At 40.5% G+C, this 554,152-nt stretch overlaps 6 protein-coding genes, 4 long non-coding RNA genes, 1 other non-coding gene and 2 pseudogenes across 115 annotated transcripts; 8 read left to right on the plus strand and 5 right to left on the minus strand.

Annotated features, from left to right (window-relative positions):
- Positions 1-5,631: 5,631 nt before the first annotated feature.
- Positions 5,632-83,395, minus strand: ACTN2 (actinin alpha 2). Of its 35 annotated transcripts, none has more exons than XR_014076597.1 (21): positions 83,093-83,395; positions 50,565-50,679; positions 49,577-49,696; positions 46,807-46,893; positions 41,358-41,445; positions 39,693-39,771; positions 36,297-36,378; positions 32,112-32,197; positions 30,403-30,495; positions 28,336-28,566; positions 25,869-26,016; positions 23,855-24,005; positions 20,219-20,327; positions 17,959-18,099; positions 16,103-16,285; positions 13,511-13,645; positions 12,412-12,591; positions 11,384-11,530; positions 9,542-9,635; positions 7,352-7,538; positions 5,632-5,857 (listed from the first exon to the last, which is right to left on the minus strand). XR_014076597.1 is itself a non-coding variant. In XM_081569331.1 (21 exons), exons 1-21 carry the CDS (start codon positions 83,216-83,218, stop codon positions 5,699-5,701), a joined length of 2,685 nt encoding a protein of 894 aa, XP_081425457.1. In that variant the 5' UTR covers positions 83,219-83,395; the 3' UTR covers positions 5,632-5,698. The 35 variants fall into 35 exon arrangements, 26 of the variants coding, with proteins under 26 accessions (XP_081425457.1, XP_081425454.1, XP_081425459.1 ...); XR_014076598.1 differs by having other exon boundaries at positions 7,352-7,561; XR_014076601.1 differs by having other exon boundaries at positions 7,352-7,574.
- On the plus strand, positions 43,504-43,610 carry LOC145539955 (U6 spliceosomal RNA). Its single transcript, XR_014078092.1, has one exon. It is a non-coding gene; the product is annotated as a U6 spliceosomal RNA (small nuclear RNA).
- Positions 52,346-78,621, plus strand: LOC145538041 (uncharacterized). The gene is made up of 2 exons (XR_014076606.1): positions 52,346-54,644; positions 75,816-78,621. It is a non-coding gene; the product is annotated as an uncharacterized LOC145538041 (long non-coding RNA).
- Positions 55,602-62,495, plus strand: LOC145538040 (uncharacterized). The gene is made up of 2 exons (XR_014076605.1): positions 55,602-59,544; positions 61,165-62,495. It is a non-coding gene; the product is annotated as an uncharacterized LOC145538040 (long non-coding RNA).
- On the plus strand, positions 83,217-127,841 carry LOC145539555 (uncharacterized). The gene is made up of 4 exons (XM_081573630.1): positions 83,217-83,229; positions 83,319-83,679; positions 121,149-121,325; positions 125,821-127,841. Exons 1-3 carry the CDS (start codon positions 83,217-83,219, stop codon positions 121,240-121,242), a joined length of 468 nt encoding a protein of 155 aa, XP_081429756.1. The 3' UTR covers positions 121,243-121,325; positions 125,821-127,841.
- Positions 127,842-144,990: 17,149 nt separating this feature from the next.
- Positions 144,991-148,829, plus strand: LOC145538047 (uncharacterized). The gene is made up of 2 exons (XR_014076610.1): positions 144,991-145,283; positions 147,180-148,829. It is a non-coding gene; the product is annotated as an uncharacterized LOC145538047 (long non-coding RNA).
- Positions 148,830-161,824: 12,995 nt separating this feature from the next.
- Positions 161,825-212,735, plus strand: HEATR1 (HEAT repeat containing 1). 4 transcript variants are annotated; one of them, XR_014076608.1, is made up of 45 exons: positions 161,825-161,935; positions 162,253-162,413; positions 162,926-163,142; positions 164,972-165,113; positions 166,609-166,710; positions 167,146-167,286; positions 168,239-168,450; positions 168,609-168,742; positions 170,526-170,628; positions 172,130-172,240; positions 172,680-172,797; positions 173,890-173,997; positions 177,005-177,100; positions 177,552-177,640; positions 178,606-178,817; positions 179,159-179,280; positions 179,878-180,069; positions 182,783-182,966; positions 183,115-183,251; positions 184,235-184,427; positions 188,894-189,063; positions 189,432-189,590; positions 191,515-191,757; positions 192,018-192,149; positions 192,955-193,058; positions 193,201-193,344; positions 193,980-194,098; positions 194,195-194,316; positions 195,987-196,115; positions 197,535-197,765; positions 198,523-198,649; positions 199,825-199,985; positions 202,765-202,811; positions 202,922-203,045; positions 204,529-204,669; positions 205,176-205,465; positions 206,428-206,578; positions 207,542-207,700; positions 207,860-207,994; positions 208,139-208,243; positions 208,328-208,496; positions 209,282-209,335; positions 209,833-209,991; positions 211,348-211,456; positions 212,434-212,735. XR_014076608.1 is itself a non-coding variant. In XM_081569355.1 (45 exons), exons 2-45 carry the CDS (start codon positions 162,272-162,274, stop codon positions 212,520-212,522), a joined length of 6,429 nt encoding a protein of 2,142 aa, XP_081425481.1. In that variant the 5' UTR covers positions 161,825-161,935; positions 162,253-162,271; the 3' UTR covers positions 212,523-212,735. The 4 variants fall into 4 exon arrangements, 3 of the variants coding, with proteins under 3 accessions (XP_081425481.1, XP_081425482.1, XP_081425483.1); XM_081569355.1 differs by having other exon boundaries at positions 209,181-209,335; XM_081569356.1 differs by having other exon boundaries at positions 162,256-162,413; positions 209,181-209,335.
- Positions 212,736-213,556: 821 nt separating this feature from the next.
- Positions 213,557-246,547, minus strand: LGALS8 (galectin 8). 48 transcript variants are annotated; one of them, XM_081569373.1, is made up of 12 exons: positions 246,500-246,547; positions 238,295-238,571; positions 235,939-236,086; positions 226,013-226,101; positions 224,909-225,119; positions 223,356-223,475; positions 222,662-222,718; positions 221,864-221,890; positions 221,620-221,742; positions 221,030-221,118; positions 219,926-220,091; positions 213,557-215,663 (listed from the first exon to the last, which is right to left on the minus strand). In XM_081569373.1, exons 3-12 carry the CDS (start codon positions 235,981-235,983, stop codon positions 215,514-215,516), a joined length of 1,077 nt encoding a protein of 358 aa, XP_081425499.1. In that variant the 5' UTR covers positions 235,984-236,086; positions 238,295-238,571; positions 246,500-246,547; the 3' UTR covers positions 213,557-215,513. The 48 variants fall into 48 exon arrangements, with proteins under 48 accessions (XP_081425499.1, XP_081425484.1, XP_081425500.1 ...); XM_081569358.1 differs by having other exon boundaries at positions 221,620-221,757; XM_081569374.1 differs by lacking the exon at positions 238,295-238,571.
- A 50-nt stretch (positions 246,548-246,597) lies between these two features.
- LOC145538048 (uncharacterized) lies at positions 246,598-252,747 on the plus strand. Its single transcript, XR_014076611.1, has 3 exons — positions 246,598-246,709; positions 249,482-249,591; positions 251,195-252,747. It is a non-coding gene; the product is annotated as an uncharacterized LOC145538048 (long non-coding RNA).
- Positions 252,748-259,104: 6,357 nt separating this feature from the next.
- EDARADD (EDAR associated via death domain) lies at positions 259,105-358,304 on the minus strand. 3 transcript variants are annotated; one of them, XM_081569411.1, is made up of 10 exons: positions 358,158-358,304; positions 353,378-353,505; positions 346,790-346,940; positions 334,497-334,584; positions 328,565-328,780; positions 310,936-310,994; positions 306,414-306,453; positions 299,983-300,041; positions 274,750-274,795; positions 259,105-261,213 (listed from the first exon to the last, which is right to left on the minus strand). In XM_081569411.1, the coding sequence occupies exons 5-10, from the start codon at positions 328,626-328,628 to the stop codon at positions 260,831-260,833; spliced, it is 651 nt and encodes a 216-aa protein (XP_081425537.1). In that variant the 5' UTR covers positions 328,629-328,780; positions 334,497-334,584; positions 346,790-346,940; positions 353,378-353,505; positions 358,158-358,304; the 3' UTR covers positions 259,105-260,830. The 3 variants fall into 3 exon arrangements, with proteins under 3 accessions (XP_081425537.1, XP_081425538.1, XP_081425539.1); XM_081569412.1 differs by lacking the exon at positions 334,497-334,584; XM_081569413.1 differs by lacking the exons at positions 328,565-328,780; positions 334,497-334,584; positions 346,790-346,940; positions 353,378-353,505; positions 358,158-358,304 and adding an exon at positions 327,180-327,761.
- A 27,776-nt stretch (positions 358,305-386,080) lies between these two features.
- Positions 386,081-424,181, minus strand: LOC145539556 (kinesin-like protein KIF11; annotated as a pseudogene). Its single transcript, XR_014077874.1, has 15 exons — positions 424,074-424,181; positions 417,474-417,569; positions 414,684-414,772; positions 413,374-413,461; positions 412,198-412,381; positions 411,069-411,280; positions 408,162-408,330; positions 406,030-406,155; positions 404,765-404,923; positions 401,963-402,069; positions 394,134-394,414; positions 390,628-390,854; positions 389,139-389,285; positions 388,186-388,302; positions 386,081-386,210 (listed from the first exon to the last, which is right to left on the minus strand). The product of XR_014077874.1 is annotated as a kinesin-like protein KIF11 (transcript).
- A 50,442-nt stretch (positions 424,182-474,623) lies between these two features.
- LOC145538049 (adenosylhomocysteinase pseudogene) lies at positions 474,624-475,829 on the minus strand (annotated as a pseudogene).
- A 9,173-nt stretch (positions 475,830-485,002) lies between these two features.
- On the plus strand, positions 485,003-550,258 carry ERO1B (endoplasmic reticulum oxidoreductase 1 beta). 18 transcript variants are annotated; one of them, XM_081569414.1, is made up of 19 exons: positions 485,003-485,341; positions 498,135-498,254; positions 506,028-506,111; positions 511,429-511,470; positions 512,293-512,355; positions 512,820-512,902; positions 523,972-524,045; positions 529,107-529,227; positions 529,366-529,412; positions 532,179-532,190; positions 533,823-533,849; positions 537,114-537,206; positions 537,314-537,560; positions 538,367-538,436; positions 541,048-541,134; positions 542,157-542,290; positions 547,266-547,322; positions 548,890-548,928; positions 549,920-550,258. In XM_081569414.1, exons 1-19 carry the CDS (start codon positions 485,240-485,242, stop codon positions 549,933-549,935), a joined length of 1,518 nt encoding a protein of 505 aa, XP_081425540.1. In that variant the 5' UTR covers positions 485,003-485,239; the 3' UTR covers positions 549,936-550,258. The 18 variants fall into 18 exon arrangements, with proteins under 18 accessions (XP_081425540.1, XP_081425542.1, XP_081425546.1 ...); XM_081569416.1 differs by having other exon boundaries at positions 547,266-547,318; XM_081569420.1 differs by lacking the exon at positions 548,890-548,928.
- The last annotated feature ends 3,894 nt before the right edge of the window (positions 550,259-554,152 follow it).

Raw genomic sequence — 554,152 nt, forward strand, 5'->3', positions numbered from 1 at the left:
GTTAGTTTTAAACAGCTTTGCCAATTCCTTTTTTCTTTCAATAAAATGCTTTTATATTATCATGTGTTTTAATTATGTTTTCATCAAAACATTGGAGCCTCAGATTTAGATAATTGAAAAAATGGAAAATGTCCTCCATGTAGCCTAATTACCCCAGTAAAGCTAAATGATTAAGTACATCAGCCTTACTTTCTGTAGTTAAAAAAAAAAACTGACTTCATTTTCAATTCAAATAAACTCAAATCTTTATTTTGAGGAATCGTTTAAAAACCACTGAGAAATAAATATTGCACAGAATCTTGTAAAGGCAGTTATGTCGAGATTAAAATGCTGTTGTAGTAATAGAATTAAAATTTTTATTACGTAAATCTTTCTCATTGGTGCAGTATAATATGTAGCTACACTTTTTAAGTTTTTCATGAAACAAGGGGAGGGATGCTAAAAAGGTATGGAACTCCTTTGGTAAGTGTGTGTGCTTATGTGTACTGAAGTCGTGTTTGGGAATAGTTATATAAAAATCATGTATAAAATCAGGAAATAATTCCATTGTGTTAAACATTCTGATCAACCTTTTTCAAAGTATTTAATGAAAGAGTAAAATATAAACTATCAAAAATTAATTGGTCTGGTATCTAGCATAAATTATATGTTTTAGCTAACATGAAATAGTACATACTGAATATTTTATAAGATGAAGTCAGTCAGAGATTGTAATTGGAATATTTTATATGCTTGGATAAATATGTTTTAAGTGTTTTCTCATAAATACACATCAAATCTAAAAGAAATCATGTAAACAATTACCACAACCTTTATCTAGTGAAACTTGACAATTGTGGTTGTCTCAGAAAGCATTCTTGGTACCAGCCTGTGCTGCCTTGGTTATGCAGAGGTGCTTTTCTGATTGGCTAACTCATTCCAAGGGCTTCCCTGGTGGCTCAGTGGTAAAAAGTCCGGGTTTGATCCCTGGGTTGGGAAGATCCACTGGAGGAGGAAATGGCTATCCACTGCAGTATGCTTGCCTGAAAAATTCCATGGACAGAGGAGTCTGGTGGGCTACAGTCCATGGGGTCACAAGAGTTGGACACAACTTAGCAACTAAAGTTAAATCATTCTAAGGATTATTCTTTATTTTAATGATTTACAAGGTTCTGTTCATTTCTACTGTAAAGTGACTCAGTTATACATATATATACATTCTTCCTCATATTCTTTTCCCTTATGATTTATCACAGGATATTGAATATAGTTCCTGTGCTGTACAGTAGACCTTGTTGTTTATCCATTCTATACATAATAGCTTGTATCTCCTAACCCCAAACTCCCAGTCCTTCCCTCCTCCACGGAAAGCACAAATCTGTTCTGTGAGTCTATTTGTTTCATAGGCGAGTTCTTTGTGTTGCATTTTAGATTCCACATATAAATGATATCATATGGTATTTGTTTTTCTCTTTCTAACTTACTTCATTTAGGATGATAATCTCTAGGTCCATCCGTGTTGCCTCAAATGGCATTATTTCATTCTTTTTTATGGCTGAGTAGTATTCTATTGTATATATATACTAATCTTCTTTATTCATCCGTCGATAGACATTTCGGTTATTTCCCTGCCTTGGCTGTTGTGAATAGTGCTACAGTGAACACTGGGGTGCATGTGTCTTTTCCAATTAGTTTTTTCTGGATATATGCTGAGGAGTGGGATTGCAGGATCTTATGGCCACTCTTTTTTTTTTTTTTTTGAGGAACCTCTATACTATTTTCCATAGTGGCTGTACCAATTTACATTCCCACTAACAGTGTAAGAGGGTTCTCTTTTCTCCACTCTCTCTCCAGCATTTGTTATCTGTAGACTTTTAAATGATGGTCCTTCTGACCAGTGTAAGGTGGTACCTCATTGTAGTTTTGATTTGCACTTCTTAATAATTAACGAAGTTAAATATTTTTTCATGTGCCTGTTGGCCATCTGTACGTCTTCATTGAAGAAGTGTCTGCTTAGGTCTTCTGCCCATTTTTCAGGTGGATTGTTTCTTTGTTCTAAGTATTATCATTGAAAGTAGTTGAAAAGAAAGTAGTTGAAAAGAATTCCTAATGTTTAAATCATTAGTAAGAAATGATTTATTTATTACTGATACTCCAATTTGCCATCAGTTCTGCCCATTTGTTTTATCAACACAGAAGTTTGCAGTGCTTTGGAGATTACTTCGAAAAGACTTTAAAGTCCTGGGGAATCCTTGTTTAGGGATTCCCATTGATGGATCACAACCATCTCCAGCTCCCAGCTTAAAAAGAATGATGATTTGTCAGCTGCTTGATAACTCAGATGGTAAAGAATCTGACCGCAACGCAGGAGACCTGGGTTCCATCTGCAGGTTGGGAAGATCTCCTGGAGAAGAGAATGGCTACCCACTCCAGTATTCTTGCCTGGAGAATTCCATGGACAGAGGATCCTAGCGGGCTACAGTCCATGGGGTCACAAAGAGTCGGACATGGATGAGTGACTAACACACCAAGTACGGAGTTATTAATTAATGAATCCAAAAGGGAAAAAAACACTTGTCTCCTTCTCTGCTGATTCCATCTGAAATATGAGAACATCACACACAGGGCAGTTAAATCACTACACAGGCTCCTTGGTATTTGAGAAAGTTCATGGACACAGTTGAACACACTCAGTGCCTTCTTGTCAAATAACCCAAGGCAACTGTGGGTGAGTCTTTGTCAGTTTGGTAACAATTAGCTACTTCTTAAAATACAAAGACGGGGAGGAATAAATTAGGAGATTGGGATTGACATACACACACTACTATATGTAAAGCAGGTAACTAATAATAACCTACTATATAGCACAGAGAATTCTATTCAGTACACTGTAATGACCTGTATAGGAAAAGAATCTTAAAGAGAGTGAATATATGTGTATATATAACTGATTCACTTTGTTGTACACCTGAAATTAACACAACATTGTAAATCAACTATACTCCAATTAAAATTAATTAAAAAAGAAATACAAGTTTCTGACCTTGTATCATTTTGATTTGCTTCTTTTCACTTAAAGGCTGTAGAGAGCTCATCTCCAGCTTATTTCATGAATATGTGTGAATCAGGTACGCAGCAGGAAAGAATTTGAAGCCAAGTGTACCCATCTGAAATTCAGCCATTGCCAGTATTTGTATATCACCAACCAGATGGTACAGGGGTTGGCGTGGCCATTCATGTGGTCCAACTATTAGCCTTTCCAGTAAGAGCTTCTCTATTTGTTTTATACTTCCTGATTACTAATGACCCTTTCCATTACCTCTAATCCAGTGGTTTTCAATTGAGGGTTAATAGAATTATCCATGGAGCTTTAAAAAAAATGCAGATGTCCAGGTCTTAACCCAGACCTTCACAACTAGAAGCTCCGGGGTTAGGGCTGGGGGTGCCATACATTTTCAAAATACCTACTGGGGATTCTGAAATGATATCTGGGGTAAAAATTTCTTCCTAATCCATTTCGTTCCCTAGTCCATTCATCACTCACCTCTAACTGAGCCAACCTTAATTCCTCATCTCAAATTTACCCTCTACCCAACAAGCCAGTCTCTAATTCTTTAAACAAGGCAAATGCTAAACCAAATGAGAGTTTTAAGTGATGATGGACATTTTAAGTGAGGAAAGTTTGTGGTTAACCAAAGAAACTGGTTATTAGTTGAAATAATAATAATAATAAAACAGGGATTCCTTTTCTTTTACAAATTGTTTAATCAATAATTCAGCTTCAGAAATAAAAATAACTTCTAAAATGAGAGTATAAACATGTTTATTAAGTGTTTCAGAGTTTATTTCCCTTTTTCATTTGTTAGCAGATAGTGTTGATCCATTCTCTTGCTTGAATGTTGTAAAGAAACTAAAATTTTAGGAAGATGAACTACCTATACCAATCGTAAAACACCACAAATTCCCGCTAATAGCCTCAAAGGCAGAATATCTTCCTGTTTTTCTCCCTATATAGCTGGAATATAGCACCTGCATGAAGTAGAATAAGGAGTCACAGTTCACCTAAACACCACCCCAAAAGTGTCTGGCATTGAACTCAAGGACTCAGATTTCAGAAATTTGTAAACTATCAGCTACTTAATAAAATGAAGCAAATTAAAGGAAACTTACAAAGGTTGAAGGTTCTAAATGGGCCAATTGTGTAAAAATATTAAGTTATGGGACAGTCATGAATGGAAAATATCCCATTTCCAGCTACTGGTGGAAATCTAGAAAAATCTGAATAAAAAGACTATAGGTTAACACGCACATGACTGTTTTTCTAGTAACACTTCAATTGCTGTTTACACTGTTTTTGTTTGTTTCTAATTCTTCTGATTATTAAGGATTCAGATATAAAAAGAATTCCTGCTTTATTCTTTACAAGCTGTCAACAAGATGGGAAAACAGGGAAGGTACAGCATACACAGCATGAGCAGAAAAATGAATGAAAGCTGACAGATATGGATGGCAGGAGCCATTGGTGTTCTCTGCAAGGGGCTTCCACATAGACATGGAAGGATGTGTGGCAATGCCCCATCCAGTCACAGTGGGGACACTCACCGAGAGCTGGCAGAAACATCAAGAATTCCTGCTACACAAAATGAATCCACCTGAAGTATGTAAAGGTTCCGCAGTTAAAGAACTTACCTCTACTGTTGGTGAGAATTAGTCCTTTCCTACCAACTCTTCCCTCTAACACCTTCTCTTTACCAGATAGTAAAACTAAAAGGCAAAAAAGGAGAAATTCTGCCTGGAGAGCTATAAAAATAGCAGCTTTTGACTTGTCCTCCATCATAACTATTGCTATTGACACCTGTTTGTTTAAAAACAGAGCACTTATATATGGTCATCTCGTGAGAATCTAACATACTAACAAGCTCTGAAAAAAGCACAGAAACCTGGAATCAATAAATAATCCCCCCAAAACACATTTTACCTAGTGATTCCATCTTCTTCCTTGGCAATGAAACTAACTTCCATGGTGAGGTTCCTGCTTTGCAGTATGAGTAAGGCATTGCAATCCACTAACTGGACCATGTAGTCCTAAATAATGAAGAGCTGACTATGATTTCTACCTAAAATGTTTTAAGTGCTAAAAGTCTTTTGGGGTGTCTGTTTCTATTCTCTGGAAATTCACAATATTTAGTTCAGCTAACGAGGCAACAGTTACCATTTATCTTAAATACAGTTAATCTTTGGATAAGCCAGAAAGTAAAACACCAGTATCCCAAATATATTCCCCAAGAGATAACCATATAAACATATTATATATATGAAGAATATTTTTTTTAAATGTCAAACATTTACTATTATTTTTCTGGTCTTGAATCTTGGGTATTTCAGAATTTTCCCATTTTGTATGTTCCTTCTATCCTTAGGTCTTCCTAATTTCACACTACTCAAGGATTGGCTTTGTTTTATCAAAGAAACCAGCAGAACCCCTGATATTTCATTGCATTTAGCTAAAAACTCAGAAGCAAAGAAACCTATTTATAAAGTATGCTATGTCATCTACTGGAAAAACTTAACTTCAGCCATATTACATTGCTGGCAATAACTGAGCTGTGAAAAAAGTGTTCTCCCTCTATAACGTAATAAAGCTTGTCAAAGTTTCCAAGAAACAAACTGTGACTTCAGCTTTTATTGCGTTCTGATCAGCGACTACAAAACCCCAGCCTCACAGATCGCTCTCCCCGTAGAGTGCGGAGGAGAATGCGGTGTAATCCAGGGCTCCAGGCACACTGCCTGGGCCTGAGTAGGCGGGCATCCTCTTGATGCAGTACTGGGCCTGGTCTGGGGGCAGCTCTCGACGCAGCTCCTCCGCCAAGATGTATGGCTGGAAAACAGTACACACATGTTTGAAAAATCAATGGCAAGAAACACTGGAACTTAAATGGTTTAAATACTGGCATACTTCTTGCATTTGTTTAATTGTTAAAAAAAGGATTAACTGAATCACTCTGCTATACACCTTAAATTAACACAACATTGTTAATCAACTATATTCCAATATAAGATAAAGATAAAAAAATAAAAGACTAAAGGTAGGGAGTCTAATGGGCACAGTACTGGACAGCCAACCAAAGGGATTTGTCTTCTGGCCAGTGGGAAATTTAATATGCTTCATAGAGGCAAAGGGAGCAGTACCATCAACACTTCTCAAACTGAGCCATAATGTTAGTGGAAAAATACTACAATGTAAATTTCATACAAAAAGATAAAGGGGAGGTTGGTTTACACCATTCACTGATGAAAATATAGGAATATTTAATTTAAAATGATCAGTGTGGTTTTTAAGAAATACATGTGATATGTGCTTGCTTTCCTACACAGTTTATTAAAAAACTAGAAGCATATTGCCACTGTTGAAAAACTCCTTCTAAAGCAAAACTAAACTGACATTGAACAATGGAGTCTTTTGTTTTTGTTTTTAATGTCAAATGTCCAAGAGAAAATAGGATAATTCTCATAAAACAGACTGATAGGTCAAGTTAAATAAAGAGCAAATATATTGTAATATATAATAGGGTTTTGAGGGTGTTAGATAAGCCTTGTTTTGTTATCTCCTACATCAGTTGGACTTTCTCCCCTCAACCTCTACCCACATGATAAAGGATTCATTTTAAAACAAACATAATTGTTTTAAAGATAGTTTATGTTATCAGATAAGATATTTTTTAAGGTAATAAACATGGCCAAGCGGATATGTTTTAGAATCCTAACTTCCTTTCCCTTTCAGCTAGAACACAAGGCAAAGGAATCATATCCCAAATTGAATTTATACATACTGAAAAGTTTTAATATTGTTTTGGGAGATTTGAAAATTCTAAACTTGCAATTAAACTCCTACTTAATTTCTAGGTTTCATGTAATGAAACACTTGCCAATTTTTACAAAGAATGAATGGCTCTATTTAACTTTGCTCCAAGGGCTGGGCACAGTCAGTGTCATTGATCTTGAGAGAAGGTTCTCAGTTTTCTAACATCTGAATTGCACTGTTTCATCTTTCAGAAGTCTTATGTACCAATCCAGACTGTAAAGTAGGGTTGAACCAGAAAAACACACACAAAAAAAACTGCAAAATTCATACTGTTGGTTCCTTCTATAAAACTCCCCATAAGCACCAAGCACAAATGCCAGGACAGAATGTCTGTGTTTAACCTGTCCTGAGTACACCACTGTTACATTTAAGTGCTTTCTGAATTCAGGGCTGATGTGGTATAAAGTGCAGTAGTATCAAAATCATTATTATTTGCAACATTGTTTCCATTCTCATTAGAATAAAGTAGTAGACTGTCAGAAAGGCAGAAGAAAATGTGTGGACGCAGACCTTGTCGGAAGCCAGGATCCGGAAGGACGCGATGACCTGCTCGGCGGTGTCGGTATCAGCCGTCTCTCTGGTCATGAAGTCGATGAAGGACTGGAAGGTGACAGTGCCCTGCCCATTGGGATCCACCAGGGTCATGATGCGGGCAAACTCAGCTTCACCCTGAGGCAAGGTTGCAAGGAAACATTGACTTCAACAGTACACAACTCCTAACTGTGCTGCTCTCCTGCTTTTACCTGTTGGCATGCAAGTTCCTTTCTGCTTGAAAACTTAAATATTCCCTGCACTTCCCTTCCATTTTTGGAACAGATTCCCCTTATGGGCGACTTAAGTTTACTGCCATTGAAGGATTTTGAAATGTAGCTACAGCATCAACCCAGAAGCTCCTGATGTCAGAATTCCTTTCTCTCTCTGATCCATGTTGCCTTGGGTTGTTGTTGTTTAGTTGCTAAGTCACGTCCGACTCTCTTTGTCACCCCATGGACTGTAGCCCACCAGGCTCCTCTGTCTATAGGATTCTCCAGGCAAGAATATTGGAGCGGGTTGCCATATTCTTCTCCAGGGATCTTCCTGACCAAGGGATCAAACCCATGTTTCCCACCTCCTCCACTGGTAGGCAGATTCTTTACTGCTCAGCCACCAGGGAAGCCCTGTTGCCTTGGGACTTAACATAATTATGGAAGAAGAATTCAGAGACTTAGGCCTTTTCTCAGGCTATAATTGAGAATAATAATACTGCCAAACAGAAGGCAGGTTAGAGGCGGGCTCTCACAGTGGTTATTTGAAAGGGAAGATGCATCAAAGTAGTTCATGTTCAACATTACATATTAAGTCATTATTGACTGGGGGATTTTCGCAGAAACTAATGCCTGTGGGACAGTGATTTTTGCTTTGACTGGGCAAAAGTTAATACTGTTACTTCACTAACACTTTGTGGGTGTGAGTTTCATTTTCACTTTCCGTATCAGAATCAATCATTAAGATATTTTGTCTTTTTGTTGGTCTAATTTACACATCGTCTGAATCAGAACTATATTTGGAAGAACTGTCATATTATGAGACACTAAAGTATATATATCACTTGGACAATCAGAGAAAGAATTTGCATAAAATTCATTGAAAAATTCTTCTTCACTCAAAATTTCGCTGTGCATCATTTTTGAAAATTTTATGGTAATAAGCTTGTGTTTATAATATATACAAGTTGGGACAAGAAGCTAATGGGGCAAAATGTGAATGATAACAACAATCGTTAAGTTTTGCATAATGAACCCTTGATCAATTTTAAGCTCTAACAGCTTCGCATGATGATGTAAATTATATCACTCTCACATCTCCAGTCAATAATGTTCAGGGAACAAAAGACATATTAATATGTCTTTGGTCAGTAATGTGTTAACAGGTAACAGAGAAGTGAGGTTAATACAGGTACTCACAACCCACAGGGAAATGTAAGATTTCTTAGCTGATTTCAAACTTTTAAAAAAATCATTAATTTATTAATTTTTTGGCTGTGCTAGGTCTTCATTGCTGTGTGGGCTTTTCTCTAGTTGCAAAGAGTAGAGGCTACTCTCTAGTTGCACAAGAGCTTCTCATTGTGGTGGCGTCTCTTGTATGGAACACAGGCTCTAGGACGCACAGGCTTCAGTAGTTGTGGTACGTGGGCTCAGAAGTAGTAGTTGCCAGGCTCTAGAGCACAGGTTCAACAGTTGTGGTGCATGGGCTTAGTTGCTCCAAGGCACATGGGATCTTCCTGGATCAAGGATCGACCCCGTGTCTCTGGCATTGGCAGGTGGATTCTTTACCACTGAGCTACCAGGGAAGCCCACTAAAAACTTTTTACCTTCTAAAATACTAGAGGAAAAAGCACTTTAAAAATCAGCAGGAAAAGCCATTGAAGTGTCTACTTGCAATGGGCAAATTGTATGGTATATAAATTATCTCTCAAATAATGCTGTTTAAAAACCATCAGGAAAGTTTATGTTATCATCCTTCACAAGGAAAAAACCAGCTGACCAATGACTGAATGAAAATATATGTTCTGACTCCGGTAAATTATTTTCATATGGTACCAGGCAAACCTTCAATGTTACCTAGTGACCTTGGTAAATGAAACAATGCCAAGTGGGCTGCCATAGTTTAAGGCAGTTGTCGTCTAAAATACAATCCTAAATAAGCTCAGTAGAATATCACAGTAGTAAAATTTCAACTTCTCTCTTACCAAGTCATAACCCATGGAGATCAGGCAGGCTCTGAAATCCTCATGATCCATTAGACCATTCTTCCTCTGCCAACAAAAAGAAAGAAGAAAGAAGTTGACTGTTAGAGGCAAAATAAACAACTCTACTTGACCAGGGAACAAAATCCAGCAAGAGAAGGCACACTCTGACACCTGCCAAAGAATTTTTAAAGGTCTGATTTACAGAAAGGACAGACCCAACACAGGGACATCACATTACAAAATAATTTCTTAAAAAGGAAAAAGTAGGGAAGGAGGGTAAACAGCAGTCAGAAATGGAGACCACACCTTCAAGAAAGCAGGAGGAATACCCAGTGCCACTGAAAATGATCACTTCAGAAGCTGCCCACTGCCACCCACTGATGACCAAACGCAATGTAAGTGTTCTGAGAAAGCCTCACACTCTTAAGGCCCCAGGCACACCTCGCTTGTAAAATTCCCCCAAAGATGACAGCATGGCTAGGATTCATGCTGCACTTACCCTACAGCCACTCTCAGGCCCATGTCCCTCCAAGACATAGAATCCTTAACTTAAACTTCTATTAATTTTTTTACTGGGGGGCGGGAAGGGAAAGCTGGTATGAAAGGAGTTCTTGTTAGATGAATGTTCACTGAGACCATTTCACCGAGACTGGGAAGCTGGGTTTTTTGTTTTTTAATTAATTTTTATTGGACTATAGTTGCTTTACTTAAACTTTTAAACTTGGCAGGTTCTGCATTGTCCTCCTTTGGATTTTTGTTGCAAAAGACAGTCTCATTACCCTGGATTCAAATAGATGTGGATTTTCCCTCTCAGAAGTGGCCCAAACAAGTGGAGCTGTCCTCCTACAAGCTCAGGTGATGTGTGCAGGAACAAGGGTCAATTATTTCCCTCCATGGGAGGAAAATGACCCGACCTGAAGGAAGTCAGGTCAGTGTTATAGCATGGACAGTACAGCTGTGCTGAAGCCAAAATAACTTTAGTATCCATCTCTGTATATAATACTTTATTTATGCCTCAGCTCCCTGATCAGAAGTATACTTTCTGAACTGATTAATAGGCCTCAATATGGCTGGTCTAGTCCACAGGCATTTTAAGAACCATTTAACTAATATTTGTAAATCATACACAGGGTCCTGAGCAAAAGAATGAAATATACTTTGTTAGGAATCTTTTAACAAATGGAATGTGGCCTTAGGAGTCACTATTAACTAAATGATAAGCAAACTGGGCATTTTCTTGTGAAGAACTGGTTTTACCCAATTATATTTAAATCAAAATATTACATAATATTTTAAGAGTAGCACTAAACTTTTTATATGACCATCATTTTGTTGATACATTTTCCTTATAACATTTTATGAGCTGATTTTGTTCATTAAAAAAGAAAATTAAGGTTTATGGTAAAAGAGTAGGCTAATTTTCATCAGGTGCTTCACCTAAATAGTCAATTAGGAAAAGTACATTAGAGCTTTGTATTTAAGTGCTTAGAAAATGACCTAAAACCTTCAACTATATTCTGTTAAGGATACACTTTCACTTAGAATAAATCTTTCTTTGCTCCCAACTACAAAGGCATTTGTTAAGTGATCTGTATAAAAGAGCCCACAAACCTAGACTTTGTCTGATGTCACCCTGACCAACATCAGAACTTAGCACACTTCATTTCAGTGGCTCTTTCCCTCTGGCCTTAATCATCCTGTTTCCCAACAAATTTTAAGGACATGGCGACTTAAAAATAACAGCATGAGTGCTATTTCAAATACGTCTTTTGATGTCCCCAGCATTGCCTTTCAAATAACCAGGAGTGAGGTACCCTGTCAAAGTGGTTGAAGGAGGCTCTGAACTCATTCATCTGCTCCTGGGTGATGCCCTTCGCATCTCTCGTCAGGATCTGGGTCTCCACTTCGTTGATGGTTCTGGCGATAGTTGTCAGCAGCAGCTCCCAGCCCACACGAATGTGCTACCAAAGAAAACAGAAGATGATCAGCTCCAGGTTCTCCCAGCAGGTCAATCTCGCCTGCTCATTTTCATAACAGGAGAGTCAACCCAAAGGGAGACAAGCAGGACTTCTCTATACTTTTTTTTTTTTTAATTCTACTTTTCCACTTTTTTTTCAAGATTCTGTAGTGGGAAATACTCAGAAGTGAGGAGCAGGGTTATAACAGTGACAACTTGCACTTTGTAAATAAAATGTACAGTGTACAGTCTTTTTGTCACTAGGGACACCTTTCTGTTCACCAGGTAGCAGGATGGGCCCTGGATTATGCCCACTGGCTCCTAGAAAGATCAAACTGGGCCAAACTGGTAGAAATGGAACAGTCCCATTCCTGGGAGTCTCTCCAAAGCAGTGCAATGAATTCACTGTTGTGATAATAATGATGACAAAGTTGAGAATGATGTTGATAAATAACGATTATATAACACTTGATCTGAGCTGCTCAGGTGGCGCTAGTGGTAAAGAATCCGCCTGCCAATGTAGGAGATGCAAGAGACATGGGTTCAATCTCTGGGTCAGGAAGATCCCTTGGAGAAGGAAATGGCAACCCACTCCAGTATTCTTGACTTGGAAATCCCAGGGACAGAGGAGCATGGCAGGCTATAGTCCATGGGGGTCACAGAGTTGGACATGACTGAGCGACTGATCACCCACACACAGTGCTTGATCTAGTTCACAAAACTGTTTCACATAAAGTGACAGTAAAGGCTTAATGATCCCTCACTTTCATACTTGTGGAACGAAACAGGAAGAGATAGAGACAAATGTGGGCGGAAAACACCCTGACGAGGTGAAATGGTCACAACCAGACACCAGGGCACCGCAGGCCTGTGCGGCAGCTGTACCTCCATGGTATAATTTGTGTGCTTGTTGTCAAAGACCAGAGCCTCCTGGATGAGCTGATGGTCGCCTTCCAGCTTGTCGATGTTGTTCTTGTAGTTAATGATGTTGTGCTCGTACTGCTTCAGTTGGTTCATCTGGTCCTCCAGGGCTCCCGTGATCTGGATGGAGCTCCGGGCAATCTCCTGGTGGAGGCAAGAGCAGGGGAGGAGGACAAGGTGAGCCGGCCCCTCGAGTGACTATGTGGGCGGCATCCTTCCTGGGTCTGCTTGTGCTGCCAGCTACGCCAGCATTTTAGGCGGCAGCCAAAGTCCCTTATTTTTCAGATGAAGTAGGAAATAGGGCAGTACCACAGCATGAAGGAAGCCCTAGTTCTAATCTATCTAGAGAATAGGAAAAGAAAAAAATCAACCAAGATCCATGAAGAAAGGAGGCCTTTCAGCCTCTTTCAATGAAGACGAATGCCTGGAGCTGCCTCTTTTCCAGGAGACCGGGGCATGGTCTGCAGGAATGTAGCTGCCAGAGAGATTTCAGACGACTGGATGCTTCATCAGCGGTCAAAAGAATTTCCTAGATTTGTAGATGTTCTCCTCTTTAAGAAAGAAGCTAACATTTTATCACCTTAAAGGGGGGGACTCAGAGTAAAAAACAGTAGGTCAATAAATGTCTCTTGGCTGTTCTTGATAATAAAATGAACCCAGAAATCAGTGTCATTCAAAGATTACTTTTCCTTAAAGGTTCTGAAAATGCCAAGTATTTGTGACTCTTCACACATCCTCCTTAGGGATGGATGGTTTAAAATCTAGGTCTGGCAGAGGCTGAAAACTGAGAAAGAGATCCATCACCATTTTTAACGACAAGATGAATCAATGACAATGAGAACAGCCTCACCTGCCTTTGGTGCGTATGTACCCTCCCCCAGCACCCCACCTCACCCCAGCCCCTCTAAACTGATACACAGGCTGCATCAGCCCAGGGGCCACCAAGAGTAAGACCCAGGTGACTTTGGACAGTGTTGTCACGGCACTGAGAAGAGTAGTGGTTGTGGCAGCTTGGGGACCGATTTGGAGGCTGTGACATGCTCTCTCTGAAGCATCAACCCACCTCCATCTTGTTCTGGATCCAGGGCCCAATGGCGTTGGCCTGTGCAGCGAACTGGCGCCGCAGACGCTCGTTGGCATGCTGGCGGGCCAGCTCCTCCTGCAGTGACTGGTCCCGGATGGGCACAAGCTGCTTCACCTGCCAGGATTCGAGGACAACAGGGGTTAGAGACCAACGGTGGTCCAGGAGGAGTGATATGTGGCGGTGGGTGGAGGGCAGGGGTGGGAGCAGAGTGGGAGAGGAGGGGAGGAGAAGGAGGAGGAGGGGGAGGAAGGGGAGTATGGTCCCTACTTTAGGGACTAACGGGGGAGCTCAGTCTAGCCTTGATTGCCACCAGTGCCTGCTGAAAGGCTAAGTCTGCACGAGGGACGCTGACCATTTGTCCAGCCTGGGGTTCCCGGCCTGCAGCACTAACCCAAGTAGGGGGAGGGTGCAGGTTGCAGGGCTGGGTACAGAGTGCAGAGGATTTGTGAACTTGAATGAACCAAAACTGACATCCTTATTTTCCCCTGCTCCAGCAGAAAATGAGCATTTCCTTCGATTATGAATATGGACACCAAGTCCACTGTGACTTTATCACAACAGAAATCACCTTCTTATATACATTAGTTACTGCCTACCTCTCAAAATATGATGGACACTCATCACCACTCACATTTACTAGATCTGCTATTAGATCTTGGTTTAAAACGTGGTAGTATATTCCAACTTTAAAAATACATATATATATTTTTTTGTCTTTTTTAATATTTATTTTTTATTGAAGTTTAGTTGATTTATAATGTTGTGCTAATTTCAGTTGTATAACAAAGTGATTCAGTTATGCACATATATTTTAATAACTATTTTTCAATGTAATTTATTTGCTTTGTAATCTTTAATATTTTTTATGAATTTATACATATTTTTATCAGAAGGGATCCACGGGCTTCCCTGGACTACCAAAGGGATCCAAGACACAAAAAAGTTGGGAACCCCTGCCAGGTTCATGAGCTCAACCCTGTATAATGTTGGCCCACCAGAAAGGATCCCACCTGCCCTGCATTTTTTTCCACTCCATTTGTACCCTGTGATTTACATTTTATGCTATGCCCGAGTTCTCTTTGAATCCACAGACAAAAGAGCTACTTCAGAAGCCTTTTTCTGTGTGTATTGGCAAAAAGATATGACTATTCAATGTCCCTTTTACAAAACTCCCTCTGGCAAATTTTGCTTCATAACTTAGTGAGGGTAGAAAAGTTTCTCACTTTAAGGGAGGGAGGCTCAGGAGGGAGGGGACATATGTATACCTGCGGCTGATTCATGTTGATATTTGGCAGAAAACAACAAAATTCTGTAAAGCAATTATCCTTCAATTAAAAAATAAATAAATTTTAAGAAAAGAAATGACATAGTTCCCTTTTTCCCCCCAAGGAAACTACTCAGCTCAACACGGTTTCCTTTTTACTCTGTCAGAAGACCAGAGCTAATTTTAAGGTCAGAAACAAGAACTAACGGTCTCTCAGTTTAACACTCTTTCCCCCCTCTTTTGTATGGTTGATAACTAAACAGTTGTTATGTGTGTTTTTATAGCAAGCCACCTCAAATCCACCTGGTGGACTTCTTCACTGAAGACTTAGCAGCCAACTAAGATAACCGTGCTACAATTTAAACCATGAAAATAAATCTTAAGAATGAGCTAAAAGGGTTCAAGTGATCCCTCTGGACTATAATTAAATCTGTACAGTTTCCCAAAATATAAGTGGCAGTAAATTAGCAGGGAGTTCTTTTGTTCCCCACACATAGTTTCCTAAGTAATTTTCCCATATTTTAAATTCACACACACATGTCTATCCCATATTCTTAAAAATCTTTGATGAAGTACTAGAAGAAAACGGATTCCACCAAATTTTCATTTGGGGTTTTGAAAATAGTTTTAGTATCATAACCTGTACTGAATTTGCTGACAGTGATAAGATTTTCCTTAAGGACAATCATTTCTACTTTCTTACAGATCATAGAAACTGCTAAATGTATTTAGGTATTGAAGAGTGTAACATATTTCATCTGTGAAAAACAAGACAACAGGCCCAAAATAGAGTCGCTTATGCTAAATCCCACTCCACCAGACCTAGACTTAAATACAGTTTCCGCTCTCCCAGAAATGGAATCTTAAAAACCAGTCAATCAGGAATCACCTGATCAGCACTAGTGAGACCACCTGCCAGGTAGACCCCTAAAGGGAAGTAACAACAACCTTCCCCTAAAGGGAAGGTTGCAATAACCAACCTTCTTTTCTTGGCCATGTAACTTCCTTGTTCCTACTCTTTTCTGCCTATAAAAGTCTTTCATTTTGGACAGCTCCTTGGAGCTCCCTTCTGTCTGCTAGATTGGATGCAGCCCAGTTCTAAATGACTTCTGCTCAAAAAAAACTTAAAATTGCTACTATGCCTCAGTTTCTCTTGTAACACAGCTGTGAAATTTGGGGTGAAGGACAACTCTGATCACCAGGGAGTCACTCTAACTTCCCCAGGGGTTCACCTCTTCTCTCTACCTCAGCTTGAGAACACCCACCTCACCCCACACCCTCCTTACCCTGGACCCTCAGTCACCCACCTTGTCCCACTTGGACCGGATCTCATCCACAGTGACAGTGCTGTAGGGGTTGCTTGAGCTGATCCTGATGCTGTAGCTCTGGATCACCTTCTCCACCTCATTCTGGATGGCCAGGATGGACTGCCGCTCGCCGTCGGCCTCGGGCAGCGTGGCCTTGAACTGCTCATGGGCAGTGATCAAGCTCTAAGCCAGAGACAAGCGGAGAAAACCAGACTTACTTCAGAGTGAATTTTACAAGTTTGCTATTCCCTTCGGCATGCATATAAATAACTTTACAGCTGCAGGACTCTCCGGTGGATGACAAATCCTGAATGTCGCAGAGAAGCTATCTGGTACACAAAAGTCAAGTTCGTCGAAATGGGGAAAAAAAGGCTTCCTGATGACTCACTGGTGTCTATTAATCCAAAGTCTTTAAAAAATAATTGTTTTCTTCTTTTAAAAATCATAATTGATTTAATCATGATGCTCAGCTATTGTCTAGGTCTTACTCGCCAGCAACATACAGAACTTAAATTAGCTGCCCTTCCTAATGGCCAGGGTTTATTTACCCTTAGCCTCTCAAAAGGAACCTAAGATTTGCTGCCTTTATACCTACAGACCACCAGGAAGTACATCCCTTTCCTGCAAAAGAAAAGGTCACAGAAACCAACTCATTCCCCTCAGGCTTTATAAAGCCTCCACTTAACAACCCTATCCTTGGACCCTAACATGTAAGACAGCAGCTCCTTATGTTCAGTTGTATGTTGATGCCATGGGGACCACCGTCCAGGGTGATGCTAATACTCAGTACAGATGCAGCAACCCATCAGCTGCCAGCACACCTTTCACTAAATGAAGAGACTACTTCATGCATTAAGAATGGCTTCCAAGGCATATTTTGATGTCTCACTTATTCCAAAAACTATTTTAGATTGCCAACCTCTGCTTAAGAGTACATGCAAGAAACACTGTCATGGCTTCTTTCAGAAGACAAAGGCCATGTTCAAGGAAGTAATTTCTTTCCCCTTACAACCTGGTACAAACCCTTCTAGAATGCTCCTTGGCAGGAATTCCGGCTCCTTGGTTGGGTTCAAATCCCAACCTTCACTATTTCTTTTATATCTAGATTATTTTTGATGAGCTATTTTACAGAAAAAAGAATTAACAGCATTTTCTCTTTTTATTCCATTATACATCAAATGGTCTCTAAATAAATTGGGTCCTGGCTATTTGAGAGGAACTTACCTCCATAAATCACTTTTAAGTCTTATTTGTAAATCTGATGCTCCAGAAGAGATCAAAAGCAGAACATTTTGGATTGTGGGAGGTGGAAGGTGCTGTTTTGTGTTTTTTTTTAATGCTTTATGGTCTGGTGAAATTCTATAGATTTTAATGAACAGTAATATGCAAACACTGCAAAGTAGGTAACTTAGCAGCCAACAAACTCATAAAAAATTTGCTGTGACTAAGTCCAAGAGCATATATGTCTATTCTGCTCCTATGATTTCACATTCTATCTTAAAGAACATACCCTTTTAGACATAGTCTCCTTTATTTGGCTGATGTTAATTTAGCTGTAGCGAAGAGTAGTATACACATTTAAGCTAAAGGTCAAAGGGTACATTGGGCTTTCTAGCCCTATATATGTGTGTGTGTGTGTTTGGCCTTGCTGCACAGCATACAGAATCTTAGTTTCCGGACTAGGGAGCAAACCCCTGCTTCCTGCAGTGGAAGCTCAGAGTCTTAACCACTAGACTACCAGGGATGTCCCCAGCCACATTTTTCTTAATTAAAAAATGAGACAAAACAAAAGAGAGAACTCTTTTGAAATTACAATTCATTTCTAGTAGTGGGAATACAGAGCTGTGTTCAGTTACCTGGATCTCTTCAATGCTGTGGACAATGAACATGTCTTGTAGATCCTCCATGGCGCCTTCCATCCAGTTGTTGAAAGGAGCTGCTCTCTTAGCAAACTCCAGGTGAAGTTGATCAATAGTTTCCAGCAATTTCTCAGTTCTCTGAGGATTAAATAGAAGCCAGTGTTATCATAGACTAAATCCTAAAAAGTTCTTGGAACATGTAAAGATGCACTCCAGAGCAATAAACTATTATCTGACATTTCTCCATCACAACTCTCTCATCATTAGTATGTGTATACAAAAAGATTAACTGATGTTCAATTGATTAGGCTGAGACCTGCAGGTCTCTGAAGTGCCTTCTGAATCAGAGGTGGATTTAATTACATCAAGAGTCACAATGTTCTGAAAGTATTTAAAATACTCTACTACATGTTACTCTTGTATTTTTTTTAAATTTTTATTTATTTATTTATCTATCTATTTTTGGCTGTGCTGGGTCTTTGTTGCTGCGAGTTTGCTTTCTCCAGTTGTGGCGAGTGGGGGCTACTCTTCATTGTGGTTCTCAGGCGTCTCATTGTGGTGGCTTCTCTTATTGCAGAGCACGGGCTCCAGAGCACAGGCTCAGTATTAATAGCTGTGGCACAGGCTTAGTTGCTCTGTGGCATGTGGAACCTTCCCAGGGACCTGGGATCAAACCCATGTCCCCTGCATTGGCAGGTGGATTCTTAACCACTAGAACTCCAGAAAAGTCCCCATATCCTACCTTTTGAAGACTGAGAATCCACATAGAGTATGCAGTAAGGTGCTTTCAGCTAAAGCACACTTTGGAAGTTAGAGGACCTGATTCTCTAACCATGCTGGTTCCCAGAAAATTCATGGTATTGTCCTCATTTTATGATCAACACTGTGCCTTTCCCAACAGTCACTTACCTAGAGAGGACAGGAGGAACTACAGTTTCATGTTCTTAAATCCTCATTCAGGAGTTAACTTGGAGCACCTCTCTGCCTTTCTGGGCATATGAAGCACAAGGCTGCAAGTCACAGAGAACGATACTACGCTCATTTCCTATGGCAGAGAGGTTGGCAAGCAGGCAGGGAGGCATCTGGAATCTAAAACTCTTCCATGGTTGGAGTCATTTCCCCTCCTGTTCAAAAAATTTGAGCTTTCTCTGTCACATGCCCGGTCCTTCCTTTCTCTCAATGTTTTCCTTTAAGTGAATATATTAACAGCTGGTTCGCATCTGGGAAGCCTGATATTACACGTGTTTAAAGTTTCATCAGAGTCAGGGTGAAAAGACTCAGAAAATTGCTGACTGCTTCTTTCTTCATGTCGTCTGAGTCTTCCATGGTGAGAGAAGACCACATGTGTGCATGCTCAATTGCTTCAGCTGTGTCTGACTCTTTGCAACACTCTGAACCATAGCCCACCAGGCTGCTCTGTCCATGGGATTCTCCTGGAAAGAATACTGGAATGGGTTGCCACGCCCTCCTCCGGAGGATCTCCCTGACCCAGGAATCAAACCCGTGTCTCCCGTATCTCCTGCACTGCAGGTAGATTCTTTACCACTGAGCCACTGGGGAAATCTTGAGAGATGATTAGGTTCAGCTAAAAACCAGCCACTTACTTCTGTTTCTCCAAGTCTTATACTTGAATTAGGCCCGATTCATCCTGATTCTGTTTCACATCCATTTTATTTACCTCAACATGTGTTGCCATCTTCCCTTTGAACGTCTCAACTTCCATTCTTCCTCATTTCCTGACTCAGTCTCAGCTCAACTTACTCTCAGATAAGGACGCTGGGAAATTCACTGCCATTATTATTTCACAAAAATGAGCTTATACCATTATCTCATTACTACTGGATTTTTGTATGTTTAATTCAAAAGGGTGCGTCATTGCCATATGGATAAATGACAACAAAACTACCAACTTTCCATTTTCCTTGTTCTCCTGCTTTTCATGTTCTCTGTAGAAGCTCTGTTCACTAGACATGCCTTTTTTTTTTTAATATTTATTTTATTTGGCTGTGCTCTGTCTTAGTTGTGGCACACAGGATCTTTAGTTGCGACATGTGGGATCTAGTTCCCTGACCAGGGATCGAACCTGGGACCCCTGCATTGGGAGCATAGAGTCTTAGCCACTGGAGCAGGGAAGTCCACAGACCATCTGTTTTGGTTTATACACATCATGCCACAGAAAAACAAAATGAATAATGGTGAGTTAGTAAAGGAACCTCTATTAGAAGGTGTCATGCCAACAGGTGGCCTGGAGGCTCACCTCCAGGGCCTCTCTCCTCTTCTGAGTAAGCGTTCCCAGCCGGTCCCACTGGTCACAGATTTTCTGGCAGCGATCATTAATATTCACAGCATCGTGATAGTCCAGTTCACTATTAGAAGGGAAAATGAAGAATAACTTTCCCAGATGACATGAAGAAAAGTGGACACAGGCTCAAAATAAATAGGTAGTAATTTGAAAAAAAAAGACGTAATGGAAAACGATCAGGGTATTTCAGGGTTTTGTTCAGCATTGCAAACATGATCACTATTCTGACAGATCATAGGAAGAATTAGGAAAATTCTTGCTGGTCAACAGATTTCTAAACAGAGAGAAAAGCTGTCCTCTTGACACCTCAGGTTAACTTAATTCTGCCTTCATTTTCTTGGCCGGGACCCCGGAATGCATTATTTTTAAGTGGTGATGTACCTGTAAATGAAGCCAAGAATCTGACCTGAGGACAGTCCCGGGGGCCGTGCTGAAGCCATAGGGACGGGAACATCAAATGAGTCATGGGGGAGGGAGGGGTGGGGGATCAGCTTGCACCCCATTGTGTCCTTGGCTCCCCTCAAAGGGCACCAGGCTGGACAGAGCACCACGTCCTGGGGGAAGGCGGGGGCGAGGGGTGGGGTGCGGGGGTGCTGGGACTTCGAGCCCAGCAGAACCAAGCCCTCCCTCTCTGACAAGGACTGACTCGCCTTATGTCACTCATGTGACAGCAGGGACAGCATGACTTCTCCCACAACAGTCCCTGCTCCTCACCAGCCCTGCCGTGCATCCTCACGGGATCTTTGTGAGGTGAGATAACCTGAATTTACCGTGCAAGCAAATTATTGACTAGAAAGTAAACCTAGTGTCTCTGGGGATAGAAAGTTTGAATCCTGGACAAAATTTAATCACCCTTTCAGTTAGGATGAAAGCAAGACTCAGGGAGGTTTATAGACATCTTCAGGAGACTTCTTCTTCCAAAATGGTCCAAAGTGAGGCTTTTAGGAAATTCCCTCCTATCAGACCAAATCCATTTCTCTGAAGTTTATTCCTTCTTTCAACTCTAAATTAAGGCAATGGTTGTTTGTTAACTTGCTTTTTATTCTCTTAAACAATATTAACTTGTCTTTATTGAATGTCACTGTTTCTGAATAAAAGAAATGCATGTGTTGTGATGTAAGTGTGCTTTCTGTGGGTAAGAAGCTCCCAATCATCTAAAGAATCCAGTTCTTAAGAGCAGCTTTGTACACATGTACACACATACACACATAGACACACACATACCACTAACTGAGATGGACTGAGATTCTGCGATTATTATAACCAGAAAATCAAAACCAACCAAAACATGCCAGCAATGTGCACAGCCCTGAATACAAAGTGAAAAGGATATGGCTCTTCAAATGCAACTATTAAAGAGCAGAAAGATTTCAGAACTAAAAACCCAGGAACCTTCTACTGATCCACAGTAGAGGCATCGATCACAGCTTTCTGTGATTATCATCAGGGTGAACATTTATCCCTCTTTCTAATTCATACATACTAGCTCTACACATACCTCGTTTCAAGGACTTAGGGTGTAATAGCTGTGCAGGGTATTTTCTTTTCTTTTGTACTTTGAGGACTGCATAAACATTCATTATTTTAGAAAAGGTAAAAAGGAAAGGGAGACTAATAATAGTAAGATGAACAGAGGTTTAGATTCTGTTGTTCCTCTCTTGACTGAGTAAAGACATACACATTGGGGATACCAGGAATAACAATTATATAAAATTTTTGCTTAATTTTTATGAGCAATACTTGAAACCATCCCAAATTATTTATGGGAACTATGATAGAACATTAAATTGCTTGTGTTTCTCTCCCTTTTTTTATTTGAAATTGTTAACAAGCAGCCAGATGGCCAACATTCAAGAAGCATAAGAAATAAGACAATGGTAAAGCCACAAATACAGTGAAAAACTGGATATGAAGGCCACAAATATTTAAGAATATATTTGGGCAAGCCTGAATAAGAAGATACTCTTAAAAGAGGCCATCTCTGTTAATTAAGGAATTTGCTCCAGTCAAAAGGGAGGAACACTGGAGTCTTAAAATGTAACATTATCATAAGAAACATTTACTATTGGTTATTTAAAGTTATCATTATGTGACAGGCTCTAAAAATTGTACAGATCTATCAGTGGTGATAATGAGGGATAGAGAAGTAGGGAATGGAATTTTGTATTTATGAAAAGAAGCAAGGAGCTTAAAAAGAAAAAAAAAAAGAAGGCTTAGGAACAACAGAGCAGACCCTCTCTGGAAGGATGGCCACAGCCAGGGGCAGCGTCTGGACCAGTGGGACCTACAACACCCACTGGGGCTTAAACTACCCTGGCCTCAACCTCATGCTAGCTCCTCCCATAAAATAAAGAGCATGAAAATTAAACAGCATTTATTTGATGACAAAGTTAAAGTAGGGCCTTAATATCTCTTCCTTTGGAGGTGTCTTGGTCTTTAGTTTCTGGGGGGGCAGTATGGGGCCATCTCGTGCACCCAGGCCTAGGTGAGGCCTCCTTTGCAAGCCATGCTCCCATCCTGAGTGCTTGTTTCTCATCCTCTTGGAAGCGGAGCTGCCTGTGCTGGGCTTGGGGTTGCTGCCCGATGGATGGACACAGGGGCACTACCAAAACCAAAGGACCAAAGCAAAAGTCAGTGTAAATCTTTAAGGAAAAAAAAAAAAAAAAAAAGGACCTGGAATATTACTCAGCCATTAAAAAGAATGAAATAATGCCATTTGCGGCAACATGGATGGACCTAGAGATTGTCATACTAAGTGAAGTAAGTCAGACAGAGAACGAGAAATATCTTATAACATCCCTTATAGATGGAATCTAAAAAGAAATGACATAAATGAACTTATTTACAAAACAGAAACAGACTCACAGATCTGGAGAATGAACTTATGGTAGCAAAGTGAGGGAAGGATTGGGGGAAGGGACAGTTAAAAGTTTGGGATAGACATGTACACACTACTATACTTAAAATGGATAACCAACAAAGATGGATAACCATAGCACATTGGTTCAATGTTATGTGGCAGCATGGATGGGAGGGGAGTCTGGGGGAAAATGGATACATGTATATGTATGGCTGAGATTCTTTGCTGTTCACCTAAAACTACCACAACACTGTTAATTGGCTATCTGAAAGTGAAAGCCTTGTCGCTCTGTTGTGTCCGACTCTTTGCGAACCCATGGACTGTAGCCCGCTAGGCTCCTCTGTCCATGGAATTCTTCAGGCCAAGAATACTGGAGTGGGTAGTCATCTCTTCTCCAGGGGATCTTCCTGACCCAGGGATCTCCTGCATTGCAGGCAGATTCTTTACTGTCTGAGCCACCAGGGAAGCCCTGATACCCCAATACAAAATATCAAGTTGAGGGGGGGAAAAAACCAATACAAAATAAAAAGGTTAGGAAAAAAGAAAAGAAAAAAAAAAAAAAGGACCAATTGCATCACAGCATCCTCTGGCTTGGATCGATGTTTAGGACAGGACAGGAAAGGCAGGCCCTCACTGCCCCCTCCCTGGGAATGCCTGGGGAAGCTCTTGGTGGAGTCCTTGCTTGGACCCAGGGCTCAATGTCAGTGGCAGCGCCCGCAGGCAGCACGTACTTGAGTTCCTGTGCAATGGCGGCAATCTGCTCCACGCGGTCCTGGTGCGCAGCCAAGTCGCTCTCAAAGGCCTCGTGCTTCCGCAGCATAGCCCGGACTTCTGTCAGAGTTGCTGACTCGTAATCCTTCTGCAGCAAGATCTGCTCTTTGCCTGCAATGGTTGCAGCAAGGGAGTGTGAGGGCTCTGGCCTCTTTGCAAAGTCCTGGGTCATTTCAGAGAACCAAGAGGAGAGAGAAAGAAGGACAGGCCTGAAGACGCAGAGATACATCTCAGCTAGAATTCAGGCTGTCACTCTGCTAAGGAGGCCTTGAGCCCCTGTGTGTTCTGGAAGGGTGGAAAGTACACTGCATGCATGCTAAGTCACTTCAGTCATGTCCCACTCTTTGCGACTCTATGGACTGTAGCCTGAAGCCTTTTCTGGCCATGGGATTCTCCAGGAAAGAGGGTTGCTGTGCCCTCTCCCAAGGGATCTTCCCGACCCAGGGACAGAACCTCCATCTCTTAAGTCTCCTGCACTGCCAGGCGAGTTCATTACCATTAATGCCACCTGGGAAGCCCAGAAAGCACTCTGAGCACATTCTAAATAACAAGTCTGTGTTATTCCTAAAGAAGTATCTGACTTTCCTGTGTGATGCTCAGTTAAGCTAGTAATTACTAGCCCATGAAAATTATCTGGGATTATTAAATAAAACACTTGTACTCTTATTTGTCTGCCCACAGGTTCAACCATTAGCCCAATTCTGCTTGTTTGAAAACTTTATTTTTTAATGAGTTTAAATGCAGCCTGTGATTTTTTTCTAGTAACAATAGAAAAATTTCTCTCTGAAACTGTTTCCCCATAAATATTTCTTAAGTCAAGCAACTTCTGTGGTTATAACTGGACCCATTTTTATTCCCTGGTTAATGACCTTTAAGAATTTAATTCCACAAAGCTAGACACGGAAAGCAAATGTTCACATACTGAATGATGACAACATAGCACCGACTATGTGCCAAATGCCAACTGAAATACCTGATAAATATGAACTCGCTAAATCTTCATAAAAACCCTGTGAAGGAGAGACGACTATTACCCCACTTTGCAGAGGACACTGAGGCCCTGAGAGGTAAGAAGCATGTGGGGTGCACAGTTGGAAGGAGTCAGTGCTAGGACGCCAACCTGCCTGGCTGCACGTCTGTGTGACCGTCTTGCTGTGCAACATGGACAGTCAAGCAGTATGACAGCAAAAGGAACCCAAAGGATGAGGGAAACCTCCCTGTCGTTTCTCAAAATAGATTATCATGTCATGAGGGGATGTTTTGTTCTTCTGCCTCAGCAAAGAGCAGAGTCAAAACGATACCACAACCACAGCATCAGAGCCATGGAAACAGGTATGCCTGCGAGGCCTGAAAGGAGCAGATGAATCTAAGTGAAACAAGAGCATTAGGAAGACAGAAAACCATACCTTGTGTTCTTTCCTTGCAAGCAGATTTTCAACATGGGAAATTTTGTTGCTTTTGTAGCATTTAATAAAACTTCTATCTGCAGAAGCTAGTGTCTGGGCCAGGGCTGTCTGACCCACAGTTAGGGAATAAACAGATGATTGTGGAATCAGACAGAAGAAAGTGCGGTGAGTCAGGAGGAGGCTGGGCCTTAAGGAGGAGGAGGCCTAGCTGTGTAGCTAAATGTGGGAAGAATGTACTATGAGTCCTCTTTGGTAAAAACATCTATCTTCATATCTACTTTTTTTTTTGGCCGCACAGTACAGCTTGTTGGATCTCAGTTCCCTGACCTGGGATTAAACCAGGCCACAGCAATGAAAGCACTGTGTCCTAACCGCTAGACTGCCAGGAAATTCCCCAGACTCATTTCCTGAAGTACCCTCATACCTGGGACAGCAAACCAGAAAGCAGCGAGGACAGCTGCCTGCAGGGTCACAGGTGCCAGGGATAGTGGTCACTGCACACATGCATGGCTCTGTCCACAACTCAACCCCAATTTTCCAGGAGCCCCACTGTGCCCCCAGGACTCACCGTACGCCCAGGTTTCATGTGTGGATGCCTTCTGCCGGAACTTCTCAGCCAGGTGCTCCACGCGCTCCAGCCTCCGGATCTCGTTCAGTAGCCACTCCTCATAGCCCTTCTCCGCCTGCTCCAGCCGCTGCCAGGCACCCGCAATGTCCTGGGATGGTTGGGGACAAGCACAGTACATCCGTTATGCTTCGGCCCCCTGGGCTCCCCTACAGTCCCCTTTATGATGTTGGCGGCATTTTCCTTGGTGTCTTCTTGCCCTTCCCTCGCCCTCTGTACTCCCCACCCACCCCAAATAACTATCTCCATGTTTTGGCTTCTAAACATCTTCATTAGCACCAGGCCTTTTTAGGATTAAGATGGTCCTTCTCATCAGTGAATAGATAACACATGCTTTTCCAGATGTGGACAAAGGCTTACACGCTTTAATTTTCTGGCTACTAGAAGCTGAAGCCGCAAAGTGACTCAGCCCCCAAATGACTCAGAGACTAGGCTCTACCAGCTGTCAACTGGTTCCTGGGCATCACACATGCGCCAGACACTGTGGGAACCTTTGATATAAGAGTGGACAGCACCTGTAAAGTTCCCAGGGCCTCTGTATAGTTTTCATGATTGTGGGTGGGGTGGGGAGAAAGACAACAAATAAGGAACTAAACAAGCAAAACTCCTATTTCTGACAGTGATGTGCTGCTAAGGAAAAACAACTCACAGTCAAGTGACACTGATGTGGGCACGTGAGAGCGGTTCCTTTAGGCGGATTACTGAGTGGAGACCCCTCTGAGGAGGTGGCATTTGAGTCGACACCTCAGGGATGGAAAAGCCAAGTACATGATGAAGTTAGGGATGAGCTAAAAGGCCTGAGGAAGGGGTGCACTCTGGGCTTGGGAAGGACCACAGCAGGTGGTGTGTCCATAGATGGGTGAGGGGCAGAGCAGCCAGAGATGAGGTCAGCAGGGTAGGGTGGGGGTCAGACCATGTCAGATCCCATAAAAGGGATCTGGATCTTATTCGAGATATTTTAGAAAGTCACTGGAGGGTTTTGAGAAGAAAGGAGACATACTCTGATTTCTGTTTTTAAAAGATGGGGACTTCCCTGGTAGGGGTTAAGACTCAATGCAGGGGATGTGGGTTTGGAACTATGATCCCACATGCCACAGGGCACCTGAGCTGGCATGCCACAGGAAAAAAATTTTTTAAAAAAGATGATGGCAGCTGCTACATAGAGAATGCATTTTAGGGGAAAAGAACAAGAAAAGCAAGTGAGAAAGTTACTGCAGGGTTCAAAGAGAAGCACTGGTGGCTTAGCACAGGCTATAGCAGCAGAGGTAGAGAAAAGGACTCAGATTCAAAATATGATCCTAAGCCAGTGGAACTTGTTGAGGAACCAGATGCAAGAAAGTGACAGAATGGGAGGATCTGAGATAACACTTGGGTTTGGGGTTGGTCAGTGATGCCATTTACTCAGACAGAGCTCACTGCAGAAGGACTCCTGGATGTTAGGTTTTGAGACATCCAAGTGGACATATGAATCTGGAACTGGGGCAGAAATCAGAGCTGGAGATGTAAAATTTGGGAAACGTTGCCATTATAGCTGGTAATTAAAGCCATGAGCCTGGATGAGGTCACTTGCAGGTGTCAAGACAGAGGAGAAAGTCAGGAGCCCTTGACTCAGGAACCATCCACTTATAGCCTTGGGGGAGGAAGCAAAGCTGTGAGTAGTGACTGGAAGGACTCAGTGGTCAGGCAGGAGGAACTCAGCTAAGTTCAAGAGTGGAAGGAGTTTCAAGGAAGCCATGGTCACAGCAACAGAGGACATGAAAGCAGAAGTGACCACTGGTTTGTCAACATGGATCCTGCTGACTTTGAACAGAACAGTCTCCATGTAGGTGGGGATGGAAGCCAGATTACTTACTGCAGGTTGAAGAGTCAAAGAAGTAAAGGAACAGGAAGGAACCAAAAATAAGGACCATAAAAAATTCTCTCTGGATGTCCTGCTGCAAAGGGAGCTGAGAAACAGGACAGCTTCTGTAGGGAGATGTGGAGTCATAGGAGGTATTCATTTTTGTCTGGCACATTCTAGACTGCTTCCTAATGAGGATGGGAAAGATTCAGAAGAGTGGGAGAAAGTGATATGCAGAGAGGGAGGTAAATGTAGGACTGAGCCCTGGAGAAGGTGAAACGGGGAGGTGGTAACAGGAGGGAACAGAGGTGTGTGATGGAGATGCCGGTCCACCCAGAGGTGGGGAGGAGAGGGAGGGACCATCATCACCTGGTGTCTGTGAGAGGTCTGCTCTGTGTCAGGCACCAACAGCAGGGAAAGGCAAGAATTGCATGATGGCAGAGAGAAAATATCCAGAAGGAAGTGGCCACAAGGTCAAAATTATAGTCAGTACCTCCTCTCAGTGGCAAATCAGAGGAGGGACTTTGAAAAAAAACAGTGGGGTGCCCCCGGGGCCAAGGGGCTACTCACCGACACCATCTTGCCCTCGGAGGGCATGAAGGCTGGCCGGTTGCTGATCCTCAGCTTGGTCTGCAGAGTGTTGAAGTTGATCTCCAGCTGGCACTTCTCCTGCACCTTGGGAGGCTTGTGCTTCCGGCGATAATCCCGGAAGTCCTCTAGCTTCTTCTGCATGGCCTGCATGGTCTTCTCAGGAGTCCGGTTCTCAAGCCAGGGGATCGTGCGCCGAATCCATTCCAAAAGCTGCTCCCAAAACACACACACCAAAAAAACTGGTGAAAACACCAGCAAACTGCCCCCCCAGTTTTAAAACAGAGGCATCTAACAATCGGGAATGGGTTGACCAAAAGCTCCTGAGAATACAGAAGTCTGTAACAGCCTCATCTGTAAGGAGGGCACAAATGGAGCCTTCAGTCCCCACCCAGGGCCACTCACCCTTGCCCCAGTGATACTACGCACAGGTTGAAAACTCAGAGTCAGCACGAGGCATGTTTTACAAAAATGAGACATTTACAGGAAACTTGGGGACCAGACATGAGCAGACAAATGCTGGATGGAGCTTTCAAATGAAAAAAAAAACAAAACAAAAAACTTCACGTGGTGGAATAAAATCAGGAAAGGATTAGGTTTAACTTAAAATGTATTTCTAGTTTCAATTGGCTCAAATCTAATGGGTCTACTTATTAGACAAAAGCACTATAAATCTGGAACTGACTCAATGCCAAAGTGTATTTTAATAGCTAACTTTCAAGGAAATCCACAGGATGAAGGTGAAAATGGCAATGACTCCCAAGAATGAAGTATGCCCCTTTCTCTTGAATTACCACCAAGGCCTTACAAATGCCCCACAGAGTCTACCTGAAGAGGATGAATAAAGGACCAAGTAAGAAAATGAAGGCTATCATCACCGAGGAGCATCTGTCCTTTGGTCCTGGTCATACTTCAACCCTGAAGCTGGATCATTGGCATTAAATGATGCTGCAAATGGAATTTTCCCACAACAGTACAAAGTAAAAACAGCATCATTAGCTTGGACCGATACATACAACTACTTGGGAAAATTGATTTCAAGTGTTCCAATGGCTTACCCAGGACAGGCCAAGTATGAGCCAGAGTAACTCACAGTGAACATTACTTGTTCTCCGCTACTGTAACTGTGGCTGAGTTCAATCCAGAGAGGAGGTGGCTGTGGACCTCACTCTGGTCCTGCTTTGCTTTTGTTGCATGCAACAAAAGTTGTGGCCAACTCTTTGCAACCCCATGGACCATAGCCTGCTAGGTTCCTCTGTCCATGGGATTCTCCAGGCAAGAATACTAGAGTAGGTTGCCATCTCCTCCTCCAGGGGATCTTCCCAACCCAGGCATCGAACTTGAGTCTCCTGCATCTCCTGCACTGGCACGTGGATTCTTTACCACTTAGCCACCTGGCTTCCCTAGTCCTGCTTCGTTAATATTTATACTATAATAAGAACAAAAAGAAGAGCAGCGTGGAAAGTGCTACTCTAACCAAGAACCTGACTGAAGAGCTGTAAAAAGGCATCCTGGAAACTGATGCTCAAATGTCTTGGATGGAGGGCTCTACCAGCTCTGCCCCAACCAGGTTCCCTCTAGATATCTGATATTTAAATACATACACAGGGCTGAGCCTCCCTCCTCTCACTATGGATTGGGTATGTTCCTTAGATCCTAAGTCACTGTGTAGAGCCGGGATTCTGAATACGGAGCGCATCCAATGCAATGTCAGAAGCCAATGAAGCAGGAAAAAAACAAGGAACTCAATGTCATCTAGGGGAGTCCAACCCCGGAGGTGCAGAGCTTCTACTACACTTTGTAGCATGCAAACTACCTCCATGCCCCGCAATGCTTGGAACAACCTGCAGCATGATCTTCGTGCCAATAATTAAGCTGCTACAAGATGAACAACTCCTGAGAGCTAGTGGAGTTTCCTACTTTATTCTACCCAAGATGAAAAATGCAAAGAAAAAAAAAAAAACAAAACACTTGACAATCCGTGTTCACCCTCTGTTTCTCACCCTCAGGGAGGGAATGGACAAGACCACGGGGACCCGTTTCCTTTACCTCACTCGCTAGCCTCTCATATTCTTCCATCAGCCTCTCATTCTCTTGATTCACAGCAAGAACCTTACATATCCTGTTAGCTGCTGTCTCGGCCTGTAAAACACAATAGGTAAACAGGACGGCTCTGTCGACAGGGATGTGCATACACAGGCAGAAGGCGGCAGGGCAAGGGTGGCATGTGCTGTAAATGGTGCAGGTTCTAGGTTCTGGTGGGGTAAACCTGAGGATATGGCTCTTTCACACTATGGGTCATTGCGCTCCTTTGGGACAGTTTCATACAGACTCACACAGCAAGGTGAATATACTGTAGGGAATAACGGGAAGATTAGCGTTAGTTGAAAACATGAGCTTTGTGGAACATCGAACAAGTTAGTAACAGAAATCGATGGGTCGCAGAAACAAAAATCTCTGGTCCCTGGGTGTCCACCTGAACCCTCCCAGGGGTCCCCAACTTCTGGGATCTAATGCCTGATGATCTGAGGTGGAGCTGATGTAATAAGAATAGAAATAAAGTGCATAATAAATGTAATGCACTTGAATCATCGAAACCACACCCCCACCCCAGCCCATGGAAAAACTGTCTTCCCCGAAATCGGTTCCTGGTGCCAAAAAGGTTGGAGACCGCTACTCTAACCAGCCTCAAAACTACAGGGCAAGAACTCTCCAATCACATTACATATCAAAGCAGAGAGGACTGGGTTCTGAATACATCTGTTACTGCCCTGAGCTCACAGAAGCCCTCTTCTCCGAAAATGAACACGTAGAATGTGTTAGCTGGGATCCTTTCTCGGAACAGAACCTGCTTTAAGACTTTGTTTAATCCACCTGAGTAGCTGTTGTGGTATCAATAATTTTCTATTGTCTTTCTGGGGGGAGCTTGAGCTGGGAGTGGCCAAGTCCCTTAAACCATGACCATGAGACCCGTCTGGCTTCCAGCCCTCCTGCCTGGTCCCAAGCCTTGCTTCTGAAACCCTCATAGGGGCCAATTTCCAATTACCACCATGTGCTGGTGACGGTCTTACAGAGTTATAGAGATCATAGAAATAATACATCCCTTGTCCACCCTCATCTATAAGAACACTGCAAGTAGAGATATGGGAAGAGGCAGGAGGCAAAAACAAGGGACCATGGAGAAAACAGAGGGACACCTACCTGTGATGTCCCTCAGGCTGTTGGTGTTAAGGAGTATGCATTTTTTGAGGTTTTAACACTGTTATCTTTTCACTATTTCAGTTACATTAATATTCGTCTTGCACGATGTTTGAACAGGTCACTGAACAGTGAAGGCCATCCAGGTAGAAGAGAACTATTAATAAAAATGGGCCCTGGAAAGGTGTTCACTCCTCCTGGTCAAATCCCCCTTCCCTGCTCAATCAATGCGGCCCAATTTTCATGGCTCTTGCTTTTCCTAAAGCACGAGTATTTCCCCACAATTGACTAGTGAAATATGAGCAATATCTTAGAAGGACAGAGAACTAAGAACACTTCAAGAACTTGAAAGGTAAAGCTGTTAAATAAAAAGGCATTCACAGTTTGGAACTTGCCAAGTTAGGTCACTACGAAAGACTCAGAAAGAGTCCCAGGTAAGATGTGAAGCGCACGGACACACACCCAGGTATGCACGCATGTGCCCGTGCACACACGTAAACATGTAACTGAAACCAATGCAGAAGAGCAGCACGGCAACCAGACAGACGAGGGTTAAATACCTGCTCCGCGCCCGCGAAAGCATGGTAGAAGCAGGAAACGTATGTCATGATAGCTCTTTCATCGGGCTTGGGAGTGTTCACAATGTCTGAGGGAGGGAAAAATAACACAGAGAACAGACATACACACAGATGAAGAGCAGAAACCAGGGTGAACAAAGGGAAGAACAAGCTGGTTTACATTTGACTTTCTGTGTTTTCTTGGGCCCACCATCCTGACCTTTAGGAAGGCTGTACAGAACTGAATGCTCGTGAACACAGTGCTTTCAACCAGCACATTTCTTTTTACATCATCAAAATGAGGGTTTCTCTCCCACCTCAGGTGGGTTTTTTTTTTTAAGTCCAGGCAAGGTATTCCTATGGGAACCCAGATGCTGCCTATAGGAGTTGGTTCCCACTTCCTAAGGACCTGTGGGATCCTGCCTTTTAAGTGGGTCACGTCATCTGCCATTTTGGCTATGAGCAAGGTGTGTCCCTTTGCAAGATGCAGGAGGACATGCAGACCTCTGTGGCCCCATCTTGGCCACCACTTCCCCACCCCTCCCTCATAATCCTTGGCTTTCTGCTCTGTGCACAGCCCTCACTTAAATGGGGATGAATTTCACTGAAGACAGCACATTTTCTAATCCTTCTATACATACTTACCATGCCATTGATAGAAACCACCCAGAGAAACAGAACTTCTAAAAAGAAGGGTATACATGACTTGAACTTATTACTATGACTCTTGCCACCATGTGTATGAGCTTCCAAGACAACCACCAGGAAGAGAGAGAACAGAACCACAGGAACATACACTCTTCCTTTCTCACCTTGGCCACCCCATTTTTGGCTGAATTATTAAGCTTTCTAACTTGAGACTCAGTTCAATCACTGGACAGAACACATAAAAAAGGTGCTCTGTAATTCCCCAAGGTGAAAGCTCGTCATCAGATTTCCAGAGGATATCGATAGGATGTGGGGTTGTGGAACAGCATGGAACCTTCTGGAAAATGAACATGAATGGCATACTACTTACAGCATAGACAGTATGTTTCAAAGAAAAATAGACTGAAAAAAACAAACGACTGCTTCCTCGGAACCAGATGGATCTCCTTACTCCAAGGAGTGGGGGGGGTAGGGGAGAGAAAAACAACTGAAGAAAAAATCAAAACACAGAAGGTGAGAGGTGAGTGGTGACTTATGTTTCACATCCTCACCTTCTGCGCAGCAGCACAAGCATGATAGTAACATGAGTATCTTAAGATACGATAGAGACATAAGCCATTATGGCTCTCTCATCAGGTCTGGCAGCGTATACTAAATCCGTGTGGAAAAAAGGTTAACTGCTGGGCTGTTCCAACAGCAGCAGAGAGGCCAGTTGGTTCAGAGAGGCCAAAGTCTCAAATCCTCCCCCTTGCCCACACACTTCTGATGTTCAAACTTTGGCTCAAATCAAAGAAGTCACATTCGCAAATTCCTTACTCTGTGTGCACTTCTAAGAACCACCAGAGAGAAGGGCACAGCCAGCTCAGATGAGCCCTAAACAAGCAAGTAAGTCACATCCACGACTGGAGTTGGAACTCCAGAATTCCACTGAGTGTACACAACAGTGCTCCCTCCCTCTGGACAGATGGAGTGTCCTGGGGTCAACAAGGTGCCTCCTGCAGGTCCACACAGACCATGAGCACCAACAAATCTACACCTGGTGCTCACTGGAGGGAGAAAAATAGAGAAACAACTTTCATAGCTTTTTAAAAAGTGTGGAAGGAACTTAAGATGAGAAAGAATTTCACCAGTTTTTATTATAGGTTCATGGGTGGGTAGCCCAATTAGCTACTCCGTTTAGACTTCAGAGACCATCACAAATGACAGGAAGTAAGGTCAATAGCAGTGGGAGATGGGGAGGGGGGTTGCAATGGAGGCAAGGATTCGCCAAAGGGATTAATGATATGAGGAGAGGAAAGTGGTATTTAAGACACTACAGTAAAAGAGTGACAGAGGGAGGAACATGTGACTGCAAAGCTGTGGGGACGGTGAGTCCAGATGTAGGTGGCAAACACACAAAGGATAATTAACGGTGGGGGAAGATCTGCTGGGGAGCTGGTTATACCACTGCACGCCCCGCACCCAAGCCAGTCAAGTTCATAACTCTTTCGCCAGAAGACTCTTACAGAAACTACTCTGCAAAGAAAATATCATACATAAGCATTTTTCTGAACCATTAAAAACAAAACAAAAGAAGAAAAATAGTAAGAGGCAAGGATGTCACAAAGGAGCAGGAAATGAACAGAGTGCCAACATATCCCACGTACTCGGGATAAGCAGAACATATGCCCAGACCAGGACTTAACAGACTAAAGGAGAGCCAGGAGCAAGATGGTCGGCCTGCCAGAGTTAACAGGGTAATTCCAAGCTCACCCTCCACTGTCAGAAGTCAGGGAGGCATCAGTGAAGGAAAAGATGAATTTACTAACTGTCACTTGTTTTTTCCTCTGTTCAGTATCCTAGCTGTTCATTCAAGTGGTAAACTCTGCATAGGTATTTTAATGTATGCAAAGTTTCGACGACAGAGCACCCAAATGTAAACATAGGTCAGAGGATGGATGGACAAGAAGAAAAAGGTACTTTTTCTACTTTGAGACTTTACTGTTTCATTGCCTTTCTCCCTCTAATGAGTTTGTAAAAAACTGTAAGTAGATTCCGAAGAAGGTATTCAAGTGTGTTCAACACCCAGTATTACAGGTGTTTGATAAAATGGCCATTAACCAACGGGCAAAATTAGACTACTAACTGACAGACTCGTGAATGGGTTACACTGTGGCCCCCAAAATGACAGGTGGAGTCCTGCTTCCTGGTACCTGTGAATGTGACCTTATTAGAGTTAGATCTTTGCAGATGTGATCAAGTGAAGATGAGGTCATGCTGAAGAAAGACGCACCCTTGATCCACGGTGACCGGCATCCTTTAGGAAGAGGGAAAAGACATAGAAACAGACGCAGAGGGAAGATGGGCATGTAAAGACAGTCAGAGACCGGAGCAATGCTAAAAGGAGCCGAAGAACACCTGCGGCTTCTACAAGCTGGAAGAACAAGAAGAGGTCCTCCTCCACAGACTTTGGAGGGAGAACGGCCCTGCCAACACCATGATTTCAGAGTTACATTTTACAGAACTATAAGAGAATAAATTTCTGTTGTTTCAAGTCACCTACTTAGTGGTATTTTGTTAGGGTGGCCATGATATAGTCACCAAAAATAAGGAAGAACAGAAGATTGACAACTGACTAGAATTAAGTTCTTTGCTTTCCCCCCAACAATGCTAATTAGCAGAAGCAACAAACCAACAGAGAATAAGATTAACAACAAGCACAGTAATATAAATTCCTTGAGGGCTGGGCCCTGCCTTATACATCTCATCATCTCCTGCAGCATCTCCAGGGTCTTGTATATGGTGGGTGCTCATCAAGTATCTGCTGAGTGAGAAGTGATTCATGCATATGAAATAAGTGATTCATGAAATGAAATAAGTGAATGATGTCCATGTATATACGCTTTCAATGCTGTGCCAGGGCAAAACTCACACAAACTCATCTCACAAAAAGGGCGGGGAAAGTACTGAAACCAATCCCCAGCATGAGGGCTGCAAAGCTGCAACATATTGAGAGGTTACAGCTCTAATGAAACTAAATTTAACTTGAACAAATTAAAAATGAAACATGAAAGTCTGAGAGGCACAGGATGGCTAACCGTTCTATAGTCTACATTGTGATTCCATAACTTCTAGTGGGAAGGATTTTTTTTCCTTGTAGAGTCTTAAAGCTTAAGGAGATTTATTTGTTAAATTTCTGCCTATGTAGTTAAAAAAAAGAAGTAATCTTATGTTGTTTAAAAAATTAAATTAAGATAGGAAGCTTTCCATTGAAAATCACAAACCAAAGCATTCCATTTCTTTGCCAAAGTTGAACCTTTTACCAAGTCCTTTCACTACAGTCTTGCTGGCTTGGTTTTGAGTAGGATTCTAAAAAATAATTTTGAACTAGCTACACATGAAATATTCTAATAATTATGAGGCCAATGACAGAAACTTCTAAGGGACCCTCAGTGCTTCAGATGTAACCTAGCTATACAGTTTACAAGTCCCCATGTGTGGCTGTAACATAGGGAGCCCATAGATTTTCTGTTAAGTCAGTAAACACAATTTTCATCTCACCTTCTGCATCTAACATTTTGGGAATATCCAGGTGCTTCTCTGCTATTTCCATGGCCAGGTTGATATTTCCTATTGGGTCATCCTGCATGGAAAAGAATATAACCAGCTTTTTAACATGTTTTTTTGAACAGCACTTAATGAATTTTTTTTACATGCCTCATTTTGGGGATGAAACTTTCCCATCCATACATAACCACAATAGTATAAGATTTTCTTTCTTATCTTTTCCCAAACACTTCAAACATTTAGCGAAACATCAAAAATAACATAAAAATCACTCAATCCATGCACACTTTATAAAATGTGAGCAAAAAGTCTGAGAGAACAGATACTGTGTGGCTGGGAGGAAAGTTGTGAGATATTTTCTTATGGATGGGAAAAAAAAAAAAACACACCCTGGATACCTTAGTGTTTATTTCCAACTCTTAATAACAAAAACTTAGATGATTCCAAAAGGAAGCATGAAACATACATTTTTCCAGACCTGGAAGGTGGTCATGGAGAATATTTATTAGTACAACACTAACTTTACATTTATTTATGTTTTAAATATAAAAAAATGCTGCTTTTAGCCTGTTTAGGTGAAACTTTTAGATCACTAAAGATTGTTACAACTTGGCTACAAAGAGTCAAAGTTCGGTTTGCAGAATATTAAATTTAAAAAATCAAATTATTAAAGAAACCACAGAAACAATATTGTAAATGAAAACTGTGAAGAAATTTTTGTTCTTATGACTATGTTTGTCTTCCACAGTAAAACTGGTTAAATATGTATGTAACATAACAATATACATTTAACCAGAAGTTTTTAACTGAAATACTGAAAAATCAAAAGATGTATTTACTATTTCTTCTTTTTATCTTCTAAAGAGATTAAGTATCGTGAATCTGAAATGGGATGGGGGAGTATATAATACAGAAAAATCAAAATGAGAAGTAATGTTAGTCCAGAGATGACTATAATGAACTTTACCATCAAAGCCATTTAAACATTTCAGAAGCTGCAATGTTTTGCAATGAGCACAATCACTTTGATATGGTGAAACATTTAAAACATGCAGGCTTCAAAGACGTTCAGTGCTCAAGGAAGAAACCAAAGCAAGCCTCCTGGCCTCTCAGAGTTTACTATCATTTCAGGCAAAACGTTTTTTCAACTCCATGTTGTCTTCACAAAGCATATAATCCTTTTATTAAAAGCAGCCATGTAATAAGGGGAGTCTTAGCTGCATATTTTATGCAAATTTTATAAAGCCAAATAGCTGAGTAAGTGTCTTTTTGTTCTTAACGTAGAAGAAAAATTTCAGCATTAAAAACAAAGTAATAATTCAGAGACTTTGTGAATGGTATCTCACTTAGAATGTGACTTGACATAAAACATGGCAATTAAGTGTTTTCTTGGCTCAGCTACTGGTATGTCACCCTGGGCAAATTACAAAATTCTCCTCTTCTTCATCTGTAAATCTGGGATAATAAGAGTATCAACTTTATAGGCACGTTACATTATATAGTTTACTGTGCGTTATGAAGACTGAAAGACTTTTTGTGTATATATGGGCATGTGTGCTGAATCGCTTCAGTTGTGTCTGACTCTTTGTGAATCCATGGACCACAGCCCGCCAGGATCCTCTGTCCACAGGATTTTCCCAGCAAGAATACTAGAGTGGGTTGCCATGGCCTCCTCCAGGGGATCTTCCCGACCCAGGGACTGAACCCGTGTCTCCTGCATTGGAGGCAGATTCTTCACTGCTGAGCCACCGGGAAAGCCCTTGTGTATGTATAATATACATAAAATATATGTATTAATATTAACAGTAATACCCAGATGTATGACACATACTAACACATACATAATAAACACATATACTTATTAAGTAACAAATCTAGAGCTTATCAAAGTATTAACTGCTATTGTTAATTATTATCATTTTTTCACTGATCATAAGTGGCCAGTTACCACGTCTATTGACCTTTTGTAATAAAAACTTCCCAAGTGGCGTTAGTGGTAAAGAATCTGCCTGCCAAGGCAGGAGACACAAGAGACTCAGGTTCAATCCCTTGGTTGGGAAGACCCCCTGGAGTAATGGAAATACCTACTAGTAATACCTACTCTAGTATTATTGCCTGCAAAATTCCATGGACAGAGGAGCCTGGCAGGCAGAGGAGCCTGGCAGGCTACAGTCCATGGGGCTGCAAAGAGTCGGACACAACTGAGAGACTGAGCACTAAAAACTGACCCTTATAAACTGCTAATGAAGTTAGGTCTATTTAGTATAATTCCCTCATTTTGCAAATAAGCTAAACAGTTGGGGAAGTTGAAAAACTCTGGCTGCCCATTTCCTTCGGCAATCTTCTATTTGAGGACCACAGTTCTCATCTTTAGAATACAAGTGCATTTTTCATGTGCTACCCCATTGTCAGTGAAGACAGGCAGGGGGAGGGTGGTGAGCACGTGACAACTGCAAGGTGGCCAAAGCCAGCACACTCTTCCACCCCACCCCCCACGGGTCACACCATGAGATAAGCATGCAGCAAAGACCAGATTCCACACCAAACACAGCGACTCGAGGTGCACGGCCAGCCAAGCACACCAGCAGCTGGAGGAAATGTGCCCAATGCCCTGGCAGGAATGGTCATGGGGCGTCTTAAGTCTTTACATGGCCTTATTAGTGGGCAGACAGACTGTCCACTGTAAGATTTAGAAGGGGGCAGGATTTCTTTTTTCCATCACAGATCATACGTGCAAACTATTTTAAAGAAAGAATTCAGACTATTTGAAACGTAAGCGCAATAAAAGCTTAAGCTTAAAGGGAGAATGAAGCTTTCCTAAGCTGAAAAAAATAAAAAATTTTGTAAGCTGAATTTTTGAAAAGTGAAGAACAAAAATCCCCCAAACCTCTTTTCTAAGGGTGCAACTAACACCTTACATCAGTAGCAAGGTAATTATGAAGCATCTCTTGTGTGAGAAACAAGTTAATCAACTCTGAGTAAATATGTCAGCAACTAAATCCTTCAGAAAAGATAAAAGGAATTTAAATACAAGGTTTGGGGTATTTGCATCTCTTTCCCCAAACAGATACTTCACTTCCCATATTTTCAATCTGGGAATGTAAAATCTCTAGGAAACATGTATAAAGCTTTCATAGTAAATCAAGCCAATACAACAAACATCATAATGTGGGCCAAAATGGTAACTTGGCTCTCGGTCTTGTCCGGCCCTAAAATGACGGGTGAGCACGTTCCTAGCCACCCTTCCTGTCCTCACCCCTCGCCGGGCAGGCCGGGAGGGCATACTGGCAGCAGCCTGGGTGTTGGTGTGAGTTCAGGGCCGCCGGGGCTCAGTCTCAGACGACATGCTGGGGGAAGGGTGGACACAGCATGCCGGGCCCCCCAGATGACCTTGTTCAGCTTTGAGTAGTCAATGAGGTCGGGCCGGTGTCTGTGGATGAGTGCACAGAGTCCAAGGCCGTCTTTCCAGCTGCACGACAATCACAGTCGGGAGGAACAGGAACTCGGGTTAATGGAGAGGCGGTGGCAGCAGCAGCAGCAAGGGGCTGCCCTTGGTCATATGTTGGCCTGGAATTTGGGACCCGGAGCCCAAGGTACCTCCCTCGCTCCCCCACCCAGTGACGCTGTGGCCCCTTCCCTGGGAATACTCGTCTGTCTCCTGGGGTCTGCCGAGGACTGCCACCCCCTTACTAGTCTCGCTTCCATCTATGGCTTCAGGCTCAGCCTTGCCTGGGACTCCCTCCCTGCCATGCTTCTCCTGCCCTGGTCAGTTCTGTGCTGCGAGAACCAGCAGGGACAGAGGGAAGATGCTCCCCCTACCACTGCCCCTCTCCTCCCTCAGGGTCTGGCAGGTCTGGCTTTCTCCTCTCTCTTCTCCAAGTCCCTGCCCTACACCTGACCCCAGAGTCGGCCCAACAGACAGACACCAGGTCGGTCCGCCCTGAAACGCCCAGGACACACTTTCTTCCAAGAGAACACTATGAAATCCTACCCTCTCCCCTATCCTTCTTCATGGGGTTCTTTCCTATTATTGCTTTGTTGGTTTGTTTGTTTTAAGGCAATGACGTGTAAGCACTTGAAGGACTCAGCTGGGAGAGTCTGGATTTCCACTCTGCCCAAAGACACCATGGTGTTCCCAGACACCCTCAGGCTATGAGCTCCCTGGTGACGAGCAGCAGGTTCACAGAAGACCAGGAGCAGAAGTCCTGTGCCTTGAAGGGTAGGGAAGAAAGAGACACCAGGGGCTACACTATTGAAGGGCTCAGGCCCATTTTGGGCCAGAGGAAGAAAAGAAGGTGAGTGGAAGGCCAGACTGGGCCTCTGACATTCACCCAGCAAGTGCCAGCCTTTCCAGGTCCTCTCATCCTGACAGCTCGTTGTAGGAACAGCAAGGCTCCTCCTCACCTGTGTGCACTCAGGACACCTAATACTACTTATCTCCCTAGGTGAACCTCCTCAGTTGGTCCTGGGGGCTCATCTGTATCCTTCATGTCTTTTCTCTGATCTATGGGGGCTGGGGACCCATTTATATTCACGGGTATCCCTATCACACAAAGGGAGAAAACATAAAACATCTGGCAAAAGTTGTACATGAGAAAGGAAAGACTGAAGCAAGGGACAGAAATCATGCTCTCACATTATTTCTGGATCTCCTTCATTCAGCTCCCTATAGTTTTTCAAACAGGGCTTTTCTACTTTTCTCCAATCCCAGCCTACAAAGCTGACTGATGAAGCATTTTCTGGTCACTGCAGACAAGAGGGACAGGGTGGACCTCGTACATGGGATCTGCAGACCCTAGTTCAATCTCTCCTTGTCCCTGAGAAGCCATCCCTGCCGTTTCCCTGCATGATGCTCACAAACAGTACCAGTCTCCCTAGCCTGAATCCAGTGTTTTCCCCAGTGGGACCCTAAGCATCAATCAGTCCAGAGCCTGAGTTCTACTACATACAGAAAACGCCCACAGACAGGAGGAGACACTGAAATAAATAAACACTGTTCTCCCTGTCCACTCATATTCCAGGGGCATATAAGGACCCCAGGCCCTGGTTGCTCACCTGGTATGGAAGTTCTGAATGTTCACATTTCTATAAGGAGCAGTCTTCCTTTGACACCAAAGTAGCAGGCCTTCTTTGGCAGAGGTTTCTGTAATGATAGCCAAGAGAAAGAGTTCGTGGGGAAATACTCTCACCCTCACCAGTCACTCACCCAAGTTCTCGTCACTTGCTAAAGAGACCTCCGAGAGGGCCCATCGCCAAAGGCATCACCTCTGCAAGAGGAGAGGGGCTAGAATCCTGTTCCCAGGGACTGACTTCTGATGCCCCTTGAAGCGGCTTAAAAAGGATAATAGAGAAGCAACAACAAGGTATGACATAACGAATACCAAACCAGACATCAGGGGTACTGGTAACTTACCTTTCTGATGAAAAAATATTTTTTTAATGTGTATAATTTATGACTTAACTAAACTGTCATTGCCTGGAGAAGGAAATGGCAACCCATTCCAGTATTCTTGCCTGGAGAATCCCATGGACGGAGGAGCCTGGGGGCTACAGTCCATGGGGTCGCAAAGAATAGGACACGACTGAGTGACTTACATATACACACAACCTGTCATTGATCTCATTTAAAATGTATATTCTTAAGTAAATGGAATTCAGAGAGGCCACTGTGTCTCAAATGTATTCCCTTCTATATTCCCTCAGTGATTTTAAAATACTTAAAGGTTTTTACTGGCAAATTCCACGTTTGGCTACTGGGGTTCTGACCAAGGTGGAAAAAAAAAAACCACAACCAACCACTGCTGGGAATTTCCTGGTATTCCAGAGGTTAAGACTACACGTCCACTGCAGGGGGCTCAGGTCCCATCTCTAGTCGGGGAACTAAGATCCCGCATGCCACACAGTGTGGCAAAACAACAAGACCAATAGCCACCTTGCTGCAACAGCCATGAAGACACTGCTTAGATGTCCCAGCTGCCACTCTCTGAATCCACCCCTGCATTCCCCTGAGGACACACGTCTTCAGGGCTACTCCAGTCCCAGGCTGAGCAAGGGAGGGGCACCAGAGTGGGGCCATTCCTGCCACAAGTGGGACTCCTTTGAGAGCAACTGAGGCTGAAGGACTCCCCATTGGCCTGGTTGAACCTGCCTGAGGACCACTCTGCAGAATGAGATTCTTCTTTCCCAAGTTCTTCTCTCCACAGCACAAGTGTCAGCCAGGCACTATGCCTGAAGGTGCCCTGCCATCTACTGCGTCCCCTCATCTTATCCTCCACAGGCATTTCCCCCAACAAATCTCTAGCATTTCTGCTATGAACTGAATGTCTGTGTCCCCCTCAAATTCATGTGTTGGAGCCCTAACCCCCAAGTAATTGTTCTTAGAGATGGAGGTGATCAGGGTTACATGAGGTCGTGAGGGTAGGGCCTTCATGATGGGATTAGTGCCCTTATAAGATGAGCAAGCTCTCTGCTGTCTCTCTTTCTCTTCCCACCTGTCTTTCTCCCTTCCCTCTTTTTCTCTGCCATGTGAGGACACAGAGAGAAGGCAGCCATCTATAAGCCAAGAAGAGAGCCCTCACTAGAAACTAACAATGCTGGCAACCTGATTTTGCACTTCCAGCCAAATAAATTTCTGTTAAGCCACTCAGGCCATGGTGTTTTGTATGGCAGCCTGAACAGGTTATGACAGCTTCTACCACCATCTTGGCACTTGCTTCTTAGAGGACCCAAGGTTTCATCCATCCAAACAGCTCCTCAAAACCTGAACATGTGGACTCTTATTCAAAACTGGGCCTTGGCCTTCCACTTCAGTTTGAGGTTGACTTTTTCAAATCAAGATAAGTATTCTATAATTACTTCTCTAAACTTCCCATTTATAGTTCAGACTTTTTTTTGACCCATAATCCAGATGAAACAACACAACCCCCCAAATTTCATGTGCTCCAAGAATAATTTGGATGGTTCCTGCTCATGTCTCTTATTAATAGCAAGTTCCTGTTAAGAAAAAAGACTGAAAGTTCTAAGACTTTATTGAAATATTAACTCATACAGATATTGAAATATGGCACTCCATAGCTAGCTGTTCTGCTATACACATAACAGCCTGCTTTTGGGGTTCTGGCCAGTGGAATTAGTAAGAAAAAGTACAATAGGAGGAGATGATCCAAACTTTTAAAATAAACTTTAAATAAAACTTAGGTTAGTGCTCGTTTTGGGAGCACATATACTAAAATTGGAATGATACAGAGAAGATTAGCATGGCCCTTGAGCAAGGATGACATGAAAATTTGTGAAGTGTTCCATATTTTAAAATATTGTATTCTAACACATATAGAAAGAATCTAGAAAAATGGTACTGAAGAATTTATTCACAGGGCAACAATGGAGAAATAGACATAGAGAATAGACTTATGGACATGGGGAGAGGGGAGGAGAGGGTGAGATGTATGGAAAGAATAACATGGACACTTATATTACCATATGTGAAATAGAGAGCCAACAAGAATTTGCTTTATAGCTCAAGAAACTCAAACAGGGGTTCTGAATTAATCTAGAGGGGTGGGATGGGGCAGGAGATGGGAGAGAGGTTCAAAAAGGAGGGGATATATGTATACCTATGGCTGATTCATGTTGAGGTTTGACAGAAAACAACAAAATTCTGTAAAGCAATTATCCTTCAATAAAAAAATAAATCAAAAAAAACATAGGTTAGATAAGTAAACATACAGAAAGTAGATTAATACAATCTTATAACTGCCACTTACATTTACATTTATGATTTTTCTTAAAGATTTTTTTACATGGACCATTTTTAAAATCTTTATTGAATTTGTTACAATATTGCTTCTGTTTTGTTTTCATTTGTTTGGCCCCAAGGCAGGGGATGTTACTCCCCAACTATGGATTGAAACCGTACCCCCTGCATTCGAAGGGAAAGTCTTAACTGCTGGACCACCAGGGAAGTCCCTTAACCTTAGATTTGTAAGTCATTTTGTAAATCATTATTGTTTAGTCACTACATTGTGTCTGACTCTTTGCCACCCCATGGATTGTAGCCTGCCAAGCTCCTTCTGTCCATGGGATTCCCCAGGCAAGAAAAGTCATGAGTTTAACCTAATTTCTGTTTGAATATGTCTGAACACTCTTAGACCATGAATGTTGAAGCAAGTAATTTCTCCTTTTGAATTGGTTACTGTAACAAAGCTGACTCTCTCTCTCCCCAATTTCATTTTGAGGCATTCAACGGAAGGTTACAAGCCTGTGCCAAACAGTACATGACTGAGGTACATCTCACCTCCTGCAGGTGAAGGTTAAACCTGAAAAGTCCACACACAAAACCCTGACGGTGGGTATACAAAGCATGCTATAGACAGTGTCATCTGTCATTCCATCATGAACAACCGTACGACACACCAAGGAACCGCATCTACTCAGGCATCTCTGCACTGCCCTCAACAGCAGAAATGGCAATCTCTCATTTTCCTTCTTAGAAGAGGCCCATCATTTCTCCTCAACAGCAGAAATGGCAATCTCTCATTTTCCTTCTTAGAAGAGGCCCATCATTTCTCCTCAACAGCAGAAATGGCAATCTCTCATTTTCCTTCTTAGAAGAGGCCCATCATTTCTGTTGATGGAGAGTGGGTTCTCAAAGAATTAGGTCTAAATAACAATGTCTTTTTCTACATAATATATGACATTTAAATAAATTAGACAATTTTTCTGTACACTTACAGAAATTGAGGTTTTTAAGAAATGACTCCATGAAAGTTAAACAAATAAAAAAAATAAATTAGCAAACTATCTACTGTGTAGGACACTAAAAGAGTTCTGTTTGAAGAGATTTAAGCACTTTGCCAGTGAAGTCACACTTCTGAATGTTTATTTCTTAGTCATTTGAAAATCTTTCTATCATGATGTGTTTTATAAAAAAACTATGATTTGATTATCTTATCTTGGGCACATTAATAATAATTTGGGAGAAAACCTCTAGTGGATCATACCATTCATAGTTACATTTGAAATAGAATTAAGTTTTCAATTAATATTATCAGTAACTTGAAGTGTAAATCAGAAAAACCTGAGGTCAAGTTCACCTCTGTAATATCTGTGGGAAAAGGATTTGCTAGTGTAGTAAATGCAATGATGTGAACAAGATTTTTTAACTTGTTCTACAAAGTAGGCTCAACTGTTTAAATATTTAAATGTAGAAGTATATAAAATTGATTAAATGATTACAAATTATTCTTTCTTAATAAAGCAGGAACTTTTTAAAAGCATCTTATTATTTTCACAAGCATGAGAGGAATGTACTTTAATAAGAGTACACTGCATGAGGGACTTTCCTGGTGGTTCAGTGGTTAAGAATCTGCCTTGCAATGCAGGGGTTATGGGTTTGATCCCTGGTCAGGGAACTAAGATCCCACATGCCACAGAGCAACTAAGCCCGAGAGCTGCAACTATTGAGCCCAGATGCTCCGGAGCCCATGCCCTAAAACTAGAGAGTCCATGTGGTGTCAGTGAAGATCCCTAATGACACAATTAAGACACGACGCAGTCAAATAAATAAATAAATAAATAATTTTTTTAAAAAGTCCATTGTATGAAAGTTTTAAAATTCAGACTCAATAAATTCAAGCTGGCTGCTATTCCTGAGCCTGAATTATTGAGGCTTTAATATCATTATGTCTTAGTTTGATCTTTAGGGAAATTCCTAGACAGGATTATAAACAATGTTCTCAGCCCTTACCATTCAGGTGCCTGGTTATCTGTTAGGTGACAAACTTGGAGAAGGTTGAATAAGTCATGAATAAGTATGATGTGCAGCTATGCATTTTGTGATTCAAGTGCTAAACAGGCCAAGTTCTAATTTTAAGAATGTCAATTTGACACTTTTGACAGTGCTGAATTCATCAAAATATTTGGGAATGCAGTGGGCGTAAAAGACTATAGATTTGCATCTTTAGTGGCAGGGCCAAGGACTGGGATTATATTACAACAATGGAACAGTTACTGGGCTGAAAGATAGGATGACAACAGAGATTTTGTGTTTTTTTTTTAAAAAAAAAGAGGGCGGAGGGAGTGAAGAACAAGAAAGAGAGGAAGTTAAAAAAGAACTAAGGAATGAACAGATTTCAATTGATTATCTTTTCGCACTTGGAAAAAAAAGGGTTTCAAGCTGTGAAGTCTAAAGAACTGTTATAGTCATGAACCAACAAGTATAATAAGCAATAAAGAGCTCAAAAAAATACTCATTTAAAAAAGCGACTTCTGTTCTGAACATGTGCTCATCTTTTCCTAAATGATTCCACCCCCATGAATGAAACAGCATTGCTGGGGTCTTTTTTTCATACAAGTAGAAAACTCGTGAAAACCCAACTCAGGCATCTTTCATTCAATCATGTGAGTGACTGTTCAGTTTTTCAAAACTCTATTCAAATTTGACTTTATCAGCTCAATTTTATTCTAAGTATCTTAATATGATCAGGTTTTTACCCAAGTCTTTTACCTTCAACTGAAATATCCTGAATAGCAAAGCGCAGGATGATGGTCCAGATCATACCCAGCGTCATCTTCACGTTGCCATCAACAATTTCTTTAGGTAAGAAAAAAACAACAAAAAATGAGGCTGAAGATAACATAATCATCACTTAAAGTTTTCCTATGAGTCTTCTATAAGTTTTGACTTCAGAGCTATTGGAAAATATACATATGGAAAGACCAGTTTCTGTTTTTGTAAGTGTCGTAGCATGTCTGGTTATAAATGTGGTATTCATAACCAAATGTCTCCAATTTAAATAAATTCTAAGTTAATAATGAGCACGGATCTTGCATATGCAAAGTCACTGAAAACAACCCAGGGATTTCCCAGGTTTAAAGACTAGATGTGCTAAGGTTCCAAATAATCAAACACAAAGAACACAGGCTCATCTTTACTCTGAGTCTTCTTCGCAAGCTCCCCAGTTGGCAGGCTGTTAGATTCAGTTGCAAAATAAACAAATGGCAGGGTAGTCTCAGCTCCCCCTAGACCCTCCCCATCTCCCACAGATTACGGAGACCCTTCCTATTAGTTCTTATTAAGAGTCACTGGGCTGAGGAAACCATAATTCAAAAAAACACACGGACCCCAGTGTTCACTGTAGTACTATTTACAACAGCCAGGACATGGAAGCCACCTAGATGTCCACTGACAGATGAATAGATAGAAAAGTTGTATAAAGCTCCCTGGTGGCACAGAGGGTAAAGAGTCTGCCTACAATGCGGGAGACCCAGGTTCGATCCCTGGGTCAGGAAGATCCCCTGGAGAAGGAAATGGCAACCCACTCCAGTATTCTTGCCTGGAGAATCCCCATAGACAGAGGAGCCTGGCAGGCAACAGTCCATGGGGTCGTGAAGAGTTGGACACAACTGAGTGACTTCACATTCACATATTTACAAGGAGCTATTACTTGGTCATAAAAAGGAATGAAATTGAGTCAGCTATAGTGATGTGGATGAACCTAAAGTATGGTCTACAGAGTGAAGTAAGTCAGAAAGAGAAAAATATTGTATATTAATGCATATATATGCAATCTACAAAAATGGTACTAATGAATCTATTTGCAGAGCAGGAACACAGATGCAGATGTAGAGAACAGACTTGTGCACACAGCAGGGGAAGAAGATAGTAGGATTAACTAAGGGAATAGCACTGACATATATATACGACAATGCGTAAAATACATAGCTAGTGGGAAGGGGAGAAGGCAATGGACCCCACTCCAGTACTCTTGCCTGGAAAATCCCATGGACGGAGGAGCCTGGTAGGCTACAGTCCATGGGGTCGCTAAGAGTCAGACATGACTGAGCGACTTCACTTTCACTTTTCCCTTTCCTGCATTGGAGAAGGAAATGGCAACCCACTCCAGCGTTCTTTCCTGGAGAATCCCAGGGACGGCGGAGCCTGGTAGGCTACCGTCTATGGGGTCGCACAGAGTCGGACACGACTGACGTGACTTAGCAGTAGCAGCAGTGGGAAGAAGCTGCTGTATAGCACAAGGAGCTCAGCTCAGTGCTCTGTGATGACCTAAAGGGGTAGGTTATGGAGAGGGAGAGGGAGGCTCAAGAGGGAGGGGACATATGTATACATACAGCTGATTCACACTGTTGTATGGCAGAAACTAACACAACATTGTAAAGCAATTATACTTCAATTTTTTAAAAAACTCACTGGGCTATATAAACTCTTTCTCCTTCAGATGATTAGTCTGAAGGAGACAGCAGCATATTTGACTCTATTCATTTTTCTGCACAAAGTATAAACAGTTTCTCTTTATTATGTGTAATATAGGAAAAATTATTTAAATTAAAATTATTTTTTAAGGAACGTCACATGTTCTGATTCTTTTCACTGCGGATCACCTCAGTTCCTCCAAAGTCATAATCTTTAAGCTATGATATTTTTCAAACAGAAGTTTTGTCCAGTCCACAGTTGTCATATCTGTCAGCCTTGCCACAATTATTTTAGTTGGGCCTCTTTGATTGCCAGTGAAATATGGACACACTTCAAAATTCCCCATCTGTAATCTTTGGGATCCAATTTTCTAAAGCAATTTACTTTAGGACCATGTTTAGGGTCAGCAGATGGATCTGCCTGGTTCTGAATCTGACACCCTCTAAAAATGTATTAAAGCTTCCCAGGTGGCTCAGTGATAAAGAATCTGCCTGACAATGCAGATGATGCAGATTCAATCCCTGGGTCGGGAAGATCCCCTGGAGAAGGAAATGGCAACCCACTCCAGTATTCTTGCCTAGAAAATTCCATGGGCAGAGGAACCTGGTGGGCTACAGTCCATGGGGTTGCAGAGTCGGACATGACTGAGCACACACACACACAAATGCATAAAGTTCAAATCACATTCATTCTTAAGTTATCACATCCTAGAACAATAAGATCATTGAGATAATGGCAATATCTTCTTAAAATCTAGATGCTGTGTTCTCAAGATAAATGCCTAAAAAAAGAAGCATCTTTGTTTCATGTCAATGTTAAAAATAAGCGCTAAATCAATACAGCTAATAAGTTAAAAGCTTAATATACGAGGGGAAAGTATCAGCTCTATTTGACTCTATTCTTTTCAAACACCTTAGAGCCTTGTCTCCTGTTCACGGTACCCAGAGCTTGGCAAAGAGGCTGAAACAGGAATGGCGGGAGGGAACGGGGAGGGAAGAAAGCAACCAGCTGCAGGCCCACTGCCCTATGGGGAGGTTGGTGCACTTTTCCATCACACCCCATTTACCTTCTGCCCCGATGGACACCAGCTTCACGCCTTTGCTGGCTATGTAATCCAAGGCTTTGTTGACATTAGCGATTTTGTGGAATCGCATTTTTCCTCGGTCAGGTTTGGGCAGCCTTTCCCCTGTCGGGTGAAGAAATAATCATGTAGACACAGAGAAAAGAGCCCCTTGATACGGAATCAAGATGATAAAATTCAGAATACATGCCCTCTTTAAACAAAAATCGTTATCTGACTGTTCCTCGTGTGTCTCCAGTTTCTGTAAATCACAGTACTTTCAAGATGAAATGGACCAGAGCGGAGGCTGTGCTATGAACTCCATATGCTTTTCAGACCTGCTGGGAGAGCCTTGTTTGGTCTATGAGCCAATGTTTAAATGAGTAAGAGAGAAGCTGGCTGGGGCCCCCGCAGCATTTGGAGTGGCTGACCAGCTATGAGAAGAAGTCAGGGAGCCTCATTCAAATTGCAGGGCTCATCTCAGACACAGGAGTATGAGGATACCTGGATCAGGGCAGCCCTGCCTTCATCCATTCTCCAGTCCAATGTCTAAACCAGCTAGCTGACATTCAGGGCAAGGTATAATCCCTCAGAAACTTTGACTCCTGTTTGCAGAGTTAAGCCAATGTGTACACTGGCTTTTGGCATGAAAGACAATTTTTGGAATACACACTAGCTGGACTAAACCTGGACAGGGCAGCCTGGTGAGGAGTTATATAAATGTCATTTTTTCTTCTCTCATTCTGTTTCGAGGTGGGTGGCAGAAACATTATTTTAATAAGTCCATTTTAAACAGAATTCGCTCCTCTTTTAGAAGAGAAAAATAACTCCAGACAGATTGCTCTTTGGAAAGTTTTCTTTGCCAATAATACCATGTTCTTGCCCAGCCAGGTTCAAAGGGAACTTTTTTTTAAAAAAACAGATGCATACATATCTACTGCTCAGACAAACTGGGTATAAAACCTACGAAAAACGAAAAATGTTTAAGACTCACCTGAGATGACTTCCAGAAGTAGCATGAGCTTAAGGCCATTCCGGAAATCTTCCTCGATGTTCTCGATCTGAGTGCCAGCTTTCCTGAGGTGGGAGTTACACCAGGCGGTAAAGGTCTGCAACAAGAAGCAAACGGTGCTGAGCACTGCTCTGTCCACACTCAGTGCCCCTCTGTGTGGACCACACCCAACATCTTACACCTTCTGGGAGATAGGAGGCTGGGGCATCTTGGAATTGGATAAAAGAATGATTTGCAGCCCAAAGGTAAGATATAAGTAACATTTCCTCTTTAGAGATAAAGAAAAGCAAGTCATTTATTTGGTCTAACCACTTGAGGAACTTTTGTTCAGTTTAAACAGGTACACTTTTGGAATTAACATATACACGCTACTGTATGTAAAATGGATAACCAACAAGGACCTACTGTATAGCACAGGGAACTATATTCAACATTTTATAATAACCTATAATGGAAAAGAATCTGAAAAAGAATATATATATATATATATATATGTACGCATATATCCCCCTCAAAGCACTGCATGAAGGAACCATGCCGTGCCCAGTCCCTTCAGTCGTGTCCGACCCTTTGCAACCCCATGGACTGTAGCCCACCAGGTTCCACTGTCCATGGGATTTTCCAGGCAAGAATACTGGAGTGGGTTGCCATTTCCTCCTCCAGGGGATCTTCCCCACTTAGGGATCGAACCTGCATCTCCTCTGTCTCCTTCACTGCAGGCAGATTCTTTACAGCTGAGCCATCGGGGAAGTTCACATATATATATATACACACACACAAACACATACATATACATATATACACACACACACATATATATATAACTGAATATCTGTGCTGTATACCTGTTAGTAAATCAACTATACTTCAATAAAAAAAATAATAAAAATTTTTTAAAAGGTACTGAGCTTTTACACCGATGCCCTTGCCTTCTGAAAACCTCTTACCCTGTAAGAAAGACAGATTAAATTAGGATGTGCGTACAAGAAAAATCTGTGTGCTTACAGAACAGATGAATAAATAATCCTTACAGAATGTTCAAAATGTCATACTTTAGAGCAGAAGGTGGGAGGCACTGTGTAGTAGGAAGGGGAAGAAAAGAGGGACTCATAACCACTAATTATCTACAACTAGTTTATCCTGGATGAACAACAGTTTTAAGCTAGTAACTGAATCAATTAAACAAATTTGCAGTATAGTCAATCATTACTAATAATAATAACAGCAAGAGTAATAATAGTGACCTCCTACTGGCATATTCCAGGCCCTGGGTTAGACCCAAGATTTCAAAGACAATTAGATAGAGCTCTACCCTAGAAAGGTTCAGACTCCAGTCAAGTTAAGAAATAACTAGAGCAATAGTAAGCAGAAATATGAATGATATAATAAGGGGTATCCGAAGTCATTCTGTTTATTTTTCAAGCTTCTTTTAACTTGGCTTCCACTTGTGCACTATTTCCTGCCAAAACCAGATTAGAAATGCTTCTGGCAGCTGCTGGCTAAGAATGCAAACTGTCCCCTTGTCACACAACAGCTGCTGGGCTCCAGAACAAAGTACCCGGCACATTACACTGGAGGGAGACACACAAATAGGGTTCATGCTATAGATAAGAAAATAAACCTCTCAGAATAGACTTTTTCCACGTTAGAATACAAAAAGACAAGAGTTTCCACTAAAATGATTTTCCTGGGTAATAAAAAGGATTTTCAAATTTGACTAATAGTTATTTCAAGAAATATGTGAAAGGAATTTGCAGCAACATAGATGGACTTAGAGATGATCATACCAAGTGAAGTAAGTAAGAAAGAGAAAGACAAATACCCATACGATATCACTTATATGTGGAATCTAAAATATGACACAAATGAACTTATCTACAAAACAGAAACAGACTCACAAACACAGAGAACAGATTTGTTGTTGCCAAGGGGGAGGGAGTCAGGGGTCAGGAGAGATGGATTGGAAGGTGAGATAGTAGATAGAAACCATTATATATAGAATGAATAAACAAGAAGGTGCTAACTGTATATAGCACAGGGAACTATATTCAATATCCTGTGATAAATCACAGTGGAAAAGAACATGAAAAAGAATGAATACATATGTATAATTGAATCACTCTCCTGTACAGAAGAAATTAACACAACATTGCAAACCAACTCTACTTCAATAAAACAAATTTTTAAAAAGAAATATGTGATGGTATTAAATTCTAGGGTAAAAAGAAAATGTAGATATGTTCTTAGATTTACAATAATAAATGTTACTGTGAGTCCCTAAACTAATAATTATTTCTCCCAAAACACACCTAAACTTTATTCTAGGCTAAACAGAGAGATACCCAAAGTCATATACTCTAGATCTGCACCTAATCAATATGGTAGCCACTGACACACCTGGCTATTTAAATATAATTAACTAAAATTAAAGGAAATTAAAATTTTACTCCCCCAGCTGTACAAGCCACCAATTGAGTGCTCAAAAGCCACACAGGACTAGTGGCTGCTATGATGGATGGCGTAGACATGGAACATGAAAGTTCTCCTGGACAGGGCTAGCCTAGGTAATCATAGCTTCTGTTCTGAAGCTAAGATTATTAACAAGAGTCTAAATCATTACCTATCTATTATTTCAAGAATCTATTATTCAAAATTCACTTGTACAAAAAGGTATAAAGGAGAAAGCTTCCCTCTTCACTCTTGTTCTCGGTCACCCAGTTTCCTTCCCCAGAGGGAACAACAAAGAGATTCAGTTTCTTGCGTTTCTCTTCAATAACATTCTACACATGTGTAAACACAGACACACACATCATTTTCTCTATCCCTTTAACATAAATCATAATATACACATCGTTCTGCACCTGGATTTTTAATTTCTTTTAAGAAAAATATAACCTAGGGATCTTCAATATCAACTAAGAGCACTCTTTTTATGGCTGCATAGTATTCCACTGTTGTGAATATACCATCCTTTTTGTAACTAATTCCTTGGATGAACATTTTAGGTTGCTTCCGGATAACCAAGTTCATATAGTTAAAAAAAACTTCCCAGGCCCCATTTTCACCAAGCAAAACTACTTTGAAAGTAGTTTTTCAGTTTGTTTTTTCTGACAATATCAAGACTAACCATATTCCTCATCTTTTGGGAAAGGCACAAGAGAATATAGCAGGTTGTGACTTTTTAAAATGGAATTGATAGAGAAAAAAATTAAAAACTCAACTTAGAAAACTCAACTCAAAAAAACTCTTTACTGAGTTGTCTTTATCTAGATTCTACTTAAAAATGTGCAAATGTTGCTGGCGTAAATTTCCTTACTTTGTTACCATATTATTTAAGCCCCTTCATAATACAAGTATCAGAAGCACTTCTGGATAGAACCCCAAGTCTGTTCATGCAATCAGTGCAGTTCCTGACCCCCTACCGTGGAACACTGCGAGGGTCTACTGGATACCACCTTTTTATAGGCATGCATACGATGAAGGTAATTTACCATAGATAATTATTCAGTTGTGCAAAGCCAGAGAATGAATTGAATCTACAAGGTCAATTTAGTCAGTTAAGTGTAATGAAGTTTCACTTTCTTTAATGAGTATTCTGAAGGGCCAATAAAGGTGGTGACTAACCAACTTCAGTGCAAAAAAGGACCCCAATGGCTTTGTGATAATAGCTTGCAAAGAGGCCAGGGCATTCTGAAAAGGAATTTTAACCTTTATTAGACTGTTTAATTTTCACTCTATTTACAGTTTTCATTACCATGGCCCTCAGAGACCGTTTCCATGCCTTCCCCATTGTCCCCTGCTTCTGTAAAAAGCTGCAAATTATGGAGGAGATAAAAATGAAAGCCACCACAGCAGCAACAAAATCCCACACATTGTACCTAAAAGGCGTCTTTGTGGATTTTCTTGTTGCTTGATGGCAATGTGCATCTTTAAGGTCCCTGCAAACTAGATTTTGGAGAAGTGAAATGGAAGCAAGGTATGTCCATGTGGTTTTGAAAGGAGGCTCCTTGGTTCAAACCAGATTACCAAGGCAGGTGTCCTTTCTTAAAAGGAATCAGTTCAGTTCAGTCGCTCAGTCATGTCCGACTCTTTGCGACCTCATGAATCACAGCATGCCAGGCCTCTCTGTCCATCACCAACTCCCGGAGTCTACCCAAACCCATGTCCATCGAGTCAGTGATGCCATCCAACCATCTCACCCTCTGTTGTCCCCTTCTCCTCCTGCCCCCAATCCTACCCAGCATCAGGGTCTTTTCCAATGAGTCAACTCTTCGCATGAGGTGGCCAAAGTATTGGAGTTTCAGCTTCAACATCAGTCCTTCAAATGAAACCCAGGACTGATCTCCTTTAGGATGGATTGATTGGATCTCCTTGCAGTTCAAGGGACTCTCAAGAGTCTTCTCAAACACCACAGTTCAAAAGCATCAATTCTGCAGCACTTAGCTTTCTTCACCATCCAACTCTCACATCCATACATGACCACTGGAAAAACCATAGCCTTGACTAGACGGACTTTTGTTGGCGAAGTTATGTCTCCACTTTTAAATATGCTATCTAGGTTGGCCATAACCTTCCTTCCAAGGAGTAAGCGTCTTCTAACCTCATGGTTGCAATTACCATCAGCAGTGATTTTGGAGCCCAAAAAAATAAAGTCTGACACTGTTTCCACTGTTTCCGCATCTATTTGCCATGAAGTGATGGGACCAGATGCCATGATCTTAGTTTTCTGAATGTTGAGCTTTAAGCCAACTTTTTCACTCTCCTCTTTCACCTTCATCAAGAGGCTCTTTAGTTCTTCTTCCCTTTCTGCCATAAGGGTGGTGTCATCTGCATAGTGTTCTATAAACCAGACACAGTCCCTTGAGGAAAGGGGTCAATGTCCCCCAGCCTAGAGTCCATCTCAGACGCTGCCTCGTCACATTAAGGCTCTCTAACCTCTTCCCTTGCCTCCAACTCAAACCTCCTTCTACCTCTCTCCTAGAAAAGAGCTACTTCTCTGCTCCTGTTCACCTAGTGATAAACACATATACTTTTTTTTTTTTTTTAGTATTTATTTACTTGGCGGTCAGGTTTTAGTTGTGGCTCCAGGATCTTTTGTTGCAGCATACGAGCTCTCAAGTTGTGGCTCTCGGGCTTAATTGCTCCATAAGCATGTGGGATCTTCCCAGACCAAGGACTGAACCCTTGTCCCCTACATTGGCAGGCAGATTCTTAACCATAGGACCACCAGGGAAGTCTCTACAGATACTTTCTGCATCTTAAAATTAAGTACATTAAAACAATCTTTCTGAGCCACACAAAGAGAACCAAGATGGGAAAACACATAACCATCTACCCACAGATAGAAAAGGCTGACATTCCTAGTCCTTCTCACCCTCCTAAGATGCTCAAGACAAAGCTAGGGAATGATGGACCTTAGAGATGATCATACTAACTGAAGTAAGTCAGAGAAAAACAAGTATCATATGATATTGCTTATATGTAGAATTTTTTTAAAAAAAGGAATACAAATGAATTTATATACAAAACAGAAATAGACTCACAGACATAGAAAACAAACTTATGGTTACCAAAGGGGAAGGGGAGAGGATAAATTAGGAGTCTGGAATTCACAGATACACCCTACTATGTATAAAATAGATAACCAACAAGGACCTCCTCTGTATGGCACAGGAAACTATACTCAATATTTTGTAATAACCTATAAGGGAAAAGAATCTGAAAAAGAATAGACATACGTATAACTGAATCACTCTGCTGTACACCTGAAATTAACCTTTTATATCAATTATACTTCCATAGAAAATAAAATAAATACATATGTATTTATTTCTTTACAAGCTAAGGGAATGAGTGTTCAGTCACCAAAAGATGGAAAGGCACGAGAGTCATTGTCTCACTGTGTATATATCCCTTTGGCAGCAGAAGTAAATAATAGCATTTCTTCCTGAAATATACAGAATCATAACCCATGAGCCACCGGCTAGGAAGGACAGTGGGTGCAGACTGGTCTCCCTGCTCATACGGGACCCTCCCTGGCCACTGTACTGAAACTCTGAAAAAACAGAGAGCAGAGGAAAACAGCTGGGGGTTAAGGCTCTGTGCCCACGACTTGTAGTATTATGTTTTCACGTGAAAAGTCTGAAGGATATTCAAATGATCAGCAGGTGCAGCTCCATTATACTCCTGAACATAATCTAGAGAGCCAGAAAATGCTCTTCAACCCTTAAATCATGGTGGTTGAGAAAAATGTCAGTTGGAATGGCCAAAACATGGAAGCAACCTAAATGTCCATTGACAGATGAATGGATAAAGAAGATATGGTACATATATACAATTGAATATTACTTAGTCGTAATGAAGAATGAAATAATGCCACCTGCAGCAACATGGATGTGCCTAGAGATTGTCATACTAAGCAAAGTATGTCTGAGAAAAACAAATATCATATGACATCACTTATATGTTTATCTAAATATGACACAAATGAACTTATTTACAAAACAGAAACAGATTCACAGACAGAAAGCAAACTTACAGTTACCAAAGGAGAAAGGTTGGGGGAAGGGGTAAATCAGAAGAGTTTGGGATTAATACATACACACTGCTATACATAAAACAAATGACCAAAATGACCTACTATATAGCACAGGGAACTCTACACCTGAAACACACTATAAATCGACTATACTCTAATACAATATAAAAAAATTTTAAAAAGAAAGAAAAATGTCAGTTGTAGGAGTGTCCTAAGAATATCTGTTAGCACGAATTGCTATCTCCATTCAGAAGCCACACCTTCTACTTTGAAGAACTTACTAGCAAAGTTCCAAGTCCATAGAAACTCTAAGACCATTGCCTTTCTCAAAGTTAAATTATATGTCATGATAATCAGTACACTGTGCTTAATGACAAAAAAGTACTTATATCCTCACTGAAATGTTGAGATATGCTTGAGTTATTGAACTTTATGCATTTGTATTTAGTTTCTTTTTAAGTTAATTAAGCCTACAGATATAACAACCTACATTGTAGATTATTCCAAAGAGAGAGGGGAAAACAATATCTTTCCATGAAAATGAGTAGTATCTGTGATTAATTATATTGTTTAAATAACACAAGTTTGCATCTCTACCTGGGAGACATCATCATCTGACACAAAAAAGGATCAAAAGAAAAAAAAAATCAATCCTGAATCTGACACAGTTCTCTGAGTCCATTTCATGCCATCAGTTAATTATTAATTCTTCTAGCAATAAGGCTGTAGGACTGGGCTGGCTCCTGTAAGACTACCCTTGTTCAATTTACTATTCCATTTTCTCCAAACAAAAATCTAGCAACATAACAGACATCAATTTACTTTATACTTTGTGAACCAGCTTTTATTTTCATAATAACTATATAAAATACTAATTTGAAGTCACATTTCCTAACGTGGTGACTCACTTCAGTCATTGGGCGTTTCTGAACGAAACAGAACAGGGTTTACTGAGGGCTGGGACATTTGGGCAGAGCAGCATGAAGTTTGGGCTAGGTAAGCCTGAATAACTTTCAGCTTTTAAATCCACTAATTATAAAACAACATTGTCACTGAGAGTTTGGGGTTAGCAGATGCAAACTATTATATATAGAATGGATAAACAACAAAGTCCTACTCTATAGCACAGGGAGCTGTAATATATTCAATATCTTGAGATAAACCACAACAGAAAAGAATATTAAAAAAGAAAAAAATGTATATACATAACTGAATCTCTTTGCTGTACAGCAGAAATTAATACAACACTGTAAATCAACTATACTTAAAAAGCAGCATTGTCTATCAGGTCAAAACCAGTTTAAGGCAGCATCAGAGTTTTCTACAATTTTGAGTTTGCTTATCATTTACTGTCATCAGTGAGTAAAGACATCAAGAGGGTCAGAGTATGGATTCCTGGCCAGATCCTCTGGGCAAGACAACTGAGCCGCAGGTGAGCAGAAATAGTGGTCCCCAAGAGGGAGTGGGGAGCCCAGTCCAGCTCACTATCATGGCTTGGAACTCAGATTCTATTTCTGACTCTGATAACATGCAATTATTTGTCCTTCATGTCCTGACACTTTCCCAGCTACCAAAAAAAATGCCATGATCAACTTTATGAAATAATTCAAAAGGTTATCAAGAGAAGAAATACAGAGGCCAGCTGGGCAACACGATCTATTATCACAATAGCTCTGAACAGCCTCCTGCAAAAAAAACTATTGAAAACTACAACTCTGTTAAGTCGATTTTCTAACAACGCTCCATTTCTTTTTCTATTTACAATAATCATTATAACTGTGTTTTCTTTTCCACTTCACAAATTCCCAATTTGCCAGGATTGCTTCTAATTACTACCCTGGTCCTTTTTTAATATTTGAAAAGTAAGGCAGGGGGTGGGAGTGTCTAGGAAGATGCACACATTTTGTAAAATGTCTGGTTAAGGGAGGAGAAGCGGGGCAGCTCTGGCATTTTAAGTAAGGAGGCACTGCCCTCCTCAAGGGCAGGGAGCTGCTCCTCTGAGAGGGCGGATCCATGCAACCCACGTGGCTGGTAGAGGCAGCCATGCTAGTTCACCTCAAAGTTTCCCCACCCCTCATCCAGAAAGACCCTGACCCACGCATCATGGGGGAACAGCACTGGGTGAGTTTGCATGATGCCACAATGCCCGGAAAAATATGCCACTCCAGAATCACATCAGAAAAATCAGCAGAGTGACCTTAAATTGAAAGGGTCAGATACTCTACCAACTTTAAAAACAGTTAAAAGGTGTTTCTCAGGACCAGGGACACAAGAGAACAGACTGGTGGCTGTTAGGGGGAGGGGTTGGGAGAGGGATGGCGTGGGAGAGGGACAGAGTAGAAGGTTGGGGTTAGCAGACGTAAGCTTTTATATAGATAAAAACACCTACTGCTGTTCTCTTGTGTTCCTATAGCATTTATATTTGCAAAATATTTTCCAGTCCCCTACAATTCATCATACTTCCCAACCAACTCATTGTATTAGATTCATGGATCATTGCTTAGGTGAAGAAATAAGCCACAGGATCGGCAGAGGCAAACTATTATTTATAGGACGAATAAACAACAATGTTCTACTGTATATCACAGAGATCTATATGCAAAAGTCTATGAGAAATCATAAGGGAAAAGGATATAAAAGAAAAAGACTGTATACATGCATGTAACTGAATCGCTTTCCTGTACAGCAGTAACACAACACTGTAAATCAAGTGTATGTCAATTTTAAAAAAAGAAAAAAATTTAATGTAACTGGAGGAGGGGAAAAAAGGTGTTTCTGCTGGTGTTTAACATTAGAATAGCTCTCTGGACTCAGCAGTCACTCACAATGGTGACCAACTGTTCAGCACAATGAGCATTGACTAATCATCAATCAAGATCATAATGATCTTTAAAAAATTCCAAATCTTCAAGGTTGCCAAGCACCCAAGCACACTTTTCAATTACAGAAAACATTTTAAAAAATTGAATCAAAGCAAGAAGTAAGTAAGTAGAAGAGTGCTCCTTCTAAGGATGCTATATGCGTTGCAATCAATTACCAGACATCTCAGAAGTCCATTTGGGGCCCTAATATTCTCATAACTGTCATAACCAGGCAGCTAATGATATGGTGGGCAGCCCTTTTATTCTCTGCCCATAAATCTCTGCTTAGCCTCCAAGATCCTGCTGGATAACATAGCACACAACAGCTCAGGTTAGCAGTCCCTAAAAATCACCGGCTCTAAAAGCCTGAGCTTGGCTCTATGACCAACTCATTGTCTGGTGTGGGCAAGTCAGCTCATCTTTCCTGTGACTTTTTTTTCTTTTTTTAAATTTCATTGAAGTACAACTGGCTTGCCATGTTGTGTTAATTTCTGCTGTATAGCAAAGTGACTCAGTTATACACATATATATTTTCTTCATATTCTTTTTCATTAAAGTTTATTATTATGGTTTATTATTATTATGGTTCATTATGGTTTCACAGGATATTGAATATAGTTCCCTGTGCTATACAGTGGGACTTGTTGTTTATCCATCTTATAAATAATAGTTTGCCTCTGCCAATCCTGTGGCTTATTTCTTCCCCTAAGCAATGCACCATGAACCTAATACAACAAGTTGCCTGGGAAGTATGACGAATTGTAGGGGACTGGAAAATATTTTGCAAATATAAATGCTATAGGAACCCAAGAGAACAGCAAGCAGTAGGTGATGGAAATTCAAATAAATTTGAGGTGCTTTGGGGTTTCAATGGAAAGGGAAGTAAGTCACTGCACAGAAAAATAAAGACAGTCCACGGTCACAATTTATGTCTACCTGAGCATAGGAGATACTCCACCTCTGAAAACTGAGCATAAATGCACTGTCAGTTCAGCACATTTCATAGACTGCTGCTATACACAGAGAGAGAGAGATGCACAGACCCAGAACCATACCAGTTCTCTACCTTTCCTGGTTTATCACAGGTACTCACCCCACCGTTCAAAGAATCTAGGACACCACTGGCATATCTTAACTTCCTCAAGGAACACAGTGCTTATAATACTACTGTTTGCTCATTAAGGGTAAAAATATTTTGTCCATGCATTAAAAAAAAAAAAAAAACTTACTCCTAAGGCAGAGTTAATATGAAGGGCTACATGGGAATCAGAACTTGGTTCATGATACGTTAGATACAAACAGCCTTAAAGTTAACTCAAGCAAAAAGGCAAATTCCATTGCTGCTGCTGCTGCTGCTAAGTCGCTTCAGTCGTGTCCGACTCTGTGCGACCCCATGGACGGCAGCTCACCAGGCTCCGCCGTCCCTAGGATTCTCCAGGCAAGAATACTGGAGTGGGTTGCCATTTCCTTCTCCAGTGCATGAAAGGGAAAAGTGAAAGTGAAGTCGCTCAGTCGTGTCCGACTCTTAGCGACCCCATGGACTGTAGCCTACCAGGCTCCTCCATCCATGGGATTTTCCAGGCAAGAGTACTGGAGTGGGATGCCATTGCCTTCTCCGAATTCCACTGCACTCCATTGCAAATGGAAGGCCCACCACTGGTTTCTCAGGCTTTCCATATGCCCACAGGCACATATATTATGCATCAAAGATCCACAAAATGAACACAGTAGTCTCTAGTCCTGCCTTATTCACCTTTGTATCACCTAATGAACCCAGCACCCAGAAGGTATACCTGTATGAACCCATACAGAGCCAGGACCCATTCAAGTTTTTAATACTTCAAGCTTAAATCATGACAATTTCAGTCATAAATAAATTGGAGCCTTAACAGTACCAACATACAGCTTTTCATCTGAGTATCAGGAATACACATAAACACAAATTTAATGACCCAAAGACAAAGTAGGAGAAAAAAAAGAGAGGCAGTCTTTTCCCACTGATTCATCCCCAACAAATACTGCCTACAAGTAGGATTCAGGCTTTCTTTCTAGGCAATGTGAGAATAGCTAACAATCTCTAATTAAGGAGTGTCAAAGCCTACGAGCAACTCAAGGGCTGTCACCATGAGAAGGCTTTAAGGACTTGGTAGGGGAGCAGGAAAAATCCTCTCAGAAATACGTGGTGGGTGACACCACCACCGGGAACATTCTAAAAATGTCTGTGAAAGTGACACACAGAGAAGCTGGGATTTCTTTTTTTTCCTGCACCACACATTTTGTGGGAAACTTGGTTCCCTGACAAGGGTTTGAACCCAGACCCCCAGCTTGGAAGCTCCGAGTCCTAACCATTGGACTGCCAGGGAATTCCCAAAGATGGGATTTTTGTTTTGTGCTCCAGACACTGTATCCTGGGACACAGTGGCTCCCAGTAACTATTTGCTGAATAATACCTTGGTTCGACTTTCTGGGACAAAGAAGACCGCTATCAGATTTTTTAAACTGAAAAAATAAAAACCACTGCAGAGCTAGAAATCTCTATCTGGTCAAGTTCCAGGCTTTTGAAGATTCTCATTATGTCAAACTTAACTAGAGAACCCTTAAATGTTTAAAAAAAAAAAAGGATTCTATAATCTTGTCTCCCAAAAAATGGCTCACTACTCATAAAAATCCTCACTACTGAAGAGGATCTAAAAATAGAATCTGGCTAACCGGTGACACTTGAAGTGGAAGGGGTAAAAATGGCTTCCCCAGCCCTTGAAAACACAGTCCTACCCAGCTCTGGTTTTCATCATGAATTTTAGGCTTCAATCACCAGGTTCATAAAACTGACTTCCATTTAGTCCCTGGATGTTCCGAATAGATTTAAAAAATGTGCTAACAATCCTCAAGGCTGCCTAATGGGACAAAAGTGCTTTTCCGGTTTTAAACAAAGCCAAGTCTAGCCCAGACTAATTCTGGTTTAAGGAATGACCTGTCTGATATGTGGAGTCTCCTTCATAACTTCCAGAAAGGATGGGACAGATTAAAGTTATGGAATTTGGAAAGAGGAAATAGCTAAATAAGGTACTGTAGGGAGGTTCAAGAGAGAGAGGATATATGTATACCTATGGCTGATTCGTGTTGATGTTTGACAGAAAACAACAAAACTCTGTAAAGCAATTACCTTCAACTAAAAAATAAATAAATTTTTTAAATAATAAGGTACTTTATGTTAGGAAAAATCTGAGCTCTGAAGGTCAAGTGGTACACTGTCTGCAGCACCCCTTCTACGCTATTCTAGAGCTCATCTATCTAAGCCATACACGAGTGACAGCAACGCAGACCGGCCATGTTCTACAGACAAGCAATGCCTTTTGTTCGGTTCAGGGACAATCCTCGCTCCCATCGAAAAGTATCTGCTGATATTCGGACATTAGTTTCAATACTCCTAATCTACAAATGTACAACTGTGCTTCAGAGTCTCTTCTGAACCAGCTGGAACACCTCTCCAGTTTTATCAGTTTTCTCATGAGTTAATTAAATATCATCTTTAACATGTGTTTATTTTTCTGCTTATATGAGAGTCGTGATTTTACCTTTACTTAAGAACTGTCATAGTTTTCGAGTCTCTCTTCTAAAAAGAGGTAAACATTCAAATGTGCCAAAATATTCACTATTCTGATCTAAATTTTACTGATCTGATTTTGATGAAGGCCAGTAGTAATCAATGCAAAAGAATGGTATATATAGAAAGCAAACTCATGGTTACCAAAGAGGGATGAGGGTGGGGTAGCGATAAATTAGTAATTTAGGGTTAGCAGATACAAACTAATATATATAAAATAAATGACAAGGTCCTACTGTAGAGCACAGGGAACTATATTCAATATTCTGCAATAAATCATAATGGAGAAGAATGTAAAAAAGGATATGCTAATATATATACATATGTATGGATGTATAACTGAATCAGTTTGCTGTATACCAGAAACAAACACAACATTGTAAATCAACTGTACTACAATAAAAAATAAAAAGGACATGGACAAAAATGTTACAAAAAAGAATGAAACACTGAACTAACTGGAGTCTATCACTCACTGATATTAACGACAGTACACTTCCCTTGTCCTGTGAAAATGACAACTGTCACAAGTCTCAGCTTACTGCATTCCTTTTTCATTTCAATCCCAATGTGTGTCCCCGTGTTCCCTCTTACACAGATCACCATAAATAATATTGGATTGGGGTTGAATTATTTAGCACTTGTCCCTGTTTCATAAAAAATCATACATTTCTCCAGAAGCTAAAGTATATTTCCATCTGTTAATTTCCTCCCCACTCAAGAAAATTCCCTACAAACATTTTATTACCACTTACAGGAGTCTTTATTACTCACTCCCTAATTCTTACTTTTCAGCTGCAATTACTCATCTTTACATCTCCATAGCCCTCAAGATAGAAGCAACCTAGCAAGGACATCAACAGTTCTCTAAGCCACAGACCCGATACTAGTTTGCAATCCAAACTACCTTTACTTTAATTCCAAGGGATGTTTTTCAATTCTTGAGAGAACAGACTTGTGGACACAGCAGTGGAAAGAGAGGGTGGGACAAATTAAGAGAGCAGCATTGACATATATACATTACCACGTGTAAAACAACTAGTGGGAACCTGCTGTATGGCACAGGAAGCTCAGCTTGGTGCTCAGTGGTGACCTAGATGTGTGGGAGGGAGGCTCAAAAGGGAGGGGATATGTGTATACTTATAGTTGATTCAACACTGCTGTACAGCAGAAACCAACACAACACTGTAAAGTAATTATCCAATTAAAAATAAATTTTTAAAAAAGTTACAGGGGCAATTAAATGATCTTGATGAAACTCCCCATCTTAACTGTTAAATGGAAAAAAAGAAAGTTAAGATTACCAATATGCAGTTACTTCCCAAACAATTTTAGGACTGGAAGCATATGCTAACCAAATCAAATATCCATAGAATCAAAGTTTTGGTCATTTTTGTTTTAAAGTATTAAAAGCAAAAAAAAAAAAAAAAGGTAAGTTCAAAGAACCACATGAAAGCTACTGATGCCTGGTCATCTGAGCTTAAAGATTTCCTGAGGCCAACAACCTGACTTAGCCTCTGGTTGGGAGTTGTGTGGGGTCACACCTGCCTCCCCCAAGCTGGCACAACCTCAGTGAAGAATTCCTTTGAGGACTTTCTGGTAAGCAAGCATTTAAGACTCCCAACAAACAGCCTTACATATGATTGATCCTGAGCTATGCTTCCCAAAATAACTCGTTCCCTTGGAGCCTGGGTAATTATGTGCAAGACATGGCTCTGGGTCAGGGCAGACCCAACTGTTCCTTGGTTACAAGAAAGAGCAGCATTCATTGTACTTTCATGACCCTCTTCTTGAGGATGAATTCAATCTTAAAGAAAAGCTTACCGATGTTTTCCCCCATCCCCATCCCCTCCCCGCAGTCCATGCTGGCAACTGGGGAAGCAGCTTGTTCTATCCAGACAGCAAAATAAATATACTTTAATTCAAGTTCACCATACTGTTACTATTTTCAAGGACCCAAATAAATGGCTGCCTACACAGAGAAATTAAAAGTGCTTATTTTGAAGGAAATGACTCTCTGGAATACGCCACATTCTTTGTGCTGGTGGTTTGATCCCTAGCACGGTTCTAAGTGGGTAACAGTCCCCAGTCAGCTCCATCCACAGGTTTGCGCTACATACAGGGAAAGCTCTGGAAAGCAGAAGGGCTATGAAACAGGGAAGCTGGGCATTTCCAAAGCTCCTGCCACTGGAGGGAACCAGGCTGGCACTTCCTCCATCAAGAAGTTCTTTCCTAGGGCTCATGCTGAGGGCAAAGTGTTCAAAAGTCTTCATATCCTAAGCCATTTCAGACAATATATATTATAGTATAAAACATAAATATATGCTTTTCAACTATGGCCTCAAGTCATCTAGCAGGCAATATGACAAAATGTTAACACTAGTTTTCTCTCTGGTGTGACTTTAAAAAATTTCTTCTCCATATTTTCTGCAATAAAGACATATGACTTGGGCAATTATTTGAAAATGTATCTCCAAAAAGTAGTTTAGGAAAGCCTGTACAATCTGTTAGGTTAGATTTTCTGCCCTTCTCTGGTTAGCGGTAATTATGTTAACTAGCTTTACTTTCCTCAGCCTTCGTCATTCTACCTGAAAAAGGAAAGCGACTTAAATTGGACGTGCTCCAGGAAGTCTAAATTTCTGAAGTTAATCACTTGATAAAGTGCTACTTCAAGACTTTTTTTTTAAGTTTCACAGTAGAAATCCCTAGTTCAATATCACATTTTAAAATGTCACATAAAATAGACAAGTGATAAGAATCTACCGTATAGCACAGAGAATTCTACTCAACACTCTGTAATGGCCTATATGGGAAAAGAATCTTTAAAAGCACAAGAATGGACATATGTATATGTATAACCGATTCACTTTGCTGTATTCCTGAAGCTAACACAACATTGTAAATACTTCAACAACAACAACAAAAATGCCCCATGGAGAAGGTACACACTGTCCAAGTCCAAGGCCATGGAAGAGAAATCCTTTGGAGTCCTTAGTATCTAGTTAACCAGACACCACTGACAGCAATAGACCCACGGTCACCCCCCAGGTATTTCTGACAGCAATTTCCCTGCTTCCTGACCAAGTCCTTAAAGGACTCCCATGGTGACTACTCTACCTGTGTCTCACCCCAGAAGGGACAATGTTACATTAAACACAATTTTATCCCACAGTAAATATACTTATTCCCACTTTACTATCAGACTTTCAAGTCTCTAAAGATATGTATAATTTTTTTAAGAAAGACTTAAGCTGTCATAAAAACAAACTCAGAGATCTGACCTTGGAAATAGGTCCAGATATTTTAATAATGTTTAACTCAGATTTTTGGGGCTTCCCTTGTGGCTCAGGTGGTGAAGAATCCATCTGCAATGCAGGAGACCTGGGTTTGATCCTGGGTCAGGAAGATCCCCTGTAGAAGGGAACAAGCTACCCACTCCAGTATTCTCGCCTGGAGAATTCCATGGACAGAGTAGCCTCGTGGTCTACAGTCTATGGGGTCGCAAAGAGTTGGACACGACTGAGTGATTAGCACTTTAGGTTTTTTATTTATTTTTATTTACTCTGCTGGGTCTTCATTGCTACATGGGCTTCCTCTAGTTGCTGCAAGCGGGGGCTACTCTCTAGTCGCGATGTGTGAGCTTTTCATTGCTGTGGTGTTTCCCGTTGTGGGTCACAAGCTCTAGGGTGCATTGGCTTCAGAAGCTGCAGCACGGGGGCTCAGTAGTTGCGGCTCCCAGGCTCCAGAGCACAGGCTCAATAGCTTTGGAGCATGGGCTTAGTTGCTTGAATCAGGGATCAGGGATTAAACACATGTCTCCTGCATTGGCAGGCAACCTCTTTACCCTGAGCCACTGGTGAAGTCCAAATCCTTAATTTTCTAGACGTGTAAAATCAGCACCCTTAAAGTCTAGCACATATTATTATCAAACTGTCTGAGGTATGAGCATAAATACTACTTACAAGACTACACAGATGGTATACAAACTACCAAAATGACAACGATGATGTGGATTTCAGAGGGAAGCCTGGCCCACGGGAGGCCTCCAGTGAGGTCAGTGGTCCCATACCTCTCAGACGTAGGGCTCACTCCCATCGCTGGCTGCAAGGCTTGGTCTTCTAAAAGATTCATGAGTTAGAAGACTCAGAAATTCCTGGGCTCTGATATTTAAATCTGTTGAAGTTTTAGAACTCTCATTTCACTAATATTAGCATTTTTTCAAGTTCAGAAATAGGCCAGAACTTTCAGAAAAGGCATTATTGTCCAATATACAAATTATCTGGGTCTCGATATTATTTTAACCTTCTCTGAAATGGCCTTGTGTATCTCCTCTGAAGAGAATGACCACAGAATTTGAAGTCTAAGCCGGACCACCTCTGAGGGTCAAAGGTGACACTATTTACAGTTACTCTGGGACAAGAGCCACAACTGAGATTGTCTTGGGAAAACCTAGATGAGGGGGTCACCCGACCTCTGGGATCAATCTCCCCCCTCTTCCTCATTTCCTTTCATAAAGAACTGAAAATCTGAGAGATGGGCATCACGCTATATGCCTTCAACTAACACAGTGTTAAATGTCTATTACATCTCAATAAATCTGGGAAACAAATAAAATGAATAAGGAAGAAGGTGGCCTGGAACTGCTACACGCAGCTAGCCCCTAACTCCTTCCAGGCCTCCCCTAGAAATTCACATACCTAAGCAGGTGAGGACCTGATCTATGTCTAAATAAAAGCTCCGGAAGCAGTCTTGGCAAGACTGTCCCTAAAAATAACCTTTCCCCAAAGACACATTACATGACTGTTCGGCTCCTTTCTCTGGCTCTCTTCTGGGGGTGGTGGAGGAAATAAAGATGCGGAGGATCAAATTCAGCATCTTCAGACACTGTTCCTACCTCCTGTCTCAAATTCAAGCTCCCGACTCAAAGCAGTAAAAGCAATGGTCACAGGAGTCAGACCAATAAACCTGAAGGAGGCTATGGGGTCAATTTACCAGATCAGTCTGCAGCAAGAGAAGAGAAATAGCCTACCAGTACTGCCTTCTCACATGGGGCCACAAACTACAGGGAACCCACCCACCACGTTTACATGATGTTAAAAGGCTTTGCCTCTGCCAACAGTGCTTTCTTGGCACAACTTTATTCTCTTCCCCTTCCGAGCCTGAAATTCACCGTTAGGGTTCTTTTGGAACTAGGAATAAGACAACAGGATTATTGTCTTAGAAAGGTCACCGTTAAAATATTGATGATCCCCTAGACGTTCCTGGTAGTCCAGTGGTTAAGAATCCACCTGCCAATGGTTTGATTTCTGGTCCAGGAAGATTCCACATGCTGTGAGGCAACTAAGCCTGCGTGCTACAACTACTGAGACCTTCGTGCCCTAGAACCTGTGCTCCGCAACAAGAGAAGCCACTGCAATGAAAAGTCTGCACACCACAACTAGAGAGGAGCCCCCGCTCCTCACAACTAGGGAAAGCCTGTGCATAGCAACCACGACCCAGTGCAGCCAAAAAAAAAAAAAGTTTAAAAAAACTGATGATCCTTGGGAAGGCAGGTCTTGCCTAAAAATCTTTAGTTTCTAGGAACAGACAATCATAACATAATCATAACACTGTGAGAAATTATCAGGGGAACCAGGGGTTAGGAGAGGTGTCCAAGCAGAGCAGGGAAGAGGCCTGGAAGGTCAAAAGCAGGTAACAGGAAGCCTGGGTCTGGGGGAGGAGCCAGAACTTTCAAAACAGGGAAGACAACAGTTGGCTCACTTGGCAGTTTTGCTTCACAATTTCGTTTAGAGAATAAAGCATTTGTTGAACATAACTTTTTTTTTCCTTTTAGGATTGGACATCCCTGGTAATTACTTCACAATGTACATATTTATCAAAACATGTGGCACACTAAATATATACTGTTTTTCACTTCTCAATGACACCTCAATAAAGCTGGGGTAGGGAAAAGACCTGAGCATCCTTTATTTGTGAAACTTGGGTTTCCCTTGCCCAGTAGGGTTCAGAGGGATTCACTATATGTTCACTCTGCTTCTGTGTATGCTTGAACTTTTCTATAATAAGTTAAAAATAAATAAAAGAAAGGCAGGATATTTTCAATGTAAAGTGAAGGGAGTCCTTGGCACTGCCACTGGCCAAATGTCTATGGAGCCCGAGTCTTGGCAAGCATCCTTGTTCACTAAGACATCATGTCTGCAGGAAGATGGCTCTAGTCTACACTCTTGCCTCTGGAAGTCTCCTTTTCTCGTTCCAAAAGGGAACTGACTCAATTACTTAGGCATCCTGAACTCCAGTTTCTTTTTCAAACTGTGTCAGACAGACCAGCAGTTAACTCCAAAGATGTGCCCTTAATGGCATGTCCAATAAGCCTCCATTTGAAAGATGCAGTTGGCTTTTCCTGTGGTCCCTTTGCTCCTCCTCTGGCATTTCTGTGGGATAGAGTGATTGCTAGAGCCTGACTAGGGGAAAATCTTGGAAGGACAATATTTTCCATGTCTCAGGATTTAGTCTTCTCATTCTCATCAGATAGTCCCCTTTGACCCACTTAGAAATTAAAAATTCAGACACACACCCCCTTTCAAATGGGGGGTTGGGGGAGGGATGCACTGGGAATCTGGGTTTAGCAGATGCAAACTATTATATTTTGGGTTGGCCAAAAAGTTTGTTAGAGTTTTTGCATAAGATGTTATGGGAAAACCTGAATGAATTTTCTGATCAACCCATATTTTGGCTCAATCCAATATATAATGGATAAACAACAAGGTCCTACTGTATAGCATAGGGAACTATATTCAATATCCTGTAAGAAACTATAATGGAAAAGAATAAAAAGAATATATGTGTATAACTGAATCACTTTGCTGTACAGCAGAAATTAACACAACATTGTAAATCAATCAAAGTTCAACAAGATAAATCTTAAAAAATAAAAATAAAAGCACCTCCTCTGGAGTTAAGTCACCTGGATACAAAATTCACCTCTGCCGCTTGCAGATCAAAATACACAATAAAATAATTAGCACCTCTGTATTTTATAAAATTTTGATTGTGAAAGATAATATCTTTGTAATACAGACAAAATTCTGTGTACATTTCCCAGCTACCACTTCCCCACCCGTAGGTGGGTTACTTAACCTCCCTAATGGAAAAGTAAGAATCACAATACTCATCTCTTAAGACTGCTGTGACATTGGAATAAAATAATATGTATGGTTAAAACAGTGTCTGGAAATTCTCAATGAACAGCTGCTCTGCCCTATAACAGTGAATAGCTTGGAATACTGGGAACCATGTGCCAAATCCCTTCCCCCTCTTTTTTTAATCCACTAGCAAAAAATCCATATTTTAAAACATCATTTTTACTGTCTTATTGGAATATTTTTCTTGTATTGTTATACTGAAAAAACAAATACAAACAAGTTTAAAAAAAAAACTTGAAACAAAACACCTAAATGAGGACCACCATTCATCTCATTTTTAAAATTTTATAAGCAATAAAATAGAAAAAGTTGGGACTTCCTTGGCAGTCTTGATTCCCAGAGCTCAGTCTTTCTCTCCTGTAACAAAACCCACTGTGTATGTGCAGGTCTCCACTATGGGCACTTTGAACACTCAAATGACACTTGGGGATTATGAAGAACCAGCATGAGCAGCAAGATACATCATATTCAGAGCCATGAAACAACTCTCAATAAATTTAAAAGGACATAAGTCTTACAAAGTATCTCAGACCACAATAGAATAAAGTTAGAAATCAGAAACAAAAAACCCTCCAGAAAATTCCCAGATAATTGGAAATTCAATAACACATTTTTAGGTAACCTAAGGATGAAAAGAAAAATCAAAGGGAATATTAGGGACTTCCCTGGCGGTCCAGTGGTTAAAACTCTGAGCTTCCAATTCAGGGTGTGTGGGTTCAATCCCTAGTTGGGGAACTAAATTCCACACGCTGCATGGTACAGCCAAGTAATAATAAACAAAAACAGAAAAGAGAAACCTACCTTGTGGTTGAATGCTACATTCGGTATGTTAAGATGAAACTAATTCTTTTCAGTCATGAAACTACTTTTCTTAGTAATCCTTACAAATTTGCAATAAAGTCTTCCTCAAAAAGGCCCTGCCTAGGCCATTCCAGTTGCAGAAGGATTTTATGTCACAGACTTGAGCACACCACCATAAATAGTTTCTTACAGCTTTTCACTTCCTTTGGAAACCATAACTTATCTCATGAGCAAAAAGATCTCCCATTCCACGGTGCCAAGTCCCTGGGTTTCTGTTCTAGCAACTAAACCAATTCAAATGTCAGATTCAGATGGACTGGCAAAGTTCCAACAAAACACCAAGGTGAGATTTCTCCAGGAAGAAAAGCAAAGACATTTCGACAGTTCGAGTGGTTCCAAGTCGTCCAATAAATGCATGTTTTCATCCAGAGAAGCAATGCTTCCACATTTTGGTAATTACTGCTTCCTGCAGGAGCCCTCGATGTTGGCTCACCTCAGCGTCTGCCAGGTGCATCTTCCACTTTCCCCTCCTGACAGTTTCAAACTTGGCCTCTGAGAAGGTAACTCCTGCATGTAAATCTCTAGGCCTGACCTTTCTTTTCGATGTTTCCATGGGCTGTCAAGCCCTCAATCCAAACCTCTCAATTTTAACTGCTACAAAAAACTAACCACCCCCTTATTTTCCCAGTTGAATACCAAAGGCACTAGAGATAAGACTAGAAACAAGCTGATTTCAGTTTTATGGCTTGGCTATTGTGAGGTCTTGGTCAAATACTGTACCTCGAATATAGTGGGACAATAGCAGTGATATAGTGGTTTTATCGGGTTGAGCCATAAGAAACTGCAATTTGAGGAGGTCAAAATGGTTAGTGTCAAAAATTTCCTATGGTTCAAACTAATAAGTACAAAATATCTTAAAATTCTAATAAAAAGCAATCAGATTATCTTCTAAGTAATTATTATCTTCCCATCCTGTTCGACTATGATAAAGCAACTTAAAGACCCCTCATGACTCTAAAAGATAGGATTTCTTGATTTGCCAATCCCAGTTATAAGTCTCTATATAAGATGCAGTCATACCTTCAATATCAAGTGCTGTTGTCATTTTCCACCCCACTCTCATAGTCACCAACTTGTCCACTTGACCCTCACAATTACTAAAAAAAAACAGGCGTTTTTTACTAAGATAGCAAGCCTTTTCATGTTATAACAGACACTAATAAGAATCTATTTTCATTATATAGTAATCTCTAGGAATGATGCCTAACATATTTATCCCCTAGCAAAAATAAACAAACACAACAACCCAAAGTTACGCTAACCCTGTAGGCCTGGGTTTGGCTTATACCAAGACTGCCCAAGACAGATTCTTATCCAGGGTCCACAAACTCTGCAGAATCACCTGCATCTCTTCCTTATTTTCTAATTCTGCTACTGTGAAGCCTGGCATGTGTTCCACAAGTTCTTGTTTTACCAGGTTTTACATACAGAAGTTGAACGGTTCTATGAAGACCTACAAGACCTTCTAGAACTAACACCCAAAAAAGATGTCCTTTTCATTATAGGGGACTGGAATGCAAAAGTAGGAAATCAAGAAACACCTGGCGTAACAGGCAAGTTTGGCCTTGGAGTACAGAATGAAGCAGGGCAAAGGCTAATAGAGTTTTGCCACGAGAACGCACTGGTAATAGCGAACACCCTATTCCAACAACACAAGAGAAGACTCTACACGTAGATGGTCAACACCGAAATCAGATTGATTATATTCTTTGCAGCCAAAGATGGAGAAGCTCTATACAGTCAGCAAAAACAAGACCAGGAGCAGACTGTGGCTCAGATCATGAACTGCTTATTGCCAAATTCAGACTTAAATTGAAGAAAGTAGGGAAAACCACTAGACCATTCAGGTATGACCTAGATCAAATCCCTTATGAGTATACAGTGGAAGTGACAAATAGATTTAAGGGACTAGACCTGATGGACAGAGTGCCTGATGAACTATGGACAGAGGTTCGTGACATTGTACAGGAAACAGGGATCAAGAAAATCCCCATGGAAAAGAAATGCAAAAAAACAAAATGGCTGTCTGAGGAGGCCTTACAGATAGCTGGGAAGAGAAGAGAAGCGAAAAGCAAAGGAGAAAAGGAACGATATTCTCATCTGAATGCAGAGTTCCAAAGAATAGCAAGGAGAGATAAGAAAGCCTTCCTCAGCGATCAGTGCAAACAAATAGAGGAAAACAATAGATTGGGAAAGACTAGAGACCTCTTCAAGAAAATTAGAGATACCAAAGGAATATTTCATGCAAAGATAGGCTCGATAAAGGACAGAAATGGTATGGACCTAACAGAAGCAGAAGATATTAAGAAGAGGTGGCAAGAATACACAGAAGAACTGTACAAAAAAGATCTTCACGACCCAGATAATCACGATGGTGTGATCACTCACCTAGAGCCAGACATCCTGGAATGTGAAGTCAAGTGGGCCTTAGAAAGCATCACTACGAACAAAGCTAGTGGAGGTGATGGAATTCCAGTTGAGCTATTTCAAATCCTCAAAGGTGATGCTGTGAAAGTGCTGCACTCGATATGCCAGCAAATTTGAAAAACTCAGCAGTGGCCACAGGACTGGAAAAGGTCAGTTTTCGTTCCAATCCCAAAAAAAGGCAATGCCAAAGAATGCTCAAACTACCGCACAATTGCACTCATCTCACATGCTAGTAAAGTAATGCTCAAAATTCTCCAAGCCAGGCTTCAGCAATACGTGAACCGTGAACTTCCAGATGTTCAAGCTGGTTTTAGAAAAGGCAGAGGAACCAGAGATCAAATTGCCAATATCCGCTGGATCATCAAAAAAGCAAGAGAGTTCCAGAAAAACATCTATTTCTGCTTTATTGACTATGCCAAAGCCTTTGACTGTGTGGATCACAATAAACTGTGGAAAATTCTGAAAGAGATGGGAATACCAGACCATCTGACCTGTGTCTTGAGAAACCTGTATGCAGGTCAGGAAGCAACAGTTAGAACTGGACATGGAACAACAGACTGGTTCCAAATAGGAAAAGGAGTACGTCAAGGCTGTATATTGTCACCCTGCTTATTTAACTTATATGCAGAGTACCTCATGAGAAACGCTGGGCTGGAAGAAACACAAGCTGGAATCAAGATTGCCGGGAGAAATATCAATAACCTCAGATATGCGGATGACACCACCCTTATGGCAGAAAGGGAGGAAGAACTAAAGAGCCTCTTGATGAAGGTGAAGGAGGAGAGTGAAAAAGTTGGCTTAAAGCTCAACGTTCAGAAAACTAAGATCATGGCATCTGGTCCCATCACTCCATGGGAAATAGGTGGGGAAACAGTGGAAACAGTATCAGACTTTACTTTTTTGGGCTCCAGAATCACTGCTGATGGTGACTGCAGCCATGAAATTAAAAGACGCTTACTCCTTGGAGGGAAGGTTATGGCCAACCTAGATAGCATGTTTAAAAGCAGAGACATTACTTTGCCAACAAAAGTCCGTCTAGTCAAGGCTATGGTTTTTCCAGTGGTCATGTATGGATGTGAGAGTTGGACGGTGAAGAAAGCTGAGTGCTGCAGAATTGATGCTTTTGAACTGTGGTGTTGGAGAAGACTCTTGAGAGTCCCTTGGACTGCAAGGAGATCCAATCAATCCATCCTAAAAGAGATCAATCCTGGGTGTTCATTGGAAGGTCTGATGTTGAAGCTGAAGCTCCAATACTTTGGCCACCTCATGTGAACGGTTGACTCATTGGAAAAGACCCTAATGCTGGGTAGGATTGGGGGCGGGAGGAGAAGGGGACGACAGAGGATGAGATGGTTGGATGGCATCACCGACTCGATGAACATGGGTTTGGGTAGACTCTGGGAGATGGTGATGGACAGAGAGGCCTGGCGTGCTGCAATTCATGGGGTCGCAGAGAGTCGGACACGACTGAGCGACTGAACTGAACTGAACATACAGAAGAACAAATTTAAATGCATATTTCTCTGTCTAAATGAATTTGGAATTTTATTACATGGGTATATGTTTTCAATCTGGACAAAAGAGTCCTGTGAAATCAAATCTAGGTTATCAGAATTTTGTTCATTCACATGGTGACACATTTAATTATCATTTAACTATATCTACATGTATGGTTTTATTTTATTCCCCAAATCTCTAAATTGCAACTTTTTATAAACATTAAGCAGCTTCTCTTTCTAGGTTCAGTCTTGGAATAAGAACTAAGACGGAGAAATCTATCATTTGCAGAACTTGAGAAAATGCTTTGAGAAAACACCTTTAAGGAGCATTGAACAAGTGTGAGTTGGATTTAATACATCTGTAGCTCACAGAGTTACAAAGATTGCAAAAAAAAATTATTAATAACTGTACTAAATTCTTTTCCAAAATATGACTTATAATTTCTGTACTTCACAAATGTGAGTGCAGACTCTGAGTAGGCCCAGGGGACCAGAAAAGAGCATCTGCTCACGGGAGAGACCAGGAGAGCATCTCGTGAGCCAGGTTCTAGAGGAGGGGCCTGAGCAGGAAGAACTCCCAGAACGGGGAAGGAGGCCGGACTCTGGTATAAGCAAAGGGATGAACTAAAAACAACTCGGTGACCCAAAGAACCGTTGGGGTAAGAGGAGTAACAGACAGAGGCTGGCCTGACCTCCCAAACCCCCATGAGAGGCCTGAAAGGCCCCCTCAAGGCAATCAAGAACCACAGAGGGCAACTTCCCTGGTGGTCCAGAGGTTAAGAATCTGCCTTGCAATGCAGGGGACGTGGGATCAATCCCTGGCTGGCGAACTAAGTTCCCACAGAGAAATGAAGCCTGCAGGCCACAACTAGAGTCATCGTGCAGCAATGAAAGATCCCAAATAACACATCAAAGATCCGTGTGCCACTCCTAAGACCCGAGGCAGCCAAATAAATAAATTTAGAAAAAGAACCACAGAGAGGCTTTAAGTAGAACTACACGACCAGGCTTGGGTTTCATAAAGATCACTCCTGCAGCATCAGGGGGACAAGTCTGAGCACTAGCACGGAGTGTGAAAGGGTGACAAAGCAGAGGCCACCGCCCCCATCCAGACAGTTAACACAGAGACTCTGAAGGGCCTTAAAGCACATGATGGGAGGAAAGGGCAGGGTCTGGGGGACTTCAGGAGGTGGGCTCCACAGGGGCTGGGAGAGAGGAAGGGCTAGAGGGTAACTCCCAGGTTCCCCACCTGGGTGCCAGAGAGGAAGATGCTTCCAAGCACTGTGACCAGCAGCCATGCAGAAGGGGCTCTGGAAGTGTTCTCCACTTCATTCCATGAGCCAGTCCCTCCTCTGTGCTTCTCACTCCCCTGTCTCCTGAACTATGCTGCAAGCCCCTGAAGGCCTGGGATGGAGCCACCTCCATGCTCTAACCCTGGTCCCCAGCATGACCATAATAAACAGCTGCCAAAGGGATGAAAGAATGAACAGCCATGCTCCTGCTCCCCTTCCATTCTGCTCTTCAGTACTGGTTGCAAGGGGGAAAACAATCTTCTACTGACAGTTTCTGCTCAGGGAAATTGTGGGTGGGGGGTATACTCAGAGGTGTGTGTGCAATTGCTCAGACAGGTGCTTGTGTAAAACACAGTCCTCAGTCTTCTTTAGACAGACCCATCTCTTGTGTTTGAGATGTTCCTGCCTGAGAAATTCGTCTAGCACGGTAGTTAGCAAGCTATTTCCTCTCATTTTTGCTTTCTGTTCTTTCTGGAAGAACTAGTCCCGTTCCCAGGGAAACAGTGGTACAGTTCTGACTGTCCTCCAACGTATTCCATGTCAACTCCTCTGCTTGTCATGGGAGCACCCTCACCCACCCCAGAGCTGCGCCTTTTCTGTAGGTGTCTCCCAGCTGCAGCAATCGACTGCAGGGCTTTCTGACAGTTTTCTGAAGCTGTGTTCATTAGGTTTCCCAGCTAAGAGTTCTATTCCTCCTCCCACACTCTCGGAAAAGCTTATTTTGGGTACAAGTTGCTTCCTCGGTGAATTAGGTTGAAGGGTTAAGGACAGACTCTAGGACATATCACAGTACCTAAAAGAAGATGAAGAGACAAAGACTGATTTCTCCACCTTACAGCTACTGCACCTGTGACTCTGCATAGCAAACCAAGGGCACCTTGAGAACAACAGCCACTCTGGGGGCAGAGGTCTCTTAGGGCTCCTACAAGATCCTGCCTTATAAGCCTGCCCATCATCAACTCTCTCTGGACATCAAAGGATACCTGAAACTCCAGCCTTCTCTTTAGGCAACAGCCACCTGGATGTACAACTGGCCCCTCAGCACTCGCCCCCCTGCACTGGATGATACATTCCATAAACGGTTAGCTTTCCTCCCAGACACATCTCCTAGTAGAGAGGCAGGTACTCCTGGTTAGCTTTGTTACTTGTCAATATCACTGTCTTGAGTTTTAAGTCCAGGATCTCTAATGGTGAGATCATGTCTGCTTAATTGGATTTATACAACAGCCTGCCAGGGAACCACATGGGGTCATTTAATACTTTTTATAATCCCTCCTGATCTCTCTCAAATCAATGCCTTCCTCAACACTGCTTCTAATCCTCACCACTTGAAACGTATAGACCCCGTAATGAGTTCTACCTGTATCCTCCACCTCAGGCGCTTACCAACTCCTGTTTATTCTGCAAACAATAAACTACTTGAAACGTGGCTCCTCCTAGCTCAAGCATTCCCAAGAGCACTCTTGGACAGCAAAGTCCACGCTCACCCTGGCATCCCAGGTCCTCTATAACCTGGCTCCCCAGTTTACCGATGTAACTTTCTCTCTGAATTTGTTTTTTATTTATTTTTAATTGGAGGACAACTACTTTACAATATTGGGTTGGCTTCTGCCATACATCAACATGAATCAGCCATAGGTATACACACGTCCCCTCCCTCTGGAAACTCCCTCCTACCTCTCACTGCATCCCACTTCTCTAGGTTGTCACAGAGCACTGGGACTGAATCTGCATCTTTGGCTTCAGTTAAGCTCCGCTCTTCTTCCTCAAACACATCTTGAATAGCAGACATGTCAGCAAGCACATCCATTAACACGGAGCTGAGTGTCTCGAGGCCCGAATCCCGGCCTGGCCATTTGGTGACTTTCTCACCCTCCCCCACCCCATCCGTCTAGGTCAGATGTGACTGTACTAATGTCACTGAGCTGTACACCTAAAAATGGTTAAAGTGGTAAAGTTTATGCTCTGTACATTTTACTTCACACACAAAAAAGTACATCCAAATCACTAAGGAACAAATGATGTGCTTCTTCTTCCCTCGAAAGTCTAACCACAATACTGATTACTATCAACACTGCTTGATGAAATTAACAACTATTGGCTGCACAAGGACAGCAATAACATTTACATTTACAGATCACTGTGAGGTCTACAAAGCCCCTTCGATGGAAACTAGTTTGACCATTTGATTCTGAAAAACTATGAGGCAAGAAAGACAGGGAATCCCTTATCTTTATTTTCCAGATGAAGAGACACAACTCTAAAGGTCTAGTGACTTAATTATGGCCAAACAGAGGGTATCAGGCGGAGCTGAGGTTCATCTAGGTCTCATGAATTTGAGACACTTCACAGGCCCTTGGTTCATCATTCACCTTGTTGGAACGATTCTCACATTTTCTTCCCCAGGAAAAATTTCCGCAAGAGCATACTCCAATGTGCAGGGTAGAAGAGTCTGCACCTGCATCCTAAGCCAACAGCTGCTCATCAGAACACAGAAAGGGGCAACTGGCAGTTTCTGAGCTCTCTGTTTAATTCGGACCTGTGGGCAGCTCCTCCCACACAAGTGTCCTTGCATACTGCCTGACCCCACGTGGCAACATTTTAGTCTGATGGCAGGACTGACAGCCGGTGCACAGAGGTGAACGGTGAGCTGGTCCATCTAAATTGTGAATACACAGAACTTGAATTTCTTTAGAAACAATGAGAACTGATCAGAATTCTGAATGTGGAATAAGTGAACAACTCTCTTATGCTCTTGACAATGAACAGTAAAGTGTATTGATCACCTAGCTCTTACAGATTAAGGATGGAAGAAGCCTATATGTATCGAAACACACAGTCACTTCCTTAAAAGGCCTGTTTTAGCCTTGCAGGGTGGTGAAGGACAGCACTCTGTGCCCACGGAGATAGCACACATATTCAGCATTGCTGCTCTGACAAGTCACCTCCCAATTAAGCCACTGTTGAATTAAAGGCTGAATGTGCTCTTTGCTTCCAGGAGAAACTTATTTCTAAGCACCAAAGATCTAGAAGTTTTAAAAGTCCACTGAAGAGAGCCCCATTTACATGAATACAAATATTCTCAAATACTCCTGGAAAGAGCAGAGGAGAACTCTGAAGCACCTGTACACACTCTTGCTCAATTCAACATCTTCTAAACTGTGGCAAGAGCACTGTGGGTCCTCAAAAAATTGAAAGCCAATTATTGCCACAAGATCCAGAGATTTCACTTCTGGGTACATAATCAAAAAAAAAAACTGAAAGCAAGGTCAAGAAGAGGTATTTATATACCCATGTTCACAGCACTGTTTACAATAACCAAAAGGTAGAAGCAACCCATAGGTGAATCAATCAATGGATGGATAAACAAAATATGTGGTCCATACAGTCAGTGAATTATTATTCAGCTTTAAAAAGTAAGGAAATTCTGACACATGACACAACAGGGATGAACCTAGAGGACATGATGCTAAGTGAAATCAACCAGACACTAAAGGATAAATAGTGTATGATTCCAGGAGGAGGTCCCTAGGGGTCTAATTCTTCATAGAGACAGAAAGTAGAAGGGTGGTTGCCAGGAGCTGGGGGTGGGGGGAATAGAAAATTATTGTTCAATGGGTACAGAGTTTGGGTTTAATGGGTTTTGCAAGAAGGAAAGAGTTATGGAGACTGCCTACACAATATGAATGTACTTAACACCACTGAACTATATACTTTAAAATAGTCAAGATGACAAAATGAATGTTAAAAAAAAAACCTCTCATCACACACACACAGCACTATACTTTTACTAAGTCCTTTGTAGTGAGGAATTCCATACCAGAGAACAAGGATTACCACAGCCCATGAGACTCTGTGAACTGTGGATATAATTAGGCCCCACATCCATTATAACACTACAGACGTCATCATGTGTTACCAGCATCTGTTGACAGATCTCATACCCGGCATATCACTGAAATGGCAAGTGTGGAGAAGGTAGCCCACAATAGAAACAATGGCATTTTATCCTTGTCCTGTTCCAGCAGTTTGGCTCATAGGACATAAATAGAGGCCACTGCTCTGGCTGCCAGGACCTCACAGTTCAGAATTATTTTACTGCTTTGAGTGGGTTCTCTACAAAAAGTAGAAAATAGAGGATCTTCTGGATCTGTTCAGGTCTATGTCCTAATAGAAAGTTCCTTCTGTTTTGTTTTTCCCTAATGTCACAACACAGCACTCAACCTACTTAAGAAAAAAAATGAATTCTCACTTTTTAACATTATTCTGTATTAGGGCCAGGACATATGTCTGTTTTTAATAATATATTTCAAGTGTTATACACTTTTAATAATATATTCACATAGGAACCCCAAACTTTAAAAAAATTACAACAATGAAATTATATCCCAAAATAGTATGTATTAAAAATCATATATAATTATACATTATATGCAAAATAATTAAAACCTATGCATGTGAATATATATATTTTATATACATATATGTATATATGACAAACGACATATGTCTATGGCCTTCGGAAACTAAAATTAACTCTGCCCTGTACTGTAATTTTAAAAAAATCAACAGAAACTATTGTGATTAGACTATTACTTTCAAAAATGATGGGCAGACTACCTATCATGAGAAACAAAAGAGCAATCTTTGCAACAAAGACTTAAAACTTTAAAAAAAATCCATGAAAAAATGTAGTAATCAAAACCATGGAAAACTTTTTAAAAATGAAACACACTGTTAAAAATTAAAGCAATGATTTAACTCCTTTCTGATTGATGATGCATCCATCAGCACAGATGACACAATTATAATAAACAGTAATAATCCTCAGGCCAAGTGTTTCCCTCACAATAAGTCATTTTAAAAACTGTAGAAGGTCTGAAATTTTATTCTCCTCTATAGACTCAGCTTCCACTTATCACTCTCATTCCACTGTTTTCAAGAAGATAGGAACTCAGAGGGAGAATGAAATGTAGCTAAACTGGAGCTTTAAAATAAATAATTTATTAAGTGGTCTCCTTAACAGAGAACTGACAACAAAAGAAAAATCTGGATTTGAAAATACTTGGTTATTTTATAAATAACCAAAAAACCCTCTAAAATGGTTCTTTGATAATCATCCAAATATGAGACCTCTCTGCTTCTGTTTGTTAGGAGTATGGGATGTGTTTCCTGAAGCCAGACACTTATTCACTGGGCACTATCAGATAATCACCCACTGGGGCAGCTACACAGAGCATTCCCATGCACACATATGGTCAACAGACGTTATCCACTTAAAAGCAGGCCCTTAGAAGGGAAACCCACTTTGCCCCACCCCAAGAAAAACAGGGGGTGAAAAAGCATAGGGCACTTTGCTTCTGCCAGGACACTGTCATCAGAAGGCTGGGTGAACAGGTCTGCGTTGGCATCCCTGACCTGGCCAGGCTCTACGCCCAGTCAAACGGAGGCGGGCTTTAGCCTCCTGGTGAGCAGTCCCTAGAGTTCTAGCCAAGGGGATCAAGAAGAAACCTTGAAATAGTGGAATGTTCCATTGGGCCCCCAGAGAGCGCCAACGAAGATGAGCTGGGAACTTTTAGAGCTGGCTGACTCCCTCGTCCCTGTGTGCTTACCTCAACGAACCATAAATAGAGTGTGAAATAACTATTACTTTATGGGTGAATGTCTGGTGTTCATACAGCATCCCTCTCCAAGAAGCCCCAGAACATTTAATAAATGATTTCCAGTTCTTCTCTGGGGCAGCCCTGTGAAAATCGGAATGAAGCTGATGTTCATTTGACTTCTTTTATTTGGGGAGAGATTGGGAGCGTTACTGAACACCACGGGACCAGGAAATAACTCTGTGGCCAAGGTCACAGACTCGAGGGGTCAGGAGCGGGCCTGAGACTTTCAGATTCTGGTCTAGTGCAGGTTAAAACTGAAACGCCAGTACTGTTCTTCCCTCAACATTTTTCGTTTTGTAACTCTTGTGTGACACACGCGCGCACCCACGCACACACGCGCGCGCGCACCCACGACGCCCAGTTCCGTGACCATCCCTGGACTTTATCTCCTCTCTCCCGGGGCACCCGGGCTACTAGGACACGGGACCACACAACCCTCCATCAAGCGCCCTCCCGCTAGTCCACACGGTCGGCGGCGACCCCGCGCGGGCGGCCCCCGGGTAAGGGAACACACGGACAAGCGGGTCGAGCCCGCAGACGGTGAGCACGCGACCCTGGCTGACCTTCCTCTGCTGCTTCTCCCAGGCGGGGTCGAGGAGCAGGTCGCGGTCCCACTCCTCCTCCTGGATCATGTACTCGTCATCCTCGTAGACGTAGTTGTACTGCACACCAGGCTCGATCTGGTTCATGGCGCTCGGTGGTCGGGGCGGCGGCGGGGCGCGCGAGGTCGGACGGTCTGGCCGGCGGGCGGAGACGCGGCGGAGCTGGCGAGGCGCGGGCGGCGGGCAGGCGGGCGCGGGGTGACCTTCGCGCGGTCCTCTCGGGGCGGTACGCTGGGCGCTGGGTCGCGGGCGAAGCACCAGCTCGGGCTCCGAGCGGCTGCCGCGCCGCTTAATACCCGCGCCGCCCGTCACGTGGCAGCCCGGCCGCGCCCCCGCCCCGCCCCGCCCGGGCCTCCGCCCGCGCCTCCGCCCGCGCCCGTCCGCATCGCTCCGAGCACGTGCTGGCTGGCGGCGGGGCCCGGCGACTCGGGTCCGCACGCCCGGTGCTACCCCGAGCCTGCCCCACAGCGAGCTGAGTCCACCGGCACCAGCCCACGCCTCCCGTCTACCTTGAGGCTTATGGAGCCGCAGGACTTGCGGGCGCCCAGGTGGGTTACCCGGGTGCTTGGGTGTTCTGGGATCAGAGGAGGGACACACATGGCTTGGGTCCCTGACCACCACCCCCCACCCCACTCCCCGGCACATCTGTGTTGTCCAGCGTATTCACGCTTTCCATGTGTTCCCATATATTCATAGATTCCACACACACACACCCCTAAAAAGTAAAGTTCAGAAGCTACAGAATCCCTTTTCTTCTTACTCCCCTCCCTTGCCCTCACCTGGGGAAATCAAGGCAAAGGACTTGGACCAACTGTGTTAAAAAATCAGGAACCAAACCAAAGGCAGAAAGTGTCTGCTCTCACCTGCCAGTCGTAAATTTGAAACAACTGACAATGGAGGACAAGCAGCCAGCTTCATGTTACATGTTCATCTCCCAATGATGTGTTGCACCTAAGCCTTTTCATCCCTGAGGTCCTGGCTAGCTGTTTCCTGTCCCTTGTGCCCCTGTAGGAACCAAGATGAGGTCCCTTGAAGAGGAGGTTGCGTTAGGCACTGGGAATCCAGAGGGCGGCTGACAGGCAAGGCACTTGCCTCCTGCAACTTATGTCCAAAGTGAATAAAAGTTGCCCACAGGCTACATAACTGTGGTTCAGGGCTACTAGCTTCTTGACAGGTTTCAAGCTGAAAGTATGCCTGGATTTATCGTTGTTCCTTGGAATTTTTTTCCTCACTTAGTTTTATTGTTTTGAGCTTTCTGTCAAAAGACTTTGACAAATTCGCAAATACATCATGCTAACGTTTTTAAACAACATGTCCACTAAGTGTTCGTTTTTAAACAACACATCCACTAAAATATGAACTCTGTGAGTCCAGGGATTTAGTCTCATTCATGGCTGTAATCCCCAGAAATTAGAAATAGGTCTACCATATACCATACACTAGGTGCACAAGTGTTTGTTGATGACATAAGTATCCTTAGAAACAATGACTGAGCTAATTTTCTGGGGTTTAAATGTAAAATTTTAGTTTTGGATTAAAATCACAATCTCTCAACAAGTTTATGAGTAAATTTTAACTATTAGAAATAGGACCAACAGCTACAAAAACTGTTCATATTAGGCCTTGAAAATTGTGAGAACCACAGTTTCCAGATGAGATCTATTAAAAGACGTCAGATTTACAATCCTGCCTGAAACAACTAAAATCTGGGGGGGAAATATATTAAGCAAAGCATTTTAAGACACTGACCATAGACAACGAAGGATAATGATCCTTGAGAGGCAGGAAACAAATGGCATGTGTATTGTGATTGTCCCAGATTATCACCTGGAAAAAGGTTCCAAGATGTATCATAAAGGGAATAAAGGGAACGCAGGTATAACTCAGTGGTCTCCCTGAACTGTGAGTTCAGAGAGACCAACGCGGCTAGAATTTGCAAAGCCAGTTGCAGAAGAGGAGACGGCTCCAAGAGAGAGAACCCTGGAGACTTGCAGAGGGTCTCCCTTGAGCCTGACCAGTGAATGCATGGGAGAAAAACATTTGAGGTCAGGAAAGAAGCACCCAAAAAGATTAGAAAGAATGATGCTTAGAATTTACAAAAGTCTAGGCATAGTTTCCATTTCCATTAACTAGAGGGGAAAACCTTATAATTCACAGAACACCAGATGGAGTATTCAGAAGTGAGGGTTTGGGAAAGCGGCTTTAGGCATAAACTAAATGATGCATACTGGTTGTTGTTCAGTCGCTCATTCATGTCTGACTCTTTGCGACCCCAGGGACTGCAGCACACCAGGCTTCCCTGTCCCTCACCATCTCTCAGAGTTTGCTCAAACTCATATCCGCTGAGTCAGTGATGCCATCCAACCATCTCATCCTCTTTTGTCCCCTTCTTCTCCTGCCTTCAATCTTTCCCAGCATCAGGGGTCTTTTTCAATGAGTCGGCTCTTTGGTGGCCAAAGTATTAGAGCTTCAGCATCAGTCCTTCCAAAGAATATTCAGGGTTTATTTCCTTCAGGATTGACTGGTTTGATTTCCTTGCAGTCCAAGGGACTCTCGAGTTCTTCTCCAACACCACAGTTCAAAAGCATCAATTCTTTGGCGCTCAGCCTTCTTTAGGGTCCAACTTTCACATCAGTACATGACTACTAGAAAAACCATAGCTTTGACTATATGGACCTTTGTCGGCAAAGTAATGTAATGTCTGTGCTTTTTAACATGCTGTCTAGGTTTGTCATAGCTACATGTATTGGTGCTACTTGAAAAAGCTCCGAAGCAAGATCTGAAAGAGTCAAACTGTTTCCAAATCACATAATTGCATCCCAGAACAAAACTTAAAAATACACATAGGAAAATAAAACCATTCAACATTTATCGAGGTAAAAATTGCAGTTTCTGGCACCTATCAAATATTACCAAGTATGCAAAGAAACAGGAATGTATGATCCATAATGAGAACAATCAATCAAAACTGATCCAAAATTGACACATGATAGAGTTAGTAGAAAAGAACACTGAAAGCAACTATTACTGTATCCCATGTACTCAGGAAGCTAGAGGAAAGATTGAACTTGCTATGCAGACATGGAAGATATCAAAAAAAGACCCAAATTGAATATCTAGAAATGAAAGTACAATATCTGAGATTAAAAATACCTTTAATGGGAGGGCTTCCCTGGTGGTCCAGTGGTTAAGAATCTGCCTTCCAATGCAGTGGATGCAGGATCGATCCCTGGTTGGGGAACAAAGATCCCACAGTCTTCAGAGCAACTAAGCCCATGTGCCACTACTAGAGATGCCCACACACAACTGAGACCCGATGCAGCCAAATTTGTAAATGTTTTAAAATTACCCTAAATGAGGTTCACTACAGGGTAGACATTGGCTAAGAAAAGATGAGTGAACTTGAACACATAGCAATAGAAACAATCCAATACAAACATGGAGAGAGGAAAAAAAGAAAAAAAAATAAGCAGAGGATGAGTGAGATGGCAAAACTTCAGGCAGTCTAATGTTGCTGTTTGTGTAGTTGGAGTCCTTAAAGTGAGAGGACAGGAAAAAAAAAAACACCTTGAAGGAATAACCGCTAAACTTAAGAAGTTAGTAAAGAGGCTTCTACTTCTGGCCAACATGGAGCAATAAGGACTGAAATTACCTTTCCTCTTTTTTTAAAAAAATATTTATTTGGCTGCATCAGGTTTCTTAGTTGTTTATTATTTTTAGTTGCGTCACATCTAGTGGTGATGTGTGGGCTGAGTAGTTGCAGCACGAGGGCTTAGTCGCTCCACGGCATGTGTGATCTTAGTTCCCTGAGCAGGGATCAAATCTGAGTCCCTTGCATTGCGAGGCAGATTCTTAACCACTGGATCACCAGGGAAGTCCCTCACCTTTCCTCGTGAAACAAAAAGGAAAAAAAAGAAAATGACAGCATATAAAACAATGGTTTTCCGAAACAACAGATTTCATGTAATGAAGGACAGGAATACTGAGAGATGGGAAACAAACCAAGAGAGTTCTGTAACTGCCTCAGTTTATATCCCTGAGAGAGCTTGCAGACCAGACCACTGAGGTAGAGTCCAAACGGCTCCCTGAGTGGAGGACATGAAGCTGAGAGTCCAGGGAGAAGAGCGCAGCAAGTATTCATAGGATAAAATATCAGAGAGGAGAGGACCACACACACAGAGAGGGCTCTGGACATCTGGACTTTTGAGTGTCCCATCTGAGTGCGTACTGATCAGAACATGCTTGAGAGGAAGCCACCCATGTTCAAGGAAAGAGCCATCTGAAAGGGTTAGAGAGAATAGTGCATGACATTCACACAGGACCAGATGGGTGTTTGCTCTAATCCCAGGACTGCAAAAGCATTCAATTCACAGAGCATTGAGTAGAGGACCTAGGAGGGTCTTTATATTTTTTTTAAAAAATTGCCGTTTTAACCATTTAAAAATTCTTTCTTTCTTTATGGCTGTGCTACGTCTTCACTGTTGGGCTCAGGCTTTCTCTAGTTGCAGTGAGCAGGGGCTACTCTCCAGTTGCAGCACACAGATTTCTCATATGGTGGCTTCTCTTGTTGAGGAACAAGGGCTCTAGATACATGGGCTCAGTTGTTGTGGTGCACAGGCTAAGTTGCCCCAAGGCATGTGGTTCAATCCCCAGACCAGGGATTGAACGCGTGTCCCCTGCATTGGAAGGCAGATTCTTAACCACTGGACCACCAGGGAAGTCCCTAGGGAGATCTTACTTCAGTAGTGTAGAATGAATTATTCCTAGACAGGTAGTAGCATGGACTTAATTATTTCTAGATTAAGCCTAGAATGACCACTGCTCTTCCCTAAAAAAAAAATCATAAAACAATCACAAATTTATAAAAGCGAGACTCAAAAGGATAAAACTGTTTCCAAGTAACTGTTTCTAAGTAACTGAGCTACATCACAGAGCAAAGCTCAAGATTTATAAAGACACAAAGACATCCAGCACTCAACAAGGTGAAAGTCACAATTTCTAGCACCCAATCAAAGATTCCCACACATACAAAGAAGCAAGAAAACACAACCCATACTGAAAATAGCAAGCAATTAAAACTGATTGAGGGCTGACATAGATGTTAGAGTTAGAGGTAGAGTCCAGAGGGCTCCCTGAGTTGATGAAGCTGAGAGTCCAGGGAGACGAAGGCAGCAAGTATTCATAGGATAAAGTATCAGAGAGGAGAGGACCACACACACACAGAGAGGGCTCTGGGCATCTTCTGAGTTTCCCATCTGAATGCATATTAACTCTAAAAACAAGGAGGGGAGGTTTTAGACAGTATTTTTTTAACTGAATGAAGAGGAAAACAATATATCAGAAGTTGTGGGGTGCCATTAAAGCAGTGCTTAAAAGGGAAATGGCAACCCACTCCAGTATCCTTGCCTGGAAAATCTCATGGACACAGGAGCCTGGTGGGCTGCAGTTCATGGGTTCGCAGAGTCAGGCACGACTGAATGACTAACACTTACTTACTTAAGGGGAAATTTATAACACTAAATGCTTATATCAGCAAAGAAGGATCTTGCATTAATAACCTCAGCTCTTACCTTAAAAACAAAAAAAGAGCAAGGACATTAAAACAGTTATAATAACTGTATTCCATATGTTTAAAAAGTTAAAAACGAACATGGGAGATACATATTTTTTAAATATCTAAATGAAACTTCTAGAAATAAAATGACATATCTGAGAAAAAAGTATGCTGGATGGGATTAGGAGCAGGTTAGAGATTGCAGATGAAAAGAGTAGCAAATTTGAAAGTATAAAAATAAAAAATTATGGGGACTTTCTTGGTGGCCCAGTGGCTAAGACTCTACATTCCCAATGCAAGGAATTCGAGTTCACTTCCTGGTTGGGAAACTAGATCCCACATGCCACAACTCAGAGTTTGCATACCACAACTAAAGATCCCACATGCTGCAACTAAGGCCCAGCACAGTCAAATAAATAAATATTTAAAAAAAATAGAAGCTATCCAAAATGAAATAGAGACAGAAAAAAATTATCCAGGAGAATGAAAAGAACTTTAGTGACCTTATTGGGGGGTAATCTACCATGGGTCTTGAGTATGAGTGCACATTCTTGTAGGTATGCCAAAATTGTAGAACCCCGGCTGCTTTATCTATCCAGGCTATTTCTCATCATTATATTTGCAGTGAGCAATCTTGACAGATGAGGTAGCATTCACCATCAAACAAAGAGCAGTCTTGCTTCTGCTATGAAAGTCTCAAGTCGCCAAGCTCAGTCTTCCTCTCCTATAACAAAACTTGCCATGGGGACAGGCTTCCAAAAGGGGCCTTTGAGTCACCCCAATGGGACTTAAGGATTATGGATAACTACCATGAGCAGCAAGATAGATAATATTCAAGACCATAAAACAACTCTCAGTAAATTGAAAAGGATATGTAAGTCTTACAAAGTATGCTCTCAAACCACAATAGAATTAAATTAGAAATCAGAAACAAAAAGGCCTCTAGAATATCCCCAGATATTTAGAAATTCAGTAACACATTTCTTGGTAACCCAAGAATGAAAGGAAAATTCAAAAAGGATATTAGGGACTTTCAGGAGACCCCAGTTCAATTTCTAGGTCTGGAAGATCCCCTGGAGAAGAGTTGGGCTACCAACTCCAGTATTCATTCATGAGCTTCCTTGGTGGCTCATGGTAAAGAATCCACCTGCAATGTGGGAGACCTGGGTTCAGTCCCTGGGTTGGGAAGATCCCCTGTAGGAGGGCATGGCAACCAGTATTCTTGCCTGGAGAATCCCCATGAATACAGGAGCCCAGTGGGCTATAGACCATGGGGTCACAAAGAGTCGGACATGACTGAGCCATTTTCAACTTCAACAACAACTGGTGGTCCAGCGGTTAAGACTCTGAATTCCATTTCAGGAGGCATAGGTTCAGTCTCTGGTGGGAAAACTAAGATCCTGCATGCCATGCCACTTGACCAAAAAAAATTAAATACAAAAATCTAAAAAACAAGGCGGGAGGTGTTAGAAAGTATTTTTTTTAACTGAATGAAGATGAAAACAATATATCAGAAGTTGTGAGGTGCCATTAAAGCAGTGCTTAAGGGGAAATTTATAACACTAAATTCTTATATTAGCAAAGAAAGATCTTGCATTAATAGCTTCAGCTCTTACCTTAAAAACAGAAAAAAAGAACAGAGTAAACAAAAAGTAAGCACAAGAAAGAAAAATAATAAAGATCAATGTAGAAATCAATAAAATAGGTAAAGCAGAAACCCAGTAAACTTAAAGCTGGTTCTCTGAGAAGATCAATAAAGTTGATACACTTCAAACCACATTGTTCATCAGGGAAAACATAAATTATTTATATTGAGAATGAAAGAAGTGTCATCACTTCCAATTCTATATACTTTAAAAGTGTAATATGTGAATACTATTAACTACTGTATGCCAATAAATTCAACAGCTTAGAGGAAATGGACAAATTCCTTTAATGACACAAACTACTAAACCTCACTATTAAAGAAACTCAATTTGTAGTTTAAAACACTCCCCCATACCCCTAGCACAAGCACACAAAAACTCTTAAAAAACTCTTAAGGCATGATTAAACTCTTTAAGGTTTCAGCAGGGAATTCAATCAAACATTTAAGAAAGAAATAATACCAATTATACATAACCAGGAAACTGAGAAGAAAAGACTATTTCCCAACTCATTCTGTAAGACAAGACCAGTATTGGTCTGATACCAAAGGTATGTTAAAATGCTCCAAAAAAAGAAAACTGCAGATCAGAATCTCTCATGAAAATTGGTGCAATAAATTTCCACACAATTTTATCAGTTGATCCATGATGATCAAGTGGGATTTATTCCAGGAATTCAGGGTTGATTTAAATATTTGAAGATCAGTTAAGTTAATTTACCCTATTAGTAGACTAAAAAGGGAAACTCTATACCATCTCAATAGGTACAAAAAGGCTTTTGACAAAATCCAGCATTCACTGCTGATAAAATCCTCAGCAAATTGGAATGGAAGGGAACTTCCTGAACCTGAAAAAGGAGCATCTATTAAAAACAAAACAAAAAACTATAGCTAATATCATTCTTAATTTTGAAAAACTGAATGCCTTCCCTCTAAAATCAAGAACAGATCAGGAACAAACCACTTCTAACTTCTATTCAACATTGCATTGGTGATTCTAACCCAGGGCAATCAGGCGAGAAAAAGAAATAGTCATCAAGATTGGAAAAGAAGTAAAACTGTATTTTTCACAGTGATCATCTATGAAGAAAATCCAATGAGATCATCAAAAAAGTTACTAGAACAAATAAGTTAATTTATCACAGTTACAGGTTACAAGATCAATATGCAAAAAATTCAATTGTATTAAGAAATAGTCAGGTCCCAGTGGCTTCACTGGCATAGCCTAACAAAGTTTAAGGAAGAAATAGCTCTAATCCTACACATTCTCCTCCAGATGAAAGAAGAGGCAGGAACACTTCCCAACTCATTTTATGAAGCCAGAGTTATCTTGGTACCAAAACCAGATAAAGACAGTATGAAAAAAAAAAAGACAACTATTCCAATTAGTTTGTTCCAATCGGTCTATTCCAACTAGACCAATTTCTCTCATGAACTTAGATATAAAAGTCCTCAACAAAATATTAGCAAATTGAACTGGCTATGTGTAAAAAAATAAAAACATTTGCAAGTCACATATCCAACAAAGAGCTTATATCCAAAATATATTTTTAAAACTCTCTTCTTGCAACACCAAGAAAACAATCCACCCAATAAAAAGATGGACAAAAGTCTTGAACAGATAATTCACCTGAGAGGATATGCTACCAGCTTTCCTCATTATTTTTGTGTTTCACTTTGTTGCGGTAGCAGAGATTGCATTTTTTGTAAACTGACCATTTGTGGCAACCCTGCACTAAGTCTATTGGTGCCACTTTTTCCACCAGCGTTTGCTCACTTCATGTCTTTGTGTCACATTTTTTGCAATTCTCTCAATATTTTAAACCTTTTCATCATTGTATTTGTTATGGTGAAATGTGATCAGTGATCTTTGATGTTGCTGTCTTGAGGTGCTACAAACTGTGGCCAAGACAGTAAATTTAATCAATAAATATATGTGTCCTGACTACTCTGCCAACTAGCCATTTCCCCATCTCTCTCCCTGTCCTCAGGCTTTCCTATTCTCTAAGACACAACAATATTGAAATTAGGTCAATTAAACCCTATGGTGTTCAAGTGGAAGGAAAAGTGACACATCTTTTATTTTCAATCAAAAGCTAGACATGATTAAGCTTAGAGAGGGAGGCATGTCAAAAGCCTAAAAGCTAGGCCTCTTGTTTGTTTTGCTGCACTATACAACATGAGATATCTTAGTTCCCTATCCAGGGATCAAACCTATGTCCCTTGCATTTGAAGGGCAGAGTCTTAACCACTGGACTGCTAGTGAAGTCCCTAAGCTAGGCTTCTTCTTCCAAGTAGTTAGCAAAGCTGTGAATGCAAAGTAAAAGTTTCTTGCAGGAAATTAGAAGTGCTGCTCCAGTGAACACATGAGTGATGAGAACGGGAAACAGCCTTATTGCTAATACAGGAAAAGTTTTAGTGGTCTGGATAGAGGAACAAAACAGCCACAATGTTCCCCTAAGCCAAAGCCTAATCCAGAGCAGAGCCCTAACTCTTCAGTTCTATGGCTGAGAGAGGTGAGGATGCTGCAGAGGAAAAGTTGGAAGCTAGCAGAGGCTGGTTCGTGAAGCTTAAAGGAAGAAGCCATTTTCATAACGTTCAAGTACAGGGTGAAGCAGAAAGTGCTGATCTAGAAGCCACTGCAAGTTATCCAGAAGATAAATTAATAACTTAGATCTTATCAAGCTAAGATCATTAATGAAGGTGGCTACACTAAACAATAGATTTTCCATGTAGATGAAACAACCTTATATTGGAAAAAGACAGCATCTAGGACTTTTATAGCCAGAGAGCAGTCAGTGCCTCACTTCAAAGGACAGACTGACTCTCTTGTTAGAGACTAATGCAGTTGGTGACTTTAAGTTGAAGCCAACACTCATTAACCATTCCAAAAATCCTGAGGCCCTTAAGAATTATGCTAAATCTTCCCTGACTCTAAAAATGGAACAATGAAGCCTAGATGATAGCACATCTGTTGACAATGTGTTTTACTGTATATTTTAAGCCCATTGGCGAGACACTGCACAGGGGAAAAAAATTCATTTCAAAACTTTACTGCTCATTGACAATGCACCTGGTCACATAAGATCTCTGCTGGAGGCTGGATGGTGGTGGTGGTTTAGTTGCTAAGTCATGTCTGACTCTTGTGACCCCATGGACTATAGCCCATCAGGCTCCTCTGTCCATGAGATTTTTCAGGCAAGAATACTGGAGTGGATTGCCATTCCCTTCTTCAGGGGATCTTCCTGACCCAGGGATTGAATCCACATCTCCTACGCTGTAGGCAGATTCTTTACCGCTGAGCCACCAGGGATTCCCCTGCCAGAGATTACAATGAGATCAATGTTGGTTTTGTGCCTGCTAACACAAGATCCATTCTGTAGCCCATGGATCAAAGAGTATTTTCAACTTTCAAGTTTTATTATTTAAGAAATACATTTTTTTTTTAAGACTATAGATACCATACATGGTGATTCCTCTGATAGATCTGGGCACAGTGGAAAGCCTTCTGGGAAGGACTCAACAATCTAGATGCAATTAAGAACAACCATTATTCATGGGATAAAGTAAATATATCAACAATGACAGGACTTTGGAAGATGCTGATTTCAACCTTCACAGATGACTCTGAGGGATTCAGGACTTCAGTGGAGGAAGTAGTTGAAGAGAACTGGATTTAGAAGTGAAGTTTGAAGGTGTGACTCAGTTGCTGCAATCTCACAATAAAACTTTAACAGATGAAGACTTCTTTTGAATGAGCAAAGAAAGTGATTTGTGTAGATGGAATCTACTCCTGGTGAAGATGCTATGAAAGTTATTGAAATGACAGCTAAGGATTTAAATATTACATAGACTTAGTTGATAGAGCAGTGGCAGGGTTTGAGAGCACTGACTCCAATTTTGAAAAAAGTTCTTCTGTGGGTAAAATACTATGAAACATCATTGCAGAGAAATCATTCACGAAAGGAAGAGTCAATTAATGTGACAAACTTCCTTGTGTTGTTGTAAGAAATTGCCACAGCCACCCAATCTTTAGCAACCACCACCCACATACATCGAGGCAGGACCCTCCACCAGCAAAAAGATTGCGACTTGCTGAAGGCTTAGATGATGGCTAGCATTTTTATGAGACCAATGCTCTAACCCCTGAGCTACAAAGCCTGCTAGCATTTTTAAACCATAAAATTTATAAAATCTCTATCCTTCCTTCTGCAACTTCTCCCAACTTCTCCCACCTACATGTAAAGATTAATGGTGAAGGAGAGATGAGTGGATAAAACACACACACACACACACACACACACGGAATTTACTCAGTCACAAAAAAGGATGAAAGGATGAAATAATGCCATTTGCAGCAACATGGGATGGGCCTAGAGATTGTCATACTAAGAGAAGTAAATCAGACAGAGAAAGGCAAATATCATGTGATATCACTTGTATGTAGAGCCTAAAATTTGATACAAATTAACTTGTTTATAGAACAGTTCAGTTCAGTTCAGTCACTCAGTCTTGTCCGACTCTTTGCAACGCCATGAATTGCAGCACCCCAGGCCTCTCTGTCCATCACCAACTCCCGGAGTCCACCCAAACCCATGTCCATCGAGTCGGTGATGCCATCCAACCATCCCATCCTCTGTCGTCCCCTTGTCCTCCCGCCCCCAATCCTACCCAGCATCAGGGTCTTTTCCAATGAGTCAACTCTTCGCATGAGGTGGCCAAAGTATTGGAGTTTCAGCTTCAACATCAGTCCTTCCAATGAACACCCAGGATTGATCTCTTTTAGGATGGATTGATTGGATCTCCTTGCAGTCCAAGGGACTCTCAAGAGTCTTCTCCAACACCACAGTTCAAAAGCATCAATTCTATGGCGCTCAGCTTTCTTTATACTCCAATTCTCACATCCATACATGACCACTGGAAAAACCATAGCCTTGACTAGACGGACTTTTGTTGGCAAAGTAATGTCTCTGCTTTTAAATATGCTATCTAGGTTGCCCATAACCTTCCTTCCAAGGAGTAAGCGTCTTTTAATTTCATGGCTGCAATCACCATCAGCAGTGATTTTGGAGCCCAAAAAAATAAAGTCTGACACTGTTTCCACTGTTTCCCCATCTATTTCCCATGAAGTGATGGGACCAGATGCCATGATCTTAGTTTTCTGAACGTTGAGCTTTAAGCCAACTTTTTCACTCTCCTCTTTCACTTTCATCAAGAGGCTTTTTAGTTCCTCTTCACTTTCTGTCATAAGGGTGGTGTCATCTGCATATCTGAGGTTATTGATATTTCTCCCAGCAATCTTGATTCCAGCTTGTGTTTCTTCCAGCCCAGCATTTCTCATGATGTACTCTGCATAGAAGTTAAATAAGCAGGGTGACAATATACAGCCTTGACATACTCCTTTTCCTATTTGGAACCAGTCTGTTGTTCCATGTCCAGTTCTAACTGTTGCTTCCTGACCTGCATACAGGTTTTTCAAGAGACAGGTCAGATGGTCTGGTATTCCCATCTCTTTCAGAATTTTCCACAGTTTATTGTGATCCACACAGTCAAAGGCTTTGGCATAGTCAATAAAGCAGATGTTTTTCTGAAACTCTCTTGCTTTTTTGATGATCCAGCGGATATTGGCAATTTGATCTCTGGTTCCTCTGCCTTTTCTAAAACCAGCTTGAACATCTGGAAGTTCACGGGTCACATATTGCTGAAGCAGACATAGAAAACAAACTTATGGTTACCAAAGGGGAAAGGGGGGGCAAAGCACAAATTAGGAGCTTGGTATTCACAGATACATACTACTGCATATAAAATAGATAAACAACAAAAACAGGGAACTATATTCAATATCATAATAGCTTATAAGGAAAAAGAATGTATATATACACACATACAAATATATACATTTATATATGTGTATATATATTTATATATATGAATCACTTTGCTGTACACCAAAAACTAACCAAACATTGTAAATGAACTATACTTTAATTTTTAAAAATTGATGGTCAAAATTAAGTGAACATTTCTGGGAAGATGCTACCTTTAGGAAGAATGATCTACATGCAGTAATATAGAAAAATATCCAAGATGTAGTGTTACATTAAAAAAAGAAGTTGCACGATCATTCATATAGTTTGACCTTATTTTAAAAACTTATGCAAAAGCATTACATTCACAAATGTACATTTATTTAAAAAAAAATTGAAATACCCCCAAGCACTGTCAAATAGCCCTAACTGCACATACCACCCACCTGTCCTTTTTCACTCCCTTAAGAGACACTGAACATCATGGAAACTCAAGGAAATCATAAACATAATCAATAGAAAAGAGAACGTGGGTTGATGTATGAATAAATGTTGGAAATGCCAAGCATTTCATGTTGTTTTAAGTCTGTTGTTAACAATAAGTAACAATAATTGGACTGAATTTTATCTCTTGTTTTTTTTAACCCACGCTGCTTTCTGTGAAAAAGACCTGGCTGTCTTAACTGACAGCAAGTTCAATAGCAGCCAAGTGTAGGTGGACCAAAAAAATCAAATGCAAAGTTAAACTGGATTAATAGATGTGATGTTCAGTTCTAGATGATGCATTGTTCTCTGAGCTGGCAAGAATACAGCTGGAGTAATAAAGGCTATCATTTATTATAAATGTGACATGTACTCCAGGTAAAAAACAAATAGTACAAAACTGTAGGAAATAAATAGCTGAAGTCCCCACATGTTTCTAGCCCCTACCCATTCAGCATGGTTTGCTGATACGAACAGTTTGGAGTGTTTTCTTCTAAATACAAATATTTTATAGACATATAGTATTTGCTTCCACAGAAGAAATCACTTTTGCAACTTGCCTTTCATTTCCAAATCACAGACATCAACATTTAGAGATGTTTCATAATTTCCTTAATCAATCCCCTACACATGGACATTTGTCTATATCTATAGGATAGGTTTATAAAAATGGAATTTTGGAGTCAAAGGGTCCATTTACAATTTTTTTAAAAAACTTATTTTCATATAGTTGCTTTATATTATTGTGTTAGTTTCTGCTATACAGCAAAGTGAATCATCTATATGTATACATGAATCATCTATATGTATCCATATAACCCCTCTTTTTAGGATTTCCTTCCCATTTAAGTTACCACAGAGCGCTAAGAAAAACCAATATTGTATATTAACATATGGGTTTCCCTGATGGCTCAGTGGTAAAGAATCTGCCTGCCATTGTAGGAGATGCAAGTTTGATCCCTGAGCCAGAAAGATCCCCTGGAGAAGGAAATGGCAACCCACTCTAGTATTCTTGCCTGGGAAGTCCTTATGGACAGAGGAGCCTTATGGACAGTGGACATAGTTCACTCCATGGGGTCACAAGAGTCGGGCAAGACTTGGTGAATAAGCAACAAATATTAACACATATATGTGGAATCTAGAAAAAACGGTACAGATGAACCTATTTGCAAAGCCGAAATAGAGACTTAGAGGTAGAGAACAAATGTATGGACATTAAGGGGGAACGGGGGGTGGGGGGCGGTGGTGGATGACTTGGGAGCCTGAGATTGATATACTTACAATGTTGATACTATGTATAAAATAGTATATATTCTGGAGGAGGTAACAGCAAACCACCCCAGTATACTTGCTGTAAGAACCTCATGAACTATATAAAAGGACAAAAAAATATGACACCGAAAGAGGAGTCCCCCCAGGTCCGAAGGTGTCCAATATGCTACTGGGGAGGAATAGGGGAGAGGTACTAACGGCCCCAGAAAGAACGAAGGAGCTGGGCCAAAGCGGAAACAGCGCTCAAGTGTGGACGTGTCTGGTGATGAAATCCGATGCTGCAAAGAACGGTATTGCATAGGAACCTGGAATGTTAGGTCCATGAATCAAGGTAAATTGAACATGGTCACGCAGGAGATGGTAAGAATAAACATCGACATCCTAAGAATCGGTGAACTAAAATGGATGGGAATGGGTGAATTGAACTCAGATGACCATTATACCTACTACTGGGGGCAGGAATCCCTTAGAAGAAATGGAGTAGCCCTCATAATCAACAAGAGAGTCCAAAATACAGTACTTGGGTGCAACTTCAAAAATGACAGAATGATCTTGGTTTGTTTCCAAGTCTAGCCATTCAACATGACAAATAATCCAAGCCTATGCTCCAACTACTGATGCTGAAGAAGCTGAAGTGGATCAGTTCTATGAAGACCTACAAGACCTTCTAGAACTAACACCAAAAAATATGTTCTATTCATTACTGGAAATTGGAATGCAAAAGTAGGAAGTCAAGAGACACTTGGAGTAACAGGTAAGTTTGGCCTTAGAGAACAAAATGAAGCAGGGCATAGGCTAACTGAATTCTGCCAAAAGACAGCACTGGTCATAGCAAATACCTTTTTTCAACAACACAAGAGGTGGCTTTACACATGGACATCACCAAATGATGTAGCTGAAGATGGAGAAGCTGTACACAGTCAGCAAAAACAGACCCGCAGCTGATTGTGGCTCAGATCATCAGCTTCTCCAAGCAAAATTCAGGCTTAAACTAAAGAAAGTGGAGAAAACCACTAGGCCAGCCAGGTACAACTTAAATCAAGTCCCCTATGAATATGCAGTGGAGTAACGAATAGATTCAAGGGATTAGAACTTGTAAACAATGTGCCTGAAGAACTTTGGATGAAAGTCCATATTGTACAGGTGGCAGCAAACAAAACCATCCCAAAGAGAAAGAAGAGCAAGAAGGCAAAGTGGTTATCTGAGGAGGCCTTACAAATAGCTAAAGAAAGAAGAGAAGCAAAAAAGCAAGGGAGGAAAGCAAAGGTATATCCAACTAAATGCAGATTTCCTAAGAACAACACAGAGAGACAAGAAGGCCTTCTTCAAGGAACAGTGCATAAAAATAGAAGAAAACAACAGAAGGGGAAAGACTAGAGGTCTTTTAGGAAAAATTGGAGATATCAAGGGAACATTTTGCCCAAAGATGGGCACAATAAAGGACAGAAATGATAGATACCAAGTAGACACTGAAGAGGTCAAAAAAAGATGGAAAATATACAGGGAAGAACTGTACAAAAAAGATCTTAATGAACCAGATTACTCTGATATTGTCAGCCATCCGGAGCCAGACATTCTGGAGAGTGAAGTCAAGTGGGCCTTAGGAAGCACTGCTGTTAATCAAGCTAGTGGATGCAACAGAATTCCAGTAAAACTATTCAAAACCCTAAAGGATGATGCCATCTAGGTGTTGCATTCAATATGTCAGCAAATCTGGAAGACCCAGCAGTGGCCACAGGACTGGAAAACGTCAGTCCTCATCCCAGTTCCCAAGAAGGGTAGTACTGAAGAATGTGCTAACCATCGGACAGTTGCACTCATCTCCCATGCTAGTATGGTCATGTTTAAAATCTTGCATGCTAGGCTGCAGCATTATGCAAACCAAAAACTTCCAGAAGTCCAAGCTAGGTTTAGAAAAGGCAGAGGAACCAGAGATCAAATTGCCAACATTCGCTGGATCATTGAGAAAGCTAGGGAATTCCAGAGAAACATCTACCTCTGTTTCACTGGGGAAGACTCTTGAGAGTCCATTGGACTTCAAGGAGATCCAACCAGTCCATCCTAAAGGAGATCCTGGGTGTTCATTGGAAGGACTGATGTTGAAGCTGAAACTCCAATACTTTGGCCAATACTTATGCGAAGAGCTGGCTCATTGGAAAAGACCCTGATGCTGGGAAAGATTGAGGACAGCAGGAGAAGGGGATGACAGAGGATGAGATGGCTGGATGGCATCACCAACTCAATGGACATGGGTTTGCGTGGACTCAGGGAGTTGGTGATAGACAGGGAGGCCTGGCGTGCTGCAGTTCATGGGGTCACAAAGAGTCGGACACGACTGAGTGACTGAACTGAACTGAACTGTTTCATCGACTATGCCAAAGCCTTTGTGTGGATCATAATAAACTGTGGAAAGCTCTTAAAATGGGAATGAAAGTGAAAGTCGCTCAGTCATGTCCAACTCTTTGTAACTCCATGGACTGTATATTACATGGAATTCTTCAGGCCAGAATACTGGAATGGGTAGCCTTTCCCTTCTCCAGGGGATCTTCCCAACCCAGGGATCAAACCCAGGTCTCCCGAATTGCAGGCAGATTCTTTACTAGCTGAGCCACAAGGGAAGCCCAAATGGGAATACCAGACCATCTTCCCTGTCTCCTAAGAAACCTGTATGCAGGTCAAGAAACAACAGTTAGTACCCTGTATGGAACAGATTGGTTCAAGATTGAGAAAGGAGTTTGATAGGGCAGTCTGTCATCACTCTGTTTAATCTATGCACTGACCACATCATGAGAAATGCCAGGCTGGATGAGTTACAAGCTGGAATCAAGATAGGCAGGAGAAAACATCAACAACCTCAGACATGCAGATAATACCACTCTGATGGCAGAAAGCGAAGAGAAGTAAAAAGCCTCTTGATGAAAAAAATAAATAAATAAAATTTTTAAAAAAATTAAAAAAAAAAGCCTCTTGATGAGAGTGAAGGAGGAAAGTGAAAGAGCCAGCTTAAAACTAAATATTACAAAACTAAGATCATGGCATCCAGCCCCATTACTGCATGGCAAATAGAAGGGGAAAAGGAGGAAGTAGTGACAGATTGCCTCTTCTTGGGCTCTAAAATCACTGGGGATGGTGACTGCAGCCATGAAATCAGAAGGCATTTGCTTCTTGACAGGAAAGCTATGACAAACCTAACAGTGTGTTGAAAAGAAGAGACATTACTCTGCTCACAAAGCTCTGTATAGTCAAGGCTAGTCTTCCCGGTGGTCATGGATGGTTGTGAGAGCTGGACCATAAAGGCTGTGGATCACCGCCTTCAAACTGTGGTGCTGGATAGGACTCCTGAGAGCCCCTTGGACAGCAAGGAGATCAAACCAGTCAATCTTGAGGGAAGTCAACCCTGAATACTCATTGGAAAGACTGATGCTAAAGATGAAACTCCAGCATTTTGGGCATCTGATGCGAATCGCTGACTCATTGGAAAAGTCCCTGATGCTGGGAAAGATTGATGGCAGAAGGAGAAGAGGGCATCAGAGGATAAGATGGCTGGATGGCATCACTGATGCAATGGACATGAACTTGGGCAAACTTCAGGAGATGGTGAGGGACAGAGAGGCCTGGCATGCTGCAGATCATGGGGTTGCAAAGAATCGGACATGACTAGGTGACTGAACAACAACAACATGGAATAGATAACTAATGGGAACCTACTGTATAGCACAGGTAACTCTACTCATTTACAGCTTTTGATAGATAATCTCCAGGGAAGAGACCCTCTCCCTGTCAGAAATGCCCTTCTGAATTCACTCGAACCAAGTTCTCCCCAGGAGAACATTCTCCTATACCTGGGGGGTTGTGGTTAGAAGGCTGGAGACATACAGTGTTAACTCTTCCTGTTCATAAATGTCCATTCATGCCAATTGTTTTATTCACGCAATGTCTGAGATGATCTTGTGAATCTGAGTTTAGGTTCTAGGTAGCGAGGTTTAATTTGGAGTTTTGGGAAATGGGAAGGCCTAGGTGGGTGGGATCTGGGATGTTAGATGGTAAAAAACAGAACACAGTGCTGGGAGAGAAGAAGAAGGAAGTGAGAAAGGTGGGCAAAGACTTTTACATACTTTATAATTTTGATAGAGCTTGGCTAGTGGCCGGAATTATTTCTTAAAAGCTCGCTAACACCATTGGCAGATTTAGGTTCTATAGGGTGTCAGTGTCTGAATTTGGGATCTTTCTAATGGGATAATCTAATTATGAAAGTGAAAGTGAAGTGAAGTCACTCAGTCGTGTCCGACTCTCTGCGATCCCATGGACCGTAGCCTACCAGGCTCCTCCCTCTGTCCATGGGATTTTCCAGGCAAGAGTACTGGAGTGGGTTGCCATTTCTTTCGTAAATTCTCTAGTAGCTCCCCCTGTCTTAGAGACCAAACCTGCGTTGTCCAGTGTGGTGCATAAGGCCACTCCTCAGGGTTTGCATCAGCCCACATGCACCGTGTCTGCTCTATAGCTTCCCGCTATGGTCACCCTGTCTGCCTCACATTAGAGTCCCACACTTAGGGCTCTAATAGGCATCCATGCTTTTGCATGTATTTTTTCCTTCTTCCTAAACACCAATTCCAGCATAGGTACCTGGAAAACTCCTGCTCATCTTTCACATCTCAGCTCAGTCCCCACCTCCCCTGTAGAGTCTGCCTTGTCTCACCTGATCTGACCTGAGTCCCGCCTTCCCATACATCTGTGCATTTGTGTGCAAACTTCTATCACAGCTACTACATGACTGTCCTGTTAAGCCTTCATTTGTGTGATTCTCTCCACTTTAGTGTGTGAGCTCCTTGAAGGTGGGAGCAATTGGCTTTCTTCTTGGTGTCCCCGCACCTACCTTTGTCTTTGGTACTTACAACCTGCTCAAAAATTATTTGCTGAATAAAGAAGTGACCTTTTTGGACCTGCCTTTTCCAAATTGTTTGGTTGTGACAGAGCTGATTCAGAGAAGATTCTGGAAGTTCTTCACTTGTTATATGGGAGTATTTCTACATTGTAGTGGCCCAGGGAAGTGGGTCATTCAAGAACAAAAGTTGAACCTACTTTTCTCCAACCACATGTTTGGCAAATTCTTTTACCTTGAGTTTCCACACAATCTTTTGTAGAGAATCACTAAATTCAAAATTGTTTCAGACTGCAACTATAGATTATCATACTAAGAGAAGTAAGTCAGAAAGAGAAAGACAAATACCACATGATATCACTTATATGTGGAATCTAAAATATGGCACAAATGAACCTATCTACAGAACAGAAACAGACTCACAGACAGAGAGAACAGACTTGCGGTTTTCCAGGGGGAGGTGGGGGAGGGCTGGACTGGGAATTTGGGGTTAGCAGATGTAAACTATTATATAGAGAATGGATAAACAACATGGTCCTACTATATAACGCAAGGAACTATATCAATATCCTTTAATAAACCATAATCAAAAAGAATATATAAAAAGAATAAAAATAAAATAATAATAATATTATTAAAATGTTAATATAATAATAATAAAAAAGAATGTCTATATAACTGAGTCACTTTGCTGTACAGCAGAAATTGACACAATGTTGTAAATCAACTATACTTCGACTTAAAAGTAAAATTTAAAAAAAATGCATCAGACTGTATTTGACTAGCTTGGATCAGAGTCTAACAGCTGAAATGAGATAGACCGAGATTATTGCCTCTGAGAAAAGCAATATAGGGGGATTTGCCTGGTGGTCCAGTGACTGGGACTCTTCACTCCCAATGAAGAGAACCCCGGTTCAATCCCTGATCAGGGAACTAGATCCCACATGCTGCAACTGGGAGTTCTCAGGCTGCAACTAAATATCCCACATGCCGCAACTAAGACCCAGAGCAGCCAAATAAATAAAGATTGAAGGGGAAAGAAAAGCTTAAAAAAATATAAAAGCAGTATACCACAATAGCTAAAGAGTTTGAAATCAGAAAGATCTATGTTTGAATCCTGACTGCAGCTCTTAACTAGCTGTGGGCGAATTTGCTCACTGATGTGACAATCATTTTTTTAACAGCCTACTACTTTCATTAGCAAAGATTCAAAATACCTATTGTTAGTTGGGATTTAATCAGGATGTATAGATCTACTGAATATACCAAAAGGCTAGCTATTTTTCTTTGACAGGAAGCCAGAAAATTTTCTACCCTATTTCAGTCTCCTTTGTTTTGTATGTGTGTTTGAGTAATATGGTTTCTTTTTTCTGAATATTCATGCAAATATGCTTGTTTTCTAGAAAGTTATAAAATCATTAGGAACTTTTATTTCTTTATGGAAGAGAAATCTTCAAATACATCTTCTAAAGACCAATTACAGTCTGAGTGTTTCTTTCTCAATCCCCAGTAATGGACCCTGACCCTCTAAACAAAATAAAAAGTCAAGCAGTGGAAGAAGTGTAGGAAGACCACCACTGAAGGGCTATTAAAGTTCCCTGCTGGAAGATTTGGCAATGATAAAGGGCCAAGATGATGAGTTTTTGTTGTTATCTCTTTGTCCCAGAAAGGAAGCCAAGTTCCAAGTCCACCCTATAATTTAGTCTTTAAGGCAGCTCAGCAGAAAATAAGACAAGTGTTTCGAGGCAAAACAATTTTCTCACTTGACAGAGACTGCGAAAATCAGGGGACTTGCTTCTCACAGTGAAAAGAGTACATTCCCACTTGAAATTTTATTTTAAACAACACTTTGTGCTTGCATTAATTCCCTTCAGTCTCAACTTCTATAGGAGGAAGGGACCCATCTCTTATCCTTCTATTCTCTTCCCACAGGAGAAGTAAAGAAGATACAAGTTTCAGAGAGGATTAGAGGTGGTGGGATCTTAGTGATCATGTCTAACCCTCTCATTTTCCGTGTGAGGATACTTACTGAGGCCAAGGGATTAAGGGACCTGTCCCAGGGCTAATCATCACTGATGTCTGGAGAGGCTGTGTGCAGTGGCAGCAAAGAACTGCTACTAGAGGGACTTCCATGGTGGTCCAGTGGTTAAGACTCCACGCTTCCAGTTTTGGGGGTGTGGGTTCGATCCCTGGTCAGGGAACTAAGATCCCACATGCCAAGAGGTGCATCCAAACAAACATACCAACACAAAGAACTGATCCTAAAGCCAGGTTGACTCGGACTCTGGTTCTGCTCTGACCTCAGGCAGGTTTAGTTACCTTTCTGAGCTAGATTTTCATACATGTAAAAATGAAAAACCTGGATTATAAAATCTCTACTGTCACTTCAAGTGATAAGAGCCACTGCCTTGGTGATCACTTGGCCACCAAAGTCTTGGGGCTGGGGTATGGGTCACACTGGGAGCAGGGAGGGGGACCACTCATGGACAGCAGCTAAGTGAATTTTTTAAATTAATTATTTATTTTTGGGGGGCTCTGCTGGGTCTTCGGTGCTGCTCAGGCTTTTCTCTAGTTGCAGCAAGTGGGACCTATTCTCTAGTTGCGTTGTGTGGGCTTCTAACTGCAGTGACATCTTCTGTTGCAGAGCACAGGCTCTAGGGTGGGTGGGGTTCAGTCGTTGTGGCTCCTGGGCTTTAGAGCACAGAGTCAGTAGTGGTGCACCGGCTTAGATGCTACATGCCATGTGGGATTTTCCGGGACCACGCTTTGAACCTATGTCTTCTGCGTTGGCAGGCAGATTCTTTACCACTGAGCCATCAGGGAAGCCCCCAAGTGGCTTTTTAAGGTTGGAGCCAACATTACCTGGTCCCTACTCCAGGACATTTTAACCACACTTTACTGGCTCTCTCACCCTAAGTTCTTACTTATAAAACTTATGAAACCTTTGCTGCTCAAAGAGTGGTCTGCCTGCAGACCTGCACCTACACTTGGGGGCTGGCTTATTAGACAGTAGAGCTTGGGGGTCAAACCCTAGACTAGACCTTGAGAATTAGAATCTGCATTTTAAAAAGATACGCCACTGGCTTGTAGTTTGAGAAGCACTGTGTTTAAATACTTTGTGCTGTAATATTGATCATAAACACTCTAATTATGTTAACATTACATATGTATGTATATTATTTATTTATACTTATTTATATATTATATTTATATTAACATTACATGTAATGTGTTTAAACTTAAAAAAACATAAAAGCATGTATAAGCAAGTTATTTACTGTAAGGATCACATTCATATCTCACATCATCAGGACTTGAGAATCTAGACTCAAGACCCAGCATTATCACTTACTGGGTTGGCTAAAAAGTTCACTGGGGTTTTTCCAAACAGCTTACAGAAAAATCCAAATGAACATTTTGGCCAACCCAATACTTGGATGATACTGGACAAACCATTCTCCAAGTTTCAGCTTCCCCAGCTGTGAAATGTCCATAATTCCTGCCTTGCATACTCCACCAGGGGTATTATGAAGAGCAAATGAAATAATATATGCAGAAAAACTTTGTAAATGTTTATTATAGAAAAGCAACTTTTAAGAAAGTGGATTATCCTGACTCTACTGATGTAGAACCGAGTACCTTTGAGAAGTTGATAGGGTAGATTTTGTTTATAGAGAGAGATAATTATTACCTGCACAGTGAGGTTTATAAAATGATGGGAAGACTTCTTCCATCTTCTTCATTCTCTCATCTAGAAAATGTTAGTTTTTCTAATGGAAGCCTGGGATTGAAAGAAGTGCAGTACAATAAATAAATTAAGAGACTTGATGTAATATCTTAAAATATCTTTGTGAATACATTAATGAGCTGACATTAAATTAAGACATATCTAGAAAGCAGAACTAAGTGAAAAGTAGAAGCCATGAGAAGTAATACAAACATCTAAAGCTAGATTTTGTCCTGAGGGCATTTGATCAAAAAAAAAAAAAAGCAAGACTTTCTGGGCATGCAGGGTACAAAGCACAGAAGACTAAGGCTAGGGAATACAGGAAGTACTCCACAGAGAAAGTCTAATAGAAGATTCTTCTAAAATTCTTCTAAAAGCTGAAACTCCAAAGGGTCAGTCAGTGACTGGTGCACCAGAATGACTGGCAGAGGACAATAGGAATGGCCCTCTGGGAGGGTCCTGAGTGCAAGAGCCTGTGTCCCCATGGAGTTGGTGGGGGGAGTCACCTCCTAGTGTGGAGATGTTTGCAACCTGAAAGCTCTCCAAACCCCGTGCTATTGGGTTTTATGGAGTCATCCTTGCTTGGGCAGGATCAAAAATCAACTCCATTTCCAGCCACTCTTCCATCTCTGGAGGATGGAGAGTAGGGCTGAAAATTCCTAGCTTTTAATCATGACTTGGTCTTTCTGGTGACCAGCCCCTCTCCAGGAGCCATCCAGAGTCACTTACTATATCAAAAAATGTTCTTATTGCTCTTATTACTTAAGAATTTACAGGTGTTTTAGGAGTTCTGTGCCAGAAACTGCAGGCGGAGACCAATATATATTTTTTCTATTATTTCAGAATAATAAAGGAATATTATGAACAATTGTATGCCGACCTCCTCCCACACAGACACAACGTAGATAAAATGGATGGATTCCTAGAAAGACATAACTTACTAAATCTCACTCAACAAAAAATAGATGTTCTAGGATTTCCCTGGCTGTCCAGTGCTTAAGACTCCAATCTTCCACTGCAGGGGGCAAGGGTTTGATCCCTGGTCAGGGAACTAGATCCTACATGTTGAGTGGTGCAGCCAAAAAAAGATGGCGTAAACAGTCTTGTTGAAGATACTGAAATTGTAAAGACCTTTCCACAAAGAAACCTCCAGACCCTGATGGCTTAACTGATAAATTCTACCAATGAGTTTTATAAGGTTGCAGGAATACAAGACTGATGTATGAAAATCTATTATATATCTATATACTATCAGTGAAGAACCAGAAAATGTAATTTTAAAATAATGGCACTTATTGACAGCATCAAAAATATAAACTACTTAGGGATAAATCTAACAAAAGACATATAAAACCTATACACTGAAAACTACAAAAGTTTATTAAAGAAAGACCTAAATAAAAAGAGTGATATACTGTGTTCATGGTCTAGAAAAGTCAACCTTGTCAAGATGTATTTTCTACTCAAATTGATCTGTGGGTTAAATGCAATCATGATCAAAATCATAGCAGGCTTTTTTTAAAAATTGAAAAATGGGATTCCAAAAGGCATATAGAAATCCAAAGGATCTATAGTAGCCAAAAACAAACTTGAAAAAGAAGAACAAATTGAAGAGCTAACACTACCTAATTTCAAGAATTTTTATAAACCCATGGTAAACAAATAAAAAACAATTAGTATTGTCATCACGATAGACAAACAGATCAATGGGATAGAGTAGAAAACCCCAAAATAGACTCACACATATATGAGCAATTGGTTTTTAAAAGCTGCCAGTTTTTTTTTCCATTTTCTCATGACTTGATTTTATTTTATTTATTTTTATTTTCTATTTTTTTTATTAGAGTATAATTGCTTTACAATGTTGTATTACTTACGGCTGTACAACATCATGAATCAGAAATATGTATACATATAAGCTCTCCCTCTTGAGCCTCCCAAGCTGTTAGTTTTTTTAAAGAATTTTACTGAAATATAGTTGGTTTATAATGCTGTGTTAATTTCTGCCATACAGCAAAATGACTGAGGAACTGATTTTTGACAAAGTTGCAAAGGTATTAATCAGAGAATGAATAATCTTTTCAACAAAGGTGCTAGAACAATTGAGTAACCATACCAAAAACTAAACTTCAATTTATACATTGCACAATACACAAAAAATAATTCAAAGTGGATCATAGACCTAAATGTAAAACCTAGAACTATAAAACTTCTGAAAGAAAACCTTGTGGAAAGTCTGTTTACCTTTTGGTTAGACAAATATCATTATTTTAGACATGATATGACACCCAAAACATTATCCATGAAGGGAAAAAAATCAATAAATTGGAGTTCTTCAAAATTAAGAGATTCTGTCTTTCAAAAGACACTGGTAAGAGAATGGAAAGACAAATTGCACATGAGAGAAAATATATACAAGCCCTATCTTGTAAATAGGTAAATACCTAAATGTAGGTAAAATATCAAGAATATGTAAAGATGTTTCAAAATCAATCATAAGAAAACCAGCAATCCAATTAAAAAGTGGGCAAAACATTTAAACAGGCACTTCACTAATAAAAATATAAGGGTGGCAAATAAACACTGTAAAAGATGCCAACATCAGTTGTTACCATGGAAATGAATATCAAAAGCATAATGAGATAGCATCACACGCATGTTAGAATGGCTAGAATTAAAAAGATTTACTGTACTAAGCGTTAGGCTTCCCTGGTGGCTCAGATGCAAAGAATCGGCCCACAATGCAGAAGACCTGGGTTTGATCCCTGGGTTGGGAAGATTCCCTGGAGAAGGGAATAGCTACCCACTCCAGTGTATTCTTGCCATCTCTTCTTAATATCTTCTGCTTCTGTTAGGTCCATACCATTTCTGGTAAGAATACACAGAAGAACTCTACAAGAAAGATCTTCATGACCCAGATAATCACAAAGGTGTGATCACTCACCTAGAGCCAGACATCCTGGAATTCGAAGTCAAGTGGGCCTTAGGAAGCATCACTATGAACAAAGCTAGTGGAGGTGATGGAGTTCCAGTTGAGCTATTTCAAATCCTAAAAGATGATGCGGTGAAAGTGCTGCACTCAATATGCCAGCAAATTTGGAAAACTCAGCAGTGGCCACAGACTGGAAAAGGTCAGTTTTCATTCCAATCCCAAAGAAAGGCAATGCCAAAGAATGCTTGAACTACTGCACAATTGCACTCATCTCACACGCTAGTAAAGTAATGCTCAAAATCCTCCACGCCAGGCTTCAGCAGTACGTGAACTGTGAACTTCCAGCTGTTCAAACTGGACTTAGAAAAGGCAGAGGAACCAAAGATCAAATTGCCAGCATCTACTGGACCATCGAAAAAGTAAGCGAGCTCCAGAAAAACATCTACTTCTGCTTTATTGACTATGCCAAAGCCTTTGACTTCGTGGATCACAACAAACTGTGGAAAATCCTTCAAGAGATGAGAATACCAGACCACCTGACCTGCCTCCTGAGAAACCTGTATGCAGGTCAAGAAGCTGGATCTGGAACTGGACATGGAACAACAGACTGGTTCCAAATTGTGAAAGGAGTACGTCAAGGCTGTATATTGTCACCCTGCTTATTTAACTTATGTGCAGAGTACATCATGAGAAATGCTGGGCTGGAGGAAGCACAAGCTGGAATTGACTGCTGGGAGAAATATCAATAACTTCAGATATGCAGATGACACCACTCTTATGGCAGAATGTGAAGAAGAACTAAAGAGCCTTTTGATGAAAGTGAAAGAGGAGAGTAAAAAACCTGGCTTAAAACTCAACATTCGGAACACTAAGATCATGGCATCTGGTCCCATCACTTCATGACAAATAGATGGGGGAATAGTGGAAACAGTGACAGACTTTATTTTGGGGGGCTCCAAAATCACTGCAGATGGTGACTGCAGCCATGAAATTAAAAGATGCTCGCTCCTTGGAAGAAAAGTTATGACCAACCTAGACAGCTTATTAAAAAGCAGAGACATTACTTTGTCAACAAAGGTCCATCTAGTCAAAGCTATGGTTTTTCCAGTGGTCATGTATGGATGTGAGAGTAGGACTATAAAGAAAGCTGAGCACTGAAGAATTGATGCTTTGAACTGTGGTGTTGGAGAAGACTCTTTAGAGTCCCTTGGACAGCAAGGAGATCCAACCAGTCCATCCTAAAGGAAATCAACCATGAATATTCATTGGAAGGACAGATGCTGAAGCTGAAGCTCCAATACTTTGGCCACCTGATGGGAAGAGCTGACTCATTTGAAAAGACCCTGATGCTGGGAAAGATTTAAGGCGGGAGGAGAAGGGGACAACAGAGGATAAGGTGGCTGGATGGCATCACCGACTCAAGGGACATGAGTTTGAGTAAACTCTGGGAATTGGTGATGGACAGGGAGGCCTGGAGTGCTGCAGTCCATGGGGTCGCAAAGTGTCAGACAAGACTGAGTAACTGAACTGAACTGAAATGAACTGAACCCACTCCAGTATTCTTGCCTGGAGAATCCCATGGACAGAGGAGCCTGGTGGGCTACAGTCCACGGGATCTCAAAGAGTCAGACACAACTGAGTGACTAATGTTTTCATACCAAGTGTTAGCCAGGATGTGGAAGAAACAGAACTCTCAGACATTGCTGATGAAAAATGATTTGACAGTTTCTTTAAAAGTTAGGTATATGCCTACCATATCTTCCACCCAATCCACTCCTAGATATATACTTAGAGATATGAAAACATGTGTACATACTCAGACTTATTCATGAATATGCATATTTGTAGTAGCCAAAAACTGAAAATAAACTAAATGTCCAGCAACAGGTGAGTAGATTAAAGAATTGTGGTGTATCCATTCTGTGGTAGGCTGAAAAATTGCCCCCCAAAGACATCCAGGTGTAATGCTCGAAACCTCTGAATGTTACTTTATTTGAGAAAAGAGTCTTTTTTTTTAAGGATTTTCTAATGAAAAGATAATCCTGGATTATCCAGATGAACCTTAAATACAGTAATAGTGACCTGATTAGAGACCTGAAGAGAAAAGGAGGAGGCACTCTGATCACAAAGGCAGAGATTATGATGGAGCAATAAGTAAAGGATTGCACACTTTTGCCAGGAACTGGAAAAGGTGAGGAATAGGTTCGCCCCTACAGCCCCTGGAAAAGAGTGCTCTTCTGAAATTCCAGACTTTCAGCCTCCAGAACTGTGGAGAGAATACATTTCTGTTGTTTCAAGCCATTTGGTTTGTGGTAACTTGTTGCAGAAGCCCCAGGAAATGAGTATACATCCAAGAGAAAAGTTTTCAGTAATAAAAAGAAATGAACACTTCATCCACATAATAATATGGCTAAATTGGAAAATAATTATGCCAATGGAAAGAAGCCAGACCAAAAACAAGAGTGCATATGGCACGATTCCACTTGCTGCAAACTGTGGAGGCAGAAAGCAGACGAGTGTTTACCTAGGGTAGTACGGGGCAGAAATGCAATATGACAAAGGGCACGAGAAAACTTTTGGGGGTGATAGATATCTTCAGTGTCTTGACTGTGGTGATGGCTTCACAGGTATATACATATGACAGCTTTATTGAATTAGACATTTTAAATGTATGCACGTTATTATATGTTAATGATGCTCTGTTATATTTTAAACAAAGCAAAACAAAATATAGAGAGCCATCAATCACTAGTGCCCATGGTGTCCTGGTAGAAGTAAATCCAGATGCTGTCTGGAGGACCAGACACCTTCAACAGTGGGGTTAATAGATTCTTATTAATCAACTTCAAAAGAATGTGAAGTCTGGGGGCTTCCCTGGTGGTCCATTGGTTAAGACTCTGCCTTCCAAAGCAGGGGGACCGAGTTTCATCTCTGGTCAGGAAACTAAGGTCCCACATGCCTCAAAGTGCAGCCAAAATTTAAAAAACAAAAATGTGAAGTCATGGTATAAACTCCCAAAACACAGAAGGAAGTAAGGCAGAAAAAAGGCCTTGCAGGAAAAAAATTAAGTATCAAAATCAGACTAACATTTCAGATATTGGAATGATCAGAATGGGAACATAAAATAAAATATGCCTACTAGGTTTAAGAAAATAAAAGAGAATTAAAAATGTGAAAAAATATAAAGGACTATAAAGTAATTTTTAATATTTTAAAATAATAGCATTGAAACATGTATATTATCATATGTGAAACAGGACACCATTCCAGGTTCGATGCATGAGACAAATACTCAGGGCTGGGGCAATGGGATGACCCAGAGGGATGGGATGGGGAGGGAGGGGGGAGGGGGGTTCAGGATGGGGAACACAAGTAAACCCATGGCTGATTCATGTCAATGTATGGCAAAAACCACTACAATATTGTAAAGTAATTAGCCCCCAACTAAAATAAATAAATTTATGAAAGTGTTAAAATAATAATAAAATAAAAAATAAAATAATACAATAAACTAAAAGTTTAAAAAAAGTAAGCCCATAATATTAAAAAATAAGCCTATAATAATGGAAAGTTAAAACCAAAAGAACTTTCCTGGTGGCTCAGGAAAGAATCTGCCTGCGCTAAGCAGGAGTTGTGGGTTCAACCCCTGGGTCAGGAAGATCCCCTAAAGAAGGAAATGGCAACCCACTCCAGTGTTCTTGCCTGGGAAATCCCATGCACAGAGGAGCCTGGCGGGCTACAGTCCAGTCCACGGGGTTGCAAAACAGTTGGGCATGACTTGGTGACTAAACAACAACACTGAAACACAATTTTATTTTCCTTTTATGACCCAGAACTCACTTGATCTTACAGAACTCTAACATCATGAGGGAGATCAGTGTCAGAGCACCCAGGGCTACCTGCATAAACACCGAGAAAAGTGTTCTGGAAAAATCCCACACAGAAGTGAGGATTTCGTCATCTACCACGTTTTCCATCAATAAGGTCTTACAAAATTTGAATATGAAAGCATCATGTTACCTAAAAGGAAAGCAAGTCTGCCACCCCCCACACAGAAGATAATGTGTTGGTGAGGATGTGTAGAAACTGGAACACTTGTGCACTGTTGGTGGGAATGTAAAGTGGTGCAGTCACTATGGAAAACAGTATGGAGGCTCCTCAAAAAAATTAGATATAGAATTGCTATATGATCCAGCAACATAGAATTCTCTTTGATCTAGTAGATACCCCCAAAATCGAAAGTAGGGGTTCAAAGAGATACTTGTACACTCATGTTTCTAGCAGCATTGTTCACACTAGCCAAGAGGTAGAAGCAACTCATATGTCTATGGACAGATGGATGGATAAGCAAAATGTGAAAAAAAGCCACTTGCTTTTTCATTATAACACCCCCAGGCATCTTTTTTGCTTTCTCCCCCCGCTAAACCTGTACCTTCCCCCATACACTTAAAATATGAGAGAGAATCTGTAAATCTCTTTAGATACTATATGTGTATCTGTGCTTTTACACATAAAAAAAGTAAGATTAGATGTCACTTAAACAAGAAAAATGTATAGCCCCTCATAACAAGAAATCCAGAGGTACATGATTCAGGCTCGGTTAATCCTTTATTCTACTGTAAGCTTATATGGTCTTTTAACTAATCGACTTTTTTTTAAGTTTTTGTTTTGTTTTTTAAATTTACAGAAAAATTAAACTGAAAGTACAGAGGGTTCCCATTTACTTCCTCACCTATATCCCCTATTATTACTAGTTGCCCCTATTATTAACATCTTGCAATGCTGTACATTTGTTGCAATTGATGCACCAACATTAATTCATTATTAGTAACTAAAGTGGCCTTCCCTGGTAGCTCAGATGATAAAGAATCTGACAGCAATGCAGGAGACCTGGGTTCAGTCCTTGGATTGGGAAGATCCCCTGGAGAAGGAAATGGCAACCCATTCCCGTATTCTTGCCTAGAGAATCCCACGACAGAGGAGCCTGCCAGGCTACATACAGTCCATGGGATTGCAAAGAGTCGGTCACAACTGAGTGAATAACCAGCACACACACACAGAGTAACTAAAGTACATCATTTACATTAGGGTTTCTGCTTGGTATTGTAGAGTCTTTGAATCTTGAAATATGTGTATAATGACTTGTGTCCTTTATTAGAGAATCATATCAAATACTTTCACTGACCTAAAAATGGCCTGTGCTTGACACCTTTATCACTTCCTCCCGCCAAATCCCTGGCAACCATCTTTTTACTGTCTCAATATTTTTGCCTTTTCCAGAATGTCATACATAATCCCATAGTATGTAGCTTTTTCAGATTGGCTTCTTCTTCATAGCAAACATTTACACTTAATCCATGTCTTTTTTTATACAGCTTTTAAAAAAATGTATTTGTTTACTTTTTTTTAAATGGCTGCACCAGATCTTATGGCATGAGGGACCATTAGTGACATGTGGGATCTTTAGCTGCGGCAGGCAGGATTGTTTTTAGTTGTGCCATGTGAACTCTTAGTTGCTGCATGTGGGATCTAGTTCCCCAACCAGAGATCAAACCAGGGGCCCCCTGCATTAGGAGCTTGGAGTCTTAGCCACTGGACCATCAGAGAAGTCCCTCTCTGTGTCTTTTTATGCCTAATAGCTCATTTCTTTTTATCATTGAATAATATTCCACTGTCTGAATGTACTATAATTTGTTTATTCATTCATGTACTTGGTTGCTTCCAAGTTTTGGCAGTTATGAACAAAACTGCTATAAACACTCATATGCAGGTTCTCATATGGACTTAAGTTTTTAAATCACTTGGGTAAACTCTATTTCTGGATCATATGTTTAGTTTTGTAAGAAACTCCAACTGTCTTCCAGAGTGGCTACATGGTGTTGCTTTCCCAGAAGCAATGAAGGAGAATTCTTAGTGCTCCATATCCTCATCAGCGTTTGGGTTGTCAGTGTTTTGGATATTAGCCTTTCTAACAGGTATGTCGGCGAAGGCAATGGCAGCCCACTCCAGTCCTCTTGCCTGGAAAATCCCATGGACGGAGGAGCCTGGTAGGCTGCAGTCTATGGGGTCACTATGAGTCAGACATGACTGAGCAACTTCACTTTCACTTTCTCTTTCATGCATTGGAGAAGGAAATGGCAACCCACTCCAGTGTTCTTGCCTGGAGAATCCCAGGGACGGGGGAGCCTGGTGGGCTGCCGTCTATGGGGTCACACAGAGTTGGACACGACTGAAGCGACTTAGCAGCAGCAGCAGCAACAGATATGTAGTAGGATCTCATTATTGTTTTAATTTGCAGTTCCCTAAGGACATATGATGTAGAACATATTTTCATATGCTTATTTGCCATCTGTACATTCTCTCTTAAGGTATCAGTTCAGATCTTCCTGTTTAGTTTTGAGTTCTTTGTATATTTTGGATAACTATCCTTTATTAGGACTTCCCTGGTGGCTCAGACAGTAAAGCGTCTGCCTACAATGTGGGAGACCCGGGTTCAATCCCTGGGTCGGAAAGATCCCCTGGAGAAGGAAATGGCAATCTTGCCTGAAAAATCCCATGGTTGGAGGAGCCTGGTAGGGCTACAGTCCATGGTGTCACAACGAGTCAGACACAACTGAGTGACTTCACTTTCCTTTTTCATCCTTTATCAGAGATGTCTTTTGCAAGTATTTTCTCCCAGTATGTAGCTAGTCATTTCATTCTCTTAATAGTAACTTTCACAGGAGTTTTTTTTTTTAATGTTCAATTTATTTCTTTAAAAAATTATTTTTACTGAACTATAGTTGATTTGAAATATCATGTTGGTTTCAGATGTTGTTGTTGTTTAGTCACCAAGTCATGTCCAACTCTTTTGTGACCTCATAGACTGTACTATACACATATTCTTTTTCAGATTCTTTTCCCTTATAAGTTACTACAAAATATTGAGCATAGTTCCCTGTGCTCAATATAATAAGTCCTTGTTGGTTATCTGTTTTATATATAATAGTGTGTATATGTTAATCCAAAACTCCTAATTTATCCCTCCCCCACTTCACCTTTGGTAACCATAAGCCTGTTTTCTATATCAACTTATCATTTCTTTCTTTCAAGGATAATACTTTTGGTGTTGTATTTAAAATCTCATCACCAAATCCAAGCTCACCTGGATTTTCTCTGTGTTATCTTCTGGGATTTTTACATTTAAGTCTATGATACATTCCATTTTCTTTCTTGATTAGTAATATTCACAGTTTCCCATTTCAATTATGGCTTTGGTGACTATTTCCCATTTGCACTATAAATTGCACTCTGAAAATTGCTTTCCTCTTACTTTCTATTCCATTATGCTTTCCTGCTTCCTTTCCATGGCATTTCTTCTATAATAATCCTGTGTGGTTTGGACTCGTGCAATAACTTCTGTAATCAAGAGCATATTATGCAATTAGTAAGTTGTCAAAGATCTCTCATTTGCAAATGGGAAATAATTCAAACCTTAAATGAAACTAACTTCATACATATCTAACTCAATATGTATCACCCAGCCCAAGTGAAAGGGCAGAGCTGAAAAGGTCTGAAGATACATAAAGGATCCCTCAACTGAAACATTCAAAGAAAGCATGGTGTTCTAAAGGAGGTTGAGTTGGGATCATGCAATTCATGAACCTGCACTTGCCCTTTGCAGCCTAACATACATGGTGACAGGTGGAGAAACTACAAATAGCCTTGGCCTAAGAATGGAAAAAATGATAAGCCGAGGCCAAGACTTTCAAAGTAACTGAATGATAGGAATGCAAGGGGCAGACATGAGGATACAGAAGAGGGTATTACGGGCCTCCTAAAGAACCTTAGACTAGGAGAGAAAACTCCTAGACTCACTTCTGTGCCTGTGGCGAGATCCATGAGTCCACACAGCATGAATCATAGACACCAGCTTCTTCAAAACAACCCAGGCTCCCATCAGTCCTTGTCAGGACACCAAACTGAGCCACCCTGAGCTGCACATTTCCTGGGGACTTTGGGCTACATTGGTTGGTGTTGGGTTTGGACGCTGGTGGAGAGTGGCTAGCCAGTTAGCTCACCTGTATCGCATTGCCTGTAGGCCGAGCAGAGGGCCCTGGGCAGGGCATTTAGGAATTCTGGTTTTTAATTCCAGCTCTGCTTGTGGACTCACTGAACAGTTTTGGCATTTTGATTTCCTCATCTTTAAAACTGGGATATGAGCTGGCTTGGCTGAGAAGATGACCATGAGTGATGAACCATAGAGCATTTGGTGCTCTAAAAATTGTTCAGCAGATGAGTAGAGAGTGGACTCTAGGCCTCACTCTGCTTCACCCCACCCTTAATTTTATTGTACGTAAGATAGGCCACATGATCCCTGAGATTACTTCCATTCCAAAATTCATCATTTGGGGACTTCTCTGGAGGTCCAGTGATTAAGACTCTGTGCTTCCAGTGCAGAGGGCATGAATTTGATCCCTGGTCAGGGAACTAATATCCCACATAATACAAGCCAAAAAATAAAATTAAAAATGAATTTTAAAAAGGAAGATAACAGTTAAAAAGGGAAGATAAAACCCTCCAAATCCATTATTTTATTTATTTTTACATGGTATTACATTTTATTATTATTTTTATTTATCAAAGTATAGTTGATATACAATATTATGTGAGTTGTAATGTATAACATGGTGATTTATAATTTTTAAAAGTTATGTTCCATTTATAATTATTATAAAATATTGGCTATATTCCCTGTGTTGTACAATATACCCTCACAACTTATTTATTTTATGTATAATAGTTTGTGCCTCTCAATCCCTCACCCCTGTCTTTGACCCTCCCCACTTTCTTCTCCTCACAGATAACCACTAGTTTGTTCTCTATATCTGTGAGTCTGTTTCTTTTTTGCTATATTCACTAGCTTGTTGCATTTTTTGGAGTCCACATGTAGGTGATATCATACAACATTTGTCCTTCTTCATCGTTTTAAGCACCAAAATCCATCATGTGGCAATGGTTCTCAGACATGAGTGTGAGACCGAGTCACCAGCAAGTCTGGTTAAAAAAGACAGGAGCCCAAGAGGGGAATGTCCAACAAGTTCTCTTATGTCTCTGTTGCTGTTTTCTAGGGACCTTGCCCCCAAGAACACTAGTTTGTGGCTGTTGAGAAAACTAGTCAAAGGAAAGTTGCTGAGTAAAGCTCTTCATGGGCACACAACGCGTGCGGTACCCCAGGTTCTCCCCCTCCTCTCAGAAGGTTCCTGTGCTTGGCTTCGTGCTCTGTGGCACTGCTGGAAAGTCTTCAGTTTTCAACCAGAGGCCTTGCATTTTCATTTTGTATTGGCCTCCATAAATCACGTAGCCAGTCCTGTTCAAAGTTTTGGTTCTACAAATAAATTTTGGGTAGTGAACAAGTGTCATTTGGAAAAGGCATCTTAAAAACCACTAAGAACCTTTCAGCTGTTTCTACACCCCAAGAAACAGGCTTATTGAGAAACTGTTCTTTTAGTTACAAGTGTTTTGCCAGTCTGCGCATCCACTCAGCAGAGGCTGGTATGCAGAAGTGGGCAAGCCCTTGTTAAAATAGAGCAGAGTGAGGTCCAGTCTCATCCTCCCACTTCTTTTGCTCCTTCCTTTCCTCTGTACACCAGGTCATCTGGGTTTTCCTCACTGCCCTAGGCAGAAAAGCCTTTAATAGGTGGTAGCAGGAATGTCAGGGCTTCCCTGGTGGCTCAGATGATAAAGAATCTGCCTGCAATGTAGGAGACCCAGGTTTGATCCCTGGGTCGGGAAGATCCTCTGGAGAAGGGAATGGCTACCCAAGAATACCCAGTATTCTTACCTGGAGAATTCCTTAGACAGAAGAGCCTGGTGGGCTACAGTCCATGGGGTTGCAAGGAGTCGGACATGACTGAGCGACTAAGCACACACACACAACAGGAGTGTCTGTGTTTCAGAAGACAAATACTTCTGATCTTTGTTGAATAACACAGATTTGAACTGCCTGGATCACTCATAATGAAAACAGGAAACCTATCAAAGCATGAGTTTTAATTTATTTGCTATCTGTTTACTCATTTTGCCTTTGATCAACCCAAGTTCTTAAAGAAAAGTATGGAAAAAAAATAATTTGAAGTTGAGAAAATCCTATCCATCAAATCATCATTTTCTGAAAGTTGAGAAACAGTTACCATTCTTTGAATTTAGCAGCAGGATGCTTGAGTTCAGCATTGGAGCAAGAGGGTTTTTGCAGCAGCATAGACTGCAATCCACCTCAGAATGTGGGCCCTACAGGATATTTGTGGGGCACATAAGACATTTTCCAGAAGAGTTAGCAGAGTTAGTCACTCACTAGTGTTCAACGCTCTTTGCGACCCCATGGACTGTAGCCCCTCCAGGCTCCTCTGTCCATAGAATTCTCTAGGTAAGAATACTAGGGTGGGTAGCCATTCTGTTCTCCAGGGCATCTTCCCAACCCAGGGATCAAACCTGGGTCTCCTGCATTGCTGGCAGATTCTTTACCATCGGAGCCACCAGGGAAGCCCATTTTCCAGAAGGAAACCAAAAATAGAAGCCAGAATCAAAATTCAATCAAACTTATTCATAAAAGGATTAGCATTTGTATCAGTATGCTAATGCCTAGAATAAGATTATCATCCAAACCAACAAGATACTACTTAGGTTCCAGCGAAGAGTTGGCTTTTATTCTGCCAAGGTTAATTGAACATACCACCCACCTCTGAAACTTCGCACTTTTCAAAACGTATCTAAACACACTGAACATTAACGTAACATTGCTTGTACCAAAAATATACATATTTCAGAAGGGGAAATCTGGCTACAAGAGTCAATTCTGAATCCTCTTATCCTGTAACAGTTTTGTAAGTCTGAACTGAGTGCATTTCTCACACTAAGGGTTCCAGGGCTCAAACAGGTGCCCAACTTGAAGGCAGCCCTCTACATCTGGAGGGTAAAATGGCCTTTACCACTGCCAATGGAGGAGATGCAAGAAAGGTGAATTCAATCCCTGGGTCAAGAAGAACCCCTGGAGGAGGAAATGGCAACTCACTCCAGTATTCTTGCCTGGAAAATTCCATGGACAGAGGAACCTGGCAGGCTGCTGTCCACAGGGTTGGAAAGAGCTGGACACAACTGAGCCACTGAGCACACACACATGACACACTGCCAAATAGATAATTCTCACAAATTGTGCCTATTGCCAAAAGGGCCATACTAAATTCGGATCAAGGCAATATCTACTATTTTCAGAGGAATTAAAACAAGAATCTAAGTTCTCAAATCACATTGCTTGGATGGATCACATCTTAATTGACTGCTTAGGGACTAAATAAAATTTTAATTCCTTAATCCCTTTGATACCAATGATAATTGACATCCAAAAACACATTTTCCTTGTACCACTCATTATAATGATGTTTTAAAATATCAGAGATCTACATTGCTGTCTCATTGTGTCACCTACTGATTTTATACCGTGCTTGCATTCAGACCCATAGGGTTAGCTCAGGCTACTTGAAGAACAATGAGTTTGTTTTGGGTCACCTCTGTGCCAACCTGCTTCTGCCCTTGTCTTCATCGGCTAAGCCAAGAGGAGAACAACAGCATTTTGCATACAGCTTTTCAAGAAATGATGCACTGCTGGACTTAAAATGAAGATTACAATTCGTTATTTTCATTTGAAAGAACTGCTAATGAATGTTCTTATTTTGTTTTCAGAAACAAACATCAAAAAAATCTGGCAGTGACATGGAGAAAGGAAAGGAAAGGGAAAAAGAAGCTAGATAGAATGCAGCATGAAGGATGCCTCTGAGCCATGATCACCATCCACAGTCACTTATTCACAGGGTAACCAGAAGGTTTGCCTTCCAAACTGGAATACATCTGAAAGTAGATGTAAGTAGCCTTGTAGATTAGGAATTGGCCTTTTTTGTCCTCCAAATCTGAAATGTACAATAGTAGTTGAGCTGCTCAGGAAGTGCATGTTGATTGGTTGATCCCAAGATTGGAACCTAAGCGATTAAAGCTTATGAAGCACAAACTATGGGCCGACACGATGAGGAATGCTCTACTTAATGTCACCTCATTTCATCCAGGGATGAAAAGCTGATTAGAAAGGAGAACGTTCAGTTTGCTTAGTCACACATTCATATATATTTCAATAGTACGCTTTTATATCATTGTATAATTGCATTTTTACTAATTCCATAAATACAGAAATGCTGTTATTAATTTTATACATGTAATTATACTTATTATAATTAAGTATTTTTAATTAAATGTAGAAGCCAAATGATCTAGGAAATTATATTTATAATTACATACTGATTGTGAATGTATATGTGTATAGCATATTACCATATATTACTAGTTATACTTAAAATATTATTTTACCGTGCTAGATGCAGTCATTTCTGCTTCTGCTTGTTGCTTCCTCTTTCCCTTTCCTTCTTTTTCTTACTCTTTTTCTTCTCTTCCTCCTCCTTGCCTTCCTCCTTCTCCTTCATTGCTGTCTTTCACCACAATAAAATAAATATTCAAGTTCCATTTTTCCTGTTCCTTATGATAATTGTTATGGATAAAAGAATATTCCCGTAGGCTTGGGAATTAGCTTTTAGTCTGTCTTTTTTATTGTTAACCTAAAAGAAACCCCTCAAACTTCTTTCTTTGTCCAGTTATTTTTTATTTCTACAATATTTCCTTTTTCCAATACCAAGTTACGTGGAAACATCGATTCTATCTAGTGCCTAGGTAAATCTCAGCTTTGAATTTGAGGAGGCACTGAAGAACCCTGAAAGCTGGTACTTGTGTGATCTGAGATTCAGGAAACCTTTGCCATCTCTTTCAGTATCACCAGTTTCTTCTTATTAAAGGATAATTGCTTTATAATGTTGTGTTAGTTCCTGCTGTACAGTATTTTGAATCAGTCATATGTATATATATATCCCCTCCCTCTTGACCTTCCCTCCCAACCCCCTCCATCCCACCCTCCAGGCCATCACAGAGCATACAGCTGAACTCCCTCTGCTATACAGCAGCTTCCCGCTAGCTATCTATTGTATGTGTGTCAATGCTACCCTCTCAATTCATTTTACCCTGTCCATTCATTCTATCCTCTCCTTCCCCCACTGTGTCCACAAGTCTATTCTCTATGTCTGCCTCTTGTATCACCAAATTTTTATGTGGTTGGGCTGTGGAGGTCATAAGGCCAGCATCCTGTGTTAGATTCCCATGTAAGCCAGGCAGAGTCATTAGCTTCTGTGCTTTTAATCCCAACCCACCTTCTCTCCAGCACACATAGATGAGAGAGGAAGCAAGGTTGAAAGCTGAATGCATCAGCCAACTGATGAAGGGAGGTAAAAGCACCCCAGAGGCAGCTCTCTTCTCTGAGGCCTCACTGGAATTGCTCAGGTTTGGCCTCTGAGGAAGTCCACATAAGTAAGCTAGGTCTACCCTCTTCCCCTCCTTGGTTATGATGCTGGGAGAGGTGAGTCTTCGCACTTTGGGTCTCTGGGTAGCACTACATGGGAAGGGCATCATTCCAGGGTGCTGGGGTTTGGCAGGTGTGGGCAAAGGGGAGGCTGGCCCTTGAGCCCTTTCCGGGGCTCTCCCCACATGCTATCTCTGGAGCCTCAGAAGCTCTGGTCTTGCCAGAGATGGAAGACAGAGCCCCCATCTTTTGCCCAGCCGCTGAGCTGTCAGCAACTTTGAAAACACACACACAGACACATACTCCTGCCAGAGTCCACACTTTCTTTTTGTGTGTTTTTGTTTGTTTGTTTTAGGCACACAGTAATCTGTAAGTACATGTAAGAGGGAAAATAAACGGATAAACATTCTCAAAGCAACTAGAATCTGCAGCACTGCCCGCCGCACAGCCTCTTAGGTAACTGTATCCTTTGCCATGCTTTGGATGCTAAGAACAGAAAGTTTTACCGACAGCTTTAATGAATCTGAGGTGATGAAAAGAATAACGAGGCTGCATGTCCAGAAGGCCATGTGTGTGGTGCCTCACAATCGCAACACAGACGCCTCAGCCCAGGCATTCCAGTCAAGAGGGAGGGCACAGGTCATGCCAGCATGTCCTTGTCTCCCACCTGGACTTTTTGGAAGAAAGCAGAAGATTTCTGAGAAACAGCTCTCACCTATTTCTTGGTCTCATTGGTGAGAACTCAGATACATGGCCATGCTGGCTGCAAGGCGGGCCAGGAAAACAAGTATCTGTTTCCTGTTTGTTTTCCTCAGTTTCTACGGTGGAACCATAAAGAGCTTTTTATTTATGTGGCTTGTCTCTCTCAGTATTTACCATGTGCTGTGTGCTTAATCACTTCAGTCATGTCTAACTCTTTGTAACCCCACAGACTGTAGCCCGCCAGGCTCCTCTGTCCACTGGACTCTCCAGGCAAGAATACTGGAGTGGGTTGCCATTTCCTACTCCAAGGCACCTTCCCGACCCAGGGATTGAACCTGTATCTCTTGAATCTCCTGTATTGGCAGACAGGTTCTTTACTACTAGCGCCACCCAGGAAGCCCAGTATAAGCCCAAGAGTACTGGGTGGCCTATCCCTTCTCCAGCGAATCTTCCTGACCCAGGAATTGAACCGGGTCTCCTGCATTGCAGGTGGATTCTCTACCAGCTGAGCTACCAGGGAAGCCCAATATTTACCATAGCAGATACTAAAACTGAGAATTATTTTTAGTTAGAAAATTTTTACTCGAGAATAATTTTGTATTTTCAGAAAAGTTGTAAAGATAGTAAATAAGGAGTTCCAATATGTCCAGTTGCTCCTGTTGTTAACATTTTAATACAATTTCATGGAACATTTGTCAAAACTAAGAAAATGACATTGGCATGTTACTATCAAGTAAATATCTCTATTTAATTTTATTGTAAAAAACTACCAAACCATTTTCCAAAGTAACTGTACTGTCACGCATTCCAACCAGCAATAATGAAAGTTCCTGCATTATTTGAGTAGAAGAACATGATGAAAACCAGTTATGTTGAAACATCAGTATTTTAACTACTTTGAAATTACAAAAAATTTAGTAAAAGGAAGTGTCTTAAAATTGGTAAACCATTGATTACAAATGACAAAACAGAAATTCTGTGGTATGTACTTAACACTGGAATATTATACAGCCTTTAAAAGGAATGAAATTCTGATGCAACATAGATGAATCTTGGAAATATTAAGTGATGGGAGCCAGCCACAAGAGGACAAATACTGTATGATTCCACTTGTATGAGGTACCTGGTGTAGTCAAATTCACAGAAACAAAGTAGAATAGTGGTTACCAGGGCCTGGGAGAAAGGGATAATGAGGCATTAATGTTCAATGGGTACAGTTTAGTTTAGGATGATGAAAAAGTTCTGAATATGGATAGTGGTGATGGTTGTACAATAATATGAATGTACTTAATGCCACTGAACTGTACATTTTAAACAGTTAAAATGTTAAATTGTGAAGTATATTTGATCACAATAATAATTTTAAAAAGAAAAATCAGAAATTTTAAGAATATTTATTACTTCATTTTAAAATAACAATAACAAACCCATAATATTGGTTTCACATGAAGAATATACTTTTATGAAACAACTGTATTTTCAAAAAATATAGTGGATACAGTAGCATTGTTTAGCATTTTTTGCACATCTCTTTATTATGTCTCTTTTTGTTTAGGTTTTAAAATTGACTTGTGTCATTTTAAAGATTTTTTTGATGTGAATGATTATTAGAGTCTTTATTGAATTTGTTATAATAATGCTTCTGTCTTGTGTTTTGATCTTTTGGCCATGAGGCATGTGGGGATCAAACCTGTACCCCTTGCACTGGAAGACAAACTCTCAACCACTGGACTGCCAGGGAGGTCCCTATATGGCTAATAGAAGACAACTAGATTCTCCTATCAGCTCCAGCAATCTGTTTCATTATCATACGTCATATAACATTGAAAGAATTTGACTATACACTTGCGAGAGGGTGGGAGTAGCAAAAGCAAGTTCTGTCTTTGTGTTGGAAAAATAGTTCCAATCTCACAGATCCCCTGAAAGGGTCTCAGGACCGCTTTGAGAACTAGAGCAGCATAGACATGGTCATTAGTTTGGAAGCCATCAAGGGGTGTCTGCCAAGGTCTCATTTTCCAATTTGGGGCTTTATCTTTTATTTGCATAAGTAAATGGCCAATACAAGTGTTAGCCTCAGAAGGAATAGTCGTCCCCACAATTATGTAAAATTCTTCGTGCCTTACCAAACAGAAAACGACCAGCAGCTTTGAAAATGCAGGCTCATTTTTGTTTCCCTAATATGCATTTGGATTTCAAAAGTCATAGGATCTTTCCTATCACAGCTCAAATAAATAATGCCCGTGTTTCTCCTCTTTCCAGGCATCTCTGCAAGAAGGACGCTTCCCTCGCAAGCTCATGGCATAAGAATAGGATATGGAGCAGGAAAACGCATCTGAGTCAGGGCAGTGGAAGGATGTGTCTGCCTCCACCAGCAGTCGTTTGCTCCAGACTGTGCAACCGTCCCTGTTCTACAAGGCTTATGGAAGATGTAATTGATGACATCCAAATTTACACTTGAGATCTTCTGCTGAAGATCTTCTGCTCCAAGGATCAAACCTAACTACTCAGTCAACTGTTGTCAACATTTGATTATATGTCAACATTCTCTCTATGCTCTTCGCCTCCTTAGCTACACTCTTCTAAGTGTGAAAAAGTTCACACGGCAGTATTGGCAGGGGCAGGCTTATGTCATCTTCCCTAAGTACTTCAGAGGTTAACTCTGAAATGTCAGGAGCACTGTGGGCAAATTGCAGAAGCTAGAGAGGGCCTCCATCAGCATCCAAGATCTGTGCCAGTGGTTTCTGAAGAGGCACTGGGGTTTGCAAGTGGAATACAGAATCACCTGGGAGTTTTCTCAGACTACATTTGCCAGTTCCTTCCCCCAAACCCCGAGAGATAGATCTCGCCTCGCCACCAGCCCATTTAAAATCACTGATCTGGGTTGTTGGGAAAGAGCTTCATTAAACTTAAATTTAGCATGTGAGACTGTGGATAACCCCATCTCTGTTTCGGAGAAACAACTGTTTACTATTCTAACACTCTGGAAACCTGGCAAGCCGCTACAGGAGGGCTGGCAACCCTGAGCTCCCGAGGCTTCTGTGCAGCTGCTCTGTAAGGGACCCCTGCCCCAAGGGCTCCCACCTGCCCAGCTTGGTATTCAAATTAGGAGGGGGTACATGACCAAGAACTTTGCAGGACCCAGAAGGGCAGCCGGAACCTATTTTTGATGATCCTGAGGATTATTAAGAAAGGAAATTCCACAAAGTCCTTGTAACTCTCAGAAAGGATTTTGTTCCACTGCTTGCTTTCTTTGTCTTCCGATTCTATTTCTGGATTTCCCTCTTTACATTTCTAGGTCTGGAACTGAATAGCAATGAAGTAAAAGTGATTGTCCTAAAGAGATATTCCTGGGTGAAAAAACGGGTTACTGAAAATCCCTGCCCACCACCTATGTGATGATGGTCTTGGTGGACTTGTGGGAGGATTTGAAGGACAATTGGAGCCCTGGGAATTCAGAGGGGGATTTTCATCTATTGTCGCTTACTCAAGGGGAAAGGCGATGTGGGTTACAGCTACCTAGGTAGTGGGGCTGAATTAATTGCTGCACATCCAGAAGTTGCCTTGCTCACACTTTCTTTCTGTATTTATTTATTTTATTGAAGTATAGTTGATTTATAATGTATCACTCAGCAAAATGATTCAGACATATACATTACATATGTATATATGAAACTTATAACCATATGCTTCCATTATATTTTATTATAAGGTATTGAATATAGTTCCCTGTGTTATACAGCAGGACCTTGTTGTTTATCTATTTTATATATAGTAGTGTATATCTGCTAATCCCAAGCTCCTAATTTATCCCTACCCTCCTTACCCTTTGCTAGCTGTAAGTTTGTACTCTATGTCTCACACTTTCCTTTAGAAACATTTGTTGCAGGAAAAGCCTTCTGGTTAGATCCTCATCTTCTAAATCACACGCATGGTACGTGACCCTGGGTGTTGGAGTGGGGACACTGGGCCGTAGAGGCGAAACAGCCCCAGTATCCACCAGTGACGTGACAGACAAGCCGCGTGATCTCGGCAGCTAAAATGAGACTCCAGACGCTGGAGGGAATGGAAAGTGATGACGCCGGACACCCGAACAGTATCGTAACCTCAGAGGATGTTCACAGCCAGGACTATGTAAGCTGAATGGACTGGAACTAAGTGCGTACAACAGCATTGTGGACAGAGAATGTAATGACGTTGCCTTTTATTTCCTGTTTGAAGTGTCCTGTCGAGTGAGCCTACTCATTACGGAGAAGATAAAGTAAAGCTGTAATTCATCACTATTTGATGTTGGAAATGCACCCTGGAAGAGGATAGAGTTTACACACTTGAAGGCTATGTTTAGCCAAACTTGTCCAAAGCCATCTTTTCTGCAGTTATCTTTATTTTTGCCCAGCAGACCATACAGCAGGCAATGACTACTTAATTAGTCCTTACAATGGACTATTCTCCCCAGAATTCTGGAAGCCAGGGCAAGATTCCAGAACCTTTTTTTTTAAAAGATGTTAGTTGCTGTTATAACAAAAATAACAGCAGTGAACTAACAGTGAAATATGATATATACATTTATATATATTTTATATATATATATATCTATATATATATACTCCTTGTATAATTGAGTGAATGATACCTTTTATTTTTGAGATTTTTGCTCTTTTCTTATCTTTTTAAAACCATTTTAAAGATGGAAATATAGTTAATTTACAATGTTATGTTAGTTTTAGGCACACAGCAAAGTGATTCAGTTTATATATATATAAACTATATATGCTTGCTCAGTCGCTTCAGTCATGTCCAACTCTTCAGTCCCATGGACTGTAAAACTCCTGTGTCTATGAGATTCTCCAGGCAAAAACATTGGAATGGGTCACCATGCCCTCCTCCAGGGGATCTTCCTGACCCAAGGATCAAACCTGTGTTTTCTACCTCTCTTGCATTGGCAGGAGGCTTCTTTACCACTGGGCCACCTGGGAAGCTCTCACAGTTCTTATACTTTGATTTTGAAATATACATACGTGTTATAGTTACCTAAATACTGTTCATTTATAGGCTTTCAATAATTAAACTGACTCCATTTAAATTTAAACAGTTACTTCTAACAGTAATAGAATGAAGTCTTGGTGGAGAAAGCAAGTTTTGCAACCTGAAATCTTTTTATATATTGATATAGAAAAACAGTGCATAGAATTGGAACTATTCTAGGAGTTTTGGAAAAGGCTTAAAAGCAAATTTGAAATATGTCCTCTAACCAAAACCAAAACAAAACAAGCAATCTGACCATTAGATGACTAGCATGCTTTTATTTAATTTACACCCTCTTGGTCTTGCCCTGGGGGAGCCATTCTTTCCACTGAAGGCCAATGCCACTCCTGTAGGAGTCCATCAAGGAGTTCTTGGCACGAACCTCAGAAGCCACCGCAGTAGAACCACTGAGCTAAACCCTGTGGTTTCCTTCTGCTAGGAGGCTCTGGGCCTGGGCAGCCCCTCCCTGACTTCAAGACATTGATCTATGCAGGCCGCTTGCACCTGCCCCTCCCCCACACCCCAACTGGGCAATTCCAGAGATTCTCTGTCCCTCCGCTTCATAACAATAGAGGTATCTGCACACTCCTGCGAACATACACACACTTTGCCTGTCTTTGCTGGGTTCCTTTGCCACTGCAGAATCATCGCTGCATCACACCATGTCTGAGTTTAGCCAATACTGTCTTCCACATGACAACCCCTCCTCGCCTCCTCCTCTCTTATTTCTACAGTGAATATCTGTTGAAAATAGGAGCTTTGCTGGAGAAAAGATAGAGAGAGGGCAGCATAGAGATAGAGAGTCCCTTTCCACCTTAGCCTCCTCGTCACGCATCGTCCCCAACACTAGTCCCTGGTATTGACAATGCAAAGACTCTCATCTTGTCACCTATGTCCTGCTTCTGCACCTCTTCCCCTCCCTACTACCTTGCTCCCTCCACACGTCTGTGATGAGAAGAGTGAGAGGATGGGAAAAGATAGACCCAAAGAGGCTGGGGCCCAGTGCTGTCCCTCACTGCCTCTGACCCGCTCACTGTGTCACACCATTACTCACCACCCAGAGGGACCTCCACCCAACAGCCCTGCCCAGTCCACCCCCAGCCCCTCTCTGTTCCCACATCTCCTGCCAAAGTCCCTTCCTCTTTAGGATCTCCAATCCTTGCTCCCCACTTTTTGCCAGCCTCCAAGGCTCAGTAACTTCTTCCCTCGGCCATGGGATCCTTGCTAGTAGTGTAGACCCGGGAGGTTCTTAATCATTTCTAGGACTACAGTGGTGGAAAGGTAAGTTCTTGACATCCAGAGTTAGGTCTCTGTCAGAGTAGGATTTGCTCTCATCTCCCCAATACCTACAGAACAAAGTACAGATTATGATCCACAGGCTTTTTATAACCTAGTCCTGCTCCTCTCTCCAGCCCTGCCTGCCGCCCACCCTCTTTCCTATACCCTCCCCATATCAAGCCAACATAACACTTACCTTTTCCTTCATGCGTGCTTAGTCGCTCAGCTGTGTCCGACTCTTTGCAATCCCGTGGACTGTAGCCCGCCAGGCTCCTCTGTCAATGGGGATTCTCCAGGCATGAATGCTGGCACGGGTTGCCATGCCCTCCTCCAGGGGATCTTCCCAACCTAGATATGGAACCTACATCTCCCACGTTGCAGGTGGATTCTTTACCATCTGAGCCACCAGGGAAGCCCAAGAATATTGGAGTGGGTAGCCTATCCCTTCTCCAGGGGAATCTTTCCAACCCAGGAATCAAACTGGAGTCTCTTGCATTGCAGGTGGATTCTTTACCAGGTGAGCTACCTGGGAAGCCTATTATCTCTCATAGTCTTTTCTTTTCTTTTTCCTTTTGGCTGGGCTGGGTCTTCTTGCCATGCACAGGCTCTTTGTTTTTGGAGCGTAGGCTCAGCAGCTGCAGTGTGGGGGCTTAGCTGCTTCACAGCATGTGGGATCTTAGTTCCCCCACCAGGGGTCAAATCCATGTTCCCTGCATTGGAAGGTGGATTCTTAACCCCTGGACCACCAGGGAAGTCCCCACACTCTTTCTTTTGTATGAAATGTTGCCTTTTACCTCCTAACCATTTGCTATTCGTTCTTCAAGGAGCAACTAAAGTGTCCTGTTGTTCTCCATGACCTGCTTCTCCAGGCAGAATTCATTGTTTCCTAACCTGGATTTCCATCCCTCTTCTCATGCACACTTCTATTAGAGTTTTTATCACATTGTGTTCAAGGCTTTGTCTATGTTCTGCCCTCCTCCAGGCACCGTGTGCAGCCAAGGGAAATGTTTGGGAGGTCAAGGAACACATCTGATCTATCCTCAAGTCCCAGGGATCTAGTGTGTGATAAACTAATGTGTGTTTGATGAATGGAGTCAAATATATTATACACCTTTGACTTATCATGTAAGATGATAACGTTATATACAAGATGATAACCTTGACCTTGGACTTCCAGCCTCTGGAACTGGAAGAAAAGAAATTTCTGTTGTTTAAGCCCCCAGTCTGTGGTATTTTGTGATGAAAGACCAAGCTGACTAGCACAGAGAGTAATACCAGAGAAAGTCAGAACAGCAGGCAGAGGAAGAGATCTTTTAGGACCTTATGCACTGGGCTAAGGAATATGAAAATGTCACCCTGTTTGTGTGCTGCCTAGTGCCAGGTATTTCAGTTGTCTCTTTATGCATGAAAACTACCTGAACCCTAGTGTCTTGAAGCAAGCACCACCGTTTATCTGCTCCTGATTTTGCAATCTGGGCAGAGCTCCATGGGGATGACTTGACTCTGTTCCATGAGGTATTGGCTGAGGTCCCACATGCAGCTGTGCTCAGCTTGGGGCTCCCCTGAGGATAGACCACAAACATGGCTCCCTTAACTGCATGTTAGGGACTGCACACCACAAAGAACGAAGCTGAATGGCTGGGGGCTGGCTGGGCCTTCTGCTCTCCCTCTGGTTTCTTATCATTTAGTGGTATATCTTAAACTCCTTTTTAGGCAACTGGATCCCACGAGGGGGAAAGGAGAAGCCATAGTACCTTTTAAGTGCTGGGACTGGAAGTCCCAGAATGTCACTTCTGCCGCATCTGCCAATATGCAAAGAGGCTGGAGATGCTGAAAATACAAAATAGTTTTATTTTCCAACCCAACAAGCTGGGAAATATCTCCTCTAACTTTTACTTGAAAAGAAGACAGGTTTTTTTGTTTGCTTGTTTGTTTTCCTTTTTTGGCCATGCTGTCTGGCATATAGGATCTTAGTTCCTTAACGAATCAAACCTGCATCCCCTGCAGTGGAAGCATGGAGTCTTAACCGCTGGACAACGAGGGAAGTGTCTTCTTTTTTTAATGGTTAAGATAGTCAATTTTATGTTATATGTTTTTTTACCACAATAAAAAAGTGGTACAGCTTCTGCCTGTTCTCTTGGAATCCTTAGCTGTGTTGTGAGGAAGCCCAGACCAGCCCTAGCAGAGACATCACATGGAGAGGTATCCCCTCTCCAATGAGGTATCCCCTCAGTAGGGGTTTCAGCCCCACTGAGGTCCCAGCCACCAACCAGCATCAACCACCAGGGTGTGAGTTAAGGTAACAGCAAGTCACCCCTGCCCTCCAGGCTTCCCAGCCCCAACATGCTGGAGCAGAGATGAGTCAACCCCTCATTAACTATAGTCACCGTGCTGTACATTACATCCCCAGGACTTATTTATTTTATAACTGGAAATTTGTACCTCTTGACACCCTTCACCCATTTCTCCCATCCTCCCACCTTCCTACCCCATCTCTGGCAACCCTCAGTCTAGCTATGAGTTCAGTTGTTTGTTTGTTTTAGATTCCACACCTAAGCAAGATCATACAGTATTTGTCTTTGTCTGTGTGACTTATTTCACTAAGCACATGCCTTCAAAATTCATCCACATTATTGCAAACAGCAAGTTTTCGTTATCTTTTTATGGCTGAATAATTTTCCATAATATTATTATGAGTAATAAAGTATAAAATATACTTTATACCATAAAATACACCATATTTTTCTTTATCTATTCATCCATTAATGGACTCCTATGTTATTTCCTTATTTTGGCTATTGTAAACAATACTCTGTTCTTGGGGATTCTCCAGGCAAGAATACTGAGTGAGTTGCTATGCCTTCCTCCAGGGTATCTTCTCAACCCAGGGATCAAATCCAGGTCTCCCACATTGCAGGTGGATTCTTTACTATCTGAGCTACCAGGGAAGCCCAAATAATGCTGCAATGAACATTGAAGTGCCTATATCTTTCCGAGTTAAGGTTTTTGTTTTCTTTGGATTAATATCCAAAATAGGATTTCCTGGGTCATTCGATAGTTCTATTTAAATTTTTGAGGCTCCTATACTGTTTTCCAGTAGCTGCACCAATTTACATTCCAATCAACGGTGCACAAGTGTTCCATTCTCTCCACAGCCTCACCAACACATTTCTGGTCTTGCTAAATAATAACCATTCTAACAGGTGTTAGGTAATATCTTATTGTGGTTTTGATTTTCATTTTCTCAGTGATTAATGATGCTGAACATCTTTTCATATATCTGTTGGCCATCTGTATGTCTTCTTTGGAAAAATGTTTATCCTGCTCATTTTTAATTTAACTGTTTAGTTTTTTGTTACTAAGTTGTATGAATTCTTTATGTATCTTGGATTTTCACTTTTATCAGATACCTGACTTGCAAGTATTTTTTCCCATTTGGTAGCTTGCTTTTTCATTTTGTTGATAGTTTCCTTTGCTGTGCAGAAGTTTTTTAGTTTGATGACATCTCACTTATTTATTTTTCTCTTTGCTTTTGATGTCAAATCCAAAATATCATTGCCAACACTGATGATAAGGAGCTTACTGATTATGTTTTCTTCTAGGAATTTTATAGTCTATCGTCTTATGTCCAGGTCTTTAAACCAGGTTTAAAGAGTTACTTTCTTGTGTATGGTATGAGAGAGTGGTCCAGTTTCATTCTTCAGTGTGTGGCTGTCCAGTTTTCCCAAAACCATTTTTTGAAGAGACTTCCCTTTCCCTATTGTATATTCTTGTCTCTCTTATTTTTTTATTAATTAATTTATTTTAATTGCAGGCTAGTTGCTTTACAACATTGTGATGGTTTTTGCCATACATCGACATGAGTCAGCCATGATTGTACATGTCTCCCACCTTCTTGTCTCTTTTGTCATAAATTAATTGATAATGTATGTGTATATTCATTTCTGGGCTGTCATTTCTGCCCCACTGATTTATGTGTCTGTTTTTATGCCAATACCATTTGATTTCCAGTCTTGCCAGTGTTAGCCATTCTAGTGGATGTGTAGTAAAGTCTCACTGTGGCTTTAGTTTGACTCTTAGAATTGATGCTAAGAATATATCCATATGTTTATTAGACATTTAGAGATTGTCTTTCTTGAAATGATTGCTAAAAACTTTTGCCCATGTTTCTATTGGGTCATCTATCTTTCCTTTTTGATTTGAAGTTGTTCCTTAAATAATCTGGATATGGTCCATTTGTCAGATATGCATATGGTAAATATTTTCTCTCTATTCTTTGGCTTGCCTTTGTGCTTCATGGTGTTTTTCGACAAACTTGTCTTTAAAGAATCATTACTCCTAGACGGCCATTTGCTAAACTCTACTTCTCAACGGGGTCACCCTGTTTCTTTGGATTCTCTCTAGTGTAACTGCTGCCTGTGCCCTGGCCTTCAGGACAGTGTCTCCTGCTGGCTGCATGGAACATCCTCAGAGTTCAGTGCACCTGTTGCTGTCCTTTTGGGGTCTGCCCCATCCCAATGGGCATATCTGGTTCCCAGTTCTGGCATTATCCAGTCTTCTCAGACTCCCTGCAGTTAACTAGCTGTGCCCATCGTGTTCTGAAAATAAGTTTAGGATGTGCAAACAATTGACTTATAAACGAACTTCGGAACCCATGACTCTGTCCATTGGGATGTCCTAGATATTCTATTTACTTATGCCTTAGTCACTTAAGAACAAGTACTTCTAGTCAAAAGGAACTGAAATATTAAAACCATAATCGTGGATCACCAAGACATCTCTGTAACTCAGTACTAGCCTACAAGTCTATGGGAGAAATGGTACTATGAGAAAAAGAATCCTTTAAGCCAAGTTGAGAAATTCAACAAGTAATGATTGACATGTCAGTCACTGTTCTAAATACTACAGAAGTAACAAAAGGAAAAAAACATGCACCAATCCATGCATCCACAGCCAACACTTACATTTTAGCTGGAGAGATCGCAAACAAGATAAATAAACAAAACATCGAGCATATTAAATAAAAAGTGCTAAGGGAAAAGAGATAGGTGCATCATGAGAGAAGTCGTGGGGTGATAATTTTAGATGGAATTTGCAGGTAAGAGCTCCCCAAAAGAGTGATATTTGAAGGACTTCCTTGGTGATCCAGTGATTAAAATTTTGCCTTCCAGTCAGGGGCTGCAGGTTTGATTCTTGGTTGGAGAGCTAGGATCCTGCATACCTCAGGTCCAAAAAACCAAGGTACAAAAAAAAGGAGCAATATTGTAGCAAATTCAATGTGTGCATGTGTTAGCTGCTGAGTCATGTCCGACTCTTTGCAACTCCGTGGACTGTAGCTCGCCAGGCTCCTCTGTCCATGGAATTCTCCAGGCAAGAATACTGGAGTGGGTTGCCATTTCCTTCTCCAGGGGATCTTCTCAACCCAGGGATCGAACCTGAGTCTTCCACATTGCAGGCAGATTCTTGACCAATTTCCAATTAACAAATTCAATAAAATATTAAAAAGATCCACATAAAATCTTTAAATAAAAAAGAGTGATATTTAAGCAAAGCCCTGAGAAAAGAGAGAGAGCCATGGAGATATTTGGGGGAAGAAACTTTAAGGCAGAGGAAACAGCAAGTTCAAAGGCCCTGAGGTGGAAATGTGTCTCCTGTGTTAGAGGAACAGCAAGCATCAACAATGCAAATGTGGCTGGATTTGAGACAGAAAAACAGAGAGAAATAGGTGAAGAGGCCAAGGAGATATTAGGGGACGCGGGCCTTACAGGGCAGTGATCTGATATAGTGATATGACATAGTGTGTCAGTCACTTAGTTGTGTCCAACTCTTTGTGACCCTGTGGACTGTAGCCTGTCAGGCTCCTCAGTCCATGGAATTCTCTGGGCAAAAATACTGGAGTGGGTAGCCATTCCCTTCTCCAGGGGATCTTCCTGATCCAAAGATTGCATCTGGGTCTCCCACATTGCAGGCAGATTTTTTACCATCTGAGCCACCAGGGAAGCCCTGCAATATGACATAGGACTACACTGATTTGGGATGGTGATGCTCAGAGGCCAAATTCACCTTGTGTTGTAGGTAAGGAAGATGGTAGTAATTTCTGCAGCCCTGAGAAGAAATGGAAAAGGAGACACGGGGGAGGGAGGGGCTAGAGACCTCACTACTGAGTCAGAGGTTTGGCCGGCGGTAAGTGAGGAACACTGCAGTTCTGAGTCCACAGAGGCAAGAAGATTCAAGGAGAGGCCAGGACATAGGAGGGGATCAACAAACCCCAGACACAGAGGTTCAGCAGTGCCTGGCTAGCTTCTTGCAGAGACTTAATAAATGAGAGAAAGAGCTGAGGTCACTTGAAGAGATCTTACTGGTTCACAGCTTATTATTCAAGGATCATCCGCGGTGTCTGCCTGCTATGGGTCATTCTCTAGTACTTCAAATTATAAGATTTTTAAACAATTTGTGAAGATTTAATGATTTTTATCAGCAAGAAAATTAGTCCATCTGAGCTACTATATCAGTTCTAGAAGTGACTTCTTTTATCATTTTTTTAAATCCAAGATGTTGGTCATTTTCAGCAATGTGTGTTGTGTTAGTTCTGACTTATATTCCTCTGTTTGGCTATTTTCACATCTTTGGAAATAAGGTACATTTTTCTTTGTTTTTTCTTTTTTCCAAGGAATAAGGTCCTTTTCTCATGGCTCATTTTTCCTTTTCTTCTTAGGGTTGCAGCATGCTTTTCTTAACAATTCCCAAATTACAGCCATTCTCCTGGTCTAATATTGGATTGCCCAAGTTGATGGCTCCCTTTATGTAATAAAAGCTGAAGCTGTCTCTCCTTCTATGACTTGACAGTACAGAACCAGGTGAGTGAAGAGTCTCATCGAGGATTACAGACAAAACCTTTCTGTTTCCAGTTTCCTCTTACTTTCCCATCCTAGAGACCAGTGATAACTCAGGGCATTATCAAACTTTGCATTAGTAATCATTGCTAGGTACCAACGTTACTGCAAAACCACATGCTCATTATCTCACACTTTCTGTGGGTCAGGGGTCCAGGCACAGCAAGGCTGGTCATCTGCTTCAGCATCTCACAAACCTGAAATTAAAGCGTCAGCAGGGGCTGTGGGTGCATCTGAGGCTCAAGTGGGGAAGGATCCGCATCCTAGTTCATGTGGTTGTTGGCAGCCTTTAGTTCTTTATGGGCTGTTGGACTGAGGGCCTCCATTTCCCTCTGGCTGGAAGCTGGAAGCTGCCCTAAGTTCCTTGCTAGGTGGATATTCCCAAGGAAGAGAGTCTCCTGGTGAGATTAATGCTACAGTTGTATGTATGTAATCACATATCTTGTCACCTTTGCCATATTCCATTGGTTGGAAGCAAGTCACCAGTCACCAGTCCCATCTTCACTCAAAAGGAGATATAAAGGCATGAAGACCAGTAAAGGGGCTATGGGGGACCACTTTAGGATCTGTCTGCCAGCAGTTTCTTTCTTTTCTTTCTTTTTTTGTCACACAGGGCAGCATCTTAGGTTCCCCAACCAGAGATGGAAACTTTGCTCCTTGTGGAGTCTTAACCATTGGACCACCAGAGAAGTCCCAGCCACAAGTTTCTTCTTGACCTCTTGAGGCCAAGAAGACCAGACACACTCACCCATTCAAAAGCAACCCACCATAGGAAGGAGTACAGATTTTAGCAGTACATGTTCTACCCAGGAATCTCTCCTTTATGGTCTTCATGCAAGAGTTTCTTGATGTTATTAGACTCCATGCTCTTCCCTGGTACCTAGAGAGCATCTCAACCACACACACAACAAAGGGTCTACTTCTCTTGGCTGCTGCTGCTGCAACTACCTGGTCCAGGTGAGGCACAGACAGTAAAATTACAATTTAGCCTCACTCAGGTGGCACAGACTCAGAATCCTCTCTGGAGTATATTCTGTGTGTGTATGTGCTCAGTCGCTTCACAGTTATGTCTGACTCTTTTGCAACCCAATGGACTATAGCCCATCAGGCTCCTCTGTCCATGGGATTTCCCAGGCAAGATACTAGAGTGGGTTGCCATTCCCTTCTCCAGGGTGTTTTCTTCATCCAGGGACCAACCCACGTCTCCTGCATCTCCTGTGTTGCAGGTGGATTCTTTACCACTGAGCCATCAGGGAAGCCCACATTTTTTAATAACATAGAATATTTTTCACAGCTTAAATGTTTGAGAAATATCTAAATAATTTATGACCCCCATAAAGTATAGTACCCTCAAGTTTTGTAGCTATTAACAGAGATTTTAGCATGGAAAAATATTCCTGGAGTAGGGAAGCAGTTTGAAAAAATAGTAGTGATTTCAAACATGATTTCTTTAAAATATATGCATTTATGTGTGTATATTAAAAGTGGTTATTTTAGGTGATAAGGAAAATGGATGATTTTCTATTTCTTCTTTTAACTTAACTATATCAAAAAATACAGTGAAATATATTCTTTTGTATTAAAAGTCCTAGTTTTAGAATTTTTTGCTTGATCTATTTGAGACTGAGGACTGTGTTATTTATCTTTGTATTTCTAACCCCTTAGTATAACTCCCTTTGATATATTAAGCTCTTAATAAGTGGGGGTTTTTTTGACAAACAGACCAGTTTCAGAAGATTTGAAACTGATATCAAGATATTTTGTGGTGATATGCAAGCAATATTAATTTCTATGCATTATTACCAAAAAAAAAAAACCTTCCTAATCTCCAAAACTTGCACTCTACTTCTTCTAAGGAACCAACTCCACTGCACCTTCCCCAATGCCATCAACTATTAGAGAGGTAAAGGTGGCAAATGTCATGGTCCCTGGTTAAGAATGCTTTAGGGAGGTGAAATTCACAGATAATCTAGTGCTCCTTGTTTTAAGCTATAGTTTCAACTGTCTTTCTTGATATGACTTCTGAAACTGACCAACAAGAAGAAAAATGGAAGGAATTGGCATTACATTTCCTATTTTGGACCACAACTTTAGCATTTGGTAATGAATATCCAATTGATTTTGAACTTTAGAATGAATGAGGAAGAAAAATAAGGAACCAAGTAAATAACTCCAGTACTATTGAGAACTTACTATAAATAACTCCTTGCTATTTTTTACTTCACCCAAAACAACTGTTACTCACCAGGAGTGAGTGGGCTAGAGAATTTTCCCCCAAGAATACTAAACGCTAACATATCACGATATGTTTATAAGTTGTTATTTCAGCAGTGCATTTTAATGCTTACACCATTTTTAAGGAATATTCAGTTAGTTCAGTTCAGTCGCTCAGTTGTGTCTGACTCTTTGCAACCCCATGGATTGCAGCACGCCAGGTCTCCCTGTCCATCGCCAACTCCCGGAGTTGACTCAAACTCATGTCGGTCAAGTCAGTGATACCATCCGACCATCTCATCCTCTGTCGCCCCCTTCTCCCACCTTCAATCTTTCCCAGCATCAGGATCTTTTCAAATAAGTCAGTTCTTCACATCAGGTGGCCAAAGTATTGGGAGTTTCAGCTTCAGCATCAGTTCTTCCAATGAATATTCATGGTTGATTTCCTTTAGGATGGACCAGTTGGATCTGCTTGCAGTCCAAGGGACTCTCAAGAGTCTTCTCCAACACCACAGTTCAAAAGCATCAATTCTTCGGCACTCAGCTTTCTTTATAGTCCAACTCTCACATCCATACATGACTACTGGAAAAACCATAGCTTTGACTAGATGGACCTTTGTTGGCAAAGTAATGTCTCTGCTTTAAGGAATATGGACAAGTATAGTTTGGATCCTATTTTACAGAGGTGAATATTGAAGCATGGAAAGAGGCTAAATTTTTTTTACAAGATGAAAAAGTCAATGGCCTATCAAATAAGAGCTGTTAATATTTTTACTTTGAAAGTCAGTGGTCCATCAAATAATAGATATTAATATCACTTATCAATCTATCTTTACTATGACTAAGACCTTTCTATCTCCTACTCAATTTTTTCTTTTTTTAATGTAGGAAATTTTTTTTAATTTTATTGAAGTGTGGTTGATTCACAGTGTTAATTTCTGCTCTTCAGCAAAGTGATTATTATACACATATATATATTCATATAGAACCATGTTCTATTATGATTTATCCCTGGATACTGAATATAGTTCCTTGTGCTCTACAGGAGGACCTTGTTGTTTATCCATCCTATACATAATAGTTTGCATTTGCTAATCCCAAACTCCCAATCCTTCCCTCCCCCTTGTAACCACTAGTCTGTTCTCTTTATGCCTTTGAGTCTGTTTCTGTAGTTTTTTACATTGTATTTTAGATTCCACATATAACTGATATCATATAGCATTTGTCTTTCTGATGAACTTCACTTAGTGTGATAATCTCTAGATCCATCCATCCATGCTACTCAACATTTCTTGGTTCCTAGGAAAATAAAACAACAAATAACTAATTCGATCATTGGTCTTTTCTTTTTCCTTCTACAACTCTTGTATTTTATGATAATTAGCTCAGTTTCCCCTTTTTAGTCTACTCTTTGCCTAACTGTTATGTCAGGACCCACGATGGGGCTTTCAGGTACAAACTCTTCTAGCCTCGGCTGAGTAACAGAGCTGCCCACTAACATCATGATCCCAGCAAGAGTGAGTTGCATCTTGGATTTCCCCCTGTAATTGAAGCCACTACCTCAGTCCTATCTAGGTTCAAACAGCTGTACTTTCCTCATTTATCATCCTAAAAAAAGAGAAAAAGGCCTACCACTTACTTGAGATTGTGTTAAGGCATGGCTGAAGGATGGGGTGAGGAAAGGAAAACTCAGTTACAGCTGCTGCTTTCCTGTGCCGAGAAGAAAGTTTCCTTCCCTGGTCACTCTATAACACACCTTCCCTGCTACCATCAAGTCCCTGCTTGGAAGTCCCTGGCTTTGTACATCCTGGTTTGAAATCTGTGCTCCACCCAGGCAAATCAAGGCAGTCTACTTACTTCTTTTCTCTCTCTTCTTGTCTTTTAGTTTCCTTTTCTCTCTTCATTGAAGGCTACTTTTTCTTTAAAAAGGTCAAATTTCAATTAGACCTTACCACCAGCAAGAATGTTTAGTCACTATGCTGTGTCCGACTCTTTTGCAGCCCCGTGGACTGTAGCCCTCCAGGCTCTTCTGTACATGGGATTCCCCAGGCAAGAATGCTGGAGTGGGTTGCCATTTCCTTCTCTAGGGGATCTTCCCGACTCAGGGATTGAACTGGCATCTCCTACTGAGCAAATCAGCAAGAATACACACAAATTGAAATAAGATTATGTCACTGTCTTCCAGAAGTGCCTAAAGTTGACTATTGTTCTCAGAAAATGACATTTAGAAAGTATTGTTTCAAGTTAAATTGGCTTCTAGGTCTTTTTTTCTGATGTTGAAAATAAACATTCTTTCAACAAAATGAGAAACTGCAAAGAATTCAGAGAAGAAAACAGAAATCAGAGTTTCATCATCCTGAGTTAATATTAATATTGGCATACATTTCTTTCAAGATCTTATTTTATGCATATATGATTAGGTATAAAATATACACATTTACTGAATAGGGATAATTTGAGATACACATTTTGGTATCTCTTTTTATTTAGCATAGTGACATTTCCAACATAATTAAGTATTCAATTAAACATGTAGTTACTCTTGAATTACTTTTAGATGCTTCCTTTCATTTATCAATTGAGAAAAAGATCAACCCAATAATCATGGGCTTCCCTAGTGGCTCAGACGGTAAAGAAATCTGCCTGCAATACGGGAGACCTGAGTTTGATCCCTTGGTTGGGAAGATCCCCTGGTGAAGGGAATGGCTACCCACTTTAGTATTCTTCGGGCTTCCCTGGTGGCTCAGATGGTAAAGAATTTGCCTGCAATTCGGAAGACCCTGATTGAATTACTTTCAGATGTTTCATTTGTCAACTGAGTAAAAGATCAACCATATAATTATGGCCACTCCTAAAGTTTGAAAATTCTAACTCCACACTGGAAATTTTTTAATCTCTAAAAGTAAAGTTAAAAAACTAGACATATGGAAAAATCTATTATTGCTGTAGATTTTAAACAAAGATTTCATATATTTTATTTTACTTAGTGAAGAGCAGTGGTGCCATCCATCATGAATACCAAAATGCAGCTAAAAATAACAACTATGGTTGAGTAAGACAGCAAAAGATATTCTAAGAACAGATGAGGAAACATGATAGCAAATTCCTCTGTAGTTTGCAAATAGACTTATGAGCTCTGTTGGAAAGTCTGGGTCTTCTGTTCAACTATGAAATAATATCCAACTTAATTTCAATCTTGTCTTTGTGGGCTAGTAGTTAGGGAAATGGTCAGGACTAGTCAATAAATAAAATACAGTAGTTGTAAGTGAATATTTCCATGATGATTATAATAGTACTAGAGAAAAAAGTTTTTGAGAAGGATATATTGTTAAGAGGCTCAGAAATTTATTTGCCTTGATAAAAGAAGGAAGTGATACATTTTACCTACTTCCTTTTTTTTTTACCTTTTTCTTTAAATTTTTTTTTTAATTTAAAATTTTATGTTTACTTATTTTTAGGCCACACTACGTGGCACACAGAATCCTAGTTCCCCACCTAGGGACCAAACCCATGCCCCCTGCTTTGGAAGCACAGAGTCTTAGCCACTGGACGACAAGGGAAGGAAGCCCTATTTTTAACCTACTTTCTTAAGAAATATGCAATCTGACTAGATCTGCGGGAAGCTAGTGTGTGTGTGTATTGTTAGTCAGTCATATCTGACTCTTTTGTAACCCCATGGACTGTAGCCCTCCAGGCTCCTCTGTCCATGGAATTCTCCAGGCAAGAATATGGGAGTGGGTAGCCATTGCCTTCTCCAGGGGATCTTCCCGACACAAGGATCGAACCCAGGTCTCCTGTGTTGCAGGCAGATTCTTTACCGTCTGAGCCACCAGGAAGCCCTGCAGGAAGCTAGATGTTCAGGTAAAGTATCTCAAGGCCTTGTTTTGGGAGAAAAAGCATCTGGTTGGGATTAGAAAACCTGGATTCTCATCCTGTCATTTTCACTAACTGTTTGAGTGATTTGAACAAATTACTTCACTTATCTGAGACTCAGATTTTTCTTCCAAAAAAAGAAAAGATAAAAGTAATGCATGCTCGTTAAAAAAAACTGTAAGCAATATTTAAGTATGTAAAGTAAAAATGTACTTTGCCTCACTTTCTGAGTCCACTCCATGGTATAATGTAATCACTGTTAAAAATTTGGTGTATGTCATTCAAATATACTTCTCTATAACAAGGTAAAACATATTTTTAAAATAAAAATGGGATCAAACTCCATATATTATCTTATAATTTGCTTTTTCCACTTAATACTATATGGTGGACATTCTATCCAACTGCAGTCTTATATTTCATGGTACAGAGATACCCTAGTCAATGAAACAATTTCCATTACTGAAGAATGTTTACATTGCCCCCAATTGTTCACCATCTAAAAATTATGAAACAAACACATTGGAACATATATTCAATGTGTATGTATTAGGTTTCTTTAGGATAGCTTTTTAATTTTTTTCTGCTTTTTGGCCATGCTGCATTGTATGCAGAATCTTAGTTCCCTGACCAGAGATGGAACTTGCCTTTGCACTGGGAGTGCAGTGTCTTAACCACTGGACCACCAGGGAAGTCGCAGGATTGCTTTCTTAAAATGAGCCAGAAGATATACATTTTTAACATTTGTGTAGGTGGTGCCAAACTGCCCTCCCAAGACATACCATTTGATATTTTCCTTAATCAGGTACAAGAATGTTCCTCCTGGACACTTTTGCCAACTTTAAATATCATATATCTTCTTATATTCTGCCACTGTGGTCAGTGAAAATGGAATCCTATTGAAACTTTCTTAATCTATAAGAGGAAGAGTTGGATTGCATGATCTCTAAGGACATCTCGGTTCTAAAATGGTACATGTGGGAGCTTTCCTTGGCTCTTCAGTGGTTAAGACTGTGCTTCCAATGCAAGGGGTGTGGGTTCAATCCCTTGTGAGGGAATTAAAGATCCCACATGCTACATGGTGTGGCAAAAAAAATTTTTTTAATAAATAAAAGGCTACATGTGGAGTTACATGGAAAACAAAATTGCCTTCACCTAAAGACGTAAATGTCTGGCATCATAATGGACTTTTCTGGGCTCTTTCTGATCTATCTGCAAAACTATAATGTAGAGTCCTGAGATTTCTGCTGAGGATTCCAGAGGAGGTGGGAGATCTAGTTAGAGATATGGGATCTGACAATCTCATCTGATTCTAAGGAAGACAAATGTTGCTATTGTCAGGAATTTTAACTAAAAACAAAAGAAGCACCAAAAAAAAAAGTAACAAAAGCACTAGAAATACATAATCTTTCATTCAATGTTACATGTGGTAACAATTAAAGGACAAAAGCTCAATATTTGACACGGACTCTAACTATTGGTAATTCTACTGATGAAACTATACCAGTTAATGTCTTTCTGGCTAAATTGAGATATGTAGATATCATGCTAATGCTAATAAAATCTTCAGTTAGCCTCAGGTAGGGAAAAAATGATTATGACAGAGCAAAGGAAAATCTACCCAGGTCAAGGTTAGTTTGACTGATGTGCCCTTCTGACTCTGGCACTCACTATTCCATTGAATTACTGTTTCTTTTAAGTGGCAGTTTGGAAGCCAACTAAGATCATGGCATCTGGTCCCATCACTTCATGGGAAATAGATGGGGAAACAGTGGAAACAGTGTCAGACTTTATTTTGGGGGGCTCCAAAATCACTGCAGATGGTGATTGCAGCCATGAAATTAAAAGACACTTACCCCTTGGAAGGAAAGTTATGACCAACCTAGATAGCATATTAAAAAGCAGAGACATTACTTTACCAACAAAGATCCGTCTAGTCAAGGCTATGGTTTTTCCAGTGGTCATGTATGGATGTGAGAGTTGGACTGTGAAGAAAGCTGAGTGCTGAAGAATTGATGCTTTTAAACTGTGGTGTTGGAGAAGACTCTTGAGAGTCCCTTGGACTGCAAGGACATCCAACCAGTCCATCTTAAAGGAGATCAGTCCTGGGTGTTCATTGAAAGGACTGATGCTGAAGCTGAAACTCCAATACTTTGGCCACCTCATGCGAAGAGTTGACTCATTGGAAAAGACCCTGATGCTGGGAAGAATTGGGGGCAGGAGGAGAAGGGGACGACAGAGGATGAGATGGCTGGATGGCATCACCAACTCGATGGACATAAGTTTGGGTAAACTCTGGGAGTGGTGATGGACACGGAGGCCTGGCGTGCTGCGATTCATGAGGTGGCAAAGAGTTGGACATGACTGAGCGACTGAACTGAACTTGGAAGCCAGCTCCTAGATGTAAGGCATTTGTGAGTCTCCAGCAAGCTCCAGACATAGGTAGAGGCTTACGTCTTAATTACCATTGGTTTTTATGTGACCCCTTCCTTCCTGGTAGCTTTTTATTTCATAAAATCTTTGCACAGTTTTCAAACTTTTACCTTTTAAATTTGCAGTCAATCATACTATAAAATGAAGGAAATAGTTTCTTTTTTCTTTAAAAAAAATAACTTTTATATTGGAGTATAGGCTCAGACAGTAAAGAATCTGCCTGTAATGCACGAGAGACCCAGGCTCGATCCCTGGGTTGGGAAGATCCCCTGGAGAAGGGCCTGGCAACTCACTCCAGTATTCTTGACTGGAGAATCCCATGGACAGAGGAGCCTCGTGGGCTACAGTCCACCGGGTCACAAAGAGTCAGACATGACAGACTAACACTTTCACTTTTCATGGACGATTAACAATGTTGTGATATTTTCAGGTGGACAGCAAAGGAACTCAGCCATACAGATACACGTATCCATCCCCACCTCACCCCCAAATTCCCTAAAATGCAGGAAATAATGTCTAAATGGCATTTGTGAAGAAATTTATTAAAATGCTAACATAACCCCAAGGATGAACTATCATAATCACCTCCTACTGATCTCTGCCAGCAGCCATTGCTCCTTTGACCTGATTTATAACTTTCCTGCCTTAGAGAGATTTGGCTTAGAGCATGTTCCATATCCAATCTTGGTCTCCCAATCCCGCTTCCTTTCTTGCCTTTTTTGTTTGAGTGTACTCCGTGTTCTTATCAGCCTGGCAGTTCCCCAAACTCTCTGCTCTGTGTCACAGTGACTTTTCACAGGTAGATCCACTGCTCAAAATAACTTATCCCCAGGCATGTCACCCCTTGTTTGTTTCTTTTCAACATTTCAAGATGCAGCTCACGGGAAGATGAACTCCCTGGGGAAAGCTCACCCCTTTTGTGCCGTCAATCTCTGGTCTCATGTCTGTTACACAGATGGCAGAGGTTATTTTCAATGGCTGCCTCTGTACTAGACTCTGCTAACACCTCTTTCTGGGAAAACATAGGCCTTGTGTATTGGTCATCTTTCCATCATTTATCAAAGTGTCAAGCACACTGCAGAGATGTAGTTGACATTCACTGAATTAACTTGAACTGACACTCCAGGCAAACTTGGAGTATACTTGGAGACTCATTTTATTGGTGATCATGGTATGAGTTCTAAGAAAGCATTGTGTATAAACTACACTTACAAATCATGCAAACTCTGATTGAATCATATCTCTTGCACAGCGATCCCTAGCTCCTTATTATTGGAGAAGGATGTATAAGATTTCATTCTGTTATTTTTACAGTCTTCTTTGATGTACTTATTGTACAATAGCCATGGTTCCCTAAAGATTCTGCGATCTTTTGAAATGCTTGATAGAATGTTCAATGAAAATACAAGACTAACAACCTGTGAAATGAAATAGAACTCCTTTTGCTATTATTAATCCAATTAACTTTTAAAGGTATACGACAATCCTTCCAACCTTTAAAACGTTCAGAGAACTTCGATGTGACCAATTTTGGAGCTTTAATGTAATGGATTCCTCATTTACCTATCTGACAGTCCAAAATAATAACTGCCTATATATGAATATGCTATGCTAAGTCATGCTAAGTCACTTCAGTTGTGTCCAACTCTGTACGACCCCATGGACAGCAGCCCATCAGGCTCCTCCATCCACAGGATTCTCCAGGTAAGAATACTGGAGTGGGTTGCCATTGCCCTTTAATCTAAGGCCTTGAATTCTTTAATGTCTGTAATTACACTTGTAGCTTAAAATTTGTATAAGTATGATTTTTATAGAGAGGTCCTCTGAGATACAGACTGAAAAATTTTTTGTCTTTATATGTATAGCAAATAGAGTGAATTCATTTCATTATTCTTTCTGTTATAGAAATCTGATTCCCAGAACTGAATATCTTCTTCAAAGTATGCTCTTTTGTTCCAAGGCTAAAGAAAAGCCCTTGAAAAAATAACATAATTCAAAAGGTACAAGTGTCCACTTATAAGTATGAAGAATGTACTGTACAACATGGTGACTATAGTGACGACTGCTGTGTAATAGATAGGAAAGTTATTACAGAATAAATCCTAAGAGTTCTCATCACAAGGAGAAACCTCTTTTCTCTTCCTTTTACTGGATCTATTTAAGAAGATGGATTTTAGCTGAACTTATTGTGGTAATCATTTCACAATATATGTAAGTGAAACCATCACATTCTATGCCTTATACAGTGATGTAGGCCAATTTTTTCTCGATCAAACTGGGACTAAAAAGCATATCCCAAAATGTCCTTTTTTATTTAAATACTTGTTAACAGATTTTCTTTAATCAATTACGTGGAGCTATTTATGAAGAAAACTTAACTATATTAAAGTTCAAATATTAGAAGCTGACTTAAAATGAAAAATAACATTATGTAAAAATGGTTGGTATGCATAGATAATTTAGGAAAAGACCTTTGATTATTTTTTTCATTTTTCAATTGATCTTTGATTATTTTTGTTTTAAACTGTTAAACTATACACTTATATTTAAAATCTATACTTGTGTATTAACTGTACATTTAATTGTATGTAACTTTACTTTCTAGAATCCATCATTCCACGTAATAAAGTGACAACAGTCTGTTTACAACTGTGGCATGTTGTATGTCTACAGACTTAACAGAAATGAAATTAGGAAGTTAATGGATATAAACACATTTTGAATTCCTGCTGGATATTTCCAAATTGCATCTGAAAGGGTGATACCGATTTATAGTATCACTCGTAATACATCAAAATATAAATTAAAATCTGCTTTTTCCAGGAATAAACATTACTTTGTAGAAAATTTGCCAATTTAGGAGGTATATGGTACATTAATCTAATCTACATTCATACAGAGTTGAACATTTTCCTGTAAATTTAATAATTGGACTTTGTACATGTGAATCATTTGTTTATATTTTTTGGCTGTTTATCTATTGAACTCCGTGTTTTTCTCATTATTGTTATGAGCTATGTGTTAAAAGCATACATATACACATATTTTATCTTTTTATTTTCTGTATTTGTTGTTTTTTCACTCTGTTGCTTGTCTTTTAAAGGTCGTTTAGTTTGTTTACCCACTATTTTAAAAAGCAGAAGATACTTAAATTTGCCATTTATATGTAGTTATATCTGCTGAACTTTTCCTCAATAATTGTTTTCTGAAATGTCTAGAAAGTCTTCTCTCACATCATTCCCCATATTGATAAATATGCAGCTCCATTATTTTCTGGGTTTTCTACTATTTGTTTTAATATAGATTTTCAGCATTTGATTATGATGAGACTCAGTGTTTTCATCTTGTTCCTTGTGTGGGTGCTTATTGAGCTTCCTGGATCTATGGATCATCGTTCTTCATAAATTGGGAAAATGTCCAGTGATTGCCTCTTCAAATATTTTTTCTGCCTGCTCCATTTCTTTGGGGACTCAAATTACAAACACATTAGTCCACTTGAAACTGTTCCATAGTTTACTAATGTTTTGTTCATTAAACAAACAAACAAACAAAAAACTCTTTTCTCTGGATGTTTCATTCTGATTACTTCCTGTTGCTTTGCTTTCAAGTTCTTTTCTTCTGTGATGCCGGTGTGTGTGCTTGGTTGCTCAGTCGTGTCCGATTCTTTGCGACCCCATGGACTGTAGCCTGGCAGGCTCCTCTGTCCATGGGATTTCCCAGGCAAGAATACTGGAGTGGGTTGCCATTTCCTCCTCCAGGGGATCTTCCCGACCCAGGGATCAAACCCACATCTCCTGCTTCTCCTGCATTGGCAGATGAATCCTTTACTGCTGTGTCACCTGGGAAGTCCTCTGTGGCATTTCCTTTGTCATTATTCCCATGTAGTGTATTTTTCATCTCACACATTGTAGTTTCTTTCTCACTGGTGAAATGACTGAGATGACAGCCTCATGATTGGATAGAATTTCATTCCTGGTCACGTGTGAATACAGGTATTGTCCCCTCTGATTCTTTCAGACTGTTCTTTCCTCAGCTTGAGGTAGTTCCCTCACCAGCAAGTGCCAGCCATTACTCGAGGGCCCCTCTGCAGGTCTCCAGAGCCTTCTCTCAGGTTCTCTCTTCATACTCTGCGCTACAAATTTCAGCTGCCTTGTCCTCCCTGGACTCTCAGGTCCATTTCTTCAGCTCCAAGAGTCCATCCTGCTCTGCCTGGGTTTCCTCTTCTTGGACTGCGGCCAGGAGACTCGCCCAAGGTGGTAAACTGGGGCAACCATGGGGCTCACCTTGTTCGTTTCAGTTCTTTCTAGGATCATTGACAACTTAGTTGCCTGTTGTACAGTGTCTTGAAAAGCATTGTTTCGTATATTTGTCCACATTTTGGTTGTTTCCAGTGGGAGTGTAAAAACGGTACCTGTTATTCCATTCTGTTCAGAACTATAATTTCTTTAGGTATCTGGCGTCCCTTCTTGCATATGGATTGAAGTGATTATCCATTTTGACTTTTTTTTCACTCCACTCAAAGTATTTACCCCAACACCAATTAGTGAAAATTTTCTTCCCTGATTGTTTTTGATACTTACATTGTACTATTTTAAATGCTTACTAAAATTGGGGTTTATTTCTTGATTAGCTAGCTCTTTGGGTGGTGGTGGTGGTGGTGGCGGCGGCTTAGTCACTAAGCCCTGCCCAACTGTTTTGTGACCCCATGGACTATAGCCAGGCTCCTCTGTCTATGGGATTTCCCAGGCAAGAATACTGGAGTGGGCTGCCATACCCTCCTCCGAGGGATCTCCCCAACCCAGGGATCAAACCCACGTATCCTGCATCTCTTGTATCACAGGCAGGTTCTTTACCACTGAGCCACCTGGGAAACCCACCTCTTTGGGTACTGAGGATCTATTTATCTAATTTTGCCCCAGAGCTATACTCTTTTACTGGCAGCTGCTTTGTCATATATTTTTAACACATGATAATGCTAATCTTCCCTATTATATTTTTCCATTAAGTGTTCCTCTGAGAATTTTTAAGATATCTTCTTTTATACTTACTCTTTTATATCAATTTAAGAAACATTTTGTCAAATTAAAAAAAAAATCTGGGATTTTTTCTTAAGACTGAATTAAATATGTATATTAACTCTGAGATGGCACACAGACATTTTGTATAATATTTGGCTTCCTATCCAGGAGCATAATATAGCTATCAATCTTCTCCATTCATTCAAACCTTTCATTTTAACTCTCTAATGGCTTTTATAGTTTGTTCTCAAAGACCTTATACATTTTTCTCTCAGTTACTTTTATGTGTGTGTTTTACTATTGGAAATTGGTCTTTATTTTCTCAGTTTGTTTTCTTGAAATTACAGATAAAATGTTCTAGACATCACGTGTATGTTTGTATGTGTATATATACTTGCACTGATTTAATGACCTGTATTCTATACTATATCCAATTGTTTTCAGAACTGAATCCTTGACTTTTCTAGTATATAATCATATCATCAGGAAATATGTTTTTTTGTCACTTTATTTACACTTAAGTAACTCTATAAAACTAGACTGATTTACTGGGTCGTGAAGCTAGCTACAGCATAGTTACACGACAAGAAATATTAGTCTGGATCCCAAATAGAACTGAAAATAAATTGAAATCTTCATAGAAGTCTTTTAAAAATACCAAAGGAAGAATTCAAATGTAATACAAATCAAATAAATTGTATTTTTTTTCTGTTTACCTCTAATCTGTCTAATATCACGTCATACAGAGAACTGGTCTTCTCTTCAATTTATCCCCCAAACTCCTCTCTCTGCCCTAAGATCTTCTTCAAATCCGATTCACACAGAGCCAAGTCCTTCCCCCAACCCCTACTCCCACCCAAAATTTTCTGATAACTATTTATTTCACTTTGTTGGCTTTCCTGGTTCTCTACTTCACCATCACTCTAATAAAAAAAAAAAATCTCTCCAGTGGCAAATATGCAATGGAATTTAACTTAGGATGGGGTGGGAGTGAAGGGACTCAGGCTACCCACACCTATTATTTAGGGTACTTATTAAACAGATGATTGTGAATGCTTCTCATTAGCTAAGAAAACATAAACATTTAAAAGTCCCATCACTTTCCAAATAACGTTTAAAATCGTAGATTTTTATAAAAATCTTAATTTATGTGGAAGATTTAATGAACCAATTTTTATCATTGTACATCACATTCAAATCTTAAGTTTGAAAACTATAGCTCCTTTAAGGTACCTGGAGATAAGCTGAATGCACTCTGGGGTCAGAAAAATGCTCTGGTGCCATCTGCTGATTGTTAAAGATACAGCAGGTATTTGCTGTGGTTTGATTTCCAATTTTTTTTTTTTTCAACTTCCTACCAGTGCCTTTCAAAATAATCAGAAAAAAATAGTTGTAATTTTGGGTGGCAAGATCACAAGTGCTCAGCTTCATAATAATGTATATGACTTTGTGCAGGACACAACATGAAGAAACAAATTCTTAACTTCTCAGTTCTCATTGAACCAGTCATCTATTTGTTGGCGCTTGGCTAACGTATAGATTTCATATGCTGCATTTACAGTGTTAACTATGTACATCTTATTTTGTTTCTCATTAATAGATACATTTTTAAGGAGACAGTATGCCATCAGTTGTAATATATGGTGAGAATAATCTGCTAATAACACAATTTTGAATTTTCTGAATCACTTTCTTTTATTATAGTTAGAATAATTCTAAGTTATTCCTGTAACAATGCTACTCTTACTTACTTGCATTCTGATATACACTTCTTGAACAGGAAGGAGATAGAGCTAGAGCTTACACGCATTTACATTCATTCATTCATTTGTTCAGTTAATAAATATTTACTGTCAACTATATGCCAAGCATTTTACTTTGGAGCAGTGATTCAGCCACAACCTTGAGAAATTCCTGTCTTCAATAGCATCCTTGGACCAGCTTAAGGTCTGCACATCAGTTCAGTTCATTTCAGTCATTCAGTCGTGTCCGACTTTTTGTGACCCCATGGACTGTAGCACGCCAGGCTTCCCTGTCCATCACCAACTCCCAGAGCTTACTCAAACTCGAACTTACTCAAACTCGGTGATGCCATCCAACCATCTCCTCCTCTGTCATCCCCTTCTCCTGCCTTCAGTCTTTCCCAACATCAGGGTCTTTTCCAGTGAGTCAGTTCTTCACATCAGGTGGCCAAACTATTGGAGTTTCAGCTTCAGCATTAGTCCCTCCAATGAATATTCAGAACTGATTTCCTTTAGGATGGACTGGGTGGATCTCCTTGCAGTCGAAGGGACTCTTCAGTTAATAAATTGGAGAGCCTCCTCCAACACCACAGTTCAAAAGCATCAATTCTTTAGCACTCAGCTTTCATTATAGTTCAACTCTCACATCCATACATGACTACTGGAAAAACCATAGCTATGACTAGACAGACCTTTGTCGACAAAGTAGTGCTCTGCTTTTCAATATGCTGTCTAGGTTGGTCACCGCTTTTCTTCCAAGGAGCAAATGTCTTCTAATTTCATGGATATAGTCACCATCTGCAGTGATTTTGGAACCCAAGAAAATAAAGTCTGTCACTGTTTCCATTGTTTCCTCATCTATTTGCCATGAAGTGATGGGACCAGATGCCATGATCTTAGTTTTTTGAATGTTGAGTTTTAAGCCAGGTTTTCATGCTCCTCTTTCACTTTAATTAAGAGGCTCTTTTGTTCCTCTTTGCTTTCTGCCATAAGGGTGGTGTCATCTGCATATCTGAGGTTATTGCTATTTTTCCCGGCAATCTTAATTCCAGCTTGTGTTTCATCCAGCCTGGCATTTCAGATGATGTACTCTGCCTAGAATTTAAATAAGCAGGGTGACAATATACAGTCTTGACACACCAGTCCGTTGTTCCATGTCCGGTTCTATCTGTTGCTTCTTGACCTGCATACAGATTTCTCAAGAGGTAGGTGAAGTGATCTGGTGTTCCCATCTCTTGAAGAATTTTCCACAGTTTGTTGTGATCCACACAGTCAAAGGCTTTGGTATAGTCAGTAAAGCAGAAGTAGATGTTTTTCTGGAATTCTCTTGCTTTTTCTATGATCCAACATATGTTGGCAATTTGATCTCTGGTTCCTCTGCCTTTTCCAAATCCAAATTGAACATCTGGAAGTTCTCAGTTCACATACTGTTGAAGCCTGCCTTGGAGAATTTTGAGCATTACTTTGCTAGCATATGAGATGAGTGCAGTTGTGTGTGCAGTAGTTTGAACATTCATTGGCATTGCCTTTCTTTGGGATTGGAATGAAAACTGTCCTTTTCCAGTCCTGTGGCCACTGCTGAGTTTTCCATATTTGCTGGCATATTGAGTGTAGCACTTTCACAGCATCATCCTTTGGGATTTGAAATAACTCAGCTTGAATTCCATCACCTCCACTAGCTTTGTTTGCAGTGATGCTTCCTAAGGCCCACTTTGCACTCCAGGATGTCTGGCTCTAAATGAGTGATCACACCATCATTGTTATCTGGGTCATTAAGATCTTTTTTGTATAGTTCTTCTGTGTTTTCTTGCCACCTCTTCTTAATATCTTCTGCTTCTGTTAGGTCCCACAAACTGCAGAGCAATTATACCCCAAAAAATTCTAGCACTGTTAAGAAAGTTCTAGGACCCGCAACAGATTTCCCAACCTCGGGATCCAGCAAAGGACTGAGAACCCCCAGGGAATTTGACTTTGGAGGCCAGTGGGATTTGATTACAGAACTTCCAGAGGACTGGGGAAACAGACTCTAGGAGGACACAAACAAAACCTTGTGCTCACCAGGAGCCAGGAGAAAAACAGTGTCCCCACAGGAGACTGAGCCAGATTTGCCTGTGAGTGTCCAGGAGTCTCTGGTGGAGGCGTGGGCCAACAGTGGCCTGCTGCAGGGTCAGGGTCACTGAATACAACAATGTGTGCACAAGTCCTTTTGAAGGAGATCGCCATTACCTTCATTACCCCTATTGTAGTTTGGCCTCAGGCCAAACAACAGGGAGGGAACACAGTTCCACACACCAACAGAAAATTGGGTTAAAAAATTACTGAACATGGCCCTGCCCTTCAGAACAAGACCCGATTTCCCCTACAGTCAGTTTCTCCCATCAGGAAGCTTCCATAAGCCTCTAATCCTTCTCCATCAGAGGAGAGACAGAATGAAAACCACAATCACAGAAAACTAACCAAACTGATCACATGGACCACAGCCTTGTCCAACTCAATGAAACTATGAGCCATGCTGTGTGGGGCCACCCAAGATGGATGGGTCAAAGTAGAGAGTTCTGACAAAACATGGTCTCCTGGAGAAGGACGTCAGTATTCTTACCTTGAGAATCCCACGAACAGTATGAAAAGGCAAATAGATATGACACTGCAAGATGAACTCCCCAAGGTCTGCACGTGAATATCACAAATACGTAAGAAATTTGTTTTAAAATGTAGAAGTCTGTCCTTCAGAAACTGCCATTTAGCACTGCTGTGGCCCATTCCATAACTCTGAATCTCCAGTCTTTGATTTATATGCTTAAGCTTCAGGCAAACAGTTTCTCGCCCTGTGTTCTCAAATAAAAGACAACCTTGCATGAATGTTCTGAAGCTTTGTGGATTGTACTGTTTCTGGACACTGCTTTAGTACAGGGGGAAGATTCAAATCCAGAAGTGCTTAAGTAAGAGAAAAGACAAATTGATGAACTCACAACACTTTTCCTTTTAGACCGCATGTACATATTAGATTTTTGCATAGGAAAGTATAAAGTATTATTTCTAAGTAGTTCCAAACATGCAATTTATTGTTTCCTTTTGTTTTCCAATTTACGGTTCAGGAGGTACTCATGAACTACTGTACTACATATTCTCAAATATTGGATGTGGTAACTAAAGATCCTTTAACAGCATTAAACAATTCATATGACCCTTAAATTTGAAAACAGGTAAATATAGATAAGGACTTCCTTGGTGGCTCAGACATAAAAAATATGCCTGCAAAGTGGGAAACCCGGGTTTGATCCCTGGTTGGGGAAGATCCCTTGGAGAAGGGAATGGCTATTCACTCCAGTATTTTTGCCTTGTGAATCCCAAGGACAGGGGAGCCTGGCAGGCTACAGTCCATGGGGTTGCAAAGAGTTGTACATGACTGAGTGACTAACACAGATATAAGTATAAAATGAATGAAAGGGAATACTGATTTTTCTTTTTTTTGGCAGAGGGGATGTGGTGGGATATTGACTCTTTACACTGGCAACTAGATAGACATGGAATGACAAACTTGTGAACAACCTTTATGAATATTTTACTATAATAAGGTAATTATATTTTCAAAAAATAAAAATTTGCTTTATTTAATTTTATTTAAAATGTTGACATTATAACCCGTGCTTTCGCCTTGTTGAAGATAATTCTTTTGAAAACATTGAGAACAAGTGAAAAATATAATGTACAGATTTTTTACATAATTTTTATTTTTATGAAAAACATTCAAATTTTGTACACTTTGAATGCAATTAAATTTTATTTTTTAATCTTTTCAATCATTTTTGTCAATAGGGCACAATTTGTGAAAGTCGGAATTAAACAACATAATTGGTAATTATGCTGACATGAAGGCAAAGTTCTATGGGCTAAATATATAGGGAATCTATTAACTCTCAGTTCAGTTCGGTTCAGTCGCTCGGTCATGTCCGACTCTTTGCGACCCCATGAATTGCAGCACGCCAGGCCTCCCGGTCCATCACCAACTCCCTAAGTCCACCCAAACCCATGTCCATCAAGTTGGTGATGCCAGCCAGTCATCTCATCCTCTGTCGTCCCCGTCTCCTCCTGCCCTCAATTTTCCCAGCATCAGGGTCTTTTCCAATGAGTCAGCTCTTTGCATGAGATGGCCAAAGTATTGGAGTTTCAGCTTCAATATCAGTCCTTCCAATGAACACCCAGGATTGATCTCCTTTAGGATGGACTGGTTGGATGTCCTTGCAGTCCAAGGGACTCTCAAGAGTCTTCTCCAACACCACAGTTCAAAAGCATCAATTCTGCAGCGCTCAGCTTTCTTCACCGTCCAACTCTCACATCCATATATGACCACTGGAAAAACCATAGCCTTGACTAGACGGACTTTTGTTGGCAAAGTAATGTCTCCGCTTTTAAATATGCTATCTAGGTTGGTCATAACTTTCCTTCCAAGGAACAAGCGTCTTTTAATTTCGTGGCTGCAGTCACCATCTGCAGGGATTTTGGAGCCGAGAAAAATAAAGTCTGCCACTGTTTCCACTTTTTCCCCATCTATTTACCACTAAGTGATGGGACTGGATGCCATGATCTTAGTTTTCTGAATGTTGAGCTTTAAGCCAACTTTTTCACTCTCCTCTTTCATGTTCATCAAGAGGCTCTTTAGTTCTTCTTCACTTTCTGCCATAACGGTGGTGTCAACTGCATATCTGAGGTTATTGATATTTCTCCTGGCAATCTGGATCCCAGCTTGTGCTTCCTCCAGCCCAGCGTTTCTCATGATGTACTCTGCATATAAGTTAAATAAGCAGGGTGACAATATACAGCCTTGACATACTCCTTTTCCTATTTCGAACCCGTCTGTTGTTCCATGTCCAATTCTAACTGTTGCTTCCTGAACTGCATACAGGTTTCTCAAGAGGCAGATCAGGTGGTCTGGTATTCCCATCTCTTTCAGAATTTTCCACAGTTTGTTGTGATCTACACAGTCAAAGGCGTTGGTATTGTCAATAAAGCAAAAATAGATGTTTTTCTGGAACTCTCTTGCTTTTTTGATGAGCCATCGGATGTTGGCAATTTGATCTCTGGTTCCTCTGCCTTTTCTAAAACCAGCTTGAACATCTGGAAGTTCACGGTTCACGTATTGCTGAAGCCTGGCTTGGAGAATTTTAAGCATTATTTTACTAGTGTGTGAGATGAGTGCAATTGTGCGGCAGTTTGAGCATTCTTTGGCATTGCCTTTCTTTGGGATTGGAACGAAAACTGACCTTTCCAGTCCTGTGGCCACTGCTGAGTTTTCCATATTTGCTGGCATATTCAGTGCAGCACTTTCACAGCGTCATCTTTTAGGATTTGAAATGGCTCAACTGGAACTCCATCACCTCTACTAGCTTTGTTCGTAGTGATGCTTCCTAAGGCCCACTTGACTTCACATTCCAGGATGTCTGGCTCTAGGTGAGTGATCACACCATCGTGATTGTCTGGGTCCTGAAGAATTTTTTTGTACAATTTTTCTGTGTATTCTTGCCACCTCTTCTTAATATCTTCTGCTTCTGTTAGGGCCCTACCATTTCTGTCCTTTATTGTGCCCATCTTTGCATGAAATGTTCCCTTGGTATCTCTAATTTTCTCGAAAAGATCTCTAGTCTTTCCCATTCTATTGTTTTCCTCTATTTGCATTGATCGCTGAGGAAGGCTTTCTTATCTCTCCTTGCTATTCTTTGGAACTCTGCATTCAAATGGGTATATCTTTCCTTTTCCCCTTTGCTTTTCGCTTCCCTTCTTTTCACAGCTATTTGTACGGCCTCCTGAGACAGCCATTTTGCTTTTTTGCATTTCTTTTTCTTGGGGATGGTCTTGATTCCTGTTTCCTGTACAACGTCACGAACCTCCATCCATAGTTCATCAGGTATTCTGTCTATCAGATCTAGTCCTTTAAATCTATTTCTCACTTCTACTGTATAGCCATAAGGAATTTGATTTAGGTCATACCTGAATGGTCTAGTGGTTTTCTCCACTTTCTTCAATTTAAGTCTGAATTTGGCAATAAGCAGTTCATGATCTGAGCCACAGTCTTCTCCCGGTCTTGTTTTTGCTGACTGTATAGAGCTTCTCCATCTTTGGCTGCAAAGAATATAATCAATCTGATTTTGATGTTGATCATCTGGTGATGTCCATGTGTAGAGTCTTCTCTTGTGTTGTTGGAAGAGGGTGTTTGCTATGACCAGTGCATTCTCTTGGCAAAACTCTATTAGCCTTTGCCCTGCTTCATTCTGTACTCCAAGGCCAAATTTGCCTGTTACTCTAGGTATTTCTTGACTTCCTACTTTTGCATTCCAGTCCCCTATAATGAAAAGGACATCTTTTGGGGGTGTTAGTTCTAGAAGGTCTTGTAGGTCTTCATAGAACTGTTAAACTTCAGCTTCTTCAGCGTTACTGGTCGGGGCATAGACTTGATTTACCGTGATATTGAATGGTTTGCCTTGAAAACGAAGAGAGATCATTCTGTCGCTTTTGAGATTGCATCCAAGTACTGCATTTTGGACTCTTTTGTTGACTATGATGGCTACTCCATTTCTTCCAAGGGAATCTTGCCCACACTAGTAGATATAATGGTCATCTGAGTTAAATTCACCCATTCCATTAACTCTCAGTCAACCAATATTGTATCCAGTGTGTGCATGTGTGCATGCTTAGTCACTCAGTTGTGTCCAGCTCTTTGCAACTCCATGGACTGTAGCCCACTAGGCTCCTCTGTCCATGGGATTTCCCAGGCAAGAATACTAGAGTGGGTAGCCATTTTCCTCCTCCAGGGGCTCTTCCCAACCCAGAGATTGATCCTGCCTCTCCTGTATTGCAGGCAGATTTTTTACCAGTGGGCCACCACAGAAGCCCATATTGTATCCAGACAGGTATAATAATTAAATGCTGTCATCTTTTGTATTTTGTTGTCTTTCAGTCATATGAAAATATTTTTGTTTTGTCATTATACTCGGGTTTTTTTTTTCATCAAAGTTAAAGGTTATAACATATCCAAGGTTACAGTGTGTTAGGTTGATTTATATCTCTTAAGTATTTAGACTGACAGCTGCGTCTCCATCTGTACCTTTGCCTTGGCACCAAAATCTTAGGGACAGGCTCCATGCCAGTGTGAAGACAGTATTCTATGAGTGGATACAAGAAATAAATAGGTAAGCAAACAAATCAGATCATTCGAGGTAGTTGTAACTCTGTGAAGAAAATACAAGCTTGGTATACTTGATAGGCAGAAAAGAGCCTTGCTGTGATTGGAGTGAACATCAAGATTGATCCTGTCTAGGGTATTTCCAGTTTATCAAGACTAGTCATTCAGGTCCTGGCTTAAATGTTCTCTCCTCAGAGGGTCCTTCTCCAACCACTCAAATTAATGATGCCCACCCTCTTTTACCCCTATCCTATGGCTTTTTCAGAGAAGGCAATGGCATCCCACTCCAGTGTTCTTGCCTGGAGAATCCCAGGGACAGGGGAGCCTGGTGGGCTGCTGTCTATGGGGTCGCACAGAGTTGGACATGACTGAAGCGACTTAGCAGCAGCAGCAGTATGGCTTTTTATTATTGCCAGCAGAGCTTTTATTACATTACCTGATGTTTTTCTGATTTATCTATTTGCCTTTTACCTGTCACTTCCTGGGTGGGATGTAAATCCCACAAGAGCAGAAAACTTAAGCTATCTTGTCCACACTGTATGCCTAGCTTGGTATAAAGTACATATGGAATGAAAGTATCTGTGCTCTGGAGTAAAGAAGAAAGGGGTGAGGGAGGGCTTTTAAAAGTCCTTTAAAAAAGAGCTCATTTATTCAAGTCACTCTTACAAACTTGTTTTTTTTTGGGTTAGAGTCCTTGCCACGAACAGTGATTGAAATAAGCAGCAGAATCGATCACTCTGCCATATGATATCTCCCATCAAATGAAAGAATGAATGGTTAATATATCATATCTGAAAACAATGCTTACCCTTGCATCAAGAAATACATATCACTATGGCTAAAATTTTGGATTTAATGAGTGTCAAATGGCAAAATGCATTAAAAGGGTATTAAGAGGAATTGCAGAGCAACAGATGATCTATGACCAATATTTTAAATTCAAGTAACAACAGAAAAGAAGTTTGCTCTGGTCCTCAGCTGAATAAACAAACCAGGAGACAAGTTTATAATCACAAAAACTGAGGAGGTAGTAATCAGAAAACAATCAGGAATATATCCAAACAATTACTTTAAAATGGAGAAAAATACACAATTCAAGGTCACAGCATGTTTTTTAAAACAGATATTATATTTAAGAATCTCTGACTTTTTCTTTTTACTTTTCTAGTTTACTTAAAAAAATTTTTTTTCTTCTCATTTACTTCTAAAGTAAAATTCAGCACAGTACCATATACCACTGGAACTAATACAAACATGATTGAACCAAACACATGTGGCATCTTTCTGTTTATTTGCACTTTGATGAGGCTTGTAAAAATATGAGGATTTTTTTAAGCGAAAAAACAAATATGTCTTGTGGATAAAAATAGGCCTCATTTTCATTTCTCCCAAAGCTGATCCTTTTTGTAAAGAACAACAACAAAAATTCCTTTGAGAGATCTGTTTTTAAGGATGAAAGAGATATCCCTGGAACTTAAAAAAACCACATCATTCTCTGCAAGGCAATCAACACCCCATGCTAAAGATCATTAGCTATCTCTGGAAGTAACTGAGAAGTTTTTTTGGTTGTTATAGATGCTGTTAAGACAAAACAACAATGAAAGGTTGTGTTTACGAAAAAGAGAGGTCTGCATGGAGTAGAGAAGGGAGCCCCTCAAACTATAACTCTGTTTCCAACAATCTTCAAGAAAAAAGACTGACACCCTGGCATCAAAGAGAGCTCCACGTCCTAAGAGAAACGAATGCATCCCAAAAATACAGGTAGGATATCCGATCTCACTCCCGCATCCTGTGCAGCTTCTTGGAGGGGCTAGTTCACTCCATTTGGGCACATACCCTTGCTTTGCGAACAGGCTGCGGTATAGTAATATGGGACACTCTTCAGCAGCACCAATCTATAGTGATACTAAGATGCCCAGTGGGGCCAGGAGTTGGGCGGGCAACACAGCAAAGGGGCCAGAGGTAACTTTTGGGGGCGATGGAAACTTTCTTTGTCTTGAATGGACAGATAGTGATACCCACTTATTCCTTTGTTAAAACTCATCGAATTGCTAAACTAAAGTGTTCGATGCAGTTTGTAAATTGTATTTCACCAGGATTAGTGAAAAACAAAACAACGAAACACACAGGGCGTGTACTCCGGAAATACAGTGGCTGGCCCCAAGCTTCAGGATATTAGCGGCTAGCGCTGCGATCAGTAGGTCATCTGATGAAATTCTCAGCCTGTTTTCATTTTATAGAGGAGATACCGAACCCTGAGAGACGAGAATTCAGTGCAGCTCACACAGCCCAAAGACCCTAGAGCGGGTATATTAACCCAGGTTGTGACTACATGGCTCACTTTTAACCACTGCGCCATGCTGCCGGTGCGTAGTAAAAATCTGGAAAAGTATGTTGAATGAAAGATTCCCGCTACGGAACGTCAAAGCTCACAAAAGGCCCAGTCAGAAACTGAAACCCTGCAGCGAGCCAAGTACAGACCACAAACCTCGAACAGATCAGGACCAAGAGGCGGGGGGGGCGGGGCTTCGCCGCCCGGGGGCGGAGTCATCGTTTCGCTTTCCGGTAAGCTTGTACCTCTTCTCTTGCCGTAGTGCCTGAAACCGGAAGTTCGCGCGAGGCGTGCTCTACATTTCCGGCCGAGAGCTGGACTTCTTGGTACCCATGTGGGAGCTGCTGTGAAGATTCATTGGCTTCTGAGTCCTGCCCAGAGTCGAGCTCCGGGTGAGTAGGGGCTGTGAGTCGGGGCGGTATGCAGGGGAGGGTAAGGTATCCCCGAGTTTTCGAGTTTCCGCGGAGTTGGAGCTGAGAAACGCTTGGAGCGGCCCTCGGGGATGTCATTAGCTATTATCGCTGTTGTTTTAGGGTTTGCACTTTTCGCGTCTAGGGGTTCCTGGACAGCAGGTGATGTGTCCGCAGCCGCGCTCAGTGCGGGGGAGAGTTGCGTGTACGTGAGATATTTGCTGTTTGCCGTTACGCCGTCTTACAATTTTGTAGAGGGCTCTCACAGTGGGTCTGCTTCTTAACCTGTGTTTTTTTAGAAGTCTGCCAACGTGAAAGATGACGTCCTTAGCCCAGCAGCTCCAACGGCTCGCCCTCCCTCAGAGTGACGCCAGTCTCTTTTCTAGAGATGAAGTTGCCTCTCTGTTGTTTGATCCCAAGGAAGCGGCCACCATCGACAGAGACACCGCCTTTGCCATTGGTGAGCTGCCTTTTAACTTAGAAACAGCCCTGGGAAGCGTGTGTTACCCGGATGTTGCTGTGTTTTCTGACCCGCTCTCTTAGCGCTTTGTAACTTGCTAACTAGACTTATGTTGTTAAGGGAAAGAGAATGGCAAATAACTATGCTCTGGATGCGTAAAATGTGTATAGGTAGCAGTATCTGAATTTCACACCAAGGTTGGGGGGAGTCATCTAAGGTGTAGAAAGGAAGAGGCTGGAAGCAGCGGTTGGGGGGTTAGGGAGGGGTCTTCCAAGGACTGGCCTAGTTATTGTACTGAAATTGTATTGGAAAAAAAGAAGAAAGGCCCCCTGCCTGGGGGTACTTTTTCTTCTCCTTGGTGAGATGAAATTTATTTTCTCTGTTGGGTAGAAATCTATATTTGGGACTGCATTACAGATTATTCTAAAAGAATAGAGAAAACTAAAACTGTAAAAGAAAGGTGACGCGAATTTACTTGCAAAGAATTGTTAAATAAACGAGAGTTTTCCTAGGATGCACTGGCCTGGAAGAGCTGCTTGGAATTGATCCTTCATTTGAGCGATTTGAATCACCGTTGTTCAGCCAGCTAGCAAAAACCTTGGAGCGCAGCGTTCAGAGCAAAGCAGTGAACAAACAGCTGGATGAAAACATTTCATTGTTTCTTATTCACTTGTCCCCTTACTTCCTGCTGAAGCCGGCACAGAAGTGTCTGGAGTGGTTGATCCACAGGTAGCAAATGAAATTACAGAAATAATTATGGGATGATAACATTGATGTTTTTAAGTAGTGAGAACATTTATTAATTTAAATATTGAGGTAAACACGATTTGTATTGGGTGAGATAAGCATGCCCGTCTATGTTGAACTCATTTTTATTGATAGTGAAAAGTAAAACTACTTTTTAGAAGATCTTGAGTAAATAATCTAACCTCATTAGTTCTAAGGGGCTTATGTCACTTCGCTATTACAGATTGCTTATGCATATTTGGGGCAAAGACTGTTGTTGAACGTCTTGCCAAAATAACAAAAATTGTGGTTTGGGAAGACAACAATATTATTCTTTAAAATACCATAACTTAAGAAAAACAGTAATAGCTAATGTGTATGGAACACTTTACACCAGGCCTGATGGTAAGCACTTTGTATGCCTTACCTCAGTGCTTACAACATTCCTGTGGGGGAGGTGCTTCTTTTATCCCCTTTATACAATTGAGAAAACAGGTGTAGAAACCTAAGTTGGCAGAGTCACATGACTAGTAAGCGATATAAATTTGTTTCCAAGGTCTGATCTTTCATCTCCTTTTGAAATTGTCTTTAGTTTACTCAGTTTATTTTCTCATTTATTTACATCACATTGTTATGACATCATAGTTTACACATTTTTTTTTCTTCTTATGTATGTTTTAAAAGTAGAAAGGCTTCCAATTCATTAACTGGAGGCTTGGGGGTAAGGGAAGCCAGTGAGTCATTGGGAAAACATAGTTTAACCTGGGTCTTCTGATTATCACATCATTAGATTCTTCAGACAAAAAAAGAGTCAAATTTGTACTATTTCCCTCTGTCTTCTAGCATTTAATTTCCCCCAAATAGATCATTATTGTAAGGAGTACTTTCTGCCTTTGGTTTTGCATATATTTATTCATGTAACTTATTTATTTAGCAAACATTAAGTTCAATACAAGGATAAATATGCTGCCCTTTCTTACCGTTGTGAAATAAATGCCACAGTAAGGGTGTATACAAGGTTTTGGGAGTGTATGGTGCTGCCTGAAGTAGTTGAAGAAAGCTTCATGGGGGAAGTGATATTTTGGCTAGCACTAATGCCCTACTATAGAACTAATAAAAGGCAAGAGGTATGGTGCTATAAGAGAGAAGGGATAGGAGAGCTTAGACGGACAGAGGGATCACTTGGCTGGGAGAATTAAGAAAAACGTCTTGAGAAAGAAGCCTAGAAAGGATTTAGATCTTAAAGGCTAGAAAGAATTTAATGAATCTGACAGAATTAATACATCGATCTTATGTTAATGGGTAGCATGACCAATTCCAAGTTTTGTACAGTTCATGGGCAAATTAAATATGCTTGTAATTTCATAATTTTTTTATTCAAAGAAGGTAATATGATTTTTTTTGTAATTAGTTTTCTAGTTTTAGGATCATGATATTAATAGTTAGGTAAACTGAGGAAACAGCTGTGGAAGGTGAACTTGGGAGAACAGAGAGAAATTGAGTGTTGCCTAGTTGACCCAGTTTGGTTTTCTGTTGGTTTGACTGCAGTGATCCCAAAATCATGTTAATGTAATAAATGGGTTTTTTAAAAAGTTGAGAAAAAGTGAATGGATGTCAATTTTGATATTGAATATTTAAAAATATTACTGCATAAGAATTGGCCAACCCTATTGAATACTTTAATGCCTGTGCTTTAAGGTGTTCTACCTTGCTTCTAGTTTTATTGTTGTTTTAAGTGGCTTTAGGTCACTGATGTACCATTTGGGCACATAAGGAAATATATGCTTGTAAGTTTTGTATCAGTTTCAATTGTTTGCTTCTTTTTTCTCCAGGTTCCATATCCATCTTTATAATCAAGATAGCCTCATTGCTTGTGTTCTGCCATACCATGAGACAAGAATATTTGTGCGGGTTATACAGCTTCTAAAAATTAATAATTCAAAGCACAAATGGTTCTGGTTATTACCAATTAAGGTATGATTGTTGAATGACATGTATCTGTATTAATTGCAAGCCTTCATAAAAGGTATTATTTGGAAAAAATAAAGCCATTGGTGTTCCTAAGAGTACACCAAGTATTACCTCCATCACTTTTGTTTCCTAGCTTCCATTTGAAATTATTATGAATAATAGCTGGCTTTTATTTGGTACTTGATAGTAGGATAGGCAGTTTGTATTTTGTTATCTTTGATTCTCACAACAAAACTTCTTACAGATGAGTACAGGCTCGGAGAATTAAGTTACTCACCAAAGTTCAAGCAGCTCTAAAGTGGCAGACTTGAGATTTAAATCTAGATCTGATTCTAGAGCTTGTCTTTCCACTAGACTGTGCAGTCTGGCATTTAGAATTTTGGAACTGAAAAGCTTAAAAATGTTAGGTGAAGAAAAGCATAAAATACTTAGAGAAAGTAAAAAAAAAAAAATGAAGGACTTCAGGAAATTATTATTGTGAAGAAGATGCTAAGAATTAATTTACAGATAAATAATAGGATGATTGCCTTACAGGAAGGCTCTGGCTGAGATCAGATAGCATGATTTTGTAGGAAAACAACTGACTTGTCATTACCACCTTGTTTGTAACTATAGTAAAGAAAGTAGATGTATGTTGTTAGCAAGAATTTTATTAAATTTTGAGTGTGGTGATTTGGGCCAGCAGGTGACAAATGGGATGAAAGTAGGCTAACAGGCTGTGACCATGGAACAAGTAACTTTCTGGCTGATGACAGGCGGTCCATGATCAGAATTAGTAAAGAGAAAGGAATAGGAATTTTAATAATAAGAAGAAAAGAATTTGGATGTAAAGCACTTAAACTAAAGAATATTCAGGAAGAGAAGGCCAACCTGTAATAAAGCCTATCAAACTTTGACTCAGTATTCATTCTGCTAGTAACATTAAGATTATTTTTTTCCCTAATCTACACACAGACCCTGCTGTTCTCTAGACACACTTGTTTCAGGTATCCAAACCATACTTACCTATTAAAATTTGCTGCAAATTACCTTTTCGTTGATCTATTCAAAATTTATTGAGCACTTATATGTGCCATGCACAGTGCTAGGTCATGGGAGGAGCAGTATAAGTTGACTGGGTTCCTAGTCTATTTCTGTTACTAGTGTTACTGTAAAGCAGTGACAAAACTATATCACATTGACTCAAAAACCAAGTCTAACTGGTAGAGTTACTAAGAATCTAGAGAATCCGGATTTAGATAAATACATATCAAAATGGAACACATGATAAATAACCATTTTTCACTGAGTACCTCCACACTCATTGCTGGCCCTTCTCTTTTGAATTTAAGTTAGCACAATTTTATATGTTAATCTCTTCTTTACCACCAGTTATAATGGAAGACTATATTTTGTATTAATGAACTGTAGCAGTTGGAAGCTGTTACTTTGGTAGGTACTTGAGTGATGAGTTGATGAATTATCCTTAGTAATAGTTGGTTCTTCCTGTCTGTAACAGCAATCTGGAGTGCCCTTAGCTAAAGGAACTTTGGTTACCCACTGCTACAAAGATCTTGGATTCATGGATTTCATTTGTAGTCTGGTGACAAAATCTGTGAAGGTGAGTAGTATACTGTTTCATGAACGTATAATTCCATTAGAATGTTGTTTCCTTGGCCTGGAGAAAGCAAATGAAGGCCTTCTGTAGTAATAGTGGGACTTTGAAGAAGTGCCTTTTGTTAAGTGATTTCCTCTTTTGGAACATGAGCAGCTTGATCAGTCTTTCATCACCAAAGCTGTTTTTCTACAAAAATAAATTATTGTCTTCCTTGTCAAATTCTTTACAGTGACTGTTTAAACAAAGACACAGTCTAAAAATGTCAGGAAGGTTGTTCATTCTTGCCATGTTTAATTGAACTGTTAAATGTATTTAATATTATATAGTAAAATTAAAGTGTCAGCCTGAAGTAGTCGAGGAGCGCTATAAATACTTTTATACTTATATCTCATTAGCTTTTCACTCCTAAATGTGTTTGGTTTGTGGTTTTTGTTCCAGGCTTTTGCTGAGTATCCTGGGAGTTCCACTCAGTTGAGGGTACTCTTAACTTTCTATGCCTCTACCATTGTGTCTGCTCTGGTGGCTGCCGAGGACTTATCTGACAATATAGTTGCCAAGCTGTTTCCGTATATTCAAAAGGTTGGCCTGCTTATATGTAAAATAGATTATTTTGTACTGAAAGAAATTTTCTTGCTTTTGAAAATTTCACTTAGGCATAAATGTTTTTATATTGGCAGTTTATTTCAGATGGTTGATGAAATTTAATCTTCAGGTAAAAAATATGACTTCTTAAAAATTTACCAGAGTGGAATCTTAGCTAGGAAGCTCCTTAAGAATGACCACTGGGTGACTTGGCTGGTCCAGCGGTTAAGATTTGGCGTTCCAGTGCAGGGGGTGCAGATTCAGTTCCTGCTCAGGGAGCTAAGATTCCACATGCCTTGTGGCCAAAAAACCCAAAACCCAAAACAGAAGCAATATAGTAAATTCAATAAAGGCTTTAAAAAATGGTCTAAATCGGAAAATCTTTGAGAAAAAAAAAGAAAAAGTGAAATTGTTTTTAAAAGAGAATGTATTAGAAAATCTCTTCAAGGCAGAGGCTCTCTTTTCATTCTTTTTGTATTGGCTTTCTGCTTCTTGGTGTTTCTTCTACCCGAGTGCCTCATAGCCTCCCACCTTTCCAGTTTCCCCATAGACAAACTGCAAAAGCCCCCCCACCGGTGTCCCCAAATTATTGTCTTTAAATCAGATACTGTTTTGTTTCTGATTGAAGTCTCCCTTACATAGGTGGATGTTTGCATATAAAAGAAGACTCCTTTGCTCCTTTGAGCATCTGTAGTGGATGTTTGAGTTGGGAGACCTTCTGAGATCCCTTCTGTCATCCAAGAGTCTTGTCTCATTTCCATGGCCCCTCAGGAAAGGGGGCCAGCATCTTGATTTTTCACTTCTGAGGAGTGTTGACTCGCAGTGTGCATTAGGTTGTATTCATCTCTAATTTATGACATTTCCAATTTGTCAAAGTAAAGTAACATTTTTCAGTAGGCTAAAATAACATAGTTTGTCGCTTTTCCTTATTTTTTTAAAAAATATTCAGGGATTGAAATCATCTTTACCAGATTACAGAGCTGCAACATACATGATAATATGTCAGATTTCCGTGAAAGTGACTATGGAAGATACCTTCGTTAACTCCTTGGCTTCACAGATTATCAGAACGCTGATCAGAATTCCCTGTCTGATCAAGGATGGATTGAGTTGCTTGATAGTGCTCCTTCAGAGACAGAAGCCAGAGAGCCTGGGGGAAAAGTACGTACAATTGAATTGAGAATGATGATAATTGGAGGTGAATGAAGTTATTTTGAGTAGTTTTTTCCATAGGGTAAATTTTATGCTATTTTTCAAAATTACCATTCATTGTCTTCTAACTTGTAAAGTCAACATCTTATATCCTTGCTTCTTCAAAGGCCATTTCCTCACTTGTGTAATGTTCCTGATCTTATTACACTACTTCACGGGATTTCTGAAACATACGACATTAGCCCTCTTCTGCGTTACATGCTTCCCCATCTGGTCGTCTCCATGATTAATCAGATTACAGGTAAAGGGTTTAACATATTGTGTCCAAAAGCTTACTTTCTCATATTTGATTTTCTTAAGATAAAAACCACACCCTTGTTAATATCTTTTAGATACCTAGAGTTTCTGCTCTCCAACTCTTTTTGTGTAATTTGTCTGTTTTTCTGATATGAGAAACATTTAGGGTGGGGAGCAGATTGGATGAAGGGAGAACCTTGTTAATTGAGTGATACACTCAATATTTTTTTTAATTAATTTTCATTGAAGTAAAGTTGCTTTACAATGCTGTGTTAGTTTCTGCTGTATAGCAAAATGAATCAGTTATAAATGTACCTATATCCAAGTTACCACAGAGCATTAAGTAGAGTTCCTTATGCTATACAGTAGGCTCTCATTGGTGGTGGTGATTTAGTTGCTAAGTCGTGTCCTACTCGTGCGATCCTGTGGACTGTAGCCTGTCAGGCTCCTCTGTCCTGGGATTCTTCAGGCAAGAATACTGGAGTGGGTTGCCATTTCCTTCTCCAGGGGATCTTCCCAACCCAGGAATCCAATGTGAGTCTCCATTGCAGGCAGATGATTTACCAACTGAGCTATGAGGGAAGCCCAGGTTCTCATTAGTTACCTATTTTATACATAGTATCAATAATCAATAGCGTGTATGTGTCAGTCCCAATCTACCAGTTCCTCCCACCTGCCTTCTTTCCCCCTTGGTATCCATACATTTGTTCTCTATATCTGTTTCTCTATTTCTGTTGCAAATAAGATCATCTATACAATTTTTCTAGATTCCACATGTATGTGTTAATATACAATATTTGTTTTTCAGACTTACTTCACCCTGTGACACTCTCTAGATAGTATTTTTTTTTTTTAATGTGTGTTCTTTTACATGTTTCTACATGAAAAAAGACTATGGAATTATTTTAAAACAGCTAAAACACATTGTTGAGTCAAACTTTCCCTTTTCATCTAGATATTTAATAAACTTTAGTGATTCCTTTACAATAAATATCTAGTTGCCCAAAAAAGTTTTTCTCCCTTGAGTCACTGAAAATATAAGGTGAAAAATCTCATGTGTGAAAATCCAGATTTATAAAAAGCCCAAAAGTTAATTAGAAGGTGATTATTGGCATTATATGTTTTTCACCTTTCAATAAATATGGAAAGACAAGGAAGACATTCTTGGCGCTGTTGCTACTAGACTAAGAAAGACATACTAAGAAAGTCATCTCTAAAGTTACATCCATTTATTGGAAAACAAGGTTTACTTAACCCAATGTCAGTTTAAATATGAGTTTCAAAAACATGGCTAGCACAAATGAAAGGGTACATTTCCTGTTCAGGTGGTGAGTAATGAAGTCAGGGCCAACATTCATTCTTACATATTGGAAGATGACAGCTCTTGGTTCAGTAAGGAGGCATTGAGATGAAAGTTTAGCCTGTATACTGATAGTTTATTGAGACGTAGATTCAGGTCCCAGCTTCACCGGTTGTAATGTGGCTTGGGGAAAGACTGTTCTTTGGACTTCTGTTTCATTAGTGAGAGTGGCATGATAGTACTTGTTTTTTAAAAATATAGAGGATTTCTAGTAAAGGATAAATGAGGGTGATGTATACAAAATGATTTTAAAAGATACTAATGACCAAATAGGTGAAGTACACTTGAAAACAGGTATAAAGCTGGATGTGGGTATATGTCATAAAGTTATTCCTATAGAAAGATTTTCTGCTATAAAAAAACCTAATAGTATGCACATGCAAAAACATTTTTCTCCAGTCAATTTTAATTTGTTATGTATGCTAAGGAGAAGAAACTGAAGAGATGGATGGTCAAATCTATAGGAGACTCTTAGAAGCCATACTTACAAATATATCCCTGAAGAACAACTTAGACCATTTGTTGGCTGGGTAAGCTCTTACTTTTGACATGCTTTTGATATTTGTATTTCTGTGGCTTAGTATACTTCTCAGGGTTGGTTAACAGTTTTCCAGTATCCCTTTATAATACATTTCTTGCTTTGTCTATGTTCATTTAATTGTAAGTACTTAGTCAAGTGATTGTGGCAACAGAAAAAGAAGTAATTTCTCTTGTTTGTCTTATGTGCATATATGTGACATGCAGAGTTAATAGTGAAGATAAATTTGGGTTTTATTATATGTAATTTGTGGTTGTTTAAAATTTCCTCATACTAAGTGGACCAAAATGCAAAAAGCAATATATCACAGTTGGTAATCAGTAAATGTCATTAAGAAACTTAAACCACTAAGTAAAAGTAGTTGAGAGTCTCCCGTTTTCTTTTCTTACTGGAAGGGCAACTTGATACAGTGAAAAGAATGTAGTCATAGTAGTCAGAGAGTTGGACTATAAAGAAAGCTGAGCGCAGAAAAATTGATGCTTTTGAACTGTGGTGTTGGAGAAGACTCTTGAGAGTCCCTTGGACTGCAAGGAGATCTAGCCAGTCCATCCTAAAGGAAATTAGTCCTGGGTGTTCATTGGAAGGACTGATGTTGAAGCTGAAACTCCAATAGCTTGGCCACCTGATGCGAAGAGCTGACTCATTTGAAAAGACCCTGATGTTGGGAAAGATTGAGGGCAGGAGGAGAAGGGAACGACAGAGGATGAGATGGTTGGACGGCATCACTGACTCAGTGGACATGAGTTTGGGTAAACTCCAGGAGTTGGTGATGGACAGGGAGGCCTGGCGTGCTGCGATTCATGGGGTTGCAAAGAGTCGGACACGACTGAGATGAACTTAACAGAATAGGAGTCAGAAAAAAAGTGGAAGGGTTAGTTGCTCAGTCACTCTTTGTGACCCCACCTGGAATTCTCCGGGCCAGAATACTGGAGTGGGTTGCCATTTCCTTCTCCAGGTGATTTCCCAACCCTAGGGAGTCAACCTGGATCTCCTGCAGTGCAGGCAGATTCTTTATCATCTGCCACCAGGGAAGCCCAGACATAAGTTAAATCCTTCTTCTTATCACCTCCAGGCAAATAGAGTAGTAAGTTCTGAAGGTCAGGCTGTGTGGGTCTGGTTTTGTCATTGTGTATGGTTGGGCAGGTTCCTATTGTTTGTGCACCCTGCTCCCAAGTTGTCTTGTGAATTGAATGAGATTGAATATGCAAAGTACTGTTGAGAGCTTCACTGTGGACTCAGACAGGGATTGAAAGCTGTGCTCCACTTTTTATGATGTAATAGTGCTCACTAAGTATTGCCTCTTGTTACTGTTCTTGTTTAATCTCAGGCAAATTGTAAGACTTCTTAGTCTGAGTTTTTGTGTCTGTAAAATGGATCTAATTTTTACCCTGTGGAGGTCTGACAGAGATAATACATTCTAAAGCACGTAGTACGTAGTAGGTGTTCAATACATAGTAACTTGCATGCCTGCTAGTATTTGTTTTGTTTTGCAGCCTTCTTTTTGAAGAGTATATTTCATATAGTTCCCAGGACAAAATCGATTCTGATAAAGTATCTTTGCTTAATGAACAGTTTCTTCCACTTATCAGACTTTTAGAAAGCAGGTAAGCTCTGTGTGTGTGTGTGTGTGTGTGTGTGTGTGTGTTTGTGTGCACGCGCACTTACTAATGTGTATCTCTGGTTTTATAAAGAGATGATTTACAAGTTACTTAATATAGGGAAGGAATTATAAAGGGATTGTTTTTCTTTTCTACCTTTCAGGAAGGGACAATTATAGGATTTAAATATATTTGAAATATAAGAGGAAATAAAGGTTGTATGGGGGCTATGGAGAGTATAATTTTTTATATAGACTGTTGTTGAAATGGTTATAGTAACAAACTTGATCAATGTCATTTGGTTTTACATATTCCATTTGTCAAAAATTTAAGTCTTAATCTTGGTAATTTTAAAAAGTTCCATTTTTTTCTTTTATACCTAGGTGGTCTGTGTAGTTAATAACTTTATTAAGAATAATGAACTGACTCTTTAATTTCATCCCAGATACCCCAAAACATTAGATGCTGTATTAGAGGAACGCCTAAAGGAAATTACAGACCTGAAAAAGCAGGAGCTTTTCCACCAATTTATCTCTCTTTCTACAAGTGGAGGAAAGTATCAGGTAACTTTTCCTTCAGGGGATTTGTGACACAGATATTCATGGGATTAGCTGAAGAGCTTGGGAAGGAAATTTGCTACTTCACTCCTGTTTGAGAAGTTCCATGGAGAGGGAAGAATTACTCAGTTTGCCCTAGTTACCAGAAGTAAGACTCTGAGGCAGGAATTAAATAATTGCAGAAAGGTACAGTAATTTTTAAATAACTGAACCTGATGCTTATTTCAGGAAAAGTGTTGTTTGAAAATTTTATATCTAATGCTCATTAGCAGTCACCAAAAGATGGCCTAACTTAGATTTCTAGAGATCCTTATCTTTCTCCTGTATCTTCACTTCTTAGCATAGCTCCCACCAGCCACATGTGGCTATTTAAGTCATTGATGAGGAAAATGAAAATAGATTTTGTTGCATAATTATGTTAGGACTTCAGAAATTTTCTAGGGACAATTTGCCCCAAGTCTTTATACTAGAAGTTAAGACACTTATGTAGTTCTTATTGTTTGCCTTGAAAACAAATGTTATGAAGAGAAATGTGATTGTTTTGGTTTTTCTCTTCCATAATTAGGCTTTCATCTTTAGTGATATTTCATTTCCAGATCACAGGTTGATAGACTTCCTTCTTAGTCTAATTACATAAATAAATGAAGTTGTCAACAACTCCAATGTCACATCATTTTCTTAATAGATGAAATGCATTCTCTCTTCAGTGATCAATTTTTTTGCTATATATTTTCATTTAGGTGCTAATACCCAGTGGTTTATCTTAGGTGTTTTTCACCTTGCAATCAGATATACATAAAGAACACAGAATCACTTCATAAATTACTTCACTGATTTACACCTACATATAGGCACCAGTATACATGAAATCACAGCGTTCACAGTACAGATTTTTGTATCTGTTTACAAATCATAACTGTGTTTTGGAGGCAAAGATTTTGCTTTACTTTTTACTTTTGGTTTACTTTACATTTTACTTTCTGAAATCAGATGGTTATTGAATATGTCAGTGTGGTGTGGTTTTCTTTGGTTCTTCTTGATTATATGCTGCTCAGATTTAATGGTGAGATCATTTGCTAATTGTGATGAATCCTGTAGTTTTTAGCAGATTCTGATACCTCCTTGATGCTCAGTCTGAATCATCCTCTTGCTCCTGTGAGACTTCTGGCCATTAATCATCTGAAAAATGTCATGACAACACCAAAGGTTTGTGTCAAATAGCTTTCATTTGTGATGTTTTTATCCTTGTGATGAACAGTGTAATTCTAGAGTAAGAAATTGAAGTTACCACCTAGAATCAATATTGTTTCATTATAGAGGTAAACCTAATAAAGCAGATGCGAGTTCACTGGACAGAGATTTAGGACCATACATTCTGGAAGCCACCATTTTTAACCTGTATATGTCCTAGCTGGTAAAGAATCCACCTGCAATGCGAGAGACTTGGGTTCGATCCCCGAGTCCGATCCCTGGGTTGGGAAGATCCTCTAGAGAAGAGAAAGGCAACCCACTTCAGTATTCTGGCCTGGAGAATTCTATAGACTGTATAATCCATGGAGTCACAAAGAATCAGACACGACTGAGTGACTTTAACTTTCTTTCATGTCCTAGTAACAACTTGTTATCAATAGGTTTCCACATTGCAGATGATTAGGTTAGCTTTAATTGAGAGTTTTTCAAGCTGGGATTAGGGATGAATTTATAGAGGGTCACAAATTATATGAGTTTTCAGTTTTGAAGTTTGAATTTGACAGTCTTACTTAACATGAACATATTTGAGGATATCAGAATGATAGCTTTTGGAACTCTGGTCACAGTTTTGGTACCTGCCAGTCTCATTTGTGTTTAAAATTTTGATGAATCCAAATAGTAAGTACAGAAGCTAATGTAATTTGTAAATAAAGCTTTTATGCCAAAATAATATTTTGCAAAGACTTTGCAGTGATTCAACTAGAGCGGTGTTTTCCGAACTTTAGTCATTCAGCCACATTTTTTTGCTGTATTAGCTTACAACTGATGTTATTTTTTAGCTTCTTTTAAATGGCCTCACTGTTTTTTCACATAGCCTTGTTTGTTTGTTTCTTAAAATATGGTGGATTTGGGGCTTCCTTGGTGGCTCAGTGGTAAAGAATCTGCTTGCCAATGAAGGAGACTTGGGTTTGATCCCTGGGTTAGGAAGATCACCTGGGGAAGGAAATGACAACCCACTTCTATACTCTTGCCTGGGAAATCCCTTGGACAGAGGAGCCTTGAGGGCTGCAGGCCATGGGGTCACAAAGGAGTCAGACATGATTTACTGACTAAGCTACAACAACAATGGTTGATTTAAGTATTATATTTCTTTTTTTTTTTTTTTAACTTTTTATTTTGTTTTGGTGTATAGCTGATTAACCAACAATGTTGTAATAGTTTCAGGTACAGTATTGTATTTCATGTGAACAGCTTAGTCATTCAGTATTTTTATAGGTTATGCTTCATACAAAGTAAATATAAAATATTGACTATATTCCCTGTGCTGTGAATTAATTCCTTGTAACTTACATAGCTTTTACATCATGAGTTTGAAGTGCTAATTGTATGTACATTTTATTATAGTTAGTACAGTTGGAAATAAGAATGTTCATCTATGTAATATCTAAAATCACATCATGCTCTACCACTTGCATATTTGGGAAATTTTTGGACTAGAGAAAAACAGTAACAGAAACTCATTTCTCCATAGCATATAGCAGTGTAAACAGGCTGAACTCTAAACTTGTGTCGTGGCTATTACAACCAGATTCATATTGCACGTAGAATTTAATTTCAGCTAATCATAATTACTGCTTTAAAATTATTCATGATTTTTTTTTTAGTCTTTTAGCTTTTGACTTACAATTTTATAAATATTTTTTAAATGTTCTATTTTATATTTTTAAAGAGTTATACTTACTTTTTAAAAATGGTTGATGTACTAATATTTGAAAAATACTGCTTTGCTTGATTCATTCCTGATCTGGTACAAATTATGTTTCTTTCATAAATTGCTGGTAGATTTGTCTTACTGACTTGTTGGATAAGTAAACTCAGTGAATACTGTTCTTTGTTGTAATAGGAAGATTTCAGTGAGTAGAATAAGAAAGGAGTTCCTGAAATCTCCTAATATTCTTGAAGTCATTCTCATCCTTCTTTTACTCTTAATCCAGTCCTACCCTGGATTTGTTAGTTTTTCAGTGAAGGGCAGTGTATACGTACGTTCAACTTACAGGCTTAAGTACTGTAATTGCAGTTAATGTCTGTCTTTGCATGCGTTGATTTCCGTTCACTTCTCCATTAATGTCTGGACACAGGTTCTGTTCTCAAATTCCAGATTGAGCTGTTGGGTTACTTGTTAGCTTTTGAGGAAAATTTCACATTATACTTTGACTTAGTTTTGTGGGTTTTAAGGATTTTACTTTTTCTCTCCCAACCTTCCCTTCTGATCTACATTTTTCTTCTTTAGGATTATTTACTTTTTTTTTTTCACCACCTACAGGCAGAGCTATATTCAGTTGGGTTAGGAGTCTTATATTTTTGTTGTGAATGATTTTATGTTTTATTTTCTTTCGTAATTTAAAAGAAAGATAATGAACTTTTTTTGGCAAAGTGTATGTCATCAGTGCATGTCATCATCCTTATAAAAACTTTGAAAATTAATATGCTTAATTTTAACACTACTGATGTCTAAGGCACTGTTTTAAGCATTGATATGTATTATTTGATCCTGTAGCAACCTTTTGATGGAGGTACTGTTATTAGCCCTGTGTTATAGATGAGAATAATGAGGCCTAGGAAGGTTAAGTAACTTACTCAAGATCTCATAGCTTGTCCAGTGGTAGAGCTAGGATTTCAACCTAGACATTCTGGTTCTGTAATCTCTGCACTCCCAATATGTAGGTTTTCTCTCATTTTAACAAAATAAAAATTGCATTTCAATTACACGTGTTATATTTTCAGTGGAAACTGGAAAAAGTTTGTACCAAACAATTATTCATCTAAAAAAGACTTCTAGAGATTGCCTAGTTCAATGAAAATTCAATTCACGGGTGCTGAGTTTTGAGCGCACCAGGGGCAGCAAAGCCTGTGTTCCTTGACTGGAATTCTGGAATGCATTTCATAAAAACATACTCCTTTCTAATTTAAAGTCTCGAGATTTTAGCAACAACTAAATTAATGTTTTCTCCCTATTGTTCAGGAGAGTATCGATGAGTCTTTCATAAAAGAAGCTATTTTAACCCGATTAGATGATGACAGTATGGATGTTGTTTTGTCAGCTATAAGTGCTTTTGAGGTGAGTAACTTTGTTGTTAATTGAAGTGCATGTTTTGCTTGTAAATATTTACTTGCCTTTCTCACATGAATCACCTCTAGGCAGGAATATATTTGTAAATTATTCATTTTTTGGACATATGTTCTGTTGAGATCAAGACTTTTAATTGGGGGGAGCACATAGGAGTAATTAGATTACACAGCTTTATATATCTGGAAGTTCTTTTAAAAAGGAAAAGTGCTTTTTATTAATAGTAAATTCTTGAGGTTCATGGGAAATTGGCTCCTGAGTGCCGCTTTTGAGAAGCTGTTCACATACAACTTTCAAATTATGTTGGGATTCTTGGGAGATAAATTATTTTTTGGGGGGTGGGGGAGATAAATTCTTTCTAATTCATAATTTTTTTAAAGTTTAATAAGCACCATATTTGAAGCAAGTAAAAATTTACTCATGGGTATTTTTTTCTCTCTAGATTTTCAAACAACACTTTAGTTCAGAAGTAACAGTTTCACATCTGCTGAATCTCTTTCGAAAAGCAGAACTTGCAAAAAATACGGGATGGTAAGTGTTTATATCTCCTCTTAAAAATAAATTAGTGAAATTCTTGTATTAAGTTCACTTTTATTTGGGTTTGTATGGGTCATAACATTCCCTGTGTTTGAAATTTTTCTTAATAAAATGGAAAAAGAAATATAATGTATGACATAATGCTAAGATCTGGGAAGTAGGATGGGAGGCAACTTTAATTTTTTACTTTATATAATTTTGTGGGGTCTTTTTTTTTTACAAGAATAATATAATACTTTATAACTAAAAACAAATACAAATACATTAAACAAAAAATAGACTCAGAGGCACATGACACTTTCTGTAATATCTGATGAGCTTTTATTATTTCATTTTTGGCACCTACGCTTTTTACATGGAAAACTGACTAAGCTCTTTAGAGAATGAAAGCGTGTCTTACAAGTTTTTATATCCTATGTAGTTGAACAGAACATAATATCTGTTCAGATATTATTTTTTGAACTTAAGAGTGAATCTTGGATTTCTAGTGGAGTTGAGACATAGTATAGTGTGATCTATGTTTTATGTTATAATTAATGATCTCTCAAAAAAAAAATGGGCTTCCCTTGTGGCTCAGCTGGTAAAGAATCTGCCTGCGATGTGAGAGACCTGGGTTCGATCCCTGGGTTGAGAAGATCCCCAGAAGGGAAGGACTACCCACTCCAGTATTGTGGCCTGGAGAATTCCATGGACTAAGTCCATGGGGTCACAAAGAGTCGGACATGGCTGAGCAACTTTCACTTTCAAAAAAACTGATTTGACAGAATTGATTTAAAATTCATGTCCCAAATAACCCCTTTGTTAGCATGGATTTTAAGTGATGTTTTGATGTTTCTTAGTAATGTATTTAGTAAAGAGACCAGGATAGTGTCGGTTGAGCTGGGAAAGTATAACGATGAATCTTTGTTGAACTGAAGTCTCTAATGGGTCTCAACCAAATGTGTTTATGTATCTTTTAGGTACAAGGTACTTGAGATAGCAGCAGACATACTGATTAAAGAGGAAATACTGGGTGAAAATGATCAGTTGTCAAATCAGGTGGTGGTACATCTGTTGCCATTTATGGTCATCAACAGTGACGATATGGAATCTGCTGAGATGAAAATGGCTGTTTATTTATCAAAATCAGGAATTTGCTCTTTGCATCCTTTATTAAGAGGCTGGAAAGAAGGTAAGAGATGAAGTTGTTTTTTCAGAAAAAGTGAACAAGTGACACTTTAAAGAAAGAAGATAATGACAATTAAAAATGGGCGCTGATTGTCATTTGAAATTATGTTACATACCAGCAAGATTTTTAAAAATTTTTGCTAATATGAAAAGTATATTTTGAAAAGGAAGCTCACCCACTGATGAATTCTAAACTGTATGAAAAGAAAAATAAAAAACAATCCTTCACAAGAAGATTGTAAAACTTTTGCCTAAATTCCTTACTCTGCGTTCAAGTGAATGTTGGTGACATAAGAGCCCCTGGTGTTCGATTCTTATATATACTTTTTTTTTTTTTTTAAACAGCTCTTGAAAATGTGATTAAAAGCACAAAGTCAGAAGAACTAATTGGTGTAGCAAATCAGAAGATGATTGAGTTGCTGGCTGACAATATAAATTCAGGGAATCCCTCTTCAATGTTAAAGATGGTAGGTACACTATTGAAGTCCACCCCCTGGGTTTCCTTCTCAGAATCTTTCTGGATTCTCAGCAGTTACTTAACTAGATTCTTCTTTTTTTTAAAATAACTTTTCCATTCTTGAGTACTTTGTTTTGTTTTAAATATATATAGTGTTATTTAGTGTATCTTGCAGGTTGTTGGAAATCTTTAACATTTTGGAGAATTTATTTCATCGTGGTTGTTTATTGGACCAGAGGGAATATAATGTAATGTATACTTTTTAACCTTTTTTCCTCTCATTTAAAATATTAAAGTCATGTTTTTCTTAAAAGAGCAAAATATAATCTAAAAGAGGAGAAATTTTCTTTTGCCTTAGTAAGTAAACCTTTTAAAAACATAAAAACATAAAAACATTTATCTGGTTGGTAGGTGCAATTATGTTCATTATTATTTCTGAAATTATTTTTATAATTACTCAGAAGTCAATGCTTATTACTTTTTTAAGGTTTTATATTTATCATCTCTGAATATAGAACAGATGATACCTAGATAGGCAGAGGTTGAGAAAATTGTTTTTATGCAAACTGAGAGCCACCATTAATGGATTTTTTGTTTATATTTCAAGGTGGAGGATTTAATAGGTGTTGGAGAGAAGGAGTCCTTTAGCTTGAAGCAGAAAGTGACTTTTCACGTAGTCATGGCTGTGCTTGTCTCCTGTTGTTCGTCTTTGAAAGAAACTCACTTTCCATTTGCAACGAGAGTCTTCAGTTTGTTGCAGAAAAAAATAAAGAAGCTTGAAAGTGTCATTACTACAGTGGTAAGTAAGGAGTGCCGAGTCTCTGGAGAGTCCAATGTTGAGACCGCTTTGTCTATCAGTCACAGCAGAACTGAAAATTGGAGACTGAGATGCTAAGTCTTTGGATTCTAGGAGTAGAATATGAAGTGGCCTTTTGTAGTAGTAGGTAGTGAATTAGGCGTTCTCTGCCTTTTGCAGGAAATGTAATCGAGTCATGGGATTTCAGGTTTGCGGTGTTTGTGTCTGATAATTGACTCTACTCTGTGTAATCTCTATTGGGCCATTTTCCGAGTTATACTTAACTACATCTAGTGATAAGGAATTCACTAGATACATTACTGTTGGAATAATATTGTTTTGTTCTGTTGTTTACTAAAATAGATCTTCTGTATTATTTTTATTTGGATTTTGCAAGCATATTATTATCTTTGACAGTCTTACATATTGAAATTTTTACCTACTACCACACCTTGAGGTTACAGATTTTTTTCTTTTAATATCTGCCATAAATAGCATCTTATAGTAGCGTCATTTTTATTTGTTGGGTTCCTTGTTGTAGGAGTTGCTCAACAAATCTCATCTTTTTCACATTCACTTACACGCTAATGATTTTATAAGTTCTATCGCAAGAGAGTTCCAGAAAAACATCTATTTCTGCTTTATTGACTATGCCAAAGCCTTTGTGTAGATCACAATAAACTGTGGAAAATTCTGAAAGAGGTGGGAATACAAGACCATCTGACCTGTCTCTTGAGAAACCTGTATGCAGGTCAGGAAGCAACAGTTAGAACTGGACGTGGAACAACAGACTGGTTCCAAATAGGAAAAGGAGTATGTCAAGGCTGTATATTGTCACCCTGCTTATTTAACTTATATGCAGAGTACATCGTGAGAAACGCTGGGCTGGAAGAAACACAAGCTGGAATCAAGATTGCCGGGAGAAATATCAATAACCTCAGATATGCAGATGACACCACCCTTACGGCAGAAAGTGAGGAACAACTAAAGAGCCTCTTGATGAAAGTGAAAGAGTAGAGTGAAAAAGTTGGCTTAAAGCTCAATGTTCAGAAAACTAAGATCATGGCATCAGGTCCCATCACTTCATGGGAAATAGATGGGGAAACAGTGGAAACAGTGTCAGACTTTATTTTTTTGGGCTCCAAAATCACTGCTGATGATGCTTGCAGCCATGAAATTAAAAGACGCTTACTCCTTGGAAGGAAGATTATGGCCAACCTAGATAGCATATTTAAAAGCAGAGACATTACTTTGCCAACAAAGGTCCGTCTAGTCAAGGCTATGGTTTTTCCAGTGGTCATGTATGGATGTGAGAGTTGGACGGTGAAGAAAGCTGAGCGCCAAAGAATTGATGCTTTTGAACTGTGGTGTTGGAGAAGACTCTTGAGAGTCCCTTGGACTGCAAGGAGATCCAATCAATCCATCCTAAAGGAGATCAATCCTGGATGTTCATTGGAAGGACTGATGTTGAAGCTGAAACTCCAGTACTTTGGTCACCTCATGCGAAGAGTTGACTCATTGGAAAAGACCCTGATGCTGGGTAGGATTGGGGGCAGGAGGAGAAGGGGACGACAGAGGATGAGATGGTTGGATGGCATCACTGACTCGATGGACATGGGTTTGGGTAGACTCCAGGAATTGGTGATGGACAGAGAGGCCTGGCGTGCTGCAATTCATGAGGTCGCAAAGAGTCGGACACGACTGAGCGACTGAACTGAACTGATCACAACCATTATAGCTGAGTTTTTGTAAACTTAAATGAATCTTCATATTTTAAAAAAGTGGCTCAGGGAATTCCCTGGTATTGTACTGGCTAGGACTCCTCACTTTCACTGCTATGGCCCAGGTTCAATCCCTGATCAGGGAGCTAAGATCGCACAAGCCATGAGGCTCAGCCAAAAATAAAAAATAAAAAGTAGTTCAGATGAGCCCTTCTTAACTTCTTTATTTTTTTGAATGTGTGGTGACCTGGACTCTACTTGTTCTCAGTGGTAAAATGTGGACAAATTGAACATTTTATTAATGGATAGATAACATGTTGTTTTATATCTGATACCCTTTCTGAAAGTTTTGAGCATCTTTTTGGCTGTAGTAGCACATTGAGCTGGTGAAATCCACCACCAGAGCCGTTATCTTGAAAGTCTGGCTTTGGGTTATTTTACTTCCAAGTTATTACTCTGCACTTGCCTTGCAGAGTCTCATTTGTCATTTTCCTGTACCGCTTCTCATGCTTCCTGTTGGCATTTTAGTGTAATTTCTATGCACCTTAACTTTATGCTTCTTGTTTAGAATCATCTGCAAATCTGGGGATTTGACCCTGTATTAATAACCTTCTTCAGATCAACAGTAAAAGTGTGAAATGAGAAGTCTTCAAGGATCTCTTGGAAATTCAGTTCCTTATCTTCTGTTTAGAAACATGCCTACCCTTTATTTGATAAGCATAATTAACATGAATAACATTTGATTTAGGTATGAGTTTTAAAAAAACACAGATAAAATGAAGCCACGCTGAACTTATTTGTGTCTTTTCTTGTGAATAGTGGTGGTTAGACCTCTTAAAAAATCTGATTAAAACAACTAATCTCCCTACCCAAATACATGTATAGACAAAATTTTGCAAATTACACAATTGTACAGCCATCGCAGTCCATCTCTATAACTCATGTTCAGGACACCTTTGAATTAGTGCTGTTTTTGTTTTGCTTTAATATTTCAGGAAATCTCTTCAGAATGGCATTTTGAGCTGATGATGGACAGAGGGATACCATTGGAGCTGTGGGCACATTACGTAAAACAGCTCAAAACTGCCCAGCGGATTGCCGTGGAGGACTCAGTTTTACTCTTGTTTTCACTGAAAAATTTTATTCATACTCTAAAGGCTCCTAAATCTTTTCCTAAAGGTAGGACAAACCGTAAATCCCTTGAGTGTGATACTGTGGAAAACCGAAGTATTGATTCTACAGTGTTCTTTGTCTGGAATGAAAAGTTCCCAGCAGTGTATTCACATAAGCTTATGTGCCATTTCCCGTTCTCTTCACGTCCCCGTAGATGATCCGTGGTGGAATCCCGAACGGCTGCAGGAAGACAGCAGAGACTACCTGCGTCTGCTCATCGGGCTCTTTGAGATGGTTCTCAGTGGTGCTGATGCCATTCACTTTCGGGTTCTGATGAAACTTTTCATAAAGGTACCAGGTCATCTTTTTCAGACGTATACTTCCCTTGAAGATATTATAGATTATTTCAGTTTGGGTAGTTTTTAATGAAAAAGAAAGCAGACCTTTAAACAGTGAAGTGCATGATGATGGAGGCAGGCTGATAAAGCTGTGCTGAATCATGACAGCAGTCTGTAGGTTGGACAGAGACTGACATTGCTGCCGGCCTCCTAATGTATTAGTCCTGCTCAGGTGTTTAATAATCACAACAGCCCAGTGTATCTGGCTGACTAATGCCATTACCAAAGAGAAACTGTGGTTCAAAGAGGCAATTTAGGATGTGCAGCACCATTCAGCGGAGAGATTTCATCACAGCACCATGACTTCCGTGCTGCCAGGCCCAGTGGTCAGTTCTTTATCCTGTCTTAACCTCTAAACAGCGTCTGACACAGTTGACAGGGGTCACTCCGCCCTTAAAGTACTTCCTCAGTGAGGCTTCCTAACATCATTCTTGTCTGGGTTGTCTGGTTGGTGACCTCATCCTTTTCATTGTTTAAGCCCAAAATTATAGAGAAGTCCTCTGAATACCACTGCCAATAAGTCCTCTGAACTCTTCTACATCCTTCCCAGTGGGTTAAAGTACCCAGCAGAGATGAATTTTAAGTGACTAGACAAAGCACAACATTTCAGTAAATTGTCTTTTGTAATTGTACACTAGTGGAAAGATTTGGAACCAACTTACTTGAGTAAAGGGCTTCCCTGGTGGCTCAGATGGTAAAGAATCTGCCTGCAATGCGGGAGACCCAGGTTCGATCCCTGGGTCGGAAAGATCCCGTGGAGAAGGGAATGGCTGCCCACTCCACTCCACTCTCTCTTGCCTGGAGAGTCCCATGGACAGAGGAGCCTGGCGGGCTACAGTCCATGGGGTTGCAAAGAGTCAGACACAACTGAGTGACTAACACTTTAAATACTATTTGAGTAAAATTAACTTTACTGTCTTTTTTTTTTTTTTTTAGGTACATTTAGAAGATGTTTTTCAGTTATTCAGGTTCTTTTCTGTTTTATGGACCTATGGTTCTAGCCTTTCGGATCCACTCAACTGCAGAGTGACAGTAGCGCTGCAGACACAAGCTCTTTATGTGGGCTGTGCCATGCTCTCTTCTCAGAAGGCTCAGTGTAAACATCAGCTGGCATCTGCATCTTCTCCAGGTACTACAAGTAGCCTTGTCCTGTTCTGTCATGACCAGCTGGTGATGCTTTCTCTGTGTGAGGTGTATGAAGGTTGTGGTTTGGAGAATTTGTTTTTATTAGTGTGAGTGCACACCCTCTCTCTTTGTAGGAGTGTGTGTGTGTGTGTGTGTGTGTGTGTATTTGTGTATATGTAGACTGTTTCTGGTTACTTTTATATTGCTTTTAAGTTCTAAATGTCAATTGCAAAATCTTGCCAAAACAGATAACAAAAATGGTAGGTGATTAATTTTGGGTTTTTACTATCCAGCTGTTCATTTTTTGAATATTAACAGGGCTATCTGGGGAAACCAAACCATCTCAATACAATTCAGCATTTAACTGATTGATTATATAAAATTGGTCTCCATTCAGGCAACCTTTCTGGATTTCTCTCTTTTATCTGGTATAAAGCAATTTTCATGTTGGGCACTCAGTACTGAAACAGCCAAAAATAAAACTTATGTTTTTAATAAGTGAAATTGTAAATTTTGCAAAACATGCAGAATTTCATAAAGTTGATGAATATGATTTTGAGAAGTGGATTGACTTATAAAGTTATTGACAAATGAGAGGATCTGGCAGAATCAGACCCTATAGTGACTGAAGGTGAGAAAGTTGATGAGGATGATGGTATCATTTTAGTATGAAAGGAAGAAGAGTTGCCCGTGGGAAATTTGAACATGCTCTTGATTTTGTCTTCCAAAATCACTCTTTATAAGTGGTCTATGAAAGCAAAGTGAATGATCCTACATTTTCCTCGAACAATTTCTCAATGTTTTATTAGCTCCTTGAAAGAGGACATAATTATGATTGTAATCAAAATTTTGTTATATGTGAGACAGATAAAATTTTAAGTTTTACTTACAAAGTAAATCCCATGAATGTAATTCTTTTTCCACTGCTTACTGTAAAATTGCAGTCCTCTTTTTAAATGGATTTACTTTTTTTTTTTAATTTATGTTTTGGCTCTCTGGATCTTCATTGTTGCATGCAGGCTTTCTCGAATTGTGATGAGCAGGGGCTACTGTAGTTTTGACGCATAGGCTTCTCATTGTGGTGGCTTTTCTTGTTGAGGCGCACAGGCTCCAGGGTGCGCCGGCTTCAGTAGATGTGGCGCACAGGCTTAGTTGCCTCGTGGCATGTGGAGTCTTCTCAGACCAGGGGTCGAACCCATGTCCTCTGTATTGGCATGTCCCCTGTATTGTTCTGGACCACCAGAAAGTCCTGAATTTACTTTTAAGAATATGTATTTAGGTTTTTTGGATGTGAACTTCCTGCACATTTCATAAACTTTTTCATTGAATACATTGTAAGCATCTTTCTATATTAATATATAAATTATATATTTTTTAAATGTCTGCAGAATATTGTATATGGAGATATACCATATTTTATGAAAATAGTTATCCACTGTTAAACTTGTGAGTTTTTTTTTTGTTGTTGTTTTTTTTAATTTTGCTCGCTCCCCCGGGCTGGGGCCCCGCGGCCTGCGCCCCGCCCGCCCAGCAGCCACCGACCCCCCCCACACCTAAACTTGTGAGTTTTAAAAAAAAAGTCACAAGTAGTTAGATTTTCTAGTTAGGTATGAAATGTGCTATCCTTTAGCATCAAAGGCAGTGGTTTCTGAGGGCCATATCTCTTTGTAGGCAGCATGACAAAGGACCTAACTTTTCCTGTGGTATTGCAGCAAGATGAACTCCCTTCATACTCCTGCTGCTTTGCTTTCTGTCACCTCCCCCTTCCTAAGGTACTTTTGCATTTATGCTCCCTAGACGTGTCACAGGACTGTTAAAAACAGGAGAGGTGCGTTCCATTCTGCTTGAAAGCTCAAGGACCACTAGCATCGCCCAGGCCCAGATAGAGGGCGCTTACTCATTGCATCTGTCCTCAGACCACTCCACTGTGAGTTTGCAGCGAGCTCCTGCTGCTGCTAAGTCGCTTCTTTCGTGTCCGACTCTGTGCGACCCCGTAGACGACAGCCCACCAGGCTCCTCTGTCCCTAGGATTCTCCAGGCAAGAATACTGGAGTGGGTTGCCATTTCCTTCTCCAACGCATGCATGCATGCTAAGTTGCTTAAGTCGTGTCCAACTCTGTGTGACCCTATGGACAGCAGCCCACCAGGCTCCTCTGTCCCCAGGATGCTCTAGGCAAGAATACTGGAGTGGGTTGCCATTTCCTTCTCTCCAGTGAGCTTCTAGCCATACCTTATCCATAAGGAGTGCTGGCTGGTGTTTGTTTTCATATAATTAGAAAAAACATGATGTTGTTTAAAAGAAAAAGGATTTGCAATATTAAAACAGTATGGTATAGTTGTGTGAGTTAACTTTCTGTCAGTGGCTTGGGAATCGAACCACCGTTTATTACTCTTTGTGAAGTATTCCAGCTCAGGCTCACATAGAGCAAATCTTTACGGAATGAATAAGCATTTAACATTTGTAAGCTGGAGGCTGCTGTTGGTTTGATATGCTCTATCAGTATAGTAAGTTTATAAGTATAAAAGCAAAACTCAAGTATTTTTTCAACTTTTATGTAAAGTAGGCTATTTTAAATCTAAGTAAAATTAGTTAGTTGAATGAAGTCACATAGATTTTTAAATGGAAAGACATTCCTAAAAGCTGATTGTTTTAAATAACGTAGTTTTGACTTTATCTTGGGTTCCAGTTTCTTACTTGAACATAGTAACCATAGTATTTAGTGCTTTGAATTTGTTTCTGAATTTCAATTTTTCTGGAAGATCTGCCCCCACTAGACTGGGAATTTTAGCAAATAAGATACCTGGGCCTGAGGCTGCCCTTTGTGTGAATTCAACTTTTCAGCTGTTCATTTGTAGCTTTATTTTATAAATTAATTTTCTGGAGAGAAAGTCTAGCTTTTATATGACCTCAGGAAGGTATGAACGCTTGTCATACTGTTTCTTGGCATTCCAGAAGTAGTATATTTAGAATGGATCATTTCTAGCAAGATAAAAATCACCAGAATTTGCCCCAGTAAATAGCATGGAATAAAGCATAAATAACTAACTACTATAAAAGGAATTTAGTTCTCTTTATCCCAGAGACTTCTCTTTCAAAAAACCCTGATTCAGTTGCTTTCACAGATTCATTTTACCAGATCCTTGAAGCCAGTTTGTTTCAATGCCGTTGAGCTGGGTAGGGCATATAATGAAGGAAAGCTTCCCGATTCTTTGTTTAAAACCAGCACAACATACTGACAGACAAAAGGTGATGGGTGCTTTGAATAACAATGCAACAATTCTAAATAAAATATTTGTTGGGTCCAGGAGCATTATTTTAGAAAATAAACATTTCCCCAGAGTTCATTGCAGCAATACAAAATTGGTTCAAAACTAGGAACTCTATTATGTAATTGGCTAGAGAAAACTCATAATCATGTCCAAAGATCTGAAAAGGCATGAGATGAAAATCAGTAACTATTCCTAATTAAGTGACAGCAGAATGGGAGTAACGTGATGAAAATACTTCTCAAATCAGAAGCTAGTATTTTTGCCACATAATTGGGGAAACAAAAACATTCTTGTTAAATTCATCATTTTTATCGAACATGGTTCTAGTTGGCAGAAATAGATGCCTTTCAAATACTAGTGAGATGTATGAAGGATAAAGCTGACATCCCAGATCTTGGGGTTCTTAGGTTGACTATTAAACAGGACATCTGGCTAGTCATTTGGAAATATTAAAGAAGTTTGACTCCAGCCTTATTCCTTAGACAAACATGTCAGCTGAACTAAAGATTGCACATTGAAAAGAAAACTTAGCTTTAGTGTTAGAAAATGTGGAGTACATATGATCACTATCTAAATATAGAGGTAGATACTTTTTAAAGAGAGCACCTTTATAAGCAACATATAAAACTAGAAGAAAGATTCTTCTATAAAGCTGTAAAGTTTTCACGTCAAAAAGAATGTGAAAGCAAACATCAATTCAGGACAAAATATCTGCCAAGCCTGATGCACGAGCGGGTTATTTCCTCTGCACACTTGCCCAGGGGTGTATGTACAGGGCATTTGTTGCAGCGGTTTTAATGCCAAAAGACTAGAAACAATCTAAATTTTTACTAGTAAGGTACCAGTTTTTAAAAACATGGACAACACAATCTAGCATTTGTGTACAATTTTGAAAGGATATTTAGTTTAGATATGTATGTATCAATACTGGTATGGAAAACACTCCCAGTATACATTGAGATGTGATAGCACCTGTGCAGAACAGGACGTGTGTGCTCTGGTCTCATGTATTTTCAGACAAGCACACCAGTATACATCTAGTGTTTCTCTAGGGTAGTGAACAAATAATTAAACAGTGACTTTGGAGAGGGGGTTTGAGCTGGACGAAAACTTTCATCATGTACCTCTTGGTACTGTTGAAATGTTATTCTGTATCATTGTTTTCAATTGTTACTTAAATGTTTTTCCCTTTGGTTTCAGTGGTGATATCTCTACTCATTAATCTGGGTAGCCACATAAAAGAAGTGCGCAGGGCTGCCATTCACTGTCTCCAGGCCCTCAGTGGAGTGGCGTCACAGTTTCATCTGGTCATAGATCACGTGGTTCCTAAAGCAGAGGAGATCACCTCAGACGCCACCTACGTTGTTCAGGTGAACTCAGTGGCAGAGAAGATAGAGTGTGTGCAGACCATTTTGGACACGTGAGCCATTCTCGCCTTGGTTGATGTTCTGCTTTGCAGGGCATTTGATCGGCTAAGTCATTGAATTTAGAAATTGATATGTCAGTATCTGCACATCCTTGTCCCCTAATCTTAAAAAGATAGCAATATCATGTTGCATTTCTGCTATCTTGACACTGGCTAAAAGGCCAGTGTTGTGGTAAGCTACCAGATGGGTAGTGATACCATTTCCTATTCAGGTTTCAAGGGGAAATGAAAAATCGTGAGCTGTGTCGCATCATTTGGGAAAACATCTTCCCTGAGTAGCACGTGGAGCCAGTTTTCTTTTTTGTATCCTAGGATTTGGCAACTTTATTTGAGGAACTGCAGAGTGAAAAGAAGCTGAAATCTCATCAGAAGTTATCTGAAACTTTGAAAAACCTCCTTTATTGTGTATATAGTTGCCCATCTTATATTGCAAAAGATTTGATGAAAATACTTCAGGACATCAACAGTGAGGTACGTGTAATTTAACTGGGCTATATCCATTCCAGGTGATGTTACTGAAGATTATTTTAACTAGTCACGTGTGCACAAGACTGTGTGAGAGTTGTATATATACACACTCAGGTGTGAATACTTTCATATTAAAGTGAGAGAGAGAAGAGCTGAGGTGGAGGGAAAAGATACAGGGTACAAAAAACAAGCAGTAGTGCATTTCGTTCCATTTTAAAATTGTGTGTTATCCCTGTCTCATCATTGACTTGATGTTAAATGAATTTTAGAATCACAGGGAAAACCAGTGACAGTGCATTGATGAAAAACAGTGTGTTTATTCTCAGGTGAAAATCCTCCACAAAATAATAATATTTGAACATAAAAGTCTATTCACATTTCAAAATTGTTTCTCTTTTTAAAAATATACATTTCTGTACATTTCTGGAGGGGTGAGGGGGAAAACCAGAGCTTTCTCTATGGTTCCAGGGAAGCCCTTGTTACAAAAGAAAGGTTTATGAACCACTTGTGTGATGGTTTGTGCTGATAAGCAAGAGAAAACTGCTTCTTATCCTTGTGTTCCAAAAACTTCTCTGGACCTTACCAATCTTGGGACTTGACTGCAAGTTGGAGAAGTAAAAGAGGGGTAGTGTTGTTTAGTCTCTAGGTCATATCTGACTCTCTTGTGACCCTGTGGACTGTAGCCTACCAGGATCCTCTGTCCATGGGATTTCCCAGACAGGAATACTGGAGTGGGTTGCCATTTCCTTCTCCAGGGGATCTTTCCAACCCAGGGATCAAACCTGAGTCTCCTGCATTGACAGATGAATTCTTTACCACTGAGCCAGTAGTGAAGCACAAAAGAGGGATAAAATGAAGTAAAAGCCTTTTCATTATATTGTCCTGGTGCAAGAAAACAGATGGCCTGTGTCAGCTCTGTGTCATTCCTGGTATAGTTTAAACTAGGAATTGACAATCTTGTTCTATAAAGCAGTGGTCCCCAAGCTTCTTGGCACCAGGGACTGGTTTTGTGGAAGACAGTTTTTCCACAGAAGGAGTGGCAGGATGGTTTTGGGATAATTCAAGCGCATTACTTTTATTGTGCACTCTGTTTTGTGGCCATCTTGGGATATTCCGCCTTGACTTTAAGGTTAGGGTTCATGCTCCTGTGAGAATCTAATGCCACTGCTGATCTGACTGTAGGAGAAATTCAGGCGGTAAAGCAAGTGATGGGGAGCAGCTGTAAATACAGATGAAGCTTCGCTCACTCATCTGCTGCTTACCTCCTACTGTGTGGCCCAGTTTCTAATGGGCCACAGGCCAGCACCGGTCCACAACCCCGGGGTTAGGGATCCCTGCTGTAAAGGACCAAATAATAAATATTTTAGGCCCTGTGACTGTACAGACTCTTGTTGCAGATGCTCTGCCCTGCCATCATATTGCCAAAGCAGCCTCAGACAGTATATAGACAGAAGAGCATGCCTGTGATTTTCAACAAAATTTAAAGAAACAGATGGTCCTCTGAACGTGTCCTGCAAGCCATAATTTGCTGGCTCCTGCTTTAGTTATTGAAGACTTCACATATATAATTTGAATTAATATTAATTTTACCAAGATGGAAATGTTCTGTGGAAAAGCTTAATTTTATATTTGTAGTCTAAAACTTCAGTTTGTATTTCCTGCTTTTAGAAAGTCTTAGAATGCCCACAGATTATTACTGCTGAAAGATTCAGAGCTTTTGATTATTACAGACTGAACTGTCATGAGGGACCTGGGTGCCTTAGTTGGATTAATAGCTATCCTTGTGTCTAAGAGATCATTACTGTTGGTTTTTTTCTTCTGTGCTAAGCTTCTAGTCTTACAACATATCTTTGGATGTTTTTGTACAGCAAGCAAAAACTTATATCAGTATAAATAACTATTTACTAATAAATTTTCCAAACTTTAGCTGGTGCTTTCTCAACTGTTGCCAATGATTGAACAACTTTTAGAAAAGAGCCAGAAGGAGCCCACAGCTGTTCTGAAAGATGAGGCCATTGCCCTGCATCTCACTCTGGGAAAATATAATGAATATTCAGCTACCCTTTTACATAAGGACCCGAAGAGTCTAGATATATTTATAAAAGCTGTGCATACAACAAAGGGACTTTGCACAGGAATGCCAACCATTCAGATTACAGCTCTCGAAAAGGTCAGTGATTTCTTTCAGAGATTAAAGCATGTTAAGCTTTTGAAAATTTGTAATGTTTTACTTCGAGAAGAGAAAATGGTCTGAACATGTTTCAAAGGAATATGATATATTTGACCCATTTTGCAAAACTGGATAATGTACATGAGTCATTTAAACTGACAAAATGGGGACCAATTTCACATTGTAACACAATGATAGATACATCATTTTTAGAATTCATGTTTGTTCATTGATCTCAATTGCCTTTTTTCTGCCTCTAGATTACGAAGCCATTTTTCGCAGCTATAACAGATGAAAAGGTTCAGCAGAAGCTTTTGTGCATGTTGTTTGATTTATTGGTAAACTGTAAGAACTCACATTGTTCTCAGACTGTTAGCAGTGTTTTCAAAGGGGTAAGTTGCAAACTTGTCATTTGTTTATTAATATTTATTCTCTTCCAAGTAATGCCATGTTTAAGCCTTCTCCCTTTTGTAATTCCTTTAGGAAGTCAGATATTCCCATTAGCTAGAATCATAGAAAAGTAGGTCATAGAGAAGCGCAAAATCAAAGTTGTAAGTCCTCACTATTACTTTTATGGTATGAAATACTTAGTTTTGAATGTTAGGGTGTGTGTTAGTTTAGGTGTTACTTACCTCCTAGGCAAGAACAGGAAGGAACAGTGACTTGATGTTCAGCAGGGTCACGGGTTATTCTACTTAAGTTGTTTAATGACACAGAATGGAATTGAGAATCTGCTCATTGGTTTATATGTATATTGAAACCTAGCTGTAGATCTGAATAACTACCTAATTACCCTGTGTGTTGCTTTGTTGTGCTTTTTAGGGAAACTTTCTTTCACAAAAGTACATAATAGCATAGTGAAGTCCTAGTATCCAGATTCTGCAGTTCTCAGAGTTATAACATATTTTCTTAGATTTCTAAGATAAGTGGAACCAATTAAGGTACAAAGCAGTGTGATAATATGCTCTGGTGTGTGTCTAATCTTTATAGAGCTGTTGGTATATGGAAAATTCCCCAAGGAATACATAAGGAATTGTCCGTGAAGTTTCCCTTTGGGTATTGGACTGGGCTCTAGGGTCATAGGGAGACATAAAATGGGACACAGATGTTTTCATTGTATCTCTTTAAATCTACGTAAACTGCTCTAATTGTATCCCGTGGAATCCTATCATCACCCATTCCTCCTTAATATTCTAGATTTCTGTTAATGCTGAACAAGTCAGAATAGAACTGGAGCTACCAGATAAAGCCAAGTCCTTAGGCACAATTCAGCAGACAAGGAGGCAGAAGATGCAGCAGAAGTAAGAGTGGCTGTCCCCAGGCCGTGAATGTTTGGAACCATTGTGACTTTTTGATGACCATCAGTGTGGCATGATTGGTAACAATAGTTTGTACTTAACACTGACAGTATTTGCTTTTCTTTTTGTCTCGTCCGGTTCCCAGAAAATCGCAAGATCAAGAATCTGTCCAGGAAGTTGAAGGTTCTTACTGGCAAAGAGTAACCCTCATCCTGGAATTATTGCAGCACAAAAAGAAACTCAAAAATCCTCAGATATTGATACCGACTCTTTTTAACCTGCTGTCAAGGTAATGACACTTGCCTTTGATCTGTGAGAGAATAAGATTCTAATTCTTGCCTGTCTTATTTAACTTTCACACTCTCTTCTTGCTCAGCTAGTCTGTAAAACAGTGCAAGTTGAATACTATAGTTGGAAGATTTAAAGAATGGTTATAGGAACCTGTTGCCAAGGCCTGAAGCTAACCTTCATCCTGTATTGTGTAGTAAATGAGCACTCACCTTGCAGCTTGCTTTCCTTCTTCATGTTCAATACTGTGTCCTTGGGGCATCATTACTTCTGTTTAAGGATGTAGTATGACACCTAGTGTATTTTTAGACCTGCATCATTAGATAGCCATAGTGTATGCCTTGCATGGTGGATGTGTGCTCTCGTCTGAAGAAAAAGTAATTCTCAAGGTTGTCCTCTAAGAAGGTTTAAAATGGGTTGATCGAAAGTTCAGTAGAAAGGAGAGGTAACGTGACGTCAGCGCCTGCCTGCAATAGAAGAATCAGAGTTAGAAATGTCACACTGTGTTTATAGACATAATGTTAATATTTTAGTTCTTCCTCAGTTACTGTATGCTCTAGGCATTGGTCATTACTGCAGAACTGAAACTGTACAGCCCTTTCATTTCCCATCGTTTCTCTTCTGGGATTCCTGAAGGTGTTTAGAGCCTTTGCCACCGGAGCAGGGAAGCATGGAATACACCAAACAGTTAATTCTTAGTTGTCTGCTTAACATCTGCCAAAAACTCTCTCCAGAAGGTGGCAGAATACCCAAAGGTGCGTACTTTGTTGGAAGCAAGTGGGGAAGGATTATATCTGCTCTGAGTGTGAATGTACCTACCACTTGGAGATGTTTTATTTCTTGCCCTGTAGACATTCTGGATGAGGAGAAGTTCAACGTGGAATTGATAGTCCAGTGCATCCGCGTTTCTGAGATGCCTCAGACCCATCACCATGCCCTTTTGCTCTTGGGTACTGTTGCTGGAATATTTCCTGTAAGTGTTAATGATTTTAAGGCTTATGCAGATATTTCGGATGTTTTCTTCCGTGGACATATATAGGCACACATGGTTGGGATTCTGTGGCGTTCTGGATCTTACAGTGCAGGTGGGACTCCCTGCCTCTTTAGTTGAGGCAGTGAGCTGGTTGATCTTTCTAAGCTTTGGCCCCGCCTTTTGTAAAGTGGAAAACACAGTAACCTTCATAGAATCGTGAGAGTGGGATTGGATAATTTATGGTTAGCACTTAGCATGGCACTTGGTGCAACGTAACTCCAGTAAGTGGACTTAAAAGTAATTTGATTATAAACTACTTCAGTTAAAGAAATCGTGTTCCTTATAGAAATACATCATTTAAAGATTTTTGAAGAGATGGAAATTATTTTCATCTAAGGGATATGTTCCTAACAGACGATTTTTGGTTCTCTATGAGCTTCTGTGGGTCTCTTAATCTACTAAAATCATGTGCAAGATTTAATTTGTATGGGATTTTTTTTTCCCTTAGTATAGAGTAAGTAGCCCTCAAAGGGGTTGATAATCTAGAAACAATTAAGAATCATTGATATTTTTCTTTTGTTTTTATAGAAATATAGTTCATATTGTTACACAATCTACCTATTTGAAGTGTACGATTTAGTGGTTTTAGTTTACTCACAGAGTTGTACAGCTATCACCATTATGTGTTTCCAGAACACTTTCATCAACCTCAGAAAGAAACCCCGTATGCGTTAGTCCCCATTCCCTTTACCGCCAGCACCACCGCCTCTGGCAGCCACTTAACCTGCTCTTCTGTTCTGGACATTTCCTGTGAATGGAATCATATAATATGTGGCCTTGTTTGTGTCTGACTTTTTGCACTTTGCATGTTTTCAAGGCTAATCCATTTGGAAGCTTGAATCAATACTCCTTTTATGGCTGAGTAGTAAACCATTGTAGGACTTTTCCTAGTTGCTCAATGGTAAAGAATCCACCAGCAGTGTAGGAGACATGGTTCAATCCCTGGGTTGGGAAGATCTCCTGGAGGAGGGCATGGCAACCCTCTCCAGTATTCTTGCCTGGAAAATCCCATGGACAGAGGAGGCTGGCGGGCTGTAGTCCATGGGGCCATAAAGAGTCAGACAGGACTTAGAGACTAAACAACAGCAACAAGAATACACCACTGTATGTACATGTATTTTATTTATCTGTTCATTAATTGACATATTTGTTGTTTCTACTTTTTGGCTGTTCATCATGCTGCTGTGAACATCCATATAGGAGGTTTTGTGTGAACGTGTTCTCAGTATTTTCAGTAGGAGTGGAATTGCCGGGTCTATGCTAACTTTAACTTTATGATAAACTGTCAGGCCATTTTCACAGTGATGTGATTTTTGTGCCCACCACACAGTGTCTAGGGGTTCTAATTTGTCCACTCCCTCACAGTTATTATTGTCTTTCTTATACTCGTCCGAATTGGTGCTTTCTGATTTGGATTTTGCATTTCCCTCATAACTGATGTTGATCATCTTTTCGTGTGTTTATCAACTGTTTATTTGTGGAGAAATGTCTTTGTGCCTCATTTGCCTGTTTTTAAGTTGGGTTATATTTTTTTACTGCTGAGTTGTAATGAATCATTGATATTTGATCTGCTTAAGATGGAAAATGTTGAAAAATGTGTTTTCTTTCAGGATAAAGTTCTACACAATATCATGTCTATTTTTACATTTATGGGAGCCAATGTGATGCGTCTAGATGACACTTACAGTTTTCAGGTTATCAACAAGACAGTGAAAATGGTTATTCCAGCACTTATTCAGGTGAGTTTTCTACCATAATTGGTGTTATATTTTTTAATTTTTAAGGTTTTACATAGCTTGAGATTCAAGTAGTAGTTAATAAATGACATTAAAAGCCTCTCCAGAATGCTCAGGTATTAGTGCCCATTAAATTTTAGAGTGGTGAAGCTAAGGGAGTAGTCTTGGAAATAATATCTTTTCCAGAAATATCTATGAACATCCTTAGCTGATTGTGCTATACTGCAAGGGTATAAACTATACACGTGCCTTAACATTCTTCTGACAAAGTGAATTTACAGTCAGGGTGTATCTCAGGACATTGCATCAGTTTGATGAGACCCTTAAGTAGGTCTGTGCAGATAGGAAGTTTTAAAGCTATAGCGGCAAATGTGTTAACGTACAATTTAACAGACGTTTACCAAGTGTTCTCTGAAACTTAGTACACAAAGAGATGACTGAGACCTGGTCTCTAACAGCCTAGTCTCAGTAAGGAGTGAAGACTTTGAAGCTAAAAAATAGCCTTGAAGATGAACAGGCATGGTTATCCACTTGTGCTTTCTCTTTACCTCCACTGTTGTTACTTTCTTTTCTCATGTTACTGACCATTTCCTCAGTGACCATACCGAGCACCTTCTCCTTTTAATCTTGGTGTAAGGTTGGTATTCTTTGTGTCCAGCGAATTAGCCAGTGTGGGACACATCTATAAAGAGGAAAACAACATTATGCATTCATGTGTATGCCAGTGGGATAGATAAACCCTGAAGAGTTCATTGTAGGGGAAGGCGCATACGGGCCAGAATGACCACAGACTTTTATAAGAAATGGACTTCAAACTGGTATGAAAAGGGTAGGATTTGTTCTCTGAAACGGCTGGCAGTCCCCGCCTGGGGTTGTGCACAGTTGTGTGTGAGGGATGTGGAAAGCAAAGTCGGGTGGAAGTAGGAGCGCTGGGTTAGCTGTTCATGTCTCTTTCTTCATTCTTTCATTCATTCAGCAGTTGTCTTTCATGCACCCATACCAGATGGTTAGAATTGTATTCTGAAAGCAGCAGGGAACTGTTGGCTTTGAACTGCTCTGCTTGTTAGGTTATACCGTGCTTCTCCAGGCATAGCTCAAATCCTGTTTGGTTTTTCTGGACACCCCAAGAGCAGCCTTGCTCTCAGGGCCCGTCTTTGGCATCTGCCATCTTTTTACAAGAGCGTCGTGTCTGACGGAGATGATGCCCCTCCTTCTGGGCAGGGCTCACGTCTTGCACTTTGTGGGCCCTCATGGGAACGTGGTCTGTACTCCTTGAATACCTACTGATTAGTCTTTAATTGTTAGAATTCCTTTGATAACTATCTTGAGGGCACATCAGAAGGCCTTTTCGAGTCTACTTAAAGCTTGTCTCATAGCGGGTTATTGGCTTCTCCTTGCTGTCCCCTGCTTGATGCCCTGCAGTCTGATGGTGGCGACTCTGCTGAAGTCACGAGGAACGTGGAGGACATCGTGGTCAAGATCATTAACGTGTTTGTGGACGCACTGCCCCATGTGCCCGAGCACAGGCGCCTGCCCGTCCTTGTCCAGCTTGTTGACACGCTGGGCGCAGAGAGGTTCCTCTGGGTTCTCCTGGTCCTGCTCTTTGAACAGTATGTCACTAAAACCGTGCTGGTGGCCACCTGCGGAGAAAAGGTCAGAGCACAGAGCAGGGTGACAAGAAAAAATGGAAGGTGTCTCACATAGATTTTGCATTACTTTTCACTTTAAACTTGTGGCTAGTGATGCTTAAATGTGCATGGCTTCACCTCAGGAGCTCAGAAGTGCTTTTAAAGGCGTTTTTTATTTTCTTTGGACATACTTCCAGAGCCTGAGGCACTGAATATCCTTGAGAGTAACAGGACTTCTCCTGAGGGTGACTGGAATTTAAGAAACAATTGGTGCCATGCTGGGTGGGTCTGTTTTAAGCCCAGCAGCATACAGCTGTACAGGAATTAACTTGTGTCTCTTAAATGTGTTTTTGAGGGCATTTCAGGGGGCAGGGGAGGAGAGTAAGTGTTATAGAGGTCAGTGAGATGCAGGTAACTTTTGAAGAGCCCTGTTGAGAGAGATGAGGGGGTACTTACAGGTCCAGGGCTGTCATTTCTAAACGACTTTTTTGACAGTGGGATCCAGAAATAGATTAGAACCTGTGTTAAGTAATTCAGTTCTACCAGAAATCATAATGCAGTTTATCCTGGACTTATACTTCTTAATTCTTGTAAACTGACTTTTTTATGTAAGGAGCTCACTGTCTGATTCTTCTAGTCATACACATGACCATCCTTATGGTCATTGTGCAGTGGCTTTGTGTGCTGAGAAGTATTTTTAAAATGTTTCCCTTATTTGTACTTGTTAAGTAACGTAAATTTGAGAGGTACAGTTTTATTACTTCTTTCTCTCCTCTACACAGGATGCTATTTTAGAGGCAGACACTGAATTTTGGATTTCCGTCTGTTGTGAGTTTAGTGTCCAGCATCAGATCCAAAGCTTGATGACTATCCTTGAGTACTTACTGAAGCTGCCAGAGGAAAAAGAAGGTAGGCGTAAGTCAGATGTTCATTATTGTTTGATCTGGAAGCTTGAGAGAAGCAGAAGACTATGCACTTTATCCTCAGGACCCATGGCATGTATTTAGAAGGATTTTTTAAAGTAAGTCGGTAATTTATATGGCTGTCACCTTCTTCCCAAATCTTTGTAGAAAACAGTTAAGTAGGATTTCTACCTGCCATTCCTCAAACGTTGGTTTTTGTGTCTCTGTGCTGGTATGTGGGCTGTGGAGTGTTCTGAGTGGGATGAATTATAGTAAAAAGATAGCAAGTTAGTAGGACCTTATTAGCTGTATCTTAGTTTTCCATTAAAATGCGAGCCATGTGTGGTGACAGGCTAAGTACAACAAAGCCTGAATTTTGATTCACCCTCTAGGACAGTGATTTGTAAGTGGCCTACCAGTGGATACATACCCCTTTTATATTCTATACATTTGAGTGTGGAATTCTACAGAGTTTAAGTTCAGACGTCTTCAACTTTTAGGTTTAAACATTAAAGGGGAGGGATGACCCACCTTCAGTCCGTTGTGGGCCATCAAAGTACATGCCTCTGTAGCTTCAGAAATGGAGCATGGAACCAGTTTAGACTCTTTGCAAAATCTTTGTCTTCCATTTGTTTGTCTCAGTTACCTAGGTTTTTGTTTGTTTTGTTTTGTCTTATATACTCTATTCTCAGGGCTGTTGGATATTTTATTTGTAAATATATCTTTCACTAGTTTAGAAGAGGAAAAAGTGGATATAACAAATTATATATATATATGTATATATGTATATTACAGGGCTTCCCTGGTGGCTCAGACAGTAAAGAATCTGGCTGCAATGCAGGAGACCCAGGTTTGATCCTTGGGTTGAGAAGATCCCCTGGAGAAGGGAATGCTGTAATACCCACTCCAGTATTCCTGCCTGGAGAATTCCATGGGCAGAGGAACCTGGCAGGTTACAGTCCATGGGGTGGCAAAGAGTCAGACATGACTGAGCAACTAACACTGTCACTTTCTTTCCATGTATATTATATGGATATGTTTAGTAATATACATGTATTTTATGCATAACAGAGTTCTCTCTAAAACTTGTATGCATTTACCATGTTCATTAATATCTGTATCTATACACTAAAATATCAGGTTGAAGATGAGTGAGGTCACTTGTTCGTTGTTCTTTTTCAGAAACTATTCCCAAATCAGTATCTAACAAGAGTGAATCACAAGAAGAAATGTTACAGGTCTTTAACATAGATACTCACACTAGCAAGCAGCTGCGGCATTTTAAATTTCTGTCTGTGTCCTTCATGTCTCAGCTCCTGGCTTCCAACAATTTTATCAGAAAGGTGAGATGTTCTTTAAATGTATTTATGATATAATTTTGCTTTTTCTGAAGAAACTGTGATTTAGGCTAGTAAAAATAGCTTGGCAAGTCTCTCATGAAAACATGAGGCATGCCTATAATAGAAGACAAATAGTGCTGTTCACTTCAACATGAACATGTGTTGGGCATGACCTGCTAAGATTGTATATGCGTAAACCCTCTGGCTCAGCAGTTCTATCTTCAGATGGTACATACCTGCAGAAGTGTATGAATGTGTGCACCGAAAGACATTGAAAAGTATGTTAATGGTAGCATTATTGATGGTGCCAGGACTGGGAACAGTCCAAGTGTCCATCACCAGTGGAATGGATAAAGTGTCATCATCACTGGACGTGGGTGAACCTCACTGACACACTGTTGACACTCATCAGTATAACATTGAAGCAAAGAAGGCAGAAAGAATGCATCCCTTGGTTCCTGTTGTATTAAGTTCAAAAACAGGCAAAACACACTTGTGGTTTTAGAAGTAACAATGGTGTCTGTCTTTAGAAGGAGGAGAGGGCAGGAGTCGGGGTCAGGTAGGGGAGGAATTCTGAGGTGGCGATAATAACACTGTTTCTTTACCAAATACAGTGAACTCTGCACACTTTGTGCACCTTTCTGTTTGTGTGCTAAACTTTAAACAACAAGAGAGAAAGAAGGACATATGGAAACAAAATGAAGACATGAAGAAACAGAAAGAAGAGTCAGGGTCATGAGCAGGAACACAAGAATGGCTAAGCATCTGAATATCTGTGTCCTTATAATGCATGAACTAACCAAGAGATGAAATCTGTGATCACTGAAGTATTCAGACAAACAGCTTAGTGAATTCTGTACTTACTCATGACTTAAGGAAAATGATCGTCAGCATCATGAGGTAGATGGACCTCCTCGGCCTGATAAAGACATGGTTTTTTCCACGCTTCATGATGAGACCCAGAGAAGGCAATGGCACCCCACTCCAGTACTCTGGCCTGGAAAATCCCATGGATGGAGGAGCCTGGTAGGCTGCAGTCCATGGGGTTGTGAAGAGTCAGACACGACTGAGCAACTTCACTTTCACTTTTCACTTTCATGCATTGGAGAAGGAAATGGCAACCCACTCCAGTGTTCTTGCCTAGAGAATCCCAGGGATGGGGGAGCCTGGTGGGCTGCCGTCTATGGGGTCGCACAGGGTCCGACACGACTGAAGCGACTTAGCAGCAGCATGATAAGACCTGAATGTGTGCCCGTCAGAGCTTGGAACAAGGGTGCCCTCGGTCACTGTTCACACTCAGCTAAAGGAACGAAATGTAAGAATCAGAAAAAAACTTGACAAACTTGCTCAACTAGTAATTAGCTAAGCAAGCTTGTTTGAGAGTGACCAGTGTAGATACTGCTGTGTGTCAAGCAGAGTCGAGGACGGTGGTGGTGCCTGATGATGTGAGTGGATCATTGTGACTGGACATCAGCTGGTGACACCCACGTGATGTCAAAAGCACTTCCCATGTCAGGCGGCACCATGTGACACTGGGGGGAGACGTGTGCAAGACCTAGGTCTGGTATGATTTGTGCCACGTAGTGGGGAGAGGCTCATGTCACATATAAAGTTAGATTAAACAAAAGGTAGATTAAAAACTTCAGTGTGAAAAGGAGTGCTTGGCACTTTGAGAAGAAAATCAAAGAAAACATAACCAGAGGATGGAGAAGAATTTTAGAACTTCAGTAAAAAGTCACCATAAGCAAAATGAAAAGAAAACCACAGACTAAGACAAGATTATTGCTGTTTATAAGTCAAGAAGCATCCGTTTCTATTAGAACAGTCGGCAAGCAGTATGAATTCACTGAAGAGGAATCTCAAATGGCCAGTGAGGTGAAACAACTTCCTTAGTAAGAAGGAAAATGCAGATTAAAGGGGATGCCACTATGATGTTGTCAAACTGGCAGAAATGTTAAAGTTGTTAATACAGGAAGCAGCAAGGCTGTGGGGACACGATCATTGTTCTACACGGTGTTGGGTAGTGGGACTCAGTACTGCCACTTTAGGAAGCGCTGGGCAGTGTCCAGTCAAAGGGAAGATGGTTGTCCCCTATGATCTAGCAGTTCCGTTTCTCTACAAAGACTTGGCTAGATGCTCAAGGAGAAAGGTTCTTTTTAGCACCGTTACTGAAGGAAAAGAGGATGAGGGGGTGACATAAACTAAATATCCACAGAGGTGAATGAATAAGTTGTGATACATCAAGAGGAATAGTGTGTGCAGTTAAAATAAGTGAACTAGAGTAACATGAGTAACTGTAGAGAGACCCCCAAAATCTAATGTAATCAAGGAAAGCATGTTGCTGCCTGGTATGGACTCTCTAATGACATTTAACTGCAGGTTGAAGTTTGTGGGGCTCGGGGTGGGAGGAGATTGGGATTAGCAGTAAAGGAGGAACTACAGCTGTACCCTTCATGTTTATTAACATCTTAAAATTAGATACAGGCCTCACAGAAGATTAACATTTAATAAAATTAAGAGGTGTTAATCATTTGCTGTATTTTTCTGAATCTTTGTAGTACTTTACAGATACTGTGAATATCTATAAAATGTAATCAAAATAAATTAAGGAAAGTGGAGTTAATACAGTATGATGGGGGTGATTTGGACCTGATTAAGTTGTAATATCAGAAAACACTGGGGAGTGAGTTGAAGAATCTCCAAAGTTTCATTTCACTTACTTTGAGTGATTTTTCGTCACTGACTTCCATATTGTTCTGATGATGCCTTCTTTAAAAATCAGGTAGTGGAAAGTGGCGGTGCTCAGGTGTTGACAGGCCTGGAACAGAGGTATGTTCCCTTTCTCTCTTTAATTTGTATTTGGAAATAATTTCAAACTTCTAATCAGAAAGCTGGAAGAAGAGTACTTAAAACTCTCATACGAGTCTCCTGTGTTCCAGGTTGCTAGAAACAGTTCTTGGCTACATCAATGCTGTAGCACAGTCCATGGAGAGAAATGCAGACAAGCTAACTGGGAAGTTCTGGCGAGCGCTCCTCAGTAAAGCTTACGACTTGCTGGACAAGGTGGGCCTTTATTTCTCTCCATCTTCTGTGTTTCATTGCTGTGCTATGTCATTGTCAGGTTATTTATCAGAAAGTTTTGTTTTAAGAATAAAGTTAGCAATACTTTCTCTTAATAGAATGCAGCTCAGATTTTTCTTGGAAAAGAATTGGATGCCTAGAGATCATTTTATCTGAAAAACAGTTGCTTACCTACTGGTTATGAGATCGTGAATCTCAGTAAATTTAAAATAAATTTAAAGCATCAGCTTTAAATGTTGAGTCATGTCCTACTGTATAACGTTCCAGTTTATTCAAGTGGAATAAATGATACCTATTAGATGGAGTGTACAGTTCGTCAGTAAAATCACTGGCCAGGACCACTGTTTAAAATCAAGCTGAATTGCTTAGCTGTGTGGCATTGAGCAGTTAGCTTAATGATAGCATCTTCGTCTGTTGTTGTGTGTTTGATAAATGTGGTTAGTCATGTCTCCCTGAAACGTGAGTATAAGAACTAGATAAGAATTGGTGTGTGCAGTCAGAATGGCTGCTATCCAAAAGTCTACAAGCAATAAATGCTGGAGAGGGTGTGGAGAAAAGGGAACCCTCTTACACTGTTGGTGGGAATGCAAACTAGTACAGCCACTATGGAGAACAGTGTGGAGATTCCTTAAAAAACTGGGAATAGAACTGCCATATGACCCAGCAATCCCACTGCTGGGCATATACACCGAGGAAACCAGAATTGAAAGAGACGCGTGTACCCCAATGTTCATCGCAGCACTGTTTACAATAGCCAGGACATGGAAGCAACCTAGATGTCCATCCGCAGACGAATGGATAAGGAAGCTGTGGTACATATACACAGTGGAATATTACTCAGCCATTAAAAAAAATACATTTGAATCGGTTCTACTGAGAGGGATGAAACTGGAGCCCATTATACAGAGTGAAGTAAGCCAGAAAGAAAAACAACAATACAGTATACTAATGCATATATATGGAATTTGAAAGATGGTAACGATAACCCTATATGCGAGACAGAATAAGAGACACAGATGCATGGAACAATTTTATGGACTCTGAGGGAGAAGGTGAGGGTGGGACGTTCTGGGAGAATAGCATTGAAACATGTATATTATCATATGTGAAACAGAACACCATTCCATGTTCGATGCATGTGACAAGGGCTCAGGGCCGGGGCAATGGGATGATCCAGAAGGATGGGATGGGGAGGGAGGTGGGTGGGGGGTCCAGGAAGGGGAACACATGTAAACCCATGGCTGATTCATGTCAATGTATGGCAAAAACTATTACAATATTGTAAAGTAATTAGCCCCCAACTAAAATAAATAAATTTATAAAAAAAAAAAAAAAAAAGAATTGGTGTGTGAAAACACCTCATACTTTGAAGGTGTGCAGCAAGTGGAAGTCTGTCTTAAATGAGTCATCTTCCCTTTTGTATTTTATATTTTCCTCTTTTGTTAAATGTGAAACTGCTGTGTAGGTCAATGCCTTGCTGCCCACAGAAACCTTCATCCCTGTGATCAGAGGACTACTGGAGAACCCACTGCCATCTGTTCGCCGGAAAGCTTTGGATCTTTTGAACAACAAGCTACAGCAGAAAACCTCCTGGAAGAAGAAAATTGTAAGTGAAGACTGTGCTAGAGACCTATTACCCATTCCTTGCTTTATCAGAGCTGCATTTAACTCCTTGTAGTTTCTCTAATGGTACAATTTAAATAAGTATATTATTATCCAAGTATAATGCTATGATGCCTGTGTGTTTAAATGTGATGTTAACTCTGGTAGGAGCACTATATATGTGTCATAAGAGCTATTAAAGTAGAATTGCAACCAAATAGAATTCTTGGTTAACATTGACCACATGTTGCCTTAACTTTAGCATGATTCTAATCCTTTTCACTCCAAACTGGTAGGGTGCTTTATATAAATATAGAATTGATTGCAAGCACATGCATTCATTTATTTGTAAGTAACACAAGTGGGGAAATGGTTGCTTGTGTATAATCATATGGCTTAGGACTTCTTGGTCTCATCTCCATTTAAGCAATCTCAAGCAGTAAAAATGGACAGAAGACTAACATTTCTTTACGGCTTTAATTATTTGGGAATTCTGGCTGTCTTCCTCAGATTTACCATTTCCTCGACCTGGTCCCTGTCCTCGTGGCCATGGTGAAGCATAAAAGAAAGACGTTAGAAGACCAACCAATAAATAGACAGACGGCTCTGTATACCTTAAAGCTCTTATGCAAGAATTTCGGTGCAGAAAATCCAGAGCCTTTCCTCCCGGTGCTGAACACCACTGTGAGGTTGATTGCTCTAGGCGCAAAGGAGGAGAAGAACGTCCTAGGCAGTGCCCTGCTGTGCGTGGCCGAGGTGGTCTCCACGCTGGAAGCCCTGGCCATCCCCCAGCTCCCCAGGTACGCCGAGGGGACCTGGGGCAGGACCGCCACACAAGCTTTCTGCTACCAACTGGGAAATAAAACCTTAGTGACTTTTTTTTTTTGCCCGTCAGTAGAAGTTTCATAAAATTTGATTTGTTAGAGAAGTGATCTTTTCTTCAAACTAGAAAACACAGCATTCTCATTTACCTTTATGATGCGTGTTGCCCCCAGTTTTTGCTCTCCTTGGACCAGCAGTCCTAGGAAGCAGTGGTGACAGCACCATTTCACGGAGGAGCCCTTCTAGTCGGGCCACGACTGGCTCCTGCCGGCCACGCCGGATGTGGCCACTCCTGGCTGTCTCCCTGGCTCCGGTGTCTGCTGGCCATGCAGCCTCGCCAGGGTTACTTAGCCTGTAGAGCTTTGCCACCTACAAACCAAGACAGTGCCTGCCCCATGGGGTGATGATGGGGCTTTTTTTTTTTTTTGAGATTAAAAAAAAATTTTAATTACATAGACTGCTATTTCGTAAAATACACTAAAAACAACTAGAAAAATGAAATAACACAGGCACACAAAATTTCTTATTACTGTTAGAGTCACAGACATAAAATTACTCTGCCAAACTGCTATAATTGTGTTTTTAAGAGCTTGCTCACAGTCTCCTTATTTATTGCTTTGTAGACCAAAAACAGGTTTTTTTGTCTTTTTTTTAAATTGAAGTATAGTTGCTTCCATGCAAGGCTTTTTTACCTGACACGTAGCAAGTGTTCAGCTGAAAGACGTTGTCATTTTTAAGTAAAGTGATACTGTGTTGGTACTATGGGCCCTGGGAGAGCTCTTGCTCTTGGTCACATGAAATGTATAGATGTTTCATGGGCTCGGACGTCAGAATGTAAGGGGCATGGATGGTGGTTTGGATTTTTTCATGGTGCCTTCTGCTCCATCTTCCATTCTCTGTTTCTGCTTTAAGTTTTGAAACTTGTGTCCTTTCTTTCCAGCCTGATGCCGCCACTGCTGACAACCATGAGGAACACCTGCGAGCTGGTCTCAGGTGAGGTCTACCTGCTCAGCGCCCTGGCAGCCCTGCAGAAGGTGGTTGAGACCCTGCCACACTTCATCAGCCCCTACCTGGAAGGGGTCCTGTTGCAGGTGAGTCAGTGACCACAGCAGGGGAAGGGAAAAGTTATAGATTCAATCATTTTATTTGTGCCTGAAGCTTTTCGTTTGGCAGGGAGACTCTTATTCTGAAAAGATGTGCTGCTTCTTACTAAATGTGTGCCTTTCTCACTTTCACTGTCCCTCCAGTTCAGTCATGACGTTGGTATGGGCGTTGCTTTGTCATGAGGCTCTTTCCTTCTTTGATTTTGCGGATGTATTTTACTGCTTTCTTTTGCTGTGAGCTCTTTGGACTTGGGCTAATAGAGCTTCTTGTAGAAACGGGCATGCCTGCTTTGTTCCTAACGTGAGGGTTTCTTAACCCTAAGGTGTCTTTCAGAGTGGAATGCCTGTGCTACAGTTCAGACAGTGGGCCATTGGCATTTCTAGCAAAATGAAAATGCCTGAGAATGGCCCCCCTCCCCCGATCTGTTGTGTTGATCACTGGCCATTTTTGAGGTTAGGAGCCTTAGCTGCTTTGATGCAGATGACTTAATTGATTCACATACTTTCTAGCCACACCTTGAAGGTAGACATCATGAAGAAAGGGACCTCTGCATCTGAGCAGCTTTCTAGATTCTTTAGCAAAGAACGTAGCTTTCCTCATGGTCCCTGGATCCTTGTCCTCTTAAGATCACTGTCCTGAGCCCTGCCCTCTGTGTCCTGCCTCCCACCATTTGCCTGCATCCCTGACTCCTCCTTGGAAAGAGGCATCTGTCTTTTTTTTCTATTTTAATTTATGTTAAACATTAAAAATAAGTATTTATTTTTATTTATTCTTATGTTTGGGGTTGAGTGTATGAGGATTTCTGTGTGAGGCTAAGTGCACCGAGCATTCCCAGTCACTGGCACTTGGACTGACTTCTCCACCCTCACCACGACTTGCTGTGCACGTGTAGACAGACGTTCTCGGCGAGGACCTGTGGTGGCCTTAATGGTGGTTGTTACTTCCTACAGGTGATTCACTTGGAGAAAATCACTAATGAAATGGGTCCTGCCTCCCAGGCTAGTGTCCGTCTCATGTCCCTTAAAAAGACACTGGCTACCACGCTGTCACCCCGAGTGTTACTGCCAGCCATCAACAAGACATACAAGCAGATTGAGAAGAACTGGAAGGTTAGACTGTACAGGGTATTAGACTTGGGAGGGCGGAGATGTGGTACTGAAAGTTTTAGATTTTCACTTAAAAAAGAATATGGTTATTTAATGCCATTGAAGATGCATTAATGAACTCTAGGAGTATTAAAAGCAGGCACATCTCCTGTGTGTTTTCAGAATCTCATGGGCCCGTTTATGAGTATCTTGTGCGAGCACATTGGGGTGATGAGGAAGGAGCAGCTCGCCTCCCACCAGCCCCAGCTCACCACGTTCTTCCTGGAAGCCCTGGACTTACGCACCCAGCACGCTGAGGTAGGCATGTTTCCACCCGCCTGTCCTGAAGTTACCACCTAGCTCAGAGCCAGAGAAAAGTCTAGCTGTGTAACCTGTTGTACCTGCCCGAGTTAGACCTAGATGTCAGTATTCTGGCTAATAAATTAGCTCTTCTGTTTTTAGAATGATCTGGAGGAAATCGGAAAAACGGAAAATTACATCATTGACTGTCTTGTAGCCATGGTGGTCAAACTATCTGAGGTCACATTCAGACCCCTGTTCTTCAAGGTGAGCTTTCTTCCTCCACTTCTCTTACTCACATATCAGTCACAAGATCCATAGAAGAAACTAATGTTACTCTTATCTTTTTAGCTGTTTGATTGGGCTAAGACAGAGGATGCTCCCAAGGACAGGCTGTTGACATTTTACAACTTGGCAAATTGCATTGCTGAAAAACTGAAAGGGCTTTTTACCCTGTTTGCTGGTCACTTAGTGAAGCCTTTTGCTGACACCTTGAACCAGGTGAACATCTCCAAAACAGGTAGGTAGCTGACTCTAGGTCAGTTGGCACGCTTGCTCTGTGTACCTTACACAAGGTATAGTAAGGAAGATAAATTTCTTAACTTTATAGTCAGTTGTCAGACACTGTTTTAGCATGTTATTAATGTTAATTGGGGCTTCCCTGGTGGCTCAGACGGTAAAAGGATCTGCCTGCGATGCTGAGGGATCTGGGTTCGATCCCTGGGTTGGGAAGATCCCCTGGAGAAGGGAACGGCTCTCACTCTAGTATTCTAGCTTAGAGAATTCCATGGCCAGAGGAGCCTGGCAGTCCATGGGGTCACAAAGAATCGGGCATGACTGAGCGACTTTCACACACACAGTATTAATTGACTCACTTGGGAGAAAGTAAAAAGGTCATTCCTTTGCTTCTGCAGTTAACTCTAAAACATTAAAATTGGTTTATTCTTTAATGCTAATAACAAGCAGTCCATTTGCCAAACTAAGCAATCTTAACAACCAAGAATGTTAACAACTCTGAAAGAATGAGTCAGTCCCGAGACGTCCATTTTATTTGTGCTCTGCCTTCACCCTGATTGATTTCTAGATCATTTTAGAAATAACCCTCTACTTACAGTTCTTATAGTAGTGATTTGAATTTAAACACTGGAGATTTGAAATTAAGCTTTTTTTGGTTTTGTTTCCATTTTCTCTCCCCAATCTACAGATGAAGCGTTTTTTGACTCTGAAAATGATGCTGAAAAGTCCTGCTTGCTACTACAGTTTATTCTGAACTGTTTATACAAAATCTTCCTTTTTGATACCCAGCATTTTCTAAGTAAAGAGAGAGCAGAAGCCTTGATGATGCCCCTGGTGGATCAGGTAACCAGTGGAACCATTTTCTGTTGAAAGTTGGGACAGTCAGTGGTACATGCCTGCAGGGTTTATGTTGATCAGAACCACAGTTTGCTGGGTTTTCTTTTCCTTTTTATGAAATTTTTATTTCAAAATTGATTTCATGTTTCTCATGAATGTAACTCGTCTTCACAGTGGCATTGACAGAGTTTTTAATTTTTCAAATAAAAGGCATGATATAAGGTCTATTCATTAAATTTTTAATTCTTAAAAACTTCAGTTTCTTGAGAATGTGTAAGGGTTTGGCTGTTCTTCTCTCACAGGAAAAGGGGTGATGCTATGGGCGGTGATTCCATTTGAGTTCCTTGAAGGTGGTCAGTTCGCTCTGGAGAGAGTAATAGAATAAACAGTGCCTGGTTTTTGAGCCTGCTGACATTAGGAAGGATAGTAAAATACCATATACACTGAGTTTTTTTTCAAACAGCAATAGACCCATTGCTCAGTCCTTGTCTCACTGTCAACAGCTGGAAAACAGGCTTGGAGGAGAAGAGAAGTTCCAAGAACGGGTGACAAAGCACCTGATCCCATGCCTTGCACAGTTCTCAGTGGCCGCGGCAGATGACTCGCTTTGGAAACCACTCAACTACCAGATTCTGCTGAAGACAAGGGACTCCTCACCCAAGGTCAGGCCATGTGCCAGCAGGGACGCTGTGCACCGTGGCCATGGGGCAGGACGTGCGTCGCTGCATTTAGCACCAGGGGTTGGCCTGTGTCAGGCAGAAGACTGAACCTGAGAAATGTGAATCCCATTTACTGGCCATTTCTAAATAGCAGTCCTTCCCACCCCCATAGTGTGTTCGACGTGACCACTAAAATGCTTTATACTTTTAAATATTGAGAAGACTTGCATTCCTCCTGTTTCTTAAGCACCATTTACATGTCAGTGTACTCCCAGACACATGCTTTGTCCACAGAACATTCCTTTGAGTTAGAGCAGTGTATTACCCTGTTGTATACACATCTCAGGCCTAGGACTCTGTGGAATAATGTGCATCAGCATGGGGGCGGTGATGTGTGGAGGTTTGAAGTTTTCAAGCTGTCCTAGTGATGGATCACCATTTTACAAGCTGATTACTACACTGTAATTTCAGTGGATAAAACAGACCGAAGCAGAATTTTATTAATAGATTTATTGGTTGAAATTCACAGCATTTATTTTTTGGAAGTAATGGAAACAATGAGGCTCTTCCAGTGTACCCCTACATTTTAAATTGTAGGTTCTTAGAAAGTTGCTGCATTAGATTTATTGTAACATATGTTGTTTTGATTGTACCAGATCAGGAAAATCCTGATTGAACATAGGCAGTTACAAATGTTTTTTAAACATCTCACTTTGCTGTATCCAAATATTCTTTAAATTACTCCAAACCAGAGAGGACTAACATGGCTTTTGTTTCAGAGTGAATCACTAACAAAGCAAACAGCTACTTGGGTTCCTTGTCACAGACAAGACATGTAAGCAGCACTCCAATCTTTAAGTTCCAAAACTAGGACATTTATGACACAGTGTCTTCTAGTCAGGCTGAGGAGGGTGTGGCGCGCTCACACCACCACATGGTGACCCCAGTCGGGGTTGAGGACAGGAGTCCTGCCTGCAATGGCTGGGGACACGCGCCCGCCAGGTGGGCATCATCCAGGCCAGCCATCAGCTCCAGTGCAGTCACATTTGATGACATACTCGGATTTGCATGTGGCTGCTTTACTGTTTGTTTTAAGAAAAATGTTATAAAAAAAAACATTCACATGAAAGGCCTGCAGTACTAGAACACAGATTAAAAGGCTCTGACTTAACAGCGTTGCCCATAATTATACAACAGATCTCAAACTGTTAAACGAACTGGTACACTAAGATGAAGCTTGAATGGAGAGAGTGAAATAACAGCTTAAAATTCAGGGCATGTCTCAAGTTAGATCACAAATGAACAAACATAGATATAATAGTTTTTTGGTTTTTAAAAAGTCATTCTTCATCTTTTCAGGTTCGATTTGCTGCTCTGCTAACTGTGTTAGCAGTGGCTGAAAAACTAAGAGAGAATTATATCGTCTTGTTACCAGAATCCATTCCGTTCTTAGCTGAATTGATGGAAGGTAATTCCCAAACTTTTAAGAAGTAATTAAACCTCTGTGGGAATGTGCCCAGTGGGAATGCCCGTTTGGAGAGACTGTAATGAACTCTTGGCTCCAGCCCTCTGCCTGAAGGCTGAACTCCTGTTTTGAGTGGGGTGGAGGGAACAGTTAGAAAGCAAACGCCTCCTCATCATTTGAGATTTGTTTACAGCATAATCCTTACTGTCTTTACCTGTGTTTTTTGCTGACAGTACAGACTATAATATTGTTTTGCTTTAACCTTATACCTGACTATGATTGAATATTTTGGTCCACAGATGCAGGGTTATTATATCAAAACATCCAGTGCCACTAAGGATGCAATGGAGTAGCACTGTTAATGCCCAGCACTTACTGTGTACTCTGTGTGGGTGAGCTCATTAATCCTCACCAGCACATGCCCTTATCCCTTTCTTTCAAAATGAAAAAACTAGAGGCTTTAACAGGATTAAGTAATCTATCTGATAACAAGCGTGACAGGTGGAACTGGGGTTGAAGTTCAGGTTTGTGCAGCTCTGGACACAGAGCAGAGTGAGCACGGTGCTACCATGCAGCCCAGGAAATAGTACAGATACGAGCAGGGGTGGCGGCGGCAAGGACAGATGCTTTCACATTGGGCGTTCACTGCGCATCCCAAACCAGGTGCCTGCACCTTTGTTCCCCCCACCCCAGGAGGGGCTGTGTGAATGACTAAACAGAGCGGCATTGCTAGGTGTCTGGAATGTTCTGTTGTGCACCACTATTTGGGGTCTTTCTCTGCTTCCCAAATCTAAGACCATAAGAAGGGAAGGCAAGCAGGAAGGAGAAAGGCAGGAGGGACTTAAGGATGGCTTCTGCCTCGGTACTGTGCTTCACTTTTCTCCTGACTCAGGGACTCGCAGTGAGAGCAGGATGTGTAGTCCCAGGCTGATGAGAATAGTGGCAGGAAGACTGACTTATTTTGATTTTTTTTTTTTTAGATGAATGTGAAGAGGTGGAGCACCAGTGCCAGAAGACCATCCAGCAGCTGGAAACCATCCTGGGAGAGCCTCTCCAGAGCTACTTCTGAAACTCTGGGTTTGGGTATTTCATACTCTGTTCAGAGGTCAGACTGCTGTTTCATATCTTTATTCTGGGTGTTTAGGACCATATTACTTTTGGTGCCTTAACCCTACTTGGACTTGTTTACAAAATTCCCACCTGATCTGTGCGACCACAGAAGCCTTTCCTGCCAGTTGTACAGAATCTACAAAGAGTAAATGATACATGTTATTTTTATACAGACTGCTGTGTTTGTTTCAGCATTGATTATGTGTGTGGTGTGTGCTCAGTTGCTCAGTCTTTGGGACTCTTTGGACTGAAGCTCACCGGGCTCCTCTGTCCATGAGATTCTTCAGGCAAGAAAACTGTAGTGGGTTGCCATTTTCTCCTGCAAGGGATCTTCCCGACCCAGGGATCAAACCCAGGTCTCCTGTATCACAGGTGGATTCTTTTACCAATAAACCATTGGGGAAGCCCCAGCACTAATTACAGTCTCTTCTGATGTTACTGTCACTACATACATACATGTTTGATGTTAGCACTCAAAGCTAACCTGCATTTAGACTATAATTGTACATGGTATCCATGTCAGAGATTTCACTCAAAGTAGCTCTTTACTTCAAGAAAATGACAGTTACTCAGCACCCAACAAGAATGCTTTCAGCCCTGAAGCCACTGGATTTTTACATTTCGTTCTGGGTGGATAACACTTCAGTCTTAATTTTTGTGTGTGCCCCATAGAGCAGGTAGTTCTGGAATGCATCTTCTACTCTGGACTATCTCTCCTTTATCCTTCAGTCTTTTGGGGGCAGGGTGGGGTGGTGGAGGCAGGCAATAGACTGTTTATAGAACCACCACACCCAATGATCCTACAAATAGCCAGGGCCTTGAAACACTCGGTGGCAAGAAGGAGCCCCTCCAGAGTTAGATGTGCTCACGTTTCCATTGGTAGTTAACCAAGAAATGAGGAATAAAGTAAATAAAAGAATTTTTTCAAAGCTTTAAAGTTCTCATCTCTATACCATGTCATGGTGAAGCTAGAAAGTGAACGCTCAAGCAGAATTAAACAAATCTCCCTTTATTTTGTTTAAGACATTAATTGATGCCTTTTAAAAATTTAAGACATCTAAGAACTGTTCCATAGCTGTTAAAGTCTGAAAGCCCTTGATCTAATTTAATATAGAAATTTAGTGTGGAATTGTGACAAGCAGAAGGCTGGTTTGCGTCTGCAGACAGAGCTTGCTAGGAGTGCATATTTCTCTTTAAGAAATGTCACAACAGGATTGATTAATAAATGCTAACAGCTTACTTTCTAAAAACGATCTTAAGATTTTATATTTACTCTATCAAAGAACTGTCTTAGTATTGTCCACATAAAAGGAAAATGTACTGCAGTTAAGACTTAAAGAAAACAAGGTAAGTGGGCTTTTCTTTTTTCCTAAGTGGTCCACATTTTCTGCCATCTGCCAGGCCCTCTGATGTTCTTTTCTGAAGGAAAAAATAACCCTGGGGATTCTAGAACCTTCTTGCCTTGTACAGCTTTCCCAACATCCCCACCTCCACTCTTTTTTTTTTTTTGAGGTTGGTGAAACTCAGCATAATAAATTAACATGGAAAAGAATTAAGTGCTAGAAGTTTCCACACTCAGTACCTTTAGGAGTAAGACTGGTAATAGTATTTTCTGCAATATAGGGATACAAATAATACCTAACCACAAACTATTATGAAAATATCCCCAAATCCTGGCAGAATTCAGCCCAGCAACTTAACATGATAAAATGATGCGACTGATGTAGCTTTTTCCCTCCCCACTAACAAACCTCTGAAATCCCCTGTAACAAGATCTGACCTGTAAGAATTCTACAAAGAACTTCTGCCAACTTGCTTCAAAGAAGAATAGACAAAAATTACAGAAATGCAACAGTTTAACTTGCTGATACAGGTTTTGATTTTAATCACTAAAAGCAGAACAATGTTTTGATCTCTGTCACTAATGACAATGGACCCGTCTTTAGATGGGCAGAGGCAGTGCTGGTCTGTGCACTGAACAAGGGACAGAATAACAGCACCTCTCCACGTCACTGGTCTCGGTTGCTGTATGTTACTTTTCTGATAGGGCCTGCTGTATAAACAGTCATTAAATCTATTAAATCTAATCTAGACACTGCTTTGTTACCCACAGACATTTTACAAATTGAGACCGTCTCTTGTCTACCTTATACTTTCTGTAGAGTATGTGCACAGGAGACCTCTAACTCACTCTAAACTCCAATGTTCTAAAATATGCATTTACTGGTACAGAAATCAGTGGCCTTGAGACTGACGTCAAGTTAATTTCAACATTTGGTTCAGTTTTGCTTTGCTTTTTGCCTTTATCCTTGTGCTGCGTTTAGATTTCATAGTGTTAATCATTTGGTAATGCTTACAACTAGCAGAGCTACATATTTATCATGCTAAAGAAAGCCTCCAGACATAAATCAACATCAGTCCTCCCAATTATGGGATACAATCAAACTCTGAGCCACCACTGGAGGAAGTGTCTCCTATAAATTAGTGTCCTTAGGTGATTTAATAGAATAATTCTTCTAAGTCCCTGGTGAGTCTAGTGCACGAAAGAGCAACAGCAGCCCAGAGCTTGGCAGAACAGGGAATGTACATGCCCCACTGTGTATCCCTGGCTCCCACCACACGTGAAAAGATAAATGCTCAGTGCAGGCTGGCTTTCTCTGTTACAGTGGGCACTTCCTAAATACTTGCTGAATGCAAAGTAGGTTTAAAAGAGGCAGTCCAGGTGCAGAAGAGAGAGCGGGAAAGCCTGTTACAGTAAAGGTTATGACCACTGTTACATCAGTCTTCTCACTCTGGGCTCGGCAAGTCACGCAGCATGGACTGAGGACACCCAGCAGGACTTAAGCTCGCTTTAACAATATATATAAAGCATGTCGTGACAGATGCATTTTACCAAGGCCAGTGTTACAGAGGTCATTCTGTATTTCAGTGTTTGCAGCCCTCGTGTCAGCTACCAGCTCCGCACTTCCAGTAAGTGGATGTCACCGTTGATCTCCAGCGTGTCGATTTTACTCAGCTCCTTAAATCTGTGCTTGTACTCCAGGCTGTGGACACCATTTACTGCAACTTTGAATTCTCTCACATCACAGTAAATTATCATCTAGAAGGAAAGCACACATGAGTGGTTCCCAGGCTTTAGAAGTTTTTGTGTCTTGCACACAAGAGTATTAAAAAGTACACCATTTAGTTGCTTCTCCCAGCCTGCCAGCACTGACACCCTGCGATGGTTTCTAAACTCTGACAAAAGTGTATTTGGTGGTGGCACTTTCTGCCTTGTCCCACTCAGGGAAGTGACTCTCATGTGCCTGGAACCTCACCCTGGCCTGAGGCCCACTGGCCGCTCTGTCCCCCCTCCTGCCCCTCATGCACCTGCTCCTGCCCCGGCTCTCAGGGAAGTGGGACGTCGCCTTCCTCGAGACACATGGGAACTCAATTGAAGGAGAAGAGGGAGCTGCTTCTTGCCCACAGGCCAGGAACCCAAGGGCTTGGGTCCTCACTTCTCTGCCTCAAACTTGGGTTTGGGGCAGCTCAGAAAATATGAAATCCCAGAAGGTTAGGGCACCTGGTAGGGACTACACAGCTGCCTGGTGACTGATTCCCACCCCCACTCAGCACATCGTGTTTCTCTAACGCTATTCAAAGCTCCTTGTTCTATGAACTGCTGCATTCTGGCAGAAATGCAGTTCAGAGTCATCACTGGTGTTAGCCCTTCAAAGTTAACAGAAGAGTCTGCTGTCCTTTTAAATCTCCCGTACACCTCAACCTATTATTCCCATGTTCCCATGTTCCCCGTGCCAGTCTGGCCACCCACTCCACCCTGTCTCCACCCTCACTGAAGAGTCCAGTGGGGCGAGTCCACGGTTCTCCCCTCGCTCCCTGCCTCCACCCCAAAGGCAGACAGAGGCACAAAGTCTGAATCCTCAAAGCAGCAAACTGAGTGTCTTTTTTTCTTTTGATAGGACTAGTAGAAATGACTGCTGGGGGAGATTAGGAAGGGGGGAAATTCCATGGATAACAGCAATTACTGACACAGATGAAGGCAGAACAGTAACGTAGAGAACTGGGGGAGCTATCCGTGACTGGGGATCCTGTGCCCACAACAATGGTGGAAACCCCAGTTTGAACGAGGCAGAAAGACTTCTCTGGTGATGGACATTTAGCAATCTCTACAGAACAGAGGACACACCGCCCCAAGCTCAGAAGAGAAAACAGGCTGGCGTTAGTTAGGCAGACGCTGTGGAGACAGTTCTGCAGGACATCAGAGCAAGTGGAGAGCCAGCATGTTACAAATGGGAGATAAGTGGCCCACAGCCTGCTGGACACATTACTGTGCCAACTGAATTTATAAAAATCAAGAGCTCACAGATGAAGTTCAAGAACTGAAAGATATTTTTTAAATGAAAAAAATTACCACCACGAAAAACCACGATGATCCAACATGAGGCCAATTACCCTTCCTGAAGTGGATGGAATTCCAGTTGAGCTATTTCAAATCCTGAAAGATGACGCTGTGAAAGTGCCGCACTCAATATGCCAGCAAATATGGAAAACTCAGCAGTGGCCACGGGACTGGAAAAGGTCAGTTTTCATTCCAATCCCAAAGAAAGGCAATGCCAAAGAATGCTCAAACTACCACACAATTGCACTCATCTCACACGCTAGTAAAGTAATGCTCAAAATTGTCCAAGCCAGGCTTCAGCAATACGTGAACCATGAACTTCCAGAACTTCCGGTTTTAGAAAAGGCAGATCAAATGGCCAACATCCGATAGATCATCGAAAAAGCAAGAGAGTACCAGAAAAACATCCATTTCTGCTTCATTGACTATGCCAAAGCCTTTGACTGTGTGGATCACAATAAACTGTGGAAAATCCTGAAAGAGATGGGAATACCAGACCACCTGACCTGCCTCTTGAGAAACCTGTATGCAGGTCAGGAAGCAACAGTTAGAACTGGACATGGAACAACAGACTGGTTCCAAATAGGAAAAGGAGTACGTCAAGGCTGTATATTGTCACCCTGCTTGTTTAATTTATATGCACAGTACATCATGAGAAACGCTGGGCTGGAAGAAGCATAAGCTGGAATCAAGATTGCCGGGAGAAATATCAATAACCTCAGATATGCAGATGATATCACCCTTAGGGCAAAAAGTGAAGAACTGAAGAGCCTCTTGATGAAAGTGAAAGAGGAGAGTGAAAGAGTTGGCTTAAAGCTCAACGTTCAGAAAACTAAAATCATGGCATCTGGTCCCATCACTTCATGGCAAATAGATGTGGAAACAGTGGCTGACTTGATTTTTGGGGGCTCCAAAATCACTGCAGATGGTGACTGCATCCATGAAATTAAAAGATGCTTACTCCTTGGAAGGAAAGTTATGACCAACCTAGACAGCATATTAAAAAGCAGAGACATTACTTTGCCAACAAAGGTCCGTCTAGTCAAGGCTATGGTTTTTCCAGTAGTCATGTATGGATGTGAGAGTTGGACAGTGAAGAAAGCTGAGCGCCAAAGAATTGATGCTTTTGAAGTGTGGTGTTGGAGAAGACTCTTGAGAGTCCCTTGGACTGCAAGGAGATCCAACCAGTCCATCTTAAAGGAGATCAGTCCTGGGTGTTCATTGGAAGGACTGATGTTGAAGCTGAAACTCCAATACTTTGGCCACCTCATGCGAAGAGTTGACTCTTTGGAAAAGACCCTGATGCTGGGAAAGACTGAGGGCAGGAGGAGAAGGGGACGACAGAGGATGAGATGGCTGGATGGCATCACCGACTCGATGCACATGAGTTTGGGTGGACTCAGGGAGTTGGTGATGGACAGGGAGGCCTGGCGTGCTGCTATTCATGGGGTCGCAGAGAGTTGGACACGACTGAGCGACTGAACTGAACTGAAGTAGAAAAACCAGGAAAAGATTATTTGAGAATTTACTATTGTCCTCTTTCATATTGATGCAGTAGTCCCAAACTTGGGGCTCAAACAGGTCAGAAAAGAAGACAGTAGTTCCCAGTCACCAACCACGAGGATCGACTTTCTTCCAGAGCATCCACCGTTCCTTCAGTGAGCCCACGCCACCCACGCACCCTGACACCTGCCAAGTCAGCAGCCCCGGGGCCGCACTTCCCACCTCCATCGACTTGTGCACATGTCCGCAACATCTGAAAAATGCAGTGTACCCACATCCTTCTGAATCCCGAACCAGGATCCATCACTTCCAGGGAACCTGTGCTTGGCTTATTTCTGTCTGTTACTCTACACACACCAGGGCATGCCTTAGACGGCAACCTATTAATAAAACTAATGTCAAATTGCCACCGTATATTCAGCCTGATATTCATGCTTTCAGCAACTGAGGAGTCTGGCGAGCTCAAATTGTCCAGAGCATGTGACAGTTTAAAATGCGGAGGCATGAGTGAAATCAGTGACCCTCAGTGACCATATGAGGAGTCAGTCACATAAGCTAGTGAGGGTACCCAGCCAACCACACAGCATCCAACACCTCGAGGAGACTGGGCTCAGCAGCCTGGAAGCACACCTGGGGAAAGGCTGTGTTGTGATACTCCATCTTTGGGGGCTCAGGACTACATGCCTTCAAGTCCTGATGGTTTAAACGTGTCTTTCTCTGAATATACACAAGCAAGATCGCTTGGAAGAAAGTGCTGCCACCTCAGCTGCATGTCACCAAGACGACAGGACAAGGAGTCTTGGCTCCCACATCCTCGTGGTCACTTAGGGTTCAACATGTTACTCCAGCCCTGAGACCAGGTTCCTGTTAAAATTCCTACTAACTAAGAGGGGCTACACAGAAACTGTCATCATGAAAACAAATGTCAGATAATTCCAGTGTAAATAAAGTGGCACTCAACTGGCTTGGCCGTTTATGCTGACTACCTACATTACCAAACGGCATTCAAAATAACAATCTCCAGCTAAACAAAACCACACACAAGTTCCACATATTAAGCTGTACTTGATTTAAATAGCGAAAGTCGCTCAGTCGTGTCTGACTTTTTTCAGCCCCATGGACTATCAATCCATGGAATTTTCCAGGCCAGAATACTGGAGTGGGTAGCCTTTCCCTCCTCCAGGGGATCTTTCCAACCCAGGGATCGAACCAAGGTCTCCTGCATTGCAGGTGGAATCTTACCAACTGAGCCACAAGGGAATCCCAAGAAGACTGGAGTGGGTAGCCCATCCCTGCTCCAGTGGATTTTCCCAACCCAGGAATTGAACCAGGGTTTCCTGCACTGCAGGTGGAGTCTTACCAACTGAGCTATGAGGGAAGCCCAGGATGGTCAATTCATCCTACCCCTGCCCCCAGGATTCTTTTTCTTATCCTGTTTTCAAAAAAGATAATCGTCTCACCTCAAAGTACATCCCAGGACTAAAAGGGAAGCAGGTAATATTTCTCTCTTCTTCTCCCCAGGCCTCCTGAAGAAAAGAATTTCTTACAAATGCTTTCATATTCAGGCGTGGGTTCAAGTGGAGAGCAATATCCTTGGATTTTCCTGATAGCAGATCAACAGTAAAGCTTTTGAGAGAATTAAAGAAAAAACTAATTAGCCAAGGAGAAGAGAGGGGTGCAGTTTTAACAATAAGAATTAAACTGATGACACAGCACATGTAGACTCAAGGATCCAGGAATGCCAGTGAAGGTGCTATTTAAAATTGTGAGTCAGTATACCATTGGTATAAGTATGTTATTTGCAAACTAAAAATATGGAAAGCTTAAAAAGCAGTGTTTAATAAGAGTATAGATCTGACTGGGAAGAAATTAATGGGTTAGAATAAGTGACCCAAAGGATCACGTCTGTCACAGGAATAGGGTCCCTCCAAAGCAGAAACTCTCTCAACGTTTACAAGTATCCTGTTCTGCAAAGTGTACTGTGTGCGCTCAGTCATGTCTGACCCTTTGCGACCCCTTGGACTGTAGCCCGCCAGGCTCCTCTGTCCATGGGATTCTCCAGGCAAGAATACTGGAGCAAGTTGCCATTTCCTTTTCCAGGGAGTCTTTCCAACCCAGGGATTGAGCCTGAGTCTTATGTTGCCTGCAGTGGCAGGCAGGTTCTTTACCACTAGCGCCACCTGAGAAAATAGCTCTCACTTCAAACTTTCAGAACTCTGGACATCTCTGGAAAAGATTATAAAAGCAGGAATTTTGTTCAGTCCCATGACAAAAGAGAAGTCCTGGCAAAACTGATCTGCTCTCGTAGGCTGCCCTGCATTTCAAGGCGAGGGCATTCCTTGTGGAAAAAGCCACCCTCTTGTCTAGCCACAAAAAGCCTAAGGTTCTGTCAGCAACTTATCCTTAGGAGTCTAACTGCCTCTGGCTTTAACTGTCTTATTTTTCAAATGAAGCTGATGATGCTAGCCCGACTTGCACCTCACGAGGCTGCTGTGACAGGGTTACAGCCGAAAGAGACACCTACGGCAGCATCGGCACTATTATGGTCACTTAACGATACTGACCCTTTGGCGTTTGTATTTACTTCTGCTTTTATGACGACAGTCCGTCCAGGGCCCATGGTGGAGTTCAACCTTGCTACAAACGGCAGAGTCTGCAAAGAAATCCCAGTCAGTGCTAGGCGACCTCAGAAAGAGATCTTGTGAGAGAACTGCCTGAAGAGACCAGGACATGTTTAAAGGCTGTGACCCTGTGACCCCCATGAAGGGACAGATGAGTCTGCCTTGGTCCCAGGTGGGTCCCCGGCCGTCAACACTGTGCTGGCTCCCAGCAAACTCTCCATGAGGATGTTTCAGACAGTGAAGTGAATGGATGTGAGGAGGGATCTGACAGCCTCTCTAAGTGACACTCCCTCTGAGACGTCACCTCGGCTGGGGTCTGAGGTGTGCTCTGTGTCCAGCCTGGAGGGGAGGCGGCCGAGGTGGGGGGAGTTACAGAAACACACTCAGGGGTCAGGGACCTGCTCTCCGTCCATGACACACAATGCAAATGCCAAGTGGCTGCTTCGGGCTTGGACTGAGGGTAGAGGTTACGCGACCAGCTAAATAAAACTTAACTCGTTACACAGAATTACGAAAATTTTGGCTCTTCAAACCTTTGACAAACAGTTGGTAGGTAGTATTTTGGCGCAAGTCAAAGTGTGATTGGCCGGCGAACCTTTGCTCTTGGTGTAGACAGTTCTGGGGACGATTTTAGAAATGTCTCCTCTATTACTAGGCTGTAGGGAAACATTCTGCAATAAGGTATGGAATAAGTGAAGCTGTCTTTCAAGGTTTAAACTTCATTTCCTGGACACTCGTATAAAAAGGTTCCACATGTTATAAAGCAAAAATACTTACAAGCTGTGACCCGCCAGACTTTTGTACCTATTGGAAAAGAAAGACAAAATGAGAATGTGTGACAGACAGGCAAGAAATAAATTGTATAACATGAACAACTGGATCTTACTGGCTGTACAACTCAGAGCCTGGGACAGCAGGACCTGCCCTGCCCTGGGCGGGGGGACGTGCAGGCTGCCAATGCTTTCTGAACACGTGCTAGGGAGCTGCAAAGTGCCACGCAGGCTGGGAACAGTCTGGGTGTCCTGTTCATCATCTGAATTGTGTAACCTCCACCAGGAGCTAAGCATTTTCCAAAGGCCACACGTGGGGTCAGACATGTTTTACTTCTTCCCAGGGTGCTCCTGGAAAGATGCTGAGATTAAAGCCTACTTATGAATGTGCTGAGATTAGTTAAGACCTCACTTTTCTCCACTAATAACAGCTAAAAGGTCTGAACTGCACTTGTTTCCATGGGAACAAGTGGAAACGTGGAAGTTGTTTACTGATGCATTGGTTGTGCTCACTATGTATAAACACCTCCTGCCAGCCCTACTGAGCAGTTAAGAGAGTTCTTTGTACATAAGATTGGTGGGGAGTGGTCAGATCACTGAGTCTAAACAGCAAAACTTAACACAACCGGCACCCTGAAGTATATGCCTCAATTTTCAACTTCCAGCATATTAATTATTAAAAATGTAAGTTTTCATATTAAAAACATAACTTAAAAAAAACTCAGCCTGCCTGCCACCTAATTTACATGGCAACTAAAAACATTTTTAAACATTTTTAGACATTTTTAAGAGATTTAATATTTACATTTTCTTTACTTATCCCTATCTGTTCCAGAGCAGATCCTTGGGTACTTCCTAAATCCTGAAAAAAAGTTCAGATTAATATTTAACATCCATCAGAATTCTAAATATAATCTTGACATATCAAAAAATCATAAATGGTATGAAACATGAAAATATGCAAATATTCAAAATATCCAAAAATGCAGAAACATTAGCATCCTTCTACTACTACCAAACTGACAAAAGTTACAAAAATAAGAACAAGTGTGAAGACTCTGAGCGAATGTATACAGATTTTGAGACTGTAATTTGTTTCACTGTTTGTGGAGGGCAGGTTAGCAATTTCAACTGGACATCCCACTGCTGGGAAACAGTTTTAGAGAGAACTACTCCACTGTGCTCCCACGTCAAGGAAATACCCCTACTCCAGCTATAAAGGGTTGGTTGGTTGTTTTGTGGTTATCACTTCAGGTTTTTTGTTAGAACCATGCTAGATTTGAGATCTACAGGCAATAAAGCTCTAGTCAATGATTAGCATCCTACTAGTCCGAATATTTACTTCTAAGAAATTAACACACTAGTGAGGGATATATTTACACTGTTTTCATCTCAACAGATGATGTTAGTTAAAGATGTTTCTTACCATGTCATCAGAAAACGTCACCAAAGAAGACTCCCAGACCACCCTCCCCTCTCTCCTGTGGAAGGGCCCTCACCGAGCTGAAGCTGAAGCCCACAGAGTGAATGATGACTTTGCCATAAATGCCCAGCGTGTCGATCCTCTCTGGGCTGATCCTGTGGGCGTACAGCAGGGTATGTTTTCCATTGACAGCCACCTGGACAAACAGAAAACAACAACCCCCTCCAATAAAACAGTCAATAAATGAATTTTATTAATTTACCCAAGTTTAAATCTGCTGACTTAGATTTAGTTTTAGACTTTTTCCCACAGGTGTCCCCATGACATGTCTGAACAAACTGTGATGAAAGCAACCTCAACTAGCAGCACTCTAAACTTCCTTCGAGTTCTTCATCTGACTGAACACCAGGGACACTCTCTCCAGACAGACCACTCATCTGTGAACACACAACTGCATCCCCGTGTGTAGCAGGCCTGTACATGAGACACCCTGGGTGCCCATGAGCCCTGGCGGAGACCTGCCCCACGACCTCATCACCCTGCTGTCCCGAGGACCACACTCTGGAGACCACCCCGCATGAGGCAGGTGCTCCACACACATTTGGGTAATTTGCTGAATGAATGAACCTGAGCAAATGACCCAAGTTCTCTGAAATTCCTATCTGTGAGCAGGAAGCACGCTCCCTCCAGACGCTGCTGTTGGGAGATGACCCCGTCCCTCTCGTGAGACTCCAGCCCAGTGCCTGACCGAGAGCACAGGGGTCCTTCCTCCCTCCCAGATGCCAGTACACGTGTATGGAGTGTCGGGAAGACACACAGAACGCAATACGGTCTCTGACCTCAAGGAGCTGAAAACCCCATTGGAAGGCAAAAGAAATGCAGGAAAAAAAACCAAAGCACAACAGTAAAGACAGGCATTAAAAAAAATGATACAGACACAAGGACTCCAACAGCCAGAAGAGGGAGGGGTGGTGGGAGGGGGAGGTTTAGGGGAGGAGGGATGGTGGGAGCAGGCTCTGAAGGTCAGAGGGGTCTGCACCTCGGGTGGGATGTTTCCCTCTGTGCCGTCAAGTCTCTACTCTGGGAGGCTCCACAGGCTGGAGCAGCCTCGGGGACCACATTCCACCTCCGCACACACTAGGGATAAAGTGCTCGGCAGTCCTGATGACACATGGGCTTTCTAAGATCTCCTCTGGGTTAGAATCTCTGGATCCTACAGGATGAGGCAGCACAGGACAGAACTGAACAAACCCCATGGCCCGACTCCAATGCCAGGATCCCATCTGTCTGTTCAGACTCCCCCACACTCAGGGTTCTAGTGCCGGCAGTTAACTTTCCATCATCAGTGTAAGCGAGCCAGTTCAGAACAAACTCAGTCCTGAAAGGAGAAACAATCTAGCAAAGATCCAGTCACACTGGGCCTGCATGGTGACATCAGCAGGGACACAGGATCCAGGCTGTGCCCACCTCACAGGAAGATACCCGCCGTACCCTAATTCTGAAGAAAGTTATAAAGCCAAACCCTTCCTCTGGATTTAGGAGATGTAAGGGCGAGTTCACGCGTGTGAAGGGCTTCGCTCACGCTCATTCTCATGAGTGAGGAGTCAACCTCCACCCTCCAAAACCTGCCTGGAACTTCTCTTTCAGCACCATGATCACGATCTCGAATGACTTCTCTTTCTTGAAAGGCATGTCGTAGGTGATCTCCTCCCAGCCCCACTTCTCATTTCTCAGAGTATTGCAGACGATGCAGTTGGCCCTTTTGAAGCGTGGATTGAAATGGAAGGCCACATCTGCTCGGGGTTTCACACTGCTGCCACACTGCAGGTCCACCTGGAACCTGTGGAGGGAAGAGACGGGCCACGTGAGGACTCAGGAAGGTGGCCGCATGGAAACCCAGGCCTGCTGACACCTGACGGCTCCTCTGCTCACCCACCCAGGGGCCCGAATGGTCCAGAATAAGCACCTAATTTCCCGGCCTCCCTGCAGGAGGGCTGGCCCGGGGTCTCAAGCTCTGCCAATGGGGTAGAAGGGAAGTATTCCCAGAAAACTACAGGAAATAGCCTCAACAGTCAGTTGACATCTGTCTTCTGTCCACCCCACCCCTTCCCCCAAAAAACCACATATGGACCCAGGAAGCAAACACAAACACAACGTGAGGACCAGAGTCCTAGCTTCCAGGAACCGTGAGAAAGAAGACATCACCCTGGGACAGCGGGTGTGAGCATGAAGAGGCTCCTGCCTCTGACAGCTTGATGGCTCGGCCTTCAGCCATCTGGACTGTCCCCTTTAGAGGTCGCATTCGCCTCTTATTTAAACCCCTGTTATTCGGGCGTCAGTCATACAGAGAGCCAAGTCCAACTCCAGCTGATACAGCCTCATCCAGACTTTGTGCCCAAGGCAAGCATTAGATAAAGCCACCTGGGGCAGGTCTGAAGAGATGCTGTGGGGAAGTTACACTGTAACCAGGCCACGTCCTGTCATCTGACCACAATTCCCTCCACTAGCTATGTTTCTACCCCTTTACACTCAAGGCAGACTCACGGCAATAAAAAATCCAAATCACCTATATTTCAGTTTTTCATTCCAGTTTCCTCAGCACCTTGGCCAAGGCTGCTGTAAAAGCAAAATCAGCCTCAAGTATCCAAATGGTCTCTCCTACATTATTTTTTGTTGTCCCACAATCACAAAGATGCACTTTACTTGTGTTCTCATCTAACACAATGACTTTACCTGTCCGAGTCGCTAGGAACATGCCCACGTAGTACAATCAAAGTTCCCGGCTCCAACTGCTCAGAAATGGTCCCAACATAGGGGATTACCTAGGAAAATTTTAACAAATGTTTATTTACAAAATCAAAGGACTACACTCTTAAAGGCTGCATATGAATTTGCTCAGACCCTAGCATTTTTCCAAGTCCTCACCATTCAAACAGCTGCGTGGGAACAACATAGCCTGGAGACAGCAGGACACCTGCAGACCACTCTGGGTTCTTTAGAAATAGATACATACTATTTACAGTACTTTTTGTCTGGCTGGAGTGCGTGTTCATGCTCAGTGTGTCCGCCTCTTTGTGGCCCCATGGAGTAGCCCACCAGGCTTTGTGCCCATGGAATTCTCCAGACAAGAGTACTGGAGTGTGTTGCCATTTCCTCCTCCAGGGGATCTTCCCAACCCAGGGACTGAACCCGCGTCTCTTGCGTCTGCTGCCTTGGCAGGCGGATTCTTTACCACTTGAGCCACCTAGGAATATCTGGCAGAGGGTTGTATGAAATGCCACACCTTGCCCCTCTGTTTTTCCTAAGGTTCCACCGACGATCCCAACATAATGTAGGCCAGGCCAGGCCCTACTCTAGCGCTGAAGACAATGACAAGCACTCACTGCCTGCAGAGAACACTCCAAAATAAGCTACTCCACCATACCCGGGACTGGGTGCCTTACCTTACCCAGTGTGCTTCCACACTGCACCCCACATGGGAACCAGAGACCTGCACGGTCTGAAGGATGCACTCGGTGCCTGTGGGTCTCTCAAGACACGGCATCTACAGACCTCGCCTGGTCTAGGGCACAGGCCTGGGCCCTGACAGGTGGTCCCACACAGCATTCCAGTCTCCCACCTGCCCCTTCCTCACCTGGAACCCAGCATTTTTGTCTGGGGTCTGACACATGATCAGATCTTCTCACTCCCCTCCCCTGGGTGGCTCCACCATCCTCCCTGACCACTGGTTATGTGGCTGCATCTCCTGCACCCCAACCACATCCCACTTCCACCTGGAGCCGCTGACTGACCGAGACAAACAGGTCAGATGCCAGCATGCCTTATACCAAGCTCACCTGGGTTATGACATCTATGCTAAAATTGATCAAGGTAGCTCTGATTGTCAAGAAGTAAGAAATAAAAGAGGCCGTATAATCCTACCTCAAACACAGTCTCCTGTGTGGAGCCTTTTTTGGACTCCCTGGGCCAACGGAGTCAGCCCCCTGTGCGGGTCATCATGATACTCGTTACTCTGTTCCTGTGCAAACATATGCCTAGATTTTGAGCTGCATGGGGCAGGACCCAGCCATCATCTTTACACCCCCCAGGACAGAGGTCAGGCGATGATCAACAATCACTTGGTGAATGAATGAGCTCTCACCATTCTGGAATCTGAGTTCTGAGAGGCCTCACATATGCAGAGGTGTGGCAGCTAAACAGCTGCTGAACAGAATGTTTCTGCCTTAAGCAGTAAGACAAAAAATCACCAAAGCCAGTGACCATCTGGTGTCACAGCCATTGCTGGGGGCAGCATGGGGGAGATGAACAGGGCATCAAACCAGAAAATGAAAAATGTAACAGATGTGTAGAGTATGGCCACAGCCACACATCAGACTGGATGGTTTCTGTGTATAGAGAATGTGGAAGTCATCACTCCTCTCAGCCACAGCCAAGAATAAACAGCAGCATCTTTCATGATGTATATCTCTTAATAAAATGAGAACTGTTTTTGTAACTTCAATTTTTGTAACTTCAATATAAGCCCAGCTTATATTTGGGCTTCCCAGGTGGCTCAGTGGTAAAGAATCCACCTGCCACCTGCCAATACAGGAGACACAAGAGATGCAGGTATGATCCCTGGGTCCAGAAGATCCCCTGGAGTAAGAAATGGCAACCCACTCCAGTATTCTTGCCTGGAGAATCCCATGAACAGAGGAGCCTGGCGGACTACAGTCCAAACAGTTGGACATGACTAGCAACTGAGCACAACTTATATTTATGCAGAATATTTAGTAACACAAAACTGTTAGTGAAATAATTATGAGTGAGAAAGTAGCCTACAAAACTCCATACAGTGTAGTCTTAACCAAGTTAATAATAAACATCAAAAAGGAAAAAGAAAACACTAAAGAAATAAGCCAAAAATGCTACAACACTTTTCTTGAGGAATGAGGTTTTAATTTTCTTCTTTATATATTTGTATATTTTCCATATTTATATAATAAGCATTTATAATGTTTATTACCACAGATTTTTTATTGTATCTGTCTGAGAAACAACTGTGCTATAACTTTGGGCCATTTGCTGTTTGTTTTCCATATTAATGCTTTCTACTTAGGAATGTACCCTAATTTATATTAATATCACTGCTGCTGCTGCTCAGTCATGTCTGACTCCTTGTGACCCCATGGACTGTAGCCCACCAGGCTCCACTGTCCATGGGATTTTCCAGGCAAGAATACTGGAGTGGGTTGCCATTTTCTTCTCCAGGGGATATTTCTGACCCAGGAAATGAACCGGGATCTCCTGCATTGCAGGTGGATTCTTCACCTGCTGAGCCATCAGCAATACTCAACTTTTTTGGACCATGTGAAGGAAACAAAAGCCCCTCAGCCCACTTACTCCCTCACAAACAGGCTCCTGTGGAAAGGGAGAAGGGTGCTGTTTTCAAGGCAACTCCAAGCTTTGAAGTTTCACAAATAATTTACATAAAACAATAAAATACAGATCTGAACACACTGGAGACAGTATCATAAGCTTAAGCCTTAGTCAGGTTTGGCATTAACCTGCCTGAACATCCCAGCTGATTCATACTGCTTTGCCTTTTTAATGTCATTTATCAGATGTCTGCTCTACACCAGGGTCGGGTCAGGCAGCCTGCAGCTGGAAAGAAGTATGAGTTCCGACCATCCAGGAGGAGCTGATGATACAGTTGGGAAGAAGTCAGATACCCTCCAAAAGATGATTAGTGGAAATGTGACACTCTGTCCAGCTGTTCAAATCGGAACCACCGTCCAGCTGGGAAACCCTCTATCTTATGAACACAAGCCCTCATCCAAACTGTGACGAAGGCATAAATGCAGATCTGTCCATCAGCACCCCCAGTTCAGACTCTAAGCTAGAAGCCATGACAAGCAGCAACCAGAATCCTGCAGTACTCGCTCCGGCAGAGGGGGGCAGCAGCTCCATCTGGGGTCAGAGGCAGCAGTGGCACCGGCAGTGCTGCCAGGGCACAAAGGACCATGTTGGTCCGCTGGGGAGAACAGCCTGGAGCCTGATTTGGGCTGTTGTCTGTGATGACATCGTTGACAAGCCTGGTTCTTTGGTCCAGCCTGCTGACATCACTTAATAAATTCCTTTTCTGCTCAAATTAGTGGTTGGCTTCTGTTTTTGCAGCTACCAACCCTAGCCAATTCAACATCTTCCAAAAAATGGGGCAGGAAGGAAGTGTTGAATAAATGCTTCAGAAAAATGTATAAAGAGCTGTAACTGAGGTGGCCACAGCTGATGAATGAGGTATGATGTGACCTGGGGAAAAAGTATGGTTAGGCAGAAAGGAGAAGGAAGCCAGTTCAGGTAGAAATGTCCAGTTACGAAGGCAGAGAGACAGGGAAAGACAAAACTTACCTGGGAGACAGTAAACAGTAAGGGAGCAGTTAAAGACAGAGTTAGAGTCAGAGTTTAGAATAACAAGACAAAAGCAGGGGTTGGGAACAACAATCCAGTGGGAGTAAAATACACTGCCGGGCAGGGGAACATCTGGGAGGCTGCCTGGCAGTAAGTAAGCCTGGTGTAGAGAGATAAGAACATGATCCTTGCTGATGGCAGCAGACACTGAGGGGGTGGGGGTGGGAGAAGATAAACACGTTGAGCTGTAGCAAAGAAAACTCCATGTGGGGCCACCACCTAAAATGGGAGAAACAGATTTCAGAAGGAAGATAATGACTTTAGTTGTGAACACCCTTAGTGTGAAAGGTTGGCAAGACATCTAAGGGGAAATACACTGAAAGGAGTGGGAGACTCAGGACCAACGTTAAGTGAATGGCGAAGACTCAGAAGTCAGAGAAGAGATGATGACTTAATAAAATGAGAGATACTAGACAAACTGAGAGAGGAAGTCAGCAGCAAAGTCTCAATGGTGGTCAGTTATGGGGTGTGTGGCGTCAACACAGCAGACCCAGCTGCTGGCTTTGAAAGGCCTCCTTCCAAGGAACTTGGATTTGGGGAGAGCACCCACCACCCTAACTGAGAAGGGTGGGTTACCCACCTCAACTATTTGTGCAAACATGATTTATGCTGAACACCTGCTTTCCTGCTGGGAGTCTGGAGTTTGGGTACCTGCTAGGCAGATGCTATCTACACAACATCTCTCAGTAAAGACCCTGGGTGGTGAGTCTCTAATGAGCTTCCCTAGCGGAGAAAATTTCACACATGTCACAGCTAGCTGCTCGGAGATTTAAGTCCATCCTGTGTGACACCACTGGCAGGACACCTTTGAAATCCTGTACCGATTCCCCCCGGACCTCGCCCCTTGTGCCTTTTCCCTTTGTGGTTTTTGCTCTACATCCTTTAACTGGGACACCTCACAGCCACAGGTATGACTGAGCTGGTGAATCATTACAACTGAGGGTATGTGGGAGACTTCGATGCAGGGAGTGAGAAGAGAAAGAAGAAAGAAGGATCTGACAGAGCAGGGCAGTCATGTCAAAGAAGTCAATTTCAAAAAGGGGATGTCTCTAACATGGAAAAATAAGGAAGACCTCACCCCTGCCCCCACCAAAAGATAATGAAATGGATATCATACTCTCTGACCCCGTGATTCCACTTTTATAGATTTCTCTTGTAAAATACTAGCACATGTGCACAAAGATGCGCCTCTAAGGATGTACACTATAGCCCTGGATAGTCATGAATAGATCTGGCCCTTTAACAGGGAGCTGGTTAAATAAGTCACATTACATCCACACAGTGGGCAAATTATGCAGCCACTAAAATAAGTGAGTAAACTCTATGCTGATACCTCCAAAATGTGTTAAATGGAAAAAAGCACGGTATAGCACAGTTTATCCAATATGATACATGCATGTAAAGAAACAGAATATACAAAAGGTGATACACACAACATATGTTCACTCTTGGATATTCACATATAGTCTCAGGAAGGATATACAAAAACCTGGTAGAAAACAGTTACCTTTAGGGAGGTTAAATGAGCACCAAGGTAGAAGGAAAATTTATGTTTTAATGAAATCCTTAAATACTGCTTGAATTTTAAAAATGCTGTACTTATCTTTTCTTTGTATTTTTAACATAATAATAAGGAAAAGTCATTTGAATTTGAGATAAATCAATTTAAAATTTTGAAGACAGATTAACTTCCAACTGTTGGGGGCTTGGCAGCATGGAAGGACACTGAAAGAAATGGACATCCATAAAAGGGAAGCTGGTTTGGAAAGGAAGATGGGAGTTTTGTTTTGAACTCACAGTCCTGAAGGGCTGGCAGGGCATCTAAGTGAGCTAGAGGTCACAGAACTATATACAAACTGTACACATATTCAAAAGGTGATCAGTCAACACAGAAATAGATGAAGCACAGGCTGGAATCAACATTTCAGGGAGAAATATCAATAACCTCAGATATGCAGATGACATCACCCTTATGGCAGAAAGCAAAGAGGAACTAAAGAGCCTATTGATGAAAGTGAAAGAGGAGAGTGAAAAACTCAACATTCAAAAAACGAAGGTCATGGCATCCGGTCCCATCACTTTATGGCAAATAGACGGGGAAACAACAGAAACAGTGACAGACTTTCTTTTCTTGGGCTCCAAAATCACTGCAGATGGTGACTGAAGCCATGAAAGTAAAAGACACTTGCTCCTTGGAATAAAGGCTATGACAAACTGAGACAGCATATTAAAAAGCAAAGACATTACTTTACCAACAAAGGTCCATCTAATCAAAGCTATGGTTTTTCCAGTAGTCATGTATGGATGTGAGAGTTGGACCATAAAGAAAGCTGAGGGCCACAGAATTGAAGCTTTTGAACTGTGGTGTTAGAAAAGACCCGAGAGTCCCTTGGACTGCAAGGAGATCCAACCGTGTGTCAGCTGCTTAGTCGTGTCGGACTCTTCGTGACCCCATGGACTGTAGCCTGCCAGGCTCCCCTGTCCATGGAATTCTCTAGGAAAGAATACTGGAGTGGGTTGCCATTTCCTTCTCCAGGGGATCTTCCTGACCCAAGGATCGAACCCAGGTCTCCTGTATTGCAGGCAAATTCTTACCATCTAGGCTATAGAGAAGTCCCAGAAATCAAACCAGTCTATCCTAAAGGAAATCAGTCCTGAGTATTCATTGGAAGGACTGATGCTGAAGCTGAAACTCCAATACTTTGGCCACCTGATGCAAACAACTGACTCACTGGAAAAGATCATGATGCTGGGAAAGACTGAAGGCAGGAGAAGGGGACGACAGAGGAGGAGATGGTTGGATGGCATCACCGATTTGATGGACATGAGTTTGAGCAAGCTTAGGGAGTTGGTCATGGACAGGGAAGCCTGGCGTGCTGCAGTCCTGGGGTCACAAAGAGCTGGACACGACTGAGTGAACTGAAAAGACAGCAAAGAAATAGAGACACTGAAGACAAGAGTGGTAAAAAGACAAGAAAGAAATGAAACTAAGAGTAAAAACTCAAGAGGGCAGGGAGGAATAAATTAGGAGCTTGGGATTAACATATACACACTACTATTTACAAAATAAATAATCAATAAGGACCTACTATATAGCACAGGGAACTCTACTCAGTACTCTGTGATTAGCTACATGGGAAAAGAATCTGAAAAAGAATGGATATGTGTATATTTATAACTGAATCACTGTGCTATACACCTGAAACTAACACAACCCTGTAAATCACCAATATGCCAATATAAACTTGGAATTTAAAAAAAATTAGGATTCAGAAAAAGAAAATCAAACTGCAGAGTCATGGTGCAGAAATCAAGACAGCAGAAATCGACTGTCTCAGGAAGGAAGTTAGCAAAAGAACAAGGGAACAAACACAGGAAGGATCTTCAGAATTAAAAAGAAAATTTTATCGTTTTGTGTTTTAAGGTTAAACTGAAAGGTAGAAAGGGAGGTCCTTAGAATACTAAGGAAAAAAGAATCAATGTGGAAGTAAGGTTCCTAAGGAAAGTGGAATCATGAGCTTTTCAGGGTGGGATTAATATTAGCAAATGGCTTGTTAACTAAAAGCGAGAACCAACTGGATTAATTTCTAAATAACTTCTCAACTCACACCTGATCACATCCTAAGACCTCTATAAACAATAATAAAATATTTAAGCAGATATTGAGTTGTCAAACAAGAGATTTCATCGAAGGGACTTCTGGTATGAGGATACTGTCTTGCAAATTACTCACTCTGAGTGAAAAGAAAAGTCAGCCGGACTTTCTTAAGTCTTGGAATTCTATCAACTGAACTTGTCAATGAAATATACTAAATAGAAAAAAATTATACAGGCCAGTTATACAATTGACTTAATCTTTTCCAAGAGTGAATATGAACAGAATTTGTCTACCACAATTTTTAAATATATTTTAAGTCATTTTTAGTGAACTGATTTTAATTATACTGTTTTAGCTGGTAGCAGCTGCCCCAAACCAAAACAAAGCTCCTGTGAAGGCTATTCAACATCTCAAAGTAATCCAGTTTGTTTTTGTATTTGGAATATATTGTTAAAATAGTTATGCTTTTGAAGTTATATAATCAAGCAAACAATGCAGAGAAGTGTGGTGGCCAAAATGTTCATTTGGGTTTGTCCATAACATGACGGAAAAACCTGAATGAACTTTTGGGCCAAACCAATACATTATTCAAAAAGACATTATACATTTCATTAAAAAATAATTCTGAAAGCTTCAGTTTTATTATTGACACATTCTGTACTTCATGCTCTCAAAATAAGAAGTGCCCTAAAATTAACTCTGTTTCTTTACTGATATGAATGAATAGAATTCCTATCAGTAGGAACTGAAATTTAACATATAAGAGACAATACACGTGGACCAAAACATTATTATAAACGTTAAGAGTTAAAAATAGGAACATGGCAGTTTTGTATCTTCACAAGGCTTAATGAAGAGTATAGTAGAAACTCCATAAACACTTCTCTGTTTAGTGAACTGATCACTAAGGAAATACTCAGAATGCGGGAAGGTATCTGGAAACATGCTGTCATGAACCATTCTCAGAACAGCACCAGGGGTCCTGAATGCAGCATCTGTTCCAAGTGCCCTGTCCTCAGGAAACGAGACGTCAGCTGATTTTTGTTTCAACTCTGTAGTTGAGGGTCCTAACCCCAGAAACCACAGCAAACATCAGTGTGCTAGTATCAAGACAGGCGAGGATCTCAGGTTATAAAATTGTTTTCTAAACAACACTCAAATAAGGTGTCTCTGTGATGCAGGGCAGAGCTGAACATTAACCCGACCATCCATCCCTCCTGGCTTGAGCAAGGGTTACACTTCAGTTCCCCTTGGCAGGGAGAATATTTCTCTTTTTCTCTCAATCTTTGCAGAAAGTCAAGTCTACAACTTTGAGATGTTTTTAATTCTTGAGATGCACAAAATCTTTTAAAATGTCTAGCTGACTTCAAGTTCAGCAAGTGTTCCTTTTTAAACCTACTAGAAGTGAAGGCTTTTTCTTCCAAAACTGACTTTGCTTTATGGTGGTTGTACCTCATTCTTACACAATGAGAGTAAACCTTAAGGGGAAAAAAAGAGCTAGAGCTACAAAGTAAATAACAAAAAACTGAACTCACTTATACTAGTAAGACTGGCTGAAGGCCTTACTTGAAGGACTCTTACCAAGAGTCTCCTACAGAGGATTTACCCAAAAAAAAAAAAAAGAAAAAAACAAACAAGCAGCAACTCTGTCTTAGACCTAAATTCAAGATTCAGCTTCGGACATATGGAAACTAGACATTTCTAAAGATTCTCACACCACAGGAACTGAAACCAGTTCATTACGGAAATTTCTAGCAATTACATTCAGGGGTTCCTGGACTGGCCTGAGGCTCACACAAGACTATTAGTTTTTCTCATTCTCCACCTCACCACTGGCTTTGAACATTTCCCTGCTCAAGTAACAAGCAGGATTTGAAAGGCAGAGGGAAAGCTGAGAAATGAACTTCTCACGAACAGGTCTAGTTAAAAAAGAAAATGAAAACGTGTACAGAAAAAAATCCATTCCCTCTGAAAATTATGTCTTATGATGGTCTGAGCCTTCTTCCCACCACGATCAGAGTGGCTTTCCCATCACTGTTCCTCCATGTTCTTTATTCATAGCACATCTCATCACCTCGTACAGCTGACGTTTGAACAACACAGGTTTGAACTGCGCAGGTCTGAATCCACTCACACTTGGATTTTTTTTTTTTTCCAGTATATACGTACTATCTAATTGGCGGTTGGCTGAATTCCCAGATGCCGAATTGTGGGTACTGAGAGGAGAGCTGAATATTGAATTTAAGCATCTGTGGGGCTGCAAGGGCTGGAAATGGTTTTTAGTCAGCACCCACTGCAGTTCCATCACACAGCAGGTGCTCCATTTATGTTTACTGAACTTTACCTCTGTCCCCACCCACCCCCTGCAATGAATAATTATTTGTTGTTGTTTAGTCGCTAAGTCGTGTCCCCATTCGTTACACTGCAGCATGCCAGGCTCCTCTGTCCTCCACTATCTCCCAGATAATTATTGGGTTGGCCAAAAACTTCATTTGAGTTTTCCCGTAAGATATCATTGAAAAACCTGAACTAACTTTCCAGCCAATCTGATATTACTCTTTGGACTTGCTCTCAACACTGCCACAGGCAAAAAGTGATTGTGGAGATCAGTTACCGGGTTATAGATGACATTCTGTAGATTGTTTAAGGACAACATCATTCTCTTCCACCTTATTGTTGACTGGGCTCTCTTCTGGGTATGGTCTAAGATTTTAAATACGTTTCACTTAAAGAATTCCCAGATTGAAGCCGAGGCACATGCCCTGCGTAAAATCAAAAGAGAGGGAAAGAAAAATAAGCATACACCATTTTTCTTCATATTATAACTATTTTTAAATATATTATTTTACTGATATTTATCAAATAACAGGATGCTATTACAATCAAAGATCTGACTCCAACTCTTATCAAATGTACTCTACTAAATAATTTTGTATTATGAGGACAGGACATATTAATTTAAAAAATAGATCTGTAGAACATTTCTAACTTGGAAACTTTATTATATAAACTTTATTATTGTAAGTATTAAAAATACTTATTACTGGGAGTTCCCAGTGGCCTAGTGGCTTTCACTGCTGTGGCCCAGATTCAATCCCTGGTCAAGGAACTGGGATCCCACAAGCTGCGTGGCACGGCCAAAAAAAACAAAAACAAAAACTTATTATTAAAATACTAAACCAAATAGTAGGAAATACTCCTATACAATTATCAGAGATAGTCACTTAAACTTTCTCATCTGTACAATGAGAATAATAATAGTATTCACCTCACAGCTTTGTTCTACGGATTAAAAGAATAAATAAAACAATGGAATAGCACACGCTTTACAAGTTTTATATATTGTTATTAGTAGAAGGGAATGCTCTTCCTCCTCCAAATTAAACAAGTTGAAAGAAAAAAAAATCCAATGCCTCAAATATTAACTTCCCTGTGGCTTAGAAAAAAAGTGGGTGTGGAGCATCAGCCACAGTTTTCAAAATAAAAGGACGCATCAGTACTACATATAACAGCTCCAGGGAAGACGTGAAGATGAAGGAGAACTAAAAGAGAAACAAAACTAAAGCTTCTGACATTTTACTTCCACTAATTCTATCATTATACCAAAGGGCAATACACACCGATCACATCTATCACTTTGAATCTATCAAGAAAAAAAAAATTTCATTTCCAACGCTGGATGTAACAAATTTAGTGGTTATGTTAAATTACAGCAAGAGGGATTTTGCAGGTGAAATTACAGTTACAAATCAGCTGATGTCAAGACAGCGAGATTGTCCTCGATTATCTAGTGGGCCCCATGTAATTACATGAGCCCTTAATAAAGAAGGAAGCCAGAGAAATGTGGTAGAAGAAGCAATCAGAGATGTGAAGCATGAGAATTCAACACATGATTGCTGGCATTTGAGAGGGAGTATAGGTGGGCACACAAGGACACTGTAAGAAAGAAACTCCGAAAACAAACTCAAGTATCCTGGAAGTGGGCTCTTCCCTAGAGATAGAGCCCAAACTGCAAAACACCTACTTGTTTAGGTGTTTTTCAGGCTTGTGACACCCTAATCACCTAACTTAGCTGGTAACATTCATCCTGGTCCCCCTAATTTCTGATCAAAGATCTGTAAGAAATAAGTGGGTGTAATCAAAACATCAAGTTTTATGCCCTAAATATATACAATTTCTATTTGTCACATATACGCCAATAAAGTTGGCAAAAAAAAAAAAACCACTGTATCCCTCTTGGTTTATAAATGTGACCGCAATCTATTAACTTACTACGTTAGTCAAAAATCTCAAAACTTTTTGTTTTGCTCCATCAAACTCGGGAAGTATCAACAAGACCAAAAAAGAAAGGATACAGAGATTCCACGGCCACATTCATAATTTACTTGTGACCAGAGAGTGATCCAATTTAAGCCATAGGCCCATGTGAAACCAATCATTCCCGGAAACATCCACAGGCACGAGTCCTGCTGTAATTAATTAACACTTGGTTCGCCTCCCAAGAAGCCATCATGATGCTGAAGCAGTTAAAAGACTTGCGTTCCTTAACGTTTAATCCTGCAGTCAATGACTCTGCATCTCACAAAAAGCGTGTTCAGAGTCCGGGGAGAACCACGGAGGTCTGTCATTCAACTTAAACAGCCCGACATTTAAAACACGGGGAAGGAAACGACCCCGATCCCATTGAGTGAAGGCGGCGCTCGGCCCCAGGCGCGGAGGTCGCTGGTGCGAAGGCAGCAACGAGGGAGGGGGTGGTCAGCAGCGGGGCAAGCGCAGGGCGCGACCCAGGACCACGACTTTTCTCTGGGGCGCCGCGCGCCGGGCAGTACCCGCCGCCCAGCCGGATCCTCCGCGGTGACGACACGCGAGACTGGGAGACGGGCGCCAGTTCCACCGTCTGACTCTGACACGGGGCCAGAAATGCCCGGCCCCCTGCTCGGCCGGCGCAACCATAGCCCCCCTCGACTCACCCCGGGACTGGCGTCGCAGGCGCTGAGCGTTCGAAATTCTCCGTCCGCCGTGGCGTGTCGTCCGCGTTCCCGGCCGGGCGCGCGCGCGGCTACCGGAAGCGAGAGGAGTCAGTCCGCCGCCATTTCCCGGTTCGCGCGCCCCGGGCGTCGCCGTCGGCCTTGCGTGTGCGTCCCGGTCGCGCTCGCGGCTCCGCTGAGCTGGGGGCCCGGACCGCTGCTGCCCGCCACCGGGCTGAGCCTCCTGCACAGCCTGGGGACGCGGAGCGCGACTGGCTTGCTGCGGGACGAGCAGAGAGGGAGGGGGCAGGGTGTGTTTCCAAACTTCCCAGACTCTTTCCTGCAGTCGGGATTGAGGGGCCGGGAAGTGCGGAAGAGAGGAGAGACAACCTGCTCCCTCCGCCCGCGTGTCCCCGGCCTCCAGCGCCGGTGTGGACGCCGCACAGGCCCCCCCTGGCCCCGGCGAGGGCCCCCTCCACGCGGACAGGGGGGCGTCTCTGACCTTCCTTAGTCGCGCGGGTCAGCGGGGTAGGTGCCAGGTATTTATTTCTCTAGGTTTGCTTCCTTGTCTGCCTGGGGTCAGAGTCCAGCCAGTGCAATGAAAGAGAACCTAATTTGGAAGCACCCCGTTTGGGGCCACACATTCGGGTGTAAGTAAAATGATAGGGAAATGGGTTCAGTATAGCTGGACTTCGTCCAGTCTGGAGCCGCCAAACATTTAATCTAACTTGGACTTAAGTCACTGCGGCTTCTCCCTCAGTTTTGTGTGTTACTGTTTTCTAAGTTTATCAGGACTTCCCTGAGGAAAATGTCAGCAGTATAGAGCCCAGTTCTGAGCACGGTAGGTGTTCAGAGATAACCAATTTTTCTGTCCAGGGCCCATACTGACTGCCAGTTTGACCTGCTGGCTGTAAAAAAATGTCAGCGACAATTACGACGTTATGTAAGCTACCTTGAACACCAGTCCACTTTGTTTTCTGATAGGGATCATAAAGTTCTTATCTTCCTATTTGTCTCTGCTTGACTTTTATCCAGGTTTCCTTTGAAAGGCAGGTCTTGCTGTCCCTGCTCTGGACTTTCTCCTCTGTATCTTTGGGCTTTATAATTTTTTATTTAAATTGAGTAAGTCATTACACATTCCATACCATCGAATTCACATTCTGATTCCCTATTATGTTTCTCTCCTCCTATTCATTTTCCAAGTTTGCTTCACTCTTCAGGATTCAACTTCAGTAGCTGAATTTAACCTTTAACGTACACTACCTGTAATTTGTACTTAGCCTTGTTCCATCTATTCAACACGGATTTAAATTGAGAAGAGGAAATTGTCCTGTATATTCCCTAATGCCTAGTGTAATAATGCTTTGCATGAAGCTGACACTCTTAAATGTTAGGTTGAAATGACAGGTTATTGATAAAGTGAGGAGCAATTGAATGTCTTAACAACTTTGCCTGGGTTGATTACCTTTCTCCACAAAGTTGAAATAAAATATATACATCAGTGCTCCATTTCTTTGGTAAGTGGAATTTAGGTATAAATAGGACTGTGTAATGGAGAAGGAAATGGCAACCCACTCCAGTGTTCTTGCCTGGAGAATCCCAGCGACGGGGGAGCCTGGTGGGCTGCCGTCTATGGGGTCGCACAGAGTCGGACACAACTGAAGTGACTTAGCAGCAGCAGCTAAGTAGACATTTCTCTAAAGAAGATATACAGATAGCTGACAGGCACATGGAAAGATGCTCAGTGTTCCTAATTATTGGAGAAATGTAAATGAAAACTATAATATGTTATCATCCCTCAGTGGTCAGAATGGCCATCATCAAAAAGTCTACAAATAATAAGGGCTGGAGAGGGTGTGGATAAAAGGGAACCCTCTTACACTGTTGGTGGGAATGTAAGTTGGTGCAACCACTATGGAAGACGGTATGGAGATTCCTTTAAAACTAAAAATAGACTTGCCATATGACCCACCAATCCCACCCCTGGACATATATCCACAAAAGACAAAAACTAATTTGAAAAGAAGCATGCACCCCAATGTTCACAGCAGCACTATTTACAATAGCCAACACGTGGAGCAACCTAAGTTCTATCGACAGATGAATGGATAAAGAAGTTGTAGTGTATATATACACATACACACACATGTACAACAGAACACTACTCAGCCACAAAGAAGAATGAAATAATGCCATTTGCAGCATTGCATGGACCTAGAGATTATTGTACTAAGGGAATAATGTCAGACAGAGGAAAACAAATATCTATGATATCCCTTCTCTGAAATCTAAAAAAAATGATACAAATGGACTGATTTACAAAACAGAATTAGACGCAGACACAGAAAACAAAGTTTTGGTTACCAAAAAGGAAAAGGAGAGGAGGGATAAATTAGTAGTTTCAGGTTAACAAATATACAGCATTATGTATACATGGATAAAGTTTCTACTGTATAGCACAGGAAATTATATTCAATAACCTATGATGGAAAATAATCTGTAAAAGTATATATATATAATACATAGTATATATATATAATACACATATATATACATACATATATACACACACACACATATATACACACACACACATATATACACACACACACAAGGCAAACCATTAAATATCACGGTAATCCAAGTCTATGCCCCGACCAGTAACGCTGAAGAAGCTGAAGTTGAACGGTTCTATGAAGACCTACAAGACCTTCTAGAACTAACACCCAAAAAAGATGTCCTTTTCATTATAGGGGACTGGAATGCAAAAGTGGGAAGTCAAGAAACACCTGGTGTAACAGGCAAGTTTGGCCTTGGAGTACAGAATGAAGCAGGGCAAAGGCTAATAGAGTTTTGCCACGAGAATGCACGGGTCATAGCAAACACCCTATTCCAACAACACAAGAGAAGACTCTACACGTGGACATCACCAGATGGTCAACACCGAAATCAGATTGATTATATTCTTTGCAGCCAAAGATGGAGAAGCTGTATACAGTCAGCAAAAACAAGACCGGGAGCAGACTGTGGCTCGGATCATGAACTGCTTATTGCCAAATTCAGACTTAAATTGAAGAAAGTAGGGAAAACCACTAGACCATTCAGGTATGACCTAGATCAAATCCCTTATGAGTATACAGTGGAAGTGACAAATAGATTTAAGGGACTAGACCTGATAGACAGAGTGCCTGATGAACTATGGACAGAGGTTCGTGACATTGTACAGGAGACAGGGATCAAGAAAATCCCCATGGAAAAGAAATGCAAAAAAGCAAAACAGCTGTCTGAGGAGGCCTTACAGATAGCTGGGAAGAGAAGAGAAGCGAAAAGCAAAGGAGAAAAGGAAAGATATTCTCATCTGAATGCAGAGTTCCAAAGAATAGCAAGGAGAGATAAGAAAGCCTTCTTCAGCGATCAGTGCAAACAAATAGAGGAAAACAACAGATTGGGAAAGACTAGAGACCTCTTCAAGAAAATTAGAGATACCAAAGGAACATTTCATGCAAAGATAGGCTCGATAAAGGACAGAAATGGTATGGACCTAACTGAAGCAGAAGATATTAAGAAGAGGTGGCAAGAATACACAGAAGAATTGTACAAAAAAGATCTTCACGACCCAGATAATCACGATGGTGTGATCACTCACCTAGAGCCAGACATCCTGGAATATGAAGTCAAGTGGGCCTTAGAAAGCATCACTACGAACAAAGCTGGTGGAAGTGATGGAATTCCAGTTGAGCTATTTCAAATCCTCAAAGGTGATGCTGTGAAAGTGCTGCACTCGATATGCCAGCAAATTTGGAAAATTCAGCAGTAGCCACAGGACTGGAAAAGGTCAGTTTTCGTTCCAATCCCAAAGAAAGGCAATGCCAAAGAATGCTCAAACTACCGCACAATTGCACTCATCTCACATGCTAGTAAAGTAATGCTCAAAATTCTCCAAGCCAGGCTTCAGCAATACGTGAACTGTGAACTTCCAGATGTTCAAGCTGGTTTTAGAAAAGGCAGAGGAACCAGAGATCAAATTGCCAATATCCGCTGGATCATCGAAAAAGCAAGGGAGTTCCAGAAAAACATCTATTTCTGCTTTATTGACTATGCCAAAGCCTTTGACTGTGTGGATCACAATAAACTGTGGAAAATTCTGAAAGAGATGGGAATACCAGACCATCTGACCTGTCTCTTGAAAAACCTGTATGCAGGTCAGGAAGCAACAGTTAGAACTGGACATGGAACAACAGACTGGTTCCAAATAGGAAAAGGAGTACGTCAAGGCTGTATATTGTCACCCTGCTTATTTAACTTATATGCAGAGTACATCATGAGAAACGTTGGGCTGGAAGAAACACAAGCTGGAATCAAGATTGCCAGGAGAAATATCAATAACCTCAGATATGCGGATGACACCACCCTTATGGCAGAAAGTGAAGAAGAACTAAAGAGCCTCTTGATGAAGGTGAAGGAGGAGAGTGAAAAAGTTGGCTTAAAGCTCAACGTTCAGAAAACTAAGATCATGGCATCTGGTCCCATCACTCCATGGGAAATAGATGGGGAAACAGTGGAAACAGTGTCAGATTTTACTTTTTTGGGCTCCAGAATCACTGCTGATGGTGACTGCAGCCATGAAATTAAAAGATGCTTACTCCTTGGAAGGAAGGTTATGGCCAACCTAGATAGCATGTTTAAAAGCAGAGACATTACTTTGCCAACAAAAGTCCGTCTAGTCAAGGCTATGATTTTTCCAGTGGTCATGTATGGATGTGAGAGTTGGATGGTGAAGAAAGCTGAGCGCCGCAGAATTGATGCTTTTGAACTGTGGTGTTGGAGAAGACTCTTGAGAGTCCCTTGGACTGCAAGGAGATCCAATCAATCCATCCTAAAGGAGATCAATCCTGGGTGTTCATTGGAAGGTCTGATGTTGAAGCTGAAGCTCCAATACTTTGGCCACCTCATGCGAAGGGTTGACTCATTGGAAAAGACCCTAATGCTGGGTAGGATTGGGGGCGGGAGGAGAAGGGGACGACAGAGCATGAGATGGTTGGATGGCATCACCAACTCGATGAACATTGGGTTTGGGTAGACTCCGGGAGTTGGTGATGGACAGAGAGGCCTGGCGTGCTGCAATTCATGGGGTCGCAGAGAGTTGGACACGACTGAGCGGCTGAACTGAACTGAACTGATGATGGCCATTCTGACCAGTGAGAGATGATAGCATATTGTAGTTTTGATTTGCATTTATCTAATAATTAGGTACGTTGAGCATCTTTCCATGTGCCTGTCAGCCATCTGTATATCTTCTTTAGAGAAATGTCTATTTAGGTCGTCTGCCAATTTTTTATTGGGTTGTTTTTCTTTAATATTGAGCAGCATGAACTGTTTTTATATATATTTATATATAGGCTTCCCTGGTGGCTCAGTGGTAAAGAATTCACTTGCAAGGCAGGAGACAAAAAAGATGCAGGTTCAATCCCTGGGTCAGGAAGAGCCCTTGGAGAAGGGAATGGCAACCTACTCCAGTATTCTTGCCTGGAGAATCCCATAGACAGAGACGGGCTACACAGGGTCGAAAAGAGTTGGACAACTGAAGCGACTTAGCACATATATATATAATATACATTATATATATATCACTTTGCTGTATACCTGAAACACAACATTGTAAATCAACTATATTTCGATTTTTTTTTAAAGAGTAAAGCAACTATACTCCAATAAAAATTTAAATAAAATAAAAAAGTAAAAAAGAAGGGAGGCAGTCACATGAAGATCTTGGAGAAGAGCACTGTTGACTGAAGGAATAGATAATGCAAAGTCTTTTGGGCTCTTGAGAACACATCGAAGGTTTTCAGGCACAGAGACCACCAGCACGGCTAAGCAGAGTAAATGAGGGAGAAATGATATGCGATGAAGTTACGGACTTTGATGAGGTCACATGGGAGAGTAGATAGAAGGAGAAGTTGACCTGGACAGAGCCCTCGGGAGAAAAAAAAGAGAAAAACCAGTAAAAGAGACGGAGGGGTGGCCATGGAGACCTGCTGCAAATGTGTCATAGCAGCCAAAGGAAGGAAGAGTTTTAAGAGAGTTGAACAACCAATTGTGTTGTTAAGAGGTCAAGAAACACAGAAGTGACCAATGAATTTAGCAACATCGAAGTGATTGGTGACTGAAGTGGATTGAGGCATGTGAGGTGGTGGAAACAATGACTATAAATATCTTAAGAGGTTTTGCTGTGAAGAGGAACAGAAAGTGCTAAGGCTAAGGAAGCGTGAGATAAAGGGAATATTTTTATTTTCTTGTTTTGTTTCTATTTTTGTTTTTTAAGCAGAAGATACTACAGTGGTGCCTTTTATCAAGTAAGCCACAATAAGAAATACATTTACTTTGTGACTTGTTACATATCTATTTAAAATCATGGAAACAACAATTTCACAAAACCATACTCTTGAATGAAGCACTCTCACTTTTCATTTTAAAATACTGCTTATAACTCTCTAAAATGTTCGCAAGACTAAATGTTACAAATTGTTTGTAGACCATTGCCTTAGACTTCCAAAGATGAAGGGATCATTTCTGGTTGGATCAATTTCTTTTTCATCTATCTTTATTGTCCTCTTTCTTTATTCAAGAAGCCACATTCATAAAGTACAAATTTAAAAATAGTGTGATATAAAAATACTAAATACACACACTACTATATATAAAATAAACAAGGACCAAGGACCTACTGTACAGTACAGGGAACTATATTCAATATCCTGATAATGGAAAAGTATGTGAAAAAGAATATATATTGGGCTGACCAAAAAGTTTTTCAGGTTTTTCCATGCGATGTAACAGAAAAACCCAAATGGACTTTTTGGCCAACCCAATCCTATATATATATCCTATATGTATGTGTGTATATATCTATATGTATATATCATATACGGCATTGAATGGCTGAGTACCAAAGAATTGATGCCTTTAAATTGTAGTGCTGAAGAAGACTCTTGAGAGCCCCTTGGACTGCAAGGAGATAAAACCAATCAACCCTAAAGAAAATCAACCCTGAATATTCATTGGAAGGACTGATGCTGAAGCTCCAGTACTTTAGCTACCTGATGCAAAGAGCTGACTCATTAGAAAAGACCCTTATGCTGGGAAAGATCAAAGGCAAAAGGAGAAGCAGGCAGCAGAGGATGAGATGGTTAGATAGCATCACTGATTCAATGGACATGAATTTGAGCAAACTCTGGGAGATAGTGGAGGACAAGGAAGCCTGGCATGCTGCAGTCCATGGTATAGCAGAGTTGGACACGACTTTAGTGGCTGAACAACAACAATATATGGCACTGAATCACTTTGATATAAACCTGAAACTAATGTTAACATTGTAAATCAACTATACATTAAAGAATTAAAATCTTAATATGTGTTGCCCCAATTAAAAACTAAAAAATCACACGATTTTAGACTTACGAATTTAAACTGTATATACTGTTCACAGGATTAATTGACTAAACAAATACCTTCCATATTTTGTCAATGATGTGAACTATGTTGTTTCAAGCCAGAAAACATTTCTGGTAGTGATTTTGCTTATTATTGTGCTGCTGTGTTATTTTGGTTATTAGAATAATTTTTTTGAAATGTTGGCCCTCCAAACATTCATTAAATGGTGGTGCCGCTGCTGGGAAAATATGCTCCCATATCAATAATTTTGGAATACAAGTTATGTGTGATAAAACATTATAAAGAAATCTAAATAATTACTTTGATTTTTTTTCCACCATGAATTTAGGAGCCAGAACTCTAGAACCTTTAGCAATAATAATGATAAATAAAAGCAGAATTAAAGTAAAAAATTGCCACAATACGTTTAGATTTATGAACTCTGAGAGCACATACACTGCTTTCCATTTATTCTTGTGAGAAAATTAGTCTTGAATTATGCAGGCTTTAAATTATGCAGTCTTTAGGAATGCATTCTTCACACAATCATAGCACTCATATTTCTTATATGTATATCTGCTTCCTGGGAAAATTTTTATGGTTGGTGTTATCTACTTCTTCTGACTCCCCCCCCCCCCCATTTTACATGGACTCATGTCCTCTTTGAATCCTCTAGCTTTGAACTAATCTCTCCCACACCCCAATACTGGTACCACACATAGAACTCAACGTCTTTTCTCACCCTCTAGACCCCCTATGTTGATTGATTAGGCTTACCTCTTATGTTCTACAGGATCATGTCCCAAATCTAGTCTTTTCAGGTCTAAGAAACAAGCTTCTAGAACTATGGCTTTGTCATAAAATAAAAGAATCTTGGAGACAGGAGAGATCTTCAGAGGAGTGTGGATTAATTTATCCCAGTGGCTCCAAGAATGAGATGCCATCCCATTTTCAAAATACTTTTCTTGAATGCCTTGGCAGACTATGGTATGTTAACTAGAACATGTTGTACTGTTATTTGATATAAGAATATATCTGAAATTATTTAAAAGTCAAAATAGAACCCTTTAAAAGTTTATGTATACACACACACACATATATAAATTGAACAAAATGTTATGCACTAGAGATAGAATGGGTAAAAAATATAGCTTTCCCAGGGACTTCCCTGGAGGTCCAGTGGTCCAGTGGCTAAGACTCTGCATTTCCAATGCAGGGGGCAAGGTTCAATCCCAAGTTGAGGAAATAAGATCCTACACGTTGCACAGTGTGGCCAAAAAAAATACCAGAATACGTGTGTGTGTGTGTGTGTGTGTGTGTGTGTGTGTGTGTGTGTGTACACGTGCACATGTGTCCTCGTTTGCTCAGTCTTTGTGACCCCATGGACTGTAGCCTGCCAGGCTCCTCTGTCCATGGAATTTTCCAGGCAAGAATACTGGAGCAGGTTGCATGTCCTTCTCCAGGGTGTCTCCTATATTGGCAGATAGATTCTTTACCACTGTGCAACCTGGGAAGATGAAATGAAGTGAAAGTCACTCAGTCGTGTCCAACTCTTTGCAACTCCATGGACTATACAGTCTATGGAATTCTCCAGGCCAGAATACTGGAGTGGGTAGCCTTTCCCTTCTCCAGGGGATCTTCCCAACCCAGGGATCGAACCCAGGTCTCCCATGCTGCACACAGATTCTTTACCAGATGAGCCACAAGGAAAGCCCAATCTTTCCTTAAATCCAGTGGGAGTTAGACATTCAGTAATCAGATATATGAATTTTTTAAAAGTGCAAAAGCGTGATATTAGTAACTGTTAATCTGCATTGTGATCTTTGTTCCAACATAGTTGCTGCAATACATAAAACCATTAAAAGGCCTCCCTCAGTCTCCCTCTCAAAATGTAACCAACCCCTCCTGCACACAGCTAATCTCCTTCCAGCTTGTATTTACACAGCTCATTATAAAATAAAGTGACAAGCAAAACCTTAAGGGAAGAATTTTTTTGACAGGTTGGAGCAAGTAAGAAATCCAGGTGGTTTTTCCAAATAGAAAAATGTTATTGAGTCCAAATACTTACAAAATTTTAAAAAAATTATTTTGAAAATTTCAAAACATACACATAATAGATAGTGGGATGAATTCACATCCACTCATGGTCTAGGTCCAGCATAGACATATCTTCTCAGCAAGTCCTATCTTGTTTCATCTGCCCCTAACCCACTCTCTCCCCACCCCCAGATCACTTTGAAGCAAATCTTAGACTCTATTAATCTGAAAAACTTCAAAACTGGTTGTTAGACTTTAACGTTAATAAGATCAGCTTCAGTTTCTTGCCCAGATGACTTCATAGTGGAATGTATTTCCAACTGCAAGTCAGCAGAAGAAGCTTAAAGTCTGGTGGTTCTTCTTTTCTTTTTAAATATTTATTTATTTATTTGACTGCACCAGGTCTTAGCTGTGGCACGCGGGATCTCTGATCTTAGTTGCTGCACGCAGGGTCTTTAGCTATGGCATGCTAACTCTTAGTTGCAGCTTTCAGGATCTAGTTCCCTGACCAGGGATTGAACCCAGGCCCCTGTACTGGGAACACGGAGTCTCAGCCACTGAACCACTGGGGAAGTCCTCTGGTTGCTTTCCTGTTAGCAATAACCACACCTCAGGGAAACCTCATTGGCTAATGATACTTCACCTATGCAACACTGTTTGTTTTTCTCTGTATGATATCAAGACTGGTCAGTGGTTTGAGATGTTCTCAGCCTGATCTATCCATCTAGTACAAAGTTCCCATCAGTTATTTTTCTCCCCACCACTGCCTGGATCCATTATTTCATGAAAAACTGAAAAGTGATATATCAATGATAACATTCCTCTTGCATTTATGAGCTGAATTTCTTCTATAAGGAAATATTGTTTCCTATTTGGTAACCCCAAGGTGAAGTTTATGCCAGAAAGGCAGGTCATTTGCTTGATTCCTTCCCTCACTTAGTTTTCTTAATAATAAGTTGGTTTCCTAGCCTCCACAAAAGGTAACCAATAAGTTAGTTTTCTAAAATATAATTATGAATTCATGAATATTAATATATTTGATATGTTTCTATTTTTCCTGATACTTAAGTTATCCCACCTTTACCCAACCCTTTGAGTTGGCTTCTGACTTCTTTTGACTCAACATAGTCATCTTAGCTTCCTTGCTTTCTGGTATGACAAGATGTCTCAAGCTACCATTTTCATTTCCTGCCAAACTTGGATTTAGCAGTTTCTCCAAGGAAATCTGTAGTGGGAAATGGCATATAGAAACTACAGTTTTGACAAGGGGGTACTCATGGCATCTGGGTTGATTTCTAGATTTCTTAGTGAGTAGAGCTAGAAGAAAAGTTTTATTTTCTAAATATCTGAGTTTATACTGATTTCTTTCAGTTTAGTATTACAATGTTTTCATTGAGCTTTTTTATGTTTATACCTCACTTTTCTTGTAAAAAAGTTTCTAACAAAATTAGTATAGTTACTTATTTGCTTTATCTTATATAATAGTTTCAGGGTAAAAGGATAAATATTATCATAACCATATGATTACAAAACCAAACCAAGGTTTATTTGTGGTCTTTTTCTATCCTTAGGCTATATCCATAAGATACAGATATATATATATATATACACACATATATTAATAATTACATTTCTGTGTTTTAAAGTAATTTGATAATACTATCCAAAGTGATCTATAAGTTCACTGCAAGCACTATCAAAATCCCAATGATGTTTTTGCAGAAACAAACAAAAAATCCAAAAATTTATATGGAATCTCAAGGGACCCTGAAAAACCAAAACAGTCTTGAAGAACAAAAAGTTGAAGGTCTCACACTTCCTGATTTCAGAAAGTAAGTTAGTAGGCAAAATAGTGTAGTACTGGCATAAAGACAGACACCTAGACCAACATAACGGAATAGAGAACCTTGAAATGAACCCTCATGTGTGTGGTCAAATGATCTTTAACAAGGGTGCCAAGACCACTCAGTGGGGGAACAACAGTCCCTTCAACAAATGATACTGGGAAAATTGCATATCCACATGCCAAAGAATGAATTTGGATGCTTATCTTACACTCTGTATAAAAATTAACTCAAAATGGATTAAAGAACTAAACACAAAACCTAAAACCATAAAATTCCTTGAAGAAAACTTCATGACATTGGATTTTAGCAATGATTTCTTAAATATAACACCAAAAGCATAGATAATAAATTTAAAAATCAACAAATAGGACATCAAACCTAAAAATTCTGTGTATAAAGGACACAACCTACAGAATGTAAAGGCAACCTGTGGAATGGCAGAAAGTATTTGTAAATTACATCTGACAAGGGGTTAATATCCAGAATATATAAAGAACTCCTACAACTCATCAGCAAAAAGACAAATAATCCAATTCAAAAATGTGCATAGGACTCTAAAAGACATTTCTCCAAAGATAGTATACAAATGACCAACAAACATATGAAAAGGTGCTCAACATCATTAGTAGTTAGATAAATGCAAATCAAAACCACAGTGAGATACCACCTCACACTCATTAGAATGGCTATAATAAAATGATAATGTATTGGCAAGGATATGGAAAATCAGAATTCTTTTGCACTGTTGGGAGTACCAAGTTGTGCAGCCCCTATGGAAACCAGTATGAAAGTTCCTCAAAAAATTAAAAATAGAATTACCATATGATCCAGCAATCCCACTTCTGGGTATATATCCAGAAGAACTAAGAACAGGTTCTCAAAGAGATATTTGCATATCTATGTTCATAGCAGCCTGATTCGCAATAGCCCAGAGGTAGAAGCAACCCAAATGTCCACCGACAGATGAATGGTAAACCAAATGTCATATATTCATATGATACGGTATTACTCAGCCTTAAAAAAGGAAGGAAACTTGGTCACATGCTACAACATAGATGAACCTTGAGGACATTATGCAAAGTGAAATAACCCAGTCACAAGAAGACAAATACTGTATGATTCTGTTTATATGAGGCATCTAAAGTAATCAAATTCAAAGATAGTAGAATGGTAGTTGCCATTGGCTGGGGAAGAGGAAATGGGAAGTTTAATGGGTAGAGAGTTTCAATTTTGAAAGATGAAAAAGTTCTGGAGATTGGTTGTGCAACAGTGTGAATGTACTTAACACTGTTGAACTGTACACTTAGAATGGTTACAATGCTAAATTTTATGTTATGTGTTAAACACAGTTAAAAAAAAACAGTAATTGAAATAATGTATCTCTCTGAGTAAGCCACCACCTTAATATACCATCTACACTCATTAGTTTCATTGTGCTTTCAATTCTTGGGGCTTGCTTTTTATTTATTTAACTTTGGTTTAATTCTGGTTTATAATTTGTGAAATATTTACATGAATTCAAAGCCAAATTTACAAATAAGATACATTCAAGGAATTCTAACTTCTAACCCTGTCTTCTCCATCCTAGTTGCTCCCGCTTTCTAGAGGTAACATTTGTGGATGATTACCTCTCTTCATAGTCTCATCTTGGACAAAAAGTAGCACACCACGAATAGTTTTGTACTTTCCTCTTTTTACTTCACATATAGCTTGAACATCACTCCACAGTAGTACACAGAGATACTCCTCATTTCATTTCTATAGCTGCATATTACTTCATTGTGTCAACATTCCATAGTTTACTTAACCTGTGGTATCTGGATTGTTTCTCATCTATCATAAGGAATGCTTCAGTGGTAACTTTGGGTATGTGTCTTTGTATAATAGCCACACTATCTCTTTGGGATTGATTCCTAGAAGTGGCACATTTAATATTATTAAGATGTCAGTTCTTCTCTAATTGATTAATAGACTCAATGTAATCCAAATCACATGTAATCCAACTATTTGATGGATATCAACAAACTAATTATAAAGTTTATATGGAGAGGTAAAAGACCTAGAATAGCCAACACAATATTGAAAGAACAAAACAGAAGGACTGACACTACCTAGCTTCAAGACTTACTATAGAGGTACAGTAATCAAGAATACCATAGTATTCTCGGAAGAATAGACAAACAGATCAACAGAACAGAGAGCCCAGAAGCAAAGCCACGTAAATAGAGGCAATTGATCTTTGACAAAGGAGCAAAGGGAATAAAATGGAGTAAAGATATCCTTTCCAGCATATGGTTCTGAACAATCAGACATCCACATTCAAAAAAATGAATCTAGATACAGACCTTACATCCTTCACAAAAATTAGCTCCAAATGGATCTTACACCTAACTGTTAAATGGAAAACTATAAAACTCCTAGAAGATAATATAGGAAAAAACCTAGATGACCTTGGGTACGGTGATGGCTTTTTAGATACAACACCAAGAACAAGATTCATGAAATAAATAACTGATAATCAGAACTTGGGTAAAATTAAAGACTTCTGCTAGCAAAAGACAGTATCAAGAGAATGAGAGGACAAGCCCCAGACTGGGACAACATGCTGGCAAAGAACACCTCTGATAAAGGACTTACACAGAATATATCAAGAACTCTTAGAGCTTAGCAAAAGCAACAAAAGACACCCAACTTAAAATGGATCAAAGACCTTAACAAACACCAAAATACTCTTACCGTGTGATCTAGCAATTGCACTCCCTGGTATTTGCTCAAATAAACACAAAACTTTATGTCTACACAAAAAACTGCACATAGATGTTTACATAGCAATACAATGTAACTATAACTGCCAAAATGTGGAAGCAACCAAGATATCCTTCGGTAAGGCGAGTGATAAAATAAACTGTGTTATAACCAAATAATCAGTGCTAAAAACATGAGCTACCATCTGTGTTCCCACTGACCTCTCCCTCGACTTGCTCCTTTAGACCTAAAGATGCCTACATCTGTTAGTTCCTCCTTGGTTTCCCTTCTATTATTAAGTTATCCTGATGGAATTTACCATTTGTTCCCCCATAAAAATATTGACTGAATTCTAAATTCTAGCTATCAAAGATAAACTTTGGCTTCCTAACACAACCGTTGCCTGTTTTCTTGTCTGTCTGCATTCCTGGATTTGTTGGTCCCTTGAGGGTTGGGGTGTATCATTGTATTCTCAGAACTCAGTTGAGGGCTTGACCATAGTAAATGCTTGGTAAATGTTTGCTGACTGACTTAATGTGATTTCCCCTATTAGTTTCTATTTAAAACTAGAAACAGAAATCATCTAAAAGAGGTATAAGCAGCTCTTCCAAATCTGTCACTCCAGGAGAATAACGCTTTTTTGATCTGGCTTTTTTCAGAGACATACACATAGAGGAAGAACCAATTCTTGCCATTTATTTCTCTTTGTTTCCCTTCTCCGGTCAGTTCTCCCATGTTGCTACTTTACTGAGTCCACAGCAACATGATTATTTTCTGTACCTTGGACAAACCCAACTGCTACTGCCCTGATTGCTTGGCTGTCTTGGTGTTTTGGCCTGTCTTCCCAGGAGAGAGGCTGAGGGGCCTGCAGGTAAAGAGATGGGATGGAGGGTGGTATTTGGAGCAGGGTCCTCAGCTCCACGGCCCCTCTGAGGAGCAGGATCTCCAGCTCTGCAGAAGACAGCAGGGGTCCAGAGCGCTTTCAGCATCCTGGCTATCATTAGGGAGACGGAAGGCACCCTGCTTGGTTGGACTCAGAGGAGTCTTCGCTGGCTTCAAGTCCAGCCTCCTCCTCACTTGCCCCTCCGCCTTCTCCCGGCTCCCCGCAGCTGCTGGGAGCTGCTGTTTTTGCTTCACTCTCCCTGTGGAGACAGCTTTATTTTTTTATGTTTGTTTTTTTTTTTCCCTATTGGGATACAATTCACATAACATAAAATTCACCATGTGAAAAAGCACTTTAAAGCACACAATTCAGGGGCTTTGTAGTAGGTTCACAACTCTGTGAAAGATTCATTGCCATCTAATTACAGAAGATTTTTGCTTTGATCTTTGAAGCCAGAAAATGAATGGAAGGGGATGAACCTCATTAAAATAAAAGCGTCCTGTGTCCCAGAGGCATTCATGGTTTGGTATGTAAAACCCCTCATTTGGTATTTTCTATTTATAACATTTTTCCTCCTCAAGAACGATGATACTGTTAAAAAAATTTTTTTAAGCTTTCACTTTATTTAAAGTATTACTTTCTTAGTTCCATTTCATTTCTTCAGCATATTTCGAATCATTCCAGGCCAGTTAATGCTAATGATAACAATGAACAACAAACAAGGCCCCTAATCCTCTGTGGTTTGCAGCTGAGCGGGCTTGACACCAGTAATCAAGTTATTATTGTGATGAGTGCTGTGGGGTAAATATAACAGGAAGACAACCAAGTCTGGGAGGCAGGGGTGCTTTCCTGGTAAGAGTGGTGTTAGAGGCAAGACCTGGGCCTGAAGAGGCTGGGCTAGGGAAGGGCGGTGGGACCAGGTCTGAGTGTAGCTGCAGTGTGGCAGGCCAAGGACCTCGCAGTCTAGTGCAGCTAAAGCATCAGGAGCTGTGGAAGAGTGGACACAATGATAAGCCACACAGGCAAGTCACGGGGCCTTAGAGGCCATGCTGCCGATTTGGGATTTTATATTCAGTGGGAGCCCATCGAAGGAGTTAATGGGGTGGCAGGATTCGTCCAGTGGTTGGAGACCACTTGGGAGGCTGTTTCAGGATGAGAAAGGGTGGCTGCCTGGCTTAGGATGGTCGTGAGGATGGAGTAGAGAGAAGAGATTTAAGAGACATTTGGGAGGGGGTCTTGAGGGTGATTTACCAGCAAGGTAGATGGTCAGATAGGGAACTCTGGTGAAGAGGAACTGTGAACGGGGAACTCATGGGTTCTCTTCAGGATGGGTTGGATTTGAGGTACCTGGGAAGCGGCTGCATGGAGATGTCAAGCTGGTACTTGGGGTGTCTGGCAGCTCAGTAGACCATCCTGGGCCAGAGAGAGAAAGTTAGGAGAGGCAGAAAGTGACCGTGAAAACACTCTTCACATGCAGGTATTACAACATCCAAAACACTTCATCAGACGACTTACTCACCTGAGTTTCCTCCTACCTCAGTGATTCTCACTTTGTTCTGCCCCTTCCTGGGTGTGTGTGGCACCCTCTCCAGGAATGTCTCTCGTCATGTACAATGACTCTCCCTCATGTAAAGCTCCTGGAGGGTAGGAAGGTCTTGCTTATCTTTGCATCCCTGGGATGTATTATAGAAAGTCACTAGGTTTCTGACTGATGACTGACCAAGAGAACAAAGGAATCAACGATTGTGTTAGCATCTGCACAAAAGCACCAATTAGAGTTATGGTGGACATCCATTTAATTTTGTAGCACCCATTATGATAGTTTAAAATAATCTCTATTTATAAAGAAACATAAAATCATGCAGGACATCAAAATGAAGGCATCTTCAAAAGTACAGCATGAAGACATATAAAGGATCACAAAAATTCAGTCATATAAAAGCCCTTCTGAAGAAGTCCTCCATGGAGCTTTCGAGGGTACATCTCAAAGGAAAATGGTCATTGGAGGTCATATCAAGCATAAGAGCTCAGCTCAGCTCAGCTCAGGGACCATGAGAAGCTATAACCTTTACATTTCCAAAAGGGTTGATAAACTTGATCATTTCATATCAAGTTGCACTGTTGACTGCTTTGATCTCTTCAACTGCAGAGTTGATTTCAGGGGTGTCCTTGGCTAAGATGGCCATGGGGACAAAGAGGACAGCCTCTTCTCCTCTGCTCTGGGTCTTCCTCTAGGTGATGGGACCCCCAGGTGCAGCGCCCACTTGCCCGGCACTTGGTTCAGCATCACGGCCGCAACCCTCCAAACAAATGGGAAGCAAGATTTGCCCTTGTCCACTTATACACAAGTGCACACATTTCAGAAGGTGGAGCTGGAACTCCCAGGCAGGAAATCACAGAATCAGGAGGGAGGCTGTTTCTCAGTCACTTTCTCCAGTACACACAGTTGCAGATGTTTTGGTTACAAGAGTAGAAAACAGTTTCAATGTCCTTAGGTCCAAAGTGTCATTAAATATAAAAGACAATCCTCTATATGTATAAGCAAAAAAAAGGAAGCCAATGTTAGCAGGTCACTAGGAGTAAGAAGGCCACAGGCATATAGAAGAAATCTGATTCCAAGACTGAGGAACTGGCCCTAAAACAAGCAATACAGAGGGCAGAGACATGAACCCAGAGGAGAGGAAGATTCTAGAACAGAGAGGACAGAAGTGGAAAAATGTTATTAATATAAGGAGGATAGTCTTGCCTCAAAACTAAATGAAATACATTCACTCATCTGAAAAAGAGAAAGAAAATTTGCTAGATCTTAGTTATTAGGACTGTATTTAAAATACTGTATTTCTTTTATGTATCATAGAGGAAGACACAGCTAGCACTCTTCCTTGAAGTCTGCTGTAACTGAGGGAGATCAGCCCATTTGCCTTTTTACACAGAAGCCACTATTCTTGTGATGTTCAAGACGAAGCATCATTAAACTGAAAACAAAAGAGACCACAGACAGCTAACCTTAAATCTCCACAGAGAAAAAGTCCTACTGAGTGTTTAGGGAGAATTCCCAGAGTGAGGAATTGTAACTAGGAGAATTCCCAGAGTGAGGAATTGTAACTAGGGCTGACTGTTCCACATTTCATCTGAGTGAGGGGTGTTGTCATGATGGGGATACCTTCAGGGGACAGGAGCCCTCATCTCAATTATGCCAGCCTCATTCCATTAATATTCGTCAATCTGTAAAATAATTGTACTGTTCTGATTTTTTAGTGGGCTACTTCTAAGGGTTCTAACATACAACCAATAATCAATAGAAAGAAGGTTGGTTCCAGGCTGGTCTTAGGGCTTCCCAGGTGGCTCAGACGGCAAAGAATCTGCCTGCCAGTGCAGGAGATGCAAGAGACAGGGGTTTGATCCCTGGGTCAGCAAGACCCCCAGAGAAGGGAATGGTTACCCACTCTAGTATTCTTGCCTGGAGAATTCCATGGACAGAGGAGCCTGGTAGGCTACAGTCCATGGGGTCACGGCTTAGCGACTGACACACACACAGGCTGGTCTTAACCAAGCCTGAAAGGATGCAAATAGATTTCATTCTCCAGCAGAGGGCAGCACCACATAAAAATTACCCTACACGGTAACAACAGGCGCAGCATCTTTGTCTCTCACCATGCATTTTCTATATTATTATTATTATGGCCATGCAGCTTGTGGGATCTTAGTTTCCCAACCATGAATTGAACCCGGGTCCCCTGCAGTGGAAGCACAGAGTCTGAGCACTGGATCTCCAGGGAAGTCCCTCTATATTATCGAATATTTATTAGTTAGTGTCACAAAAATGGAAGACTTGTTCATTCAAGTTATCTTGAATACTGATGGGCAATCCAGGCAAACAATTTAAGCCCTAACTATTTAAAATCTTATAATTTTAAGATTAATTTAAATTGTTATTTAAATTTAACTTAATTTAAATTATTTAATAATTTAAATAACTCTGTGCTTTATTTGTGTCTTCCTTCCACATGAGTCTTCCTCTGTGTACATACATCCTAGGTGTGTGTGTGGTGTCTACTTTGCTTTCCATTCCCTCGCAAGTAGTAATTTTCTATTGCAACCAAATAAAATGCATATTACATAGAACCGCAACATGTAACACCGTAACATTGCAGGTGGGAGTTTTGTTTAAAAGAGTGTACCTTGGAACTTAGCTAAAAAGAATTCATCCTTCTAATAGCAAAAGGACCTCATCAAAAGCAGATTAGTTCATAGTGTGGTCAATTCAACATGGATTCCTATAGAACAAAGCTTTTAAGTATTAATGAATACATTTTAACAATTATTTGATCAATCAGTCATAAAGTAATTCCCTTCCTTTCCACTTTGACCTTTGTTAAGTATCAGCATAGTCAGGCTAATACAGTATTTATCTACTAAAAATAAACTTTAAAGAAAATTATTTGGGGTTATTAGAGAATTGTGTTATAGTTATATTTCAGTTGAGATTTACTTTTGATATTTCTGTATGTAACATAGATGAAAATCATCCTCCATTTGGTCAAAGTCTAGAATCTGAATGAACTTTAATTTTTTGGTTAAATCTCTCTCTGCTAATACCATACTCTTAATAATTAAAACTTTTCCTAAGATAAATGCCAATGAATGTAGATGTCGATATGTGCAAATAACGATAGAGTGAAATTAAAACAACATACTTACATCAACTCTCCTATTTAAAAAAAAAAAAAATCCCTTCTACCCTGATACTTCTGCTATGGAATTATAATAGAAACTTAAGCTTTTATAGCCAGTGATGGAAATTATTAGCCATCAGGGCTTTGGAACTAATGCTGCCAAATGGAGAGATGAGTGGGTGGTACTCTGTGGTCTCGTGGTTTCTCTGTAATTCCTAAACATAAAGATAAAGGAGCGTTCTTAGCTCTGAACCATCTGAAGTCTTGTGTCTTAACATTTCTGATCCAACTCAAAGGTAATTTCAGCTGACATTTATGAACCATAGCCACATTCAGGTATCTATGAAGGTAAGTTCCGTCTAAGCTTGGGAGGAATTCCCTGGTGGCCCAGTGGTTGAGACTTCGCCTTCCAATGCAGGGGGTACGGGTTCAATCCCTGATCAGGGAACTAAGATCCCACACACTTCTTGGCCAAGAAACCAAAACATAAAACAGAACGATAACAAATTCAATAAAAACAAATTTTAAATTCAAAATGCTTTAAAATGGTCCACATTAAAAAAAAAAAACTTGAAAAAAAAAGTCAGCTTTGAGATTGAAATCTGCAGTTTGGAAATTTGGAAACATGTCCCACAGGACATTTGTCATGCTGGGACCCCCTCCTTCTATCACAAAGGGGTGTCAGGATCCAAGGAGCGATGACCCTCTGACTTGAGGATCTGGAACCACAAAACACTAAATAAGCACACCCTTTTGGTTCCACTTCCCTAAATGTCCATAATAAATGTGAAAGGCTCATCTGCACTTTCCCACAGTACATTTTGGGCTAACACATGAGAACATGCCACACGCAGCCTAACGAAAACACCATGTGTACTTGCTTGTGCATGCTCAGTCACGTCTGACCCTTTGTGACCCTATGGGCTGTAGCCCGCCAGGCTCCTCTGTCCATGGGATTCTCCAGGCAAGAATACTGGAGAGGGTTGCCATTTCCTACTCCAGGGGATCTTCCCGACTGAGGGATCGAACCCAAGTTCTTGCGTCTCCTGCACTAGCAAGCAGATTCTGTACCATTGTTACACCTGAGATCCCGAACACGGTACAAAATCAAATGTTCTGTACAGTGCCAAGAACATAGCAGACAATCAACACGTAACAACCACCCCACGGACATTAAGTTGCAAAAGAACCCAGTTTTTAAAACTTACATTTTATTTCTGACTGCTGCTTTGGGTACATCTTTTGATAAACTTGGCATTTATCTGCTAAATCTGACAATACGAGCTAGGTGTGACTAACACTAACTAAATCAGAAGTGATCAGTAGGTCTCTACAGTAATTTTGCGAGTTTAGAGATAACATTTGATGACTACATACCAGCAACCTCTGTAACAAACTGCTGTAAACAGTGGGAAAAAAATGTCAGTGGTTTAGAAAATAACTTTGAGTTAATCCTAATCTTTCTTGTACTCCTATCAATGTTAGTCATCACTTTTGCTTCTTTTAGTCAGGGATTTATACAGAATCTTCCCAAACTGGATTAAGTACCTTAATTTTCTAAGCCTATAGCCAAAACCAAATAGCACTTTTATGAAATTTTCAAGTAAACCAAGGCTTCCCTCCCATCCTCCACACCTTCCACAGTAAACCACCAGACAAGAATACTGGATATTCTTTGGATCTAATCTTTCATTTGGTTTAAAATCCTCTAAAATTTGGATTTTAAAGCACAGCTCCCCTTCTAATATCATCATTAAAGATTTCTCTTTCTTGGCTAATGTGCTGGGTAATACTGAGGCTCTGTCTTAAGCTGAGATAGTAGGTTTCAGAGGGGGTTGCCTTTCACCCATGGGCTGAATTGTAATGTACAATATCTGAACTGTACAATATTGTGATGGTTTTTGCCATACATCAATATGAACTGGCCACAGGCATACATGTGTCTGCTCTATCCTGAACCCCTCCTCCCTCCCAAGACTTTTATTTATTTCTCAACTGAGCTTTCTCTCTGGGGCAAAACACTTGACCTGATAGAAAAGACATAGAAATAAATATTAAATTAAGTTTTGAAAAGTCAAGGATACTGAAAGGGCCAACTCTTTGTCAATAGCTTTCCCATGGTGCTTATTACCCTGCTAATTCCTGACTTTGTCTTCCCAATAACCAATTGGTTTTATAAATATTTCTTTCGAAAATACTCGAGCAAAGACCTCTTTGACAACGCCCAGATTATGCAAGTGTTTGAATAGGAAAGAAGGCACCTGTGTCCTAGTGTATCACTACATAATGCCAGTAACCTGTAAGTTCACTTAAGCACTTTATAACAAAAAGCGTTAACAAGCTAAAGGGTGACGGCTCTCTGTGGTTTTCTTCTAAGCTGTGGGAGTGTCATTACTCACCAGGGATCTTGTGGATGATGACTTTTGGGGGCCATCAACCATCTTAGTTCCAATCTCAATCTTCAGTATTTAAAGGAGGGGAACTTTTATTTTCATCATGGCATGAATCCATTTTGATTATAGCTTTGGCCCTGGTCCCTGTAGGAGCTTATAACACATTTCCCCCAATTCCAGATTCAAATATTAAATTAATACATATGTGCAAAACTAAAGGAAATTCCACCACCAAAAACATACCCGACCCCTCCACAAAACTGCCAGCTCTGGGGAAAACCAATGTCCATGGTTCCGGGTCCTTCTCCTAAACTTGAAAAAGAACAGAGTCAGGACTTTCCCAGTGGTCCAGTGGTTAAGACTCCACACTCCCAATGCAGGCAGCATGGGTTCAATCCCTGATTAGGGAACTAAGATCCTGCATGCAGCACAATGTGGGAAAAGAGAAAAAAAAGAACAGATTCACAGTGTTCCTTAACCTGTGCTTGTTTCAATGTCCGAAGAGGCCAATGAGAAGGAGCCGAGGTCTAGAAGTTCCTGGGGTGCTCTCCACGCCCCCGCTTGGGCCACTCCTCGTCCACCCACCTGCGCAGCACCTTCTCCACGTCGGCCCGGTGGTACAGCCGGCAGAGCTCCATCAGCTGGCTCACCGTCCTCTGACTGTTCCGGAGCAAGAACTCCAGGGTGGGGCTCTGGGGTCGCTGCTCCAGGAAGCACAGCTCGTCGTAGGGCATGCCCCACTTGCTTGCAAAATTCCTCCAGTTTTTGACTGTTGGGTGACAGGGATCCAGCTTTATCCTGATCACATCTAGTAAGTCCTGGTCATTGAGCAAGTCGCTGATGGTGGGGACTCGGAGCGCACAGGAGGGACAGGAACAGGTCTCCGTGCAGGACGCATCCTTGCTCCCATCTGCAGGGTAAACCACAGGGTGCATGAGTTAGCAAGAGGCCCCAGACACGTGCTTATCTCTTCGGTCCTTTATTTTCCTACTGAATTGCTCATAAAAGTACAGCACCTATTTTAGGATACTCACTTCTACATATTCACCAATAACGTCTTGTTCTCTGCAGTCAAGATCAGCTGCTCTGCTGGAAGCAGTGGCAAGACTTTATGAAGCCAGTGTTCCTTTCTTTCTGAGACTCTGTCCCCCAGGCTGCGCGTTTGTGAGCCTGCCGGCCAGATGAGGGCTCCAAAGAGCCGAGCTCTCTCCGTGGGCAGATAGCCAGTCCAGCGGGGTTGGACTCTGGCATCCCAGGAGAAACCAGCCCATTCTCACCTGCTCCTCAACCCTCTCACCCCTTCCAAATTACAAGTCAGCCTTGTCAGCTTTTTAAGGTCAAGCACAGCATATCAGGGTGTAAAGTATTGCACAATTCTTCAAAAGGTCTTTATATATATATATAAAAAAATACACACACAACCCAAAACTGGAATATCCACTCCAAAGGTATATTTGAAAATGAGTGATAACTGATAATGCCAGACTTTTCAGATTTATGGCTACCTTATCATGGCTTTGCCTTTATTTATGTTTTTTTTAACACAAAGGGCTGCCTTTGAAGTGGAGCCAATACCCTGAGGTGTGTGCAGTGGGCTGGGTGAGCGGGTGGCTTTGAGCTCAGCCTCCCCAAGAAGGGGGCTTCACTGGTGGCTCAGATGATAAAGAATCTGCCTGCAATTCCGGAGACCCGGGTTCGATCCTTGGGGTGGGAAGATCCCCTGGAGAAGGGAATGGCTACCCACTCTAGTATCCTTGCCTGGAGAATTCCACGGACAGAGGAGCCTGGCGGGCTACAGTCTATGGGGTCGCAAGGGGTTGGACATGACTGAGCAGCTAACACTTTTGCTTTCACCAAGAAGAGCAGCCCCAGCACAGAGGAAGGGCCACCTTCCCATCCATCATCTCTGGCCTCCCTGCAGTATCTGGCAGCATGTGAGCAGAGGATGAAGCTAGTAGGTGAGCAGTAAATAGGTTACAGGTAAGAGGTTAGTAGGTAAGAGACAACTCAGAGTACAGGTGTAAGCGGGGTCTGCACAGCAACCCAACTGAATTAAAACTGCAACAGCACGGGATCTCCTAGCCTCTCTCACTGGGGATATTTAACCACCAAAGGGGACACTAAAGATGACTGGCTTGGAAAATTCTCGGAGGTTATGATGCCTTTTTCTACACTGAACTGTTGGACTGCCCAACTTAGGAAAGTAAAAAATTTGGAGAAAAGAAAAAAAAAAAAGGAGTCACTCTGATTATTATAAAATTGAGAACTCGAAATTTTGAGGCAAATACAAGTAAAAGATAATAAGAGCCATGAAACTTATGCTCATACTCTGACCTAATGATATAACTTCTGAGAATCCAGCCAAAGAAGATCATCTAAAATATGTATGTACTTGAACATTTTTTATTATAGTCTTACTCTTATTATACATTTAAAAAAAAACTTAAAATCAAAGTTAGGGGACTAGTGAAATAAATTATTGTTATTATTTGAAGGAATATTATTTAAGAAATAATGAAGACTATATAGCAACCTAGAAAATGTGGGTGCTGTCATGTTAAGTGAAAAATACAAGATGTAAGGAATTTATGTACTCTGATTAAAACTATGGGAAAAGTCTCTGTTAATATTACCATGGAAGGAAGTGTACAAAAATAATCATAGCTTCTGTGGTTAATGTAGGATTATGTTTTTACTCTCCAAACTTCCTCAGTGTGTATGTCGGGGTGTGCTCAGACGTACACTGTGTGCTCAGTCATGTCCAACTCTTTGCAACCCCATGGACTGTAGCCCACCAGGCTCCTCTGTCCATGGGATTCTCCAGGTAAGAATACTGGAGTGCGTTACCATGCACTCCAGGGGATCTTCCTGATCCAGGGATCGAACTTGTGTCTCCTGCATTGGCAGGCAGAGTCTTTACCACTGCACCACCTGGGATTATGTTTCTATTTTCCAAACTTTCTCTAGTGGTGGTTATATTTCTACGATAATGAAAACCATGTATTACATTAACAAACATATTGTTCAGCACTGAGCAGACGTATCAGTGCAGCATCCCTCCTCTTTGCCAAGCTTTACTTACCCTTTTAAGGCCACCTCTTCCTACCTTCCCCATGATTTGTTTCATCAAATACCTCCTTTCTTTCCCCTCACCTCCAGATACCCATCTCTACTGATTCTCTTTCCTTTATCCACAAATAGGTATACAGCTCCTCTATCATAAAAAATAAGAACCTCAAACTGCCACACTCTGGTTTATAATCCACTGAAGGACTTTCTCTTACTCTTCATTTCTTTACTGTTTTAAAAATATTTATTATTATTTTTTGGGCTACACCACATGGCATGTGGGATCTTAGTTCCCCAACTAGGATGAAACCCACACAACCTGCAGTAAAAGCTCAGAGTCTTAACCACTGGACTTCTGGGCAAGCCCCAATTTACTATTAAACTTCTGAAAGGAGAAATCAAAACCTGTGGCCTACAATGCCTCATCATGTTATTAATCTTCACTTTCTTTGGCTTTAAGAAGCATCTGACCAGCCCCATTCTTGCCAACCCTGTAGAGACCAGACTCAGTTCCCCATGCCCCACCTGAGGACCCCTGATGGGGTAGATAAATCCAGAGAAGCAGATCCCCACCTGGCTTGGAGGATCACCTGGACCCCCTGCTGCTGCTAGTGCCCCCATCACATCATTCCCCTTGGGCCTGCCTGCCTCTAGAACTGAGCCCAAGACTCTTGTGCCCCTTTGAACACTGTCTATTGCACTGTAGACTGTGTTTTCCCAGAACTCAAGCCCCTTATCCCCAAGAACATCCTACCTTGTCCTGGCCACATCCCTTTTCTTGTCTGCCTGACACACTGTGATCCCAGCCTGTCTCACTGCCAAGTCCCTGGGAGTTACAAGGAGGTGCTCTGGTCCTGTTCTTAGCCCAAAGCTTTCCTCTTCTGCATTGTGTCCCTTTGGTTTTCTCAGCTCCCAACAACCTCTACAAAGATCTCCCACTAGAATGGAAGACCCTTTCTTTTTGCTTCTGCAGGATCCAATACAGCCCTTGACACGCAGCCAACACTTAACCAACATGGATTGAGTGAATAAATGAATGGCCAACCCTGCCAGCTCACCTGGGCTCCAGAACTGACTACTAGAAAGCATCTCTTCATGTTCAGATGACATTTCCAACTCAAAGGACCCAGTACAGTACTTACATTTCTCCTACTATGCACCCAAAGCACCTCAAGTTTTCTAATGACACCTGCAATTCCTCAGCATCCTTACAGACTTTTTTTCTCTATCCAACCAGTTACCAGGATCCCAATTTTCCCTGGAAGCTCTCCATACCTCTCTTTCCATCTTATTTCCGATGACTTCCTTGAATATAATCTGGGCTCCAGAGAAGGGGGACTACTCACTTCCTGAATAGACAACCTGTATTTTCTTTGTTTCAAAGTTTAATAAAATGAAAAGGAAAAAGTATAAGCTCAGTGTAGAACATTTAAAAATTATATTCAGTTATGAATTTTGTGTAAACTTGAACATTTAGGGTTTCCCCATAGTTGCATGACTATGAATAACAATTTGATGCAGACCCTTACATCTAAATTTTTGACCACCTCTTTAATTATCTCACCAGTAACTATTAGGCCAAAAAGTATGACCATTTTAAGGCTATCAGTGCATATATCCTAAATTGCTTTCCAGAAATAAATGCTGTACCAATTTACACTCTGTAAACTCTGAGAATAGTGATGGTGCATATCTCAGTTGACCTTTGTTAGCACCAAGTAACACTTTTATTAAAAAAGATCTTTGTCAATTGCATAGGTGGAAAATAAAGATTTACTCCACGACTTTTCTGATGTTTTCTCTCTGATCAGTTATCTCTCTTCTTTCTCTCTCCCTCTCACTGAACTTCCTCTCATTGAACTTCCCCTCAGCTACTAAACTTATCTATCCTATGAAACCCACCTCAGAAACACCACTTCATTAAATCCCCTGGCTCTGCCTACAATGCCGTCTCACCCATAGTCTCATCATTGTGTTTGCATCTCCTGACTGCCTTGCAGTGAGATATTCCATATGGTCTTTGTTGTTGCACCTTCAGGGCCCTGAGAAAAGATCCATATCCTTCTGCAATATGTTACACATCTTAGAGTTCTAAATTGTTGAATTACATCTCTGTGTAATATAGTAAGAGTTATTCTTCTGCTCCATTAATAATGGTGTATCTGGAAGTAAGACTTTAGCTCCATGATGGGATAGAAATTTATTTATAAAGAGCTTTCTAACATTGAAGGTGGGTTTTGCAGTACAACGTGGAAACTGTGCAATTTTCTTTGCCCTTATTTAAAAGTAGAGTCAAAATCCAGGGAACTCAAATTGGGGCTCTGTAACAACCTAGAGAGGTGGGGTGGGGTGGGAAGTGGGAGGGAGGTTCAAGAGGGAAGGGACATATGTACAGCTATGGCTGATTCATGTTGATGTAAGGCAGAAACCAACATAATATTGTAAAGCAATTATCCTTCAATTAAAAATAAATAACTTAAAAAAATAAAGGTGGGAATACAGAAAAAAAGTAGAGTCAAAATAATATTTTGTCAAGTAGAAAAGAAAGCAGTTTACCAAAGGGTATATATAATTCAGTTTTTATAAAACAAAATAATACAGTCATTTTTATCCACATAAAGCTTATACTACACACACATTCATAGGCATAAGAAAAATCTAGAAGTATGCATAAAAACATTAACAATGGATGTTCCTAATTTTCCATAGTTACTATATTTATTTAGATACTTAAAATATATTTTTTAAATGTCACAAAAAAATAAACAATTTATATCTCTAAGTCCAGAATGAAATGTATTGCTTTCTGAAGGTCTGCTCTGTATTACCTCCATAAGACTCAGGGTTTCAGCAATGGTTTCTCCTTTAATGTCAAGAAGAATGAAAATAGTTAAGGTTTCTGTGAAGCTCCTCTAAGCCTTCTAGTGTATGAGAAGCTTCTATTTCTTTGAACACCACCATCATCCATTTATCAGTTTGTTTTAAAATGCATGATGTGTCAAAAATCTATTGTTTCCTTTTTTATTTTCAATGACACACATGCTAAGCCATTTACCCAACTGGAATCTACACAAGCTGCCAATAATCATGAATTTAAAGTTGCCTTTCAAATCATAAACTATAATTAGTTATCTGAGGACTTAAGCAGACAAACTTTTTTTCCCCTATGAAATATATTTTGTCCTGCCCTGCTGTAAACACCTATCATGTATTCGTGTGCATGCAAGGAAAGAATGGCTGATGCTTTTGGGTAAGAAAAATCATGGGAAGAGAAACACTTAGAACCAAAGAAGTTTTCCTCAGAAATGGGGGAAAAAATGGGATTATTATTGGATGCTATTCAATGGCAAGCTCAGGATATCTGTACAGGAGAAACTCAAAAACTGTTTACTAAATGAATGAATGAGAATTGTTCTTTCTCCTCCGGAGACAAGGTAGGTTTCTTATTACTGTGTGATGCATTTTAGGACGTGAAGAGAGAATTACTACCAAAGGAAAGAGAATTTACTGGTGTCTGTTGGGTGTTAACAGAAAAATACAAAAGACAGATTGATTCTAGATTTGGGGGAAGGAAAGAAGAGTGTTATTGAGGAGAGAGAAGTCAGTTATATATAAAAATTCACTTAGATTCTCTAACAAGTAGGGTCTTTGCTTGTTATATTTTGACACTTGCATATTTTCCACTGATGCAAAACAAGAACGGATTGCACCATTAATTCATCATAACTTCTTAGAGGCCAAAACCCTGGAAGGACTTGCCTTCTGTAAGTTTAGTCTGAGTCCTGGCTTGAACTAAGGAAGAATTTATCAGTGGAGGAAGGGCCAAATTTCTCAGTGGTTTTTATCATCACAGTAACTGTCATTTATTAAATGCTTAATATATAACTGGCCCTTCACCATGCCCTTTTATATCAGGAGTCCCAAATTCTGGGATCTAATGCCTGATGATCTGAGGTGGAGCTGATATAATAATAACAGAAATAAAGTGCACAATAAATGTAATGCACTTGAATCATCCTGATACCATCCCCTACTCCCACTCCCAGACGGTGGAAAAACTCTTTCACAAAACCAGTCCCTGGCGCCAAAAAGGTTGGGGACTGCTGCTTCACATGCATAATCCTGAATCAGCTGCATCAGATGGGGTTCATCAAACCCTGGTGCCCCAGCTTCCCAGGGCTTGACTGCTAAATGGCATTTAACATCCCTGGACTTCAGATTCCTCATCTATCAAATGGAGATAATAACATAATAATTCCTATATCTCATGAATTAAATGAGATAAATGATGTGAAAGTATTTTGTCAAGTCTTATGTAAATGTTATTTAAGGGTGTTAGGTTTTACAATTTTTTTTAAGTAGAATGGTGGAGGGTGGGTGGAAAGAGTGTGTCATTGTGTCATCTGGCCTCTGCTGCCACCTCCTAGCTCATTCCCTTTTCAAGTGCTCTTCACTTCCCACCCTTGTCCCTAAGACATATACTCAACCCTGCCTCAGGACCTTTGCACCAGCTGGGTCTTCCCTCTGAAGTCCTCCTTTCTCAGATCTCCACATGGCTGGCTCCTTTGCATTGTTCAGATCTTGGTGCACCTTCTTAGCTAACACAGCATCCTTTCCTTGCAGGCAAACCCCACTGTACACTCATTTATTTTCCTCATGGCACCTACCACCATATGTAATTACTTGTGTTTATTGTCTGTCACTCCCAACTAGTATATAAGGTCCAAGAGGAAAGGGACTTAGATGTCTAATGTCTCCACTTCATTCCAGGCACACAGTAGGCACTCAATAATGTCTGCTGAGTAAATCTATTTAATGAAGAATATGACACAGAGAAATAATCAAATCAGAAACTTCTGAGCAGCACATGAAGAGTTATCTAGAAAGTTTCAGACAAACCAAAAGGTTTCTTGTGCTGAGTATATATAAGGCAGAAGAAGGATGATTGGCTGCTATGGAGAAGGAGTACACCGTGTACCACAGAGATATCCACATGAGCTTTAGAGGCATGCTGACCAACTATCAATACAAGCTGATATTGAGCAGGTATGCAGCTTGGACAGGTTACTCAGCTTGCTAAGGCCATGTCCTCCCTCTCTGAACAATTGAGAGGACTGAATTTCATAAAGTTGTGGAGAGGATTAAATGAGACTGTCCCTTAAAGCCTTATCCTAGTGCATGGTAGTTGGAGAAGGCAATGGCACCCCACTCCAGTACTCTTGCCTGGAAAATCCCATGGACGGAGGGGCCTGGTGGGCTGCAGTCCATGGGGTCTCGAACAGTCGGACACGGCTGATCGACTTCACTTTCACTTTTCACTTTCATGCATTGGAGAAGGAAATGGCAACCCACTCCAGTGTTCTTGCCTGGAGAATCCCAGGGATGGAGGAGCCTGGTGGGCTGCCATCTATGGGGTCACACAGAGCTGGACACAACTGAAGTGACTTAGCAGCAGCAGCAGTGCATGGTAAGTATGCAACAAAGAATTAGTAGCTGTGGGTAAGGAACCATAACAGCAGTAGTTCTCAGGACTTTCCTGGTGGTTCAGTGGTTAAGATTCTGAGTTTTCAGTGCAGGGGGCGCGGGTTTGATCTCTGGTTTGAGAACTAAGATCCCATGCATGACAGGCATGAATGAATAAATAAAGCAGTAGTTCTCAAACCTTGGCTAAAAATGGAACTCTCTGTCCCCCTCCTACCCCACTCTCCCCTGGGGAGATTACAAAATCCTGATGTTTGGTTCTACCACCAAGATCCTTATTTAATAGCTCTGGGGTACAGGTAGGACATGGGAAGTTTTCTAAGCTCTCTTGGAAATTCTCGTGTGCAGCAGGGTTAAAAACCATTGCCTTAAACCATATCTACTGAGGAAGTTCTCAATCAGATGGGCCAGCAAAAGTAGGTTTTGGAATGCCAACTACTTCTCTTTGAAGAACACAGTGTGTGCTTGGTGACTGGGAGTTTGTGGATAATATTTCTGCACACTCACAAGCAGAAAAATGGATTTTCCTAGGGGGGCTTTTTTCCCTTCTTCCACTATTCTTCATCTCACACACCTTTTACACCATACCTTAAAGAAGAGTTCAGAAATCAAGCATGCTCATTGACAAGGTATGTCCATGTCATTTCAAACAAAGTAAGAAACAGTTCACGTCCAAAGATGCAGTGCCTAACTCTCAAGTTGGCGGCTGGCAGATCATAAAATGCTGGTCAATTAACAGTTAATTGTGAATTGGAACAAGATGCAGAGCTCACAAGGGTCATGTAGCTGGCTGAGCCTGGAAAATGGCTCCAGTCAGGATGCTGGCAGTGGATCACAGATTGACTTAATGTGTCTCCCTGCAGGGGAGGTACCGTTTTATCTTGTACACCCTGGCTTTTTGAGAGCTATTACTGCATGGGTGTTCCCCTCCACAGTGCTCAGTGCCACTGCAGGCTCTCAAATCATTTATAATAATGTTCCCCGTGATAACTAGGTCTTTAGTTGGCACAAACAATTAAATAGTAAACATTTTATATTGGCAGCTTCGCAAATAGCAAAACATGTTCTATTCTAAAATAACTAAAATAACTCCTAGGTGTCTATAAATTATGAGATTTGGAAAATACCAGCAAGTGTCAAAGTACTGTCAAATACTTCCACAGTTATGTTTGTTAATGGTATAAATTCATGCTTTTTTCTGTGTGTGGTTTCTAACATGGCTGGAAATAAATATATTTAAAATGCCAATTTACGGCTCTGAGAGATCACTGGGGTGCGTGCATACCACATGACTCATCAGAGGTAGTTATTTGCTCTGAGCTCGAAAATGGTGAAGAATTATTTTTATCTACTAAGAAACTGACCCCAGGGCTTTTGGTGGGTGTTTGATCTCTTAACCAAAGGAAAAAACAATATGATTTCATTTTCCCTCTCTGAAACACCCTTTTAAGAAGACATCAAGTTGGCAGCAGCACTAGGAAATCTAACTGACAAATTGGATGGATCTTGGCAAGTAAATCACACTGGGCCACTCTGTCATCACACAAAACTGAGGCATAGAATGTATGTTTAAAAACAAAACAAACCACACATGTAAGAAAGGACCCAGGTTAAAATTCAGCAGAGAATTTTATGTGAGCTTGCATTCTAAATTACGTGACACAACATATTTACTAAGTGTCACTTTATAGACCTCAGTTGAAAAAAAAGAAAATCTTTTTGCACATTCACTTCTACAGGGAAATTAGGTTTGGAAGAGGCAAGCGCTGAATTATGCAAGGTGGTCAGAAAGTCAAGTCTTGAAAAGCTGGCAACTGTGAAGAGGTAGGGAGGGAGTCATGGTCCAAGTGATAAATAGTGCCACCAGAGGAGAGAACAAGAAGAGGTGTTTTTTTTTTTTTTAGTTTTTTAAATTATTTGTTTTAATTTCTGTAGTTTACAAAATTGACATATCTTTTTTATATCATCCTCCCCTTGTAGCACGTGGGATCTTAGTTCTTTGACCAGGAATCAAAACTGTGCCCCCTGCATTAGGAGCTCAGAGTCTTAACCACTAGATTGCTAGGTAAGTCCCTAGAAAAGGTTTTTAACTTTCCAATTTGTGAGGAGTTTTTTGTTTGTCTGTTTTTTTATAACTGAGTCTTACTCTTTAAATGTCCAAATGTTTTCATTTTGAAAAACTGCATGAAAACATTGTAAAAAGTTTCTGTATTCAACGGTTCCACAAGAGGGCTTTGTTCTTCTGGTAGTAGCTGATTCTGAATTGTATTCTTATTCTTCCCTTGATTACAAATGGTCAGCTGTCATTTCTCTGGTTGAATCCCTCCTTTTATCTTAGAACTCTCCATCCTCCGCACATTGCTTACTTTAATCAGATATAAACTGGATGGCAGATAACTAAGGTTTTCAAATTTTAAGAATTAAATAAAAGCCAGGCTCTGAGTTAAGTAAGGCTAGACCAAGGGCCTGATTAGGGAAAAGTAGCAAGCCTCTGCAAAACGTGTTTCAATGGTTCAAAGACTGACTCTGGGGGAAAGGGGTGGACTTTGGCTTTGTTCCAGCCTGAGACTCTGAGCTGGAAGTCTGACCTTCACCCCCCAGGTATGACACTCAAGCATCTGAGTGGTGCTGACCAGTAGGGAGACAGCATGGTGTGGTGCTGGTGGTGGCGGTGGGGTGGGCGGCCAGGCCAGGCCTGGGGCTTGAATCCCACTCAGGACCTATGTGATGGAGCACCAGTCACATGACCAGTGCCAGTCATGTGACCCGCTGCTACTTCTGTTGTATCCACCTGGTGAATAACTGAACCCACAGAGTTGTCATTAACACTTTTTTCTAAGGGTATCTCTAAAAAGAGCAGACTCATTGGAAAAGACCTTGATGCTGGAAAAGATTGAGGGCAAGAGTAGAAGCGGCAACAGAGGATGAGATGGTTGGATGGCATTACCAACTCAATGGACATGAGTTTGAGCAAACTCCGGGAGGTGGTGAAGGACAGGGAAACCTGGCTGCTGAAGTCCATGGGGTCACAAAGAGTCAGACACGAATTAGCGACTGAACAACAACAACAACAAAAGCACTTGAAGGAGAACTGGTTCATGGCAAATGCTAAATTTGTGCAAGTACAACAGTAAGTAAACCTTACTTAGGTAGCTACTCTCATTCAAAGCAGAAATCCTGCAGGACTTACCTGGTGGTCCAGTGGCTAAGATTCCCAACGCTGGGGTCCTGGGTTCGATCAAGGAACTAGATCCCATATGCCACAACAAAGAGTTTGCATGCCACAACTAAGTATCCCCGCGTGCTGCAACTAAGACCCGGTGGGGCCAAATAAATAAATATTTAGGAAAATAAAAGAGCAAATAATGGGGATCTGCTTTGCCCCGTCTTCCAAGAGCAAAGCCCTGAAGTCAATGTCTCTCATTTGCTTGTTTATGGGGAAAAAAAAACACCCAACCAAACACCTGAACATTCCTGTGGGCAAAGCATCATGCTGGGTGGCAAAGATGTTGACTTTGGCAGCACAGGTTCTGCTCTAGGTAATGCTACCTGCTATCACTGTGAAAAGTTTGTTCTCTCTGAAAATCTTTCATTTCATTTTGACACAGGTAAAGACATTTAGAGACAAACTGAAAATTGATTAATCTAGTAATGACCTGACCTCATAAGAGTCTTGGAAGGGTTTACAGGTATTACTAACCAACTTACTTGATTCATTCTCATTTTAGCTGACGTTTCACATTGGTAGGCAGGATATTAGTCCTTAAAAAGTTTAACTATAGATTTTTTTTTTAATTAGAAAAGAAATATGTGCTTGTCATAGAAAATCTAAAAACTGAGATGAGCATAGGGAAAAAAATTTCACATTCTCACCACTCAGGCTCATCACAGTTCACCTTTTAGGTTATTTTACTACTCATTATATATGTATTTGCCTATACCAGATCATTGGTTATATATATATTTGAATATACAGATTAAAGCTTTGGGGGTAGGTTTTTCTGATACCCACTCATGCTAGAATTTTTTTAAATACAGGGGAGTGAAAAGAAAATTAACACTGCCTCTGCTTGTATGAAAAGATACTTTCCATTCCTCCACCTCACTCAGCGAGGTGCTTCTAATATGAGCTTGTGTCCACTGGAGCATTTGTGGAAGAGGATAATCATTAGCCATCGCCTTAGCCTCCAGCAGGGGTGGACTGTGGTCCAAGGAAGATAAGTTCCATGGGTTCCTGGTTGAGACCCCAGAGGTTGGGCCTGTCCCATGAAAGCTGGTGGGCAGGTGCCACCAGATGTTCTCCTGGCCCGATTTCTCCCTGATTCCTCTAATCACAGCAGGACAGTGGCTGAACTGGAACCAGCATCCCAACTTCTGTCTTTCAGAACTATACCTTTGCCACTTGGCCTCCTCAGAGAGCATGGCATACAGTAGGTCTTTAAGAAATGAAAATCAGTTGAATGAAAAAACAAACAAACAAAACACCTGGAATCTCACCACCCAGAGATAAAACTGCTCCTAACATCATGTATCTAAGAAAAGAAAAAGTTGATTATGCATCGCAAGTTCTGATTTTCAGCATGGTTACCTGGGCACAGCCTGGAATTGATGATAGAATATCCTAAGACTTTTATGAGTACCCCCATCCTTCCTTAAAAAAGAAATGAACAAACCCCTGATGATTTGGGTCATTCAATATGTGTTTTAAAAGATATTTTTAAATGTTGGTGAGGTTTTTTTCCCCTAATTATTATTTTGGTAGCTTATTTTAATGCTCACTCCATATTTTCCCCATGATTAATTAATGAGAAATCTAAATATTGTCAAAATTTTTTTGTTTTGTCATTTTTTTGGCCATGCCACATGGCACATGGGGATCTTAGTTCTCTGACTAGGGATCAAACCAGCAACCCTGCACTAACAGTGTGAAGTGCCAACCCTTGGACCACCAAGGAAGGCCCTTAATACTGCCAAAGTTTCTGTCTTACAATGAAGAAACAAAAAAAGATGGTGGGGGATAAGGCAGTGGAGACAAACTAAATGTTTCTTGTATATTAATGCATATATGTGGAATCTAGAAAAATGGCATAGATGATCTTATTTGCAAAGCAGAAATAGAAACACAGACATAGAGAACATATGTATTGGACATCAAGGAAGGAAAGGGGAGAGGTGGGAGGAATTGGGAGCTTGGGGTTGATACTATATATGTTGATACTACATATAAAATAGATAACTAATGAGAACCTATTGTATAGCTCAGGGAACTCTACTTAGTACTCTGGGGTGACCTAAATGGTAAGGAAATCTAAAAATGAAGAGATATATGTATATGTATAACTGATTCACTTTGTTGTAGAGTAGAAACACAACATTGTAAAGCAACTATCCTCCAATAAAAATTAACTTAAAAGTGTTTTTTGGTGAAACACATTAGAAGCAGAAAACGGTGGGGACCAGCACATAGCCTGCCTCCCTAAGGCGCGGAGATGGAAGGGAGGCAGTGGGTGGCTGAGCGGCCCTCCCTACCCTGACTGGGTTTGCCTACATCCCATCATTTGCTTCCTCCTGGCAAAGTTCTCTACCAACACTGTGGCTCCCGGAACTTGGAGGGAGGGTCGGTTCTGACCCTCATCCGATCCTAAAGTCATCCAGTTAAGAACCCTGCTGTGCCCTGCCCAAGCAAAGGAGGGTTAACACAAGAAAATACTCCTTGTAGGCTTTTGTGAAATCCTGCAAGATTTCTTTGCAGTTCACCATGGCGTGTGGTTGGAAAGTTTCTCTAGTCGGTAATACAGATTTTGAAAGTTAATGATAAACACCTTCTCAAATGATCTTGAATTTAGCCATGTTAGCTAGCACTGATGCCCAGATACCTTTAAAGTCAATCATTTACCTGAAAGGGGATCTCCAGTACTGTCTCGAAAGCCATTTTCTTCTCCCTTAAAAAACAAAAAAGCAATCTTCATTAAAACCATACCCATATGTGATTAGAGATGTTATCAATTTTCCAATTTAGTTAAATTTCCACCAGAACCTGGGAGGCGGGTATGGATCTTAAGAATGGTACTTTACTGAGTAGTAAGTCAGATAGAGAAAGACAAATATCATATGATATTGCTTGTATGTGGTATAAAAAAAATGGTACAAATGAACTTATTTACAAAACAGAAATAGAGTCAGAGACATAGAAAACAAACTTACAGTTACTGGGGGGAAAAGAGAGAAGGGATAAATTAGGAGATTGGAATTGACATGTTTACACTACTAAATATAAAATGGATAACTGATAAGCACCTACTGTATAGCACAGGGAACTCTACTCAATACTCGGTAATGATTTATATGGGAAAAGAATTTTAAAAAGAGTGGATATATGTATATGTGTAACTGTTCACTTTGCTGTACAGTAGAAACTAACATAATGTTGTAAATCAACTATCCTCCAATTAAAAAAAAAAAGGGTAGTGAATGATGTGTCTCTCTCTAGAATATAAACTCCCAGAGGGCAGGAACCCTTGTCTATTTCTTCTCCATGCTAGGTCCTCAGTGGTCAGAACAATGCCCAGCACACAGCAGATACTCAACCAATGTTTGTTAAATTATTGTCATTTTTTTAAAGTATAAATGCATACAAGATGCCATTTTTTTTTTAATTTTACATTATGGACTATTTCCCTTATTTTATTCTCTATCTGCTTTTTGTTGGGCTTGTTGTCAGTCCAAGTTATAATTCTTGAGTGTATCTACTATACTTTTTGTTGTTGTTGTTCAGTTGTTAAGTCACAGAAGCAAAGAAAAACTGTTAAAAACAGTGACTAATTCCCTTGAAAAGCAATGTGTTTTTGCCCACCTACTTGAGGTTCTATTTTAACCAAGGCTGTGCTGCCTGGAGGGATTTACCTGATCTCCTCATAGGGTATGTGTGGGTGGGTGTTTTCAGTGGAGATAGCAGAGAATGACCCCAGTATATATCTGTTCATGTTAACTCTATGTTATTTTTTAAATTTTTATTTATTTATTTTGGCTGTGCTATGCAGCATGTGGGATCTTAGTTCCCTGATCAGGGATCGAACGTGCATCCCCTGCAGTGGAAGTGCAGAGTCTTAACTACTGAACTGCCAGGGAAGGCCCACATTAACTCTATCTACATACAACTAAATCTCTCTCAGCAGCTACCAGTACCCCTTCCATCCACAGTACTGCAGAAGAAGCACTAAGAGTTGGGTCAAGGCCCCGGGTGTGAGTCCACCTGCATTCATAACCTCACTCACCTGGAGTCAGAGCACTGGCCTCTGATTTCTCATTTGCATACTGAGGGGGCTGATAGATGACCTTATCCCTAAGAGGCTCTACATTCTCAGGTCTCTGCGAGTTTCACTTAAAGATGTGCTAGCTCCCCAGTGTCAAACATTTTAAACAGTCTTTTCCTCTTAATCCGCCAAGAAGCCTTTCTCTTGCTCTTGAGTTCATAAATTCCCATGTTTCAGGGTTTTCCCGGTGGTCCAGACTCCTAGCTTCCACTGCAAGGGTCATGGGTTCAATCCCTGGTCTGGGAACTAAGATCCCACATGCCACAGGGTGTGGCCACAAACAAACACATTTTATCCAAAAATAAATGCCCATGTTTCTGCAGAATACAGACAGTGGTCTAATTACAAGCCTAATTTTTTTCTTTTACATAAGAAGCATCCCTGTGTCTTACCAGCTATATTTTGTCCCCTAACTCATCTATTTCTTGCTTTTGTTTGAATCCTGTTCCTTCTCACTGTCCTCACTAGAACAAAAAGCAACCTGTTCACCATACCGTATATACAGTTTATAAGAGTTACGGGCAGTCTCTAAACGAACAAAAATTTCTCTCTCTGCAACTTTTTACTTCTGCAAGACAAAACCCAGGAGCTCCAGAACATTAAGGCCACTATTCACTGTTCACCAGGTCGTGTGGGGACCTGCCTTTTCCCATCTATGCAGCTCCAGCAGGACCGGGCAGGCTCGCCCTCCCACCAGCACAGTCACGGTTATGCTCACTGAATTGGAAACTTTCGCGGAGGAAGCAGAAACCGGACCTTCAGGTAGTGTCAAGAGACACAAACAGCACTGGACAGATTTTTGTGGTACTGACAAGGTCCTGCTAAAGCATGGGCTGTTCTTTAAGTAAAGATGATGTTACGTGGCATAGCTGATTTGATTTCTCATCATCTGGAGAAAACGTTACCAAAATTAGTGTCCAGCTAGACTCATCCCGCTGATGTAGATGAGGGACAAGACTCAGAATTACTTGTGACAGTCAATGGGGACAGAATTTAGATTTTTGTTCTTGGCCCTGATTAGTACGTTGTGCTACTTTTAAAGATGGTTTCCTAAGAGTGAAATCAGAAGAGACTTATATTTTGTGGTTTCCATGGTCTTACTGAAACCTCATTCAGCACCTCTTTTCTGAGTAGCTAATAGGTACCAGCTCCCGTGGGGGAACCCATCTACAAAGGTAAAGGGATCTGAACCCTGACCACAAGGCTCAGAGATGCTGGGGAAATAGAGACACACCAGACTAACTAAAACATAAGGCAGAAAATGGTGTGTTCTGATACGAAGGAAAAGATCAAGTCAGAGGGGAGAGGTTTCTTCCAGCGAAAACACATTCTGATTCTTCAAATCAGAGATGTCTGAGATGAGCCTTTTTGAGCACCTGGAGAATGGGGAATCAGAGGGAAAGGGCATTGAGCTAGAGGTCCATGGGAGCCCAAAAGGAAGTGAAAACACACGGGGCCCCTGCAGGGCATTTTGTCTGAAGCAAAGGTGTTGAGGGGGTGATGGAGGGAGATGAGATGGGAAAATGGGCTGAGGTCTGAGACCTGGTTTCAGGCAATGGGAGTCACTAAGAGGCTGTCATCAGAACCAGGGCATCCTTGGAGCTGTCGAGGATCAGAGTGTGAACACCTACCCAACTGTAGGAGGTTGGGACACACGGGTGGCCAGGGAGAGTGGGGCAGCCAGGCGATCTGATGAGGGGAAGCATGACTGGCTCAAAGGCAAGGATTAGGAAGTCTCCATACCACTGCTTTGGGAGAGGAAGGGATAAAGCTAGAGCCATGGCAAGGATACAGCCAGCATGGGGGCAGGTGAGTGGAAGTGAGACGAAGAGCGAGTGCAGAAGATACGATGGATGAGACCACAAGAGCTTGACGGAAACTGAAGACAGTGCTGGGTCAGGACACTAAGACATGGATACTGGGAGAAAAGCCAGGCAGTGGAGGGCATGTGGTGAAGTCTCAACTTCGAGGAACACTCAGTGCCTACATTTCAGTAGCAAGGGAGGGAATGAAAAAGGAGGGAAGTCAGAGGGGAGGAGAGAAAAGGTTAAGGCCCTGAGGGCCACATGAAGACATGGTCTGGCAAGGAGAGGAGCAGGTTCTGACAGCAGCTCTAGCAGCTTCTGCCAGGCGGGCAGTGAGGATGTGGGGAATCCCTTCCCCTGCCCCTCTTTGCTGCTTTGCTTTCTCTTGCCTTTAAGGCCTCAGGTCAGGCATCACCAGCTCTAGGAAGCTGTCCAAACTCACAATCAGGGTAATGTGCCCTGGGTACTCCTACAGCCTTCTGGACCTGAATGACACTTGGTGACACGTAGGGTCGGTACCAATAATCCTCAGGGGGGAGCCTGGTGGTGGGAACCTAACCAAAGTGCAGCTCTGGGGACAGGAGTCCAGCGCCGAGGAGCTGTGACTCCACAGAGGCCAGGCCTGCAGCATCCTGGGGGCGCTGAACCCAGGTCAGAGGGTATGAGTGCTATTGAGCACTCACTGCTCCATTGAAACTGATCCAGGCACAGAGGACAGAGTCTCGGGTCAGAGCAGCAGTGGGCTTAGCTGTGAGCAACACAGGATGGCAGGGGACATGAAACAAGGGCTTAATCCTCTCCTTTCCATGTCTGTCCCTTCCCCTCCAAGAGATCCTATCCCTGGGTCTTTTCTGAGCCAGCTCCCCAAACCAGTTCCTCCATCCTGCTCCTTCCTCCTTCTGAACTTCTCAATGGCTGACTTCTGCTGAGTGCATACTATGTCCCAGGTAGATGACACTTTTTTGGGGGGGGGAGGAGTGTCATGAGGCATGCAGGACTGTAGTTCCCTGACCAGGGATCGAACTCATGCTGCCTGCATTCAGAGTGTGGAGTCTTAACCAATGGACCACCAGGGAAGTCATCCCCAGGCCGATAATGCTTTATTGGGTTAGGTCATTTCCTCCTCCAGATGCTGAGGAGCTGAGGACCACCACACGCAAATGATGAAACACTGAAGATTTCTGTTTGGAGGACTTGTTTTAATTGTGAAGTTCAAGTGCAATGCATTGGTTTTGTGGAAGAGAATAGTTTCTGGATACCATTGGGTCTGTGTGCCAAAGGGAAATGGTCTAGATAAGAAAAAAAGGTAGAAATGACCTAAATGTCCATTGACAGATTACTGGATTAACAAAACGTGGAATATTATTCAGCCTTAAAAAGGAAGGGAATTCTGACACATGCTAGAATAAGGATGAACCTTTAGGACATCATGCTAAGTGAAATAAGCCAGTCACAGGTGGATAATACTATATGATTCCATTTATATGGGTCACCTAGAGGAGTTAAATTCAAAGAGATAGAAAGTAAAATAATGATTACCAGAGGGTGGAGCAAGGGTGAATGGAGAGTTAGTGTTTAATGGGTATAGAGTTTCAGTTTGGGAAGATGAAAAAGCTCTTAAGATGGATGGTGGTGATGGCTGCACAACAGTGTCATTGTATTTAATGCCTTTGAACCGTACACCCAAAAATAGTCAAGATGGTAAACATCATATGTGTATTTCACCACTTAAAATTTTTAAAATATCTCCTTAGGAAATCTGAAGGTAACCACAAAACTGAACACGAGTGTTGTATAAATTCAAGCCAGCTAAAGAAAACACCCATTTTGCAAAACCTTTCCATTGTGAATATGTGGAAATTACCTTATATTTGGGCAAATGTGTTAACTGCTGCCAAGAATTCTTTGAGTAGAAAGAAAGTTGGCTAGGTGACATCAATTTTGCACTTGGGTGAGTTTATAACCTAGTTGTTGGGTCCCATGTTTGCTTAGGAAGCTTCAGGAATCAGGTGACGAACAAGAGTCCGCCCTGGTGACTTCACACCAGGCTCCAAGCAGCAGCAACCCCAGGGCCAAGAAGACACTGGGGGGGAAGGAGAGATGAACACACGATCCATGTGCCATCCACACATGGGGATGGACTGAAGATGCTGACAGATTGATGAGGAAGATACAAACCAGCACCTAGGAGCTAGGTACCAGTTTTCAGGGAAACACGATCTGCTGGACTCTCTGGTCCATCTTTCTTCCTTTCCTTTCTTTTTTTTCTTTCCTTTCCTTCCTTATTTCCTTCCACAGCACTGCACAGCATGTGGAATCTTAGTTTCCTGACCAGGGATTGAACCCGAGCCCCCTGCACTGGAAGCAAGGAGTCTTAACCACTTGACTGTCTGGGAAGTCCCCGTTTGGTCCATCTTTATGTGTCTATGCTTAGCTCACTAATGAAGAGTCCCATCTTTATGACTTGGAAAACTAAGGAGAAGATAACTCAGTGGGAAAGCAGTCAACAGGTTGCTTAATCCAGTTGTAGCCTAAGTCTGATTGGAAACCACCATAAAGACCAAAGTTGTCATTGTCCACCTGTTGGCAGCAACCTACATGACAGGCAAAGAGCCTAAGAAGAAATGCCTCCTTTGAAATAACTAGCTTCTTTGGGAGAACCACCAATGCTAAAGCTTGATGTCTCTGCTTTAGGAAAATATTTTAGTAAATGGCTTCGAAAATGTGATTTTAAATGCCCAAGTGTGCCAGGGAAACAGGGCTTATATAGCATGGGTTTAGACTGTTCTGAATTTTCTCCCATTGCTTGCCACTGCAAGCAAGCACCTTTTGGTGCTATGAATTCCCAAGACAGACCTGTCATTTGTGTAACTCTTCTGAATGAATTTACTGATTATCCACTTCTAAACGTAAGGACTAGACTATCAGTCTCCTGTTGGGTTTTTCTAAAGCACTTTATAACTCAATTCTTTTGCTGCAAACTAATTACAATTGTAATAACTGTTTACATTTATTTTTATTTCTTACTGAAATATAATATACATATGGAAAACTGGACATATCTATTTGAAAGTATACAAGCATAGTCTGAAGATATTGCAGGTTTAGTTCTAGGCCACCACAATAAATTGAATAACTCAATAAGATGGTGGTTGTTGTTTAGTTACTAAGTCCTGTCTGACTCTTTGCAACCCCATGGACTGTAGCCCACCAAGCTCCTCTGTTCATAGCATTTCCCAGGCAAGAATACTGGAATGGGTTGCCATTTCCTCCTCTAGGGGATCTTCTAGACCTGGGGATCAAACCCACGTCTCCTGCACTGGCAGGTGGATTCTTTACAACTAAAAGCCACCAGGGACACCCCCTCAATAAGGTAAGTCACATGAGTTTTTTGGTTTTCCAGTGCATATAAAAGTTATGTCTATACCATCCTGTAGTCTACTAAATATGAAACTGCATTCTGTCTAAAAAAACAATATATATATCTTAATTCAAAAATACTTTATTGCTAGGGAATTCCCTTGCCTAGTGGTTAAGACTCTGCACTTCCAATGCAGGAGGTGTGGGTTTGATCCCTGGTCGGGGAACAAGATCCCACGTGCCTCATGGTGTGCCAGAATGTAAAAAAAATTTTTGTAAATACTTTATTGCTAAAAAATACTAAACATTATCAGAGCCTTCCGCAAGTCATATTCTTTTTGCACCAGTAGCATCAAAGATCACTGCTCCCAGATCATCATAACACATATAATAAAAATGAAAAAGTCTGAAGTATTGTAAGAATTACAAAACGTGACACAGAAACATGAAGTGAGTAAATGCAGTAGGGAAAATGGTGGCAACAGAATTCCTGGACACAGGGTTGCCCCAATGTGTAAAAAATGCAATCTCTGCAAAGGCAAAGAGGCAGTAAAGGCAAAGAACAATAAAACAAGGTCCGCCTGTATTTCAGAACCGGCTTTTAGAAATGGGTTTCAGTCAATATGTTCATCAAGCACCTACTCAGTGCTGGAAACAAATCCCTGATGCTGCAGGTTACGATCCAGTAATGGGACCAAGACACACACATAAACATCAAAACCACAAGGAAAAACGTGTGAAAAAGGTACATGCAGAGTGAGTGCCAAGGGAGCACAAAGGTGGGCAGGAACTCAAGTGAGACCTCCAGGAACAGGGCAAGTTTCGCTAAGGATGAAAGAATTAAATCTGGAAGAAAGAGATTTTGAAATGAATGCTACAGTGTTTTGCTAGGATGAGAGCAAATCTGTGGGTTTGTGTACCTTTAGTGCTTTCTTCTCTTCAAGGAGATCTCTATCAAATGACAAGGAAGACCTGCTACTTGTGGAGTTGAAGTGAAGGTCAAAGACTGCAGCAGCTCTTTTCATGACTTCAAGGCGGGGATACTCAGGTGTAATTTCATACCTTGGCTATGGTTTCAGAGATGAAAGAGGGAGGGGTTTTCCCTTTGTGTATAAAGCATTAGATGATTATTGTTGAGAAATATCACGAAGTATTTTACAGGAGACTATGGCTTGCATGTGCAAATGCCAGCAGACAACGAAGATATGGATATTACTGCGAGGCAGGGAGGTTCTGCCTGTGTTTCTTTCATTCACAAATCCTAGGTTGGAGGATACAAGTGATGCTAGAGCACAGACCATTTGAAGGTTTGAGACGAGGAAGTGCATTTGAGAACTCTTCATTTCAGTCTCTGATTTTCCTCTCCTGCATAATTATGTTGCCAGCTGAAAAAGACTGCTTGGCTTCATATGCAGGGCCAATATATGAAAAGGTTACTGAGCCAAAATACCATCTAAATGCGTATATGATTTAACCCATCACTTTTCTTCGAAGAAAATACCAAAAACACGAATAACAAGTATTTAAAACTATACTATTTTTCAAAACATCAACAAGTGATACAAAAATTTTTTTTTCCCCTAATCTTTCATCCCAGCTCCTTCCCCAGAGATCATTAGTTACAATCTGGAGTGCCTCCTTCCTCATTCCTTATTGACAGCCACACTCAAAACCTACCTAGAGATGTTGTTTAGCCCAAAACCATATTAGTCTACAATTTCATTTATTTAACATTATACTGTGAATATCTTTTAAGGTTAGTAGTCTGGCTTAATATTATTACACTGTGTCAAAGTACCAACATTCATCAACCACCTCCTGCCTATGTGCATGTAAGCTACCAGCAACTCTTCTCTGCTTCAAACACACTCTGCAAAGATGTCTCCAGTATCAAGTCCTTAAAGGGGGATCACTGGATCAATGAGTAATAGATGTTGCCAAATAATTTCCTGAAAGTTCTATCAGTTTACACTCTCAACTGTGTATGAGGGCAGCTTCCACACCAACTGGAAGTTTAAGTGAAATTTAGCACACTTATGAAATTTAAAGTCATTATAGTTCACAGAGCACTGAATGAGAATGAGAATAGAAGCCACTAAGTCAATTACAGCGGATAAAGTAAAGAACTAGGGACTTCCCTGGTGGTTGAGTGGTTAAGATTCCATGCTCCCAATGCAGGGGGCACAAGTTCGATCCCTGGTCAGGGAACTAAGATCCTATATGCTGCATGACACGGCCAAAAGATAAAAATAAATAAAAAATAAATTAAGAAAAGTAAAGGGCTGTACAATTTTAACAGTTAATAAACTCTTTATGCTGCTCTCAGGATAGTAACTATGAAGTGCTAGGAAGCAGGCATGTTTGCCCTTCAGCGTGTATCTGTCTTATCACAAATATTTTCTTTTGACTTGGTACCAAAGTATAAATAAATCAAAGAGACAGATATTAATAGAGTCTATCAAATTAGAGTACTATGATTTTTCTTTTAAAATTTCATATCTGGAATATTCACTAGAGACAAGAGGACTCAAGGTTCTGAGATGATGACTGTGGTTGGGTGGCATGAATTTGTGGTGGGAGGAATAGTTCACATTTCATCATTTTCCAGGAATCAAAGACAGAGAGAGGAAGTGGTCCTGGTTCAGCCAATCTAGGACTGGGCCAGACAGGTTCTACCCCAAATTAGCAAGAGCATCAGCAAAATGCCTGATGAGTTGAGACTGTTGCCAGCTAAGCTGATGGAGACAAGGAGCAAGGGGGAGGAAAAAAGAAAAGAGACCAGGCTGGGTCAGAGATGTGGGAAGGATTATCCTCGGGGATAATGCACCACAGATGCAATGGTTCACATGGATGGCAGAGCACAGTGAGGAGGCAAGCAGGTCACCATCCAGGATAAATAAATTACTGGTTCAAGAAAGTGCAATCTGTTTGGACTGGGAGATGGTGACTGTAAAGCTAAAGGGAGTCCCTCTCGTGACAGTTAAAAACACCAAGTGTAAGGGTCCTCCTGGGCAGTCCAGTGGTTGCAACTCTGTGCTTCTCCTGCCAGGGCCCAGGTTCAATCCCTGGTCGGGGAAATAAGACCGTGAAAGCTGAGCAGCACAGCCAAAAACAAAACAAAGGGACTCAAAAAAAAAAACATCCAGATCTATAATGCAAAATTCACAGTGTTTGCCATCCAATAAAAAAGTTAGTAAACAAACAGGGGACTTCTCTTGTGGTCCAGTGGTTAGGACTTCACCTTTCAATGCAGGGGGGTGCAGGTTTGATCTCTGGTCCAGAAGTAAGATCTCATATGTCTCCAGGCCAAAAAATCAACACACAAAACAAATAACATTGTAATAAATTCAATAAAGACCTTAAAAATGGTCTACATAAAAAAAAAAATCTTTAAAAGAATTTAAAAATCATACAAAGAAGTAGGAAAATCTGATTAATAACCAGGAGACAATATCTGACAATTAAAAAAACCTGAAAAATGCCAAATGTAGGTTCTGGGCAAAATTCTCTAGTTTTATCTGGTTTCACATCTCTATACTGAATATTTTCTAAATGCAGAATGATCTGATTTTCCCTCAGAGAACAAACAAAAGGACTCGCCAATCGATCAAACAGATCTTGTTGGAGCTTGAAAGGATTGCTGCGTATCAAGGAGGGCAGGTAGGGGCCTGCTGGGCTGACTCACAGAAAACACCATCCACGGCAAATGCTGGTGGGCCCATTCCCTGTTATTAAAACACATGTAATTGCTTCAGGTTTGCAGATGGTCTGATGGGCTGCTACCTCTGCCAAGGCAATGAGGCTGCTGGATGGGATTTTGCCAGCCACCTCTCAGCCTAATTTAAAGAAAAGAGCAACCCCTCCATTTTACCAATTTTGTTCCCAAAGTTTTTATGCTAGTGGTCTGCCAGACTGACAACATTGAGAACTATGGAAAAGCCTAGAATCTACCCTGGTTTAGGCCAGGAAAGAGGCCCAGCAACAACTGATAACACCAACTGCTACTGATCAGAAATGCTAGGCATAGGGGCGGGGCTGGGAGTGGGAGGAGGGACACTGGATGAGGAAGGCTCCAGGACCCAACTCTGCACTCAGCCACTGGCTCAAGTCCCCTCTGTGAAACAATGTGATTTCTATGGCCCCCTTTAGCTCTAATGACGCCAAGTTGTCAATTTGGGCATCTAAGTCCAAACCCACTATCTAAATGGTCAGGATTAGCAAGACCAAGCCTTCTCTCTGATTTAGTATCAGGTGGCAAAAAGCTCAGGATATAAGGTACAACATAGACAGGACTCCAGCCTCTGTCATGATGGAGGGTGTGTGGAAGGCCTGGGAGGAAGGGGGGAGTCCAGAGCATACTATGAAGGGTCAAGGCTATGGGGGAGGGGGAAGAGTCCTGCCTAAGATAACAAAGCATGTGTCCTTAGAAATAAAAGACTTCTGTTTGGTTGGTAAATTAATAAGATACAAAATTAATCATCATCTCTAGGGGTTGCTACTCTAGCATCAATCATTAACTGAGAGTTTTTAGGCTTCAATGTCGTGGCCATCATATTATACCTTATGTAACACTATCACTGGGCTAGCATGCTTGGAGTTTCTGTGCTTTAAAACTGGGTAGAAGTTCCCTGTGCCCCCACCCCCTCCACTGACTCTGAGTAACATAGTGAGGAACATTAACTTTGAAAGGCTTGTTTAATTTTGAAGAAATCAGTTAGCTGTTGTTAGGCTTTCCATAGAGAAGACAGCATGTTTTTTAAAATTTGGTGGTATTTATGACTAGAAATAGACTTCGAGCCCTTATAGCTTGCTTAGTGGAAGAACTGGCAGCGTGGTCTATTAAGTCTAACCTAATAGAGATGTAAATGGAGTCTAAGGAAATATATAGCCTTAAAGGGGGGGGACTGACACATGGACATCCACCATAGCAGTACTGAGAACAGTGAAACAACCTCAAAGTACCATAATCAGGAAACTCAAGTAGCTCTATGGCATAGAATATAACAGGATAGAAGATGGGATGCACACCTCCCACAAAGAGGTGCCAGGTTAATCCCAAAGGACTAGCCTTCAGCTGATAGAAGAGGGAGAGATTTCTTTGAAGGAATCAGTAGAAGAACTGAGGGCTGGGGCTGCTTTCCTTCCTCTATCTATATGGCTCTCTGTCCCACTCCCAAGCTAAGCGAAGGGGGCCTCAAGATCACCACGTGTCGGGCTGCTTGCCAAAAGGAGGAAATGGCCTCTCACTCTTAGCCTGATGCTTGTTGATCTGTAGATGCTCACAGTCCCAACTGCTCTGCCACTGGGAGACCTACCCTGTGTGTATAAGGAGCTAGAAGAGCCAGCTGGAGCTAATCCTGATGGTGGGATGGGGTGGCAAGTTTACCACAGCCAAGTGGACCAGAGCCATTGCCATTTTTAAGGGAACTTGCCCAAGGTAAGAGGTGCAGAACATATTCCTGAGAGAGAAGGATCTGGGGTCAGCTGTTGGAAGCAAATGTGAACATTCAGCTGGGAACAGTTTGCTCATATTAGGTAACTGCAGTATTGAGTTCCCACTTGCTAGGGAAGGGGAGAAGAACCAAGGCCACTTTCCCCTCTTTGGGGCCTCAACATTTCAAATCAGGCTTGAGTTGGAAGTGAAGAGAAAAGGTTTGAGTTGGATGAGAGATTTAACTACTGTATGGAGTTCACTTCATTTAAATATACTAACCAGACATTTAAATATACTAACCAGACTACTGGATGCTAGGAGACATATTATTATACTCATTTTTCAGAGGGGGAAACTAATAGAGACGTGAACTAACTATTAGAGGTTAGAGGTGAACAGTTAGAGGTGAACTAACTGTTCAAAGTGATATAGCTAAGTGGCAGAGTTAGGGACCTGGTAAGTCTGTCTAGCTCCAAAGACCATGGTAAGGCTGGTTACAGTTCCAAATATGGATTCTAGAGTCAGACTACCTATGACTCTACTATGCAATAACTGTGTGATCTTAAACAAATGATTTAACCTCTCCGTGCCTCAGTAAAATGGACAGAACAGTATATCCCACATAGGGTCATTTTGAAAATGAAAGTTCACACTGCTATATTTAAAATGGATAACCAACAAGGTCCTATGTATAGTGCAGAGAACTCTGCTCAGTGTTATGTGGCAGCCTAGATGGGAGGAGAGTTTGGGGCAGAATGGATACATGTATATGTATGGCTGAGTCCCTTTGCTATGCACCTGAAATCATCTCAATGTTGTTAATCGGCTGTACTCCAAGATAAAAAGTTAAAAAAAAGATATTCCTCTCTCCAGCTGTTAAAATTTTTTTAAATTATTAATATAAAAAAAGAAAATTAAAAGAGTTCATGCAGGTGAGTGCTTGGAACAACACTTGACCTTAAAAATGTTAATGGTGATGCTTCTTTAAGGCAAAGAATGCAGAAGATGACGTCACCCACCAGATGCTAAGGGGGAGAGCTGGGACAGATTCTGCCTTTCGGCCTAGGAGGAGTCAATCCTGATGACACATGGAGCTTGGACTTCTGCCTCCAGGCTGACAGATCACGAATTTCTGTTTAAGCCACTCGGTCTGCAGGATTTTGTTACAACAGCCCTAGGAAACTAATACACATGTGATATGTTCATTGCTTCTGAGATAGAAAAAAACAACTTTTTGGACTTCTGTTTTCCTATCAGCAAAGTGAGAAATGGATCCCAGATACAGCTTCTCCCATCTCTGTTGGGAACATCTGCATAATCTCTCCATCAGAAACACATATATTTAAGTGAAGAATACATCTAAAATAACCTAAACTGTTATTCATAAATATAGCATATCAGCATTTCCAATCTGTGTTTCTTGGATTATTGAGCCTAAGAGTTGGAGAACAGGCTTCAGCAGTCAAAGAACCCTCTTCCTCATGCTCTCCACATGCAGTGAGCTGTCCCCTTCCAGCTGCTCTGACCAACCACTGTGAGGGGACCAACTCAAGGATCAGCACCAACCCCCCACCCCCTCAGGCTGCCCCAATTCTACCTCAGCTAACCAGCCACACCTGCTGGCAGGAAGGAGCACTCTGTATCTGTGCCAAATGAAGAGGTGATGCTGAAGACATGTCTGGCTTGTTTTACCCTGTGGACACATGGTCTACCCCAGCCCTTCTCACCCCAGTTACACAAAGTCCTGGAACACTGAGAAATATCAGAGGTTGGAACCCACTCCAGACCACTTCAGCAAGATTCTGCGAGATAAGAGCCAGGCATCGATATTCTGTAAAAGTTCTCCAAGTGATTCTGATGTGCAGTCAGGGTACAGGACCATTCATTTGTCTACACAGATCACAGGTGGGCACTAATAACTTTCGGGCTTCCCAGGTCTGCTAGAGGTAAAGAACGCACCTGCCAATGCAGGAGATGCAGGTTTGATACCTGGGTCAGGAAGATCCCCTGGAGGAGGCCATGGCAACCCACTCCAGTATTCTTGCCTGGAGAATCCCATGCACAGAGGAGCCTGGTGGGCTACAGTCCATAGGATCAAAAACTGCCAGACATGACTGAAGCGACAGCATGCATGCTATAGATAGCTTTTAGTGAGAAAAGTAAATTTAAATCTGTTTTTTGTGAGGGCTTTCTTCTAAGTTTTTTTTTTTTTTTTTTTTTTAATTTTTTGGCTTTGCAGCATGTGGGATCTTAGTTTCCCAACAAGGAATCAAACCCATGCCCCCTGCATTGGAACCCTCCCAGTCTGAACCACTGGGCCGCCAGGGAAGTCCTTCTTCTAAGTTTTAAAATCTGTCCTCAAGGATTCTCACTGCTGCCTATAGTGCTGGATCAAATAGCAGCCAATGGATGGTACAAGACCCTGTCCCTTTCAGAGGCAATGTTTGAAGTACTTTTTATGTGCAAAGTAATGTGCCATGCTCATGTGAAGTCATTCAGTCATGTCCGACTCGTTGCAACCCCATGGACTGTAGCCTACCAGGTTCCTCTGTCCACGGGATTTTCCAGGCAAGAGTACTGGAGTGGGTTGCCATTTCCTTCTCCAGGGGATCTTCCTGACCCAGGGATAGAACCTGGGTCTCCCAGATTGCAGGCAGATGCTTTACCATCAGAGCCACCAGGGAAGCTCCATGCCATGCTCATGGGTTATCCACAAATGACCAAGAAGGGTAGGGTGGCGAGAGAATATACCAAATGAAGGATAAGAGGGTCATTTGAGACTAATTTCATGATAACTTCAAACACAGATTTTTGTTAACATAAATTAAAATTATTCAGACATCAACCTAGCTGTGTAATAGGCGAGCTTAACCCATGGCCAGACACTTTCTCCCTTCCATTCAATGATTTTATTTGGAGGGAGGCAGTTGGCACATCAGAATCACCTATGAGGCTTGTATAAACTACTTCTGGGTTTGGGAAGGTTCTGCTCTTCCTCATGCTGTTTTGAAAGCTCAGAGCTCCTGCAACACGGCCCAGTTCCCTTCCTTCCCTCACCTGCCTCTCTATTTCATGATGGCTGGCAAGATGGTCTTGCTAATGCCCCACAAATAACAGGACTAACTTTATACCGAAGAGAGTCCTGGGAACTCCCAACAGCCTAGATGCTCGTGCACACGTCCAGCCCGCTCAGCCCCTATGTGGTTTCTGGAGGGAGGAACCTTGCTGGAGAGTCCTCTGTAGATCACATGGATACACGGTGGCCTCTGGGGCTGTGGAGGAGGGCAGGCCATGCACCTGAACTAACACATGCTCTCCATCCCTGGGGACTTCACATCTACAGCCTTTCATGCTGCTTCCTTTAACACTTCTCAAAAATCCACCATGTGTTCTGGCACCCTGAACACAACATAGCTTGTTTCTGATTCCCTGTTACAAATGGCAAATCCCACTCAATCTGGACACTCCCCTTCCAGTGATTTTTTTCCCTGTGTGATTTTTCTATGACACACCATTACCAGTAGAAAGGTTGTGTATTGTATAGACTCATTCACAGTAAATCTTATTTATTTGTTCAGTTCAATTGCTCAGTTCTGTCCGACTCTTTGCGACCCCATGAATTGCAGCACGCCAGGCCTCCCTGTCCAACACCAACTCCTGGAGTTTACCCAAACTCATGTCCATCGAGTCGGTGATAACATCTAACCATCTCATCCTCCATCGTCCCCCTCTCCTCCTGCCCCCAATCCTTCCCAGCATCAGGGTCTTTTCCAATGAGTCAACTCTTCACATGAGGTGGCCAAAGTATTGGAGTTTCAGCTTCAACATCAGTCCTTCCAATGAACAGCCAGGATTGATCTCCTTTAGGATGGACTGGTTGGATCTCCTTGCAGTCCAAGGGACTCTCAAGAGTCTTCTCCAACACCACAGTTCAAAAGCATCAATTCTTTGGGGCTCAGCATTCTTCACAGTCCAACTCTCACATCCATACATGACCACTGGAAAAACCATAGCCTTGACTAAACAGACCTTTGTTGGCAAAGTAATGTCTCTGCTTTTTAATATGCTGTCTAGGTTGGTCATAACTTTCCTTCCAAGGAGTAAGCGTCTTTTAATTTCATGGCTGCAATCACCATCAGCAGTGATTTTGGAGCCCCAAAAAATAAAGTCTGACACTGTTTCTACTGTTTCCCCATCTATTTGCCATGAAGGGATGGGACCAGATGCCATGATCTTAGTTTTCTGAATGTTGAGCTTTAAGCCAACTTTTTCACTCTCCTCTCTCACTTTCATCAAGAGGCTTTTTAGTTCTTCACTTTCTGCCATAAGGGTGGTGTCATCTGCATATCTGAGGTTATTGATATTTCTCCCGGCAATCTTGATTCCAGCTTGTGTTTCTTCCAGCCCAGCATTTCTCATGATGTACTCTGCATATAAGTTAAATAAGCAGGGTGACAATATATAGCCTTGACATACTCCTTTTCCTATTTGGAACCAGCCTGTTGTTCCATGTCTAGTTCTAACTGCTGCTTCCTGACCTGCATACAGGTTTCTCAAGAGGCAGGTCAGGTGGTCTGCTATTCTCATCTCTTTCAGAATTTTCCACAGTTTATTGTGATCCACACAAAGGCTTTGGCATAGTCAATAAAGCAGAAATAGATGTTTTTCTGGAACTCTCTTGCTTTTTCGATGATCCAGCGGATGTTGGCAATTTGATCTCTGGTTCCTCTGTCTTTTCTAAAACCAGCTTGAACATCTGGAAGTTCACGGTTCATGTATTGCTGAAGCCTGGCTTGGAGAATTTTGAGCATTACTTTACCAGCGTGTGAGATGAGTGCAATTGTGTGGTAGTTTGAGCATTCTTTGGCATTACCTTTCTTTGGGATTGGAATGAAAGCTGACCTTTTCCAGTCCTGTGGCCATTGCTGAGTTTTCCAAATTTGCTGGTATATTGAGTGCACCACTTTCACAGCATCATCTTTCAGGATTTGAAATAGCTCAACTGAAATTCCATCACCTCCACTAGCTTTGTTCGTAGTGATGCTTTCTAAGGCCCACTTGACTCACATTCCAGGATGTCTGGCTCTAGGTGAGTGATCACACCATCGTGATTATCTGGGTCATGAAGATCTTTTTTGAACAGTTCTTCTGTGTATTCTTGCCACCTCTTCTTAGTATCTTCTGCTTCTGTTAGGTCCATACCATTTCTGTCCTTTATTGAGCCCATCTTTGCATGAAATGTTCCCTTGATATCTCTAATTTCTTGAAGAGATCTCTAGTCTTTCCCATTCTTTTGTTTTCCTCTATTTCTTTGCATTGATTGCTGAGGAAGGCTTTCTTCTCTCTCCTTGCTATTCTTTGGAACTCTGCATTCAAAGGGGAATATCCTTTCTTTTCTCCCTTGCTTTTCGCTTCTCTTCTTTTCACAGCTATTTGTAAGGCCTCCTCAGACAGCCATTTTGCTTTTTTGCATTTCTTTTCCATGGGGATGGTCTTGGTCCCTGTCTCCTGTACAATGTCATGAACCTCCGTCCATAGTTCATCAGGCACTCTGTCTATCAGACCTAGTCCCTTAAATCTATTTCTCAATTCCACTGTATAATCATAAGGTATTTGACTTAGGTCATACCTGAATGATCTAGTGGTTTTCCCTACTTTCTTCAATTTAAGTCTGAATTTGGCAATAAGGAGTTCATGATCTGAGCCACAGTCAGCTCCCAGTCTTGTTTTTGCTAACTGTTACACACCCATAAAGCATTTATGATGTGCTTGATGGTATCTTTTAAAGATTTTTTAAAAGTCTTCATTGAATTTGTTAGAACATTGTTTCTGTTTTATATTTTGGCTTTTTGGCTGCAAGGCAAGTGGGATCTTAGCTTGCCAACCAACCATACCCCCTGCATTGGAAGGTGAAGTCTTAACCACTGGACTGCCAGGGAAGTCCCTTGGGGATATCTTAAGAGCTTAAAAAAAAAAAAAGAGTTCACTGTTTTCCCGAGTTCCCAGAGAAGCCGTTTTGTTATTTTTCAACAGTGGCCCCACTAAGCACTGCTCACCTGCTGGGACTCTGAAGCAGATCTGTAACACTTTCTTCTTCTGCAGTCTCAAGTCCTATCAGACACTGAACCCCTGACATCTCCAAAATGTATTATTTTTCTCTTTCTTCCCCCAAGCATTCTTAGAGGTTGAATGGAGTCCAAACTACAGCACCTCAGAGTGGGATTGTATTTGGAGACAGCTCTTTATAGAGGTAATTAAGTCAAAGGAGGTCATGAAACTGAGTGCTAAATCAGTATGACTGGTGTCTTTACCAAACAGGGAAATGTGAAAAGAGAGAGCCCCACACAGAGGAAAGACGACGTGAAAAGACACAGGGAACAGACAACTGGTTACAAACCCAGGAAAGAGACCTGGCACAGATCTTTTCCTCATGACTCTCAGAAGGAACCAACCCTGCCCACAGCTTGATTTCAGACTTACAGGTTCCACATGGTGAAACAATACATTTCTGCTGTTACTGCCACCCTCTCTGTGGTGCTTCATGACAGCGGCCCCAGCAAGTGAACACGAATGTCTTGGAATTACACTCCCCACTCCCCATCTTCCTTCCACAACCACACCCAGGCCCTTGGGCAAATGATCTTCCTGGGTGACTGCAATAGCCGCTTGGTGTCTCCTGGCCTCAGTCTTTCTTCCTACCTATCCCTTGGACAAGCCACTTGTGAAAATAACATTTCTAAGACTCTATTTTCATCCCATCATTTCACAGGAAGACTCTTCTGGGACCTTCCAAGTGCCTGGGAGATCCGGGCCCTCCAGACTTCCTCTAGAGCAGCACCTCCTATGGGAGCAGTTAGAGAAGCATGGACCATGGAGAGACAGGTATGCTAAAGTGGGAGAAACAAGTCTGTCTCTCTTCAACAGGTAAGAAGCTTGCTTACCTGTTGAACGAGTTCAGTCAGTGTCTCCTCTCTTTTCTTTTCTCTCTGTATTTCTGTGCTGAGACTCTCTGAGAATCTAAGGGAGAGGCTCTTAGCTTAAACATTCTGATTCAGCTTTCCATGTGGGAGATTTAAAAATGCTCAATTTCACTGAAAGCTCTAAGTGTGCATCACTGTACACCCCTAGCACTTAACAGTAGTGGTGATACATTCTTGGACTCAAATACTGGATGGATGGGTGGGTGGATGGATGGATGGATGGAAGGGTGGGTGGGTGGATGGAAGGGTGGGTGGGTGGGTGGATGGAAGGGTGGGTGGGTGGGTGGATGGATGGATGGGTGGAAGGGTGGGTGGGTGGATGGACGGTGGATGGAAGGGTGGGTGGGTGGGTGGATGGATGGGTGGATGGATGGATGGGTGGATGGATGGATGGGTGGGTGGATGGATGGATGGATGGAAGGGTGGGTGGGTGGGTGGATGGATGGGTGGATGGATGGATGGGTGGGTGGATGGATGGATGGATGGAAGTTTCATCATCTATCCTCTTGCAATCTATTTCCCATTTATCAAACACTGTCACACCAACTTCAAGAAGGCCTGTGGTCTCAGTGCTGTATGAACAGAACAAACTCTTTAGTCCCCTGATATCTTTGCTGGATTTCCTTTGTTCCTGCTCCATCCACATGTCATCATTCAAGGCACAACACAAATTTGACATTGACTAACTCAACTACTTGCCTTTACATCTAAAGAAGAAGTTTCTATCTTTCTCCCATTTAACCCTTCTTTTCGTCCTGCCTCTGAAAAAGAGTCGAAGTTCTTACTTTTAAAATACAACTCCTCTCTCTGTGTTTTTGGTATCTTTATTTATCTAACATAGGTGTACATATATCTCATTTGCCAGATTACAAACTCTCTGAGGGAAATCAATGTGCTGTGTCTTCTCCATAGAAATTGCTAAGGACTTACTGGTAAATAGTTGCTAAGAAAACTAATCCTCTCTGCCTTCCCAGGGAAAACAAACCTCATTAATTATTCCACTTCTCTCTCTTTTCCCTCTTAATCTTTAATCTCTACACTCCTGGTGACACCATATCCTTTAAAATCTGTTGTTTCCCATCCTTAGAAAATGAAACTTTTGCCATGTTTTCTAACATCTTCAAATAAAAGCTTACTACTTTTCCTTGCTACCTTAGTAAATCTGACAAAACTACATAAACTTTATCACCCACTCATTCCTCAAGCCTTTTGTAACTATGTTTTTGTCCCTATAACTGAGTTCCTTCCTAAAAGGTCCTTCCTGAAAGTAACATCTGAAAGGACAAATCCAAAGGTGTCTTTGTAGGGCCTGCCCTTGACTACAAGATGATGTTGACAGTACTTTCTTGGCACTTGAAGCAACGCCCAACCCTGATCTTTTTCTGTCCTTATTCAATGTACATTTATTGAGACTTACTATGTGCTAGGCATTGAGGATACACTTATGAGCCAAAAGACATAGTAGTCCCTGGCTCGTGGGGAGAGACAATGAGATCATTAGCAAACATTTGAGTATAAACTGGGAAAGTGTTGCAAAGTACAGATGCCCCCACCACAGTCAGCATTATTCTCTGGCCACTCCTCTGCCTCTCAGCTCCTTTTCTTCCTCTGGACTCCAGATGGAAGTGTTCCTCCAGGCTCCATCCTTGGCACCTCGCTTTGCTTTTCAACAAGGACTCTCTCCTTGATAGTCCCATCCTCCTCTCAGGCTTCAACTGTAACCTCCTGAAGCAGGCATCTTAAACCAATCACTTCCTGCCACACATCTCACATACCCCAAACTCGACAGATTTCAATCTCCTTTTTCTGCAGTCCATAAACAGACAACTCTCCATCCTGAAAAGTGAAAGTCGCTCAGTCATTTCCAACTCTTTGTGACCCCATGCACTGTAGCCGGCCAGGCTCCTCTGTCTATGGGATTCTCCAGGCAAGAATCCTGATTCTGAGATCAAACCCACGTCTCCTGCATTGCAGGCAGATGCTTTGCCATCTGAGCCATCAGGGAAGCCCACTCTCAATCCTAACAGCACACAAATCTTACCTTCCCCCTTAATCCTCTGCTGATATTGTTAGTGGCATCCCTCTCCTGCTCACAGGCCGAGTCTCATCTCTCTCCAGTTCCCCAGGGTCCCAGATTTGGTCACGGAACCATCCCTGAAAGCCACCAATACCTTCTATCTGCCTCCTCCTGGCATTTAAGGTTCTAGGGTCCTGGATCCAAATGATCTTCCAGCCTCACTGCCTCAATCTGCCAATACTTCAGCTCCAGGCAAAGTTAGTTGTAGCTGACTCTCCTCAGAGCATTCCTTCTTACTGGGTGTGCTCCACCCTGCCCCCAGGCACACATCCTCAAGTCTATTTCTGTTTATCAATAAATATCCGAGGTGACAGTATCATGCAGCCATTGATGGATGGTAAGGCTGTCCAGCAAACTGGATGAAATGAGATCCAGTTTTCAAACTGGATGAAAACTTGTGAGATCATATTATACTACAAAAGCAAGATGCAAAATTGTCTGCAAACTGTTTTTTTTTTTTAAATAATTATCCAGAAAAAAATATATAAGGGAATACATCAAAACGACAAAAATAATTATATTAGAGTGGTGGAATTTTGGATGAGTTTTTTCTTTTTTCTAGATTCTAAATTCTATTTAGTGTGGTTTTTAAAATATGTGTATGTTTCAGGACTTCCCTGGAGGTCCAGTGGTTAAGACTCTGTGCTTCCCCGGCAAGGGGTGGGGGTTCCATCCCTCATCAGGGAAATAAGATTTTACATGCTGTGCAGCACAGCCAAAAAAGAAAAATAAATTAAAAAAAAAAGTATACGTGTGTGTGTATGTATGTTTCCAAATAGTTTTAGATTTACAGAAAATTTGAGAAGATAATATAGAGCATTTCTATATACCCTACAGTGGTTTCCCTTATTAGCACATTGTATATTAGTATCACACTAATAATACCATATCAATATGGTATGGTATCAATATAATATCAATAATACCAATACCAATAATTGAATGTGGTTTTTAAAACTTAAAAAAATTATAGTTTGGTAAAACCAAATAACCAGCATAAACAGAGGAAAAAGTCATTTTTTCATAACCTCTAACTCCAACTTAGCATCCTCATAGTTACTATTTTTATTATTATCTCAGTCTCCTCTTGGCATGGATTCTTAACTAAAAACTGAAACAAATTTTGCTCTGCTATCATTTGCCATACATGTGTGCATGTAGTTAAAATTTTATTGTTTGATTTAAAGGTTCTGGGAAATATTTTCTATAAACATAAAGAATCATGAAAAAATTTTTAAACAGCTGAACCAGAGCCACATCTAGAACCTAACGCTGTGTACACTGCTGTTCAACAAGTCTAGAAGCTCTGCTTGGGTCTGGTGTCCTCCCTACTCCCCTCACCGCTTCAACCACACCCTGAGTATTGTACGTCTAAGAATACCCAGTCTCAGAACACAGACTCGCTAAGTACCAGCTGGAACAAACTGTACAAGTAGGATAACTCTAATTGATGGGGTATTGATTTCAAATTACTAAAAGAAAAAGATTCTTTATGAAATTTTATGAGATGTCAGTTTTCCATTTTTGACAAACAGGACATCACAGTGTTTTCCCTTGGCATCATTCAAAAAGCTGGTTAAAATTAGATCTTACATAGAAATGGATTTTAGTTTATAAATTATGAAAATCGAAGAAACAGCAAATGATAAATATTCTAAAGAATGTATTTTCAGCTTACTTTTATGTCTGAGCTACAGAAAATGAAGTGTTGTTGTGTTGTTTTTTTTAAACATTTCTCCCCTAGTGAGTTTTCTTTGTTCTAACTGCCAAGTTGGTTTCAAAGATTCTTTCTGGATACCTAGCGGTTAGAACAAGTCTTACAGATTATGCAAAGAAATAACCAACTGAAGTAGTAGGTACAGTGCTACTTTTTATAGGAATATATGACATCCTGTTTTAAAACAGAACTTAAATAAAAATCTCAAATAGGTCCCCCCCTTTTTGGGGGGTGGGGGACCTTCCCAGGTGGTTCAGTGGGTAAAGAATCTGCCTGCAATCCAGGAGACGCAGGCAGATAGCGAGTTTGATCCTCAGGTCAGGAAGATCCCCTGAAGGAGCGCATGGCAACCCACTCCAGTATTCTTGCCTGGAAAATCCCATGGAGAGAAGAGCCTGGTGGGCTACAGTCCATAGGGTCACAAAGAGTCGGACACAATTGAAGCGACTGAGCACACGCCCCGTTTTTTTTAGTTGAAAAATCTTTTTTCCATCTTTGAAGATAGTCTATACTTGATAAAACCAGAACTATAATACTAAAATTAGAAAATATACTGAACAGTGTCCTAAAGCATATTCTGTATCTAATCTTATATGATTTTGGAAAATCCCTAAAACTAAACAAACAACATAACATTCTTGTATCTTGTCGCAAAAAAATGTGAGGAGCAAAACTTTGTTAAACAAATTAAGGATTGCAAGAAAGGAAAAACTTATACTAAGTTTTCAGTGAACCTAAAGTTCACTAAAATAGTTGAAATTCAGTCACTGTCGAAGTCCAGCATCAGGTTATAATTCCAAGGAAAATGCTGAGTATAAGGATTAATAAATAAGAAAATGGTATTCCCAATTGGTGACTAAAGACTGCCAAGTTAAAGTTAGAAGTAGCACCATCGACAATTTTCAAGAGAATTGTGTTTATGGTTAAAATTGCTTATCTTATCAACTACTGTATAAGTCTGCTTTACAACAAAAGTGACTTGATTATCTAAGACTATCACTATTTTATTACTGACTGATGCTTTAACAGCAAGACTAAAAAAAAAAGTGTTAATCACTCAGTCATATTTGACTCTTTTCGACTCCATGGACCATAGCCTGCTAGTCTCCTCTGTCCATGGGATTCTCCAGCCAAGGAAAGCTTCAAATGAGTCTTGTAAAAAGTTAACTTGGTATTACAGAGAGAGCAGGACCCAGCCAGTCTGTCTTGAGGCAAGACATCCTTCTTGAGACTTTTAATGTCCTAACTATAGTTAGGCAGATGTGAGGAATTGTGTAGTTTTGCTAATGAGCTTTGAATGAGTAAACAGAGATAGACTGGAAAGTATCAGAAGTAACTGAAGCACATGGTGACCCAAAGAAGCTTCTGGAAGGATGTACAGTAAGTCCCCTACATACAAACCTTCAAGTTGAGAACTTTCAAAGATGTGAATGTGCGTTCACATGTCCAATCACATAAATTAGTTCACATGTCTGACGTACATTGTCACGTGCGTGCATCCTCTACAAGTGGTTGTGCTTTTGTGTACTTTACTGTACAGTACTGTATACAGTCAGTAGTACAGTACCTTTATTTCAAGCCCAGGATGTCTGGAAGCAAACGTAAAAGCAGCGGTGATGTAGCTGGTAGTGCTAAGAAGCACCAGCTGTTGTACTATATACTATAGTACTTTTCAAAGTACTATACTGTAAGGTTAAAAATGTTTTATTTTTCGTGTTTACTTTGTTATATAGTATTTGTGTGAAAAGTATTATAAAACTACTACAGTACAGTACTCTATAGCCGATTATGTTACTTGGGTACCTAGGCTAACTTTGCTGGACTTATGAACAAATCAGACTTACAAACTGCTTTCAGAACAGATCTCACTCCTATGTAGGGGACATACTGTCCCTCGCAAGGTGAATAGTGGAAGGTGACAAGTGATTCTCAACCTTTTGGTACATTTTTGTCTGATCTGAAGTTTAAAATAACAAGCACTCTTTTCAAAGCAGAAAACAACAGCTGTATTTTGTAAAAGGATAATTAAAATAATATGTTAAAATTTGGTATCTGAATGAAGAAAAAGTTTTATAAAACATTACAAAAATGTCTTGAAACTACCCAGTTTTGTTGAGGCTTTAAGAAAAAGTTCCCATCCACTGCATACCAACGACATGCAAAAGAAAGGAACTTTCCTTTCTAACTCAATAACACTGATGGTCTGTTTTTGGCATATGGATAAGTATTTATTTCAAAGAGTAGATTAAAGCTACCCAGTTACTAAAAGTAACAGAAGCTATATAGATACACCACATTACTGGAATGCTTAAAGATCACTTCCAAACTTATTATCCAAAAATCCTGTTCTTTATTTTTAAAGCTCTAGAAGATAATTACTAAATAAATTCTAGTTGGATTAGCATTTGCCTAGGGGTAAAAATATAACTGACATTATTCTTACCTGGTGCTGCACATCAGAATTTGCTGGGCAGTTCAAAGTAATTGGATCACACTCCTCTTCTATGGATTTAAAAAAAAAAAAAGATGCTAAGCTTGATGAAGAAAGCACATGCTCTGTAGTAAAGGCCTAAAATGAAGACTTATTATTACGTTCTGTTTACATCTGGTAAAACCAGGAGGACCTTGAGGGGCCCAGTTACAATCCCCTCCTCGCTCTGCTCCTGTGGACAAGATCCCCTAAACAACTCTCCTTCTCAAGGGGATCAGGCACAACCCTTGCTTATCTCTGAGCGGTGGGTTTCGGTTCCCTGCCAGACCACTGAATTATTCAGACGATTAAATCCTTCCCCAGGAGCCCTGGGGCACACAACCGTTTATAGGACAGCCTTGTCACCCGCAGCCCCTGGTTGTTCACTCTGTTCCCAAGCGCAGCCCCTGTATGACCCTGCACGGCGTGCAGCATCGTCCTCCCCTAGGCCACAAGGCTCTGAGACTCATAAGCTGCCGTCACTCTCACCTGCCCAGATGTCCTCTGCATGACCATCCTTATAACCCCACGGCAGGATCCTTCCCTGGCCAACTCAGTGAACAGGAAGTGGTTCAAACTTTCCCCTCTGATAATCTTACATCAGATTCCACGGTGTTGGCTATTTGACTGACAGTTTACTAAGCCCTTCAGAGAGCAGGGAGTAGGACTGTACTTATCTTGATAGCTCAGGCTCCTAAAAGTCAAACTGAAACCATTTCAGTTCTAAAGTGGGGATTGCCAGTGAAAGTCAAAGGAACATGATAGACATGTCAAACGTCTAACACCTCTCAGAATTAACTGTGAGGAAGGAAATTCCATTCTTACATTGTCTTACATATGTGTTAACTTCACAGCTCCCCAATTTGTGGTGAAGACAAACACATTAAAAGCTGATCTGGGGGACTTCCCTGGTGGTCCAGTGGTTCAGATTCTGCACTTTCACTGCAGGAGGCACAGGTTCCTTCCCTGGTCAGGGAACTAAGATCCCATATGTCATGTGGTATAGCAAAAAAAAAAAAAAGCTGAATTTTTCCATTAGATTTTACTCTTTAACCATAGAATTCAGTATCACACTAACCTTGAAAGCTGACAGAAATACAGTCTACTATGAAACAAATGTTTAGTGGCATGTAAAATTTTAGAGTTATAAAACCTTACACAGAGAATCACTTAACTCAAGGTTCAAAAGTTAGGACTGAATGACAGATTGATTGATTCATCCATTATTTATTTTTACATTCTGTAACATGCATTGACCTACTATAGACTGAGCTGATAGATTTGTTCATTGAAGGGGCTATATTTATTGCTGCCTACACGATTCTAACTAAAAGGTCATTTTTCCTTAATATTATTATCTGCGAAATTTAAACTAAAAGCATAGTCTTTTACTAAGATTCCATATGGTATCTTTTTTTTTATTTAGCTGTACTGGTTCTTAATTGCACTATGCAGGATCTTTAGTTGCAGCATGAGAGATCTAGTTTACTGATCAGGGCTAGAACTCAGCCCCTGTGCATTGGGAGGGTGGAGCCTTAGCCACTGGGCCACCAGGGAAATACCTATACCATATCTTTTTAAGCTGGAGCAATGGAGATCTCACCCAGGTTTGTGTTCCTCATGATACAGTTCCAGTTCTCTTGCATGAGAATCATTTGACTGCCTATTAACAATACAAATTCCTGGGCTCCACCTCCAGACTTTCTGGCTTGGAACCTCAGGGAGTCCAGAAATCTGACTCCTAACAAGCACCCCATAGAATTCAGATGCATACTAAAGTGATTTTCACAGTGACAGACCTTTGATTCCAGTCATATTAATTCTCACAATGGCCGTGTGTGCTGTGCATGCTCAGTTGCTTCAGTCGTGTCTAACTCTACGTGACCCCATGCACTGTAGCCTGCCAGGTCCATGGGATTCTCCAGGCAATAATACCGGAGTGGATTGTCATGCCTTCTCCAGGAGATCTTCCCAACCCAGGGATCGAACCCACGTCTCTTATGTCTCCTGCATTGGCAGGTGGGTTCTCTATCACTAGCACCGCCTGGGAAGCCCCTCACAATGGTCAGTGTCATCACTGTTACCCGAGCATTTTTGAAAAGGCAGGGCTTTTTATTTCCCAACACAATGTTAACTTGAAATTAAAGAGCAACTTTTCTTACATGGCCTCCCAAACACTCCTGTGGTTGTATCCTTCTCCCTTCCATCCAACCTCCAGTAAAGAAAAAAGTTTTGCAGAATGGTTACCTTAGTATTTGTGCTGTAATTTGGGAGAGGGGATTTAACTTTTGGTTTGCTATAACAGGAGACTGCCAAGAGTCTGGGTCAAGGTTGGGTGGGAGGCAGTGAACTGGTGCAATGAGTGGGATCAGGTAAAATCATATCACGCAGACGGGAGAGGTTTTTAGTTTCATTTTAAAACAAACTTAATAGCAAAATACCATCAGTCAATCGGCAAAATGAGAAATCATATAAAATACAATACATTGACTTGCTAGTTTGGGGGCAGATATTTTTATTGGGTTGGCCATAAAGTTCACTTGGGTTTTTCTGTTATAGTCTATTGAAAAACCCAAACAAACTTACTAGCCAACTCAACACTTCCCAATTATTTTAGTGATTTCCTCAGTACTTGTTTATTTTCTCCTAACTTTTCCAAACTGAACTACTACATTTTGTTAACGAATTTTTCCAAATATCACCCATGTTGAAGTTCACCTTACACAAAATTATTAATAAAATCAGTCTATTTCTCTTTCACTTTACATTTGCTATATAATTTTTTTGAACACTGAAAGCCAGAGAAAATGAAGGTGATAAAATTTTGATTAAATCAAATGTATTTTTGTGCAATTTCCCCTCACTAGGAATAGCAGCTGAAATATCAGAATTCTTTTTCAAAAAACATTTTTCTCTCAAAATGTGAAGAGCCACATTCCCTCTAGAATCCTCAAGCCAATAGTTTCTACAAGATATAGGAATTCATGATATAAAGTGAACCCCAATCTTAAACGAGTCCTGAGTTTAGTACCTAAAGACTATCATAGAGAACCTATAACAGACACATGACATAATGAACCACCTGAAATCTCTAAAATCAGGGGAGGCAGAAGCTACACATTTGTTCCCAAGAAAACAAGTATTATAACATGTATTACCTCAAAAATATGTGATCATTGAAATTATACTAGATGCCTACAGTTGATTTATGGTAAAAAGCACAAAATTCAGACTCATTTTTTTTCTGGACCATGTTGAGGAACAGTGTTATATCGTCCATGGGGAAACTAGGAATATACTAGAATTAGGATGAAGATTTTGTGAAACGTGCTTTTTTTCTTAAGAAAATGTATTTTGAGGACTTTTGAATCATATGGAAATGGTTCAAGCTAATTACAAATGACTCCTCTATTAAATACAGTAGCCCCCTAGAATTCACTTACGTGTCAGAGTCTGAATCTGTACTTAATATAATTTGATTACACTTACTTTTAATCTATAAATTAGTCTCTTCACTAATTTATGTGAGCTTTGGGTTCCTAACAACAACAATGAGAAAATTACCATAATCATTTAATAATTATATTGGCTCCATTATGCTATGTTCAAAAAAATACTGCAGACATTAAATTGTTGTATTATCAAATGCAAATGCTGGAATAAGTTTTTAAACTTCCGGACATGGTTCATTACATTTAAGATCATGTATTTCTTGGAGAAAAATTATGTGCTTAATAATGCTCTTCAACCCCATGAATAAAGACAGAGGAAAGGTCTAGAGTGTGGTTTTAACAGTCCTGTTACTTGTCAACTCACTACCATTTTAATTGAGGTTTTGTAAAACTTAAATTATTGAAGAAGCAGTTACAGTACAGTTACTGTATTATCAGGCTGCTAAGCAACAATCTTTTTCTCTTAAAACAGGAAATCACATTCAAGATGATAAAAAAAAAAAATTTCAGATGGATCAAACCGTGGCAATGCATTCCCAGAGTCACTGTGGCTCGGTCTGTGCTTAAAACAGTGGTTCCACTCTCACCTCCGCTATGAGAGCTTTCCACAGTCCTCAACTGATTGGTCATGGTTGTCTTGCCAGACTTCCCTCCACCCTGCCTGAAGCTCCTGTGTGCCAGGCGCTATTCTTGTGTTTGATTCTCACGAGCACCCTGGGAGGTGGGATCTACATTGTCCTAAGCTGTGAAGTCACCTGCTGAGTCCTCTCAGAGCTGGCGAGATTTGTCAGCCGGTTCTCTCCTACATGTCCCTCTCTCCTACATGTCCCGCTGGTGGGTACACTACATTCTTGAAGCTTCTTAGGCAGGCTCTCAAAGGGAGGTCTGAGACCCACTCACTCAGGTGTGCATTAAAACACAGGTTTCAATCCTAATGTCACACGTGTCTCACCCTGCCCTACCACACTACCATGTGTAAAATAGATAGCTGGTGGGGAAGCTGCAGAATAGCACAGGGAACTCAGCTCAGTGCTTTGTGATGACCTAGATGGGTGGGATTGGGGTGGTTTGGGAGGGAGGTTCAAGAGGGAGAGGATATATGTATACATAGAGCTGATTTGATTTGTTGTATAGCAGAAACTAATCCAACATTGTAAAGCAATTATCCTCCAATTAAAAAAATAACAAACAAGCGAAAAAAGAACAAAAAAACCCTACAGATTTCTGGGCCTGATCCTAGACCCACCACATAATGATTTTGGAGAAGCAGCACCCAGAATCTGCAATTTAAACTAGCTCCCCAGATAATGCTTCACTGCACCCTCCCTGAAGTCCAACGAATACCACCCAGGACAGTTTCCTATCTATGCTGGTGTCTTGGCCTGCACCACCCACTTTCTTGCTGAACTAGACAGTCACAGGGTGGGGAATTCAGGATGCTGAGAAGTCATTCAGGGAGAAGGGTAGGAAGGAAACATGCAGGAAGCCAGCCTCCCCTAGAACAACCAGGAATTGGGCTCAAAGTTGGTCTACAGGCTCTTTTCCCTATACTACTGCCATTCCTGGGTGAAACTGTACTGATGTCATTTCAGGAAGCAGGGAGAGGAGTCTGGTGAGTAGAGAATGAGAGAAGGGGACTCAGCAGAACCACAGACTTAACCACAGATGGGCCCTGGCAGGGAGCTCCCTTCTGACTTGCAGTCTGGTAGTGCTGTGATACCCATCACCACAATGATGCTGGGGAAACCCACAGCAGGCTATGCTGAGAAATCCTCTCTCTCCAGGAAGCCGGGGAGGCCCTGCCAACTCTGACGCTGGTCGATCTGCTTGCTCCCCACTCTACCCCTTCACTGTGGGTTGTCAGCAGAACATAAGGTAAATGCTCCAGTGTGATGGCCACCAGCTCATTCTCCTTACTGGATACAGCCTTGCAGACTATAGCCTTGGACAGGCTCAGGCTCCTTTCAGATGTGTCTGCACCATATCTGAGACATTAATCTGTGGATCATGAAAGAAAGCTCTTTTTGCTTTGGGGCCTGACAAGCGTCCCCTTCCCCTTGTCTGGCAATGGAACCTGTGGTTTGAGTAGAACTGTCTCCATGGCCTCCACACCCACCCTCTAACCTCAAGGCTCAGACCTGGTCAGCCCTCCATCCTCCTGATGACCACAATCAATATGATCGCCACATGACCAAACTGCTCCTGTCACAACTGCCCCTAAAACTGAGCCATGTGTGCTGGGGAAAAGGCTCCCTCTTGTTCCACTGTCATAAGAGCACCGGGTGAAGCTGGAGGTGGCAGAGACCATCTTTCCCACCACGTGGGGAAAACTGGCCCAAGAATTGAGTCAACACAGAAGACTAAGCCATGAGAGTCAGAGAGAGGGCTGGGGAGAGAGAGAAGAAGAAGAAAGAGATGAGGAAAAGAAAAAGAGAGAGAGGGAGAGAGAGAGCCTAAGATACCATTTTAAATGTTTGGATTTAAGACTCAGAGACTCTAAACCACCAAATCCTTCCCCTCCCCTTTTTTGTTTTTATTTGTTTGGGGCCATACCATGCAGCATGCAGGACCTTAGTTCCCCAACCAGGGATCAAACCTGTGCCCCCTGCATTGGAAGTTCAGGGTCTTAACCACTGGACTGCCAGGGAAGTCCCTGCCCCTCCCCTTTTTAAACTAATTTGAGTTTTATTTCTGTCACTTGCAACCCACAGTCCTGGTTGTATTCATTTTAAGCATGCTAAAAACACCATAGGAACTTGATGTATCATTTGATCTAAAATCATTTCTAGATTTTAATAAGAAAATTCATACTACAGATGATCAAATCAGGCACTAAATTATCAGTATGTTTCTGTTCTACAATTTTAACAAATGAAAAATTACTCTGACTAGTGCTTTGTTCAGGACAGGAAAATAATCACAAGCACAAGTTGTTGCATTAACTGTACATACCTTTAGGGAGTCCTGTGTCTTGAATGGGATACTTGTCTGACTGTAGAAACCAACAAAAGGGGAAAGTTATTTTTTTAAACACCATAGTCAATTATAAGATCAAAGTGAAAAGAAAGCTTTGTCTTGGGAAAGTCATGATTTTCATTTAAAACCCTGCAAGTTTTTAGCCTTGAATTTATCCATAGGTCTGACCATTGCTTGTTTTTATTCTCAGTTTTATAGAGATGAAATCAAATTTGATGAGACATCATTGCTAGAATATGAAACAGAATAAGTCTTCAGCTCTGACAACTAAACCACACTTCCTCTCTTGTCTGCAGTGTTTTTTACTTCTTGCAGCTCAAAATTGAGGGACTGTCATGTCTTTTCTCATCATTTCTGTGACATGGATTTGGGTCAACAAGCATGTATTCTGGGCACCTCTCACAACTGGAGAGCTCTGTCCTAGGTTGACAGGATTGAAAAGGTAACTATCCCATAAGTTGCACGAAGATCAGTCACCCATTATGCACAATTATGCACAGTTCCTCAATGCTTTAGTTGAGGGCAGTACTGCAACAGGGAATCCAAAATAGCAAATGCTCTTGCAATCACATATTTCTTTGTTGGTACTGATACAAATGCAGGTATCTAAGCTTCTGGAAACTTCTACTTCAGATTACACAATGTAGTTGTTTTCCGAAGACTTCTATGAGAGAAGCTGGAATGTGCCCAATTTCCCTAGCCTGCCTCTGACCCTGCCTCAGCTCCACCATCATCTCCTCTGGGCCTTTGGATCCATGGCTCTCCAGCTTAAACAAAGCTGCACCTCCCAACTCTCCTGTAGGTCTCACCACTGTCTTCCTTGGACACAGGAGGAAAAGAAACAAATGCAGAACCAGGGATTCTTTTTTTAAGGAAAAAAAAAAACTGAGTTAACATTATTAAGCTTTAAAATTAACATGACTTCCTTAACATAGTCCAATAGTCTTTGGATGTTCGAGTTTACATGGTTGTCATCTATGTATTTAATTTTGCTTATTGATCAGGAGTTAAAGGAAGGCTGACATGCAGTCATCACTCAGTATCCTTGAGGGGCTGATTCTAAGACCTTCCATGGATACCAAACTTTGGATGCCCAAGTGGGATTTTAGTTCCCCGACCAGGGATGGAACCTGTGCCTCCTACATTGGGATCATGTAGTCTTAACCACTGGACACAGAGAAGTCCTATGCCATTTTATGGAAGGGACTTGGGCATCCAGGGATTCTGTTTTAAATGCCTTTCCTTGGAGTTTCTTTGGAGCAGAAGCCTCCAACCTCTTTCCACAAAAGAAATTAATCTTCTTTATGTTATCAATTCAACCTTTGAAGGGCCTGGGGTCTAAGGTGAGACACACTGGTGGTCAAGCATGTCTACACAACTGAACCCCAAGAACACTTTGGACACCAAAGGTAGGATGAGCTTCCCTGTTTGTCAGTACTCTGTGTGTATCATCACACAGCATTACTGAGACCAGTAAACACTGTCCACACAGCTGAGAGGGTAACTGAAAGCTACCTGCTTACAGCTCTCCTGGGCCCTGACCTATGCTCCTCCTCCTCTGGCTGACTTTAATCTGAATCCTTTTGCTATAATACAGCACAATCTTGAGTGGAAAATAAAAATTAATAAATATCAATCAGAAAGAACTTAAAAGTCAAATACTTTCCCCCCGGACTAAATTCTTCCCCATACTCTGCCCCCGAGAATGTGGAAAATACACCTATACTATAGTACTTCTCAGACTCTTTTCAATTCATCTCTTTCTCAGACTGTGAGTGTTTCAAGAGAAGGGACCAACCCAAGGTTTTGACTAAGTTCAGTCTACAAGAACGAACAAGTGTGGGTTTCCTGGACAGACTGACAGTTGAGTGGGCCTAGAGGATGCCCAGGACTCAGGATCACCATTGCAGATGGTGGACATAAAGGATCAAGGCCAGGTGGTTGGAAGACTGGTCAGCCTGCAGCAGAGATGATGCTGGGGGTGGAAAAGGAAGACACAGTTGGATATGAAATAATGGAGCTGGTTTCTATGGAAGACCCTGGAAGTGAGGTGAAGGGATTGAGGTGCCATTCTAGGGTCTCAGGAAGCTTGACTCACCAAACACTGCTGCCTGCTTGGTGCCCACCCCTGCACGGTCGGCACAGCCTTGCAGAAAGCCAGGCAAGCAAATCATCCCACACAATAGCATAAAACATAGAGAAGACAACAGCTGAAGTCCCCAGGATAAGGCAGAGAAGGCTTTCCAGGTGAGGAATGCTTAAGTTGAGTGGCAGGGTGCATAGGAGCTCACTAGGTGAGGAAGCGGGCAAGGGCCAGCATTCGGGGTATCCCAGGATGGCAAGAGGGCGTGGGGTATCCAAAGAGCAACAAATAGCTACACACGACTGGGACGCTGAGACAAGAGGACCTCATGTGCCATGTCAAGGACTATAAATTTAATCCTGAAAGCAGCAGGAATGTTATGGTTGAAATCTGTGCACACCCCGTATACGTCAAAGTTCTAACCTCTCTCTAGTCCTTCAGACTGTGACCTTATTGGAAATAGAGTCAATGTAGACAGAATTAGTTAAGATGAGTCACACTGGTGTAGGGTGGGCCCTTCATCTAACAGGATAGACATTCTTATAAGAAAAGAAGAGACACAGACACACAGGGAGAAGATGGCCATATGCCACTGAAGGAAGAGAGCGGAGGGAAGCAGCTACAAGCCCAGGGATACCACGAACTGCCGACAACCACCAGAAGCCAGAAGACACAAGACAGGATTCTTCCCTATAGGTTTCAGAGGGAGCACAGCCCTTGATTTTTAGTCCATTTGCAGGACCTTGTCAGGCAGCACCAACAAACGAATACAGGGAAGCTGCAGTAAAGGCAATTTGTCCTGGAGTCATAGAGGAGTGAGGAGAGGCAGCCAGGACTCAAGGTGAGCCGTAAGGAGGGGGCCCCCAAGGAAGGGAGACCCTGGCATCAGAGGATCGAGTGGACAGCAAAACAATCACAGGTCAGGCAGTGTGAAGGGTGAATTAAGCAACCCTTGTGCAGGGGTCCCCAACCTCTGGGATCTTATGCCTGATGATCTGAGGTGGAGCTGATGTAATAATAACAGAAATAAAGTGCACAATAAATGTAATGCACTTGAATCATCCCCAAACCATCCATCCCCACCTGGTCTGTGGAAAATTTGTCTGCAATGAAACCAATCCCTGGTGCCAAAAAAGTTGGGGACCGCTGCTCTATAGAATCCATGGCTTTAGTAACAGGCTACACCTGAGAGGATCGTAAGACCTGTGTACTCTGCTTTTACAGGAGTTAAGAGCTGGAATTTTTTCATATTTGCAGTGTCTCAAAGTTTGATTCCCTACGCTGTCCACACTTATTAAACTGTGCTGTAGTTGTAATAGAAGGCCATGAAAACAAACATTTCAGGTCTCTAAGACATTAAGGTGCCTTGTGAATCACCCCTTTTTTTTGGCTGTGCTGGGACTTAGTAGAGGAGTGCAAGATCTAGTTCCCTGATCAGGGGTTGAACCCAGGCCCCCTGCATTGGGAGCATGGAGTCTTAGCCACTGGACCACCAGGAAAGTCTCCACCAAAGACTTAAAGACATTGAACTGAAATATCTTGAGAATATTTTATGCCATTAGAACTAAATTAATACAAATTCTTCATGACTCAATAGATCACATCCTCTGAATACTTTGAAAAACAGGAATGTATCTCACACTGCATGCACAGTAACACACGCAGTGCTGTCAAACACATTTATTTGGTCATAAGTAAGAGGCAGTATCGAGTAGGGGAGCAGGGCTTCAGTCTGGCTGACTTTCCACAAACCAGCCGATTGTCATATCCTCATCTACAGTGGAATAATAAAATCTTTTATCACAGTAGACACACCACAGAGTGCTTACAGGATGGGGGGCAGGGATCTGAAGCCAGTTGATGGGTTCGAATCCCACCTGGCCTGCTTCCAGGTTTGGCGACTTGCCTCACCCCTTGTGTCTCATTCATCTATGAAGCAGGCAGTGCCTACCTTTCAGGACTGTTTCAGGGGTAAAAGTGGTAATTGACAATGTATGCCCACTTACATATGGGCAGCCCTCCATTACTGTAAGGTGTTCATATTTTTTCTTTCAATCTCAAGCTATATATTTTGATTTCTGAAGAAGGGGGTCATTAAAAATAGATGGTATTAAAATTAGACAAGCAGAGACTTCTCTGGTGGTCCGGTAGTTAAGAACTTGCCTTCCAATGGAGGGGACACAGGTTCCATCCCTGGTGGGGGAACTAAGATTCCACATGCCACATGGTGTGGCCAAAAAAAATAATAAATTTAAAATAAAAATACATATTTAAAAAGACAAATAGATAAAGACCTCACATAATCTAAGAAGAACATTCCTGACACAAGCAGAATGAGAACGGAGTCTAACACCAATAACAAAGGGGGAAAAAAAAAACAAAGTCATCACCATTAATGTAAAATGCGTAACCTACCGTATTAAGGGATATAGTGCTAGGGTCTGTGTCTTCCACTGGTTCCTTTGCCAAATGATCTGTAAACAAAATACAGTGAGAGAATTTTCTTTAACTTAAAAGCACAAATGTATCCATTGATAACTGTCAGTTTGGAGAAAAACTTACTTTCGATCATTAGTAGAGACAAAATAAGAAAGAATGGGTTCAGACTACATCAAGAAAGTGATTAAGACAAACTACATTAAAAAAAAAAAATATATATATATATATATATATATTTGGACTTCCCTGGTGGTCCAGTGGTGAAGAGTCCATCTGCCAATGCAGAGAACACAGGTTTGATCCCTGGTCCTGGAAGATCTCACATGCCGCAGGGCAACTAAGCTTGTGAGCCACAACGGCTGAGCCCACATGCTCTAGAGCCTGTGCTCTACAACAAGAGAAGCCACTGCAATGAGAAGCCTGTACACTGCAACTAGAGAGTAACCACTGCTTGCCACAATCCACTGTATCCACTGAAAGCCCACTAGCAGCAATGAAGATCCAGCACAGCCAAAATAAATAATATTAAAAAAACATATTTTGTAACAGTTTACTTATAAATGCCTACAAACACTCAGAGGTACAAATAACTACAAATGATGCAAATATGATATTAACTAATGACTCTTTTACACTTTGGATTTTGAGACAGGCTGGGACGTGGGACTCTTTACTGCAGTGCTCACGTCTGACAAATATCTTCTTGAGCAACAGATACAAAGAAACTGTAAGGGACTGAAAATAACTGTGTGCATGCGTTCAGTTCACTTCAGTCGCTCAGTCGTGTCCAACTCTTTGCGACCCCATGTTTCGCAGCACAACAGGCCTCCCTGTCCATCACCAACTCCCGGAGTTTACCCAAACTCGTGTCCATCGAGTCGGTGATGCCATCCAGCCATCTCATACTCGGTCGTCCCCTTCTCCTCCTGCCCCCAATCCTACCCAGCATTAGGGTCTTTTCCAATGAGTCAACTCTTCACATGAGGTGGCCAAAGTATTGGAGTTTCAGCTTCAACATCAGTCCTTCCAATGAACACCCAGGACTGATCTCCTGTAGGATGGACTGGTTGGATCTCCTTGCAGTCCAAGGGACTCTCAAGAGTCTTCTCCAACACCACAGTTCAAAAGCATCAATTCTTCTGCGCTCAGCTTTCTTCATCATCCAACTCTCACATCCATACACGACCACTGGAAAAACCATAGCCTTGACTAGATGGACCTTTGTTGGCAAAGTAATGTCTCTGCTTTTTAATATGCTGTCTAGGTTGGTCATAACTTTCCTTCCAAGGAGTAAGCGTCTTTTAATTTCATGGCTGCAATCACCATCTGCAGTGATTTTGGAGCCCCAAAAAAATAAAGTCTGACACTGTTTCTACTGTTTCCCCATCTATTTCCCATGAAGTGATGGGACCAGATGCCATGATCTTAGTTTTCTGAATGTTGAGCTTTAAGCCAACTTTTTCACTCTCCTCTTTCACTTTCATCAAGAGGCTCTTTAGTTCTTCCTCACTTTCTGCCATAAGGGTGGTGTCATCTGCATATCTGAGGTTATTGATATTTCTCCTGGCAATCTCGATTCCAGCTTGTGTTTCTTCCAGGCCAGTGTTTCTCATGATGTACTCTGCATATAAATTAAATAAGCAGGGTGACAATATATAGCCTTGACGTACTCCTTTTCCTATTTGGAGCCAGTCTGTTGTTCCATGTCCAGTTCTAACTGTTGCTTCCTGACCTGCATACAGGTTTCTCAAGAGGCAGGTCAGGTGGTCTGGTCTGGTATTCCCATCCCTTTCAGAATTTTCCACAGTTTATTGTGATCCACACAGTCAAAGGCTTTGGCATAGTCAATAAAGCAGAATAGATGTTTTTCTGGAACTCTCTGGCTTTTTCAATGATCCAGCGGATGTTGGCAATTTGATCTCTGGTTCCTCTGCCTTTTCTAAAACCAGCTTGAACATCTAGAAGTTCACGGTTCATGTATTGCTGAAGCCTGGCTTGGAGAATTTTGAGCATTACTTTACTAGCGTGTGAGATGAGCACAATTGTGCGGTAGTTTGAGCATTCTTTGGCATTGCCTTTCTTTGGGATTGGAATGAAAGCTGACCTTTTCCAGTCCTGTGGCCATTGCTGAGTTTTCCAAATTTGCTTGCATACTGAGCAGTACTTTCACAGCATCATCTTTCAGGATTTGAAATAGCTCAACTGGAATTCCATCACCTCCACTAGCTTTGTTCATAGTCATGCTTTCTAAGGCCCACTTGACTTCACATTCCAGGATGTCTGGCCCTAGGTGAGTGATCACACCATTGTGATTATCTGGGTCATGAAGATCTTTTTTGAACAGTTCTTCTGTGTATTCTTGCCACCTCTTCTTAATATCTTCTGCTTCTGTTAGGTCCATACCATTTCTGTCCTTTATTGAGCCCATCTTTGCATGAAATGTTCCCTTGGTATCTCTAATTTTCTTGAAGAGATCTCTAGTCTTTCCCATTCTGTTGTTTTCCTCTATTTCTTTGCATTGATCGCTGAGGAAGGCTTTCTTCTCTCTCCTTGCTGTTCTTTAGAACTCTGCATTCAAATGGGTATATCTTTCCTTTTCTGCTTTGCTTTTCGATTCTCTTCTTTTCACAGCTATTTGTAAGGCCTCCTCAGACAGCCATTTTGCTTTTTTGCATTTCTTTTTCTTGGGGATGGTTTTGGTCCCTGTCTCCTGTACAGTGTCATAAACCTCTGTCCATAGTTCATCAGGCACTCTGTCTATCATATCTAGTCCCTTAAATCTATTTCTCACTTCCACTTTATAGTCATAAGGGATTTGATTTAGGTCATATGTGAATGGTCTAGTGGTTTTCTCCACTTTCTGCAATTTCAGTCTGATTTTGGCCATAAGGAGCTCATGATCTGAGCCACAGTCAGCTCCCAGTCTCGTTTTTGCTGACTGTATAGGGCTTCTCCATCTTTGGCTGCAAAGAATATAATCAATCTGATTTCGGTGTTGACCATCTGGTGATGTCCATGTGTAGCGTCTTCTCTTGTGCTGTTGGGAGAGGGTGTTTGCTATGACCAGTGTGTTTTCTTGGCAAAACTCTATTAGCCTTTGCCCTGCTTCATTCTGTATTCCAAGGCCAAATTTGCCTGTTACTCCAGGTGTTTCTTGACTTCCTTCTTTTGCATTCCAGTCCCCTATAATGAAGAGGACATCTTTTGGGGGTATTAGATCTAAAAGGTCTTGTAGGTCTTCATAGAACCGTTCAACTTCAGCTTCTTCAGCTGTGTGCAGGTGTAGTTGGGACAAATTATGAACATCATACAATAAGGAACACAAAAAGGGCACAAACCAACTGCCATTTCTGAGGTGCTGGGAACATAGGCAGGGAACTTCATATGATCCCTGCACACAGCACCACCACGGGGGTGGGCAGATCACTTAAGCCAGCCCTCTGGGTCCATCCCCACCCTCTCCCCACTTAAGAAACTAGCCTGCCCTCCGTAGAGAGCAAGGGGACCTGTTTTCTTGTTTTCACTCAAAGTAAAGCCTTGCCTGAATTCCTCATCTGGCCTCTTATCAATTTCTATCGATTAAAAGACAGGGAAGCCTTTCGTGCTATAGTCCATGTGGTTGCAAAGACTCCCGACATGACTGAGTGACTGAATAACAACAATTGATTAGAGTCCAAGGACTCAGGTCGGCAATGATTTGATTATAACTTTGAGAAAGAAAATCAGAGAGAAGAAAAAAAAGCTCCCCTTTTACTAGACACTTTAGGAAACATCTGCTGGAAAACTATCTTGCTCAGTAACCATATCTGAGTGGGATCCTCAGTATTTGTGCAGGCAGCTGCAAAACCCTAAGTGGCAGCCTTAGACCAGTCAAGATTCAACTTTCATTTTTCTCCCAAATCATCATTAAGTACATAATGTGGCCCAGGTCCTAGGTCCTGGGAATGCCTTGGAGCATACAAACAAACAGGACAGGGCAACCTATGGAGGTTTGTTCCTTCTCCCTAGATTTCTTTCACTGAGAATGTGTCTGGACTTTTCACATTACTCTCCCTGTGGGTGTTGACAATGCCCAAAGGAAAAGTCATGTGAAAGGAACATCTCTTTATCTGTTTCATGATAGGGTACAGTCAATGAAGAGATTAAAGGAGGTGGCCCAGAGGAGTGGGTGCAGACAGAGAAATCTTTTGCCAGTGTCCCCCCATGGAGCAGGGGACAGACACCTGGAACTCCACAAGTAGGGACTGTGCGCTTGTCCCTGGCAGAGCCCACAGGTGGCAAGATCACATCATGGAATGCACAGAGGGGGCTAGCCCCTGGATCCCAGGGTTCCCAGCCCCAGCAAAGAAATCCCATGATTTGGGTCTGGCACAGAAACAGAGGGCTCCTGGATCCCAGGGTCTTCTCAGGCTTAGACCCCGATGCACAAAAAATTCAAGGCTCCTCCTTTTCCAAGCACCATATCATCCTCTTAGACTCTTGTATTACACTAAGGAAGGAGCCCAGTTCAGACTGAAATGGTATTTCCTGCCAGCCCAGCAGGTGACAGACTCATACTTGAGTTTAAATCGATATAAAGACAATAAGAACAAACTGTGTTACTAACTTCATTCTGAGTTTACAGAACTCCTGCTGTCCAAATAACAGACAATTATAATACAGAGCACATGGTATGAAGACAGTAGAAATGCAGAATGACATGGAAACACATGGGAGGAACACAAGCCTGACCTGGGGTGCATGGTGGGGAGAGAAGAGCCTGCACAGGAAGTGATTCCAGAGTCTGGAAGGTTGAGTTGAAGCTAGCCAGGAGAAACAGTCAGGGAGGAGAAAGCATTCCAGACAGAGGGAACAGCATAGGCAAAGGCTTAGAGATGAAAAAGAACATGACACATTAGTGGACTTCAACTAGGTCCAGCCAGACATTTGCATTTGGTTTTCCAGTTTTGTTTTTCCATCCTCTCATGTTCTGGCTCCTGGATAGGGAATGGGTAGTAGAATACACACTGAGGAGCCTCAAGTCCCTTCTTCCCTCCTCTAATCACAGCCTAGTCTCAACCATTTCATTTTCCCTAAAGTGTATCTGAATGACAATACCTTTTTTTTGGGGGGGGGGGGCTGAGTGGCTTGTGGGATCTTAGTTCCCTGATCAGAGATCAAACCCGTGCCCCCTGCAGTGGAAGCACAGAGTCTCAACTACTGGATGGCCAGGGAAGTCCTTGGATGATAATACTTTAAACGATTACCTCCACCACGGGTGTGGAATTTTAGCAGGTATCCTGTACAGGTATCCTATGACATGTAGGGCTTCTTTCCTATAGACACATTAATGTGAGAGGAAGTAAAAGGAAAAAAAATAAAGAAGAAAATGGAGGAGGCAGCTGGGAAAAGGCAGAAATACCCTCAAAGCAGCAGTGAGGATGAAAATAGAACAGTTAAAGGGAAGGCGCACAGAGCTTGGGGAAAAGAAGGCTTGAGTCTCACCACCACACCACGAGACCTAGTGGTCTGAGCAACACTGTGACCCTGAATGACTTGTATAACTGTTCTCAGGCTCAGGCCCTTCTCCTGTAACATGAGGGGGGGTCCATGTGGCTGGTTTCCACACCCAGCTGATCAGTGTTACTCTGGGTCCAGGTTTGGGAATGATTCCCCCAGAAAATCTGTGCCTCAGAGGGTGATGGGGTGAACAGGAAGACATGGGCTGCCAACAACAAGTGTTTGGAGGCACAAAGTCTCTTGTTGTGGTCTGAAATCTCAGAATAAATGAAATTTAAGATGAGAAGGGCAAGGAGAATTTAATTTTTGTTGTTGTTGTTTTCGGAAGCACAACAGCAGAGAGAGAGGGCAATCCAGAAAGGCAACAGGTTTCAGTTCAGTTCAGTTCAGTCGCTCAGTCGTGTCCAACTCTTTGTGACCCCATGAATCGCAGCACGCCAGGCCTCCCTGTCCATCACCAACTCCCAGAGTTTACCCAAACCCATGTCCATTCAGTCAGTGATGCCATCCAATCATCTCATCCTCTGTCGTCCCCTTCTCCTCCTGCCCTCAATCTTTCCCAGCATCAGGGTCTTTTCCAATGAGTCAGCTCTTCCCATCAGGTGGCCAAAGTACTGGAGTTTCAGCTTCAACATCAGTCCTTCCAATGAACACCCAGGACTGATCTCCTTTAAGATGGACTGGTTGGATCTCCTTGCAGTCCAAGGGACTCTCAAGAGTCTTCTTCAACACCACAGTTCAAAAGCATCAATTCTTTGGGGCTCAGCTTTCTTTACAGTCCAACTGTCACATCCATACATGACTATGGAAAAACCATAGCCTTGACTAGATGGATCTTTGTTGGCAAAGTAATGTCTCTGCTTTTTAATATGCTCTCTAGGTCACAACTTTCCTTCCAAGGAACAAGCGTCTTTTAATTTCATGGCTGCAATCACCATCTGCAGTGATTTTGGAGCCCTCCAAAATAAAGTCAGCCACTGTCTCCAGTGTTTCCCCATCTATTGGCCATGAAGTGATAGGACCGGATGCCATGATCTTAGTTTTCTGAATGTTGAGCTTTAAGCCAGCTTTTTCACTCCCCTCTCTCACTTTCATCAAGAGGCTTTTTAGTTCTTCTTCACTTTCTGCCATAAGGGTGGTGTCATCCGCATATCTGAGGTTATTGATATTTCTCCCGGCAATCTTGATTCCAGCTTGTGTTTCTTCCAGCCCAGCGTTTCTCATGACGTACTCTGCATATAAGTTAAATAAGCAGGGTGACAATATATAGCCTTGACACTCCTTTTCCTATTTGGAGCCAGTCTGTTGTTCCATGTCCAGTTCTAACTGTTGCTTCCTGACCTGCATACAGGTTTCTCAAGAGGCAGGTCAGGTGGTCTGGTCTGGTATTCCCATCCCTTTCAGAATTTTCCACAGTTTATTGTGATCCACACAGTCAAAGGCTTTGGCATAGTCAATAAAGCAGAAATAGATGTTTTTCTGGAACTCACTCGCTTTTTCGATGATCCAGCGGATGTTGGCAATTTGATCTCTGGTTCCTCTGCCTTTTCTAAAACCAGCTTGAACATCTGGAATTTCACGGTTCACGTATTGCTGAAGCCTGACTTGGAGAATTTTGAGCATTACATTGCTAGTGTGTGAAATGAGTGCAATTGTGTGGTAGTTTGAGCATTCTCTGGCATTGCCTTTCTTTGGGACTGGAATGAAAGCTGACCTTTTCCAGTCCTGTAGCCATTGCTGAGTTTTCCAAATTTGCTGGTATATTGAGTGCAGTACTTTCACAGCATCATCTTTCAGGATTTGAAATAGCTCAACTGGAATTCCATCACCTCCACTAGCTTTGTTCATAGTGATGCTTCCTAAGGGTCACTTGACTTCACATTCCAGGATGTCTGGCTCTAGGTGAGTGATCACACCATCGTGATTATCTGGGTCGTGAAGATATTTTTTGTACAGCTCTTCTGTGTATTCTTGCCACCTCTTTTTAATATCTTCTCCTTCTGTTAGGTCCATATCTTTGCATGAAATGTTCTCTTGGTATCTCTAATTTTCTTGAAGAGATCTCTAGTCTTTCCCATTCTGTTGTTTTCCTCTATTTCTTTGCATTGATCACTGAGGAAGGCTTTCTTCTCTCTCCTTGCTATTTTTTGGAACTCTGCATTCAAATGGGCATATCTTTTCTTTTCTCCTTTGCTTTTTGCTTCTCTTCTTTTCACAGCTATTTGTAAGGCCTCCTCAGACAGCCATTTTGCTTTTTTGCATTTCTTTTTCTTGGGGATGGTCTTGGTCCCTGTCTCCTGTACAATGTCATGAATCTCCGTACATAGTTTATCAGGCACTCTATCAGATCTAGTCCCTTAAATCTATTTGTCACTTCCACTGTATACTCATAAGGGATTTGATCTAGGTCATACCTGAATGGACTAGTGGTTTTCCTTACTTTCTTCAATTTAAGTCTGAATTTGGCAATAAGGAGTTCATGACCTGAGCCACAGTCAGCTCCCGCTCTCGTTTTTGCTGACTGTATAGGGCTTCTCCATCTTTGGCTGCAAAGAATATAATCAATCTGATTTCGGTGTTGACCATCTGGTGATGTCCATGTGTAGCGTCTTCTCTTGTGTTGTTGGAAGAGGGTGTTTGCTATGACCAGTGCGTTCTCTTGGCAAAACTCTTTGCCCTGCTTCATTCTGTACTCCAAGGCCAAATTTGCCTGTTACTCCAGGTGTTTCTTGACTTCCTACTTTTGCATTCCAGTCCCCTATAATGAAAAGGACATCTTTTTGGGGTGTTATTTCTAAAAGGTCTTTTAGGTATTCATAGAATCATTCAACTTCAGCTTCTTCAGCATTACTGGTTGGGGCATAGACTTGGATTACCATGATACTGAATGGTTTGCTTCAAAACGAACAGAGATCATTTTGTAGTTTTTGAGATTGCATCCACGTACTGCATTTTGGACTCTTTTGTTGACTATGATGGCTACTCCATTTCTTCTAAGGGATTCCTGCCCACAGTAGTAGATATAATGGTCATCTGAGTTAAATTCACCCATTCCAGTCCATTTTAGTTCACTGAATGTTGACGTTCACTCTTGCCATCTCCTGTTTGACCACTTCCAATTTGCCTTGATTCATGGACCTAACATTCCAGGTTCCTATGCAATATTGCTCTTTACAGCATCGGACCTTGCTTCTATCACCTTTCACATTCACAACAGGTTTAGAACTAGTCTTTGAAGCACTTTGAGGTCTTTTATTATTTTTTTTAAATTTATTTATTTGGCTGCATCAGGTCTTAGTTGTGGCACACGGGATCTTTCATTGTGGGGTGGGGGTCATCCAGTTGCAGCGCATGGGCTCAACAGTTACAGCAAGTGGGCTTAAGTACCTCTTGGCATGTGGGATCTTAGCCAGGGATCGAACCTGCATTCCCTACATTGGAAGGCAGATTCTTAACCACTGGACCACCAGGGAAGTTCCATTTTTGTTGTTTTTTATTATTTTCACCCAAATGGTTGTAACGGTATCAGACACTGACTATGACCAGGCTGGGGATGATGTTCTTCCTTATATGTTAGTGTCAAATCCCCCCACAGATGCAGAACCAGGCCCAAGGTGGCCCCCTTCGTGCTTGTTCTCCCAGGCCCATGTTGTGTACCCAAAGATTATCTGGAGGAGGGCTGATCCTAGCTATTTGAGACCAGTCTAGCAGTAAGCATTTGTCCTAAAGTATTTTCTTAGAGCTCTTGGACCCACATGGTGACAATATTATTAAGTATAAAATAAAATAGTTTACTTTGAAGCTTTAAAATGTTTATTTTTACAGGCCCCAGGTAACAGCAGGCTGGGCCCCCAGACAAGGCTCTGATATCAGACGAGATAAGGGCACAAAGGAGCTGACACAAAAAAGAGGACCACGTGAGCTCCAAGGTGGCAAGGCCAGCAGTTCAGCGAGGGGCTGGTGGGGACCTTTCTACTGCTCCTGGATATACTGTCCCAAATTTGCCTCCACTCTCCTGGATCGGTGACTCTACATGAGGCAGTGCATGCTAAGTTGCTTCAGTCATGTCCAATTCTTTGCAACCCTTATGGACCATAGCCCATGAGGCTCCTCTGTCAATGGGATTCTTCAGGCAAGAATACTGGAATGGGTTGCCATTTCCTCCTCCGGGGGATCTTCCCAATTTAGGGATCGAGCCCCATTTCTTACATCTCCTGCACTGTCAGGCAGGTTCTTTACCACTAGCAGCCCACACAAAGCAGAGATCACTCCAAATGAGCTGGTAACCAACCAAAGCGGATTTCACTGCTGGCAGTGAGAAGATGTTTCATTCATATGAGCATCTCCTGGGGAGCTCCTCAAAAGGCATGAGCAAACCCCATTGGTGAGCTGATATCACTGGGCGACTGGAGGGACACCCAGCCTGGCTCCCAGAGGCCAAGGTGAGAGCAAGTGAGGTTGTCATTTACTTCTCTGGGCCTCAAGATCCCAATCTGCACTATTCAGGGGTGAACAGAGAGCCTCCACATGCTCAGCTTTGTAAGTCCACGAGTAGGGACTTCCCTGTTGGTCCAGGGGTTAAGACTCCACATTTCTAATGTAGGGGGCATGGGTTCGATCTCTAGTTGGGGAACTAGGATCCTGCATGGCACAGACGAAATAAATAAATAAATACTCTACATATATGTATATAATGTTTTTTAAGTCCATGAGTAGTCAGTAGGAGCCCCACAGGAAAAAGAGCATCTTCAGGTGAAGGTCACAGGAAGCCCAATTACAATTACAGCTCCCTCTTATACAGTGCCTCCAGGGGCTGCCTGGTTTACACAGAGCCCCAGTTCATCCTCACAGCCACCCTGAGAAAGGACGATGCATCTCCTTTGTCCATACTGAGTGCCCAAAGTCACAGGGCAAAGGAAGAGCCAGAATTTGGATCTGGGACTTTCTGACTTCAAAATCTGCCTGTTTTCCACTACCTTCAGGGTGCCAGAAGTGGTCCATGCTTTGGCCATCTGATGACAGGCTCTCCTGGGGGCAGGGGGAGGGGGATCTCTGTGCCCAGAATTTCCATTCTTATAAGGGTACCAGTCACATTGCATGACTGGTAATGCAATGAGCCCACTCTAATGACTTCATTTTGACTGCTTCTGTAAAGACTCTATTCCCAAATAAAGTCACATTGTGAGTTACTGGGGGTTAGGATGCCAACAAAATTTGGGGGGTGGGGGGAAGAGTTCAACCTGCAACAATTCACTCTCAGGCCCTCAAATTCATGTCCTTTCCATGTGCAAAATACATTCACCCAACATTCCCCAAAGTGGTCATCATTCCAGCATCAACTCTAAATGTAAAATCCCATCTACCCATCATCCACTCAAAGACCCATCTCTCATTAGCTTCCAGATCAGAATTCCCAGGAGCCCTGGAGACTGTGGACTGCAGCTGGCAGCCTCTCCACCAGCAATGACGGAGGACTGCCCAACACAGACACGGGTGAGTTGCCTAAGAGCGGCGCGGTCATGTCCAGACATCTCCTTTTATGAATCACATTAGATAAGGGCCAAAAGTTCCTCGAGACAGTTTCCAAGAGGAAGTTCAAAGATCTCCTCTAAAGATGTTCTTTCAGGGAAACAAAGAGGAAAGCGTGTCACAGCTTACTGGCTTTCTCAAGTCTCAGGAGCCAAGAGAGTGAGGCCTCTTACGCTTCTTAGCGAAGAATTAAAGGCAATTCTTTGAACTTGTGATATCAGAGTTAATTTATTTTTCCTTTGTTATTATTTTTTGTGCCTAAGCTTTTCTTTTGACCTACAGCTGTTTTCACTCCTAAGTCTAAAGAAGACTTAGAATCCTAACCATATTCGGGATTACAGAAGCTCTCAGGGTAGGAGCACTGACACAGGTAAAGTGTAATCTTCTTCCTTGTCTTAGGCAGCAGCCCTGCTCTGTCATCCTTGGGCCTCAGAGCAGGGGCTGAACAAGCTGAGAAAGAACCAGGGATCAAGGTGTGTCTCTGGATGGTGACCAAGCTGAGGGGGTCCAATCAAAGAGGGCGAGGGAAGGGGAAAGGAGAGGAAGAGATGAACCAAGGGATGAAAGAGGAGACACAGACGAGGGGAAAATACTTGGGTAGAGAGAAGAAAACTTAGAGGCATGGTGAGAAAGGGAAAGAAATGAAGTGGGCATTGGAAAAAGCCATAGGAAGGGGAAGGAGAAAGGGAAGAAGGAAGAAAGAAAAATCGCAGCCTGTCACCACTCTCTGGTGGATGCGGAGGAGGAACTGACTGGTCTATCTTTGATAACAAGGATGCTCCCACTTTAGCCCTGGTTTCTGCACCCAGTGCTACTGGTGTTTGCAAGAAGGACAGGGTGCCACCTCAGACCCATCTAAGCCAGGAAGGCTCAGACGGATGCAAGAGAGGTGAGGGGCCACCTAAGGGGCTGTCCTGAGCCAGTCTCTAGGGCCAGGGCTCCCAGAGAGAAGCCCCACCGTGCAGTACAAACAAGATCCAGAGAATGAACAAAGGCAGAACATACACTGATGTGCTCTGTGGCCCACGGCACTTAGCTCATTGCAACGAAGCAATGAACTCTTCTACTCCCCCAACTCTCTTGACTTTCAAAGCCTCCTTCTTTCTCTCTTTAATATCTGTATGAACGCAAACCAGATTTTATTCACATTCAGCAGGCAATTCTGACTCATTCCATGTTGGATGGTTTATTAGTGGTAGAGATAGAGACTGACTACACTGTAACCAGCATGACTATTTTCCTTCCAATGTAAATTTTTTTAGTGTAAAGAGTTGTTTTATAAATTAAGATCATACAGTATAATAATATTCACCTTTGTTATATGCATGTGGATATACAAAGATATTATTTTTCAACTTTACAAGGTGAACTCAGTTAACATATCTAACTAACTCAATGAATCAGTTTCTAAGATGCCAACATGGAAAGAGCTTTTGCTGCCCACAGTTTGAAGCATTGTTGTTCAGTTGCTAAGTCGTGCACGACTCTTTGCAACCCTATGGACTGCAGCACGCCAGGCCTCCCTGTCCTTCAACATCTCCCAGAGTTTGCTCAAACTCATGTCCACTGAGTTGGTTATGCCATCTAACCATCTCGTCCTCTGTCATCCCCTTCTCCTCCTGCCTTCAATCTTTCCCAGCATCAGGGTCTTTTCCAATGGGTCGGCTCCTCACATGAGGTAGCCAAAGTATTGGAGCTTCAGCTTCAGCATCAATCTTTCCAGTGAATATTCAGGGTTGATTTTCTTTAGAATTGACTGGTTTGATTTCCCTGCGGTCCAAGGGATTCTCAAGAATCTTCTCCAACACCACAGTTCAAAAGCATCAATTCTTCAGCGTTCAGCCTTCTTTATGGTCCAATTCTCACATCCATACATGACCACTGGAAAAACCATAGCCTTGACTATAGGGACCTTTGTCAGCAAAGTAATGTCTCTGCTTTTTAATATGCTGTCTAAGTTTGTCATAGTTTGAGGCATAGGTAGTTACATTTTATATTTTCCAATCATTTGCCTACAAAGGTCCATATAGTCAAAGCTATGGTTTTTCCAGTAGTCATGTATGGATGTAAGAGCTGTACAATAAAAAAGGCTGAGCGCCAAAGAATTGATACCTGCAAACTGTGGTGTGGGAGAAGATTCCTGAGAGTCCCTTGGACTGCAGGGAAATCAAACCAGTCAATCCTAAAGAAAATCAACCCTGAATATTCACTGGAAGGACTGATGCTGAAGCTGAATCTCCAATACTTTTGCCACCTGATGGGAAGAACCGACTCATTGGCAAAGACCCTGATGCTGGGAAAGATTGAAGGCAGGAGGAGAAGGGGACAACAGAAGATGAGATGCTTGGATGGCATTACCAACTCAATGGACACAAGTGTGATCAAACTCTGGGAGACGTTGAAGGACAGGGAAGCCTGGTGTGCTGCAGTTTATGGGGTTGCAGAGTCAGACATGACTGAGTGACTAAACAATTCATTTACTGAGATGATAAGTATTTAGCCAAGGTTTATTATGTGCTGGGTACAGGGCCCAGGTGTTGAAGATAAACTGTCGAGGCTTCTGTCTAAGAACTCATAGTTTAATGGGGGAGAAAGACAATGGTGAAATTTCATGGCTAGAAACGGTGACAAGCGCTGGAAGGGTGCACCAAGAGTGTGTAACGTCGAGCTGGATCTATATCCATTTTGATCTGAAATCTGAATGGTGAGCAGGAGATAACTAGAGTGGGGTGATGAGCGGACAGGAATGTGAAGGGGGTCTTCTATGTGCAAAGGCCAGGAGGCAGGTGGTCCAGGGCTCTCAAGGAAACAGAGGAGGTGGCATGGCTGCAATGCAGAGAGACAGAGCAAGCTCACTGACTGAAGGGAGACTTAGAGGTCCATGTACAGAGTACACTGTTAAAGGACTGAGATAAACTGGAAAGTCAGCGCAGGTTTCTAGGTAGAGGAATGACAGGTCTGAGTTGATATTAAAAGGTCACTCTAGCCACTTTTAGGTGATCAGGTTGGTGGAAAGCAAGAGTGGGTGTGGAAACGCAAGTTGGGAAGTCAGTACAGGAAATTAGGTGAGATAGCATGGTTAACTGGGTTTGGGGTAGAGACGAGAAAATTCCATTTAACAAGTTCCACATTATCACCACTTGTGACTTCATTACAGAAATGAAAGAGACAAGTGGGTGTGCCCTGGTGGTTACAGAAACGAAATGAGATGTCAGAAAGAAATCATTTAAAAATTTTTCTTTTTAATGGAAGAACTCTATCTAATTGATAGAATTCCAGAGTGAGAATAGACATGAGGGTATATTCAGATGCCTGAAGATGTTCTTCAGAATCTCTGCAAGTGACAGAGACATCTCTGCTTAGGAGGGCTCCCCGCTCTTTGTAGGAAGCCAAAAAGAGTCCACTGTAAGTTTAGGGAAGCCAAAAAGAGTCCACTGTAAGTTCAGGTTCTACCTTTCAAAAGTCAAGAGACAGGTTCATACCAAATGACATCCTCAGCTTTTTTGTCCTATCACATGTGCTGGGATTTCCAAGTCCCTTTGTTTCAGGTTGTGTGCTCCCATCTTGGCTGGGCCACACAGACTAAGTACCATCACTGGAATTCTAGATCCTGCAATGCTATTACTGCCATCTAAGATCCCACTAGTTGCCCTGTGGCCTCATCATACTTTTGACTCACTGACGCTTTTACACATGATGCTGTGTCCCAGCCCCCACCTTCTCCAGTGCCACTGACTGGGGGGGGGGGGGCGGGGGCGGGGAGCCCAAGCAGACTTTCTATATATCCCCATTTAATGGGTCCTTATAAAGATATTTTTGAATCTCCCTCACCATCATCATTTAATAAGATCTGAAACCACTGTTCATAACATCTAGCTTAACACCTCTTGCACCTAGTCAGGTTTTCAGAAGAGGAAGTGGATGTGGGGGCGACAGCTGGGGGGCAGGGGCAGAATTTCTCCCTTAATTTCCCCTTCTGTTTTTTCAAACAATGAAAATGGGGGAGGAGAAGGATATCCAAACTATGCATTTATTTTCCATCTCTTATGGATAAAATGTTTACCATTCCCCACTTGAAGAAGAATTTAGATCTTCCTTTAAGATCTCCAGGAAGCCCTCCCAGACCCAGACATCACAATGCCAATTTAGTGATCTTCTGACTCACCTCCAGGTACTTTCTGTCTCCTTCTCCTAACTGCTCAAGCCCCAAGTGAACAATGAAACAGTCACGCTCCCATGCTGCCCAAGAAATAAAATAGGCAACACAGGTCTTTAAGCAGTTCCATATACCTGGGTTTCTCCCTAACCTTTCCTGCCTCAAGGAAACTAGAAACAGCCCCAGTGTGCTCTGGGGGATACATCATTCATTCATTTAGGTGTTCAACAAACATTCACTGAGAATTAGCCACGGTTATGGTAGAGGAAGGACAGACAATTCCCAAAGGTGAAGTCTAAGGAAGATTCTAAATTCAAGTGAGATTAACAGCTAGATCCTGACCTCAGGTACATCACAGTGTTTTACAGTCAGATGGAAGAAAAGGCTAGATTCTGGCTTCAGGTACAAACAATGTTTAACGATAAGAACAGAAATAGGCGGCCGTTCTAATCAAAGGCCTCTGCGGGTGGGATCCACCGCTTGGTTTTGCGGATACGTTTACGAAATAGCTCCAAGAGCCGATATTTAGAACCCAAAGCATTTAATAAAAGTGAAACGAAGAGAGAGGGGGAGAAATGAGAAAGCACGTGAGTGGGGAGAAAGGACGAGCTCGGGAGAAAGAAAAGCACTCCCACCCACCCTTTGCGCTCTCCTCTGCCTGAGATGTTTGAGAGGCTTGTTTCAACCTGGCACCCTGGGTCCAGAACCAAGTGGCTGGGGCCACACAGTGGGAAGAGGAAAGGGGAGTCTCAGGCATCCGAGGGGTTGACGGGGGCTGCGGGGGGCGCAGGAGGCGTGTGCCACTGGTAGCCGCTCGGAGAGGGAGCCTCCCGCCGCTCCCTCGGGGCCCGGGCGCCCCCGCTGTCTCCTGATCGGACCTCAGCGAGCCTGGGTGGGGCGCCGCGGTCCAGGGTGGTCCCAGGTCGCCCCTCAAGGCTCGCGGGGAGCTCGGCCCCGACAACCCTGCCGCAGCCGCGGGCGCCTCCAGATCTCGCGACCCCGCTCCAGGTGAGGGCGCGGCGCGGTGTCACCTTACCTGCGCGCAGAGGGTCGTCCGGAGAAGCCATGGGGGCGGGGTGAGGCCGACGGGCGCCCGAGCGGCCTGGGCGGCCTCCGGGACTGGGGAGGAGAGCCAGGTGCTGAGCCCAGGAGTCCTGCAGTTCCGACGCGCGGGGAGCAAATCTCCGTGGCTCCGCGCGCCCCTCCTCCTCCAGCGCCTCCTCCGTTTCCTCCTCCCTCTCTCCGCAGCTCTTCCCCGCGCTCACTTCCTGCTTGGCAATTAGCAAAGCCCCTGCCGGCGCGTCCCTATCCCCCACTCCAGAGGCGCTGGCGGGAACCCGGGTCCCACAGGCCGGGACGTGGGGAGGAGTCCCCGGCTGCCCGGGACTCCTAGCGCCCGCCGCGGGCGCCCTTCCAGTCCCGCGTCCGGGTCTCCCCGGCAGGTCCCGCCGCGGAGCTCGCGTGTCTGCTGCCCGGCACCGGCTGCGAAGCAATTATTAATTAGCCTTAAAACCTTGCTGCAGTCACGGGTCGCCCTACGGGCTCCTCATCTCGCCCTGAGTCGGGACGCAACTTTCCTCCGCTCACAGGCCTGGGCTGAGATGCCTGGCGGCGATCTGATATTTAAACCATTTCCTGATCTTTAGGCAGAGAACGCCGCTGCATGGTGGCACACGCTAATAATTTCTATTTTGATTTTTCTTTGGCATTGGTTATTACATGACCTCCAGGTTAAGTGCAACACAAAACGAGTGAAAAGAGGAAACCTGATACACGGTCGCACAGCCTCGCTAGAAAAATAGATTAGCACTCCCTTGGAAATGCAAAATCGGTTCTTTAATAAACGAAAGTCTAAATACAACTTCTGAACTTAAATGCTATTTCCCCTCCCCCACCACTACCGCTCCCCGACCGGCAACTCTTAAATCTATATTTCAGTATATCCCCCCCAGAAGTGAATTTCAAGTTTTTGTCTCAAAACTGGCGGTAGCACCTGGTACCCCAAAGGCGGAGACTGGCCTTTGTGTTTGGAAGATTGTGTATAGGTATTTTTGTATTAAAAAAATATTGAAAAGCAAAAAAAAAAAGGTCTTTTTAAATTTTAATTTTCATTTCATTTTATACCAGTTACATGCGCACGACTGGAACCATTTACTAAGAATATATATGATGGTTATATTTTAACTAAATCTAGCATCAAGCATAAATCTTTTATTATACAGTGGTTACAGGTAATTTAAAAGGAATCCCTTAAGGGTTTAAAATAATCTCTGTCTTTCTTCGCAGGTAAGAATTGAAAGGTAGAAATTAACTGGAAAGAGATAACTAATAGCTTTTAGTCAATTTATCAGAAAGGAGCAGCCTCTAGCTAAAACCCAGCTCTAAAAATGCAGGAAAGCAGAAAGTATCTATCATACATACCCTCTTGGTGACCAGAGGCCTGCTTTGTGCCTCTCCCCATCTGTTTAGTAGTTCTGAGGCCCATGGCACTCTCCAGATCTTGCCTTATTCTCTAGAATATGCCATGGAAGAAACTGGAGGCTCAGAGAAGAGGGTCCCACCGAGTGTCGACCTTCTGATGGAGAGCTTGCTGGGGAATTTGTGGGTGGGAAGACGAACTTCCTTTTGGTCTGCCTACTGATAGGAAGGGAAATTTTTTTAAAGGGTGTTTTAGCATCCATTCTGAGGTTTGGTTTGTGGTTCTTTACTTCTCATGAAGGTGGAATTATTTCTGAGGTTGGTTGTCAACAACCACATATCAAGTCAGCAATACAACCTCAAGCGTTGCTCTAAAGCTGGTTTGCTTTTCAAAACCCGGAATTCATTGTTTTATCACTTCCAGTCTTATTATATCAACTAGAAGGCAGGTGGCAGAAACACACTTTAAGGTTAATTTTTTAAAAGAAAATGCACTATATATAATAAAGATTATTCCCTTTCATTCTATTTCCTTGTACCTGATCTTATGAATTGCAACCATAACCCTTCATTACCTTATTTTTCCCATGTGTTTTGTGGACTCTAAAAGGTAATGCAAATGGAACTATTTTTTTAATTTACAAAAAACTAATTAAAGAACAACTATCATCCACTAGAGTTCCCAAAGTGCTCCCATACAATCTATTTATTGTCACACTGTCCTGCTTTTGCTTCTACTGATGCCTGCAGAGTATTTTAAAACATTCTTTAAAATAGACATTTTTCACTTTTCTTAATAGCACCTAAATTAACTCATGGATCTCAGAATCACAATAAATCACAAAGAGTCAGACATGCTGGGTTTGGTTCATGGGTCTCTCACCAAGAGTTTGTGTTACTTTAGCAAGTAATCGAAACTCCAAGTCTGTAAGAATGTGTAGGGTTGTGAAAGTGAAATGAAATCATGTATATATAAAAATCCCCTTCATGGATCACAGCCTTGTCATGGTGAAAGGGCTTCTGTAACTCAGTGAAGTTATAAATCCACCCAAGATGGACGATGAAGAAGGCTGAACACCAAAGAATTGATGCTTTCAAACTGTGGTGCTGGAGAAGACTCCTGGGAGTCCCTTGGAGTGCAAGGAGATCAAACCAGTCAATTCTAAAGGAAATCAACCCTGGATATTCATTGGAAGGACTGTTGCTGAAGCTGAAGCTCCAATACTTTGGCCACCTGATGCGAAGAGCCAACTCATTGGAAAAGACCCTGATGCTAGGAAAGATTGAAGGGAAAAGGAGAAGGGGGTGGAAGAGTATGAGATGGTTAGACAGCATCACCCACTCAATAGACAGGAATTTGAGCAAACTCCAGGAGATAGTGGAGGACAAAGGAGGCTGGTGTGCTGCAGTTCATGGAGTTGCAAAGAGTTGGACACAACTTAGCAACTGAACAAGAACAACAAACAAATATATAAAAATACCTAAAAGTACCTTGCTTATAGTAGGTACAAATAAACCAGCTACCTTCCTGCCTTCATTCTTTCCTTGGAATTTAACTTTACTGTGAGAAGCTCCTACTCCCTTTGTTGCAAGAAATGAACCAATATTTGTTATAGTGTTCACACATAGCATGGATCAATGTATTGATTGATAGCTCTGTATGCACCATAGAAAATGCCAAGCCCTGGGAAACCAAAGTAAGAAAGCCCTGAAGTTTTAGGAGTCAGATTTGCAAATACTCATCCACAGTAGAACTGAGATGATGCAAGTTTAAAACAGGAAATGATATGTGTACAAAAAAGGGACTGAAGACATATGTAAGCCCAAGTGGCTTGGTGGTAACCACCCTCAGACTGACAGTTTGCCATGGAAGCTTTCAGGCAAATTTTGAGACATTCATTTATAAAGACTTAAGTGGAGGGAAAACTGCTGGTCTTGTGTCTTTGCACAGACAATGACAGTGATCAGAAATGTTATCTTCAAAAGGGGAAAACAGCAACTCAAAACATAGCTTATTTGATTCATCACTGAAATATGTTGCTTTTGCTCATTTTACATTATTTTGGGTGTTACTTAAATTTATGCAACCTGAGATAAAAAGTTATACTTCCTTATTTCAAAAGGTATGCACATTGTGTACAAATGAACCCAGTAAACTGGTTAGACCTGCAATGACAACATGTGGATTTAGGACCATAAGAGACTCCTTACATTCCAGAATGAGACAATCCCTCAGTTGAACTGATTTGATATACCCTTGAGGCCGTATGTGTGGTGGAAGAGGCCCAGATGAGGGTTAGTAAGTTCATTTGAACAGGTATTTGTTGATGTTTGACTAGAGTATGTTAAGGGAGAATCCCAGGGACGGGGGAGCCTGGTGGGCTGCCATCTATGGGGTCGCACAGAGTCGGACACGACTGAAGCGACTTGGCAGTAGCAGCAGCAATGGGTCTCTGTTGTTTTTGCTATATAACTTCTCATAGGAATGTCAGTTTTCTCCTAGAGAACCATCATTCCACAGTCAATCCATGTGATCAGGCAATGGCACCATCACCCCAGCCTCCTGACTCTAAGGGTTGGCACATGACCCAGGAATAGCCTTTCTAAGCATTGCCGAATGAGCCAACAAGCCTGGAAGATGCATGGGGCCCTCAGTGGGACAACTAGGAGATGAGTCCTTTTTTTTTTTGGCCACACAGCATGTGGAACCTTAGTTCTCAGACTAGGGATCAAACCCCAGCCCCATTCAGTGGAAGTACAGAGTCTTAACCACTGGACCTCCATGGAATTCTCGAGATGGGTCTTTACATAGCCCAAGATCACACAGCCTATGTGCGGTGGAAGAAATAAGAAGGAGTAAAATGTGTGGGAGGGAGAGAGCCTTGAATGCCAGACAAAAGCACCTGAAATTGTTTTTCAGCAACAGGAAGCCGGGAAGCTAGTTTTTGAAAAGTTGCATATGAAAATTGGTGTTTTAGAGGATTAGTCTGGCAGCTGTGTGGAGGATAGGATGGGGTGAGGAGAGAATGCAGGCCAAGAACCATTTCATCTTTACAATACACTGTAATTTACTACAGAGGTAAATTTACATCCTTGTCCAAATGTGAGTGAAACTCATATTTGAGATTTTAAAACGTCTTTTTATGGCCCTTTATTTTTGGTGACCTTTTTAAGCATTCATTGTCTCACACCATTTGATTCCCTTGTAGGTTTGCATATATGCATAAAAATGATATATTCCAAAATGTTAACAGAGGGACTGAAAAACTTAAATAAGGAAAATATTATCATTTTTGCTGATGTGAATACTGTTTGACAGGGAAACAATGTCCTGCTGCATATGTTAAAGCATAAATAGTTCTTTTTTATTGGAATACAGTTGATTTACAATGTTGTGTTAACTTCTGCTGTACCGCAAAGTGATTCAGCTATACACATATATACTCTTTTTTATATTCTTTTCCATTATGGTTTATCTCAGGATATTAAATATAGTTCCCTGTGCTATACAGTGTAGGTGTGTTTTAGTCCCTCAGTTGTATCTGACTCTTTGCGACCCTATGAACCATAGCCTGCCAGGCTCCTCTGTCCATGGAATTCTCCAGGCAAGAATACTGTAGTGGGTAGCTATTCCCTTCTCCAAGGAATCTTCCCAATCCAGGGATTGAACCTGGGTCTCCTATATTGCAGGCAGATTCTTTACTGTCTGAACCACCAGGGAAGCCCGTGCTATTCAGTAGGACTTGTTTATCCATTCTGTATGTAATAGTTTGTATCTACCAACGCCAAACTCCTAGTCCATCCCTCCCCTACACCCTCCCTCTTGGCAATCACAGGTCTGTTCTGTATGTCTATGAGTCAGTTTCTGTTTCATAGTTAGGTTCATTTGTGTCATATTTTAGATTCCACATATAAGTGATACCATGTGGTATTTATCTTTGTTTTTCTGACTTATTTCACTTAGTATAATAATCTCTGGTTGCATCCATGTTGCTGCAAATGGCATTTCCTTCTTTTTATGGCTGAGTAGTATTCCATTGTATATATGTGCCACCTCTGCTTTATCCATTCCTCTGTCAGTAGACATTTAGGTTGTTTCCATGTCTTGGCTATTGTGAATAATGCTGCTATTAACATACAGCTGCATGTATCTTTTTGAATTATGTTGTTGTTGTTGTTCAGTCACTAAGTTGTGTCCAACTCATTTCGACTCTATGGACCTTAGCACACCAGGCTCCCCTGTCCTTCACCATCTCCTTGAGTTTGCTCAAATTCATGTCTGTCCATTGAGTTAGTGATGCTATCTAACCATCTCATCCTCTGCCACCCTCTTCTCCTTTTGCCTTCAATCCTTCCCAGCATCAAGGTTCTTTTCCAATGAGTTGGCTCTTTGCATCAGGTGCGCCAAAGTATTGAAGCTTCAGCTTCAGCATCAGTCCTTCTAATGAATATCCAGGGTTGATTTCCTTTAAGATTGAATGATTTGATCTCCTTGCAGTCCTAAGGGACTCTCAAGAGTCTTCTCCAGCACCACAATTCAAAAGCATCAATTCTTTGGTGTTCAACATTTTTTATGGTCCAACTCTTACATCCATACATGACTACTGGAAAAACCATAGCTTTGACTATATGGACCTTTTTTGGCAAAGAGATGTCTATTCTTTTTAATACACTAGGTTAGTCATAGTTAGTCACAGTCTAGGTTAGTCATAGTTTTCCTTCCAAGGAGCAAGCGTCTTTTAATTTCATGGCTGCAGTCACTGTCAGCAATGATTTTGGAGCCCAACAAAATAAAGTCTGTCCTTGCTTCTACTTTTTCCCCTTCTATTTTCCGTGAAGTGATGGGCCCAGATGCCATGATCTTCATCTTTTGAATGTTGAGTTTTAAGCCAGCTTTTTCACTCTCCTCTTTTATCTTCATCAAGAGGCTCTTTAGTTCCTCTTAACTACCTGCCAATCATGGTATCATCTGCATATCTGAGGTTGTTAATATTTCTCCCAGAAATCTTAATTACAGCTTGTGAGTCATCCAGCCCAGCGTTTCACAGCCCAGCGTTTCACATGATGTACTCTGCATAGAAGTTAAATAAGCAGGGTGAAAACATACCACTTTGTTGTATTCCTTTCCCAATTTTGAAACAGTCTGTTGTTCTATGTCAGGTTCTAACTGTTGCTTCTTGACCTGCATACAGGTTCATCAGGAGACAGGTGAGGTGGTCTGGTATTCCCATCTCTTTAAGAATTTTCCAGTTTGTTGTGATCCACGTAATCAAAGGCTTTAGTGCAGTCAATGAAGCAGAAGTAGATGTTTTGCTGGAATTCCCTTTGAATTATAGTTTTTTCCAGATATATGCCCAGGAATGGGATTGCTGGATCCTGTGATAGTTCTATTTTTAGTTTTTTAAGGAACCTATCTACTGTTCTCCATAGTGGCTGTACCGGCTTACATTCCCACCAACAGTGTAGGAGGGTTCCATTTTCTCCATACCCTCTCCAGCATTTCTTGTCTGTAGACTTTTTAATGATGACTATTCTGACCACTGTGAGGTAGCTTTGATTTATGCATGAATAGTTTTTAGAGGTGCTTCTGCTTCTCACTTATGCAATGCCTGCCCTTCTACATACACAAGATTAAATCTCTCTTGTCTACACCTATAAGCTTACTTTGAATTATCTACACATCAAGATGCTTGAGCTAGAAAACCACAGTTTTTGTGCTGTGTTTGGTTTCCCCAAAAGGGAAAAACACACTGTGGGTGATTCTCAATATGGTGTTTGGCTAAAACACTTAGAATGCCATGGGTGGGGTATGAGAGATGGGAAGAGAAAAAGAGGGACAAGGAGAAAAGCTGAGACTGGGCAGCGAGCACTTTTGTTCTAGAAATCCTCCTCTAGGCTCAGGGGTCTCACTCACCACACACATGTGTCATGGTACCTTGACATGGTATGATTTCCAGCTGCTTTCTTAGTGAATATCTTTATATATAACAATTTATTTCATGCTCCAGATTTTGAGAGAAAGTCTGTACAAAGAGATGAACAGATATGTTACAACCTGAAACCCAACTAATGAAAATCAGCTAGAGGAGATTTTGTTTTGTTTTTGCTGTGAGGAGGGCAAATGAGCATTATCAGTGATCAACTAAAAATTGCACAGTCAGCACCTGAGAGCATAATTTCCTGTGTTTTGTACCCTGAGAATATAGAACACAGGCTTAAATTGGTGACTCTGGAATCTATAAAATCACCAATCACTTAAAAAATTAATTTAACATCTTATCATTTAGAATTTATTCTAAGCTAAAGCACAAAGGTGATCCAAGTGAGTCAGCTGAGAACTTTTAGAACTAATAAGCGAATCTAGCTCAGAGGAGAGAGAAATTTCCATAAATGGAACACCAACAGCTTTCCTGTACACCAATGATAACCAGCCGGGCAGGAATGATCTCATTTACAGCAGATAAGAAAGCTATAGAGTAACTAGGAACAAATTCATGACTGAAGAGATTTAGCATGCATGCAATGAATCTAAAGGTTCGATATAAACTGAATCACACTAACAAGACCTTTCCCTGGAACATGAACCTGATTGCAAATTCATATGGAAAGGTAAAGTCAAGATCACATTGAAAAAGAATAGCAAAGAGAGGGAATGTGCTTCAAAGATGACACGATCTTATATATCAATAATGAGTAACAGTAGATTAATGAAACCTGCTATATGATAGAGACAGTTAAATGGTGAAAAGATGGACAGTTCAAGAAACAGTATTAGGAGGATATTTTGCTATTTATAGGAACAATACAATTTGTATTCCTGCCTCACTGTATATACAAAAGTAAGATTCAACTAGATTAAATATCTCACTTTAAAACATTTTTAAAATTATTAAGAGAGAATATGTGAGAATCTCTTAATAACTTTTGTAACAGGAAAAGCTTTCTTTAAGGAGAAAAATCATAAGACATAAAATTCTGATAAGCCTGAACACATAAAATTCAAATTCTGTGCCATTAAGATAATAGAAAATCATAAAACAGGGTATAAACTCAGAGAAACTAATTATATAAGTAATGTTCTATTTTAAAATTATAAGATACAAAATAAAATGTAATTATAAAATATTTTATTTATAATTATAAAATAGAATATTATATAATATATAATGCCGTATATAAAATAAGATTATTATCTACATTTTTAAGCATTTATTCAAACAAATTAAAATACAATAAAAATTCAATGTAAGGTTAGGCAAAGACTAAACAGAAAATTCCTAGAAGAAACAAAAATGGTCAGTAAAACTATGAAAAGGGACTCAACTTTCTAAAAATAGAAATACAAAAGAAAACAATGATGAACTAGCAGGTTGGCATAAGCTTAAAAGGTTGCAATAGAAATTATTGGTAAGACTGTGGAGAAACAAGTCTCCATATGTTGTAGGAATTTAAATTCATACAATCACATTGGAGAGCAATTTGGCCTCTGTACATTCCCTAAAGGAACTCTTACACATGATGCAAGGACATGCATGAGATTGCTGGTTGTAGCATTGTTTGTAATAGCAAAGATCAGAAACAACCTAAATGTCCATCAACAGGAGAATGGATAAATACGATATAATCAGGCAATGGAATGTTTTACAGAAGTTACCAAAAATAAGCTTAATTTTTTAAAAAATGAAAACAACAAGTTGCAGAATGATGAGGGGTAGACACAAACCAATCTCTGTTTTCTATAACAACAGATAAAAATTTTTAAATGGATACATGTCAACTTTGCCTTACAGCCAAGATAGAGTAAGAGGGTGCAGATTTACCTTCTTGTCTGAAGCAATAACAACAGCAACAAAACAGACAAAATATATGAAACTACAGGATTTTAAGGCACTGCACATCAGACAAAGAAGGAAAGTGATCCCCAAGAGCTGGCATATAAACAAGGTGATTCCTAAGATTGCCACAGCTTACTGCCTTGAGAGAATTTCCAGGTTGCCGTGCAGAGAAAGGGAACCCAGGCAGAGCCCAATGAACTCCCTGATTTGAAGAGATGCAGCTAGAAGTCTGAGGAGACCAAGGCTGTCCTGTCTAACTCACAGGACAGAGTTCTATAGACTGCACAGAAAGATGCTGGGAGATCATGGCATGTCCCCCTGACCCCAAACTCAGGAAGGGACCATTAGAAGGAATATGTGAGAGGATTACAGGGAGCAGTACCTGGTGCTCACTCAGGGCCAGTAATGGTGCTGTTCATACCAGCGAGACTGAGAAAAATCCTTACATTTCATGGGCATTTGGTAGAGCGCACAGAAGAGTTTTGCCTCAGTAGTGGGGCAAAACTTAGTCCCTAGACTAAGCAAGCACTGTCTCAGTTCAGCTAACAGAGCTTAAAAGCAAGACCCAAAAGGATAAAACTTTTTTTAAAATTTTTTTAGTTGAAGGATAATTGCTTTACAGAATTTTGTGGATTTCTGTCATATATCAACAAGAATCAGCCATAGGTACACCCATGTCCCCTCCCTCCCGGACCTCCCTCCCATCTCCCTTCCCATCCCACCCTTCAGCCGGTCGCAGAGCCCCTGTTTGAGTTCCCTGAGTCACACAGCAAATTCCCATTGGCTATCTATTTTACATATGGTTTTGTAAATTTCTATGTTACTGTCTCCATACATCTCCCCTTCTCCCTCCTCTCCTGCCCCCGTCCATAGGTCTGTTCTCTATGTCTGTTTCTCCATTGCTGCCCTGAAAATAAATTCATCAATGCCTTCTCTTCAGATTCCATATATATGTGTCAGTATATATTCATTTTTTCTCTTTTAGACTTACTTCATTCTGTAAAATAGGCTCTAGTTTCATCTACCTCATTAGAACAGATTCAAATGTGTTCCTTTTTATGGCTGAGTAGTATTCCACTGTATATATGTACCACAGCTTCTTTGGTGATGGACAGGGAGGCCTGGTGTGCTGCAGTTCATGGGGTCGCAAAGAGTCGGACATGACTGAGTGACTGAAGTGAACTGAACTGAACAGCTTCTTTATCCGTTCAACTGTCAATAGACATCTAGGTTGCTTCCATGTTCTGCTGCTGCTGCTGCTAAGTCGCATCAGTCGTGTCCGACTCTGTGCGACCCCATAGACGGCAGCCCACCAGGCTCCCCTGTCCCTGGGATTCTCCAGGCAAGAATACTGGAGTGGGTTGCCAGTTCCTTCTCCAATGCATGAAAGTGAAAAGTGAAAGTGAAGTCACTCAGTCATGTCGGACTCCTAGTGACCCCATGGTCTGCAGCTATTGTATATAATCTCCCATGAACATTGGGATACATGTGTCTTTTTCAGTTTTGGTTTCTTCAGGGTATATGCCTAGGAGCAGGATTGCTGGGTCATGTGGTGGTTTTATTCCTAGCTTTTTAAGGAGTCTCCATACCATCCTCCATAGTGGCTGTATCAGTTTACATTCCCACCAGCAATGCAAGAGTGTTCCCATTTTTTTAAATTTTTTTAATCGAAGGATAATTGCTTTACAGCATTTTGTGGATTTCAGGATAAAACATTTTTCAAGTAACTTAGCTGCATCCCAGAGCTAAGTTACATTTCAAGTAACTTAGCTGCATGCTCAAGAAATACAGACCACAGAAACACAGGAACATCCAGTACCCATAAAGGTATGTGCATGATATCTGGAATACACAGATGGCCAGGTTTGTAAGAAGAAGGAAGATACAGGCTTATACCCAGAAGAAAAATTAGTCAATTGCAACAGACTCAAAATTGACACAGATGTTAGAATTCACAGAGAAGGACATTAGCACTTTTATCATAACTGTATTCTACAGGTTCAACAAGCTAATCAGAGATGTGGTGGTGCATAGAAAATATTAAAAACCCAAAATAGAACTTTCAGAGATTAAAGCTGAATACCTAAAATGAAGTATACACTGACTGGGATTAACAGCCGATAAGACATTGCAAAAGAAAAGATTAGTGACTTGTGTATGTGCTCAGCCAATAATTTGTGTCTGACTACTTGCAATCTCATGGACTGTAGCCTGCCAGGCTCCTCTGCCCATGGGATTTTTCAGGCAACAATACTGGAGTAGGTTGCTGCTTCTTCCTCCAAGGTATCTTTCTGACCCAGGTGTCAAACCTGTGTCTCCTGCGTTGACAAGCAGGTTCTTCACCACTGAGCTACCTGGGAACCCCTTAGTGACTTGAAGGCATAGCAACTGAAAGTATTGAAAATGAAACTCAGAGAGAAAAAATAATTTTCTAAAAAAGTGAAAATTTACTGTGGGACAGCTTCAAGTCACCTAGTAAATATGTAACTGAAATCCCTGAAATGGCAGGAAGAAGGGGGATCAAAAATGTTTAAAGAAATAATGGCTGAATGTTTCCCAAATTTGATGAAAACCTTAAACTAACAGATGGAAAAATCTCAGAGAATCCAAAGCCCCAGAAATATGAACATGACTTCACCAAGGCACAGCATAATCAACTTACTCAAAGATAAAGATAAGAGATAAAGACAAAGATAAAAATCTGAAAGCAGCCACAGGAAAAACAATATGCATTACAGAGAGACAAAAATAAGGATGACAACAGATCTCTCATCCATGCAACCCAGGAGACAGTGGAGCATCTTTAAATAATGGAAAGAAAAAACTGTCAATAGAAGTTTATACCCAGTAGAAATGTTTTTCAAAGATGAAGACAAAATAAACTTTTTCAGACATACAAAAGTTAAGTTAGTTTATCTCTGGCAGACCTGCATTACAGAAATTGTTAAAGAAAATCCCTCAGGCACACAGAATGGCACTAGATGGGAATTTGGATCTATGCAAAGAGTGAAGAGCACCAGAAGTGATGAATATATGGTTAATAAGAAAAGGAGTTTCTTTCTCATTAAGAGTATTTAAAGGCTCATAAATTTTTAAGGCAAAAAAGTAACAATGTATGTGGAATTTATACCATGTGTAGAGGTAAAATTAATACCAACAATGGCTCAGAAACCTGGAAGAGATAGGTAGAAATATTTTCTTCTAAGGTTCTTAGACAGAATTGTTATATCATTTAAAGATATATTGTGCAAACTAGTACAGTCACTATGGAGAACAGTGTGGAGATTCCTTAAAAAACTGGAAATAGAACTGCCATGTGACCCAGCAATCCCACTAGTTGGCATACACACCGAGGAAACCAGAATTGAAAGAGACATGTGTACCCCATTGTTCATCGCAACACTGTTTATAATAGCCAGGACATGGAAGCAACCTAGATGTCCATCAGCAGACAAATGGATAAGAAAGCGGTGGTACATATACACAATGGAATATTACTCAGCCATTAAAAAGAATACATTCGAATCAGTTCTAATGAGGTGGATGAAACTGGAGCTTATTATACAGAGTGAAGTAAGCCAGAAAGAAAAACACCAATACAGTATACTAATGCATATATATGGAATTTAGAAAGATGGTAATGATAACCCTATATGCAAGACAGCAAAATAGACCCAGATGTATAGAACAGTCTTTTGGACGCTGTGGGAGAGGGCGAGGGTGGGATGATTTGGGAGAATGGCATTGAAACATGTATATTATCATATGTGAAACAAATCGCCAGTCCAGGTTCGATGCATGAGACAGGGTGCTCGGGGCTGGTGCACTGGGATGACCCAGAGGGATGGGATGGGGAGGGAGACGGGAGGGGGGTTCAGGATGGGGAACACATGTACATCCGTGGCAGATTCATATCAATGTATGGCAAAACCACTACAATGTTGTAAAGTAATTAGTCTCCAATTAAAAGAAATAAATTTATATTTAAAAAAATAAAATAATCCAGAGGGCAGGAGGAACAGGTGGAGTTATGAATGAAATAAGATTGGATATGTACAGATAACTATTGACATTGAAAGGACATGAGGGTTTGTCATACTATTTTCTCTGCTTTTATATATGTCTGCAATTTTCCAGAATAAAAATTATAAATGATAAATAAATAAACAAAAATAAAGATATACTGTGACATGTTCAAGATGTACATAATAAACTCTAAAGCAACCACCAAAATAACACAGATAAGATTTATGGCTAATAAAGCCAATAAAGGAGGTAAAATGAAGTCAGATATAATATAGTTTTGCAGTTTCCTAAAAATGAAATATACAGCTACTATATGATCCACTACTATATGATCCAGTTATTCCACCTTTAGTTATTCACCTAAGGGTAATTAAAGCATATTTAAAAGAGGTGTTCATAAATATAAAAGCTAACTGTAAAATGTCTAGAATAAAGCAGAAGAAATTTTTGTGGCTTTGGGTTAAGCAAAGATTTCTTAAGTACAACACCAAAAATACAACATCAATTAAAAAATTGAAATATTGAGCTTCATCCATTTCAGAATTTTTGCTTTTCTATAGAAACTTAGAATAATGCAAAGACCAGCAACTTCTGGGAGAAAATATTTTCAAGAATGTATTTGACAAAGGACTTTTATTCAAAAATAAAAAGAACCCTCAACACATAAGGAAACATACAACCCAAAAACAACAAAAGAAACTGGACAAAACTTACAAAGAAATACTTCACCAAAGAAGATGGCAAATCAGTACATGAATAGAGGGTCACATCACTAGTCTTTTGAGAACTTCTAATTAAAACCATAATGAGATACTACTTAACACTTGTTAGAATGGCTAAAATTTAAAAGACTGACCATATCATGTGGTGGCAAGGATGTGGAGAAACTGGAACCATCCTACCCTAATGGCTGCCATGTTAAGGGGTACTATCTCTTCAGAAAACCATCTGGCAGTTTCTTAAAATTTTACATATACACCTACCACATGATCTTGCTGTTCCATATATGATACTTACCCACGTTTTTAAGAAGCACATGTCTAGACAACAACTTGAACACAAATGTTTACTGCAGCTTTATTTGTAACAGCTCTAAACTGGAAACAACTCAAATGTTCATTAACAAGTGAATGGGTAAAAATATTGAGGCTTATCTTTATAATGAAATATGTATGTGCATGCTCAACTCTTTGTGATCCCATGGACTGTAGCCCACTAGGCTCCCCTGTCCATTGAATTTTCCAGGCAAGAATACTGGAGTGGGTTGCCATTTCATACTCCAGGGGATCTTCCAGACCCAGGGACTGAACCCAAATCTCTAGCATCTCCTGCATTGGCAGGGTGATTCTTTACCACTAGTGCCACCATAATGAAATACTATTCAGCAATAAAAGGAGTGGACTCTTGATACACATAACAACATGGATGCACCTTCAAATGGTTATGCTCAGTGAGAGAGGCCAGGGAAAAAAAAGAAAAGAGTACATACTGTATGACTCCATTTATATAAACCTACTGAAATTCAAGCTATCTATAGTGACAGAAAGCTGAACAATGGGTTCCTGGGCCTGAGGATGGGAAGGAAGAATAGATTACAAAGGAAAATGAGTCAACTTTGGGCATGATGGATATGCTTACAACATGGTATTTGTGGTGATGGTTTCATAGGTATATGCATATGTCAAAACTTATAAAATTGTATATTTGAAATTTGTGCACTTGATTATCTGGCAATTATTCCTCAGTAAAGCTGGTTTTTATTTGAAGAATGGATATGTGTCAAACTCATAACAATGGCTGATAATGACTGTATCTGGGCAACAGGAAAATGACCAGGAATGAGAAAAAGTAATACTTAAAAGGAGATTTTAGCTTTGCTTGTAATGTTCTAATTTTATAGTATAAATATTAATTTATGTATACCTCATTTAATTAAAAATTTTAAATAGAAAATTTGGAAATGATTTTCATAAAGGTGCCTGCTTAACAAAATCAATTTTGATCCAAGGGAATGCTCAGTTACTTCAGTCGTTTCTGACTCTTTGCGACCTTATGGACTGTAACCTGCCAGACTCCTCTGTCCATGGGATTCTCCAGGCAAGAATACCGGAGTGGGTTGCCATGTCCTCCTCTAGGGAATCTTCCTGACCCAGGGAAACCTGGGTTTCCTCAAATCCACATCTCTTACTTCTTCTGCATTAGCAGGCAGGTTCCTTACTACTAGCACCACCTGGAAAGCCCCCTGATACTCTTGTCCCTCCACACGTTGTTTCACAGGCTGATCTATTTGCTAAGCTTCAGTCACCTAAAAGGTTTTCATTCTTCTCATTTTCCAGACTATGAAATGTTCAAATAAATAAGTAATAGTTGATTTTTTTTATCCATTTTACAGAATAAGTGGTGGTTAGCATATTTGACTTGAGACTTTTCCTTCCTACAATTACACCATTGGCATTTTGTTCCTTTGTGTTATATTATTTTGATCCCTTTTTAAAGGCAAACAGTTTTATGCTATTACCAACTAGTTTTATCCAACCAGGTTTTTCTCTGGGGAACATGGGAACATTGTGAAAGGAGGAAAAACTGAAGAGGAGCCAGGAGATGGAAGTTCATAGAGAGGGAAGGCAGGGGGCACCAAAGGCAAACACAAGTGCAGAGGACCTATGTGTGAATTACCACAACCAACGGCTGTGACATAGCATTTTCAGTGGAAAAAAACAGTACTTCTTCATCAGTAAATTACATTGGGCACCATCAGCATGAAGAGAGGTTTCAATCAGTTAAAACAGAAGGGGAAATTTAGGTTGCACATTACAGAATAGAATTTCTCGTAGGTTAATAGAAATGGATGGATCTTACTTGCATCTTGGAGATGCCCATCACCTGTAATTTAATAAAAGCTCTCTCAGTTTCACACCTTCTCATTTCTTTTGTAGAGAGAGGGGATTGTACCATTAGTTGTTTCAACAGGCAACTTCTTGTGATGTTCAGTGATTTTTCATTTTAATTCATGCAACTGCTGAAAGAGACCAGTACCCATCTCTCTCCACGCCCACCCCCCTTCCCCCCACCACAAAGGATCCAATCGATTATGAATACTTTAGTCATTTTCAAAAAATAGAGTTTGGGATTGAGGATTATGGATGTGAATTTTGAATCTAAGAAGAAAATTATACAAAAAAGTAATTTTCAGTGAAGGAAGATAATCATTTCAGCTGAAGTATAAAAAACAGATAAAGGAAAATAGTAGCACCTAAATGTTTAATGATAAGAGAGTGGTTGAATTATGATACATCAATGATGACCACAAAAGTAGGTCAACACAACAATAAAATAGTTATTTTGCTTTCAATTATGTAAAACTTTATAATGGCAAGCATGTAAGGAACTTGGAAGTCACCACTCCTTCCTAACAGAAAGTTCAACAAACTGAAACATCAACAATTATTCTCTGATTGATCAAAGGAGTGATGTCACGGAGAAACTGGAGAGACCAATGGGTCAATATAGAGAATCACAATTTATCAGAACAGAAGCACACACGCATACACCTCCATAAGCTAGTACCAGGGTAGGAAAACCTGAACCACAAATGACAAAAATCCTGAAGGTCTCAGTGTAGACCAGCCGGAGAGATAAAAACTCTGGGGGGGGGGGGTCAGGGGGCACATTTATGAGTTTTACCTCCAAGATTTTTTTTTCTTTTTGCTGCACTTCACAGCTTGCAGGAACTTAGTTCCCCCATCAGGGATTGAAACCAGAGCCTCGGCAGTGAGGGTACCGAGTCCTAACCACCGGACCACCAGGGAGTTACCCTACCTTCAGGATTTCAGCCAGGTTCTTACGGTGAATATAAGCAGGAGAAGCAGGAAAAGGAATGATTTGAGATACCTAGACTGAGTGAGTGAAAGTCACTCAGTCGTGTCTGACTCTTTGCGACCTTGTGGACTATACAATCCATGGAATTCTCCAGGCCAGAATACTGGAGTGGGTAGCCGTTCCCTTCTCCAGGGGATCTTCCCAACCCAGGGATCAAACGCAAGTCTCCTGCATTGAGGGTGGATTCTTTACCAGCTGAGCCACCAGGGAAGCCTTGAGCATTCTGTTTTTAGCAAGACCTGCCCTCCAGAGATGGAGAAGGCAATGGCACCCCACTCCAGTACTCTTGCCTGGAAAATCCCATGGACGGAGGAGCCTGGTAGGCTACAGCCCATGGGGTCGCTAAGAGTCAGACACGACTGAGCAACTTCACTTTCACTTTTCCCTTTCATGCACTGGAGAAGGAAATGGCAACCCACTCCAGTATTCTTGCCTGGAGAATCCCAGGGACGGCAGAGCCTGGTGGGCTGCCGTCTATGGGGTCGCACAGAGTCGGACACGACTGAAGCGACTTAGCAGCAGCAGCCCTCCAGAAAAACTATTCTACCAAAGCCTAAACTACTTGGGTTTTGTAAGAGCCTTACCAGCCTGGGAGAAGAAAATGCCCAAGTCAGGCTGCCTCTAACCTTCCACATGAGGGAAAGGCCAAACTATCAACAAAATCTACCAGAGCTGCTTCTTGGTATCAAAATCTTAATGATGGGAGGCTATATGACCTAAGCATGATGACGATGACAATACCTAAGAAATTAACTAGCAAATCTTTTTGCTTATAAAATGAGTGATAATTTTTAATTATCATTTCATTAAAGAGGCATATCCCTTTACCTCAAAAAACTTACATATTCTTGGGAAGATATATACAGATAGTGAAATGAAAATATATAGAGCTGGATAGATTGTCAAATGATTGATACAGACAGTAAGTGCTATAAAAAGTTTAGAGAAAATAGAAATATGACAGAAAGAGATCCTTTTGAGTTGTAAAGTTCACAAAACTAACAAAAATATTGTTAGCCCTTGAACGAATGGGAGCTGGGGTGAGGCAGGTGGGAGCAAATATACAGACGAGAATACAGTGTGGATCATCATATAGTGAGAAATCAAACAATGAGGGCAGATGCCTATTAAAGTAAAGGTTCTTGGAAAAATAAAAAAATAAAAATAAAGTAAAGGTTCTTGGGACTTCCCTGGTGGTCCAGTGGCTAAGATTCTGCACTCCCAATGTGGGGGGCCGGGGTTTGATGCCTGGTCAAGGAACTAGATTCCACATGTCGCAACCAAAGAGTTTCCATGCTGCACTTAAGAGGTCCCACATGCCACCATGAGATCAAAGATCCTGCCTGCTGCAACTAGGACCTAGCACAGCCAAACAAATAAATACTTGTAAAAATTAATAATAAAGTAAAGTTTCTTATAGGAGGTAAGAAAGGAGTGGAAGGAGTGGAAGGGTCTGAGAAAGACTTTAAATGTCAGCTGGAGACTTGTTTGTCTTTTTGAAGATGGTAAGTATTATGGGTTACATGATAAAGTTTTAATGTGACAAATTAATTTTGTTTGGATTATGAATGCTTTATAATTAAAATTCTATGTCTGGAAAAATATCTTTCAAAAATGAAAATGAAATAAACACATTTTCAGTCATACAAAAAGTTGAAAGAAATCAGTAGCAAGAGACCCATACTCTAAGAAATGTTAAAAGACATCCTTTAGATAGAAGGAAAGCAATTATGGTTGGAAATTTAGATCTATACAAAGAATGAAAATTAGTGGAAATGACAACTCCGTGGGTAAATATATAAAATCTTTTCCTTATGATTTAAATCCTTTACAAATATAATTGGCTGTTAAATAAAATTTACAACAATGTATTATGATAATGGTGGCACAGTGGTAAAGAATCCACTTGACAATGCAGGAGACACAGGAGGCATGGGTTCGGTCCCTGGGTTGGGAAGTTCCCCTGGAGAAGGAAATGGCAACCCACTCTTGCCTGGGAAATCCCATGGACAAAGGAGCCTGACGGGCTACAGTCCATGGGGTTGCAAAAGAGTCAGACATGACTGAGCAACTGAGCACATTATGATAATACAATGTACATATATGGATAAGTAAAATAAATGACAACAATGTCTCTCATCATGTAGGCCAGGAGGAAAGTGGAAATATATTACTATAAAATATACTGTGCATAAAATGGTATATTACTTGAAGGAAAACTGTGGTCAGTTAAAGCAAGCAGAATATCAGCAACAATACAGTAGACTGGAACAACACTATTTACCATCTTCACCTAATTGACATTTATAGAACACTTCACTTCCTAACAGCAGAACACACATTCCTCTCAAATCCACACAAAATATTTTCCCAAATGGATCATATTGTGTACCATAAAATACATTTAAAAAGATTCAAGTCACATGAAGCAGATTCTTTGACAACAATTAGATTAAGTTACAAATCCAAAACAAAACATCAGGCTTACCTGGTGGCTCAGTGGTAAAGAATCTGCCTGCCTATGCAGCAGGGAAACTCAGGTTCAATCCCTGGGTCAGGAATATTCCTTGGAGAAGGAAATGGCAACCCACTCCAGTATTCTTGCCTGGAAAATCCCATGGACAAAGGAGCCTGGCGGGCTACAATCCATAGGGTAGCAAAAGAGTCAGACATGATTAAAAAACAACAAAGATGTCACTGGAAAGTCGCCAAATAATTAGACATTAAAGAACACACTCCTAAATAACCTAAGGTACAAAAGAGACATCAAAAGGGGAAAATTAAAACATTTTGAACTAAGTTAAATTGAAAATATAACATATCAAAATTTATGGGATGCCATTAAAGCAGTTTTTAGGGAGAAATTTATATAACTAACACCTAAATCAGAAAAGAAGAATGTCTCAAATCTATGACTTTATTTTAAGAACCAGAAAAAAGGAGCAAATAAAATAAGTAAGCAGAAAAAGGAAATAATAAAGATTGGAATGGAAATTAATGAAAGAGAAAAGAAAAACAAAAGAGAAAATCAACGAAACCAAAAGCTGGTTCTTTGAGAAGATCAATAAAATTGATAAACCTGTAGGCTGGAAAAATTATCTTCTCTCTGAAGATATAAATTGCCAATATCAGGAATGACAGAAGTGACATCATTACAGATTCCACATATAGTAAAAGGAAAATGTGAATAATTTTATGCCAATAAATTCAACAATTTAAATGGCTCAGAGCCATTTATTAACTCACTTTTAAAAATGAAAAATAAATTCCTGTGTGTTAACATAAATAATATATATTTTGCAAAAAACAACTACTTTTTTCCAAAACAAAAGAAGCGTAGCAATGTTTTCAAATCTTCTGCCTGGCTTAAGACACCATGATTCTTGTATTTGCCTCTGTATTTAATCTCTTATGATATGTTTCAATGTAAATGTATGAGGAAAACCCAGCCTCACATAGATGTATGGTAGCAAAAGGAAGGGTTATTTTAATTGTATTCTAAAACAATTTTGAATACTCTTTTTTGATACCAGATCAGAACTTGTAAAAAGAAGCCTATGTTTAGTAATTAATGTTACAGTATCTTATTTTAGTTGGGAATGACCTAGATATTTAATAAACTTCTACCATTTAGCTTAATATAGTAAACTCTAAAATTTCAAGTTATCAAAATCTGGAGAGATGATTTTTTAATTTTTATTTTTGGCCACGTGGCTTGTGGGATTGTAGTTCCCCAGCTAGGAATTGAACACAGGGCCCTGGCAATGAGAGCACTGAGTCCTAATCTCTGGATCCCCACGGAATTCCCTGGAGAGACTATTTTTAAGTAGATATTCCTAAAACATAATTATTCCTAAACAGTTTACCTAAAAGGTTTTATGTCATTTATATTAACTTACTTATAAAAATTTCATTATACCAAGTTTGTTCCTTTTTTTAATGACCAATCATTTTTTTTATTGTAGTAAACTACAAGTAACATTAAATTTACCATTATAACCATTTTTAAGTGTACAATTCAACGGTACATTCATATTGATGTGTAATCACTACTACCATTCATCTACAGAAGACTTTTCATCTTGCAAAATTGAAATTCTACGCTCATTAAACAATAACTCTTTATTCTCTCCTCCCTCCAGCCCCTGGCAACCACCATATTGATACTTTATGCCTCATGATCTTGACTGTAAGATCTTGACTCTAAGTGACTCTGTAAGTTTCTCATATAAGTAGAATCATACAAGTACTTGTCTTTTTTGTAACTAGCTTATTTCACTTAGTATAATGTCCTCAAGGTTTACTCAAGTTGTAATATATGTCATAATTTCATTCTTTAAAGGGGTGAATAATATTCCATTGTATGTATACACACATTTTGTGTTTCCATTCACCTATATAAGTTATTTTTCTAGCTGACAAATTTTGCAACAGATATGCTGCTGCTGCTAAGTTGCTTCAGTCGTGTCCGACTCTGTGCGACCCCATAGATGGCAGCCCACCAGGCTCCACCGTCCCTGGGATTCTCCAGGCAAGAATACTGGAGTGGGTTGCCATTTCCTTCTCCAGTGCATGAAAGGGAAAAGTGAAAGTGAAGTCGCTCAGTCGTGTCCGACTCTTAGCGACCCCATGGACTGCAGCCTAACAGGCCCCTCTGTCCATGGGATTTTCCAGGCAAGAGTACTGGAGTGGGGTGCCATTGCCTTCTCCGTTGCAACAGATATAATAAGATCTTATTTGGCTTCTAGAACCTAAAAGTATTATGCTTAATGTCTGTAATAATTAAACCAACAAACTTAAACTAACTTTATTACTGAACATGGCCCCGTCCATCAGAACAAGACCAAGTTTCCCCCTCAGTCAGTCTTTCCCATCAGAAAGTTTCCATAAGACTCTTATCCTTATCCATCAGAGGGCAGACAGAATGAAAACTACAATCACAGAAAACTAACCAAACTGATCATATGGACCACAGCCTTGTCTAGCTCAACAAAACAATGAGCCATGCCATGTAGGGCCACTCAAGACGGATAGGTCATGGCAGAGAGTTCTGACAAAACGTGGTCACTGGAGAAGGGAATGGCAAACTGCTACATTATCATTGCCTTGAGAACACCATGAACAGTATGAAAAGGCAAAAAGATATGACACTGAAAGATGAACTCCCCAGATCGGTAGGTGTCCAATATGCTACTGCAGAATGGTAGAGAAATAACTACAGAAAAAATGAAGAGACAGAGCCAAAGCAAAAACAACGCCAAGCTGTGGATGTGACAGGTGATGGAAGTAAAGTCCGATGCTGTAAAGAGCAATATTGCAAAGGAACCTCAAATGTTAGGTCCATGAATCAAGGCAGATTGGAAGTGGTCGAACAAGAGATGGCAAGAGTGAACATAGACATTTTAGGAATCAGTGAACTAAAATAGACTGGAATGGATGAATTTAACTCAGATGACTATTATATCTACTACTGAGGGCAAGAATCCCTTAGAAGAAATGGAGTAGCCATCATAGTCAACAAAAGAGTCTGAAATGCAGTACTTGGGTGCAATCTCAAAAATGACAGAATGATCTCTGTTCGTTTCCAAGGCAAACCATTCAATATCACAGTAATCTAAGTCTATGCCCTGACCAGTAATGCTGAAGAAGCTGAAGTTGAACAGTTCTATGAAGATCTACAAGACCTTCTAGAACTAACACCCAAAAAAGATTTCCTCTTCATTATAGGGGACTGGAATGCAAAAGTAGGAAGTCAAGAAACACCTGGAGTAATAGGCAAATTTGGCCTTGGAGTACAAAATGAAGCAGGCAAAGGCTAACAGAGTTTTGCCAAGAGAACGCACTGGTCATAGCAAACACCCACTTCCAACAACACAAGAGAAGACTCTACACAAGGACATTACCAGACAGTCAACACCGAAATCAGATTGATTATATTCTTTGCAGCCAAAGGTGGAGAAGCTCTATATAGTCAGCAAAAACGAGACCGGGAGTTGACTGTGGCTCAGGTCATGAACTTCTTATTACCAAATGCAGACTTAAACTGAAGAAAGTAGGGAAAACCACTAGACCATTCAGGTATGACCTAAATCAAATTCCTTATAATTATACAGTGGAAATGACAATAGATTCAAGGGATTAGATCTGATAGAGTGCCTGAAGAACTATGGATGGAGGTTTGTGACATTGTACAGGAGGCAGTGATCAAGACCATCCCCAAGAAAAAGAAATGCAAAAAAGCAAAATGGTTGTCTGAAGAGGCCTAGAAATAGCTGAGAAAAGAAGAGAAGTGAAAAGCAAAGCAAAGGAGAAAAGGAAATGCATAACCATTTGAATGCAGAGTTCCAAAGAATAGCACAGAGAGATAAGGAAGACTTCCTCAGTGATCAGTGCAAAGAAACAGAGGAAAACAATAGAATGGGAAAGACTAGAGATCTCTTCAAGAAAATTAGAGATACCAGGGAACATTTCAAGCAAAGATGGGCACAATAAAGGACAGAAATGGTACAGACCTAACAGAGGCAGAAGATATTAAGAAAAGGTGGCAAGAATACACAGAACTATACCAAAAAGATCTTCATGACCCAGATAACCACAATGGTGTGATCACTCACCAAGAGCCAGACATCCTGGAATGTGAAGTCAAGTGGGCCTTAGGAAGCATCACTACGAACAAAGCTAGTGGAGGTGATGGAATTCCAGTTGAGCTATTTTAAATCCTAAAAGATGATGCTGTGAAAGTGCTGCACTCAATATGCTAGCAAATCTGGAAAACTCAACAGTGTCCACAAGACTGGAAAAGGTCAGTTTTCCATCCAATCTGAAAGAAAGGCAATGCCAAAGAATGCTCAAACTACTGCACAATTGCACTCATCTCACATGCTAGCAAAGTAATGCTCAAAATTCTCCAAGCCAGGCTTCAACAGTAGATGAAGTGAGAACTTCCAGATGTTCAAGCTGGATTTAGAAAAGGCAGAGGGACCAGAGATCAAATGACCAACATCAGCTGGATCATTGAAAAAGCAAGAGAGTTCCAGAAAAACATCTACTTCTGCTTTATTGACTATGCCAGTGCCTTTGACTGTGTGGATCACAACAAACTGTGGAAAATTCTGAAAGAAATGGGAATACCAGACCACCTTACCTGCCTCCTGAGAAATTTGTATGCAGGTCAAGAAGCAACAGTTAGAATTGGACATGGAACAGACTGGTTCCAAATCAGTAAAGGAGTACGTCAAGGCTGTATGTTGTCATCCTGCTTATTTAACTTCTATGCAGAATACATCATGCAAAATGCTAGCTGGATGAAGCACAAGCTGGAATCAAGATTGCTGGGAGAAATATCAACCTCAGATACACACTCTTATGACACCACTCTTATGGCAGAAAGGGAAGAGGAACTGAAGAGCCTCTTGTTGAAAGTGAAACAGGAGAGTGAAAAAGTTGGCTTAAAACTCAACATTCAGAAAACTAAGATCATGGCATCCAGTCCCATCACTTCATGAAAAACAGATGTGGAAACAATGGAAACAGTGAGAGACTTTATTTTTTGAGGCTCCAAAATCATTGCTGACAGTGACTGCAGCCATGAAATTAAAAGACGCTCGCTCCTTGGAAGAAAAACTGTGACCAACCTAGACAGCATATTAAAAAGCAGAGACATAACTTTACCATCAAAACCCATCTAGTCAAAGCTATGGTTTTTCCAATAGTCATGTATGGATGTGAGAATTGGACTATAAAGAAAGGTGAGCCCCAAAGAATTGATGCTTTTGAACTGTGGTGTTGGAGAAGACTCTTGAGAGTCCCTTGGACTGCAAGGAGATCAAACCAGTCAATCCTAAAGGAAATCAGTCCTAAATATTCATTGGAAGGACTGAGGTTGAAGCTGAAACTCCAATACTTTGGCCACCTGATGTGAAGAACTGACTCATTGGAAAAGACCCTGATGCTGGGAAAGATTGAAGTCAGGAGGAGAAGGGGAAGATAGAGGATGAGATGGTTGGATGGCATCACCAAGTCAATGGACATGAGTTTGAGTAGGCTCCAGGAGTTGGTGATGGACATTGAAGCCTGGCGTGCTGCAGTCCATGGGGTTGCAAAGACTGAGCAACTGAACTGAACTGAACTGAACTTTAATATCAAATACTAATTTAATGTTGACTATTTCCCAGTTTATATGAACCTGAAATGTATTGAGGTTAATTTTTTATATTTCTGAGAATTATTCCTTTAAGTTATTTATTCTTTAAGTTATATATTCCTTTAAGTTAATTAAATCATGTTCATTTATAAATAAATTTTGGTAATACCATTCATAGGTAAATATATATCAGGCCTATACTGCATACACAGAAATATAGATAGATACAATCAGAGATCTCATTAGCTTCATTTTTAAAATAGTCATGAATCAGGTATTACAATATAAAACTCTCTAGTTTATAACAGTTGGAATAAGTTAAGTTTACTCATTTGAGTTCCAAAAGGACTCTTTTTCCTTTTTTTTTCCCAGTCTCATTAAAGATGGTCTAGACAGGATAAGAATTCCTGAGAACCCTAGTAGAACATTTACATCTCAAGGCATAGGAAGAGAAATGCAAGCTCCTCTAAAAGGACTTGTTGTCTTAGGGTCAGAGTTCTGAAAAAATGTTATGTCAAGCTGGCTTCCTCTAATTCTAACTGCATATGTAAAAAACTGGTATTGGAATGTTAAAAGATCCCCATTTTAGCCACTTTCAGAGCAAGATTTTCTTTAATTCCTAATTAAGTACTTGTAAGTATAAGTTTCCCTTGTACTTAAACCTGGCAGGGGTACTAGTTGGAGACTGGCTTTCTGATGTCTCTTGTTTATGAAAGACATTAGGCCAGCCTCCCACCTAATCACCCCAGTCCAGACCTCTCATTGTGTTTCAGTTGAGCAAATCTCAGAGTATTCCAACCAGGCTCCCTTTTTTTTTCAATGGGAGGCATTTTTCCCTAGTGTCTTTCAACTGGGGAGTCAGGTACTTGTGTTACATCCCCAAATAAGATCATGAACAATAGTTGGGAGATCAGAGAACCAGGAAAGACTCACCCAGATTCATCTGGACTTGCCAAGGAGTCAGATGGGCGAAAGAACCTGCTGGTACCTGATACTTGTAGAATTCAGGCAAAGGAGAAAAGGCTGCTCTAGGTCCCTTCACAGTTGCCAAAACTTGTCAACTGAAATAAAAATGCACAACATGAGAGCTGTGAGTTTCAGTTTCATTGAGGAACTTACTGAGGAATATAGCCCAGGATACAGCCTCTCAGATAGGTTTCAAGCACTGCTCCGAAGAGGTAAGGGGAGAGGTCAGTATATTCGTGATTTTGGAGAAGAGGTATGTGCAATTAAACACATATCTCGGTAGAACGTTACTGCTAGTCATGGGGCACAAATATCTCAGTTAATGATTTTAGTGCTTTCTAAATATGGGAATATAGAAAAAAAAATTGGGTTCATAACACTCTCTTGAAAATATCTGACTATCTGTAGCCCTTTTCTGATAGTTTTCCCAGCACACAGAGTGCCTCATTCCTGATCCAGGGGGTGTTGAAGGTCAGTGACTGCAGTGGCTAATGACCTAGTCCTTATAGAGCTGAATGGTGAGTGTCATTCTCTAATTGGCAATGTATCACACTAAATGTATATTGCACTGTTTTTCACTTGGTCCTTAAACTGTATAATTTATTATTATAATTTTATAGATGGGGGAACTTGGGCTTAAAGGGGTTAATTAATTTGTCACACACCTACCAAGTGATAATGCTGGGGTTTGGCCCTAAGTATGGCTTCCAACATTCTAGCCTTCTCTCTTACTCTGACATTTTCACCTAAAAATCCCTGGGTTTCTCATGGCACTTTAATGTGTGTGAGTCATTTGTGCACAATCCAGGATGTGTTTCCTGGGTAGGAGATGCAAAACCTACTTGGCATTTGAGGTCAGTACATTATAGGAATAAATTGTGCTCGTGTCTAAGCTTTTAAGTATCTAAATGACTGAGAGTTTGTCTTCAAAGGGGAAAAATAACAGCCTTGTAAAACAGGATTACCAGTGCAGAGCTTAGTGTCTTAGAATCTTTAAGCCTCAGAACACAGAGAGCAGAAGAGAAAAAATGTTTCTAGGTAAAAGAGAACTAATGAGCTCCAAAGGAAAGAGCCCGTCCCTTGCTTAGCAACACCAAAAGCTGATTATTTAGAGCTTGCTCTCTGGGCAAAAGGTAGAAAAACCAAATGAAGAAAAGATACCACCTCATTTAACAGGCACTTAAAGCATTATCACACATGCTACTTTACCAAAAATAGTCTCCATTTTAAACACTATCCTTAGTATCTTATGCATGCTGGGTACTCAACAGACTCCCAGTCTCAGAATAATTTTTATCACCACCTAACATAGCTGTGTACAAATACAGATGAGAAAGCAAGGCCAAGAGATGAACAACTGGCTCGAGGTCACATAGTTATTTTCAGTAGAGCTGAAACAGAGCCTAAGTCTGTGGTAGGTAACAACTCTGGACTCTGAAGTCAGACTGCCTCAATCAATTGAGGCAAATTTAAGAGTTGAGGGTTCAGCTCTTATATTTAGTGATAGAGTTACCCAGGCCAGAGTACTTGATTATGCCTGACTCATAGAGTTACAGTGAAGGGTCCTGTGATAATACAAAGGAAAGACTAGCCACATGGTACATGAGCTCTCTGTAAATTCACTACCCTTAATGCCATTATTACTGACCAGTTTCTCTGAGCACCCTCTACCACACAGCTTGACAGTTCCACACAGTTTGACAGTTCCACACACCTGAACAGCTCTTTCTTTATTTTTTTAAAGATTTTTTTTTTGTTTTATGTGGATGATTTTTAAAGTCTTTACTGAATTTGTTACAATATTGCTTCTGGGTTTTTTTTTGTTGTTTTTTTTTTTTATGCTTTGGATTTTTAGCTTCAAGGTGTGTGGGATCTTAGCTCCTCAACTCAGGATTGAACCTGCACCCCTTGCATTGGAAGGTGAAGCCTTTACCACTGGACCACTGGGGAAGTTCCATGACAGCTCTTTCACCAATGTCTTGAAGGCTACCAGACTAGCCACGCCAAAGTATGACTATTTGGCACATGGATTATTTTGAGCAATAGGGGGCTTCCCTCATAGCTCAGTTGGTAAAGAATCCGCCTGCAATGCAGGAGACCCCGGTTCAATTCCTGGGTCGGGAAGATCCCCTGAAGAAGGGATAGGCTACCCACTCCAGTATTCTTGAGCTTCCCTTGTGGCTCAGCTGGTAAAGAATCCACCCACAATGCGGGAGACCTGGGTTCAATCCCTGGGTTGGGAAGATCCCTTGGAGAAGGGAACGGCTACCCGCTCCAGGATTCTGGCCTGGAGAATTCCATGGACTATACAGTCCACCGGGTCACAAAGCGTCAGATACAATTGAGCGACGTTCACTTTCACAGGGAATTAAGAGCCAACAGATGCAGGAAAAGTTCCTTACCTCCCTTTAACTGACTATAATAGAGTATACAGTTCCTCATAAAGGAAATTTCTGGGACTTCTTTTCGGTCCAGTGCTTAAGACTCTACAATTAGAATGCAGGGCGCAAGTGTTCCATCCCTGGTTAGGGAACTAAGATCCCACATGCCATGTGGTGAGGCCAGAAAATAAAAATAAAAGAGAAAAACTCATATATATGGAATTTAGAAAGATGGTAATGACGACCCTATATGCAAGACAGCAAAAGAGATACAGATATAAATAACAGACTTTTGGACTCTGAGGGAGAAGGTGAGGGTGGGATGATTTGAGAGAATAGCACTGAAACATGTGTATCACCATATATGAAAAAGATCACCAGTCCAAGTTCAATGCATGAAACAGGGCACTCAAAGCCGGTGCACTGAGACAACCCTGAGAGATGGGATGGGGAGGGAGATGGGAGGGGGGTTCAGGATGGGGGACCCATGTACACCCATGGCTGATTCATGTCAATGTATGGAAAACCCACCACAATATTGTAAAGTAATTAGCCTCCAATTAGAATAGATAAATTAATTAAAAAATAAAAGAGGAAATTTCCATTTGTAAAGTTGCGTCAGTGTCAGGAAGAGGACCACCCCCAGAGACAACTCTGATCATCTGAGACCCTTAACTGCACAATATATTTCCTCCCTTCAACTTCTCCTAACTTGCCTCTACTCTCCCAGAAGTGCTGAACTTTTTTCCTATGTTTAGTCTAAAACAGTATTTAAGCCTCAATCACTTGGCCACAACTGAAGCGACTTAGCAGCAGCAGCAGCAGCACTTGGCCACAATCTTGAGTATATTTTCCTTGTGAAACTCTAACACATCTTAATTCCCACAAGTCTTTTGTCAGTTTAATTCCCAAGGCCCTTCTCAGGTGGCACAGTGGTAGAGTCCACCTGCCAATGCAGGAGACGCAAAAGTCATGGGTTTGATCCCTGGGCCGGGAAAATCCCCTGGAGTAGGAAATGGCAACCCACTCCAGTATTCTTGCCTGGAGAATCCCATGGACAGAGGGGCCTGGCAGGCTATAGTCCATAGGGTCACAAAGAGGCGGACATGACTGAGCAACTGAACACACACACACACACACAGCTAGAGAACCTAGCTGGGTAGAAGAAAAAGGGTTTTGCCTCCTGTACAGTCTGCTTGAAATAAAGTATTTGTTGGGCTCACCTATTAAGGAGAAAATTCTGGGTTCTTTTTAAATACTCCCACCAAATTTGTAACCTAGCAGGACCCTATGGGACCTTCCTGGAAGAGGACCAACCGCCCCACCCCACCATGTCCTCTGCCTACCTATCTATAAAGAAACTTTAGCCTCCTAGGCCTTCCCCGAGTTTCAAAAAGTGAATTTAATCAGAGAAGTGAGAAAATACAGAAAGGAGAACAGTCAAACAAGACACAATAATAATAATTTAGCCATTAAACAAAGTCAAGGAATTAAAGATTCCTTTAGTTCCTTCTCAAGGGCTATAGATACTATTCTGAGCCATACACTTTAAGTTGTTTTGCAGATACTGAAACCCTTACCAGGTAGAAGTTAACCATATGCTGCCAACAAGCACATAGACCCCAGACTGGTCAGAACCAGAAGGCTGATAACGGTAACTCCCGGTTTCCTCACTATCAACCAACTAGAAAAACGTACAGGAGCTAATCAAAAACCCCACAACCCCTCTCCCTCACCCAGTCTTTAAAAACCTTTGGCCAAAAGCCTGCAGGGAGTTTGGGTCTTTTAAGCGCTAGAGGTCCCGGACTCCTTCCTAATAAGCCCCTTAAATAGACGCTGCACTTTCCTTCACCACCACTGGATGTCAGTAGATTGACTTTACCGCGGAGCCCCTGCAGGCTAGGGGACCCAAGTTTGGTGCCCCAAGAAAACCAATAGAAAGTTGTCAGCAACCAGAACTTGGGATTGGAACACTTTGTCACAACCTAAACTTGAACTAGGTTCATTCAGGGATGTTATCAAGAGAAAGACTGCAGAACGGGGCAGATAGCTTCTTAACAGGAGGTTCATGTGTGGCAGTTTCATCCGGCAGTCGTGTGAGCAAGGCAGCTTGTAAGTAGGTCCTGGTCCTTGTGCTTGCAAATATGGACTATGCAGGTTCCCGGTTTCTGAAAGCAGCCTCTGTTTACAGTAAGACGAAGGACCGGAGGACAATCCTATTTTCCGAAAGTTCAGGCCAAATCCTGGGCCCTCGGGGCTGTGCAAGCTCAGGGCACAAATGCAGTATTTAGAGCTTCTAAAGAAGGAGGCGGGACTGCGAGGACGGCTGACCGGGTGGAAGGGGGAACCGTTCCATGCGCCCGCACCTCCTTATTTTGGATGCCCGCGGGGTCCCGCCTCTTTCGCTGAGGTGGCGCGGGAGTCCGGAGAGCCCAGCAGCTCCCTCAGCTGTTCCGAGTTTCCAGGTTTGCTCCGCCGCAGGCCCCGCCTTCCTTCCTGAGGCGGACTTGAGTAGGCCTAGAACCACAATTCCCACAAGGCGCCGCGCTCGGGGGCGTGGCCAGGAGGGAGATCGTGGCCTCGACCGCGGGACGCGCAGCGATGCGAAGAGGGTCTTGGTGCTTACGTTCTCGGCTTCCCTACCCGGCTTCCCAGAGCTGGGGAGCTTTATCATCCTTGGGGTGGTGTCTGATCCTCTGACCTCTAGAGTCACTCAACATCCGGGAGCGTCGCCTCAGACAGGAGCTCGACGGGCAGCATGTGCCAAAGAGTTGGGTGGGAAGCAGGGTGGGAACCGTGTTACATTGAAGCTGCTGATGGTCCTGGACTTCGTAGGGGAACCTGTCTCAGGCCCAGGAAGTTACAGATGCTGGAACGGGAATCCCAGGGGGAAAACTGGGGCCAAAACCAGCACTGCGAGCCAGAAGCCAGCAATAAGTGTAAAGAAAGTGAAAATCGTTCAGTCGTGTCCCCACTCTCTGGGACCCCATGGACTATTCAGCCCATGGAATTCTCCAGGCCAGGCTCCTGGAGTGGGTAGCTGTTCCCTTCTTCAGGGGATCTTCCCAACCTAGGGATTGAACCCAGATGTCCCACGTTGCAGGCAGATTCGTTATCAGCTGAGCCATCAGGGAAGCCAAAGAATATTGGAGTGGGTAGCCTATCCCTTCTCTAGCAGACCTTCCCGGGGTCTTACCTGCTGAGCTACCAGGGAAGCCCAAAAGCCAGCAATAACTGCGGGAAATCCCAACCTCTAAGATGCTTGAATTTTGGCAATGAAGATAAGCAGGAAAGTTGACAGCCGAATCCATGTGATGTCTGTGGACCAATGCTGAAACTTTTGGATTTGTCCTCCAGATCTTAGATATCATTCATAGCTTTTATCCTTTCATCCCTTGTGTTGCATTCTGCGAGAATTCCTTGGCTTGGTATTCCAGCTGTCTGGTTTGATTTTCAGTAGTGGCCATTCTGCTATTCAACCCATCTCTTTCAGTAGCTGTTTGTATTTCCAGTATCTCTGGTTAATTTCTTTTCATAACTGCCTGCTCTCATTTCATGATGTGCTATCCTTGTTTATCCCTATGATTATTTAAATTATGCTGATTTTAAGGTGCTGATCACTTTCAAAAATTTCCTCGGGTGTAAATTCTCTTTTAAAAAAAGAAGAAAATATATGTTGAAGTTGTTCTTTTTTGTTTTGATTTTCTTGAAATATTTGAGATTCTTGCTTTATGTGTCACTCCTTTTTTTTTTTTTTTTTGTACCCAAGAACCCTAATTTTTACTCTCTTCGCAGAGGAAAGAGGGATAAGGAGAGGACACTGTGGGGGTTAAATATTTTTTTCTTTTAATGAAAGTGGAAAGAAGCAAGATCTGTAGCCTAGTGACTATCTGGGGAACCCTATCCTTCCTAAACCTGGGATTTTGTGTATTTCTCTTACTGAAACTCTCATACTCTTTGCTCCTAGCTGGAAGCAGAGATCCCATCTTCTGCTCCCTGGAAGCTTGTATTTTGTGAAGCTTCTTGTTCTGTTATCTCAGCTAGTTACCTTTCTGTTTCCCTTGGCTCCCTCTCTCCAGGTTTTCAACCCCCTTTCCTCATGTGCGAATGGGGATAGTAGGAAAGAGTGATCCAAGGAGCCTCCCTCAATTATTTCAGTATCTTTTTTTCAGTATTTAAAAGGGAACCAAGAATCCTCACTAGGATTCTCAAAAGATGAATGAAAAACAATGCCAGCAATAAATCTGCTATAGACATGACAAGACATCTGTTCTTTATATTGCATATAAATGTTTTTTTTTTATTAATATTATGTGAAACATAAGAATTAGCTGGAGGTAATCATTTCAAAGGGCTCCCCCGGTGGCTCAGATAGTAGACTCTGCTTCCAATACAAGATACTCAGGATCAGTCTCTGGATTGGGAAGATCCTCTGGAGAATGAAATGGCTACCCAATCCAGTATTCTTGCCTGGGTATTCTCATGGACAGAGGAACCTGGTGGGACACAGTCCACGGGGTCACAAAGAGTCTGACATGGCTGAGCGACTTTCACTTCCCGTCAGTTCAATCATTTGAAAAATGATGTCCGTACACCTTTATATCTTAGTAAACCAAGATACTGTAGGATTGTACTGATCATTCTTACTCTATATAAGAACTCTCGAAGTTCTGTGTTAAGATAACACCATCCATCTAAAAAAAAGGTAAAACTGGAACAGTGATCAAGAATTAACTCCTATTTGTGCCCTGAACCCCTGTTGTTGGTGGGTATAATTTAAAATTTGAATATTTACCCTTTAAATTAAGAACTTTGAGGGTCTGTTGTTTTCAGCACATAAGCACTTCATTGACAGAGGTGTGATTTTCATCATTCTTTAAGCGGGTAGCAGAGGACACACAAAAATAAAGATACTGTTTAGTCTTAGGTAAAAAAATAAATGATTATGGTATATAAAACCTTTTAGTACCTAGGTTGGCATGCTGCATCCCCATTTTGAATTACAGCAAATTCAGGCTGAACAAATGTTTTTGCTTCCATAACATATTCATCATCCTCACTCTGGATATTTCTTCATCTGCTCTCACAACTGTAGGCAAGTACCTAAGTTCCCAAGCTCCACTAAACTGTAGCAAGTACAGTGTAGAATCAGACTTTATCCACTTCAGAATTTAATCCTTTTGTGCTTTCTATTTCTCCCTTCTCTTTCAACAGCTAAGAAAACCTTGCTCAGCAATATTTGTATTTTTGACCAATTCATGAAAGATACAGTAAAAATACTAAAGCCAATTAATTAGCTATTACTAATTAGTATTAGCTAGTGATAATAGTGGGGGCTTCCCTGATGGCTCAGCTGTAAAGAACCCACCTGCCAATTCAGGAATTGCAGGAGATGCAGTTTCAATCTTTGGGTTGGAAAGATCCCCTGCAGAAGGAAATGGCAACCTGATCCAGTATTCTTGCCCTAGAAATCCCATGGACAGAGGAGCCTGATGGGCTACAGTCCAGTGAGGTCTTGAAAGAATTGCATACAACTTAGCAACTAAACGACAACAACAATACTGATAGTAATTATAGATACTTTGAAATGTTGGTGGAAACATTGATGATGAAACTTTTTTTCACAGCCTGGTAATAGAACCAGAGCACAAACAGCTCAGTTATAATGAATTTACACACACACACAGATACACTACAAATGTGATTACCAGCTGGATTCCGTTGGTGGTTTCTTCATACCCAACTCCACTCTTGCTTGGGTAGAAGAACTTCAAGCACCTTCATAATAATCAAATAATTTTATTATTTATTTATTTTTAAATTTTTTGAACTTTTTATTTTGTATTGAGGTATAGCTGATTAACAATTTTGTGATAGTTTCAGGTGAACAACAAAGGGACTCAGCTATATAGATACATGTATCTATTCTCCCTCAAATCCCCCTCCCATCCAGGCTACAGCCTTACACTGAGCAGAGTTACAGCAAAGCAATCAGCTATAAGAGGTTGGTTGGTGTCTTTTTAACCAACCTCTTGGAAGCATCACTATGAACAAAGCTAGTGGAGGTGATGGAATTGCAGCTGAGCTATTTCAAGTCCTAAAAGATGATGCTGTTAAAGTGCTGCACTCAATATGCCAGCAAATTTGGAAAACTCAGCAGTGGCCACAAGACTGGAAAAGATCAGTTTTCATTCCAATTTGAAAGAAAAGCGGCAATGCCAAAGAATGTCCGAACTACCGCACAATTGCACTCATCTCACATGCTAGCAAAGTAATGCTCAAAATTCTCCAAGCCAGGCTTCAACAGTACGTGAACCGTGAACTTCCAAGTGTTCAAGCTGGATTTAGAAAAGGCAGAGGAACCAGAGATCAAATTGCCAACATCCGCTGGATCATCGAAAAAGCAAGAGAATTCCAGAAAAACATCTACTTCTGCTTTATTGACTATGCCAAAGCCTTTGACTGTGTGGATCACAACAAACTGTGAAAAATTCTTCAAGAGATGGGAATACCAGACCACCTTACCTGCCTCCTGAGAAATCTGTGTGCAGGTCGAGAAGCAACAGTTAGAACCAGACATGGAACAATGGACTGGTTCCAAATTGGGAAAGCAGTACATCAAGGCTGTATGTTGTCACCCTGCTTATTTAACTTCTATGCAGAGTACATCATGCAAAATTCTGGGCTGGATGAAGCAGAAGCTAGAATCAAGATTGCCAGGAGAGATATCAATAACCTCAAATATGCAGATGACACCACCTTTATGGCAGAAAAGGGAAAGGAACTGAAGAGCCTCTTGTTGAAAGTGAAAGAGGAGAGTGAAAAAGCTGGCTTCAAACTCAGCATTCAGAACACAAAGATCATGGCATCCGGTCCCATCACTTCATGGCAAATAGAGGGGGAAACAATGGAACGAGTAAGAGACTTTCTTTTTTTGAGCTCCAAAATCACTGCAGATGGTGACTGCAGCCCTGAAATTAAAAGACACTTGCTCCTTGGAAGAAAAGCTATGACCAAGGTAGATGGCATATTAAAAAGCAGACACGTTACTTTGCCGACAAAGGTCCGTCTCATCAAAGCTATGGTTTTTCCAGTAGTCATGTATGGATGTGACAGTTGGACCATAAAGAAAGCTGAGTGCTGAAGAATTGATGCTTTTGAACTGTGGTGTTGGAAAAGACTCTTGAGAGTCCCTTGGACAGCAAGGAGATCCAACCAGTCCATCCTAAAGGAAATCAGTCCTGAATATTCATTGGAGGGATTGATGCTGAAGCTGAAACTCCAATAGTTGGGCCACCTGATGTGAAGAACTGACTCATTTGAAAAGATCCTGATGCTGGGAAAGATTGAAGGCAGGATGAGAAGGGGACGACCGAGGATGGGATGGTTGGATGGCATCACCGACTCGATGGACACGAGTTTGAGTAAACTCCAGGAGCTGGTGATGGACAGGGAGGCCTGGCGTGCTGCAGTCCGTGGGTCACAAAGAGTCAGACAAGACTGAGCGACTGAACTGAAATGAACTGAACTGATGCAGCTATACATATACATACATCCCCTCTTCTTTGGATTTCATTCTTATTTAAGTCACCGCAGAGCACTGAGTAGAGTTCCCTGAGCTATACAGTAGGTTCTCATTATTTATCTATTTTATCATGTTCATGTTAGTCACTCAGTCATGTCCAACTCTTTGCAACCCCATGGACTGTAGCCTGCCAGACTCCTTTGTCCATGGAGTTTTCCAGGCGAGAATACTGGAGTGGATTGCCATGCCCTTCTCCAGAGGATCTTCCCAAACCAGGGATTGAAACCAGGTCACCTGCATTGCAGGCAGGTACTTTACCGTCTGAGCCATGAGGGAAGACCTATCTATTTTATGCATAGTATCATTAGTATCTCCTGGAGCTTGCTCAAACTCACGTCCATCGAGTTAGTGATGCCATCCAACCATCTCATCCTCTGTCGTCCCCTTCTCGTCCTGCCTTCAATCTTTCCCAGCATCAGGGTCTTTTCCAATGAGTCAGTTCTTCGCAGCAGGTGGCCAAAGTATTGAAGCTTCAACATCAGTCCTTCCAATGAATATTCAGCACTGATTTCCTTTAGGTTTGGCTGGTTTGATCTCCTTGCTGTCCAAAGGACTGTTCGAAGGCATCAAAACCACAGTTCGAAGGCATCAATTCGTCAGCACTTAGCCTTTTTTATTGTCCAGATCTCACATCTGTGCATGACTCCTGGAAAAATCATAGCTTTGACTAGATGGACCTTTGTTGGCAAAGTAATGTCACTGCTTTTTAATATGCTGTCTAGGTTTGTCATAACTTTTCTTCCAAGGAGCAAGCGTCTTTTAATTTCATGGATGCAGTCACTGTCCTCAGTGATTTTGGAGTCCAAAAAAATAAAGTCTCTCACTGTTTCCATTGTTTCCCCATCTATTTGCCATGAAGTGATGGGAGTGGATGCCATGATCTTAGTTTTTAAACGTTAAAAACATGATATTCATTTTTTAAATGTTTAGCTTTAAGCCAGATCACTCTCCTCTTTCACCTTCATCGAGGGGCTCTTTAATTCCTCTTACCTTTCTGCCATTAGGGTGGTGTCATTCGCATGTCTGAGGTCATTGATATTTCTCCAGGCAATCTTGATTCCAGCTTGTGCTTCATCCAGTCCAGCATTTTGCATGAGGTGCTCTTTTCTGAATATTATTTTATAAAAGCCTAAATTTAGGATTTCATCCTAGCAATTTGTTAGCATGCTTCCAGAAGTGGGGATGAAAGAAAGCACAAACGGCAACAAGAATGCCTCATTCCTGAACAGATCATGTTCTAAGGTGCAGAGTTTCGTAATATAGCCCACCACACACTCCCTCACCTACAAGCTTCCCCATCTCTCTAGCTCATAGATATCAAGCAGAAACACTGATTTTAGATTTTGTTGCATTTTTATTTTACAGATTATATGGCCACATTAACAGAAGTCTTAAAAAGGTAAAAGTTGCCCTAACATTCTGCAAACAAATTAAACTCTTGTTTGAGGTAGTTGGTGTTTTCTTTCTAGATTCCACAGGCATATTATATGATTTATGTAGTTTTACTTATAGTTGAATTTGAGAACTGTCCACTAACTTATGCTCTCTTTTTCCAAAATTTTTGTTGTCAATCTAAGAGTAGAAAATCAGAAGTATATTGCTTTGCAGGTGAAACTTCTCTTGAAATTATTCTATTTAAACTAATTACTGGAAACTTGTTAAATTAATGAACAATGAGAAAAGAGAAAATGCCATCAAATTTCCCACTCAGAAGGAATTTCTTTGGGGTTAGATTATTCTCAGTGAGAGAGAGAGGAGAGAGAATAAGTGACCAACTGAGAATAAATTCAAACTTATGTTGGAAAATCAAAAGCCCTTTCTAAATGCCTGTCTTATACATAATTATGTTAAAATAGCAAAACCAATAGAGTACAAGTTTATTTGTTCCCAAATAGATACACTTGAACTTTTGTTAACATGTAGAAAATTATCCATTTGCCAATCGGCTGGAATTTTGAAAGGAAGCTAGTGTATAGAATAGGATGGTTTTTAGCATTGAGTGAGGGTGAGGAAATGGGTCCCTTAATACTGCACAGTATAGCAGCAACTTTCTGAGATCACATTCTGATTTTGGTTGGCCATCCTTTCCCTGAAGGAGACCAGGACTCGGGAGGTGTGCCTGTCTCATTCAGTAGTGAATGAGACTTCCTGGTGGCTTACTGCTTCAGACATTTGCACAATAGACTCTAGTTAAAATCCGCCACCAGCTATTTACAAATTATTACAGGCACTGGACCTTCAGAGACCTTTGAAAGCAGGGGCAGTCCTGGCTGTTAAGAACATAGAAGAGGGTACTGTGTAGCATACATTATGTGAAAAAATGACTTTAGTATTCGCTCAGTGGTTTCAGTAAGTTGTTGTCCACTAGATTGTAGGAGTGAGAAACATCTGGAAGGTTCTCAGGAAGTAATGATTTTAGGGGGAAAGAAGATGAGAGTAGGATTACCCGATTTAGGAGGTAATGAATAAAACATGAGAGGTAGGCTTGGAATCGTGAACTTTTGCTGTTGTCTTGGTAGGAGCTGAGGTATAAGAGTCTCCTGGGGCTGCATTGAAGTGAGTCGACCATGGGGAGATGGTGAAGTGACTACACAGGGGAATCACCATTTGGGTTTGGTATCAAGAAACAATCAAAGAAAAAAAGTAAAAAAAAAAAAAAAAAAGAAAGAAACTTCCTTGGGCGGCCCAGCGGTTAACACTCTGAACTTCCAATGCAAGGGGCGCAGGTTTGATCCCTTGTGAGGGAACTGAAATCCCACAGGCCGCGAAGTGTGGCCTTAAAAATTAAAAATAAAAAAGAGAAAAGAAAACATCAAAGTAATTTAGCCAGAGAATCCCATTTGCAGGGTGTGTCTGTGTGCTAACTCTTCATAGCTGAGGATACTGTGTTGGATGGTTCCAACGTTCCTTATGTCTGGACTTTGTTCTGTTGTCAACCAGATGTGAGACCTCAGGCAATTCCTCCACCTCTGATTCTATCACAGTGTGATGAGGTCTTGTGTCCAAGCCCCAGGGTTTGTTTTATCTGTAACCAGATGCAGTCCTTTGGTCCCTAATCTCTTAACTGGACTGACCATCACAGTGCAGAAGGTGCAGGACAGCCGTGGGTGAGAAGAAATGGTTCACTTCCCCTTGAGGAGAGTGGACAAGCTCGAAGAGAGGTCAGACCACAAGGGGGATCCAGCCAGCCCCTGGGGGCATGGGGGAGGTTGTGCTGACAACAAACCTCTGGAAGGAGGGCAGGAGGTGCCACTGCTGGTTCCACTGCAGTCACAGAACCAGGGTTGGGGGCAGAACGGGGAGGCGTGAGGTGATGGAGCAACATCAGGCATGCAGAATGACTTAGCTGAGTAATTAGAAGGGAAATGTCTTGTCATCATCTTTGATTTTATGAGTATGTATGTGTGTGTGTGAGAGAGAGAGAGAGAATGTGTTACCTTTTAAACAAGAGAGATAGGTGATATTTACTTTTGTTTCTGATAAGATCTTTTCTGTGATAATAAGAAGTTCATATGACTGTAAGTGGAGTGCTGGTGCTGGACCTCATTCACAGTTTCAAAGAGTTGAAGAGGGACATCTGGGAAGTCATTCTCTTCTTTAAAAAATTTTCGTTTGTTTTATTTTGATTTTTATTTTTAATGCAGCATGTGGGATCATAGTTTCCCGACCAGGGATCAAACCCATGCCCCATGCAGTCTAAATCAGAGTCCTAACCACTGGACTGCCAGGGAATCCCTCTTTTTAAAAAATTTTTATTTTTAATTTTTTAATTGAAATATAATTGATTTACAATCTTGTGTTAGTTTTAGGCGTACAGCAAAGTGACTCAGTTACATATATATGTGTCTATGTACACACATATATATATATATGTATTCTTTTACAAATTCTTTTCCCTCATAGGTTATTACAAAATATTGAGTAGAGTTCCCCGTGCTTTACAGTAGGTCCTTGTTGTTTACCTAATTTATATATATGTCTAGAGATCCAGTCTCTTAATAAGAGAGGTAAATGCTAGTCACAGTAAGATCAGAGGTCCTACATGACTGATGTCATCTGGACCTTGTTACACAGGTCTGACTGTTTCTAATCTAAGGGTATGATTCTTCATTGTGTTAAGTATAACGGGCCTTGCTGCCATGGAGTGAGGGAACCAGGGGCGCTGTGCCATAGGGGCCTTTGTGGAAAGTACTTGGTAGTACGAACAGCAGCATTATCAGTTTTGGAGATACTCTCCTCTTTTCTTTTGCACTGCCTTTCTTTGGGATTGGAATGAAAAGTGAACTTTTCCAGTTCTGTGGCCACTGCTGAGTTTTCCAAATTTGCTGGCATATTGAGTGCAGCACTTTCACAGCATCATCTTTGAGGATTGGAAATAGCTCAGCTGGAATTCCATCACCTCCACTAGCTCTGTTCGTAGTGATGCTTCCTGAGGCCCACTTGACTTCATACTACAGGATGTTTGGCTCTAGGTGAGTGATCACACCATTGTGCTTATCTGGGTCATGAAGATCTTTTTTGTATAGTTCTTCTGTGTATTCTTGCCACCTCTTCTTAATATCTTCTGCTTCTGTGAGGTCCATACCATTTCTGTCCTTTATTGTGCCCATCTTTGCGTGAAATATTCTCTTGGTATCTCTAATTCTCTTGAAGAGATCTCTAGTCTTTCCCATTCTATTGTTTTCCTCTATTTCTTTGCATTGTTCACTTAGGAAGGCTTTCTTATCTCCTTGCTATTCTTTGGAACTGTACTTTCAGATGGGTATATCTTACCTTCTCCTTTGCCTTTCACTTCTTTTCTTAGCTATCTGAAAGGGCTCCTCAGACAACCTTTTTGCCTTGTTGCATTTCTTTTTGGGGATGATTTTGATCATCACCTCCTGTACAATGTTGCAAACCTCTGTTTAGGCACTCAATCAGATCTAATCCCTTGAATCTATTTGTAACTTCCATTGTATAATCCCTGGTGGCTCAAATGGTAAAGAATCTGCCTGCAATGGTGGAGACCTGGGTTTGATACCTGGGTCAGGAAGATCCCCTGAAGAAGGGCATGGCAACACACTCCAGTATTCTTGCCTGGAGAATCCCCATGGACAGGGGAGCCTGGTGGGTTATAGTCCATGGGGTCTCAAGTGTTGGACACAACTGAGCAACTAAGCACAGAACTGTATAATCATAAGGGATTTGATTTAACTCATACCTAAACGGAGAAGGCAATGGCACCCCACTCCAGTACTCTTGCCTGGAAAATCCCATGGACAGAGAAGCCTGGTAGGCTACAGTCCGTGGGGTCGCTAAGAGTCAGGCACGACTGAGTGACTTTACTTTCACTTTTCCCTTTCATGCGCTGGAGAAGGAAATGGCAACCCACTCCAGTGTTCTTGCCTGGAGAATCCCAGGGACGGGGGAGCCTGGTGGGCTGCCGTCTATGGGGTCGCACAGAGTCGGACACGACTGAAGCGACTTAGCAGCAGCAGCAGCAAATGGTCTAGTGGTTATCCCTACTTTCTTCAATTTAAGTCTGAATTTTGCAATGAGTTCATGATATGAGCCCCAGTCAGCTCCTGATCTTGTTTTTGCTGACTGTATAGAGCTTCTCTATCTTCAGCTGCAAAGAATATAATCAATCTGATTTTGGTATTGACCATCTGGTGATGTCCACGTGAAGAGTCATCTCTTGTGTTGTTGGAAGAGGGTGTTTTCTATGACCTAAAGGAAATCAACCCTGAATATTCATTGGAAGAACTGATGCTGAAGCTGAAGCTCCAATACTTTGGCCACCTGATGTGAAGAGCCTGACTCATTAGAAAAGACCCTGATGCTGGGAAAGATCCAAGGCAGGAGGAGAAGGGGACGACAGAGGACGAGATGGTTGGATGTCATCATGGACTCAATGGACATGAGTTTGAGCATGCTCTGGGAGATAGTGAAAGACAGAGAACCTGGTGTGCTGCAGCCCATGGGGCCACAAAGAGTCGGACAAGACTGAGTGACTGAACAACAACAACAACTCCTCTTTTCCAGGCACTGTGCTATGACCTGGGTTTATAGAGGTGAAATAAAAGCAGAAATAAAAATAGATGTTGGCTCTGTTCCCAATGAAGCTGAAACCCATCTGTTTTTTTTTTCACTGTCCATTCTCTTCTGGTCTTCTATGGGCATTGTGTAGCCCCACTAAGCACTTACAGGGGTGAAGTGTCTGATTCTGCAAGAGGATTTCGCTGTCCTGAGTGTGTTCATAAGGATGGCTCTGCCTTGGTTTTTTTGTTTTTTGTTTTTCACGACTGCACCCTGAGGCATGCAGGATCATAGTTCGCCAATCAGGGATTGAAACTGTGCCCCCTGTATTGGAAGTATGGAATCTTAACTACTGCACTGCCAGGGAGGTCCCAGGATGGCTCTGCTTTTGAACCGTGGGAGAAGACGCAGGGCATTTCTTCCTCATGTTTGTTAGTGATTTTATCATCTGGTGGTGGTTTCTGGTTGCTACAAGATGGGGACGTTATCTGGTGTGGGCAAGTTGTCAAGTGCAAGATAAGAGTGTTGGAAGATAGATATTGTGGAAGAAGAACAGTCCCTGAGGGGTACCTTGCACTCATGGGAGAGAAGCAGATTCCAGGAACTTGATCAGTGACCTGAGGAAGGCAGGCGTGCTATGTGGAGTGGGTGGGAGATAAGAGCCAACACTAACAGCCCAGTTCTATGACCTGATTTTCTGAGTGCATTCACGGGAAGCGCCTTGTGCTAGAAGAAGACAGTTTGTGGGACAGAAGGGCAGCTTTAGAAAGGAAGTTTTACCAGTCATTGAATTTATTGCATCTTTCCATCCTGAGCTCAGCACTCATTAATCTCTAGTCCAGTCAATCTGTTGGTTATAAAAATAAGCTTTCGTCTAATTGGTATTTATCATTTTGTAACCTCTTTGAGCAGTGTGAATCATTCTAGCTTTATCTCCAAATACCTAATCCTGTCTAGTAAAGAAACCTTGAGAGTTTTATAACTCCATAAACATTTAAGAAAAACAATAGATTCACTCTAGTTACTATTTAATCCTGTTGATGTGCCAAAGAAAGGAGATAGTAAGTATCAAAAATCTTATTACAAAGCACAAATTGCAATTTATACTTGTCAAGATGTCATCAGTAAATAAATATTCTGCCTTCTCCGAAGCCTTTTACCCACCTTCTAGTATCTCTATTATGCCGTATAAATAAAAGCAGTTACCAGTATCCAGCTGTCATTAACCACAACTCAGCTTTCTCCCAGAAGTACAAATAAACTGTTCATTATGTTTTTATCCCATCATTTTGCCACTGTTGTGGAATTGTTCATTAGCTGATTCCTAAAATCAGGAACCACAAAATTTTAATAGAACAGCAATATCCTTGATAGTATCATGGAGATGTAAGTGCCCAATGTAATTTTCTTAATTCGTAAAATTACATTAAAATTATAGTAGATGGGCCAAGGCCATTGTCAAACCTCCGTCAAGAAGGGTCATTAATTTGAGAAATATCCCCTTGTTTTTCAGGATGACAGCCTCTGAGTTATTCCATTAGCTGGCATGTTTGAGAGCCTTGTGGACTTTTTGACAACTGAACAGCATATCTGTGTTTAAAGCATTCTGATCATTTTTCTTAATACAAATATGCCAGTTTTTTCACCTTTCATGTTACTGTCCTCATCAGGAAAGTTCCTGCCTCAGAAGGTTGGGAATTTTGAGTTCTCCAAGGGAATTTTCAGAACTACCTCCAAAGTGATCACCTGAAATGTCTCCAAGATAAAGCTGAAATTCCAAACATCCATCATAACTTTATTAATGTTGATAAGGAAAGGATTTCCCCATTAATACCATAATACTACATACGTATATATATGGAATGGAAGAAAGAATAAACACAAAATTTCAGAGGAGTGACACCACTGATATATGAACTCCATGAGAGCAGGATTTTTGCCTATTTTTTTTTTTACACTACTATGTCACCAGCACCTAGAACAGTGCCTGACACAGTAGCCACTAAAACTTAGATTGTTTTGAATAATTCACTTTGGCCTTTGATAGTCAGATAGTTCGTATCCTCAGGCAAGAGGTGGGATTTGGGGTGGGTCAGAGTAAATTTCAAACATGATTCATAATGATTGTGGTCTGTTTACATGTTGATTATTTTCTTTCTTTTAAGATTTTTTTGATGTGGGTCATTTTTAAAGTCTTTGTTGAATTTGTGACAATATGGTTTCTGTTTTTATGTTTTGGTTTTTTGGCTGCAAGGCATGCGGATTCTTAGCTCCCCGACCAGGGATGGAACATTAGAAGGTGAAATCTTAGCCGCTGGACTGCCAGGGAAGTCCTGATCACTATCCTTTGAAAATGTGAAGCACACAGATGTTGTCCACATTGAATTCTCTTTGTTAATATACAGAATCACAAAACAAGTCATCCTGACTGGCCTCAAGCCACACACTCCAGGATTATACATATCTCTCCCCATGTCTTTCTGGGAAACTGGATCTTGAGGATTCAAACCAAAGATGAAAAAGGATCAATGCTCCCTTATTCTGATGGCCCATTCATTTTTGCTTTCTTGGTTTTGGGGTCTACCATAGTTCCTGACTTTCTGAAGATAAGGACCACTTGACTGAGAATGATGTTCACAGAGCCACTCTGCAGTGGCCCACGTGGGTCAAGGTCAGGGAGCATAATGGATCTCTGGAAGTTTTTAAAAGATGCCTTTGTAAAGGGCCATGCAAGACAAAAGTTTCAGGTAAAGGAGAGGATGATTAGACAAGGTGAAGTTACAGCTGCTCACTGATTTTGTGGTTGATGGAGGGACAGAAATACACCCAGCTACAGGGCCAGGGTGTAGAGGTGCAGTGAGGTATGGGAAGGGAGAGACATAAATCATCTTTGTCTTTCAGAACAGCCCCTGAGATCTTCCTCACAATGGAAATTGCCGCAGTGAGGTTCTTCTAAATTCTGGCAGATGCCTTAAATTGAACTGACTACTGGGTCTGCCATCCCTGGCCAGATAGCCCAGACCATGATTTGATTACCATCCTCTTTTTTTTTTAATTATGCCTCACTGCTTTAATTTCTATTTGCAGAGACATTTTGGGATGGTCCCATAAAACAAGTGAGAAAATATAGTATGTGAAGGATCCCACTCTCATTTTAAAATGCAAGAGGTCATTTTCATGGTGATTTACTATAGCTATTAGATGCATTTTATCACAATTGCTTAGACTGAGTTCAATTCACCAGACATCTGAAAAGATTCATTAAGTATTACTATATTACTAAATACATCAAATATTACCTGAAAATATGAAACAAAAGACATAAAAAGATAGTGATGAATTCCATATAAATAATTGTAACATTAAGAAGTGAACTGTTACCAAAAAAAATTTTTAGGGTCATACCCAAAGCAATAATTCATTATAGGGATAAATTTTGAATACATGTAATGAATAGTTTTTGAATTGTTTCCTGCATGCACAGTCATGTCTGACTCTTTGTGACTCTATGGACTATATCTCACCAGGCTCCTCTGTCCATGGGATTTTCCAGGCAAGAATAATGGAGTAGGTTGCCATTTCCTCCTTCAGGGGATCTTCCCAACCCAGGGATTGGACCTGTGTCTAGTGTGTTTTCTGAATTGCAGGCTGATTCTTTACTACTTGAGCCACTGGGGAAGCCTTGCATTGTTTGATAACCCAATTAGGAAAGAGAATGAATCTAGACCTAGAGGATAGACATCTGGTTGCCATTGGGGAAGGAGGCTGAGGGAAGGCTGGATTGGGAGTTTGGGATTAGCAGATGCAAACTGTTATATATGGAAGAATGCCATCCTCTTAACCTGATGGAGGAGACCACCAGAAACAGCAGGGAATGCCCTCAGCTTCTGGACCTCCCATGCAACCCAGCTGTCAACACCTTTGGACATGTTGCCTGCCCCACCCCCATTCCTATGGACATTGCTCTTTCTGTGAGGTACACAAATGCTGCTGACTGGTGGGGTGGACAAACTGGGAAAGCGTTAGCTCCTTTAAGGTATGTTGGGTTCTGGAGGCTTGGGTAGGGTATTTCTAATTGGCTTGTCTTTGCCCTCACTCTTTTCTGTCTGTTCATTCAGCGTTACTTAAGTATCAATATTCTGTAGTGATCATTCACTGTGCTCAGTGCTGTGGGGATGCAGGGACAGCCAATCAGTTCTGTCCTCAAGGAGCGTTCAGTCAAATTGGATTGAATAGTTTCACTCCTCCATCTCTGACATTTTACTGAACATCTCTACTTTTGTCTTCTGTTCCTTCTTTCAGTTTATTTTGAAAAGCAACTCAGTATTATTATAACAGTATTCTTTTAAAATGGTACTTGTAAAATCCTTGTAGAGTTAAAAGCTATAACAGCTTTTATTCCTCCCAAAGAGCTATGTATTAAATATTTTCTCTTTGCCTATTAAGAGTATGTTACTTAAAAAGAAGTGTGACTCACGAACTGTTCCTTAAGGGGAAGCTATCACACTGCCTGACTTTTATCCCATGAATGAATCAGTGGTCTTCCTTCAAAACTGGTTTTCTCTGTTGATTTTCCTAGTTTTGCATATGTTGGTGTTAGCATTTCCTTAGTTTAGCTTGAAAATTGGAGTAATCTTTGAATCTCTTTCCCCTTCACTGCCTAATCCCAAGATCAGACTCTCAAATCTTTCATCCTAAAAGTTTCTTGGAGTAAACTTTGTCATCCATCAGAATCGTAGTTCAGGCCATACTAAATCTTCTGTGACATCTCACAGCTACAAGTTTTATAAGTGATTTTTTTCCAACCTCCTATCTCTCTATTAGTTGATCCTTATCATCATATTCAGTTCAGTTCAGTCGCTCAGTCGTGTCTGACTCCTTGCGACCCCATGAACCACAGCACACCAGGCCTCCCTGTCCATCACCAACTCCCGGAGTCTATCCAAACCCATGCCCGTTGAGTCGGTGATGCCATCCAACCATCTCATCCTCTGTCGTCCCCTTCTCCTCCTGCCCTCAATCTTTCCCAGCATCAGGGTCTTTTCCAATGAGTCAGCTCTTCACATCAGGTGGCCAAAGTATTGGAGTTTCAGCTTCAACATCAGTCCTTCCAATGAACACCCAGGACTGATCTGCTTTAGAATGGACTGCTTGGATATCCTTGCAGTCCAAGGGACTGTCAAGAGTCTTCTCCAACACCACAGCTCAAAAGCATCAATTCTTCGGCACTCAGCTTTCTTTATAGTCCAACTCTCACATCCATACATGACTACTGGAAAAACCATAGCCTTGACTAGACGGACCCTTGTGGACAACGTAATGTCTCTGCTTTTTAATATGCTGTCTAGGTTGGTCATAACTTTCCTTCCAAGGAGCAAGCGTCTTTTAATTTCATGGCTGCAGTCACCATCTGCAGTGATTTTAGAGCCCCCCAAAATAAAGTCAGCCACTGTCTCCACTGTTTCCCCATCTATTTGCCATGAAGTGATGGGACTGGATGCCATGATCTTAGTTTTCTGAATGTTGAGCTTTAAGCCAACTTCTTCACTCTCCTCTTTCACTTTCATCAAGAGCTTCTTTAGTTCTTCTTCACTTTCTGCCATAAGGGTGGTGTCATCTGCATATCTGAGGTTATTGATATTTCTCCCGGCAATCTTGATTCCAGCTTGTGGTTCATCCAGCCCAATGTTTCTCATGATGTACTCTGCATATAAGTTAAATAAGCAGGGTGACAATATACAGCCTTGACATACTTCTTTTCTTATTTGGAACCAGTCTGTTGTTCTATGTCTAGTTCTAACTGTTGCTTCCTGACCTGCATACAGGTTTCTTGGGAGGCAGATCAGGCGATCTGGTATTCCCATGTCCTTCAGAATTTTCCACAGTTTATTGTGATCCACACAGTCAAAGGCTTTGGCATAGTCAATAAAGCAGAGATAGATGTTTTTCTGGAACTCTCTTGCTTTTTTGATGATCCAGCGGATGTTGGCAATTAGATCTCTAGTTCCTCTGCCTTTTCTAAGACCAGCTTGAACATCTGGAAGTTCTCAGTTCACATATAGCTGAAACCTGGCTTGGAGAATTTTGGGCATTACTTTACTAGCATGTGAGATGAGTGCAATTGTGCGGTAGTTTGAGCATTCTTTGGCATTGCCTTTCTTTGGGATTGGAATGAAAACTGACCTTTTCCAGTCCTGTGACCACTGCTGAGTTTTCCAAATTTGCTGACATGTTGAGTGCAGCACGTTCACAGCATCATCTTTGAGGATTTGAAATAGCTCAACTGGAATTCCATCACCTCCACTAGCTTTGTTCGTAGTGATGCTTCCTAAGGCCCACTTGACTTCACATTCCAGGATGTCTGGCTCTAGGTGAATGTGAGTGATCACACCATTGTGATTATCTGGGTCGTGAAGATCTTTTTTGTATAGTTCTTCTGTGTATTCTTGCCACCTCTTCTTAATATCTTCTGCTTCTGTTAGGTCCATACCATTTCTGTCCTGTATTGAGCCCATAGGCTTCTTCATAGAAACTGTGCAAACCAGAGGACAATGCAGTGACACAATGTGCTGAAAGAAAATAACTGCCAACCCAGAATTACACACACGATGAAATATCTTTCAAAAATGAAGACAAAGAATATTTTAGAAAACAAAAGTGACAGAATTCATTACCAGCAGTCCTATACTGTAAGAAATATGAAAGGAAGCTCTTCAATAAGAGTGTTTTAGAGAATATGGTATCATACACAAAGACAGATCTACAAAAATAAAGATCTCTGGAAATGGTTAAAATGAAAATAAATCGAAAGACAATCTTATTTTTAATCTCTCCAAAGATAATTATCTTTCAAGATGAAATACAGTAACAATGGATTGTGGTTTTATTGCAAATATAAGAGTAAAATGAAAACCACAGAAAAGATGAGAGAGAATAATTATAAGTGTGCTGTTGTTAGGTTCTGAAGCTATATATGATTCAGTATAATTTTTTTGAGGGCAGACTATGATTAGTTCAATATATATATATATGTGTGTGTATATATATATATATATATAAGTAAGCCTTTGGAAAAAAACTAAACAAAAGTTTTAATGGAGATAAAATGGACTCATTAAAACATTTAATTATTTCTAAAGGAGGTAGAAAAAAAGAAAAAAACAACATAATTATTAAAGAAATGCAAATCAAAACTACAATAAAGTATCACCTCAAACTGATCAGAATGGCCATTATCAAAAAGTCTACAAACATTAAGAAAGAGAAAGCTGGAGTTGTAAATCAACTATACCTCAATTTTTAAAGATTCCCTGAAGAAGGGAATGACTACTCACCCCACTGGGCTTCCTAGGTGGCGATGCAAGAGACATAACAGATGTGGGCTCGATCCCTGGGTTGGGAAGATCCCCTGGAGGAGGGCATGGTATTCCATGCCCACTCCAATACTCTTGCCTGGAGAATCCCATGGGCAGAGGAGCCATGGACTATAGTCCGTAGGGTCGCAAAGAGTCAGACACGACTGAAGGGACTAACTCTTTCACTTTAAGGACTGTCACCAAGAATAAAAAGGGATAATACTGATAAAGGCGTTGATTCATCAAGTATAACAATTCTAGATATATATGTACTTCACAGCGCAAGTGGCTCAGCTGGTAAAGAATCCGCCTGCAATATGGCAGACCTGGATTTGATCCCTGGGTTGGGAAGATCCCCTGGAGAAGGGAAATGCTACCCACTATAATACCAGAATACTGGTATTCTGGTCTGGAGAATTCCATGGACTGTATAGTCTGTGGGGTGGCAGAGTCGGATACGACTGAGCGACTTGCACCTTCACTTTCATAGCACAAGTGCTAGAAGCAGAAAGAACTCAAAGGAGAAATTTAAAAATTTACAGTTATAGTTAGTTCAACATTTATTATTATTATTATTTTTGGCTGCATTGATTGCTTGTGGAATCTTAGTTCCCTGGACCCGTGGCAGTGAAAGCGCAGAATCTTAACCACTGGAGCACCAGAGAATTTCTGAGACTTTGAACATTTTAATTAACAGAACCACCACACAGAGGATTACTAATGTTATAGAAGACCTGCAACCCTATCAATCAACTTGGCCCTACTGACATTTACAAAAAAAATTTATCCAATGTTAGAATATATTCAAATTTAATATTTAATATTTTACTTAGACTTTACTTATCAAAGTCTAATATTAGAACCTTGACTACCTCCCCAATAATCAAGGAATCTTTGACTGTTTTTTTTTATTAAATAAATTTATTTATTTTAGTTGGGGGCTAATTACTTTACAATATTGTAGTAGTTTTTGCCATACACCGACACGAACCAGCCATGGGTCCACATGCGCTCCCCCTCCCGGACCCTCCTCCCACCTCCCTCCCCATCCCATCCCCCCGGGCCATCCCATTGCCCCAGCCCCGAGCACCCGTCCCATGCATCGAACATGGAATGGTGCTCTGTCCCACACATGACAATATACATGTTTCAATGCTATTCTCCCAGAACGTCCCACCCTCACCTTCTCCCTCAGAGTCCATAAGACTGTTCTATGCATCTGTGTCTCTTATTCTGTCTCGCATATAGGGTTATCGTTAGCATCTTTCAAATTCCATATATATGCATTAGTATACTGTATTGGTGTTTTTCTTTCTGGCTTACTTCACTCTGTATTACGGGCTCCAGTTTCATCCATCTCAATAGAACCGATTCAAATGTATTTTTTTTAATGGCTGAGTAATATTCCATTGTGTATATGTACCACAACTTCCTTAGCCATTCGTCTGCTGATGGACATCTAGGTTGCTTCCATGTCCTGGCTATTGTAAACAGTGCTGCGATGAACATTGGGGTACACGCGTCTCTTTCAATTCTGGTTTCCTCGGTGTGTATGCCCAGCAGTGGGATTGCTGGGTCATATGGCAGTTCTATTCCCAGTTTTTTAAGGAATCTCCACATTGTTCTCCATAGTGGCTGTACTAGCTTGCATTCCCACCAACAGTGTAAGAGGGTTCCCTTTTCTCCACACCCTCTCCAGCATTTATTGCTTGTAGACTTTTGGATTGCAGCCATTCTGACTGGCATGAGATGGTACCTCATTGTGGTTTTGGTTTGCATTTCTCTAATAATGAGTGATGTTGAGCATCTTTTCATGTGTTTGTTAGCCATCTGTATGTCTTCTTTGGAGAAATGTCTGTTTAGTTCTTTGGCCCATTTTTTGATTGGGTCATTTATTTTTCTGGAATTCAGCTGCAGGAGTTGCTTGTGTATTTTTGAGATTAATTGTTTGTCTGTTGCTTCGTTTGCTATTATTTTCTCCCATTCTGAAGGCTGTCTTTTCACCTTGCTTATAGTTTCCTTTGTTGTGAAAAAGCTTTTAATTTTAATTAGGTCCCATTTGTTTATTTTTGCTTTTATTTCCAATATTCTAGGAGGTGGGTCATGGAGGATCCTGCTGTGATTTATGTCGGAGAGTGTTTTGCCTATACAATGAAGAAAAGACAATCTCTTTAACAAGTGGTGCTGGGAAAACTGGTCAACCACTTGTAAAAGAATGAAACTAGAACACTTTCTAACACCATACACAAAAATAAACTCAAAATGGATTAAAGATCTAAATGTAAGACCAGAAACTATAAAACTCTTTGACTGTTTTAACTCCTAAGTTTCTTTCTCTTATGTGTTATTCTTGAGGGTGTTTAGACTCTTATAAAACACTGTTATTGTTTTACAGTGGTAATTTACCTTTCTGATGCATTTCTATTTTTTACTGTTCTTTATTCTTTCCTACATCTCTGAGAGGCCATTTGATATCATTTTCTTTGTGCCTAAAGAACCCCCTTTAATGTTTCCTTTAGTGCCAGATTGGTGATGACAAAAATCAATTTTCATTTCTTAGACACATAAAAAGCCTTTAATGCACCATCATTCCTAAAAAATATTTTCATTGTGGTGGCAATCAGTTGTTTTGTTTCAGCAGTTTAATTATCTCTACTGTTCTTACTTCCTTATTTCATTTATCCTTTTAGAAGTTTGTATTTGGTGTACCTAGGTGTGATTTTGCGTTTATCCTGTTCCGGATTATAAAGCTTCAGTCCTATTCTCTCTTCTTCCTTGTGAGGCACTGATTATGTACATGTTTAATCTCTTCACCATGTCCTGTTTCTTTCATGTTGCTTATCCTTTCGTCTTGCTATGTTTCAGTGTAACGATTTTCTTCCAACCTATCATCCACTTTTTTTTTTAAGTATGTATTTATTTGGCTGCACTGGGTCTTCGCTGCAGCATACTGGATCTAATTTCCTGACCAGGGATCAAACCCGGACCGCCTGCACTGGGAGCACCAAGTCCCAGCCCCTGGGCCACCAGGGAAGTCCCTATCATCTACTTTTAAAAACTCTCTTAACGAGGTCTGTTCAGCAACTAAACCCATTCCCTGTGTCCGTAATTTATTATATTTTTTCAGTTCTAGAATTTCTATCGATTCTTCGTAAAATAAGTTCTAGTTTTCATCCAAAATATTTCATTGTGTCTATAAATTCTTTAAATGTTTGATTTTTAAAATATCTTGTTTGGCAACTCCATTAGCTTTAATTTCTGTTATTTGTTTCTGTTGTCTTTCCTGTTGATGTTCAGTCTCTTTGTATATTGGGCTTCCCTGATAGCTCAGTTGATAAAGAATCTGCCTGCAATGCAAGAGACCCTGGTTAGATTCCTGGGTCAGGACTCCAGTATTCTTGGGCTTTCCTTGTGGCTCAGCTGGTAAAGAATCCACCTGCAATGCGGGAGACCTGGGTTCGATACCTGGGTATTCTGGCCTGGAGAATTCCATGGACTGTATAGACTCGCAGAGAGTCAGACACGACTGAGTGACTTTCACTTTCACTCTTTGTATACTGGATTTGCCAGAGTCCAGCTCCAGCTGGTCCAGGGGTTCCCTCAGGATGGACGGCGTCAGCGATGCAAATGAGAAGACACAGCGAGTCTCGAGTCTCGGTGTTTCCAAGTGTCTCCTGACTTTATTGTTTTAAGACAGCTTTTATATTTTTAGTGGTACATAGAAACAAATGTAAAGTATAGAGTCATACCAAATCAGCTTAATGGGTCAACAGTGTTGACCTTTACTGACATTGTTTGCATATCTTAGTTCATTTTGTTTACATCATCTTCTGGCCTGGGGGCCTGCTAACATCTTGTGACTCTCCTATTGATAAGGGTTGATCAGTCAGAACACTTTTGTATCAGGCACAGCAGGAAAGAATTCATCAATAGAAAGTTTTAAGGTAAAACCTGTTTTCGGTAATCTATCCTACGCCTTGAGCTCAACAGAAAAGAATGTGGTTCCATAAAGTCATAGAACAGCAAGCTGAAGGTCAGCTCTAAGTAAGAATCATCAGTTAAATCAACAATTGTCTTATTATTTGTATTAAAGCTAAACTTCTATTTATATAAATCTCTAACTATTATGCTTTCATTATATAGGCTAAATATGTTAAAAGTAAATACATAGTAAGTAAATATAGACTAAAGTAACAGTTTCATAAAGCAATATATCTTATATTTCTTAACAAGCCTTTTTTCCTGTGGAGGGTTTTGTGCCCATAAGGGCTTTCTGTGCGGAGGCTCTCAATGCTGTTTTATTATTAAGGAGCAGTCGTGTATATTAGCTCTAAAGGAACAGGCTTATTTATTAAACAAACTAATATGTTAGCAAAAGGAATTTAGATCAGCATACTCTATATCCCAGATAATTTTATTTAGGATGCTACCATTCAGGGGCCTTGTTGATTTGAGGTTTCAGAATGATCTATTTTAGAAGGGAATCAGGAAAGGCCTTTTGCCTAAGTCATAGAAAATAAGAAGAGGTTTATTATAGTAAACATCAGAAAGACAGATATCTTTAAGGTGAGCGCTGAGGCGGCCTTCCGCGAATCCCTGAGGCCTGAGAAGCCGTGCTCAAATCAGTCCTTTTGGGGATCTCGTGAGCTGGCTCCTGGCATGGATTGTTTTTTGAAAGTGGAAGTGTTAGTCGCTCAGTCACTGCTGACTCTTTTAGTCGTGTCCGACTCTTTGTAACCCCATGGACTGTGGTCCGCCAGCCTCCTTTGTCCATGGAATTCTCCAAGTAAGAACACTGGAGTGGGTTGCCATTCCCTTCTCCAGGGGATCTTCCCGACTCAGGGATCAAACCTGGGTCTCCTGCATTGCAGGCAGATTCTTTACTGTTTGAGCCACCAGGGAAGCCCAGCTTATTTTTAAAGGAGTGTAAACAGCTGTGTTTTATGGGCACACAATGTATACAACATATGTTTACATTGTCATGTTTCTTGAAGAACATTTTACTATCAGTTCTGCTAATCAGTTCTGCCTACAATATTAATGCCTTTATGATTCAAGTACTACTTCTTTAATAAATGATAGGACTCACTTTATATTTTGAATGGCTTTTATTTTTTGGTCAAAATCACATAAAATGAATAATTGTGAGAATTACTGTGGTGATTTTACAATGTATACAAATATCAAATTGTTGTACAATTAAACTAATATGTGCCAATTATACTTCAAATTTTTTAATTAAAAAAATAATTCCATGGCATTTAGTATATTCACAGTGTTCTACAACCACCACATTTACCTGGTTCCAACACATTTCCAACATCACAAAAGTCCACATCCATGGACTCCCTTTCCCCCAACTCAAAACAACCTTGGTAACCATCAATCTGTTTCTATGAATTTACCTATCCTGGATATTTCATACAAATTAAACATACAATATATGAATTTTTGCATCTGACTTCTTTCACTTAGCATTTTTTTTCAAGGTTTATCCACACAGTAGCAGGTCTCAGCACTTCATTATCTAAGTAATAATCCATTATATGTATTTTATTTATCCATTTTATGTTGCTGGACACTTGGATTGTTTATAGCATTTACAGGGCTAAGGTGAACATCTGTGTACAAATGTATGTGGATAAATTGTTTCTTTTCTCTTGGATAGCTATCTAGGAGTAGATTTGCTGGGTCAAATGGTAATTCTACACTTACCTTGTTTAGGAACCACCAAGCTCTTTTTAAACAGTGGCTGACATTTTTCATTCCCACAAGCAGTATATGAGGGTTTCCAATGACCATCTTCACCAGCACTTGTCAGTTTCTGTTTTGGGCCGCATTGTGCAGCAGGCAGGATCTTAGGTCCCCAACCAGGGATCTAACCCGGGGCCCCCTGCGGTGAAAGTGCACAGTCTTAGTCACTGGACCAACAGGGAAGTTATTTTGTTGTTTTTGTTATTCTGTTTTTACTACAGCTGTTCTTGTGGATGTCAAACGATATCTCACTGTGGTTTTGATTTGCATTTCCCTGAAGACTACAGTCTTGCTGCTTTCAAGATTCTGTCTTCAGTTTTAACAGTTCAGTTGTAATGTGTCTTGTGGATCTCTTGAGTTTATACTGTTTGGACTTGTTGAGCATCTTGGATATGCAGATTGGAGTGTTTTAGCAAATCTGAGAAGTTTTCAGCCACTATTTCTTCAAGGATTCTTTCTGCTCCTTTCTTTCTCTGTCCTTCTGGTACTTCCTTTTTGCAAATGTTATGTTTCATTATGCTCTACAGGTCTCTTAATTTCTATTTGTCCTTCATTCTTTTTCCCTCCTGCTTCTCCAACTGGACAATTTCAACTGACTTAGCTTCAAGTTCACTGGCTTTCAACTGCCTGCTCATATCTACTATTGGAAGCCTCTAGTGATTTTTTTTCACTTCAGTTACTTTCCAGCTCCAGATTTGTATGGTTCCTTTTTACAGTGTCTTCACTGATATTCTCTATTTGTTGAGACAATTTACTGGATTCCTTTAGCTCTGTGAGCATATTTGAGACAGTTGATTGAAAGTCCAAAGTTTATGCTCCCTCTGCTAATTTCATCTGCTAATGAGCCATACTTTGCATAATTCCCAGTTTTTTGTTGAAAACTGAACATTTGAATATTATAATATGGGAAGTTTGGCAATCAGATTCTTCATGCGTCATGGTTTGTTTTTGTTCTTTGCTGTGGGCTGTAGCAGTTTAGTGACTTTTCTCAACTTTTTGTGTAAAGTATCACTTGACTTTTCTTTGAAGACTTTTTTGCTTGTATTCAGCTAGTATTGACAGATTTCCTTGAATGCCAGTGGCAAATATATATATAAGACAAGGATTAAAAGAAAACAAAAGGGGAAAAAAACCTCCTCCCAGTCTTTGTAAAGTGGCTATATTGGAGCATTCCTTTAGTGCTTAGCTAGATCATTTTAAAATCTGCTTAGCCTTCACTTCCTACTTGTGCTGAGCCCAGAGTTCCGCCAGCAGTGAACACTTAGGTCTTCTCAGGTCTTCTCTAGGCATGCAATTTGCCCTAAACATAGATTGGCTTTCTCAGTTCCCTAGTATACACTGTTGTTTTTGAATAGCCTGATTTCCCTAGGAAATTCTCTCCCATTATTTCCTCTCAGGCTTTGGGCACACCTTTATTTACCTCAGCTGTAATCTTTTGCCAAACGTGGCAGCAGGTTATCTGCCTTACAATATTTTCGAGAAATGCCTACCATTTTCCAACCTGAGTTCAGAGTTAGCTGAAACAAAGGAAAGTGCCTTGCTTCAGTCCTTCATGTTGGCCTAAACAGATTTCAACAACTTTTTGAGATTAAAATTGCCTCAGCTTCTTCAGGACCAGCGAACAAGGTCCCATTCTGAGAACCATGGGCTTCTGCCTGTCTTCAAGACTACCACAGAGCTGGGAAGGGGGATGGATCAAGGGCAAGTAAAACACCAAAAGGCTTTCCTAATTTTTAGGTTACTCTGTTCCTGATGCAACCTTTGCTTGGTTCTATAAACTTCTGTTTTTCTAAGTTATGACAAAATTATTTCTGAATGTTTTCATCTCTGAGGAGGAATGATGGGTCCTTGAAGCTACCTACTCTATTTTTGCTGAGGGTTACTTTTTGAGTGCTTCACACCGTATATTAAAATGCACTGAGTTAATTTAAGGCTCTAGCTGTTAAAATTCTGATTTATTATGACTTTTGTAGGCTGTTCAACCAGCTGCCTTAGCATTCCTAGATAACCTTAAAACAGTTTGGGAAGGAGATGACTTAAAGCTGGACTTCAGGCCCTCTGAGGGCCAATCTGTTTCTCATTCATCTCAAACTAAGGTATAGCCCCGTGGAGTGCAACTGAAAGCTGGGATGTTTACCAAGGCCTTTCTTCCTTGCTGATACCTGTGCAGAAGTTTATTTTTAGGAATTTTAATACAGCTTGCTTAACTCTGTAAACATACCCACTGCAAAATAAGAAATAATGAGACAAGCAAGTTAATGTAGAGATCAAGCTTATTAATCATGGATTTACCAAGGGTAGCTTATTTTTATTAGATATTATTCATAGCTAGCGTGCTGACATCTGATTTTGCAGAGAAATTACAAGATCATTTTCATTAGGATAATTAACACTCTGCAAGGCAAATTGAGTTCCTTGAAGTAGCACATTTTCTAATTCTCCAACAGGGCTTGGTTTTACTTAGTGATCAAAATCAAACTCTGAATTTCTACACTTAACTTGATGTGGGCACAAAATTTATTCTTTGTATATATTCTAAGTGCTCTGGTTCTTCATGCTGAAACATCCTGACTTCCAGAAATTTGGCTGCTAGATCAAAAAAATATCAGGGACTTTCAATTAAGGGTTAAGATTTCAGTAGAGAAAAATATATACACACATTTTATTATATACAAAAAACAACAAAAAGTTTCACCAAGTAAACGAAAGAATATAAATTACACTCATAATTAATAGCTTCAAAAAGCCTTTAAATCAGTGTGACCTTTTGCACAAGATATAGGCCTCAAAATGGGGTCACACAGCCATTAATCAGAACTCAGGGTTTTCCTCCCATAATAGCAATCTATATTCTGGAGAGGATGGCTTTTTTTGAACTCTGTAGGGGCTAATGTGTTAGGCCTCATAAAGGAATGAAACGCTTTTTCACATCTAGGGGAAACAAAAAAATTGACGGGATATTTCCAGGGTTATGTTTACTGTTGACAGTGATTTTAGAGATAACCACAGAAAAGTGTCAAAGATTTCTAGATAAAACTCTGGCTATCTCATAATAATAATGGATAGATACCATTTTCCAGCTCTACAAATGGTTTGGTGACAAATAAAAAGGGAGAAAGTGAGCTGAGCAGGCAGAATGAAAAAGTCTAAGGAAGGAGGCAAGGAAAGATAAACATAATTCAATCATAGCAAGAAGAGAAAGGATATGGCCTTCCTAAGACCAAGTGCTGGTGATATTTACCTACATAAGTTCAAGCCTAAAAGAACACTGCAGCATCTATCTATCTGCTATTCAGTAATATACAAGAAAACATTTTTCATTTGTTCTAAAAGAGCTATTTTATATCAAAGCAAAATATATATTTACTCCATGAAAATCCCAAATGAAATCCAACTTAACATAGAGGGAATTACAGCAATGACAGTAAAATAGGTAGACAGTAAATTCAACTACATTTACAGTACTGCCTTGATATTTTCTACTTGTTTTTAATCTACACACAAGGCTCAAGTTCTGGGGTTACAGGTTTTATTTTTAATTCTCCTTAAAAAGTGAAATTACCAATCTTCAAGTTAACTAAAAATTGTTCTGGGCTCGTAGAGGTAATCTGCTGTTCGTAACAGATTGCTCTGTGATTTCTTCTACTTTAGACTTCTCCAATGGGTTAGTGCCTCTCTTCTTTGTCTTTTCCATGTGATTTTTTATGCTGTGGATTTAAGGGAGAAAATTAAGTCAATATAAAGTATTATGTGACACATATTAATCATATTCTATTTTCAAAATTCTCTGGGATATAGGGAAGAAATTAGGTGTGGAAAACTTTAGAAATACTCAGCACAAATTTGAGCCAACACTTTGCCTGGAAAGTAGAAATGAATGCCTTCTTATTTTATCACCAAGTGGGGGGGGCGGTGTGAGAAGGAAATGTTAATTTTCTGTATGGTTTTCCAAAAAAATAATTACAGATTTTACTGTAGGGCCATGGTTATCAACAGGGAGACTTTTGCCTCTTGGGACATTTGCTTATGTCTGAAGACAGTTTTGGTTGTTAAAGCTAGAGGGGTACTACTGGCTTTCAGTGGATAGAAGCCAGGGAAGCTGCTAATAAATACCACATAATATACAGGACAGGTCGCCACAACAAAGAATTAGCCAGCTCAAAATGTCAATAGTGCTGCTGCTAGAAATCTTGCTCTAGGGAAACAAAGATGGGCTACTGTACAAAAATGGCAATTCTGGGACTTCCCTGGCAGTCCAGAGGTTAGGACTCTGTGCTTTCACTGCCAGGGCCAGGGTTCAATCCCTGGTCAGGGAACTAAGATCCCATGGGCTACAAGATGCAGCCAAAAAAAAAGGGGGGGGGGGTTAATTCTATTTAAAGCATAGATCTACAGGCTATCTCAAGATACTTTTTATGTAACCTATATTTTATCTTTTAAAAAACTTATTTCATGTTTCTCATTTGGAAATACTTCATTGGAATCCTTGTACTTGCCCTTAGAGAGCTTTAGGTAACTGATGACTTTCCTTTCAGACCCACTCATCAATTCTTAGACAAATTGTAAAGCAACTTTAGAGTTTCTAACCTAGAAAACTTCCCCAAATCAGATAAACATGAGAGAAAAAAATAATTTCTGGTCTTTAGCTAAAGTCCAATCCCAAGTCTTTTCTGCTACTGTAGCAACTTCCTTGCCATAACTGAACCACTAAGCCTGGCCTTCAGAACATCATATGCTGTAAGAATGAAAGAATTTTCAAATGGGGATTAAGCAGTCACTAAAGTTCTCTTAACTTTCCCTCTTTTCTTAATTTTATAAGATAGAAGAGAGGGTTGAAAAATAGAAATATGTCTAGCGTTTTCTAATAGTAAATAATAAAGCAAAAGGTAGGAAGATTGGGGGGATAAAATTGTCTTGTTGCAGAGAGAGAGGAATTTAATAGAATCTGAGCTAGAAGTTTTAATAGCTTAATAGGAATGGAGAATCTTGTGGAAGCACAGACACATCAGAAACAACACTTCAACTATGATATAAAATGTAGACATCAACATCCTATGTAAGGAAATTCTTACTTCACAGACTCTGTCTAGGCTTATGTCTTTAAATAAGTGGGAAAGATTAGACAGTTTAGAGTGTCCCAAAAGTGGTGAAAGGGGGAAGGACAGGGCATAGGATGTAAATGCTCAAAATCAAGGCAGGTGAGAAGTGCAGGCTACCTGGGGTAATAGTTAATAGAAAAGCTTCAGGCAGGAGACTCAGTCATTAAATCGGAGAGGCATTCAGTCTCAATTTATCTTTGTCTTAGCCTTCAAAGTCTGACTGTGAGCAGAGATAGGCTCCAGGACATCCACGTCACAGGTAGAGGGAAGAGAGAAATGACTGCTTTTAGTATCATTCTGAGTATGGAGGAAGTAGAAAAGGCGTAAGGATAACAACAGAAGATTACCAGCCAAGGAGGAGAATAAGTCAAGTTTTGCGTTTATTTATCCTACAAAAAAACCCTAATCAATTATCATACTTGTGTAAATTCTTTAAACCAGAAAAGTTAACAAGCCATTCCAAAGGAATGACTAAAATATTTTTCCTGTTCCATCCATCAAGAGCAATGGCTTTACACTCAATAGCAAATGGCAGATTTATGTTAGATGTGGAAGGGTTATCTAACAAGATACAGTCAGGTACCTGGAAAAATGGAACCCCACCACTTGATGAACAATCCAAACTAGTATCTACAGATGGTTCCTGAGTTACAGGTTCTTCAACTGTGAGCACCAGAACCGCATTGTCTTCATCCAAGTTCTAAAAGAAGAAGATAGATGAACTGATAAATTCCCAGGGCTTAAAAATCTTCACGTGGTGGGGACGGGGTTAAAAAAAAAAATCACACAAGGCAGATTTCTTCTTTGAAAAATAACACAATGTCCGTTACTTAAAAGTTAAACATCAACAAAATTAGCAGAAAGTCTACAAAATAATAAAAATAATTCCTGTTACGTTTTTACATAGAGAAGGACCTATAATAAAGTGTTAAATATGATAATCTCAGAATAAAGAGATTATAGTTTACTTTTTACTTTCTTCTTTGTTACTTTCCAATTTCCCAACTTTTCTATAATTACTATAGTTAAATGCACAGATTGTGGGGATTCTCTAGGTTCTACTTCCAGCTCCATCCTTGTGATTTGGGACAAGGTAATTCTTAGTTTTCGCACCTGTTAAAATGGGGATACTACTAGCATTCACTTTATGGAGTTACTGAGAGAATTAACCGAGTAAATATATATATGTAAAATGCTCAGAACAAGGTCGAGCACAACATAAACACTGTCTAGGGCTTCCCTGGTGGTCCAGTGGCTAGGAGTCCGCCTTGCAATGCAGTGACATCGGGTGGATCCCTGGTTCAGGAAGATCTTGCATGCCAAGGAGCAACTAAGCCCATGTGCGCCAACTCTTGAAGACCGTACACCTAAAGCCTGGCTCTGCAACAAGAGAAGCCACCGCAACTAGAGAGAGCCCTCATGCAGCAACGAAGACCTACCACAGCCAAAATAAGTAATACAATAAATAAATAAAGGTAAATTAAAAAAAAGTTTATGGGAGAATTCTAAAATTATGAGGCCTAAAATAAATCTTACCTGGCTGGTCTCTGTTGTTTTCTGAACAGTTTAGCATCGTTAACAGCTCAGGCTGTTTCATTTTCAACTGATCAAGGAGCTGTTCACGTGGCTGGGTTCTCACCAGTGTTGATGGGTATACATAATTTTTCCTCTGTGGGGTCATACCTTTAGTGGATATAAGTGGTAAAAATTGAAATGTGGCTTATGAGAGAGGTTTTTTTTAACTGAAAAATAATTGTTTTATAATATTGTGTTGGTTTCTGCCATACATCAACATGAATCAGTCATAGTTATACATATGTCCCCTCCCTCTTGAACTTCTCTCCCAGTTTTTTTTTAATGCTAAAACTTATACAATAAGTCTTTGTCTTCCAAAAATATAACCACTGCCACATATGAGAATCAATTTTGTTTTCTGTCAGGCATATGTTGCTTAAAATATTTCCTAAATTGAAAACTCAACCAATTGCAAGATCCAACCTTTGCCAAAACATGAAATTTTCCACCTACAGAAGATGTACCATAGGCTCTAAAAGGATTCAGAGTGTTCTGAAAAAGGTGGCAACATTATTGGAATAAGACACAATTTTCTCAGCATGATCAGTTAGATAGGAATAATCATTTTACTGTAAATTTGGTGGAAAGTAAATATTAACCAGTTACATTTCTTTATAATAATTCATGTTCTCATAATTTACACAGGCTCTGGCCTTTTCACTTAACATTTATATTCCTAATTTCATTGAAAAATGGATAATAAACATCAAGAGTCTTGGGGAAAAAAATTAGCTAGCATCCATTAGTGCCATCTCCTTTTATAACTGCTTAAAAAAAGACAAGAACAACTTTAAAGTATAATTTACATACCACAAAATACACTCAATGATTTTTAGTAAATGTACAGAGTGTCGCCACTACTGCAACCTAATGAATAACTCAATTACTCATCCTGTGTTAAATAGTTTGTAACACCTTCTTTCATGAAGCCTTCCCTGAATACATTATAGCTTATACTGCTCTGACCTCCCAAAATGGTAATTCCTGAATGCCAATCTAAATGGTCCACGACAAAAGGAGAGGTGCGCATAAAAAATGTACAGTATGGTAAACCTTGCATTAAACTAGATTTATTGAATTACATTCCTCCATTTTTGGTATTAAAATGTCCTTTTATAAACAGTGCTAGATAGATGGTAGGCTTTCTTTTTGTGCTCTCTCTAGCACATTTCTAAAATGTGCTCTCTTAATAAAGCCAGTTCCCTGAATGTTTGTAAACTTTTACTAAATTATGCTTGCCCAAGTTTCTGGGAGTATATGCCATGTATATCATCTAATGCTTGATTAAACCTAGTTTAGGATTCCAGTTTTTCCATATTTGAGTTAATCAGAGTGAGATGGTAAATCTGTGTCAGGGAATGGCTGGACCCAGTTTCTAGGAACAACTAGCACTGTATACAGTTGAATTCAACTTCAAAAATTTTTAAATTCAATTTCCCTTTAAAAGTACCTGTTGGGATATCCAGTTTCAGATCCTGATGTAGAAAGCAGTTAAGCTTAGTCAAACCTATTTTTACTGTTTTATTAAGTTCTTGACTTCGTGTCATTAATTCTTCTTCATCAATAGTTATTTGACTGATAAAAAAGTTTTGCTGGTTCTCATTAGCTGCTTTATGCCCACTTAATTAATTGTTCAGTAATCTCTAAACTTGCAGTCTCACAGCCTTGGTTTACAACCTGTAAATGATGCAAATGAGATTTCATTACTAAGATCAAAGTTGCCAGTGCTTTATGCAACATTTTAACTTCTTACCTTGAAATTTTCCATAACAAAGGTTTTAGAAACACACGTGAAAGTATAAATAGTAATACTAATAACCCCTTTATATTCACTACGCAGCCTCACCGTTTATTACTACATGGGATATAGATCAATTAAGACCGGCCAGTTACTCCTGCTCTCCACCAAGAGAGTTCTGAAGCAATTTCTGTATCATTTTATCCTTTTACATCGCGTACTTCTCCAAGAGTTATGAGCTTTCTAAGACCACTCTCACATCTAAATGGCATCACTGACTCAATGGACATGAGTTTGGGTAAACTCCGGGAGTTGGTGATGGACAGGGAGGCCTGGCATGCTTCGGTCCATAGGGTCGCAAAGAGTCGGACATGACTGAGTGACTGAACTAAATTCACATCTAAAAAATTTAGCATTCCTTTCTTTATATCAAATGTCTAGTCAGTGTTTAAATTTCACGAGTTCTCTCATGTTTTTCAGACTTGTTTGAATCAGAATTTATCATTAGATTTGGTTGATATGTCTTAAGTAAGTGACTGTGTAATTTCTCATCAAAACTGAGATATTCTAAGAGTAAAAAGGGCCATTAATAATAATTACCCCAATGCAATAAATATCAACAAGGACTATCCTAGGCAAACCAGGGCTTAAGGCCCTCTAGGTGTTAACTCTCTTTTGATATAGGTTATCCATACTTTCTGCTTTGAAAGAAAATTTCATTGAAGAAACCAGGTATTTGTGCTCTACTGAATATCTCAATTATTAGATATGTTCAATTGCACCTCTGTTATTTTCACATGTTCATTTGTCCTCTGTATTTTCTACAAATTAGTTAGATCAAAAGGCTTGATCTAGACCAGGTTTTAACTTCTTGGCAAGAATATTTCATAGGTGGTACTGAAAGTACATAATGATGCCTGGTTGTGTCTCTCATGTTAAGATTAATCGGTGTGGGGAATTCCCTGGTCATCCAGCAGTTAGGATGCTGTGCTTTCACTGCCAAGGGCCAAGGTTCAATCCCTGGTCGGGAAACTAAAATCTCACAAGCTGCATGAAAAAAATCAACCAGTGTGTTTGAGTATGGTCACCTTCTTAGTTATAAAGATCTCCATCAGCTTTTGGTCAAATGGTGTACGCACTCACTAATGTCCACAAGGATTACTTCACTAGGGGTTTTGCAAGATGGTGATATTGAGAGGTTGTTGCTGACCCACGAAAAGATGCCGGGATTCTTGGCTTCCAGAAGAGAAGAATTCAATCCAGGGCCAGAGACGAGGCTTGATTGCACAGAGCTTTTGTGCAATAGAGTTTTATTAAAGTATAAAAGGGATAGAGAAAGCTTCTGACATAGACATCAGAAGGGGGCAGAAAGCATGCCCCCTTGCTAATGTTAGCAATGGAGTTATGTATCTTTTAATTAGTTATTATAATGAATCAAAAGAATGTCTCAAGTTTGTGAAAATTTTACTAGACCCACTCCCACAGTTTACATTTTAGGATAACAAGATTAGAATTTAACAATAGAAAGATTTTCCAGACCCACTCCCATAATATACATTCTAAGATATGTCAGCAGGTTTAGTCAGCAGGTTTTCAGGAAGGAGAAACTGTCTTCCAGCCGGATACATTGTTGTTGTATAATCTCTGGTACAGAGTTTAAACTGAGTTGTGTAATTGACTAAGACTAAGGAATGTAGAGGGAAGAAAAGTTAGTCCTTTTTTCTTCCTTGAGAATTCCAGATCCCCAATCTCTACTTTGAGAGCCCCAGACCGCTTTTTCCTCCTTGGGGACCCTGAACTTCTTATCAATCTGCCTAGGAATTGATTCTCTCAATATCCTAATTCTATCATTTCTTCTGCATTTTACTAGCTGGAATTCTTCTTTGAAACACTTTTCTTCATCCATCACCCTGCTAAACCAAGATAGAGTTCTTTCAGGAAAGACGGATGACCTTTCAATTGTTTCCCTTCATTTACCACTTCTTAGAATAATTTACTGCTTCCCTAGCATGATCCAAAGGAGACTAATGAAATTTTTTATGAATTTATCAATTTTAACATATTTGATATATCTTAATCTATTGTAGCAAGTATTCCTCATGATGCTCAAATTGTACCACCTCTAAATAAGGGAGTGTCTCAGGTTGGCTCCTAAGTCTTTTTGAGACAATTCCATTAATCTTTAACAGCATCTTTACTTTCTGGTATGACAAGATCTATAGGCTCATCTGGTATACTTCCTGCTCCAAACCTGAAATTACCTATTTCTCTACTAGTCATGGTTCCTTTTTGTGAAAATAGGTTATATAACTTAAAACACTTAAGTTCTTTTACCTAATTTCTAAGAATAGTAGTAAAATCCTTTCATTGCACAGAAGAAAAACAAAGCCAAAAGGTTCATGAAATAGGTTATATAGCTTAAAACACTTAAGTTCTTTTACCTAATTTCTAAGAATAGTAGTAAAATCCTTTCATTGCACAGAAGAAAAACAAAGCCAAAAGGTTCATGCAAATGTTAAGTTCAAGCAAACCCACAAACCTATCAGATATCTTCTGAGTAACCAGAACAATAGCCTAAATACTTAAAGCAATAACGTTTGAATGTACCCGGACAAAAGTAAAAATCATTTATAAGTGAAAAGTATTATATACCAAAAGACAGCATGCTCTAAACCAAAGTAACTAACAAATCAAAAACCAAAGATAGATACAGGACAGATGCTGCTGCTGCTGCTGCTGCTAAGTTGCTTCAGTCGTGTCTGACTCTGTGCGACCCCACAGATGGCAGCCCACCAGGCTCCCCCGTCCCTGGGATTCTCCAGGCAAGACCACTGGAGTGGGTTGCCATTTCCTTCTCCAATGCATGAACATGAAAAGTGAAAGTGAAGTCGCTCAGTCACGTCCGACTCTTTGCGACCCCATGGACTGCAGCCTACCAGGCTCCTCCGTCCATGGGATTTTCCAGGCAAGAGTACTGGAGTGGGGGTGCCATTGCCTGCTCCGGTAGGACAGATGAGACAGTGTTAAATCATCTGGAGATCTAGGAAACGTATATGTGAAACAAGATCATGTATAAGCACACCAACTGTCATCCTTAAAATTTTAAGTTATTCATTATACTTTAGCATGTGTTTTGAAGTCAGTTCTTAGCCAAGAATATAAAATTTTCTGATGATCACTGCTCTCCCCAAGGGAGGTTCCAGTTACAAAGTAATTACCTTCAATACATTCTGAAGTTCCTCTTGTCTTTTACTTAACCAAGGTGCCCACTGTTTAGAAAAACGAAAGTGTGCTTGTGTTCAGAGCCTCGCATCTCTGTTCGGTCTCTTTAGAAATTATTTCAAGGTTGCTACTGAGTTTATCACAGTGTTTCTTAGACTCCTCAACCAATTTTGTACCTTCGTGGTTAAAATGTCTGAGTTCCTCTGACAAATCATCAAAATCAGCACAAAACTTTTCACTGTGAGAAGTTGTTTTGCTAATTTTATCTTTAGATTTCCTTTAGGAAAAGAGAGTAACACTGTTAAAATGAAAAAAACTAAGTCTCAAAGGATACATAACTTGCCCAAGATCACACAGCTCAAAAATGGCCATATTCAAACCTAAGTAGTCTTATTCCAGAGTTCAAGTTCTTGTCTTTTCACAGCAGACTGATATCACATCTGTGACTAAATGACTTTTGAAAATATCTCTTTTCTTATAAAAACCTTTTTCAGCCCTTTTCCAGATGTGACACTTTACTTCATACCCCTTAGAATATTAACTATATGGTTATTAAAATGAACTCTGCCTAAGTGTTTTACTCCTTCCAGGTTGCTCAGTGGTAAAGAATCCACCTGAAATGCAGGAGATGAGGGTTCAATCCCTGGGTTGGAAAGATCCTTTGGAGAAGGAAATGGCAACCCACTCCAGTATTCTTACCTGGAAAATCCCATAGACAGAGAAGCCTGGCGGGCTACAGTCCCAGGGGTTGCAAAAAGGCTGGACACAACTTTAGCAACTAAACAACAACAACTGAATTATGTTACTTAAGAACATCTCCTATTGCCTGTAGCCTCTAGTTTATAGTCCCTAAACTGTCCACAATCAGTTTAGTCATTCTGTTCTTAAGCAGTTTTGCCTTGTCTATGACACAAAATAAATCATAAAAATTATAAATATTATAGAACAAAGTCAATTATAAAACTTTCTAATAATTAAAAGACAAGTATATTGAGGTGTGACAAATTATACATATAGCACATATAGTGCAATGTAACATAATGCTGATACGAAACTAATATCATGTCAATGTATGGCAAAACAAATACAATATTGTAAAATTTAAAAATAGATAAATAAACCAATTTAATAAAATTTAAAAAAAGAATAATATCAAAATACATATTTAAAATTCATCAGTGGCTTCCTTCTCTCCGTAAAGTTCCCTATAATATCAATAGCATTCAAAGTCATCTCACAGGAGCGGAGTTAAACTATGGGGAATGAAGGTTACCCTCTACTACCACTAGATGGTACACCATGTGAGCAAATCAAGTGGGGAAGCAAATGTGCCCAAAACCAAAGTTCAGCTACAGATAAAGTGGAAACAACTGAAAATGGAAAAGACAATTAAGTGGTAAGCTTGCAGGCTATTGACACAAATCCATCCCCTCAAGGAATCACAACCCACTAGAAATAAAAAGTGGGGAAATGCTTCCTAGATTCAGAATCTAGAAAGAAGAGTTCAGAATGGAACATGCTATAATGAATAGGACCAACAACAGAATTGAAAAACTGATGAGAGGAGTTAGTAATAGGATAGGTAACATCCAGAATTCTAGAGCTGTGTCATTCAATAGGAACATGAGTCATATACACAATTTAAAAATTTCTAGAAGCCGTATTAAGAAAGAAAATAGATAAAGCAGAGGAACAATGTACTGGCTAAATATAGCATATGTATAAGTAAAATACATGAAAACAACATGTATGAGATAGGAAGGAGGAATTGGGAATATACCGTTAAGGTCCTTTCATTATGCATGAAATAGCAAACTATTTGGGGGTGGATTAAAATTATTTTAAAATATATATTATTAATCTTAGGAAAACCAGTTTTAAAAAGTAATTTTAAAAGTATAAATGACAAGTCAATGGGAGATAAAATGAAAACATAAAGATGCTTGACTTAAATTAGGAAAGGAAAAAAAGTAAACAAAGCGCAAATGATGCAACAAATAGAAAATGTCAAAATGGTAGGTTTCAATCCAACCGTACCAATATTTAAATGAGAATGGTCTGATCACACCAGATAAAAGCCATACATTGTTAGATTTGATTAAAAAAAAAAAAAAAGCAAGACCCAATTATATGCTGCCTATAAGAAATCCACTTTAAATATAAAGACTTACTTCCAAAGTAAAGAGATGGAGGAAGCTATATCATGCAAATAGCAGTCAATGGAAAACTGACGAGTTTGTATTGAAAGAAAGTGAAATTGAAGTTGCTCAATCCTGTCTGACTCTCTACAACCCCACAGACGGTAGCCTGCCAGGCTTCTCCGTCCATGGGATTTTCCAGGCAAGAATACTGGAGTGGGTAGCCATTTCCTTCTCCAGGGGATCTTCCCAACCCAGGAATCGAACCCAGGTCTCCTGCACTGCAATCAGACTCTTTACTGTCTGAGCCAGAAGTTTTTGAATTAATTTCAGACAAAGTAGACTTCAGAACAATGGAAATAATCACGGATAAAAAGGGACCCTATTAATACATAATGATAAAAGGTCAATTCTCCAAGATATATCAACCCTACTGTGTATGTATCTACAACAGAGCATCACTTTTATGAGGCAAAAACCTGACACAACTGAGGAGAGAAATAGACAAATGTACAATTAAAGCCAATTTCAATACCCCTTTATTAGTAGAACAAGTAAACAGAAACTCAGTAAGGATATAGGTGACATGAATAGCACTACCGATTGTCCTAAATGACATGTTTAGAACACTTTATTCATCAAAAGCAGAATACAGATTTTTCTCATATAGGTAGCACAGGAATGAAGCATGCCATAATGAAACTACTAGGGCTCTGAAATTAAAAGATGCTTACTCCTTGGAAGGAAAGTTATGACCAAACTAGACAGCATATTAAAAAGCAAAGACATTACTTTGCCAACAAAGGTCTGTCTAGTCAAAGCTATGGTTTTTCCAGTGGTCATGTTATGGATGTGAGAGTTGGACAGTGAAGAAAGCTGAGTGCCGAAGAATTGATGCTTTTGAACTGTGGTGTTGGAGAAGACACTTGAGAGTCTCTTGGACTGCAAGGACATCCAACCAGTCCATCCTAAAGGAAATCAGTTCTGAACGTTCATTGGAAAGACTGATGTTGAAGCTGAAACTCCAACACTTTGGTCACTTCATGCAAAGAGTTGACTCATTAGAAAAGACCCTGATGCTGGGAAGGATTGGGGGCAGGAGGAGAAGGGGACGACACAGGATGAGATGGCTGGATGGCATCACCAACTTGATGGACATGAGTTTGGGTAAACTTTGGGAGCTGGCAATGGACAGGGAGGCCTGGCATGCTGCAATTCATGGGGTCACAAAGAGTCAGACACGACTGAGCGACTGAACTGAACTGAGGCCTCTGAAAATTTAATTGTTATTGGAATCACAGCCCCAAAAGGTGGGCCAAGACCTTCCCACTTAAAAAAGATTTAAATAGGGTTTTGAATCGCCTAACATAATAAGCAAAATGTTCAGGAAACAACTGAAAACCCCTCTGGAAAATCACACCTTGAATGAGTGAAGACAACAGGTACCAACACTGAGATAATTCAAATCTTGGAACAATTTCATAAGGATTTTAATCAACCATCATGAAAAATGTTTTCAATGAGCAATTAAAATACATCTAGAAAAAAGAGAAAGATCATCTTAACAAAGAAATAGAAGAAGTTTTTAAAAAGGAGCAAAAGGAAATTATAAAACTGAAAAGAGCAGTAATTGAAATAAAACATCTCACTGAATGGGTTCAACAGTAGTTAAACAGGACAAAAGAAGGGTCAGTGAGCATAAAGACAGATTATAGAATTTACTCAATCTTATCAAAGAGAAAATAGACTATATATCTATAGTCTAAGAGAACTATGGGACCACAATTTAAAAAAAAAAAAAAACCTAACATTTGTGTCATCAAAGTTCTAGAATCAGAGGAGGAGAAATACAGTGCTGGAAAATGTTCAAAGAAATAACGGAGGGAGTTCCCTGGTAGTCAAATGCTTAGGACTTGGTGCTTTCACTGCCATGGCCTGGGGTTCAATCTCTGGTTGGAGAACTAAGATCCCACAAGCTGTGTGCCAAGGCCAAAAAAATCAATCGATCAATCTCGGTTTAAAAAAAAAAATGGATGAAAACTTCAAAGTCTGGGGAAAGACATAAGTCTACAGATTCAAGAAGCTGCTGCTAAGTTGCTTCAGTCATGTCTGACTTTTTGCGATCCCACGGACCATAGCCCACCAGGCTCCTCTGTTGATGGGATTCTCCAGGCAAGAATACTGAAGTGGGTTGCCATGCCCTCTTCCAGGGAATGTTCCTGACCCAGGGATCAAACCCACATCTCTTACCAGCTCTTTACCACTAGTGCCACCTTTAAGAAGCTGAGCAAACCCAAAGATGATTAAATCAAAGAAATACATAAGCAAACACAATATAATCAAACGTTTAAAAACTAAGGGCAAAGAAAATATCTTGAAAGCAGCTACAGAGAAATTGCCTATACAGGAAAAAGATTTGAATGACTGGATTTCTCATCTCTTGGAGACCAAAAGGAAATGAAAAAACAGATTCCAGGTGCTGAAAGAAAAGACTTGTCAACCCTGAATTCTATAGCCAGTGAAAATATTGTTCAGGAATGAAAGGAAAATCAAGATATTGTCAGACAAAGCAAAACAGCATTTTTGGGCAGCAGACCTACCCTAAAGACTTAAAGGAAGTTCTCCATACAGAAGAAAGCTTGAAACTGCAGGAAGGAACAATTTAATGGGCAAAAATAGGGGTAGATGTCAGAATATCCTTATCCTTGTGAGTTTATAATATCTACAGGCAAAAATCTTGACAAACCCCATCCCTTACACAAAAAAATTAAAAACCAGATCATGAGGAATTCCCTGGCAGTCCAATGGTTAGGACTTCATACTTTCACTGCCAAGGGCTCAGATTTGATCCCTGCTCAGGGAACTAAGTTACTGCAAGCCACGTGGTATGGACAAATTAAAAAAAAAAAAAAAAAAACTCATGGATTTAAATCTTACATAAAATTATAAAACTTCTAAAAGAAAACATAAGTCTGATTGAGCTATATGATAAGGATATGAGACTGGCAAGCAATGAACTATAAAGTAACATTAAACACTAATGCAGGAATCAGCAAACTTTTTCTTTAAAATCCAGATTGCAAATATTTTAGCTTTACAAGCAGTCTTTGATATATTCTTTGCAGTGCAAAAGCAGCTAAATACAGCCAAAGGCAACAGATAAACAAACTGGCAGACGGAGTAAACAAACATGGTATGTCCATACAATTATCTGCAGTAGCAGGCATCCAGCCTGGAGTCATAGTTTGCCAAACCCTGTTCTAATTAGTAAATCTATATTTCATCCTGAATATGAGTTAGAAATTGTTAAACTACTTAATGTGTATTCTAAAATTGAGCAAATACATAAATATATTGTGGATGAGAGCCAAGTTTCTCACGGTCTGAAAAAGCAGCATAAATATGGACTGAAAAGATACTTATGTGCACATATATGTACACATTCACACATATATTTCCAGCTATGTCCACCTGAGAAGCTTTAGAAGAAATGACATCCCAGTAGCAGGTAAGAACATCTAGTGCCCAGATCTTGGTTTCTATTACTATGATTGTAGAGATGGAGCTGAGAAAACACAAGATTACTGGAACACCATGTTATATGTGTGTCTGTTAGTTGCTCAGTTGTGTCTGATTCTTGGTGACCCCTCAAAAAAGACAGATCATATCAAAAGGACACAGAAGACAACTTGAAGAGGCTTTCACTCGTCAAAACTGGGACAGGGAGTTCCCTGGTTTCCCAGTGGTTAGGGCTCCATGCTTCTACTGCAGGGGCCACAGGTTTGATCCCTGTTCAGGGAACTAATATCTGACATGCCACGCTGCACAACCAAAAAAAAAAACAAAACCCGATAACAACAACAATACAAAAACCTGGGATAATTTGAGCATCAAAATAAAAAAAATAGTGGATGATAACCCAGAGGATAAAAGAATCCATGAGTACATGAAAACATAAATGAATAAGAATAAATGGCAAGGGAAAGGGAAAGCTCTTCCTCTCAGTAGAATGCCAGCTAACACATGTAGAAGGAATGATGGGGTTAGAAAAAGATCATTTGACAACCACTATCATAATTATTTCAGACATACATATCAATGGATTCTAAGAAGAACAGGATACTTACATAGTTTCAAAGTATCTCTCCTTAAGTTCTTTATTAATTGCAAAGGAACTTTACAGGGGAGAAATCTAGAGGACAACACTATACCCAAATTATCAAAGTTAAAATAAACCTATTGATATCTGAGATGCGCTAAGAACACACAGCTGCTGCTGCTAAGTCGCTTCAGTCATGTCCGACTCTGTGTGACACCATAGAGGCAGCCCTCCAGGCTCCCCCGTCCCTGGGATTCTCCAGGCAAGAATACTGGAGTGGATTGCCATTTCCTTCTCCAGTGCATGAAAGGGAAAAGTGGAAGTGAATTCGCTCAGTCGTGTCCGACTCTTAGCGACCCCATGGACTGTAGCCTACCAGGCTCCTCCATCCATGGGATTTTCCAGGCAAGAGTACTAGAGTGGGGTGCCATTGCCTTCTCCGAAGAACACACTACTTTTGTGTTATTCTTGACAACTCCAATTAACCATGAAGGCCATCCCAAATGAGGGACACTCTACTACATAAATATTCTATGCTCATGGAAAAAGAAAAGGCCATGAAAGACAAAGACTAAGCAACTGCTCCAGATTAAAAGAGACTCAAAGAGACATGACAATTAAATGCAATGTGTGATTCCGAATTAAATCCTGGACCAGGAGGAAAATATTTATTTTTTTTCTTATAAAAAACATTAGTGAGAGAATTGGCAAAATTTGAATCAGGTATGTATATTAGATAACAGTAGTTCTCAATTTAAGATAATTGTTACAATAGATAACTAATAAGAACCTACTGTATACACAGGGGATTCTAGCTAATATTCTGTAATAAGCTACACGGGAAAAGAATCTAAAAAGAAATGGGATATATGTATATGTATAACTGATTCACTTTGCTGTACACTTGAAACTAACACAACACTGTAAATCAACTATATTCCAATAAAAAATTTTTAAATTTTTAATAAAATATTTATTATATAAGACAGTATCTTATGTTTTTAGGATAGACACTGAAGTATTTGGGAGAAAGTGGAGATAACAAAGACCCTAACTTATTCAGAAAATTATATATATATATATATAGTATTATATATTATATAATATATATATCTATATCCACTGTCATTCAAAAGATTGTTCATCTACAGGCAATATTATATAATACAACATACTAACTGTATGGGCTTCCCTGGTGTCTCAGACAGTAAAGAATCCACCTGCAATGTGGGAGACCTAGGTTCGATCCCTGGGTTGGGAAGTTCCCCTGGAGAAGGGAACAGCTACTCATTCCAGTATTCTGGCCTGGAGATTCCATGGACAGAGAAGCCTGGTGTGCTACAGTCCATGGGGTCACAAAAAGTCAGACACGACTGAGCAACTTTCATTTCAATGTACTACATAATATTATATATTATTTAACATAATACATAATATTACAGAGAAAGGAGAGAGGAAATGAGGATGATAAAATGAAAATAATAAAATATATGAGAAAGTGGGTTGATCATATTTGTACTATTTAAACTTTTTATTCAGGAAGAATTTCAGGTAGAGAAAAGCTAAAGCGAATTTAATAACAGCTTACTGGTCTGTATTTTCTTGAACACTGCTAACTGGTTTCTGGATGTTTTTACACTTTTGCTCCAAATCACAGAATCTCTCCTCCCAAAGACTGATTGACTGGTAAAGTTCCTGTAAGAAAGGTGTGGGGAGGGAAAAGACTGAAATTATAATGGTTAAACTTTTTACTCCATACTGATATAAAGTATTTTCCCATAGGTGAGAATGATGCACATTCCTGATAAGAGATCTTTAACTCCACCTCTCTGACAGAGGAAGGTAGCAGAAGTGATGTTAAAGGAATAATCATATTACAGGCATTTTTTAAAAAAGTAAATATTAGCAAACTTTTAAATTAGCAAGCTATTTTAACTGTAACTAACAAGTTACTTTCAGTGTACCGCAGAACTAACCAAATATACCAAAATGTCACATTGTGTTTGAGAACCGTTTTGATGGATATACATAGTTGCTTCTTAACGGATAACACTACTAGAAGGAAAAGTAATGCTGAAAATCTAATGGGTCAAGCAGTTCAAAAATATTATCAACTAATATAGCTGATGGAGAAGGCAATGGCACCCCACTCCAGTACTCTTGCCTGGAAAATTCCATGGACGGAGGAGCCTGGTAGGCTACAGTCCATGGGGTCGCTAAGAGTCGGACACAACTGAGCAAATTCACTTCCACTTTTCCCTTTCATGCACTGGAGAAGGAAATGGCAACCCACTCCAGTATTCTTGCCTGGAGAATCCCAGGGACGGGGGAGCCTGGTGGGCTGCTGTCTATGGGGTCTCACAGAGTCGGACATGACTGAAGTGACTTAGCAGCAGCAGCAATATAGCTGAAACATTTTATAGAACCTAGTTGGATCATTTTAATGTCAAAAGAGCTTATCATTTTCTCATATGTGGCATCTTGAAACACATCTCTGAATAACACAGCAGCTGACAATACACATTTTACCTGTTGATTTTGAATAAAATGTCAGTATTTCTGCTAATCTCAGAGTAGAGGTAAATGCAGGTAATAGATTTTTCTACATGTAAACAAGTTTGTCAGTGCTAACCTCAAGTTCTAGAATATCTAAGAAACAGCTCAGTTAGTAAACCTGCTTCTTTTAAGCCACGGAAGTCGTCAGTCATGCCTAAATACTTCTCACATAGGTGTTCCTCAGAATATATACTTACAAAGATCTAGATAGGCTTAAGGCAAACACTCTATGAAGAGGTACAAGGAATTGCTGCAATTTCAAATTTCAAGAATATGTTCTAGAAACATATAGAAAAGCTCCTCCAAAAGTGGATTCCTTTCAGGCAGTATAATCACCACCATAGCTCTAAGGGGATCTAAATATTGTCAGATGTTCTCAAGGACTCAGTTTCCACACTAGAAAACTGAGCTAGTAATAGAACCTGTACCTATGCTGGTGGGAGGAATAAATGCATAGTTGAGTTGCTCAATAAATGTTAACTATTACTTGTACAAATTTCAATATTAACCTTTTGTGTGAAAAGTTTTATGCTTATCAGTTAGGGAAACAATCTTATTTTAAAGTTGCTTTAATTTTTTTTTTTTTCATTCCATACAAGAGGGGTGTTTTTGTTTTGGTTGGCTTGGTTTCTTTGGTCGCAGTGAGCAGCTCGTGAGATCTTAGTTCCCTGGCCAGGGATTGAACCCGGGCCACAACAGTAAAAGTGTGGCGTCCAAAGCACTATACCACCAAAGAATTCTCTCAAGAGATTATTAAATGATTACACACGATAACGGATGATTCACAAGCTTCATTCCTATTTAGAACTTTACATGGCACCATAACTCAAGTTAGATATATTGCATAGGATGTGCCAACAATCTTATTAGTAACCTAAAAACTCTATGACTTTGCTTGGGTGACCTTTTTAGCTGTGAACGCCAGGTCATAATAAAGTAACTGTTAGTTCAACTACACCAAGCTTTCTGAAGACAAGGGCTTCCCCACCCAAGCAGGCTGTAAATAAATTTGGAACCCAGCATCGCCCTGAAGGAAATCTGACTTCACACTGTTGGGGTAGTTTACCAAAATGGCTTCAGAGCAGACTGTTTTTAAAAAGACACATTTATTCAGTGTCATGATCAGACTATTACATTGAGCAATCAACAGAATAGGTGCAACAAAATAAAATCTACATTAAAACCCTCTGAAATGCTTTCCACTTTCCACAGAACAGAAACTGTTCTGTGGAAAAAAATAAACTGTTACAAATATAGTCCTCACAAATATAGTCACAAATCAGTCACAAATATAGTCCTCAAGTTGTTCTGCCCATACATATAAGTATTGTCTAAAACGTGTCTTCTTTGAAGCAGCTAGGCTCTGCCACCACTGTTCTTGGCTGAGTTCATAAATCTGTTGCAACCTATAGCTTTCCTTGTCACTTCTCTGGCTCTCCTCTCCTGCTAAGCTTTGTTTCCTTCTGCCACGAATACAGCTACTGCTGCTGCTGGAACCACTAGAGTCATCTTGGTTATAATGTAGATACAAGTTCACTTTAAATGTTATAATCATTTTCTTCTAATTGTACTCCCAATGGTATATTTCTGCAGCTTCATCTTTCTTCTTGATATGAAGAAAGGATTGTCTTGTCTCACTGCGCTCTGAATGTAGCAAATCATCAAATATTAACTGACCAAGAGAAGTACTCTTGATTATTTCACATTAATTACTGTTACAAGCAAAAGTGCTGACAGTATTTTCAGGTTTCTAATTTAGTTATATAGCATTCAGTCTGTAACAGGGATCTAAAGATCATAAACCTTTCTTTTTACACTCAAATCACCTATATACCTGTGAATGGATTTTCTTTGCTTTCTTCACGTCTTCAGTTAAGTTTTCACATACCTTCTGTGATTCAGCCAAGGAAGAAACTGTATTTTCTTTTAGTTCATGTAGATTGTTACACAGTGTACTAAGAAAGCCATCCATTTCCTTCTTCTGATCATCTATCTTTGAAGAGAAAAAAATTTTTTTTTTCTTTCTTTCCTTAAATGTCCTAGGGGCTTCCCTGGTGGCTCAGTGGTAAAGAATGCACCTGCCAATGCAGGAAGACACAGATTCGATCCCTGATCCAGGAAGATTCCACAAGCTGCGGAGCAACTGAGCCTACAAGCCACAACTATTGAGCCTGTGCTATAGAGCCCAGAAGTGCAACTACTGAGCCAACATGCTGCAACAACTGAAGCCCATGCGCCCTAGAGCCTGTGCTTCAAAGTAAGAGAAGGCACCACGAAGAGAAGTCCACACACCACCACGAAAGAGTAGCCCCTGCTCACCGCAACTAGAGAAAAAAGCCCTTCCAGTAACAAAGACACAGCACAGCCAAAAAAATAAAATTATTTTCTTAAATGTTCTAAGTTTATTTTTTATTTTTACTTTTTTGAATACATATAAAATAGGAAAGGTAGAAAACAGTATTGCAGAGCAAAGTCCCTTCCTTTCCCCTCCAGTCCCTAGAACCCTTGTCCCACTCCCACCTCTGAGAGGGGATTGTTACCATTTTTAAACACATCTAGAGGTATTTCCCAGGTGGCCCTAGTCATAAAGAATCCATCTGACAATGCAGGAGATGTGGGTTTGATCCCTGGGTCAAGAAGATCCCCTGGAAGAGGGCATGGCAACCCACTCCAGTATTCTTACCTGGAGAATCCCACTGACAGAGGAGCCTGGCGGGCTACAGTCCATAGGGTCGCCAAAAGTTAGACTTGACTGAAGTGACTTAACATGCCCGCAGAGGTATTTTATTATCCATATTTAGGCAGGTATGCATACATATGTATGTATAACCACATATGGACACACACCATATGATAGACCGCTATGTATGCTATGATGCTTGAAGATCATTTCCTCTCGTTTTTCTTAGCCATGATTCTGCTGACCACATCAACGGCCAGCATCCTGACCACAGCATCCTCTCTCCTCCCTCCTCCAGATTCCTTCTCATAACCTACGGGTTCTGCATGTAGACACTTCTCAACTAACAAGTCTGGGTTCCCTTGAATTCACGTGGAGTTTCTCTCTTAACAATTTGAGATAATAACAATATTCGTTACCTTATTAGCCACAATTAACGAAGTCTTGAAAATATTCTTCAGTTGACTACTGATTTCCAGTATAGATGCCACCATGGGGGATAAAGCTGTTCCCAGTGAACTGAGGAGGTCAGTCTTAAGTACATTCTGGTTTGAAAAATAAATACACAAGTCTTTAAAAAGGATATTTTCACTTCCATAAATCTGGCTAGTTAAATGATAACATCTTAAATACCCTGTTAACTAAACACGTGTATATTAAAATCCTAAGTGTCCACTCTCTTTTTTATAGCCTACAGAGCCTATTACTAGAGTTTATATTCATCATAAATCACTTAATCCTGCATATAGGAATTAAGAAACGGTCACTTATGTACAATAAATTCTTAATAGTCTACTGTAACATAAGTCAGAAGAATTCAGAAGAGGGGAAAATGACAGTCATTTGATAAAATTTCAGCAATGCAAACAAAGAAAGGAAAAAAAACACCTACAATTATATTTCAAAGAAATAAGTTTCAAACAACTTTAGGTTACTAAGTCAAAAGGGCTGAAACCAAATAGCCTTGAAAAGTAGGCTTTGGGTTGGAGGCATTTAAGTTTGAAGAACTGGTGACTTACATTCTATTGGATAAGAACTTGTCATGGTTCTGGTTCTTGTCAAGGTATACAGAAAAGTTAAGAAGTATTGTAGATTGGGAATTTTTATAAAAAGAAGAAAAAATTCTGAACTAAGCTCCTATTACTAGGGCAAGGATGAAGAACTAAAATGAAATAATTAGTAAATGCTTAAAAGAGTACTGGTTTTCTTTTGAAAGAAGAGCTATCATACTAATTTCAACTCACTCTGTGGGAACAGCAATCACTTCTTCAGACTCAAGCTTGCTTATGACTTGGTAGGAAGACATCAATAAACAGGGACTACCATTTATTTAGTGAGTGAATCAACTTTCATACAGCAGGAACTAACAGAACATTGTAAAGCAATTATACTCCAATTAAAAAAAAATTCCCCAAAAGTAAGTATCAGTGGGCATCTTTTAACTTCATCAAATTTGGGTGACTAAAGAAATCTACCTAATAATGTCATGCAAGCACTGAATTTAGGCAGAATGTTGGCTAACATGAGCAGTAGTTACTTGGAAAATGTTCAACAAATATACTTAAACTCAAAAAGGGAGGCAGAGAGCCTATACGGAGGGAAAAACCAAAGTAAGTTATATAGCCAAGAACTTCCTAGACAAATGATACAATTACAAAATAAAGGGTATAAAGAAATCAAGTGCAGAGAAGGTAAACAATATTGTGTAATTAGATGACTGGCTTCTACAGAAATATGGAAAAAAGCCTCACAGTTACAGGCCAGAAGGACTTGATTACACATACTGGACCCCACAAATTGTTATATATCTTTCCCAACTTCTATAAGTCATTTTTCTTACATGTTTTTCTGTATTTCTGTAGTTTTAAAATTAACTAATTAAGATACCCTTCTGGTTGGGTCAGTGTAACATTAGCATGACTATTCAGGACCCTTAAGAAAAGGATAACTGACCAATTTCTGAGCCAGCTAACAAGTCATAGGTCCCTTGAATTCATGTGGAGCTAAACGTACTACTCTTTCTAGTTATTAAAAGGCATACGAACTCCTACGCTCTATGTTACAGCATAGAAGTGAAAAAGGTTTCGAAGGTTATATATGCTATTGGAAATTAATCTTTCTGGGAGGATAAAAGCAGTGAAGAGACCTGTCTTTAAAAATATGCTGCTGCTGCTAAGTCACTTCAGTCGTGTCAGACTCTGTGCAACCCCATAGACGGCAGCCCACCAGGCTCCCCCGTCCCTGGGATTCTCCAGGCAAGAACACTGGAGTAGGTTGCCATTTCCTTCTCCAATGCATGAAAGTGAAAAGTGAAAGTGAAGTCGCTCAGTCGTGTCCGACTCTGACTGCAGCCTACCAGGCTCCTCTGTCCATGGGATTTTCCAGGCAAGAGTACTGGAGTGGGGTACCATTGCCTTCTCTCCTTTAAAAATATAAACCTACTCTATTAAAGTAATCTGTTTACCACTGTGTCTAGTAAACCTTAAGATGAAAGAAGAACAGTTAACATTGTTTTTGTAGACTTATCAGATGTAATCAAAGATTTACTAACAGTCAATTCCTGAAGTCCAGTTTTACTTTCTGCTGCTAATGACTGTTCTTTCAATATCATATTAGACATCTGAGACACAAGTGTAGACACATTTTCTGGAATCGATGTGAGAGATCCAAGTGCTGCTGCAGTAATAGTGTCTAATGCGGAGACACTGGAAGTCAGCAGGGTCCCAAACGAGGTCTTGAGTCTCAAATTTTGGAGAAGGGGGCAGCGAAAAGGACAACCACAGCAACTTTGATGAATGCCTACTCTAGGTAAGAAAGCCCTTGTTTCCCCCACTGCTCCATTTTGTTTTCAAGAAGAATATCCAAACTTGGGAAATCAAATTGGAGCATGTCAAGGTATGTGAGTAATGCAGAGACACTGGAAGTCAGCAGGGTACCTACACCAAAAAGAAAAAAGATGTCAACTTGACATAAACATATTGAAACACAAATACAACCTTGGCAAAATTTATATCCCTGTTGTGGAAATTTGTAACAAATAAACTTAAAATAATTGACTCACTACATAAGCATGGTATGTAAATAAAGGACAGAAATGGTATGGACCTAACAGAAGCAGAAGATATCAAGAAGAGGTGGCAAGAATACACAGAACTGTACAAAAAAGATCTTCACAACCTAGATAATCATGATGGTGTGATCACTCACCTAGAGCCAGACATCCTGGAATGTGAAGTCAAGTGAGCCTTAGAAAGCATCACTACAAACAAAGGTAGTGGAGGTGATGGAATTCCAGTTAAGCTATTTCAAATCCTCAAAGATGATGCTGTGAACGTGCTGCACTCGATATGCCAGCAAATCTGGAAAACTCAGCAGTGGCCACAGGACTGGCCACAGTTTTCATTCCAATCCCAAAGAAAGGCACTGCCAAAGAATGCTCGAACTACCGCACAATTGCACTCATCTCACACGCTAGTAAAGTAATGCTCAAAATTCTCCAAGCCAGGCTTCAGCAATATGTGAACAGTGAACTTCCGGATGTTCAAGCTAGTTTTATAAAAGGCAGAGGAACCAGAGATCAAATTGCCAACATCTGATGGATCATCAAAACAGCAAGAGAGTTCCAGAAAAACATCTATTTCTGCTTTATTGACTACACCAAAGCCTTTGACTTTGTGGATCACAACAAACTGTGGAAAATTCTGAAAGAGATGGGAATACCAGACCACCTGACGTGCCTCTTGAGAAACCTGTCTGCAGGTCAGGAAGCAATAGTTAGAACTGGACATGGAACAACAGACTGGTTCCAAATAGGAAAAGGAGTAGGTCAAGGCTGTATATTGTCACCCCGCTTATTTAACTTAGATGCAGAGTACATCATGAGAAACGCTGGGCTGGAAGAAACACAAGCTGGAATCAAGATTGCCGGGAGAAATATCAATAACCTCAGATATGCAGATGACACCACCCTTATGGCAGAAAGTGAAGAAGAACTAAAGAGCCTCTTGATGAAAGTGAGAGAGGAGAGTGAAAAAGTTGGCTTAAAGCTCAACATTCAGAAAACTAAGATCATGGCATCTGGTCCCATCACTTCATAGGAAATAGATGGGGAAACAGTGGAAACATTGTCAGACTTTATTTTTTTGGGCTCCAAAATCACTGCTCATGGTGATTGCAGCCATGAAATTAAAAGACGCTTACTCCTTGGAAGGAAAGTTATGACCAACTTAGATAGCATATTTAAAAGCAGAGACATTACTTTGCCAGCAAAGGTCTGTCTAGTAGAGGTTATGGTTTTTCCAGTAGTCATGTATGGATGTGAGAGTTGGACTGTGAAGAAAGCTGAGCGCCGAAGAATTGACACTTTTGAACTGTGGTGTTGGAGAAGACTCTTGACAGTCCCTTGGACTGCAAGGACTTCCAACCTGTCCATCCTAAAGGAGATCAGTCCTGGGTGTTCATAGGAAGGACTGATGTTGAAGGTGAAACTCCAATACTTTGGCCACCTCATGCAAAGAGTTGACTCATTGGAAAAGACCCTGATGCTGGGAAGGATTGGGGCAGGAGGAGAAGGGGACGACACAGGATGAGATGGCTGGATGGCATCAGCGACTCGATGTACATGGGTTTGGGTAAACTCTGGGAGTTGGTGATGGACAGGGAGGCCTAGCATGCTGCGATTCATGGGGTTGCAAAGAGTTGGACACGACTGAGTGACTGAACTGAACTGAACATAAGCATGGAATTATTTTAAACATAAATTATGTTCTATAGTATTCGGGAAGCGCTTGGCACATCTGTAAGTGTATCAGACGCAAAACTGTAACTTAGTGTAAGAGTCAGAATAATCTAAAAATTAATCTCTAACTAAAAGGAATACACAGGATTACTGTAGATAAAAAAGGTTAAAGAAGAGAAACTAGATATCAATAAATAAATTTTTTAGTGGTTAGCTTAGAATGACTAGACTCTAAGTGACTTTTTAAATTTTTCATGTCTGCATCTTCCAAATTTTCTATAGTGAAAATAATACTTTAATATCAGTTTTGAAATTAGTCTCACACTAAACACAGTAAGACTGGAATAAGAAATGCTTGAACTAAACATGGTACTGATGAAATTATTTGCAGGGCAGCCAAGGAGACACATATGTAGAGAACAGACTTATGGACATGGGCGGGGGGAGGAAGGAGAGGGTGAGATGAATGGAGAGTAACATGGAAACATATTACCATATGTAAAAATAGATAGCCAATGGGAATTTGCTATATGGCTCGGGGAACTCAAACAGGGGCTCTGCAACAACCTAGAGGGGTGGAATGGGGAGGGAGATGGGAGGGAGTTTCAAGAGGGAGGGGACATATGTATACCTATGGCTCATTCATGTTGATGTTTGGCAGAAACCAACAAAATTCTGTAAAGCAACTATCCTTCAGTTAAAAAAAAGAAATGTTTGTACTTACCAAATGAGGTCTTGTGAACTTCTAGCACGGCCTTTTGTTTTGTGCTGCCATCCTTAATTAATTCTTCCATATTATTAAACAGACTATTCAAGTTTTTGCCAAAAACATCTTGAACTTCTGCGTTACGCTGATCAACTGCCTTCCTACGATCCAGTTTAGAATGGAGACCAAATACATCTTTTGTAGTTTCTTCAACTGTGTTTAGCAACTATATATGATTTTTAAAAATAAGTGTTGATAAGATGGATATGACAAAAGCAATCTAATGAAAATATCTGTGCTTCATTAAAGACTTTGAAAAAGAACTAGTAAATTTTATATATAGTATCAGAAGAAATTTTTAAATTCATGGCAATGTTTATTTCTCCTCCACTAGCCATCTAGACAAGGAAAACTGATTTTGCCAATCAATTTTAATAATTATGCTCCCTCACAAATTTTCCCCCAATATGTGTTACTAAGGCAAGAGACCCTGGTTCAATTCCTGGGTCAGGAAGAGCCGCTAGAAAAGGGATAGGCTACCCACTCCAGTATTAGTGGGCTTCCCTTGTGGCTCAGTTGGTAAAGAATCTTCTGCCTGCAATGCGGGAGACCTGGGTTTGATCCCTGGGTTGGAAAGATCCCCTAGAGAAGAAAAAGGCTACCCACTCCAGTATTCTGGCCTGGAGAATTCCATTGACTGTACAGTCCATGGGGTCGCGAAGAGTTGGACACGATTGAGTGACTTTCACTTTCATGTGTTACTAATTTCCAAAGGATACACCTAGTAAAAAAGTGAGTACTTTCAACATCGTCCATCATTAGAAGATACTAAATTCTTGACGACTAATTAGTCTCGACCATGACCACAAGTAAAGCAGTATGACACCACTATTCTAAACATCCACAAAGTATATTAAAGTCAGGTTCTATTTTCAAAACTTTAGGAATAGATTTTTCTTAAATAAGCATCTCCAGTGAAGAATATCTAGACAAAATAGTAAAATAATGTTTCTTAAATGGACAGAAGTATCATTTGGAGTGAATAAATAGAATTTCACAATTTCTTAGCTTATGCTAAGAAAGTTACTTCTAGCCATTCTTTAACTTCTTTAACACGACTACAAATAAAAACAAAAGACAAACCCTGTTGGCAGCATCATGAAGTCTCTCCTCAGTACTTTCCAAAGCCGAGGTGATATAGTCTTCTACACAAGCTGTAATTTCGTTTCCTGCAAATGTCTTTGAGTGGTTTCAAGTTCCTGTGTCTTTGCAGGTCAGATTTGCACTGGATAAGTTCATTTTTACTATCCATAAACAATTCTGTAACCTACATATAAAACATGAAACATTTTGTTTTAGAATTTAAAAATGCCGAACTGGTCATTGACATACCTGGCTAGTTCATAATACTAAAAGAACCAAACAAATGATTTCCATATGAAAGTTGTAACAAGTTACCAGGTAGGTTAGAACATTTCATATGGTAACTGGTGTCTTCCTATAACTACTACTACTACTGGTGGTCCAGTAGTTAGGACTCTGCATGTCCAGCGCTATGAGCACAGGTTTGATCCCTGGTACTCTTGCCTGGGCAATCCCACTGATGGAGGAGCCTGGTGGGCTGCAGTACATGGGGTCGCGAAGAGTCAGACACGACTGAGCGACTTCACTTTCACTTCTGACTTTCACGCATTGGAGAAGGAAATGGCAACCCACTCCAGTGCTCTTGCCTGGAGAATCCCAGGGACGGCGGAGCCCGGTGGGCTGCCGTCTATGGGGTCGCACAGAGTCAGACACGACTGAAGCGACTTAGTAGTAGTAGTAGCAGGGAATTAAGATTCCGCAAATCGTACGGCACAGCCAACCAAACAAAAACAAGTAACAGGTCTAATGAAGTGGTGTCAATTCTTCAGATTCCTTTCAACACTGCCAGTGTGAGGGTGGCACTGAAGGGTCAGGTCTTTCAACCTTAGTTATTTAACATCTGGTTTCTCCCAACATCTGCCTTTCATCACCTGATAAACATGTTGATGAAAATGTCTCAGCATTCACTATACAGCTTTCATATTAAATTACACAATTCAGTTAATTTCTTAAAATGCTGCATTAGTATGTGTCAAATAGAATAACTTCTTCAAAAAAGACTCACTTCTTCATTATCATTAAGGATAATTAAAAAAAAAACTGTGATACAACTTAATTTTAGTTTAGAGGTCAGCAAGAAAAAAAATCTTACAAAGTATCAGGTCCCTCACATTCTGAAATTGCCTTTTAATATTTGCTTTTTACATAACAGTCAATACAGTTTTGAATTCTTACCCTATTTAGCTCTTCCTCAACAGTAGCAATTTTTTCAACCAATTCTAGAATTTCTTCCTCTTGAACAGTTACTTTTCCACTCATAGCTCTAAAATAAAATTTAAAAGGATTTTAACAGTGAATATTGTTTCCTAATGCCTAGAAAATTTACTCTAACACAATTGACGTAGTTACATATCATCTCTACTGTTTATCACTATCATGATAATGATGCCTAAGTATCAATAAACAATAGATACAAAGTGCAAAAAACAAATGTATTCTTTGTCTTAGGTTTATAAACAGACTGTCTTTCTTGTTTTCTCCATTTTGAAACTGAGAATCGCTACCGATTACAGGGGAAAAAACATGTATGTATATAAAATTTGAGAAGCTACAAAGGTGACGGAGGACTATAACCCACATAAAGCAGAGGTAGGGGATACAACTAGGTGTCTATAATCAGGAATATGAAGAATAATAAACAAGACAGGCAGAATCCCAAAGAGGCTTGTGGTGTGAAAGCATCAGGTGTCACAGGAGGAAGGGGTAAAGATAAGGGGCTAAAACCTGGAAAACTAAAGTATGTATATGAGCAATTAAACCTCCTGCCCCCAGCACACAGACCCCAATACACACCCCAACACACATATCACTATCACACCACCACAAAAGTCCTCATGAGATAAACAATTCTTCTCTAGAGCACAGCTTCTCAGCTTTAGCACTACTGACATTTTGCACCAGACAATTCTGGTCTGCTTTAACGAGCCTCTCTGATTTCTTGAGATTAACAAGTGTCAGAAGCGAGTGCTATCGTTTGCATTCTTCTAGTTCTTTCTTAACTACCAACCATTTTCTATTCCACATTGTGCTTAAATGACAAAGAATTTTAAGAATGTAGATTTCCTCAAACTATTTGCTAGAGATATTGATTAAAGGAAAAGATAAAGTTGAGGTGGTATAAGAAGAGAGTTCATTCTAACAGTCTTTTGATAACTATATCAGTTCTTTATTGGGAAATAGCTCTTCAAAGTAGATGAGATATTTGAAATGCTTTCCTATATTAAATGTACAAGAGGGATGCAACATTGTTATTAAATGAATGATATAGTTTAGGTAAATAATTTTTAATTGAAGTATAATTGACTTACAATATTACATTAGTTTTGGGTGTACAGCATAGTGATTTGACACTCTTATTCATTACAAAATGATCACCACAATAAGTCTAGTTATCAACTGTCACCACACAAAGGTAGTACAATACTACTACTATACTCCCTATGCTGTACGTTCTTAGAAATTAATTTCCATAACCAAGGGCTTACCTAAAATTTTCTTCAGAAATGTACACTCCATTTTTTTCACAAGCTGCAGCAAGATCCCGTTTCAGATGCTCTCTCTCTTCTGTATATTCCTATGCAAGAAGAATGTTGTGTCAGTTTAGCACTTCACTTTTTTTTCATTCAGTTTGGGGAAGATTTATAATAAATAAAACAAAGTTAGCCCTCTTATCTTTTTTAAAGCATAAAAATATGTGATTAAAAAGTCACAACCTTACTTTTCATTCAATATTAATATGGTTAGAATAAAGTCAATACTTTCATTCATTATAAAAATACAGGCTTCTGAAGTAAAAAACAACCCCCAGTAGCCAGGTTGGTCTCCAAATCTCATCTCACACGAAAAGGAACCAGGGTTTCTTAGGGTAGTATCTGACTCCAGGACTGGGGCAAGAAACATTCAAGATGAACCTGGAACATCTTGTAAAGCAAAATAGGAAGGAAGGGAAGGAAGCTTAGGCCAACAAAAAAGACTCAAGAACCCACTGAAAAGGTACCCAATGGCCAGAGAAGGAACAATTTGAACATTGGTGAGGTTATTAACTACAATTGTTAGCACAAATATTCTAAATCCATGAGTTTATAATGATGTTAAGAAAGCCGGGAAACCAACCCATTATTCTTCAAACTGTCAAAGGGAATGAATCAAGCATTTGTCCTGTCTTCCCTGTAAGAACTACAGCCTTGGGGAGCTGAGGGAATGTTCCCCTTTATAGAGTTAGTCCAGCAGTCAACTAAGGAAGAACAATTTGAAAATTATTATTTTGCAACCCTTAAAGAACTAGTGGATCAGGTCATTTGAATATAATCAATTCCTTACCAAAAAAAGGGAAAGAACCAGACATTATGTGCTTCCAAGTGGGAGAATATACCACCACTTATGAAGTATTTTGGCCAAAAATATATAAATAAGATAAAGCCTGACTCTATCAAGCCTCAAAATCCAACTACTAATTTATGGTAAACCTTATTTGGATTCTAAAACAAAATATTTAAAGTCTACACTGAAACAACTGGAATTTTAAACAATGACTGAATATTTTATCATAATAAATTACTGTTAAATATTTTTAGATTGAATAAGAGCAATAGGGTTCAAAAATTCAAGTTTCTAAAATAAAATGAATGCTTATAAAAGAGCATGGCCTGTAAATAATAATGAATATAAAAATCACTGTAGTTTTTCTCAGATCCTGACAATTGTGACACCCTCTAAAAAGAGAGGTTTCCTCACATAAGCTTCCTTTTAAACAGTCTGATTCCAAGAGTTATTATAAAGCGACAGTAATTAAAACTGTAGTATTAGTGAGGGACAGACATAAATCAATGCAACACAATAGAAAGCCCAGTCATTTTGGAAAACAACTTGGCAATTCCTTAAAAAAAAAAGAAAACTTACATTCAATTACCATACAATGCAACAATTATACTCTTTGGCAACTATCTCAGAAAAATGAAAATTCACATGTACACAAATTACTGTAAACAAATATGATCAAAGCAGTTTTATTTTCAATTGTGAAAAACTGAAATCAGCCCATATGTCTTTCACAGGTGAATCTGACAACAGTGTGTGGTATATACACGTGCCGTGCTGTGCTGTGCTTAGTTGCTCAGTTGCATGTGACTCTTTGCTACCCCATGGACTGTAGCCCACCAGGCTCCTCTGTCCTTGGGGATTCTCCAGGCAAGAATACTGGCGTAGGTTGCCATGCCCTCCTCCAGGGGATCTTCCCAGCCCAGGCATCAAACCCAGGTCTCCCGCATTTCAGGTGAACTCTTTAGTCTGAGCCACCAGGGAAGCCCACGAATACTGGAGTAGGTAGCCTATCCCTTCTCCAGGGGATCTTCCTGACCCAGGAATTGAACTGGGGTCCCCTGCACTGCAGGCGGGTGGTATATACATACCATGGAATATTCCTCAGCATTAAAAAGTAAAGATCTATTGATATGCACCACTCAGGTTAACCTCCAGGGAATTATGCTGTGTGATCGGGGAGGTCAGAGTGGGAAGGAAATGAGTATAAAAGGGCAATGAGGAATCCTTGCTGTGATGGGACTGTTCAGTATCTTGACTGTGGTAGTGGCTCCATGAACCTACATATGACAAAACTGTATAGAACTAACTAAACACACACACATGAGTACCAGGAAAATTGAGGAATAAGACCCAATGGATTGCTATTAACCGTGTCCCTGCAGTGATTTTACTATATAGTTTAATAAAATGTACAAAGGATCTTCTCTGCATTACTTCTTTCAACTGCATGTGAATCTATAGTTGTCTCAATGGAAACAAAAAAAACCCCACTACCAATAAAATGGAAAGACAAGCCAGACTGGGAGGAAATATTTATAAATTATTTCATAAAGGATCGTATCTAGAAAATATGAACAATCCTTTACAACTTCACAAAAAGACAACCCAATTTAAAACTGGCAAAGGATTTAAATAGACATTTCACAAACGAAGATATACATATGGATAATAAGCATGTGAAAAGATGCTGAATATCACTATTCATTAAGGAAATGCTAATTAAAACTGCACTGAAATACCATTATACGCTTAAATTTTACTGACTGGATAGAGCTTGTAAGGTCATTAGTATTAGAAAAAGCATTTTAACACACAGGGCATTTAGTTCAAACCATTAAATGAAAAGCCTTATCAAAGGCAATTTAATAAATTTTTAAAAACAATGATCTATTTCAGTTCCTCATTTTCACATTTGTCAAACAAATTTATTTTACTCCACAAAAATTCACCATTACCTTAATCAGAGTTTTCTTGGTGAGTTTCTGGTTAACCTCAGGCTTATTGAGTATGTTCTTTGCTCTATGACCATATTCCAATGTACTCAGAGTTTCCTGTGATGAAAAGAAAAGGCTGGCCAATTACTGAAGATATGAGAATAATGTAGTTCTGTTACCTAAAATGTATTATACAATAACATAATAATTTTTGGTTATATCTAATATAAAGGAAAGTTATGACCAACCTAGATAGCTTATTAAAAAGCAGAGACATTACTTTGCCAACAAAGGTCTGTCTAGTCAAGGCTATGGTTTTTCCAGTGGTCATGTATGGATGAAAGTTGGACAGTGAAGAAAGCTGAGCACCGAAGAATTGATGCTTTTGAACTGTGGTGTTGGAGAAGACTCTTGAGAGTCCCTTGGACTGCAAGGAGATCCAACCTGTCCATCCTAAAGGAGATCAGTCCTGGGTGTTCATTGGAAGGACTGATGTTGAAGCTGAAACTCCAATACTTTGGCCGCCTCATGTGAAGAGTTGACTCATTGGAAAAGACCCTGATGCTGGGAAGGATTTGGGGCAGGAGGAGAAGGGGACAACACAGGATGAGATGGCTGGATGGCATCACCGACTCGATGGACAAGAGTTTGTGTAAACTCCAGGAGTTGGTGATGGACAGGGAGGCCTGGCGTGCTGCAATTCATGGGGTCGCAAAGAGTCAGACACAACTAAGCAACTGAACTGAACTGAACTGAATATAAACATTTACCCACTAATACTACTATACCCAACCGTTAAAAACGAGGCATGTTCTTAAAGCAACTATACTCCAATTATGTAAATAAATAAGACAGAGGACTGTTTAAAACATTCTTACTTTTTACTCTTCAAGTTTCAGGGTCTTTAACTTTACTATAATTTAATCTAATAATTTTTTGCTTTAGTCTTAAGCTCTATTAAAAAAAAACCCTCAATGAATTTCATCAATTGATGAATAAACAAAATGTCCTATATCTGTATCATTCATCCACAAAAAGGAATGAGTTCTGATACCTGCTGCAACATGGATGAACACTGAAAACACTGAAAACAGTCACAAAAGAACACTTATTGTGTGACTTCATTTATATAAAATATTCAGAATAGGTAAAGGTATAGATGAAAGAAAGTAGATTAATAGTGACCTAGAGCTGGAAATGGAAACTGATCGGGAGTGACTGCTAATAGGTTACAGGGTTTCTTTCTAGGATAAAAATGTTTAGATTTTTGGTGACAGTTGCACAGCTCGATGAATATAGTAAAATCACCTAATTATATGCTTTCAGGAGAAGGCAATGGCACCCCACTCCAGTACTCTTGCCTGGAAAATCCCATGGACAGCAGAGCCTGGTAGGCTGCAGTCCATGGGGTCGTGAAGAGTCAGACACGACTGAGCAACTTCACTTTCACTTTTCACTTTCATGCATTGGAGAAGGAAATGGCAACCCACTCCAGTGTTCTTGCCTGGAGAACCCCAGGGACGGCGGAGCCTGGTGGGCTGCAGTCCATGGGGTCGCTAAGAGTTGGACACGACTGAGCGACTTCACTTTCACTTTTCCCTTTCATGCACTGGAGAAGGAAATGGCAACCCACTCCAGTGTTCTTGCCTGGAGAATCCCAGGGACGGCGGAGCCTGGTGGGCTGCCGTCTATGGGGTTGCACAGAGTCGGACACGACTGAAGTGACTTAGCAGCAGCAGCAGCAGCAGCTGCTGCTGCCAAATTAAATGGTCTGTAAAATGAAACACACAAGGTTATTTAAGAACTCTTTGTTTTTTAACTTTTTATTTTGTATTGGGGTATATATAACCAATTAAAACTGTTGTTATAGTTTCAGGTGAACAGCTAAGGGACTCAGCCATACATATAAATGTATCAATTCTCCCCCAAACTCCTCTCCCATCCATGCTGCCACTTAGCATTATGCAGAACCATGTTCTTGTGGTTATCCATTTTAAATATAGCAGTGTGTCCCTGTTGATCTCCAACTCTCTAACTATCCCTTCTTCCCAGCAACCATAAGTTCGTTCTCTAAGTCTGTGAGTCTGTTTTGTAAGTAAGTTCACTTAAGAATTAAGAACTCTTAGTTATCAGGTTACTGATGACATTTTTGTTAATATGTCAGACAAGAACAATGGGAAGTTTTAACTACACTGTTGGTGACAGAGATTAAATGGGGCCTAAATGACACTGCTAAAGCAGACAGCAGAATTTTAAGGGTTTCAATTGCCAGAAATAAAATTAGTTTAAAAAGTTTTGAAAGATATGTACAATTCTGACAGTTTCTTGGAGTAGACGCTAAGAGAATTAATTTGTAAAAAAGGTGCAACTTATTTTTCAGAATTCTATTTCCACTGTTCCTAGAATCCAGCCAAATCAGGTTACGATGCAGTAGAAAGAACACGCCAAATCTGCATCCAAAGTATTAACCTGCCAGGGGATAACTGGCACAAAATAAACAATATATTAAAATAGTGACTAATACATAGGGCACTTACTACGTGCCAGGTACTCACTGTTCCAAGCGTTTCACATGTGTTTATTCAGTTTGTCCTCAAGACACTGAGGTCTAGTGGGGAACATAAAACAAGTGATTATAAGAGAGATGATGTTTAGTAAGGGGAAGTAAAAGGTGCTGTAGGAACATGCAGCAGAAACTTAATGGGGCCTTGATTAGGACAGAGCAGGATAGAGGAGGCGTGATGGGAAAGACTCCATGCGAAGTAAAATGAGATAAAAGCCTCCTTAGGCATTTCAGTAGAATGATGACTCTTCATCCAGTCTGCCCGAGCAATGGAGCCCTTTGTGCCTGTCTCATTTGAAAATTAAAAGGTTGGTAACAGTACCAACCTCAAAATGTGGGGAAACAAGTCCTATGTAATTTACTGTTTCCCCAGCGTCTACTACTCTGCTTGGCAGACACTCAAATATTAGTATCTGTTATACTACACTGCTTAATAAATGTTATCCTTAGGGGAACAAAAGGAAAGCTAAAAAGAACCACAGTCCACAGAGTAGCATCCATAAGATACTGACATACTTAACACAAATCTGAGCCTAAGGGAGAGGTATTCTTGCCCAGAGTTCACTTTTCCAATTCATTATCACATACTGTGACAGGAAATGCCAAATAGGAAGTTATCTTTCCCCCCATCACTAGACTAACCAAACTGCTATTTATGTTAAGAAGGATACCTCAATGTCCTCTGGCATGCCCCATCCCCATGTTTGACTCATCAGAAGACCACATTTGTGATCCTGAGAAATTTAACTCAGTAACTTCCTAGTAATATCTTGTCATACTGTCATTTGTTAAATGTACTGAAACCTAACTGCACAAAAGTCACAGTATGCAGAATTGCTCTCCTGTGGTCAAAGTTTTTCCAATTGGTCTAATCTCTTGTCTGGATGTGTGATTAAGTTACCAAATGAATACCATTCAAGTTGTTTGGGCAAAGTAGTAGAAATTCCCACAAATCACACATTCCTAAAAGTTATCAAAGCTCCCACAAAGGAGCTTTAGGGACTGTTTATACTGCAATAAAGAGTACTGCCAACCAGCTGTTTTCCTATCCAGACTTCTTTAGTTAGAAATTGCAAGGTTGCTGCTGATGACACTAGCAAAACCATCAATTGTAGTTGGCCTTCCCTGGTGGTTCAGACAGTAAAGAATCTGCCTGCAATGCAGGAGACCCGGGTTCAATTTCTGGGTGGGGAAGATACCCTGAAGAAGGGAATGGCTACTCACTCTAGTATTCTTGCCTGGAGATTTCCATGAACAGAGGAGCCTGGCGGGCTACAGTCCATGCAGTCACAAAGAGTCATACACAACTAAGCGACTAACACTAGTGCTTTCACTACAGTCATATTAAAATCCAAACAACCAAAATGGTAAGGAAAGACTGAGGATTAAAAAAGAAAGTCCTGTCCACTAAATTCATTCATTCACTTCATAAATATTCATATAGCTACTGTACAAGTAAAGAACATCATAAAGATTGTATTCATTGTAATCAAAAAGTGAAGTTATCTCTTAAAATTTTGCTGATTTCTTAGGTTATCGTAAAGATTGCATTCATTGTAATCAACAACTGAAGTCGTCTCTCTTAAAATTTTGCTGATCTCTTGGTGGTGTAGTCGCTAAGTCGTGTCCAACTCTTGTGACCCCATGGAGCCCTGCCATGCTCCTCTGTCCATGAGATTCTTCAGGCAAGAATACTGGACTGGTTGCCATTTCCTTTTCCAGAGGATCTTCCTGACCCTGGGATCAAACCCAGGTCTCTTGCATTGTAGGCAGATTCTTTACCAACTGAGCTACGAGGGAAGCCCTTAGGCTGATCTCTTAGGTTATCACAAACTGTTGCCACTAAAAGTTTAAAACTGGGAAAAAAAAAAAAATCAGAGAAGAGTATGTGACAGAAACCACATGTAATCTGAAAAGCCTAAAATATTTACTATCTGGGCCCTTTGAGAAAAGATTTGATAACCCTCAAGGGCATAAGTTGTTTATTTAGTAAAGTTTAAGGACACATTGGGCTTCCCAGGTGGCGCAGTGGTAAAGAATCCACCTGCCAAGGCAGGAGACGGCAGAGACACAGGTTCCTTCAATCTCTGTGTCAGGAAGATCCCATGGAGAAGGAAATGGCAACCCACTCCAGTATTCTTGCCTGGAGAATCCCGGGGACAGGGGAGCCTGGTGGGCTGCCGTCTATGGGGTCGCACAGAGTCGGACACGACTGAAGCGACTTAGCAGTAGCAGCAGCAGCAGCAGCAACAGCCAGTATTCTAGCCTGGGAAATCCCATGAACAGAGGAGCCTGGTGGGGTAGAGTCCATGGATCGCAAAGATTTGGACACAATTGAGCACACACACACACCACCACCACACCAAGAACAGAAATCTTTGCAGTATGAGGGCTATTTGAAAAAGAAAAGGCTAACATGAAAAGAAAAACATCTCTTTATACTGAAATTATTGTAAACATTGGACACTATCTAAGCACTTTTCATTAGCGATAAAGTAAAATAAATCTCTTTTAAGTTAAGGCTTTAAATGTATGGAGATAATAAACATGAAATTCAGGATAATGTTCAACTCTTGAGGTAGAGGAAAGGGATGCGGAGGGATACAGTGGGATTCTAGCTGTAATGATTCTTCTGTTTCTACACACAGATGCTTGGTGTATGGTTCTTTGTAATTTTTTATACGTCTGACCTATTTTTTAACTAACAATAAAAATGAAATTAAATAAAGCCACACAGAAAAGGTAATACTGGCTGACTTTATTAAATTATCAAAATCATATAAAAATTTGTATTTGAATATGAGCTGTTTTTTTTAATCTTCAAGACAAGTAACTATTAACAGAGGCCCCAGAGTGCAAATGGTAATTGGCTAGACTTCGGGTTACCAAGTGTCCTCTCAGGCACCTACTTTACAGTTAGCTATTACCTTTGATATATACAACTCAAGCCACCAAAGCTGTGTAGGCAAAAACCTAAGTAAGAAAGTCTGTTAATACAGACTGGTTTAAAATAACTTTTTAATTTTAGAATACGTTTGGATTTACAGAAAAGTTTCTGAGAGTTGGTAGAGTTTTTAATATCACAGCAACAAAAATAGACACACAAAATACACATATATCAGCAAACTGTGCAGGGCATCTAAAAAGCCAAATCAATCCAATATTTGGTTAAGCAGTAGATTGTACAAGTATGTTCTTCCTCTCCTACCACATTTTAAAGTGAGGAAATGATGTGGAAACTAATCAGGAGAGAGCTGAACACCTTCACCCACCCACTGGAAAATGTAGCACAACTTTAGTTGTCTCCCTGATTTTTTAAAACATAAACTCATTCTACAACTTATATTTTAAAAACAATGATGTTTACTTCTTCACTAAGGATTAAGAAAATATTGCTTCTAGAACAAAGTGAAGAGGTACATGATTACTTTTTTAGAGATGATGGAGAGGATGGTAATAACAACTTAAGTGTTAAACATCTGTTTAGTAGGTGTGCAGTCGTTTCCAAACCGATCAACTGCAAGGATTGGCATACAGAATGACACCTAAATCTTTGTCGACAGTATTTTTTTTTAACACATTTCACTAAAAAACGGCGACGAACTTCTCCTCAATAGCGGTTTAAACTATAAACTCAGATACAAATACCCTTTTTCTGAAACAAAACAAAACAAAACACTAATTGACTCCTCACAGTAACCTGGTGTCATTTTTCTCCAACAGAATGCAGGAAACTATGAAACAGGAAGGTCTGGTTCCTTCAGAAAATTGCAAACAAAATCCCTCTCCCCGGACCGCGCAGGAAGGAGCCCGGCAGCAAAGCACAGGGCTCGGAACTCTGCAAGCTCGCCCTACCTACATCTCCCCACGACCTGGATGTTCCTCCCCTTTTCATTAGGGTGAGATGCCATGTCGGTCCCCTAAGGCCAGGTCACGGACTCGGGCGCCGTGGGGCGTGGAGCGGCGTGCTGGCGTGCCCGGGGAAACCGCTATCCACCAGGAACCATGACTGGCCCCGGCGTCTGCCCAGACCTAGCCCGAGCCTTAGAATCACAAACCTCCTCTCTGCCCGAAGCCCAAGAAACCGAGCAACAACTTGGCGCCTCAATTTTAAAAAGGAGCCCTACTGGCCGGGCCAATGGTAGCGCTGGCGCGCAAAGCACCATGGGACGCGGTGTTGTCACCAGACCCCGCCCCGGGGCGTGGCCCGCGGAAAAGCAAATAGCTGGTCCTTCGGTGCCGGCCTGGAACTCCTAGTCTAGTGGGAGACTGGCCCTGAGTGGTGAACGAACGTCTCTAGGCCAGAGTTTCCTCATGTGCAGAATGGGACTGATAGCAACTGTCTCAGACAGTTGTGTGAAAATTAATGAGCTGGTGAGGGTAGTTTAGGCTAGAACGACCATGTAAGCGCTCGGGAAACTTAGCCATGATTGTAAATGATATTAGAGAATTGTAAGATGGTGCTGTGGAAGCACAGAAAAGAGGGGTCCAAAGCAAGCCCCTTTCTCGGAGGAAGCGTCCAGTATCGTCTTGAAGAATATTTAGGAAATGTTAAGGCTACCACGGGTACTAAATCGTGCTGAAAAAGACACTGAATGTTACTTTAGGACTATGAATTTATCCTTTGAGTGATGAGAACTCGTCCTCGCCAGATGATTCCAAGCAAGAAAGCAAGGTCAGATTTGCGTTTTCCGACCACGGTCCTGCAGTAGCTGTTGCAGGCTCAATCTACGCGGCGCAGCATCCCGGAGGCTTCTCAAGGAGGTTGCGTAAACGCCCGCGGCCGTCAGCCTACAACTCCCTGCAGGCAACGCTACCCGGCTCCTCTCGCGCTCAGTGACCGCCTGCTTCCGTAGGAGTACGCTGGCCGTTTTGGCAGTGTTCAGGGTTACTCGACCAGATTAGATGTGGGTCACAGGCCCAGGAAATAAAGAATCATGGGCCTGTGCTATACTCGGCTCTGGGAACTTCGCTTTGGGACCGTCGTTAGCCCACAGGAGCCTAGATATCTTTATAGTTTCCTAAGTGATGATGTGATGATGGCCAGATGGGGTGGAAATTTCGCAGGCCTCCTTAAGTGTTCCTATGCTTATTAACCTACCTTCTTCCCCACCAAGGAATCGACACATATACAGCTTAGATGAATGGTCATCTCATCCCGCATAGCCAGTTGTCTACTGATATCTCCTCTTAGATGGCTCACCAACATCTAAATGAACCTATCCAAAATGGAACGCTTCACCCTAACCCCCCTTACCTCCACCCTGATCCTTCTCGTTTAGACACATGGTTCTAACCAGACCTTTGATTCCTTTGTTGTCCTTGTCCAATGCAGACCTGTTGGTTTTATTACTTCTGCCTACTGCTCTAGTCCAAGTCTCTTTTATCTCTACCCTGAATAACTATTCTTAATAAACTCCTTAACAGGTAATTTTCAGCTTTGTAGCGAACGCTGAATACCCTTTACTGTGAATAAAGGGGAATTATCAAAGATGGGCAGTATGTCTTGCTCTACTTAGATACAGTATTTGAACTCCTCCTCTGGTTTAAAAAATACTAAGTGCAGGGCACAGAGATGACCCTCTGTGTAATGAACATGGCCTGCCTTCAAAGTGGTTGAAATGGATTGAGATGCCACGAGAGTATAGCCAGTAAAAAGCTGTGTACTTGAGAGGGTCAGAAGACTGGGCAGTGTGTTTGAGGAGCACGGTTGCTGGGCAAAGATGTGGGGGCCGGGGGGAGCGGTCTGGGCTGGCCTTTGAAGGAAAGGTGTGTGGGGACGGGTGTAATCTTTCCTGAGTGTGCAGGTTTGTCTGTGTTGGGAGCACAATGAGCAGGTTAGTCAGAGCCTTAAAGAATTTCCTTCGGGGAATTAGGAGGAAACAAGTACTGTGCTATAAAAGTAGGATGATGTTAGCCTGGGCTTTGGATTTGAGTTGGGCTCTTTCTAGTGAATAAAAGGTAGGGAGCCATTAAGAGTTTTTGAGGTGGGAAGGGATCTTCATGAAGACTGCTAGTTTAGGATTTAATTTGGTGGCTGTGTGCAGGATTGTAAGGGAGTTGAAACTGGTTGGGACTTAGTCTTTACTGCCTGAACTAGGAGAGTAGTAATGGTTCTAAAGGAGGCCAAATGCAAATGAAGACTCTGTGGAACTTTTCCCTCTTCTGTTTCCCACTACACCACAGATTCCACTACAACATACAGAAATATACCTGAGTTGAGAAAGGGAAGTAGGGGTGTTGAACACAGGCAGGGTACCTCCCTGGGCCTCCTACATGTAAGAACACTTTTTAAAATTATTGCTAATAGGTTGTACAGAATTTGTGATTTTTAAAGAAAGCATCAATTTTAAGTTTGCACAACTACAAAGTTTGTAAGTTCTACTTATAATTCGATTGTCTTTTTCTCCTCCTGTTCTTTACTTTCACTGATGAAGCCCAGGGCATGGGTTGAAGAACCAGAACTTCAAAATAAAGTGGTTCTCAGAGAGGGAAATTGGAGATTCAAACCACAATAATTGAGATCATCCATCTAGAAAGCTCTTCACTAAAAATTATTGGCTGAGGCTCGTAAGGAAAATGCAGGTCCAATGAAAGGGGTCATGGTGTAGTTTTAGGAAGGAACATACTAACAGGTAAAGTTACCATATATTTAAATCTTAAGGAAGGTAATCATTCCTACTTTGCATAATAGGAATATGCTAAAACATATGGTTATGCAACTGTTTACTGGAAGAACTGGGATTTAACCCATGTCTGTATGGTGCCAGAGCATGAGTTCTGAACTGTTATTTTATTCTGCCTCTGAACTGTGGTATTGGAGAAGACTCTCGAGAGTCCCTTGGACAGCAGGCAGATCAAACCAGTCAATCCTAAAGGAAATCAACCCTGAATATTAATTGGAAGGATTGATGCTGAAGCTGAAGCTCCGATACTTTGGTCACCTGATGCAAAGAGCTGACTCATTGGAAAAGACCCTGATGCTGGGAAAGATTGAAGGCAGGTGGAGAAGGGGGCAGCAGAGGATGAGATGGTTGGATGGCAGCACCGACTCAATGGACATGCTGCTGCTGCTGCTAAGTTACTTCAGTCATGTCCAACTCTGTGCAACCCCATAGATGGCAGCCCACCAGGCTCCCCTGTCCCCGGGATTCTCCAGGCAAGGACACGAGTAGGTTGCCATTTCCTTCTCCATTGCATGAAAGTGAAAAGTGAAAGTGAAGTCACTCAATCGTGTCCGACTCTCCACGACCCCATGGACCACAGCCTACCAGGCTCCTCCATCCGTGGGGTTTTCCAGGCAAGAGTACTGGAGTGGGTTGCCATTGCTTCTCCGCAATGGACATGAGTTTGACCAAACTCCAGGAAATAGTGAAGGACAGGGAAGCCTGGTGTGCTGCAGTCCTTGGGGTCTCAAAGAGTCGGACACTACTTAGTGACTGAACAACAACTGCCAGTGTTTGGGCATTTCTTTTCGGTACTAACCTCTTGAGAAAGAGGTGGTCTTAAGACATTTTTATAAGACCAGTTCATTTAGAAAGCAGCCTCGTTGATCCCTTTGTAGCCATATTGGATAAGTTGGGACTTATGCCAAATTATCTTAACCTGGGGGAACCTGCAGGTCATAGCCCAGTCACTGGCAACCACTTGAAACACCTGAGCATCAATCATCTCACTTTACCAGTAGCTCTATTTGCATTTCTCTGTTCTACAGGCTTAAGAAACAGTGGTATGCCAGGTGCGACTACCTATTGAGATTCAGACTTTTAAACCACTTTCAACCAAAACCATGACTGTTTAACAGTTTAAAAGGACAGGATGCCCTTGAATATCTTTAGCCACACACTTAAAAAGTTGCATTCTACCATCTGCCTTAAAGGTTAGAGTTGGGCACAGTCTCATTAGGTAGCAATGTAGGGAGCAGAAACTCGATGTATGTTTCCTTGAGAATTGGTATCCTTTCCATTTTTTGTTTGGTATTTTAACTTTCCTAAACCAGGTACCACAGGCTCAGCGTACCTTTCAGCCAGGATGATAAGGCTAAAGCACTCTCCTTCCATAGCTTTGGGCTTGCACCAAAGCAAGGACGAGACTCATTACTGAAGCTGAACTAGGAACTCTAGGGCTTACTAGCCTGCCAGGAAATCACATGGGAGGCACTTAACCTGTGCTCTTCCACTGATATGAGTCACACTGGGGGTTTCTAACAATTGTTGACAACACTCACTCTGTTGCCACCATGTGGGCCTTCTGGGGCCAGGCTTCTTGTGTAGAAGCCAAGCATTAATTTACCTCGTTTCCAAAACCATACAGCCTAAGAGACCCTCAAGAATTTAAGGAACCACCACCAGGAGGTCATGTAGTCATAAGATGACTGCAGAGATCTCCCCCAAATGAAGCTATTCATGGGTACTCAGGGAAACCTTCCAGAGGATTAACTGACTCATTATTTATACTCACGTTGCAGACAGTTTTCCCTACAGTGAGTATCATCCAGTTAGAAAAGTTAATTAGAAAAGATTTGTCCTGACTCTGATGAAGTGATCACTAGTTTGGCCCAAGGAGGTCATCAGGTCAGCCTCAAATCACTGGCCAGGGTTATAGTGGGTGTCAGGATTTCCCTAGACTTTTTCCTTGTGGGCCAAGGCAGAGACTGTGCAATCACTATTACATATGCTGCACTCAGGGGGAATGCCTTGCACCATGTGGAAAGGTCAATACAGACCCTTAATGACAATGATGGCTTATGAGATTTGTTCAGCTGGTTGGATCCAGGACCCTGAGGGTGCATGATTAAGGTCAATATTATGGGTTGGTCTCATCCTGCTGCTTGGGTCCTGTTGATCATAACTTTAAATGCTCTATGAGACAAAATGAACGGATTTGATCCCCATGACTGGTCAGAGTCATCACAGTGTCTTATTCATCAGAAAATTCCCCAGAAGCCAAGAGAATGTAGAAATAAGCAGTGGGTATTGTTGGGAGACAATTTTCCATGGATCTCTCTATTTCTGCACATCTTGTGAGCAGAGGCACTGAAAGCCCTTGTTCCAGACTGCTTTTCAAAGTTGTTTATGTAGTGAACATCCTCGAGATATAGAAGGAATGTCTCTTTGAAGAGCAGAAGACAGGTTTGCTTACTGTCCAGTACGACAAAGATAATGTCTCCATCTAGGGAAAGGTCAGCCAGACTTAAAATCCATTATAAAAGATTTGGGGTCCCTATGTTCAGGGCTCCTCAACTGTAATGCAAACCTACTGAGTGCCCAGCGTCTGCCTAGCTGCTCCCTGTTATCCCCGAGGCACCTGAGGATTCAAGGTTGGAACCAACATGAACATGAATCTTATGCCACTTGCTGTGTGTGAGTAATAAAATCCCTTGTTATTTTGACCTAAATATTGAGAAAGCTAATTCTCTGGTAGACTGATAAGGAGTCCAGGGCCCTCAGGGAGGAGCTAATGATTACACCACAAAATAACTCATCTTGCTCAAGTGTATGTTTTTCCTTAAGCTCTGCACTAATTTTTATATCACAACAATGTATATTGCTCAAGGACATGTTTCTCCTTCTTAACAAGAAACTTCTGACTAATCTTGTTAATTTAAGATGTATTTTGTGGGAGTGGGTCTGGTAAAAGTATATAAGGCCTTGATAAGACTAGTTGGGGGGGCACTCTCCATCTCCCTTCTAATGTCTATGTCAGAAGCTTCCTTTGCTCTTTTTCACTGTAATAAAACTTCTGCCACACAGAAGCTCTGAGTGATCAAGGCTGGTCCCTGGTCCTGAAGCTAAATCTTCTTCAGAGATCATGAATCTGACATCATTCACTGGAAGCTGTCAACATACTTTGTTTTCTGACAACATCCATGAAACTGGCAGGCTAGTTTCCAGGTAGGGTAAAATTTCAGACGCTTACAGTTCTTGGTAAAAAGTCAAGGAGGCAGTTGAATGTGCAAGTATGGAGTTCATAGGAATAGTGCGGAAGGTGTAAGTCCTGGAACATCTCTAATTTGTGGACGAAGACTCTGACCATAGAAATGGCTCTTTAGTTATGGCAAGATTACAGCAGAGCTGAAACTAGAGTCATGTCTATGTGCTTATTGGTTAAACCTGACTGTAAAGTCCAGCTGTATGCAGTCTTGGCTCTTTTGCCACTTCTTATTCTCTGACCCTGTTTTGTAACTTAGGAAATAAGGGTAATAACAGTACCAGCCTTAAAGGGTTATTCTCTCTCTCTCTCTCTTTTTTTCCTTCTTTGATCGTACTGCCCAGCATGTGGGATCTTAGTTCCCTGACCAGGGATGGAACCCAGGCCCCCTGCACTGGAAGGATAGAATCTTAACCACTGAACCAGCAAGGAGGTCCCTAAAGAGTTATTCTAGTTTTTTATGTTTCAGTCCTTGTCAGACATTTGCTGCAGGGCTTAGCACACGCATGGGAAGTGCTTGGCCCTCAAAAAACTGTTTTCCAATATTGAGACTACTTATCAGTGCACTTTGTTCTCACTGCCAATCGGCTCTTTTGCCAAGAACTGATTAAAGCAGAATTGTCATGTGAGAAACTTCTAAGCCAAACAGTGAAGGCTGTGAGAACCCAGCATCTGGGAGGTTTTGTGTTGGCCGTGCACCCATGGTTAGAAGGTGGCAGAACAGGCCTCAGAAACACAGTTCACCCCTTCAGGAGCCAGTCAGTCAGGGACTTTCTAAGAGTGTGAAAGCCTCAAATTGCAAAGACCACCAGGAACAAGGCTGTTGTTTGTTAAAATCAGATGTATTGACTTAATACAGTGAGAGGAGGAACTTCTCTGGTGGTCCAGTTGCTAAGACTCCATGTTCCAATGCAGGGGTTCTGGATTGGATCCCTGGCCAGGAAACTAGATCCCACATGCCACAGCTAAGAGTTCTCATGCTGAACTAAGACCTAGTGCAGTCAAATAAATTAATTTTAAAAAATACAGTGAGGGGGGCTTCCCTGGTGATGTTGTTGTTGTTCAGTTGCTCAGTCATGGCCAACTCTGTGAACCCATGGACTGCAGCACACCAGGCTGTCTGTCATTCACTATCTCCCAGAGTTTGCTCAAACTGTCCACTGAGGCAAAGACATACTCTTATCCCAATTTTGATCCAGTCTGTTGTTCCATGTCTGGTTCTAACTTGCTTCTTGACCTGCATACAAGTCTCTCAGCAGGCAGGTAAAGTGGTCTGGTATTCCCATCTCTTTGAGAATTTTCCAGTTTGTTGTGATCCGCATAGTCAAAGGCTTTAGCATAGTCAATGAAGCAGAGATAGATTTTTTTTTTTTTAATTCTCTTGCTTTTTCTATGATCCAACGTTTGTTGGCAATTTGATCTCTGGTTCCTCTGCCTTTTCTAAATCCAGGTTTTACATCCTAAAGTTCTCCATTCACGTACTGTTGAAGCATAGCTTGAAGGATTCTGAGCATTATCTTGCTAGCATGTGAAATGAATGCAATTGTGCAGTAGCTTGAACATTCTTTGGCATTGCCTTACTTTGGGATTGGAATGAAAACTGACCTTTTCCAGTCCTGTGCCACTGCTGAGTTTTCCAAATTTGCTGGCATATTGAGTGCAGCACTTTTACAGCATCATCTTTTAGGATTTGGAATAGCTCAGCTAGAATTACATCACCTCTGCTAGCTTTGTTCGTGTAATAATTCCTAAGGCCCACTTAACTTCAGACTCCAGGATGTCTGTCTCTAGGTGGTTATCTGGATCATTAAGACCTTTTTTGTACAGTTCTGTGTATTCTTGCCACTTCTTAATCTCTTCTGTTTCTCTTAGGTCATTACCATTTCTGTCCTTTATTGTGCCCATCTTTGCATGAAATGTTCCCTTGGTATCTCTAATTTTCTTGAAGAGATCTCCAGTCTTTCCCATTCTATTGTTTAAGAAGGCTTTCTTATCTCTGCTTGCTATTCTTTGGAACTCTGCATTCACATGGGTATATCTTTCCCTTTCTCCTTTGCCATTTGCTTCTCTTCTTTTCTCAGCTGTTTTTTGGCCTTCCTTAGACAACCATTTTTCCTTGTTGCATTTCTTTTTCTTGGGGATGATTTTGGTAACCAACTACTGTACAACATTACAAATCTCCGTCCATATAGTTCTTCAGGCACTCTGTCTATCAGATCTAATCCATTGAATCTATTTGTTACTTCCTCTGTATAATCATAGAGATTTGATTTAGGTCATACCTGAATGGCCTAGTGTTTTTGCCTACTTTCATCAACTTTAGTCTGAATTTTGCTTCCCTGGTGGCTCACTGGTAAAGAATCTGCCTGCCAATGCAGGATACACGGGTTTGATCCCCGGTCCAGGAAGGTCCCACATGCCTCATAGTAACTAATCCCATGTGGCAGAACTACTCAGTCTGAGCTCTTAGAGCCCAGGAGCCACAACGACTGAAGCCCATGTGCCCAAGAGCCCGTGCTCTGCAACAGGAGAAACCACCACAATGAGACATCCGTGCACCACAACTAGAGAATAACCTCCTGCTCATTGAAACTATAGGGGGAAGAAGCTCGTGCAGCGAGCACAGCCAAAATAAACAAACAAACAAACAGTAACACACAGTGAAAGAAGACATTTCTCAGGATGCTGCTGGCCAAGAGGATAGAGGAAAGCATCTTTCGGAAGGTCTGAGCTCCCTCTGAAGGACTCTGCAGCACACCTAAGTGAAGTGGTTCTGTACTGGTTACTCTTTCTGAGGTGGAATTAGTAGGAGAGGGATTAGTCAGGACTTGGGTGCTGTCTTAATTCAGGCTACTGTCAACCACAGATTGGCACTTGTCATAAGCACTTGTCATCTACCTGTACAAGGATCAAATCATGTGCTGACCTGATTTGCCATTTGCTTCTGAAAGAATTCAGGGTGGAGAGCAGAAATGAGGCACTCTGTGCTCTGGGAAAACTGTCAGGACAGGTCTTCAGAGAGTCAGATATTCTCAGGAGCAGATTTTATGAGCCCAATTCTTGTATCTCCTCATATCTCGAAAAGCACTAAAATCCTTCAAGGTGCCCATTGTTTCTCGTGACTAGCAGAAGCTTCATGAGATCAGAAATTTTCTACAAAAAATGTGCACTCCCCCTTTACCAAAATCACATATATACTATCCTACATTGCCCCCCCCTCCCCCCCGCACCCGCTAAACCTCTTTGGAGCAGTTTCTTAGAGCTATCTGAGGTGCTGTCTTCTGGGCTTCAGTCCCACATTGCCCCAAATACTTAACTTGCAACTCTCAGGTTGTGCATTTTTTCGTCGACACTACTATAACAGTAACCTTACACTGGGTGGCTTTAAACAACAAACATTTATCACTCGCGATTCTGGAGAGTACGAAGTTCAAGATCAAAGTGCTGGCAGATCAGATCTGATGTCTGGTGAGGACCCGAAACCTGGTTCGCAGACAACCATCTTCTCATGCTGTCCTCAAAGTGCGCACAACAGAGAGAACAAGCTTGCACATCGTCTTTTCTTACAAGGACAATTATTCCATTCATGAGGGCTCCATCCCCATGACTTAACCACCCAAAGACCATGCCTCCTACTCCCATCACTTTGGGGATTAGGGTTTCAACACATGAATTTTGGGGAGCATAACCATTCAGTCTCTAACAAGGGCTGCCATGAGAACAGGGTGGTTTAGCAATTGGGTATACCCAGTGATTTGTTAATTTTGTTGGTCCTTTAAAAAAACCAACTCTTGGTTTTGTTAATTTTACTTATTGTTTTTCTATTCTCTATTTACCTCAGCTGTAGTTTCCATTGTTTCCTTCCCTCTGCTAGTCTTGGGTGAGGGTTTTTTTTTCCCTAGTTTTTTAAGATGCAAAGTTAGATTGTCAATTTGAGATCTCTCTTTTTTAATATAAGGATCTACAGCTCTAAGTTTTTCTCTTAGCACTCCTCTCAGTGCATCACATAAGTTCTGTCGTTAATGTGTTTAATTTTCACTTGTCTCAAGATATTTTCCAATTTTCTTTGTGATTTCTTCTTTGGACTGTTGGTTAAGGGTTGTTTAATTTCCACGTATTTGTGAATTTTCCTGTGTCCTTCCACTATTCTAGTTTCATCCCATTTTAATCATAAAAGGTGCTTTGTATGATTTCAATAACTTTTTTAAGACTTGTAGCCTAATAGATGGTTTGTCCTGGAGAACAATCGATGCCACTTGAGAAGAATGTGTATTCTGCTTTTGTTGGGTGGATGTTCTATATATGTCTGTTCAAGTGTTCTATTTTCTTATGAACCTCATGTCTAGTTGTTCTATTCATTATTGAAAGGGGAGTATTGAAGTCTCTTACTATTATTGTACACCTGTCTATTTCTCCCTTCAATTTTGTCAGTGTTTCATATATTGAGGCGCTCTAATTGGTACATATATTTTATATATATTTTACTTTATAATTGGTACATATATTGGAGACATATAATTGGTACATATATTTTCTGAAAATGGTATATATATTGGTTTATATATATTTTAATTTATAATTGGTACATATATTTTATAATTGTTACGTCTTTTTGGTGAATTGACCTTTCTATCACTATATAATGCCCTTTGTCTCTTGTGATGCTTTTTTATCTAAATCCTACTTTTTATATTGGTATAGCCACCTCTGTTCTCTTCTGGTTGCTATTTGTATAGAACTAATCGTCAACTCTTTCCTCATTTGACAAGTCAACCAAAAGGCAGGCATGGTAGAATGACAATACATTTGCTGGTGTCATGGAAATGCAAATACTAAGTGCAACTTAATTCATCCAATCATTAACATTACAGTAATCTAACAAGGAGCTCTGAAGACTTTGTTGTTAAAAAAAATCTTTAGCCATTTGAAGTAGCGCTTCAGAGAAAACTTTGAGTTGACAGGATTCTATGCATTGGTACCAACATGTAGGATAATCAATTAGACATTTTGTCTCTCTGGTGTCTTTTATTTAAAGGAAGCTATAACTCTTTTGTTAATGAAAGATTACTTTCCATCTTACTGCCTTTTCTGCTGCTGCTGCTGCTGCTAAGTCGCTTCAGTCGTGTCCGACTCTGTGCGACCCCATAGACAGCAGCCCACCAGGCTCCCCCGTCCCTGGGATTCTCCAGGCAAGAACACTGGAGTGGGTTGCCATTTCCTTCTCCAATGCATGAAAGTGGAAAGTGAAAGTGAAGTCGCTCAGTTGTGTCCGAGTCTTTGTGACCCCATAGAGTGTAGCCTGACAGGCTCCTCTGTCCATGGGATTGTCCAGGCAAGAATACTGGAATGGGTAGCCTTTCCCTTCTCCAGGAGATCTTCCCAACCGGGTCTCTTGCATTGCATGCATATTCTTTACCATCTGAGCCTCTAGGGAAGCCCCAGATAAACACAGTATCTTACAACAAATATGTAACTCTAGATTCAAAGATTAAATTCCATAAGAGACCAAAATTTTACACTTAAAAATAGATTATTACAGGAGGATGTTTTCCTTTTCATAAAAAAAAAAATTGTTAGAAGCCCAACTTCATAATGGTAAAATTAAAAGATTCAGAATATGTTCAGCCCTTTACCCCCTTGTGTCGTTATGGTGACTGATAATATTTTTCAGCCTTCTCCTTTTTCTCTGTCCAAGAGTAATGACAAGTTCAGTGTTGCTTTCTCAACAGCGCTTGCATCATTGATTTTATCCTTTCAAGGAAATGTTATTCTGATTTTCTTTCTTTTTTGCTGATGGCATCGAATTTAGTAAGAGCTAAATCAAAATATTTAGGGTTTATAATTTTCTCTTTCCACAAGGGGCACCAATTCTAGGATGGTCATTTGGGATATCCTTTGAGATCAAAAGAAAAATTCAGAGACTTTTCTGGTGGTCCAGTGATTAAGACTCTGCACTCCCAATGCAGAGGGTGTGTGTTTGGTCCCTGGTCAGGAAACTACCCACATGCTGCATGGCACAGTCAAGAAAAAGACAAAAGAAAATTCAAACAATATAGTGATTCAGTCAACAAATGTTTATTGCCAACTGTGTTTGGGTACTGTGATTAATAATCAGAGAGCTATTACATAAGTAAGGAATTCTCCAAGGACACTACAATCTGGGAATTCCTCGGTAATCCGCTGGATAATTCTCCAAACGTTCAATGCAGCAGCTGTGGGTTCAATCCCTGGTAGGGGAAATAAGATCCCACATGCCTGGTTCAGTTCCACTCAATTCAGTCACTCAGTTGTGTCTGACTCTTTGCGATCCCGTGGACTGCAGCACCCTAGGCTTACCTGTCCATCACCAACTCCCGGAGCTTGCTCAGACTAATATCCATTGAATAAGTGATACCATCCATCCACCCATCTCATCCTCTGTTGTCCCCTTCTCCTCCTGCCTTCAATCTTTCCCAGCATCAGGGTCTTTTCAAGTGAGTCAGTTCTTTGCACCAGGTAGCCAAAGTATTGGAGCTTCAGCTTCAGCATCAGTCCTTCCAATGAATATTCAGGACTGATTTCCTTTAGGATTGACTAGTTTGATCTTGCAGTCCAAGTGACTCTCAAGAGTCTTCTCCAACACCACAGTTCAAAAGCATCAATTCTTTAGCACTCAGCTTTCTTTATGGTCCAACTCTCATGTCACATCTATACATGACTACTGGAAAAAGCATAACTTTGATGAGACTGACCTTTGTTGGTTAAGTAATGTCTCTGCTTTTTAATATGCTGTCTAGGTTGGTCATAGGTTTTCTTCCAAGGAGCAAGCATCTTTTAATTTTATGGCTGCAGTCACCATCTTCAGTGATTTTGGAGCCCCCAAAATAAACTCTGTCACTCTTTCCATTGTTTCCCCGTCTATTTGCCGTGAAGTGATGGGACCGGATGCCATTATCATAGTTTTCTGAAGATTGAGTTTGAAGCCAACTTTTTCACTCTCCTCTTTCACTTTCATCAAGAGGCTCTTTAGTTTCTCTTCGCTTTCTGCCATAAGGGTGGTTTCATCTGCATATCTGAGGTTATTGATATTTCTCACGGCAATTTTGATTCCAGCTTCTACTTCATCCAGTCCAGCGTTTTCCATGAGGTACTCTGCATGTAAGTTAAATAAGCAGCCTTGATGTACTCCTTTCCTAATTTGAAAGCAGTCCATTGTTCCATGTCCAGTTCTAACTGTTTCTTCTAGACCTGCATACAGATTTCTCATGAGGCAGGTCAGGTGGTCTGGTATTCCCATCTCGTGAAGAATTTTCCACAGTTTATTGTGATCCGCACAGTCAAAGGCATTGGTACAGTCAATGAAGCAGAAATAGATGTTTTTCTGGAACTCTCTTGCTTTTTCGATGATCCAGCAGATGTTGGCAATTTGATCTCTGGTCCCTCTGCCTTTTCTTAATCCATCTTGAACATCTGGAAGTTCTCAGTTCATGTATGGCTGAAGCCTGGCTTGGAGAATTTTGAGCATTACTTTGCTAGAATGTCAGATGAGTTGCAGTTGTGTGGTAGTTTGAGCATTCTTTGGCATTGCTGCCTTTCTTTCAGATTGGAATGAAAACTGACCTTTTCCAGTCCTGTGGCCATTGTTAAGTTTTCCAAATTTGCTGGCATATTGAGTGCAACACTTTCACAGCGTCATCTTTCAGGATTTGAAATAGCTCAACTGGAATTCCATCACCTCCACTAGCTTTGTTCGTAGTGATGCTTCCTAAGGCCCAGTTGACTTCACATTCCAGGATTTCTGGCTGTAGGTGAGCAATCACACCATCGTGGTTATCTGGGTCATCAAGATCTTTTTTGTATATTTCTGTGTATTCTTGCCATCTTTTCTTAAAATCTGCTTCGGTTAAGTCCATACCATTTCTGTCCTTTATTGTGCCCATCTTTGCATGAAATGTTCCCTTGGTATCACAATTTTTTTGAAGAGATCTCTAGTCTTTCCCATTCTATTGTTTTCCTCTATCTCTTTGCATTGATCATGAGGAAGGCTTTCTTATCTCTCCATGTTATTCTTTGGAACTCTGCTTTCAGATGGGTATATCTTTTATTTCCTCCTTTGCCTTTCACTTCTTTTCTCAGCTATTTGTAAGGCCTCCTCAGACAACCATTTTGCCTTTTTGCATTTCTTTTTCTCAGAGATGGTCTTGATCACTGGCTCCTGTACAGTGTCACAAACCTCTGTCCATAGTTCTTCAGGCACTCTATCAAATATAATCCCTTGAATCTATTTGTCACTCCACTGTATAATCAGAAGGGATTTTATTTAGGTCATATCTGAATGGTCTTGTGGTTTTCCCTACTTTCTTCAGTTTAAGTCTGAATTTGGCAATAAGGAGTTCATGACCTGAGCCACAATCAACTCCCAGTCTTGTTTTTGCTGACTATATAGAGCTTCTCCATCTTAAGCTGTGAAGAATATAATCAATCTGATTTTGGTATTGACCATCTGGTGATGTCCATGTGTAGAGTTGTCTCTTGTGCTGTTGGAAGAGGGTGTTTGCTATGACCAGTGCATTCCCTTGGCAAAACTCTATTAGCCTTTGCCCTGCTTCATTTTGTACTCCAAGGCCAAACTTTCCTGTTACTCCAGGTATCTCTTGATTTCCTACTTTTGCATTCCAATCCCCTATGATGAAGAGGACATCTTTTATTTGGTGTTAGTTCTAGAAGGTCTTGCAGGTCATCATAGAACCATTCAGCTTCGGCTTCTTTGGCATTAGTGGTTGGGACATATACTTGGATTACTGTGATACTGAATGGTTTGCCTTGGAAACAAGCAGAGATCATTCTGTCATTTTTGAGATTGCACCCAAGTACTGCATTTAGGACTCTTTTGTTGACTATGATGGCTACTCCATTTCTTCTAAGGGATTCTTGCCCACAGTAGTAGATATAATGGTCATCTGAGTTAAATTCACTCATTACAGTCCATTTTAGTTCACTGATTCCTAAAATGTCAATGTTCACTCTTGCCATCTCCTGTTTGACCACTTCCAGTTTGCCTTGATTCACGGACCTAACATTACAGGTTCCTATGTAATATTGTTCTTGACAGCATCGAACTTTACCTCCATCATCAGTCACATCCACAACTGGACGTTGTTTTTGCTTTGGCTCAGCCTCCTCATTCTTTCTGGAGTTATTTCTCTACTCTTCTCCAGTAGCATATTGGGCACCTACCAACCTGGCATGTTCATCTTTTAGTGTCATATCTTTTTACCTTTTCATACTGTCCACACCTGGTAGTATGGCCAAAAACAAAAAACAGTGTTACAGTGTGGGTAGGCTAGGAAGCCCTCCAAACTCTTCTGCCCATGGGATTTTTCAGGCAAGAATACTGGAGGTGTTTGCCATTTCCTGCTCCAGGGGATCTTCCCAACCCAGGGATCGAATCCAGGTCTCCCATTTCTCCTGCATCGCAGGTGGATTCTTTACTGGCTGAGCCATTGGGGAAGTTATTGGGTCAAAGGAGAGAGGATTATTTTGGCCTGTAGTTTTGGGGTTGGCTGCACCTCAGGCTAAAGATGGCTTTGGAGCAACTAGAGGAGTTAAAGGATCAGTATAGGATGGAGAGAAGGGAACAGCTAATATTGAAGTGGCAGAAGGGGAGATACTTCCAGAGCAAAATGAAAGGATCTCTCATGAATTGAAGTGTGCTTTAGTAGGTCAGAAATTAATTTAATACATTTCTAATATATTAATCTGTGCATATTTTCACAATATCCCTTTGGAAAGGTGGAACATTTCTCTCTGACTCTGTTGGCCCCATACAGAGGACTCTGCCAAGGCCATGATGAAATCACCCTACTCCGAGCTTTCCCCACTCTTAATCTCTTTCATGTCCTAGACTTTCAAGCCATTCCCCTCTTCCATATCCAATACTTTGCTTCAATGTGGATTAGGATTTATAATCTTACCATCATCAGGTCTCACAGAAAATTCCCGGCCTTTGTCTATGTAATGATCTTTTAAATTGCGGCACTGCTCAGAATTCCGTCTTCTAACAGGACCTGGATCAATGGTCATTTTCACTTCTGAAAATTTCATTAACAGCTTCTCATTAAAGATTTGAGTTTCAAACTTGAGCCATAATTTTATTAGTCAGGATCAGAACAAAGAGTGAGTGGAGCTCCAGAAATAAAATAATCAAATTAAAGAATTCAGGGGAAAATTCCACTAATGTCTGCCTGTACACAGACACCCCTCCCTGGAGGTCCATTGTAGGGGGCTCAAGAGAAAGATCATAAGTCCCCTCTCACCCCACCCACTTTGTAAGCCAGACAGTTGCCTTCCTCACTAGGGAAAGTAATGTTCCCCCCTGACTGTTGCCAGTAATTTGCAAACTTGCAAAGAATTTGCAAACTTCTTTAACTTGTTAATTTCTCAGTATTAACCTCATGAGTTGTTGAGAGAATTAAATAATAACTTCTAAAGTGAAAAGAGCACTAGTGAATTGCAGCAGCAGTAACCAGTAGAAGCAGCTGCTCGCCATATAATCCAGTTTCAACCTCAATATAGCCTTGGTATGATAGATAGAGGGCTTGCCAGGTGGCACCAGTGGTAAAGAACCCACCCTGCCAATGCAGGAGATGGAGGAGACTTGGGTTTGATCCCTGGGTTGGGAAAATCCCCTGGAGGAAGGGATGGAAACCCACTCCAGTGTTCTTGCCTGGACAATCCCATGGGCAGAAGAAGCTGGTGGGCTACAGTTCATGGGGTCGCAAAGAGTGGGACATGACTGAAGTGACTTAACGTGCACACACATGATGGATAGGAATGGTACAGAATAGGAAGAAGGAACAAAGAAACTGTGAGAATTCACTGCTTTATTTCTCAAAATTGGTGGGATATCTGTGGAGCTTGAATTTTGAAGATGTTTGATGAGGAGGATGATAATTCTTTTAGATTAACAGGGTTTTTTTAAAAAAATAATTATTTGTTTATTTATTTGGCTGTGCCAGGTCTTAGTGGCAACATGTGGGATCTAGTTGCCCGACTGGTGATCGAACCCAGGCCCCCTGCATTGGGAGCACAGAGTCTCAGCCACTGGACCACCAGGGAAGTCCCAATAGGATCCATCATTTTGAACCCAGATGAATGTATTCCTATTATTATCACCACAGTCTTCATTCAGTATGTTCACCCTATTAACTGGTTACATTTCAACAGTTTTCTGGGTTTGCTACTGCAAGCTTGGACCTAATGGTGCATGTGTTAAATTGTATAAATAGGTAAGAAATCTATGCCACGTTGGAGCAGTGGTTCTTAGACAATTTGGCAGACATTTTTGACTGTCACAACTGGGAGGGTCCTCCGAGCTTCTAGTGGGTAGACCAGAGACGCTGCTAAACATCCTACAGTGAGCAAGACAGCACCCCGCCCCCTGACCTCTGCAAAAAGAATTATCTGGCTCAAAATGACTAACTTGCCAAAATTGAGAAACCTGATGTAGAGGAAGGAATACCAAGACTTAGAGTGATGGGAATGCTGGTTTTAAGCCATATGAATGTTCTTCTCATTTATGTCCTCACTATGGTTCCAAAGGGCCAAAAAATTTACTTCTATCCCATTGCAGAGGAAAATTTTAATTAGGAAACAAGACAACCTGTTTCCCTTGCCAGCCCAGTGTAGTCATGAATCTGTCATCCCTAGTGGATGGACTTCAAGTCATGTGAAAGTTCAGTAAGATGGACTTTCAATCACCAAAGCTGTCTCTGTGCAGTACATAATTTGCCTAATTTGTGGGCCACCACAATTCACAATGAACCCGCTATCTGGCACCCTGATCTGAGATGACCAGCCAGCTGCCAAATGGCAGGCCAATAACTTTGGACTCTTTCTTCTCAGAAAGGACAGCAAATTTTCCTTGACTGGGACAGAATCTGGACTTGTGTTTCCATCTGTCCTGTTTCTACCTGTCCTCTCCCAACATCATTTTCTGTGAATTCACTTTTGCAACAGGAAATGATCAAGAATGAAGTAATGGGATGACAAGGCAATTTGAACTGTAAACACAGTGGGAACACATTAGAAAGAATAACCAAAAGATTTTTTAAGATTCTTAATCTGCTGTAAATCATTTTATGATGGCTCAAACTTGATTTCTTAGGAAAAAGAAATAATATTAAGGCAAGTGTTCAATTAGTCATTGAAATGTTAAGTAACAAAAAATTTTCTAACCTTCCTTTAGATAATTTGGAAAAACAGAGTTCTACTTTAAGCAGTATGCTTTTAAAATAAATTAGAAGTGAGCAGCAGGAACACAGGGATGTAAATCTAGTAACCTTTGTTAAATATTTAAACAACATCACAGAAAAGATTGCAGACTACCTTCCCTCAAGATCACAAGATAGCTGCTAGTAGCTTGTAGGGCAAGACACTTCTTCACTTTCTAGATCCCAGTTGTAGAATGAAAGCTCTTACTATGCATCTGACTAGACCAGCTTTGGTCAGTTCCCTATCCCTAAGCCAATAATCACTGCCTGATGTTGTCATGTGTTGATTGCTTCCAACTTGGGTTTCTGATTCTCTTATTGTAAAGCAAATACAGAATAGACTAGTCAGGACCCCTCTCTGGGTCTGGGAAAGGGATTTTTGTCTCTGAAGTCACGTGAGTCATAAAGGGAATAAATGAATGATTGATGGAAATTGGCGTTCTGACGCAAAGGAGGAAGAGAGAAATAGATGCTAAGGGAAGGGTGTCCTTAGGAGTAGAACTCTCTTTCTCTTGTAGAGAGAGTCAGGGTCACAGTCCCTCCAACACTTACACCTCCCTTCTCATCTGTTTTCCTAATTGTGCAAAAAAGCCAAACACAGCCAAGTGGCGGTTTCAACTTCTGTTTCAGCGACAGACTTACTATGTCTTGAGGATGGAGTGGGAGGGATGGAGAACATACCGGTAAAATCTGAAATCAACAGAACCAAGACACTGGGGAAAGAAAGCAGGCAGTTCATGAGCTGTAATGGCATAAAGAATCCTCTTGTCCATCACTCAGTTCTACTCTTGGGTTCCTATATCTGTGCATTTTGCCATGAGAAATATAATATATGCCAATAATTCAAAGCATATGTTGCAGCTGAAAGGCTGCAGACAATCCCTCACTGTGTCGCTTTTGATAGCACAGATAAAGCTAACCACAGAGAAGGACAGAGCAAAGAGAAGACACGAGAAATTAAGCAGGACCTTTGATCAAGATGTGCCTGAAACCTATTCTGCCTTCTGACTTCATGCTCTTTGAGAATGTAGAGTTCATTGGTTTTGATTCAGTTTTCTAAAATTTTATATTTTATTGAAGTATAGTTAATTTACAATGTTGTGTTAATTTCTGCTGTGCAGTAAAAGTGATTCAGTTGTACATATATATATGTACATTCACTTTCTTTTTTTTTAAATATTCTTTTCCATTATTTAGGATACGGAATATATCCTAGGTTTATTGGATATAGATTTAACATAGGATATTGAATATAGTCCTCTGTGCTATACCATACAAACTTGTTTCTTTGTGCTAATCCAATGAATCAAAGTTTACATATGCTAACCCCAACCTTCCACTCCATCCCTCCCCTAAGCCTTTCCTTCTCGGCTACCAGTCTGTTCTCTATGTTTGTGACTTTGTTTCTCTTTCATGGATAGGTTCATCTATGTTCTATTTAGATCCCACATATAAGTGATCTCATGTGATATTTGTCTTTCTCTTTCTGACTTACTTCAGTTAGTATGATAATCTCTAGGTCCATCCATTTTGCTGCAAATGGCATTATTTCATTCTTTTTTATGGCTAAGTAATATTTCATTGCGTGTGTGTACCACATCTTCTTTATCCATTCATCTGTCAATGGATATTTGGTTATTTCCATGTCTTAGCTATTGTGCTATGAACACAGGAGTGCATTTATCTTTTTGAATTAGAGTTTTGTTCAGATACATGCCAAGGAGTGGGATTGCTGGATCATATGACAACTCTATTTTTAGTTTTTTGAGGAACCTCTCTACTATTCTTCATAGTGGCTGCACCAATTTACACTCTCACCAACAGTGTAGGAGCCTTGCCTTTTCTCCATACCCTCTCCAGCATTTGTTATTGGTAGACTCTTTAATGCTGACAGATGTGAAGTGGTACCTCTTTATAGTTTTGACTTGCGTTTTCTAATAATTAGTAATATTTAGTGGTTTTGATTCAGTTTTAAATGGAATTTCTGTTGTTTATTTTCCTCCCCAAAGATCCAAATAAATATACTGATACAGGGGAGGCCATGAAGAGAGTTGTAAGAATCTGAGGTTCACTCTTGGCTCTTCCTTAATTACTATTTCTGATGGCAAATGTGCATGAAGATCACTCTCCCCCTACACTGGCAGAAGGACTGTGGAATATGGTGATATTGAAATAGAAGTGTGTTTTTTCTTCCCATCATTTAGAGACCAGTCTTCACCTACTCCACATGGCACTTGATATCTTAATCCAGTTTCTTTAAGATCAGATGGGAAGATGGAATTAAATATGCAAGAAATTTATTGGGGAAATGCTTATCAGATAAAATGAGGGAGGAGGCTGGAGATGGTGGGAGGGTGGTGAGACTTGGATGCAGGTCTGATTAAAGAAGAGAAAGAAGATAGGAAGGAGGTGGAGGAGCATGGGCTTTGTGCTAACCTAGTGATGGCTCTCAGAGCACAGCTTCAGGGCCCTGCAGTTGGAGATCTGAGAGGTGCCTTCCCTTTGGCTGCACAATCGGTAATAGAAGGGAAATTGCTGGACTATGCACGCCCACCACCAGGGCAGTGAGACTGGGTTGGGTCAATGATATACCCTTTCAGGAATTTTAATTTCCAAGAAGAAAACCCATACAGAACTTAAGGTGTCAGAAGCAGAGTGGCACAATAGCAGGGCCCACTTCTGCTGAGAACGTCGGTACTGCCTTGATTGTGTTTCAAGATTTCATGGTTCAACATTTTCTTTAACTATGTGGATATTTCAATATAAGTACAATACATCTCTTTGCTTTGAAGGACTTTAGAGTTATTTTCTATTGCTTATAAACATCAGAGACCCTTGGCTGAGGTAGGAGGAAGGGGTTCGTTTTTAAAATAAGTAAATGCGTTTAGAGAAATAAAAGCAGGTATAAGTACTGTTTAAAATTTTTTTAATTACATACATGATTTCATATTGAATGTGTTCTGGAAAGTTGCTTTTTTGTTTAGAATTATGTTTAAAGTTTCATCCATGGCTATAGTTCAGAATGAGATTTTCTATTAAATGGATATGGATATTTCATTGAAAGATTACAGTATTTTGTAATTACAAAGGTGAATGTATGTGTATGTGTCAACTGTGCGACTGTGCAAGCATTTCTTGGACTTCCCAGGTGTCTCTAGTGGTAATGAACCCACTTGCCAATTCAGGAGATGTAAGAGACGAAGGTTCAATCCTTGGGTCGGGAAGACCCCCTGGAGGAGGGCATGGTAACCCACTCCAGTATTCTTGCCTAGAGAATCCCATGGGCAGAGGAACCTGGTGAGTTACAGTTCATAGTATTTCAAAGAGCTGGACATGGCTGAAGTGACTTAACATGCACGTGCACACACGCAAGCATTTCTACAGAGTACATACCTAAGAGAGCGATTGCTGTGTCCTGAGGTAAACACTTTTTAACTATAATCAGATTGCCAATTGCTCTTCATAGTGGTTGTAACATGGAGAAGGCAATGGCACCCCACACCAGTACTCTTGCCTGGAAAATCCCATGGATGGAGGAGCCTGGTAGGCTGCAGTCCATGGGGTCTCTAAGAGTTGGACACTACTGAGTGACTTCACTTTCACTTCTCCCTTTCATGCACTGGAGAAGGAAAGGGCAACCCACTCCACTGTTCTTGCCTGGAGAATCCTAGGGACGGCGGAGCCTGGTGGGGTGCCGTCTATGGGGTTGCACAGAGTCGGACACGACTGGAGCGACTTAGCAGCAGCAGCAGCAGCAGTGGTTGTAACAATTTACTCCCCAGTCAGGAATACGGAAATCTCCCCTTACTTCACATCACTGAAATACTTAGTATCTTTAGCTTCTTAAATGTTGGGTAGTCAAAAATTGAAATATTATCTGGCAGTAAAAAATGAAGTACTGATACTTACCACAACATGGATGAACCTTCAAAATATTATGCTAAGGGAAAGAAATGAGTCCCCAAGGACCACACATTTTGTATAATTTCATTTATATGAAATGAAGAAGAAGCAAACTACAGGAGAGAAAACATATTAGTGATTGCCAGGGGCTGAGTGGATTGGAGGGAAAGATGCAAAGAGTTACTTTGGAGAGCAATGGAAATACTGTAAAATTTATTGTGGTGGTGGCTTCACACTTTTATAATTTTATTGATTGATTGATTTAATTTTTGGCTGTGCTGGGTCTTTGTTGCTGCACAGATGTTCTCTAGTCGTGGCGAGTGAGGGCCACTCTCTAGTTGAGGTGTGGTGGCTTCTCTTGTTGCCAAGTGCCAGCCCTAGGGCCCAAGGGCTTCAGTAGGTGCAGCACATAGGCTCAGTACTTGCAATTCCTGGTCTCCAGAGCACAGGCTCAGTAGTTGTGATGCTCGGGCTTACTTGCTCTGCGGCATGTGGGACCTTCCTGGATCAGTAATCGAACCCATGTCGTTTACATTGGCAGGTGGATTCTTTACCAATGAGCTACCAGTTTCACTAATATGCTAAAACCATTGAATTATACACTTTAGATGGGTGAGTTAGATATGTAAATTATGCATCAATAAAACTGTTACCAAAAAAAGTGTTTGGACGATGCTGGTCTAAACAGAGTATTGTTAACTATGTGTTGTGTGTGTTGCATGCTTTGTTGTGTCTGACTCTTTGCAACCCCATGGACTATAGTCCACCATGTTCCTCTGTCCATGGAATTTTCCAGGCAAGAAAACTGGATTGGGTTGCCATTTCCTACTCCAGAGGATCTTCCCAACCCAGGGATAGAACCCACATTTCCTGCATTGGCAGGCAGATTCTTTACCTCTACACCTCCTGGAAAGCAGAGAGTTAACTATAGCAATAAAGTTAACAAAGCAGCTGATGGAGAAATATGGAAAAAGAAAGCCACAATTTTTTCAAACAATTAAGCATTTATTGGTGCACATAAGTGGAAGTCCAAATATTTTTGTTTTATTTTTTAAAGTTTTTGTGTTGCAATAGTTTCAGGTGAACAGCGAAGGGACTCAGCCATACATACATATACATGTATCCATTTAAGCCACAATTTTTGATTGCTTTTTGGAGATAGAGTAGGATCAGGGGTGACAGATTGCAACCCAGGTGGATGTGCAGACATGTTGTATTATGAATTGAGATGACGCCAACATAGAGAAGGCAAAGACAGCACCAGTTCAGTTCAGTTCAGTCGCTCAGTCGTGTCCGACTCTTTGCGACCCCATGAATCACAGCACGCCAGGCCTCCCTGTCCATCACCAACTCCCGGAGTCTACCCAAACCCATGTCCATCCAGTCGGTGATGCCATCCAGCCATCTCATCCTCTATCATCCCCTTCTCCTCCTGCCCCCAATCCTTCCCAGCATTAGGGTCTTTTCCAATGAGTCAAGTCTTCACATGAGGTGGCCAAAGTATTGGAGTTTCAGCTTCAACATCAGTCCTTCCAATGAATACCCAGGACTGATCTGCTTTAGGATGGACTGGTTGGATTTTCTTGCAGTCCAAGGGACTCTCAAGAGTCTTCTCCAACAACACAGTTCAAAGGCAACAATTCTTTGGCGCTCAGCTTTCTTCACCGTCCAACTCTCACATCCATACATGACCACTGGAAAAATCATAGCCTTGACTAGATGAACATTTGCTGGCAGAGTAATGTCTCTGCTTTTCAATATGCTATCTAGGTTGGTCAAAACCTTCCTTCCAAGGAGTAAGCGTCTTTTAATTTCATGGCTGCAGTCACCATCAGCAGTGATTTTGGAGCCCCCAAAAATAAAGTCTGACACTGTTTCCACTGTTTCCCCATCAATTTCCCATGAAGTGATGGGACCAGATGCCATGATCTTAGTTTTCTGAATGTTGAGCTTTAAGCCAACTTTTTCACTCTCCTCTTTCACCTTCATCAAGAGGCTCTTTAGTTCTTCTTCACTTTCTGCCATAAGGGTGGTGCCACCTGCATATCTGAGGTTATTGATATTTCTCCCAGCAATCTTGATTCCAGCTTGTGTTTCTTCCAGCCCAGCGTTTCTCATGATGTACTCTGCATATAAGTTAAATAAGCGGGGTGACAATATACAGCCTTGACGTACTCCTTTTCTTATTTGGAACTAGTCTGTTGTTCCATGTCCAGTTCTAACTGTTGCTTCCTGACCTGCATACAGGTTTTCCAAGAGGCAGGTCAGGTGGTCTGGTATTCCCATTTCTTTCAGAATTTTCCACAGTTTATTGTGATCCACACAGTCAAAGGCTTTGGCATAGTCAATAAAGCAGAAATAGATGTTTTTCTGGAACTCTCTTGCTTTTTTGATGATCCAGCGGATGTTGGCAATTTGATCTCTAGTTCCTCTGCCTTTTCTAAAACCAGCTTGAACATCTGGAAGTTCACGGTTCACGTATTGCTGAAGCCTGGCTTGGAGAATTTTGAGCATTACTTTACAAGTATGTGAGATGAGTGCAATTGTGCGGTAGTTTGAGCATTCTTTGGCATCGCCTTTGTTTGGGATTGGAATGAAAACTGACCTTTTCCAGTCCTGTGGCCACTGCTGAGTTTTCCAAATTTGCTGGCATATTGAGTGCAGCACTTTCACAGAATCATCTTTCAGGATTTGAAATAGCTCAACTGGAATTCCATCACCTCCACTAGCTTTGTTCATAGTCATGCTTTCTGAGGCCCACTTGACTTCACATTCCAGGATGTCTGGCTCTAGGTGAGTGATCACACCATTGTGATTATCTGTGTTGTGAAGATCTTTTTTGTACAGGTCTTCTGTGTATTCTTGCCACCTCTTCTTAATATCTTCTGCTTCTGTTAGGTCTGTACCATTTCTGTCCTTTATTGAGCCCATCTTTGCATGAACTGTTCCCTTGGTATCTCTAATTTTCTTGAAGAGATCTGTAGTCTTTCCCAATCTGTTGTTTTCCTCTATTTGTTTGCACTGATCGCTGAGGAAGGCTTTCTTATCTCTCCTTGCTATTCTCTGGAACTCTGCATTCAGATGGGAATATCTTTCCTTTCCTCCTTTGCTTTTCCCTTCTCTTCTTTTCACAGCTATTTGTAAGGCCTCCTCAGACAGCCATTTTGTTTTTTGCATTTCTTTTCCATGGGGATGGTCTTGATCCCTGTCTCCTGTACAATGTCATGAACCTCTATCCATAGTTCATCAGGCACTTTGTCTATCAGACCTAGTCCCTTAAATCTATTTCTCACTTCCACTGTATATTCATAAGGGATTTGATCTAGGTCATACCTGAATGGTCTAGTGGTTTTCCCTACTTTCTTCAACTTAAGTCTGAATTTGGCAATAAAGAGTTCATGATCTGAGCCACAGTCTGCTCCTGGTCTTATTTTTGCTGACTGTATAGAGCTTCTCCATCTTTGGCTGCAAAGAATATAATCAATCTGATTTCGGTGTTGACCATCTGGTGATGTCCACGTGTAGAGTTTTCTCTTGTGTTGTTAGAAGAGGGTGTTTCTTATGATCAGTGAGTTCTCTTGGCAAAACTCTATTAGCCTTTGCCCTGCTTTATTCTGTACTCCAAGGCCAAATTTGCCTATTACTCCAGGTATCTCTTGACTTCCTACTTTTGCATTCCAGTCCCCTATAATGAAAAGGACATCTTTTTTGGGTGTTAGCTCTAATAGGTCTTGTAGGTCTTCATAGAACCATTCAAGTTCAGCTTCTTCAGTGTTACTGGTCAGGGCATAGACTTGGATTACCGTGATATTGAATGGTTTGCCTTGGAAACAAGCAGAGATCATTCTGTCGTTTTTGAGATTGCATCCAAGTACTGCATTTCGAACTCTTTTGTTGACCATGATGGCTACTCCTTTTCTTCTAAGGGATTCTTGCCCACAGGAGTAGATATAATGGTCATCTGAGTTACATTCACCCATTCCAGTCCATGTTAGTTCGCTGATTCCTAGAATGTCGACGTTCACTCTTGCCATCTCCTGTTTGACCACTTCCAATTTGCCTTGATTCATGGACCTAACATTCCAGGTTCCTATGCAATATTGCTCTTTACAGCATCAGACTTTGCTTCTATCACCAGTCACATCCACCACTGGTTATTGTTTTTGCTTTGGCTCCATCTCATCATTCTTTCTGGAGTTATTTCTCCAGTGATCTCCAGTAGCATATTGGGCACCTATTGACCTGGGGAGTTCATCTTTCAGTGTCCTATCTTTTTGCCTTTTCATACTGTTCATGGAGTTCTCAAGGCAAGAATACTAAAGTGGTTTGCCGTGCCCTTCTCCAGCAGACCACATTCTGTCATATCAAACCCAGGTCTCCCACATTGCAGGTGGATTCTTTACCATCTGGACCACCAGGGAAGCCCATAGATAGCACCAGGTGTCTTCAAAGGCTGTGATATCAGTCTGTCAAAGCCTAGTGATGTTGCATGGCAGAGAGCTTTGTGTGCCCTATAAGTGGATGGCTGCTTTTCTTTCTGATGTACTGTGATTAGAGTATTATGTAGAAATTAAGGATAAACAAAGACCACAGGTTGCTTTATAAATATTTAAAAGGACAGAAAGTAATTTTAATTGTGTCAATATGGTACAGCAAGGACTATGATTGCACTCATAAGACTTCAAAATACCACGTGTACTTCTTGTTCTTTCTGGATAACACAATTGCTTGTCAGCAAAACTTCCTTGTTCCTGGTAGAAAAATGATAAATACTCCTTATATGATACAGTACATGCCCAAAGTGATACTAAACATAACAAAAATCTGTAATTACTGATCAGTCTCAATTTTGGCTTTGATGATACTATCTTTATTCATATATACTAATAGCTAAATGGACTTTAATTATAGATGGAACTACAGTTCTAGATTTTCCAGAGATTTTGATTTAGCATGGTGTAAGTTTTGTCAAGAATAAGTTGTGAAGTAGATCTAAAAATAATTCAGAGTAGGATTTTCTTTTAGAAAGTATCAAATCTGTAAAACAACAACAACAAACTCAGGCCGCATATTCCAATTTGGAGGACTGAAAAACTTCTCAGAAAGAATTATCATGAAGAAAATTCTCTCTATGAAGGATTGTCTTGTTCAGTTATGTATCTTCTATTTCAGGAATTTTCAATAGTCCCTTCATAAGTTAGCTATAACTAATCATCATTACAGCTTTCTGCAGGCAAGACCTTTGGAGCATATTATCTATATAATTCTGGCTCTTCATCTGTGAAATGAAACGCAGTTCCCTAAAGTCTTAAAGTATATATTTTATGCTCTGAAGACTATTTATCATCAAGTAAGTCCTGCCAAAAGGCCATTTGATAAAATGGATTTTCTGCATGCCTGAAATCCTCATTACTAACACCATTCCCTTAATGGCTTCAAAGAAGATGTTTGCATTTTAACAAGGCTAAGGGTTTTTTTTTTTTTTTTAATCTGGATATAGCCCCTAATTGAGTAAATGAAGTAAACACATCACCCAGAAAAAGTACTGGACATCTGGTGAAAGGGGCTGATGTCAGGGACAAGGCGTAAGAGGCTAGAATAGGGATGATCACTTTGGTTGCTATTAGGAGTCCAGGAGGTCTGAACATTAGTGAAATGAGCTGCTAGGGGTGGAAATTGTGTTCATGTCTGTTCCAATGACTGCAGCATCTGTTAAGCTCCAGCTGATGACTGATTGTGGCACTGTTGTCAGACCTTCAGATTTTTCAATAGGCTAGCAATTTGGATATAACTGTGAACGCTTCCATGCCACCTGCGTTGGAAGCATCGAATATTAACCACTGGACCACCAGGGAAGTCCCCAAACTCTTCTTATTGCCAAATGTGGACAACTAATAACATTAAAAAGAAAATCTGTAGGTCAACAATTTCCAAGCCAAATAGGTTAGTTCTGAGGGCCATGTGAAGCCACAGGCCACCAGTTTGAAATTCTCACAGCAGAACATTTTCCAAAGGAAGCTGAAAAATACTGGGGACAAATGGCCTATTCTCTGTTGAACCTACAGCTGGCATCATAGGGAAGCTCACCTCTGCTCTTTGCAAGTGTCTCTATGAGCTAGGCCAACTCCGTCCCTAAAGATGGAGTTCAAAGACAGTTTTCCACTCTCAACATGTTTAGAACAAGCAGAGGCCCTGTCCTGTCCCAGAAGTCACAAGTCAGTCTTCTGAGTTGAATAGAATTATGGGGGATACTGCTGTTACTTCTACCAGGGATTTAAGAGCATAAAAGTTCTTAGATATTTACCATGCTCTTCATTCCTCCCATATACTGGTTAATACTTGGTTTCTTCAGTGACAAATCAGTGGGAGCTGGGAGTATGAAAATCTAACCAGGGACTCCCCTGGTGGTCCAGTGGCTAAGACTCCAAGCTCCCAATGCAGGAGGCCCGGATTCAATCACTGGTCAGGGAACTAGATCCTACATACAACAACTATAAGATCCTGTGTGCCACAATTAAGACCTGGTGCAGCCAAATAAATAAATAAAGTCAGTTAATTAATTTTAAAAAGTCTAACCAGAGAGCTAAGTGTTGGTGTTCTATATATGACTAAAGAGTCAGACATGACTGAATGACTGAACTGAACTGAAGCCAATCAAGTTTCTGCTATGGTTAAGAGCATGAGTCTGATTCATGATAATGTTTGGCAGAAACCAACACAATGCTGTAAAGCGATTATCCTTAAATGAAAAATAAATTTTTAAAAAGAGTATGAATTTAGAGCCAATTGCCTGGTCAAATTCTGACTCCACCACTAACTTGGTAACTGCACTTAAACCATCTGTAAAATGGGGAAAATAAAATATCTATATATGGGGCTGTTGTGAGGATAAAATATATTGATACCCAGTGCTCTAACAGTTAGTTGTTTGCACTTATAGGAAAAAATATTATTTTGTAAATTTGAGAAAACCAAGGCTCCAAAATGCTAATTGACTTGTCCAAGTCACACTACTTGAAAAGAAAAGAAAGCAGGTGTCAGAATTTGAACTCCAGAAGGAAATGGCAACCCATTCCAGTATTCTTGCCTGGAAAATCCCGTGAATAGAGGAGCCTGGTGGACTATAGTCCATGGGGTCGAAAAGAGTCAGACATGACTCAGCAACTGAACACATACACTCTTGAATTCCAAGTATGGTATTCTGGCCTACATAGTGCACCCCAGATTTTCTCAGAATTATGTCAGGTTTATCTGAGTGCTTAATAGAAGTGATTTGTACAAAACCAGGTTTTGTTGCAAATCCTGGTTGCATTGGAATGTAGTATATTACAGAAATCATTGGTGATATTTCTAAGCAAATTACCATCTAAATGATTAAATTTGAGTTCTTCAAAGAGGAAAACAAGTAAAGGCAACAAGGGAAGATTCACAAGGCAAAGCTGGCCCCACAACCAGAGGGCAGGAGAGAAAAGAAACCTCTCTGGAAATAGAGGTATGTGTGTACTCAGTCATGTCTGACTCTTTGCGACCCATGGACCATAGCCTGCCAGACTCCTCTGTCCATGGGATTTCCCGGGCAAGAATACTGGAGTAGGTTGCCATTTCCTCCTCCAGGGGATCTTCCCAACCCAGAGATTGAACCCAAGTCTCCTGCATTTCAGGCAGATTCTTTACTGCTGATCCAGCAGAGAAGCCCAGATATAGTGGACTCCAGATTAAAAGATTTGTCCAAAAGAAGAGAAAATCAATGTTTATCTTTTGGTGCTTGTTTTGGGATGGAGTTGGTCAATTCAAGGTTGAGTAGAAACCTAGGCAGTAAAACCCAGTGATCAAAAGAGGACTCCTGAACTAACTGGCCTTGCAAAATTCATGGACATCAAAAAGTACGTTTCAAAGCATTTTTATTCTTTAAACATCTATCCACTAAAGACTTCTAAATAGCAAGTGGTCAAATAATAGTCTTAAAATTTCAGCTCATAGGCAGCTTGATCACTGACAGGGAAGGAATACAAGGCCAGAATTATGAATGACTTACACAAGGCCACGTGGGAATCTGTGGCAGAAGGAAAACTAGACTCTGGGAATATGTACATCAGTGGTTGGAGCCATGACGCCGGACTCAGATCACATACAGACTGCTTTATTTTATTTTAAATGTTTTTTAAATTAAATAATGAATTAGGCTCCATTGGGTCTTAGTTGTGGCATGTGAGATCTTTAGTTGTGGCATGTGGGATCTAGTTCCCTGACCAGGGATTGAACCCGGGCCATCTGCATTGGGAGTGCAGAGTCTTAACTGCTGGTCCACCAGGGAAGTCCCTGAAGTGTTTTACTGAGCTGAGATAGAAAGGTACCTCCAGGCATTTTCATCGCTACCTCAGCTCACAGCAGCAAAAGTCCTGGGCAGTTCATACCTGCTAGATTTTATCAGGCCTACCATGAGGCTTCCTAGAAACCAGGCTCACTTAGGGATCCTGAATCCATCAAAAAGGGGTGGTGAAGAGAGTCTCCACAGGGTAGTCAGACTCTGTGGACAGGTGGTGTATTGCGTATCTTTTAAAGACTGAAAAAAATTCCATTGAATGTATGTACCACGTTTAGGTAATCCATTCATCTATTGATGGCCCCTAGGGTTTTGAAACAACTAGATATTTCATTTCCAAGATCTTTAAAAGTTTGAAAAATATACAATAACCTTTCATATATGTAGTCTCTTTTTTTTAAATATTTGAAGATATTAATTATAGTTTAAAAATATCCCCGTGCTGTTGGCTGTGTTACCTTTGTGTTTGGGCTGATGCACTGCAACTCCTTTTGGAGCTGAAGGGAGGAAACCCAGCCTAGAGGACTAGTGTTCAGCCCACATCTTCCCCTTGCTTTACACGCCCCTTGACTTCCTCCCTTTTTTGCCCCCATGTCATGGGCTCCTCTGCTTACTTCTCTCATTGCAAATCTCCTGCTCTCCTGGGGACCTGGAGACCGTAAGAAAAGACTCCAACTCTCCCAGTGCAACTAGCTGAGAAGGAAGGGGGAGGCCAGGGCCCTGTGCAGGATAATAGGATAAAACTCCAGTGAAACCTGGACTTTTCAGCTTTCACGTAGGGCTACTAGAAGCTTCAAGGAGACTTTTCTGCCCGTTTTAAATGATCGAATCACGGATTCTGCATTCTCTCATCTTCTGAGACTTATGCTCTAGGAGCAGAACAGTCTGGGCCATGGTGGCCAAGAGGTTTCTGGTGGTGATGGGCTCCCTGGGGCACTCCTCCGAGGCACCCACCAGGAAGCACACGTGGGCACAGGTGTTGGCCAGGGCACAAGGCCAGGTGCCCAGAACAACCAGTGCAGCCAGGCTGAGGTCTATGAGGTGGGTGGGGATGGGATGGGCCCTTTGTGTGATTTCTCTGCTACAGACGTTGATGAGGAATGATGACATCATATAAAATATATGTGGGTCAGTATTGGAACTTTTAAATGTATCTGCCATGCCTCTTAACTTTGGGTGAAATTCTTCATCAGCTGCTGGTCTCATTCACCTATGTTACCCAAAGTGACTCTTTTTTTATTGTGGTAAAATTTATACAATATTACCTTTTAATCATTTTTACGCTTTTTACCATTTTTAAGTGAACAATTCAGTGGCATTAAGTACATTCATAATTTGTATAACCATTATCTCTTTTCATTTCCAGAACTTTTTTCATCATCCCAAACAGAAGCCACACCCATTAAACAATAACTCCCCATCTTCCCCTGCCCCAGCCCCTGGAAATTTCTGCTATACTTTCCGTCTCTGTGTAATTGCATATTCTAGGTGCCTCAAAGAAGAGGGGTCATAAAGCATTTGTCTTTTCATATCTGGCTTACTTCACTTTAGCATAGTGTTCTCAAGTTCACCCACATTGTAGCCTGTGTCAGAATTTCATTCCTATTTAAGATTGAAAAAAATTCCATTGAGTATAGTTACCACATTTAGTTAATCCATTTATCTGTTGATAGCCCCAAGGGATTTTGAAACAACTAGACATTTCATTTCCAGGATCTCTAATATTTAAATGTATATAATAACCTTTCATGTATGAGACCTCGTTTTTTTTAAATGTTTGAAGATATTAATATATTCCTGCCCTGTTGTCTCGGCTATCTTCGTGTTCTCCCAAGTCAATAAGTCCCTTTATTTTCTCTCTCCCATAGTGTCAGGTTGCCCCAGGTAAGTGGTCGTTTTAGATCATGGACTTATCTTCCCAGAAGAGACTCTCTGTAGAATGCCTGTTGCCTTCATTTGTACATCCTCTTGGGAGAGAGGGAGTGAGAATCCAAGGGAGCATCACTGACTTATACCTTGGCCAATTTCTGGTGGGAACGAGGGAGACACAGGATGTGATACCCACACTCCCAACTCCAACCAAGAGACAGATGCCCTCCCCTCTTAATGCCCCAGGCCATAAGAGAGATGGGAGGGCCCAGGGCACCAGGCAACCTTTGCTTCAGTCTCCCAACTAATCAGCTTAGCGGTTGTCCCAAGTTCTCCTTCTGTGATTATTTCTCCCACCTCTATTTCCACATCTGTAAAATGGGCATAAAATAGAATGATTCTAATTAACATTATTTTTTTAATCTTGTTTTCTTCAGTATTTCCATTAGAGAGAATTTTTTCTGGCAATATCAAGGATGAATACGTAACTTTTTAAAAAAAAAGTATTGTACATTGTACCTATGGATGTGTGATTCTCTGCATGTGTGACTTTAATGCCATGTAAAAAGGAGCTGTGATTTTTAAAATTTATTTATTTTTAATTGGAGGATAATTGCTTTATAGTATTGTGTTGGTTTCTGCCATACATCAGAACTGCTATTTTTAAGTTATGTTTTCAAAGTGAAAACATTGGAAGCAAATGTTTCAAAAGGAGGCATTAAAATATTTCCTTAGTGCTAGGAACTGGGGGGTCATACTGTAACTTTAACAATAAAATGATGAGCTATTCTTCTTAGTAAAAATAATTCTCTTCAAGCTGTATAAAGAAGTTAACATCTGATACTTAAAACTATATAGAGAACATTGATTCAATATGATTATCAAATTAGTTCTTCTCTGGTACAATAACTATAATTTAAACATGGAACCAATGTCTTTAGTAGAGAATTTGTGTGTGTGTGTGTATAAAGATTTAATCATAAACAAGAAAAGACAGGCAGAAAAGACAAATACAAAATTTCTAAACCTCATATGTGGTCTTATGAAAAATAAAAGTAAATGATGATGAAGTAGAATGCTTCAAAGTAACAAGTTTTTAATACAGTATTCCTCTTTTAAGTTATCATAATATGGGGATGAATAAAATGTTGCAAGCCATTACAAAGTGCTAGCAGTTTGTAAACCTGCCCTCAAGAAAGCAGGCATTCCTTAGTTTTCAGGCTTTCTGGCCAGGCTCAGCTCAGTACAACCAATGCCAGGATCAGGTTTTGCTCCAATTATAAAAAGTAATCTTTCTTTTCCTCTTTCCTATTTCCTATTTTCCCTATTTATTTTCAGGTGAAAGAGATGTTTGGTCCAAAGATCCTAGGTGTGTTTGTCTGGCTCCTAAGATAGAGACAGGGCTTTTAAGATATTTATTTATTTCTTTGGCTGCTCTGGGTCTTAGTTGGGACCTGGAAACTCGTAGTTGTGGCATGCAGGATCTAGTTCCCTGAGCAGGGATGGAACCTAGGCTCCCTGGACCACCAGAGAGGTCCTGAGACAGGATTTTTAACAAAATGACCCGGGAATAAAAAAACTTATGTCATTATATGCTCAGTAGCTTGAGTCATAGCCAGCTCTTCACGACACTATGGACTGTAGCTGCCAGGCTCCTCTGTCCAGGGGATTCTCCAGGCAAGAATGCTAGAGTGTGTTCCCATTTCCTACCCCCAGGGATCTTCCTGACCCAGAGATAGAATCTGCGTCTCTTATGTCTCCTGCATTGGCAGGCGGGTTTTTTACTACTAGCGCTACCTGGGAAGCTTATGTAAAGAGGCACATTCAACCCGTCCTTTATAATAAAACTACATAACCTGGTAAAAAGAATAGTTACTAGAACCAAAACTGAATGAACCATGAATAACAATCAATTCAGAAAACACTCTAGCTTGCACCAAACTACCGTCTACTACCTTCCTAATAAGGTTTGAAGAGCCAGTGATTTCCTTAACTCTGTATGACATATCAAGTAATACATTGCTATTCTGTCTCATTTCTAACCTCATTGCTCATATCTGCAGTTATACAATGTGTAGGGTTCAAAGTCAAACACAGAACGCTGCTTAAGCAAACAAGTAGAGTGCCATTAGTATACATTTTCCAAATTCCTCCCTCTTTGGTTGCCTTCCAGATCAGGTAGAACGTTGAGCACTGCACTCAGATCCTACATGTGAGCAACTTTCTCAGTCGGCTTCTCCAACACATAATCACATAATCAGGGCTATTCTTCAAGGCCATTGAGGGACTGGCTTTTAATTGCTTCTTGGCCTGGGGCTGAGAATTCAATTAAGATCAACACAGATCCCTGTTCCTGCCTTCAGGAAGGTTAAAGTTTGGTGTCATTTGGAAAGTTTTGGCATTCTTACTTTGCAAGTCTTATAATCCAAAATATGGTTTTAGTTCTAGTCCTTGTCTTATGAAGTTGGAATCTCCAATGAATCTTCATTGAAATGAAATGAAACGTGCCTGGAGATATAGCAAGGAGTCAGTACCAACAAATCTTATGTGTTATTTCATTTTACTCTTGTGGCAGCCTTATCAGACTTAAAGTAGGCAGGTATTATCACCCTCACTTTACAAATGAGCTTTTACAAGGGGAGGTTGTAGACAACTTGATCATGGTCGTAAAAGCTACCAGTGGGTAGAAAAAGGGACCTCAACTTTGGTTTCCTGCCAGACAGCCTACCAGTGAGTGACATTGCTGTTCTTTGTTCCTTTTGAGTAAAATTGCCTTTGTATTTCCTCCAAAGCGTCCAGCTTTGCCTGAAAAAAAAAAAATTTCAAGTGCGTCACATCCCAGTGAAAATTAAGCATGATCAAAATTAGTGTTCCTTGAGCTTCCCTGGTGGCTCAGACAGTAATAAATCTGCCTGCAATGAGAGAGACCCAGGTTTGATCCCTGGGTGGGGAAGATCCTCTGGAGAAGGGAATGGCTACTCATTCCAGTATTCTCGCCTGGAGAATTCCACAGACAGAGGAGCCTGGTAGGCTATAGTCCATGGGGTCCCAAAGAGTCAGACACAACTGAGTAACTAACAGTTTCACTTTCAAGGACCCTTGATGAGTCAGTTGTCTCCTCAGATTCCCACTTTAAGACATCCTTTCCAGAGGCATTACAAGTTCTGACACTACGAATTTAGGGCTATTCCTAGAACTGGTAGTAAACCTTTAGCAACAGAAAAGGGCATATAGATATCTATCTAGAAGTTTCCCTAGGTTTGAAAGATCATTTTCTTCAGAAAAAGATTTGTTTAGACCTACCTGCCTCATCCCATCTGATCTCTCTCTTTCACCAGTAGATCTTTAGTGTTATCACTAACTTTGATACCTTTACTAATTTATTTCATATATAAGGTTAATGTTAATGCATGTTGATATGCATTTAACTAAAAAATTTACCTATATTCTTGCAAGCATATCAAATTGCTTTCATTTGTCTATATTTCCTGTTCAGATCTGATTTATGTGCAAACAAATGCCATATATAGTTCTTAATCACGACACAATCTCATATTGGTCTGTATTTATAGCAAATTAAAAATAAGGGGCTAATGTTTACCTGACTTGACAACAAATAACAAAATAATAGCTCCTAATATAATAATAATGCAGAATTTCTAGGTAACAGTACTATTAGCCCAATAGTCTGGAGATGACTACTCACAATTTCGAATTTTTCTCTAATTTGTATATTTGCCTGCTGGTTTGTTTTCAGTTTTTGTTGAGCAAGTGACACGGATGGCTTATTTCCAAGAGTAGAAGTCTGAACACTTCTGCCCACTGTGTTTTGGTGTGGGAGTTGCCAAAAAAAACAAACCAAAATGCAGTCAAAGCACTGGATGGAACAACACTTTGCTCACGTAGAGACAGAGCAAGGGGGGCTTCAGCAGTGGGTATTGGCCCGTAGGCGCCTCCTGGCTAGGCAGCTATGCAGGGCCACTGTCTCTCATGCACCCTTCTTGATCTGCACCAGAAGGATCCCACACCCTCCCCATAAAGGACAGTAGAGCAGTGGTGTTGGCCAGGCGCCATATGACCCACCTGCTGAAGCAGAACAGAGGAGTACAGGTTGAGTCTGAACTAGGGAAAAGTGTTTCCACACAGGATGGTAAGTCCAGCACAGGCTGTAAGGACTCCTTATCTCTTCAGAAGAAAGTGTTCCAAGCTTACTGGGGCAGAGTGGGAGTTGAAAACCTGCACACATGAGACTCCTTTCCCTGCAGTTTTAATTTTAGTATCCCCCCACCTTAGATTCAGTTTGCATAAAGCTATTTCATGTAACAGTTACCTAAATGGAGAAGGTTCACAAACTGAGATCAATACCATTTTCCCTCACTACGTTGGCCTGGGGATATTATTCCTGCTTCTCTTGAATGGAGCCAAGAACCACAGCCTTTGAAGATACTTTTTAGGTGATGAGATAATGTCATTAATAACTGCCTGAGTACCTACTGTGAGCCTTACAGTGGCACTAACAAGTGAATTACATCACACTATCATTCCTAGATCAACTGTTAGGTTTTGTTTTTGATCTTTCTTCCACTGAGTGGCCAAGCTAGAACAGTACACACTGTTCCTTGGTGTCATGAAGTATCTTTATAGAATTTCCAGTGAACAGGATCCCAGGACTTCTGGGCTGTTGCTAATAAACTGGACCCATGATGGCCTAGCTATGTAGTACTGAACAGTTGCCCTTAGCACACATCCTCAGGAAAAGTAGAAACAAACTGACTATGTAGTGTTTACATTTAGATGTAGCAAATCTTGGGAGATTGGAGATTGCACTTACTTTTCACACTCTATATGGACTCTGTGGATAACTGTATTGTGATGTACTGCAACTTTGTTGGTGGTATACTTCATTGAACAGAAATCATTAATTTTGTTGTAATAATGTATCATTTAGGTTTGTGTTTTGAAGTTGTGTTTAATAATTCCTTTCTTTTCTTAATTGGGGTATAGTTGCTTTACAGTGTCATACAACAAAGTGAATTAGCTATATGCGTTTACATATATCACTGCCCTTTTGGGACCTCCCTGACACTCCCCCCAATCCCACCCCTCTAGGTTACTACGGAGCACCCAACTGAGCTCCCTACACTATGCAGCAGGTTCCCACTAGCTGTCTACTTTATACATGGTAGTGTACTCATGGGAACGCTCTTGCACTGTTGGTGAGAATGTAAATTGATACAGCCATGATGGAAAACAGTATGGAAGTTCCTTAAAAAACTGAAAAATAGCACCACCATATGACCTAGCAAGCTGGTACTGGACATATACCCTTGGAATACCAAAATTCAAAAGGACACGTGCACCCCCATGTTCACTGCAGCACTATTTACAATAATTCCTTCTCCAAGGATGTTCCAAAGATGTTCTCCTGTATCACTTTCTATTCACTTCATAAGTTTGCCTCTCAAATTTAGATATTTAATCTTCCCAGAGCCCTTTTGTATGGTGTCATGTAGAAATAATTTAATGTTCTTCATACAGTAAACTGGTTTTAACAATGGCCTATAGTAAATAATCTGTCCTTTTCCCTTTGATTTGTGGTACTACTTTTATGGTATACTTGGTTCTCATCTATACACAAATCTATCTCAAAGCTCTCTCTTCTGTTCCCAGGGGATATTTATCTGTTCTTTGACCATTGTCACCATTTAAAATTTTATTTTAAATTTTAAGTTATTTCTTTGAGGTATGTCTTAATACCTGAAAGGAAAAGTTTTCCCTCTTTCTTTTTAAAGATTGACTTAATTATTTATGGACCTCTATTTATTAGGTAAAGCTTAAAACTTCCCTTATAGTGCAGATGGTAAAGAATCTGCCTGCAATGCAGCAGACCTGGGTTTGATCCCTGTGTTTGGAACATCCCCTGGAGAAGGAAATGGCAACCCACTCCAGTATTCTTGCCTGGAGAATTCCATGGACAGAGGAGCCTGGTGGGCTACAGTCCATGTGGTCATAAAGAGTCGGACATGACTGAGTGACTAACACACACCTAGTGATACTGGGTATCACTTGCCTTGCTGCTAGCTGGTAGGTCGCTTCAGTCGTGTCTGACTCTGTGCGACCCCACAGACGGCAGCCCACCAGGATCCGCTGTCCCTGGGGTTCTCCAGGCAAGAATACTGGAGTGGGTTGCCATTTCCTTCTCCAATACATGAAAGGGAAAAGTGGAAGTGAAGTCGCTCAGTCGTGTCCGACTCCTAGCAACCCCATGGACTGTAACCTGCCAGGCTCCTCTGTCCATGGGATTTTCCAGGCAAGAGTACTGGAGTGGGGTGCCATCACTTGTCTTGAAGCTGTCTTAAAGATTTTCCATTAAGTACAATGGTTGTAGTATTTTTGGAATATAAACATTACTGAATAAAGGATGTTCTCTTCTATTATTAATTTGCTAAGAGTTTTCCCCCTTAATCATAGTTATTGAGTTTAATACTTTCTGCATGCTTTGATGATTATATAGATTTTCTTCTTCCAGTCTTTGATACATTGGATTGTGTTAATTGATTGTTTAACATTATTGCACTCTTACATTCCTAGTATATACTCAACTTTGTCATCTTCTTTATATGCTGCTAGATTCAGCTTGGTAATATTGGATTTGAGATTTTTGGCATCTTATTCATGAATGACACTTCCTGTCATTTCCTTTCCCAAACTGTCTTTGTTTAATTTCACTTTTAAGCTTACACTAGTCTAACAGAATGAATTGGAGACTATTCCCTTTGACTTCCCTCGTGGCTCACATGGTAAAGCCTCTGCTTACAATGTGGGAGACCCAGGTTCGATCCCTAGATCAGGAAGATCCTCTGGAGAAGGAAATGGCAACCCACTCCAGTACTCTTGCCTGGAAAATCCCATGGACAGAGGAGCCTCATAGGCTACAGTCCATGAGTTCGCAAAGAGTCGGACACGACTGAGCGACTTCAGTTCATTTCACTTCCCTTCCCTTTGTCTTTTTTTTCCAGAGGAGGTTTTGTAAGTTTGAAACAATTTATTCCTTTCAAATTTGGTAGAATTTGCTTTTAAATTGGCCAGATGCAGACATTTTTCTTTCTTAAAAAAAAAATATATATATATATATATATGAAAATATATATGTATATACACGTGTGTGATTAACTATGTCTTACACAGTTATTTTGTATTCAGAATCTGATAATTCCTATACAGGCATACCTAATTTTGTTGTGCTTTGCAGATATTGTATTTTTTACAAATTGAAGATTTGTTGTTGTTGTTATTGTTCAGTTGCTAAGTTGTGTCTGACTCTTTGTGACCCCATGGACTGCAGCACGCCAGACTTCTCAGTCCTCCACTATCTCCCAGAGTTTGCTCAAATTCATGTCCACTGAGTCTGTGATGCCATCCAAGCATTTCATCCTCTGTTACCCTCTTCTCCTGCCTTCAATCTTTCTCCACATCAGGGTCTTTTCCAATGAGCTGTCTCTTTGCATCAGGTGGCCAGAGTATTGGAGCTTCAGCTTCAGCCTCAGTCCTTCCAATGAATACTCAGGGTTGATTTCCTTTAGGATTGACTGGTTTGATCTCCTTGCAGTCCAAAGGACTCTAAAGAGTCTTCTCCAGCACCGCAATTCAAAAGCATTAATTCTTTAGCTCTCAGCCTTCTTTATGGTCCAACTCTCGTATCCGTACATGTGAAGGTCTGTAGCAACCCCGCATCCAGCAAGTCTGTCAGTGCCATTTTCCCCAATATTAATTGCCGACTTTATGTTTCTGTGTCAAATTTTGGTAATTCTTGCAATACTTCAAACTTGTTATGCTGATCTGTGATCAATAATCTTTGATGTTACTACTATGACTTGCTCAGATGGCTAGCATTTTTTAGCAATATGGTATTTTTAAATAAAAGTTTATACATTGTTGTTTTTTAGATATAAAGCTATTGCACACTTAGGAGACTACAGTATAGTGTAAACATACTCTTTTCTGCACTGAGAAACAAAAAAAAATTCTGTGACTTCCTTTATTGCAATATTAATTTTATTGTGGTCTTCTGGAAATGGACTTATAATATCTCTGGGGTATGCCTACAGTTTGACTCCTCAGAGGTATAAATCTGTTATTTATTGTTTCTGCTGACTTTTACTGAACTGGTGATTCCTGTATACCTGGTGATTTTTTTTTTCAAAATTGTGAGTTTACATTTGATTGTGGTTAACCTGTGGGAATTCATAATGTCTAAACTGGAGTTTTTCCCCTCCAATAGAGGATTTGACTTCGTTTCTACAAGGAGCAGACAATAGTATCAGCATGAGATCACTTTAGCCTAATTTGAGGGTCTTGGCTACATGGGGAGCCTTAAACTGGACTATTTCATCATGCCAAGGGTTATAGACTTAATCTAATAATCATAGTAACACTGCCTACTGTTGCCTTGAAGAAAGAAGTTTCCTTTGTTTTCTGTTCATCAATCAGCTTTCAACTCACTAGTCCTTTTAATATCGTCATATTCCTTGGTTCCTATTCTATTAGTTGAAATAACTTCTTTACAGTGTAAAGCATAGAACTGCTTCCCCCTCCTCACAGGATAGGACCTTATTTTGTTTTGATCATATCAGAGCTCTCCAACCTTGGATTAAGAGAGGCTACTTACTGTTTCCTCTGGAAAAGGGAGGAGGACTCACACGGCAATGGAGCACTGAGGAAAGATTAATCCAGGCCCTGAAAGTCGATGCATGGAATAGGGTACACAGATAGAAAAATCTCAAAGAGAAATTGATACCAATTGGGGTTCTTGGCCTCCTTAATCAATAGAAATTGATAAGAAACCAGACAAGAAATTCAAGCAAGGCTTTACTGAGGCTCCTGCTGCAGTAGTGGGGAATAAAAACAAGTAACAGATTCCCTTACTCGGTCTCCCATGGGAGTGAGCTGGTTCCTTTTATGCAGTGAGGGAAGGGGTGTGTTCAGGGGTTGGGCTGGACAGGTGGTTTAGGTGGTTTGCTCACCCCTTTGGTGGTGTTGTGTGCAGCGGGGCATGCGCAGTACCCTGCTTTTCTTCCAGCTCTTTAGATGTGGCAGTGGGGTTTTTGGTATCTTTGTATCTTCTTATCCATAATTTGCCCCACTGTACGGGCACACAGTTTTTAATCCCTTATAGTTTCTTTTATTTTTTGTAGCTTGAGGAGATGTTTGGCCAGATACAAGCACTGCAGCAAAGGACCCCAGGTCCCAGCCTGCCTCAAAACCTCAAAGTGGAACACTGGTATAATTTGTTGTTGTTGTTCAGTCACTAAGTCATGTCTGACTGCCACCCCATGGACTGCAGCATGCCAGGCTTCCATGTCCCTCACTATCTCCCAGAGTTTACTCAAACTCATATCTATTGAATCAGTGATGCCATCTAACCATCTCATCCTCTGTCACTCCCTTCTCTGGCCTTCAATCTTTCCCAGCATCAGGGTCTTTTCCCAATGAGTCTGCTCTTCGCATCAGTTGACCAGAGTACTGGAGTTTCAGCATCAGTTCTTCCAAAGAGTATTCAGGGTTGATTTCCTTTAGAATTAACTAGTTTGATCTTGCTGTCCCAGGGATTCCACTGATTATGACCGAATTTCTGGTAAACCTCTGTATAAGCCAAAAAGAAGGTTTGAGAGAAAGATGTAGTGGTGAAGCATTTACAGTGCCCATTCCTGGGAGGAGCTCCTGTCCTCCATAAAGTAAAACCACAGTAGGTTGTTTTTTGTTACTGTTTTTTGTTTGTTTGTTTTGTTTTTGCCACACCACATGACTTGCAGTATCTTAGTTCCCCTACCAGGGATTGAATACAGGCCACCCAGGCCACAGCAGTGGAAGCATTAATTCCTAACCGCTGGACCACCAGGGAATTTTTGTGTTGATGTTTTTGTTGATGTGCCAAACATGAGAGGGAAATTAAGCCAAGGATAATCACTAATGATATTTGATCTTTTGTTTCAGATGTCTGTTTATTGTGAAAAGCATGCATATAAGAATCAAAATGAAAATCCTATCCCAGACTGCAAACACAGCTTGAAAGAATTCAGAGATTGACACCCTAGCCATCTCTGGGGATACTGACTCATTGGACATATGAGACAGATATTTGACATGCCTATTTAAGGGTTGTTGAAATATACAGGGGCTTATATAATACAGATACTCTTTAGCTATTTATTTATTCTGTTGTAATGATTCCTGCTAACGTCAAATCCTCCTAGGTGTTGTCAGTTGCTACCAACACAACATGTTTTAGTTCTATAAAGTCAGAAAAACTAAAATATCTGTGCCACTTAATGCTTTTATTGAGGAACTAGGCTATCCTTTCTCTCATAACTCTTTCCACCCCCTCCATGTCAACAGTGTTGAAGAGTTTTGTTGAATCCTGTTTATAACAGTAACAGCAGACATTAACACAGTCCTTATCCCAGGCTTAATAGGATGAATGGGGATTCAGCAGTGATCAAGTCAAGCATAATCCTTCCTTATTCTCATTGATCTTAAAGTTGTCTCTTCTTTTTTGAAAACCCCACTCTCTTTCTTATTTAACCTCTTTCATGGTGCTCAAAGTAAAAATGGTTGCCCCAATTTTACCACAAAATATTTACTGCCTTTGAGAAATCAGACTGAACTTTAACTAAGGAGTGGCAAAAGTCTCTGTGCTTCCTTTGCAACTGTTCTTTTTCTGCCTTCACGTATCTGTATGTCCACCAGATGAATCCCTATTCTGAGAGAATCCGAAGAAGTACAGTAGGGAGTCACTAATCATTTGTTGGATAACAAATGATACAACTTTGAGTTACTTATATTGGAATTCTACATTTTACCTCTTGAGTCTGAACCAGCAATAGTGTAGAGAACTTTCCCTCAATATCTTCTGGTACCTGGAGAACCAGAAAGATCATTCATGGGTTACTTTCACTATTTGTCTTGGTACACTGATTTAGTTATGCTAAAGAGAAACCTAGACAAACTAGCTATGACAAGCGTAGACAGCGTATGAAAAAGCAGAGACATCATTTGCCAACAAAGTGATGTCTCTATGACTAAAGTGTCATATAGTCAAAGCTATCGCTTTTCCAGTAGTCATGTATAGATGTGAGAGTTGGACTATAAAGCAGGCTGAGCACCGAAGAATTGATACTTTCAAATCACATTGCTGGAAAAGACTCTTGCGAGTCCCTTAGACAGCAGGGACATCAAACCAGTCAATCCTAAAGGAAATCAACCCTGAATATTCACTGGAAGGACTGATGCTGAAACTGAAGTTCCAATACTTTGGCCACTGAAGAACTAACTCATTGGAAAAGACCCTGATGTTGGGAAAAATTGAGTGTAGGAGAAGAAAGGGATTACAGAGGATGTCAATAAACATGAATCTGAGCAAACTCCGGGAGTTTGAAGGACAGGGAAGCCTGGAGTGCTGCTGTCCATGGGGTCCATGGGATCACAAAGAGACAAGCTTGGCTAGTGACTGAACAGCAACAAAACAGAAAACATGATCTTATCCTTAGGCAGGGCAATTGTATCAATATTACCCTAACTGCTCACAAAGTTACTTTCGTTAACTGAGGACTGTAGGATTTCTAACTGCATCCTGAATTAGAAAGTATTTGACCACAAGACTAAACTGTTATTCATTCATTCAACAAATGGTTATTGAGTGACTACTCTGGCTGTAGAAGATACAACAGAGGACAAAGTAAACAAATATTCCTACTCCCATGGAGCTTACATTCTCTCTGAAAAGAAAGGAAAGAAGCAAGATAAGTAAAATACTATTTTAAAGTAATGCTAAGGAGAAAATAAAACAGAGGAAAGAGAGAAACACCGGAGAAAGGGGGGTTACAATTCTTGATATGAAAAGGTCACCAAGGAATTGTATTTTGAGTGCAGATCTGGCAAAGGTGAAGGACTGAGCTATGTAACTATTTGGAGGGGAATATGCCAGGCAGAGAAGAGCAGGTGCAAAGGCCCTTGGTGGAACCTTGCTCACTATGTGTGAAGAACAGCAAGGAGGCAAATCTGCCTGAAGATGAATGAGCCAAGGAAAAAGTAAATAGAGGTAAAGTTAGAGAAAAAGGGGCCAGATTACACAGGGCCACATAAGTCACTGTGAAAACTTGGGCTTTTATGAGAAGTGGAAAGGGAGCCACTAATGGTAAATAAGGAGGAATGACATGATTGATGTATGCTTTAACATGAGTTCTACTGTTGTTTTGTTAAACTAAAAATTAAAGAGGGGCAAGGAGGGACTTCCCTGGTGGTCCAGCGGCTAAGACTTCATACTCTCAATGCAGGGGGCCTGAGTTCAATCGCTGGTCAGGGACCTAGATTCCACATGCTACAACCAAGAGTTTGAATGCCAACTAATGATCCCAAATGCCAAATAAAAAGACCCCATGTGCTGCAACTAAGACCCAGCACAGTCAAATAAATAATTTTTTTTTTAAAGAGTAGCAAGGAAAGAAGTAGGAAGAACTGAGGAAGATGTTGCAGTATTCCATATGAGGAATGTTGGTGACTTGAACTTGAGTAGTAGTAGTGGAAATGGTACCAAGTGATCAAATTCTGGATGTATTTTGAAGAGAGAGCTGATAAGATTTACTTGTTGGATCGGACTGGGGTGAGGGAAAAAGGGAAGACAATAAAACACCAAGGATTTTGGCCTGAGGAACAGGAAGAAAGGAGTTGCCATTTACTGAGATGAGGACAATGGCAAGAGGAGCATCCTAGAGCAGGGATGCTTGTCAGACACCGAAGCGAATGTGCTGAGTAGGCAGGGGAATGTGAGTCTGGAGCTGAAAGCAGAGGTCTGGGCTGGAGACTGAAATTTGGGAGTCACTGTCATATATGATGGCATATAAAGTGACTAGAGGAGGGACTTCCCTGGTGGTCCAGTGGCTAAGATTTCTTGCTCCCAATGCAAAGGGTCCAGGTCCAATCCCTGGTCAGGGAACTAGCTCTTGCAAGCCACTACTAAAGATCCTATGTGCTGCAATTAAGACCCGGTGCAGCCAAATAAATAAATAAAGTTAATTAATTAATTTTAAAAAGTCTAACCAGGGAGCTGGGAGTTGGTGTTCTATATATGACTAAAGAGTTGGACACGACTGAGTGACTGAATTGAACTGAAGCCAATCAAGTTTCCACAAGGTTCTGAAGGTTCAAGATCCCATGCTGCACAGAAGATGAATGATCCTGGATGCTGTGATTAAGACCCGGAGCAACCAAATAAATAAATACATATTTTTTAAAAATCTTAAAAATAAATTTATTAAAAAATAAAGTGACTGGAGGAAACCTCCAAGGAAGTGAAAATAAATAAAAGAGCATATTCAGAGGCCACGGAGATGAGGAAGAACCAGCAAAGGAGACAGGAGACAAGCACCAACAGTGTGGTATTCTGGAAGTGAAGAACGTGTTTCTAGGGAGAGTGATCAACTGGGCCAAATGCTGCTTTAGGTCACAGAAATGAGAACTGAGATGTGACCTCTGGATACAGCAATCTAGAGGCCTGCGGCGAGCTCTGACAAGAGCAGTTGGTGGAGGAGTGAGGAGAAAAACTTAATGGGTTCGGGTCGATGAGGAAACAGGATGAACAGAATTGGACACAGGCGAATATAGAGAATTATATAATGGAGTGTTCTGTAAAAAGAAAAGCATGGCAGAAACGGTCAAGAAAGGGTTCTTAAAGGATGGGTGTAAAAAATAAAAAAGGATGGTGCAATTACGATACTTTGTTTTTGTTTTTTTTTTTACTGTACCTCTCGGCATGTGAGGTCTTAGTCCTCTGACCAGGGATCAAACCCATGCCCTCTGCAGTGAAAGCATGGAATCTTAACTGCTGGATGACCAAGGTAGTCCCCGACAACACGTCTTTATATATTGATGAATAAGTCTATAGAGTGGCAAGTTGACACACAGGAAAGAGAAGAGAGAATTGTTAGAGCAATGCTTTTAAATTGACAAAAGGAATAGGGCTAGTGTGTAAGGGGAGGGGTGGGCAATGAAGAAAGGCAGATGCAGGCTGGGTAGATGTGGCAGGAGACATGACTATCCTTTGGTTTCTATATACTTTTTACAAATGAAATAAAACTTTTGGTTAATGTACTTACACATAATGATAGTGATGGCTGACATACTCACTTTGAGATGACCAGATTATTTTTGTTTTTTTAAAGATTTTTTTTTTTTTTGGTGTAGACCATTTTTAAAGTCTTTATTGAATTTGTTACAACATTGCTGCTGTTTTATGTTTTATGTTTTTTGTTTTTGCTGGAGAATCATGTGTGATCTTAGCTCCCTGACCAGGGATTGAACATACATGGCACCCCCTTCCTCATTGGAAAGTGAAGTCTTAACCACTGGACCACCAGGGAAGCCCCAAGAAGATTATCTCTAAAATTTGAAAAGTATACATGTTGCTAATGCTGTTGCCATCAACATTGGGAGGAATGTTATAGTAATATTCCAAGACAGTCTGGTGACCTTCCTCCCAAATTGTTCTTCCTGGATATGCCTCTCTGGTTGTTTTAAAGTGTTTCCTTAATAATCAACTCTACAAAAATAACCCCACAATAATTAGCTCCCTTCATCTAAACACCAGCTATTTTTTAGTTTGGATCTTTGAGTCACAAAGTTTTTCTATGTTGTTTTCTCAAAGTAGCCTACATTCTTGTTTCCTGAGCTTAATTATAGATAGTCTAGTCCATTTCAAAAATTGGTAAAATACAGCTGCTGACTGCTCCATTCAGTTAATTTTCAATTTATAGCTACTTTACAGTTCAAATGATTAAAGGTAGGAACATGAGATAATGGGTCATTTACTGAGTTGTTGATACTGATGCTCATACTGAAAATGGGAAGGGATCTAGAATGCTTAAAATATTTTAGAAAAAGACTTTTTGTTGGTTGGTTGATAAAAAGCTTGGCATAGCTCTGTGTTTTTTAGGTGAGATCACTAAAGTCAGGATTGAAAACCTCTTGAGGATCAGCTGGCCCAATCATTCATTTGATGCTTAAACTCCCCTGTAACATCTCTGCTAAGTGTGTCCACACTTTCCTTAGCTCGAATGCCAGGAAAGTGACTACTTTACTCCACTACATCATAGAAATTAACATACAAGAACACATCTGGAGGTTTCTATTTAAACTGATGATGAATTGTATGAAAGTTTTCAGGACAGTCAAGAGAGTTTTCAGTTGCTACATAAAGGATTATAAATCAGAATTCTGGTTTTACATAGATACAAATGGGGACATGCAGGTGGAAATGCAGCCATAAGTACCTTGTACAGCAGGCTGAGATGCTGAGAGTCCCAAGCTCATTCTGGTCTGAAGCACTAGTCACTTCACAGTTGAGGGCAGAGGATGATGTGGGAAGTCTGAGCTACAGGCTGCTCTCCCAAAGCTATCCTGTGTCTGAATTTTCTTCCCTAAACTTGATAGCATGGCTGACGCTTTTCTTGTCTTTGATTTAGCTCAAGATACCTGGTTTGCTGCAAGATTTAAAATCCCCCCTTCTTGGTTTATCATTTTGGTCAGAAGATTTAGTTCATAATCATTAATGTTTGATAAGATAACTGGACAAAACTATGCATCTTTTTTCCTCTTAAATACCCATAATACAGACAGGGTGAAATCATTTCTGGTTCATGAAGTTGACATTTTATTTTTGCTTTAATCAATGTGGTTAGCATTAATTCCAGCTGAAATAATGTTTTCCATTTTTTATATAAACCTCAGGATAGTAAGTTTACTAAAAAATTATTTCACTAGAGAGAGAGGGATGAATAGGTGGAGCACAGAGAATTTTAAGGGCAATGGGATTCTTCTGTGTGTGCGTGCTCAGTCCTTCAGCTGTGTCCAACTCTCTGAGACCCTACGGACTGTAGCTCACCAGGCTCCTCTGTCCATGGGATTCTCCAGGCAAGAATACTGGGATGGGTTGCCGTGCCCTCCTCCAGGTGATCCTCCTGACCCAGGTATTGAACCCGCATCTCCTGCATTGCAGGCAGATTCTTTACCACTGAGCCACCAGGGAAGCCCCGGAACACTTTTGTATGATACGCTAATGATGTCAATGTACACTTATCAAAACTACATTCTATATGTAGAACACAGAGAGTGAACCCTAATATAAACTATGGACTTTGGGCAATAATAATGTGTCCGTATTGGTTCATTGATTGTAACACAGGTACCTCTCTGTTGGGGGATGTTGACAGAAAGGGAGTCTGTCCTTGTAGGCGGCAGGGGTATAAGGGAACTCTATTCTCTGCTCAGTTTTGCTATAAATCTAAAACAATTCTAAAAATAAAGTCTATCAAAAAATGATTTCACAAAGCCTTCAGGTAGAAACACCAGGTTTTGAAGAAGCACAATTACTCATTCCCAAAATATTCTTTTGTTATTAGACAACTTGGAGTCATTTTAAATAAATTGTTACCAATGGCAATTAAAAACTATAGTGAAGGCATTTACTTCTTTGTTAAATTATTTTGTACAGTGAAGAATCACTCCAATTTAGTTGTATGATAAACTTAGGGATGTCTGAAAAAAGCACCATAGACGAGGAGTATTAGATTTTCAGAGTTTTTTTTTTTTTAAGGCAGAACCTGAAAACTGGGCAGAAAGATTCTCTCAAGTAATTGTAAAGTAATCTCTGGGATAACTGGATATTTTCTCTGGGTCTTCTGATGGTTTTATAACCTGGTGGCAACTTCAGACTAGTGAAAATAGGTAGCATTTTCTAAGAAATAGCCAGTTGATTTTATTGTACAGTATGATGGAAAGTGAACCTCTGGAGTGATGGAAGAAAGGAGAGGCATAAATGACCTGTTTCATTCTTGGGGGCTGGAGAACCCCTGGAATGCAGTTTAGTATGATGGCTCATCCTGCCTCTGTGGGTGTCTAAGACAATTGTCACAAACAATAAGAATTCCACTGGGATTCCAATCCTGAGAGGTATTAGGTGAGGGGCACTTAGAGTGCCTTGTAGAGTATGTGTTATGCTCATCTTTTTTCCAGAAAAGTGCATGGAGTTTTTTGTTTAATTAAAAAGGAACAAAAAATTTTTAAAAATTTTTTGGCTGCGTTGGGTCTTTGTTGCTGTGCATGGGTTTTCTCTAGTTTCGGCAAGCAGGAACCACTCTAGTTGCGGTGCTTGGGCTTCTCATTGTGGGGGCTTCTCTTGTTGCAGAGCACGTGCTTAGTCGCCCAGCTGCCCACAGCATGTGAAATGGGATGGAACCCATCTCCTGCATTGGCAAGTGCACTCCAACTACTGAACCACCAGAGAGTCTTTTTTTTTTTTTGGCACCAAAAATTTTATTAACCCACTTTCTTGCTCAACTTTATCATTATAAATCAAATGAATCTCTTTTTGACCCAGAGTTGTGATGGAAATTATCAAGTTACAATGTGCTTTTAAGTTTCTCTGGCTCCTTTGAACCTCTGGCTGTCACTTTTCTTGTCCTCTCTTGCTTAACAGTATACTCCAACCCCTGTAAAATAGGGACTATAAGTACCAGTCTCTTTGTTCTGAGGTTTAAGAGAATGCCAAGCACTAAGCCAGGCTCTCAGGAGCATTCAAACTCCAACAGCTCCTCCCCCCGTTTGACAAAGCCCCTTCTTCCCTGTCATGGGCTGAGGAACCAATGAACTTGTAATCAAGAACACGGGTATAAAGTCCACAGGCCAAGCGAGGGCCTGGATGGTAAAGTACATGGGCTTTGTGCCTACCACTACCAACTTCCAGCCTAAGGAAGGACTGACTGAGTGAGCAGTTCAAACACCCCTGAGCTCAAGTTTCTTTCCCTGTGGGTAACTCCTAGGTACCTCCATCATGACCAGGGCTTGAGGGAGGACTTTTCAATTCCCTCCGCCACACTTGGAACAGCATGAGGAATGCAGCAGAGGCCAAACACTGAGTGACTAGCCCCAGGGAGTGGATGGGGGACATTATCAAACCAATTTCAAAGGTGGTGGCATTTTTGCTCTTGGGGAGGAGAGGTGGGGGGCTTCCCAGGTGGCTCAATGGTAAAGACTCCGCCTGCCAATGCAGGAGATGCCAGAGATGTGGGTTCCATCCCTGGGTCAGGAAGATGCCTTGGAAGAGGAAATGGCAACTCACTCCAGTATTCTTGCCTGGAAAACCCTATGGACAGAGGAGTCTGGAGGGCTACAGTCCATAGGGTCGAAAAGAGTCAGATGGGACTGAGAGACTGAGCATGCTTGCAGGAGAGGTGGGACCCAGGTAAGGACAGCAAGTGACAGGCAAAGGGCAGTCTTGGTCCTTAGTGGTCAGGCTGGAAGGGGCCATCATGGGACATGCCCAGGTAGTGGGCCTGCTTCTCAGTCAGCTTGGTCAGCTTCACATTCAGCTTGCCCAGGGGGGCTTCAGCCACTGCTTTATCCAGGTTCTTGGGCAGGAAGTAGACCTCCACATGGTGCTTATTTGGGTCCACAGCTCAATCTTCACCAGCATCTGGTTGGTGAAGGAGTCGCTCATCATGAAGCTGGGGTGGCCCATGGTGCAGCCCCGGTAGACCAGCTGGCCCTTGGCCAGCACGATGATTGGTGCCATTCTTCAACAAGTAGCAGTCTACCTGGGGCTTGATGTTTGCCTTCTCCACAGCATTCTCTTTCAGGCACTTGATATCAATCTCCATGTTAAAGCATCTGATTTACACACAGTGGCATCCTCTTTCTTCTGTTCAAAGTGTGGGTTGACAGACAATGTTGGTACAGCCCACGGTGGTGACAAAATGCTGCCCTCCTGATGGGCCTCATCCATGGTGGTCACCTCACACCCCAACATGGTAGCCTAAAGCGCATTGATGGAGTCCATCTCCCCTATGATGAATCAGGCCCCGAAATCCCTTAGGGCCTGGGCACAGCCCTTGCCTTTGTTGCCACAGACCACTACCACCACCATCTTGCCCACATTCATCATGTCAGGAGTCAATGACATTGACAGCAGGCACCTTCAGGATCCCATTGACCATCCTTTTATACAGGTTGTGGACCCACGTTGTGGTCTCTTCAGAGATGCCTCAGATGTCAGACTGGAGCTGCGGGTACTTGGTGTGGATGCGGTTGGTGAGGTCAGCACCATTGTCCAGCATCATGTTGAAGGGCATGTCCCTGAAGCACAGTGCCTGCTGGATGCACTACAGATACTCCTCATCCATGTCATTCTTCCGGGCATGGAATGCCAGCCTTGACAGTGGCAGCTGTTGTGTAGTCCTGGGTGGAGAAGATATTGCAGCTGGACCACTGCACCTCACCACCCAGGCCAATGTGGGTCTCGCTGAGGACAGCTGCCTCCACGGTCATGTGCAGGCGGACAGCAACATGGCACCCTTCAGTGACTCGGAGGCAGAGTACATCTCCTGCATGTGCATCAGGCCTGGCATCTCATTCTCTGCGAGGTCCAGGGCTTTGTGTCCCCAGGCAGCCAGGCTGAAGTCATTGGCTTTGTAAAGCAGCTTGTTGGACATGCTGGCAGAGTTTCTGTTTCTGGAAGGAGTGGTGAATGCGGGCAAAGGGGGCTGGGCCTCAGGCTGGGAACAGGAGCTGGCAGGGCAGCACCGTGCAGGGTGAGAACAGAATTTTTTAGGTAACATTCTAAATGTTGATCGTCTTGCTCAAGTGGAAGGGGATACTTGAATGTGTATATATGAGAGAATATAAAAAATAAACAAGCTACAAGGGTATACTGTACAGCACAGGGGATATAGCCAATGTTTTGTAATAACTTTAAATGGAGTATAATTTATTTTAAAAATGGAATCACTATGTTTTACACCCAAAACCAATAAAATATTGTAAATCAACTATACATCATTAAAAAACAAAAACCAAAGAGTTTCCTGGCAGTCCAGTGGTTAGGAATCTGAGTTCATACTGCAAGGGCATAGGTTCAAACCCCGGTTAAGGAACTAAGGTCCCACATGTGATGCATGGCGTGACAAAGAAAGCAAACAAATAAACAAACAGAAAAGTTCCTAAATAGAACAAAGGAAATAATGCACAATGGAAACCAGCAAGTATGTGATTCTGTTAAGGCCAAATGGGATCTAAATCTGAGTCAAGATGTTGGCTGATGGGTGAGCATGATGGAGTTCAGGTTCCTGCCCAACTGAGACTGGACAATCAAAACCAGACTCTACTGGGGGAAGGGGTTGTGGAAGGGAGACAGTAGGGCAGGAGGGCTGGCGAGAGGAAGTGGGAATGTGACCATTGGAGAAGCAGCGGCACAAAGATGAAGCAGCTGACTGAACTCCATATATAATATATGCTGGATTGGACTCAGGTAAAAGCACTGAATTTGAAGAAACTAAACTTCTTGAGGTTTCCAATGACTGGGCGTACAGATCGACAGGAGGAAAGAACTTAGTCATTGCCAACATAGAAACACCTCCAGCAGGCACTGGATGACCACCTGGAACCATCTCTGCCATTCCCTGTCTGCAGTCACCATCTCCATGACCTTGGTATCCCATTCTATTCCCTGGGGTGTTCATTTTTATGTTACGCAACATTCTTTCATGGTCGTGTGCCCTGGACCTTTTGTGGAGTGGATTGGAATAGGAGAGTGGATAGAAGACAGACAGTGTGCAGGAGGTGACATAGGACTTTACGATTATACAGGCTTTTGCATTCTAGAAATTAGAGTGGGGGGGGATGAAATCAGCAGAATTATGACTCTAGTTTTCCCAGTTATTTACATTTAATAGGAGTTTCCCCGATCACATAATACATGAACTTCTAGCAAATACCATAATATGTTTGTTATATAAAAGAAAGTTTTATCCGAACTACGTATATCACTATGTAAACTCCTTTAGAAATGGAAATAATTCTGACTCAAGTTTATCAGCTTTAATGCTGTTAAGTGAAAATACTTAAGTGTCACAGCTGAATAAATATTCAAGAAAAACAACGAATGCTTTAGGTAGGCAACGAATAACAAGCCATGGGCCAGCCAAGTTCTTCTGTGTTTAGTACTTTTCATCTCTTGTGAATTGAAAAGGGGAGGAAATGCACTCAGTACAATTCAGAAATCCTATCATCAAGCAAAAATTCTCTTTATAGCCAAGTTACAGGTAGAAATTCACTTTAAAAAATGCTGTGGCCAGTTGTTAACACAGCATTGCCATCTACAAATACAGTTCTTTAAACACAACAGATTGTCATTACTCAGCAGGTTCACTAATCACAGTTCAGCTTGCTATCAGGAGTGAAAATTACTGGTGTTATTAAATTTCCACCCCATTACCTTGACTTTTATTTAGAAACATTCATCAACAATCTCCTCCTTCATTAGAAGTCACAAGTTAACCAAGCCAAAAAAAAAAAAAAAAAGTCATCAAAGAGACACAATTTGTTAATATCTTGGAAATGTAAATACTTAGTGCAATTTGGTTAATTCACAAAGTCTCTTAAGCATTACAGTAATCTACTCCAGACAATTCTCAAGACTTTGTTTCAACTGTTAGCTATGGACATTTCAAAAAGTGCTTGAGAAAAAAACAGAACTCTTGACATAATGGATTTCTAGTAATTGGTCTCAACCAGGGCTCTGACAATTACTCCTTCAGTTGTCTTTGTTTTTGTTTGTTTGCTAGTCCCTCAATACCCTCTGTTAAAAGAAGTGTAATTCACTGCCTTAAAGAAAAGCTGCAGGTTTCATCTTAGTGCCTTCACCAGAAATGTTCTGGTCTAAGGAAGCCACTTCCCATCTGTCCACAGGAAAAGTTTTGGGTACCATACCCAGAACTGGTTCTCAGATGTCCTGCAAGATAAATTAAAATCCTAACTGATATTAACCAATCAACAACTGTTTATCAATTACTGTTCAGAAGAACTGAGAAAGCCATTAAAGAGAACAGAGTATAAGATCAAGTCCTCTACAGCTTTACCCTATAGATGTCTATAATATGTGTATTCACAGGACCAGCTAATACAGAGCAGCAGATTGTTGGCGCTAAATGAATGTGCCAGGTAGGAACTATCAGAATGAATGTCTGAATGTCTTACTCCTGACTACAGAGATGAGAAAATTCAGTCATCCTCTCAGAGCAGAAGTGAGATATGCAGTGAAAAGTAGGGGAGGGAAAACAAAGGGGCCAGAGAGATGTATTTGAAAGCAAAGCAAAATCTGAAATAAATATTGGGTTGGCCCAGATTGTGGTCCACTGGAGAAGGGCATGGCAAACCACTTCAGTATTCTTGCCTTGAGAACCCCATGAACAGTATGAAAAGGCAAAAATATAGGACACTGAAAGATGAACTCCCCAGGTCAGTAGGTGCCCAATATACTAATGGAGATCAGTGGAGAAATAACTCCAGAAAGAATGATGGGATGGAGCCAAAGCAAAAACGATGCCCAACTGCAGGTGTGACTGGTGACAGACGCAAAGTCCGATGCTGTAAAGAGCAATATTGCATAGGAACCTGGAATGTCCATGAATCAAGGCAAATTGGAAGTGCTCAAACAGGAGATGGCAAGAGTGAACGTCGACATTCTAGGAATCAGCGAACTAAGATGGACTGGAATGGGTGAATTTAACTCAGATGACCATTATATCTACTACTGTGGGCAAGAATCCCTTAGAAGAAATGGAGTAGCCATCATGGTCAACAAAAGAGTCCGAAATGCAGTACTTGGATGCAATCTCAAAAATGATAGAATGATCTCTGTTCGTTTCCAAGGCAAACCATTCAATATCACGGTAATCCAAGTCTATGCCCCAACCAGTAATGCTGAAGAAGCTGAAGTTGAATGATTCTATGAAGACCTACAAGACCTTTTAGAACTAACACCCCAAAAAGATGTCTTTTTCATTATAGGGGACTGGAATGCAAAAGTAGGAAGTCAAGAAACACCTGGAGTAACAGGCAAGTTTGGCCTTGGAGTACAGAATGAAGCAGGGCAAAGGCTAATAGAGTTTTGCCACGAGAACGCACTGGTCATAGCAAACACCCTATTCCAACAACACAAGAGAAGACTCTACACGTGGACATCACCAGATGGTCAACACCGAAATCAGATTGATTATATTCTTTGCAGCCAAAGATGGAGAAGCTCTATACAGTCAGCAAAAACAAGACCGGGAGCAGACTGTGGCTCAGACCATGAACTGCTTATTGCCAAATTCAAACTTAAATTGAAGAAAGTAGGGAAAACCACTAGACCATTCAGGTATGACCTAGATCAAATCCCTTATGAGTATACCGTGGAAGTGACAAATAGATCTAAGGGTCTAGACCTGATAGACAGAGTGCCTGATGAACTATGGACAGAGGTTCGTGACATTGTACAGGAGACAGGGATCAAGAAAATCCCCATGGAAAAGAAATGCAAAAAAGCAAAATGGCTGTCTGAGGAGGCCTTACAGATAGCTTGGAAGAGAAGAGAAGCGAAAAGCAAAGGAGAAAAGGAAAGATATTCCCATCTGAATGCAGAGTTCCAAAGAATAGCAAGGAGAGATAAGAAAGCCTTCCTCAACAATCAGTGCAAAGAAATAGGGGAAAACAACAGATTGGGAAAGACTACAGATCTCTTCAAGAAAATTAGAGATACCAAAGGAACATTTCATGCAAAGATGGGCTCGATAAAGGACAGAAATGGTATGGACCTAACAGAAGCAGAAGATATTAAGAAGAGGTGGCAAGAATACACAGAAGAACTATACAAAAAAGATCTTCACGACCCAGATAATCACGATGGTGTGGTCACTCACCTAGAGCCAGACATCCTGGAATGTGAAGTCAAGTTGGCCATAGAAAGCATCACTACGAACAAAGCTAGTGGAGGTGATGGAATTCCTGTTGAGCTATTTCAAATCCTGAAAGATGATTCTGTGAAAGTGCTGCACTCGATATGCCAGCAAATCCGGAAAACTCAGCAGTGGCCACAGGACGGGAAGAGGTCAGTCTTCGTTCCAATCCCAAAGAAAGACAATGCCAAAGAATGCTCAAACTACCACACAATTGCACTCATCTCACATGCTAGTAAAGTAATGCTCAAAATTCTCCAAGCCAGGCTTCAGCAATACGTGAACCATGAACTTCCAGATGTTCAAGCTGGTTTTAGAAAAGGCAGAGGAACCAGAGATCAAATTGCCAATATCCGCTGGATCATCAAAAAAGCAAGAGAGTTCCAGAAAAACATCTATTTCTGCTTTATTGACTATGCCAAAGCCTTTGACTGTGTGGATCACAATAAACTGTGGAAAATTCTGAAAGAGATGGGAATACCAGACCATCTGACCTGTCTCTTGAGAAACCTGTATGCAGGTCAGGAAGCAACAGTTAGAACTGGACATGGAACAACAGACTGGTTCCAAATAGGAAAAGGAGTACGTCAAGGCTGTATATTGTCACCCTGCTTATTTAACTTATATGCAGAGTACATCATGAGAAACGCTGGGCTGGAAGAAACACAAGCTGGACTCAAGATTGCCGGGAGAAATATCAATAACCTCAGATATGCGGATGACACCACCCTTATGGCAGAAAGTGAAGAAGAACTAAAGAGCCTCTTGATGAAGGTGAAAGAGGAGAGTGAAAAAGTTGGCTTAAAGCTCAACATTCAGAAAACTAAGATCATGGCATCTGGTCCCATCACTTCATGGGAAATAGATGGGGAAACAGTGGAAACAGTGTCAGATTTTACTTTTTTGGGCTCCAAAATCACTGCTGATGGTGATTGCAGCCATGAAATTAAAAGATGCTTACTCCTTGGAAGGAAGGTTATGGCCAACCTAGATAGCATATTTAAAAGCAGAGACATTACTTTGCCAACAAAAGTACGTCTAGTCAAGGCTAGGGTTTTTCCAGTGGTCATGTATGAATGTGAGAGTTGGACGGTGAAGAAAGCTGAGCGCCGAAGAATTGATGCTTTTGAACTGTGGTGTTGGAGAAGACTCTTGAGAGTCCCTTGGACTGCAAGGAGATCCAATCAACCCATCCTAAAGGAGATCAATCCTGGGTGTTCATTGGAAGGTCCGATGTTGAAGCTGCAACTCCAATAGTTTGGCCACCTCATGCAAAGTGTTGACTCATTGGAAAAGACCCTAATGCTGGGTAGGATTGAGGGCGGGAGGAGAAGGGGACGACAGAGGATGAGATGGTTGGATGGCATCACCGACTCGATGGACATGGGTTTGGGTAGACTCCGGGAGTTGGTGATGGACAGAGAGGCCTGGCGTGCTGCAATTCATGGGGTCGCAAAGAGTCGGACACGACTGAGCGACTGAAATGAACTGAACTGAACTGGCCCAAAATTTCATTTGGGTTTTCCCATAAGATGTTATGGAAAAACTTGAACTAACAGTTTGGTCAACCCAGTATAAATATATTTTTTGTGTATGGTGTAAATGTGACAACATTTCAAGTATTAATATTAATCTTGACTTCGCCCATTTTGATAGTATTCATTCAAAAAGCTGAAGCACACTCAGGTCATCCATGGCTGATTGTTTGGTTCCATAAAGAACCATGGGAACCACCATCATGACTGACCCTATTTGGATCACCATCTACATGAAGATTGTACCTCCAGGTTAACTGCCTCCAATAATCTGTCCCAGCCAAATCAATTGTAAATTGCCATTATTTGCAATGAGAGAGTTGTACTGACTGATGCTTCTCAGATTAATAGATCTGGGAGATCTGGAAATTTTTTCATGTGAGAAATGTGGTCAATTTTTCTACACCTTAGCTCCAGGTAATTAGGGTCATCTAATCCAGATGGTGTTAATAGATAAAAAATTACAGAAAATATAGAAGGCATTTGTTGTTATTGTTGGTGTTCAGTCACTAAGTCCTGTCTGACTCTTAGTGACAGAAGGCATATTGTTGCTATTTCTGGGCTACCAGTGTCCTGAGGTTTTTTTTTTTTTGGTGTTCTGAGCTCAGGATGTCTGGGATAATTTAATGAATGTGCGAATACATGCTGAGGTTAAAAAAAAAAGTATGTGCAAAGGGAGTACCTGAATAAATCCATGACTTCCTTAAAGGGACAACTGTCGGTTTTGTCTGACCAGCATCTTTTTTCTCTTCCATTAATGATTGAAGGCAGTAACACTTACTCTTCATCTGTGTTATCACCTTGTGCTCATCCCACGTAGCCCTGTGCAGTTATCAATCAAATAACTTGCTCCCTCTCCTCAAGGTAAACTCTAGGAAAAAATCTGAATTTTGATAGGAGGGACAAAGACTAAAATGACTGGAGTTGCTCAATCCAATGTCAGTGTCCTAGAAAAGACTCTACTTGGAGTCCCTGAATGCTGTCCTGATGGACTTTCCTTTCCTGAGGTATAAGCAGCAAAATCTTCCTGTGTACTAAAAACTATTTCACACTTTTAAAATTTGCTGAAATTTAATTTTTTTTTTAAAGCTAGAGCTGATTTTTGTGGCTTGCCACCAAAGGGAATTAGTGCATGCACTTTACCTCTGTTACAACTTCCAAGCATATCAAGTAAAAATTATTTTTGTTTTTAAGCCAGGGATGAACTAGACATGTTTGGAGGCAGGAGAAAAAGGTGTTGAAGAAGAAAAGGACAGCAGGGCTGACTTCTGGCCATGTGAGCTGTGTGTTAATGTTCTGCTGTTGTTGTCTTGAAATTCTTACTATTTTTTTGAGCCAGGACCTTGCATTTTCATTTTGCACTATGCTATGCTATGCTAAGTCGCTTCAGTCGTGTCCGACTCTGTGCGACCCTACAGACGGCAGCTCACCAGGCTCTGCCGTCCCTAGGATTCTCCAGGCAAGAATACTGGAGTGGGTTGCCATTTCTTTCTCCAGTGCATGAAAGGGAAAAGTGAAAGTGAAGTCGCTCAGTCGTGTCCGACTCTTAGCGACCCCATGGACTGTAGCCTACCAGGCTCCTCCGTCCATGGGATTTTCCAGGCAAGAGTACTGGAGTGGGGTGCCATTGCCTTCTCCGCATTTTGCACTAGGCCCAGCCAATTATGACAGTGCTTCATATGATATAAAGCACTATGTGTAGGCTGATTAATGCCCCCCCTGCAAAGATGCTCACACCCTAATCCCCAGGTCCTGTTAAGTATGTTACCCTATGTGGCAAAAAGGACTTTGCAAATGTGATTATGTTAAGGATTTTGAGATTATTTTGGACTATCTGGTGGGCCGAAAGTAATTGCAAGGGTCCTTTACAAGACAGAGGCATAGAATTAGGGTTAGAAAGAGAAAGCATGTGACAACAGAAGCAGAGGGAGTGAAATCTGACTGCGTGATGCATGGTTATGAGGTAAGGAATGTAGGTGGCCTCTTTGTTGTTGCTCAGCCACTCAGTCGTGTCCGACTTCTTGAGACCCGTGGGCTTCAGCATGCCAGGCTTCCCTGTCCTTCACCATTTCCCGGAGTTTGCTCACTCATGTCCTTTGAGTCAATGATTCCATCCAACCATCTCGTCCTCTGTCTCCCCCTTTTCCTCCTGCCCTCAATCTTTCCCAGTATCAGGGTCTTTTCCAATGAGTTGGCTCTTCAAAAAAGGTGGCCAAAGATCGGAACTTCAGCTTCAGCATCAGCCTTCCAATGAAAAGGCAAGGAAACATATTTTCCCCTAGAGAAAGCCTCTAGAAATAATGTAGCCTTGATGATCTTAATTGAACTCCTGATCTCCAGAACTGTAAGATGATAAATTTGTTGTAAGTCACTAAATCTGTGGTAATTTGTTATAAAAGTGACGGGAAACCTACACACTACAAGGTTACTACAAGGTCACCTTAAGGTGATGCCTTACTAGTTTACCAGAAATCAAGACTATTTATAAAACTAATAGCAGCTATTCATTGAACATTTCTTTTGTGCCAGGACCATACTAAGCCCTTTATGTATGAAATCTTATGCAATCCTAGAACAATGTTTGAAGTGGGTATGCATGTATTTACTTTAGAGACAGACAAACTGAGGTTCAGAGAGGTTAAGCAACTTGTCTAAAGCCACATAACAAACTAGAATGTTTTAGAGGTGGGAGCTGAACCCAGTTATCACTCCCAAATTTTCTGTGTTCAACCCCATTGCCAGATTTTATATAAACTTGGGTTTGTCCCCATCCTTTAATGTGCATTATGTTTGTATGTGTCAACACAGGAGTCGGAGCTTGACCAGCCAGAGGACGACATCCACATCTGGGGCGTGTAAGATGGAGGAGCCCAAGCCACCTCCACAAGTCTCAGGTGGCTCATCTAGGCACCTAGATGGGAGGCTACAGAAAAGTGGATGAGCCAAAGAAAGTGCCAGACATTGAAAGTCGAAGAGCCCTTGTTTCTCATTTGCCTAGATCCTGGGCGAATCCTGTAGCCTCGTGGCGGTGCGGGTGTCAGGGGACAACGACAGAGGGAGGGGTCCCCGCCGGGTTTCCAGGAGCAACTGCCAGGCGAGGGAGCGCGGCCGGCGGTCAGCGGGAAGGGCGAGCGTTCCTCTCCACCCGCCCGCACCACCTCTTGTTTTGAAGGCCCGCGTGGTCCCGCGTCATTGGCCGCCGTGGAGCCCACCGGGGGGGCGGAGCAGTCTCCGCAGCTGTAGCTCTCCAGTTACCCGCGTCCGCCGGCCCCGCCTTCATGCCGCCGGCGCCCACCCGGCCGCACTGGACCACAACTCCCACAAGGCCTCGCGCTCGGGGGCGTGGCCAGGCGCAGAGGAAGCCGGGGGCGGGGCCGCCTGGGGGATGAAGTGGGGGCGCTCGGCTCGCCAACCTCACTCACAGCTGCCGGGCGCCGGGGAGAGCGTTCTCCGCTTCTGGACCGGCGTGCAGACTTCTGACCCTGGAGTCTCTCGGCCGCCGGGAACCGTCCCCTTGGGTCGTCGCCCGGGCCGCCCGCCGTTTCCCGGCCCCGAGGGGCCCGGCCGGCCGCGGCGGGGGGAGAGGTCAGCATGAGCCCGGGGGTCCGGCGGGCCGGCGCAGGGCAGGGGGCGGCGGCCGCGGTGCAGCTGCTCGTCACCCTGAGCTTCCTCCCGAGCATCGTCGAGGCCCAGGTGAGCCGGAGTGATGGCGGCGCGGGGACCCCCGGCCGAACGCCGGCGGTGGAGGCGCGACCGGGCCGCAACTGAGGCGCGGGCGGGCCGGGGCGGGAGCCCCGGGAGGTTTCTGACGAGCGGAAAAGCCGGGGGGCTGAAGCCCCGATCATCAAGCCCAGGAAACGCCTGCGAGCCGCTTGCGGTGGGAGGGGTGGCGACACGAGGTGATGGTAGAAAAAGAGGAAGATGGTGACGGTCCCCTGAGGTGTTTTCGTTTTTATCTTTCTGATGTTTCAGCGGCTCCGAGTGTGGCGGGAGATGGGACGGGCATGAAAACCTCTGCAGCTGTTCTGGGACGAGAGCACGCAGAGAAATGGGGAAGTCCCCCGCGGGGAACTCAGGGGATGAGGGCGCAGGTGGGGAGTAGGTGACAGACCCAGCGGCCCCGCAGAAGCCAAGTGGATCGCGAGGGGGACAAGTATGAACTTCCTTGACTTTTGGTCTAGAGAGTCCCTCGCCTCTCCTCTTACTCAGGAGCGTTGTGTTTTTACCCAGCTTGTACTCCGTCTGCTGAGTGGCGTCGCCAGGTGAGCTCAAGTACGAGAGGAGGGGTCTGTGTCTGACCTGGTGGCTCCATCAGCAGTGAGTGATGGCCGATAAATCAGAGTTTGGGGGTTCTTTGTGAGGCGTAGCTTACAGAAGGGTTCTCAATACGCTGGAAACCAGAGTTAGCTTCCCAGGGTCTTTTGCCTTAATAAAGGCTTTTTTTTTTTTTTAATACAGTAGAATTTGAATAGGCTTCTGCCAGGTGCTGTCTAGTCTGCACCTGCTGCAGAGTGGCAAAACTGCTAAGAGCTTAAAAAAACAAAAAAACAAAAACACAAGAAAAGGTGTCTCAGGTGGCCGGATGATGAGGAGAGACATGGTTTGAAGCAATTAGTGCTGATGGTTAAGTCAAAATGAAGGTAAAGGAAAAAATGAATGTAGCTATGATGATAACAGTGCAAACATGTTTTTCTGAGTTTATTCAGACACTTTTTCTCATGACCCTATGGTGTTCTGAACTCCAGAATGCCTGAATACTCAGTTTCTGTCCCTGTGTGAATATTTTCTAAATGAAGAATAAAAATAAAAGGGGCAGACTTTTAATTTGGGAGGGCGCGATGTTAAAAATGCAGATTCTCTGGGCCCACTACCAGCTGTTCTGATTTAATGGATCTGAATGTGATCCTGGAATCAGCATTTTAAACCAGGCTTGCAAGTAACTGATGTAGTTATTCTTTTAGCTATCTTACAACACCACTTGGAAACACTTGAAATAGACAGTGGCAATCTATCAGACTTACGAAAAGTAGTTTCTAAATTGTCTTTGATAAAATTATTTTCTAGTTATTAGTGGGCTATTTCTTTTTGAGTAGAATTTACATTTAGATATTTTACTAAATTTGGTTTTTTTCTCATTTTCTGTTTCTTTTTAGATAGTATATTTTAATTGTATACTTTCTCACCAATTTAGAAGCTTCATTTTAGGTTCCTATCACAAATTCATGTTTACTAATGTTTTATAATTGCATGTGTACTCTAAATGTTATTATATCCAAATGAATATATATGATTTAAATTTCATTATGTCCAAACGAATATATGTAGTTCAACAGTTAAGGATTTGTACATATTCAAGGTAGTGTGTGCCAAAGAGTCCTCAAAATTGAATACATATGGTTTTTGTTTCCAGTGGTACTTTCTCATATAGTGTTCAATCATATTTTATACTTTAATCTGTAACATGTTTAAAAATACATTATGTCATTTCATTTGACACATCTTTCCCACAGTGAGGTAACTGACGTTCAAAGAGCTTACACGATTAATATCACAAGTGTCAAGTAAGTGAAGGAGAGTATCTTTCTGGTCTATACAGTTGCATCTCAGTACGCTTGCTTCTTTGTGGTATAGAAATAAAGTAGAGGGAGACCCAGGAAAATAAAAAGGTGGAACTAAGCCAGTTCTTTCTCTTCTCTTTCATTCACTAACTTGGAAGAAAACCAGTAAAGAATAAAGGGAAGAATTAATTTTTTGAAGAATACTTCTGTTCACGAGTAGGCATTTGTACAACACATACCCCATGTTCTTGTAAATGAAATGCAAGTGTGCTTTGTATTGGGTTCATTCATTTGAATGAACTTTTTGGCCAACCTCGAGTATGATAAAACACTAGAAACTTAAATCGTAGTGCATACAAATGATGTAACAAGTTAATCTTCCCACAAAGAAGTAACTTCAGATAGATTTTAAATTTTTTCTAAATGCATTTCTGAGCTGGCATGGAATCAAGGAATATATGAAGCCTCCCCCACCCCCCAAAATGGAAAGCCAGAACGTTGAGACTCAGTGCTGCTTCAGTGCCATTACCCTGACAACTTCCCCTGAACTCTGAAGACCTTGAGCTTCTGCTCTGACAACTGCATGGAGTGGCGTAAACAAGAAATAAAACCCGCGTCTGCCCAAGTAGAGGGAAGTAAAAGGAGCTCTCACCATAAACTTGAGCTCCAAAGAGCTACATCTTAAATATAAGGGTAAAGGAGAAATGAAATCCACCACAAGTAAGGGTAAAATGAACAAACTTGCTAGGGGAAGTGGCGGGGGTGGGGAACTGCCTTGAGAATTTGTAACCATGAGCTGCCCTTGTACAGGGCAAATTCATGCTACCTGTGCTGGGAAAATCTTCAAGTGGAAATTTTAATTTGTGGGCTCCAAAATCACCACAGATGGTGACTGCAGCCATGAAATTAAAAGACACTTACTCCTTGGAAGGAAAGTTATGACCAACCTAGATAGCATATTAAAAAGCAGAGACACCAATCTCAGGTTGGTGTGCTCTGAGTTTACAGGTAAAAACAAATATCCATCCCCTCTGGAGGGCTTCCCTGGTAGCTCAGTGGTAAAGAATCTGCCTGCCAGTACAGGAGATATAGGAGACATGGGTTCATCCCTGGGACAGGAATATCCCCTGGAGAAGGAAATGGCCACACTCCAGTATTCTGACCTGGGAAGTTCCATGACCAAGGAACCTAGCAGTCTGCAGTCCATGGGATTGCAGAAGAGTCAGACATGACTTAGTGATTAAACTATCACCACCACCATCCCTTCTGGAGGAATTCATTGTCTACCCAGGCCCTAAAGAATTTTGAAAATAAAGTGTCAAGAAAAATAAGCTAATAGTCAAAAATCACAGAGCACACAAAGGCAACATGAATGAGATATTTAGAAATACAGATTATAGAAATAGGTCTGTAATAAGCATAGATTTTTTTCAAATAATCAAGTATTATTTAAAATCACCGTGTTTTAATGGGGCTTCCCTGGTGGCTCAGACGGTAAAGAATCTGCCTGCAATGAGGGAGACCTGGGTTCAATCCCTAGGTCAGGAAGATTCCCTGGAGAAAGGAATGGCTATCCACTCAAGTATTTTTTCCTAGAGAATTCCATGGACAGAGGAGTCTGATGGGCTATAGTCTAGTTCAGTTCAGTCACTCAGTTGTGTCTGACTCTTTGTGACCCCATGGACTGCAGCACACCAGGCTTCCCTGTCCATCACCAACTTCCAGAGTGTGTTCAAACTCACGTCCTTCGAATCAGTGATGCCTTCCAACCTTCTTATCTTCTGTTGTCCCCTTCTCCTATTGCCTTCTATCTTTTCTAGCATCAAGGTCTTTTCCAATGAGTCAGTTCTTCACATCATGTGGCCAAAGTATTGGAGTTTCAGCTTCAGCATCAGTCCTTCCAACGAATATTCAGGACTGATTTCCTTTAGGATGGACTGGTTGGATCTCATTGCCATCCAAGGGACTCTCAAGAATCTTCTCCAACACCACAGTTCAAAAACATCAATTCTTTGGCACTCAGCTTTCTTTATAGTCCAACTCTCACATCCATACATGACCACTGGAAAAACCATAGCCTTGACTAGATGGACCTTTGTTGGCAAAGTAATGTCTCTGCTTTTTAATATGCTATCTAGGTTGGTCATAACTTTCCTTCCAAGGAGTAAGTGTCTTTTAATTTCATGGCTGCAGTCACCATCTGTGGTGATTTTGGAGCCCAAAGATATAAAGTCAGCCACTGTTTCCACTGTTTCCCCATCTATTTGCCATGAAGTGATGGGACTGGATGCCATGATCTTAGTTTTCTGAATGTTGAGCTTTAAGCCAACTGTTTAACTCTCCTCTTTCACTTTCATCAAGAGGCTCTTTAGTTCTTCTTCACTTTCTGCCATAAAGATGGTGTCATCTGCATATCTGAGGTTATTGATATTTCTCCCAGCAGTCGTGATTCCAGCTTGTGCTTCATCCAGCCTAGCATTCCATGGGGTCACAGAGTCAGACAGGAGTGAGCCACTAACACTTTCACATGTTTAAATATAAAGACTTAAAAGTATGAAAAAAAGAAATTTTAAAGAATGACCCCAAAGTTTAAAACATAATGAAATAGAAGTTTTAGAAATCAAATTAACAGCTCGATGGATGAAGTGGTTGATTATATCCAGCAGAAAAAAATGATTATTGAGTTGAGAAACCATTTTATGTCCTTTTTTTCCTACTTAATCTCCCAATACCTCCTTTTCCATCCTCACTCTTAGCTTCATACTTAGTTGTAATAATCAGAATAATCCACATCTGTCCACCTACTAGTCTCTGACCCACATATTTTGACTTCTGTAGACTATCATAGATAAACTGTACTCTTATCAGAGACCAATCCCTCCACTTGCATTTTGGTTCCATTCCTTCTTTCCAATTCAAGGACATGGCTTCAGCAAATTTTCCCTTTCTCTCCTGGTTCACTGATTTTTTTTTTCCTTCTCTAATGGACTATTGTTGTTGCTAAGTCATGTCTGACTCTTTTTGTGATCCTATGGGCTATAGCTCACCAGGCTCCTCTGTCCATGGGATTTCTCAGGCAAGAATACTGGAGTGGATTGCCGTTTCCTTCTCCAGGGGATCTTCCCGATTCAGGTATCAAACCTGAGTCTCCTGTATTGGCAGGCAGATTCTTTACCACTGAGCCTGTTACTGTCATCATAAAACATGCTGTTAATTCTACTCTTTTAAAGTTCTCTCGTGACCCACCCATCTCTTATGAATCTGCTCAGTTTTTCTCTTCTATAGAAAAACTCCTCAAAAGAGTTATCTTTATCTTTCCTATTCTGATCATTCAGCCCATTTTAGTCTGACTTTTGCCTCTACCACTTCTCCAAAATGGCTCTTGTCAAAATCACTAACGTCTTTCTTGCTGCTAAAGCCAATTTTTTGCTAAAGCTAAGATTTAAAAACTATTTTCAGACTTTTTTCATAGCTCATCACTCACTGTCTTTAACATACTTTTGTTTTTTTTTTTTTCACTTCCAAGATAGTATATTTTTCTGATTTCTTTCCTTTCTGCAGGCCAGTCTTTCTTAGAATCCCTTGCTTGTTCTTCCTCTGCCCTGACTACTAATTGTTTGAACCTCAAGGTTCAAATCTTATACTCTCTCTTCTCTCCACCTTGGCCATCTCATTTAGTCTCTTGGCTTTAAATACCATCTATATGGTATTTAATATCTGTATCTCAAGAATATCCAGATTAGGATTCTCAGCTCTAGATCCATATATCTAACTACTTTTTCAATGTTTCTGCTTGGATAGTTAATAGGTATCACAAATTTGATGTATCAAGAACTAAATTCCTGACTTTTTTCCCCTCAAATCTGTTCTTCTCACTGTCTCCTCCCCCTTAAACATATGCTGTAGCCACATTGACCTCCTTGTTGTCCCTCAAAGATGGCAGATATACTCTTGCTTTGAGTCCCTTGGACCTGCAGTTTCCTCTGCATAGCTAACACACTTCTCATTTATTCATATGGTTCACTCGCTCACTTTCTTAGGTTTCTGCTTAAGTGTCACCTTATCTGCTGTGGTCACTTACCTAAATTGTCACCTTCCATGATCATACAATATAAAAGAGAAACCCTTCATCCTCACCTTGTGCTACTTCATATTCCTTTAGCCTCTGCTTTAAAACTTTTCGGTGGCTTCCTGTGTAACCCAGTGTGGCATAATACAAAAACATGCTTGCTGTTTGTCCCCTGTTGTTGGCACAGAGCTCCTAAAACCCTTGGAGTTTCCTGAGAAATAGGAATGCTCCTTTCAGTCATACTTGAGTTTATGCTGTTCAGGTGACTTAGGTGGGCACCCCTAGAGAGCTTAAGGATGATCCTGGTCCAAAAAGGCCAAGTGCTTAGAGGATTAGAACTTTTCTCCCTATCCACTAACCTCTAGGTTTGGGAGAGGGGTGAGGTAGCTTGAGCTCTGTAAAAACTCTTAAGAGAGTTTTTGTTGAGTTTTGATGAGCTCCCAGGTTGGTGAACACATAGACTTACTGGGAGGGTAGCTCAGAGGCATGGAAGCTCTGCACGTGCACCCCCAATACCTAGCCTGTGCATCTCCTCCTTTTGTCTGTTTTTGAGTTGGACCCTTTGCAGTAAACACAAGTAAAGTGTTTTCCTGAGTTCTGTAAGTCATTCTAGCAAATTATCAAACCTGAGAAGGAAGTTGTGGGAACCCCTGTTTATAGCCAGTCAGTACAAGAGACCCAGGGCTTGGATCTGGCATCTGGAGTGGGAGCAGTCCTATGTGACTGAATCCTTAATGTGTGGATTCTGCTCCCATTCCAGATAATATCAGAATTGAATTGGGCACCCAGTTGATGCTGGAGAGTTGGCTGGTGTGAGAAAACATTTGACTCAGAAAAGCCAAAATTTTAATGATAGGTCCCTAATTCTCCTTTTGTTGTTGTTTAGTCACTAAGTTGTGTCTGACTCTTTGCAAATCCATGAACTTCCCAAAACAGATATTGAACCTGCGTCTCCTGCTGGGAAGGTGAATTCTTTACCAATGAGCCACCTGAGAAGGACCCAATTCTCCTTTTCCCTACTAGATAGGTCAGTTTTCATTCCAATCCCAAAGAAAGGCAATGCCAAAGAATGCTCAAACTACCGCACAATTGCACTCATCTCACACGTTAGTAAATGAATGCTCAAAATTCTCCAAGCCAGGCTTCAGCAATACGTGAACTGTGAACTTCCGGATGTTCAAGCTGGTTTTAGAAAAGGCAGAGGAACCAGAGATCAAATTGCCAACATCTGCTGGATCATCGAAAAAGCAAAAGGGTTCCAGAAAAACATCTATTTCTGCTTTATTGACTATGCCAAAGCCTTTGACTGTGTGGATCACAATAAACAGGAGAATTCTGAAAGAGATGGGAATATCAGACCACCTGATATGTCTCTTGAGAAACCTGTATGCAGGTCAGGAAGCAACAGTTAGAACTGGACATGGAACAACAGACTGGTTCCAAATAGGAAAAGGAGTACGTCAAGGCTGTATACTGTCACCCTGCTTATTTAACTTATATGCAGAGTACATCATGAGAAACGCTGGACTGGATGAAGCACAAGCTGGAATCAAGATTGCCAGGAGAAATATCAATAACCTCAAATATGCAGATAACACCACCCTTATGACAGAAAGTGAAGAGGAACTAAAAAGCCTCTTGAAAGTGAGAGAGGAGAGTGAAAAAGCTGGCTTAAAGCTCAACATTCAGAAAACTAAGATCATGGCATCTGGTCCCATCACTTCATGAGAAATAGATGGGGAAACAGTGGAAACAGTGTCAGACTTTATTTTTTGGGGTCCAAAATCACTGCAGATGGTGATTGCAGCCATGAAATTAAAAGATGCTTACTTCTTGGAAGGAAAGTTATGACCAACCTAGATAGCATATTTAAAAGCAGAGACATTACTTTGCCAACAAAGGTCCATCTAGTCAAGGCTATGGTTTTTCCAGTGGTCATGTATGGATGTGAGAGTTGGACTGTGAAGAAGACTGTGAGCACCAAAGAATTGATGCTTTTGAACTGTGGTGTTGGAGAAGACTCTTGAGAGTCCCTTGGACTGCAAGGAGATCCAACCAGTCCATCCTAAAGGAGATCAATCCTGGGTGTTCATTGGAAGGACTGATGTTGAAACAGAAATTCCAACACTTTGGCCATCTCATGTGAAGACTTGACTCATTGGAAAAGACCCTGATGCTGGGAAGGATTGGGGGCAGGAGGAGAAGGGGATGACAGAGGATGAGATGGCTGGATGGCATCACCGACTCAATGGAGATGAGTTTGAGTAAACTCCGGGAGTTGGTGATGGACAGGGAGGCCTGGCGTGCTGAGGTTCGTGGGGTTGCAAAGAGTCGGACATGACTGAGCGACTGAACTGAAGTGAACTTCCTTATTGTTTCCTGTTGTTTTGGGGAGGCATTGGGCCTTACTGCATCAGGGCCTTTGCATTTAGTATTCTCAGTGCCTGGAAGTCTTTTCACCCTCCCCCTTCAAAAAAAAAAAAAAAAGGCTTGATTTGCTCCTTCCCCACTTTAAATTTCGGAGAAGGCAATGGCAACCCACTCCAGTACTCTTGCCTGAAAAATCCCATGGACGGAGGAGCCTGTTAGGTTGCAGTCCATGGGGTCGCTAAGAGTCGGACACGACTGAGTGACTGCACTTTCACTTTTCACTTTCATGCATTGGAGAAGGAAATAGCAATCCAGTGTTCTTGCCTGGAGAATCCCAGGGACAGGGGAGCCTGGTGGGCTGACATCTATGGGGTCGCACAGAGTCAGACATGACTGAAGCGTCTTAGCAGCAGCAGCAGCAGCAGCACTTTAACTTTTGCTGAAACTTCAGTGAGACCTTCTGTACCTATCTCTCTTTAAAAATGAGCAGTCCCAATTTTGTAATACTTGTCTCAATTTTCTAGTTTTTCTCCATATTGCTTTATTATCATCTGACAGACTCTATACTTTGCTCATGCATTTTTTTTTCTCTCCTTTGAGAATGTTAACACTTGAAGGGAAGAGATTTTTGTCTTTTTTTTTTTCTTTTCTTTCTTCTAATATTACATCCTCAGTACTTAGGAGAGTGCAGGGCTTATGTTAGGCTTTCAATAAATACTTTGGATAAATGAATAAATGAATGGAAAATAAGTACAAATAAATTATTCAGAATGAAGCTCAGAAAGGTAACAGGATAGTAAATGTTATAGAGAGCTTAAGAAACATGAAGAATAAAATAAGAAGGTCTGATATGATGAGTTCCAGAGGTTAAAATAGAATAGAGAAAAAGCAATATTGATTACTACATTGAAAGACAACCCAATAGAAAAATGAACAAAAGATATGGACAGAAATTTTGCACAAGCAGAAAAACAAGTGTTTTATAAAACATTAGAAGTTTGTGCCTCACTAGTACAAAAAAAAAAAATCAGATTCCTTTACAATCTGTTCTCTGTATTCATGAACTTGGATTTGTTGTCGTTTTGTTCTGTTTAGACTACCCATGAAAGTGAGATCATATGATATTTATCTTTCTCTGACTTATTTCACTTAGCACAATGTCCTCCAGTTCCACCCATGTTGCAAATGGCCAGATTTTTTTTTTTTTTTCCATTACTGGGTATATTGTGTATATATCCCACATCTTCTTTATTCATCCTTCAATGGATACCTAGGTCACTTCCATACTTGGTTATTGTAAATAATACTTAAGTGAACATGGGGCTACAGATATCTTTAAGTTAGTATATTTATTTTCTTCAGGTGAATACCAAAAAGTGAAATTGCTGGATTTTGTGGTAGTTCTATTTTAAAGTTTTTCTGTAACCTCTATATTCTTCTCCATAATGGATGTACCAATTTACAGTCCACCAACAGTGCACAAGGGTTTTCTTTTCTCTGCATCCTCACCAGCACTTGTTACTCTGGTCTTTCTGATAATAGCCATTCTAACAGGTGTGACATGATATCTCATTATAGTTTTGATTTTCACTTCCTTGATGCTGGTGATATTGAGCACCTTTTTGTGTACTTGTTGGCCATTCATATGTCTTCTTTGGAAAAATATTTAGATCCTTAAATAAAAATATTTTCCCATTTAAAAATATTTTTATTTATTCATTTATTTTTGTCTGTGCTGGGTCTTCATTGCTGCGTAGGCTTTTCTCTAGTTGCAGTGCCTGGGCTTCTCATCACAGTGACTTTTCTTGTTGAAGGGCATGGGCTCTAGGGTTTTCAGTTTTGTTCAGTAGTTGTGGTGCAGGGGCCTCATTGCTCCTTGGCATGTGGGATCTTCCCAGATTGGGGTTGAACCAGTGCCTGTTGTATCGGCAGGTAGATTCTTTACCGCTGCGTCACCAGGGAAGCCTCCTCTGCTCATTTTTTAATGATCGTTTTTTGCTATTGAGTTGTATGAGTTCTTTATATATTTTGGATATTAACCCCTTATTAGATATGATTTGCAAATATTTTCTTCAATTCCATAGGTTGTCTTTTCATTTTGTTAGTGGTTTTGCTTTGCTTTACGGAAGCTTTTTAGTTTGACATAGTCCTACATGTTTGTTTTTACTTTTGTTATCTTTTAATTTTGGTATCAAATCCAAAAAGTCATCACCAAGACTGATGTCAAGGAGCTTAAAATCTGTATTTTCTTCCAGTAGTTTTATGGTATCAGGTCTTATTATGTTCAAGTCTTTGATCCATTTGAGTTCATTTCAAATGTGTATGCTGTAAGGTAGTGGTCCAATTTCATTCTTTTGCATGTGTTTCCTCAACATTGTTTGTTGAAAAGACTGTCCTTTCCCCATTATATATTCTTGGCTCTGTTGTCATATATTAGTTGACCATATATTCATGGGCTTCTTCCTGGACTTTTTATTCTGCTTTGTTCTGCCCGTATCATACTGTTTTGATGACTATAGGTTTGTAATCTAGCTTGAAATTGGGGCACTTGATGCCTCCAGCTTTATTCTTTCTCATGATTGCTTTGACTCTTCTGGGTCTTTTATGGTTCCATACAAATCTTTAGGACCATTCTATTCTGTAAAAATGCTGTTGGAATTTTGACAAGGATGTATTGAGTCTTTATCCTGCTTAGAGTACTAAGGACATTTTAACTATTTTTCTAATCCATGAAAATGGAATAGCTTTCCATTTATTCAATATTTTCCATCAATATATTATAGTTTATAGGCGTTTCACCACTTGGTTTATTTTTTCCCTAGGTATTATCTTATTCTTTTTGATGTAATTGATTGTAAATGAATTATTTCTTAATTTCTTTGTCTGATAGTTTGTTATTAGCATATGGAAACACTGTACACTATTTTCATATATTGATTTTGTGTCCTAGAACTTGCTGAATTTATTAGTTCTGTTTCAGTGAATGAAATCTGTAGGATTTTCTGTATATATTGTCTGCATATAGTAAGAGTTTTCTTCTTCCTTTCCAGTTTGGATACCTTTTATTTCTTTTTCCTATCTAATTTCTATTTTTAAAAACTTGGTTATACACACAGTTTTTGTCTTAATAGTAGTCTTTAAGAGTTAGAAATAAGTACATGGTAATTTTGTATACCTTACTCCAACCCCTACCACAAATAATATGTTTGTAAATGCTGCAGTTCACTAACTAAAAGTCAACAATTTAAGAAAAATTTGTAAGAATGATCACTCACTCATTCTTAGTGGGTAAAGTATTTTTAAAGCCTATAAAGCTTTTTGGTATGTGTTTTGTTTCCTTTTTTTCCCTATTATTATTTAGGGGCCTAGAATGCAAATGGGACACATTTACACTCCCAGGGAAAAAGCATGAGACAGAAACAACTAGAAAGTTTCCATTTTTTAAATCATTCTTTGCATATATTACTCCTGTGGATCACATAAATAACCTTTAACAGGCTGAATTCCATTTTTGTTTTTAAATTTTAGTTTTAATTGCGATAATTGTTTCATGCAATTGTGAGAAATAATACATAAAAATGTCATTTACCCTTTATCCAATTTTTCCCCGGTGGTAACATTTTGTAAGGGCTTCCCAGGTGGCACAGTGGTAAAGAATCTGCCTGCTGATGCAGGAGATGCAAGATATGTGGGTTCGATCCCTGAGTCAGAAAGATACCCTTCAGTGGAAAATGACACCCTACTCCAGTATTCTTGCCTAGGAAATCCCAAGAGGAAATCACCAGAGGAGCCTGGCAGGCTACAGTCCATGGGGTCACAAAAAGTCAGACATGACTGAGCACATACACACATTTTGTAAACATATAGTGTAATATTATAAATAGAGCATTGACATTGATGTAATCATGTGTGTTCATTTCACTTGTTTCATTTGTGTATCTGTGGATTAGTTCTGTACATTTATATCACATGGTGTGAGTTTGTGTGTCCACCACTGCAGTCAAGATACTGAAAAATGTCGTCACTGCAAGGATCCTTTCTGCCCCTTTATAGCCACACCTACCTCCTTGCTTCCCCACTCTAACTCCCGTCCCCTACTCCAGTCCCTAAGCGCTGGCAACCAGTAATCTGTTTTCCATTTCTCAAATTTTGTCATTTCAAAAATGTTATATAAATGAAATCTTATAGTATCTCATCTTTTGGGTTTGACTTTTTTCTCACTTAGCATAACTCCATAAAGATTCATCCAAGTTGTGCATGTTAATGAATGAGAATGTTTATTTCTTCAGAATGGGTATATATAATCCTTCTGTTGCTTTTTATTTAACTGACCATTGTAAAAAGTGATGGCTTTAAGTGTTATGTATCTTAATCAGCAAATACTGGCTAAGTTGAAGGCATATTTATCTTACTACATAATAGTACAGATTTGCTAAGGTTGAAACATTAATTTACATCTTTTCTATTATATATGTGTTTTTTTCCCTAGGTCACTGGAGTCTTGGATGACTGCTTGTGTGACATTGATAGCATCGATAACTTCAACACCTTCAAAATCTTCCCCAAAATAAAAAAGCTGCAAGAGCGAGACTATTTTCGTTATTACAAGGTATGGTATAACTTTTGATTCCATCGATACTGAAGATTTTTCTATAGTTGTCTACAGATGTGACTTTTATGACTCTTTGGAAAATCCTTTTCTATTCTTCTCAGCACTCTGTGTATATACTTTATCACTGGACTGTATTAACTCTTGTAGTGAAAGCCTGTTAGTCTTTTTGAACATTATGAATCTGAACTCCCTTCCTGTGTTTGGGGAATTTCTCATTGGTCGGTTTGGGTTCTCAGGTGCAGAGACTCATTCCTCTATAGATGTTGAAAATGCCTGGGACTTATTTTGTCAGCCTCCCTTGTGAGTTAGGTTTTGTCATCTAGACACACTTACCCAGGCCTTAAGTTGTGCTGTTGGCAGTGTTGTGTGCTATCAGTGTTAGAGGTGCAGTTCAGTTCAGTAGCTCAGTCGTGTCCGACTCTTTGCGACCCCATGAACCACAGCAAGCCAGGCCTCCCTGTCCATCACCAACTCCCGGAGTTTACCCAAACTCATCTCCATTGAGTCGGTGATGCCATCCAAACATCTCATCCTCTGTCATCCCCTTCTCCTCCTGCCTTCAATCTTTCCCAGCATCAGAGTCTTTTCAAATGAGTCAGCTCTTTGCATCAGGTGGCCAAAGTATTGGAGTTTCAGCTTCAACATCAGTCCTTCCAGTGAACACCCAGGACTGATCTCCTTTAGGATGGACTGGTTGGATCTCCTTGCAATCCAAGGGACTCTCAAGAGTCTTCTCCAACACCACAGTTCAAAAGCATCAGTTCTTCGGGACTCAGCTTTCTTTATAGTTCAACTCTCACGTGCAAAGTCCCAACAAATGTATTTGTTGGGTAGCTCACTGGAGGAGTGATAGAATAGCCTAAGGACATAAGCAGAACAGCACTGTAGTAAAACTGCAGCATTGGTTCTTAAGTCTAATAGGCCACTCTAGACCTTCACAGAATAACCAGTGGTAGTTTAAAGGCAGTAGCAGTAACATAGATTCAAAAGAACAATAGTTTAAAGGCCGCTGTTATACTTTTTTGCCTCTACTCTTGCTCTCAGTATTCAGTTGGGTTTATAATTTCTTTGATTTTCACTTTTAGTTTGTTTTTAAAGTTGAGCATGTTTTTTTTTTAATCCTTTTTCTGTATAGGTTACCTTAGTCTTTTAAATAGCTTTGAAGGTTAAAAAATATACTACTTGTGAAGTTTTAAGTTGTACATAAAGATACCAAAGTAGAGACCTAAAGATTTGGGAACCCGTCCCCTTTTCCCATCAGCACCAAGAATATACAAAAAAGTGAATATATCTCCTCAATACAAAACCCTTTAGAGATGCAGATCCCATAAACTTATTTCAAAAGAAATCTATGCCTAAGCAAACTATTCTAATATTTTAGACATTTTTCATACAAACAACACAGGTTAGAATACCTTCTTCTAATTCCTAGTCCTAAATTTATGTCTGTCTGCATTTATAACTGCTTTCTCTTGCTTCCTTTCTATTACTTGGCTTACCCAAATGAAATTGTGGCTTTTAGAAGTTGGAAAGGTAGACTATTGCCTATTTCATATGGTTCAGTCTAATACAGTGAAGGAAGTATTCCTTCTATCAAAGATCATCCCTTCACGGAATGTCCAGATCACATGTCCATTCAAAATGTCGTGGCCTCATTCTTCCACTTCTCCCTTTTTGGAATTGTTTCTTCTGTTTCTGTATCCTCACCCATCTGGTCAATAATAAGCTCTCAAATATTCAAATACATGGATGAATCTCTCATTTAATCGTTCATTACACTGAAATCCTGTTAGGTCAACATCATCCACGTTTTCCAAAAAAGAAAGAATGGTTTACTTATCCTAAGGTAGGGTACTTTTGTTGGCTTACAAACAAAACAGAAGTTTTATTAAGAAATGTGAGGCAGCTCACAAAATTGAAAGATAAACTAAAGAAGCATATTTCAGATGAGACAAATTATAGCAGGGATTAATGGCCATTCTCTTTGTGATACCAAAATTTTGAATTAAATTAACCATTTCCCCATATTTTTATATTATACATGAGTCAGATTTCTGGGAGGAAAGGTCTAAATTGGTCTTGGTAGGGTTACGTAGCCCTACCCCTTGACCAAAAGACAATTTGGTTAATAGTCCTATTTGTATTTGGATATTTGCAAATTGTTTCTCAAAGGAAAATTAGGAGATGTTACAGAAGGAGGAAAAATGAAAGTCACGTAGGCAGAAATAATAGTGTGCTTGGCTAGCCAACATACAGTTTATCCTTATGCCTGTGATTTAAAAAATGTTCCAACCAACATATTGAAATTACTCTAAATGTAACCACAATCTATTCATACCCTCTCCCAGAGGAGAGTAATGTAATGATCTAGTTAATCAGTTAGTTTCAAGTCTAAGATGTTTGGGTGCTCTATACTGTTCGAATTCTGTCAACCTACAAATTAAAAAAAAAAAAGGAAAGCTAAGAGAAGAGGTTAATTTTAAACACACATACATAGTTTTGATTCATCTAGCAAGGAAATACAAGTAGAAGAGCGAGCCTAACCTCTGACAACTGATCAGTTGGCTGCTGTAGCTGGTATTTATATTTTCTGTCTTCTACTATCCATTCCATTCCTTTATTTACCAAATATTTATCAAATTACTTTGTAGCAGAGTGTATTCTAGGTGCTGTGGATACAATAGTGAATAAAACAAAACCTCCAAACTTATGAAACTTTTTATTATTAGAGAGACAAACCTTGAACACGTAAAAAATAAAATATAATTTCCTGTGATAATGTAAATGTTATGGAGAAAAATAAAGCAAAGTAAGAGAAATAATAGGGGTGGGAAGGTAGATAGCCCTGTTTTACAGAAGGTGGTCGGGAAAGGAAGGCATTTTTGGCTGCACCATTTGAGCAAAGACCTACTTAAGGTGAAAGGGTAAACCATGACAAGATCTGGATAAAGAACATTTTGGGGAAGGGGAGTAGAACTACAGGTATAAAGGCATAGGGTGTTTGAAGACCAGTATAGCTGGAGGAAAGTGAATGAGAGGAAGAATTGGAGAGGTAGTTAGGGGCCAGATTTAAAAAGAAAAAAAGTTAGGAAATTCCCTTGGTGGTGCAGTAGTTGGGATTCTGTGCTCTCAATTTGAAAATTAAAGAATGACTTTTAAAAAACTGGAAGGCCATATTATCACGTAAAGTGTGATAAGAAGCTATTGGAGGAATTTGTGCAAAAGAGACAATAAGGGTGGGAGACAGGAAATGGAGAAACGATTTCTGAGGCTATTGCAGTAAAAGTGATGTGGATGTAGAATAAGGTGGTAGAGTTGGACGAGGTGAAAAATGATCCAGTTGGTGTCATATGTAAAAGGTAACACAGCAGACTTTTTGATGGATTGAATGTAAGGTGTGACAGTAACAGTGAAATCAAAGACGATTTCATGCCTAAGTTTTGAGTGTGTTACCAAAAAAATACATCATGACCAAGTGGATTTTATTCTAGGAATGTGAAGATGAGACTTTTAGGTCTTCAGCAAGATTCAGTACACCTTCTGATTTTTAAAAATGAAGATAAGGAAGTATCCATAATTCTTTCTGGAGAAGGAAATGGCCACCCACTCCAGTACTCTTGCCTGGAGGATTCCATGGACAGAGGAGCCTAGAGGGCTACAATCCATGGGATCGCAAAGAGTTGGAAATGACTGTGCGACTGACTTTCACTTTTCATAATTCTTTACCATGATAATTTCAATTGTAAATCAGCATTGCCAGCATCTTACTTGTGGGGAAACACTAGAAGAATTCTCCCTTAAATCAGGAACCATGCTAAGAGGGCACCTCCTGTTTCCTTTAATACTGGACCCTTAAATGAAATAGCATGTTTGTGTATATGTTGTGCTTAGTCGCTCAGTTGTGTCCAACTCTTTGTGGCCCCATGGACTGTAGCCCACCAGGCTCCTCTGTCCATGGGATTCTCCAGGCAAGAATACTGGAGTGGGTTGCCATACTCTATTCCAGTAGACGTTGAAATAGCACCTACTATTTCATTTAATATTGGACCATATTGGCCAATAGAGTCGAACAACAAAAAGCAACTAGAGGCATAAAATTCTTAAAAGAATAAATAAGGCTATCTCCATGTATAAATGGCAAAAATAGACCTAGAAACCTCTAAATAATAAATTGCACACAAATAATAAAAAGTACATTAAGATAGCAGGTTATAAATCTAATATTGAAAAATCAATATCTTCATAAATATGAACAATGTTAGAAGATATAATGGAGAAGAAATTCCCATTTACATTAGCAAAAAAGATAAAATATACAGAAATAAATCTATCAAAAAATACATTTATTATTTCTAAAAGAAGAAAGCTCCAAAACACTTCTTCAAGACACAAAAGTAGGCTCAAACAAATGGGCAGATGTCTTTTGTAGCATAAAGATGTTACCTCTCCCCCAAGTTGTGGTTCAGACCTTAAATTGTGTCTGACTTTTCACAACCCCATGAACTGTAGCCCACCAGGCTTCTCTGTCTCTGAAATTCTCCAGGCAACAATACTGGAGTGGATTGCCATTTCCTTCTCCAGGGGATCTTCCTGACCCAGGGATCAACTCTGTGACTCCCGTGTCTCTTGCATTGGCAGGCAGATTCTTTACCACTGAGCCACCTGGGAAGCCCCAGAGTTAATATATAAATTTAATGTGATCCCCCCAAAATAACAGTAGTTTATTTTTCTGGAGCTGGACAAGTTGTCACAGGTTAAGTTCCTAGGAAGCTGACTCTGAGACCGTGTTTAGTGTCCAAGAGGTTAATTAGGGGCAGCTCTTGGAACCAACAATGTAGAGAAGGAAAAGGAAGGGAGACGTCAGGACTGGGCAAAGGAGAAAATAAAGCTGTGACCTCAGGTGACACTCTGGAGGGAGTTCTTAATATTTTGAATTAATTTATTCAATTTTGGCTGTGTTGAGTCTTCATTGCTGTGAAGGCTTTTCTCTAGTTGCAGCGAATGGGGGCTGCTGTCCAGTTGCAGTGCTCAGGTTTCTCATTGTGGTGGGTTCTCTTGTTGCTGTTCTCTGGAGCTTGGGCTTCAGGAGTTGTGGCTTGTGGACTCAGTAGTTTCAGCTCCCTAGCTCTAGCGCACAGGCTTAATAGTTGTGGCACACCAGCTTAGTTGCTCTGAGGCATGTGGGATCTTCCTAGACCAGGGATCGAACCTGTGTCTCCTGCATTAGCAGGTGGGTCTTTTACCACTGAGTCACCAGGGAAGCCAGTAGTGGGGAGTTCTTAAGATAGTACAACCCCCAGAGCTGTCCCCACTTCAGGAGGATGCCTAGCCCTTTATTTCCTTACACCAGTCATTGGATGTAGTGACGTTGGGCAAAGTGGCTCTCATTAGATAAGGTTGGCTGCCTGCAACGTTTCCAGGGCTGGGGTAGAGGCCCTTTCTTCCTGAAGGGTAACCTGAGCAGCCTGTTGCAGTGTGTACACAGCCTACTCCTTGCATTTTGTATTAATTATCTATCACTGTGTAACAGATTAGCCTAAAATGTAGCACCTTAAAACTGAGAAGGTGCCATTGGAGGAACCCCCAAGGGAATGAGAAAGCAAGCCTTGTGGCTATCTAAGGAACAACAAGAGTAAAGTCTCAGGGACCACGGTGCGCTTTATGTATTTGAGGAACAGCAGGAGGAGGCCAGTGAACAAGGGGCAGGAAACTAGGGAATCAGCCCATGGGCGGGGCTCTCAGCCATTGAATTGGACTTGGATTTTGACCTGACCTGATTTTCAGAGGTATCTGTGTGGGGTGAGAGAGAGAAGAATTAGGGTGATGCCAGGATTTTGGCCTGAAGAACTAGAATAATGGAGTTGGTATTTACTGAGATGGCAAGAATTACTACAGGGCAGAGCACAATTTGGGGTGTCTTAGTACATTTGAGATATCTGTGCCTGTCCCATGGAGATGTCAGGAGAAGCTGGATTTACAAGCCAGCAGCTCAGGGGCACCTGCAGTTTACAAGGGTGCCAGGTGATTTTAAGCTTCTTTGCCTTCAGACATCCTGATCCCTCTGCCTAGAAATCTCTTTCTCTAGGAAACTTCTAGTCGTAGCCATTTTTACATGTTACCTTGGAGGCCCTCCTGACATCCCATACGCAGAGTTGACCACTCTCTTTGTGTTGCCAGTTTCTACCTGTTTTTGCCTCTTCCTCTGTGAATTTGGGTATGGCTTACCTCACCTCACATTTATTTTATTGAGGTGTCTATTGTGTGTTGTAGATACTGGGGTAAAATAATGAACCAGGCAAAATCCCCGTCCTTACGGTGAAGGGTTCAGACAATAAGTAGATAATATTCAGGTAGTGATAAATGCTATAATGATACAGCATGTAGGGTGCATACTGGGCACTACTTTAGAGAGTCTGGTCAGAAAGGTCTCTCTGCTGAGGAGATCTTTGAGAGAACCCTGAAGGAGGTGAGGGGATTGAGCCATAAAACATCTGGAGGAGCCATTGAAAAGGCCCTGAGACAGGAAGGAACTTGGTGTGTACCCAGCCAGAAGGCCATTGTGCCTGGAGGTCTGTGGGAGGAGACAGGTCAGAGAGGTGGTAGGAGGCCAGGCAATGGAGGGCCTGTGGATTACTCTAAAGGTGATAGGAAGCTGTGGGACGGTTTTGAGCAGGGCTTGGTATGCTCTGAATTGTGTTTCAAAGAGCTGATTGTAGCTACTGCTACTGCTAAGTCACTTCAGTCGTGTCCGACTCTGTGTGACCCCGTAGACAGCAGCCCACCAGGCTCCTCCGTCCCTGGGATTTTCCATACTGTGTTAGAAACTAGATAGCAGTAGATGCTGGAAGACTTAGAGTAGTCGGTACAGGGATAGGTGGTGACAGAAGAGATAGTGAGAAGAGAACAATGAATTGTTTGCAGGGAATAAAGAAAAGGGAGGAAATAAGAATAAAGCTTTGATTTTTGGCTCAGGCAATCCACGTGGAGGTCCTATTGAATTAATGCCTTCCTGTTAGGTTTAGAATATGAAAACCAGAGTTTGTCCCTGGTGAAATGTCCTGCATGGTCTTGCCTATCTCTCCCTCATTCCCTGCCACTCTCCCCCTTCCCTTCTAAAAGTCAGTGAAACTAAGTCAGCTTCTCAATTCCCAAAACTGTCCTAGTCCTGTTACCTTTCCACGTGCACATTTCCACCAACTAAAACACCACCTTCTCAGACGCCTCCAGCCACCAGCCCTGATATTTTCCATCACAGAACTCTGGATTTTCCTTTGTAGCACTTGCAGAATTTGTAATAAGTAAACACTCAAATAGGTGATTCCTGGTTCCCCCAGGAGACTATAAGCTGCAGGGAGGGAGTGCTTTTTCTGCTTCTGGAGCCTACACAGTGCCTGGTGCAGAATGGGTGCTCAGTGCACATCTGTTAAGGGAGTGGATGCCTGGGAGAACCTGGTCCGTGAGTGATGTAAGGAGATGGGAGACATTATAGAGTGATCCTGTAATGCTTTCCAGGTTCTTCAGATGAGCAGTGTGCTTGGACTTCATTCCTTTTTGAAGTGTCAGAGGACTAATAGCATTTATTTTAAATAATTTATATTAGACCTTGGATGTCTGAAAAACTTGAGTAGTTTTAACTTCTGAACTGTACAAATGCCACAGGGTAGGATGCCTTTCCTTCACCACCAGGTCCCTGGTACCCAGCACAGTGATACTTAGCATTGTAAGACTGTGACACATGTTGACTAATGCTCATTCTTTCTTTCTGTCAAGGTTAACCTGAAGCGACCGTGTCCTTTCTGGGCAGAAGATGGCCATTGTTCAATAAAAGACTGTCATGTGGAGCCTTGTCCAGAGGTAAAATAAATTTTTTAAAAATCGGGAAAAGAAATACTTTCTCTTGGGCTTTTAGATAAGCATGAACTCTACATTTTAGGCTATGTCAAAGCATTTGGACTTGGCATCAGATTCATATGCCCTCAACTTTCTTCTTTTTAACCAGGTTATGGAAGATTTAGTCTGTACTTGCCACCAAAATGAGTTTGAAGACACTCATGTATCCAGTGATGTTGGTGACTGGATGTTAAACTAGAGTCTGATTCTAAAATGGAGGCCTATTCTAGGACAGGATCTACAGTTGGCTGTTATTTCATGCTTTATTGAATCTGCATCTTGTTTCATGGGCAAAGAAAATGCTACTGGACCTTAAATTTCAAATTTGGAGTGAGAATTAGAGTGCAGAAAGTTGGGAAATTCAAAGCTTGAAATTAGATCTTCACTTGGTCTCGTTACATTGGGAGGAAAAAGGGCTGTACTTATTAATAGGGGAATGCTACATTTCAGACTTTATTTTTTGACATCTAGCAGTATTAATTGTATTCCTTTTTGACAGTTTCTTGCCGGGAAAATCCCATGGACCGAGGAGCCTGGCGGGCTACAGTCCATAGGGGTCGCAAAGAGTTGGACACGACTGAGCAACTTCACTTTCAGTTTTGACAGTAATTAGTTATAAGCTGTATTTTCATTTTACTTTTTTTGTTCTATTACCTAAAATCAGTTAGTCTAGTTTTTGCCTTACAAACAGGAAAAAACATCTGAACCAATGTCCTTTCTAAAGGGAAAGTTTTTTTTTAATTATTTACGTTTTCCTTTAAGAATAAAATGTTTTAACTTTTCAGTTTGAAGTAATTTCAGACCTACAGAAAAGTTGCAAGACTAGTACAAACAATTCCCATATACTTTTTATCCATATTTCCCCAAATGTTAAATGTTAATCAAGTTTGCTTTCTTTGTCCATCTATATGTATATATTAATATTATTATTTTTTGAACCATTTAGATATGTTACCAACATGATCTTTTATCCTTAAATACTTCATTGTGTATTTCTTTAAAAACAAGATTATTAACCACAATGTAATTAACAAAATCAGGAAATTAATATTTATATAATACTAATGTCTATAGACTTTAATCACAGATCACCAGCTGACTTAAAATGTGCTTTTACAGAAATAGCAACAATAACAACTAAGTTTCTGACCCAGAATCATACCTTGCATTTGGATGTCATATCTCTTTAGTCTTCTTTAATCTGGAATAGTCCTTCAGTGTTCCTTTCTCTTTTGTTGTCTCTTTAACAAACCCCTTCCCTTCCTCCTTTCCTGTTTCCCTTACGTCTTTCCTTAAAATACACCAGTTAATTTGAGACTACCTCTTATTTTGGGTTTTTCTGGCGTTTTCTAATGATTGCATTCAGGTCATGCACTTTGGACAGTGCACCATAGAAGGGATGGTGTGTCCTTCTCAGTGTCCTGTTGGGAGGCACATTATGTCATCATGATTACATGATTAGGCTTGTATGGGCAGTATTTCTTCATGGTAAACAGGGAAACATTTTTTGAAACTATAAAAACATCCAGTTTTTTATCATATTTTTACCATCGTGGTTTTAGCATCCACTCATGATTCTTGCCTGAATTAATTATTTATATGATGGTTGTCCAATAGTGATTTTTCTGATTCCATTTCTTCTACATTTATTAGTTGACATTCTACTGCATTCCTTTATTTATTGTATGTTTATGTCAATATGAACTTGAATTATTATTTAAATTTAATATCATTACTATCATTATGATTTTTAATAACAGCTTTATGCAGACGTAATTCACCTACATAGAATTCACTCATGCTAAACTGCACAACTCAGTGAGTTTTAGTATATTACAGAATTGCACAACAGTCATCACTATCTAGTTGTAATACATTTCACTACCCCAGAAAGAAACCTCTACCCATGGGTAGTCATTCCCTGTTTCCTACTCTCTCCTGCTGGAAACCACTAATCCATGCTGTCTCTATGAATTTGCCTATTATGGACACTTCATGTAAATAAAATCATACAGTATGTGATCATTTGTGACTGGTTTCTTTTGCTTAGCATAATGTTTTGAAGGTCCATCCATGCTGTGGTGTGTATCAGTACTTCATCCCATTGCCGAGTAATATTGTATTGTATGGGTATACCTCATCTTGTTTATTTATCAGTTGATGGACATTTGGATTGTTTCCACTTTTTGGCAACTATGAATAATGAATAAATATCCGGGCACAGATATTTGTGTGTACATATGTTTTTCAATTCTCTTAAGTATCCTTTGGAGTGAAATTGCTAGATCATGTAGTAACTTTAACTCTTGAGGAATTGCCCAACTGTTAACCATTGTGGCTGCATCATTTTACATGGACTCTAGCAATGTATGATGGTTCCACTTTCTCTACATACTTGTCAACACTTATTGCTGTCTTATCGTTGTTTGGTTTTTTTTTTCTTTTGGCGTGGGCTTTCTCTAGTTGCGGCAAGTGGGGGCTATTCTTCATTGTGGTGCACAGGCTTAGAAGCCATGACTTCTCCTGTTGTGGAGCACAGGCTCTAGGTGTGCGGGCTTCAGTAGTTGCGGCACGTAGGCTCAGTAGGTGTGGCCTATGGGCTTAATTGCTCTGCAGCTTGTGGAAGCATGTGGAATCTGCCCAGACCAGGAATTAAACCCATGTCTGCTGCATTGGCAGGCAGGTTGCTATCCACTGTGCCACCAGGGAAGTCCGCTGTATTATGTTTTATTTTAGCTGTCCTTACAAATGGCATCTCATTTTGCTTTTGATTTGCATTTCCCTGATATCAGGCATCTTTTCATGTGCTTATTAGCCATTTGTATGTATTCGTCAAAAGCATGTCTGTTCAAATACTTCGCCCATTTTTAAGTTGAGTTGCTGTTTTATTGCTGAGCTGTAAGAGTTACTTTGCGCAGTATATGTTTCTTAAGTTTTTATGTTAAGATATCAGTTTCTTATTGTCTACAGTGGATTATCCTCTGTAGCCTTAAATTTTTTTTAACTTTTTATTTTGTACTGGGGTATAGCCAATTAACAATGGTGTGATAGTTGCAGGTGAACAGTGAAGAGACTCAGCCATACATATACATGTATCCATTCTCTTCCAAACACCGCTCCCATCCAGGCTGCCACATAACATTGTGCAGAGTTCCATGTGCTGTACCGTAGGTCCTTGTTGGTTATCCATTCTAAATATAGCAGTGTGTACACGTCCAGCCCAAATTGCCTGACTCTCTCTTCCCTCTGCCCTACCCCCCATAAGTTCATTCTCTTAAGTCTGTGAGTCTTTCTATTTTGTAAGTTCATTTGTATCATTTCTTTTTAGATTCCACATATAGGGGATGTCATACAGTATTTCTTCTTCTCTGTCTTGTAGTCGTAAATTTCTAACAAAAATAAGTGAAAGTGTTTATTTGCATGTAAATCCCCAACATAAGAAATCTAACACAAGTATTTAAAAATTTGTCTCTTCCCTTCCCAATGCCATCTTCTTTCATTTCTTTCTGGAGATAAAAACTATCCCTTTATGTTGGTTCTTTTAACTAATATGAGGATATTTATGTTTCTCTCTCTTTGGGGGAGAATTTAATAGGCATTTCATATTGAACCCCAACTTGTCATGATATGGAGTTACAATTTGCATTCTATAATTTGAAGTCGAATTTAATTGTGAGACTCACTTAATTTTGTAATTTGCAGACTGCTTCATATTGTTAGTGGCAATGGCCAGGTTTATTTCATGTTTGATTTTAGTTATTAGCTTCACATTTGTCATTGCTTTTAATAATTCTCTTTTGTGATTTTTATGTTATACATGACTATCATCTGTGGTGCCTATCCCAATATTTCTCAATAGCCTATATTAAGATTTGCTCAAGTCACAAGTTACTGCGTCTAGCATCAAATCTTTTAAAAAGCTGCAAGTACACTTTTATTTTATGTGAGTTAGAAGACAACAGTGAGAGGGCACTTTTGATAAGTATTCCATACTTTAAATTCAGGGTCTGATACCTGTAACTGTTACATTTGGCTTGAGTTTTATAGTTTTCTCTCTTCTGCCCTCTGTTACTGGTGCTAGAAAACATTGAAATTATAAAATATTAGCAGCAAGTAATGTTTTAACTACATGATCTCTTTGTTCATTGGGGAAAAATTTCTTATCATTATTGTTACTAATATTCTTCAGCCTGACAGAAAAATATTTATTCTGAAAATTTGACTAAGTTTTATCTATGAAACATGAAAAAGTTTTAATAGGTAATTTGCTATTAATTTGATAATCCATAGATTGACATGTTGGAAATCAGTCCTCTGGTATGATCCTAGGATTAACCCTAGACTGTCTGCTTTCAGATATGATTTTTATTTAAGATTGTGTTTGATAAACCAGTTGTAATAATTCATAGATTTATTTATGCTTGAAATAAATTATTGGTTTTACAGAAAAGATAGACCTATATACAGTTGTTAACATTGATGTAATTCTTAGATTGGTAAACCTTAATCATAAACCAAAGAGCTTACTCTTTAAAAAAAAAATTATTGAAGTGTGGTTGATTTTGTTGTTTAGACATTACATCATGTCCACAATGTTGATAATTTCTGCTGTATAGCGAAGTTCCTCAGTTATACATATAATACTTTATATTTTTTCCCATTTTGTTTTTTCACAAGGTGCTGAATTTAGTTCCCTGTGCTATACAGTAGGGCCTTGTTGTTTATCCATCCTACATACAGTAGTTTGTATCTCCTAACCCCAAACTCTCCCAGTCCTTCCCTCTCCCACCCCCTCCCACTTGCCAGCCACAGTTCTGTCAAAGAACTAACTCTTGCTTTTTAGTATTAACTCAAAATCATCTAAACTTTAAATGTCAATTTCGAGCAACACTTTTAATTGAGCATAAAAAATTTTAAATAATTTTGAATTTTTAAAAAGTTGTTTCTGTGAAAAGAAAGTTTATGGAAAAAGTGATTTTGCTAGGGTCTTTTTGAACCTAAAAATTATATAAACTATTAGTTACTGCATTGAGAGTTATTAGAGCTGATGACAACCTTTGTCTTTCAGTTTTCTGTACTATGATTTACAAGCCTATACATTGGGGTAGTTCTTTACCTTTCATCTCAAGAGGTAGTATGAAAATAGAATTTGAATGAATGTATATTTTCTCCTTGTGGACTAAAACAGTCTTTGAATTAGGATAATGGCATTCATAATTTGTGAAAAAATCTCAAGAAATATAAAGATCATTTTCTAAATTTTTATTGTTGTTCTTTTAAGAGTAAAATTCCAGTTGGAATTAAAGCTGGGAATTCTAATAAGGTAAGTCACTTTGCTTCATTAAATATTTCTGCTTTACATAGTGAAACTTGCACCCTTACTGCTTGATGTGGTTGCAAAAGAGAACCATAATATGGTTAGCTGAGAACAGACACATTTTTGCCTGAAAATCCCAAATCCCTAATTTTGTAGCAAGTCATGAGGTGTAATATATTCTTACAATTAAATTATGTAGCTTCTTTTGAAATATTTTAGTTCTGTTTTTAGAACTTCTAGAAGAACTATAAAAGATAACTACAGTGTCAGTTTGCCTAATCAGCAGGGTTTTATCAGGCATGTGCTTTTATTCTTTTTCAACAAGATAGTCATACCCTCTCTCTCTGGTTCCTAATGCATTTGTTCTCCATTTTGTTCTTATATTCTCTACCATTTGCAGTCGTTTGTGCTCACCCTTTTTTATGTATTTTTGTTTCAGATCTAAAATAAATAGTATAAAGATAATTGAAATCCCTTCTGAACTCTGTCCCAGTCCCATTATATATTAATATTTCCTCCCTCCTTAGAGCTAGCCACTTTGTTGAAGTTGTCGTGTATCCTTCTGTGATACTTTTTATGTTGTATTATGCTTGTATCTACAAGTAATATATAGAGCTTTTACTTGAAATTTTTAAAACTTTAAATTTATATTTTGTGTTTCTTCAAGTTAAAAACATTTTTTAATTAATAGTTTTACTCAATATTGGCTTTTAACATTTTGTCTCTGCTGATATATGTAGATTTTGTTAATTTTAATAGCTGTAAAATAATTTGTATAATTGTGTGACTAGCCATTCCTCTGTTGATAGACATTTCAATTGTTTTCAGGTTTTTGCTATTACAAACAATGACGCACTGGCATCTTTGTCTTTCGTCGAATTGTGCACATATGTAAGAGTTTCTTTAGGTCTATATTTAGAAGTAAGATTGCTGGGCCAAAGGGTATGCCTATCTCAACACTATGAGAGAGTACCAAATAACTTTCTAGAGTGATTCTTGTTTTTAAATGTTGCTCTGGATATAGATTCAGCAGTAGGACTGCTGGCTCAAGGATTTATTCATATTTGCAGCTCTACATAAGTGTTAAGTTACTTTCCCAAGAGGGTCTTCTCAGTCCACATCATCACCAACATACCAATTCAAATTGCTACATTTTTAATGTCTTTGCTTACTTATTAGGTGGAAATTTGTGACATATTTTCATTTGTATTTCTTCCATGTGTTAAGGATTTTGATGATAGGATGTATCTATATTTAGTATATATTATCATTGACAAATTGACTCTTCTGCCAATGGAAAATGAAATAAAGGTAATAATTATCACTAAACTTACTTATTATGAACTTCCTTTCAGTACTTGAAAGTGGCAAATAATACCAAAGAATTAGAAGACTGTGAGCAAGCTAGTAAACTGGGAGCAATTAACAGCACATTAAGGTAAATTTTATTTTAGTAGTGTTAAGAAAATATTATCTTGTTTAATTTATTTGCATTAGAAATCTTTGATTTTTCTTGTGATTTTGATTAAACACTAGTTTCAACTAATTTTTAAAAGGAAGAAGGTATTCTTTATCCTAAATTCCATGATAGCTTTCCTTCTTCTTGTCTAATTTGTTCTTAAATTTCTGTCATCAATAGTGACTATTAAAAAAGAAAAATTCAGTCAATTTCTCAGCTAACAGGGTTTATGGGTCATTCTTTCTGATTATTATAGGAAAAGAAACTTGAATCTCTAAGTTCTTTTAAAATAGTAATTCATTGTGGGAAGGAGAAGGTGAGATGATTTAAGAGAGTAGCACTGAAACATATACATTACCATATGTAAAATAGATAGACAGTGGGAATTTGCTATATTCCTAAAGCCAGTGCTCTGTGACAGCCTGGAGGGGTGGGGATGGGGAGGGAGGTGTAAGAGGGAGGGAACATACGTATAACTGTGACTGATTCATGTTGATGTATGACAGAAATCATCACAATATTATAATTATCCTCCAATTAAAAATTAAAATGGTAATTCAATCTATATGTTGCATATTGACTGTTAAAGGTTTCTATTAACATAACTGTTACAATTCATAGATTTTTTTTCTGTTGACTTTTCTTTATTTGCTCTAAGTACAAACCTGCTTTTGAAGGCCAACATAAATAATTTGTAAGTGCTCTCAGCTAATGCAGTATAACATGACTGAGCAGAAGGCAGTATTGTAGAAATTATTTTTATTTTTCTTGTTTAGATATGTAGTTGTGTACTATAAATGTTAATAAAGTTAGCAGTTTTATGTATCTGATTTACTCCTGAAAATTCTAATGTAGAAAAGTAGAAATGATGGTATAATAAACACCTATATATCCGCAACTCCAAATGAATAAGTGTTAACATTATCTACCATGTTTTTGAGAAAAATGTCAAAGACAGATTTGAAATTCCACATGTTTCTTCCTCAATCCTGTTTTCTTCCCTTTTTTCTTAGAAGTAAATGAATTTGGTGTATATCTAGTCCATATTTTTGTTTTTAGTTTATAATATAAACTATATGTAGATACATAGATGTAGTTTGTGTAGAAGATTTTATTTTTCCTTTATGTAAATTATATGTGTTAAATAACATTCTGAAACTTTCTTTTTACACTGCACATTTTGCTTTCTAGATATATCCATGTTAAAACTCAGAGATTTTCCTCGTTCTTTAGCTGATGAATGGTTTTCATCATATAAAGTGAAAGTGAAAGTCGCTCAGTCGTGTCCAACTCTTTGGGACCCCAGGGACTATCTACAGTCCATAGAATTCTCCAGGCCAGGATACTGGAGTGGGTAGCCTTTCCCTTCTCCAGGGGATCTTCCCAACCCAGGGATCGAACCCAGGTCTCCCGCATTGCAGGCAAATTCTTTACTAGCTAAGCCACAAGGGCAGCCCAAGAATACTGGAGTGGGTAGCTTATCCCTTCTCCAGTGGATCTTCCTGACCCAGGAATCAAACTGGCGTCCCCTGCATTGCAGGTGGATTTTTTACCAACTGAGCTGGCAGGGAAGCCCAGTGTTCATCAGTGGGAAATAGGCAAGTAAAATATGGTATTCCCCTACTGATGAACATTTTTTACTTTTACAGATTGTTGCTATTACAGATTTTTTGCTTTTACAAATTATGCCACTTTGAGCATCCTTGATAATTTTTTTTATGTACACCAGAAGTGAAATTGTTGAATCTTAGGACTGCCCTCTTATAGCTGCTCTTTTTTTTTTTTTTTAATGTTTATTGGCATATAGTTGCTTACCTGTTCTTGATACTGCCTAATGTCTTCCTAAAATACTTGTGTGGCTGTGTGTTGCCTCCAGCACCAAGAACTTGTTTTGTTGTCCACATCTTTGACAAAAATTATAATGTTTAATTGTGAAATAGTATCTCATTTTTGTTTAATTTATATTTTGTTGATTACTAGTGAGTTTGGGCATTTTTTCCCTCTGTTTATTGGGCATTCGGGTTTCTTATTCATTCAACAAATGAATGCCAGGCACTATCCTAGGGATATAGCAGCGTACATGAGAAAGATTCCTGCCCATGTGCAGCTTAAAACAAGTTAAGTCAATGAGAAGTAAGTCAAATTATGATGAGTGCCAGGGAGAAAAATAATGTAGGGAAGACTGTGAGAGAGGGCTTGGAGTGAAGGTCCTTGCACTGTTTTAAATTGGTGGTCCAGTGGTTAAGACTCTGCCTTCCAATGCAGGGAGCCCACATTTGATCCCTGGTCAGGGAACTAAGGTCCCACATGCCTCGAGGTGCAGCAGTAGATAGATAAATAAATAGTCCAAGAAGACCAGAGTGATAACAGGCAAAGTGCTCTTGAAGGCATGAGTCATGATAATATGGCTGTAAGGGAGGGGGTGGTGGTGGTGGGGTTGGTGGGTAGGGGGGATAAGTACTCCAGGCATGCATAATGGTTAGTAAAAGGCCCTGAGGTTGGAGTGTGCCTTGACTTCTGAGGAATCACATGGCCAGTGTGGCTAGAGTACAGTGAACAAGGACAAAATAGTAGAAGATAAGATCAAAAGGTGCTGAAGGAGGAGTGGCCAAGGGCAGGGTAGGGTGGAGATCTCATAGAATCTTGAAGACACTTAACTATGAATATTGATTTCAAACTGAGTGGAATGAAAAATCACTGGAGGATTTTGAGAGAGTGGGTTTGGCAGAGCAAGGTTTGTGGAAGCCTGGTTGCATGGTTATAGTAGTATCCTGCTAAGACATGATGGTGGTTTAGTTTAGACTGGAGTGATAGCAGTAGAACCCCCAGGGAATTTGACTTTGGAGAGCAGTGGGATTTGATTCAGTTCAGTCAGTTCAGTCTCTTAGTCCTGTCTGACTCTCTGCGACCCCATACACTGCAGCACGCCAAGCCTCCCTGTCCATCACCAACTCCCAGAGTTTACTCAAACTCATATCCATTGAGTTGGTGATGCGATCCAACCATCTCATCCTCTGTCGTCACCTTCTCCTCCCGCCTTCGATCTTCCCCAGCATCAGGGTCTTTTCCCATGAGTCAGTTCTTCGCATTAGATGGCCAAAGTATTGGGAGTTTCAGCTTCAGCATCAGTCCTTCCAATGAACATTCAGGACTGATCTCCTTTAGGATGCGCTGGTTGGATCTCCTTGCTGTCCAAGGGACTCTCATGAGTCTTCTCCAACACGCAAATTCAAAAACATCAATTCTTCGGCGCTCAGCTTTCTTTATAGTCCAACTCTCACATCCATACAGGACTACTGGAAAAACCATAGCCTTGACTAGATGGACCTTTGTTGGCAAAGTAATGTCTCTGCTTTTTAATATGCTATCTAGGTTGGTCATAACTTTTATTCCAAGGAGTAAGCATCTTCTAATTTCATGTCTGCAGTCACCATCTGCAGTGATTTTGGAGCCTCCAAAAATAAAGTCTGCCACTTTTTCCATTGTTTCCCCATCTATTTACCATGAAGTGATGGGAACGGATGCCATGATCTTAGTTTTCTGAATGTTGAGCTTTAAGCCAACTTTTTCACTCTCCTCTTTCACTTTCCTCAGGAGGCTCTTTAGTTCTTCTTTGCTTTCTGCCATAAGGATGGTGTCATCTGCATATTTGAGGTTATTGATATTTCTCCCGGCAATCTTGATTCCAGCTTGTGCTTCATCCAGCCCAGTGTTTCTCATGATGTACTCTGCATATAAATTAAATAAGCAGGGTGACAATATACAGCCTTGACGTACTCCTTTTCCTATTTGGAACCAGTCTATTGTTCCATGTCGAGTTCTAACTGTTGCTTCCTGACCTGCATACAGATTTCTCAAGAGGCAGGTGAGGTGGTCTGGTATTCCCATCTCTTTCAGAATTTTCCACAATCTGTTGTGATCCACACAGTCAAAGGCTTTGGAATAGTCAATAAAGCAGAAATAGATGCTTTCCTGGAACTCTCTTGCTTTTTCAATGATCCAGTGGATGCTGGCAAGTTGATCTGGTTCCTCTGCCTTTTCTAAAACCAGCTTGAACATCTAGAAGTTCACAGTTCACATACTGTTGAACCCTGGCTTGGAGAATTTTGAGCATTACTTTGCTAGCGTGTGAGATGAGTGCAATTGTGCAGTATTTTGAGCATTCTTTGGCATTGCATTTCTTTGGGATGGGAATGAAAACTGACCTTTTCCAGTCCCGTGGCCCCTGCTGAGTTTTCCAAATTTGCTGGCATATTGAGTGCAGCAAAGGGATTTGATTACAGAACTTAATACAGGACTGGGGAAACAGACTCTTGGAGGGCACAAATAAAACCTGTGTGCACCTGAACCCAGGAGAAAGGAGCAGTGACGGCACAAGAGGCTGTCCCAGACTTGCCTATGAGGGTCCAGGAGTCTCTGGCAGAGGCGTGGGTTGGCAGTAGCCTGCTACAGGGTCGGGGGCACTGAGTGTGGCACTGCATGCCTGGGACCTGCATGCCTGGGACCTTTTGAAGGAGGTCGCCATTATCTTCACTGCCTCCACCATAGTTTGGTCTCAGGTCAAACAACAGGGAGGGAACCCAGCCCCGCCCATCAACAGAAAATTGGATTAAAGATTTACTGAGTATGACCCATCAGCAGAAAATGAAGCAGTTTACCCCACAGTCAGTCTCTCCCATCAGGAAGCTTCCATAAGCTTCTTATCCTTATCCATCAGAGGGCAGACAGAATGAAAACCACAATCACAGAGAACTAATCAAACTAATCACATGGACCACAGCCCGTCTAACTCAGTGAAACTATGAGCCACGCTGTGTATGGCCACCCAAGACGAATGGGTCATTTTGGAGACTTCTGACAAAACATGGTTCACTGGAGAAGTGTGTGGCAAACCACTTCAGTATTCTTGCCTTGAGAACCCCATGAACAGTATGAAAAGGCAAAAAGATATGACACTGAAAGATGAACTCCCCAGGTCGGTAGGTGCCCAATATATTACTAGAGAAGAGTGGAGAAATAACACCAGAAAGAATGAAGAGACGGAGCCAAAGCAAAAACAGCGCCCAGTTGTGGATGAGATGGGTGATGGAAGTAAAGTCCAATGCTGTAAAGAACAGTACTGCATAGGAACCTGGAATATTAGGTCCATGAATCAAGGCAAATTGGAAGCGGTCAAACAGGAGATGGCAAGGGTGAACATCGACATCTTAGGAATCAATGAACTAAAATGGACTGGAATGGGTGAATTTAACTCAGATGACCATTGTATCTACTACAGTGGGCAAGAATCCCTTAGAAGAAATGGAGTAGTCATCATAGTCAACAAAAGAGTCTGAAATGCAGTACTTGCATTTCAATCTCAAATGCAACAGAATGATCTCTATTCGTTTCCAAGGCAAACCATTCAATATCACAGTAATCCAAGTCTATGCCCTAACCAGTAAAGCTGAAGAAGCTGAAGTTGAACGGTTCTATAAAGACCTACAAGACCTTCTAGAACTAACACCCAAAAAAAATGTCCTTTTAATTATAGGGGACTGGAGTGCAAAAGTAGGGAAGTCAAGAAATACCTGGAGTAACAGGTAAGTTTGACCTTGAAGTACAAAATGAAGCAGGGCAAAGGCTAACATAGTTTTTCCAAGAGAACGCACTAGTCATAGCGAACACCCTCTTCCAACAACACAAGAGAAGACTGTACACATGGACATCACCAGGTGGTCAGTACCGAAATCAGATTGATTATATTCTTCACAGCCAAAGATGGAGAAGCTCTATATAGTCAGGAAAAAACAAGACGGGGAGTTGACTGTGGCTCAGGTCATGAACTCCTTATTGCCAAATTAAGTCTTAAATTGAAGAAAGTAGGGAAAACCACTAGACCATTCAGGTATGACCTAAATCAAATCCCTTACGATTATACCGTGGAAGTGACAAACAGATTCAAGGGATTAGATCTGACAGAGTTCCTGAACTATGGACAGAGGTTCATGACATTGTATCACAGGCAGGGATCAAGACCATCCCCAAGAAAAAGAAATGCAAAAAGGCAAAATGATTGTTTGAGGAGGCCTTACAAATAGCTGAGAAAAGAAGAGAAGTGAAAGGCAAAGGAGAAAAGGAAAGATATACCTATTTGAATACAGAGTTCCAAAGAATAGCAAGGAGAGATAAGAAAGCCTTCCTCAATGATCAATGCAAAGAGATAGAGGAAAATAATAGAATGGGAAAGACAAGAGATCTCTTCAAGAAAATTTAGTGATACCAAGGGAACATTTCATGCAAAGATGGGTAAGATAAAGGACAGAAATGGTATATACCTAACAGAAGCAGAAGATATTAAGAAGAGGTGGCAAGAATACACAGAAGAACTATTCAAAAAAGATCTTCATGACCCAGATAACCATAGTGGTGTGATCACTCACCTAGACCAGACATCCTGGAATGCCAAGTCAAGTGGGCCTAAGGGAGCATCACTACGAACAAAGCTAGTGGAGGTGATGCAATTCCAGTTGAGCTATTTCAAATCCTAAAAGATGATGCTGTGAAAGTGCTGCTCTCAATATGCCAGCAAATTTGGGAAACTCAGCAGTGGCCACAGGACTGGAAAAGGTGTTTTCATTCCAATTCTGATGTAAAGGCGGCAATGCCAAAGAATGTTCAAACTACCACACAATTGCACTCATGTCACACACTAGCAAAGGAATGCTCAAAATTCTCCAAGCGAAACTTCAGCAATACATGAACTGAGAACTTCCAGATGTTCAAGCTGGATTTAGAAAAGGCAGAGGAACCAGAGATCAAATTGCCAACATCCATTGGATCATCGAATAAGCAAGAGAGTTCCAGAAAAACATCTATTTCTGCTTTCTTGACTACGCCAAAGCCTTTGACTGTGTGGATCACAACAAACTGTGGAAAATTCAAGAGATGGGAATACCAGACCACCTCACCTGCCTCTTGAGAAATCTGTATGCAGGTCAGGAAGCAACAGTTAGAACTGGACATGGAACAACAGACTGGTTTCAAATAGGAAAGAAGTACGTCAAGGTTGTATATTGTCACCCTGCTTATTTAACTTATATGCAGAGTATATCATGCAAAATGCCAGGCTGGATGAAGCACAAGCTGGAATCTGATTGCTGTGAGAAATATCAATAACCTCAGATACACAGATGATACTACCCTTATGGCAGAAAGCCATATAAGAAGAACTAAAGAGCCTCTTGATGAAAGTGAAAGAGGAGAGTGAAAAAGTTGGCTTAAAGCTCAACATTCAGAAAACTAAATCATGGCATCTGGTCCCATCACTTCATGGGAAATAGATGATCTAGGGAAACAGTGGAAACAGTGACAGTTTATTTTGGGGGGCTCCAAAATCACTGTAGATGGTGACTGCAGCCATGAAATTAAAAGTCGCTTGCTTCTTGGAAAAAAAGGTATGACCAATCTAGACAGCATGTTAAAAAGCAGAGACATTACTTTGCCAACAAAGGTCCGTTTAGTCAAAGCTATAGTTTTTCCAGTAGACATGTATGGATGTGATAGTTGGACTATGGTGACTGCAGCCATGAAATTAAAAGACACTTGCTCCTTGGAAGAAAATCTATGACAAACCTAGACAGCATATTAAAAAGTAGGGGCATTAGTTGGCCACCAAAAGTTTGTATAGTCAAAGCTATGGTTTTTCTAGTAGTCATGTATGGATGTGAGAGTTGGACTATAAAGAAAGCTGAGCACCGAAGAATTGATGCTTTGGAACTGTGGTGTTGAAGAGTCCTTTGGACAGCAAAGAGATCAAACCAGTCCATCCTAAAGGAAATCAGTCCTGAATATTCATTGGAAGGACTGATGTTGAAGCTGAAGCTCCAATAATTTGGCCACCTGATTTGAAGAGCTGAGTCATTTGAAAAAACCCTGATGCTGGGAAATATTGAAGGTGGGAGGAGAAAGGGACAACAGAGGATGAGATGGTTAGATTGCATCACTGACTCTATGGTCATGAGTTTTGAGTAAGCTCTGGGAGTTGGTGATGAACAGGGAAGCCTGGCATGCTGCAATCCATGGAGCTGCAAATAGTCTGACACAACTGAGCAACTGAACTGAACTGATAGCAGTGGAAACACTGAGAGATGGTCAGATTCAGAATAGATTTTGAAGGTAGAGCTGATAGTATTTGCTGAAGGATTGAATGTAGTATATGAAAACAGATAGGAGCTGTGAATAATTACAAGATTTGGAACTAAGAAAATTAAGCTGCCACTTGCTGAACTGGGGACATCTACAAGAGGAGCAAGTTTGATGGGAAATTTTAGTTCAACCTTGTACTTGTTAAGTTTGAACTGCCTATGAAGATATCTAGCAGGCAGATATACAAGTCTCAATTTCAGGGGAAAGGTCTGGACTAGAGAGAAAATGTCGGAGTCATTCAATGAATATGTGATATTTAAAAACCTGAGTGAGAGTACCAAGGAGAAAATATAAATAGAGAAGTGATTCAGGGACTGGGCCTTAAGTAATCATAAGATTTTTGAGGTGAATGGCCTGTTCATATTCTTTGCTATTTTTCTCTCCTTTGGGGAAAGGGTACATTTCTAAATTAATTTGTAGGCACTCTTCATATAATCTGATAATATTTCTTTGTTGGCTATATGGGATGTTAGGGCTTGTCTTTTGATTTCACTTATAGATTTTTGTTGTTGAACCATAGTTATTAATTTTTTTAACTTTTAAGTTTAACACACATATAAAAAGTATACAAGTCTTAAGTATAAAATTCAGTTGAATTTTACAAAGTGAACCAACTCCATTAGCCACCTTCCAGAACAAGATATTTGCACCCAGGAGATTACCTTATGTGCTTTCCTAGCATGTCACTTTCCAGAGTTAGCCATGATTTTGAGTTATATTAGCAAAGATTAGTTTTGCCTACTTATATAAGTAGAATAATACAGTGTGTCTTCTTTTGTATCTGGCTTATTTTATGCAACATTATGTTGAATAATATGCTGGATGTTTTGGCCATTTCACAAAACATTTAGGTAGCTATTTGGTGGTACATTTGTATGCATTCCTGTGGAGAGAAGTATACCTACGAGGGGAATTGTTTAGTCACTAAGTAGTGTCCAATCCTTTTGTGACCCCACGGACTATAGCCTGCCAGGCTCCTCTGTCCATGGCATTTCCCAGGCAAGAATACTGGAGTAGATTGCCATTTCCTTCCACAGAGGAATCTTTGAACCCGCATTGCCTGCATTGGCAGGCAGATTTTTTTTTTTTTTTTTTTTTTTTTTTTACCACTGAGACCCCAGGGAATTAAGAACTGACAAATGGACAAATGGTTTTCTAAAATGACTGTACCAAAATACACTGCTGCTAGTAGTACTGTACAGGAATTCCTCATCCCGCAACTTCTCTGACAACTAGTATTGCTTTGTAGAAGTGTAATTGACATACAATACACTATACCTATTCAAAATGTACAATGTGATATTTTGACAAGTGTACACTCACAAAAGTCAGCGCAATCAAGATAATTATATCTACACTCCCCAAAGTTTTCTCATGCCCCATGTAATCCTTCCATCCCATCCCTTCCTGCATGTTTCCCACTTTAAAGATGACTACTTTAACTCACAGCAGCGTCTTGTTAGGAAGCCCTAGGTTAAGCCCAAGAAATTCTTCTATAAGTACTGTGGCATCGATCTTCAAACTGACTTTTTAGAAAATCTGGACTAGATGATCTCTAAGTTTCCTTCCAACTCATTTATAAACCAAACGGGCCAACTCTATTAGCATTAGATTAGCATTCCATATCTTTTCTGCTACCGTGGCTTTTAGGGAAGGGTTAGATGAAACAATTAGAAAACCTAATCAAATAAAGGTACTAAAAGTTCCTCTAAGTTAGTCATATTGCTAATAAGAAAATAGGCATTTATATCAAAATTGCTTTGTTCCTTACTATTTTCAGGAGAAGACTTATCTGATTAAACATGACTATAGTTATCATTTTAGTTGTAACTAGAACTTAGGCATTCTTGTTTTATGGCATCATATATTTCAGCTGAGTCACTTATGGTATAAATTTTTTATTAACTTTTATTTAATTATATAGTCTCATAGGAGAAAAAAATTCCATGGCAAATTAAATTGGAGATTTTTATTGGTAAGGTGATTGTAGTGCAGACAGCCTTCTATACTTCATGCAGTGGTTATGCTATGCAGCAGCTTCTCAAATGCAAAATAAATTATTGGCTATGACATTACCACATTTAGGAATACCTGATTTATACTTACTTAGTACATAATTTTTTTGCCTTGTTTTTTTTCTTTTTGTGTAGTGAATAAAGAAGGGTAATAATACTTCTCTTATATATGCTGCCATCATGTATTTAAGATAGAGAAGGTCTGAATGAATATAGGTTAAAGGAAGTATAGGTCAGGGTTTATAGTTGTTCCTTTATCAGTTCTCCTGGCCAGAAATCTTGTCATAGATTTTGTTAAATGTGAGGTAATGTGTAAAATGAATAATACAGTGTGATAAAAGTGACATTGATGTTACTAAGGGATGTTGGATGGAAGATCCTGGAAATGTGGTTTTTGGGGGTTTTTTGGTATTTTTGAGTGTAATATAAGTATAGAAGCAAATAAAAGAATCTTGAAAGTAAATTTAATTCCTACTTAGGAAAAAATAATACATATTTACTTCAGTTTCTAAGTCAGCTGAAAAGACCAGTTTGAGTTTTGTGTTTAATTGCATCTTATATGTATTTGTAAATTAGTTTTCTGGTCAAAGTAATTATCATTGAACTAAGGCTAAAATAGTTTTAATATGGTTAAGAAATAAAAATCACTCATGGAAATTAATATCTCTGTCTTTCATATCACTTGTTTTAATCATTGCTTCATGTGACCACTAACTGAATTTGTAATACCATCTAATTACTGAAGAAGTGATCTCAGATTATCTATTTTTAATACACTAGAATACAGTGTCAAACTTTTCAACTCCAAATTTAATCCTTTTTCTCTTTTATTCCTCCTTCCCCTAGTAATCAAAGCAAAGAAGCTTTCATTGACTGGGCAAGATATGATGATTCACAGGATCACTTTTGTGAACTTGATGGTAATAAAATAAACTATTGTAATTACATTATTTTAATTTTAACCCTTTTAAGATACTTAATCAGTGAAAATACAGTCAAAGTTACAGCTTTAATACACAGGATGTTGTATGTGGATCTTATTATTCATAATAGTATTTATTAAGAACTGGTGTTCCAGGCCCTGTACTAAGTGCCTTAAGTTCATCATTTCTTAGCTTTACAGCTACACTGATAGGTGTGTATTATTTTATATCTGAGGAAACTGAGTCTCAAAAAGACTAAAAACTTGCCCAAGATCACACAGTAGCAAGAGGCTGAGACAGGATTCAATCCTAGATCTCATTCCCACACATGTCTTCTTTCCATTGTGACACCCCCATCTCCTATGGACTCTAATTCAAGCCACTTAGTTATAGGTCTGTGTCCATATTTTAGAAGTGTTCACAATGAAATTAGTTGGAGGTCTCAACAAACTAACATAAAGACACCTTCCAATATTGGAGAGGACTCTAACTTGATCCCCACAGCCCTGTTTGGAATGGAATAAAGCCAGGCCACAGTTCAATAGTAACTGCCATTTCTTTCAGCAGAAGATAATTGACCTGTCTCCAGATCTTTTGTCTACAGGAGAATACTCCCAATAATTGTGTACTCCCAATAATTGTGTTGTGTAGGCTTAGCACAATTTATTCAGCCTCTCTTTACCTTTTATCTTGGTATTGTTATATTTTTTGAGGTGGAAAAGGATTTGAGGTTCAAGCAGGCATAATTAACAGGCAGCAGAGGTTCTTCTGAATTTTTAAAGCATCTAAAGTAGTCTGCTTTCTAAAGATTTTTAAAAGATTCATATGTTGAATTGTGCTGTTAATATAGTCTGTAATGGGATACTTATAGGGCACTTCTCCAATTTTATGGTAAATTGAGGAGACACTGGGAGAGGGAGTGTTATTACGACGGTTTATATGGTTTCAGCAAGGAAATTGTTAAGAAATCTGAACAAAGTTTTTTTGCATATAGTGATAGGCAGATTTTTTACCCCTGTTATGATATTTAGAATTGACAAAGGTTTCATCAAAGCAAGTCACTATACCTGGGTAAGCACTCACATGGCTACCTACATAAAATCATCTTTTAAAAATTTTAGGATGACATAATTTAAATAACTGAGTTTTTATAGTTTATGTAGGTCTTAAACATGTGAAACAATGCTACTAGTTGGATTACCACTGTTCTTCTGGGTAGTAATGTTCATGTGTGTCCCAAAGATTTTTTCACCTACAGTTAAAAATAATACCATCAGAGTAGCTTTGGAGTCATTGTTATTTCAATAATCTAAATCATTAGATTAAAGCAAAAAATCTAAAGATTGTTCACCCCAGTGTATTGGAATATAGCCAAACACCCCTGTTATCTGCTATTTGTTATTGGCTTTGTTCTTATTTGAAAGGAAGACGATCCTTATAGATCAAATAGTAGGTTTTTAAATAATTTAGTGGTTTAAGGTAGGCTGCTCTCCCTACCCCTCTCTATTTATTTATTTTTTTGTTATTGTTTTTTATGCATGGCTTGTTGCTTCCTTTGCCTCAGGTTTCTGCTCAAATGTCATCTCATTAGAGAACCTGCTGTCATAAAATAGCAACCACTTTCCCTCTCTGTCTCTGTGCACTGCTGCCTGCTCTCAGAGCACTAAGAACTATGTGTGAGACATTATTTCACTGTTTATTGTCTTGTCTTCAGCTAGACTGTGAGCTACTTGAGGGCGAGGACTTTGTCTTTTTGTTCATAACTGTGTCCCTAGTGCCTAGAACACTGCCTGGCCCTGGCTCATGCCCAATAAATATCTGTTGAATGAAGTAGTTGGTTCGTGTGGTAATATTAGTTGCTCAATCATGTCGGACTCTTTGTGAACCCACACACTATAGCTCACCAGGCTTCTCTGTCCATGGGATTCTCCAGGCAAGAATACTGGAGTGGGTTGCCATTCACTTCTCTAGAGGATCTTCCCAACCCAGGGATCAAACCCAGATCTCCTACATTGCAGGCAGATTCTTTACCTTTTGAGCCACAGGAAAGTCCTAGTTGGTTCATAAATAGCCAAAATAATGTGATTTTTGCTTTTTTATTTTTCCCCTTTCAACAGGTTCATTGATATGTTAAAAATACTGCTTGAAACAGGAGTTCCTAAATCTGGCTGTGTATCAAAATTACTTGGGTGCTTTATAAACTATAGTTTCTCCTTGACTGAGGAAATTATGTTTTAATAGTAAATTATAGTTTGGGGTAGCTTCAGAGATAGAAGATTGTGGGCTCAGTCCTGAGTCTGTAACCTAATATTTTTGATCTGTGTCCATAAGCAAAAAGCCTGCACACTAAGTTGGCCTGTGTGCAACCATTACATTTTAAGAGATACATGGGTCAGGAGGGCTAGAGAATGCAATGTGGCCTCATAACACTAATAACTAAATTAGAGCAGTGAAAAGAAACTTCAATCGGATAAAAGGCATATTTGAGGAGGAAGAAGAAATATTAGTTCAAGTTGACCAATTTACAGAATTGGGTATTTTGACTCAATAGAAATTCTTTGAATCCTTAGATAATTGTTAGAATAGTCAAAAAGAAGGAATAGCTTTGGAGTAGGTTTGTAGAGGGAGGAAGAAGAGAAAACTTTTTGAGGGGAGGATTTATTAGGGATCCAAGAGAACTATCTGAATGAACGATACAGTTGTACAAATGGAAAGAAATTATAGTTTAGGAACAAATTAATCAACATCATGTCACAGGTGACCCCAGGAGTAAGAATGGGTGTGTTTTGTAGGGGACCTCAGCCTGTGTATGCTTTTCTCACATATGTTCTTCATTCTGGATGTCATGAAATTCTTGTCAGTATAGGTCAGGAGTTGACAAACTTTTTCTTTTGTAAATGGGCAGATAGTAAATATTTTAGATCATAAATATTATATATATTAGATAGACCATAGTTTACATGGTCTCAGTTGTAACTGCTCAAGTCTGCCATAATAGTGTGAAAGCAGCACATAGGCAAATGAACAAGACTTGTGTTCCCATAAAACTTGCTTTACAAAAATACATAGCAGACCAGACTTGTCTTGTGGGCCATAGTTTGCTAACACTTTCTGTAGGTTAACAAAACCCACCTTTTCCATGATTTGAAAAAGTGTTAAATTTTTTAAAACAACTTTTGGTTGAATTAAAGAAATACACATTAAGAACATGAAGAGTGTATGTTTTACTTAATTTTAAAACTTTTTTAATTGATTTTGCTCATGTGACTTTCTACTCCCTTGAAGTATACTTTAAATCCATATACTTTAATATTTGAATCCAAGGATTTTTTTTCTTTACTGTTTAGTTGGTTTAATTGGGTGAAGAGGGTGATACTAATTCAATCTGCACATTCATAGATGACTCTATGTAGGTGCAGGCTTATGTGTGTGCACACATGTACTTTATACATATGGACATATATATATATGAGTATATATTTATGATATTAATTTAGTATTTAAGTTCTTATACATAACTAAGTCAGTTTTGTAAGGTGAACTAAGAATGGCTCAAAGAAATTTAAAATAACAGAAATTAGTTATTATAAAGCTTTTAAAATTTTACTGTAAAAGTAAAATTCATTAACTTAATTAAATTTTAATTTGTTAATTAAAAATTTTAAAATTAGTTAGTCTTAAGTCTTGATCAAGAAATGTCCTTAGACAGTTTCTGTTCTTCCATTTACAAATAAACTGTTTTCTATGCCTTAATTTATATAGTGGAGTATCTGTATAATAGTAGTGCTAGAAATAGAGCCAATATTCTTTAAAATCATGTTTCCATCATCTGTGAGATACCACTCATTTACTAATGGGTAGCTGAAATTATCTTTGTACTCTTCCTACATCATGAAAGTACCAGGTAGTTCTCAGAAGACATGTATCAGTATGCTCTTTTTTCCCTTTAGGATTATGGATAATCTTAATCTATGGTCATTGAATGGCCAGTGAATATTTTTGACTGACAGGTAATGAAACTAAGAGGGACTATATTTTAATGACCATATTTGGTCTTGTTTCAAGTCAGGTGATTGTATATTAATATTATTGATTAATACCATGACACCAAAAAGTAGGAAGCATATAAATAAAAGAATACATCTGTGCCAACATACATAGCACTTCAGCCTATAAGTATTATTAGAATAGATTTGTGAAGCATAGTCATTATAATTTTTGTGTAGGTAAGAAAACCTGTACTTCCCTTTTCTACCCAAAATATGAACCTCAATAATTAAGATGATTTTTCCTTTTATCTTTTGTATCCCCCAGAGATCTCTCTCAAAATGTTGTCCAAATAGTGGAGATCTAGTAAATACTCATTTGGGTTTCAACATGAAAAGTCATTATTTAATTTTAAATGTGCTAATAAGTTCTTGAAGTTGTGCCTACTAACCAATATGTTAACCAGTTAATATGTTAAATAGTATATTAACATTGGTAAAAATAAATTAGTAACTTTTTTTTACTAGAACATGGTGTAACTCTGAATGATCAAATTTGAATCTCAAAGTTATTGTACCATTTACTTCCTAAGTCCAAGCAGAGAGTAACAGAGAGATCTTTTTTAATATAATAGGTACTAACATGTCTCAAGTGTGTGCTTAGGTACCTGGAGGGGGTACCAGACTAGGTACCATCTAGTATACATGGAGGGGGACAAACACATGAAATATTAAAACAGGTTATGATTTGGTTAGGTCTTCTCAGTCTTGGTGGGTTAAACTTAAGAAGTAATTAATGCCTCTAATTAAGGTAAGGGATGTTATGTTACTTAAAAGAGCACTGAGTGTCCAAAAGAAAGGGAGAAGTTATTTTTCCTCTCTTAAGTTCAAGTTATTATAAATCCTGGGTCAAGGACAGTCACAAGTATGCTAACCACTCTACCTTTTAACTTGGAGATGACTTGAAAGTGCAGTATTTCTCTAACTTTTGTGTAGCCCTGTTTGCTTTGTAATGGTAAATTTTTCATAGATGGTGACATGTAGATGGTTTTATGAATTGTTCCTTGTTCAGATGAGAGATCTCCAGCTGCTCAGTATGTAGACCTGCTGCTGAATCCTGAGCGTTACACTGGCTATAAAGGGTCCTCTGCGTGGAGAGTGTGGAACAGCATCTATGAAGAGAACTGTTTCAAGTAACTGGAGGGGGTAGGGGAAGGAGGAGGATTGACTAGAGGGAGGGTAGAAGAAAGGGAATATTTGTTTCCTTTGGAAAAAATTACATCAAAATGTCAAACCATTTTACGTCTGAATTTTGTACTTTTCTTTTGCAGGCCTCGATCTGTTTATCGTCCTTTAAATCCTCTGGCACCCAGCCGAGGTGGGTGTCTCATACATTTTCATGTTTTTGGATATTGTTTACAAAATACCTTTGTAACTACGTATTGAGAAAATTTTCAACTATTTTATATATTTGCTAATTTGAATGATGAAAAGAATAAGATTAGTTCATAGTTGTGTCAAGATTTACACATGTTTTGTATAATTACTGTCCTTTATTGACTGCTTGATATGTGCCAGGCCCTAAACTAGGAGCTTTATATAAAATAAATTAGAAATATGAGTAATCCATATATATTAGAGGTTCTGGGGAACTCCTGAAAATCTGGATGTCTAGGCCCTATCCCATACCAGTTGTCAGAATCTTTGGAATTAGGATCTAGGTGTTGGTGATTTTAAAGCTTTCTAGATGATTCTAGTATACAGCCAAGTTTGAGAACCAGTGGCTCCTCCTGTGCTTTTCAGACTTCAGTGTGCATACAAATCACCTGGGAGCCTTGTTAAATACCAGGTCCTGATTCTGTAGGTCTTGGGTGAGGCTCCCAGGTGATGCCCACGTGCTGATCTGTGCGCAACACTCTGAGTCAGAAGGATGCAGAGGAGTACCAGAAAGTTAGGTTGCCACTTGCCACATCAGGCTATTGAGCACAGGAAATGTGGCTTGTGTGAAACTAAGTTTCCCATTTTATGTAATTTTAGTTCATTTAAATTAAAAAAACTAAAGCAGTGTAAAATATTTTTGCCCTTAAACAGAATCTTATTGTTTTGGTAGAATCACTTTAACTCTTGCATCACAAAGCGAATTGTTGATGTACTGTAATGCATGTATACCATTTACTTTTCAAAATGTGGATATGAGAAAAGATTACATTTTTATTAGAAAAAAATTTTAATCACATACATGGCTGGTATTATAGTTCTATATGACAGCATTATTGTACACAGTTGGATGTTATTCAGTATAAAATTATTAGGCATATCTTCCATCTGTCTCAACGAGGACCCAAACCCTGGGAGCAGCCCTGTGATTGACATTCTGATGCTTCCTTTAGACCAGGATTGATTTAGGAACTTGAATTTCCTGGTCTAGATTGATCTTTTTAGGCATTTCTCAAAACCAGAGAGATTTGGGAAGGTGGACTGAATGGACTGCTCTCACATGTGCACTCTGCACTCACAGTGCACTCACAGTGTGGCATACAGTCTTCCCAAATTCATTCTGAAACTGCCTGGACAAGGTAATTGGAGTATGAAGACAATGCGGATGGCTTCCTACCCTTTCTCTCTTTTGACTACTTTTACCTCATTTTACCTCATAGCTTTTCTATTTTCAACTTGAATGTTTTTATTATATAAGATTTTATGAAAATTGAAACAATACAAAAGTAACAAAGTAAAAAGAGGACACTCCCTCCCCCCATTCCTACCTGCCTCCACATACTTTTTCTCTTCCATAGTACAGTTTGGAAGGTATACTTCCAGACCTTTTCTGTGATAACTTACTCTTTAAACAAAAATAATTTTATTTATTTATTTTATTTTTGGCTGTGCAGGCTTTTCTGTAGTTGCAGCGAGCAGGGGCTAGCTGTGGTGCTTGGGTTTCTCTTGTTGCAGAGCACAGGCTCCAGGGTGCTCGGGCTTCAGTAGTTGTGTTTCGAGGGCTTAGTAGCTTTGGCTCCCAGGCTTTAGAGCACAGGCTCGACAGTTGTGGCGCACAGGCTTAGTTGCTCCATGGCATGTGGAATCTTCCCAGATCAGGGATCAAACCCATGTCTCCTGCACTGGCAGGCAGATTTTTTTTTACCACTGAGCCACCAAGGAAGACCATATGATCACTTGTAAAGCAGAAAGTACAATTGTTCGTTTAATAAAAGCATCAAATCCTAAGAAATACTTCACTTCCATGTTATGATAAACTAAGACTTGAAACTGTAGGAGAGATGAGGAGAAGGAGGAAAGTGCACAGAGAAAAAAATAGAGGGAGGAAAGAGGAGTAGAAAAGAGAAAGCAAGTATAGAAGAGGGAGACAAAAAACTGGGTAAGGGAGAGAATGGGTCCCAGGTGATGGTGGTACCCTAGGAAGTAATGGAACAGCTCTTGCTAATACTGTTGATGAGCTTTCTTCACTGAAACTGTGAATGGTTGATGAACAGCTATTTAATATTCTTAACTATGTTTCTTCCACGCTGTTTCTGAGCTTTAACAGCTGGGCTTCTACAACTAGCTTTTGAACAGTTTTTGTGCAGCAGAACTTTTTTTTCCAAAAATGAAATCTTATATCAGAATTCCACATGTAAAGCCAATAAAGGCAGGGCTGCTGTGGAGCCGGATAGTCCAGCCTTCTGGCCTCTTCCCCATGTCTGGGCAACCCCTCCGTACCTGCAGGGTGCTTTCACTGACAACAGTTTGGGAAGGGCTTTTATTCAGCTGACTGTGTGCTGAGGAGCAGTAATTTAAGAAAGAAAAGTGCTCCAGTCTGAAAACATGTTCAGAAAGAGTTGTGTGCATAGCAATTAAAGGAGTAACTTTGTATATTTGTTAATTATTGAAACTAGTGGTTTTTATGATTACTTGCTCTCTGATACTATTTATTGCATAAAGCATATATAAAAATCTTATGCTCTTTGGCTTTTATTTTTATTAAGAAGTCTTATTTGTAGGATAACTGCAAGCCAACCAAAGTTAATGGTATGATTAATAGTTTTAACACACAGTAAGTTTTAATCACATATTAAAATAAATAGGATTGGAATCTGAACTGTGGAAGACATTTTCTGATATCCTATCTATTTATTTTATCTTTCAGGAGAAGATGATGGTGAGTTAAAACTCTCATTTTATGTTTGCTTCAAGTGTAGAATAAATGTCTTTAATGATCAAAATTTGATTTTTTCCTGTTTTTATTTCAAAAGTATTTATCCTATTTTTTTTTTTCAGAAAATAACTACCAATCAATGGCAACCCAAAAAATGAGAGGTTTTTTTAATATATATAATTCAAAGTTACTCTATGTTAAAAACAGTATAACAGCCATTCTGCTTACATGTTTAGTATAGAAACAGGATCACATTCCAAGTTCCCCTATTTTCTGGTTATTGTGATCTAATTGAATAAAGTAAAATAGTTTTACCAGATAATTTGTCTTGTGATTTCTTTATTTTCTTATTGACTTTGTAATTTATAACCTTAGTCATCATTATTACACTTAATCTGATGAATGATAATTTGTCAACAGTAGGTTATTCCAGATTTCTAAATGAATATCAGTTATAACATGCCCCCAAACAGCCAAAATAATTATTTCAAATGAATATTTACTTAGCTGTGTTCTGGGGCACCATGATGAGCATTGTACAGGATGGAAAGATGTATAAAACATATCTTCCCTCTAGGAGCTAAAAATATGTACAGTAGGAATGATAAGCACTATTCATAAGAGATGATAAAGAATTATTACATACATAGACAGTGGTGTAGTGGTTTGTTCAGAAGTGGAATAGATCCTGTCTCACTTGGAAGATTACTGGGAAAGGTGGCATTTGAGATGAACAAATAATGGACTGATTTAAGCCAGTAGAATTGGATAGTATGTGCTACTTGAGTGACAGCATGGACCAAGGAGTTGAGAAAGGAAAAAACAAGGCATGTTTTGGGAGACGCTGTTAGCAGTTGGAAAGACTTCATATAGGGTAGTTTAAATTAGAAAGATGAGTAGAGGACAGATTATTGAGGACCTTGGAAGCTAGACTTTTGCTATTAACTATTGGGGCTTTTTGAATAAACGAGTGAGATAATGAATGATCCTTTGTAAAAGTATCATCTAAGTAAGAGCCATGTTGAATGAGTGAATCTCTAGGAAGGTATTTGTGTTGTTTTGCAAAGGGTGAAGACTCAGGAGACAAAGTAATTCCCCACCATCTTAATTTATCCCCTAGACTCCTTGCTCAGCCATCTTTGTGTTGAATTTTCATCCTCATGCTTTGCTTTTCACAATTAAAATAAGGATGGGTAACTTAGGAAGTATATTAACTGTTTTTATCCTTATTGACTGCCATTTTTCCTTTCACGCAGAACAATAGTGGGCTAGGATTAGTTCTTTTAGCATGGTACACATAGTACACATAATAAGGCCCCTTCATATTCTGGTCATTAACTTTTCTGAAGAATTATCTTGAAAACTAGAGAACTTTTTTTATTATTCCTTGAAACTTAGTATTTTTAGATAATTAAGGAAATATATGTAGCTTTACTGGTTCAAGAAAAATAGGATAATTAGTAATTTGATTTTTGTATTAATTATAATTCACTTTTTTTCTGGAAGTTTTGAACAGTGCTATGGTTGTTATCGTCAAAGGCCAACTTAAGATTGTTTCTCTTCAATCTTATGGATATTTAAGCCTTTAAGTAAATATGTATATATAATTTTGGTTGTTTTTGCTTTGTTTTTTAGGAGAATCATTCTACACATGGCTAGAAGGTAACCTAATGTCTGCATTTTAAACGTATTGGCATCTTGCAAAAAGATTTATTTAATATATATTTGTAAGTTTTAGGATTCATTACCTAGACAACTAATTTTGACAGTGTTTGAAAGAAAATAACATGTTTTATGTTATTGTAGTTTAGGATAAAATTATATGAAAATGTTGAGGATATTGGTCAGCTAAAAATCAGTGTTATGGGAATACACAGGGCAGATATGGTCATCACATTTTCATAACTGGTTCCCAGTCTTATTTCCATTCTGTATGTAATACTCATCCAAACTACTTTTCTAGGAAGCATTATGCAAGTATGGTTTGTTAGTAGAGACATTCTTTTTGAAAGAAAGTGGGTTTTTTTTAACATGAAATTAAGGGAAGATGAATTTGAATTCAGAAGATTTTAAACATGTTTAACCATACAGTCTAAACTGTCTAACTAAAGAATAAAGTAATACAGATCCCAATATACTAGATTCTTATGTTTGTTAGTCATGTTATATTATGAATGGGATTTCCCTGTTTTTTTAATGAATTATTTTCGATGTGCAGATACTGCTAGGAATTACACTGACACATGGCCAATGTGGGAAAAGATGCTTAGCTTTGTTTAATTAGCTTTATTCTAAAAGTACAAATTGCAAAAAATAGTATTTAGTTTGAAAGAGGTGGGAAAAGACTCTGCATATTGATAATGGAGGATGAGAATGAAATTTATGATCAGTGTCAATTTCTAGGGTATATACTGTATACCCCAGAATCTTCTAGTATCCTATTGATGGGAGTCCATTGATACATGGTTCAGTGAGCACTCCCATTTATAGGCAACTAAATCAATTTCTCTGAGATTCAGGTTGCTGATCTGGGCCACGAGAGTGACAATAGCCATCCAACTTACCTACACTGTGAGTGTAGATAATGCCTGTGAAAATTGCTTTGAGAATCCACTAAACAATGTACAAATGCTAAATAATAGTATTACAGTAAATCTAGCCCTTTTGTGAGGAAAAAATTATATGTTGTTGTCCTGTAGTTCAGTTGGTGAAAATGAATTTGAATGAAATTAAATCCAGAAGAGAAAGAGGAGAACCACTTTCTAAAGTGAGCAGTTGGATTTGCTAGGCATTGGCCTGGCAGCAGACTGCAGGCAGGGGTCAGCTCTCCAGCACTTTTCTGCTAAGAGTATTGTATGTCTTCTTGGTGCATTCACTTGGCACATCTTTTATCATTAAGATTTTTCTTGAAGTTGCCTAATTTTCAGTTTATAGAAGTATAGATTTTTCTTCCTTCCTTCCCACTTACCACCCATCCCTGTTTTAGGTAAGAAGCTTTGTGGACTTTGCAAATTTGAATTGCTTCCTAGTTTTTCATGTTCTCATTTTTAGGCATATGAATTTTCATGAGCTTTGCTTTGCTTGTTTTCCCTTCTCTTATCTTTAGATACTTTATTGCTTAGGTTGAAAGGAAGAAAAAGTGAACCTCAAATCTGATCATTTTGCTACTAGATAACAGATTTGATTAGAAGTTTTACTACAGGAGAATTTAGCACCTAATGTTTTATCAAAGTTATTTATGTTTATATCCCTTGTTACCATAAACTTTTGAAATTGGCCATATGCTTTTATGAGGAAACCACAAAATAGAATTTAATTTCTACCTTTATCCATGGGGCTTCCCAGGTGGCGCTAGTGGTAAAGAACTGCATGCCATCGCAGGAGACATAAGAGACTTGGGTCCAATCCTTAGGTCAGGAAGATCCCCTGGAGGAGAGCATGGCAACCCACTTCAGTATTCTTAGCTGGAGAATCCCATGGACAGAGGAGCCTGGTCAGTTACAGTCCATAGGGTCGCAAAGAGTTTAACACGACTGAAGCAACTTAGCATGCACATACACTCTATCCATGAGATGAGAATATTCTAGGAAGAATTCTGAATTAGGGAATGAGATCTCAAAATAATTATTTTTTCCTATTAGAAGCTATTTGCTTCAGAGCCATCTGTAGTAGAACACAAAGGGAGAGTAAGTTGAAGATCTAAAAGATCCTGAAAAGATGCAAAGTAAGCCACATACATACTCTTAATGTCTTAAAAAGCCTTCAGCATATAAACAAGATTATTTCTTAGTTTCCACTGTTGGAGCCCATTTTTCCCCATGGGGAGAGTGGGAAAAAAAGCAAAAAAGACAAAAACAAACTCTGTTGAGTTGTAGGAAAGGGAAAAAGCTCATTGTTCTGGATCTGGTGGATTCTTAAAGACTTACTTTTTGCATTTTTAAAATTTTCTATAAAGAATATTTTCTAAAAGTATTGTTCCTTTTTTATTGTGGAAAAATACAGTATAAAATTTACTTTCTTAGGCATTTCAAATTTTACTTAATAGCATTAAGTACATTCACAATATGTATTACTCTTATAATAAGAAAAAATATTTTTAAATGGAAGCAGGGGTATGATAGGATGACGAAGTTATCTTGACCTCTGTTTTGAGCAAAAGCCTATGGGGCTTAAGGCTACATAAGATAAACTTCCATCATAGTCCTAAACTCCATCTTGATGTGGTTTTCCTCACATAGTAAATAGCACACATTTTTTATTGGCTGGATGTCTGTCTTCTAGGTCTGGGCTCCTGAGAAGCAGAATGTGTAGTTAAGTAGAGAAATCCAGGACAAAGGCTTAATAAGACACAGTAAAGAATCTAGAAGAAGGGGAATTCCCTGGTGGTCCATTGGTTAGGATTCCCCACTTTCACTGCTGAGAGCCTGGCTTCAAAAATAATAATAATAATCTAGAAGAAGGAGAGAATTCAGTTTCAGTCTCTTCTTCCTCCACTATCAAGTAGGTTCAAATAAGACATCGGTACGGATGGTAAAAGGAGAAACAGCTATTGATAAGCCAAAGCAGTGACTTTACGTCTGCTTTAGTTTAGCCTAAACCACAAAATATCTGTGCTATCGCCTTCTGGGTAACATGTGGACTTAACCAAGTGCATCTGCTCGAGTGTTTGGACCTTCAGTGGTCCATACATTTGTTTCTTATTCCACATTAAGTTATCTTATTCAGTTACTTCCATGCTGAAGTCAAAATCTTATTTTATCTGCTAGTGAGAGAATCTCAATCTAATTATTTTGCATTGTTCCTTGATTTATTTTTAATGTCCTTGAATCTTAACTTTAAAAATAAGCCTGCATACCTAATCCTTTTGATTCAGTATTTCTGTTATCTAAATGGGTGTAATTTCTTTTTCAATATTTTTCTGACTAGGTTTGTGTCTGGAGAAAAGAGTCTTCTATAAGCTTATATCGGGACTTCATGCTAGTATTAATTTACATCTGTGTGCAAATTATCTTTTGGAAGGTAATCACATTTTTTTCTATTAGTATGAAAATTGTTGGGGAAAAGAATATATTCTCTAGAGAAAAAAATCCTATTTATTAAAAGTACATAATGTATTTCTTTTTTAGAAACCTGGGGTAAACCTAGCTGGGGACCTAATATAAAAGAATTTAAACGCCGATTCGACCCTGTGGAGACCAAGGGAGAAGGCCCAAGAAGGCTAAAGAATCTGTACTTCCTATATTTAATTGAGCTTCGAGCTTTATCAAAAGTGGCCCCATACTTTGAGCGCTCAATTGTCGACCTTTACACTGGAAATGTGCAAGAAGATGCTGACACAAAAACCCTTCTACTGAATATCTTTCAAGATACAAAGTAAGACTTGAATTATCAGTGATCTGAAATTCTCCACTCTGTAATTGAATGAGGTAGTTCTTGAAATACAACAAAAACTGACTCCTGAAAGCTGGTTACGAAAAGGCAGAATTAGAACTGAGAAGAACAGTATTCCATTGGATGGCAGCATTTTAAAATTTTTTTCTAAAAATGTTGACCGAAAAGTTTTATTGCATAAACTTTCACACTCGAGAATAGGCTGTATTTTTAAATAACTTTAAATTTTATGTAGTGCCAAAATTTAATGTTATTTTAATGTTATTTAATGTTATTTTAGAATTAAAATTTAATTCTTTCTACCAATTTTGTTTTCTTCCAGTTGCTATTTAAATTCATGGTAATATGTGTTAGCATAAGGATAGATTACCTAAGAGAACATTAGCTTTACATTCTACAGTTTAACCTTAAAAAAAATATCCTGGGTCTATGAAATTGTAGGTTACTGATTGTTAAAATGAGCATGGAGGAAAGTTGGGTTAAGAAATGCTTAAGGTAAATTGTGCATTACATTTTTTGAAATGCCAACAGAATGTTTTACATTTTTCACATAAATTGTTATTAATTTTTTAGGTTATTTCTGTCACATAATTTCTTCAAAACCTTACAGTCTTACAAATTACAAAGCCCTCTTTTATCGAATAGTTATATGTAAACTGTTGCCACCTTCTCATGTTACCAAACCTTGCACATGAGGAAATTATGAAGTTTAAATATTTGTAGGGGTAGAAAATTCTACCAGAACTTGAATTTTTCATCTGTAACTTGTAATATTTTCCTTTCATCAGGTCCTTTCCCATGCACTTTGATGAGAAATCCATGTTTGCAGGTGACAAAAAGGGGGCCAAGTCGTTAAAGGTAAAAAGTTCTTGATTGGTGGGCAGAGCGGAGAGCAGCTGATTGGTTGTGTTTTAATTTTTTTCCTCTAAACTTCCTTTCCCAGTTCTCAATCTGGTTGGTCTGATTGGATTTTAGATACAAAAAACTCCTCTCAATTCCTTTTTTCTCTCTAGTTTGCCCACCTGCTTAGTGAATCTTCAGTTGTAACTCTAATGACACCTTTGTAAATGTCTTTTTAAAGACATTATTTTGAGAGGAAGTTTTCTTTTCTTTCTTGTTGTTTTGATACATCTTAAAAGCAATCATACACTGTTAGCCACTTAGAAAATAGTAATAGCATCTTTTCAAAAGTTTATTTTATGGAATATTACAGTTTTTCAAACTATTATGTTTTTGTACTTATGGACTAACATATAAGGCAAAAATTATCTGTTGACTTGGGATATCAGAAAGAGACTATATTTTAGGAACATTATGAAACTTGACATTAAGAGCACTTCATTTTCACTTGCTTACAGCAGAGGGCCCCAGTCTCCCGGATCTAATGCTTGATGATCTGAGGTAGAGCTGATGTAATAATAATGGAAATAAAGTGCACAATAAATGTAATGTGTTTGAATCATCCTGAAACCATCCGCCCCTCCCTGTTCATGGAAAAATTATCTTCCATGAAACCGGTCCCTAGTGCCTAAAAGGTTGGGGACCACTGGCTTACAGTAATTAAGGAATACATTATACCTTTACAGTTTGATAAAAGTATTTGAAATTGACTGGCAAATAGTTTTCTACTACAGCTCTATAATTTTTTATATGCAATTCTGAAATCCAAAAGCTCCAACCACTGAACATTTTTCTTATGTTTGGTGTAAATGAATTTGTTAGCAAAACCTAACCTGAACTGATGTAAAGATAGTTACAGAAAGTGAAAGTGAAGTTACTCAGTTGTGTCCAACTCTTTGCAACCCCATGGACTATAGCCTACCAGGTTCCTCTTTCATGGGATTTTCCAGGCAAGAATACTGGAGTGGGTTGCCATTTCCTTCTCCAGGATAGCTTCCCGACCTAGGGATTGAACCCGAGTCTCCCTCATTGTAGGCAGATGCTTTACCATCTGAGCCACCAGGGAAGTCTAACCTGAACTGATGTAAAGATAGTTACAGTGTTTTTTTTAATTCTGCTTTGTATGACTGATCTTACATTTTGCTACAAAAACAATCATATATTTGATTATAAGGTGTTGCCATATACTCCAGTGGGGTGTTTCATAATAAAATCTGAAAAATTCTGAATTCTAAAACATATTTGGCCCCAGGATGTTTTAGATGTAGACATGCTACAAGAACGAATAAATTAGTCACTGTTGCTTGGTATTTCTGAAATGAAGTAGGTCAGCCACACTATATTTTAGTTTTGGAAGGTTGTTTTGATTTATGGTTGTTTTAGAGGTATATTACTTTTATGGTATTTAACATAATGTTAATTCATTTTTGTAATGCTTCCTACTTTATAAGTGTTAATATAAATTTTATCCTTTGATCAAGACAACTATAATTATGTATCTTTTTTTATAGATGAGGAAGGTAAGATTGAGACCAGACTAAAGTTTCACAACTAGCTTTTAAAGTGTAAAATGCTGGAAATTTGGTTTGCTACTTTTCAAAGGTATATAAAGGAGAATTTAAGTCCATTTTTCCATCTGCTCCAAAACATGTGAATTCTATGAGAATGGAGCACAAAGGAGTTCTTGGGATGTTTCTGTTGTCTTTCTTTTGGCCAAGCTACAGATTCCTCCAAACACTTTGGGCAGCGGGGCTGGGCTTGTGATGGGCCACAGTTTTCAGGTGACTCACTCCAGCTCTATGCAATGAAACGTTTACCTCAGTACAATAAAATGATTTTTATTTTCTACATTTGCCCAATGAAAAGGATGAGGAAACTTTCTCTTAGTGTTATCCTCAGAGAAGCTGAGACTGACCTTAGTGTCACAGAAACTGGTGCACAGATCACAGGCAGAAGAGTTACCTAATTGTGTGGGAAACTAATACAACACAATTCAAGGATCCAGTAACTGAGCGTCCCTGGAGAAGCAGCCTTAGCGAATGTGGGGGACTGCAAGACCACACGCTGTGGTCATCCATGCTGACAGCGCACATGCACAAACATGGGGTAGTCCTAAGGAGAGACATGGAAATTGATCATTGTTCCAGGACCAGCTTTCTGATTTAGACTTACACAAAGCAGTGCATCAAAAATAAATAAAACATAATGTAGATGTATTTGCCACTGGTTGTATGCATATATCAAATGGAAGCAGCAGTTAAGCTCCTTCAAAGTAAAAACCATGCATGATTTACTCTTGTGTCCCCTACAATGAAAACATTGGTGCTTTGCATGGAGTAGCCTCTCATTTAAAAAATTGGTTGAATTAATATGTGGAGTGAATTTTATAAAATGCTATTAATGTTAGCTATTTCATATGCATGCTATGCTGTACAAATCCAGATGATTTTCTTCACTGTTGAAAAACACAACTCATTCATTAATAAGCTTCAAAATGTTTTTAGAATTCAGACAAATGCAGTTTAATTTTTAATGTCTAATTAGAATGAAAATATTTTCTGCACATTAGGAGGAATTCCGGTTACATTTCAAGAATATCTCCCGTATAATGGACTGCGTGGGATGTGACAAATGCAGATTATGGGGGAAGTTACAGGTTTGTGTGTTGCTTTCTGTTCTGAAACTACTACTAACCTTAAATTTCTGCACTGAGAAGTTGAAAGTTTTTGTTAAAATGTCCTTATTGTTCATTGAATTAGAGATCCAAAATGTGGTTTTGCTATTTTATTTATGAAAAAAATTAGTATTAAACTGTGTGTTATATGCATGTGTGTAAGGTTGTTTTTTCTGTTATTCTAGGTTAATGATTTTGGTTTTATTATACCTGTTTCTGTTGGTACAATATCAGATTTCATTTCTGAAGTTGGGTGATTATAAATAGGTTGTATTGTTATTTTACATACCTATTTAGAAGGTAAAATATAATCATATAAAAAACTTAATTATCAAATTTTAATCACTGACTTGGCATCAGTGATCGGAAGAAGGAGGTCCCCTAGTCACAAAATAGGAAAGTCTGCACAGCAGGCCCATTTCCCTATATATTTCAGTGTAAAAAGGCTTGTGTGATATTTTCTATCATCTTTTTACAAAGATGATAGTAAGTCATAGAAAGTCGGGAGACGGAATATTTTTTAATGGTGACTATACTGAAATTAGATTTTTCTTTTTCTCTAGTGCTAATAATTGAGAAATTATTAAGTATAGGTATCACTAAGAACTTATAATGATTTCTAAGTTTTGAATTGCTAGGGGCTAGAAAGAATGTTTTCAAGATTCCATATTGAACACTTTTAACCCTAATGTGATATTTTCTTGGTTAAAAAAATGGCATTTTAGTAATTTGTAATAGTATGGTGTGTATCCAAAAGGTATTAAACTCTTCAGGTTTCCTTAACAGCTTCAATAAATTTATCATTATGTTGAATATCATATGTTCTCACATATATCATCTGTGAGAAGTAGAAGCTATATTTTGCATAGTTGAATATTTTGGTGAAAAGTTCAGTTCATTTGAATTTCCTGCCTTCTCATCACAATGACTGAATGTTTCTTTAAACTTTTATAGCAATTATTATTATATGAATTTAATTGCAAGTTTATCACTATTTTCTTTAGACTCAGGGTTTAGGAACTGCCCTGAAGATATTATTCTCTGAAAAAGAAATCCAAAAGCTTCCAGAGAACAGCCCATCTAAAGGCTTCCAACTCACTCGACAGGAAATAGTTGCTCTCTTAAATGCTTTTGGAAGGTGAGAACTCTTCATGGGCTTCCCTGGTAGCTCAAATGGTAAAGAATCCTCCTGCAATGCAGGAAACCTGCATTCAATCCCGGGGTCAGGGAGGTTCCCTGGAGAAGGAAATGGCAATCCACACTATTATTCTTGCCTGGAAAATTCCATGGACAGAGGAGCCTGGTGGGCTACAGTCCGTGGGTTGCAAGAGACAGACATGACTTAGTGACTAAACAACAACACACAACAACTCCATTTATAGTTACTATAAAATGTTGGCTGTATTCCTGTGTTGTACAGTGTATCCTTGTAGTTTATTTTATGCATAATAGTTTGTACCTTTAACTTGTTACCCCTATATTGTCCCTTCCCCTTTCCCTTTCCTCTCCCTCACTGGTCACCACTAGTTCTCTGTGGCTGTGAATCTGCTTCTTTAAATATATTTAAATCTAAATCAAATTGAGAAAGAACCAGATATCAACTTCCTTAGAATTTCTCTCAATCTCATAAGGAATATTCACAAATGTAGCCCTTCCAGCTTCAGTTCTCTAGCTCACTTCAGTTCAGTTGCTCAGTCGTGTCCAACTCTTTGGACCCCCATGGACCGCAGCAGCCAGGCTTCCCTGTCCATCACCAACTCCCAGAGCTTACTCAAACTCATGTCCATAGAGTCGGTGATGCCATCCAACCATCTCATCCTCTGTCATCCCCTTCTCCTCTCGCCTTCAAACTTCCCCAGCATCAGGGTCTTTTCAGATGAGTCAGTTCTTATCATCAGGTGGCCCAGGTATTGGAGTTTCAGCTTCAGCATCAGACCTTCCAATGAATATTTAGGATTGATCTCCATTAGGATTGACTGGTTTGATCTCCTTGCAGTCCAAGGGACTCTCAAGAGTCTTCTCCAACACCACAGTTCAAAAGCATCAATTCTTCAGAGCTCAGCTTTCTTTATAGTTCAACTCTCACATCCATACCTGACTACTAGAAAAGCCGTAGCTTTGACTAGATGGACCTTTGTCGGCAAAATAATGTCTCTGCTTTTTAATATGCTGTCTAAGGTCATAGCTTTTCTTCCAAGAAGCAAGCGTCTTTTAATTTCATGGCTGCAGTCACCATCTGCAGTGACTTTGGAGCCCAAGAAAATAAAGTCTGTCACTGTTTCCATTGTTTCCCCATCTATTTGCCATGAAGTGATGGGACCGGATGCCATGATCTTAGTTTTCTGAACGTTGAGTTTTAAGTCAGCTTTTTCACTCTCTTCTTTCTCTTTCATCAAGAGGCTCTTTAGTTGTTTTTCACTTTCTGCCATAAAGGTGGTGTCATCTGAGTATCTGAGGTTATTGATATTTCTCCCTACAATCTTGATTCCAGCCTGTACTTCCTCCAGCCCAGTGTTTCTCATGATGTACTCTGCATATAAGTTAAATAAGCAGGGTGACAATAGACAGCCTTGACGTACTCCTTTCCCGATTTGGAACCAATCTGTTGTTCCATGTCCGGTTCTAACTGTTGCTTCTTGACCTGCATACAGATTTCTCAGGAGGCAGGTGAGGTGGTCTGGTATTCCCATCTCTTTCAGAATTTTCCACAGAGACTGTTTTACCTTTTATTGTTCTCTAGAGAGTACTGGACTCAGAGTCAGATATTAGCGTTCTGGAATCCTGGCCCTGCCATTTACTGGCAGCATGAGCTCAGGTACATCATTCCTTTCTTCCAGTTTGTTTCCTTTCTCTGTATCATGAAGATAAGTAAAAATCTTTCCCATGGAGTTAACATGAAGACAAAATGAGGTTCCATGTGACACTTGTTAAATTACAAGATGCTCTCTGAAGTCCATGGCAGTAGGGTTGGTAGTGATGGTAATTTACAAACACCATTGGATGTTTAGTGCTCTAATATGTTCAGTACTTAAAAATCTGTCTCATTTTTTTATGATTAGACTAGATGTGAGAAACCTTTTCTTAAGGGTTATGATACTCAGGGTGGGATGGTTACACAAATAAGAAACAGCCTAATTTAGTCACCCTTTTCCCCCCAGGGAAAACAAATAACAACCATCTGCTTTTTAAAGCTCTTTTAAAATATTCATCTTTCTCTCCACTTAGTTATTAAAGTAATTCATGGTCATTATAGAAAATTTAGAAAAACATATGAAAGTATAATTTAGTAAATAAATGTAAAAATCATCCATATGCCTACCACTTAGGACTATTTCAACATTTGTTGTATTTTTAATGTGTATTTTCCCACTACTTACACATTTTGTATACTTTTTTATCCTTCTTTACTTGGCATTACGTTGTGATCATTTCCAAATATTATTTTTTCATAAGCATTATTTTTTTTCCTTAGAGTATACTTGATATATACAGCATTATATTAGTTTCAGGTGTATAACATAATGATTTGGTATTGGTATATGTTGCAAAATGATCACCACAATAAGCCTGCTTAACATCCATCACCATACATAATTACAGAATTTTTTTCTTATGATGAGAATTTCTGAGATTTACTCTTTTAGGAATTTTCAAATACATAAACACTGTTTTTAATATAGGCCAATATTCTGTTACACAGACATACCAAAATTTAGCCATTCTTTTTTCTCTTGATCAAGTTTTATTGTTTCCTTCATATGTATTCTATACATTTCTTATTTTTTTCCTTTAAAAATATTACAGTAACTCTTAATAACTGTTAATCAGATCTGTTCATTTTATCTTCCACCTGATTATCAGTTCATTTATATAGTAAATGATTTTGGCTGCACTAACCACACAATTATTGTGTTATACTTTGGGGAGTTTGTACACTCGTTCTTAAGTGAACTGGGAGTTTTCTTGGTCTAACAACCTATATAATACAGTTCTCCCTCAGCTAGGGCACCCCGCGCAGCATTGCTTTGTCCATGATGCTAGTGGGCAGAGACATACAATGAGCGTTGTTTTTGGTTCTGGCCACAGAATGCTGGGACATGTGTTTTCTTTATCTTGAATACTCTGCAAATGTCTTTCCTACACTAGCAGCCAATTTTTGATAGTTTCAGCATTTCTATCAAATGGTTTATTTCCCTGGGTACAAATAGATAGGGGATTAAATAGCCTGTTGAGTCTCACAGCATATTTCAGTGTCAGTGAAGCAGTAGATCGACGCAGCCATGCTGTGTGCCTTCCCGTGTCTGTCTGAGGACAGCAGGGATGTTGGCGCGCTCTCCTGTGTTAGAGCGTGTGAGCTCTCGGATGCATCTTCACAGAGACTCAGGTCCCACACAGTGCTGCTGAGTCTGTACTCTCCCAGTAAAATGTTAGCTTGTATAAAACCTTGAGTTTTCTGATACTCTCCATTTTTGTATCTAAATCAGACTTTGAGCATACTTTTTTCAACTGCTGCTCTTCACTGAGCTCTCTTTTCTTTAGTTAAGGGCCTTGGTCTTTACTGTATCTTCATATGTATTTTGACAGTTTTTTTTTTAATGGGTACTTTGAGGTACAGAATATGATTTTACACATTTATTTTGCTTAATAATATTTTCCCCTAATAAACACTTTCACTCCTCTAATATTCTAAGGATTTGAGTAAGAATTCGTTTTCTGTTAATCTACAGCTTGTAAGAGTATAAAGAAAATGTTTTTGAGACCATAGAGAACGTAGATTTTTTTGAGAGGCCATATGGTCCTGGGACCGGATGAGCTGGTTAGAATCCTGCCCACTAGCTGAGTGACCCTGAGAAAATGACTTGATTTATTTAAGCCTCAGAGTTCCTAAATGGGCGTCCCAGGTGGCAATAGTGGTAAAGGACCTCCCTGCCAGTGCAGGAGACCTAAGAGACATGGGTTTGAGCCCTGGGTCAGGAAGATCCCCTGGAGGAGGGCATGGCAACTCACTCCAGTGTTCTTGCCTGGAGAATCCCTTGGACAGAAGGGCTACGGTCCATAGGGTCACAAAGATTCCGACACAATGGAAGCAACTTAGCATGCACAGTGTTAAAATGTAAAATCAGGATTAATTTGATCTACTTTGTAGAATTTTTTGTTTTGTTTACAGTTAATAAGATTACATGTGTGATGGGCTCAGAACATTGCCTACCATACCTTAAGCTCTCGATATAAGAAGTTAGTACTTATTAAGTACTTAAAGGGGCTCAAAAAAAAAAATAAAAATAAGAGCTCAGTACTGTATTCTATATCATCTTAAGTTACAGAAAGAAAAACGTTAGATTTTTATTGTATAAACCTGAATTGTACATAAGGATAATTGAGCTTATAGAATTTCTTTTTTAATGATTCCCATTTCAGAGTTTTACTTCTGAGTTTGGGCTCAGAAGTATTTTATTCATTCATTCAGTCAGCCAGTAATTATTTATTAAACACTATAAATATGGGTCCCTGGAGAAGAAAATGGCAACCCACTCCAGTATTCTTTGCCTGGGAAATTCCATGGACAGAGGAGCCTCGTGGGCTATAGTCCACGGGGTTAAAAAGTCAGACACGACTAAGTGACTAAACAACAACAAATAAATACGGGTGGCTGGAGGGCATAGGGATTCAACAGTAGACAGAATAAATAGAATATGTACCTTTGTGTTAAAACAGATCAGTGTTTGTGTTAAATCCATGTTTGGGGAGCAATAAGAAAGAATTGGACGTTTACAGAGGAGTGTGCAAAATGAATTTTTAAGGCCAAATGTAAATGATTTGAGATTCTTTATTGTAATGAATTATATCACTGTTCCCATCATTGATCTAGAATTTGTTGCTAATAGGAAGTAACTTTGTCTCTTCTAAATCAAAAGTAACAAACTACAGCTCTGTTTTGCCAGTCTTTAACAATTATAGCATATGCATTAAAAAATGGAAGCTTCATTGTTCAGAAGTTGTTTACATTATTTTCAATTTGCTTTCAAATTATAGTCCATATGACAGCATCAATAATATGAAATGTATACACATCATATTAGCTGTACTAATATGCTTTTTTTTTTCTCTTGTAGGCTTTCTACAAGTATAAGAGAGTTACAGAATTTCAAAGTTTTATTACAACACAGTAGGTAATAGAGGCTTTTATATGTCTAATTAGAGATAAAGTGACTGTGTGAAGCCTTTTTAGTCTTGGACATTTCAGCAAAAGGAGACTAATCAGACTTCAAGAATTCTGAGCTCTTAAAGAGAAAATTCAAATGTTCGCTTGAATATTTATGCTTCATAATAGATTATCAACTAGAGATATTTATAAATGAAGTATATACTTTTAAAACATGTAAGTTATACTAATTCTGTGTTTAATTCCATGTGTTACCATCTGTTGAATATATTCTGAACAGCAGAATATTCACAAAGTATTGGCTTTGTGTTTATTCTGTTCTTTATTTCCAGTAGTCAGACTTGCAAATGTCTATGTCTCCATCCGAGTAACACTGTTAACAGTCTGTTATGGAAAAAGAGAGCTAGAGAGCAAATGATGCTTAGGGCCGGTATCAGTAACAAAAATTTGTCATTGATTTTTAAATGTATTTTAGCCTTGCCTAGCTCGGTGTGTCACTGTCTTATCATATGGAAGTGTCTGCGTGACGAATGACCCTTTCAGTGTATAATTACAGTAGTTACTTAAGAATCCCCAAGACTTCAACTTCAATTTCATTGGTTTTAAGATTTTTACTTGTTGCTGTTGTTGCTGTTCTGTTTTGGTCTAAAGGTGAATAAATACGTTCAGCAAAGGTGAATAAGTACTGTCCCCTACGCTACCCATCCAGATTTCCTGTGCCTGCAGTGGGCTGGCTCAAGAGGATTCTTTACTGGGAACCTAGAACACAGTTGTTATTGATTTTGTGTCTCTTTGCCCCTACTCCAACTTTAGAAATTTTTGTTTGAGAAAACAAAAATGGCATAAATACTTAACAGTTTCCACATTGATAAAATTTCAATGGGATTATATGGATTTATAACACCAGTTGGAAACATTATATACACAAAACTTACTATTTTAAAGTAAGCATTTTTAAAGGATTTTATTTTTGAATACAGTCTATGCAATCCTCTCTCAACCTGATTTTCTTTGGTATTTACATAATTAGTTCGTACTTCTGTAAGCTTCCTTTTTCCCTTCCTTTTCGTTTTTAGTTCTTTGTATATAAATGAACTTGCAACTTGTACCAACTGATGACTTTATAAGTCCTTAACTGTCATTTTCTAAACCTGGGATTTAAATATCTTTAATATTTAAAATACTGATTATCGTTAAAGGTGTTAATGTATATATAATGTGATTAATTTGGAAGGTTGCATCTGTGTAGAAGTAATGCGGGTATCAGTCTTTTATGAAGTAAATAAGTGCTCTTAAATCCACATCTTATCCTGCCAAAGTCTGAAATGTTTTCATTGATGGTTTAGTGGCATATTTTAAATTGTACTTAGTTGATTCATCCCCCCTTTAAAAATACGTAGCTATCCCTTGGAGGGATATGGGGGGGGGGTGTAAGAGCTCACTAGTTTTCTTACTCAATTTCTAACCCTTGTAGACCTGGAGTTTTCATGTTGGTGGTGGTGGTGGTATATTTTTGTTGAATAAAACAGACTGATTTGGTTGGAGCCTCCTCCACTTTTTCTTTTCATTTTTAGGGATACAAGTACTGTCTGGTGGGAAAGGGGGACCTTAAGGTAAATTTGTCTAAAAAGTGAATACCTAAATAATCTTGCTGGTAAATTAATAAGAATTATTCTTAGTGTTTTTCAGAGTCTAAGAAAATGTGAATGTTTTGCACTTTGTCTATTATTACTGTAAGTTTAAAAATCTTTTTGGTAGTGTTACTTCACCATTCTCCCAGTTGAAAATAAAGGCTGTTATTTAAGTTCTATTTCCTGGGGAAAAAAATCTTTGGTCATTTCCATTTGTTTTCTTTACTGTGATTTGTTTCAAGCTTAGTTAAAATTGTGTCTTAGAGTAACTTCTAGGAATTAAAAGTCTAGTTAGGGTAAAAAATTCTTTTAAAGGTTTTCACAAATCTTTCACTATCAAGAAAATAAACAAATGAAGTATTCTTAAGCTGAAATCTGTTTGATTAACTTTACCATAAATGAGATTGGCGGGGGGCGGGACCTACATTTTTGTGTATGTGTGTATTTCTTAAATGAATGTGATAGAAATCTGTTTTGTGAGCCTGGTGATGTTTTATGATCCCTGTGATACAAACTTTTTTCCAACTCCTACTTTTTATTGTGAAGTGATGTTAGAGTACCGACTGCATTGTGACAATGCTTGGCTGGCAATACCTCTTGGCATTTTGTCACCTAATTTAAAAATCCAGCACTTGATAATATAACTTGACAGAAATGATTGTACCAGCTGATAAAGTAATGAAAATGAAGAGAAGGAACATACTCCTTCCTTCAACAGCATGAGTTTTTTTTTTCCCTTAAGTGACATCTGTGTAAATTAGAAATACTCTGTATTAAAACTGATAAATGTTTCTCTTGTGTTAATTCTTAGATTACAAGGAGGATCAGACAGAATATTAGAATGGTTTTTTACAGTTTTGAAATTTGATAAGTCAAACATTTTATTTTGATACTTTAATGTTGTGAATTGCTCAATATTTGTAATCTCTGTATGTCTGTGAAACACTGTGCCATATTCTCCAACTTTACCTAGGTGCCACTGTATATAAGCAAGGACAGCTATTTTGATCTGCATCAGCATTGCCTTCATCTGGAAATTTGGAAACAGTTCACAGTAAACCTCCCAGCAGTTTTGCAAACTGAAGTACCTGCAGAAACCACAGCTATTCACCAAAATACACAGACTGGGTGCATGGTATCATGGAAATTATTTGGTAAAACAAAAACAACACAGACACATACCAGGTTTATGTGTATTCTGTTTGAAGTAACATCTACAGGTGCAGCTTTGATTTTGAACAGAATTCCAAATGATTTGCTGTTGTACCCACAAGATTACAGAAAATGTGAATTAAAGTAAATGTTTCTGCAATCTTTCTATCCTGTTTTTTTTTTAAAACCCCTTTTAAATGTTTCCTTTTATGAGATGAAAATTTGGTTATAATTGGTAGAGAAGGGAGAAAATAACTAGTCTGTGGTTGTTTCCTTTTTAAAATCATAATTGCAAGCATTGGCAGCCACTGTTGAAGGGCTTTGTATGGGTTATTTATCTTCTCAGGAGCCCTAGAAGATAGGTACAATTACTTCTCTGTTTTTAAATCAGAAAACTGAGGAGAAGAGAGGCTAAGTAATTTGTCCACAGTCACATTCTAGGTTGTGGGACTAGAACTTGAAACTAGAAAGTCTTACTCTGGTGCCTCTGCTCAGAATGTGGTATATTTGTGTTATTTTAGAAACTGGCTTATTACCAATCAACTAAAACTTGGGGGGCTTTTAGCATCTTTTGACTTGTACTGAATCTCATAAAGCTTTTAAAATATATTATATTTAATTTTTTGAATAAGTAATACATTCACATAGTTCAAAAACCAAAAAATATAAAAAGCTATACAGTGGAATGTCTTCTTTCTGTCTTTGGCCTGACTTTCTATACTGCACATCCTTCCCCCGCCCTTACCACAAACAACCTCTGTTCTTGGTTTTGTATGTTTCCATCTATACATTTTTAAGGCATATACAGACAAATACAAATGGCAAGTCTGATTTTTTCCCTCCCTTTTACCCAAAGAGTGTTGGTATATACATACTGTTTGCTTTTTTTCACTTAGTTTTTCTTGGCAGTCTTCCCATGTCAATAGATAACTTAATCACTTTTCTTTTTTTAAGGTAACTGCTTAGTATTCCATTATATGAATGTACAGGGCTTCCCTCATAGCTTAGTTGGTAAAGACTCCGCCTGCAATGCAGGAGACCCTGGTTTGATTCCTGGGTCAGGAAGATCTGCTGGAGAAGGGATAGGTTACCCACTCCAGTATTCTTGGGCTTCCCTTGTGGCTCAGCTGGTAAAGAATCTGCCTGCAATGTGGGAGACCTGGGTTTGATCCCTGGGTTGGGAAGATCTCCTGGAGAAGGAAAAGGCTACCCACTCCAGTATTCTGGCCTGGAGAATTCCATGGACTATATGGTCCATGGGGTCGCAAAGAGTTGGACACAACTGAGCGACTTTCACACTTCACATATGAATGTACAATTGTTTAGTTAGCCAGTCTTCTATTAATGGGCATTTGGATTGTTTCCAGACATTCTATATATGTCATTTTACACATATGTAAATATGTACTTGTAGTCTAAATTCTTGCAAGTGGAATTTTTAGGTCAAAGAACATGTGCATCTGTAATTGTGAAAGATATTAGTATATGCCCTCCACAGGAGATGGTTACCAGATGACACTCATGTGCCATTTAAAACAATGCCTGCTTGCCCACAACCTGACCAACATGAGTATTATTAACATGTTGGATTTTTGCTATCCTGATAAGATGCAAAATTATATATCAGTGTGTTTGTTTCTTCCTTATCACAGGTAAGGCTTACTTCCCTTCATTTGTTTAAGGTTTATTATTGATCTGTATAATTCCCTTTTGTGTTTGTATATTTTACCCATTTTTGTACTGCACTATTGATCTTATCAATTTCTAGAAGTGTTTTATTTGTCAGGGATATTAATCCTCTGGGGGCTTCCCAAGTGGCTCAGTGGTAAAGAATCCACCTGCCAATGCAGGGAGATGCAAGTTTAATCCCTGGGTCAGGAAGTTCCCCTGGAGGAGGAAATAGCAACCCATTTCAGTATTCTTTCCTGGGAAATCTCATGGACAGAGGAGTCTGGTGCACTACAGTCCATGGGATCCCAAAGAGTTGAACGCTACTGAGCATGCACACCCCTATTAATCCTCTGTCTATAATAAGCTGTACACTCCCCCCCCCCAATTTGTTGTCTGTGTTCTGACTTTGCTTATGGTAGTTTTGTCATGGAAATTTTTTTTATTTTCATGCAGTCTAATTTATTGATTTTAGTGACTTCTGGACTTTGATAGTTAAGAATGCCTTGTTCACATCAGTTCACCTATATGTTCTTCTAGAACATTCATGGTTTTATTTTTTTAGATCTAAATTTTGATTCCTTGGAGTGTATCCTGGTATAAAGTGCAAATTAAGTATCCAACCTATTTTTCCCCCAGGTGATTACCCAGTTATTTCAGCACCATTCATCTTTTCCTCACTAGTTTGAGATGCTATGTGTAATCATATCTAAAATTCTAGGTTCTCTATTCCATTGGTCTGTTACTCCTGTACCTGTTCCACATTGTTTTAATTACTCAGGGCCTAGGTTTTAATAGCTATTGCATTGGTCCCCTCAGTCTCCCCCCACACCCTTTTAAAATAATTTTTTAAGCTGTTATTTGTTCCATTAACGCTTCAACGGAAAAAAAAAATCCTTTAACATATGAATGGTGCTAAAACTCTGCCCACCTCAAGTGTTTGGAGGGTTGCACTTTTAACCACAATATGTCACTGTCCTTTTTATACTTCACTTGATAAAAATCTATTTTTTACTATCTGCTGTGTTCATCACATCAGTATTCTATTTGCCATTGCCCAAACAGGTAAGGACAAAGAGACAGAACATGAAGTTGAGACTCAGCTTCTAAGAATGATTTCAGAATGATCTTGCTGTACAATCCTTACTTGCTTTTTCATTCCATTATGGATTCGTTGTGCAAAAGTTAGATATCTGTCAAAGACTCATAAAAAAACAGGGAGGGGCCCTTAAATGAGTATTAAACTTGTAAAATCTATATACAGTGGATAAAAATGCAAGTGTAAGAAGTCACCTTAAAAAACCCCAACAATTTGTCAGAATAACAGGATCTGAGTATTCGCTCGCTCTTCTAGGAGCTGGACATATAGCAGTGAACAAAACAAATATCCCTACCTTCAGGTAACTTAATTCTGTAACCTCACTGGGTTATATCTAGTTTATAATAAGAATACACCCAGAGAAAGAATACAGTTGACCCTTGAACAACATGGGTTGGAACTACATGAGTCCACTTGGAAACACGTGGGTTTTCTTCAATATATACATAGGGGCTACAGCACTACCTAATGAGTGGTTGGCTGAATCTACAGATTTGCAGATACAGAGAGCTGATTATAAAGTTATACATGGATTTGACTCTCTGGGGCTCAGCCCCCACTAACCTTCAGAATGTTCAGTTATCAACTGTATTTTAATAGAAGAGGAATAGGTAACATAGAAACTTGTCTAATGGAGAAGGTACCCTCCATGCCAAAATCACTGGCGACAATGACTGCAGCCATGAAATTAAAAGACACTGGCTCCTTGGAAGAAAAGCTGTGACAAACTTAGCATATTAAAAAGCAGAGACATCACTTTGCTGACAAAGGTTTGTATAGACAAAGCTGTGGTTCTTCCAGTAGTCATATATGGATGTGAGAGTTGGACCATAAAGATGGCTGAGTGCTAAAGAATTGATGCTTTCTAATTGTGCTAGAGAAGACTCTGGAGAACCCCTGGACAGCAAGGAGATCAAACCAGTCAATCCTAAAGGAAATCACCCTTGAATATTCACTGGAAGGATTGCTGCTGAAGCTGGAGTTCCAATACTCTGGTCACTTGATGCGAAGAGCCGACTCATTAGAAAAGACCCTGATTCTGGGAAAGACTTGAGGGCAGGAGAAGGGGGCACCAGAGGATGAGATGGTTGGAGGGCATTACCGACTCAATGGACATGAATTTGAGCAAACTCCGGGAGATAGTGAAGGACCGGGAAGCCTGGTGTGCTGCAGTCCATGGGGTTGCAAAGAGTCAGACACGACTGAGCAACTGAACAACTGTGTGAATGAATCTTAGCATCTGCTTGAAAGTGCCATCAATTTGTCACAGATTGATTAAAATCAATT

Source organism: Giraffa tippelskirchi, chromosome 2 (assembly GCF_054371585.1).
Source record: "Giraffa tippelskirchi isolate mGirTip1 chromosome 2, T2T-mGirTip1v1.2.pri, whole genome shotgun sequence".
Taxonomy (NCBI): domain Eukaryota; kingdom Metazoa; phylum Chordata; class Mammalia; order Artiodactyla; family Giraffidae; genus Giraffa; species Giraffa tippelskirchi.

Coding starts and splice junctions, on each gene's coding strand:
- HEATR1 (XM_081569355.1), top strand. CDS start 162,272: ATGACGTCCTTAGCCCAGCAGCTCCAACGGCTCGCCCTCCCTCAGAGT. Junction 170,629..172,129: donor TTAGACCATTTGTTGGCTGG/GTAAGCTCTTAC, acceptor TTTGTTTTGCAG/CCTTCTTTTTGAAGAGTATA. Junction 177,641..178,605: donor CTTGCAAAAAATACGGGATG/GTAAGTGTTTAT, acceptor TGTATCTTTTAG/GTACAAGGTACTTGAGATAG.
- ERO1B (XM_081569414.1), top strand. CDS start 485,240: ATGAGCCCGGGGGTCCGGCGGGCCGGCGCAGGGCAGGGGGCGGCGGCC. Junction 506,112..511,428: donor ATGTGGAGCCTTGTCCAGAG/GTAAAATAAATT, acceptor TGTTCTTTTAAG/AGTAAAATTCCAGTTGGAAT. Junction 541,135..542,156: donor GATTATGGGGGAAGTTACAG/GTTTGTGTGTTG, acceptor TATTTTCTTTAG/ACTCAGGGTTTAGGAACTGC.
- EDARADD (XM_081569412.1), bottom strand. CDS start 328,628: ATGGGCCTCAGAACTACTAAACAGATGGGGAGAGGCACAAAGCAGGCC. Junction 310,995..328,564: donor GGCCTCTGGTCACCAAGAGG/GTATGTATGATA, acceptor TTTTGTTTACAG/ATCATTTGGCAAAGGAACCA. Junction 274,796..299,982: donor ATTCTGATGTGCAGCACCAG/GTAAGAATAATG, acceptor TTGTTTTTTAAG/GGAGAAGAAAATGGCTTTCG.
- LGALS8 (XM_081569360.1), bottom strand. CDS start 235,983: ATGATGTTGTCCTTAAACAATCTACAGAATGTCATCTATAACCCG. Junction 221,758..221,863: donor AGTCTGGCGGGTCACAGCTT/GTAAGTATTTTT, acceptor ACCTTATTGCAG/AATGTTTCCCTACAGCCTAG. Junction 221,119..221,619: donor CTACCAACTGTTTGTCAAAG/GTTTGAAGAGCC, acceptor ATTTCTTTGCAG/ACTCTGCCGTTTGTAGCAAG.
- ACTN2 (XM_081569327.1), bottom strand. CDS start 83,218: ATGAACCAGATCGAGCCTGGTGTGCAGTACAACTACGTCTACGAGGAT. Junction 26,017..28,335: donor CCGAGGGCAAGATGGTGTCG/GTGAGTAGCCCC, acceptor CAACCATCCCAG/GACATTGCGGGTGCCTGGCA. Junction 12,592..13,510: donor GGATCCAGAACAAGATGGAG/GTGGGTTGATGC, acceptor TGCCTCCACCAG/GAGATTGCCCGGAGCTCCAT.
- LOC145539555 (XM_081573630.1), top strand. Junction 83,680..121,148: donor CAGGACTTGCGGGCGCCCAG/GTGGGTTACCCG, acceptor TTTTGTTTTCAG/AAACAAACATCAAAAAAATC.